We start from the raw sequence: 576,716 nt of genomic DNA on the forward strand, positions 1-576,716 counted from the left end.
CTGAGAAATTTTGTTGATTATTATGAAGAGATTGATATTGATCACATATCGCTCGACGATTATTTAAAACAATTTAAGAAATTAATCAGACTGGAACCAAATAAAACCCAGTGTAGGGTATTACGAACAGTAATAAAAGAAACATCAATGGACGATTTCTTAGAAACGTGGACTCCAAGCGATTTAATAGTAGCAAGTAGAAACATAGTTCGTGATACACTTCAGCGGTGGTTATTTCAGTTACACAAGGAAAGATTTTTGACGTTGTCAGTACCATTGTGTTATAGACCAATTGATACACGAAAACAAAACATCGGCGTTAATATATCAGGATGCTTGACAGAATCAAGAAAACAAAATCTTCTGTTAAATGATATTGTAGAGGTTGACATTAATGTTGTCGAAGATGCGTTAAGCATGAATAAATCCCCATGGACGTTAGGATACGCAATGACTATTCATTCTTCTCAGGGATTAACTATTTCTGATATATTCGTGTTTGGATTATCGACAATCGTATCGAGTGGTCAAATTTAGTTTATCTCGCAGTATCTAGGGTCAGAAGAATAAAATAACTACGAAAAGTTGTAATCGATGACACGGAAATTATTGATGATGTTACCGATGATACTATAATAAAGAAAAAAAAATAGCCAGTTAAAAACAAAGTCATAAAAAAATAATCGAGATTTTAATATTGATGTTGAATTTATCATGACACTGAAGCAAAAACAAAATATTCACTGCGCAAGTTGTAATTGTATAATGCTATGGCAATATTCAAAAAATGATTCAAGACAATTTACCGTAGACAGAAAAGATAGTAATCTCGGTCATAGACGCGAAAACACGATGTTGACCTGTCTTGAGTGTAATCGGCGTAACGGCGCTAGTTAAGTGATTGAGGTGGTAATTGTGTATCCTCGGGAATCACCTGTAATTGTTCACGTGTAAATCCACGTTGAGGAGCAGTTGAATCTAATCTGTAGATTGTGGGTCTACCAGTAGTTCTTGTTATACTAGATATCTTGTGTGTAGTAATACTCCAAATAGGATAAGTAGCTCTTTTTTTCCCCACCTTCAAGATGAACCAGATTCATATAAATACCTAACAGACACATTACCTAATACTGGCTGTTGTGTAAAATCACGTCGTTGTACTGGTATATATTTTTTTTTTGTAATTGCGTCAATGGGTTTCGTTTTGATTGCTCGAATAATTTCATTATTTAACGCAGTTATCACATTTGGTAATCTTGCAACCCATTCACGAGATCTAGTATCCTGAATGATTTCTTTCGCGTATTGATATCCAAATAACCACTCAGCAAGCGTTCAATTAAATCGTTCAAGAATTGCCTGATCACGAAGAATTGCAGAATGCCCTCGTCGGATTTTAACGTTATGTTGCTTCATCAACGATAATACTGGACCAAGAAATTCTTTGCCAGGATCAACCTGCAGTAGCTGTGGCCATCGTAGACCACCTCGTTGATAAATTCGTTTAAACGCAGAAGCAACTTCAGTTGATGTTTTAGTTGATAATGGTTCTGCATCTTTGTATCTACTTGCAGCGTCAACAATAGTTAACGCGCACGTTACTCGACGTTTTCCAATTTTGATAGTATCGTGTGGTAACAACAAAATATCAGCCTGATGAACTTCATTAGGGATACTGACATCAAAATGCGCGTACTCGATTTGTTTAGGGGGTGGTAGATAAATTAGCCATATTGCTTGTCGGGCTAACCACGCTGCGGCAACGGAATGTGTGACATTTGATGCGTCAGCAAGTTTACTAATTGCTGCTCTACCTCTCCAATATCCAATCGGGGAATAATAAATTGACTCCATTTATAATAATTGATTAATTAATTATCAGCACCTAACACCAGTTTACCTTTCATCGCGGATTTTACTTACCAACTAGCTAATTTTTCTTTGAAAGATTTATCTTTTACGGAATTTTATGCGTGAATTAATTTCACATCTGCGAGGTGTAGCTGCTGTAAATCTACACTAAGCTACATCATGAGCATGACAAGCTCGATCAATAGTGTTTATTGGATACTCACCGGGTTTTGGTTGGTCCAGATCATCAAGTTTTATATCAAGTCTGGTACCAAAGTTTTATATCAAGTCTGGTACCAGGACCACAGTAATTATATCTTGGGAGGTGTTTTTCTCCTGGATATTTAGCCCATGGAGTTCCTGGTAATTTATCTAACTTGGCGGCAATATCACCTGCTCACTTTTTTTAAACTTGACTGTGCGGAAATAAACTTAATTTTTTTGTACCGCATCGTTCTCATTTACATGCAAGTGCTGACCTGTTATTTTTTGTTGTAATAGTTGTTAGATCACCTGTACGGGTACGTGTTTTACATTTCACACAATATAAATCCATATTAAAATTATATGGATGTAATTGATTTTTCAGCTACAAGAAAACAAGAACCGATCAAGCATCATCCAGAACTACCAAATTCTATCAGAATAATTATCATACGTCCATCTGGGTCTGGTAAAACACAACTATTGCTTAATTTGATAATGAGATGGTTATAGTGGGCTAAGTTATATTTGGTGGCTCCGTCAGTTGATGATCAGTGGTGTTATGAAGTACTTAAGGATTTTAATGAAAATGCAAAATTATTAAATGAAGAAAATAACAACTTCATTGAATTTATAACTGACATCAGTGAAGCACCGTCAGTCGATGATTTAGACGGATTTATGAACAATTTAGTTGTTTACGATGATGTGATGTTGGATAAACAAGCGAACCCTGCTCGAATATTTTCTTGAGGCAGGCATAAAAACACAGACGTGATTTATGTCACTCAGCGGTATACACAAGTACCTAAAGTGAGCAGAGATAACTGTAATATTTTAGCTGTATTTAACTCCGTTGATACACATACTCTGAGAAATATTCATCAGACTTGGTGTAGTGGAGATATGGATTATAATAAATTTAGAATTTTTTTTTCTTCAAAAGCGCAATCTGCTCAGTGCGGTTTTATAACGATAAATTTACATGATCCCAGAACAAGACATCGTGTGGGTCTTGATAAAATATTTGGTTAAGGGGATTGATAATTAATATCAGCAGAGAGGGTGTGACCTCGTTGATGAGGTCAACACGGTAATCGTGTGTGCAAAGAGCTGGTTGTGATTTCAACTTTTTTTTTTTTTACGAAGGCTTTTTTTCGGCATTTGGAACTTTATAAAAAATGATCCGTTCATCCTCTCTGCTGCTTTCCTAGACTACCTTGGGGTACTTCGCGGTACGCGAAAAGTATCGCGGGAAGGTATTAATCACAGTCCTTGGGTCGACCTTAGCACAACTTCTTCAGAACTTGCTTCAAAGTCCCATTGAAACGCTCTACTATACCATTGCATTGCGGGTGATACGGGATAGTGTTAGGTGCGTAATGGAAAGTAAACGGTTCATTTTTGCCACCACCTGGCTAACACACTGAGTCCCTTGGTCAGTTAGTATCTCTTTAGGAACATCAACTCGACCAAACTCCTAACAAAGCCTCAGCTACTATAACTAAATAAATGTTTTTCAACGCAACGGCCTCAGGGTGTCGGCTAGCGTACTCAACAATCGTTAACATATAACGATTACCACTTTCTGACGCAGGCTTTATCAGACCTATCAAGTCCATCGCTAACACATAACGATTACCACTTTCTGACGCACGGACCCCTCCTTTGCGTACCCGCGTATCCTGTTAAGGGTAGAATCTTCCTCTTGAAGTCTCCTTAACTCACCTGGTAGAAAATTGCATATGGGCGAAGTCGAGGGGTTCAGCGGCTTCGACCCTGACGTTCGCTTCATAGACCTCGTCTCTACGGACCCCAGGTGTACTGGTGTACACGTCATAGAATTAGGCTGTGGGAACACATACACGCGTTATAAAATACGTCGTGCGAAACGCACGCTGCTTGAATTCGTACTTTCGCAAATGGCAAATGAAGGTCGCTGTAGACAAATGGGAGAGAATCTTAAGTCCTATTAGCAAATTGGAGTTCCACTGTCTCACTTGTATAATCATCAGATTTGACAAAATTGCTATCCACCAAGGATGGATAACTACAGCAGTGTCGTACAGCACGGTATCCTTGCCTCCAGTTACTGTAGCTGTTGCTGTATTCGACCGTTCTACAAGTTTACACCTTCTACCAGTGCATTATGTCACTGCATTTATCGTAGGACAATATTTCCTGCAGTCTTTAAAAATATGACAATGTTTGTTGCAGCCGTAGTATTTAACTTCAGCTTTCTTACGAGGGTACCCTTATCTACCCTTGGGTCTTTCCTGAGCCACGGAACTGATCACGGCTGTGATTATCAGCTCCTAGCTTCCCACCATTTTTGACCATTCCGTCTATGGGGTGCCATATAGTTAGCCCTTCTTAAGTCAGTGACGCTGTGTCGATCCCTACCACGCCAGGTGGTTGGAAGAGAGTGTGCACTCTCATATCGCTCAGCCAACACACCGATATCTTCTAAAGTCGCGAAATCAAGCTCCGCTAAAAATACGATCAGGTCTTTCCGATGCGTACTGAGGACATGGTCTTGTAAGATCTCTTCTCGTTTGCCTTCATAAGTGAGCGCGGTGCCTGTCGTTTTAATCCATTTATCGAATAGCACGAGCACGCGAGTATGAAATTGCGGTGTGTCGCCGTTGTTCGCTTAGACGAATCTCTGAATAGTTTGCGAAAACTTTCAGCCGACAACAGCTCTTTCTTGAGAGCGTCGTAGTCATCTACTTCAGTGGGTAAAATATGGTGATCATCCTTGGCAGCTCCTTGCAAAAGTGCAGAAACATTAATAACCCACTGGTCTTTGGGCATATGATGGATCAAAGCTAACTTTTCAAACTGAGTTAAAAAGTTATCGATGATTTCTGCTAGCTGGACGGTACGTTCATCATCTGATATTTTGCTTGTGGGCCCTGAATGTTCATTCAGTTCTTCGCCCCTCGTAGATTCCGCTTCGAATCTTAGTCTCTCCATGGCAAACGCATGTTCTCTCTCCCTGGCTCTTTCTTCGGCTTGCAATCTGACTAACTCAATTTCCCTTTCCTTTTCCCGTTCTTGTCTTCCACTTTCTTTTTCCTCGGCTTGTCTGATTCTTTCCTTTTCCTCGGCTTGTCTGATTCTTTCATTTTCCTCGTATTGTCTGATTCATTCATTCTCTGCCGCCTGCTGTTCTCTGTATTCCTTGAGAAGCTGCTCTACAAATTCCGCTAACTGGGTTCCTTCAAATCTAATTCGTCTTCGCTAATAGATTTAAACTCTTTGACTAACTGCCTATCAGTTGACAATCTAGTCTACTCGATGGTGTCGCCAACCAATTTACTTTGCTTAAGTATTTACTAACTTCTTACAGGAAACAGCTTCCTTAAGAATAATTATTTAATTCACTCTAAAACAACGTAACAGCATTTGGCAGTACAAAATTCTGAATTTCTCTCCAAATTCAGCTTGCTCGCGCCAACAATGTGCAATTACTCTCTTGGGACTTCCTTAATTATTTCATCTCGCAAGAGTAACTAAATGCAATATTTCTTTCTGAATTACCTGAATTCAGACAACGACCACCCTATCAAAGCAGTTCAGATACGGAATCTTAATGTCTTACAATATAATAACATACATTAAAGAAAATATCAAGCAATGGCATGCACTAACTATATAATACATATATATTGATTCGATTCACTCTCGTAATTCCTTGTTCAAGTAATAAACAAATTTGGCACTGCTATGGTACTCTAAGGTACTTTCTATTCAATATTTGTTCAGCCACTGTCACTCCACCTGTTTCAAAATCGCCCGGACGATTTCCCCACTTTGTAAAGAGGGGTGGTCAATTAGATTTGACTGTCGTTATCTCGAGGATGACTTCCCTCGATTGTATTGCCTGGTGTGATAGAACATCAACAGAGAACTGAGCATAACTATTAAGGAGAAATAATACAATACGAGACCCCAAACCCCACCCGACAAGAGAATACGATTTAATCATTGACAAAAACTAATAGTGTCAACTTCAATTAAAACAAATTTAAGTTTACTTAATTTCAGTATCAAGATAAAGAGAGCGGTGAAGCAAGTAAAATGTCTATGCCTGATTTTCATCACCTAGTGTTGCTTTCCGTCTCGTCTCCGTTTATCCCACAATTTCCGACTTTCACGTGTATACGTTTGATCTTTCTTGATCCTTCTATCCTAACAACCTGATCTCTTATCCAGACTTCCGTCATTCGAACTGTCCTAGACTGCTCCAGAGAGATGTTTCCCTTAAAGCTGTTGTTTCCAAGAAAATATACGTCCCAGCACTAAAGGCCTGTCTTTGCCTAAGGAGATCCACCTGGTCCCCGTACTTGTCTTACGAGAAATGAACTACTCTTAGTCAGACGAGTCTTGCTCCTCTTGCAGGAAAATCTCAGACTGAGGAAATTCCCCCAAAGTCGTTAATTTAAATTCAACATTTCTTCTAGGGCGTACGCCTTCAATTGAACTGACCAACTGTAATCAGCCGTTCATATTTTTTCCCTCTAGATAATTATTTCTTCCGTCTGATTTTGACAGCCTAGAATCTGAGAAATACGACACATACCAGCTTCCTTTTGTTAAATGACTATTCGACATGGCGTACCCATCAAGCGGACATAGTCGTCATCTTAATGTTTACTTTCCCAGAACAGTTTTGCGATGCCCGGGTCAATTCTAAATTATCCACAGATGGTGGCCTCTCCCTCTCCCATGAAATTTAACAACTGACGTGGGAAAAGGCCGAAATAACCCTTCACATAATAGCTGAAGATAGTTATCAGCGGCTCAGTCTCGAGAGACCATGCGAATAGTGCCCTTGAAATGTCGACTGTCTCCGGGGTGTTGGCATCGTCTGCTGTGACTGTGCAGGCCTATGCGCGAGTGACAGTTCCTGTTGCCGTTGGTGCAGACATGTCTGAGTTACTGGGGTTGCTGCTGAGCACTTCTTTCTCTCACGTTTATCTGCCGCCAATTTGGCCTTTCCTCGCATCAGCGACTGCTATGCCCTTGCTTAAAGTCAGTCTCCAGGTGCCTCGGTCCTCGGCCAGCACTTCCCAGCCGTTAGGTGAAATGGCACATGCCTTCCTGTACCTCTTTCACACATCCTTGAAACGGAGTGCGGGGCTGCCGACTCTTCTGGTACCAGTGGCCAGCTGTCCATTTAGGATGTCCTTTGGTAGCCTCCCATCCTCTATGTTTTAGACGTGTCCAGTCATCGAAGGCGGCATTTGCTTAGCAGGGAGTACATGCTGGGGTTACTTGCACGCTGCAGGATCTCGCTGTGCGGGACGCGGTCTTGGCAGCTGATTTTAAGATGCGTTTTAGGCACCGTATATGGAAGCCGGCTCTCTTTCCTCATGTAGGTTTTCAAGGTCTCTCTTCCAAATAGAAGGGTGCTGTGAACGCAGGCCCGATAGACTTGGATCTTGGTGTGTTCTGTCAGCGCGTTGATGTCCACACCCTCTTTGTTAGTTGTGCCATGATGGTGCTTGCCTTTCCAAGCCTTCTGTCCAGCTCCACATCAAGCGAGAGAGTGTTGCTGATGGTTGACCCCAGGTAAGTAAAGCTGTTGACTGCTTCCAGGGTGACACCGTCAATTTTTATGGAAGGAGAAATGGTGGTATCTTACACGCTGTCGTTTGTCTATTCCAGGCTGATGGTGAGCCCAAACTGCTTGCAAGCATCTGCGAAACGGTTTCCCAGTCTCTGGAGGGCGTCCTCGGCGTTGATCACAAGAGCCACGTCATCTGAAAAAAGCATCTCCTGATGAGCACCGACCTCACTTTGGTCTTCGAACGCATTCGAGCCAGGTTGAACAGCCTCCCGTCGGACCTGGTGTGTAGATATACGCCATCAGTGGACGAGTCGAAGGCGTCGGACAGGAGCAGGGAGAAGAAGATCCCGAAAAGGGTTGGCGTCAGCACGCAGCCCTGATTCACGCCACTGTTGATTGAGAAGGAGGCTGAGGAGGATCCATCATACAGGACAGTTCCCTTCATATCGGCATGGAAAGAGATTATCATGCTGCGGTGTTTTTTTTTTTTTTTTTTTTTTTTGGGGGGGGGGGCAACCAATCTTACTGAGAAGTTCAAAAAGACCCTTCCTGCTGACTAGGTCAAATGCCTTGGTGAGGTAGATGAACATCATGTAGAGTGGTTGACTTTGCTCTGCTCCTCTCTTGGAGTTGTCGTAGGGAGAAGATCATGTCTGTCGTTGACCTGCCTGCTCTGAAGCCCCACTGGGATTCCAGGTACACATACACAGGGTCCGTCAGCAGCTTCGGCCTGTTGAGTATGATGCGGGCATGCACCTTGCCAACGATCCTTTGGAGCGAGATGCCTCTGTAATTATTAGAGTCACTGCCACAATCGTGGTGTCGCGTATGTCTTGAGGGACTGCTATTTCCTCCAGGCAGGGGCAAAGAAGCTCATGTAGCGGTTGAAGCAATGTTGGTTTCGCACGTTTGATAGCTTCGGGTGGGATGCTGTCAACTATCTGGTGCTTTGTCGTTTGGGAGGGAGTCGATTGCTCTGCTGAGCACCTCTAAGGTGGGCACTTTATCGAGCTCCTCCATGGTGGGCAGTTTCTTTATGCTGCTAAGGGCCTCATGGATGACGGACGTTTCTCGGGAGTATAGCTCTGAGTAGTGCTCCATCCATCTGACCATCTGTTGCTCACGGTTAGTGATCTTCTTTCCGTCAGAGATTGGGGGGGGGGGGCCTTTTCACTGTACGTCTACTGCCTTCTTAATGCCTTAGATGTTTCCGGACTCGGCACTGTGTTGGATTATTAGTGAAAGGGGTGAGATTAGCGTCAATGGGAATTAGCATTAAAAACACCCCCTGGGCGAGATTAGCGTCAATGGAAATTTAACATTAACCACCCTGGGTAAGATTAGCGACAATGGAAATTTAACATGGGCAAAAAACCCTGGGTAAGATTAGCGACAATGGAATTTAACATTGGAGAAAGGAAAAAAAAGGAAATATTGAGATTAGCGTCAAAGGCATTCGAACAATGGGAAAAAAAATATCGATTCTAGGGACAAAGGCAATTGAACATGGGGAATAGAGTTTGGGTCTGTCTAGGGACAAGGGGAATTGAACATGGGAATAGAGTTTAGGTTTGTCTAGGGACAAATGGGAATTGAACATGTTAGAAAAAAAAAAACTACTTTAGGGACAAGGGGAATTGAACATGGGATTTTTGTTATAAATTTTTTTAAATTTAAATTTAAATTTAAATTTTAAAAAGGGGTAGGCAATTGAAAAGTCATTCTCTTTTCGAGAAATATGGGTGGCCCTGAAAAGGGCCTTTGGTTTTTCTTCTTCTTCTTCTTCTTCTGCTTCTAATTTCTTCTTTTTCTCCACCAACTTCTTATTTTCTCTCCTACACTCTTTTTCTTCTTTTTTTTCTCCTCCTCTTCTTTCTTCTTCTCTTCCTCCTCTTCTTTCTTCCTCTTCTCATTTTCTTCTTCTTTTTCAATTTTTTCATTCCATTTTCGTATTCTTATCCTTTCCTCTTCATCCTCCTTTATCTCTTTCATGACACCACTTATTATGTCCTTTACTTTTCTTAAGTTATTAATTTCCATCTTTAGTCGATGGGGACTATAGGAATAGTGATCTTCATTGAGTCTCACTAACATCTGCTCCATTATTCCTAAATTGTCTAAAACGTCTTGTAATTTTTGTATTTTGTCAAGGTGGTTCGAAGCCATCTTCTTTGTAGAATGGTTTGAACGACGAATACTGTGGGTTCTTATACGAAAAGCGCGGACGTGAAGGAAAACATCCCCCAAGACATAACATTGATCTTACCTAGATCATGACCAAACAACGCGCGAACGTGAAGGAAAACATCCCCTACTTTTCTCATTTCATATAATATACTATCCACATAAGTGAAGCAACAAGAAACAAACCCCAAATCTACTATTTACACACGCAAATCATTAAAACAAAATCCATAATCTACTATCCACACAATCGTATGTGAGCGGTTACAAAACCCAAACTATACTCTCCACATACGCTAAGAAACAATAAACAAAATCCATAATCTACTATCCACACAATCGTACGTGAGCGGTTACAAAACCCAAACTATACTCTCCACATACGCTAAGAAACAATAAACAAAATCCATAATCTACTAACCACACAATCGTACGTGAGCGGTTACAAAACCCAAACTATACTCTCCACATACGCTAAGAAACAATAAACAAAATCCATAATCTACTATCCACACAATCCTACGTGAGCGGTTACAAAACCCAAACTATACTCTCCACATACGCTAAGAAACAATAAACAAAATCCATAATCTACTATCCACACAATCGTACGTGAGCGGTTACAAAACCCAAACTATACTCTTCACATACGCTAAGAAACAATAAAGAAACCCATAATCTACCATTCACACAAACTTACGTGAGCAGTTACAAACACAAACACACAAACACATACACTCGCACTATGAAAAAAGAGTTAGTGTTTATATTCACACTATTCTACCAACACACACACACACACACACACACACACACACACACACATTGGCAAATTGATGGTTATTTCTTTTCTAGAGTATTGGGTAGCCCTGAAAAGGGTTGGGTTTTTTTGGAACTTCATGGACACCTGGTTAATGGTGGCACCTTCCAGGCCTGGCGCCACATACACATCTTGTTCCCCAGTTGCTTTTTACTTTTTTGGGGGAGAGAGCTTCTGGGATTCTGAAATTTCTTCTTCTTTTCTCCTTTTCCTCCTCCTCTTCTTTGTATCTTCTCTCCTCCTCTTCTTTGTATCTTCTCTCCTCTTCTTTGTATCTTCTTTCCTCCTCTTCTTTGTATCTTCTCTCCTCCTCTTCTTTATTTCTTCTTTCCTCCTCCTCTCTCATCCTTCCTTCTTCCGCAATGGCCTCCGCGGCCAGTTCGTTCAACAGGCGCCTGGCATATTCCAGATGAACATGAAGTTCCAACAGTTTCGCCAGTCTCGTGTTCATTCTGGTGTTGATCAATCAACAAGGGTAGCTGGACTGCCGAACGAGTTTCAATTTATACTAAAACTGCGGACGTGAAGGAAAACATCCCCCTAAAAAACATAAAATTGATCTTACCTAGATCATGACCAAAAAACAACGCGCGGACCTAAAAGAAACACTCACTCACTTTTTTATACTACCCATTCCTATTCTAAATTTTTTTTTCATTAATCACTCCAATATACTATTCACATACGCAAAGCAATTCAATCAAACCCCCCAAATCTACTCTCCCCACACCTCAAACAGCCACAAAAAACATGATCTTAATCAACTATCCACAACAACGTACGTGAGATGTTACAAACACAAACACACAAACACATACCCTCACACTATAAAAAAGAGTTAGTGTTTATATTCACACTACTCTACCTCCACACATTGGCAAATTGATTGTTATTTCTTTTCTAGAGTATTGGGGTAGCCCTGAAAAGGGCTGTTGTTTTTTTTTTTGTTTGCTATGGCAATCTTTTAGTTTCTAAGAATGCGATGTCCTCTGAGGATAGACTTTCTGGCGATGGGTCTGCTTCTTCGGAAAGAGAAGAAGAACTCTTTGGTGTCGATACGACAATCGACAAAGCCTCTCTCAGGTTCAGGTTCCTGCTGCTGTTGCTGCTGCTGTTGTTGCTGTTGCTGCTGTCTCTGAAGTCTGTACTTCTCTGTCCATTCTTCTTTCTCCCTGTTCACTTCTTCTCTGAAGAGTTCTTCTATCAAGTCTTCAGTGACCTTTAGCATTCTCACATTCTCTATCTCTTCTGGCTTCGGTATCAGACTGTGTCTGACCCTATGCAAATTCACGTAGGCTTCGTTTAGCTTAGCTAGTTTGGAGCACATCTTCGTAGGAGGATGAGTCGACAATGGATGGTTAGACAGGAAACAACCCGATTCTTAAAGTCAAAGCGCGGACGTGAAGGAAAACATCCCTCCACGGTTTTCGAGCCGCAGTGTTCAATGAGTGTCATGAGAGGGATAGTAAGAAGTCAAAGAGCATGAATCAAACATTCTTATAGCCAAACAAATCACAACGGCATTTGTTTCAAAACACATCATTTTTTATTCAAAAATCACTTAACATTAACCAACAACTCTAACATTTTTTAACAATAATCCAACAATATAACATCAAACATTTTTTTCAATTTACACTCTACTTTAAACAGGGTTGGCAAAGTTGTGAATGAAATTGTGATTTCCACTGTTGCAAGTCATTGAGTCATGGATGGACACTACGTTTCCTAGCTGAAGACAACAAAATAAGCATACTAGTCACAAAATCAACGATTTACTTTCTCATCGTTTCTAGAAAAATCACGATCAAAATAAGTCACTAAATGTTCTTTTGCTGATAATAAGTGATCAATTTCGATCTCGACTTTCTCTTTGAATTTGTCAAAGAGGGTTTTGATGTAATGGATGTCTCGAGTCGTTAATGGAGGACAGAAATGTTCACGCAAGTCTTTATGCCACCAACGTAACACGTCTTTTTTAAACAGACTCCAAGATTCGTCCAGATATTCGTTGAATTTTTCTTCTTGACTGATGTTTTGACATCCATAGTAATCATGCTTCATCCATGTCGGAATTGTGTCTGCCAGGTATGTAGCACAGTAGGAGACCAATTGCTGTTCTTGTTCTGGCCATCTCGACTTGATCACGATGTCCTTTTCGTCTTTGTGTTGGGATTCTCCTTCCACGGTCTCCTCACATTCCCTCTTCAAAGCTTCTCCACTAGGTAAAGAGGGATAACAGTCTTCCATGGCTTCTAGTAATCTAGAATGACTTCTCTCAAACTGTTGATTTCTATGGTATTATCGAATTCTGCATACAGGATGACGTTCAACGTTACATCATCATCACCGATTCTGTTTCCGAACTGAATTTCCACACGAATCTGGCCGGATTTTATAGGGTGGAAATGTCCCTCGTCGCTGCCTTGGTCTGGAGTGAAATCAAAAGCCCACAAAGCATAGCCTCCGTCATAATCGACGTACGTAATGCCGTGACTGGTGTTGGTTCCTAACTGTCCCGTGGCTTCGTACAAGGACAAGTACGATCTCAAGTAATTCTTCTTCTCAAAGTCAGGTTCGAAAGGTCGGGTACACAAGGTCTTGCCATCGCGACTGACTTCAATCTTGGACACGTTGAAGTGATGAAAGTTGAAAGGATTTTTAGTGATAGCTCCGTTGAAGGCTTCGTTCGAGACCATACCAAGGATCAAACGTTTGGGTAGCTGTCCTTGGAACAGATGATCTTCGATCATGGATCGCTGTCCCCTAGGAATGGTGAAAGTTTTCACTTCTACGCGTCGGATCGGATACTTGGCGGTCGTTCTGCTCAACGTCTGACTGGTGTCGTTACCTACTTTAGGTAACACTTCCACACGACGTACGTAGAGTCTGGCTTCTTGGATTTTGGTTTTGTACTCGCCAGCATCAGCCAATAAATGGAAAGCGGTACTGCTCCGATTCAGTCTCAGGCGGACATCCACCCCGTTCAGCAAATATTTTTCTTGCAACCACATGTCCAAATGCAAACGATCCATCAGTTCTAAACTTTGGTTGGGTCCTATGATTCTCTTTCTTCGTTCTACAAATCCCTCATTGGTGGTTGTTTTTGATTTGGGGTCAGCTTCAAGACCTGTTTTATCAAATTCGCCCGCTTCGTCAGGTTCCCATAGCACGCAGGCATTGAGATGAGTGTTCTTGGCGTCTATTCCGTACGTCAAGAGATTTTCCAGGTAGGCACGGTAAGGGTAAGTATCTATGCTGCTGCTAACCAGTTTGTTGTTCAAGTACAAGTCCACTGAGCTGAACAAGGAATGCATGAAATTGTTGACGGGAGCTACTGGCTCAGTGTCTATAGCATTTCCATCCTTATCTAGAACTTTGACTTTCAGGTACAAGTAACTGCTATTCAGATCGATGTAATCTTCGGGCTGTCCCTTGATTTCAAACTCGATGGGAGCGGAATCGGTCAATGAGGAGACGGGATGAAATTCCACCCATTGGGATTCTTGCATGGTCATCATGGTGGGTGGCATGGCAAACAGATCCAGTTCCGTCTTGGAACAGGCGCAAGACTCTTGGTGCATCATTTTTTGTTGCAGTGTCTCAATAATCGAAAACGTCTAAGTCTCGAACGGTTCTTCTTTTCTTGGCCTTTCTAGCTTTAGAAGTGTGAAGTCTGGTGAAAGAGTGTTTTCTTCGTCGTCTCTTTCTGCCTTGTCCTTGCTGAATGCTTGACTCGGTAGCGTGCAGGGCATTTATAGGTGTGTCTTGTCGGCCCAAAAGGTCTTTACCCGTTTGCAGCAAGACATTTTTGCCTGCCCTCATGAAGGCTTCTTTAGGGTTTTGTTTGTCGATGATGACATTTTGGAGAAATTCTTTGCCTTGTGTCAGTGCCGCATCTTTCAAGGCGTGCAAGCCGCGTGTCACCATCGGTTTCAACACCGGGGCCACCGAACGAAAGGCCGATTTTAACATATATCCTAAACCGTGTCCTCGCTGTCGTGCAACCCCTCGATACACTGGATACATGACTTACGAGTCGTGAGAGAACCGTTTTCGAAAATGGAGTTTCACCGTGACTTTTCCTTTGGTGAATGAAATATTTTGTCCCAAATCTCCTTTTATAGCAATGTTGACCGTGTCCAAATACGACTTGCTGACAGGCAAATAATGAGGATGCACAAATTCCCGGTGGACGTGATAGGTGTTTCCACCTTCCTGGTTACTGGTCGCGGTACTATCCACTTTGAAAGGAATGACACGCAGTAACGGTACAGAGGTGTGTCCCACCACGTTATACTCCACCACATCGGAGTACACGAACATCAAATTCAGTCCTTGGTTCAGTTCTACAGGGAATCGAAAAAACTTGTAAAATTCCGTATTGCTATTGATCTTCGGTTTAAAATTTGGAGCCATTTTTGTGTCTCCACCTAAAATATCAAACAAGTCACGATTAAAACTGATGGACAACGTTTGGGTATCCTGAAATTTCATCAGTAAGTGACGAGCCACTTTATGGTACTCCAGGGTGACACTTTTTTTGACTCTGTTCAGGGCTTTGCCAAAGGCTAACTCGAACCTGGAAGTAATGGTGTCCACCAAATGTTGGCCACTAAAATAAAACTCTGCCGGAATTTTCAAGGTGTAGATATTGAATGGTGAATTGTTGGATGGTCTTATGTCCCCTGAAAACCCGATGTCATTCATGGCTTCTTGTAATTGTTGGTTCAGGATTTCGACCTCAAAAGTGTTTTGCTTTTCGGTGATGTTTTGGATTTGTGTAGGGTGGATCATTTCTACTAAAGCCACTTCCCAATGGGCTTCGTGATCTAACTGGATGGCTTGAGGTAATTTGGCCGTGTAACAGCACAACGTGTTGTGGGGAAACACCTCCATGGAACTGTCACTGGGTAAGGTTAAGTAAAATTTTTGGTGACTCATAATTCCAGAGTTCTGTGGCTGTCGGAGGGGTTAGTGGATGTCAGAGGCGTGTCTCCGCCCAAAATGGGGGTCTGGTTGTGGTTGTTGTTGGAGTGGTGACTGGCACTGGCACTGGACACAAGGTTCTCGTGGTTCCCGTTCGAGGAGAATTTCAGGGAGGGATTGGGAAGCAGGTAACCGATGCAACTGCTCAATAAAATGGTCCACAATTGTTTGTCTCCTTGTTGCAAACTCAAATTGGCAATAGCTGCCCCGATGACACAATACACCACGAAGATTTGGCAGAAAAAGACGATTTGCGTTTTAGGCACACGTTCTCCACACCACACCCACAAGGGTTGTTTTTGTAAATCTTGCACAGAAGAACTAGGTGAAGGAGGAGTGGTCGACGTAGCTGCGTCTGTGTGAAAGGGCATGATGGTCACTTCTTTTTATAGTCGATGACTTGCGAAGCGTCGATCCAAGAATCAAAACTGGGCGGATATCCTTTCCAACGTACTTTGACTTCTTTGACACGTCGTTTGCCCACTTTACGGGTTCTGCGTTCGAGAATGCTTTCGATGTCGTACACGTCGTCTTCTTTTTTGGTGACACGTTGTAACTCGGGCAAATAAAACGTTCCTTTGAGCACTTCTCCGTTCATGTCTTCCAATTTATAGACGGTAGGATGACGGCCATGCACTCGTCCAGTGACGCGAAACAATTCGGTCGTCCAGTTAGGTAAGTAATCTTTGTCGAAAGTGCGTTTGGTTTTGCCAATGCGCACCCAATCTCCTACGGCCAACTCTCCACTTTTCTTGGGGACAGCCCTCGTCGGGGACGTACCGAACAGACGCTCAAACACCAACACTTCGTTGTCGGGAGTCACGTCTTGCGGGGCACGTCTGATGCTTCGAAGGTAAGATTGGTTGTACGCTTGCACCAGGTGTTGGAAGATGTCGATGTACTTCAGAGTGTGATGATGCGTAAAATATTTCCACATGCGTTCTTTCAAAGTGCGTTGAAAACGTTCCACGATGCTGGCTTTGGTTTCGGGATTCTCGGTGGTAAAAAAATGAATGTCACTTTTCTTTAATTCTTTTTGGAAAGCTTGGTTCAGAAATTCGGTGCCTTTGTCCGTTTGCCATCGAAGAGGGTGACGACCGCTTGGTTTCAACACCCGTTGCAGGGCTCGCACTAACTCGCTGCTCGATTTGGAAGTCAAGGGCACGACCCAGGCAAATTTTGAAAAGACGTCGATGACACAAAACAAATATTTGTAGCCACGATTGTAGCTGGCCAAATGAGAGACATCGGCTAAATCGGCTTGCCATTGATGATCGATTCCTTCCACTCGGGTGCGACTTCTGGCAAACTTGCGTCGAATGGGTTTGTGTAAAGTGTAGGTAGCTTGTTCTTGTAACCATCGTTGCACTTGAGGTAAACGGAGACTTTTCAGTCGCGTTTTGGCAGCACGATACAATTTTTGAACTCCTGCGTAACCTGAAGGATGCGAGGGATCGTAGTAAATGCTGGCTAAGACTTTTTCCATTTTTTGTGTTGGTTGGTGTGTTAATAAGGTACCCACTCTTGGAAGATGCTACTCTTTTTCTCTTGGGGTACTTTCTTGGATTGCAATGCTTTGCGTGTGCGACCAGCAATAAGTGTTGAAGAGGAGGATATCTCAGCGGGGGATATCGGTTCTTGTTTCACTTCTGTCTTCACTTCTGTCTTCACTTTCTTTTTCTCTTGTGATGAAGAAGGGGTGGCCATCATCTTTTTAATCCATCCAATTCTGGAGGTAGGTGGTGTTGTTAACTTGCGTACTTTTTCTGGTGGAGTTTGAAACCCTTCTTTTTCTTCTCCTTTTTCTGTCTTGGTCACTGGTAGTGGTGGTACTGGTACTGGTACTGGTGATGGTGCTGGACTTTTCATCAAGGTCTTAAAATCTTTCAGAGTGGGTAGAGCTGTTTCGTCTAAAGCTTTCTGGTGAAAGAGTTGCAGTCGTTGCAAGAGTTGACCGTACTTTTGCGATTTTTCTGTTTCGGACAAATCTTGGCGATACATTAAGGACTGCAATTCGTGTTGTAACTGGGACATCTCGCTCAAATTGGGATTGGGAGGTAAATGCGGGGTGCGTTGTTCTTGCCAACGATGGTATTCCATCCATCGTTTGTAAGGTACTAAAGCTAGTTTTCGTCCTTCCATGGGGTTGTCAGGGGTCGATTCTGAGATCTTGGGTCTTCCGAAGGCCTTTTTATCTTGCTCCCACCAGTCCTCCCAACATGGTTCCCAAGACTCCTTTCAGTATGGGGCCTAACAAGAGAGGTAAAATGCCTCCACGTTGGACCAACATCTTCTTCTTTTGACGAATGGAAATTTTCTTTCGAACCATTTGGCGAAGAACGTGACGATGTTTGCTTAAGCATTGTTTCTGGTGTTTGGACAAAGGGATCGTGCCTTTCAAGACGTTCAAACAACATTCGCACACGGTATCGATGACCTCTTTGGAGGCCGATTGAATGAGTTTTTTTCGTAGAGGTGGAGATGCTTTGGACAGGACAGATAACATGTCCCCATGTTTGACTAAACGTGGTGGTAGTCCTTTTCTTTTCTTTCCTTGGGGTTTTCTGCAGGGTGACATCTTTGAGTCTTCAGGAGCACCAAAAAAACACTGATACCCCCGACTTGGTCACAGGTCTTTTTTTATACTGGAACGCGTCGCCACTGATTGTCTTTACGGCGTATCAGTTTGAGGACAGGCATGACACGTCGTGGAGGGGTACGCAACGGACTAAATCGAGCCAGTTCTTGCTTGGACAAATCCAGTAAACTTTGTAACATACCCGATCTTTCATGGACTTTGATTTTCGGAGAAGGTACTTTGTGAGCAGCAGCCACTGCCACTAAATTGGAGGGTCCTGCCGCTGGGGAAGTTCTTTTTGGGGTCATCAACGGAGAAGTTCTTGGTGTGATCAACGTCTCCAATTACTCTTCAGTTCTTGGTGTCATCAACGGAGAAGTGGATGAAAATGAGGCTGCCGTAGATGCGGTCACCGCCGTGGCAGGTCGTGGTTTGCGGGTGTAAGGTTGCGTCCTGGCCGAAGTGCCTCTCTTGCGACTAGTTTTCTTCTGTGGACTTTTCTTCTTTTTCTGGCGGCTTCTTTTCTTTTCCCGGGGTGGTGTCTGGTAAGAGGAGGGTCCCGCCACTGAAGAAGTTCTTGGGGACCTGGTCTTTTTCTTTTTCTTCTTGGGGCTTCGTTGGACTTTTTTCTTGGGTATAACTTTGGGGGCATTAGGATCCCATCTTAAGAGTGAGCGAATGATGACCCCTCCTAGAGTACCACTCCCTCCAGGTTTCAAAATGATTTGTTTTTTGGTTTGAGTGTCAATGCGGGGATCGGCCAGTTGGACCAAAGCGACTTTGTTTCGATCGAAAAAGCGTTTGGTTTGATGAGGAATCTGAATGATTCCTTGGAGTATTTGACGTGCCGTCACCGTGAACCATCGTAAGACTTCTTTGAGACTAGCTTCTAAGACACGAGCTCGTATTTGTATATTTTTTTCTCGACTAATGCCATACAAGGCACGAATCAATTTGACGGGAAGATGCGACTGAAGGGACGTCATGTTTGCACTGTGAGTGAGACAGACGAAAAGGGTCTGAGGTTTTTATAGATTTTTTTTATGTGGAGTGAAATGAAGTCGAGGACGGAGACGTGGACAGGACAGGCCCGCCGTCTTGGCACCAATGGTGAAACAAGTTGGTACGAAATCGCAAATCCTCGGGGGTCGTAGGTTTCAAATCAACGAGTAAATAGGCGTGTGGCGTTTGAGTGGCATCGTCGTACGCCTGAGTCAGCCAAGGCGTTCCTAACTGTTTGGCTAAGACTTGCACTTGCGATTTATCTCGAGGGCTTTTAAACAAGACCACGTAAAGCGCATTGAGACTGATGGTGCGATGGGCTTTACTTTGTTGAAACAAATTTTGGGTGATGTAAACGACACTGGCATTACGGTGATGCCCTTTGCGCGTAAACCACAGTTTAATTTCTTCTTCGTCTTCTCCTAACATGTAGTCGAAAATGACCAAATGGGTTTGACGGGAGTCAGAGACGATGCCGTCGTCTTCTTTAGGAATGCCTTCCACAAACACGATGGAATCGCCTTGACTTTCTCGCAAGAGGCTGTACGCCGATTGCCACTCTTTGTAACACCACACGATCCGCTGAGGTGGTCGATCGATCAAATGATGTTTATGTTCGATCAAACGTTTGACGAATTCGGTTTTGCCTGAACCGCTAGGTCCAGCAATGAGCATGTTAAAGGGATGGCGAAGATACAAAGCCTCCCAACTGGCACGATCTAAGTGTTCGTCGATGACTTTGACAGTGGAGGAAGAGGGAGAAGAGCCAGCAGAGGTAGCCATAGTGTGAGAAATGTCACTTGTGACACGAAAACAAACAAGACAAGAGTTTATATACTTTTTTTCAGAACACGTTTATTGAATGTTTCAAACATGAATACGAAAGACAAAAATACATAAAAGCCAAAGGCTTAAGTATAAGGATAAAAGGCACATGATAACCATTAACGTGGAATAAACACAAGTGTCTGTACAACATGTTTTGGGTAATGTTCTAACCAGTTCTATAGTAGGGGGTAAGGTCACACAAGTGTCCTCCCGAAAGGGTCTTTCAGGCCTGTCCACGACAGTCCTGTCCTGGGTGACGGGTTCTTCTGGCACCGTCACTAACACAGGTTGAAAAGTCGCAAGGCTCACAATCGCATTCCACTTCAGAAGGCCCACACTTGAATTGTGCCTGTCTAAACTTGTTTTGTGTCTCTCTGAAAGTATTCATCTTGTTCGCTTGGTCTTGGTAGTCACAATGAACTATCGATCTTGCCTAGGGTTCCTTTTTATATACAGACCAATACCGACGTGTCCATACGGTAAGGTGAAATGATTGGGAAGTCGAACTCGCTTCTGGTGCACGATTTGATAGACTTTTTCCAAGGGTCTACTGACGATGTGGTGAGTGGGTAAACGTACAATTTTGTTCGGTTCATAGGTGGTCACTTTAAAGTTTGCATCCTCTCCCGATTGCAAGGCTTCTTTCAATACCCCAAAGTTCACCACACGACTGGTACGATAATTCAGAGTCAATCCTTTCACTTTACACGTCGTGTGCAATTCTCCTTGTGGGTCCCGGTATTCGTAGCCGTAATTTTTGGGACCACCACTGACGAAACTTAGAATCTTGTCGTCGGGATGTTCGTCTGTCCAGGCTCCTAAACGGTCTCCTTCGATGTCAGGGTGCTGTTGACTCGGGTGATGGATGTAAATGCAACTGTCCGTGTCAAAGTACAGGACACGTTCCCCTAACAGTTCTAAAGCTTCGTACAATTTTAAGCGAGCATGAGCTGTCACGTAAGCCGCAATGATGACATTTCCAAAAGGGTCGTCTTGTACAAAGTCCAGATCTTCTTCGTAATTGACCAAGATCAAATCCTCGCGAACGACGTCCACGTGTTTCATGTATTTGGTTTTGTCGTGAATCATCTGAAAGTAGCGGGAAGGTTCTGTCAAATATTCCGTCTTGGGTAAACACGGTCGTTGTGCCATTTTACCCCACAAGCAATTTAACATCACTTTGGCAAACGACCGCCTGCCTTCGTTTTTCTCGATGTGGTCTAAAGAGATGCCTTCTTGTTCATAGTATTTCTCTTTGAATGTCTTTTCGTCTTCGGAAGTGTGACACCAGGAAGGATAGCCGCTGGCTTCTTGCTTCAGTTTCAAAAAGGCATCCACGTAGTCGGCGAAAATGCCTTTCTGACTGGGGTCACCCTTGTGGTATTGTTGTGCCTTAGGAAAGTGGCAAATTTCGTACACTTCTAACAGTTGGTATCCCATGTCCAGAGCTTTGAACAATTCTACGCTGACCCAGGTTCCCGTCAAGGCCCGTTCTTCCTGGGTGTGCTGACAAGGTTGGTCTTGGTTGCACGTTTCGGCACAAGTACGACACAATGGAAACATCAGTTTGCCTTGACAATGGTGAGGTAAGACGGGATGGTATAGGTTCGTGGGAGGCAAAACTTCACACTTGATCAAGCCTTCGTATAGTCGAATGTTTTTCAGGTCGATGTGTTCCGTGAACAATTGTGGGTGCCCTGCAGGAAAGGGACAATATTTGCACACGTAAGGATACAACGAACACACGTCCAAGTATTTGATTTCTTCTCCTTTCTCTTCGTCGGCTTGGTACAGCAAACAGGTGGCATTGGTCCTTCCTCCGTACAAACTATCCCTCGGGTTTAGGGGGTCCATCAGCTTGTAACTTTCCACGGCGCGTTTAAACTCGGGATCGGTTTTCATACGGTGATCGTACTCGTGTTCCCACATTTCCACCACTTGGTATCCTTGCTGTTCTAACCTTAGGCGTCGCTGACAAGTGTCCTGGTACAAGTCTTCCATGGTTCGTTGTAAAAACTGATTTTTAGTGCTACGATCAGGGTAACAGACGGGACATCCGTGAAATAAGCAACCGTTAAACTCGTACACGATCTTGGGGTTTTCTAAGTCCCAGCCATCGACCGAATACGTTCCGATGGTCTTTTCGCCTCCTCCGTTGCGGGCATGCTGAATCCAGTTGTCTTCCTTGTCGCACAAGTAATGTAACCAACGTAGGGCTTTGACCGAGTATTGACGTTTGACAAAGTTGGTCGTTTGAGGGCTGATGACAGCCACGGTGTTTTCAGGCATGAATCGTTGTCGATACACTAAGGAACACGCTTTGGCAATGGTGCAAGCTTCTTTCAAAGGATCGACCCCTCCGTGTTCCATGAACAGTTCTCGAAATTTTCCACAGCAACGCCGTAAAATGTCCACGTCGGAACCACAATACTTGAGCATTTCTTCCTGAAAGTCGAAAGGGTCGGAGGCGTGAGTCTGGTACCAAGCGTAGAAAGCTTCTCGTTGTTCGGTACGCATGTTGTCGGGGTCGTAATAATGAGCCTCATGCAAATGGGGTAGAACGGCGTGTTGATTGGCTTCAGTATTGAAAAAGTGTGGAAAGTACCCTTTAGCCATTTCTGTCATTCCAAACGTTTTAGGCATTCGACTCAAAGGCAATGCCAAATAGCTCATCGAATCTTTAAACTGCACTTGTCCCACTTGCATGAAAATGATTTTGGCTCCGTTCAAAGTGACTTTAGGACGTTCGGTGCCTTGTTCCGTATAGTATCTGAGAAGAAACTGTCCATCGTATCCGGAGAAATTGTGAGCCATCACTGTGGCATGACGATGACAATCTCCGTAACGTTCGATGTCCTCTTGGCTCCACGTTTTGTCGATGGGATCTAAGACCCATTGGGCAAAATCGGCTAACGTTTTCGGTCCTCGAAAGATTTTTTCACGCCCTCCGGGAATCTTGCTGCAGTGAGGGCAATGACTGAAGATAGGTTCTTGAATGCACTTCTCGCACGCTCGATGAGCCACGCAGAAATTAGGAATGTGAATGCCAGTCTCTTGCATGCATTCGAAATCGAAAAAGATGAAATTGCCTTTCTTCTTGTGACCGTCCTCTTTCTCTGGTGGGGGTTGGTATTTTTGCACGTAGCATTCGTGTTTCAAGTCCACGATGTGGTGACAAATGTGACATTTTTTCTTTCCTTAAGATACGTGTGCCTTGGCATTATTGGTACGTAGGCTTTGTCGACACGTAGGGCACAGTCTCAGCAGTTGACAAGCACATTTCTGCTGTGAACCTTGCGTCTTCAGATGTTGTTGGTAACAGGCAGGGCTGACAAACGTGCGCAGACAAGCAGGACAATGTACTCTTTCTTGTCCTTCGCTCAGACAGGGTGGAGAGGCCAAACATCCTGAGCATTTCCATCCGCAATGTTTGTGTTGCTCTCGATTGTTATAGCCAAAGTCACATTTCTCACAGTAATAACTGTATCCCAGGAATCCAGTGATAGTGGTAATGGTATCGAAATGGTCATCGTGATAATGGACATGCATGTATTTTCCGTCCTTAAAGTCTTTCCCTCGAAACAACAGAGGCACACGCACTTCTTGAGGGTGCACTTTCAAGGTGTAGCGTGGAGCTAGGACATCTTGCAATTTTTGCATTTCAGGAATGCCACAGGGTGTGTCTTTGGACAGGCCGGCTTGTTTCAACAAAAGTTCTGCTTCGTTTCGTTGTTTGGCTCGGTCCGATTGTTGAATAGTTTTCCAGGCTCTTTTCCATTCTGCCGTGTCGTTCTTGTTGGCATAGGTTCGTCCCACCACGATGGCTCGGGCTAAGCACATCTGGTCTTGAGGGTTGTTAATTTGGACGAGACTCTTTTTGGTGCTGCGAAGGTCGTTCACCAATAACACCTTATTGCGTTGTCCGGTCCCTTGAGGAGGAGAGACGTGGGCCATTTTCAGTGTGGCTTTACCATCGGTGATGTCAAACTGGTCATTAGATTGTTGTACGTGTTGAATCTTGTCCATGACTTTGGAAGGGGTTAGTTCTGCGGGTCTGCCAAACTCGATCCAAACAGGGGATTTCAAGCTGTCGTGATCTATGGATAGTGTCAAGCGATCGTCTTCTTTGGGTTGCCATTGTCGCTTGAGTGCGGTGAGCAAAGAATCCCACATCTCGGTGATAAACCCTTCTGCTTTCTCCAACGGTACGTCGGACTTGAAATCTTTAAACTTCACTGTGTAGGTGTAAGCCGTGGTTCTAAATTTTCTAGAGGAGCGCTTTTCCGTCTCTCGAATGGAATAGTACTTTTCAGGGTTAACTAAGGGTGGTGAACTTTGTTCAGAGGGTTCGGATTCTGGTTCACTCATGTCCTCTTCAAAATCACTGGCATGAATTTGTGCCAAGACTTCAGCTCTGGTACGAGGCGATAGATCACGTTTCTGCCTCTTACTTTCTTTTTCTTCTTTCTTCTCGAATGAATAGGATCGTTTCATCTTGAGTGCAAAACTTCAAATGACTCAAGTTTAAACACCATAGACTAATTTATAGTCATGACAAACCAGCGTATATAAAAAGGATGTGTGTCTTGTCCTTTCACTATTCATTTCACTCTCAAACCGAGCACAACGATGGAAGAGACTACCCAGATGGAACGTTTCATCAGAGCTTTGCGAGGGGTCATTAGAAAATTCTCTTCAGACCAGCCGACGGACTACTCTCCTTCCTTTCGAGATAAAAGTCAAGATACTTGCTATATCTGTTAGAAGAAAGGGCATTGGTCTTCAGAGTGTCCAGACCGTCAAAAAAGAAAAAATGGGGCTAGAAAAGACAAAAGTCAAGATACCTGTTATTATTGTCAAGATAAAGGACATTGGTCTCCAGATTGCCCAAAAAAGAAACAAGAGGAGTCGGAAGAAAAGAGGGATTCTTCAGAAGAAGAGAGAGATTCTTCAGAGGAAGAAAGCAGCCAGGTGAAGAAAGAGAAACAGGAGAAGAAAAGAAGAAGGGAAGAAAGTGAGGAGGAAGAGGAGGAAAAGACTGTGACGGTGAAGAAATTAAAAAAAAAGAGAGTAAAAAAAAAAAGAAACAGAAGAAGTGAATGTAATTTATAAAGTGTTCTGTTGTGAATTGTGAATTGGATTGTAACTATGGAGAAAAGAATACATTAATTATATAAGGTAAGTGTCTTTGAGTTTTGATTTTAAAATAAGAAGCTACACTCACGCACTCATACACAGACATGTACTATAAGGGTAAAATGTTTTTTTTTTTTGTTGTTGATTTTTGAGTTATTGGCAAATTGAAAGGCTATCTCTTTTCGAGAGAAGTGGGTGGCCCTGAAAAGGGCCTTTTTATTTTGGTGTAGGGGGTGAGTTTAAGCAATCAACTTTAACTGCCTTAAGCCTTTTCCACGGCCGAGGCCTACTTCTGATGATTGGGTTGAAATCACTAAGGGTGGTACGATAGGCTTAGTCACAGGGTTGGCGTGTTTAGCTCGGGAAGGTCGTATTCTCTTCGGTCGTGATAAAGAAGTCTGATACATTTGTTTCAGACTTCTTAACTCCGCTAAAATGTCCAACAGTACCGTAGCCGTTTGATTTTCACCCTCTTGTTTCTTTGCTGCTACTTCTTCTTGTTGTTGTTTTTTTTCTTACCTCTTCTTGTTGCTGTTGCTGTTGCTGTAGGAGAAAAGCTTGTTCCGCTTCCTTTTGTCGTTGCATAAATTTCTCCAATTCTTCTTTCTGTCTCTGACTAAAATTCTCCACTTGCGGTAATGAAGAATGAGACGAAGTTTCCGTAACAAATTCTTGCGAGGTAAGAAAATCCACAAAATCCCAATGTACCTCTTCTGAAAGTAAGTCCGGGTTCCCTTGGGCGGTCTCCACTGCTGGTGCACCCCAATGGATCGTTTTCTGAGTTTCCGTCATGTTGAATCACTGTCGCATAGATTGACAGCACACAGGCGCTAGCGAATCTATATAGACCACATGACGTGACAGACTGTTCTCTTCGGATTGGATGCGGACTGACTGAATTTTGTAACGCGTGTTCGGATTGGTGAATGAACTCAATCCGTTTCAATCCTTCCTCTACCTATAAATAAGCGCAGTTCACTGCATTGATTCACCTGTTCTCGTCGCCTCACGATGTGGACCACAGTTGAATCATCCACCCTTGTGTCTTCCATGATGTTTAGGACGGACATGCTCATGTATGTCCGGTCCAAGTGGACTGTTGTTGATAGGACAGATACTAGTCTATGGATGAGAAGAGTTTACATAGAAAGACAAGGATGCCTCAAGAGGGTACTTGTGTATGGACCTGCAGTTAGAAGGAGTTTAAGAAGAAGAAGAAGATGTGACAGATGCCGTCTGTGTTAATATTAATATTAACATAAACCCAAAGGCCCTTTTCAGGGCCACCCACATTTCTCGAAAAGAGATAGCCTTTCGATTGCCTACCCCTTTATAAAAAATTTTTTAAAAAAAATAAAATCCCATGTTCAATTCCCCTTGTCCCTAAAGTAGTTTTTTTTTCTTACATGTTCAATTCCCCTTGTCCCTAGACAGACCCAAACTCTATTCCCCATGTTCAATTTCCTTTGTCCCTAGAATCGATATTTTTTTTCCATTGTTCGAATGCCTTTGACGCTAATCTCAATATTTCCTTTTTTTTCCTTTCTCCAGTGTTAAATTCCATTGACGCTAATCTTACCCAGGGTTTTTTGCCCATGTTAAATTTCCATTGTCGCTAATCTTACCCAGGGTGGTTAATGTTAAATTTCCATTGACGCTAAACTCGCCCAGGGGGTGTTTTTAATGCTAATTCCCATTGACGCTAATCTCACCCCTTTCACTACTTGGATTCCTTCACGCAGTTGTTACCACTATTCGTTCGCGCTCTGTCCAGCGATGCGTTGGGTGTTGGTTCGGACACTTCTGAGAGCAGCAAGCGTCCGTTCATTATGGCATTTTTTGTAAGCTATGAAGGCTTTTCGCTTGTCTTCGATTATTGGTTCCATCCTTGATAGATGTGCGTTGAACCAGTCCTGGCTGGGCCGTTCCTTCTTGCCAAACGTGGACTTGGCTGTGCTGTAGATAGCACCCTTCATGGCGTTCCACTTGGCTGTGGCATCGTGCTCTATCAGGTCCTGGAGAGCTTGGTCCAGGGCGCCCGCTTACTCCTCCACCTTGGAGGGGACCGACATCTGCGAAGTGTTTATGCGAGGGCGTCTTTTTGGTTTTGAGCGGTGTAGTGTGTGTGCCTGTAGTCGCACCTGCTGCTCATGAGGGCGTGGTCGGAGTCGCAGTCTGCACTGTGGTAGGTTCTGGTGGAGATTACGCTGTTAAGGGCAGAGCGCCTAGTGATGACCAAGTCGAGCTGGTTCCAGCGATGAGACTTGGGCTGTTTCAATGACACTTTGTGTTGTGGCTTACACTTGAAGAAGGTGTTTGTGACAGGCCATTGTGCACAGTTTCAGCAGTCTCTGACCGTTTTCGTTGGTCTTTCCAGAGCCATGATGTCCGAGGCAAGTAGGCCATGACTCGTGGTCCGCACCTACTCTGGCATTAAAGTCGCCAAGGAGGAATAGTGGTTCGTCTTTGGGGCATTCTTTGATCTGTTCGTCCATTTGGCCATAAAACTGATCCTTTGTGTCTTCTGAAGAAGTGAGGATGGGGGCGTAGACACTGAGGATGTTGACAGGACCTTTAGCAGTGTTGGGGCGGATGGTCAAGAGACGCTCAGTTCCCCCTGTGGGAGGCTCAACCGAGGTCAGGAGGTTGTTTTTGATGGCAAAGCCCACTCCGTGCTGACTGGGATCCTCAGGTTTTCGAACCTTCCAGAAGAAGGTGTAGTTTTCATTGGAGGGCAGCTATGCTGATATTTAGTCTGGTGAGTCTTCTAACGATCATGGCCGTCTTCCTGGTGTCGTCTATCTCCCTGAGGTCGTCATAGATGCCTGTGCACATGGTGCGCACGTTCGAGCTTGGCGAATCGAAGAGCTGAAGTCTTCTTTATTGGTTTCTTGTTTCTTTTGTCTAGTGTGGAATTACCGTCTGTTTGTCATGCTGAGCAACACTGAGCTCTAGACACCGAATGGAGCATGCAGACGATGGCGGGTCAACACCTTACTGACCACGGCTGCCCGACTTGAGGCGGGCGGTAGTCTACCAGTGGGACACGATGATCCCTCCCACCGTCGAAGATGACCCGTGGCGCCCCTTCCCTACGTCAATCGGGTGGGACTTATAAACCGTAAACTGTCAGCTTCCGTGTTGTTTCCTAACTCAGTAGCGAGACTGGAGTGACCTCATCAGGGCGCAAGCCTGGGCGTAGAGTATGGAGATCCTGGGCTGCCCAGACGTCAGGATCTCCCTCTCGTCCTTGCTGGTGGGGTCCAAAGGAATACTCAGCATGACATTTGGCACTAGTTCGGATGTTATGAGCTGCCGGAAGGAAGTCGTAGTTGACACCCAGCTGCCTTACGGGCTCCACTCCGGATTTTCTGTCTGGGTTTACTCCTGCAGCCTTTCCGTCTCCCGAAGATATCCACAAGTCAGCGGAGCCATCATCCAATGGCTGAGACTTGGTAGGTTTAGAATCAGAGTTTCATTCTCCTAGACGAACTGCCTGACAAGGCCCACGAGCTTCATCTGCCCGGGTTTGGAGTCAGAGTTTCCTTCTCTTAGACTGGCTGCCAGCCAAAGCTAACGAGCCCAGTTTGCCACCCAGTTATACCGCCTAGCACGAGGTCGCGTCACACAGCATGCTCTGTGTAAACAGGGGGCCCCGCGTGAAGGTGCTGCTGCGGACACAATAGTGTAGGCGAGGCCATATGCAAGTAACCTCCTGCCCAGCAGAGCCAAACAGTAGTCCGCGGAGATCACTACACCTGGAAAGGATAGGCTGTGAGAGACGCGTCACTTTCCTTTGGCGAGCGGGACGTCAGGCCCAGGCCTCACACATCCCCCAGTGTGTATTACATTAGGGATGTCACAACTTAAGATCCTATCATACATAATAATCAATCTAATTAGGGGTTTGAAACTCACATATCTGCAGCTCTAGTTGATACATACAACAGATTTGTTATATACAATTTAACAAAGGGGACCTTGACGGTAATTTATTCATACAAATTTCATGCTGTGTTTAAATAACATTCAGAAATGATTTTACGTTCGCTTATACATCGTTCATTAATTGTTTCATTATATTTTGTAACATGGCGTGTTCTTTTGCTAATCTGTTCCAGCTTGGTTGATAAGCGTGTATGTATTGGGGGGGGGGTACATACCACGAATGTGTATCCGCCAGGTTGCATAATGTATGAAAATTGCGTATAACTTTCGTCCGTCACAATCCTTTACACCCCACCCAGCTTGTCGCTCAATGCGTCTAACAATGAAAATAGGTTAGTCTGCGCAATTTTAAAATTCTTAGTACTACTTTAAAATAATTATAAAAAGCCATATCCTTGATGCTCTATTTTCAAAGCGATCAACATCTCAAATTGTTGACCATAACGCAAGGTTAGCAGAAAGACAGAGGGCAAAATGTTCTGCAGGTCCAAAAACGTAAGTTATAGTGTTTATAACAGGCTAGAAAATTATTCACTTTGTTCTGCATCAGAAACACATAAGAAGTTTAAATGACAATAATAGTTAAGTTAGGAAACCTAAAAGTAATATGTAGTGAACGTATGTTATGTGTTTTCGAGATAACTACAAAAGAGTTGGACTTGAGTTAATTCGAGTTTCCTGTGACCCTTCCCATCCCATTTTCGATGTTTATATGATGGTGTAGGGTCAGGGTTATTTGTCTTTCGATAAGTTGAAATTTGCCGACACAATGCGGTAGCCGCTTACTAGTCCTACATGTAAGACCTCGACGCTGATATTTATGTTGTTGGCGTCTTACAGCCTAACTAACGACGCTGTGTAGTGTGTTTTGATGTCACCTAACATCGTTACGAAAGTCAAATTTTCAGGAATATTTTACAGAACTGACAACTAAAATAACGACGCTTTTCTACAAAGTAAAGTCATAATGTTTTAGTCAGACTTTAATGTCTTTTCTGTAATAAATTCAAATTCTCACAAAAGAATTGGACCTGTTTTCAAGTTTTGTTGGTCTACATTTCAGTTGGCTGGAAAGCGATGAAAGCCTTGAATGCCAAAATCAGGTTAAGTTGAAATATTCTTTAATGAAATGAATACAAATATATTATGCCTACTGGAACTGTAAGCAACGTTTCGTTTCATTCAAGAAACATATAAAATGTATGTCAACAGATCGTGAAAATGCGTCCATTTGCTAGTATCATTTTCATTTCGCCAGGTTAAAGACAGCACAGTAGGTATATTAATTACAAATAAATTAGTGGAAGAGTGTCAATATAGGCCGCCAAGTGTGTGAGATGTTCCTGAAACTTGGAAATTTACTCATTCTGATGTCATTGACATCGGAACATGCTATACAAGGTCATTATTTGGATAGTAAGACATAGCACTAAAACAAAAACATGTACTATGTCTTACATTGTAGGACTAGCCACTTACCAGCTGGCATAGCAAACTTGAATGACATTACATTGAGCCATACATGCATGAAATTGATAGGAAGATGTTTTATTTTCTTGGAAATTTTGAATTTAACATACGTTGTTTGTTTGATCCTCTGATAAACGAGATGAAACTACTGCAATGATGAAATTTGACCTGGAACTCAGCGATTTGCATTGCTATTCATATGACTACCCAACTCTCACAACCTACTTGTTCTTATGATATTGCAAATTAAATCCCAAATAGTCATAGAATTACAGACATAAGTAATAATGATTAAAGTTCCGAATAAACTGAGAGGAAATACAAATTAAAATCCAATGCTAGAAGTGTTGATGTGCCTGTGATGGCCCTTGTAGTGGTAGTATGCCAACATAAGAAATAGTGGAAATACAAATAAAAATCCAGTGCTTGAAATGTTGATGTACCTGTGATGGCCTTTGTAGTGTTGGTATGCCAACATACGAATAACATCCAAGATCACATCCTTATTTGAAATGTCACCATAAATTCATGCCTGTTTCCAAGAAGGTTATTTTTGAAGAGTACATTTTATTTCCAGAGAAGAATCGCATGAATTAAATAATTTGAATAAGTAAATTCCATCCCAAATGAATTACTAGATACAACAATAATACCACCGATTTTGCTTAGATCTTACAGCACGAATGACTGATTTTGAAATAAACAAGATTTATATTTTCAACTTAGACATGAAAAGAGTCCCAGATTAGAGTCAAAAGTACATTGTTCTTCAAGGATATTGGATAAGGGTCAAAAGTACATTGATCTACAAGGATCTTGGATAAGGGTCAAAAGTCCATTGTTCTTCAAGGATCGTGGATAAGGGTCAAAAGTACATTGTTCTTCAAGGATCTTGGATAAGGGTCAAAAGTACATTGATTTTCAAGGATCTTAGTTATAATTAGTGTCCATCACCAAAACCACGATTAAGCATGTGACAATCATCATCGAGTCTAACTATAAAAAAGTACATTGTCCTCGACTCGGCTTAAGATAAAGATCCTCACTCACAGATAAAAAGTTGTTTACAAAATTGTCATTGATTTTGGACAAGGTAAGCTACTACATACAATATTTTGTTACCCATAGCATATAGTGAAATAAAAATTAGAAAAGATAACTTACAAACAATGCATATTAAATATCCATAACACTAGAATCATTCAATTATTGTAAAAAGAGGTCTTTGTGACTTCCATTTCATTTTTCACTAACTTGTATATAAGCTGTATTTGAATTTCAATAATTTCATGTTGTTTATTTTCCAGTCATTTGACTTAATAATTGGATTCATCTTTGTTAGTACATACCCATACAAACAAAGAAGGACACTGTGATTTTGCATTTTAAACTTTACTAACATGGATGAATATTTGTGTTTATGATGCATGAAGTGTGCTTGTACTAAAAACTGTGATTCCAAAATTACTGAAAGCCTGTGTCACCCAGTAAAATATGGCTTCTAGGGATGATTTAAAGAATAATAATTTTAAAATATTTAATAAAAATGATCTGATGTTTTTGTCAGCAGTGCGTCTACTTTGATATTGATAAAATGATGCTTTTTTTAATTGTTTTATGTCCTTTCACACTAGGTAGGTTGGTTGGTTTCTTTAATGGTACGACAATGCATTACAGGTCAATTAGTACCAATTTAAAGTTATAATTTTACACTTTAAAAAGATTTTTAGTTGAAATTTAAAGAAAAACAATTGCAAAATAAGACTTCTAACAATTTATTGTGAAGATCAGTTTAGTGTGAATTTGTTTTCCACATGATAAGTAATCCTTACAATGACCACTGGAGCTACTGGAGGTGTGTAATCGTTACTTACACTCTGGTTTACGTTCTCTGTGTGATCAAAGCCATTCATCTGATTTTAAAATGGATAATATTGTCGTTAACCACTTTTTGTCGAGAAGTAATTGGTTATCAAAGTACTGGATTGTTTTATTGTTTTGATTTGTACATTCCTTGATATGTACAAGTTTATTTGCTACTTAACTGCATGAGCTTCACATATTTTAATAATTTTAATAATGTGGTGGTGATAAGGCAGGCAGTTGTCTGAATAAAATGATGGATGTTTTTTCAGTTGAAGAGGAGTATGGGATATGTACAAATAATTGAGTGGCTGATTGGTTGGGAGTTTGTTGGCACATCAACACATGTAAGGCTGTTTGCTGAAGCAAGTCAGGTCTCTTGCCCAGATACACACCACATCATCCACTGTGGTCTGATCTGGGAAGGATTTAAAGAATGGCATGCCAAACACTGAGCCACTGTGGTTCCTTAAGCCTTAACGAAATGTTTTTTTCTGGTTTTGTGTAGGAAAATTTGGGTTGGTCATTTTGATTAAGATTTCTCCCCCTTTATTTGCCGGATGTGACCCATGGTTGTACTCTTGTCCCCCTCTATTTGCCTGATGTGATCCATGGTTGTAATCTTGTCCCCCTCTATTTGCCTGATGTGACCCATGGTTGTACTCTTGTCCCCCTCTATTTGCTGGATGTGATCCATGGTTGTACTGTTGTCCCCCTCTATTTGCCTGATGTGATCCATGGTTGTACTCTTATCCCCCTCTATTTGCCTGGTGTGATCCATGGTTGCATTCTTGTCCCTCTCTATTTGCCTGATGTGATCCATGGTTGTACTGTTGTCCCCCTCTATTTGCCTGGTGATCCATGGTTGCATTCTTGTCCCTGTCTATTTGCCTGATGTGATCCATGGTTGTACTCTTGTCCCCCTCTATTTGCCTGATGTGATCCATGGTTGTACTCTTGTCCCCCTCTATTTGCCTGGTGTGATCCATGGTTGTACTGTTGTCCTCCTCTATTTGCCTGATGTGATCCATGGTTGTACTCTTGTCCCCCTCTATTTGCCTGATGTGATCCATGGTTGTACTCTTGTCCCCCTCTATTTGCCTGGTGTGATCCATGGTTGTACTCTTGTCCCCCTCTATTTGCCTGATGTGATCCATGGTTGTACTGTTGTCCCCCTCTATTTGCCTGATGTGATCCATGGTTGTACTCTTGTCCTCCTCTATTTGCCGGATGTGACCCATGATTGTACTCATGTCCACCTCTATTTGCCAGATGTGATCCATGGTTGTACTGTTGTCCCCCTCTATTTGCCTGATGTGATCCATGGTTGTACTGTTGTCCCCCTCTATTTGCCTGATGTGATCCATGGTTGTACTGTTGTCCCCCTCTATTTGCCTGATGTGATCCATGGTTGTACTCTTGTCCCCCTCTATTTGCCTGATGTGATACATGGTTGTAATCTTGTCCCCCTCTATTTGCCTGATGTGACCCATGGTTGTACTCTTGTCCCCCTCTATTTGCCTGGTGTGATCCATGGTTGCATTCTTGTCCCCCTCTATTTGCCTGATGTGATCCATGGTTGTACTCTTGTCCCCCTCTATTTGCCTGATGTGATCCATGGTTGTACTCTTGTCCCCCTCTATTTGCCTGGTGTGATCCATGGTTGTACTGTTGTCCTCCTCTATTTGCCTGATGTGATCCATGGTTATACTCTTGTCCCCCTCTATTTGCCTGATGTGATCCATGGTTGTACTCTTGTCCCCCTCTATTTGCCTGATGTGATCCATGGTTGTACTGTTGTCCCCCTCTATTTGCCTGATGTGATCCATGGTTGTACTCATGTCCCCCTCTATTTGCCTGGTGTGATCCATGGTTGTACTCTTGTCCCCCTCTATTTGCCTGATGTGATCCATGGTTGTACTCTTGTCCCCCTCTATTTGCCTGATGTGATCCATGGTTGTACTGTTGTCCCCCTCTATTTGCCGGATGTGACCCATGGTTGTACTCATGTCCACCTCTATTTGCCAGATGTGATCCATGGTTGTACTCTTGTCCCCCTCTATTTGCCTGATGTGATCCATGGTTGTACTCTTGTCCCCCTCTATTTGCCTGATGTGATCCATGATTGTACTGTTGTCCCCCTCTATTTGCCTGATGTAATCCATGGTTGTACTGTTGTCCCCCTCTATTTGCCTGGTGTGATCCATGGTTGTACTGTTGTCCTCCTCTATTTGCCTGATGTGATCCATGGTTGTACTCTTGTCCCCCTCTATTTGCCTGATGTGATCCATGGTTGTACTCTTGTCCCCCTCTATTTGCCTGATGTGATCCATGGTTGTACTCTTGTGCCCCCCTCTATTTGCCTGGTGTGATCCATGGTTGTACTGTTGTCCCCCTCTATTTGCCTGATGTGATCCATGGTTGTACTGTTGTCCCCCTCTATTTGCCTGATGTGATCCATGGTTGTACTCTTGTCCCCCTCTATTTGCCGGATGTGACCCATGGTTGTACTCATGTCCACCTCTATTTGCCTGATGTGATCCATGGTTGTACTCTTGTCCCCCTCTATTTGCTGGATGTGATCCATGGTTGTAGTTTTGTCCCCCTCTATTTGCCGGATGTGACCCATGGTTGTACTCATGTCCACCTCTATTTGCTGGATGTGACCCATGGTTGTACTCATGTTCCCCTCTATTTGCCGGATGTGACCCATGGTTGTACTCATGTCCCCCTCTATTTGCCTGATGTGACCCATGGTTGTACTCATGTCCACCTCTATTTGCCTGATGTGACCCATGGTTGTACTCATTTCCACCTCTATTTGCCGGATGTGACCCATGGTTGTACTCATGTCCACCTCTATTTGCCAGATGTGACCCATGGTTGTAATCTTGTCCCCCCCTCTATTTGCCTGATGTGATCCATGGTTGTATTCATGTCCACCTCTATTTGCCTGATGTGATCCATGGTTGTACTCATGTCCACCTCTATTTGCCTGATGTGACCCATGGTTGTAATCATGTCCACCTCTATTTGCCGGATGTGACCCATGGTTGTACTCATGTTCCCCTCTATTTGCCGGATGTGACCCATGGTTGTACTCATGTCCCCCTCTATTTGCCTGATGTGACCCATGGTTGTACTCATGTCCCCCTCTATTTGCCTGATGTGACCCATGGTTGTACTCATGTCCACCTCTATTTGCCGGATGTGACCCATGGTTGTACTCATGTCCACCTCTATTTGCCGGATGTGACCCATGGTTGTATTCTTGTCCCCCTCTATTTGCCGGATGTGACCCATGGTTGTACTCTTGTCCCCCTCTATTTGCCGGATGTGATCCATGGTTGCATTCTTGTCCCCCTCTATTTGCCTGATGTGATCCATGGTTGTACTCTTGTCCCCCTCTATTTGCCTGATGTAATCCATGGTTGTACTCTTGTCCCCCTCTATTTGCCTGGTGTGATCCATGGTTGTACTGTTGTCCTCCTCTATTTGCCTGATGTGATCCATGGTTGTACTCTTGTCCCCCTCTATTTGCCTGATGTGATCCATGGTTGTACTCTTGTCCCCCTCTATTTGCCTGATGTGATCCATGGTTGTACTGTTGTCCCCCTCTATTTGCCTGATGTGATCCATGGTTGTACTCATGTCCCCCTCTATTTGCCTGGTGTGATCCATGGTTGTACTCTTGTCCCCCTCTATTTGCCTGATGTGATCCATGGTTGTACTGTTGTCCCCCTCTATTTGCCTGATGTGATCCATGGTTGTACTGTTGTCCCCCTCTATTTGCCGGATGTGACCCATGGTTGTACTCATGTCCACCTCTATTTGCCAGATGTGATCCATGGTTGTACTCTTGTCCCCCTCTATTTGCCTGATGTGATCCATGGTTGTACTCTTGTCCCCCTCTATTTGCCTGATGTGATCCATGATTGTACTGTTGTCCCCCTCTATTTGCCTGATGTAATCCATGGTTGTACTGTTGTCCCCCTCTATTTGCCTGGTGTGAACCATGGTTGTACTGTTGTCCTCCTCTATATGCCTGATGTGATCCATGGTTGTACTCTTGTCCCCCTCTATTTGCCTGATGTGATCCATGGTTGTACTCTTGTCCCCCTCTATTTGCCTGATGTGATCCATGGTTGTACTCTTGTCCCCCTCTATTTGCCTGGTGTGATCCATGGTTGTACTGTTGTCCCCCTCTATTTGCCTGATGTGATCCATGGTTGTACTGTTGTCCCCCTCTATTTGCCTGATGTGATCCATGGTTGTACTCTTGTCCCCCTCTATTTGCCGGATGTGACCCATGGTTGTACTCATGTCCACCTCTATTTGCCTGATGTGATCCATGGTTGTACTCTTGTCCCCCTCTATTTGCTGGATGTGATCCATGGTTGTAGTTTTGTCCCCCTCTATTTGCCGGATGTGACCCATGGTTGTTCTCATGTCCACCTCTATTTGCCGGATGTGACCCATGGTTGTACTCATGTTCCCCTCTATTTGCCGGATGTGACCCATGGTTGTACTCATGTCCCCCTCTATTTGCCGGATGTGACCCATGGTTGTACTCATGTCCACCTCTATTTGCCTGATGTGACCCATGGTTGTACTCATTTCCACCTCTATTTTCCGGATGTGACCCATGGTTGTACTGATGTCCACCTCTATTTGCCAGATGTGACCCATGGTTGTAATCTTGTCCCCCTCTATTTGCCTGATGTGATCCATGGTTGTATTCATGTCCACCTCTATTTGCCTGATGTGATCCATGGTTGTACTCATGTCCACCTCTATTTGCCTGATGTGACCCATGGTTGTAATCATGTCCACCTCTATTTGCCGGATGTGACCCATGGTTGTACTCATGTTCCCCTCTATTTGCCGGATGTGACCCATGGTTGTACTCATGTCCCCCTCTATTTGCCTGATGTGACCCATGGTTGTACTCATGTCCCCCTCTATTTGCCTGATGTGACCCATGGTTGTACTCATGTCCACCTCTATTTGCCTGATGTGATCCATGGTTGTACTCTTGTCCCCCTCTATTTGCCTGGTGTGATCCATGGTTGTACTCATGTCCACCTCTATTTGCCTGATGTGATCCATGGTTGTACTCTTGTCCCCCTCTATTTGCCTGATGTGATCCATGGTTGTATTCTTGTCCCCCTCTATTTGCCGGATGTGACCCATGGTTGTACTCTTGTCCCCCTCTATTTGCCGGATGTGATCCATGGTTGTACTCTTGTCCCCCTCTATTTGCCTGATGTGATCCATGGTTGTACTCTTGTCCCCCTCTATTTGCCTGATGTGATCCATGGTTGTATTCTTGTCCCCCTCTATTTGCCGGATGTGACCCATGGTTGTACTCTTGTCCCCCTCTATTTGCCTGATGTGATCCATGGTTGTACTCTTGTCCCCCTCTATTTGCCTGATGTGATCCATGGTTGTATTCTTGTCCCCCTCTATTTGCCGGATGTGACCCATGGTTGTACTCTTGTCCCCCTCTATTTGCCGGATGTGATCCATGGTTGCATGACCAATTTATTTTCCTTTGAGAATAGACTATGTCATTGTTACTTAACATCATCGTGTTATATGATAGTTTGATATGTATTTGCTTCTGGAATAATTTGCATGGGTTTGATATAACTCATAGTTAGATATGCACTCACTACTGAAATAATTTGCATGGGTTTGATACGACTCATAGTTAGATATGCACTCACTACTGGAATAATTTGCATGGGTTTGATACAACTCATAGTTAGATATGCACTCACTACTGAAATAATTTGCATGGGTTTGATACGACTCATAGTTAGATATGCACTCACTACTGGAATAATTTGAATGGGTTTGATATAACTCATAGTTAGATATGCACTCACTACTGGAATAATTTGCATGGGTTTGATACGACTCATAGTTAGATATGCACTACTTACTGAAATAATTTGCATGGGTTTGATACAACTCATAGTTAGATATGCACTCACTACTGAAATAATTTGCATGGGTTTGATACAACTCATAGTTAGATATGCACTCACTACTGAAATAATTTGCATGGGTTTGATACAACTCATAGTTAGATATGCACTACTTACTGAAATAATTTGCATGGGTTTGATATAACTCATAGTTAGATATGCACTCACTACTGAAATAATTTGCATGGGTTTGATACAACTCATAGTTAGATATGCACTCACTACTGAAATAATTTGCATGGGTTTGATATAACTCATAGTTAGATATGCACTCACTACTGAAATAATTTGCATGGGTTTGATACGACTCATAGTTAGATATGCACTCACTACTGGAATAATTTGCATGGGTTTGATACAACTCATAGTTAGATATGCACTCACTACTGAAATAATTTGCATGGGTTTGATACGACTCATAGTTAGATATGCACTCACTACTGGAATAATTTGAATGGGTTTGATATAACTCATAGTTAGATATGCACTCACTACTGGAATAATTTGCATGGGTTTGATACGACTCATAGTTAGATATGCACTACTTACTGAAATAATTTGCATGGGTTTGATACAACTCATAGTTAGATATGCACTCACTACTGAAATAATTTGCATGGGTTTGATACAACTCATAGTTAGATATGCACTCACTACTGAAATAATTTGCATGGGTTTGATACAACTCATAGTTAGATATGCACTACTTACTGAAATAATTTGCATGGGTTTGATATAACTCATAGTTAGATATGCACTCACTACTGAAATAATTTGCATGGGTTTGATACAACTCATAGTTAGATATGCACTACTTACTGAAATAATTTGAATGGGTTTGATATAACTCATTGTAAGATATGCACTCACTACTGAAATAATTTGCATGGGTTTGATATAACTCATAGTTAGATATGCACTCACTACTGGAATAATTTGCATGGGTTTGATACGACTCATAGTTAGATATGCACTACTTACTAAAATAATTTGCATGGGTTTGATATAACTCATAGTTAGATATGCACTCACTACTGGAATAATTTGCATGGGTTTGATACAACTCATAGTTAGATATGCACTACTTACTAAAATAATTTGCATGGGTTTGATACAACTCATAGTTAGATATGCACAACTTACTGAAATAATTTGCATGGGTTTGATACAACTCATAGTTAGATATGCACTCACTACTGAAATAATTTGCATGGGTTTGATACAACTCATAGTTAGATATGCACTCACTACTGAAATAATTTGCATGGGTTTGATACAACTCATAGTTAGATATGCACTACTTACTGAAATAATTTGAATGGGTTTGATATAACTCATTGTAAGATATGCACTCACTACTGAAATAATTTGCATGGGTTTGATATAACTCATAGTTAGATATGCACTCACTACTGGAATAATTTGCATGGGTTTGATACGACTCATAGTTAGATATGCACTACTTACTAAAATAATTTGCATGGGTTTGATATAACTCATAGTTAGATATGCACTCACTACTGGAATAATTTGCATGGGTTTGATACAACTCATAGTTAGATATGCACTACTTACTAAAATAATTTGCATGGGTTTGATACAACTCATAGTTAGATATGCACTACTTACTGAAATAATTTGCATGGGTTTGATACAACTCATAGTTAGATATGCACTCACTACTGAAATAATTTGCATGGGTTTGATACAACTCATAGTTAGATATGCACTCACTACTGAAATAATTTGCATGCGTTTGATACAACTCATAGTTAGATATGCACTACTTACTGAAATAATTTGCATGGGTTTGATATAACTCATAGTTAGATATGCACTCACTACTGAAATAATTTGCATGGGTTTGATATAACTCATAGTTAGATATGCACTCACTACTGAAATAATTTGCATGGGTTTGATATAACTCATAGTTAGATATGCACTCACTACTGAAATAATTTGCATGGGTTTGATGCAACTCATAGTTAGATATGCACTCACTACTGAAATAATTTGCATGGGTTTGATATAACTCATAGTTAGATATGCACTACTTACTGAAATAATTTGCATGGGTTTGATACAACTCATAGTTAGATATGCACTCACTACTGAAATAATTTGCATGGGTTTGATACAACTCATAGTTAGATATGCACTACTTACTGAAATAATTTGCATGGGTTTGATATAACTCATAGTTAGATATGCACTCACTACTGAAATAATTTGCATGGGTTTGATACAACTCATAGTTAGATCTGCACTACTTACTGAAATAATTTGCATGGGTTTGATACAACTCATAGTTAGATATGCACTCACTACTGAAATAATTTGCATGGGTTTGATACAACTCATAGTTAGATATGCACTACTTACTGAAATAATTTGCATGGGTTTGATATAACTCATAGTTAGATATGCACTCACTACTGAAATAATTTGCTTGGGTTTGATATAACTCATAGTTAGATATGCACTCACTACTGAAATAATTTGCATGGGTTTGATACAACTCATAGTTAGATATGCACTCACTACTGAAATAATTTGCATGGGTTTGATATAACTCATAGTTAGATATGCACTACTTACTGAAATAATTTGCATGGGTTTGATACAACTCATAGTTAGATATGCACTCACTACTGAAATAATTGGCATGGGTTTGATACAACTCATAGTTAGATATGCACTACTTACTGAAATAATTTGCATGGGTTTGATATAACTCATAGTTAGATATGCACTCACTACTGAAATAATTTGCATGGGTTTGATACAACTCATAGTTAGATATGCACTACTTACTGAAATAATTTGCATGGGTTTGATACAACTCATAGTTAGATATGCACTCACTACTGAAATAATTTGCATGGGTTTGATACAACTCATAGTTAGATATGCACTACTTACTGAAATAATTTGCATGGGTTTGATACAACTCATAGTTAGATATGCACTCACTACTGAAATAATTTGCATGGGTTTGATACAACTCATAGTTAGATATGCACTACTTGCTGAAATAATTTGCATGGGTTTGATATAACTCATAGTTAGATATGCACTACTTGCTGAAATAATTTGCATGGGTTTGATATAACTCATAGTTAGATATGCACTCACTACTGAAATAATTTGCATGGGTTTGTTACAACTCATAGTTAGATCTGCACTCACTACTGAAATAATTTGCATGGGTTTGATACAACTCATAGTTAGATATGCACTACTTACTGAAATAATTTGCATGGGTTTGTTATAACTCAGTTAGATATGCACTACTTACTGAAATAATTTGCATGGGTTTGTTATAACTCATAGTTAGATATGCACTACTTACTGAAATAATTTGAATGGGTTTGGTATAACTCATAGTTAGATATGCACTACTTACTGAAATAATTTGCATGGGTTTGATACAACTCATAGTTAGATATGCACTCACTACTGAAATAATTTGCATGGGTTTGATACAACTCATAGTTAGATATGCACTACTTACTGAAATAATTTGCATGGGTTTGATATAACTCATAGTTAGATATGCACTCACTACTGAAATAATTTGCATGGGTTTGATATAACTCATAGTTAGATATGCACTCACTACTGAAACAATTTGCATGGGTTTGATATAACTCATAGTTAGATATGCACTCACTACTGAAATAATTTGCATGGGTTTGATACAACTCATAGTTAGATATGCACTCACTACTGAAATAATTTGCATGGGTTTGATATAACTCATAGTTAGATATGCACTACTTACTGAAATAATTTGCATGGGTTTGATACAACTCATAGTTAGATATGCACTCACTACTGAAATAATTTGCATGGGTTTGATACAACTCATAGTTAGATATGCACTACTTACTGAAATAATTTGCATGGGTTTGATATAACTCATAGTTAGATATGCACTCACTACTGAAATAATTTGCATGGGTTTGATACAACTCATAGTTCGATCTGCACTACTTACTGAAATAATTTGCATGGGTTTGATACAACTCATAGTTAGATATGCACTCACTACTGAAATAATTTGCATGGGTTTGATACAACTCATAGTTAGATATGCACTACTTACTGAAATAATTTGCATGGGTTTGATATAACTCATAGTTAGATATGCACTCACTACTGAAATAATTTGCATGGGTTTGATATAACTCATAGTTAGATATGCACTCACTACTGAAATAATTTGCATGGGTTTGATACAACTCATAGTTAGATATGCACTCACTACTGAAATAATTTGCATGGGTTTGATATAACTCATAGTTAGATATGCACTACTTACTGAAATAATTTGCATGGGTTTGATACAACTCATAGTTAGATATGCACTCACTACTGAAATAATTGGCATGGGTTTGATACAACTCATAGTTAGATATGCACTACTTACTGAAATAATTTGCATGGGTTTGATATAACTCATAGTTAGATATGCACTCACTACTGAAATAATTTGCATGGGTTTGATACAACTCATAGTTAGATATGCACTACTTACTGAAATAATTTGCATGGGTTTGATACAACTCATAGTTAGATATGCACTCACTACTGAAATAATTTGCATGGGTTTGATACAACTCATAGTTAGATATGCACTACTTACTGAAATAATTTGCATGGGTTTGATACAACTCATAGTTAGATATGCACTCACTACTGAAATAATTTGCATGGGTTTGATACAACTCATAGTTAGATATGCACTACTTACTGAAATAATTTGCATGGGTTTGATATAACTCATAGTTAGATATGCACTCACTACTGAAATAATTTGCTTGGGTTTGATATAACTCATAGTTAGATATGCACTCACTACTGAAATAATTTGCATGGGTTTGATACAACTCATAGTTAGATATGCACTCACTACTGAAATAATTTGCATGGGTTTGATATAACTCATAGTTAGATATGCACTACTTACTGAAATAATTTGCATGGGTTTGATACAACTCATAGTTAGATATGCACTCACTACTGAAATAATTGGCATGGGTTTGATACAACTCATAGTTAGATATGCACTACTTACTGAAATAATTTGCATGGGTTTGATATAACTCATAGTTAGATATGCACTCACTACTGAAATAATTTGCATGGGTTTGATACAACTCATAGTTAGATATGCACTACTTACTGAAATAATTTGCATGGGTTTGATACAACTCATAGTTAGATATGCACTACTTACTGAAATAATTTGCATGGGTTTGATACAACTCATAGTTAGATATGCACTCACTACTGAAATAATTTGCATGGGTTTGATACAACTCATAGTTAGATATGCACTACTTGCTGAAATAATTTGCATGGGTTTGATATAACTCATAGTTAGATATGCACTACTTGCTGAAATAATTTGCATGGGTTTGATATAACTCATAGATATGCACTCACTACTGAAATAATTTGCATGGGTTTGTTATAACTCATAGTTAGATATGCACTACTTACTGAAATAATTTGCATGGGTTTGATACAACTCATAGTTAGATATGCACTACTTACTGAAATAATTTGCATGGGTTTGTTATAACTCAGTTAGATATGCACTACTTACTGAAATAATTTGCATGGGTTTGTTATAACTCATAGTTAGATATGCACTACTTACTGAAATAATTTGAATGGGTTTGGTATAACTCATAGTTAGATATGCACTACTTACTGAAATAATTTGCATGGGTTTGATACAACTCATAGTTAGATATGCACTCACTACTGAAATAATTTGCATGGGTTTGATACAACTCATAGTTAGATATGCACTACTTACTGAAATAATTTGCATGGGTTTGATATAACTCATAGTTAGATATGCACTCACTACTGAAATAATTTGCATGGGTTTGATATAACTCATAGTTAGATATGCACTCACTACTGAAACAATTTGCATGGGTTTGATATAACTCATAGTTAGATATGCACTCACTACTGAAATAATTTGCATGGGTTTGATACAACTCATAGTTAGATATGCACTCACTACTGAAATAATTTGCATGGGTTTGATACAACTCATAGTTAGATATGCACTACTTACTGAAATAATTTGCATGGGTTTGATATAACTCATAGTTAGATATGCACTCACTACTGAAATAATTTGCATGGGTTTGATACAACTCATAGTTAGATCTGCACTACTTACTGAAATAATTTGCATGGGTTTGATACAACTCATAGTTAGATATGCACTCACTACTGAAATAATTTGCATGGGTTTGATACAACTCATAGTTAGATATGCACTACTTACTGAAATAATTTGCATGGGTTTGATATAACTCATAGTTAGATATGCACTCACTACTGAAATAATTTGCATGGGTTTGATACAACTCATAGTTAGATATGCACTCACTACTGAAATAATTTGCATGGGTTTGATATAACTCATAGTTAGATATGCACTACTTACTGAAATAATTTGCATGGGTTTGATACAACTCATAGTTAGATATGCACTACTTACTGAAATAATTGGCATGGGTTTGATACAACTCATAGTTAGATATGCACTACTTACTGAAATAATTTGCATGGGTTTGATATAACTCATAGTTAGATATGCACTCACTACTGAAATAATTTGCATGGGTTTGATACAACTCATAGTTAGATATGCACTACTTACTGAAATAATTTGCATGGGTTTGATACAACTCATAGTTAGATATGCACTCACTACTGAAATAATTTGCATGGGTTTGATACAACTCATAGTTAGATATGCACTACTTACTGAAATAATTTGCATGGGTTTGATACAACTCATAGTTAGATATGCACTCACTACTGAAATAATTTGCATGGGTTTGATACAACTCATAGTTAGATATGCACTACTTGCTGAAATAATTTGCATGTGTTTGATATAACTCATAGTTAGATATGCACTACTTGCTGAAATAATTTGCATGGGTTTGATATAACTCATAGTTAGATATGCACTCACTACTGAAATAATTTGCATGGGTTTGTTACAACTCATAGTTAGATATGCACTCACTACTGAAATAATTTGCATGGGTTTGATACAACTCATAGTTAGATATGCACTACTTACTGAAATAATTTGCATGGGTTTGTTATAACTCAGTTAGATATGCACTACTTACTGAAATAATTTGCATGGGTTTGTTATAACTCATAGTTAGATATGCACTACTTACTGAAATAATTTGAATGGGTTTGGTATAACTCATAGTTAGATATGCACTACTTACTGAAATAATTTGCATGGGTTTGATACAACTCATAGTTAGATATGCACTCACTACTGAAATAATTTGCATGGGTTTGATACAACTCATAGTTAGATATGCACTACTTGCTGAAATAATTTGCATGGGTTTGATATAACTCATAGTTAGATATGCACTCACTACTGAAATAATTTGCATGGGTTTGATACAACTCATAGTTAGATATGCACTCACTACTGAAATAATTTGCATGGGTTTGATACAACTCATTGTAAGATATGCACTACTTACTGAAATAATTTGCATGGGTTTGATATAACTCATAGTTAGATATGCACTACTTACTGAAATAATTTGCATGGGTTTGATGCAACTCATAGTTAGATATGCACTCACTACTGAAATAATTTGCATGGGTTTGATACAACTCATAGTTAGATATGCACTACTTACTGAAATAATTTGCATGGGTTTGATATAACTCATAGTTAGATATGCACTCACTACTGAAATAATTTGCATGGGTTTGATATAACTCATAGTTAGATATGCACTCACTACTGAAATAATTTGCATGGGTTTGATACAACTCATAGTTAGATATGCACTCACTACTGAAATAATTTGCATGGGTTTGATATAACTCATAGTTAGATATGCACTACTTACTGAAATAATTTGCATGGGTTTGATACAACTCATAGTTAGATATGCACTCACTACTGAAATAATTTGCATGGGTTTGATACAACTCATAGTTAGATATGCACTACTTACTGAAATAATTTGCATGGGTTTGATATAACTCATAGTTAGATATGCACTCACTACTGAAATAATTTGCATGGGTTTGATACAACTCATAGTTAGATATGCACTACTTACTGAAATAATTTGCATGGGTTTGATAGAACTCATAATTAGATATGCACTCACTACTGAAATAATTTGCAATGGTTTGATACAACTCATAGTTAGATATGCACTACTTACTGAAATAATTTGCATGGGTTTGATACAACTCATAGTTAGATATGCACTCACTACTGAAATAATTTGCATGGGTTTGATACAACTCATAGTTAGATATGCACTACTTGCTGAAATAATTTGCATGGGTTTGATATAACTCATAGTTAGATATGCACTACTTGCTGAAATAATTTGCATGGGTTTGATATAACTCATAGTTAGATATGCACTCACTACTGAAATAATTTGCATGGGTTTGATATAACTCATAGTTAGATATGCACTCACTACTGAAATAATTTGCATGGGTTTGATATAACTCATAGTTAGATATGCACTCACTACTGAAATAATTTGCATGGGTTTGATATAACTCATAGTTAGATATGCACTACTTACTGAAATAATTTGAATGGGTTTGATATAACTCATTGTAAGATATGCACTCACTACTGAAATAATTTGCATGGGTTTGATATAACTCATAGTTAGATATGCACTCACTACTGGAATAATTTGCATGGGTTTGATACGACTCATAGTTAGATATGCACTACTTACTAAAATAATTTGCATGGGTTTGATATAACTCATAGTTAGATATGCACTCACTACTGGAATAATTTGCATGGGTTTGATACAACTCATAGTTAGATATGCACTACTTACTAAAATAATTTGCATGGGTTTGATACAACTCATAGTTAGATATGCACTACTTACTGAAATAATTTGCATGGGTTTGATACAACTCATAGTTAGATATGCACTCACTACTGAAATAATTTGCATGGGTTTGATACAACTCATAGTTAGATATGCACTCACTGCTGAAATAATTTGCATGGGTTTGATACAACTCATAGTTAGATATGCACTACTTAATGAAATAATTTGAATGGGTTTGATATAACTCATTGTAAGATATGCACTCACTACTGAAATAATTTGCATGGGTTTGATATAACTCATAGTTAGATATGCACTCACTACTGGAATAATTTGCATGGGTTTGATACGACTCATAGTTAGATATGCACTACTTACTAAAATAATTTGCATGGGTTTGATATAACTCATAGTTAGATATGCACTCACTACTGGAATAATTTGCATGGGTTTGATACAACTCATAGTTAGATATGCACTACTTACTAAAATAATTTGCATGGGTTTGATACAACTCATAGTTAGATATGCACTACTTACTGAAATAATTTGCATGGGTTTGATACAACTCATAGTTAGATATGCACTCACTACTGAAATAATTTGCATGGGTTTGATACAACTCATAGTTAGATATGCACTCACTACTGAAATAATTTGCATGGGTTTGATACAACTCATAGTTAGATATGCACTACTTACTGAAATAATTTGCATGGGTTTGATATAACTCATAGTTAGATATGCACTCACTACTGAAATAATTTGCATGGGTTTGATATAACTCATAGTTAGATATGCACTCACTACTGAAATAATTTGCATGGGTTTGATATAACTCATAGTTAGATATGCACTCACTACTGAAATAATTTGCATGGGTTTGATACAACTCATAGTTAGATATGCACTCACTACTGAAATAATTTGCATGGGTTTGATATAACTCATAGTTAGATATGCACTACTTACTGAAATAATTTGCATGGGTTTGATACAACTCATAGTTAGATATGCACTCACTACTGAAATAATTTGCATGGGTTTGATACAACTCATAGTTAGATATGCACTACTTACTGAAATAATTTGCATGGGTTTGATATAACTCATAGTTAGATATGCACTCACTACTGAAATAATTTGCATGGGTTTGATACAACTCATAGTTAGATATGCACTACTTACTGAAATAATTTGCATGGGTTTGATACAACTCATAGTTAGATATGCACTCACTACTGAAATAATTTGCATGGGTTTGATACAACTCATAGTTAGATATGCACTACTTACTGAAATAATTTGCATGGGTTTGATATAACTCATAGTTAGATATGCACTCACTAATGAAATAATTTGCATGGGTTTGATATAACTCATAGTTAGATATGCACTCACTACTGAAATAATTTGCATGGGTTTGATACAACTCATAGTTAGATATGCACTCACTACTGAAATAATTTGCATGGGTTTGATATAACTCATAGTTAGATATGCACTACTTACTGAAATAATTTGCATGGGTTTGATACAACTCATAGTTAGATATGCACTACTTACTGAAATAATTTGCATGGGTTTGATATAACTCATAGTTAGATATGCACTCACTACTGAAATAATTTGCATGGGTTTGATACAACTCATAGTTAGATATGCACTACTTACTGAAATAATTTGCATGGGTTTGATACAACTCATAGTTAGATATGCACTCACTACTGAAATAATTTGCATGGGTTTGATACAACTCATAGTTAGATATGCACTACTTACTGAAATAATTTGCATGTGTTTGATACAACTCATAGTTAGATATGCACTCACTACTGAAATAATTTGCATGGGTTTGATACAACTCATAGTTAGATATGCACTACTTGCTGAAATAATTTGCATGGGTTTGATATAACTCATAGTTAGATATGCACTACTTGCTGAAATAATTTGCATGGGTTTGATATAACTCATAGTTAGATATGCACTCACTACTGAAATAATTTGCATGGGTTTGTTACAACTCATAGTTAGATATGCACTCACTACTGAAATAATTTGCATGGGTTTGATACAACTCATAGTTAGATATGCACTACTTACTGAAATAATTTGCATGGGTTTGTTATAACTCATAGTTAGATATGCACTACTTACTGAAATAATTTGCATGGGTTTGTTATAACTCATAGTTAGATATGCACTACTTACTGAAATAATTTGAATGGGTTTGGTATAACTCATAGTTAGATATGCACTACTTACTGAAATAATTTGCATGGGTTTGATACAACTCATAGTTAGATATTCACTCACTACTGAAATAATTTGCATGGGTTTGATAGAACTCATAGTTAGATATGCACTACTTGCTGAAATAATTTGCATGGGTTTGATATAACTCATAGTTAGATATGCACTCACTACTGAAATAATTTGCATGGGTTTGATACAACTCATAGTTAGATATGCACTCACTACTGAAATAATTTGCATGGGTTTGATACAACTCATTGTAAGATATGCACTACTTACTGAAATAATTTGCATGGGTTTGATATAACTCATAGTTAGATATGCACTACTTACTGAAATAATTTGCATGGGTTTGATACAACTCATAGTTAGATATGCACTCACTACTGAAATAATTTGCATGGGTTTGATACAACTCATAGTTAGATATGCACTACTTACTGAAATAATTTGCATGGGTTTGATATAACTCATAGTTAGATATGCACTCACTACTGAAATAATTTGCATGGGTTTGATATAACTCATAGTTAGATATGCACTCACTACTGAAATAATTTGCATGGGTTTGATACAACTCATAGTTAGATATGCACTCACTACTGAAATAATTTGCATGGGTTTGATATAACTCATAGTTAGATATGCACTACTTACTGAAATAATTTGCATGGGTTTGATACAACTCATAGTTAGATATGCACTCACTACTGAAATAATTTGCATGGGTTTGATACAACTCATACTTAGATATGCACTACTTACTGAAATAATTTGCATGGGTTTGATACAACTCATAGTTAGATATGCACTCACTACTGAAATAATTTGCATGGGTTTGATACAACTCATAGTTAGATATGCACTACTTACTGAAATAATTTGCATGGGTTTGATATAACTCATAGTTAGATATGCACTCACTACTGAAATAATTTGCATGGGTTTGATATAACTCATAGTTAGATCTGCACTCACTACTGAAATAATTTGCATGGGTTTGATACAACTCATAGTTAGATATGCACTCACTACTGAAATAATTTGCATGGGTTTGATATAACTCATAGTTAGATATGCACTACTTACTGAAATAATTTGCATGGGTTTGATACAACTCATAGTTAGATATGCACTACTTACTGAAATAATTTGCATGGGTTTGATATAACTCATAGTTAGATATGCACTCACTACTGAAATAATTTGCATGGGTTTGATACAACTCATAGTTAGATATGCACTACTTACTGAAATAATTTGCATGGGTTTGATACAACTCATAGTTAGATATGCACTCACTACTGAAATAATTTGCATGGGTTTGATACAACTCATAGTTAGATATGCACTACTTACTGAAATAATTTGCATGGGTTTGATACAACTCATAGTTAGATATGCACTCACTACTGAAATAATTTGCATGGGTTTGATACAACTCATAGTTAGATATGCACTACTTGCTGAAATAATTTGCATGGGTTTGATATAACTCATAGTTAGATATGCACTACTTGCTGAAATAATTTGCATGGGTTTGATATAACTCATAGTTAGATATGCACTCACTACTGAAATAATTTGCATGGGTTTGTTACAACTCATAGTTAGATATGCACTCACTACTGAAATAATTTGCATGGGTTTGATACAACTCATAGTTAGATATGCACTACTTACTGAAATAATTTGCATGGGTTTGTTATAACTCATAGTTAGATATGCACTACTTACTGAAATAATTTGCATGGGTTTGTTATAACTCATAGTTAGATATGCACTACTTACTGAAATAATTTGAATGGGTTTGGTATAACTCATAGTTAGATATGCACTACTTACTGAAATAATTTGCATGGGTTTGATACAACTCATAGTTAGATATGCACTCACTACTGAAATAATTTGCATGGGTTTGATAGAACTCATAGTTAGATATGCACTACTTGCTGAAATAATTTGCATGGGTTTGATATAACTCATAGTTAGATATGCACTCACTACTGAAATAATTTGCATGGGTTTGATACAACTCATAGTTAGATATGCACTCACTACTGAAATAATTTGCATGGGTTTGATACAACTCATTGTAAGATATGCACTACTTACTGAAATAATTTGCATGGGTTTGATATAACTCATAGTTAGATATGCACTACTTACTGAAATAATTTGCATGGGTTTGATACAACTCATAGTTAGATATGCACTCACTACTGAAATAATTTGCATGGGTTTGATACAACTCATAGTTAGATATGCACTACTTACTGAAATAATTTGCATGGGTTTGATATAACTCATAGTTAGATATGCACTCACTACTGAAATAATTTGCATGGGTTTGATATAACTCATCGTTAGATATGCACTCACTACTGAAATAATTTGCATGGGTTTGATACAACTCATAGTTAGATATGCACTCACTACTGAAATAATTTGCATGGGTTTGATATAACTCATAGTTAGATATGCACTCACTACTGAAATAATTTGCATGGGTTTGATACAACTCATAGTTAGATATGCACTCACTACTGAAATAATTTGCATGGGTTTGATATAACTCATAGTTAGATATGCACTACTTACTGAAATAATTTGCATGGGTTTGATACAACTCATAGTTAGATATGCACTCACTACTGAAATAATTTGCATGGGTTTGATACAACTCATAGTTAGATATGCACTACTTACTGAAATAATTTGCATGGGTTTGATATAACTCATAGTTAGATATGCACTCACTACTGAAATAATTTGCATGGGTTTGATACAACTCATAGTTAGATATGCACTACTTACTGAAATAATTTGCATGGGTTTGATGCAACTCATAGTTAGATATGCACTCACTACTGAAATAATTTGCATGGGTTTGATACAACTCATAGTTAGATATGCACTACTTACTGAAATAATTTGCATGGGTTTGATATAACTCATAGTTAGATATGCACTCACTACTGAAATAATTTGCATGGGTTTGATATAACTCATAGTTAGATATGCACTCACTACTGAAATAATTTGCATGGGTTTGATACAACTCATAGTTAGATATGCACTCACTACTGAAATAATTTGCATGGGTTTGATATAACTCATAGTTAGATATGCACTACTTACTGAAATAATTTGCATGGGTTTGATACAACTCATAGTTAGATATGCACTACTTACTGAAATAATTTGCATGGGTTTGATATAACTCATAGTTAGATATGCACTCACTACTGAAATAATTTGCATGGGTTTGATACAACTCATAGTTAGATATGCACTACTTACTGAAATAATTTGCATGGGTTTGATACAACTCATAGTTAGATATGCACTCACTACTGAAATAATTTGCATGGGTTTGATACAACTCATAGTTAGATATGCACTACTTACTGAAATAATTTGCATGGGTTTGATACAACTCATAGTTAGATATGCACTCACTACTGAAATAATTTGCATGGGTTTGATACAACTCATAGTTAGATATGCACTACTTGCTGAAATAATTTGCATGGGTTTGATATAACTCATAGTTAGATATGCACTACTTGCTGAAATAATTTGCATGGGTTTGATATAACTCATAGTTAGATATGCACTCACTACTGAAATAATTTGCATGGGTTTGTTACAACTCATAGTTAGATATGCACTCACTACTGAAATAATTTGCATGGGTTTGATACAACTCATAGTTAGATATGCACTACTTACTGAAATAATTTGCATGGGTTTGTTATAACTCATAGTTAGATATGCACTACTTACTGAAATAATTTGCATGGGTTTGTTATAACTCATAGTTAGATATGCACTACTTACTGAAATAATTTGAATGGGTTTGGTATAACTCATAGTTAGATATGCACTACTTACTGAAATAATTTGCATGGGTTTGATACAACTCATAGTTAGATATGCACTCACTACTGAAATAATTTGCATGGGTTTGATAGAACTCATAGTTAGATATGCACTACTTGCTGAAATAATTTGCATGGGTTTGATATAACTCATAGTTAGATATGCACTCACTACTGAAATAATTTGCATGGGTTTGATACAACTCATAGTTAGATATGCACTCACTACTGAAATAATTTGCATGGGTTTGATACAACTCATTGTAAGATATGCACTACTTACTGAAATAATTTGCATGGGTTTGATATAACTCATAGTTAGATATGCACTACTTACTGAAATAATTTGCATGGGTTTGATACAACTCATAGTTAGATATGCACTCACTACTGAAATAATTTGCATGGGTTTGATACAACTCATAGTTAGATATGCACTACTTACTGAAATAATTTGCATGGGTTTGATATAACTCATAGTTAGATATGCACTCACTACTGAAATAATTTGCATGGGTTTGATATAACTCATAGTTAGATATGCACTCACTACTGAAATAATTTGCATGGGTTTGATACAACTCATAGTTAGATATGCACTCACTACTGAAATAATTTGCATGGGTTTGATATAACTCATAGTTAGATATGCACTACTTACTGAAATAATTTGCATGGGTTTGATACAACTCATAGTTAGATATGCACTCACTACTGAAATAATTTGCATGGGTTTGATACAACTCATAGTTAGATATGCACTACTTACTGAAATAATTTGCATGGGTTTGATATAAGTCATAGTTAGATATGCACTCACTACTGAAATAATTTGCATGGGTTTGATACAACTCATAGTTAGATATGCACTACTTACTGAAATAATTTGCATGGGTTTGATACAACTCATAGTTAGATATGCACTCACTACTGAAATAATTTGCATGGGTTTGATACAACTCATAGTTAGATATGCACTACTTACTGAAATAATTTGCATGGGTTTGATACAACTCATAGTTAGATATGCACTCACTACTGAAATAATTTGCATGGGTTTGATACAACTCATAGTTAGATATGCACTACTTGCTGAAATAATTTGCATGGGTTTGATATAACTCATAGTTTGATATGCACTACTTGCTGAAATAATTTGCATGGGTTTGATATAACTCATAGTTAGATATGCACTCACTACTGAAATAATTTGCATGGGTTTGTTACAACTCATAGTTAGATATGCACTCACTACTGAAATAATTTGCATGGGTTTGATACAACTCATAGTTAGATATGCACTACTTACTGAAATAATTTGCATGGGTTTGTTATAACTCATAGTTAGATATGCACTACTTACTGAAATAATTTGCATGGGTTTGTTATAACTCATAGTTAGATATGCACTACTTACTGAAATAATTTGAATGGGTTTGGTATAACTCATAGTTAGATATGCACTACTTACTGAAATAATTTGCATGGGTTTGATATAACTCATAGTTAGATATGCACTCACTACTGAAATAATTTGCATGGGTTTGATAGAACTCATAGTTAGATATGCACTACTTGCTGAAATAATTTGCATGGGTTTGATATAACTCATAGTTAGATATGCACTCCCTACTGAAATAATTTGCATGGGTTTGTTACAACTCATAGTTAGATATGCACTCACTACTGAAATAATTTGCATGGGTTTGATACAACTCATAGTTAGATATGCACTACTTACTGAAATAATTTGCATGGGTTTGTTATAACTCATAGTTAGATATGCACTACTTACTGAAATAATTTGCATGGGTTTGTTATAACTCATAGTTAGATATGCACTACTTACTGAAATAATTTGAATGGGTTTGGTATAACTCATAGTTAGATATGCACTACTTACTGAAATAATTTGCATGGGTTTGATACAACTCATAGTTAGATATGCACTCACTACTGAAATAATTTGCATGGGTTTGATACAACTCATAGTTAGATATGCACTACTTACTGAAATAATTTGCATGGGTTTGTTATAACTCATAGTTAGATATGCACTACTTACTGAAATAATTTGCATGGGTTTGTTATAACTCATAGTTAGATATGCACTACTTACTGAAATAATTTGAATGGGTTTGGTATAACTCATAGTTAGATATGCACTACTTACTGAAATAATTTGCATGGGTTTGATATAACTCATAGTTAGATATGCACTACTTACTGAAATAATTTGCATGGGTTTGATACAACTCATAGTTAGATATGCACTACTTATTGAAATAATTTGCATGGGTTTGTTATAACTCATAGTTAGATATGCACTGCTTACTGAAATAATTTGAATGGGTTTGGTATAACTCATAGTTAGATATGCACTACTTACTGAAATAATTTGCATGGGTTTGATACAACTCATAGCTAGATATGAACTCACTACTGAAATAATTTGCATGGGTTTGATACAACTCATAGTTAGATATGCACTACTTACTGAAATAATTTGCATGGGTTTGTTATAACTCATAGTTAGATATGCACTACTTACTGAAATAATTTGCATGGGTTTGTTATAACTCATAGTTAGATATGCACTACTTACTGAAATAATTTGAATGTGTTTGGTATAACTCATAGTTAGATATGCTCTACTTACTGAAATAATTTGCATGGGTTTGATATAACTCATAGTTAGATATGCACTACTTACTGAAATAATTTGAATGGGTTTGATATAACTCATAGTTAGATATGCACTACTTACTGAAATAATTTGAATGGGTTTGATACAACTCATAGTTAGATATGCACTACTTACTGAAATAATTTGCATGGGTTTGATATAACTCATAGTTAGATATGCACTCACTACTGAAATAATTTGCATGGGTTTGATACAACTCATAGTTAGATATGCACTACTTACTGAAATAATTTGCATGGGTTTGATATAACTCATAGTTAGATATGCACTCACTACTGAAATAATTTGCATGGGTTTGATATAACTCATAGTTAGATATGCACTACTTACTGAAATAATTTGCATGGGTTTGATATAACTCATAGTTAGATATGCACTCACTACTGAAATAATTTGAATGGGTTTGATATAACTCATAGTTAGATATGCACTACTTACTGAAATAATTTGCATGGGTTTGATATAACTCATAGTTAGATATGCACTCACTACTGAAATAATTTGCATGGGTTTGATATAACTCATAGTTAGATATGCACTCACTACTGAAATAATTTGCATGGGTTTGATACAACTCATAGTTAGATATGCACTCACTACTGAAATAATTTGCATGGGTTTGATATAACTCATAGTTAGATATGCACTCACTACTGAAATAATTTGCATGGGTTTGATACAACTCATAGTTAGATATGCACTCACTACTGAAATAATTTGCATGGGTTTGATACAACTCATTGTAAGATATGCACTACTTACTGAAATAATTTGCATGGGTTTGATACAACTCATAGTTAGATATGCACTCACTACTGAAATAATTTGCATGGGTTTGATACAACTCATAGTTAGATATGCACTACTTACTGAAATAATTTGAATGGGTTTGATATAACTCATAGTTAGATATGCACTACTTACTGAAATAATTTGAATGGGTTTGATACAACTCATAGTTAGATATGCACTAGTTACTGAAATAATTTGAATGGGTTTGATATAACTCATAGTTAGATATGCACTACTTACTGAAATAATTTGAATGGGTTTGATATAACTCATAGTTAGATATGCACTACTTACTGAAATAATTTGAATGGGTTTGATATAACTCATAGTTAGATATGCACTACTTACTGAGATAATCTTCATGGGTTTAATATAACTCATTCTTAGATATGCACTCACTACTGAAATAATTTGAATGGGTTTGATATAACTCATAGTTAGATATGCACTACTTACTGAAATAATTTGAATGGGTTTGATATAACTCATAGTTAGATATGCACTACTTACTGAAATAATCTTCATGGGTTTAATATAACTCATTCTTAGATATGCACTCACTACTGAAATAATTTGCATGGGTTTGATACAACTCATTGTTAGATATGCACTCACTATTGAAATAATTTGCATGGGTTTGATACAACTCATAGATATGCACTCACTACTGAAATAATTTGCATGGGTTTGATATAACTCATAGTTAGATATGCACTCACTACTGAAATAATTTGCATGGGTTTGATATAACTCATAGTTAGATATGCACTCACTACTGAAATAATTTGCATGGGTTTGATATAACTCATAGTTAGATATGCACTCACTACTGAAATAATTTGCATGGGTTTGATATAACTCATAGTTAGATATGCACTACTTACTGAAATAATTTGCATGGGTTTGATATAACTCATAGATATGCACTCACTACTGAAATAATTTGCATGGGTTTGATATAACTCATAGTTAGATATGCACTACTTACTGAAATAATTTGCATGGGTTTGGTATAACTCATAGTTAGATATGCACTACTTACTGAAATAATTTGCATGGGTTTGGTATAACTCATAGATATGCACTCACTACTGAAATAATTTGCATGGGTTTGATATAACTCATAGTTAGATATGCACTCACTACTGAAATAATTTGCATGGGTTTGATATAACTCAGTTAGATATGCACTACTTACTGAAATAATTTGCATGGGTTTGGTATAACTCATAGTTAGATATGCACTACTTACTGAAATAATTTGCATGGGTTTGGTATAACTCATAGATATGCACTCACTACTGAAATAATTTGCATGGGTTTGGTATAACTCATAGTTAGATATGCACTACTTACTGTATAACTCATTGTAAGATATGCACTCACTACTGAAATAGCTTGCATGGGTTTGATACAACTCATAGTTAGATATGCACTACTTACTGAAATAATTTGCATGGGTTTGTTATAACTCATTGTTATATATGCACTACTTACTGAAATAATTTGCATGGGTTTGGTATAACTCATAGATATGCACTCACTACTGAAATAATTTGCATGGGTTTGGTATAACTCATAGTTAGATATGCACTACTTACTGAAATAATTTGCATGGGTTTGGTATAACTCATAGATATGCACTCACTACTGAAATAATTTGCATGGGTTTGGTATAACTCATAGATATGCACTCACTACTGAAATAATTTGCATGGGTTTGATACAACTCATAGTTAGACATGCACTTCTTACTGAAATAATTTGCATGGGTTTGTTATAACTCATTGTTAGATAGGCACAATGAAATAATTTGCATGTGTTTGATATAACTCAGAGTAAATTTTAAGCAGACCATGATTAGTGAACTGTGCCCTTATTAAATGATGCTTTCTAGTCTGTGTCCAGCAGGCACATAGAAATGTTAAGAAACCCTAATGAGCATCTCTAGCACTGTTACATACTGTGAAATCCATACTGGTCATAACATTAATTTGTTTGTGTGTTTGTTAGTTTTATTTTTCATAGACCAGAAGAGCTTATGAGATGGCCTGTTGTCAATCATCCACCATGTGTTTGTCAGTTTGCCAGTCTGATAGATAGTATGACCAACACGATAACCATTTAAAAATATTATTACTACTTGCACTAAAAGGACAGTCATTTAAGCTGGATGTTTCAACCAGAAGACTAATTATGATATCAAGTTGATTTCTGATTAAAATTGGTGTAGATCTGACCTCAAATATGGATGGCCACATTGGACATATTGAAATCATGTCACTAATTCTCCTGAATGGATGGTCATCTCAGCATGGGATTTTCACTGAAATTCTTAAAATGGTGTCTAGTTTGTCCTGAATGAAAATGGTGCCAATCATAAATTCAGTATGCATGTGGCTAATTTGAAAATCTTATCACTTGGTAATATCAGGGATAGTTTTTGATACTCATTAGTTAAAAAGAAGATATGGATTTATCTTGGATTCTTTTCAACAGCAGAGCATCAGTCCCATCAAGGGATCATTGCTAAAAAGTTTATGGTCAGAAAAATTGTAGGGTTTGCAGGTAAAACATACGGTGAAAACAGAGTTTTTTTTTTCTTCTTCTTTTGGGTCTTATTTATGAGTAAAATTAATACACAGATTATACAGCATATTTAGAATAAAATAAATGCACACTCTTTATATATCTTTGCAGACCAAATCAGGGTTGAAACTCCTGCGACATTTCACTAAAATTGCTGGTCTGAATGTAAGTATATCAGTGTCTATTGCAGTTCTTTTTTCATTTTATTTAGCATTTTATGCCTCATTACAGTTATAGTTATATATTAAAAGTACTTGCTTTAATTAGTAACCTAGTAGTTCGAGTATCTGCGTCAGATGTGGGAGGTCGCGGGTTTGAACCATGGCTGAATCATACCAAAAACTTATAAAAATGGAAGTAACAGTTGCCTCGCTAGGTGCTCAGGATTAAGAGGTAAGTGTTCGGCCTGGTTTCAGGATAATGTGCCTGGGTGAGAAATGATGCCTCATGTCTGCAGCATGATGCCCCAGTGTTAGGCATCACTATAAACTGCTACACTGCAGACATTGTAGTGATATGACTGAAATTTTGTTAAAGCAACGTTAAAAATCCAAATTACACACACATAGATACACAGACAGACAGACACATACCCACACACACTACAATCCATAGAGTTAGTAATAAAGAAGAGAAATTATTTTCGCATAATGACCTTAGACCACATACCATGACCAAAATTTGTGGAGGATCTGCACTTGGAGTATTAAAGAGACCAATTGATTAGGAAGAGCAAGGGTCAAGGTCATTGTGTGGTTTTTAAAAATGGGTTTTCTGAATATTTTTTGTTCTAATGTAAGTTCCTTGAATAAATTTTATGGATGGCTTGTACTTAGGGTAATAAAGAAATATGGATTTTGGGGTCATAAAGCCAGAAGTGACAGTCGTGGTAAATTTAATAAGAAGATAATAGTTTCTGTAAATTAAGTTTTGTTCAGGGTTTACATTGACAAATGGTTGAGGTTTTTGAAATCCATTATTCAGTTATGTCCAGAGGTAGCCATTCCCCACTCATGCATACATAGAGAACTATTAAATACTGGGTGGATGTATGATGATGTGCTTTTAATGATATTCTGTTTTACTTTTGGAATGAATGTTTATTAAAATGGCATCTTAATGTCTTGCTGTTATTTTCAGGAAGTTGTTATTGTCAGTGCAGTTAGAACACCCATAGGGAGTTTTCTTGGGAGCCTGGCCACAATTCCCGCAACACAGTTAGGTTCCAGTGTGATCAAAGAGGCTGTTAGTCAAGCAGGTAAAGCACAGTTAAGCTAATAATCACTAGCAATTTTACTTAATGTCCTAAATTCTTGGTCACATGATTGATAACTTGAAATCATTGATTATATTTCTACTACTCTTCATTTCTGTAATTTTTCTTTTACATTAAAAGTTGTTGCTATATTTTATTTTTGTGCTTTCCTTAAATTTTCATTGGGCAGCACTGCATAAAAGGCCATTATACTTAATTCATATTCACTTGAAAAAGTAATAAAACAATGTACATAGAGCTAACTGTGTGGATCTGTTAAATGACTAAACCGGTTTCTTCTTCAATACATTTCTGAATCATAATAAACTTTAGGAGTGTCATATCAAAAGATACATTAGGAGTACCATATCTAAATACATTAGGAATATCATATCTAAATATTTTAGGAGTATCATATATAAATACATTAGGAGTATCATATCTAAATATATTAGGAGTACCATATCTAAATACATTAGGAGTATCATATCTAAATACATTAGGAGTACCATATCTAAATACATTAGGAGTATCATATCAATAGATACATTAGGAGTACCATATCTAAAAAAATTAGGAGTATCATATCAAAAGATACATCATGAATACTGTATCAAAATATGTTAGGAATACAATTTCAGAATATGTATGGAGAACCATATAACATGTTAGGAGTACCATATCAATATATACATTAGGAATACAATATCAAACTATATGGTGGACTACAATATCAAAATACATTTGTAGTACCATATCAAGATATGTTAGGAGTACATTAAAAAATGTTATGAGTACTATATCCATATCAAAATACATTGGGAGTACCATATCAAATTATGTTAGGATTACCATATCAAAATATACAGTAGGAGTACCATAACAAAATATCTTAGGAATACATCAAATGATGTAATAATTACTATATTCATGTCAAAATTCATTAGGATTTCCATATCAAAATACATTGAGAGTACCATATAAAAATATGTTAGGAGTACATCAAACAGTGGCATTAGGACTACCATATCAAAATACATTGGGAGTACCATATCAAAATATCTTAGGAATACATCAAATGATGTAATAATTACTATATTCATGTCAAAATTCATTAGGATTACCATATAAAGATATGTTAGGAGTACATCAAAAAATGTTGTTGTTGTGCGGTTTAATGCCATTTTTCAGCACACGATAGACTATGCATGGTGGCCAGTATTACTGTTGGAGGAAGAACCCAGGAAAACCTCAGGAAGAACCACTGACCCACAAGAAGCTACTGGCAAGCTTTCTCATGTACCCACATTAGCTGAATCCTAGACTCGAACCCACTCAGACAGATGTGAGATGGCAGTGATCCATAACGGAGAGAGCTTTAGACCACTCAGCCACTTGGGGCCCCCCTTAAAAAAATGTTATGAGTACTATATCAATATCAAAATACATTGGGAGTACCATATCAGAATATGTTAGGAGTACCATATCAAAATATCTTAGGAATACATCAATTGATGTAATAATTACTATATTCATGACAAAATTCATTAGGAGTACTATATCAAAATATGTTAGGAGTACCATATCAAAATATGTTAAGATTACCATCTCAAAATATGTTAGGAGAACCTTAACAATATATGTTAGGAGACCTTCCACCACCTCACAAATCCAACCTTATCCAACAGAAGAAGATGTTAATGTGTTTTGGCTTGTTTTAGCATTGAAGTATTAAGACCAGGCTTCGACTTTAGCTATCTGATCAACTCATATGCCATCGCCACACAAGCTGAAACAACCATGCATTCAAATTGGCCATCCTAACCCAGAAGTGATTAGCCTGCATGTCTGGCTTATATCAAACAAGCCTACAGAAGAAACATTTCATATTTCTGTAAACAAGTGGGGACAGAATTGATTGGGCAAAAAGGCCCATGACGTGAAAGTCTATGAGGAGAAATGGAGGTTTCTTCCAGCATTGATAGCAGAAAGTCTATGAGGAGAAATGGAGGTTTCTTCCAGCATTGATAGCAGAAAGTCTGTGAGGTGAAATGGAGGTTTCTTCCAGCACTGATAGCAGAAAGCATTGATAGCAGAAAGTCTATGAGGAGAAATAGATGTTTCTTCCAGCATTGATAGCAGAAAGTCTATGAGGAGAAATGGAGGTTTCTTCCAGCATTGATAGCAGAAAGTCTATGAGGAGAAATATATGTTTCTTCCAGCATTGATAGCAGAAATATTACTGTATTTAAAGCCTCTCTACCTCAAATTATTAACTTCAATGTTTGTCTTTTTTTGAGGATAACAAATTAGCTCTCATCACTGTCAAAGGCTCTCTCATCACTGTCAGAGGCTAATATTCAATGATTTCTGACATGTTTTACCATGAATGAAGACCTCTTTAACCTTCTAGCCAGTTTTAACTTGTCACAACTAAAGGCTTTGGTCTATGTCCAAAATGAACTTAGGTTTTGATGTGGTTGAACAAGTCAGCATACAAACAACTGCCCAATACAAACCACTGCCCAATACTAACCACTTCCCAATACAACCCACAGCCCAAAGCCTCACACTGTCCTCATTAGGCAGAATGAGTGAAGTTCAAGCCTTTTTGGTTGACATGAACTTTTTGCAGTGCCAGCACAGTGGTTCATTTTATCCCATGATGTTCTTTCAAGAACTGGTGCCCATCCATGGGAAATATTTTGAAACCATTATTTTCAATAGACCCATTACCAAAAACTTGAGCCTCTCCAGGGGAAATCTGTCTTTCATTTTGAAACCATTTTTTTCAGCAGACCCATTTCAAGAGCTGGCTTCCATACAGGGGAAATGTTTTTTATTTTAAAACCATTTTTCTATAAAAGAACCTTCTTTGCAAAGGCAGTCTGTTGATGTGGTACCTGAAATGCACTGAACCATTCAGAAAGGTGAGATTTCACTTGCTCTTGCCATTCAGAAAGGTGAGATTTCATTGCCATTGAGAGAAGGATTTGAGTTGTTCATTCTGCCTATAAAGAACAAATAAGTATCTTTACATTTTGGCTCATGGGGTCAGGGGCGTCACTACCAGCATGGCATTCAAGTGAAATTGCTCAGACCAGCAGTATTCAAGACTGAGATAGAGGTCAGGTTCTGCATTTGAAAGTTTTCTTCTCAAAAGGGTAGGACTTGTCTCAGCAGTTTTCCATGTTTCTCAACAGCTTTTTAACGACATTCTTTTTCTACTGGATCTGAGGGAATTGTCCCTTGAAGATATTTTCATGTTTTCATCAATTTCTGCTTTGAGACTCAAAGCATTTTATTTTAGGAGACCAGATCTAGGGCAAACTATGGGGTAAGAGGATGTAACTCTATCCACCTCTTACCAGTTTTCCTAACATTATAAAGTCGGCTAACATATTTGAAAAAGAAACCAATTTTCAATAATACTTTCCAGATCATAATACAGGCATTCCCTCTCAATCCATCCCCTCAGTTGTACCATTTGTACCCCTCATTTGTACCATTTGTACCCCTCAGTTGTACCCTTATACCAGTTGTACACCTCATTTGTACCATTTGTACCCCTCAGTTGTACCCTTGGAAGAGCATGCTCTTCTGCTAAAGTAGCTGTTATGACTGTATGGTCTTAACAAATAGGTAACAAGAAAGAGTAAAACCAGCAAGTTTTGTATAATTATAATTGAAACATGTAATTTATTTCCCTAAGATACAAAGTGGAAGAATTAAAAATAAGTTATAGTATTTTGAATGAATTCCTAGAGTCCTGACTGTTCTAGCATTTTCAGAAGTTTGGAGTAATCCAAATGAGTTCCAGAGGTGTTCCAAACAACTGTCTATTGTAATGATGAATCAGCATTACAGAAGAATCACTGTTCTAACCCCAAAATGTCTTTAAATGAATTCATAGTAATTCTGTACAGCTATTATATATCCATATAGTCTTTAAATGAATGTTAGAGCACTGCAATATATATATATATATATATATATATATATATATATATACACACACACACACACACAACACAAATCATATGGCAAATAACAAGCCTTTCAAGTGCACTGGATCCAGCAAGGGATAACGTGTGTCAGGGATTGGTTAAGATAAATGCAATAAACTGACAATGAACAGTGCGAAACTAGTATCTAGCTAGCCTGAGCACTTTTGACTCTTTAATGAGTCGTTTTCAAAGGCAAAAACAAACAAATAAAACAGAAAAACAGTTATGTTTGCGAAACGTTACATGGCTGTTTCTACAGGAATTCAACCATATATACACACACACACACACAGCTTGATAAATGATGGGATTTGGCACCAATCCATGAAATGTATTATTTTCAGGTAAGTATCATTAAAGAAACATATTTTACTTCAAAAATTGGTTTTACAGGTATTGAACCAAAGGCTGTCAATGAAGTGTACATGGGCAATGTGCTGCAGGGCAGTGAGGGACAGGCACCTTGCAGGCAAGCCACACTGGGAGCAGGTACGTGGACATTACACAGTTGATTAGTTACCAGATATCTACTCTTTCGTACAGTATTTGACCACTTAATATTTTAGTTAATAAAGAAAATTGTAATTGAAGTTATTCAAAAGATGGTGAAATAATAACAGACCTTAATTTGTACATACATACATGCATTCAAGCATGCATACTTACATGCAGGCAGACAAAACTACAACATTTTTTTGTTCCAAGTCTGTGAAAATAACATTTATATACCATATCAACTGTGCTCCTTCCCCTAAATATATAAAACACAAGTGCAATTTTGTATCTGTTATGTGCCTTATCTTTATTTCTGTCCATATATCTATTTCATGGAACATTGAATTCAGAGCAGATTAAAATTTATGACAGTTTTATTCCTTGCATGGATGGCAGTGAAAACACCTAAATTGTTCTAGTCTGTGCATGCCTTCCAAAAGTGTGCAATATTAATATGCTATATCCATGTTGAATACATTCTTACAATCAGGTTTGCCTAAGGAGACTCCAACCACAACCATAAACAAGGTGTGTGCCTCTGGTATGAAGTCCATAATGCTGGCAGCACAGAGCTTGATGTGTGGACATCAGGTACACAGTTATCTCCCTTTATTATCATCCCATTTTACTTTTCCTCTCTTTCTTGTTAATAAGAAGCTGCTTTGTTATCATAATCAAATATATTGAATAATAAAGCTGCAATTTTTTAAAAAAATATTCTGCAAAGTTTTTTCTTTCATATTTACTGCAGTCTGATGATTGGGTGATTAATAATCAGTTGTACATTTGTCTTCTAGAACATTTGTATTGCCTGAATGAATGAATGAAATTTCTAAAATCTCTTTGTTCATTGACTCATATAACATTTTTACTGCCTGAATGAATGAATGAAATTTCTAAAATCTCTTTGTTCATTGACTCATATAACATTTTTTTTACCTGAATGAATGAAATTTCGAAAATATCTTTGTTGATTGACTTGCTTTTTTCTAATTGGTGGTGAAATTTGAGTAACTTTACTCAGATTTGTACCAGTTATGAATACATACCAAATTTTCATAGTAGCTCAACATAGCATGTCAATATTGTAAGTAGAATAGTGTTACATTTTATAACCATCCAACAGAAGTTGAAGGGTATTTTAGTTTACTCTCATCCATCTATGTAGGTGGGTACATGTCCATTTTGGTTTCCAGATGTTAAGTTCTAGTTAATAGATTTCAGTAGAACGTGTTAAATTCTTTTCCCTTAGCTCAAGGAAGAATCCTGTTGATTTTGGGGTTTTTAGTTCCAGCGTTAAGGTTGTTGTTGCTAAATAATGATCTTGCCTTTGTCATTTTCAGAAAATAGCCCAAGTTCTGCTTGATAGATTTTAACAGAACTTGGTAGATATATCCACTTTAGTCCAACAAAGAACCCTTATGATTCTGGGATCAGTAGCTCAGAGGTCAAAGTTGCTGTTGCTAAATATAGAGATTATGTCTAGATGATAAGACAATTCTAGTGAACAGAATTAACTCCAACTTGGTATCTGTTTTCCCCTTAGCCCCTGGTCAACCTCAGTTGAGTTGGGTGTCAGTAGCTCCAAGGTCAAGGTCACTGGTACTAAAAATAGATAGTGTCAATGCATTTTCATTTCCAGATGATGACTTAAATTCTAGTGAATAAATTTCAACCAAGATTGGTATTTGTGTTCCTATAGCCTAAACTCAGTAACTCCATGACCAAGGTCACTGTTGCATTTTGCCATTTGTGTTTAATTTCTGGAAGATAATTCAGGTTCTAGTATATAGAATTCATTGCAATGTTGTACATATTTTTCCCTAAGCCCTTAGACCAGAGCCTCTGCCTTCAAGAGCACCAGTTTCTTGTCCTGGAATTTGAGGTTTCAAAACTTGGTCTACAGCTTCTTATTCACTGGACTAGGTTCATTTTTGGAATCCTTGAGAGAGCCCTGTTGATTTTGATGCCAATAACTCCAAGGTCAAGGTCACTGTTGCTAAAAAAAAAAATTTCCTATATGTGGATGATAACAGGTTCTAGTTAAGATATTTCAATGCAGTATAGTGTACACATTTTTCTTTGACTGGAAAACCAGTAACATCAAGGTCAAGGTGACTTGAAAATTAGATGTTGCCTATGTATTATTTGTGGCAGATAACTTACATTTAAGGATAACAGAATTCAGTTTAGTGCATTTATTAATCTTAGTTGCATGAGCAGTTCCGTAACTCCAAGCTCATTTACTGAAAATTCATTTTCTCATTGCATTTGATTTCTAGACAATAACTTAAGCAATACACAATGCATTTTAAACTTGTATACATGCATTCTTCTCTGTCCATGAAAGACCTTTGTTGATTTGGGAGTGTGAACTATCAAGGTCAAGGTCACTGTTAATAAAAATAGTCTTGTTTTGCATTTTATTTCAGGTCAGTACTTCATGTCTTCAACCAATTTTAACAACCAATGTATTATAATTCTTGTACCATAGAAAGAGCCCTATCAATTTGGGTGTAAGTAGTTTGAAATTCAAGTCATCATTACAGAAAATATGTTTAACCACTGCATTCCTTTCAGGACAGTACCTGAATTTCTCTAGAACTGATTTTAAGAAAATATGTTAGTACTTATGTTTCTCTTTTAGGGTTGAAAATCCAATAATATCCACTTGCCTAGTGAGGCAAGTACTTAAAATTTTAAATTGCCCAGAAAAATCCATAAATATTCACTTGCCTGGTGAGGCAAGTACTTAACAATTTCATTTGCCCAGAAAAAATCAGCTATTATACATTTTTTGTGGGGTTTAGATCCATTTTTTGAAACATGGTAGGCCATACATGGCAGTCATTATATTTTTTGAATGATGAAGAACCCAGGAGAATCATGGACCCACCAGAAGCTACTATCAGGGTTTCTTACATACCCACATTGATTGAGCCGATACTTGAACTCGTGCAGACAGGGGTGAGATGTGGGAGTACCCTGTAAAGATAATTACTTTGTACTGACCCTGATACCTGGGGTCACTGCTATTATATAAATGTAAAAGTTGACACTTATACTGACCCTGATACCTGGGGTCACTGCTATTATATAAATGTAAAAGTTGACAATTCTACTGACCCTGATACCTGGGGTCACTGCTATTATATAAATGTAAAAGTTGACACTTAGACTGACCTTGATACCTGGGGTCACTGCTATTATATAAATGTAAAAGTTGACACTTAGACTGACCCTGATACCTGGGATCACTGCTATTATATAAGTGTAAAAGTTGACACTTAGACTGACCCTGATACCTGGGATCACTGCTATTATATAAGTGTAAAAGTTGACACTTAGACTGGCCCTGATACTTGGGGTCACTGCTATTATATAAATGTAAAGGTTGACAATATTAACAGGTGGGAGGTTTCTTTTCTGGAAAATATTCAGTGACCTTTCTGACACTCATTGTAAGTAATTATAAAATAGAGTTGGTATGCCAGACTTTCGACTGAAAGTGTACAAATTTGAATCCTTCCTTTGGTTAAATCAGAGTCTTCTGTAGTGATTCCTAGAGCAATGCAGTTTATTCTAATTTCCTCTGCACTTAGTGACCTACTTATGTTGATGTACTTTAAAACAAAACTAGACCAGAAGCGTGCAGTAAAGTATGTTCTTCATCTAAGCTTATATTATTATTGAAGAAGGAAAGCAAAGTGCTTGTATGAATTTGATCAACACAAAATGGAAAACAAACTTATGGTTTAAAATCATATTTTCGGTGGATGAAGTTGGCATTGTTTGCAAAAGAACATCCTTTACAGTAGAGAGAAATACCTGTCATCCATGAATCATTGAGTGATTGGAAAAGTTGATAAGCTGCCAGAATATTTCACTTTTCATTTTGAGTTTGGCAAGAGAATTTTCAAACCATGCCTTTGCACAAGAATAACCAAAAAGAATTCAGTTCTTGAGAAATTTTAGACCAGTTAAACATCATAAATGAGTGAAAATTAATCTACAAGTCTGTTGGAATCATTTCTGTACATAGAAAGTATGTCAATACATCAATTGTGGTACTCTTATGTGCTATGTGTGGTACTCTTATTATGTGTCATGTGTGGTTGCCATGTGGTACTCTTGTTATGTGTCATGTGTGATACTCTTATGAATCAGATTAGGTTTATATTAATAGCCGTTTCACTGTTTTGTACAATACTTAACTAAAACAACTTAAGAATAAGTCATAACTAAGTGATAAATCTTTTTTTGCTGGAAGTTGTGGCACTGAATTTTTTTCGCTAATTGATTGAAACCTTTTTTGTATGGACAGTGTTTGAAACTGCCTTATACTTGGTGTCCAGAAACCAGCAATTTTAAGAGTAGACCAGTAGGCAAGTCTTAATGAATTTTGCTGGTTGAAAGTCAGCAGGTACTTAATTTTCAACTGTTCATGTTGAGGACCTCCTATCCCCAGTATTAGCCCCCTCTCCCATTTCAGTCAATAAAATCCAAACATAAAATAAAAAAGGTATCAAGTATTAGGGTCCATATTTTTAATATTTACCCATCATTCAGAATGTCTTACCAAAGTGTTTATAGATAAGTTTTTCTCAGAATTAATGTTGAGGAAAATACAAGTTATATTTCTTAATTTGGCTAAAAACAAAAGACTCGCACATACACATTATTTTTTGTTTTAACAGCACTTTTAAGACATTATTGGTTTACAATGCTGAGGAAATGGGAGCTAGGTGCCTTTCCCATGGAAATGCCAAGGCAGCCAACTTGGGCTTGCCTGGGTAGGTATAGAACCTGTGATCCTTGGATTGTGCATCCAACTGAGCTATTGTAGCTGCCTGACATATATATTAGAGGCTTGTAATAACTATACAGAGTTCTTGAAATCCTGCCTGTAAGACATCTCCTTCATGCATTTTCCATTCACAAAAACTGCTCAACAGAATTTGACCAAATTTGACAAACAATGTTATGACATGAAGGACTTTCAAATGATGCCAATTGATGGTTCTTACTGGAGTTTTCCCAGGTTCTTCCTCCACCCTTTATACTGGCTGCCATGTATCGCCCTTTCTTTGCTGAAAAAAAATGACATTAAACCAACAACAGCAATTACGTATGCAATCATATGGACAAAATTTCAACAGAAAGCTTCCCACTGATTCAGATTTCTTGACCAACTGCTCTTGCATTTGACTGTTAAGTAGATATTAGGAAGATGAGCAATCTCAAACCCACTTGGGACACTTGTTTTAATAAAGTATCAAGTTTTGTGGGGATCCATGGCATCACTGTTTTATACTGAAGGGCATTATGAGAAAGGATACCCGAGGTCTAGGGTATTACCTCGTTATATTGAAGGGCATTATAAGAAAGGATACCTAAGGTCTAGGGTGTTACCTTGTTATATTTAAGTCATTACAAGAAAGGATACCTAAGGTCTAGGGTGTTACCTTGTTATATTGAAGGCATTATAAGAAAGGATGCCTAAGGTCTAGGATGTTACCTTGTTATATTGAAGGCATTATAAGAAAGGATACCTAAGGTCTAGGGTGTTACCTTATTATATTGAAGGGCATTGTAAAAAAGGATATCTGAGGTCTAGGGCATTACCTCATTATATTTAAGTCATTACAAGAAAGGATACCCAAGGTCTAGGATGTTACCTTGTTATATTGAAGGAATTATAAGAAAGGATATCTGAGGTCTAGGGTATTGTCTTGTTATATTGAAGGCTATTATAGGAAAGGATACCTGAGGTCTGAGGTGTTACTTCATTATATTGAAGGGCATTATAATAGATTATAGCTGTGCTAATTGAATGGCATTATAAGAAACAATACCTGAGGTCTAGGGTGTTACCTCATTATATTGAAGGTTATTATAACAGATGATAGCTGTACTAAATGAAGGGATTTATAAGAAAGGATACCAGAGGTCTAAGGTGTTACCTCATTATATTGAAGAGCATTATAAGAAAGGATACCTGAGGTCAGCAGTGTTATCTTGTTATATTGAAGGGCATTAAAAGAAAGGATACTTGAGGTCTAGGGTATTACCTCGTTATATTGAAAGGCATTATAACAGATGACAGCTGTACTATTTTAGGGGTTAACTTTCATTTCATATATTATGTATCAATTAAATACCACCATTTTTCAGCTCTGAAATTTATAAGCATGGTTGTGGTCTCAACAGTTTGTTGATTTTGTGCATCTTTTCTTCCTCCCATAGGATGTGATGGTTGCTGGTGGAATGGAGAGTATGTCCAATGCTCCCTACTACATGAAGAGAGGCCAGACACCTTATGGAAAAATAGAACTTTTGGTAATCTAGTCTTGAACTTGTTGAATATTTGCATCATATTTATGTGTGTATAATGCACACCCAACTCGGAACAGTTTATACTCAGATCTGTCACTATGTAAGGAATAGATGGATCAGGATCTGTACTCACAATATTGCCGTAGACAGCAGATTTCAATGTACACCTCTCCCTCGATAACTCGCGCCCAACAGGGTCCACAAACATAGACCACACTATAAGCGAGGTGCGAGTTACTGAGGGACCTCCAAAAATTGAAAAAAATTGCTTTGACATCGAGAAAACTGTGGGGGGAGAAGGGCGTTAGGGAACTGGGCTGATGATTGACTGAATCCTCATTTTACAATCACGTTGATAATAATTTTTAATAACGTGCTTCTTCTAATGAAGTTATTCATTATTCTTTTTAAATAACTTTTATTTTCAAAATGTCCAACACATGAAAGATTGTTCCAACTGGTTTCAACAATCATCATGTGTACATGAAAAAAATATGTGTATTATGTCACTGCTTTTTGTTTCCTTGATGAGTCTGGTTCCTGTAGCAGTGTTTAATTATTATCCTGCCAAATCGGGAGTCCTCAGTACAGGAAACTCAACTAACTGATGATACACCACCATACAAGATTCCTTTTTTGCAAAAACACGCAACATTTATTTCGTGAGACAATTGTCTGTGTTGAAACTCAATTTTTGTATTTTTTAATTAGTACAATATTGATATCGTGATTTCATTAGAAGTAATAATGAAACTTCTTATCATCCTTGAGGATATTTGTAAGTGCCAGTTCAAGAATTCTCTGAAACTCGCTTGCCCACGATGGTCCGTATCTGTGAAATCAAGCTCTTTATTTTATGACGTATTCATTTCGCTTGGCTGCCTTGTTATCTTTGATCACAGTTATGAAAGAGTCAGTTAATTTAAGGTAGTTTATGTTACATACACAATAACATTTATATGTGTTTGATCAAATAGAGTTCACCTGACATACAACCGGGGCCACTTGATTTTTAATATTTATAGGATTTGCTTGCCTTTCAACTTTTCTTTTATTCCACCTCCTTTATTTGATTCAAAAGACATAATTAACATGATAATACAATAGAGACCAGCTTTTAATTCAATGCAACAATACAGCAAATACTTCCATAAGTCAATTAACAAAACACGGTCAGCACTTAATTAGGTTCTCAGAGAAACTCTCGTGGACATGGTTGTTAAAAAATGGGATCCATGTCTAGCTCCATGTAATAAGCGGGTTCGCGAGTTAGGGCATGAGTTATCGAGGGAGTGGTGTATACTGTTCACAATTTAGAGTATGTTTTACTTAATTATATATGGTAATTATTTCATTAATTAGTTTTCAATTCTAAAGGCTCTTCTGTTATTGACCTGTTAACCAATTCAACCCACATGATGACGTTGTATGTCTACTCTTGTTCCAAGGGTGTGATGTAGTCATTTTTCAAAAACATGCATGCAAGGTATTTGTAAAAAGGAATGAAAACTAAATATTCTTGTTCTGTCAGGTAATGTAGATTTTCCATATATTTTACAATGTTCCATTTATGAGGTAATAAAGTTTTTCTTTCTGTTTTACAATATTCATTTTATGCCAGTTAAAGTAGATTTTCTACGTATTATACAACATTCCAGCCAAAGAAAGAAAGAGACATGAATGATTGGGTAAAAATTGTTCTGGTTCTTTGGATCAGGACTTGTTTCAAGAGATAGATCTCATTATGCAGGATTTAAAACAATGTGGTCAAAATATTAAACAATCAAGCTGACATATTGGGCTTGGCAGATATGAAGGTAAGTTTGTCACTTATCCGAAATAGGGACCAAGATACTAAAATCTTGACCGAAAGGAAAAAATGTGGTCACGCACTCATCACTTTTGTGGACAAGATAGCCAATCCCAAACAACATCCTCTTGACATGCAATGAACTAGTAAATCACATGTCAGTCAGATTTGCTTGGATTTGATTACAAGAAATAGGATCATTTTCTTCTACCCAGTTTCAGCTGAGAGCTCTACATTGAATGAGTTGTCGTTATTGTCATGGGATTCATACCATTTCTTAGCACAAGATAGGCTATACATGGTGGCCAGTATAACTGGTGGAGGAAGAAGACCAACAGGAAGCTACTGGCAGCTTTCTCATATACCCACATTGACCGAACCCGAGACTTGAGCTCATGCGGACAGAGGTAAGATGGCAGTGATTGGTAAAGGTAAGTGTTTTAGATCAATCAGCCATCAATGGCCCCATGTGTGGATGAGTTAAATTTTGTATACACTGATTGTACTACAATTCTGAAAGAACAAAAAGACTCATACTGGACAGGAAAACATATATAACAGATTCTCACTGACTTTTGCAATAGACTCTTACTGGCATGGAAAACTTGAACAACAGACTCTTACTGGCATGGAAAACTTGAACAACATACCCTTACTGGCTTGGAAAACTTGAACAACATACCCTTACTGGCTTGGAAAACTTGAACAACAGACTCTTACTGACTTGGAAAACTTGAACAAAATACCCTTACTAACTTGGAAAACTTGAACAACATACCCTTACTGACTTGGAAAACTTGAACAACATACCCTTACTGACTTGGAAAACTTGTACAACAGACTCTTACTGGCTTGGAAAACTTGTACTGTAGACTGTTACTGGCATGGAAAACTTGTACAATATACCTTTACTGACTTGGAAAACTTGTACAACAGACTCTTACTGATTTGGAAAACTTGTACTACAGACTCTTAATGGCATGGAAAACTTGAACAACAGACTCTTACTGACTTGGAAAACATGTACTATAGACCCTTACTGACTTGGAAAACTTGTACTGTAGACTTGTACTGGCTTGGAAAATTTGTACTATAGACTCTTACTGGCATGGAAAACTTGTACTGTAGACTCTTACTGGCATGGAAAACTTGAACAACAGACTCTTACTGACTTGGAAAACTTGTACTGTAGACTCTTACTGGCATGGAAAACTTGTACAACAGACTCTTACTGGCATGGAAAACTTGCACTATAGACTCTTACTGGCATGGAAAACTTGTACAACAGACTCTTACTGGCTTGGAAAACTTGTACTATAGTACTATAGACTCTTACTGGCATGGAAAACTTGTACTACAGAATCTTACTGGCATGGAAAACTTGAACAACAGACTCTTAACTGACTTGGAAAACTTGTACTGTAGACTCTTACTGGCATGGAAAACTTGTACTGTAGACTCTTACTGGCATGGAAAACTTGTACTGTAGACTCTTACTGGCTTGGAAAACTTGTACTATAGACTCTTACTGGCATGGAAAACTTGTACTACAGAATCTTACTGGCATGGAAAACTTGAACAACAGACTCTTATTGACTTGGAAAACTTGTACTGTAGACTCTTACTGGCATGGAAAACTTGTACAACAGACTCTTACTGGCATGGAAAACTTGTACTACAGACTCTTACTGGCATGGAAAACTTGAACAACAGACTCTTACTGACTTGGAAAACTTGTACTATAGACCCTTACTGACTTAGAAAACTTGTACTATAGACCCTTACTGACTTGGAAAACTTGTACTGTAGACTCTTACTGGCTTGGAAAACTTGTACTGTAGACTCTTACTGAAATGGAAAACTTGTGCAACAGACTCTTACTGACTTGGAAAACTTGTACTATAGACCCTTACTGACTTGGAAAACTTGTACTGTAGACTCTTACTGGCTTGGAAAACGTGTACAACAGACTCTTACTGGCTTGGAAAACTTGTACTGTAGACTCTTACTGGCATGGAAAACTTGTACAATATACCCTTACTGACTTGGAAAACTTGTACAACAGACTCTTACTGATTTGGAAAACTTGTACTACAGACTCTTACTGGCTTAGAAAACTTGTACAGTAGACTCTTCTAACTTGGAAAATTTGTACAACAGACTCTTACAGGCTTGTTGGAAATCTTGTACAACAGACTCTTGCTGGCTTGGAAAACTTGTACAATGAACTCTTGCTGGCTTGGAAAACTTGTAAAACGAACTCTTATTAGCTTGTAAAACTTGTAAAACAGACTCTTACTAGCTAGGTAAGCTCACACAACAGACTCTTATTGGCTTGGAAAACTTGTACAACAGACTCTTATTAGCTTGGAAAACTTGTACAATGAACTCTTGCTGGCTTGGAAAACTTGTAAAACAGACTCTTGTTAGCTTGTAAAACTTGTAAAACAGACTCTTACTACCTAGGTAAACTCATACAACAGACTCTTATTGGCTTGGAAAACTTGTACAACAGATCCTTACTGGCTTGGAAGACTTGTACAACAGATCCTTACTGGCTTGGAAAACTTGTACAACAGATCCTTACTGGCTTGGAAAACTTGTACAACAGATCCTTATTGACTTGGAAAACTTGTACAACAGCTCCTTACTGGCTTGGAAAACTTGTACAGCAGATCCTTTCTGACTTGGACAACCCATATAACAGACTTACTAGCTTGGAAAACTTTTACAACAGACTGTTACTGGCTTGGAAAACTTGTACAACAGACTGTTACTGGCTTGGAAAACTTGTTCAGTAGACTTTTACTAGCTTGGGAAACATGTGCAATAGACTTTTACTTGTTTTGAAGGCTTGCAGTAGACTCTTAATGGCATGGAAAACTTGTGCAACAGACTGTTTTTAGTATGGAAAACGTCTACAGCAGACTCTTACTTGCTTGGAAAACTTGTGCAAAAGACTCTTACTAAGTTAGAAAACTTGTTCAATGGACTCTTACTGGCTTGGAAAACATGCATAGTAGACTCTTACTGACCAGAAAAATGTTTACAGTCGACTCTTTCTGGCTTGGAAAACATGTACAGTTGACTCTTATTGGCTTGGAAAACCTGTATTAGTTAAGTTTTGCTCCAAAATTCAAGAAGTTAACAAGGTCCATCCATTTTTAAGTGTGATATGATGAATACACAGTCTTGACCTGTCCATTCCATGCTTCCATATAACAATTCATATGGCATCATGCACATAACGGCTTCACATACCATGGCTCAGTATACCAATTCCCCACCCCTCCATTCACCCTCAGTCTTAGCCTTCACCAGAATGTTGGACCACATCAAAAGGCAGCTCTTTTGACCTTGGCAAGGTGAGCAGCTATTTAACCCATAACATTGTTTTGAATGTGGTCAAACAAAGAGTCAGTCATCTGTTTCACATTGAATGTGGTCAAACAAAGAGTCAGTCATCTGTTTCACATTGAATATGGTCAAACAAAGAGTCAGTCATCTGTTTCACATTGAATGTGGTCAAACAGAGAGTCAGTCATCTGTTGTACAATCTTTTATAATTAGGAGTGAAATGAGCTTTATGTAATGAATGCAAAAATCAGTGATAATTTTATTTCTTAAGTATCAGAGGTTTTTTAATTCATAGAATGGATTAAAGTGAGTTGGATATGATAATCTTGTGTAAAACATAACTTTCCAAGAGGACAAGTTATCCATGTATTTTATAATTTTGTTGAATTGATACCACTTGTACTGCTACTACTGCTATTACAACTGTTAGTAACAGTACTAATTGTGCTGTTATTTGGGGCATGGTACTTGTTAGTAACATTACTAATTATGCTGTTATTTGGGGCATGGTACTTGTTAGTAACATTACTAATTATGCTGTTATTTGGGGCATGGTACTTGTTAGTAACATTACTAATTATGCTGTTATTTGGGGCATGGTACTTGTTAGCAACATTACTAATTATGCTGTTATTTGGGGCATGGTACTTGTTAGTAACATTACTAATTATACTGTTATTTAGGGCATGGTACTTGTTAGTAACATTACTAATTGTGCTGTTATTTGGGGCATGGTACTTGTTAGTAACATTACTAATTGTGCTGTTATTTGGGGCATGGTACTTGTTATTAACATTACTAATTGTGCTGTTATTTGGGGCATGGTACTTGTTAGTAACATTACTAATTATGCTGTTATTTGGGGCATGGTACTTGTTAGTAACATTACTAATTATGCTGTTATTTGGGGCATGGTACTTGTTAGTAACATTACTAATTATGCTGTTATTTGGGGCATGGTACTTGTTAGTAACATTACTAATTATGCTGTTATTTGGGGCATGGTACTTGTTCAAAAACCAAGTTTGAAAAATGTGAACCTGCATAAAGAGGTCATCTGTCTAGAAAGGCAAGCTTGGCTTTTTTCCAGGGGTGGCTACTATTGTCAGGTTTGTACATACAAGAATTTTAGTTCTAATTGGAAATAGACTAAGATAACTTACAGGATGCACTGTTGTCCATCAGTTAGCACAAGTTTGTTATCACTATTCCTCTGCAACTACATGGAGGACTGACTTTAAACTTTACACACACATTTTTTCCAAGGTCTGGTTGGTCATTCAATGAAATTTGTGCTACTGAGATATCCACTATGGCCTCCACCACAGCCATCTTGAAAATCTTATTTCTACACCTCCTGAGTAGATGGTCATATCGACAAGCGGTTTTCAGTAAATATTTTTTATCATGACTAGATGGTCCTAAATGAAAATGGTGCCAATCTGACATCCAGTATGGCTACCTTGACAGCCATCTTGAAAATCTTGTTATTGCTTCTCTGCCTAAATGGATAGTCAGATCGACATGGGGTTTCCACACTGGTTATACTGGCTATTTACAAAAGACCTTGTATATCTTAGGTGTAATTCAAAGAACCTTTAATTCCCTTTATTTTGGTGTATGATTGATGGCTGTAATATGGGTTATATAGTATACAGCTTGGCCTTACTCCAGATGTGCAACTTTCAAAAAAGTGCTAGCGCCGCTTGGTCATTTGTACTTCTTGAATTTCTGAGGTAATTTGTATAAAAAAGAGCTGATAACTTTTTTTTACATTTTATATATTTGATGATTCATTCATTGCACTTTCAGAAGCTAGTATTGTCTAGTGTGGCAAAATTTATTTTCCCTATTTTAATAGCTGCTATGGATAGTGTACTTAAGACTAATTCAGGCTTATTTTTTTAGCACAATGGATCAGTCATTTTAGTTAGCAGTGTGGTCAGATCATGTACAATTTCCAAAAGTACAATTTCCAAAGAAATATCATCCACATTACATTAATGTAGCATAAAGTTATGCCAACAATGTCTCCATTGTGCATGTTTTAAATGCAAACAACTTCACCTTATATACGTCACTCTCTCAGAAGTACATAATAACTGGTGAGTGCCCCCTACGTAATAGAAGTATGCGGTTTCACCAGAAGATTTCATTTAGTGTCTGCATTATTGTAAGTAAAAATTGTGTCAATCTGCCACCACATCACTCATCATGAAAATCATATCGCCACTCCAGTTTAGATGGAAAGTCATATTAACATTGACTTTTCATCAGAATCCTTCTTAAATATTTTTTCCAGCAGCAACATGTCCAAAATTTGTGTACTAATGAGAATTATGTTAATAGTACTGTACTTCATTTTTCACTGTATTTCAGGATGCAGTTGTATATGATGGCCTTACAGATGCATATGATAAAATTCACATGGTAAGTATCAAGTCTTTGCCTGTATTTATATTTAATTCCCAGTGTCCAGTCTTTGCCTGTATTTATATTTAATTCCCAGTGTCCAGTCTTTGCCTGTAATCATATTTAATTCCCAGTTTCCAGTCTTTGCCTGTATTCATATTTAATTCCCAGTCACCAGTTTTTGACTGTATTCATATTTAATTCCCAGTGTCCAGTCTTTGCCTGTATTTATATTTAATTTCCAGTGTCCAGTCTTTGCCTGTATTCATATTTAATTCCATGTGTCCAGTCTTTGCCTGTATTCATGTTTAATTCAAGTGTCCAGTCTTTGCCTGTATTTTTATTTAATTCCCAAGTTAGTTTATAGATGAGATATACTTTGGGTAAAAATTTAAGCACTGGTCCTCTAAAAAATATTGCAGCCTCTTTTTATGAACAGCTTTCTGATATGTTACTGTTCCTGACACAATGAACATATTCAACACGTGTCAAGGCATACACCTTGTATTACTCCTGTTTGACATGTCAAGTTGTGTCAAGGCATACAGTGTAGTACTACTGCTTGACATCTCATGTTGTGTCAATGCATACAATGTATTACTACCACTTAACATCTCATGTCATGTCAAGGCATATACTGTGTATTACTATTGCTTGACATCTGATGTTGTGTCAAGGCATATACTGTGTATTACTCTTGCTTGACGAGATATCTCATGTTGTGTCAAGGAATATACAGTGTATTTCTACTGCTTGACAGCTCATGTTGTGTCAAGGCATATACCGTGTATTACTACTGCTTGACATCTCAGGGCCCCGAGTGGCCGAGTGGTCTAAAGCGCTCTTCGTTACGGATCACTGCCATCTCACCTCTGTCTGCGGCGGTTCGAGTCTAAGATTCAGCCAATGTGGGCATGTGAGAAAGCTTGCCAGTAGCTTCTCGTGGGTCGGTGGTTCTTTCTGGGGTTTTCCGGGTTCTTCCTCCACCATTAATACTGGCCACCATGTATAGCCTATCGTGTGCTGAAAAATTGCGTTAAACCCCACAACAACAACAAAAAGCTTGACATCTCATGTTGTGTCAAGGCATGCAGTGTATTACTACCACTTAACATCTCATGTTGTGTCAAGGCATATACTATGTAATACTACTGTTTGACATCTAATGTTGTGTCGGTGCATACAGTGTATTGCTACCACTTAACAACTCACGTTGTGTCAAGGCATATACTGTGTATTACTACTGCTTGATGTTTGATGTTGTGTGAATGCATACAGTGTATTACTACCACTTAACAACTCATGTTGTGTCAAGGCATATACTGTGTATTACTACCACTTAACATCTCATGTCATGTCAAGGCATATACTGTGTATTACTCTTGCTTGGCATCTCATGTTGTGTCAAGGCATATATGGTGTATTACTCTTGCTTGACATCTCATGTTGTGTCAGGGCATATACTGTGTATTACTCTTGCTTGGCATCTCATGTTGTGTCAAGGCATATACTGTGTATTACTCTTGCTTGACATCTCATGTTGTGTCAAGGCATATACTGTGTATTACTACCACTTAACATCTCATGTTGTGTCAAGGCATATAGCATGTATTACTCTTGCTTGGCATCTCATGTTGTGTCAAGGCATATACTGTGTATTACTCTTGCTTGACATCTCATGTTGTGTCAAGGCATATACTGTGTATTACTACCACTTAACATCTCATGTTGTGTCAAGGCATATACTGTGTATTACTCTTGCTTGGCATCTCATGTTGTGTCAAGGCATATATGGTGTATTACTCTTGCTTGACATCTCATGTTGTGTCAGGGCATATACTGTGTATTACTCTTGCTTGGCATCTCATGTTGTGTCAAGGCATATACTGTGTATTACTATTGCTTGACAAGACATCTCATGTTGTGTCAAGGCATATACTGTGTATTACTACCACTTAACATCTCATGTTGTGTCAAGGCATATACCATGTATTACTCTTGCTTGACATCTCATGTTGTGTCAAGGCATATACTGTATATTACTCTTGCTTGACATCTCATGTTGTGTCAGTGCATACAGAATATTACTACCACTTAACATCTCATGTTGTGTCAAGGCATATACTGTATATTACTCTTGCTTGACATCTCATGTTGTGTCAAGGCATATACTGTGTATTACTATTGTTTGACAAGACATCTCATGTTGTGTCAAGCCATATATGGTGTATTTCTGCTGCTTGACATCTCATGTTGTGTCAAGGCATATACTGTGTATTACTCTTGCCTAACATCTCATGTTGTGTCAAGGCATATACTGTGTATTACTCTTGCTTGACATGTCATGTTGTGTCAAGGCATATACTGTATATTACTCTTGCTTGGCATCTTATGTTGAGTCAGTGCATACAGAATATTACTACCACTTAACATCTCATGTTGTGTCAAGGCATATACTGTGTATTACTCTTGCTTGACATCTCATGTTGTGTCAAGGCATATACTGTGTATTACTATTGCTTGACATCTCATGTTGTGTCATGGCATATACTGTGTATTACTATTGCTTGACATCTCATGTTGTGTCAAGGCATATACTGTGTATTACTATTGCTTGACATCTCATGTTGTGTCAAGGCATATACCATGTATTACTCTTGCTTGACATCTCATGTTGTGTCAAGGCATATACTGTGTATTACTACCACTTAACATCTCATGTTGTGTCAAGGCATATACCGTGTATTACTCTTGCTTGACATCTCATGTTGTGTCAAGGCATATACTGTGTATTACTATTGCTTGACATCTCATGTTGTGTCATGGCATATACTGTGTATTACTATTGCTTGACATCTCATGTTGTGTCAAGGCATATACTGTGTATTACTATTGCTTGACATCTCATGTTGTGTCAAGGCATATACCATGTATTACTCTTGCTTGACATCTCATGTTGTGTCAAGGCATATACTGTGTATTACCACCACTTAACATCTCATGTTGTGTCAAGGCATATACTGTGTATTACTATTGCTTGACATCTCATGTTGTGTCAAGGCATATACCATGTATTACTCTTGCTTGACATCTCATGTTGTGTCAAGGCATATACTGTGTATTACTACCACTTAACATCTCATGTTGTGTCAAGGCATATACCATGTATTACTCTTGCTTGACATCTCATGTTGTGTCAAAGCATATACTGTATATTACTCTTGCTTGACATCTCATGTTGTGTCAGTGCATACAGAATATTACTACCACTTAACATCTCATGTTGTGTCAAGGCATATACTGTATATTACTCTTGCTTGACATCTCATGTTGTGTCAAGGCATATACTGTGTATTACTATTGCTTGACAAGACATCTCATGTTCTGTCAAGGCATATATGGTGTATTTCTACCACTTGACATGTCATGTTGTGTCAAGGCATATACCGTGTATTACTACTGCCTGACATCTCATGTTGTGTCCAGGCATATACCGTGTATTACTCCTGCTTGACATCTCATGTTGTGTTAAGTAATTACAGCCAAAGTTTTATTTTTATGTTGAAGGCCACAAAAGTCAAATCGATTAAATTGAAGAAAATCCACTGTACACACACCCTGTGGAGTGTCATGTAAGTGCAACAAACTGCTATACTAATGTTGTATTGTTTTACACAACCATACTGAGATCAGTTTAAATCATTGCAGAGTTTATCAGGGTTAAATCCTGAAATGTGCTGAACATGTATTTGTTTCTAATATACTGTAATAATGAAAAAGGGGTGTTCCGTTAAAAAATACCTGGGACCAAGGGAAGGCACTTTTATTGTGAGATCTTTTAGCTGAAAATCTTGATTTTATTAAAAAATATCTTAACTTGTAATCAGGGCATGTGTGGAGAGAACACAGCGGAGAAGTACAAGATCAGTCGTGCAGAACAGGATGAATATGCAGTCAGGAGTTACCAGCTAAGTCAGAAGGCAGCCAAGGAGGGGCTGTTTAAGAATGAAATTATTCCGATCCAAGTGCCACAAAAGAAAGGTATTTTGCTGTTTGTTTATACACCTGCTTCAATAGCCAGTAATAAATAGGTATTTTTTCCAGCAGCATCTTCAGCATTGTTAAAATTTTGTATTAAAGTTTATATCTTGTCTGGTTGTTTGATCATTTTAGCTTATTCTGTGCATGTATCAGCTATCTAGTAACCACTCTGGAGGCCATATTTCTTTTGTGATTTTGATTAGATCTGGAATTTGAGCTGACCTTAAAATATCAGATGAATTTTATAATGGTCTATGCACATGAATGTGGTGATCTATGCATATGAATGTAGTGATCTTATGAATATAGTGATCTATGCATGTGGATGTGGTGATCTGTGTATATGAATGGGGTGATCTATGCATATGAATGAGGTGATCAATGCATATGAATGTGGTGGACTGTGCATATGAATGAGGTAATCTATGCATATGAATGAGGTGATATGTGCATATGAATGAGGTGATCTATGCATATGAATGAGGTGATTGCATATGAATGAGGTGATCTATGCATACAAATGAGGTGATCTTATGCATATGAATGTGGTGGTCTATGCATATAAATGAGGTAATCAATGCATATGAATGAGGTGATATGTTCATATGAATGAGGTAATATGTGCATATGAATGAGGTGATATATACATATGAATGAGGTAATCTATGCATATGAATGAGGTGATATGTGCATATGAATGAGGTAATCTATGCATATGAATGAGGTGATATGTGCATATGAATAAGGTAATCTATGCATATGAATGAGGTGATATGTGCATATGAATATAGTGATCTTATGAATGTAGTGATCTATGCATATGAATGAGGTGATCTGTGCAAATGAATGAGGTGATCTGTGCATATGAATGTGGTGATCTATGCATATATATGAGGTGATCTGTGCATATGAATTTGGTGTGGTGGTTTTGCATCAGATTGATTGAACTTGTTAGAACTAGAACGTTGAAAGGCATATTTCTGGTGCGATTTTTATCAAAATTTCTAACAAGTTCTATAACAAATAAGTCTGTGTGCATATGATTTGGATCTTTAATGTAGCTTTAACAATTTTTCAGTCATATCACTATGATGTCTTCATTGTGACAGTTTATAGTGATGTCTAGCGCTGGGGCATCATGCCACAGACATGTAGCATGATGTCCCACCCAGTCACATTATCCTGACACCAGGCCAACCAGTCCTAACACTAACTTTTTAATGCTGAGCACCAAGCGAGGCAGCTGTTAGTGCCATTTTTTTAAGTCTTTGGTATGACTCAATCAGGGATGGAACCCACGACCTCCCACTACAGAGGCGGACGCTCTAACGACTAGTATAACAAATGAGATCCATGGATTTAAAGAAGTGATCATGCATTGGATAGGCTGGGCCTGTAACTACACAAGTGATGCTATAATGATTTTGATTAAAGATGTACAGTTAGAATTGTGGAAAGTCACAAGTTCATAACATTATTTAACACAACACAATTAATTATCCTTCAAATATTGAAATGGTTTATAATTACCTGATTGTGTATTATGATTGATTTGTTGACAGTGCATCTCCAACTATGTAACATTTGAGTTTCTATAAAAAATTAATGATTTTCCTTTATAAATATACCATCACAATTGAGTTAAATATTAGCAAGTTTTATCAACATGAATTCTATAATTTTTAACTCATCTTGCCAAAGACCAAGATTGCAATATGGCCACTTGTTAATTGCCCATCATCAATTGTAAGTTGTCCCTTGTCCATCATCATTTGTCTGTTGTCCATTGTCAATCATCTGTTGTCTGTTGTCTCTTGGCACTTTGTTAACACTTCAGAAGCTTCATTTCTTACTGGATTTTGATAAGCTTTGGTATGCAAGCTTAAGTGATTTGATAAGTTTTGGTATGCAAGCTTAAATTGTTTGATAAGTTTTGGTATGCAGGCTTAAGTGATTGAGATATCAGATTTGATAAGTTTTGGAAAATAAGCTTAAATGATTGAGATATCAGATTTGATAAGTTTTGGTTTGCAAGCTTAAATGATTGAGATATCAGATTTGATAAGTTTTGGTATGCAAACTTAAGTGATTGAGATATCAGATTTGATAAGTTTTGGAAAATAAGCTTAAATGATTGAGATATCAGATTTGATAAGTTTTGGTATGCATGCTTAAGTGATTGAGATATCAGATTTGATAATCTGATAAGTTTTTGTATGCAAGCTTAAATGATTGAGATATCAGATTTGATACGTTTTGGTATGCACGCTTAAGTGATTGAGATGTCAGATTTGATAACTTTTGGTATGCAAGCTTAAATGATTGAGATATCAGATTTGATAAGTTTTGGAAAATAAGCTTAAATGATTGAGATATCAGATTTGATAAGTTTTGGTTTGCAAGCTTAAATGATTGAGATATCAGATTTGATAAGTTTTGGTATGCAAACTTAAGTGATTGAGATATCAGATTTGATAAGTTTTGGAAAATAAGCTTAAATGATTGAGATATCAGATTTGATAAGTTTTGGTATGCATGCTTAAGTGATTGAGATATCAGATTTGATAATCTGATAAGTTTTTGTATGCAAGCTTAAATGATTGAGATATCAGATTTGATACGTTTTGGTATGCACGCTTAAGTGATTGAGATGTCAGATTTGATAACTTTTGGTATGCAAGCTTAAATGATTGAGATATCAGATTTGATAAGTTTTGGAAAATAAGCTTAAATGATTGAGATATCAGATTTGATAAGTTTTGGAAAATAAGCTTAAATGATTGAGATATCAGATTTGATAAGTTTTTGTATGCAAGCTTAAGTGATTGAGATATCAGATTTGATAAGTTTTGGTATGCAAGCTTAAATGATTGAGATATCAGATTTGATAAGTTTTTGTATGCAAGCTTAAGTGATTGAGATATCAGATTTGATACGTTTTGGTACGCACGCTTAAATGATTGAGATGTCAGATTTGATACATTTTGGTATGCACGTTTAAGTGATTGAGATATCAGATTTGATACATTTTGGTATGCACGCTTAAGTGATTGAGATATCAGATTTGATAACTTTTGGTATGCTAGCTTAAATGATTGAGATATCAATTTTGATAAGTTTTGGAAAATAAGCTTAAATGATTGAGATATCAGATTTGATAAGTTTTGGAAAATAAGCTTAAATGATTGAGATATCAGATTTGATAAGTTTTGGTATGCATGCTTAAGTGATTGAGATATCAGATTTGATAATCTGATAAGTTTTTGTATGCAAGCTTAAATGATTGAGATATCAGATTTGATACGTTTTGGTATGCACGCTTAAGTGATTGAGATGTCAGATTTGATAACTTTTGGTATGCAAGCTTAAATGATTGAGATATCAGATTTGATAAGTTTTGGAAAATAAGCTTAAATGATTGAGATATCAGATTTGATAAGTTTTGGAAAATAAGCTTAAATGATTGAGATATCAGATTTGATAAGTTTTTGTATGCAAGCTTAAGTGATTGAGATATCAGATTTGATAAGTTTTGGTATGCAAGCTTAAATGATTGAGATATCAGATTTGATAAGTTTTTGTATGCAAGCTTAAGTGATTGAGATATCAGATTTGATACGTTTTGGTACGCACGCTTAAATGATTGAGATATCAGATTAGATAAGTTTTGGTATGCAAGCTTAAATGATTGAGATGTCAGATTTGATACATTTTGGTATGCACGTTTAAGTGATTGAGATATCAGATTTGATACATTTTGGTATGCACGCTTAAGTGATTGAGATATCAGATTTGATAACTTTTGGTATGCTAGCTTAAATGATTGAGATATCAATTTTGATAAGTTTTGGAAAATAAGCTTAAATGATTGAGATATCAGATTTGATAAGTTTTGGAAAATAAGCTTAAATGATTGAGATATCAGATTTGATAAGTTTTTGTATGCAAGCTTAAGTGATTGAGATATCAGATTTGACAAGTTTTGGTATGCAAGCTTAAATGATTGAGATATCAGATTTGATAACTTTTGGTATGCAAACTTAAGTGATTGAGATATCAGATTTGATAAGTTTTGGAAAATAAGCTTAAATGATTGAGATATCAGATTTGATAAGTTTTGGTATGCATGCTTAAGTGATTGAGATATCAGATTTGATAATCTGATAAGTTTTTGTATGCAAGCTTAAATGATTGAGATATCAGATTTGATACGTTTTGGTATGCACGCTTAAGTGATTGAGATGTCAGATTTGATAACTTTTGGTATGCAAGCTTAAATGATTGAGATATCAGATTTGATAAGTTTTGGAAAATAAGCTTAAATGATTGAGATATCAGATTTGATAAGTTTTGGTTTGCAAGCTTAAATGATTGAGATATCAGATTTGATAAGTTTTGGTATGCAAACTTAAGTGATTGAGATATCAGATTTGATAAGTTTTGGAAAATAAGCTTAAATGATTGAGATATCAGATTTGATAAGTTTTGGTATGCATGCTTAAGTGATTGAGATATCAGATTTGATAATCTGATAAGTTTTTGTATGCAAGCTTAAATGATTGAGATATCAGATTTGATACGTTTTGGTATGCACGCTTAAGTGATTGAGATGTCAGATTTGATAACTTTTGGTATGCAAGCTTAAATGATTGAGATATCAGATTTGATAAGTTTTGGAAAATAAGCTTAAATGATTGAGATATCAGATTTGATAAGTTTTGGAAAATAAGCTTAAATGATTGAGATATCAGATTTGATAAGTTTTTGTATGCAAGCTTAAGTGATTGAGATATCAGATTTGATAAGTTTTGGTATGCAAGCTTAAATGATTGAGATATCAGATTTGATAAGTTTTTGTATGCAAGCTTAAGTGATTGAGATATCAGATTTGATACGTTTTGGTACGCACGCTTAAATGATTGAGATATCAGATTAGATAAGTTTTGGTATGCAAGCTTAAATGATTGAGATGTCAGATTTGATACATTTTGGTATGCACGTTTAAGTGATTGAGATATCAGATTTGATACATTTTGGTATGCACGCTTAAGTGATTGAGATATCAGATTTGATAACTTTTGGTATGCTAGCTTAAATGATTGAGATATCAATTTTGATAAGTTTTGGAAAATAAGCTTAAATGATTGAGATATCAGATTTGATAAGTTTTGGAAAATAAGCTTAAATGATTGAGATATCAGATTTGATAAGTTTTTGTATGCAAGCTTAAGTGATTGAGATATCAGATTTGACAAGTTTTGGTATGCAAGCTTAAATGATTGAGATATCAGATTTGATAACTTTTGGTATGCAAGCTTAAATGATTGAGATATCAGATTTGATAAGTTTTGGTATGCAAGCTTAAGTGATTTGATAAGTTTTGGTATGCAAGCTTAAATTGTTTGATAAGTTTTGGTATGCAAGCTTAAATGATTGAGATATCAGATTTGATAAGTTTTGGTATGCAAGCTTAAATGATTGAGATATCAGATTTGATAACTTTTGGTATGCAAGCTTAAATGATTGAGATATCAAATTTGATAAGTTTTGGTATGCAAGCTTAAATGATTGAGATATCAGATTTGATAACTTTTGGTATGCAAGCTTAAATGATTGAGATATCAGATTAGATAAGTTTTCATATGCAAGCTTAAATGATTGAGATATCAGATTTGGTAAGTTTTGGTATGCAAGCTTAAATGATTGAGATATCAGATTTGATAAGTTTTGGTATGCAAGCTTAAGTGATTTGATAAGTTTTGGTATGCAAGCTTAAATTGTTTGATAAGTTTTGGTATGCAAGCTTAAATGATTGAGATATCAGATTAGATAAGTTTTGGTATGCAAGCTTAAATGATTGAGATATCAGATTTGATAAGTTTTGGTATGCAAGCTTAAATGATTGAGATATCAGATTGATAAGTTTTGGTATGCAAGCTTAAGTGATTTGATAAGTTTGGTATGCAGGCTTAAATGATTTGATAAGTTTTGGTATGCAGTTTGATTATGAACAACATCTGTAAGGTGTTCATGCATCTGATCAGGGTTTTTCCTATCTTCAGAATCTGGTGGGTTTGCATACCATTTGGGACTAAAGAAAAAATTATAACAATATACCATAGGTGTAAATTAATATTTGAGCACAATACCATGAAAGATATTTAGATTTGATATGCAGATTTTTAATAAAAGAAAATAAAAGAAATTTTCACTATTATTTTATTTTTCTTTGATCCCTTCCTTACAGAAGTGTCAAATGTGGCATGTAATGAAAAAATAAGTACATACATGGTATTCAGCTCAATTTTGTTTTCATTTTAATTTTCCTGGCTTGATTTTAATAATTAGCTGCATTTGTGGTGATTTCTCATTTCATTTCCCGTGCTGAATTTATGGTTATTTGGTTAGTTTTTCACCTACCATCATATTTCTGAAGTTATTCTTGACTCTGTTTTGGGGCTGAATTTCCTTTCACAGGGATCAGATTTTAAGGGATGGTCAGCATGATTTCTGCCAAAATACTGTAATCTGGGAACTCTGCTTTCACTGAAAGGAGTGTTTTGCAAATATCTGCAAGTGGTTATTGTCTGTTACAGTTCAAAATTGTTTGTACTGGAAAAATCCCTTTTCATTCTGTTGCTACCTATAAATGATTAGATTTCATTTCCACTGATCAGAATAGGTGTGAAATACACCTCAGCTATTTGCTGTAGTTGAGGATGGCCATATTGGGCCCTCACAACCACAGACTTGGGCAGGCAGCCTAACTGGATTCAAGATGTCATACAGAGTCCTCAGCAGACCTGATGATGTCCGCAGTAGTCTTTCTTGAATTAGCCTGCACAACAACAATGATGTAGTTAACTTTCAAAATGTGAAATCCAGCTTCACTGCTTGTGTTGCATATTATTCAATGCCATGAAAACTGCCACCTATTTTCTCTGAGTGGGCCCCAAATGCTTGTACAGAATGATGTGTTGACCTGCCACATAACACTAATTGTGTCACATGCTACTTGTCCAAATTGATGTGCTAACCTGCCACATAACACTAATTGTGTCACATGCTACTTGTGTAAATTGATGTGTTGACCTGCCACATAACACTGATTGTGTCACATGCTACTTGTCCAAATTGATGTGCTAACCTGCCACATAACACTAATTGTGTCACATGCTACTTGTGTAAATTGATGTGTTGACCTGCCACATAACACTGATTGTGTCACATGTTATTTGAAGCATTGTGCTCATTTGATCTACATCCGATACATCCATTTGAAGAAAAAAACAAAAACTTTATAGGTTTCCCAAAGGTCCTTGAACATAAACAAGGAGGCAACAGATGGCAGCAAATGAATGTTTTCACTTTCTTGAGGCATCCTTTGGTTTCGTGCGTATTATTTTTGTGCCATCATGTTCCAGAGTTAGGACAATGACAGCCAACCCCTGATGAATGGGCTCAAAAGCAGTGCATGGGTCTCCATCAGTAACAAGTTTTAGGTATAAGGTCAAGTTTTTGTGTACATATGTGTCAATAGATTTATCCACTATTAATCCTATAAAGTTGCAGTCAGACAGTAATTCCTCCCTTGGAATTCTGTAAAGTTTTAGTACTTGACTTTGGCCAGTTCATCACTCTAATCACTCAGCATACACTTGTGCTTACTGCTCTAGCTTACTTTCATTTCTTGGAATCCTCTAGACATCTGGTACATGGCTTTGGATAGTTCCTAACTCAACATACACTTGGGCTTCTTGATTCAGCAGGCTTACTTTCATTTCATGGAATCCTCTAAGACGTCTGGTACATGGCCAGTTCATCACTCTTCATACACTTGTGTTTTCTACTGTAGCTAGGAATACTTACATCTCTTGGAATCCTCATGAGTTCTGGTTCATGGTCAGTTTACCATTTATGTTCTGTTGTGTTTTGTGATTATTTGCACAGAAAGTATAAACAGTAACAAAATTCTCCTTCCCAAGGTAAAAAAGCTCATTTAAAAAAAATTGCACCTTGTTTGATTTGAATTGAAGAGGCATCTATACTTACCTCTTGACTACATAAGCGTCTAAGAATAACTTTGAATTTCGTGACTGTAATGATATCCATATCAATTGACGAAGGCCAGTTACAAAAATATATTATTTCACTCCATTGAAATATCAAGATTACTTCTCTCAGAAAATCCAGTATTTCATGGCCTAGCATAAAATAGAAGTATATACAGTATTTTCTTTATTCAAGTATATATGCAGTATTTTCTTTATTCAAGTATATATATGGTATTTTCTTTATTCAAGTATATATACAGTATATTCTTTATCCAAGTATATATACAGTATTTTCTTTATTCAAGTATATATACAGTATTTTCTTTATTCAAATATATATACATTATTTTCTTTATTCAAGTATATATACATTATTTTCTTGATTCAATATATATGCAGTATTTTTTTGATTCAAGTACTTATACAATATTTTCTTTATTCAAATTTGTACAGGTGATTTTCTTAATTCAAATTTATACAGGTGATCCAGTAATAGTTAGTGAAGATGAAGAATACAAGAAAGTCAGTTTTGAAAAATTCAAGACCTTGAAATCTGCATTCAAAAAGGATGGTAAGTAGTATGTGTTTTAGTTTTCAGTTTTGTTATTGTGAAGTGGAAAGCAAGGTCCCTTAATCTCAGTTTTGTTATTGTGAAGTGGAAAGCAAGGCCCCTTAATATGTTTTATTATTGTGAAGTGGAAAGCAAGGTCCCTTAATCTCAGTTTTGTTATTGTGAAGTGGAAAGCAAGGCCCCTTAATCTCAGTTTTGTTATTGTGAAGTGGAAAGCAAGGCCCCTTAATCTGTTTTATTATTGTGAAGTGGAAGCAAGGTCCCTTAATCTCAGTTTTGTTATTGTGAAGTGGAAAGCAAGGCCCCTTAATCTGTTTTATTATTGTGAAGTGGAAGCAAGGTCCCTTAATCTCAGTTTTGTTATTGTGAAGTGGAAAGCAAGGCCCCTTAATCTGTTTTATTATTGTGAAGTGGAAAGCAAGGCCCCTTAATCTGTTTTATTATTGTGAAGTGGAAAGCAAGGCCCTTTGATTTCAGTTTTGTTATTGTGTAGTGGAAAGCAAGGTCCCTTAATCTCAGTTTTGTTATTGTGAAGTGGAAGCAAGGTCCCTTAATCTCAGTTTTGTTATTGTGAAGTGGAAAGCAAGGCCCCTTAATCTGTTTTATTATTGTGAAGTGGAAAGCAAGGCCCTTTGATTTCAGTTTTGTTATTGTGTAGTGGAAAGCAAGGCCCCTTGATCTCAGTTTTGTTATTGTGAAGTGGAAAGCAAGGCCCCTTATTGAAAATGATTTAAGTGATGTACAAAATTATTCTGTATAACCTGTCCACATGAATGGATGCTGTTTTGATTCTTTTTAAATTATTTTTAAAACAAGACGGTGGTTTGAAGTTTGAATGATAGCATTGGATGAAATTTATGTTTTGTGTAAAACTCGTCTTCTGATATTTAGTACTGTTTGCAAAATTGTATTTAGGTAACCATTTTCATTAGTTTATACTTGACAAAATTGTATTTAGGTAACCATTTTCATAGTTTATACTTGACAAGATTTTGTATTAGGTAATCATCTTCATGTAAATGAAACCAAACTAATTGTCTTGTATGGATTCTTCCTGAGGTCTACATCATAGTATATTTCTGCCAAATGAATGAGGTAAACAAAGTACAGTGTGACCCCACTATAACACGGCGATTGGGGGCCATAGAACCTGACCATGTTATAGACCGAACCGAGTTATAACCAACCAAGTCAGTTAGCTGAAGAAAAAGATGCATTAACCTAAAATAAGTGGGGGAGGGGCCATAAAAGTGGGCACAAAAATAATGTGCTTTGGATTAAATGAAGACAACCTAGTCTGAAAAACAGTTGTGTAGTAATCCATAATCCGTTAAGTACTGTATATGTAAATAATAAATCCTTGAATCTGAGTATAAATCATAAGTTATAAACTTCATTTATGACTCACATCCCATTTGAAAACACAAATAACACATATAAAAAATGGTAGTCCTTGTTTTGATTTGCATACGATATTCACTAAACAGTTCGTTACAGTTGTCACAAATAGCACATGGCTATAGTTGATTTCATGCTACATGTATGTGTACTTAAACTGGGCAAGATTTTGGTCAGTTAGAGATAGCTATCATCTTGCTGAGGCTACCCAGGGGTTGAGGCTATTCATAGGGAAATGAAAATGTGTGAACAAAGTAAAAAGTTTAACGCTTTATAAGATACACTTCAATTATCTTGATGGCTTGATATCAATATTTTCAAAAGATTGGAAATTTAATTTGCGTTTCATGCCACCATTGGTAGCTACAATAAGCATAAATTTTGCAAAAATGAAATTTTCATGGCTCAATAAATGTGTTCCATTCACTTTGGAAATACGACAATCAGATTCCATTGCTTTTATTTAAGTTTGGTGCTGACTTCTATTGATGAAAAGTTCTTTGTTTTTATTGAAGATTGTAGTCGGCTTTCTTTGATGAAGGGTGGGTGTGTTATTGAAGTTACCTCTAAAATACAGCTTTGGAGGATCAAACCATTTCTTATTGTGGTGGCAACATCAACTAAGTGTAGAACATTGTCTGAATTTTTTTTGTCACTTGCTTAGTGTTTTTCAGAATTATTGGTGCTTCAAAGGATATCAGTTTTCTTTGAATTTTCAGCAAAACTATATTTTCTGGGTACATTTTAAAAACGAAAGGAATTAGCTGTCGTTTGGTTGATTGCAGTAGTTACTATTCCTGCCTTCAAAAGTTGGGTGATTGTAGCTAGTCCCAGAAGCATGGATAGACCAACATTTTGGGGGATTTTGTTTCTTTTATGACATTTCTGGTAGCAGAGTGATGCTGCCTTACACGCATGCATCAGAAATTTTTTAAAAGGCCAACTGATGATGAATACACAGGTGTTCTGATCTGACAGGGATTGCTAATGAAAATGTGAGTGTTCTGAAGGGTTTAATTCTGTGAGTGAAAAGAAAGGAATTTTGCTTACAGCCCACATACAAAGGTCAGTCTAAATAAATATATTACTTTTGAAAGGTTGATAGTCTGACATTATTTTGTTAAAACGGTCCATTATGAGATAGTTCCTCATTTGGCTGATGTCCGCAACCAGAAATGTCAAAGAAAATAAAATGCAGAAATCTCGCATGCAGTACTAAGGCCAGATGTCAGAACAAATGAATTATGATAAAACATTGCACTGTTAAGATGGTTTGTCAATATAAACAAAGAATTTGTTTATCTAACAATAGATAAATTCCAGTGCATTTTAATTGTATAAAGTTTGAAACTCCCTGTCATGGTGCCTCTGAATTTATTTACTCTATTACCACGGTTGTATATACAAGTTTAAACAGCCAACAGTGTTGCAAAAAACCAAATCGCCAGGTGGTATATTTCATCACAGTAAGGAAAAAAAATTGCAGTTTGCAACATTGGCGAAGCCCATTGTGATCCCTCAATAAACTTTTAACACATTATTTTTTGTACTTTTAAGAAGGAAAAACTTTTGTCATGAAAAAATATATGTATATGAAATTGCATGATCCAGACTACGATCATCTTATATCAGAATTCATACACAATCTCTTCCCCAAAATGATAATAAACTTTTTACATCTACTTTTCATACTTTAAAATTTTAAAAAAAAAAATGTGTTTATCACAAAAATACATGGATATGAAATTTTGGGAGCCATGTCACAATCATGTTATATCCAAATTTGTGTGATAAAAGAGCATGCTATAGCAGGGTCACACTGTATTCTATGGATGGGGGCCATGCCACAATCATGTTATATCCAAATATGTGTGATAGAGCATGCTATAGTAGGGTCACACTGTATAACATATATGTTATATCCAAATTTGTGTTATAACAGGATGCTATAGCAGGGTCACACTGTATACTATGGATGGGGGCCATGCCACAATCATGTTATACCCAAATTTGTGTGATAACAGCATGCTATAGCAGGGTCACACTGTATACTATGGATGGGGGCCATGCCACAATCATGTTATATCCAAATTTGTGTGATAACAGCATGCTATAATAGCAGGGTCACACTGTATACTATGGATGAGGGCAATGCCACAATCAAGTTACATCCAAATTTGTGTGATAGAGCATGCTATAGTAGGGTCACACTGTATACTATGGATGAGGGCAATGCCACAATCATGTTATATCCAAATTTATGTGATAACAGAGCATGCTGTAGCAGGGTCACACTGTATACTGTGGATGAGGGCAATGCCACAATCATGTTATATCCAAATTTATGTGATAACAGAGCATGCTATAGTAGGGTCACACTGTATACTATGGATGAGGGCAATGCCACAATCATGTTATATCCAAATTTATGTGATAACAGAGCATGCTATAGTAGGGTCACACTGTATACTATGGATGGGGGCCTTGCCACAATCATGTTATATCCAAATTTATGTGATAACAGAGCATGCTGTAGCAGGGTCACACTGTATACTGTGGATGGGGGCTTATGTCATGCTTGTTTCAAGTCTTATATTTGTGTTGTTTCCCTGCATCCCAGGCACAATCACAGCAGCCAATGCCAGCACACTGAATGATGGAGCAGCAGCTTTGGTTCTCATGACAGCAAAGGCAGCAGAGAAGTTAAAGGTCAAACCACTGGCAAGAATTTTGGGTAAGGAAGCATGACTTTTGTTGCTTATATGAAGACTGCAGTTTTAATTTCTTCTTCCGATAAATTTCCTGATGCCACTGCTAGGAGTACATCAAATAAATTGCTTGATGATGATGCTAGGAGTACATCAGATAAATTGCTTGATGATGATGCTAGGAGTACATCAAATAAATTGCTTGATGATGCTAGGAGTACATCAAATAAATTGCTTGATGATGATGTTAGGAGTACATCAAATAAATTGCTTGATGATGATGCTAGGAGTACATCAAATAAATAGCTTGATGATGATGCTAGGAGTACATCAAATAAATAGCTTGATGATGATGCTAGGAGTACATCAAATAAATTGCTTGATGATGATGCTAGGAGTACATCAAATAAATTGCTTGATGATGATGCTAGGAGTACATCAGATAAATAGCTTGATGATGATGCTAGGAGTACATCAAATAAATAGCTTGATGATGATGCTAGGAGTACATCAGATAAATGCTATGGGTACATGAAATGGGTTTCTCCTTCCATATATGTATGCCCTCTAATCGCTTTCTCACTGTATATGTATGTCCTCTGTTGGCTTCTTCACTTTGTAGTTATGCCCTCCAATGGCTTCTTCTCTGTATAGTGAATTATAGGGTACACTGCTGTCGGGCATTTCTGCCCACCTAAGGTTTTCATTTCCAATATTGAAGCAGAACGCATACAGAATTCGACCGATTGACAAAAATAAAATACAGCAATGCTTACCATTTGAAAAGATGCAATTGTCACCAGAATATTCAGTTCAAAATAATATTAATTTTGAACACGGGATACCACCCCCCTGTTTTCCTGACTCGCGATATGTCGGCCAATTCTGCACATAGCTTTGAAAAGATGCAATGTTGATCCATCTTGCTATAGAAATGAAACATATTACTTTGGACTGTTTCTGTCAGCAGTTCAGTCAAGTAATTAGGTCAGGTTTATAGCTAGTTTTGCAGAATTCATTGTAAAAAGGTCAATAAGTGGCAAGAGATATTAAGCAAACTAAACCGATCTTGTAAAAAAGTTAGTAAAGTTCAGCATTTTATGAAAAATAAGCTATTACATGGAAGAGAAACAACAATGAATAGGATGTAATGTGTTTACAACGTCTTGTTGATGGGGAAAAATTACTACAGAATTTAGAAAAGACTATTCTCTGGGGAATTTGAGAATTTATGTTCTAGCGGCAAGTAGACATGTTGGGTAGCAGACGATTTTGTATGTATGGGACAACTTCTTGCAAAATTGGAAACTTGGATTAAAATACAGTTTTGTTTGAGGTATACATTTCCATCTTTTATATAATGTATTTATTTGTTTGATTCTAAAAGATGCATAGTAAATCAAATTTTCTGGGTTACAGGTTTAAGAAAGTCATGGAGTGGGTCTTCACGTTGCCATTTAGAAATCACATTTTTATGTGCATTTCGAGTCTAAATGTGGGATATTTTTGTACACTTTATAAATATCACTTTTCTTAATTAATGTACGATTCTTCTTCCTGAATACAAAATGGATTTTTGACCCAAAATAGCATGTGATCAAATGTTTACAGAAATGATGTAACGTTGCGCAGAATTATCCGACGCGCAGAATAGGCCAACATGGTGGTACTTCATGTGACTGGGCTCCCATGTCCTGACGTTTTTAGGACATCATGGTTTCTTCATCCTTGTGGCAGAATTCCATGGCTAGCATTATCTCCCTTTATCTGTCTCCACCCTTGTGGCAGGATTCCATGGCTAGCTGTATCTCTCTTTATCTGTCTCTCCACCCTTGTGGCAGGATTCCATGGGTAGCATTATCTCTCTTTATCTGTCTCTCCACCCTTGTGGCAGGGATCCATGGCTAGCATTATCTCCCTTTATCTGTCACTCCACCCTTGTGGCAGGATTCCATGGCTAGCAGTATCTCTCTTTATCTGTGTCTCCACCCTTGTGGCAGGATTCCATGGCTAGCATTATCTCCCTTTATCTGTCTTTCCACCCTTGTGGCAGGATTCCATGGCTAGCACTATCTCTCTTTATCTGTCTCTCCACCCTTGTGGCAGGATTCCATGGCTAGCATTATCTCCCTTTATCTGTCTCTCCACCCTTGTGGCAGGATTCCATGGCTAGCACTATCTCCCTTTATCTATCTCTCCACCCTTGTGGCAGGATTCCATGGCTAGCACTATCTCTCTTTATCTGTCTCTCCACCCTTGTCCTTAACCCTCCAGGGGAAGCAACTACAAAATTAAAGTCATTCTGAGTCGTATTGTGAAGTTATTGACACTCTGTGCATTACACCAAGGGACTTTACATACAGTTCATTTGTGCTCTGTTTTATACAAGTGCTCTCTTATATCACATCTACAGTTACTTCCCATCTAATGATGGAAGGAAAGCCTAACAATTTATGAATGCAAAACAATGCAAATATGAAACTGGGGCCATGGATGCATTGTCAGTCAGTTACGGGGGATTTTGGGTCTATCCACTCCCACCTCCACACGTGGTTCTGGTAAAGATAATGCAGAATACAAGGGGTAAGAAATGCAGAGTGATTCTAATGTCATATCATCCAGATGTTTACAATTTGAAGCATAGTGATATATCGGCTAGAATGTCATATTTGGATGGGATGGTTTAATAGTGATGTGACATGGTAAGTATTCTCAGAGAAACACAATTTACTAAAATATTAACATTCTCTGTCGAATGCATAAAAACCAGATCACGTTAATGTTATATTAATAGGATGAGGAAAAGCCTACCTTTGCCATAGCCATCCTTTGCCATAGCCATCTTTTGAGGCACGAATGGCTGGATTCCCTAGATGAAAGATAAATCACTTTCCTAAAATGTAGAGAGCACAACTGATAGTCGTATAAATTGTGATGATAGTAGCTGGATAAGGGAAAAGAGACAGGGTAAGCAAATAATTCACATCCATGAAGAGGTTGTGCTGCATCAAACTGGTCTGCTGGTCATCTGGACTGCAGCAACCCGACCCACCAGATTAAATTCTTGTCACTGCAAAGCTAGATCATGCAGATAAAAGCTTAAGTGTCACAGTCAGATGGTTTGCAAGATTTCAGTACAGAAGTACTAAACTATTAGACTGTACAGGTGTCACAGACCGGAGCCAAAAAACCTGACGAAAGTTTGAACATTTTGCATTTTCATGACATTCATCCCATACAGTTTTCCTAGGACTTTAATGTACATATACTTAAATGAAAATCATCTCTTGTACAGACTTGTACGTACATATACTCAAATGAAAATCATCTCTTGTACAGACTTGTACATACATATACTCAAATGAAAATCATCTCTTGTACAGACTTGTATGTACATATACTTAAATGAAAATCATCTCTTGTACAGAATGTAGTGATTAGTACAAGTGCACTATACAGTTTTCCTAGGACTTGTACGTACATATACTTAAATGAAAATCATCTCTTGTACAGAATGTAGTGATCAGTACAAGAGCACTTTTGTGTCTGGTAAGTTTAACTTTTAATGACGGTATTAATATAATGGTTATTAGTATAATGGTATTAGTATAATGGTATTAGTGTAATGGTGTTAGTATAATGGTGTAAGTATAATGGTACTAGTATAATGGTATTAGTATAATGGTATTAGTATAATGGTACTAGTATAATGGTACTAGTATAATGGTATTAGTATAATGGTGTTAGTATAATGGTGTTAGTATAATGGTGTAAGTATAATGGTATTAGTATAATGGTATTAGTATGATGGTGTTAGTATAATGGTATTAGTATAATGGTACTAGTATAATGGTATTAGTATAATGGTATTAGTATGATGGTATAAGTATAATGGTATAAGTATAATGGTATTAGTATAATGGTATTAGTATAATGGTACTAGTATAATGGTGTTAGTATAATGGTATTAGTATGATGGTATAAGTATAATGGTATAAGTATAATGGTATTAGTATAATGGTATTAGTATAATGGTACTAGTATAATGGTATTAGTATGATGGTATAAGTATAATGGTACTAGTATAATGGTATAAGTATAATGGTATAAGTATAATGGTATTAGTATAATGGTATTAGTATGATGGTGTTAGTATAATGGTATTAGTATAATGGTATTAATATAGTGGTATTAGTATGATGGTGTTAGTATAATGGTATTAGTATAATGGTACTAGTATAACGGTATTAGTATAATGGTATTAGTATAATGGTATTAGTATAATGGTACTAGTATAATGGTGTTAGTATAATGGTATAAGTATAATGGTGTTAGTATAATGGTATAAATATAATGGTATTAGTATAATGGTACTAGTATAATGGTATTAGTATAATGGTACTAGTATAATGGTATTAGTATAATGGTACTGGTATAATGGTACTAGTATAATGGTATTAGTATAATGGTACTAGTATAATGGTATTTTGTATCTTTCAGGATTTGCAGATGCAGCTATTGCTCCCATAGACTTTCCAACGGCTCCGGCTTTTGCTATTCCAAAGGTAAGACAAATTCTGAACGTACTTTTTGTTCCTTTAAAGACCAGTATTATAATATACCAGTATTATAATTATACCAGTATTATAATAATATGTATAATGTAAATCTAAATATACAGAGTTAAGTTTTTGTTTTTGCATCCACACCCCTCATAGGTTTTTCTTAATTAAATTTGTGGATTGGTGAATTTTTATATAGATGAATCAATTTGTTGGATCTTTTACTGTGGTTTGTAGCACCGAGGTCATTCATGAAAATTGATACTCCATTGATAATTATGAATTTCCTGTACTGTAACATCATTGAATATTCATGACTTAGTTTACGCAGTTTATTTATTTATCTTGAGGTCTGGTTAGTCCTAAATGAAAATGGTGCCTCTTGGTCATCCAATACGGTCACTTAAAAATTCTTGTTATTGCCACTTGACCCGTATGGATGGTTATGTCAACATTGAGTTTTCACTGAAACACTTTTTATGGTATGTAGTTGGTCCTAAATGAATATAGTGCGTCTTGGACATCTGATATGGTTATATCAACGTAGTGCCTCTGGGACATCAGATATGGTTATATCAACATAGTGCCTCTGGGACATCAGATATGGTTATATCAACGTAGTGCCTCTGGGACATCAGATATGGTTATATCAACATAGTGCCTCTGGGACATCTGATATTGTTATATCAACCTAGTACCTCTGGGACATCTGATATGGTTATATCAATGTAGTGCCTCTGGGACATCTGATATGGTTATATCAACATAGTACCTCTGGGACATCAGATATGGTTACATCAACAGATATGGTTACATCAACATAGTGCCTCTGGGACATCAGATATGGTTATATCAACCTAGTACCTCTTGGACATCAGATATAGTTATATCAGCATAGTGCCTCTGGGACATCTGATATGGTTATATCAACGTAGTGCCTCTGGGACATCTGATATGGTTATATCAACCTAGTGCCTCTGGGACATCTGATATGGTTATATCAACCTAGTGCCTCTGGGATATCAGATATGGTTATATCAACATAGAGTTTTTACATAAACATTTTTATGGTATGTAGTTGGTCCCAATTGTATGTTCATTATGGTGGCTGTCTTGAAAATCTTGTTATTGCAATCCCTCTTGAAATGGGCCATTGTATTGACATGGGTGTTATCAGTAAAATACTTGTATTGACATGGGTGTTAAAAGTAAAACACTTGTATTGACATGGGTGTTATCAGTAAAACACTTGTATTGACGTGTGTTACCAGTAAAACACTTGTTGTTGTAGGGTTTAATGCCATTCCTCAGCACATGATATGGCAGCCAGTATTAATGGTGGAGGAAGAACCCGGGAAAACCCCAGAAAGAACCGCCGACCTATGAAAAGCTACTGGCAAGCTTTCTCACATACCCACATAGGCTGAATTCAAGACTCGAACCCACGCAGACAGAGGTTATAGCAGTGATCCATAACGGAGAGTGCTTTAGACCACATGGGGCCCCATAAAATACTTGTATTTACATGGGTGTTATCAGTAAAATACTTGTATTGACATGGGTGTTATCAGTAAAACAATTCTTACAATGTGTAGTTAAAGTTACATTCAACAAATCAGCTATAATAAATTCTTACTTTTTTAATCTTTCTGTTGACTTTTGCAGGTATTAAATTACACAGGTGTAAAGAAAGAGGACATTGACATGTGGGAAATTAATGAGGCATTCAGTGTTGTGGTAATAGCCAATGTCAAGGAATTAGGCCTTGAAATGGACAAGGTTAACATACACGGTGGAGCTGTCAGCATTGGACATCCTATTGGGTAATATATAAGAATTTTTCTAAACCCTAATCTGTAAAAAGACTTACATTACTAATGTTACACACACTTTGCTGTTAAGAAAATATAAAATATATATATAACCATTGTTTATTTTCCCTTTTTATGTCCTAACCATAGCTATATAGAGATGGAGCATATGCTGTTATTGACATCTTTTTGTCGTGCCACATCATATTTTGTGCCATGATTTTAATGTCCTTGGCAGGTTTCATTTCAGCTTGATTACATTTAAAGCACATAATGGTCTGCAACCAAATTGTGTGTGAGGTTTACATTGGGATGACCTAAGCTATATTCAATTGTAACCATTTTGTATGATATTTTAACAGAGTTATGACCCCTGTTTGACTTGGCACATGCCATTGCATTTCTCCTCAAAAGCTTTTGCTGGATTGAAAGTAAATCTGATATGAAACTTTATATTAAAACTAGGTTAAGTTTCATATTTCAGTTTTCTGGCAACATTCTATGTAGTTATCACCCCTGTTTTACTTAGAACTTTGCCATCCGCCTAAGGGTAATCCCTGTTGAATGGACACATTTCTGTTTATTTTATATAATTTCTAATGGGTTGCCAATTATTGGCACAATCTTTATACACTTCCATATTTTTCATCTTGTCCCAAATTATCTCCTTACCTAAATTCTCAGATGTTTATTTAATTTTTAGTATTTTGCTTTAATAATCATTACAACAATGCATAGAAATAATATTTGCCCCAAACTGCTAAGACATAGATGTGATCTCCATCCATCCATGCCTCCTTCCAACCATTTGTCTTGTAAACACTTAAACATCCACATTTATTTTTGTATTTGAACCAGATTTACTGTAAAGCTTTATCATTAAAAACAGCTTGGATGATGGGCTTAACATAGATACAGCTAACACAAAACCATTTGAACATTCTCATTCTCATTCTTACCATTGGTTTTGCAGCTTGATTTGATATGAAAATGTATCAGCAAGAGGTCTGCTCATTGTTGGTGAATGATATTTGTGTTCACATTTCTTTGTTTGGTCAAACTGATTTTGACCTAACTTTTTTTATACAGAGTTATGGCCCCTGTTTGACTTGGCAGAGTTGTGGCCTCGGAGTAGGCATTTCACTGTGATATGAACAAACTAAGATTCACATTTTCTGCATGATTTGAAACAAAATAGCTATGTAGCTTGATTTCAGTTAGGTCTCTTATGACTTCTAAAAGGATCAGATTTTTATGATACTGCACAGAGTGATGGCCCTTCAAAAACTTTGGCATCTCACTCACTTCTGACTTCTGAGCACTGTAGTATTCATAATTTTTTGCTGATTCTACCACATTTGCTAGCAAAATTCACTCTGCAAGGTTTTATTTGAATGATTTGAGATTGACTATTTTTTGAAGTTATGGCCCTTGACCAGCGTATAATAAGCATGCATCCCAATGTATTTTGAACACTCCAGCATCAGCATCTTCTGTTTGATATAAAATTGGGGGAAAAACTTATCTCGGCTAAATCTCAGATAATAGTGATTGATTGTTATACAAATTTGGACCATTTTTGTATATAAAGTTCTGGCCCTTGATTGACTTGACTGGAAAACTAAACATTTATACATTATTTTCTGTTTTGATTCATATTAACCATGAAGCTTGATATTTTACAAGATCTTAGATGATATCAATTTCATGAAAGATTTTGACCCTATTTTATTGCCTGTAATGCCTGTGATGAGACACCCAACTCCCAGGCCTCCAGCCTTTTGGTGTGATGAGATGCCCAACTCCCAGGCCTCCAGCCTTTTGGTGGGAGGAGGCAGGAACTGTGGCCATGTTAGTGGCAACGTCTTGGTTTTTTTTGTTTTAACCATCATTCTCTTAGTAAGTTGAAGTTTGCGAAAATCATTTTTAATCTTAAATATTATTCAAGAAAAGACATGATGTTGCTTATTTAGTCTGAAAACAATGTATTAATTTTATTTAAATACATTGAAAGCCTGTTACCTATATTACAGGCACATACATGTAATGTGAATACATTTTAATGTGTTAATGAAGATAACAATGGTAAAATATTGATTCTTGAAAATTGTTGCAAATAATTCATTTGCGCTGAAATGGAGTAAATGAGTTCACTTCGACTTATCTGTAAGTCCATGGGTCAGATGTTTTTAAGAATTAATACCTGTTAAGAAATACATTCTCTCAAGTTAGTATCAATATCCTCACTTTGAAATAAGTATCAACATCCTCACTTACAAACAGGTTTAAATATCCTCAATTTTAAATAAGTAACAGCATCCTCACTTACAAATAAGCAGCACTGTATTTGCCGGCATATAAGTCGATGCGAAGTATAAGTCAAATCAACAAATTTTCCATTCTTCATCCATATATGTCGATGCTGAAGATGAGATGAGGCCAAATCAATACCATGGATTGTGTTTTTCACTTCACACAGAATCGCAAATTTGATCTTATCTGTAACTCGGTAACCTTTCCAGTCAGGATCATTAAATATAACTAAAAGTACCTAATTTGTTTCACATGAAGCATTTTAAATGTATTATCTACTTTTAGCTACATATAATGATGCTGATTCAAATATTTATCGAATTACAGATAGGATAAAACTCGCAATGTTGTGTGGAATTAAATTATAATAATTTCCAGTTTCATAAATATTAAAAGTATCACTGCATGCCATTTCAGATTACCAGCAACAGGGAAATTGCATCATTAATATTAAAATGCGTTTTCGGTTTTCGGGGGGTTGGGGGTTGGGGAAGAGAGGTAAAGAGAGAAGGATGCATATGTATTCCTCACATTTTTCTTCTTGCACCTCGTGATCAAATAAAATATGGTCCGATATATGAGAGAGAGTTCAGCTCTTCGTGTTTTTTTTTAAAAAATTTTATTTTTTACCTTATTGCCCCCGTGTTGATGAAGCTTTTGTCAAAGAGAGAAAACAATAAATGAAACAGTAAATGTAAACTCTGAAAATACATACCATACTCCTTCAGGGTTTAAATATTTATGATAGTTAAATCCATATAGTCTCCATTAGGCTAAATCCCAAGAATTACCATTTTGCATGCTGTCTAATTTTCTTTGCAAGTATAACAACCTCTCCATTCCCAACAAATAAGATTATGTTTAAAGTGCATGTACTCTTCCTGTACTTGGGCAACAGTTGTTTTGATCTTTGCTCATGCTAGATGTACTTTAAATTGCTGTCGGTTCTGTCGGCAAGTTCAAAAATATCACTGGCTGAGAAATGTACATTAGTAATTTCCTTTCATTATATGGTATGGTATTCATAATACCTATAGATAGCCTCATTTTCCTATTGGTAGCCTCACTAGTCTGATCTGGTATGCCGAATCTTGACCTCAAACAGGTGTCAGCTTGGACTGACTGAATACAGCCATAGCATATTTAATTAGCATGTAAACACCACTACAAAGCCATGTGATTCTTGTAATAATGAAAGTGGCAACAAAAACTAGAAGGAATTGCTTACATTGTGGTATTAATTGATTATGTAATATGGTACTGCACTTGTACACAAGTAAAATTAGTCATCAGGTAAGTGAACAATACAGATTTACAATTGTGAAGACACCTCTGTCTGTCTATCTGTCTGTCAGTCTCTCAATGGGGCATATGTTTTATTTCATCATTAGGTGCAAGAAGAAACTTGTGATGGAATATGTCTTTGTCATGGTTATTCATCTTCTAACTTGTAAATTCTAATGCACATATATGTAATTAAATTTAAACATACTTATATTACAAACAGCGTACATTACTGGTGCATGCTGCTTTAGCACAATTGCATCTGTTAATTTTTAATGCCGACGATCATGTAATTGTTTAAAATACTAAATGTGGGATCCTATATTTCTTCCTGAAAATGAAATATGTTTTATACATTATTTTTCGTACTCTTGGAGAATTATTTTCCATACAAAAAAGACTATAAAGCGATTCAGATGACATAATCCATATATAAGTCAATTCAGAATATAAGACAAAGCTAACATTTTCTAGTCAAAAAGTAGCATCTTATAGGCTGGCAAATACAGTAATATCCTTTTATCGTAGTAAGTATTAATGTACTCATCGATAACTATTAGTATACTCATCTATAACTATTAGTATACTCATCTGTAAGTATTAATGTACTTATCTATAACTATTAGTATACTCATCTGTAAGTATTAATGTACTCATCTATAACTATTAGTATATTCATCTGTAAGTATTAATGTACTCATCTATAACTATTAGTATACTCATCTGTAAGTATTAATGTACTCATCTATAACTATTAGTATACTCATCTGTAAGTATTAATGTACTCATCTATAACTATTAGTATACTCATCTATAAATATTAATGTACTCATCTATAACTATTAATATGCTCACTTTAAAGAAAAGCATTATTAGCCTCATGTATAACCAAATATTGATACCATTACTTTTGAATAATAGTAGTCTCACAAATAACCAAATATTAATATCCCAATGTATATTTAATTAATCAGAAAATGTAATATTTCTTTTATGGTCAGTGCATACAAAATAACCTTTGTATTGAGAATAAATTTAGCTTCAGTACATTTTGATTTTTTTAGAATGTCTGGAGCTAGGATCACTGGTCACATGGTACATAGTCTGAAACCTGGACAGAAGGGCTTGGCAGGGATCTGTAACGGCGGAGGTGGGGCTTCAGCCATTCTTATTGAAAGGCTGTAAGGACCAGAAATGTGATGCAGTTGATGGATTGTATTTTGATTTTGAAAGATCATACACATTTGTATTGACTTTAGTCCAGTATCAGGAACAAGTACCTTATTCTGTGTGCATGTGTTATAGTGTTTTGGACTTTTACCATAAGCTTGTGTGATACAAATACAGACCTGTTTAACGATGATAAACATGTGGTCAATATACATGTGAATATGTATTGATTAATGTATACATGAGATCTTTTGAACTTGACTTTTATACGCAGGTAGCTGTTTTTATGTATATTTCTGTGCAGAATCAACTCTAAATCTTTTCTTGAAAATGCCAAAATCCGCCTTCATAAGTTACAAATAAAACAATATTATCAATACCAATAAACTGTGTTGAGAAAAGAATTTATTAATCATAATTTTCTACTATTATCTCATGTTATTTTTGTTCACATGTTGAAATCTGCTGCAGGTCTTCAGAAAAGGAAACTGGATGATATATGCCAGTGGCAGAAATGGTGTTAATAATTCTATGAAGCAATCCTCAATGATTTAGCATGTTACTTTCATACAAGGTACTGTGATCCATATGTCATTCATTCTACTCATACTATTGCTGTCAGACAAGTCACTGTGATCCATATGTCATTCATTTTACTCATGCTATTGCTGTCAGACAAGTCACTGTGATGCTACCTTCATTCTACTCATAGTGACTTTCAGATAAGTCACTGATCCAAACATTATTCATTCTGCTTTTACAATTACATTCAGAGAAGTCACTGTGATCCATACATCATTCATTCTACTCATACTATTACTGTCAGACAAGTCACTGTGATTCATGTCTTTCATTCTACTGATACTTTCATTCTACTCATACAGTGACTTTCAGATAAGTCACTGATCCAAACGTCATTCATTCTGCATCTACAATTACATTCAGAGAAGTCAGTGATCCATACATCATTCATTCTACTCATACTATTGCTGTCAGACAAGTCACTGTGATCCAAGTCATTCATTCTACTCATACTATTACTGTCAGACAAGTCACTGTGATCCATGTCTTTCATTCTACTGATACTTTCATTCTACTCATACATTGACTTTCAGATAAGTCACTGATCCAAATGTCATTCATTCTGCTTTTACAATTACATTCAGAGAAGTCACTGTGATCCAAATGCCATTCATTCTGCTCACTGACACTGGTTACAGGTTAAAACAAGTAGATATTCCAGTGCACACAAGTTTTATTTGGTGACTTAATTGTTGTGAGATCAATTTGTGAACAAATAAAATCATATGTAAAATCTTATTCTTATAAGTGTTAACCACAGTATGGGCAATCATACTTTGTATGGTATCTATTGGTAGTCAGGATTTATCCAGAGTATGGGCAATCATGCTTTGTATGGTATCTATTGGTAGTCAGGTTTTATCCATGGTATGGGCAATCATGCTTTGTATGGTATCTATTGGTAGTCGGGATTTATCCATACTATGGGCAATCATGCTTTGTATGGTATCTATTGGTAGTCAGGATTTATCCAGAGTATGGGCAATCATGCTTTGTATGGTATCTATTGGTAGTCAGGATTTATCCATACTATGGGCAATCATGCTTTGTATGGTATCTATTGGTAGTCAGGATTTATCCATAGTATGGTCAATCATGCTTTGTATGGTATCTAATGGTAGTCAGGATTTATCCATAGTATGGTCAATCATGCTTTCTATGGTATCTGTTGGTAGTCAGGATTTATCCATAGTATGGGCAGTCATGCTTTGTATGGTATCTATTGGTAGTCAGGATTTATCCATAGTATAGGCAATCATGCTTTGTATGGTATCTATTGGTAGTCAGGATTTATCCATAATATAGGCAATCATGCTTTGTATGGTATCTATTGGTAGTTGGGATTTATCCATACTATGGACAATCATGCTTTGTATGGTATCTATTGGTAGTCGGGATTTATCCATAGTATGGGCAATCATGCTTTGTATGGTATCTATTGGTAGTCGGGATTTATCCAGAGTATGGGCAATCATGCTTTGTATGGTATCTATTGGTAGTCGGGATTTATCCATACTATGGGCAATCATGCTTTGTATGGTATCTATTGGTAGTCGGGATTTATCCATAGTATAGGCAATCATGCTTTGTATGGTATCTAATGGTAGTCGGGATTTATCCATAGTATGGGCAATCATGCTTTGTATGGTATCTATTGGTAGTCGGGATTTATCCATAGTATGGGCAATCATGTTTTGTATGGTATCTATTGGTAGTCGGGATTTATCCATAGTATGGGCAATCATGCTTTGTATGGTATCTATTGGTAGTCGGGATTTATCCAGAGTATGGGCAATCATGCTTTGTATGGTATCTATTGGTAGTCGGAATTTATCCATACTATGAGCAATCATGCTTTGTATGGTATCTATTGGTAGTCGGGATTTATCCATGCTATGGACAATCATGCTTTGTATGGTATCTATTGGTAGTCGGGATTTATCCATAGTATGGGCAATCATGCTTTGTATGGTATCTATTGGTAGTCGGGATTTATCCATACTATGGGCAATCATGCTTTGTATGGTATCTATTGGTAGTCGGGATTTATCCATAGTATAGGCAATCATGCTTTGTATGGTATCTAATGGTAGTCGGGATTTATCCATAGTATGGGCAATCATGCTTTGTATGGTATCTATTGGTAGTCGGAATTTATCCATAGTATGGGCAATCATGCTTTGTATGGTATCTATTGGTAGTCGGGATTTATCCATAGTATGGGCAATCATGCTTTGTATGGTATCTATTGGTAGTTGGGATTTATCCAGAGTATGGGCAATCATGCTTTGTATGGTATCTATTGGTAGTCGGGATTTATCCATACTATGAGCAATCATGCTTTGTATGGTATCTATTGGTAGTCGGGATTTATCCATACTATGGGCAATCATGCTTTGTATGGTATCTATTGGTAGTCGGGATTTATCCATACTATGGGCAATCATGCTTTGTATGGTATCTGTTGGTAGTCAGGATTTATCCATAGTATAGGCAATCATGCTTTGTATGGTATCTGTTGGTAGTCAGGATTTATCCATACTATGGGCAATCATGCTTTGTATGGTATCTATTGGTAGTCGGGATTTATCCATAGTATGGGCAATCATGCTTTGTATGGTATCTATTGGTAGTCAGGATTTATCCATAGTATGGGCAATCATGCTTTGTATGGTATCTATTGGTAGTCAGGATTTATCCATAGTATGGGCAATCATACTTTGTATGGTATCTCTTAGTAGTCAGGATTTATCCATAGTATAGGCAATCATGCTTTGTATGGTATCTGTTGGTAGTCGGGATTTATCCATAGTATGGGCAATCATGCTTTGTATGGTATCTATTGGTAGTCAGGATTTATCCATAGTATGGGCAATCATGCTTTGTATGGTATCTATTGGTAGTCAGGATTTATCCATAGTATGGGCAATCATACTTTGTATGGTATCTCTTAGTAGTCAGGATTTATCCATAGTATAGGCAATCATGCTTTGTATGGTATCTGTTGGTAGTCGGGATTTATCCATAGTATGGGCAATCATGCTTTGTATGGTATCTATTGGTAGTCAGGATTTATCCATACTATGGGCAATCATGCTTTGTGTGGTATCTGTTGGTAGTCGGGATTTATCCATACTATGGGCAATCATGCTTTGTATGGTATCTATTGGTAGGCAGGATTTATCCATAGTATAGGCAATCATGCTTTGTATGGTATCTGTTGGTAGTCAGAATTTATCCAGAGTATGGGCAATCATGCTTTGCATAGTATCCATCGCAGCAAGTGTCTTATCAGATGCCTGATAACTCTACCTAAGAGTCACGGGTATGTTCAGTCATACTTACCATAAAGTATAATTATATAATTTTTATATGGATTCCAGATATTCAGAATTCAAATATTTAATACCAAAGCAGACAAATTATTATCACATCCTATTGCAGTCTGTGCCAAAGGAGTTTTTATTTTTAAACAATGTTTATTAAATATTAAATATTTACAATATTCTAAAAAGAAATATATTATTTGAATTCTGTCCATCACTCATGGCTGTATCTTTAATATAGTTTATTTCCGTATTGCGATCTCTCCTTCTAACTCTCCATTAATTACTAGAGTTAATGCATGATTTCAAAACTCTCCATTAAATGCTAGAGTTAATGCATGATTTCAAAACTCTCCATTAATTACTAGAGTTAATGCATGATTTCAAAACTCTCCATTAATTACTAGAGTTAATGCATGATTTCAAAACTTATTAGAGTCTGAGGATAATCAACATGGAACAGAAAAAAAACAGTGAACAAATACACTGAAGCGAACTAGCAACAGATTTAAGGAACAGCTAAACCATTATATAGTCCAGGCTACTTCATTAACCCTTTGCCTCATGTAAGCGTTTTTGGATGTCTCTACCCAATTCTCATGTGAGTGCTATTTGATGCTTCCATCTAGTTTGTATACAAACATTTGGATGCTTCTGCACTATCCATATGGAAGCATGTTTAGGTGCCTGCAGTAAACAGCAGCCATATTGAGATGGTTTTAGTAATGGCACCTTTGGGGAAAACCACTTATTATAAACTACAGGCATCAAGGTTTGTGACCATTACATCACATCTTGTGGTTGATATTTAAGATGTAGTCCTAATCTGTTATTTAAAGAAACTGGGTCAGGTTTATACGCACTCCAAAATGGAGGCTGTGGATTTCATTGAGTACTTGAGTGTGGATGATTAGGATTATAACTCTTAAGGCATCATAGTCAGACATAGGCCTCAATGTCATGTAGACAACAATTTTTGATCATTTATCAAATCTGGATGATTTAGCAACGTCGACTTGGCCAAAGAACTGGCAGATTTTTAGGTTGAGAAAGATCAGAATCAGTTGTGCTGTAACAAGGAGTTTTGAAATGCATATTTGATGTGTGAAGAATAAAATACAACAGCAATATTTATTGTTATTGATTCATTGCAAAGTTAATACTGTTTCTGCCACAATATAGCGTTAAATACTCAGGACAGTGTAATATTCAAAATAAAGATTATGTGGATGATATTCTATTTTTTTTTTAATTTCTTCAAAATATTGTATTGAACTATAAGTCTAATTTTGGATATTGGTATCTTATATGGTTACTTTTGAGGGAACGTCATGGACTTTAAACCAAACATGATGGAAACTAGACTAATGGTGTATACATTGTGTCAGCTATTAAAAGTATAAACCTAATATTATGACTGCAGCCAACTTAATAGTTTGCTCATGGTCCTGCCCTCACAGAAATACTATTAATTTGACTAAATATATCTTGAACCATGTTGCTTTACAAACTGATTTTTGACTTAAACGTCTTCTTTCATTAAAGCCTAATTCATATTAAGAGAAGCAATCATAACTCCGTTTAAGAAGCAGTTATTTGTATACAAAGTAGATTTGCTCCAACACCTTGGAAAGAAAAAAAATATATAACTGACAAGTTGGAGCTGCATGAAAATTATTTCGCCAAGTATGGACAACATGGCTGAATCAGTATACATACGTGACATTTCGAAAGTTGATTGTAATGTCACTTGGAGGAAATATATTGTATACAACTTCATTATGTTACTTGCTGCAAATGGAAATTATGCATTGATGAAATGCTTTCAAAAATTGATCGCAGTAAACACTTCTTGTAAAGACCGTGGAATATTATTAAACGTTTTGAACAGCACTTACCCTCATCATCAACATACCTGTCAGCCCTTGCCTTCCCATCATCAACATACCTGTCAGCACTTACCTTCCCATCATCAACATACCTGTCAGCACTTACCTTCCCTCATCAACATACCTGTCAGCACTTACCTTCCCAACATCAACATACCTGTCAGCACTTCAATCAAATAATTACTAAATACAGGGGCAGAAGCCTCAGGAACTGGTCTGAAATGTTTGGTTCCTTAATTGTGAAATTATATGTTTTTGAATGGAATCCAGCTGTTTATCAAATGCTTGCATCATAAATGGATACCATATTGCTAAGTCTCATATAACCACAGGGGTTCGTTACAAAGAATATTGTTACAGGTTAGACCCTCCATCCCTTGATTCATGGAGGATGCTCCTAATTTTCTTTGTAACAAACCCCAGTGCTATAACTGATACTGGTAAAGAACACTGATCAATTTTTTTTACCTCAAATAAAGTTATCACTCAGGGCTTTGCATGGGCATTTCAGACACAGGCCAGATAATGGTTGGTGATTAAGTCAATTTCTGATAATCTCAAGTTGCATTTTCTCAGAGCCTTTAAAACTAAAAAACTCGACAATTGTATCGTTTTTTAAAAGGGCAAAAGTTTCCATTTTTGGTGAGTTAACTTCTGTTTCAAGTGGCTGTCATTTTGTTGAAAGTAATTATTACTGGCCACAACATTAATAATAAAGGAAACATATTGCAGCTTTTTTGGGGTCAGGTGTTAATGAAAGTGAACTTTAATGATTAAAACAAATTTGAAATGGAATATGAAAGATTGTTAAATACCTGTCATGAACTTTGAGTCTCCCTGGTAAATTATACAATGATTTGTTTATATTTTCAGTTACTTTAATTCTGTGGTAAATATTAAAAAGACTGAAAGGGGTTCATTTTTTGGTCTTTTATCGCTTTACATAGCAATTTCTAAACTTCAGGATCAGCCGATATTTAAAATTTTTCTGTTGTTGAAACTGAGAGCAACTCTTTATTCAAGTGAGTTTTTATCATTTACTCAAATGAATTAAGATTTCAGTGGTGCAGAAAGTTTAATTGTCAAAAAGAATGCTTAGCTTGGTGATACACATTAAAGGGATACAGCTTGGTGATACACATTACAGGGATACAGCTTGGTGATACACATTAAAGGGATACAGCTTGGTGATACACATTACAGGGATACAGCTTGGTGATACACATTACAGGGATACAGCTTGGTGATACATACACATTAAAGGGATACAGCTTGGTGATACACAATAAAGGGATACAGCTTGGTGATACACAATAAAGGGATACAGCTTGGTGATACACATTAAAGGGATACAGCTTGGTGATACACATTAACGGGATACAGCTTGGTGATACACATTAAAGGGATACAGCTAATTTAACAGTAATGCAAGGTTTCCTTTTGGTCTCAAATAGAAAACTTGAAACAATGGCTACATACTGGGCCTACTGAAGTAGATGTAAGTGGATTGGGTTGAAAATCATGTCGGACTCGATCACCATACAAATTTTAATAGCCAGGTATATCTACTGGCTTTGTGATCATATCAGAGCATGGACAGTTCAGATGTTTTGGATGACTGAAAAATCCTAATTCAGACAATACAAGAATGGCATATATATAATTTATATTAACATCTGAATAAGAAATTATTGTGATTTCCTATAAAAAAAATTGTATAGAGTATTGCAATCAGTGGAAACAATATTCAAGGGAGACAAGTGTATAATCTTATCAAATCATTTACCTCAATGAGTTGTCTTCCTTGACATTAAAGGCCACTAATCTATAATATCTGTTAAAAATTATAGCACAAGCAGAGTTTGTTACTATTAGTAATTCCAGCTATATTTGGAAACAGAATTGACATAATGCCATAAACACAGAGTGGATTTAACCCTCCCTTCCCAGCAAAAATGTCTCACAATTATATTCACTTTTAATACATTGTGTGTTTGGATTTAAAGAAAGGGATTCTTGAATAAAACTGATTAGGGTCACCAAAATATCCAAGTTGTGGTATAGGCCAGACCATATTGCAGGTCACAAAGTCACTAAAATATCAGAGTGGTGATATAGGCCAAGCTGTATTGCAGGTCATTAAAATATCTGAGTGGTGATATAGGCCAAGTTGTATTGCAGGTCACAGGGTCACCAAAATATCCAAGTTGTGGTATAGGCCAGATCATATTGCAGGTCACAAAGTCACTAAAATATCAGAGTGGTGATATAGGCCAAGCTGTATTGCAGGTCATTAAAATATCTGAGTGGTGATATAGGCCAAGTTGTATTGCAGGTCACAGGGTCAGTAAAATATCTGAGTGGTGGTATAAGCCAAGCCACACTGTCAAGCTTCAAAGTATACCCTTAATCAACAGAACTTTAAGTACAGTTGCTATGGCACCAATTATTTGTATTTGACTGATATTAAGTGAGATCTAGAGATACAGTTCCAACAAAAAAAAGTCTTGACTAATTAAACTAAACTGTTGACATCTGATTGACCAGCATCAGATTACTGGCCAACCAGATGCAAGAATATTGATTTAGGTCTTAGTGTTTTCTGTATGGGGTTGGGGGGTCCAGAACTACAGCTCTTTATTGTGCAAGTAACCTTATTAATTCTGATAATAGGCTGAAGGAAACCAGCTTGGAAAAGTCCATTTTGCATTGGGGTGGGGTGGGGGGGCCAGAAGGAAATCAGCTTGGAACAGTCTATTTTCTTTGATGAATACAGGATGCAAACGTAGAAAAAAAGGAGGAAGTCAGAAGAATGCAAGTTTTTATTTAATGCATGAAATGAACAAAGATAAAATGGGATGAAGTATGTAAACTGGCAGGACTTAACTGTATAAACATGGTATAAATATTTTATACTGCCTCAACAAGAATACCACCAGTATTATACACACTGTTACAAAAGTAAAAATAATATAAAAATACACTGTACAAAAATAAGTTCTCAAGTGGATTCCATAGTTGCCATTTGAACACTTTAAGAAGAGTCTTTAATGGGTTTTTCCCATCGTATTCATAAAAATGTACATTATTGACTTATCTCCAACACAGAATATATTCATTCCTAACCCGCATCACATTAAATGTACATTACTAACCCCTTTCATATTCACAAAAATGTACATTAACAAATTACCCCCCCCATCATATTCACAAAAATATACATGACTGACTAGCTAGAATGGCTAAAATGTTCTATAGATGTATCTTTTATTTTTAAACTTCTCAATGTACCTCAAGTTTGACAATAAAGTGGGTTTGTGATTTTAACACTATTATTCAGCAAATGATAGGAAGAGTCCTGGCAGTCCTGGAGGAAGAGTCCTGGCAAACCTAGAGAAGAACCATTGATCCATGGAAAGCTACTGGCAAGCCGCCTCACATGCCCACAATGGCCAAGCCAAGACCTGAACCCACACAGAAGTAAGATTTGAGTGATCTGTAAAGGCAATCGCCTCAGACCACTGGCCACCGGGGCCCAGCATATAAAAGTTTACATATTTATGTTTGTCCTCAAAAGAACAATCCATCTTAGTTGAGAGTTTAAGTAATAATTACTTTTAAGACATCTGAATTTTTTTAACTTAAATTTCTTGAAAAAAATGTATAATTTAAAAAAAAAATAATTGTCCTAGTTTAAATACTATGCAATACTTTCTTCTAAATTTTTGATATTCAAGACCCATATCACAGCTGGTGAACCATGTAATGGGATTTCGATGGATAGATCTGAAATTGTATGAATTTAGTGTTTGCGCTTTTCTCAAAAAGTGAATTCCGACATGGTTTACTAGAACTGTTCAGCTAGGTAATTCAGGAAGTTTGTATGAATGTTGCAAGATGACAACAAAATCCTTGTTCAAAAGTAGTTGTTTTACAAAATGTAAAATTGTGAAATCTGGATTTCAGTCTTTTTTCCCTAAGAGACAAATATAATGCATTACAATGTTTTAAAAATACTTTCCATTTTAAAATCGTCTTGCAAATGTATGCTTCACACACTTGATATAATTGTTTTGAAGTTTAAACAAAACACGTTTCAAACTGCAAATAAGCCACCCTTGTACTCATCTAATGAAAGAAAAGTTGGTGGTTGTATAGAGTATTGATGCAGTACAAACTGATGCCATCTGTTGGTTGTATACAGTATTGATGCAGACAAACTGATGCCATCTGTTGGCTGTATCCAGTATTGATGCAGACAAACTGATGCCATCTGTTGGTTGTATAGAGTATTGATGCAGTACAAACTGATGCCATCTGTTGGTTGTATACAGTATTGATGCAGACAAACTGATGCCATCTGTTGGCTGTATCCAGTACTGATGCAGACAAACTGATGCCATCTGTTGGCTGTATCCAGTATTAATGCAGGCAAACTGATGCCATCTGTTGGCTGTATCCAGTATTGATGCAGACAAACTGATGCCATCTGTTGGTTGTATACAGTATTGATGCAGACAAACTGATGACATATATTGGTTGTATACAGTATTGATGTAGTACAAACTGATGCCATCTGTTGGCTGTATCCAGTATTGATGCCAACTGATGACATATATTGGTTGTATACAGTAAAGATGCAGTACAAACTGATGCCATCTGTTGGTTGTATACAGTATTGATGCAGACAAACTAATGCCATCTGTTGGTTGTATACAGGATTGATGCAGACAAACTGATGCCATCTGTTGGCTGTATCCAGTATTAATGCAGTACAGACTGATAACATATTGGTTGTATACAGTATTGATGCAGACAAACTGATGTCATCTGTTGGTTGTATACAGTATTGATGCAGACAAACTGATGCCATCTGTTGGCTGTATCCAGTATTAATGCAGTACAGACTGATGCCATATATTGGTTGTATACAGTATTGATTCAGTACAAACTGATGCCATCTGTTGGTTGTATACAGTATTGATGCAGACAAACTGATGCCATCTATTGGTTGTATACAGTATTGATGCAGACAAACTGATGCCATCTGTTGGCTGTATCCAGTATTAATGCAGTACAGACTGATGACATATATTGGTTGTATACAGTATTGATGCAGACAAACTGATGCCATCTGTTGGCTGTATCCAGCATTAATGCAGTACAGACTGATGACATATATTGGTTGTATACAGTATTGATTCAGTACAAACTGATGCCATCTGTTGGTTGTATACAGTATTGATGCAGCAAACTGATGCCATCTATTGGTTGTATACAGTATTGATGCAGACAAACTGATGCCATCTGTTGGCTGTATCCAGTATTAATGCAGTACAGACTGATAACATATATTGGTTGTATACAGTATTGATTCAGTACAAACTGATGCCATCTGTTGGTTGTATACAGTATTGATACAAACCGATGCCATCTGTTGGCTGTATCCAGTATTAATGCAGTACAAACTGATGACATATGTTGGCAGTATACAGTATTGATTCAATACAAACTGATGACATCTGTTGGTTGTATACAGTACTGATTCAGTACAAACTGATGACATCTGTTGGCGGTATACAGTATTGATGTATGACAAATTAATGACATGTTAGTTGTACCATGCTATTTTATGTCCAATCTTTCCCAAAGTTAATATAGTTGACAATTTTTGTAGCAAATGGCATCATACTATGACATCATACTGATTGTGTCATAATGTAATATTATACTGATTATGTCATAATACAGTTATGACATCTTTCATGCTGTGCAGTAAGTGCTGATTTTACAAAAGTGGACATCCTTAATGTGGCTGTTCACAGGGAGAATTCAGACCTATTGGTGAAGAGAAAATGCGTCTGTTCACAGGGAGAATTTGGACCCATTGGTGAAGAGAACATGCGGCTGTTCACAGAGAGAATTTGGACCTATTGGTGAAGAGAAAATGTGGCTGTTCACAGGAAGAATTTGGACCTATTGGTGAAGAGAAAATGCGGCTGTTCACAGGAAGAATTTGGACCCAATGGTGAAGAGAAAATGCAGCTGTTCACAGAGAGAATTTGGACCCATTGGTGAAGAGAAAATGTGGCTGTTCACAGAGAGAATTTGGACCTATTGGTGAAGAGAAAATGTGGCTGTTCACAGGAAGAATTTGGACCTATTGGTGAAGAGAAAATGCGGCTGTTCACAGGAAGAATTTGGACCTATTGGTGAAGAGAAAATGCGTCTGTTCACAGGGAGAATTTGGACCCATTGGTGAAGAGAACATGCGGCTGTTCACAGAGAGAATTTGGACCTATTGGTGAAGAGAAAATGTGGCTGTTCACAGGAAGAATTTGGACCTATTGGTGAAGAGAAAATGCGGCTGTTCACAGGAAGAATTTGGACCCAATGGTGAAGAGAAAATGCAGCTGTTCACAGAGAGAATTTGGACCCATTGGTGAAGAGAAAATGTGGCTGTTCACAGAGAGAATTTGGACCTATTGGTGAAGAGAAAATGTGGCTGTTCACAGAATTCGGACCTACTGGTGAAGAGAAATAGCAGCTGTTCACAGAGAATTCAGACCTATTGGTGAAGAGAAAATGAAGCTGTTCACAGGAAGAATTTGGACCTATTGGTGAAGAGAAATAGCGGCTGTTCACAGGGAGAATTTGGACCTATTGGTGAAGAGAAAATGCAGCTGTTCACAGGGAGAATTTTGGACCTATTGGTGAAGGGAAAATGCGGCTGTTCACAGGGATAATATGGGCCTATAGGTAAAGAGAAATAGCAGCTGTTCACAGAGAATTCAGCCCTATTGGTGAAGAGAAAATGCGGCTGTTCACAGGGAGAATTTGGAACTATTGGTGAAGAGAAATAGCGGCTGTTCACAGGAAGAATTTGGACCTATTGGTGAAGAGAAATAGCAGCTGTTCACAGGGAGAATTTGGACCTGTTGATGAAGAGAAAATGCATCTGTTCACAGGGAGAATTTGGACCTATTGGTGAAGAGAAATAGCGGCTGTTCACAGGGAGAATTTTGGACCTATTGGTGAAGGGAAAATGCGGCTGTTCACAGGGAGAATTTTGGACCTTTGGTGAAGAGAAAATGTGGCTGTTCACAGGGAGAATTTTGGACCTATTGGTGAAGAGAAATAGCAGATGTTCACAGGGAGATTTTGGACCTGTTGGTGAAGAGAAATAGCGGCTGTTCACAGAGTGAATTTGGACCTATCGGTAAAGAGAAAATGCAGCTGAAACTGCTCTCCCTTGCAGACTGTTTTAAGAAGTGAATATATTGTCTTTTGACTTTGAAAAACTAATGTCATCATCAAATTTATGACATTATACTGTGGATGACATACTAATTTTTACAAATAAAGCAATGTTACAACATTTTTCTGGAATAATTTCAGTTTCATTAACATTAAAGGTATTAAATGACATGCTTTGCTTTTATTCACTTTTGTCTAAGGGGCCATCCATTTAGTACATACGCATGGACAGGGGTAACCCAAATGGATACACTTGCATATTTGGGGTGTATACTGATAATGTATGTACGCATAGGAAACGGGGGTGGGGTGAAACCTCGATTATAATCTGTCTAATATGTAACCAGGTTCAGTTGGCATTTGAATTTTAGTGGACACTAGACAAACTGTTTAAAGTTATGCTGCTTATTTCTTTGATGCAGCCAGACATTCAATGTCAGTGGACTGTTTTATTAAACACGTTAATATTATTAATCCTTTATGGTTTCTGCGTGGATTAAATATAGGCCATTCTACAGAATTCGGGGGTGAGGTGGGGGTGCATCAAGCATACGTATGCAGGTGTGTGTGTGTGTGTAAAAAAAAGTATGCATGCGTACAGGGAGGGGTCGAGCTTTGCCAGATTTTTGCTTGCATACTAAATGGATGGCCCCTAAGCTCAATGTGCAACCTAGTCCATCAAAATCTGGGGTGCCTCATTTTTTTCCCCAACCCACCCCCACCTTGTCTTGACTCTCCATTACACAGTGACAAAACCTGAAGCAGGGTGGGTGACCCATGCTACTGTTAGGAATCACAAGTAGAGCAAACTGTGTTGACTGTGATCTGTCAGCACATTATGATGCAGCAGCAGATCTTGGTCTATACTGTTGAGTACACACTATATACAAATAATTTCTACAGTACACATGGCAGTCCAACTGTTATACAGCATATATGGCAATGCATTTGAAATATAGTATATATGACAGTCCAATTGATATACAGTAAATACGAGTCCAACTGATGTGAGCATATTACGTTTATGATTATGAATATTGAGCTGGGGGCTGTTTATGATTATGAGCTGGGGGCTGTTTATGATTAAGAGCTGGGGGCTGTTTATAATTATGAGCTGAGGGCTGTTATGATTATGAGCTGGGGTCTGTTTATGATTAAGAGCTGGGGCTGTTTATGATTACGAGCTGGGGTGTTTATGATTATGAGCTGGGGGTTGTTTATGATTATGAGCTGGGAGCTGTTTTTGATTATGAGCTGGGGCTGTTTATGATTATGAGCTGGGGTGTTTATGATTATGAGCTGGGGCTGTTTTTGATTATGAGCTGGGGGCTGTTATGATTATGAGCTGGGGCTGTTATGATTATGAGCTGGGGCTGGGGGTGTTTATGATGAGCTGGGGGCTGATTATGATTAAGAGCTGTGGCTGTTATGATTATGAGCTGGGGGCTGTTTATGATTATGAGCTGGGGTGTTTATTATTATGAGCTGGGGGCTGTTTATGATTATGAGCTGGGGGCTGTTTTTGATTATGAGCTGGGGGCTGTTATGATTATGAGCTGGGGCTGTTATGAGTATGAGCTGGGGCTGGGGGTGTTTATGATGAGCTGGGGGCTGTTTATGATTATGAGCTGGGGGCTGTTTATGATTAAGAGCTGGGCCTGTTATGATTATGAGCTGGGCGCTGTTCCAGTAGAACATACTTGGGACCTGGGAATGTAATTTTCAGTGTGAAGTAATCACCCACCGATGCAGTTTATAATTTAGTTTTCATTTAATATGAATTCTTTGAGTAATTAGAGTACATATGAAGAAGAAAAAAAACCTAACTTCTCTGAGTAACATGTGTGTTTAAATGGAACAGCCCTGACAACACATACTGCAGTTTTTGAGAAAATTTTGTGACATTTTATTAATATAATACCAAATGGGACATCGTATATAAAGACTGATGGAATAACTATACAAATTCTAGAACAAAAAAGGATGGACTATGATTTACTTGCAAACAGGTCATCCTGATACATGGGAATGCCTGTGTAGATGGTCAGCTTTGAACACAAGTTGATATGAAATGAAATGAATTTCTGTTTTTGGAATATTACAATGAAGAATATTTCAAATAACTTAAGACAATACTAAAAATAAATATTTGTTGCCGGTTTTGCAAAATACAATTTCGTACCAAAATGGGTGTGTTCATTATCACCAAAAATTGGCACACACCTTTGGACTTGCATTTCTGTGCATGGTAAACAAGAAACTACTAATGTCATTTTGACAACAGATTAGAAGTCATTTTGACAACAGATTAGATGTCATTTTGACAACAGATGTTAGATTTAGCATTTACACATGCACTATGATTAATTTATAAAGTCCTCTTTTTTATGTCTTGTTCTAATTACAATCATACCCCCCCATGAATAACAAGATAAAAATGGCTTGTAAGTTTAAGCAGAAGCACCAAGTAGCTGTATGTAAAATCAGTTTTTCCATACAAATGTAATATATATTTTGTTTGATGTTGCTTAAATGAATGCCAGAGTTTTTGAAAGGAAAAACCAAATATCACAAGAACTGAATTGTACAGCTTCTCTTTAAGTGAGTTGTACAACAGAAACACCACTTGATGGAATCCATCAAGTTATTATAAATAACAATATATATTCCCATTAATAACTGGATGTAAAAGAACTTTAGCGAGACATTTCAAGTTCCAAGGTACAAGTGATTTTTTTCCCTGTGTTTAATCTATACATCACTGCCATGCATGTAACTTGCCATTTGCTGGTAGTTGCCCCGATAAGGTTGAGCTCCATAGGAGCCACCATAGGGTGCCTGGCCGTTATAGGGAGTAGTGGCACTATATTTGGCTGTTGCATGTTGGGATGGCTGAGGTTGCTGCTGCTGGGGCTGTTCTGGTTTGTACTGCTTGGGTGTTGACTGGTTCCCTAATCCATTCCATCCATTCTTGTACTGCTGAGAAGCCTCTTGTAGTTTTCGTTTATACCAGTCTTGAACATGAGTCTGAACAGACTCTGCATATTGCTTAGCCGGAATGGTTTCATAATCTCCATTTGAGACCTGACTGTAGGGAGAATTTGCATTACTAGGAGTAGAAATTCCCCGATCAGTGCTAAAGGAAGATGAGGGAGTACCTCCACTGCTGCTAGGAGGGTTTTCTGATTTCACCCTTGTACCATAGATTTTACTGCTATAACCAGAGTCAGGGTTACTACTGGAATCCTCTTTGCTGTTATTGCAGATATTGGGTGAACTGTCTCGCTGGTATCCACTATCATTCGAGTAATCTCGACCATTGCTTGTCAAGTAAGTTTGGTATGAACCAGTCTGAGATCTTGATGTAGTAAAAGTTGACCTAGAACCAGCTCCGGTTGGAGCAGGCTCATGGTTTGGATAAAATATACTGGGGGAAGAATTTGTATTGTGCACCTCTGCATGGGCAACAACTGTGTTGGCCCTATCTTGAGATAATCTCACATCTCTTGCTGAACTGTTTAAAGATTCCCTTGTCACCGAACTAAGTGGTTTCCCCTGGGCACCTAATCTCACATCTCCATTCCTTAGAATATTTGAAGGTGAATTAATCCCTCCATTTGCATTGGGATTTTCACTCACAGTTTGAGAACTATGCAATCCTCCTTGTGAATAACTGGAGTTAGGCTCCCTTACATTAGGGGTACTGGATTTGTAATTTCCACTTACATGAACACTTCCTCTACTTTCAGGATTTAATGCATTTGAATTGTTTTGATTTTCCATATTTGTGCTGCCAGGTCTAAGAAACCTGGACTCCTTACTGCCATTGAAATGTGAATATGAACTTTGTGAGTTACTCTGAAATGACTGACTATTTCTAAAACCTGAATTTTCACGTGATTCTGACTGTGACCTAGAAGCACTGGGTGTCTGTGGCCTGTTTGGGGTTGGAGCCATTTTCTCTTCACTTTTATTCCTATCAAACAAATCTCTCTTTGGAAAATCATCATCTAGAATTCCATCTGAAGATCTAGTCCTTTGTCGCATTGGTGGATTTTGTGCACCTCGAGACAAAAAAGAATCGTCTTTATTTTCTGTTGAAAATCCGTAAGAATCTCGTCTTTGCAAATTTTTGTATGGAGAATGAGTATAATTTAAATATGTTACATCTCCATCGGTATTATCGTGGTATCCTACACCTGCAGAATGCCACCTTGGTGGGGTTCTGTCCTGATTCCAAGACGGCTGAACCCCTTGACTCCCAGATTTATTTGTTGAATCTTTGGCTTGTTCAGGGCTATTTGTTGGGGCTAAAGTTCCACTTGTAACACCTCTTGTTTCATCATAGCCAAAAGTTGTAAATGTGGGTGGAGAAGTAGCTGTTTGTGACTCGTCACTACTTCGAGCTGTGTTGGGTTGAGTTAATTGCTCAGAACCCTGTAAAATACTAGAAGGCTGATTAATGTCATATCCTGATGTGTGATCCCTTTCAGAAGAACCTTGTCGGTTATCGACTGCTTGTCTATGTAAGGTACCATAGTCTGTGTGGATTTTAGACAAGCTGCTGGAAGTGGGTGGATTGTTGAAAGGGCTTGAGTCCCTGGATTTGGTGTTTGGGGTACTATGAAGCACAGGGGTGGTCCCAGTACGAGTGTACCCACTCACAGACTGATATTGACCTGAACTCTGCCATGACTGGGACTGGGGAAGCCTCTTTGGAATAGCACCTTGAGAATGTGGACTTGTCATTTGAACATATGCATCATCTGGACCGTGAGTGTACAGACTATTGTGAGTTGAAACATTACTGGGGGATTGCAGATCCAACCCTCTTGCATTAGTTCGAATCTGAATATTTGGTTCAACGTGTTGATTTACCACTTGCACACCAATTGTTGGATTCCTAGAATGGCTGATTGTTCTATTATACCTATCACCACTGAAATTTTGATTCACGACACCAGTTCTTGCTGGTGCTCTAGTCTGGTTCTCTGCTCTACTGTTTCTATTTCGACTGTAGCTTGGAACCTGCCAAGCTCGTATTTGCTGCATAGCAGCTTGACGAGATTCGTAAAATTCCCTTTTTCGAAATCGGCCACTGTGATTATCAGACTGAGACAGAGTCTCATCAGATCGTGACTTGAAAAGTCGCCCATTCTCCGTTTCATGAATATTTTGAAATATGTTATCATTTGGCAAAGCAGAGTCATCATGATGATGGTTTAGACAATGTCCATATCCAGCTAACTTTGCTTCAAGCAAGTCTTGCATTTCCATTTTCACATTTTCACTGTAAGGCACATACACGTTACTGTGATAGTCTTGTAAACGTTTTCTGCATTCCCTTTCTTCTTCCTCCAAGCGCCCTCTAGTGAAATGCTCCAGGGCATGAACACGAAGTGATGTTTTATGATCATACTGGTCTATCCGCTCATTCATCGCTTGTTGGGAGGTCTCAATGTGCTCGTAGATATCATCCCTAGTTTTGGCTACCCTGCTTTCCAGATTCTGTATCACAGGCATGCAGTGACAAAGTGGGCTGTAACCAATAGGTCCCTGGAAATAAAGTATAAATAAATACAAGAGTTCCTCAAAACAGACTGATGTTCTACTGAATGAAAAAGAATTTACAGAACTTAAAAGTAAGACCATTTCTTCTTTTTAACTGCAGAGTGCTGAATCCATCTCTGATATTCTTGATCAACAAGATTTTAAAACTGGCTGATGTGACTGCCATATAAGATAGGCATCATTTTCATTTATGATAAACAAGACACCACTAGAAGACTTTTGTGGAAAATTCCATGCCAATACGACCATCCATTCAGGAGAACTGGTGATACTATTTTCAATATGTTCTCTGTGGAAGCCATACTGGATGTGTGTGAAGCACCATTTCCATTTAGTACCAGCTAGACACCATAAGAAATCTGGTGAAAACTCGATGCTGACAGGACTTCCATCTAGGATTAATGATATTCAAGATGGCTGCTGTGGTGGCCATATTGAATATAAGATTGGCACAACTTTTATATAAGAGGAACTAGACACCAGAAAAAATGATACTGACATGACTTTATATTCAGGATTAGTGAAGATTTTCAAGATGGCTGCCATGGTGGTCATATTTGATGTCATATTTGATGCCATATCAATGCCATTTTCATTTAGAACAAACTAGACTATCTACTTGTATTTAACCATCTATTCAGGAGGAACTGCATTACAGTATTCAATAATAATGGCTATGGTGGCCATGTTGGATGTCTGAGCAGTGACATTTTCATTTAGGACCAAATAGACCTTGTGAAGAATGTATGTTTTAAAAGTTTATGGCAATTCTCCAAGTAGTTTGGGATGAGTATCAACAACAGACTTGTGCTAATGGATAGACAGATATCTTAGATGACAGACAACAGGCCATCACTTAAGTTCTTCAGGTCTGTGACCAATAGAGTTAATAAAACAAGGCATACTGTGATGACTGCTTGCTGCTTATGCAGGCATGAAAAAAAATCAAACTTCATCTATAAAATAATATTATAACAAAGTTTTCATTACATCAAGCTACGGATGTAAAATGTTTATGATTTTCAAACATATCAAGAAAATCAGAAGGGAGACCATAAACCTTGTATATCACAATATAAACTTCTGGCATGTAGTAATATTACAACATTATATTATTATTACAGTCACTGACTGGTTTGGTTTGCTGGAGTGTTTTATGGCATGTAGTAATATTACAACATTATATTATTACAGTCACTGACTGGTTTGGTTTGCTTGAGTGTTTTATGGCATGTAGTAATATTACAACATTATATTATTATTACAGTCACTGACTGGTTTGCTTGAGTGTTGTATGGCATGTAGTAATATTACAACATTATATTATTATTACAGTCACTGACTGGTTTGGTTTGCTTGAGTGTTTTATGGCATGTAGTAATATTACAACATTATATTATTATTACAGTCACTGACTGGTTTGGTTTGCTTGAGTGTTGTATGGCATGTAGTAATATTACAGCATTATATTATTATTACAGTTACTGACTGGTTTGGTTTGCTTGAGTGTTTTATGGCACACCAGCACAAGTAGGTTATTTATTGCTGAGGCAATTGGAGTAAAGTACCATGCCCAGGGACACACCATGGTAGCTAATGTGGGATCCAAAAGTAGGAGTCAAACCTGGAATTTTTTGGTCATGAGACCAGTAGCTTAACCACTGACGTGGGAATGACTTTTAAGCACTTGAACACAGCATCTTAATGCTGACACTGCTACTCTTGTTACTGCCATCACCATCAAACAGTGATGCCTAATATAGCCATTTACAGGCAAAACAAAAATCCATACATTTTGTCCAGATTAAAGTATAAGTACCTATATATTTACTGACACAAAGGTTACTGAAGTGTCCATTTAAAAAGACATTCTTTAAATGAATTCTTTCTGAGTTTCCTCAGTCTTTGCAAATAACTTAAAATAATTGCAAAAGTTCCTTCAAATGCATATGATAACAAGCACAAACTATGACTGTTCATCACTTGACACAAATGCCACTTTTGTAGCACTTGACAAAACAATACCTTTTTTACCACTTGACACAAATGCCCCTTTTTGTAGCACTTGACAAAACAATACCTTTTTTTCAACACTTGACAAAATACCCCTTTTGTAGCACTTTACCAAATAAATGGCATGACCTTAACATTATTTGGCTGCCACACTTGTATTCTTACATTTTCTGTGACATCATGCTATATTATTAAAGCGGTAATGTCAATAATATGTTACAAACTCGTATTCCTACATTTTCTGTGACATCATGCTATATCATATTCTTACATTTTCTGTGACATCATGCTATATCATATTCTTACATTTTCTGTGACATCATGCTATATCATTAAAGAAGTAATGTCAATAATATGCTAAAAACTTGTATTCCTACATTTTCTGTGACATCATGCTATATCATATTCTTACATTTTCTGTGACATCATGCTGTATCATATTCTTACATTTTCTGTGACATCATGCTGTATCATATTCTTACATTTTCTGTGACATCATGCTATATCATTAAAGAGGTAATGTCAATAATATGCTACAAACTCGTATTCCTACATTTTTTGTGACATCACGCTATATCAAATTCTTACATTTTCTGTGACATCATGCTATATCGTTAAAGAGGTAATGTCAGTAATATGCTACAAACTCGTATTCCTACATTTTCTGTGACATCATGCTATATCATTAAAGAGGTAATGTCAATAATATGCTACAAACTTGTATTCCAACATTTTCTGTGACATCACGCTATATCAAATTCTTACATTTTCTGTGACATCATGCTATATCGTTTAAGAGGTAATGTCAGTAATATGCTACAAACTCGTATTCCTACATTTTCTGTGACATCACGCTATATCATTAAAGAGGTAATGTCAATAATATGCTACAAGCTAAACAAGAAGGTTAAGTGGGTCCAATATTGCTCACCCAGTTGATAGTATATATGTATCTATGTAACCTATCTCCCAAACTTTATATCATGTTTATTTTACCCATTACTAATTCCTGATAAAAATTCTAAGATGAGGGCAATGTCTCTTGCTCATAATCAAAGTCATCAAAGATCTTGATGACAATAAACTTGACAGATCAAACATGTGGCTTCAAGAGTTGTAAGAAGACCAGTCAATCAGATGCAAAATCATCTCCTTAACTTGCATCGATCTCACTTATTAAGGAAACATTCTAAAATCATGACAGTAGAAGCATACATACCAATTTATGGGATCAAAATCTGATCCCAAATATGTCTTCTAGAGTAGTTACAAACTCAGCCAATCAGGTGTAAGATTACACCATTATGATGCATCCATTTTGTTAATTACAAACTCAGCCAATCAGATGTAAGATTACACTATTATGGTGCACTGATTTTGCTAATCACAAAAGAAAAAACATCTTAATGAAATATGATATTCCAGCAGTTCCAGTTAGATCAAAACCAGACAAGAAATATGGCTTCATTGTGGCAACAAACAAAGTTAAAAAGATTGAACTCATTAATATGCATGCATCACATTCATTATCAAACTTTTACAAATCTTGATGATACAGCCATATATTCCAAGTCAGATTCAAGATCACCTCATTATTATGCATGCATCACATTCATTATCAAACATTTACAAATTTTGATGATACAGCCATACATTCCAAGTCAGATTCAAGATCACCTCATTATTATGCATGCATCACATTCATTATCAAACTTTTACAAATTTTGATGATACAGCCATATATTCCAAGTCAGATTCATGATCACCTCATTATTATGCATGCATCACATTCATTATCAAACTTGTATAAATTTTGATGATACAGCCATACATTCCAAGTCAGATTCAAGATCACCTCATTATTATGCATGCATCACATTCATTATCAAACTTTTACAAATTTTGATGATACAGCCATATATTCCAAGTCAGATTCAAGATCACCTCATTATTATGCATGCATCACATTCATTATCAAACTTTTACAAATTTTGATGATACAGCCATACATTCCAAGTCAGATTCAAGATCACCTCATTATTATGCATGCATCACATTCATTATCAAACTTTTACAAATTTTGATGATACAGCCATATATTCCAAGTCAGATTCAAGATCACCTCATTATTATGCATGCATCACATTCATTATCAAACATTTACAAATTTTGATGATACAGCCATACATTCCAAGTCAGATTCAAGATCACCTCATTATTATGCATGCATCACATTCATTATCAAACTTTTACAAATTTTGATGATACAGCCATATATTCCAAGTCAGATTCATGATCACCTCATTATTATGCATGCATCACATTCATTATCAAACTTGTATAAATTTTGATGATACAGCCATACATTCCAAGTCAGATTCAAGATCACCTCATTATTATGCATGCATCACATTCATTATCAAACTTTTACAAATTTTGATGATACAGCCATACATTCCAAGTCAGATTCAAGATCACCTCATTATTATGCATGCATCACATTCATTATCAAACTTTTACAAATTTTGATGATACAGCCATATATTCCAAGTCAGATTCAAGATCACCTCATTATTATGCATGCATCACATTCATTATCAAACTTTTACAAATTTTGATGATACAGCCATATATTCCAAGTCAGATTCAAGATCACCTCATTATTATGCATGCATCACATTCATTATCAAACTTTTACAAATCTTGATGATACAGCCATACATTCCAAGTCAGATTCAAGATCACCTCATTATTATGCATGCATCACATTCATTATCAAACTTTTACAAATCTTGATGATACAGCCATATATTCCAAGTCAGATTCAAGATCACCTCATTATTATGCATGCATCACATTCATTATCAAACTTTTACAAATTTTGATGATACAGCCATATATTCCAAGTCAGATTCAAGATCACCTCATTATTATGCATGCATCACATTCATTATCAAACTTTTACAAATTTTGATGATACAGCCATACATTCCAAGTCAGATTCAAGATCACCTCATTATTATGCATGCATCACATTCATTATCAAACTTTTACAAATCTTGATGATACAGCCATATATTCCAAGTCAGATTCAAGATCACCTCATTATTATGCATGCATCACATTCATTATCAAACTTTTACAAATCTTGATGATACAGCCATATATTCCAAGTCAGATTCAAGATCACCTCATTATTATGCATGCATCACATTCATTATCAAACTTTTACAAATCTTGATGATACAGCCATACATTCCAAGTCAGATTCAAGATCACCTCATTAATATGCATGGATCTGGCTCAGCATTTCAGTATTCATGACGTAAACCCACATTCCAAGTTTGATTTAGACTGAATCAGAAGAATGGTCTCCAAAGTGGTAACAAGCATTTGTTGAGTAATGGACACATGTAGACAAAGGGCCGTATCATAAGCTCTCACAAATGCACACAAGTTAGACAATGTAATGCAATGACTTGTACCTTGAATTCATTAATATTGTATGTTTTGTGTATTGTTACAAACCACACAAATATTAGGATTTGGCAACTATTCATCTTTAACACAGTAGGACCACTTCCCCAATTGTTGCAAAAATAAAACCATTTATACCAATAAAATAAATGAACTTAGATAGTCTTGTATATTCTGATAGAAGGGATCAGTGCAGTACAAATATGACAGCCCTCTGACAGATGGAAAATCTATTATGACAGCCCAGTGATGAGTGGTTAATCTAAAATATAACAATGCAGTACAAATATGACAGCCCTTTGACAGATGGAAAATCTATTATGACAGCCCACTGATAAGTGGTTAATCTGATAAAATATAACAATGCAGTACAAATATGACAGCCCTTTGACAGATGGAAAATCTATTATGACAGCCCACTGATAAGTGGTTAATCTGATAAAATATAACAACGCAGTACAAATATGACAGCCCTTTGACAGATGGAAAATCTATTATGACAGCCCATCAATGAGTGGATAATCTGATAAAAAGTGCAATGCAGTACAGATAAGAGAGATGGAAAATCTGTGATAAGAACCCCCTTGCAAGTAGATAATCTATATTAGGGTGCTATGCAGTACAGATATGATGGCCCATTAATAAGTGGTTAATTTGATAAAATGGAGCAATGCAGTACAGATATGATGGTCCATTAATAAGTGGTTAATTTGATAAAATGGAGCAATGCAGAACAGATATGATGGTCCATTAATGAGTGGTTAATTTGATAAAATGGAGCAATGCAGTACAGATATGATGGCCCATTAATGAGCAATACTTGATATTCATTTCTCCTGTTGATCCAGTCAAATATTTGGGTAAAAGCATCGAGCAGGAGAGTTGATGTGTCACAGACTGGCATGCATTGCAAGGTACAGTTTTTTTTACACTAAAGTTATGCCATTTTAAGTTCGATAACCCATAAAACTTAACATTAAAATCAGACTAGGAAAACCCAACTCCTTATCACGAGTTTATGTACATCGCTGGAAAAAAAAGCTTGCAAAGGTAGGACTATAAGTTGACAAAGAGCTTGCAAAGGTAGGACTTTAAGTTGACAAAGAGCTTGCAAAGGTAGGACTATAAGGTGACAAAGAGCTTGTAATGGTAGGACTATAAGTTGACAAAGAGCTTGCAATGGTAGGACTATAAGTTGACAAAGAGCTTGCAATGGTAGGACTATAAGCTGACAAAGAACTTGCAAAGGTAGGTCTGGAATGCATGTTGACAAAGAGCTTGCAAAGGTAGGACTATAAGCTGACAAAGAGTTTGCAAAGGTAGGACTTTAAGCTGACAAAGAGCTTGCAAAGGTAGGACTATAAGCTGACAAAGAGCTTGCAAAGGTAGGTCTGGAATGTATGTTGACAAAGAGCTTGCAAAGGTAGGACTATAAATTGACAAACAGTTTGCAAAGGTAGGACTTTAAGCTGACAAAGAGCTTGCAAAGGTAGGACTATAAGGTGACAAAGAGCTTGCAATGGTAGGACTATAAGTTGACAAAGAGCTTGCAATGGTAGGACTATAAGTTGACAAAGAGCTTGCAAAGGTCAGTCTGGAATGTATGTTGACAAAGAGCTTGCAAAGATAGGACTATAAGCTGACAAAGAGCTTGCAAAGGTAGGTCTGGAATGTATGTTGACAAAGAGCTTGCAAAGATAGGATTATAAGCTGAAAAAGAGCTTGCAAAGGTAGGACAGGACTATAAGCTGACAAAGAGTTTGCAAAGGTAGGACAGGATTATAAGCTGACAAAGAGTTTGCAAAGGTAGGACAGGACTATAAGCTGACAAAGAGTTTGCAAAGGTAGGACTATAAATTGACAAAATCTTGAAAATTTAACTCGAATTTGTGTACAAATATAAAATATTTAAAACAAAATTGGATTTAATTTTAAACTGAATTTGAGAATCCTGCACAAAGATAATGAGAAATGATCTGCCAGGTCTCAAGAGCCTATCTAGACTTTAAATTATATAATCTAGAGAACACTTTCAACCCTGCAAGAGCCTATCTAGACTTTAAATTATATAATCTAGAGCCTATCTAGACTTTAAATTACATAATCTAGAGCCTATCTAGACTTTAAATTACATAATCTAGAGCCTATCTAGACTTTAAATTACATAATCTAGAGAACACTTTCAATCCTGCAACCATTACTGGGAGTCTCCTCCCTGTGCAAATTATTCCATTCTTTAATGAGCCTGAATGTGTTTGAAATATAAGTATACCTGTTTGATATTTCCTGCCAAATCCCTGAAGTACTGGACACCAGGGCGTGGGACATACTGACTGAAGAACCCCTGAACTGCTGATCCTCCCACGGGGGTACCTGTTTTGTGGCCAGGCCTCTGCTGTACGGGAGCAGCCCCTCGCCCTTGTGGCATCTTCTCTTTGTCCTTCTCCTGCAGAAAAGAAGAGTGGTCATTATTGTTTTGGACCTTAATGTGAGTCTACTATCCATCCACCACCCACCCTGACCTATGAAGCATATTCAATGCGTCCAGTTCTTTTAACTGCTGACCATTGCTAAAACTATGTACCTATATAAAGGCAATAACTAAATGCACTGACCATTGCTAAAACTATGTACCTATATAAAGGCAATAACTAAATGCATTGACCATTGCTAAAACTAAATACCTATATAAAGGCAATAACTAAATGCATTGACCATTGCTAAAACTATGTACCTAAATAAAGGCAATAACTAAATGCACTGACCATTGCTAAAACTATGTACCTATATAAAGGCAATAACTAAATGCATTGATCATTGCTAAAACTATGTACCTATATAAAGGCAATAACTAAATGCACTGACCATTGCTAAAACTATGTACCTATATAAAGGCAATCCACTGATGCAGCCATGCAATAAGTCATTAAATTTTTTAAAAATCTGTCTTTATTCATCTGCATATAATAACAATAATGACTGTGGAATTCTTTATAATATAGAATGGCTTTGTTCAACAAATAATTTAGCAATAACTATCCCATGTCATTATAAGATATTTTCATAAAACTTCGTTACTGTTCCTAAGTTGAATATAAAAATACCTTTGACTTTTTCTTTTTGAAAAAAAAGAAAGATTTCTTTGTTTTCTCTGGTTTTTCCTGCTTAACAGGCAAGTCCTCATTGGGAATGACCACTGGTCCATCCATCTCATCTATGTCTTCTTTAAAATTCACCTCTTTCATAAGGCGGGGTCCTTGCAGCTGCAAGCACGCATGATTAAAAGTTACATAACAAATAAGATTTCAGTTTTTCTAAAATTCAAAGCAAAATTCTAAAAATTTGACACAGCATCATGCTTTTTTGCTTGTTTTATATATAGCCTATAACAAGGACTGAATATCTTTTTGTTTTTATAATGCTTGGCATGGAAAACACTAAAAATATTCAATATCATTTATGGTAACTTAAACATGAAATGAGCAAAATTCTAGTATATTATTCATTCCATGACAAAACATGTTGTTGTTGATGTAGGGTTTAACGCCATTTTTCAGCACAAGATAGGCTATACATGGCGGCCAGTATTAATGGTGGAGGAAGAAACCAGGAAAACCCCAGAAAGAACCACCAACCCACGAGAAGCTACTGGCAAGCTTTCTCACGTATCCACATTGGCCAAACCTGAGACTCGAACCCACGCAGACAGAGGTGAGATGGCAATGATCCGTAATGGTGAGCACTTTAGACCACTAGGCCACTTGGGCCCCCCAACAAAACATGTAAAATGGAGAGTAATTTTCTTATATATATACTCCTATCTATCCCACAACCCACCCATACCACACCATGAAGACAAGTCTACATTAGAAAAAGGGCATGACTTCTAAAAATAGTGAGAGTGCAATGATTGGTCAACATGCATATCTTTTTGACCATAATATGTTGACTGCAAACCAAAATTAAGTGACAATTAAATATTGGTACAGCATCTGCTGCAGAGCACGACTGCAAGCTGCAAGCCAAGGTCACACAAAAATGTATATTTAATGAAGAAATGAAAAAAATGAAGAACAAAACCTCACATTCATTAAAACCTTTTGTTTAAAGATGTAATGTTCCGAAGTCAGTCAGATACAATCACTCTGATATGTTTATTCCACTCCAACAATATCATCCTGCATATGAAATGTGTTAACCAAAAAGATGTCCTCATTTCCATAGCAACAGTCATGATTTTGACAAAATTCACAATCTGAAGAATGATGTACACTAGCTAAATGTGCAAATCGTCACTGTCCCAAAATTATTGTAAAATTTGGAAACTTTTTATTGATGTAGCTGTTCATCACAGAATGGAGAAAGCCAATACAAATTGAGGCCATTAGTATTTAGAACTCAGGGTCAGATCAGGTTAAGTGTTGTTTTTTCTCTTCTCCAAAATTTCAATAGGGCCCTGACTTTCCTCGAAAGGGCACTAAAGCAAAATTCTATGCATCTTTTTACTCAAAGTGACATAATACCCTGTAAATGTGCACAAGAATAAAACAATGGTCATAAAAATGGAAATTATCACTAGTGATAACAACAATGTTTTCACTTCACTCATTAAAATAGTTCTGTATATCTACTCAAAAAATGTAGACAGTCTCTAGATACTGCACCCATGTCAAATTGGGAAAAATAAGTCTTTAAAAAATTCAGAGGAACATAAAGATTTGTCAAGACTTCTTTAGATGATGACCATGGTACATACCTAGTGTCACAGTAGTCCATAACCAAGAGTTTACTGAAGGGACTGACACTCTACTGGTCACAAGAATTTCTAGGAATCCATGATAGAACATTTTCTTCTTTTTAACTGTTGAGTATTGAACCCATCTCTGATCTTGTTTAGAAACTTCAACATACAAATTTGGTATGAAAATTTTCCCCATGTTTTGAATTAACATAGTCACAAGATACTTGTAAGAGTAGTAACAATTTTTTTATCATGACCTTTGACCTTAATGATGACATGATGGATAGAAGATAACCTATTCGGGACACCCCACCCCCAATATGTGTGTTTCTGATCAGCCATTCATCCCTGTTTTTCGTTGCCAACCCTAGCACTTTTTTGCTTCCTGGCTTAAAAAAAAAAAAAATTTAAATTCTGGAATTGATTGAGTTGGTTCAGCCCAGTACTTGAAGTGCTTACTACATTATATATAATAATCATGATAACATACATGATTTTTTTAAAAACCTGCCTACCCACCCTCATATTAAAACCAGTGCAATAAGAAACACCTTTTTTGGCCTTTTGACAATGCCAAGATATAACCACATAATTATGGTTAAGTCTATAAGTTATAAATTAGGAGTAAAATAATAAGTTACTAAAATGGTACAATTCATGTATATTTCAGATATATCATAAACTGGGTTAAATAATACAAATCCACCCAAGACCTTTGACCTGAAAATCAATGTCAGAGTGTAGACTATGAACTTGTTTCCTGGAATGCAACTGAATTCAAAGTTTAGTCAAAATTTGCTTGTATATGTAAAAATCACTGTGTTCATAAGCTCAATGTAATACAACAAATGCAAGAAATGACCTTTGATTTTACCCTAAGGTCAATTAGGTCTGGGTTTCAAGAAAGTGTAGATATGTTGGTGGTCAGATTGAAACTAATTTCATTTAGAACCAATTAAATATTATTTTGTGAAAACCCCATGTCAGTGCCATCATTTATGCAAATGGAGCTCTGATAACAAGATTTCCTATATTACCACTGTGGTGCCATGCTGGCAGTCAGATGGACACCGTTTTCATTCAAAACCCGTTTTAATGAAAACCCCTTGACAATAAGATCATCTTACAGGAGAAGTAGCCATATACAAATGTTCAGGATGGCTATCAAGGCAGCCATTTTGGAAGTGAGATCAGCATCATTTTAATACTGACATATTGTAAGAAAAAAGTTTATTTTTCATGACGATATGGACATCCATTTAGGAACAGTAGCTAACAAGATTTTTCAAATTATGGGGATCACAATGGCATGATTATCAGGCACTTTTCAAACACTTTCTAGCCAATCTCAGATTTAACCACTTTTCAAGATAACCATCAAAATTCAATCACATTTCAAGATTGTTTGAAACTTGGATATTGTGAATGTGGAAGAGTAAGGTATTTTATGGTACAATATTGTGACAATGGAAGTGTGTGTGATTTAGATTTTTAATGTAGCTTTAACAATTTTTCAGTCATATTTCTATGATGTCTGCAGTGTGACAGTTTATAGTGATGTCTAGCACTGGGGCATCATGTCGCAGACATGTAGAACGATGTCCCACCCAGTCACATTATCCTGACACCAGGCCAACCAGTCCTAACACTAACCTCTTAATGCTGAGTGCCAAGTGAGGTAGCTGTTAATACCATTTTTGTAAGTCTTTGGTATGACTCGGTTGGGGATCGAACCCACGACCTCCCGCATCCGAGGTGGACATGCTAACCACTAGGCCACTGGAGCGGTCGACAATAGAAGGGTAAGTATTCTATGATCCAATATTGTGACACTGGAAGCATAAGTAATTCACAATATTTTGACACTGGAAGAGTAATGTATTCTGTGATACATTATTATAAGATTAATTATTTTTAAAAATCTACACTCACCCTGATGAATGATTGGATGATGTTTATAATCTCGGTATGTTCCTTCCGTCTGGCCACATCCATAGCGGATTCTCCTTGCTGAAAGATTTTCAGAAATGATGAAACAACTGGTGAATTGATCATGGAGAACTCAATTATCATTTAACTTGCATTTTCTAAGCAGAGTTTTCAAAAGACAAATGTTTTATGGTGTTAGCACATATACAAAACTATCACACCATGGGAGTAAAAAAAAGGTGAAGAATGATTTATGTACCTAATCATATAATTTTATGCTTTTGTGTACTTGTGTTTTAGATGATAATGGTAATTAATATTCTCAATTTTATAAACTCTATAAATAAAATTATTACATATTATTGGATAGATTGAAGAATTATACCATATTATTTTTCTATCTTCAAACCTTTTCAAATTTTTAATCACCTGGATACACTTTTTAATTAAGTGACCATATTTATGATATTTGAATATTGCTGCTTTATCACACTGTTAGGTGTCAAGTTCAATTTATTATAATGTCATATCAATAAAATTGTGACAAGATTATGTAATGAGGCTGTTAATTGTTGTGATTGTAAGAACGTGAGTACAACTGTATCAAAAGTTTTACCATATGTATTCACACATAGGCCAGACCCAGATCTGCCGTATCATAATGTGTGGGCTGATTTGGGCCTATGGAGTTTGTTAGGACTAAGCAGTAGAACCGATAGTATAGACCCAAGGTCTCTGTTGTTGACCTGCAGTTGACCCTGACTTGTACACTAGTACATAAGGTTCTTTCTATTAATTATAAAATGATTTAATTGTGAAAGGATGAAAAAAAAGGAAGTCTAGATACCTTGTTCTTGATATTTATATCTATCCTTGCTTCGACAAGAAGCTTTGCAATTTTCCTTCTCTTCAATGCTGCAGCTATGTGAAGAGCAGTGTCACCATTCTGAAATTGAATTATTAAAATGAAATTCTGATTTTGCTCTGAAAATGTGGCAATTTATCTTGTCCCGAGCATTGAAAATTCAAAGATGGCATGTTTTGAAAATGGCATTATGAAATTTGCAAGGCATTCTCCTGAACTGAAAAGTACTACGAATTCACTAAATATTAACCATATACAGGTCACACAAGCAAAAACTTTTATTTGGTTTTGAGATGGTGACTTGGAGTTATCTTTAATTCTTTTTTGCAATTTAAAATACAATTCAGAAAAATCTGATGACATGTAAATACATAATGGTTTACAGCGTGTGGTACTACTAAAGATCCTACAAATCAAAATTCATATCGACTTACTTTATTCTGATCATTAAGCCGGCATCGTGCACTGATGATAATCCGGGTGACTCCTGCATGTCCGTATCTGGCAGCTGTGTGGAGTGCTGTGTCACCATACTATGATTTTTAATAGAAAGAATTCTTGTTACTAGAATATTTGTTGTTAGCTTCTTGTTAAAAAATGGAACAGATCTTTCTTGTAAGATCAAGACAACAAGTGTTACTTGAATTTTTATGAAATTACGTGTACTAGCTTTTTCCTGAATGTCATTAAAAATTCATTAATCAAAACTCTTTTTTACTGTCCATGTCAGGCAAACCCTCTCTACTGACAGTCTACATGGTGATAACACTGGTATGATTGTGATAATGTTTGAGAGTTAAGGTGGAGAAACTCTATTTGTAGCCAACATGATGAAATAACTGATATGATTGTTACACTGTTTAAGAGTTAAGGGGAAGAAGTGTCCCATTAAAATACTTCACCAATTTCAATTTATTTCCATGCAAGCTCCATTTAGAGTAGATTGCTAAAAGTAGCTTCAATTTATTTTTGTTACTCCAGTGTAAAAATTCAGTAATCTTTTCTCTTTTATAATTGTGCATTTCTTATTGAATGTATTTGACAATAAAACATTTACACTATTGGATATGTTTAGATTCAAACTTAAAATGAGGTCTTACATTATTTCTGCTGTCTGTGTTACAGCCAGCATAGATCAGAACTCTGGAACTCTCATTGTGACCATTCTGAGCTGCAAGGTGAAGTGCTGTAAAACCGGCCTGAAAATAAACAAATATATTCTTTGTTTAATAATGATTTTGATACTAAATGTAACATATTCTGTGTAAATACAAAAATTCATTTAATCGTAAACAAGCTGTCATTTCAAAAAAAATTTGAGGAATGGCATGATATTATCTCATTCAAATATATCCCTGCATCTCCGCATCCTACCCTTACCCCATTTTGCCAAGAAGTCTATGTCATGCAAGAGGTATCAGAGGGAAGTAGTCTATATGAAATAATTTAACATGGAAACAGCATAGCCAGACTAACTGAAGCAGCATAGCCTGACTACAGTATATGAAATGAATTATTATGGAAGCAGCAGTCTGACTATATGAAATGATTTAATATGGAAACAGCAGACATGACTATATGAAATGATTTAATACGGAAAAAGTAGACATGACTATATGAAATGATTTAATATGGAAACAGCATAGCATGACTATATAAAATGATTTAATATGGAAACAGCAGACATGACTATATGAAATGATTTAATATGGAAACAGCATAGCATGACTATATAAAATGATTTAATGTAGAAACAGCATAGCATGTATATATGAAATTATTTCTTATGAAAACAAACAATATGGCCTTTCTGAAATCATTTAATATGGAAACAGCAGAAGATATATAATTAAAATAAAAATGATCAAAATTATTCAAAATAAAAAGTTCATCATGTTGACTTAATTACTACACGCTGTCCTATAATAATTCCAGATGATTTTCATGTATAAAGTTAAATGACCGCTGAATAAAGAGTCACAATAATAGCCTACAAAAATAATTCTGACCCTGACCAAGATACCAGCAAAAGATATCATGGGTATCCACAAATTCTGCGAAAAAAAAACATGACTACAACTGATATCCACAAAATCCTTATAAACACGACAAATGATATCCAAAACTTTCCCATAAACATGAAAACAAGATAATGTAAAAAATATTTCAACAAGACTACAACTAATAAACAATGCCCCCATAAAAATGACAACTAATAAACATCATCATCATCAGTTCCCTCCACTTGTCTCAATCATGTGCCAATGCCTGTGTCTCCGCAAAACTTTTCCTGGTCCATTCTGTGATGTTGTCAGTCCACTTTTTTCTGCCTACCTCTCCTTCTGCCACCCTGGACGCTGCCCTGCAGGACTGTTGTGGATAGAATGTTGACTCTAGTGACATGGCCATAACATTTCAGCTTTCTCTTTTTGACGGTGGTGAGGAGGTCTTCATGTTGGCCTACTTTGCGCCTGATGGTATTACGCACTTCTTCATTTGTGATGTGGTCCATGTAAGAGATGCCAAGGATGGTTCTGTGTCATCTCATTTCAAGTGCCTGGATTCTTCATTGTAATTCTGCGGTCAGGGTCCAGGCCTCACATGAATACAAAAAGATTGAGATGACTAGTGCTCGCAATAGTCTGATTTTAGTTTTCAGACAGATATTCTTGTCTCTCCAGATGGGTCTTAGCTTTGACATAACTGCCATTGTTTGTGCTGCTCTTGACAAAATTTCTGCTCTTCATCCCTCTTCAGTGATTACGGAACCAAGATATTTGAACTGGCTCACTGTTTCCAGTTCCTGTCCTCTGACTTTAATCTTGGCTGAGATTTGTTTGCCACTATTTGTCATCAGCTTTGTCTTCTCTGTGCTTAACTCCATGTCAAATCTGTAAGATGTTTCATCCAGGTTCTTCACTAAGGTGGCAAGCTCGTCTTCACTGCTTGCCAGCCCATCAAAGTCGTCTGCAAAGCAGAGGTTGGTGATGTTACGCACTCCAATGCTGACTGTCCCACAGTGGTTTTCCAGGACTTCGCTCATGATGCACTCTAATTAGATGTTGAAAAGCATGGGTGACAGGAGAAGCCTTGACGTACTCCGACTGTTGTCTGGAACCAGTCCCCCACAGAACCTTGGGCAATTACTGCACTGGTAGCCTTGGCGTACAGCTGCTTGATGGTGTTGGTCAACTTTTGACCCATGTTGTACTTCTTCATTGTGGCCCACAATGCCTCATGCCACACTGTCAAAGGCCTTTTTGAAATCTATGAACACATGACAGATGTCTTGTTGATGTTGCAAGTACTTTTCACACAGAACCCTGAGATTGAATATTTGTTCTGTTGTGCTTCTTCCACTCCGGAACCCGGCCTGTTCTTCAGCGATTATTTCTTCTGCTTGTGGTTTCAGTCTGTTCAAGACGATATTCAGCATTACCTCACTAGCATGGCTGATCAATCTGATAGTTCTGTAATTTTGGCACAAATGGAGATTGCCTTTTTTGGGGAGTGTTATTATAGTGACTGGGTCCACTGTGTTGGCCATTCACCTGTCTGCCAGATCTTGTTGCAGATTTTTGTTAGTAGCTCTATCACTGATTCCCCCTCCCCATTCTTGATAAGTTCAGCTGGGATGTTGTCTACTCCAGCTGCCTTCTCATTCTTCAGTGCTCTTATTGCTGACTCCACTTCTTCTTTGAGAATGGGGAAATCATCATCATTTGAGGAGTTTGGAACTTCAAGCACCTCTGGGTCTCCTGTGTACTGATGGTTGTAGAGTTCTACTCAGTCCATCTTTCTGCAATGTCACTCGGTTCTGTGAGGTATTTTCCATTTTCGTCTTGAATGGTATTGACTCTTGGTTGCTTCTGTCTGGAGAGGTCTTTCACAATTTGGAATGCCTTTTTGCTGTTATTCTTTATCAGACTGCTCTCTATTTCTGTGCACTTTTGTCCAATCCAACCTTCTTTTGCTTTCTTCAAGTTTTTTCTGATATTCTTGTTTATTTCTTGGTACTCCATTGCCCCTGTCATGTGTCTGGTGTTTTTGAGGGCTCTTTGGGCATCACACAACTTCAGAATCTCTTCTGTAACCCTGGGTTTTTTCTTTGGGCAATGGAGGCCAATGATGTCCTTGGCAGCTGCTGTCATGACTGTGTTGAAAGTGTCATCACTTTAACATCACCATCCATCACAAGGAGTGGAGCAAATTTTCCTCCAATTGTGGCTTGGAATGACTTGCAGATGTTAGGGTCCTTCAGTTGTTCAAGGTTGAATTTGAGCCTGATGTTCTTTGGCTTGTTAATTTTCTTCAGCCTCACTCGGAAGTTCATAATCATGAGGTCGTGATCACTCCCAACATCAGCAACTGGGAATGTCCTTGTTTTTGCTCTATTGATACCAGATCGGTAATGGTTTTGAACCAGTATGTAGTCGATCTGGTTATGATTGGTTCCATTTGGTGCGTGCTATGTCCAGCATCGTGAAGCTTTATGCTGGCCCAGGGTGCTGGCTAGTACCAGGTTGTTGTAGCTTGTGAACTCGAGCAGCCGTCTCCCTCTTTCATTGCTAAGCTCATTGCAAGAAGGTCCACAATGATCTTTCTAGTCTTTTTGAGCATCTTTACCAACTCTGGCATTCCAGTCTCCTTGGATGATGAGGATGTCTTTTTTACTGACCATGCTTAGAATACCCTTTAGTTTGTTGTAAAACTCCTCTATTTCTTCATCATCATGATCGGTAGTTGGAGCATAAACTTGGATAAGTGTGATGTTAAAGGGAGATGCTTTCAGACGAATGGAGATGATTCTACTAGATACGGGGCGGCATTCAAGCACAGATCCCTTGATGGCTTTGTTTACAAGGAAGCCTACTCCATTTATGGACTTCCAGCATTATCAGTGTGTCTTGGGCAAAAGTCATCTGGCGGAGCCCATCCCTCTCCAGACCATGGAGTTGCCAGAAGGGGATGTAGTACATCGTCCAGCTGCCTTAGGGTCTCCACTCCGGATTTTCTTATAGGGTTTATTCCCTTAGCCTTTGGCTAACCAAAGCCGACCCGCAAGGCAGCAGGAGACTCGTGGATGGGTGAGTGCGTCCATTTCCCAAGCAGATAAAGCATCTGCCACTACCCAACATAGTCCCCATAAACATGACAACTAATAAACAAAGTCCATACCAACGTTACAACTAATAAACAAAGTCCCCATAAACATGACTACAACTAATAAACAAATTCCCCATAAACATGAGTACAACTAATAAACAAATTCCCATAACCATAACTACAACTGACATTCACAAATTCCCCATAAACATTACTACAAATGATATCCAAATATTCCAACATGATAAGTGGTAAACAAATTCACTGTAAACATAACTATAAATAATATCCACAAATTCTCCATAAACATGACAAATGATATCCCAAAATTCCCCATAAACATGACAACTGATATCTAAAAATTCCCTGCAAACATGACTACACCTGATATCCCCAAATTCCCTGTAAACATGTCTATATCCGATATCCCAAATTTCCCATAAACATGACCACACCAGATATCCCAAATTTGCCATAAACCTGACTACAACTGTTATTCCATAATTTTCCATAAACATGACAACTGATATCCAAAATTTCCATGTAAATATGACTACAACTGATATCCAAAATTTCCATGTAAATATGACTACAACTGATATCCAAAATTTCCATGTAAATATGACTACAACTGATATCCAAATATTTACTATAAACATGAATACAACTGATTTCCCTGTAAACAAGACTACATATGATATCCACAAATTCTCATAAACATGACTACAACTGATTTACAAATATTCCCCATAAAATAACTAGAACTGATATCCCATGATTCACCATAAACATTACAACTGATATCACATAATTCCCCATAAACCTGACAATTGATATCTCGTAATTCACCATAAACATGACATTTGATATCCCAAAATTCCCCATTAACATGACTATACCTGATATCTAAAAATTTCCCATAAAAATGATAACTGATATCCCCAAAATGCCCCATTAACATACTGATATCCAAATGTCACCTGTAAAAAGTGACTACAACTGATAAAAAAGAGATGATTAAACACCATATGTGTCAATTTAATTACTACTTCTGAAGCCCCCACCCCCAAATTCATTTAAGTACGAAATGCAGACCAACATTTTACAAATTTAATGTAGTACTTCCCCAAATAATCACATGTACACAGCAAAATGACCATGGGAGTAGAGTCTCAAAGACATGTACACAGTAAAATGACCATGGGAATAGAGTCTCAAAGACATAATAGAGATAAGTAAAAACTCGACCTCTCCCCAATCCCCCCAACAGCCTAATCACAACATATTCACTTTAATCATTATTAACAGTTCTGAAATGAATACACATCAGAACTTGGTGATTTGATCATTTGATGACTAAAAATCATACAGGTATAAATAAAAACTTGCCTAAAACTTGAACTAAAACGAAATCCAAGAGTATACATTGTAATATCCTAAAACCCCACTTACGAGTCAAAATGTAATGTATCATTAGTAAAACAGTGATATACTGACAGTAATACCAGTATGATTACATGTACTAAATCTGACAGTAATACCAGAATGATGACTGTGCATACTAAATCTGACAGTAATACCAGTATGATGACTGCATACTAAATCTGACAGTAATACCAGTATGAAGATGACTGTATATGTACAAAATATGACAGTAATACCAGTATGATGACTACATGTGCTAAATCTAACAGTAATACCAGTATGATGATGACTGTATATGTACAAAATATGACAGTAATACCAGTATGATGAATGTGCATACTAAATCTGACAGTAATACCAGTATGATGACTGTATATGTACAAAATCTGACAGTAATACCAGTATGATGACTGTATGTGCTAAATCTCATAGTAATTACTAAAAACATGCAAGAGCAGTCATGTTTACAAAATTCTGTCATATATTGCATCCATCTATTAAGTAAAAGAGGCCAATAACTCTTAATAAAATCATGAAAGCACAAGCAGATGTAGGTAAAAAAGGCTAATAACTCTCAATAAAATCATGAAAGCACATGCAGCTGGAAGTTTTAAAAAAGGCCAATAATTCTTACTAAAATCATGAAAGCATAAAGCAGCTGGAAGTGAAAAAGGCCAATAACCCTTACTAAAATCATGAAAGCACAATGCAGCAATAAGTCAAACAGGTCAATAATTCTTTCCAAAATCATGAAAGCACTAAGCAGCAATAAGTCAAAAGGCCAATAACTCTTTCTAAAATCATGAAAGCACTAAGCAGTAATAAGTAAAAAAGGCCAATAACTCTTACTAAAATTAATGTATCACAAAGCAAAGTCTTAGATAAACATCATATTTGTGTATGCATATAATCTGACAAATTATAAAACAGAAATTTTAAACTACATGTGTATTTAAATCTAAGGTTGTTGGTGTACTGCTCCTGTCACGTGCACAGTTCATGTTGTATGATGGCTCATTTCATCAAAAGAGAATATGCAACCAGTTCCAGTTTCAGATGTTACTTGTACTTAATGTGAGAAATTCAATCCCAGGCAAAAGAACACTGAACTAGTCTTGGTCACTTCGCCATCATACACATTCAAAACAGGCATAATTATCATCGTGACTAGCCTTGGACACTTAACCATCAGACACATTCCAAACAGGCATGATTATTATCGTGACTAGCCTTGGTCACTTAGCATTGGACACATTCAAAACAGGCATTTATTATCATCGTGACTAGCCCTGGTCACTGAGCCACTGGACATTCAAAACAGGCATGATTACCATTGTGACTAGCTTGGTCACATCGCCATTGGACACATTCAAAACAGGATGATTTTAATCGTGCCTAGCCTTGGTCACTTAGCCACTGGACATTTTCACACCAAGAATGATTACCATTGTGACTAGCCTTGATCACTTAGCCATTGGACACATTCTAAACAGGAATTATTAACATCATCATGATCAAAAGTCCTCCCATATCATAAGTTTTCAGAACATTTTGAGTTTTGTGCTTTTCACAAAATATGCCACTAATTTTTGTTGTGTCAAAAAGCAATCAATTCTAAACCAGGAAGTAAAATAACCAATTTACAGAATTCTTATCTACAGCTTTGAAAAAAGTTTGCCAATATCTTCATCATTACACTGTGACCATAATACCATAATATGTACTAAGTTTCACTGCAATCCATAAAAACTGAATGGCAAATTCATTCACAAGATTCCCTTTTCTACAGTATTTTGCTGCAGGACAAAAAAGGGCAATAACTCTATAAAAAAAAAATCAGAGGAGCAATGTCATTTGTTTATATCCACATCTTAAATGACAAACATAATATGTACCAAATTTCAGTGATCTATCAAAAACTGCAAGCCTAGTTGCATTCACAAGATTCTGTTGCACAATGCATTTAGTTGCAAGTCAAAGTAAAAAAACAATACATGCATTTTCAGGTGATGAGCATAACATTTTGTGGCAGTCCATCAAAACCTGCATGATTATTTGCACTATTGAAATTAAAAGCCTGATGAAAAGAGAAAAGACAGGACAATTCCTATATACCTTTACTTTAATAGAGGTCAGATATAAAAAATTACACTTAATTTAAAGATTTTGCCAAAAAAAGCCCAACCCTGTAAAGCAAAATATTTTGGTCCCAGAGCCAAAACCTTCTGATTTAAAGAGTGTTTTATTAGCATTTTAAAATGTTTCCTTTGAAGAGACATGTATGGACTTTAATGATGATTACTTTTTAAGACAGTTTTCTGTCCATGAGTTAAATCAAATAAGCAACAGGCAAGCTCATATGTCAATAACCTGACTTCCATCACCCACTGAAATCTCCCCCACATGCAAAATTATTGTTGAAATTTGTTTTCTTTCATATTTGGTTCCAGTATATTGATGGTAATACTGCCTGTGATATCATGACTGTGAACTGGCTTAAATAGGGCATGGCAATGTAGTTGCTAATTTCAACCTTTGATCCTGTTGGCAGGGTTGGCTGGCTTAACTATTTTAAGTTTGACAAGGTGGATTATACTATGCAAGAGCAAAAGTAATTCAGAAAGGAATAAAGATGTTAAGTGATTCTGGATCAGTTACTAAAGAGCACAATCATCAAAAAACAATAGACATTGCTTAGATTCTCTCTGTTCTGTTACGGTGCTTAAAGATGTCCAGATGGATTAGAGTCTATACTATGTATGACCAAAAGTAATTTGGACAATATTAAAAATGCTAATTGATTACGGTTGGATTACTCAAAAGCTCAAAAAGTATAAAACTGGGTCAGTTTGACTTCACTGCTTAAAGTCTGTGAAGATATCTAAGCCACATGGGCTTATACAGCGACTTAAAATATACCTGAAACATGCACTATGCATATAATAATAATATACCTGAAACATGCACTATGCATATAATAATAATAATATACCTGAAACATGCACTATGCATATAATAATAATACACCTGAAACATGCACTATGCATATAATAATAATAATACACAGGAAACATGCTCTATGCATATAATAATATACCTGAAACATGCAATAGGCATATAATAATACACCTGAAACATGCACTATGCATATAATAACAATATACCTGAAACATGCACTATGCATATAATAATATACCTGAAACATGCACTATGCATATAATAATAATAATACACCGGAAACATGCTCTCTGCATATAATAATATACCTGAAACATGCACTATGCATATAATACACCTGAAACATGCACTATGCATATAATAACAATATACCTGAAACATGCACTATGCATATAATAATAATAATACACCTGAAACATACACTATGCATATAATAACAATATACCTGAAACATGCACTATGCATATAACAGAATAGAAAGACACTTTGCTACCTTCTCACATGACCTATTTAACAATCAACACAGCTATTTCAAGCTTCACCTTGCATAGCATAATAAATTTGGCATGCCTACACAAAGTCTGACTTACTACCACACCTTTATGAAATGCCAGTTGATTTTCCCTTGCTTACAACTGACACGATCATGATCGTGCCTGCTTAATATGTAAGTGACACAAAATTAATTGAATATTGACATTTCTTTGGCTGATCGAAAATGAGGATTGGTACCTGCTGACAAGGGGAATTTCAATTAATCAATATAGGGGATGGAAACGGGAATTTCAGTTTACCCATATAGAGGATGGAAACGGGAATTTCAGTTTACCAATACAGAGGATGGAAACGGGAATTTCAGTTTACCAATATAGGGGATGGAAACGGGAATTTCAGTTAATCAATATAGGGGATGGAAACGGGAATTTCAGTTTACCAATATAGGGGATGGAAACAGGAATTTCAGTGGTTGGAATCAAGTTCAAAGGGACATGAATATGCATTCTGCTCTTCCTGTAAAGCTGATTTTCAAATCTGTTACAGTGATAAGAATAACATCACATGACATGCAGAAATTCCATCTCATAAAAGTAGATCAATCGTGACAACAAATATGCCATCAAATGTGGATATAGTTACACATGCCAAGACACTATTTGCTAACTTTATAGACGAACATAATATCCCGATGATTGTTTTCTTTATATCAAGACTAAGTAACATTCCTTGAGTGAGAAATTTCTCATGCAAATGGACAAAAACTACTCATTATTTTTGTTACAAAGAAACCATAATCTTAATTTTATAATAACAATAATAATAATAATTAAATAAGCTCAGGTGACCACCTGCAAAATGTGACCAGCGATCACACTTTTTAGTACTATGAACAACTGCATCGCAAAAACTGATATAAACACCACCAACCTTGATTTAATCCCTTGTAACCATGAATGTGCCTGGGATGAATGAGGTCTGTCATTGTAACCATGAATGTGCCTGGGATGAATGAGGTCTGTCATTGCAACCATGAATGTGCCTGGGATGAATGAGGTCTGTCATTGTAACCATGAATGTGCCTGGGATGAATGAGGTCTGTCATTGTAACTATGAATGTGCCGGGGATGAATGAGGTCTGTCATTGTAATCTTAAATGTCTGGGACAAATGAGGTTTTGCTTTCATCTATAGCACTATAGCAAGTGATAATTGTTTTCTGGATTTGATTACAGAGTGGTGATAGTTATGATAATGATGACAACAAAGGTGTGTTCAAATCACACTTAAGGTTACAAAAGGCGTGATGCTATAATTATGTGTTTGTGCTTCATGTGAAGAATGTTAATGGCATTAAAACAACATTAGATTCAGATAGCACCAATCTTCAGCAAAATCTAGAGCAATTCTGGCAGGCAGGCAGCAGTCTGAATCTACCCACAGGCTTGCAGCAGTCTGAATCTACCAAAAGGCATGCAGCAGTCTGAATCTTCATACAGGCAGGCAACAGTCTGAATATACCTACAGGCAGGCAGCAGTCTGAATCTACCCAGAGGCAGGCAACAATATGAATCTACCAAGAGGCAGGCAGCAGTATGAATCTACCCACAGGCTTGCAGCAGTCTGAATCTACCCACAAGCAGGCAGCAGTCTGAATCTACCCACAGGCAGGCAGCAGTCTGAATCTACCCACAGGCTGGCAGTAGTCTGAATCTACCTACAGGCAGGCAGTAGTCTGAATCTACCTACAGGCTGGTAGCAGTCTGAATCTACCCACAGGCAGGCAACAATATAAATCTACCCACAGGCAGGCAGTAGTCTGAATCTACCCACAGGCAGGCAGCAGTCTGAATCTACACACAGGCAGGCAGTAATCTGAATCTACCCACAGGCAGGCAGCAGTCTGAATCTACCCACAGGCAGGCAGCAATTTGGACCTACTTACTAGCGGGAAATAGTTTAAACTTACTGGTGTACTCCGTAGAGCTGTACTAACATTGCCACATTTCAATGCAGACACTACAATGGACATTTTTTTTCCTGGGGAAAGTTCAAGCTGACTCCAGAGAAATCCTGGATCCAGTAACAATACACCATCTTTTAGGTGTCAACATCAACAATGATGAGGACCTCCATCAATACAATCCAGCAATGATCTTCTAAGAAATGCTAAAACTTCTTGTGATACATGCAGGGAGAGTATGAATGGCAACAAGTTACTGTGAAAGGACTGATTTGATGAGATCATGTGCATATTTTGATATTTTAAAAAATTTAAGTTTTCTTCAACAGTTGCAATATTTGTTCATTTGTATGCTAAAAACTGGGTCAACGAAAAATATCTCCCTTTTGAGGTAAAAAATACTGACCAAATCAACTGATCTGTCGCTTGTCATGTGTATAACTGTTTAGAGTTGTTGGCTGCAAAGACTCCCTTTGATGTTGAGCACTCAGAAGAAAACACAGTGTACCTGACTGATCTTGACAGGTGTTTGATTTGTGCTCAAACAGGTGGTAGTATCATTTAACCATTCAAACCACCACTGTTTGTCACAGACATACTTTTATTCTTTTATATTATTGATTTAAGGCACTTGTAGAGGTCAATCCATGAAACTGAATGCCTGTAAATATACAAACTTTGATAGACAAATTGACAAACTTGAGTATTCTAAAACTGTTTGGGTTTTTATTTTGTACAAAACAAGGAAAACTGAGACCCAAAAAAGAAATGAAACCAGTCGATGCACACACAACTGCAGATGGTTACACATAGCATCACTGTAAATAAAATAAAATCCAGCACCTATGCAGGACAAAGAGAACTAAGACTTCAATCTGTTTTCTTTGATCTTTGAACTCAAATGTATAATGAAAATACTGTGCACAGTCTTATATTCATCTGCAATAAGGTCTTACCATTTCAACTGTATAAACATTACAAACATGGATGACTTACCTTGTTGGCGATAAGAACAGTACAGTTGTATTTAACCAGAAGCTCCAGTGTTTTGCTAAATCCATTCCAAGCAGCTTCATGAATTGGTGCATTCCCATGCTGCAGAAAACCACAAAAAAACAAAGAAATTTTATTTGGTGTTCTGCTCTTTCATCTTCTCATTACCAATTTAAATAAAAACAATCAGAAGTTAAAACTGAAGTCAAACTTTATACAAAACTGCTGACTGTACATCCTAGCCTGTGAAAATAATAACAGAATAATGTGAAAACTGTATACAAATGTACATATGCCCGCCATCTGTCTTGTCAAGGGTAATGGTAACCTTGACCTATAACATCTATTCCTGAAATCAACAGGCATGTTTGTCTCATCAAGGTTAACAACCTACATCTGAAATTTTATAAACATATTTCTGGAAACAGTGACTTTGACTTATACCTGTCAAATGAATCAACAGATTTCCTGGTATCCTCATCGGCATCATATCAATAAGTTTTGGTAAAGGTATGTTTGGATAACTCAAGCTATTGCAGAGAAACTATTTCATTTTCTCATGGTGACCAGGATCATATACTCAATGACCTTATGACCCTGAAATTAATTGGCATATTTACATCTTATAGTGTAACATCTGTTAATTTGGTGAAGGTACGTAAAGCAAAATTGAAGTTACTGCACAGAAACCATTCTGCTATGGTCGGTCACTAACATGGACATTTCACAGCCCAAATCAAAAAGACTTCTTCATCTTCTATAATACAGCCACCTGCAAAGTTTGATGAAGGTATGTACAGCAGATTTAACTAATATTATTGCACAGAAAGAAATTTGCTTTCTTTGGTCACAGTGACCTTGACCTTTCATCTGTTGACCATAGATTAGTAGGATTCTTTATCTTCCATACTGCAGTTATCACAAAATAATTAATGTCACCCTGAGTTGCATGGAAACATGTCCCTATATTTAATATGGCAGAATAATTAATGTCACCTTACATTTCATGGAAACCTGTCCCTATTTTCAATATGGCAGAATAATTAATGTCACCATGAATTTCATGGAAAACTGTCCCTATATTTAATATGGTGTTGTGATGTGCTTTGGATTTTTAATGTAGCTTTAACTATTTTTCAGTCATATCGCTACGATGTCTGCAATGTGGCAGTTTATAGTGATGCCGCAGACATGCAGCATGATGTCCCACCCAGTCACATTATCCCGACACCAGGTCGACCAGTCCTAACACTGACCTCTTAATGCTGAACGCCAAGCGAGGCAGCTGTTAGTACCATTTTTGTAAGTCTTTGGTATGACTCAACCGGGCATCAAAACCCACGACCTTCCACATCCGAGGCGGATGCTGTAACCACTAGGCCAATGGAGCGGAATATTTCATATCGCAGAATAATTAATGTCACCTTACATTTCATGGAAAACTGTCCCTATCTTTAATATGGCAGAATAATTAATGTCACCTTACATTTCATGGAAAACTGTCCCTATATTTAATATGGCAGAATAATTAATGTCACCATGAATTTCATGGAAAACTGTCCCTATATTTAATATGGCAGAATAATTAATGTCACCTTACATTTCATGGAAACCTGTCCCTATTTTTAATATGGCAGAATAATTGTCACCTTACAATTCTTGGAAAACGTCCCTATATTTAATATGGCAGAATAATTAATGTCACCATGAATTTCATGGAAAACTGTCCCTATATTTAATATGGTGTTGTGATGTGCTTTGGATTTTTAAAGTAGCTTTAAGAATTTTTCAGTCATATTGCTACGATGTCTGCAATGTGGCAGTTTATAGTGATGCCGCAGACATGTAGCATGATGTCCCACCCAGTCACACTATCCCAACACCAGGCCGACCAGTCCTAACACTAACCTCTTAATGCTGAACGCCAAGCGAGGCAGCTGTTAGTACCATTTTTTGTAAGTCTTTGGTATGACTCAACCGGGCATCCAAACCCACGACCTTCCACATCCAAGGCGGATGCTGTAACCACCAAGCCAATGAAGCGGAATATTTAATATGGCAGAATAATTAATGTCACCATGAATTTCATGGAAAACTGTCCCTATCTTTAATATGGCAGAATAATTAATGTCACCATGAATTTCATGGAAAACTATCCCTAAATTTAATATGGCAGAATAATTAATGTCACCATGAATTTCATGGAAAATGTCCCTATCTTTAATATGGCAGAATAATTAATGTCACCTTACATTTCATGGAAAACTGTCCCTATCTTTAATATGGCAGAATAATTAATGTCACCATGAATTTCATGGAAAACTGTCCCTATCTTGATATGACAGAATAATTAATGTCACCATGAATTTCATGGAAAACTGTCCCTATCTTTAATATGGCAGAATAATTAATGTCACCTTACATTTCATGGAAAACTGTCCCTATCTTTAATATGGCAGAATAATTAATGTCACCATGAATTTCATGGAAAACTGTCCCTATCTTTAATATGGCAGAATAATTAATGTCACCATGAATTTCATGGAAAACTGTCCCTATCTTTAATATGGCAGAATAATTAATGTCACCTTACATTTCATGGAAAACTGTCCCTATCTTTAATATGGCAGAATAATTAATGTCACCTTACATTTCATGGAAAACTGTCCCTATCTTTAATATGGCAGAATAATTAATGTCACCATGAATTTCATGGAAAACTGTCCCTATCTTTAATATGGCAGAATAATTAATGTCACCATGAATTTCATGGAAAACTGTCCCTATCTTAATATGGCAGAATAATTAATGTCACCATGAATTTCATGGAAAACTGTCCCTATCTTTAATATGGCTGGTGACCATCCTTGAAGCTTGATCTACATACCATGAAATGACTATTTAGTTGGGGTAAGAAGTAGCTTATTGCACTCTAGTACTTGTCTTGGAATTCCACTAATATTCACCTTGATAAATGTCATATCATGATTTAGAATTCCACTAATAATCACCTTGACAAATGTCATATCACGGTTTAGAATTCCACTAATATTCACCTTGACAAATGTCATATCACGGTTTAGAATTCCACTAATATTCACCTTGACAAATGTCATATCACGGTTTAGAATTCCACTAATAATCACCTTGACAAATGTCATATCATGGTTTAGAATTCCACTAATATTCACCTTGACAAATGTCATATCACGGTTTAGAATTCCACTAATAATCACCTTGACAAATGTCATATCACGGTTTAGAATTCCACTAATATTCACCTTGACAAATGTCATATCACGGTTTAGAATTCCACTAATAATCACCTTGACAAATGTCATATCATGGTTTAGAATTCCACTAATATTCACCTTGACAAATGTCATATCACGGTTTAGAATTCCACTAATAATCACCTTGACAAATGTCATATCATGGTTTAGAATTCCACTAATATTCACCTTGACAAATGTCATATCACGGTTTAGAATTCCACTAATAATCACCTTGACAAATGTCATATCATGGTTTAGAATTCCACTAATATTCACCTTGACAAATGTCATATCACGGTTTAGAATTCCACTAATAATCACCTTGACAAATGTCATATCATGGTTTAGAATTCCACTAATATTCACCTTGACAAATGTCATATCACGGTTTAGAATTCCACTAATATTCACCTTGACAAATGTCATATCATGGTTTAGAATTCCACTAATATTCACCTTGATAAATGTTGTATCATGATTTAGAATTCCACTAATATTCACCTTGACAAATGTCGTATCATGGTTTAGAATTCCACTAATATTCACCTTGATAAATGTCATATTATGGTTTAGAATTCCACTAATATTCACCTTGATAAATGTCATATCATGTCCCAAGCAGTCACATTATCCTGACACCAGGCCGACCAGTCCTAACACTAACCTCTTAATGCTGAGCGCCAAGCAAGGCAGCTGTTAGTACCATTTTTATAAGTGTTTGGTATGACTCGATCAGGGTTCAAACCTACAACCTCCTGCACCCGAGGCTAATGCTCTAACCACTAGGCCACCAGAGTGGTCAATTCCGCTAATATTCACCTTGATAAATGTTGTATCAGGGTTTAGAATTCAAATAATATTCACCTTGATAAATACTTTATCATGCTTTAGAATTCAACTAATATTCACCTTGTTAAATGTTGTATCATGATTTAGAATTCCACTAACATTTACCTTGATAAATGTTGTATCATGGTTTAGAATTCCACTAATATTCACCTTAAATGTCATATCATGGTTTAGAATTCCACTAATATTCACCTTGAATGTCATATCATGGTTTAGAATTCCACTAATATTCACCTTAAATGTCATATCATGGTTTAGAATTCCACTAATATTCACCTTAAATGTCATATCATGGTTTAGAATTCCACTAATATTCACCTTAAATGTCATATCATGGTTTAGAATTCCACTAATATTCACCTTTAATGTCATATTATGGTTTAGAATTCCACTAATATTCACCTTTAATGTCATATTATGGTTTAGAATTCCACTAATATTCACCTTGAATGTCATATCATGGTTTAGAATTCCACTAATATTCACCTTGAATGTCATATTATGGTTTAGAATTCCACTAATATTCACCTTAAATGTCATATCATGGTTTAGAATTCCACTAATATTCACCTTAAATGTCATATTATGGTTTAGAATTCCACTAATATTCACCTTAAATGTCATATCATGGTTTAGAATTCCACTAACATTCACCTTAAATGTCATTTCATGGTTTAGAATTCCACTAATATTCACCTTAAATGTCATATCATGGTTTAGAATTCCACTAACATTCACCTTAAATGTCATTTCATGGTTTAGAATTCCACTAATATTCACCTTAAATGTCATATCATGGTTTAGAATTCCACTAATATTCACCTTAAATGTCATTTCATGGTTTAGAATTCCACTAATATTCACCTTAAATGTCATTTCATGGTTTAGAATTCCACTAATATTCACCTTAAATGTCATATCATGGTTTAGAATTCCACTAATATTCACCTTAAATGTCATATCATGGTTTAGAATTCCACTAATATTCACCTTAAATGTCATATCATGGTTTAGAATTCCACTAATATTCACCTTAAATGTCATATCATGGTTTAGAATTCCACTAATATTCACCTTAAATGTCATATTATGGTTTAGAATTCCACTAATATTCACCTTGAATGTCATATCATGGTTTAGAATTCCACTAATATTCACCTTGAATGTCATATTATGGTTTAGAATTCCACTAATATTCACCTTAAATGTCATATCATGGTTTAGAATTCCACTAATATTCACCTTAAATGTCATATTATGGTTTAGAATTCCACTAATATTCACCTTAAATGTCATATCATGGTTTAGAATTCCACTAACATTCACCTTAAATGTCATTTCATGGTTTAGAATTCCACTAATATTCACCTTAAATGTCATATCATGGTTTAGAATTCCACTAACATTCACCTTAAATGTCATTTCATGGTTTAGAATTCCACTAATATTCACCTTAAATGTCATATCATGGTTTAGAATTCCACTAATATTCACCTTAAATGTCATATCATGGTTTAGAATTCCACTAATATTCACCTTAAATGTCATTTCATGGTTTAGAATTCCACTAATATTCACCTTAAATGTCATATCATGGTTTAGAATTCCACTAATATTCACCTTAAATGTCATATCATGGTTTAGAATTCCACTAATATTCACCTTAAATGTCATATCATGGTTTAGAATTCCACTAATATTCACCTTAAATGTCATATCATGGTTTAGAATTCCACTAATATTCACCTTAAATGTCATATCATGGTTTAGAATTCCACTAATATTCACCTTAAATGTCATATCATGGTTTAGAATTCCACTAATATTCACCTTAAATGTCATATTATGGTTTAGAATTCCACTAATATTCACCTTAAATGTCATATCATGGTTTAGAATTCCACTAACATTCACCTTAAATGTCATATCATGGTTTAGAATTCCACTAACATTCACCTTAAATGTCATATTATGGTTTAGAATTTCACTAATATTCACCTTAAATGTCATATCATGGTTTAGAATTCCACTAATATTCACCTTAAATGTCATATCATGGTTTAGAATTCCACTAATATTCACCTTAAATGTCATATTATGGTTTAGAATTCCACTAATATTCACCTTAAATGTCATATCATGGTTTAGAATTCCACTAATATTCACCTTGAATGTCATATTATGGTTTAGAATTCCACTAATATTCACCTTAAATGTCATATCATGGTTTAGAATTCCACTAATATTCACCTTAAATGTCATATTATGGTTTAGAATTCCACTAATATTCACCTATATGTCATATTATGGTTTAGAATTCCACTAATATTCACCTTAAATGTCATATTATGGTTTAGAATTCCACTAATATTCACCTTAAATGTCATATCATGGTTTAGAATTCCACTAATATTCACCTTAAATGTCATATTATGGTTTAGAATTCCACTAATATTCACCTTAAATGTCATATCATGGTTTAGAAATCCACTAACATTCACCTTAAATGTCATATCATGGTTTAGAATTCCACTAACATTCACCTTAAATGTCATTTCATGGTTTAGAATTCCACTAACATTCACCTTAAATGTCATATCATGGTTTAGAATTCCACTAATATTCACCTTAAATGTCATATCATGGTTTAGAATTCCACTAATATTCACCTTAAATGTCATTTCATGGTTTAGAATTCCACTAATATTCACCTTAAATGTCATTTCATGGTTTAGAATTCCACTAATATTCACCTTAAATGTCATATCATGGTTTAGAATTCCACTAATATTCACCTTAAATGTCATATCATGGTTTAGAATTCCACTAATATTCACCTTAAATGTCATATCATGGTTTAGAATTCCACTAATATTCACCTTAAATGTCATATCATGGTTTAGAATTCCACTAATATTCACCTTAAATGTCATATCATGGTTTAGAATTCCACTAATATTCACCTTAAATGTCATATCATGGTTTAGAATTCCACTAATATTCACCTTAAATGTCATATCATGGTTTAGAATTCCACTAATATTCACCTTAAATGTCATATTATGGTTTAGAATTCCACTAATATTCACCTTAAATGTCATATCATGGTTTGGAATTCCACTAACATTCACCTTAAATGTCATATCATGGTTTAGAATTCCACTAACATTCACCTTAAATGTCATATTATGGTTTAGAATTTCACTAACATTCACCTTAAATGTCATATCATGGTTTAGAATTCCACTAATATTCACCTTAAATGTCATATCATGGTTTAGAATTCCACTAATATTCACCTTAAATGTCATATTATGGTTTAGAATTCCACTAATATTCACCTTAAATGTCATATCATGGTTTAGAATTCCACTAATATTCACCTTAAATGTCATATTATGGTTTAGAATTCCACTAATATTCACCTTAAATGTCATATCATGGTTTAGAATTCCACTAATATTCACCTTAAATGTCATATTATGGTTTAGAATTCCACTAATATTCACCTATATGTCATATTATGGTTTAGAATTCCACTAATATTCACCTTAAATGTCATATTATGGTTTAGAATTCCACTAATATTCACCTATATGTCATATTATGGTTTAGAATTCCACTAATATTCACCTTAAATGTCATATTATGGTTTAGAATTCCACTAATATTCACCTATATGTCATATTATGGTTTAGAATTCCACTAATATTCACCTTAAATGTCATATTATGGTTTAGAATTCCACTAATATTCACCTTAAATGTCATATCATGGTTTAGAATTCCACTAATATTCACCTTAAATGTCATATCATGGTTTAGAATTCCACTAATATTCACCTTAAATGTCATATCATGGTTTAGAATTCCACTAATATTCACCTTAAATGTCATATCATGGTTTAGAATTCCACTAATATTCACCTTAAATGTCATATTATGGTTTAGAATTCCACTAATATTCACCTTAAATGTCATATCATGGTTTAGAATTCCACTAACATTCACCTTAAATGTCATATCATGGTTTAGAATTCCACTAACATTCACCTTAAATGTCATATTATGGTTTAGAATTTCACTAATATTCACCTTAAATGTCATATCATGGTTTAGAATTCCACTAATATTCACCTTAAATGTCATATCATGGTTTAGAATTCCACTAATATTCACCTTAAATGTCATATTATGGTTTAGAATTCCACTAATATTCACCTTAAATGTCATATCATGGTTTAGAATTCCACTAATATTCACCTTGAATGTCATATTATGGTTTAGAATTCCACTAATATTCACCTTAAATGTCATATCATGGTTTAGAATTCCACTAATATTCACCTTAAATGTCATATTATGGTTTAGAATTCCACTAATATTCACCTATATGTCATATTATGGTTTAGAATTCCACTAATATTCACCTTAAATGTCATATTATGGTTTAGAATTCCACTAATATTCACCTATATGTCATATTATGGTTTAGAATTCCACTAATATTCACCTTAAATGTCATATTATGGTTTAGAATTCCACTAATATTCACCTTAAATGTCATATCATGGTTTAGAATTCCACTAATATTCACCTTAAATGTCATATTATGGTTTAGAATTTCACTAATATTCACCTTAAATGTCATATCATGGTTTAGAATTCCACTAATATTCACCTTAAATGTCATATCATGGTTTAGAATTCCACTAATATTCACCTTAAATGTCATATTATGGTTTAGAATTCCACTAATATTCACCTTAAATGTCATATCATGGTTTAGAATTCCACTAATATTCACCTTGAATGTCATATTATGGTTTAGAATTCCACTAATATTCACCTTAAATGTCATATCATGGTTTAGAATTCCACTAATATTCACCTTAAATGTCATATTATGGTTTAGAATTCCACTAATATTCACCTATATGTCATATTATGGTTTAGAATTCCACTAATATTCACCTTAAATGTCATATTATGGTTTAGAATTCCACTAATATTCACCTATATGTCATATTATGGTTTAGAATTCCACTAATATTCACCTTAAATGTCATATTATGGTTTAGAATTCCACTAATATTCACCTATATGTCATATTATGGTTTAGAATTCCACTAATATTCACCTTAAATGTCATATTATGGTTTAGAATTCCACTAATATTCACCTATATGTCATATTATGGTTTAGAATTCCACTAATATTCACCTTAAATGTCATATTATGGTTTAGAATTCCACTAATATTCACCTTAAATGTCATATCATGGTTTAGAATTCCACTAATATTCACCTTAAATGTCATATCATGGTTTAGAATTCCACTAATATTCACCTTAAATGTCATATCATGGTTTAGAATTCCACTAATATTCACCTTAAATGTCATATCATGGTTTAGAATTCCACTAATATTCACCTTAAATGTCATATTATGGTTTAGAATTCCACTAATATTCACCTTAAATGTCATATCATGGTTTAGAATTCCACTAACATTCACCTTAAATGTCATATCATGGTTTAGAATTCCACTAACATTCACCTTAAATGTCATATTATGGTTTAGAATTTCACTAATATTCACCTTAAATGTCATATCATGGTTTAGAATTCCACTAATATTCACCTTAAATGTCATATCATGGTTTAGAATTCCACTAATATTCACCTTAAATGTCATATTATGGTTTAGAATTCCACTAATATTCACCTTAAATGTCATATCATGGTTTAGAATTCCACTAATATTCACCTTGAATGTCATATTATGGTTTAGAATTCCACTAATATTCACCTTAAATGTCATATCATGGTTTAGAATTCCACTAATATTCACCTTAAATGTCATATTATGGTTTAGAATTCCACTAATATTCACCTATATGTCATATTATGGTTTAGAATTCCACTAATATTCACCTTAAATGTCATATTATGGTTTAGAATTCCACTAATATTCACCTATATGTCATATTATGGTTTAGAATTCCACTAATATTCACCTTAAATGTCATATTATGGTTTAGAATTCCACTAATATTCACCTTAAATGTCATATCATGGTTTAGAATTCCACTAATATTCACCTTAAATGTCATATTATGGTTTAGAATTTCACTAATATTCACCTTAAATGTCATATCATGGTTTAGAATTCCACTAATATTCACCTTAAATGTCATATCATGGTTTAGAATTCCACTAATATTCACCTTAAATGTCATATTATGGTTTAGAATTCCACTAATATTCACCTTAAATGTCATATCATGGTTTAGAATTCCACTAATATTCACCTTGAATGTCATATTATGGTTTAGAATTCCACTAATATTCACCTTAAATGTCATATCATGGTTTAGAATTCCACTAATATTCACCTTAAATGTCATATTATGGTTTAGAATTCCACTAATATTCACCTATATGTCATATTATGGTTTAGAATTCCACTAATATTCACCTTAAATGTCATATTATGGTTTAGAATTCCACTAATATTCACCTATATGTCATATTATGGTTTAGAATTCCACTAATATTCACCTTAAATGTCATATTATGGTTTAGAATTCCACTAATATTCACCTTAAATGTCATATTATGGTTTAGAATTCCACTAATATTCACCTATATGTCATATTATGGTTTAGAATTCCACTAATATTCACCTTAAATGTCATATTATGGTTTAGAATTCCACTAATATTCACCTTAAATGTCATTTCCTGCCTTATAATTCTACCAATATGCCTTACATGATATCATTTCATAACCTAGAATTCCAATAATGCTTATTACTTTGATAAATCTTATATTGTGGTTAATAATTCCACTAATGCTCATCTTACCATGATAAATGTTGTATCATGGTTTAGAATTCCACTAATGTTTTTACTACCATGATAAATGTTGTATAAAGGTTTAGAATTCCACTAATGTTTTTACTACCATGATAAATGTTGTATCATGGTTTAGAATTCCACTAATGTTTTTACTACCATGATAAATGTTGTATCATGGTATAGAATTCCACTAATGTTTTTACTACCATGATAAATGTTGTATCATGGTTTAGAATTTCACTAATGTTTTTACTACCATGATAAATGTTGTATCATGGTATAGAATTCCACTAATGTTTTTACTACCAAGATAAATGTTGTATCATGGTTTAGAATTTCACTAATGTTTTTACTACCATGATAAATGTTGTATAAAGGTTTAGAATTCCACTAATGTTTTTACTACCATGATAAATGTTGTATCATGGTTTAGAATTCCACTAATGTTTTTACTACCATGATAAATGTTGTATCATGGTATAGAATTCCACTAATGTTTTTACTACCATGATAAATGTTGTATCAAGGTTTAGAATTTCACTAATGTTTTTACTACCATGATAAATGTTGTATCATGGTATAGAATTCCACTAATGTTTTTACTACCATGATAAATGTTGTATCATGGTTTAGAATTTCACTAATGTTTTTACTACCATGATAAATGTTGTATCAAGGTTTAGAATTCCACTAATGTTTTTACTACCAAGACAAATGTTGTTATCATTGCTTAGAATTCTGACCTGACAATAAGTTTCAAGAATAGATGAACAGTTAGGTGAAAACTCAGCATATAATCAAAACTAGATAATGTGCATGAATATAAAGAATACCTCATCCTGTACATCGACGTTACATCCAGCTTCTATTAGCATGCGGATGACCTCCAGGTGACCTTGGGATGCTGCACGATGAATTGGTGCATGGCCGTTCTGAAAAACAATCCAAAGACAATTTTCTACAAAAGGTTTATCCTGTGGATATATAGCTGGTGTAAAATAAATCCAGTGACAGAGAACCTTGAATAACTAAAAATTAATGTTGGGCACACATTTTTCTCAATGTGAAAGCCTAGCTGGGCAACTAAAAATATATTAAAAATGGATAACGCTAAATATTAGTTACATTGGCCCTTGAGGTATTTACTTAATGCATGATGCAACAATTATCCATTCTTGTGTTGCATATAGCCATATCAATCCACAGGTGTCAATATGTTCATTATCTACTAATTAATAATAAATACAAGAATACCACCTTGGAGTCATAAATGTGTTCTTTTTTTTGTCAAAACACTGACATGACAGTGGTTTCTCTGATCTCTAACTTAGTGCGGTGAGGCCTGTTGATCCAGTAGTACTTTCTTATTGGTTTGTCGAAGAAATGGGTGATAGAGCATGTAATAGTTGTCTTTGTTGGATGACTTTAGCTAATAGACAGTGGCATGTTTCAAATCAAATCCCAATTGCTGATGCATTCTCTATTGGCATGGCTACCATACAAACAAATTTTAATGTGGATAAAGTGACATTTCCCTGAAAGTTTTGTTACAGATAAATAAAGTAGTATCAAATTAATGATAATTGTGTAATCTCAGATAATCAAATATGGAAAAATTTCTGATCTGGAGTGGTCAAATAACTGCAAAGCAAAATGACCACAAGACATGGATGGAATACAGTGAATAGAACAATGGTGCACACGTTTTTGTAGTTTGTACTCCAAACTTTCCAAGCATGCGGATAGAAAAATGTGCAGAATTAAAATCTGAGATTTTTATTTTAAAAATCTTTTTGGGGTCCCCCCACCCATCAGTAATCTGATCAAATCAACAGCATGTGCAAAGTCAAGGAAGTGTAGCAAATGGGACTGCAGCCCTAAAATTTACCCACATTGGTGGCCTAAAATACAAAATAGTTCAGCTGATAAGACTGGTTATAGTCTGATATGACTGGATAATCTGATGTGACCAGTTGCAGTCAGATTTTTCAATATCTGCCCCAATAATTTCTGTTCTTTAATGAAAAAAAAATTGTATACCAATGACATTTCTATACTTAATGACTGGATCAAACACCTAATGACTGCATCAGTCTCCTCATGACTGCATCAGACTACTAATGACTGGATTAGACTACTAATGACTGGATTAGACTACTACTGACTGGATCAAACTATTACTGACTAGATCAGTTCACTAATGACTGGATCAGACTACTAATGACTGGATCAGTCCACTAATGACTGGATCAGTCTACTAATGACTGGATCAGTCGACTAATGACTGGATCAGTCTACTAATGACTGGATCAGTCAACTAATGACTGGATCAGACTACTAAAAAGACCAATTTTGTTGTCACAAAATCTGGCTACTGACTGGGTCATGTCCTACCTAACTGCTGACAGGCCAGGTTACACTACTACCATGTTCACTGAATTAAAAAGTCCAGTGTCTATTAACACCATGTTCACTGAATTAAAAAGTCCAGTGTCTATTAACACCATGTTCACTGAATTAAAAAGTCCAGTGTCTATTAACACCATGTTCACTGAATTAAAAAGTCATGTGTCTACTAATATGAATGTAGTTCTTCACATCAGTTCAAGTTTTCTTTCTGAACAGATGACAGCAAATGGGAACTAGAATAAGATCAAGTGGGAATAAATTTTCAGAAATATATTTGTCTACTTGCAAAACCTGTGAAATTTTGCTACACACACACATTTTATTTTGGGACTGAACTCCATTTACAATAGTTTTTTTAGTTATTCTGAATACTTTTAAAAAATGCCCCAAGTTTTATACCTCGTCCTGTGCATCAACCATACAGTTCTGTCCAAGAAGGTATTGTACCACCTCCACATGACCATGCAATGCTGCATAGTGTAAAGCTGTACACCCTTTCTGCAAGCAAAATCAAAAAACGAAGAAAAGGTAAAAGACATCCTGAAAAATGTTTCATAAAGCAACAGTAAAACCTATCTTCATGGACACCTCCTTGAAAGACTGCCTCCTCAAAAAGGAAAACATCTTACTTTATCCATAATTTCAACCATTGTAGAAATGACATCTCTCCATTAAAGACAATATTTGTAATTCTAAATGACATGAATTACTGGCATAAGTACTCTCGTCTAAATGACATGAATTACTGGCATAATTACACTCATCTAAATGACATGAATTACTGGCATAATTTCTCTCATCTAAATGACATGAATTACTGGCATTACAACATGAAATTACTGGCATAAGTACACTCATCTAAATGACATGAATTACTGGCATAATTACTCTCATCTAAATGACATGAATTATTGGCATAAATACTCTCATCTAAATGATATGAATTACTGGCATTATGACATGAATTACTGGCATAATTACTCTCATTTAAATGACATGAATTAATGGCATAATTACTCTCATCTAAATGACATGAATTACTGGCATTACAACATGAATTACTGGCAAAACTACTATCATCTAAATGACATGAATTACTGGCATTACGACATGAATTACTGGCATAATTACTCTCATCTAAATGACATGAATTACTGGAATAATTACTCTCATCTAAATGACATGAATTACTGGCATATTACTCTCATCTAAATGACATGAATTTGCTGGCATTACAACATGAATTACTGGCATAATTACTCTAATCTAAATGACATGAATTACTGGCATAAATAATCTCATCTAAATGACATGAATTACTGGCATAATTACTCTCATCTAAATGACATGAATTTGCTGGCATTACAACATGAATTACTGGCATAAATACTCTCATCTAAATGACATGAATTACTGGCATTATGACATGAATTACTGGCATATTACTCTCATCTAAATGACATGAATTACTGGCATTACAACATGAATTACTGGCATAATTATTCTCATCTAAATGACGTGAATAAACTGGCATTATGACATGAATTACTGACATAAGAACTCTCATCTAAATGACATGAATTACTGGCATAATTATTCTCATCTAAATGACATGAATTACTGGATCATCTGATGCAATAAAATGTCTACAAAGATAGTGCAGCTCCTGTCGATACTTTTTTGATTTATGGCATTTGAACCACACCACAACAGTCTAGGTGTAAAGAAAATAAATTAATTTTCTGTCAAATTCTATTACTCACAATGTCAATAATTTTCTATCAAGTCCTATTACTTACTGTGTCAATAATTAATATTTTGTCAAGTGCTATTACTTACAATGTCAATAATTTTCTGTCAAGTCATATTACTTAACATGTCAATAATTAATTTTCTGTCAAGTCCTATTACTTAAAATGTCAATAATTTTCTGTCAAGTCCTATTACTTACAGTGCCAAGAATTAATTTTCTGTGAAGTCCTATTACTTACAGTGCCAATAATTCATTTTCCGTGAAGTCCTATTACTTACAGTGCCAATAATTAATTTTCCGTGAAGTCCTATTAGTGTTAATTATTTTTCTGTTAAGACCTATTACTTACAGTGTCAATATCGAAAGTTGCACCCTCTTCAAGGAGTTGCTGCACCCTGTCCAGCTGACCCCTTGCTGCAGCCCGACGAAGGTTTTCCGAAAGGGAGGTAACTGGGGACAACTCCAGCTCCTCAGGGGTGGCCATGTCTATGAAAAGTGAAAATAATGAGAAGGTTAATTGGTACATACACAAATAATAATCAATGGAATCTATCTAAAACAAACCCCAAGGGAGTTAAGAATAGATATATATATATATATATACTGCAAAATACTGCATCTTCTCTGACATATATTTTTCATTATGACAATACATTGTGGAAACTTTCTGCAGGTAATGAAAAATGCTTAGTTATACCAGTTAACAAAAGTGATAGAAAACGAAATGTAACAAATTATAGATCAATTCTTGCCCTGTCCAAATTAATTTGAAAATGTAATTCCAAGCTGGGTTGTGTGAGGGTTGTTTATCGACAGCACTTTCTAACACATTATTGCCTATGCATTTCTGAGGAAATGGAAGCAAAGACACCTCAGGAAGCTGTCCTGGGCAGGTAATGAACCCAAGACATTTGGATTACAAGTTCAACACTCTATCAACTGCATTACTGTGGCTCCCCAACCAGCAGCATCAAAGTTTAATCTTTAACATTCTGTCAAATTGCCCATTTGAAATATCAAAGATTCATGGTCAGAAGGATTGCATGACAGGAATGTCAATTACAACATCAAACTGTACCTAAAACAAGGACTTTGATATTGTAGATCATAAACTCATCTGCCAAACGCTTAAATTTATGGATGCGATACAAATGTACTTAAATTTTCTTAAGCCTTATATGCATGTTTATGATACTATGATTTACACGCCAGCAAAACCGGTTTCTTGTGCACAGACTGATCTATAACGTAATCCAGACGAGACTAAGTGAAATAAAAATAAACTGTGACAAGAAAAAAATCTACGGTAATTGATTTCAACTGACCGAAAAAACATAAAATGGAACAAGATATATTGACAAATGAGCAAAACGAACATGTTAAATTCAAGTTCTCTCCTCACTATTAATACTTTTTTTAAATATAATGTAGCTGAAACTGAGTACACAATGCACAGGACTGAAAACATTGTAAAGTATTGTGTGGAGATGTCTTAATGTATAACTTAAAAGACAAAACAAATACAACAGCAAAAAATGAATATGTTGATGAAACAGGTGGGTGAAAAGGAGGAGTACGGGTTACCTGAAAAACTTTTAACTTTAGCTTGGATAGTGTATATTTATAATAACAACATATGTACCACATATATAACTATTTAGTGTGAAGACAAGTAGCATTTAAACAAATCTCTTGGTTGCAATGATGTACTTCTGAACTGTCCATGGTGGTTGCAATTATGCACTTTTGGACTGTTTATGGTTGCAGTTATTTACTTTTGGACTGTTTATGATGGTTGCAATGATGTACATGTACTTTGGACTGCCCATGGTGGTTTTAATTACTTACTTTTGTACTTCCCATGGTGGCTGCAATTATCTACTTACTTTTGTACTGTCCATGGTGGTTGCAGTTACATACTTTTGCACTACCCATGGTGGTTTTAATTATGTTCTTTTGGTACATCCATGGTGGTTTCAATTTTGTACATTTAAACTGTCCATGGTAGTTGCAATTAAGTACTTCTGGACTGCCCATGGTAGTTGCAATTAAGTACTTTTGGACTGTCCTTTGTGGTTTCAATTATGTACTTTTGGATTACCAATTGTGGTTACAATGATGTACTTCTGGACTGTCCATGGTGGTTGCAATTATGTACTTTTGGACTGTCCATGGTGGTTGCAAAAGGCAATGACTTGCATCAAAGTATCATCATTTAATTATGCCTGAAAATTGCCTTTAGTATAAAAACTTTCAGGAGAGAGACCTGACCATCATTTACAATGGACCAGTCTCATTTACACTGGACCAGTCTCATTTACAATGGACCAGTCTCATTTACACTGGACCAGTCTCATTTACACTGGACCAGTTGCATCATTAAATTTGTTCTGAAAGATTCTTAAATTTTAGAATGCAGAAAACTGTTTGCAATGGTTAAAATTTACTCAGTTATCTACTGTTGCATAATATCAGAAAACAGTACTTAAGAAAATTGACTGCATCTTCAAAAAACAACCATTAGGCTTGTACTTGTAGCTTACCATCCATCGGTTGCTTATTATAAGGCTGAATGAAAATTACTGACAGTGTAGTTCTTACCAACATATCTAACAAAATCTAATGTATATAAGTGACTCAGAAACCATCCCAACTGAGAAGCGCTGCCCAAGGTGACTTAAATGCATGCAATCCAAAAATAGTGTTATACAAAACAATTTTCTTATTGTCCAGAATCAACTGCTAATTAAAATACAGTACTTTTCAGATATAATTATTTGCATACACAGATTGAAACAATATCGAAGGTATGAATGTGCCACAATTATATTGGTTATCACTGATCTCTTATATCTTAAGTTACATATAAACAATCATCGTATTGATATTAATCTTGTAATTCATGAAATTTTAATCACCCAGGGTTTATTTTTGAATGTGTGGCCCAGGGTTTATTTTTGAATGTGTGGCCAAGGGATTATATTAGAATGCATGACCCAAGGTTTATTTTTGAATGCAAGACAGCAGGATGCATGTTTATTTCTAAAAAGAAATAAAACCAAAAATTCATAAGAAAATGCTCTAAAATTCTGTATCATATTTTCAAGCCCTAAAATTATTTCATTAAAAAAACTCCTACATTTAGAAAACTTATCCCTTATTCCTTTTCAAATGTAGGGGAGTTAATTCTGCTGACCATTTGTTTCCTCTGAATGAATGTACTGTTTTCTGGAGTCCATCTTTTCACGGACTGAAGTTTTCAGCTTCAAACCAGGGGACCCGAGTGGCTGAGTGCTCTAAAGCACTCACCATTAAGTTTACTGCCATCTCACCTGTCTGCGTGGGTTCAAGTCTCGCGCTCGGCCAATGTGGGTATGTGAGAAAGCTTGCTAGTAGCTTCTCGTGGGTTGGTGGGTTTTTTCCCAGGGTTTTCCCGGGTTCTTCCTCCACCATTTATACTAGCTGCCATGTAGAGCCTATCTTGTGCTGAAAAATGGCGTTAAACCCTATAACAGCAACCAAGCTTCAAACCATAAAGACACTGCAACAATGAACCTCCGATGGAAACAGCAAAACCCAATCCCCAATACATGAATTTAAGTTCCAACAAAAATGTATTTTTTCCTACAAAATTCAAAAGAATTTACATCAACAACAACAACAACAACAAAAACTGAATTACTGTAAATTTTGCACAAGTCCCAGTACTTTCATTTTGCACAAGTCCCAGTACTTTCATTTTCAACATTGTTATATTAGCATTGATGAAGACCTCAAGGGCGACTGTTTCTTTTTATACTACATGTACTGTATATCAGCAACGATGAATGCCTAAAACAAAAAGTTTGATATGCTGTGTTATCCTCAATAAATAAAATATGAATCCTTTTTATTATGTATCTCTGGTTATAATAAACACCATAACAGCATCAATTCTTGTTGTTTTTTAACTACTGGTATAACAAAAATCCACTTAGGCCTAGAAGTACACAAGTATTGATAACTTTAAGCTGAAGCACACATGGCTACAGCAATCGATTCATGTAGACCTCATCCTGTTTGTAACAGCAATAAATTCATGCAGACCTCAACCTGTTTGTAACAGCAATAAATTCATGCAGACCTCAACCTGTTTGTAACAGCAATCAATTCATGTAGACCTCAACCTGTTTGTAACAGCAATCAATTCATGCAGACCTCAACCTGTTTGTAACAGCAATCAATTCATGCAGACCTCAACCTGTTTGTAACAGCAATCAATTCATGCAGACCTCAACCTGTTTGTAACAGCAATCAATTCATGCAGACCTCAACCTATTTGTAACAGCAATCAATTCATGCAGACCTCAACCTGTTTGTAACAGTAATCGATTCATGCAGACCTCAACCTGTTTGTAACAGTAATCGATTCATGCAGACCTCAACCTGTTTGTAACAGTAATCAATTCATGCAGACCTCAACCTGTTTGTAACAGCAATCAATTCATGCAGACCTCAACCTATTTGTAACAGCAATCAATTCATGCAGACCTCAACCTATTTGTAACAGCAATCAATTCATGCAGACCTCAACCTGTTTGTAACAGTAATCAATTCATGCAGACCTCAACCTGTTTGTAACAGCAATCAATTCATGCAGACCTCAACCTATTTGTAACAGCAATCAATTCATGCAGACCTCAACCTATTTGTAACAGCAATCAATTCATGCAGACCTCAACCTGTTTGTAACAGTAATCGATTCATGCAGACCTCAACCTGTTTGTAACAGTAATCGATTGATGCAGACCTCAACCTGTTTGTAACAGTACAGACCTATTGTAGAGAACAGTCCATATATACTTGCATGTGAATCAGATCAAACTGCATAGACCCAGGTCTGCTGCTGCATAATGCTCTGGCAGATTCGGGTCTATGCAGTAATCAATAGAAACAACAATGACCCTGATCTGTTAACGCATTATGTAATGTCAGACCAAGATCTATGTTCTTTACAGTTGAAGCTGACCTGTGAGAGTATATACTGTAAACCTAGGTCTACCATCACACAAAGGCCTGTCAGATCAGGGTCTATGTTGTTTGCAGTCAGCATTGACTATAATAATATATATTGTAGACCTAAGTCTATAATCACACAAAGGCCTGTCAAACCAGGATCTATGTTGTCTGCAGTCAGCATTGACTATAAGAATATATACTGTACACATAAGTCTATAATCAAAGGCCTGTCAGATCAGGGTGTATGTTGTTTGCAGTCAGCATTGACTTATGAGAATATATACTGTAGACCTAGGTATATCATCATGTAATGGCCTGACAGATCAAGGTCTATGAAATGAATATCCAAACACTCAAGCCAGCCGACATTTTTTGCAGATAGTAAAATCAGGGTTAGATGGAAGTCAAATTTTAAAATTGTATTTTATTTTATTTTTAAAGTCTTTTTTTCAAAAAGACTAACATTTTTGTTTAAGGTTCAGAGACACAGAGCAGTTATGAGATTAAATCCATGGTGAGCATAAAACAATGCCACCACAAGAAAGAGATCTGAGTCAAGCCTGTTTACATTGAAGTGCATTCTAGTACACAGACAAATATAGGCAAGTTGGTGGTATACAAGGACTAAACTTACAGGTTAGGGTAGATAATAAATGACTTTTCTGATACATGTACTTCCCTGAATATGGTGTAAGTGATCTGATATCACTGGTTAGAGTAAAGTGTATTTGCTCAATGAAAGCATGACTTCATTCTGTTTGAACAATCCTTTCTTCTGTTAGTACCAAGTACTAAGGAAACTATTTGCTCACCACAAGAAACTGTGACAGCTATGACTATACCACCAGTCAAGTCTATCAATGACCACAACACCAGGGCATGAATTAAGCTCATTCTAAAACTGATTATACAAAAACATTTTTCAATGAAACCTTATCATTAAAATGAAAAAAAAGTTTACTAAATACCTCACCATTATCAAACATTAAAATTTATCAGATGATAATGGATGTTGGAATTGCAGGAACATCACTGTATTTATACGACTAGTTACAACCATGAAAATCAGCAGGTGTTTGGTTTCTGAGTAAAATGTATGTACATGTCATCTTGATATAGAAATTTTAAAGAAAATTAAAATTGTAAACTGAATATTACTAGGAAGGTCAACTTTACATTTATTGAAAGCTTAATAACAGCTGAAAAGTTAAGTGTGTACCATTACCTACATCTTGATGTCACGGGTAAAAGCCCCACTGGCTTGGCATGCATAGCGGAGAAAGTCTTTGAACTGTAAGGTCAAAATGAATGAGTGGGAATTGGAACATTTTCTTTTAGGAATCAATCTGCCTTTCTTTCTGATGAAGGACATACATGAATTTAAATATCAACTATTTGTGCTCAACTTTTGAGCAATGAAAATATGGGTTTGAGAGTGAGAGATAGAGTCAATGTCAGTGGCCAAAATTCATTTAATATCTTTCGCACTAAAACTGGCAAAAGAAAACTTAAGCAATGCATGTATCTTAACTGCATCTTAAAAGAGTTCCACTGCATGCTTCATCTACAGGAACATCTAAAGCTAGAAACAATTTGCAATGGCCCATTTTGGGCAAGGGGCATGAGATTTGCAATGGACCATTTTGGGCAAGGGGCATGAGATTTGCAATGGCCCATTTTGGGCAAAGGGCATGAGATTTGCAATGGCCCATTTTGGACAAGGGGCATGAGATTTGCAATGGCCCATTTTGGGCAAGGGGCATGAGTGAAATCTGAACAAGACCCAAGTATAGCATGTATAAAGATCGCTGACCCTTCAATCATTGTGTGCTAGAAAATGACCAACAAAGTTAAATGTGATAGCTGTAAAGACAGATGTCTGGCATATAAAAACCTGAGTGTAAACCTTAATAGTTTTTATGAGTGACCATGACCCCAAGGTCAAAATTGCAAATGTGCATATCAGCTTAAGAAATGTCTTGTCTTCTTGATGATTCATCCGGAGTATGAACAAAATCCATAACTGGCTTCAAGAAATAATATTTGCAAATAAAACACTTTAACCCAAACTTTAACACAATATGTTATGATTGTTACCTTGACCCCCAAGGTAATAGAAGCAATTAAGCATGTTACCAAATGATTGGTCTTTGCTTCATGATGATAAATACCAAGTATGATGAGAACAGGAAAACTTGAACCAAAAGCTCAATGTAAAGTTTCTATGACCAAGACCTGGCCCAAATTAAAATGGGGGGTGGGGTGAACAAGTCATAGAATGAAATCTATTAGCTTCATGATGATTTATGTCAATTATGATGAGAATCTATGAAGTGGTTTTGGAAACATATTCAAATTAAAAACATTTTACCAAAACCTTAACAAACTTTTGATTCCATGGCAGCCATGTTTGAAAAAGTGACTTCAACATCTGGCTTCCCACTGATAGGGGCTCAACAAAATATGGACATTTTAAAAAGTACCACTTTCAGTTACTATAAATCTGTATTGATAACTTTAAACTGTCTGAGAAAGATTCCATTAAAGTATGAAAACATAGGAATCCATTTCTAAATGATACCTGCATCAAGGCAACAGGCAATTTATAACTAATGCAAAAACAAGTATTTTACAATTCATTATCAGCTCCCAGTATTCAGTTTTGTCTCTTTTGCAGCCAATTTCAAAACAAACATAAATCACAATGCCTCACTGCAGTGCAGGTATGACTCATCAATGATATCAGACCTAACCAAATACATGCATTGAAAAGTAATTTTTCTTTACATAGAATGGACAATAAACAGAAAGAATTTGATCAATAAAAAGGGTGCATGTATAACCGTGTTTTACAGCATTACAGCACAAAAATGGCTATTTAGTGCCAAGAAAATGTAAAGTTTGCAAAATGCAAAAATATGGAATGCACAAAAATTTACGGAGATAAACTTTCCAAATAAATGGAAATATTAAGCACAAAAAGAACAAAATATAAAATTTGAAGACGATAAAATTCTGCAAAATGTAAATAAAATAACAAATAATGAGAACACATGTAAGCTCCTTTAAAACATCGTTAAAATTTGCGATATAACTGTATTTGGCAAAATACGTCAAACTGGAGGTCTGCAGAAAAGCAGCATAATCACATGCTTTTCTCAGTTATCACAAACCCTCACTGCTACATCTGAAATGAATATCCAAACATTCAAGCCAGATCAGGGTCTATGAAATGAAAATCCAAACATTCAAGCCAGATCAGGATCTATGAAATGAATATCCAAACATTCAAGCCAGATCAGGGTCTATGAAATGAATATCCAAACATTCAAGCCAGATCAGGGTCTATGAAATGAATATCCAAACATTCAAGCTAGATCAGGGTCTATGAAATGAATATCCAAACATTCAAGCCAGATTAGGGTCTATGAAATGAATATCCAAACATTCAAGTCAGATCAGGGTCTATGAAATGAATATCCAAACATTCAAGCCAGATCAGGGTCTATGAAATGAATATCCAAACATTCAAGCCAAACTACATTTTTTGCAGATACTGAAATCAGGGTTAGATGGAGGTCAAATTTAAAAATTGTATTTTATTTTATTTTTTTTTTGTTCAATGTTCAAAGACACAAAACAGTTATGAGATTAAATCCATGGTGAGCATAACAATCATTACAAATCTGATGAATCAGCTGCTGTAGTGGATATATTGGCTGCCAGATTGGCACAATTTTTGTCCCTTAGGACAAAGTATACATCATTTGAAGTCTTCTGATCAAAGCCCTGTGTCATAATAATCATTCATTCAGTGGAAGTAGTGACAAGAAAACACAGACATCATGGCAGCCATATTAAATGTATGACAAGCACCATTTTCACTTAAGACCAACAAGGTATCATAAGAAGTCAACTGTAAAACCCCATGTTGATAATGGGAGGAGCAGTATTAATAACATGCATGGTGGCCATAATGGATGTCAGACTGGTACCTATTTCATTCAAATCCAACTAGATATCATAAGAAGTCAATTGTAAAACCCCATGTTGATAATGGGAGCAGTATTAATAATATGCATGGTGGCCATAATGGATGTCAGACTGGTACCTCTTTCATTCAAATCCAACTGGATATCATAAGAAGTCAGTTGTAAAACCCCATGTTGATAATAGGAGAAGTAGTATTAATAAGATGCATGGTGGCCATAATGGATGTCAAACTGGTACCTATTTCATTCAAATCCAACTGGATATCAGAGTAAGTCTTTTAGTGAAAGCCCCACATCAATACAACTTTTTGTTCAAAAGGAATTGCAATTAAGAAGATTTTCAAGATGACTACTGTGACAACCATTTAGGACATCAGACTCTGGCACCATTCTTATTTAAGGCCAACTATCCATATGAAGTATTTTACTGAAAACTCCATTTTTATATGATATCCATGTACGAATACCCAAAACATTTTAAGATATTACTGTAGTGGCCTTATGGGATCTCAGATCAGCACCATTTTATTTTAGGACCAAATAGACATAAGAAGTCTTTTTGTGAAAATCTTATGACCATCCATTCAGGATAGCAAGAGTTTCAAGATGGCCATGGTAGCGGCCATAGAGGATGTGTGAACACCATTTTCAGGACCAACTAGACTATGGGATGAATGTTAAGTTTCATGGCAATACTCCATGTAATTTAGAAGGGGCAGCAACAACAAACTTGTGTTAATGTATAGATGGACATCAAATGATGGACAGACAGCGGACAACACACCATTACGTATGCTCTTCTGCTGATGAACAGTCGAGCCCAAACTTTTTTTTATCTGAATAATGATTCATAGCAACTTTGGCAGCCTTCTGTAAAATCCAAACTATGCAATGCTAAATTAGTTTTCAACTTTATGCCTGTTAAATAACCTGAAATTCAATCTTGGACTCAATATAAAAATTCTGAATAATCTGATTTCTCGCATCATCACCACTTCTATTCATTATTTTCATTACAGGATAATATTTACTATGGCAAGTTGTAACATGATATAAAATAGGGGTCACATCAAAGTCCACAAGGTATAGAATTGGGGTCATATCAAAGTCAACATGGTATAGAATAGGGGTCATATCAAAGTCAACATGGTATAGAATAGGGGTCATATCAAAGTCAATCAATCATCCAGAGCTCCAACAATTTTGAATTGTTATTGAAAATTAATGTTGTCAGAATCAGTTGCAGTCAATCTTTCAAACCATTACCAAGCCCACTCTTTGTTTATCTCACCTCATAAATTTAACTCCTTTTATTCAAGTGCTGAAGTCATTAACCTGATATGTAATTAAAAATATACTTAAAATCTGACATGATCTTTTTCCTTGTTTTCTTTAAAGTCAGAAATGCTAATGCCAGCTCTGCTTAATGTTGCCATCTTCACTAGCCAAGGTTCCGATAACCCTTTCTACACCATGGCAGATTGAACAGATATACCGGTGCTTTGTCCTAGTGACATCTATTTGATTCTATGAGTTGCCTCCCTTGGTATGCAATGCCAACTGACCAATAGTGTGATGCATTGTACATCGGCCAAACATGGTGGTGGCAATAGACCTAAAAAGGATACTTTGGAAGTTTAACATTAAAAGTATGACTATGTACCAGAGGGAAGCCATTACAGGTGTACCTGAGCGAAAGGTATTTGTGTAAACATTGACCAGCGGTGGAAAATTGATTATTTATCAGTCCATTCAAAGCTGAACAACTTAATTTTTGATTGGATGCAGTGGCTTGCTGCCGCATCCAATGAAATTCCCAGACCCGAAGCACAGAAATGTTTGCTCGTTATGTCAAGGTGTAGATAGGGTTATCTAAATCTTGTCTAGTGAAGATGGGATGCTTGCATGAAAGGTGGAAATACATGTAGTGAATCCATAATTCCCATAATAGTTAATGTAATACGAGGGGAAAGCATCCACATAGGCAAAAAACGTCATCAAAAGGGTTTAAAACAAACACAGTTGACTTTTAGGTCATTATACTGGGAAAAGAATGATTAGTTGGCTCACTGGCATTTTCTTTTTGTCATATCCAGTAACCTTTCCATCTTCACTGAGCTCTGTGTCTGGTCACATGTGCAAATGACATGGGATGTTGTTGCCAAGAGTTGTAATCTTTCTGACATCTTCTACCAATGACTTCAAGATTGTGGTAGATTCAAGTGTGTGTTTGGATTTTAACGTAGCTTTAACAATTATTCAGTTATATCGCTACACTGTCTGCAGTGTGGCAGTTTATAATGGTGTCAAGCACTGGGACATCATGTTGCAGATATGTAGCATCATGTTCCACCCAGTCATATTATCCTGACACCGTGTGTGTGTGTGTGTGTGATTTGGATTTTTGACCATAGCTTTAACAATTTTTCAGTCATATAGCTACAATGTCTGCAGTGTGGCAGCTGTTAGTACCATTTTTTATAAGTCTTTGATACAACTCGGCTGTGATTCGAACCTACAACCTCCTACATCCAGCTCTAACTGGTAGATTCAACCAATGTGCAGCATCAACACATTCACTTGTTTGGCTCCATCTGTTGAATTACCTCCATTATTAACTTCTCAAGACACAAAAACCTGTACCTTCTTTGTTATTTGGCCACTAGCAGTATTGTTACCAGCATCCTTTGGAAAGTGCTTTGGAATCATGATAGCTATTGAGACATTTGGATGAAATCTGAATGCTATGAATGCAGAAAATAGACGTTAGACAGGTTAGACAGGTTAAGCCATTCCATAGCAACTAACAGTACTGGAGACACTCTGTAGAGTTATGCACGTCTTGTTCCTGGCCAAGCAACCTCCCGAGAGGTATTATAGCGTAATTATTGCTATAAGTGGCAAAAAAGTATAATTTGTGAGTTAAAAGTATATTTATTACATGCCAGAATTACAGAACATGTGAAAAAGATAAATATATTTTGCCAGGTTCTAGAGCTGTTCAAAATTCTTGCCAAGCAAAATACAAACACAAAATATATTGAAAAATGAGTTACATTCAGCACTCACTTTAACTAGTCTACATGTGTAATTTTCACTGATTGATTGTAAACTGGAATTTTGCAATGATCATGGTCCAGTGCTCAGAGTGCTGTGTTACATTACTCTCATATTCTTCTTTTAAAGTTTGTAAAGTGGTGTTGATTTGTCTTTTTTGCTGATGTGACATGTTTTTAAATTTTAAATTATCCATCTACTCTAACATTTCATGTCAAATAATATCCTTAACTCACGTTGTAAATCGCTTCACATTTGGCACCCTTTTCTCTAAATGTTGAGACTGGTCTGTGAGGCAAAGTTCATATCTGAAGAAACCCATCTGTTTCTTTGGAAAATAAAGGCTTTGCTGTGCATTAGTACATGCAGGGATTATTTTACTTTTTGTTTCCTATTCCTTTGGAAAATGACCTTAACTGTTTATAGGTATCTCCTCCAAACCTATGAAAACCAAATGTTGTACTCCCAATTATGGCGGAGACAGGAACTAGTTTCCAGGTACCTTGCCTTAATATAGGTTTAAATTATCAAGTTCACGGAAACCACAAGCCCATTTCACACCCATATCTTACGGAAACCACAAGCCTATTTCACACCCATATCTTACGGAAACCACAAGCCCATTTCACACTCATATCTTACGGAAACCACAAGCCCATTTCACACCCATATCTTACAGAAACCACAAGCCAATTTCACACCCATATCTTACGGAAACCACAAGCCCATTTCACACCCATATCTTACGTAAGATGAGGACTACTGGTAAACCTGAGTACGGGTTTCAGTTACAACAACTATTTATCAAGTCTGAATGAATAGGAGTTTTGTATGGCTTCCTGATGTGGACATTGTATAATGTGTCAAAAAGTCACCTGCAATCAACATAGGTAATGAGTTTTGTATGGCTTCCCAATGCCTGGATGTGGGCATTGTATAATGTGTCAAAAAGTCAGGAGACCTGCAATCAACATAGGTAACGTTACTTAAATTAAATTGGTAACAAGCCTATGTGATTTTGACTTTGTACAAATAAAATCCTAGAATCATTTTTATGATTGTCCCTGCATTTGACTTAAAACAGGTAATCAAGTTAATGACCTTCACTATCTGTCTTCAACAATAACAACATTTATGGCTGAGCCAAATGATAATGAAGCTAAATAACATCCACATTCATTTGATATTTTTTGGAATCATCAAAAAATGTACTCATGACCAAATAAACTCATTACATTGGATTTAGATGACTCAATTAAGTGTTTCCAGCATGGCTTGACAGGGAGTGGGTGGGTGGGTTTGTCAATAATGACTCAGTTAAGTGTTTCCAGCATGGCTTGACAGGGAGTGGGTGGGTGGGTGGGTTTGTCAATAATTACCAAAGTAAGCAAAGAAAAGAAGGATGGACTTCTTACATTTATTAACATCGATGAATATTCAAATTCTATCCAAATGCAATCCATGAATATTTTCAAAGGAACATTTTAGTATTCATTTCAGCTTTACTCATAACACAGCAGTCTAAGGCCAATATAGATTGCTCACACATCTGACCTCTGTCTGTGCAAGCTTGAGTCTTGGCTTGACCAACATGGGTATATGAGAAAGTCTGTCTGTAGCTTCCTGTGGCAGAGCGGTTCTTCCTGGGTTTTTCCTCTACCAAATATACTTGTGGCCTATCATGTGCTGAAAATGGTGTTATATGCTTCAAAACCAAAACCATATTTGTGTCATTATCATCACAAGCTCAGAAACATCCGAATTAAAAAAATCATATAACCCTAAATCATATCTCCAAATTTGGAAGTCTCCATCTTAGATGGTGTAGCATTTACACATGCACACAAACACACATATGTATGTGCAGATAAAGTAATTCCCAACTTCTTCAAAATCAAATTTCTTGGTTCAAAAACTGACCTCTTTACTTGGTTCAAAAACTGACCTCTTTGGAGATAAATGCTGCTTAACTTGATCTATGTCCAAAAATTCTTCACTTATTTCATTAATATTAATAAAAACTAAAGGATACAAAAAAAAAAATTTTAAACTGTAGGCACATTATTCCCTTGATACTCACACCTAGGTAATTCACTAACGCTGCTAATAAACCTAGCCACTCCCTTGTCTCTACTTTTCTCTAGGGACCCTGAGTGGTCTAAAGCGCTCTCCATTTCAGATCACTGACATCTCACCTCTGTCTGCGTGGGTTCGAGTCTTGGATTCAGCCAATGTGGGTATAAGAGAAAGCTTGCCAGTATCTTCTCTTGGATCGGTGGTTCTTTCCGAGGGTTTTCCCGGGTTCTTCCTCCACCATTAATACTGGCTGCCATGTATAGCCTATCATGTGCTGAAAAATGGCATTAAACCCTACAACAACAACAATAACAACAACACTAACCCACTATTATTATGCAGGGGCTTGTTTTGTATCCATTGATATTTTTCCACTAGAAAATGCCAAGACTTAACTCTTGTTGTTGAAACTGAAGAATGTTGGTTCGAGTCCAGAAATTTTAATCAGCATCATACAATTTTCAACTTACAATAAGTAGACCTAGAATTCATTACATTTTCTTAGCAAAACAATTCTCAGTATACTATAAATAACCACTTTAAGAAACAGATAGCAATAAAAGTTTTGTGTTTTGAAATTTGTGGTTCAGTCATTTTAATTTGATTTCAGTGTAATCATCATAAATGTTATATGTCCTCTTGAATTCAAATGTGAAAAATATCAATCTACCAATTTGACCTCCCATTTGCAGATACAGATGCTGTATTGTTATGCTCAGATAAAAGATGACTGTCCTTGCATTAAAAGCTCACATGCTTTGCATTAAAAGCCGACCGTCTTTGCATATAAAAAAATGATTTGCATTAAAAGCCGACCGTCTTTGCATAAAAAGCTGACCTGCTTTGCATTAAAAGCTCACATACTTTGCATTGAAAGCCAACTGTTTTTTCATTAAAAGCTCACATACTTTGCATTAAAAGCTGACAGTCTTTGCATTAAAAGCCAATCTGCTTTGCATTAAAAGCTGACCGGCTTTGCATTAAAAGTCAACTGTCTTTGCGTTAAAAGCTCACATGGTTTGCATTGAAAGCCGACCGTCTTTGTATTAAAAGTCAATCTGCTTTGCATTAAAAGCCGACCAGTTTTGCATTAAAAGCTAACCGGCTTTGCACTAAAAGCCAACTATCTTTTCATTAAAAGCCCACCTGCTTTGCATTGAAAGCTGACCAACTTTGCATTAAAAGCCGATCAGCTTGGCTTTGTACTAAAAGCCAACTGTCTTTTCATTAAAAGCTAACATGCTTTTCATTAAAAGCCAACCGTCTTTGCACTAAAAGCCAATCTGCTTTGCATTAAAAGCTGACCGGCTTTGCACTAAAAGCCAACTGTCTTTTCATTAAAAGCTCACATGCTTTGCATTGAAAGCCGACCATCTTTGCATTAAAAGTTGACCTACTTTGCATTAAAAGCCAACCTGCTTTGCATTAAAAGCTCACATACTTTGCATTAAAAGCTGACCTACTTTGCATTAAAAACTCACATACTCTGCATTGAAAGCCAACCGTTTTTTCAACAAAAGCTCACATACTTTGCATTAAAAGCCAACTGTCTTTGCATTAAAAGCCAACCTGCTTTGAATTAAAAGCCGACCAGCTTTGCATTAAAAAACCAACCTGCAATAAAAGCTGACATGCTTTGCATTAAAAGGTGATCTGCTTTGCATTAAAAGCTGACATACTTTGCATTAAAAGCTGACATACTTTGCATTAAAAGCTGACCTACTTTGCACTGAAAACCGACCTGCTTTGCACTAAAAGCTCACATGCTTTGCATTAAAAGCCAACCTGCCTTACATTATGTTAATTACTTCTCTTGTACGATGCAAATCCTACCTGCATAAAGTATGGCCATGACCGTTATGTGTCAGGTCAACTTATATCAATTAATAATTCAAGCACTAATATAAATATTAACATATAAGAATTGAAGTATCTTAAATTATCTTAGTCATTTACAAATGTTATTGTAAGGACACCAAGTGCAAGGAGTATGCGGTGAATTCAAATGCTTTGTTTGATAGATATGGTTCATTATGGATAAGTGAGTTCCAAAGTTTGTAGTGAACATATAATTCTTTAATTGTGTTAAGAGTCTATGGTGATAAAATATGTAACTGAAAGAAGCAAAACCGAATTTATTTGTAAAATCAACAAATAATTTATTTCTACAAGTTACAAAGTAAAAATTCAAAGTAATGTTTTAGTATAAAAATGTCAATTAGCACTTTGTAATTCTGATAAATAATCTAAATAACTCAAATTATATCTGAACACAACTATAAATGATTCCCAGGAATGATCATAAAACAGTAACTAAAAATTTGTTTGTCAAGCCTCTGTATATAAATATTTCACTGTGATGCAATAGACTTCCAATAGAAAAATCTATTTTAACTTGTACACAAGTTCAGGTATGTTAATATTTCACTGTGATGCAATAGACTTCCAGTGGAAAAATCTAGTTTAACTTGTAAACAAGTTCAGGTATATAAATATTTCAATGTGATGCAATAGACTTCCAATGGAAAAATCTATTTTAACTTGTAAACAAGTTCAGGTATATAAATATTTCAATGTGATGCAATAGACTTCCAATGGAAAAATCTAGTTTAACTTGTAAACAAGTTCAGGTATATAAATATTTCACTGTGATGCAATAGACTTCCAATGGAAAAATCTAGTTTAACTTGTAAACAAGTTCAGGTCTTCAACTAAAATTCAAGTAAACATCTTGTTCACTTCTTGAAATTATGACAAAAATCAGGTAGGCATTAATTCCACAACTCTCAATCACTGACATGGAAAAAAATGAAGTACACAATATAGATATACATAATAATTGGCACTCTGATTAATTGGCACTCTGATATTGCTCAAGGATGATCATAAATTGCACTATTACTTGCAATGAAATCACGGCATCAATACTTCATTAATAAAACAATTTTCAGAGTTTCAAAGTTTATGTCTTGTTCATGAAACAAATTTTTCTAGTTTTTTAACAAAAATAATCTTGTCCGTTGTGCAAAATGCAGTGACATAATACACAATATTTCCCAGGTACACAACAAGGCACAAATGTAACATTAAAACCTCTCTGAATTATTTTTTTCATGCTCTTCAGAGATTGGTTATCTTGAAAATAAAGGTAATTTATACCAAAAAGATAACAATTTCATTAAAAAACAGTTTATTGACAATTATTTCCAACACAATTAAAATACAAGCATTCAGCCAATAAATATCAGTACTACCCCACCCCTTAAACAGTCTTCTCTTTGTTTGGCCAGGAAGGCACCCCCTTCTTCATTTTTCAGAGGTCCCTTGGTAATTCAAGTACTTGTTTAGAGTGCAGTCTGTGTTGTAGTACACTGCTGAGCATGAGTTTTCAAGTGAGAGCTGTATCTTTAAATCCAGGTGTATGTATCTTTAAATCCGGGTGTACACACCTTTTCTCTTTCTGACATACTTACAAACCTACATTTCAGTAGCTATAATTAAAAAGTTCACCTTGCATCCCACAGACCAAACTAGACTGCATTCAAACATTATGAGCATTGAAGCAGTTTACTTGTCATCTGGTGTTGTATGACAAGAAGTTAACCTGTTTATTGTATCCTATTTATTGATGGAATAATATTTTTATTATAATTTAGGTCAGGTTGATGGGCATTGAAGGAAGGCTGTCTGAGAAAAAGTATAACGCAACCAAGTAATTAAAAATGGTGTAAAGTTTTCAACCCGACCCCTGATATCAAAAAGGTCTGGTATTATTATTGCCAAAACTCAACACAAATTAAACAGCCTGTGGTTGAAAAATGACTTCCCGTCCAACTGACATTGAAATGCAATTATTGGCACACCTGCTCCAGATAATGCCTTGCCAATTGAAGCCTTTTTAATTTGAAATTTAAATGTGATACAAGATAAGTAGCTCCATGCAATGTAAAAATTTAAGAGGGTAAATATAAAACTAATAGAGAATATGAAACCAATCATTACGGTCAAAAGAGGTTCACCCATTGTATATTTTGTGTACATTGCAAGGGGAAAAGACCGACTCATGTCTACTTCTATTTATACATCAACAAGAAACACAGATTTCTGGTGTTGCTCATAGTGATATGGTATGTTTACATCAGATCTTGGTCTCAGGTGTTGTCTCTGGTGCTATGCTTTGCTTATGTAAGTTTAGTACCTTGTGTTGCCTCTGGTGCTATGCTTTGCTTATGTAAGTTTAGTACCTGGTGTTGCCTCTGGTGCTATTCTTTGCTTATGTAAGTTTAGTACCTGGTGTTGCCTCTGGTGCTATGCTTTGCTTATGTAAGTTTAGTACATGGTGTTGCTTGTGGTGCTATGCTTTGCTTATGTAAGTTTAGTACATGGTGTTGCTTGTGGTGCCATGTTATGTTTATATCAATTTAGTATCTGATGTTGACTCTGGTGCAACACCATGTTTACATCTAATCTTGGTCTTAGGTTGTTGCCTGTGGTGCCATTTCTATCAAATCCTAAAGATGGTAGGGCTGGGTTAATGTAGTATTTTCATGATGTTGGACTCGAGCAGTTTACTATCAAATTTGCATCAGAAGCCTGTATCAAAAGTAAAGCCAGCATCTTCTCTGACATGTTCTGTCCTTACAGTACAAAATTGGAAAAAGAAAGGGATAACCAACACGTGGCAGTTTTGGTGCTTGTTAAAATGCACATTATGTATGAATCTGCATTTCCAGTGACAAGCAAGAGATAGATTTTCTATGCACTGCCAATTTTCATGTTGTCAGGTCAAGAGCGTGTTTTTCCTCATCACTGCCTATGACTGGTTGGTGCCCTAACCTCTGCTTTAAATGTAATCTATGGACTGTATCTTAACTTGGAAGTCATTGTCAGAGATACCCAGAGCATGGGATTCTGCAATAAAAACTGCTCCAACAGTCAGTACATTTCTATGTATTTAACAAGGTCTGATGGTAAAATTCAGTGCAATGATGAGTTTCTGGTATCAAAGGTTACTAACAGTATTAATAATACTTAATACCATGTTCCCAGTTGGCAGTAACAAATAATAAACAAAGATCTATCACAATATATTGTTATTAACTTCGCATATCAAAAAAGGAATTGAAGAACACAAACATTATTTTTCTCTAACTTTTACTGAGATCACATGTCACAGATGTGTTTCACAATATGATGCTAGACTGGTTTTCTTATTTTCTTTATAAGAAAAGATATTGATAAGGAATGGGCTAAGGTGTAATCAGTCTAGGACTTATCCAATCACCTGAGCACCAGGAATGACTATACAAATATGTGAAGGGCAAGCATCCAAACGTTTCATACAGCAATTGTATCTCAAATGAATTAAGAGTTCCATAATCTCTGACAATTCCAGCAAGGACTCAATAAATTTAATTCATGATTAGTTCAAATATGACTCAGTTACATATTTTCTTTTTTCATCAATGTGGTGGCTGAAAATTACTAGTTTTCCCCCAACTTTGGCCATTATTTGCAAAATTAAAGGACTTGTGACCATTTGTTAAAACAAGACACAACTATTAGGGTGTGACCATTTGTGAAAACAATACATACAATACAATAGAGAGTGGACCTGGAAGTTCAAGTCAGCTGATGTTTATTTATTTACATAGCCAGTCATTTTACTGTGTTACAAGCACCCATCTCATTTTTATCCATAGCCAGTCACTTTACTGTGTTACCCATCTCATTGTTACCCACAGCCAGTCATTTCACTGTGTTACAAGCACCCATCTCATTGTCACCCATTGCCAGTCACTTTACTGTGTTACAAGCACCCATCTCATTGTTACCCATAGCCAGTCATTTCACTGTGTTAACCATCTCACTGTTACCCATAGTCAGTCATTTCACCGTGTTACAAGTACCCATCTCATTGTTACCCATAGTCAGTCATTTCACGGTGTTAACCATCTCATTGTTACCCATAGCCAGTCATTTCACTGTGTTACAAGTACCCATGTCATTGTTACCCATAGCCAGTCATTTCACTGTGTTACAAGTACCCATCTCATTGTTACCCATGGCCAGTCACTTTACTGTGTTACAAGTACCCGTCTCATTTTTATCCATAGCCAGTCACTTTACTGTGTTAACCATCTCATTGTTACCCATAGTCAGTCATTTCATGGTGTTACAAGTACCCATCTCATTGTTACCCATAGTCAGTCATTTCACGGCATTACAAGTACCCATCTCATTGTTACCCATATCCAGTCATTTCACTGTGTTACAAGGACCCATCTCATTGTTACCCATAGTCAGTCATTTCATGGTGTTACAAGTACCCATCTCATTGTTACCCATAGTCAGTCATTTCACGGCATTACAAGTACCCATCTCATTGTTACCTATATCCAGTCATTTCACTGTGTTACAAGGACCCATCTCATTGTTACCCATAGCCAGTCATTTCACTGTGTTATCCATCTCATTGTTAGTTTGATAAAAGATGGAACCAATGATCAAAGCATTGCTGTTAAAAGTGATATGAACCTCAAGGTCAAAATGTTCAGCAGGCAGTTTGTCTTAGCTTCATAATGATCAGCCTAAGTATGAACAAAACCCAAGGTGTTTAGGACTCATGATAAAGAATGCAATAGCATGCTTTACATCAAAACTAAATGCAAATAAAAAAATGTTTAAATGTGTCATAATAAGATAAGAAAACAGTTTAGTGCAAGGTTATTAGATCCTGCCCTAAGTAGAGACCATGGCATTTTCAATCAATATAAACAATGCTTTTGGAACAAGATATGGATGTTCTCTGATGTTTGAAATGATAGTAACAGATTGCTGTGAGAACACTCCTTCACAAATAGCCATATAATCAACAACAAAAAATAAAGCCTCATGGAAGATTGGTCAGTTGACCAAATCAACTTCTTAATTAAAGTCATTATTATTATTATTATTATTATTATTATTATTATTAATATTATTATTTGGTATGATTTGCATCTTGATGATCAAGACTCAATCTAATACAACAAGTCTCTGTTTTGCTCTGTTCACAAAATAATCCATAGAGTTATTAAAAATGCATTTACTTCAAAGCCAAAATAAAATAATGTATCTTAGCCCTATATACAAATGAAAACAAGAATCCCTCAAAGGAACTGAAGCTCTATTGGGCAAAAAGAATTTCCAGGACTTAAAGATATGACCATTTCTTCTTTTATTACTGTCAAGTGTTCAAAATGTCTCCGATAATCTTCAACAAAAACAAGATTTTAAAATTAGCTGCTGTAGCAAACGTATTGAACAGGAGTGGCAAAATACGGCCTGGTGATCCAGCCCATGACTAGGTTTTATCCATTGATCTACAGACTGTAGTACAGTATGGAGAAAGTAGTCCTTTGATGATACTGAATGTCAGTATGGAGGAAGTAGTCTCTGGATGATACTGAATGTCAGAATGGAAGAAGTAGTCCTTGGATGGTACTGGATGTCAGCATGATGGAAGTAGTCCTTGGATGGTACTGGATGTCAGCATGGAGGAAGAAGTCCTTGGATGGTACTGGATGTCAGTATGGAGGAAGTAGTCTTGGATGATACTTGATGTCATTATGGAGGAAGTAGTCCTTGGATGATACTGGCTGTCAGTATGGAGGAAGTAGTCCTTGGATGATACTGGCTGTCAGTATGGAGGAAGTAGTCTTGGATGATACTTGATGTCATTATGGAGGAAGTAGTCTTTGGATGATACTGGATGTCAGTATGCAGGAAGTAGTCTTGGATGATACTGAATGTCAGTATGGAAGAAGTAGTCCTTGGATGATACTGGCTGTCAGTATGGAGGAAGTAGTCCTTGGATGATACTCATGTCAGTATGGAGGAAGTAGTCCTTGGAGACACTGGATGTCAGCTTGGCATCATTTTAAAGATAAAGAAGTCTTGGTGAAAACCGAGTCATAAAGATCATCCAAACAGTGAGTAATGATAAAATTTTAAAGTCCGTTGTCATGGTAGCCATACTGGATGTACAACAGTAGCACATTTTCCATTTAGTACCAACTAGGATCATAAGAAGTCTACTGGTGAAAACCCCATTTTGATATAGCCATCCATTTGGAGAGGAGTTGAAATAACAAGATACAACTCCATTCAGGAATAGTAGCAATAACAAGATTTTCAAAATGGCTGCTGTAGTGTCTATACTGGACATCACATCAGTACCATTTTCATTTAAGACCAACTAGACATAATAAGAAGCCTCCTGATGCAAATCCCATATCAGTATAACTGTCTGTTCAAGGAGAGTTTGATACATGTAATGAGATTTTTAAGATGGTGACCATTTTGGATGTTATATTGGTACCATTTTCATTCTGGACCAACTAGACATCATGAGAAGTCCTTTAGTGAAATCCCATGTTGATGTGACCATTCATTAGGGAGTAGTGACAAGATTTCAAGAAGTTGCCTGTGGTTGCCATATTGGATGTCTGAGCAACACCATTTTCATCTAAGACCAACTAGACATGGGGTGATTTTGTGTAAGATTTCAAGGCAATTCAGGAGTAGTGATAATAAAATTGTGATAGCAGACAGACAGACAATGGATGATCGACATAAACCTGGTAAGTCCAACTTTTATTATTGGCTGGTGGCCAAAACAGATAAGATGCTTAAGGTTGCCGGCCACATGAGCAAGAAGAGTTTAATAACTAAATTAGAAAATCCAACACAATTATTACATGGCACTAATAACATTCTTATTATAGGACTGGGGAAGAGTTGAATAACTAAATTAGAAAATCCAACACAATTATTACATGGCACTAATAACATTCTTATTACAGGACTGGGCCACATGAAGCCCATGGGTTGGTCATGCCTGCCAGATCTTCTGGTTTTAAAGGAGCTAAAAACTGATAAAACCATGACCATGACCTTGATTCCATTGTCAAAGGTCAAAAAGCCTCATAATGATTCATCTGAAGTGTGCAACAATCCATGAAAGGGTTTAAGGAAATAGTTGTCTTGCTTTTGTTTATAACCTTGTGACTCTGTGGCCAAAAGGTCAAGTGCTTATGTTGCAGACTGAACTGTCTCAGCATTGAAAACAATTTATCCCAAGTATGAACAAAGTCCATCATTAAGTTCAGGAATGATACATAAAAAATCTTCAACCAGAACACTGTTACAAATTTATATGACAGTGACCATCACCTTAAGGGTCCAACAGGTGAGCAAGAATGTTGCAGAATCTCACTGCCAATCACTTGCAAAAAGTTGTCAATATATATCACCAGCAGATGAGAAATTGACTCCATAGGTGACGGGATAGTTTTGTAAATTGGCAAATTTCTTAACTTGAGACTATGATGTGATCTGCTGAGCAGTTACTGTTTACTAAATAAATATATATATATATTTGTGACTTGTTCTTGAATTTGATGTGAGGCATGCACACCTCCCAAAGTTACTTTGAGTATGTAGACAGCGAAATACCAATAGTTGCCTGGGAAGAAGAGCTAGCCATTTGTAGTAGTCAACATGTGGGTTTGGGGCAAGCACATTATTTCAAGTATAGCTTGGATGGCAACTATTTAGAACTGCATCAACCTGTTTAGTACACAATGTTTTGCAAAATTATCATCTAGGAAAAGAGCTTGTGTTTGCACTGTGAGCACCACATGGTGTCAAAAATAACATCTGGATGTGAAAACTGCCACTACAAACTTGGGGTTGGGGTGCATAAACTTCTTTTGCTATGAATTGCCATTGTCTTCTCTGGTCAAGTGAATATTTTGGTGCTTTGTTTTAATACAGCTGTCCAAAAATATGGACCTTTTTAACATCACTTGTGTATTTTATTTTTATGTTTTTATTTTAAACAAAAATCTTTACCTTGCACCCAAAAGAAAAACTGCTATTTTTTATTGGTGCAGTCAGCCACATCTGTGATACTTTTTGGTTTCTTTATTAAATATGTAATTTTTATGCATGTACTTCATATATTCTCCTCCTTCCACGTATCACACTCTGTTGTATCTAACCTAAGTCGAGGGGGAGGTAACTGTCTTATGTACCTCTATGTTAGAACTATTTACATCATGACAAAAGAGCATATTTTGGACTTAAATTACGGGAAAATATTGGGGATTATAATACATTTTCTTGCCCTTTCTTTAAGTCAAGGTCTGCACCCCTATTTTAATGAATATTATTATTCATATTTCAGTACAGACACACAGAAACAATTACATAACATGTCAACATGCATTCTTAAAAGTAACTTATCTCCATAGGGGCAGATACACATCATAGATATCGTAAATTAAGATAGTTTTGAACAGCGAATGCCACCAATGGAACGGTCTTGTAAATAGTGATGCATATGGCATGTTGCGTGCTTTTTTGGGGGAGTGAGAAGAATGAAAGTTTTAGGACAAAGACATAGCTCTATCTTCATGACCCCACTGTGAAGCTGACATCAGAGATTCGTATCTCACATAATTTGGGTGATAATAAGAAATGTATCAATTCATGCATATATCTTGAAACTTTTGTGTTCAGTTATCAAAGGGGGAAAAGCTTCAAATTAAGTGGCAGAAAACTATGTTGGACATAATGGTATAGCTAAATGCACTCTGCAAGGTAGATATTTTGTTGGACATAATGGTAGAGCTAAATGCACTCTGCAAGGTAGATATTTTGTTGGACATAATGGTATAGCTAAATGCACTCTGCAAGGTAGATATTTCGTTGGATTTATGCCATATGTATGCTCATGGTTCAGCAGTCCTGCAAAATGAACTTGCATACAATTTTCTGTTAATTTGCTTCTTTTGACAGGTACACCAGATTATCTTTGTACAAAAACTTGACTTCTTCAAAGCGGTATATCAACTATTCTTTTGATAACTAGAATTTAAGTTTTGGTGAAAACATAGCTGTATAGTAATGTTATTCATATTTTATAGTGGTGGGGTTTTTTTATATGCTTTTCAACCACATACACAAACAATACAGAGAAAGCTAACCTGAAGCTTTTGTCCTAAGGACTTCACCAGCAGACTGTGATTTGAGGCATGTACACCTCACATAGTTACTCTACAGTAAGAAGACAGTAAAATACCAATAGTCAGCAAGGAAGAAGATCTAGCCACCCACATCAGTCAACATGTGGGTTAAAGTAGAACATACCAAAAATGGCTTGGATGACAACATTTTGAATTGCATCAACTTGTTTAGTACACAATGTTTTGCAAAATGATCAACTAGAAAAAGGACTTGTGTTTGCACAGTGAACACCACATGGTGTCAAAAACAAACTTCGGATTTGAAAAATGTTGCAGCTATAAATTTGGCATTGGGGATCACAAACATCTTTTGCTATGAACTGACACTTACTTTTTTGGTCTTATGCTTTGTTTTAATATAGCTATCCAAAATATGGACCTTCCTGACCTCACTGGTTTATTTATATTTAAACGATGTTTTTAGACTAGGCAGGTGGATGTGGCATTAAATTTGTGCATAAACACTGTCCCTTGCACCTATATATCTATATCACTCCTCCATCTTTGTTCTCTCCAGGCTTTAGTGAGCATGTGAACAATCTCCTTCTGTTCAATAATCATGTAATGAAACTTGGTACATATGCAGGCTTTGCAGTGACCATCTGCAATAGTGGGTATGTTCCCACACTCTTCCTGTGTGTGTTTCGGGGCCCCGAGTGGCCGAGTGGTCTAAAGCGCTCTCCATCACGGATCACTGCCATTTCACCTCTGTCTGCATGGGTTCGAGTCTCAGGCTTGGCCAATGTGGATATGTGAGAAAGCTTGCCGGTAGCTTCTCTTGGGTCGGTGGTTCTTTCCGGGGTTTTCCTGGGTTCTTCCTCCACCATTAATACTGGCCGCCATGCAAAGCCTATCTTGTGCTGAAAAATGGCGTTAAACCCTATAACAACAACAACAACAACATGTGTGTTTAATAGTCTTCTATGCAGATTACTTTTGGGTAGAGACCATTTTTCGTCTTTCAGTCATAATGACCTTTGATCTCAAAATCAACAGGCTTCTCCATTAAGCCCAAGCCATCCACAAAGTATGGTTCAAGTCAGGCTTCTCTTTTGGATTCAGAACTACCAGCACATAATGTACCAGAATATCTGGGTGTATGATGTATGCCACTGGACCAGACTTGTATATCTGGGTGTATGCTGTAGGCCACTGGACCAGATTTGTATATCTTGGTGTATTATGTATGCCACCAGATAGACTTGTATATCTGGGTGTATTCTGTATGCCACCGGACCAGACTTGTATTATCTGGGTGTATGCTGTAGGCCACTGGACCAGACTTGTATATCTGGGTGTATGCTGTAGGCCACTGGACCAGATTTGTATATCTTGGTGTATTATGTATGCCACGGGACCAGACTTGTATTATCTGGGTGTATGCTGTAGGCCACTGGACCAGACTTGTATATCTGGGTGTATGCTGTAGGCCACTGGACCAGATTTGTATATCTTGGTGTATTATGTATGCCACCAGATAGACTTGTATATCTGGGTGTATTCTGTATGCCACCGGACCAGACTTGTATTATCTGGGTGTATGCTGTAGGCCACTGGACCAGACTTGTATATCTGGGTGTATGCTGTAGGCCACTGGACCAGATTTGTATATCTTGGTGTATTATGTATGCCACGGGACCAGATTTGTATATCTGGGTGTATTCTGTAGCCCACTGGACCAGACTTGTATATCTGGGTGTATGCTGTATGCCACCAGATCAGACTTGTATATCTGGGTGTATTCTGTATGCCACCTGACCAGACTTGTATATCTGAGTGTATGCTGTAGGCCACTGGACCAGACTTGTATATCTGGGTGTATGCTGTAGGCCACTGGACCAGATTTGTATATCTGGGTGTATTCTGTATGCCACCATACCAGACTTGTATATCTGGGTGTATTCTATAGGCCACTGGACCAGACTTGTATAAATGTAAGTATGGTAAACACAACACTGAACCTAGCTGGGCTTGTATTTTATTGTAAGGATTATTTTCTCATGAACAGTTTTAGCAGCTGTACTCCTTCAAAAAAAGTGTAATATGAATTAATTCCTCTATTGTTGGACAATCACTATTTTAAGATGACATTTTATATACCAGTGAAAATGGTATTTGATAGCCATTAATTTCTCACTTCACTGCTGAGAATGTCTAAATAACCTGACTGCCTTTTTTAACAACTGTATTGGGCAATCAACTCAGCATGTGGGATTACAATGAACCTATGTACGCAATGACATTTTCATCAGTAAATCAAATTCTGTTCAATACAAGGTGAGAAGTTGAGAAGGAACCCTTTTTCTTGGCACTGAGCAAATCAAAATATTTCTTTTCACAGCTCTTTTTTTTCTGTTTTGAAGTTTCAAACAAATACATTCTGCAGCTTATGTTCTCAACCTTGGATGGAGGAAGTGTCCTGATAATATGCTGCAAGCATTTTAATTCACTAATTTGAATTGCAAACATTCCACCAACAATTTAAGAAAGAATGTATACAGAACAAATGATTCTGAGCTCTTTTTGTAGTAACTGCCTAACACCTATTGGGTTAATATAAAACACAATGATGTTCCTTATTGCAAGATGAGACTAGACATAATTGAATCAGACCCTTTATAGCATACATCAGATAGTGCCTTGTACACCAAGGTGTGATAATTAGAGAGTAGATGAATTTAAAGGGTAGGTACAATATACCATGTAATCTTCTCAAATATTTTTGATTACTAAAAGACAGATAAAGCTGCACCTTGGTGTTGTATGTCTTAATTTTATAAATCAAATGGATTTTACAGCTGACACATCCCTGATCATAGTGCCAGAACTTGGATCCAAATCCTCTGATGAATCATCTTCATTGAAATTTGTATACTGATTCTGTTACAATGTGTTATTTCCTTTTAAATTTTCATTAATGTGACTGAATATTAATCAGCATTAGTAACAATCGGTGATAGTTGGATACCCCTCATGTTCGATCATCATCCAAACTTTTGAAATTACTTTACCAAGATCTTATAGAGTCAAATATCTAAGCACAATAGAACATGTTGCTAAGGAGTAGTTCAATCTGTAACACTGTACTCAAAACATGGATGACACTGATCTTAGGTTGTGTAATTATGCATTAGACTCTAATAAGACTAATTAACTCATTCGGCCCCAGCACTGTTTTCAGTATCTCTGCTGATATGCCTCAGAAGCACAAAGCTGTGTCTAGCTGCTTGTGCCCCATAGTTTTTACCTGTTTGAAAACATCGTGCACATGCATTCACTCTTACTTTAATTTCTCTTCTTATATCCAAACAAAATCCATGAAATTTTCACCATTTATTTGAAATATATTTGTCGACACATTGATGTAATTTTTTCCCTATTTGTTGAAGTCTTTCACAACTTATTTATACAGTATTTACAAACTTATGTGCAATGTTTATCCGCAAGAACTCCGTCATCATTGCTGTCAGCATCATCATCTTCGGACGATTCAATCTCAGAAACTTCTATGTCCAAATCTAAATCTCACAAAATATTCAACTGCTGAACATATCTTTCCTCAGCTTGCTCAATAATTTCAAGATCAAACCCGAGAAACTCCACATTTTTGCTCTCATCAAAAATCACTCTTCCATCCACCATCATTTACGATTTTTCATAAACAGAACACTTGTAGTTAAACCGCTCTCAAACTTTAGCCTTTTGCTTCTGAACAATTCAAATTTCCACAAATGAAAGTAAAATGATTTCTGATTGGTTTAATAGTTGTTTATTTCTTGGAATAAACCATTTCTAACCAATCAGAGACGTTGTATCTAACACACATTCATCATGCCTGGAGATGGGATCAGCAATTGAATGCAGTAAACAATTCACGACTACAGGCGGGATCGGCCAATGAATGCAGAAACTGGATCACGCCTACAGACGGGATCGGGGCCGAACGAGTTAAAGTGAATCAAATTGTTTGGCCCACACTGATGTTCTTCAGCCATACTGCTCAGTCTCCCAAACATCAAGATGTAAGATTTCATCTGATTGGCTGATGAAATTAGCAATCATGTTAATAGCATAGGTCAATAGACTATGACCCCTAAGCAGTCACTATTAGATCTTGATGCAGGACAGTGGAGATCTGACTTTAATCAGATTTAGAGTTTTTCAGAATAAGAAGTACCTTTCGCTATGAGAGCAGAAGTTGTTGAAAAAGTGTCCAAAAGATGACAGTCCCTTTTTGCTCAAAAAGTTTTCGTGATATGTTTCACCAACTGAAATACTGTTTACTCAGCCCAAGAAAACTGCACGGTGTAAACATGTAATTTTGGGCCCAATGAGTCCATATCTGCATAGTTGCAACCAAACAGTAGCAAATAGGGATTTCGATAATAATAATTATAGCTCAAAGCACAATGTAATATTAGATAAAACATAAAAACATATATACAATGACAAGATAACAAAAATATATCATGAAATTACAAAACAAAAACAATAATCAAGGAAGTAAACGTTATTAAGTTTTAAAGTCTGTTCTTGCCGTCAAAATAGGTGAGTTTTAATAGCACCCTTGAATGAGGACACAGTGTCATTGTGTCAAAGATCTATGGGCAATTCGTTCGATGTAGCAGGGGTCTGGCACACAAAAGAATGTTGTCCATATGACTTTGTTGTAACAGTGGGAACAATGAGAATGAGAGTGTCATCAGAAGGCCATTAAGTTTTTTGATGGGGTGTATACATGGGTGAGGTCCAGTAAGTATATTGGACTTGAGTCAGTCAATTAAATGTACTATAGTCAACGGATTTTGAGTTTGAATCAAACATCTAGCTAGTGAAGATTACATAATTGGGGGTAGGTGTGCTCATTTCCTTGTACTCTAAAGGATATTCCAAACAGATGTGTTTTAAATATTTTGAAAATTCTGTAGTAAGAAGAACCAGACAGAAGTGATACAAAGTCCATTCTTGAAAGTAAAAAGGAACACACAAGTGTTTAGTGGCAACAGTTGAAAGAAAATCACAAATGGAGTCGATGCATCTGAACTCCAGATCAGCAGACTTGCATATGTTCATGACATGGTGTTCTGAGAGAGTACTATTAAAGATGACACCTAGGTTTCATACTGACTGTTTTAATTTAATGTTGGAATTGACGATACTTATTGTCTGGGGTATAGGATGAGAAAGTCATTGGTGATCAGGATGTCTTCAATTTTGTCATCTTTCATCTGCAGCTTGTTACACTTCATCCACATCTCTACGCCTTGGATGGCAGCCTTAACTTCAGTTGGGAAGCTAGATTTGTATATTTGGGTGTCAGCATACAAATGGTAAGACAATCTGTGACACTTGAAAGTGGCTGAGTATACAGAATGAAGAGAATGGTGCCAAGAACAGAGCCTTGTGTAACACCAAAACATAGATCAACTGGGATGGAACATTTTCCATTTACCGACACAATTTGTGTCCTGTTGACTAAGTAGAAATTGAACCATAGTAAGGCTGGATTGTGAATACCAAATACATGGTGGAGATATTATGTCGAATGCCACAGACAAGTCAAAACATGTAGGATTTAGCTGCATCTGATAACTGCTGAAACACGTAAAGAAGACAGAAGAAAAAACAGACAAGAAAAAAAGAAGTTGACACCAAAGTAAGAACTTACATCACTTCAGGATGCTATAATGACTTTAGGAACAAGGTTAAAGCAGAAAGTGACTCCATCCACATCTAATGTTATAGTGCTGATGCAAATCAGAAAGGAAATTACAAAACTGGCAATAACTATAAAAATTGCCAACTCATTTGTTGATATGCAGATCTTCAAGTGAAGACCTTAATATTTACCATAGATGATAAAAACGTTTTTTTTTCGTTTTTTATTTTACCTCGAAAAACGTGTTTTTTTACGTTTTTTATTTTTTTGCGTTTTTTATATTTGGTACTTCCATTTTTTTTATCATCGGCCATACAGGTTATTATATGGAGGAAACCATAGAGTGGTCAGATCAGTCAGATGGTGATAACGACATTGAGTGAAAAAAAATTCAATGTTATCTGGACTACGGTTTAAAACTTTTGACATTTTTTCATATTTGTATCACTGAAACTTTAAAACTGGTATGTAGCATGTAAATAAGTAAAATATTGATTTTTGTGTTGCCTAAAAACTACTGGAACGTTTTTTGTTTTTTTTTTATTTACTGAGAAAAAAAAGCGTTTTTTTACGTTTTTATTTTAATTTTAATATCTATGATATTTACCAACTTTCATGGCAAGCCACCAAAACTGCAGGACTAGTAGTGCTTTGAAGACCAGATGGAAGAATGGATATGAACAAATATGGCAGCATACAAATGGCATTATGGATGATAAGCTGTTTCCAGTATATCCCTCCTACCAACTTTGTTTGTGGAGTCAAGCCAGCTGTAGTATATCCCTCCCAAACAACTTTGGTTGTGGAGACAAGCAGACTCCAGTATATTCCTCCCAAACAACTCTGGTTGTGGAGACAAGCAGACTCCAGTATATTCCTCCCAAACAACTTTGGTTGTGGAGACAAGCAGACTCCAGTATATTCCTCCCAAACAACTTTGGTTGTGGAGACAAGCAGACTCCAGTATATTCCTCCCAAACAACTCTGGTTGTGGAGACAAGCAGACTCCAGTATATTCCTCCCAAACAACTTTGGTTGGAGAGATAAACTGACTCGGTATATCCCTCTCTAACAACTTTGGTAGCAGAGGGACATTTAAAGGAATAGGCAGCTATTAATATTAATAGTGCCCATATAACCTCCAGAGGAGACTACAGACCAAACAAGCTAGCCTAACAGAAACGAAATAAAAGATGATTATCAAGAAATGATACAAATATGTGTGGCTGTTAGACTGATTAGTTAACTGGTCTGATTAATGGCAATTTTTGGCTATATCATGCCAAGGAAATGGAAGCTGAGGCCATTCCCAAGGACACATGCAGACAGCTGAGCTAGGCTGGCCTGGACAGGTATTGGGTTACAACTCTTAAACTCTACCAAATGAACTACTAGTAACAATCCAAACTGCATGAAGAATAAGAGACTGGTGTCAGTTACAGGTAAAATTTGTGTACCACAACAGATAGGGTTAAATTTTGTTAAAAAGATATCGCACATACAAATAAACATTTTGTGTGATGATTTTTGAAAGCCAATAATTGCCCAAGACTCTGGTAGACAAACCCAAATGTTACTAACAACTCCACTGTGATACACTCAAGAAGATATCAGGTCATATGTGGTGAAGAATCCGGGTACAATTCTACCAAGTAATTCTGGTCACAAAATGATACACAAAAGCACCGACGAAGAATTGCAACCATTACTCTAATCACCTCAAAACTGAAAGTGTTATTTTTCTGTCAAACATTAATCAATATGTTAATTGAAGCCCCAGGTAGCTGAGTTATCTACGGTGCTCGTCTTTACAGATCACTCACATCTCGCCTTTGTCCATTTGGATTCAAGACTCGACTCAGATGTTGGTATGTAAGAAAGCTTGCCAGTAGCTTCCGTTGAGTTGGTGGTTCTTCCTTCACTAAATATACTGGATGCCATGTAAATCAGCTGAAAAATGGCGTTAAACCTGCAACATGTTTTAACATCAATCTGTCAATAAAACATTAAGCACCAAACAATATGCAACTTTTGTTCGTCACAAAACAAAAATAAATGAATTCACAATGCATCATCTAGAACATCTAGATAATATGCTTTGTCACATGAGCAAACTTTTGGGTACCTATACTTTCAATATATTTATATAGTAAAACATGGCTGTAAAAGGGTGATTTGATCAACCTGAATAACCTATACTGAATCAATTATGCTCAGCTACAAGAAAAAGACACTCACAAAGTGTTGTGACCTTTTTCAAGGTGGAATGTTAACCTGTTTGGGGAAAATTATAAACATATAAAAGCTACAGGAGCGTTAAGTCTAACATTATATCATTGTCATTATGTTTTTAAATCACATGTCTGAGCATTATCAAACTGGTCTTCAATGACTATTGTAAAATTAATATAATGCTTATATTTTCTTAAGCTCTGATTGGTATCTACACAAATCATTTTAGTAATTACCAAATCAGTCCACCCATTTCACACATTATTCAACCCATTTTTAACACAATCTGAAATTACTGCTCAAATGGAAGAACAATTTATGCCATCTGTTTTACTGCTGGTAATATAAGTGGTGAAAATTAGGTATACATTAGATAAATCTAATTTTACACTCAGAATGAAAAGGACACTTTAGTGCTCAGTGTAATTACACTTCCAACATGAAGTCTGATTGAACTGAAAAACACCAAAAGTCAAGAGATGACTTTGTGATAGTTATGTCATCAGCTAAATTCTAAAATATAGCAAAATGAAACTGAAAAAAGGCAATGGCCCCAATAAGGATTTGATTACATCAAGGTTCACCATGCACCTGCCATTTCTATGGGTTCAGTTACTTTTACATAATAGAAAAACAAAGCACTTCAAGCAGCACAGATACCAGCATGAAAGATATCCTGCTCTCAAAGGTTATTTTGCAGAAAACACGAGCACTGCATGCAGCTCATGATAGGTCTGTCCTAAAAGCTTTGGAAGTGCATTCAGTAGGGTAATGGATGTAGCATTTTGGGTGGACTGTTAAAAACTTCAATACATGCATGTGACACAAAGAAACAAGCTGAAGAGAAACATCATCAAAGTTGTATAAATTTGTCAATACTGTGTGAGTGAAACTTGTTGACAAATAGGACATTTATTAGTATACTGAATACCCCACAATGATGTTGGAATAAAATGAAAACTCTTGCATACTTATTATTATATAAGCACAATATGAAAAAGTACATTCACTTCCATTACATTGCTGCAGTAAACTCATATTAGTACTGTATTTCATTTTAATACATAATTATTGTTTAATTATTCTCCCATCTTATTCAAATAAAAAAATGTATACAGTATAGATAAATAGTATACAGTATAGATAAATTAGTATACAGTTTACATAAATTACTATACAGTATAAATTAGTATATAGTAAAGATAGATTAATTAGTATACAGTATAGATAAATTAGTATACATGTACAGTAAACATAAATAAATTAGTATACAGTATAGATAGATTAATTAGTATATAGTATAGATAGATAAATTAATATACAGTAAAGATAGATAAATTAGTATACAGTATAGATAGATAAATTAGTATACAGTATATAGATAAATTAGTATACAGTATAGATAGATTAATTAGTATACAGTAGAGATAGATAAATTAGTATACAGTATAGATAGATTAATTAGTGTAGTCAAGATAGATACATTAGTATACAGTAGAGATAGATTAATTAGCATACAGTATAGATAGATAAATTAGTATACAGTATAGATAAATTAGTATACAGTAAAGATAGATAAATTAGTATACAGTATAGATAGATAAATTAGTATACAGTATTGATAAATTAGTATACAGTATAGATAAATTAGTATACATTATAGATAAATTAGTATACAGTATAGATAGATAAATTAGTATACAGTATAGATAAATTAGTATACAGTATAGACAAATTAGTATCTAACTACTACAGCAGCCTTGTCATGTGTTTTCTTTTAAATTACTCACTTTAAATTTTAATTTGTTATTTTAGTTTTCGGTTTTAGCAACAAGCTCTTACCTTATTAATAATAATAGTTTTATGATGAAGCTAATATGAGAACTGAAGGCACTGGATTGCAGACATTTAAACAAAACAATAATAGTTTTATCAAGTGGCTAATATGAGAACTGAAGGCACTGGACTGCAGACATTTAAACATACTTACAAGACATTAAAAGAAAATTGTAGCATATTTTAATAATATCAAACAGTAACTTATAAGCATTTATAACAAACATTTTACTGAATACTTCAGAGACAAGAAATGAGAAATAAAATGAATCAAATATATGACAATGTTGGTTCTGATGGTATGAAGGGGTTGGTAAAGGACTGCAACTCAGGTAGCATATACGTAGTAACTGAATATGTATAGGAGATTTAAGTTTATTGTGAGGACACAAGGAGTGATTAAACAAAATCTCCTAGATATAATTTTGTTCATTCTTAAGCCAATCTTTTTATTTGGAATATAAGCTGTGCGACTTTTCCATTTTCTTGTACATTCTTAATGTTTGAACACTCACAGTACTGGTCACTAGATACTGAGAGAAAGACACCAGTGTGAGTCATTCATTTCAATTCACACATCTGCTATTACTTCTAAATTCATAACACTTGCATTTGTATCATGCCAATAGACATTATCACCTTGAATGACTGGGTTAGTACTTGCATTTGTATCTGACCATTAGTCATTATCACCTTGAATGACTGGGTTATTACTTACATTTGTATCAGACCATCAGTAATTATCACCCTGAATGACAGGGTTATTACTTACAGCTGTATCAGACCATTAGTCATTATCACCTTGAATGACTGGGTTATTACTTACATTTGTATCAGACCATTAGTCATTATCACCTTGAATGACTGGGTTATTACTTACATTTGTATCAGACCATTAGTCATTATCACCTTGAATGACTGGGTTATTACTTACATTTGTATCAGACCATCAGTAATTATCACCCTGAATGACAGGGTTATTACTTACAGCTGTATCAGACCATTAGTCATTATCACCTTGAATGACTGGGTCATTACTTACATTTGTATCAGACCATTAGTCATTATCACCTTGAATGACAGGGTTATTACTTACAGCTGTATCAGACCATTAGTCATTATCACCTTCAATGACTGGGTTATTACTCACATTTGTATCAGACCATTAGTCATTATCACCTTGAATGACTGGGTTATTACTTACATTTGTATCTGACCATTAGTCATTATCACCTTGAATGACTGGGTTATTACTTACATTTGTATCAGACCATTAATCATTATAACCTTGAATGACTGGGTTATTACTTGCATTTGTATCAGACCATTAGTAATTATCACCTTGAATGACTGGGTTATTACTTACATTTGTATCAGACCATCAGTAATTATCACCTTGAATGACTGGGTTATTACTTACATTTGTATCAGACCATTAATCATTATCACCTTGAATGACTGGGTTATTACTTACATTTGTATCAGACCATTAGTCATTATCACCTTGAATGACTGGGTTATTACTTACATTTGTATCAGACCATTAGTCATTATCACCTTGAATGACTGGGTTATTACTTACATTTGTATCAGACCATCAGTAATTATCACCTTGAATGACTGGGTTATTACTTACATTTGTATCAGACCATTAATCATTATCACCTTGAATGACTGGGTTATTACTTACAGCTGTATCAGACCATTAATCATTATCACCTTGAATGACTGGGTTATTACTTACATTTGTATCAGACCATTAGTCATTATCACCTTGAATGACTGGGTTATTACTTACAGCTGTATCAGACCATTAGTCATTACCACCTTGAATGACTGGGTTATTACTCACATTTGTATCAGACCATTAGTCATTATCACCTTGAATGACTGGGTTATTACTTACATTTGTATCAGACCATTAGTCATTATCACCTTGAATGACTGGGTTATTACTTGCATTTGTATCAGACCATTAGTAATTATCACCCTGAATGACAGGGTTATTACTTACATTTGTATCAGACCATTAATCATTATCACCTTGAATGACTGGGTTATTACTTGCATTTGTATCTGACCATTAGTCATTATCACCTTGAATGACTGGGTTATTACTTGCATTTGTATCAGACCATTAGTCATTTAAGTCTTTAACATTCACTATGTTAGAACTCTATTAAAACAAGAATTAATCCTGATTAATTAGAAGATTGTGATATTGCCAGAGTGATAAAATCATGCATCTTGAGAGTTGAGTGGACTTGCCTAATAGTTGAGACACAGCACACTACAAACAGCAATTTGTTTGAGTCTATAAACATGCTATACCAATGTTATTTTTGCTATTTTGGAGTTTACTGTGACAGAAAGGTGCCTGCCAACGGCTTTGAGAAAACTGCTGTATCCTGCGTCTCATTCACAAATTGTGTCAAGTCTGAAACTAACAAGGAATTGCTGATTTACTTCCCACCAAAATCTATAATAAAACTACATAAACCTCAATTCAAGAAACAAAGTATATAATAAAAGTACATACACCTTAATTTAAGATACAAATCAAAAATGGGCCATAACTACCACTATATAAAGGAAACCAACTCATGCACGACAACATCAAGAATCCTTTTATTTATACAATTTACTGGGGTAAAACAATAGACCTCTGTGACATATCAATAGTATTCCCAATACAAAGCCTATTGTATGATACATGATTGACACATATATCAACGTCTTTTCATCTTTAGAAAGTCTGTCATTGGTAGGTTGGTGCCATATGTGTTGACATCTTGGTTGTATTTTTTGAATGCTGATTATAACACAGACTTATTATCAGTTCAGATGCCATTCCCATCCTTATCATGACCAAAAAACAGTACTTCCAAACCAACTACCTGTTAGGTGCCTGTACTTTTTATTCAACTGTTTAGGCCATTTCAGGCTACTCTGTTTGATCATATGCAGGACTTGTCTTGGTCACTATGCCATTTGTTGCATGCATGCTTTAAAAAAATCATATTACCAATTTCATGTCTTCATTTGAAGTTGAAAGGCATTGCAGCGTTATCTTTTATTGTCCTATTTCCTTGCGCAATGAAAATCTTGTCTAGAACAGATCTGAATGTGGGGACAGAGATAACTAACAACCAGATCCTTCACACTGTACTTCCTGCTGATGCAAACAAAAACAGCAGTGACCACAGGCACTTGTTTCAGTCAGTGAAAAAAGGATACTGACAACACCAATTGTCCCACAATTTAATAAGGTGGCTATATCTTATAACTCTTAGAATCTTTGACAATTTTGAGATAATATTTGTATTTAAATCCAGTCAGCACATTCAGTCACTAATCATATATATATATCAGTGTAAAAGGAGACAAGCCAAACTTGTTCCCCCATGTACAACTGAAATACGTTACAGATCATTTAAAAGCATCCTTAGCACAAAAAATATCTATGTTGCTATGTATCTGTTTGGACTGAGTTTGGATGCCAATACAGCTGGTGTGTCACAGGTTAATAAGATAGAATTAGTTCTGATTGGTGGTCATTGTTTACCTTGGACTTGAACAAACAATAACCTCCAATCAGAACTCAATGCAATATATTTCACTGAGTGACAACTAGAAGTGTAGCTTTCAAAATTCAATCCAATAGGACATTATATAAAGCAAACATATAGACTTTGAATAAAAGTGGTTGCTTAAATGATCAGTCAAATGCTTATATCATATACATGGAATAAACCTGGAATGTCTTCTTTACGTTGATATATTTTATCAGTGGCTGCTGAACATGTCGAGGGGATTAAATAAATAGCATAGAACGGATGCTATGGGATTTGGGCTGATTTTGAACCATGCAAGTTAGTCATCTTATTTTAATTTGTACAAAGCGAGTGGGTGTTGTCAATATTTTGTCTTTTTAATGATGGATATGACTATGTACATGCTATGGCAGTCTCAGATGAATTCTCAATAAAAAGAATAAAAAGGCAGACAACTAATAATTATTAATGAGTGCTGAAGACTGAAGTAACTTGTACTAAGGGTAAATAATTTTTTTAATAAACTGTTCACCTCTTGCATCAATATGGGTATCGTTTTGAAAAATCACTAATACAATGATATACTGACTGATCATTTCACCCTATATAAAGGATACCTGCTCATAAAGGACAACATTTGAGAACCTCTTTATTTACACAATTTACCCTCTGTAAAAAGTCACCTTCTCATAGGATATCTTTAAGAACACAATGACTTGAACAATTTACCCTGTCCGTACAGTAACCTGTTCAAATAGGAAGCACTTAACTCATTAACCCTTGGTGCTGCGTTTACTTGGCAGAAGGTAGTAGAATACTTCCAAGCTCTGTAGCGTCATGGTCATGCATGACACACTGAAGTGGGTGGTATTACAGAAAGGTAGACAGATGTAGCTCTACAATGATGCCAAATAATCTGGAAGTTCTAGTTGCACTACAAAATACATTGGGAAAAACCTCATTTTTTGGACCGTTTTTTTTTCCACACAAAATTTGCCATGGTCGGAATCTGATTTTGTGTCCGGATTTTAGACTTTTTAGCCTCAGATCTAAGGCAGACCAGTCTGAACTGCACACAGACAGGTGAACCTTTGCAAAAAGTAGGATAAGGAGGGCATTTGGAATAAAGAGTGGTCTTGATACAAAAATGATGGGTCTGTTTTAAAAAAAAAACTACAACTTTTACCCTTCTGCTCGTGCGCAAATGAAATAACCAATGAAAAATGATGATTCTAATGCAACTAGGCATTAAGCTAATGGAAATCTCTTGGAAGTCTATGTATTAGGATGTATTCAGAAATAGCCCCCAAAATATGTTTCCTACTCGCATTTCAGGCGAAAATGACAAAAACCTCCAGGGGTTAACGAGTTAAGAACACATTTACTTGTAGAATTTACCCTGTGTGTACAGTAACCTGTTCCAACAGGAAACCGTTAAGAACACATTTACTTATACAATTTTAACTTTCCAGACAAAGGGTACCTGTCCATAAAAACAAAATTCTTCAGCCCATAAGCAACTTTTAGAGACAGTCTTGCTGTATGTTGATCAGGGGTATCAAACACATGGCCCACCAAGCTGCATCCTGCGGCCCAAAAAAATGATTGGCATCACAAGGTGTGATCATAGATAACAAAGATGGTGTGACCCTAGGACCACTGAAAATGCCCTCATGCGGCTCTCAGGGTGGTTTGATTTCAAGGCCCCTGATGTAGATTTAAATCAAATTCTGCAGTCTAGTACCCTACCCCTCTCTGATTCAGCATCCTTTTCCATCTAACTGAATAAGAATCAATTGGGAAAACTGTACCATTAGGTTCATGAGTTGTGGTAACATGCTAGAGCAATGGACTTGTAATGCAAGGGTCATCAGTTCAGTACCCATTCAGGATAGCATGGATCTACTGCCTCAGTGTATCCATGGAAAAGGCACATAGCTCTCATATCCTCAGCTTAATATAGCCAATAATGTACTCAAAGCACCATTAAAATCCAATCAAGTGATCTCTGTTTCATAATATTTTGCTTATCTATTTCACAAAATATATCTCAGAATCGACTCTTAAACGGAGCATTGTCGCTACTTCTAAAGCTCCCATTATGACTCTGTTCCTGAGCAACAATGTACCCTTACTCCACCCTCACCTGAGCCAGATAAATTCACACCAACATTTCAAAACTAAATACTGCCCCTTCTGTGAATAAAAGCTTTTGATGTAACCCTGAAGTTTAAAACTGTAAAAAATACTGACCTGGGGATATAATATTTTTTAAAATTATCATCATTTAAATACATTGACTAGAATGGTTGAACCTACCTGGTGTTGCATTGATGGTGCCTCTGCTGCTGAAGCAGCCACAAGCCAAGGATTTGAACATGACTTCAAAACTTTCTCAAATTGTTATCTGGAACATTATTTCAAATTTACTTTCCAGAAGTTCTTCACTTTGCACCTCTAACCTACTCATAAAACCATTTTGAGTAAAATCACTGGTTTGTAATCTTCATTGGAATAAATAATCCAAACCTTGAATGAAAAAGACAGTGTTTCTGGTAAAGAAATGCTCTTGAACAGTGTTGACACTTTAATAATCTGCAAGTTCCAATGACATGGTTCACCAAATCACTCTTACTGTATTTATATCTTAAAAACTATTACCAAGCACATTTTCCGACACAATTCCATAAATATTTGGTGAATAAACACAGAATAATCCAACAAAATGCATACAAATCAGAATTCAACTACTAAACAAACTGGTCTGTCAGTAAATGAATTTGTTGACAGGACCTTGAAGAAATGTGTAAGAAACTGTCCTTATCGGTGATCTTAAACTTTTAATTATAAACTTTCAAGTGATCTGTGAATGTCTACTAAATTTTAAACTATGGAATTTTCCCCTTTTTAATAGGGACTGAAAACTTGTTTAGAGCTATTTTCCTTAGTTAATTACCGATTCCAGACAGACAATGGGAGAAATGAAAAGTTATTCATAAAAGCATATGACCCAGTTAACAAAGAGCTCTTGTTTGAAATGTGATAACAAATATTTAAGCAAGCCAATTGAATTCAGAAATTGCACACAACTTAACAATACTGCCTGTCAATAAGCATACAACTGGGTAACCATATAGGTCAGAGAACTAAATAAATTATTAAAATCTCCAAAAACCTTTGCTTGTCAGTTATCTCCCGATTAGGTGGCACCACAGGAAAAGCCACATCATATAATTTGGATTCACTTTAATCCCATACCAATAAAGTTTTGAAATACCAAACATTGTATTTTATAATTCTGCAAGAAACAGAAGGACAGTAAATATTGTTGCCATCAATATTTGGTATAAAGTAGATTTTGCTGCATTAACTTTTTTTCTTTTTCAAATTATCATTTCGTTCCATTTTTAAAAATAAGAGTTATCATACTGGCATGTTATACACATGCTAAACTTTCTGTACAAAAAAACATTTTCTTACAATATTTGCCAGGACAATGCCATTCCTTATTCTTAGTACAAGCCACCCACAAAATTTGGTCAAGGAACTTGCTCTAGAACAAAAGTTATTCTGCAAAACCACATTACCTTTGACATTGTGACCCCATAGTCACAATGAGCATGACCGTTGACCTTTTGACCCCTGACTAATTTTTCTTTTATAACGTAAGTAGAAGCCCTCCCTAAACTTTGGTCAAGGTACATCACCTTGAATAATAGTTATCCCTAAACTTTGGTCAAGGTACATCACCTTGAATAAAAGTTATCCCTAAACTTTGGTCAAGGTACATCACCTTGAATAAAAGTTATCCCTAAACTTTGGTCAAGGTACATCACCTTGAATAAAAGTTATCCAAGGACCATTTTTCTTCCTGACCCCGAAACAGTAGGATTCTTTCATACCCATCCACAAGACTGGGAGAAGCTATACATTTAAGAAGTGAAAGTTTTAGAAACCATCTTTCCTTCTTCAATTATAGTGATCTAGATCTTTGGATCCCTACCCCATCAATAGGTTTCTTCCTTACCCATAGTACAAGCCATCTGCAAAAGATGGACCACGTCTGTGATGAAGTAATAATGTCATTTTGTGGAAACTGTTTTATTTTTCATTTATTTCTGACTTTCACATTGACATGTGGATCCAAAAATCAATAGGTTCTTATCTTTACCTCCAGCACAAGCCTGCCAAAAAGTCCAGTCCAGGGCTGTGACTTTTATTTTCTAGGGTTTAACTTTTTTCAGCAAATGAAAGGTCACACATGGTGACCAGTACATTTGATGGATAAAGAGCCTGGGAAAAACAATTGTTGCATAGGAAGGTAGAGGGAAACTTTCTCACATATCTGCATTAGTTGAGTCAAGACTCAAACTCGTGTGGACAGAGGTGAGACATGTAAGTCATCTGTAAAGAAGAGTGCCTTAAACCACTCGGGCAACTGGGGCACCACCCAGGTCTGTGATGCAGTACAAATGTTATTGTGTGGAAACCATTATTCTTTTAATCACTGATAGAAAACTTTTACATTTGGAACCTAAATCAATAGACTTCTTTCTTTCGTCAAGAGTATGCCTGTAAAACCTTGCAAGAATATGTGCTGTAAAACCATATTACAGTATTAGGCATAAAATGAAATGGACAGACCAAGAGGGTCATAGCATAAAATGCTCAGCCAAAAGGCTGGTGTACAAGGTGCACAAGATTTATACAATTTACAAACAATGCTAAATGCAAGGTGACTACAGTTTTGAGGCATATTTTCACATTATGCTGGAACTGCACAACTGTGTGTCCACAACGCAACATTGTACATACACCTAATAAAGTAGTTACTAATATAACATTTCTCTGATGGTAAGCCAAAATGCCAGCCTTACAATGAAGTATTTTTAATATGGTAAGCCCAGATGCCAGCCTTAAAATACATTAATTTTTCTATGGTAAGCCCAGATGCCAGCATTACAATACAGTATTTTTTCTATGGTAAGCTGAGATGTTAGCCTTACAATACGATATTTTTTCTATGGTAAGCCCAGATGCCAGCCTTACTGTGAAGTGGCAAATTTCTGGTGATCTAACAGGAATACATTAGTTGAGACCAGAGAACCATTAATTAGATTTATGGAGACAAGCGCGTATCATATCGCCATACTACCGTGTACAGTAATGTCCTTTAGAGGGAGAATTTTGTTCCTAATTAAGCAATTGTTTATACAGCAGCCAGGCAGACTATTAGGGACAAGGAAAACTTCATTTTTCATGGTAAAGCTGTCACAGTTGAGAAATCGCAGAAACTCTGTTACTCTAACTACCCGGTCAAGCTGACCCGGACTTTGGTGCCTCTGGAAAAAGGTGGCAGAGATATTTGATTCTGATTGGTTACGTTGAATAAGGGGCGTGTTTCCCACACAAAATTTTCTAGCTTTTAAAATTGTCACATTGGAAATTCTAATCAGTCTAAGCTTTTCTACGTGAGAAACCAGAGTAGGCTCTGGGAATATGTAAGAAATCCTCATAAAAAAAAAGAACTGTTGTCCAAAGGGGACTATTTGTCAAAAGGAACCGACGAACTAATTTGCCAATTATAGGGAGGAATGTTCAAAGCAAAGGTAGGGTGACAATTCCATGTAATTTGTTGATGCCATATATAATGCTTTGCTGAAGTTATTTACTTGTAGTTGCATGAATCTTTTTTCTACATTCGTGTAATAATTTGCTTTATGAAGTATAACTGTGTTGAGTTTATGCATAGAAAGTCATACATTAATCTTCTTTAGATAAGTTTGACGAATTGTTTGAATTTGTTGTCTTGTGTGCATAAGGATTATGTTCCAAGAATTTAATACATTACATTTTGTTAATTTGATTATGAGAATCTGTGTGAATTCACTGAATTTAGAAGATTTCACGTATGATTAAGAATAAGTGTGTATTGACTGAAATGATCTAGTAATTGATTGATGTGATGTATCCTATTTATTCGCGGTGTAAACTGAGGCTGGCTCAGAACCCCAGGCCTCACATATGTGTTAATGTGTAAGGTCAAGGCGTAACGAATTAGCCATTTGACTAACTAGTGTCATTATAGGACATGTGGAGTCGATTGATAGCCTTTGCATCTGTTTAGCACTGATAGTGAAATCTGATAACGAGGGAAAATAATGAAGAATTAACTGTTTCAAAAATAACGGGAAATTTAGGTTGTCTCTATTTATGTTTATTTAAAAGGGAGAAAATAGCTCCTGAGACGTTTAATCCTGAGACGTATAATCCTGTGATGCAATCCTGCGACGTATTAATTTCTGAAACTTATTCTGCGAGTATCCTGAGACGGATGGTGGAAAGTATCATCCTGAGATCCAAGGGTCTGAACAGCTACAGTGGGAGCAAGACAAACTGAGGACAAGCAGGTTATGAAATCATACAAGACGTTGACTTTGATTGTTCACTCGATCCAATGATGAACTAAATCTATCAGTAAACAGATCGGCTATTTTATTTAAGTCTAGTTGCATTTTCTTTGTATTTCGGTTAAAGTTAAATTTCTAAAAGCAGAGTATATTCCTGATGTAAGGAATTTTCAGTGTTTTTATGTAATTGATTAAATTGTTTGTTTACATGTATGGGGGCTTGTGTTGGTTTGTTCTATATACCTGCTCAGATCTCTATCTATTTCACCTATAAGTTTCACCATTTATATTTATATTTACTCGAACCGGGCAATAATATCGAGGGCAGTCAACCCCTAGATAACGAAAACCAAATTTGGCGGGACACCCACCAGTGATAATTTTCCCCCCATTACACTTACAATACAGTATTTTTTCTATGGTAAGCCCAGATGCTGGCCTTACAATACAGTATTTTTTCTATGGTAACCCCAGAGGCCAGCATTACAATGAAGTATTTTTCCTATGGTAAGCCCAGATGTCAGCCTTACAATACAGTATTTTTGCTATGGTAAGCCCAGATGCCGGCCTTACAATACAGTATTTTTTCTATGGTAAGCCCAGAGGCCAGCATTACAATGAAGTATTTTTTCTATGGTAAGCCCAAATGCCAGCCTTACAATACAGTGTTTTTGCTATGGTAAGCTACGAGGCCAACTTTTTTAACACTGTATGTTTTCTATCGTAAGCTCTGATGCCAGCATTACAATACAGTATTTTTTTATGGTAAGCCCAAATGCCAGCCTTAAAATACATTATTTTATCCAATGTCTGAAGTCAGATGCCAGCCAAGCATTTCTCCCATAGTAAACCTAGAGTCTATAATACATGATTTCTTCCAAATTAAGCCCAGAATACAGTCCTATAATAAAGTATTTCTTCCATGCTAAGCCAAGAGGATAGACTTTAAACAATATTTGTAAACCCAGATGTCAGCGGTATAAATTTCTTGAAAAGTGTGGGATGGACTTGTTTTCAGACAAAACTTTCCTAACATAAAACATTCTCTTTTGAGAAATACGGTATTACATACATACATACATACATAATACCTACCTACCTAGTGCAAGTGCAAGATGATCTTACCATGAAGCATGGGCTTCTCTTTTATTACAAAAGAAACATGTTCAAGTTGTACCACTGTATATATGAATTTATTTTAACTTCGTTTATTCAGCAATTTTTATTGGTACTTTAAAAAACTTCCAAATTTGTGCTAATATTGTCAATGCTCACTAAATGTCAAATATATACATGCACGCAGTGATCATGTACAAATCCCATGCACAGTTATGGTGTGGAATACACATACACACAGTCATGGTGTGGAATACACATACACAGTCATAGTGTCGAATATACATACACAGTTATGGTGTGGAATATACATACACAGTTATGGTGTGGAATATACATACACAGTTATGGTGTGGAATATACATACACAGTCATGGTGTGGAATACACATGCACAGTTATGGTGTGGAATACACATACACAGTCATGGTGTGGAATACACATACACACAGTCATGGTGTGGAATATATATATACACAGTCATGATGTGGAATACACATACACAGTCATGGTGTGGAATATACATGCACAGTTATGGTGTGGAATACACATACAGTCATGGTGTGGAATATACATACACAGTCATAGTGTGGAATACACATACACAGTCATGGTGTGGAATACACATACACACAGTCTTGGTGTGGAATATATATACACAGTCATGATGTGGAATACACATACACAGTCATGGTGTGGAATATACATGCACAGTTATGGTGTGGAATACACATACACACACTCATGGTGTGGAATACACATACACAGTCATGGTGTGGAATATATATATATACAGTCATAATGTGGAATACACATACACAGTCATAGTGTGGAATACACATACACAGTCATGGTGTGGAATACACATACACACAGTCATGGTGTGGAATACACATACACAGTCATGGTGTGGAATATACATACACTGTCATGGTGTGGAATATAGATACACAATCATAGTGTGGAATACACATACACACAGTCATGACATGGAATAGACATACACACAGTCATGGCGTGAAATATATATACACAGTCATGATGTGGAATACACATACACAGTCATGGTGTGGAATATACATGCACAGTTATAGTGTGGAATATAGATACACAGTCATGTTGTGGAACATACATACACACAGTCATGATGTGGAATAGACATACACAGTCATGGTGTGGAATATATATATACAAATGATCACAAATGACCACACCAGACAAAAGAAACAAGAAACCAACCAAGAAGACTCCAGCTCCTCAATCTGCAAACAGGAACATGCGCACCATGTGCACAGGCATCTCTGATGACCTCAGGGAGGTGGACAACACCAGGAAGATGGCCATCATCGATAGAGAACTCACCAGACTAAATGTCAGCATAGCTGCCCACCAGGAAACCAGGCTTGTCTCTAGCGGCTCCCTCAGAGCTGCCCTCCAGGAAACCAGGCTCACCTCCACTTGCTCCCTTAGAGAAGAAAACTACACCTTCTTCTGCAAGGGTCGAGAACCTGAGGAGCCCCGCCAACACGGAGTGGGCTTTGCCATCAAAAACAACCTCGGCTGAGCCTCCCTCAGGGGGCACTGAGTGTCTCTTGTCCATCTTTCTTGCCACTGCTGAAGGTCCTGTCAACATCCTCAGTGTCTATGCCCCCACCCTCACTTCTTCAGAAGACAAAAAGGATCAGTTCTATGGGCAGCTGGACGAACAAATTAAAGGATGCCCCAAAGACAAGCCACTATTCCTCTGCGCACATTTTAATGCCAGAGTAGGTATACATGAGTCATGGCGGACCTGCCTCGGACATCATGGCACTGGAAAGACCAATGAAAATGGTCAGAGACTGCTGAAGTTGTGCACCTACCATGAACTGTGCATTACAAACACCTTCTTTAAGTATAAGCCACAACACAAAGTGCCATGGAAACATCCCAGTTCTCATCGCTGGCACCAGCTCAACTTGGTCATCACCAGGCACTCTACCCTGAACAGTATCCTCTCCATCAGAAGATACCACAGTGCAGACTGCAACTCTGACCACGCCCTTGTGAACAGCAAGGTGTGCCTACAGCCACACACACTATACTGCTCAAAACCAATAGGTCACCCTTGCATCAACACTGCGCAGATGTCGGTCCCCTCCAAGGTGGAGGACTATGTGTCTGCCCTCGACCAGGCTCTCCTGGACCTGCCAGAACATGATGCTACAGCCAAGTGGAACACCACGAAGGGTGCCATCTACAGCACAGCCATGTCCATATTTGGCAAGAAGGAATGGCCCAGCCAGGACTGGTTCAATGCACACCTATCAAGAATGGAACCAATAATCAAAGACAAATGAAAATCTTTCATAGCTTACAAAAAATGCCCCAAATGAATGGACGCTTGCTGCCCTTAGAAGTGCCCGAAGCATCACCATATAATGCATCACTAAACAGTGCGCGAATGAGTACTGGCAGCAACTGTGTGAAGGAATTGAGCACAGTGCCGAGCCTGGAAACATCCAAGGTATGTACAGTGACATCAAGAAGGCTCGAGGCCCTACAATGAAAGTGGTCGTCTCCCTGAAATATCTGATGGAAAAGAAGATCACAGACTGTGAGAAACAGATAGCTAGATGGGTAGAGCACTACTCAGAGCTATACTTCTGAGAAACATCAGTCACCAATGCGGCCCTTAGCAGCATACAGAAACTGCCCACCACGGAGGAGCTCGACAAAGTGCCCACCTTAGAGGAGCTCAGCAAAGCAATCAACTCCCTTCCAAATGACAAAGCACTAGGTAGCGACAGCATCCTGCTTGAAGCTATCAAACACGGGAAACTAGCATTGCTTCAGATGCTGCATGAGTTACTCTGCCTCTGCTGGGAGGAAGGAGCAGTCCCAGAAGACATGTGCGATACCACCATTGTGTCCCTTTACAAAAACAAGGACGACCATAGTGACTGTAACAATTACAGAGGGATCTCACTCCTGAGCATAACTGGAAAAGTGTACACCCGCATCATCCTCAACAGGCTGTAGCTGCTGACAAGACCGTGTGTACCCAGAATCCCAGTGCAGCTTCAGAGCAGGCAGGTTGACAATAGACATGATCTTCTCCAACAACTCCAAGAGAAGAGCTGACAGCAAGGTCGGCCACTCTACATGACATTCACCAACCTCACCAAAGCCTTCAACCTGGTCAGCAGGAAGGGTCTATTCTCAGTAAGATCAGCTGTCCCCCAAAACTCCGCAGCAAGATCTCTTTCCATGCCGACATGAAGGGAACAGTCCTGTATGATGGATCCTTCTCAGACTCCATGCCCATCAACAGTGGCATGAAGCAGGGCTGCATGCTGGCACTGACTCTTTTTGGGACCTTCTCCTCCCTTCTCCTGTCCTATGCCCTTGACTCGTCCACTGATGGTGTATATCTGCACACCAGGTCTGACAGAAGGCTGTTCAACCTGGCACAACTGCACTAGAAGACCAAAGGATGCCCTCCAGAGACTGGCAGACCATTTCGCTGATGCCTGCAAGAAGTTCGGTCTCACCATCAGCCTGGAAAAGACAAACATCAGTGTGCAAGATACCACAATTGCTCCTTCCATCAAAATCGACAGTGTCACCCTGGAAGCAGTCAACAACATTACTTGCCTGAGGTCAACCATCAGCAACACTCTCTCGCTTGATGTGGAGCTGGACAGAAGGCTTAGAAAGGCAAACACCATCATGGCATGACTAACGAAGAGGGTGTGGGAAAACAACACGCTGACAAAGCACACCAAAATCCTAGTCTACCAAGCCTTCATTCTCAGCACCCTCCTATATGGAAGTGAGACCTGGAGCACCTACATGAGGCAAGAGTGCCGGCTCAACTCCTTCCATATATGGTGCCTTAAACGCATCCTGAAAATCAGCTGGCAAGACCACATCGCACACAGCCAGATTATAAAGTGTGCAAGTATCCCCAGCATGTACTCCCTGCTGAGCAAATGCCAGCTTCGATGGCTGGAACACATCAGATGCATGGAGTATGGAAGGCTGCCAAAGGACATCCTATAAGGACAGCTGGCCATTGGGAGCAGAAGAGTCGGCTGCCCCCACTCCATTTCAGTGATGTGTACAAGAGGGACATGAAGGCATGTGACATTTCACCCAATGGCTGGGAAGTGCAGGCTGAAGACCAAGCACCTGCAGACTGACGGTCCAAAAGGGCATAGCAGTCACTGATGTGAGGACAGACCAGTAGGTGGCAGAGAAACATGAGAGAAACAAGAGTGTGGCAGCAACCCCAGCAACCTGGACTTCCCAGTACATCTGCACCAACTGCAACAGGAACTGTCACTCACACATAGGCCTGCACAGCTACAGCAGATGATGCCAAAACTCCAGAGACAGACAACACTCCAAGGGTGATATTCACAAGGTCTCTTGAGACTGAGCTGCCAATGATGATGATCACAATGTGGTATATACATGAACAGCCAGTCATGGTGTGGAATATACATGCTGTGACATCTAGGGCTTACCATATATACTCTCGTATAAACCCATTCGTGTATAAGCCGACCCCCAAACTGAATAGGTATAACACTAACAAGCGCATGACCCACGTATAAGCCAACCTACAACTCCGAGACATCTCAGGATGCATAAGTTAAGTTCTAAATGTATTTATTTAGGCAAACTTATATCAAAAAATATAACATGTATGCTTACCTCAAGGTTGGTGTGCATGATTATTAAAAAGAAATGGTAGACTTGTTTGAAAAGTAATTTATTTAATTTTCTGTTTTCTTATTGTTTCTGCCCAATTTGGATTTGTATATAATTTGATCAAATGATGACAAGAATTTATCAATCAAGAGTTGCTGTACACTACATCTCCCTTTTGACTCGATTATTGTTTGTTTATGCATTATTGCATTAGATATTTTATATCAGTGCACCAGTAATTATGTTTTCAATTTTGCTTTGAAATTGAAAATACCTAACTCATTAAAATGTAATCCTAGTATGACAGCACACTGAACAATATGGTTTGATTCAGCACTCACAATTAGGCTATTGAGTGTATTTACATAATGGTGCCACCTCATGTACATTGTAGGTTTGATTACGCACTGAATTAAGTACATTCCTTGCAGTCAAATCATAGGCACCATTGCACTAAACTTTAATGATATCTCCAAAATACAATAATAAAGTTTCGGAAATAATGCTTCAAAGGTTATGCTAATACCATAAAAGCTGAGTTATAGTTTGCTTTGATGTAAGCGACCTCACACCATACCTTTCACGCCAGGAGGAAGAAACAAAAAACATCCCAGTTTTTGGGGTCGCTCCACGCCTACCTCCCGATTTTATATCTCCTGATTTCATAATATCTTCCGATTTGTGCAGAGAACTCCCAATTATTACATTATGTCTTTGATTTTCATTTCTTCTAAACAAGAAAAGTCCTATGTGTTCTGCTGTATCACCTGTGAATCATTGTTGTGAAGAAATAATTACTTTAAAGAATTCACTTCTTCACTAAATAGAATGTTAAGTTTAAACATTATTCACATAAATTAATGATTTTTTTTACCTCTACAATAATACACAAAAAAATAAAAAATAAACCACAACAATAAAATCGTCCACAATAAATTCCATTCCCAAGAATGGTCACTACGAATGCTGCAACTCCATATGCTATATAGCACCATTCCCACAAATGCATGAACACCTGTCATTTTTATACTGTATATACCAAGGTTAATTACCATCGTTAAATTAAGAGAATGAATGAAAATACATACCATGCAGCAAATGTGTCCTAAAAAAACTAATTCAGAATATACATTTTATAGTAAACAATACCAAATGCTTTAGGAGTTAAGAGAATAAGGTCAAATATGCGAGGGGGAAATACCAGAGACTTCCTATTTAGGTACTGTTAGTTAAACGAAATTAGGGAATCCTTTATTTGCCAATCAATTGCGTGATTCAATGCAAATGAAACAGCTATTAAGGACTTACTGAAATGTTATCTGGAAGAATGTAATTTGGTCGAAACAATGAATACAGCAAAATCTGCATCTAATATGTTTGGGAATGAATAAGGATTTAAGTGACACTATGCATGCTTTGTACTGTGTTAAGTACTATACATTATAGTCAACCAGCCCGCAAATTAGGAAGTCTGTATTTACCTTTATTTAATTTCGTGTTGGAGAAATCAGAAAATATGCAAAATAATAACAAAATCAATCATAGTACTTTATAACAGTTTAATAATTGTCGGGTCACCGAAAGTTATTTTTTGACATGCCTATTGTTTCATGTCCAAAGATTTACAGCCATTACAAAAGTCAACAAAAAGACCTAAAAACTGTCAAATTTAGGCATTGGCCCGTGGATAAGCTGACCCCCCCTTCTTCCAGGCCTTTATATTTTCCTAAATTATTTGGCTTATATGCGAGTGAAAGAACAAGGCAACCCAACAAGCATTCAAATTTCCAAAGTACACATTTCAATTAAATATAATCAAACAAAGTGACAGAATTAAAATAACTTACAGTGTATGAATTTCTAGTATGTAATCCTATAATATTGAAATGTTCTTTCAAGTTCTCAGTAATCTGGATACAGTTCTAAGGTAATCCAGATGTAGTTTTTATAATGCTTACGTGGTACTATGATAACACTACTGAATTTAGCAGAATTATTAACCCAAAAGATTTCGCTTCAATGTATTTGATATTAAGGAAAACAATTCATTTCCTGTTATTACCTATCCTCAGTTAAAGAATGGTCAGGAAACAAAATATTTTTCTGTGGCACTACCCATTTCTATCTATATATGTCAGTCCATCAACAGCTGTCTCCTGGGAAATTCAGGAAACTTTGCACATTGGTGATATCCATCTGGAAGTGGGGTATAGTTTTCAGGCCTTTCCCCTCAAGTCTCTCTCAAGGGTTCAGAGGTCAAACGTAGAAAAGCAATTACAGTGACATTCTGAAATATTTTACTAAATTTTAAAAATACAATCAGAGCATCAGCACATGATTTATTTAATGGGTTACGGGGGTGGGGGGGCGCCATATCAAGTCATGTAACTTACTCTAGTTTAATTTGCTGATAATGTATCTTTTATGATCAATAAAGGTTGTTTAAAAAGCATATGTACGTGCTAATAAACATAATTAACATCTTACAGAATTATTTCCACCACCCCTAACTCTGACTGAAGTATGGCACGTTTTCTTTCACACACACACATTCCTTAGATACTAATAAGTGATTGCAAAGACCATGAATTCCTGAGGAGTTTAACAATATGTATGCTTGTGGTTTGAAATTTGAAAGTGACATTAATAAACTTGAGCAAGACGTCAGCGTTTCTCTTCAACAGAATTAAATTTCATGGAGTAACAAGATGAAAAGATAACTGTACTAATGACCTGATAACAACTTAGACATTGGAACTGGTATGGTCATCACACTTTGAAAAATATCCTTGCTAAGTTGTGACCCTCTAACAAAAGACACATTGTTTGTGAACTATAAGTATATACAAACAAAATATGCTGCTTTTTCCTAAAAACGATTGATCCTGAACCAGACCATTTTGTTCAAACAATCTTATCTGTGCCAACTGGCAAATACTGTCTAAAGAAACTCAAATGACTTGACAAAACCACAGGCCTCCTTGTAAAATTACAGCTTACCACTTCATTTTGTGTGCCGAGTAAATATCCAGACCACAGCTTATGGCGTCTGAAATTGATGCACATGGATACTAATCAAAGGGTGTTTAAACTTTGTTCTCTGGAGGAATACCCGACACAATGAGACTCAATAAATGGCTTGGCAATATTGAAGGGTGTTTAAATTGTGTTCTCTGGAGGAACACCCGAAATAATGAGACGCAATAAATGGCTTGGCAATATCAAAGATACAATTTAAGTTAACTTTTTTGCTAGTTGCTTTTTGGGGCAAGTGGACCCCCACCCCACCCCATTGCAATACCTACAGTAAGTACATACTTAAACTGAAGTTCAGCTGCAAGCATTGACATCACATTATGCAATGTCAGGTCAGGGTCTATATGACATCGCATTATGCAATGGTAGGTCAGGGTCTATATGACATTGCATTATGCAATGGCAGGCCAGGGTCTATATGACATCGCATTATGTAATGGCAGGCCAGGGTCTATGTGACATCGCATTATGCAATGGCAGGTCAGGGTCTATATGACATCGCATTATGCAATGGCAGGCCAGGGTCTATATGACATCGCATTATGCAATGGCAGGCCAGGGTCTATATGACATCGCATTATGCAATGGCAGGTCAGGGTCTATATAACATTGCATTATGCAATGGCAGGTCAGGGTCTATATCACACTGCATTATGCAATGCCAGGTCAGAGTCTATATGACATCGCATAATGTAATGGCAGGCCAGGGTCTATATGACATCGCATTATGCAATGGCAGGTCAGGGTCTACACGTTTTGTTCTAACACACTCAACAGACCTAGATCTGCTGGTGTAATATGTGATCGCAGATCAGGGACTGTGTAGTCTGCAATTGGACTAGACTTATACATAAGTAAATTCAGTATTTCTACTGGCAATTTTCTTATTAGTTACCAATATTACCTATACTGTAATCCAATAATACTGCCAGTATATCAAGAAATCTCAATTTATATACAAAGTGACAAAACAGGTGTTTGCTTATGACAGATCTGGAGATTTGCAAAGAGTCAGGTCAAAATTTTTTATTTCCAATCAGCATGACCTTAAATTTCATTGCCCTAATTTTTTGCATGCAGATGGGAGGAAAAAAATAACTAGTGAACAAATTTCCCTGCTCTGTATTAAAATACATGCATCATCTCGTCAGCCCTCAAAGTAACTTGTTGCTTTTCATACTGTCACACAAGCATTTTTACATTTTCTAAGTAGATCATTGCCTTATTTGTCACAGTCCTCATCACTTGTAATTTCAGCATTTATAAAATGATGAGGTGTTTCTGAAAAGTAGAAAGTATATTCATGTCCCTTATAACTTGATCCCAACCACCAAAATTCCTTTTTCCATCTATTATTAAAAAAAAATTGTACTATTTCAGTTGTTTGGATTGTGGCATTTAGTGCTGGAAAATAACACATACATAGATATCTTGAAAAACATTAAATGCCAAATCCAAACTGACCTGATTTGAGTATAACACCTTAGCATTTTAGCAATAACTAGTCCAACCATAATCAATTAAAATTTTCAATCCTTTCTGAATTACTTTAAATCACACACAGGGTAATCCATCCAAGAAAACCTTAAACACAGAAGCCAAGCAGACCATGTCAAAAGAATGCAAGTATTGGGAATTGTTTAATCCTGTCAAAGAATTTTAGTGATCTAATCATAATCCATTAGCATCTTTATTATTTCCCCAAATTACTGTTGATCATGCATAGTATAACTCCATCATAACTTTTAATGTATGTCGAATTAACAATTAAAGTGTCATGTTGTGCAACCAGTTCAGTCACATGATCACAGGAATTCTTTACAGTAAATATACTACACTGGAAGCAGATTGGGGTTGGAGGGAGAGATAGAAGATTTCTGTTCTGGACTTATTTTACTAATAATTCTGAGTATACAGGAGATTTCACAGAATGATGGGATGCAAATGAGACACCATCATATTCTAAGGAAAATTCCCTGCTCATGGTTGACATGTATCAGCTTGCATTCTCCATTAATAACTAGCAATTTGCAAATATGCTAGCATTAAATTTGGGTACTGAATATTATATACATAAATATCTTATGTAACATGTCAAATGACGGCTCCATTTTATAGGCAGGTCATCTGGCAGAAGATGGTTATAATGAATCAAAAAATGTTGACTGTCAGATCATTGAAATTCCATTTTACTTCTCTTCAATAGTTGTTACTTTGGATTTCAACACTGCCATGTTTTAGCATAAACATATACCAAAGCTTGATTTCAACATTCTGAAATGTAAGAAATGCTGGAAGCAACTTCTGAAAGATTACTTTCAGGAAATATGTAATTCAAACACTGACATGGACAAAAACTTGACACTGAAACCCAAGTCCAACACTAAGGCCACAAATAAGACTTCACCTCAAAATACACTTATCACATCCATCAATAATTGGATGAGTAAAGATCTACCAAACTATCTCCACCCGATCGGTTGACAAGTGTATATTCCCATATCTCACAGCAGTGACAATGGTATGACATGGCAGCCATGTCAGGACACTGCAGAAAGCGCAATCAAGACCATCTTAATCAATGTTGCTATCTATCAGATGAAATATCAGCCACAATCTTCACGTCAAGCTTGGTGGATGGTAAACCAGGTGCATTGTTGTGTATGAGAAGTTCAAGCTAACGCTGATTATGAACCCTAACAATCCCAGACCCACAGTGATTTTAATCACAATGGAAAAGACTCAGACCTTCGTACACCTATCATAATTTGCATCTCTTTCTTATCGATTAATCACAATGGAAAAGACTCAGACCTTCGTACACCTATCATAATTTGCATCTCTTTCTTATCGATTACGAAGTGTTTTCCAATTGAAAATGCTTACAATCACAGTAGTGTGAAATGAATACACTGTTGCTGATTTGATTTTTCGATTTTAACATAATGCAACAAATCTATAATTGATTACGTATTGTCTGCATCTATTTGTTATCATACACAATGACTACATACAGCATTTATCTCTGACACAAAATAGAATACCCTATAATAAAAATTTGATTCATGCATAATGGTACAAAATAGTCTACCACACATAGCTGCAAGAAAAACCTAATTGTAAAAAAGGTCTTATTATAAGATTTATCTCAAACTGTGTCCTTGACTAGATAAAATTGATTACTGGGGTAGACATATTTTCAAGGTACACAATCTCTACAGCTCATAATGCCATCATTCAATGTTGATGCCACGACAATCACAGCTAACTCAATTACAGCATTTGAAAAAATATTCTTTTTAAAAAACACATGTATTATACATATCAAAGATATCATCAGCTGAAGAAGAATTGTGCTTGAGAATTACAGGTCTGTGTTAAGCTTTTATAATGTTTGGTAGGTAAACAATAAAGGATCTTCATCACTGTAGATCAACTTCTTCATGCCAAGTCATCAAAAAAGAAAGCTCCTTCTAAGCTAGATTTTGAAATATTCTCTTGGCATACATAAAGACAAAATTAGTTTTGTTCTACAAGATTAAACCATTTCACCTACAGTCAAGGCTTGGGTGTGAAACGATAATAATAAAAGTAGATAAACGATAATAATAAAAGTAGATAAATGATAATAATGAAAGTAGATAAATGATAATAATATAACTGGATAAGTGACAATAACACTGAAGGTATATAAGACATTCTATTGCTAAGAATAAATGATAATGTAGGTTGATATCCAATTTCAAACTGTTGAATGAGAAAAGGATGGACCTGGAGAAATCCCAGATAAAGTACAGTCGACGTCACGGATAGAAGAAAAAGATGGACCTGGAGAAATCCCACATAAATATGGTCAGCATAGGACGGAATAGGAGAAATCCAACATAAATATGGTCAGCATTGGATGGAATAGGAGTCAGCATTGGATGGAATAGGAGAAATCCTACATAAATATGGTCAGCATTGGATGGAATAGGAGAAATCCTACATAAATATGGTCAGCATTGGATGGAATAGGAGAAATCCTACATAAATATGGTCAGCATTGGATGGAATGGGAGAAATCCTACATAAAATGTTTTGAAATACTTTACACATGACTGAAGGGAGAAAAAAGGTCACAAATAAAGTAAGAAATTGTAACTAATTTTAAATTCATCTCATGCAGTCTTCTGGTAGTGATTGAAAACCCTTTTTAATACCAGTCCTTTGGTTGGTCACTGTCACATCTTACTGGTAATGGGTTTGCAGATGTGAGCCAGCAAGTCAGTTCAGTCCTGGGGATGGTCACTGTCACATATTACTGGTAATGGGTTTGCAGATGTGAGGCCAGCAAGTCAGTTCAGTCCTTGGTGTGGTCACTGTCACATCTTACTGGTAATGGGTTTGCAGATGTGAGCCAGCAAGTCAGTGCAGTCCTTGGTGTGGTCACTGTCACATATTACTGGTAATGGGTTGGCAGATGTGAGGCCAGCTGGTCAGTTCAGTCCTTGGTGTGGTCACTGTCACATATTACTGGTAATGGGTTGGCAGACGTGAGGCCAGCCAGTCAGTTCAGTCCTGAGGATGGTCACTGTCACAAATTACAGGTAATGGGTTTGCAGATGTGAGGCCAGCTGGTCAGTTCAGTCCTTGGTGTGGTCACTGTCACATATTACTGGTAATGGGTTGGCAGATGTGAGGCCAGCCGGTCAGTTCTCCTTGGTGTGGTCACTGTCACATATTACTGGTAATGGGTTTGCAGATGTGAGGCCAGCCAGTCAGTTCAGTCCTTGGTGTGGTCACTGTCACATATTACTGGTAATGGGTTGGCAGATGTGAGGCCAGCCAGTTAGTTCAGTCCTTGGTGTGGTCACTGTCACATATTACTGGTAATGGGTTTGCAGATGTGAAGCCAGCCAGTCAGTTCAGTGTGGTCACTGTTAGACATTAGTGTGAATGGGATTGCAGTTGTGTGATGAGTTCAGTGATTCCATCAATATAAAATGTGTTTCTGTCTGACTAGAGTATTCAAACTCTTTTACATCCCAGTGAAAGTACTGTGAAATAATGTATTTAGTGTATTTCCTTGGCAGATTTCCATATGGGTAATTGGAGACATATGTACTAATTATGGAAATCACTGTATCAGGGAGACCTATGTACTAATTATGGAAATCACTGTATCACATGATGTCCATAGTTAGGTATATTTACCCTCAAAGCTAATATTACCTTGTCAACATGGAAAAATACCAAGCAGTGCAATTTAATAACAAGTAAAAAGAAAACTTGAAGTGATCCCTTGGTGTGAGTAATGACATAATCCAAAAGGCTGATCCATGTCAAAATAAATCATTCCCAGTGTTGTTGCACAAAGGCTGATCCATGTCAAAATAAATCATTTCCAGTGTTGTTGCACAAAGGCTGAGATTCCAAGGGACATTTTATGTACAGTGTGACCCCGCTATAGCACACTCCATTATAACACAAAATGACTTTCCCTTTAAGAGGGATAGCGAAAATAAGATTTTCATGATGGCTACAGCCGCCATATTGGAATTCATATCTGTATTAATTAAAAAATCAACTGGACATCATAATAAGTCCTGGTGAAAACCCTACGTCAAAATAACTTTCTTTTCTGGAGAAGGAGTCATAAAATTTTCAAGATGGCTGCTGTGGTGGTGAAATTGGACTTCAGCACCATTTTGACTTAGGACCAACTAGACATCATAAGTCTTTTAGTGGAAACCATATGTTGCTATGATCAGCCATAACAATATATTCAACATGGCTGTCATGGTGGCCATTCTGGACATCAGATCAGCGCCATTTCATATAGTAACAAGTAGACAAAAACAAAAACTCCATGCTGACATGACCATTTTTCAGGAAGAGTAATTATAACAAGATTGTCAAGATGATGTGGTGGCCATGAATGTGAGAGCTGCATCAAGGACCAATTTGTCTGTAAAGTTTCTTGGTGATCATACAATTAGTTTAGGAGTGGTGATAAAAAACTTGGATGGATGTCAGAAAACAGACAAAAGATAATCCTCCACAAGTTCTTCTATGACCAGTAATGCTAACAATGTCAATATGCTCCAGTATGTGGCATACCAGTAGAATTTTCTATTCCAGATCCATTCACCTTTGGTCTCAGCCTTTTATCACAAGTGTGACATAAATATTTTGTATCAGTTTTTTTTCCCCGTTTAAAGTAATAAACTTTGGACTGATTGTCAAACTATGAATTTCAGAAAGTTCTTCTCCTACAGAATTGAGTTTCTTGTATAATATAAAATACCTCAAAAATATACTACACTATAGTCTGACTCTACATCCCCGTTTGTTTGTACCCCTCTACCGATTTCAAAAATGAAAACGTTTAATGTGATAAAAAGTGCACAGAACTAATCATTGATTTTTAATTTCTAACCTGACTGACCAGAATGACACTATTGCTGGCATCCCCTGCACCATTTCATGCTTAACAGACTTTTCATACTAACACGGCGCCATATTGTCTACACTATAGGCTAGTTTATTTCCATCAGACAACTTAATGTCTTAGTTCATCGTCTTCGTGAACTATCGGATAATTCCGTAAATTACATAACATTGAGAGTGTGGAATTATACCCCTTTGCATATATGAACACAGAAATTAAACCGCTTGTTAAATCCACATGAAAAGCAAATTTGTAGTTGTCATTATTTTCCTTTGCTTGATTCGACATTGCAAATATCGGAAGCAGACGACTTATGTATGTACAACTGTAACAACGATACACCCCTTTGCTGAAAATGGACTTGTCCAGAAACTGGAAATGGATCCGAGAATGTCCATCTATTACACTGAAAACTTCTGTTAAGCATGAAGCGTGCATAATTTGATGGTGTTAGGGCCACTCTACTCACAGTCAGGTTAGAAACTATAAATCAATGAATGAATTGACTAAGTTCCTTGCACTTTTTATCACATTAAAGGTTTCTATTATTTAAATCGGTAGGGGGGTACAAACACAAATGTTTGTTACTGTCAGACTATAGTTGACATCAGTGACTCTAAAGGAAAAACTTCTTGACAACATTTAATTTAACTGTTTTATTTCAAATTAATCAACATTTGAAAATTGTACAGCTAATGTCTATTTTGGTGATAGCCAGTGTCAAAATTGCTTAAGGTAAGTGAACTACTGGGATTGGTACCTGGGAAATGAACTTTTCAAATGAGATATCAACTTTTGACTGGTTTATCTCACGAATGACAATGATGATAATAGCTTGACAATGAAATATATTTTTGTTGCATTGATGTACACTGGATACACAATCCTGAATCTAAAACAACTGTACGCTAATATCAAAGTTCAATTTTTAAGCAAACTCTTTTTTAAACAAAAGAAAATAAATTCAATGACCATTTCAGTTTCTAATGACAAGAATAATTTTCTATACAGCAAATATCCCACTCGGCCCCTATGATTACTGTGATTGTTGGCATATGTCAGTTAAAATATTGACAACCTATGGGTTCCCATGTTGATTTTTACAGATATTTCCTTTCATTTGGGTAATGAGAAGAAAGTACTGATAAACATGAGGCAAGCAAGTGTATGTTGAACAGATCAGAAACATCAATTCATTAGCCCCTGGTGCCACTTTTATGGGTCATGAGGTTGTACCCTACTTCCAAGCTCTGTATTGTCAAGGTCATTTAAGATACATCAATGTGGGTGGTATTACAGAAAGATACACAGATGTAGCTCAACAATGAATCCACTTTATACTTGCATTACAAAACACAGAGGGATAAACGCATTTCTGGAGACCCAATTTTTTTCATCCAAAAAATTTGCCTGTTGCCAGAATCAGATTTTGGACTTTTTGTCAAGAGATCTAAAGCAGATATAATTCTACTTTCCAGCATATTAAGAAAAAAATAATTCACACCTTGCTGGTTTTAAACTTTAGTCATCTTTGACCAGAGCCAGCCAAATTTATCACTGTGATGAAAACATATAATAACTTCAATTTCATGGTTATCTTGTTATTGACTCGGCAGTGAAATTACTTCTAAAAAATTCACTCCATTGAGTTATCACAAATATTTTACTTGAAAACTCCAATAATTCACAGCCTAGCATAAAATAAAGTACACTAGCAAATATGAACTTGTAACAAGTCTAATATGCGACAATTTATATATTACACCATTAAACATACTTGTAAAAATGCAAATCTGCAACAATTTTAATATTGTGAAGTGTACATTACACCAGTAAACAGGGGCTTTTGTAAAAATTCTGATCTGCAACAATTTCATGTTGTGAAGTAAACATTACACCAGTAAACAGACTTGTAAAAAGTATAATCTGCAACAATTTTAATGTTGTGAAGTAAACAGCTAATATGCATCTATTTTATCTTATTAACCAGTGAACACAAACTTGCAAAAAGTGTAATGTATGACAAAATCATGTTGTCAGAATGACCACACATCGATTTTTATAACATTTATATGAATATTTAACCCCAAGTCACTCCGTACAAAGCAAGGTGATATTATCTAGTTACATTCTGCAAGGGTTTCCAAGTATTTTCTTAGCAAAAACTAGAGAGAGAGCAATGGAGCAGAGACTACTGTATCTAATCATCTCGGTGAAACTGTTGATGAATCTATCAGAAATTCACACATACTGATACCTGAATCTGTAATGAGTTTTTATGGGTGGCAGTCACTTTAACATGACTCATGACAGTATTAGCATACATATTGTTATGCTTACAATTTGCCTTTGTGTAGCAGTAAATCGTACAAAAACTAATATATGCGTAGGAGTCCCAAAGATGTACCACATCTACCCAACCATAACCGACATCAAAAGTAGCACTCATCCAAATTCGTGTACAAAACTAAAAAAATGTGATCACAGAACGCAGATGCCACACCATGTTGATATGACCATCATTTAGGATGAGAAGTGACAAGATTTTCAAGAAGGCTGCTGTGGTGGCCATATTATAGGGCTAAATTTAGTTATTTCAGGTGCTATCGTAGTTACATAAGTTTTAGAAGAAAAGATATATTTGTGTATAAATTTTCTAAATTCTCTCCATAAATTTAATAACAGTATGTATATGATAGAGGAGTAACTCTACAGTCTGCTATCAGATTTAGTGGCAGAGATTTGGGGTCAATACCAGGTTACCAGCAACTATTCAAATGTAATGGTGTGAAGTTACAGTGCTGAGAAACTGAAACAATGGGGTCAGTAGGAGAGTTGGAAGATGTGTTTGTAAAGCTAATTAAAATCAATTACAGCAAGTTTGCCTTAATACTTAAACATTAAAATCAGTGACCAGTTGAAGGGAAATCTAAATCTCTTTTAGTAGGTATAAAGTGCTTAAAATAGAGTTGGGTAGATATAGTTTAATTTTGAATTAATTTGCTCATAAAGTTTACAAGTAATTTCATACTCAAAATAATATTTTTGTAAATTCTAACACACAGCATCAGTGGGAAAAGAGTGTGTATGAAGAGTACATATATGGCTTTATTCTGGATTACATAATTTAGACTCTGTGCATTTTGATATGTAGATTAGAGTTAAATAAAGGGTCTGCAACTTACACCATCAGACCAGAAGATTAGTTCTGGAATAGGTCTTCAGGGAATGCTCTCTCTGAAGTCCTCTAGGATTGTTTAAAAAGCCAGGTCAAACATAGTGCAGAGAGTCAGCATTAAGAACTATAGGTAATACAATTCCATTAAATGTAGAAAAGAAGGAACCCTCTTGCTTGTGACTAATTCCCCATAGCGCAGTTACATTAAAAGGGCGCTACAACAGCCATATTGGATCAACTAGACCATGGGATGAATATGTGCATAAGCTTTCAAGCCAATTCTCCAAGTAGCTTAGGAGTGATAACAAACTTGTGCTAATGGATGACCGACAATGGATGGCGGACAAGGGATGACCAACAATGGATGGCAGACAAGGGATGACCGACAATGGATGGCGGACAAGGGAAAACAGACTTATGGTGTATGACCAGTACAGCTAATAAAAATCAGGACACAAATATCTGGTTCTATCACTCTCCCTTGACTCCATTTCCCATCGCTGTAGAATGCATAACCGATGCTTTATTTGAATTTTTAACATCAAATTTCTCTGTAGTGTGCACAGGAGTCTCCCAAAATTCATTTGGTTGAATTGATTTCATTTTTCCTTCCAGACTGGGAATGTTGGACTATATTTTGCACTTTACACACAACTTGTTCCATCGTTGTAAATTTCTAATTATTACACAAGATTCTTCACGTTTAAAAAAGGAAGTGAGCTTCTTGTGTCATCGACTGGTTTTAGTCTCATACACATTCAAGTACATTCCATGAGAGCTAACATACCATATGTCACTGATAACAATAGTTTATAGTTATCAAAGTGACAAAACCTCACATTTAAAGAACACACAGCAATAAAGAAAATCAGATTACTTACATGTTTGTAAGGATTAAAGTTGCTTAATCAGATTACTTACATGTTTGTAAGGATTAAAGTTGCTTTATTAGATTACTTACATGTTTGAAAGGATTAACGTTGCTGTATCAGATTACTTACATGTTTGTAAGGATTAAAGTTGCTTTATTAGATTACTTACATGTTTGAAAGGATTAACGTTGCTGTATCAGATTACTTACATGTTTGTAAGGATTAAAGTTGCTTTATCAGATTACTTACATATTTGTAAGGATTAAAGTTGCTGTATCAGATTACTTACATGTTTGTAAGGATTAAAGTTGCTTTATCAGATTACTTACATGTTTGTAAAGATTAAAGTTGCTGTATCAGATTACTTACATGTTTGTAAGGATTAAAGTTGCTTTATTAGATTACTTACATGTTTGTAAGGATTAAAGTTGGTGTATCAGATTACTTACATGTTTGTAAGGATCAAAGTTGCTTTATCAGATTACTTACATGTTTGTAAGGATCAAAGTTGCTGTATCAGATTACTTACATGTTTGTAAGGATCAAAGTTGCTGTATCAGATTACTTACATGTTTGTAAGAATTAAAGTTGCTGTATCAGATTACTTACATGTTTGTAAGGATTAAAGTTGCTGTATCAGATTACTTACATGTTTGTAAGAATTAAAGTTGCTGTATCAGATTACTTACATGTTTGTAAGAATTAAAGTTGCTGTATCAGATTACTTACATGTTTGTAAGGATTAAAGTTGCTGTATCAGATTACTTACATGTTTGTAAGGATTAAAGTTGCTTTATTAGATTACTTACATGTTTGTAAGGATTAAAGTTGCTGTATCAGATTACTTACATGTTTGTAAGGATTAAAGTTGCTTTATTAGATTACTTACATGTTTGTAAGGATTAAAGTTGCTGTATCAGATTACTTACATGTTTGTAAGGATTAAAGTTGCTTTATCACATTACTTACATGTTTGTAAGGATTAAAGTTGCTTTATTAGATTACTTACATGTTTGTAAGGATTAAAGTTGCTGTATCAGATTACTTACATGTTTGTAAGGATTAAAGTTGCTTTATCAGATTACTTACATGCTTGTAAGGATTAAAGTTGCTTTATTAGATTACTTACATGTTTGCAAGGATTAATGTTGCTTAATCAGATTACTTACATATTTGTAAGGATTAAAGTTGCTGTATCAGATTACTTACATGTTTGTAAGGATTAAAGTTGCTTTATTAGATTACTTACATGTTTGTAAGGATTAAAGTTGCTGTATCAGATTACTTACATGTTTGTAAGGATTAAAGTTGCTGTATCAGATTACTTACATGTTTGTAAGGATTAAAGTTGCTTAATCAGATTACTTACATGTTTGTAAGGATTAAAGTTGCTGCATCAGATTACTTACATGTTCGTAAGGATTAAAGTTGCTGTATCAGATTACTTACATGTTTGTAAGGATTAAAGTTGCTGTATCAGATTACTTACATGTTTGTAAGGATTAAAGTTGCTGTATCAGATTACTTACATGTTTGTAAGGATTAAAGTTGCTTTATCAGATTACTTACATATTTGTAAGGATTAAAGTTGCTGTATCAGATTACTTACATGTTTGTAAGGATTAAAGTTGCTGTATCAGATTACTTACATGTTTGTAAGGATTAAAGTTGCTGTATCAGATTACTTACATGTTTGTAAGGATTAAAGTTGCTTTATCAGATTACTTACATATTTGTAAGGATTAAAGTTGCTGTATCAGATTACTTACATGTTTGTAAGGATTAAAGTTGCTGTATCAGATTACTTACATGTTTGTAAGGATTAAAGTTGCTTTATCAGATTACTTACATATTTGTAAGGATTAAAGTTGCTGTATCAGATTACTTACATGTTTGTAAGGATTAAAGTTGCTGTATCAGATTACTTACATGTTTGTAAGGATTAAAGTTGCTTTATCAGATTACTTACATATTTGTAAGGATTAAAGTTGGTGTATCAGATTACTTACATGTTTGTAAGGATTAAAGTTGCTTTATCAGATTACTTACATGTTTGTAAGGATTAAAGTTGCTGTATCAGATTACTTACATGTTTGTAAGGATTAAAGTTGCTTTATCAGATTACTTACATATTTGTAAGGATTAAAGTTGCTGTATCAGATTACTTACATGTTTGTAAGGATTAAAGTTGCTTTATTAGATTACTTACATGTTTGCAAGGATTAATGTTGCTTAATCAGATTACTTACATATTTGTAAGGATTAAAGTTGCTGTATCAGATTACTTACATGTTTGTAAGGATTAAAGTTGCTGTATCAGATTACTTACATGTTTGTAAGGATTAAAGTTGCTGTATCAGATTACTTACATGTTTGTAAGGATTAAAGTTGCTTTATCAGATTACTTACATATTTGTAAGGATTAAAGTTGCTGTATCAGATTACTTACATGTTTGTAAGGATTAAAGTTGCTGTATCAGATTACTTACATGTTTGTAAGGATTAAAGTTGCTGTATCAGATTACTTACATGTTTGTAAGGATTAAAGTTGCTGTATCAGATTACTTACATGTTTGTAAGGATTAAAGTTGCTTTATCAGATTCCTTACGTGTTTGTAAGGATTAAAGTTGCTTTATTAGATTACTTACATGTTTGTAAGGATTAAAGTTGCTGTATCAGATTACTTACATGTTTGTAAGGATTAAAGTTGCTGTATCAGATTACTTACATGTTTGTAAGGATTAAAGTTGCTTTATTAGATTACTTACATGTTTGTAAGGATTAAAATTGCTGTATCAGATTACTTACATGCTTGTCAGGATTAAAGTTGCTTAATCAGCATTATAAAGCATGTTGTAACAAATGTCACTGAACAAATGAGATTTCTATCTGTAATCCCCATCATGTGGCCACATCAATGGGGTACATTTTAGTGTTTTTGTGCTAACATACTTGTTGCTGTTACTGTTAATGGGGTGGCCATCCTAGCGCAGTAATTTCCAGCACAAACTTGTCTGTGCCAAGAGATTTTGGCTGTAGAAAGTTAGTGGCTGCTGTCAGAGGGCATTCTTAACACTGGGCAGAATGATACTGCTTTTATCAACAATTAACAAGTCATACAAATACTCTAACATTTACTGAAACTGGCTTTAATCAAAGCATAATTCTCACCGCTATAATCCATTATTACATAGAATGCAATAAAATAAACCCACCTAGTTCAAAGTAATTTAACGATTCTGAAGTAATCAATTCTCAATTTATGTGTGTGTGCGTGTGTGTGTGATATAGATTTTTAACATAGCTTTAACAATGTTTAAGTCATATCACTACGATGTCTGCAGTGTGACAATTTATAGTAATGTCTAGCACTGGGGCATCATGCCGCAGACATATAGCATGATGTCCCACCCAGTCACATTATCCTGACACCAGGCCAACCAGTCCTAACATTAACTTCTTAATGCTGAGCACCAAGCGAGGCAGATGTTAGTGCCATTTTTGTAAGTCTCTGGTATGACTTGGCCAGCCTTCAAACCCACGACCTCCCACATCCAAGGCGGATGCTCTAACCACTAGGCCACTGGAGCGGTCCTCAATTTATGTGACTTATAAGAAAATTTGGATGAGAGCAAATTCCTCATTCATTTATCACAACCTTAGCCAATCAAAATCTCAATAAATTCCTCACTTCTATATCACAACCACTGCCAATCAAAATCCCCAAAAATCCCTCATTTCTATATCACAGCCACTGTCAATCAAAATCCCCAAAAATCTCTCATTTCTATATCAGTCACTGTCAATCAAAATCCAAACAAATTCCTCATTCCTATAACACAACCACTGCCAATCAAAATCCAAACAAATTCCTCATTCCTATAACACAACCACTGCCAATCAAAATCCAAACAAATTCCTCATTCCTATAACACAACCACTGCCAATCAAAATCCAAACAAATTCCTCATTCCTATAACACAAGCATTGCCAATCAAAATCCAAACAAATGCCTCATTCCTATATCACAATGATTGCCAATCAAAATCCTGACAAATTCCAAACTGAACCAGAGTGCCTGAAAATTGACCTTAACAAAAATAAAACAACCAGAGTGCCTGAAAATTGACCTTAACAAGAATAAAACTGAACCAGAGTGCCTGAAAATTGACTTTAACAAAAATAAAACTGAACCAGAGTGCCTGAAAATTGACTTTAACAAAAATAAAACAACCAGAGTGCCTGAAAATTGACCTTAACAAAAATAAAACTGAACCAGAGTGCCTGAAAATTGACCTTAATGAGGATAAAACTAAACCAGAGTGCCTGAAAATTGACCTTAACAAGAATAAAACTGAACCAGAGTGCAAGTGCCTGAAAATTGACCTTAACAAGAATAAAACTGAACCAGAGTGCCTGAAAATTGACCTAAACAAGAATAAAACTGAACCAGAGTGCCTGAAAATTGACCTTAACAAGAATAAAACTAAACCAGAGTGCCTGAAAATTGACCTTAACAAGAATAAAACTAAACCAGAGTGCCTGAAAATTGACCTAAACAAGAATAAAACTGAACCAGAGTGCCTGAAAATTGACCTAAACAAGAATAAAACTGAACCAGAGTGCCTGAAAATTGACCTTAACAAGAATAAAACTGAACAAGAGTGCATGAAAATTGACCTAAACAAGAATAAAACTGAACAAGAGTGCCTGAAAATTGACCTAAACAAGAATAAAACTGAACCAGAGTGCCTGAAAAATGACCTTAACAAGGGTAAAACTGAACCAGAGTGCCTGAAAATTGACCTTAACGAGGATAAAACTGAACCAGAGTGCCTGAAAATTGACCTAAACAAGAATAAAACTGAACCAGAGTGCCTGAAAACTAACCTTAACAAGAATACAACTCAACCTCAATGCCTGAAAGCTGACCTAAAAAAAAACTAAAACTCAACCCAAGTGCCTTAAAACTGACCTAAAAAGACTACAACAACCAGACTAGGCTGACACTCTATATCCCTCCTGTTTTTTTGGTGGGATATATCATTTGATGGCCAAAATGTTACACAGAGCAAACAAAAGCATCAACCTATGTTTCCCTCTCATGAGAAATAAGCTTGGGCATGCTATTAATAGTGTTATTAGAGGAATCAAGCCCAGACAAACATCTGTCAAGTAGTGACCAGGTAGGTGTGCATAAATAGGTCCCATAATAATCACCATTGACAGGACACAAAATCCCACTAATGGCAGTCCATCCCATTCAAGCTTGTCATGCCATTACTGACAACCAAATTTGCATCTGATCAAATTTCAACCTATCTTCCTGTCACAGACTACAAACAGTTTATAAATCATTTCTTGATATCATGAATTAATTTTCAGCTTTTGCAAGATGGATATCAAGTTAAATTCATGCTGAAGAAACTCCTCCTTATTGAACAAGATAGGATGATTTCAAAACGACCACCCATGTAAATGGGAAAAGAAATTATAGTGACAACTTTTTGATATGGCATCATCATAAAAGTTGACCAAACACTGCTTACTAATGACACCTACTAATTAACTTCCAGGAACCAGACCACTAATTATTACCTGACCTGGATACCAATACTGACATCGGTGAACACTGTATATGCAACACCCAACAATTTACTTGAAGGAATTATACATTACCAGTCTCAAAGTAGTGGGAACATTGATTATACAGGATACCTACTACTGAGCTTTTAAGAATCGGACCACTAATTACATAAATGGGGGGGGGGACATTGGGAACATTGTAGGAATCAAATCCCTAATTACAGGTAAGCTGTAGGAATCAAATCCCTAATTACATGTAAGCTGTAGGAATCAGATCACTAATAATTATTTACAGGTAAACTGTAGGGATCATATCACTAATTATTAATTACATGTAAGATATAGGAATCATATAACTAATTATTAATTACAGGTAAGCTGTAGGAATCAGATCACTAATCATTACTTACTGGTAAGCTGTAGGAATCATATCACTAATTATTAATTACAGATAAGCTGTAGGAATCAGATCACTAAATATTAACTACAGGTAAACTGTAGGAATCATATCACAAATTATTAATTACAGGTAAGCTGTAGCAATCAGATCACTAATTATTAATTACAGGTAAGCTATAGCAATCAGATCACTAATTATTAATTACAGGTAAGCTGGAAGACAGTCTAAAAGTGAGGGAACATGGAATAAGCAGAACACCTACTAATTAAACCCTATGTGTATAAAATGTTTTCTAGCCACTTTACATTATTACAAGTGCTTAATGTGTCCATTGAGCAATGCTGAAAGTAATCAAATTTAGTCTGACGTGTTTACCTAATAATTTGTTATAAGTGCTCAATTTAAGTCATCCTTATAGAATCATAATTCATTGTTTATTGACCTATGACATGTGACAAAAGTGTTTTATGTATCAAACATTAAATTCAGTAAATATAAACATGTACCAATACAAACTATAAATTAGGCCACATGACCCTCCAAGTCTCACTTGCTCCATTTTTTTTCTCTGACATCATTATTTACAGCAAACATTATTTCCATAAATTTTCACACCTGGTCTGTTCCAGATTTTCTTGGCTGTCATTTATGTAGTCAGTAGTGTCAATTTGGGATACTTTGTTGTTCTTCAGTAGGACCACTGGAACCAACTGAGAATACACCACTTCACAGACTGAACATAATTTACCTACAGGGCACAGGATTTTGTTTTCTAAACACTTGTCCAGTGGATGAGGGAGCTGCAACAGTTACCTGTCCATGTCCTCAATACAATAATATTCTCTGTAACGCAGCTTATATTTTGATTAAAGAACCAACAGACCATGTTCCTGTAAATAAACATATAATAAAAGACAAGATTTGAATCTTGGGAAATTGCAGTGGTACACAGCTTCTGACTGTCATACTACAGTAAAACCGTTTAGTAATGTAGGGGTTATTTTAATGTCAAGAATTTTCTTTATTAACAAGCAATAACTTGGGAGAAGTTATGAGAGAGAGAATGTCCACATTTTATGATTTTCAATTGTCAAATGGTGTTATGGTTGTCATGTATCACTGGTGTTTTCAAGATTGTGCAGTTTTATTAATACATTGTGAAGTCAAAGAAAAGATGCCAGCATATATTTATATAGGTATGTAATTACTTTTCACAAGAAAAATGTTGGTAACATGCATCTGATCCATCAAAATTTTCACTGATATTTTTTAACCAGAATGATTCATTTCAATTTAACCTCCATTTTCTTGAGTGCAATAAAAGGAAAGATTTCTGACTGGCCAAAAGAACTAGAGCATTTCTAGGTAATGATTATAATAAAAACTTGTCACCATATGGCTACTACTTCAACATTATGTGCTTTCTATATGTATTACAATGGCATGCATTGTAAGAAAAATTGGTGGAAATTGGCCAAGAGACTTAAAATAGTTACTCCAAATATAAGTTGTCATCATTTTCTTGCAAAAAGTAATTACATACTTATCATACTTATAAAAAAAGTAATTACATACTTATCATACTTATAAAACTAAATGCTGACATAATCTCTTTGGCATGGCATGGCATGGCATGGCACGGCATGGCATTGTATGAATAAAAGCTTCGGTCCTGAAACTACTGGTGACCTGGGGAAAGTGTAACAATATCAGACCAGATGAAAAATCACAAACTTGTGACATTCTCTGTCTCACACTTCTGAGAGATTTGACTCATAAGATGTGTGATGGCTCACTGAAAAGCAAACAACCAAATAATGCCTAGATTATGGAAAATTCTCACTGTAAATGTGATTACCATGAAAAGAATCATTGTAAATGTGAATACTGTGAAAAGTGTCACTGTAAATACAATTATCAAGAAAAGTGTAACTGTAAATGTGAATACAATGAAGTGTCACTGTAAATGTGAATACAATGAAGTGTCACTGTAAATGTGAATACAATGAAGTGTCACTGTAAATGTGAATAACATGAAGTGTCTCTCTATAAATGAAATTACAGTACCATGAAAAGTATCACTGTAAATCCAATTATCAAGAAAGTGTAAATGTAAATGTGAATACAATGAAGTGTCACTCTAAATGTGAATACAATGAAGTATGACTGTAAATGTGAATACAATGAAGTGTCTCTATAAGTATGCAAACAATGAAGTGTCTCTATAAGTGTGCATACAATGAAGTGTCACTGTAAATGTGAATACAATGAAGTGTCACTATAAATGTGAATACAATGAAGTGTCACTGTAAATGTGAATAACATGAAGTGTCACTGTAAATGTGAATACATTGAAGTGTCACTATAAATGCAGTATCATGAAAAGTATCACTGTAAATGTGAATATAATGAAGTGTCACTATAAATGTGAATAACATGAAGTGTCTCTATAAATGTGAATACAATGAAGTGTTGCTATAAATGTGAATACAATGAAGTGTCACTGTAAATGTGAATACACTGAAGTGTCACTAAAAATGCAGCATCATGAAAAGTATCACTATAAATGCAGTATCATGAAAAGTATGACTGTAAATGTGAATAACATGAAAAATGTCCTTGTAAATATGAATACAATGAAGTGTCGCTATAAATGTGTCACTGTAAATGCAATTATCAAAAGTGTCACCGTAAATGTGAATAACATGAAGTGTCACTGTAAATGTGAATACAATGAAGTGTCACTATAAATGTGTCACTGTAAATGCAGTTATCAAGAAAAGTGTAACTGTAAATGTGAATACAATGAAGTGTCGCTGTAAGTGTGAATACCATGAAGTGTTACTGTAAATGTGATTACTATGAAGTGATACTGTAAATGTGAATACAATGAAGTGTCACTGTAAATGTGAATACAATGAAGTGTCACTATAATTGTGAATACCATGAAGTGTTACAGTAAATGTGATTACTATGAAGTGATACTGTAAATGTGAATACAATGAAGTGTCACTGTAAATGTGAGTACAATGAAGTGTCACTGTAAATGTGAATACCATGAAAAGTGTCACTGCAAATGTGAATATCATGAAGTGTCGCTGTAAACGTAAACCATGAAAAGTCGCTGCAAATGTAAACCATTAAAAGTGTCACTGTAAATGTGAATACTTTGAAATGCATCGCTGTTAATGTGAATACGATGAAAAGTGCCGCTGAAAATGTGAATACAATGAAGTGTCACCGTAAATGTGAATAACATTAAGTGTCATTGGAAATGTGAATACCACTAAGAAATCCTACATCAGGTACCTGTACGAAGATTGATGTCAGCTTCATTTGTGACAAGTTAGATACTGATAACAAGCAGGCAAAAGCAATCTATAACTGATGACAAGCAGGCAATTTTTAGTAACCTAAAACTTTGTCATGCTAAGAATATAAAATGAACTATGCATCTACTTGGCCCTGGGATGAGTATGAAGCAAAGTTTTACTCTACCTAGTCAAAATTTTACCAGTCAGTACTAGAGAATGAGTAAAACAAAATTCTTTACTATCTATCGACCCAACTTCTTTAAGCATGATACTGGACACAATTTTTTTAACTTTGTTATTACCAAATTATTTACAGCTTTGACATTTCACCAAACTGGAGATGTGTCTCATTTTTCTTTTCTTTTTGCCAAAAATCACACAATCTTTATCAAATGTTCCAACTGATTATTTGTATCATTATTATAAAGGACATTAAAACTCTTGCACTGAATTGAAGCAGGATAATCTTTAGAATTTGTTAGACTAGAGTCAAATCAAAGCAGGATAATCTTTAGAATTTGTTAGACTAGAGTCAAATCAAAGCAGGATAATCTTTAGAATTTGTTAGACTAGAGTCAAATCAAAGCAGGATAATCTTTAGCATTTGTTAGACTAGAGTCAAATCAAAGCAGGATAATCTTTAGAATTTGTAAGACTAGAGTCAAATCAAAGCAAGATAATCTTTAGCATTTGTTAGACTTAAGAGACAAATCAAAGCAGGATGAACTTTAGCATTTGTTAGACTAGAGTCAAATCAAAGCAGGATAATCTTTAGCATTTGTTAGACTGGATCCAAATCAAAAGCTTGCTTTGACACAAACAAGTGAAAGTCACTGCCTATTTTACTGTGTATAAATGAAGTGATTAGTTCATACATGTGGCTTCTACTTACTTAACAGCATTCTTTTGATAACTACATCAAAGATAAGCATACAATGCCCTTCAGACAACCTTAAATTTCTGACACCATCTGATTTTAGATTGGACAATAAGAGATCATATATGTATGGCAAAAGTCAAACATTTTGACAGAGCACTGAGATTGTGAAATTGAAGGCAAAGCTTGAGATGTCTCTGTAAATGCTGAACTTAAGGAATCACCTTTTCAGGACATATCAGCCCAGCAATGCTGAAGTTAAGGAAGCATACCCTTCCATGACAGATCATTCCAGCAAAGAAGTTAACAAAACCCTCCCAAATATATGAATTTTTACGATACAAATTCCTTGGGTACCATCAAAGTATTGTACAAATATTGTTTAGATCTTTATGAGGTAATATAATAACATGTGAAACTTATTTCACAGTAATGTTTATGTATTGAATGTGTACAAAGTGTGGTTTTATGTAATGAATGTGTACAAAGTGTGCTTATATGTAATGAATGTGTACAAAGTGTGGTTTTATGTAATGAATGTGTACAAAGTGTGGTTTTATGTAATGAATGTGTACAAAGTGTAGTTTTATGTAATGAATGTGTACAAAGTGTAGTTTTATGTAATGAATGTGTACAAAGTGTGGTTTTATGTAATGAATGTGCACAAAGTGTGGTTTTATGTAATGAATGTGCACAAAGTGCGGTTTTATGTAATGAATGTGCACAAAGTGCGGTTTTATGTAATGAATGTGTACAAAGTGTGGTTTTATGTAATGAATGTGTACAAAGTGTGGTTTTATGTAAAGAATATGTACAAAGTGTGGTTTTATGTAAAGAATGTGTACAAAGTGTGGTTTTATGTAAAGAATGTGTACAAAGTGTGATTTTATGTAATGAATGTGTAAAAAGTGTGGTTTTATGTAAAGAATGTGTACAAAGTGTGGTTTTATGTAAAGAATGTGTACAAAGTGTGGTTTTATGTAATGAATGTGTACAACGTGTGTTTTTATGTAAAGAATGTGTACAAAGTGTGGTTTTATGTAAAGAATGTGTACAAAGTGTGGTTTTATGTAAAGAATGTGTACAAAGTGTGGTTTTATGTAAAGAATGTGTACAAAGTGTGGTTTTATGTAATGAATGTGTACAAAGTGTGGTTTTATATAATGAATGTGTATAAAGTGTGGTTTTATGTAATGAATGTGCACAAAGTGTGGTTTTATGTAATGAATGCATAAAAAGTTGACCAAACTGAGCAGTCTAGAATTAGGATGATATCATTTGATGCACCAGCATATAAAGATCTTGACTTTGCTTTGAATAAAAATCCTAATACAAAAAATTCCCCTTTATAATCATATAGATGTTGTTGTTGTAGGGTTTAACGCCATTTTTCAGTACATGATTGGCTATACATGGCAGCCAGTATTAATGGTGGAGGAAGAACCTGGGAAAACCCCGGAAAGAACCACTGACCCACGAGAAGCTACTGGCAAGCTTTCTCACATACCCACATTGGCTGAATCCAAGACTGAAACCCATGCAGTCAGAGGTGAGATGGCAGTGATCCATAATGGAGAGCGCTTTAGACCACTCGGCCCCTCAGATAATCATACAGAGTAAAATGGTATTTATCTTGAAAACTAGATCTCTCCTTTGAAGTCTAACATGCATGTCAAACAGTAACCTTTTGTATGACCTAAAATTCCCAGCAGCATCACTCAAGTGACAACTGTAGCTGTCAATGTCTGAGCAAGACACACCCATGCTATAATAGCAGAACACCTAAGCAAAATTGATGTAGACAAGCCATTTTTTTGGTTCAGTGGTGTTAGGATTAAAATAATGACTTCAAAAGAGGCATTTATTTCAATAGGTAAATAACCCAGTTTCAATGATTCAAATTTTTCTTTTTAATATAATCTCCTCACACTGGCATGCTCATGAAACTTATAACTGGTAAGTGAAAACAGGTATTCATTTACTAAAATAGAGGCATCTGCGATGAGGAGAAACAGACCCAGATCTGCAGCACATTATACAATGGCAGATCTTAGTGTCTGAAGTACATGATCAGCAAAATACGGTCACTTCCTCTGCCACCATTCACTGGACAAGGCTTACAAGACCTGATAGTATTAGAGTCTTGGGACACATTTTGGAAAATTAATTCCTTAATTATTCAAAATAAAATGAAACCTGGCTGAGTGGACACACTTGCATATAAAAGACAACATTTATACGCAAGCTTTTCATAATTTTACTGAATATATAAAGATCTAAATAAAGAACATGTCAGCAAAGACCAACATTATCTGTTCCCATGTGCCTTTTATAAACAGGTTGCGCTATCACCTCAGAAGCCATGTGACTGATTAAAGAGAAGCAAACTCTTATTTTCATATGTACTTTGAATAAATATACTAAGTAATGGAAATGTACACCTAAACTTATTCATATGTACCCTGAATGAATATAATAAGTAATGGAAATGTACACCTAAACTGTATTCATATGTACTTTGAATAAATATACTAAGTAATGGAAATGTACACCTAAACTGTATTCATATGTACTTTGAATAAATATACTAAGTAATGGAAATGTACACCTAAACTGTATTCATATGTACTTTGAATAAATATACTAAGTAATGGAAATGTACACCTAAACTGTATTCATATGTACCCTGAATGAATATACTAAGTAATGGAAATGTACACCTAAACTGTATTCATATGCACCCTGAATGAATATACTAAGTAATGGAAATGTACATCTAAACTGTATTCATATGTACTTTGAATAAATATACTAAGTAATGGAAATGTACACCTAAACTGTATTCATATGTACCCTGAATGAATATACTAAGTAATGGAAATGTACATCTAAACTGTATTCATATGTACCCTGAATGAATATACTAAGTAATGGAAATGTACACCTAAACTGTATTCATATACACCCTGAATGAATATACTAAGTAATGGAAATGTACATCTAAACTGTATTCATATGTACCCTGAATGAATATACTAAGTAATGGAAATGTACACCTAAACTGTATTCATATGCACCCTGAATGAATATACTAAGTAATGGAAATGTACACCTAAACTGTATTCATATGTACCCTGAATGAATATACTAAGTAATGGAAATGTACACCTAAACTGTATTCATTTGTACCTTGAATAAATATACTAAGTAATGGAAATGTACATCTAAACTGTATTCATATCCACCCTAAATTAACATACTATTCATATATACCCTGAATGAATATACTAAGTAATGGAAATGTACACCTAAATTGTATTCATATACATGGCTCATTAATTTTAAACATGCACACCAGAAGCCATTGTGACAGATGCAATGAAATATCATGTATTGTCATTGCTGATGTGGAAAACATGAGTGTCAAGAGTTCTGAATTGTGCACTGATGATGTAAAGGCAATAATATGTTCAACTAAACATAATGTAAAGTACACTTCAGCCTTAATTACCACAGTCCAGCTTCAGAAACTGTATTTCCAAAACCCACAGAGGTCAATTTTTTCTTGCCAGATCACTCAACATGATGTAATCTTTAGGCTATGGATTAATTTTCATGGCAATCATTCTCCTGTCACAACCAGTGCTCAAACTGACACCATATGTCCAATCAATGTGGTTGTTGCTTCTACCTTACAACTTGACACCATATATCCAATCAATGCAGTTATTACTTTTACTATGTAAATTGACACCATATGTCCAATCAATACAGTTGTTACTTTTAACATGCAAATTGACACTGTATGTCCAATCAATGCAGTTGTTGCTTCTACCATGCAAATTGACACCAGATGTCCAATCAATGCAGTTGTTGCTAATTTTCCAAGCATAGCTAAGCATCTGAATAATGTGTTGCTTTTTTAAAAAATCAGTTGACTGAATGTTTTAAAGACTGTCACTTTCATGTTTATATTTGCTGGAGGAATTTCCTGACAATACTAGAAAACAAAAGCAAAAGCTTGATTATGTGGACATTTTGCATGAACAAAAGTAAAAGCTTGATTATGTGGACATTTTGCATGAACAAAAGCAAAAGCTTGATTATGTGGACATTTTGCATGAACAAAAGTAAAAGCTTGATTATGTGGACATTTTGCATGAACAAAAGTAAAAGCTTGATTATGTGGACATTTTGCATGAACAAAAGTAAAAGCTTGATTATGTGGACATTTTGCATGAACAAAAATAGATTAAGACATCAATATTACCCTTTGTATAGTTATCCCAACTAACTATACTGTGTCCAAGGTGAAAACCCTGATCTAGACCAAACCCAAACAAGCCAATACATGTACTTGTATTTAACCACAACATCCTTTCATAATGCTTGCAAGGTTTGGCAGGTTTGAATTTGAATATCTCTAAGCTGCATCAGGTCTATTGCCAAAAACATGTCTAGTAATCTGCAGTTGTCATAAAGCCTATTGTCAAAACATCTGTCTAGTAATCTGCAGTTGTCATAAAGTTTATTCTGGAACCATTAAAAAAAACTCCAATCAACTTTTGAACTATACAGTAATTAGTGAAAAGGACTTCAGATTATGGAGAAAACTAGGAATAAATTTATACTACTGCCGGATTTATGGAGAAAACTAGGAATATATTTATACTACTGCTGGATTTATGGAGAAAACTAGGAATATATTTATACTACTGCCGGATTTATGGAGAAAACTAGGAATATATTTATACTACTGCCTGATTTGAGAAAACTAGGAATATATTTATACTACTGCCTGATTTGAGAAAACTAGGAATAAATTTATACTACTGCCTGATTTGAGAAAACTAGGAATAAATTTATACTACTGCCGGATTTATGGAGAAAACTAGGAACAAATTTATACTACTGCCTGATTTATGCAGTGATTCTTAAAACTGCTTTTCATTATGGGAGGATAAATATAAATGATTCATTATGACAGGATAAATATAAATGATTCAAACAAAACCTTGTATCCAAGACACTCCAAGTCATTTCTAAGATGTACAAAAACAAATTATATTCAAATTTAAATTAAAGCTTTGTAACAAATATCAAAACTATGAACCACTTTGAACTGACTGACCTTGTCACATAACCAGAATAAACTTAACAAGGTCACTGGTATGGACAATTTGAATATGGCAATAGCGTGTGCATCAATTAAGGCATCAATTACAAAATCATAATCTAGAAATTAAACCAGAGTACAAAAGAAAACTAAACTTTTGAAAATAAAGAATGTTTTACATACTTTACATATAATAAACTTTGTCAAAGCAGTTCCTTGTAATTGTTTATCAAAATGGGCATGGACAAGAGAATGACCAGAATAACTGGCTGTTAAGGCTTGATTTGATAATTAATGTGGTAGTTCTACTGATAACAATTCCAGACTGTGTACACTGTTTTATAATTGTGCTTGATCTTGGTTGCCATGTAATTCATTCCATGTAGAATGAGCAAACACAGTCTGAGATCTGCATGTTTACTTTGATTTATGGAGTGTAGGCATTATTCAATTCAGCCATAAACTTTGAGTCCTCCTTGATAACCAAGGAGTTCCTACAGATCAATCAGAACAGATTATAGGGTTTGTAAACAGCCAAGGTAATGTTGACACTACCCAAATTAACCATACACGGACACCACAAACAAAAAATTGAGTGCATCCTGTTCTTTACAGTGTATTCTACAGTAATTTGAAACACACTACTAAAATGAAACAATACACGAGTAATATGCAACAATACACTAATAATATGCAACAATACACTAGTAACATGCAACAATACACTAGTAATATGCAACAATACACAATTGATATGCATCAATACACTAGCAATATGCAACAATACACTAGTAATATGCCACAATACACTAGTAACTTGCAACAATACACTAGTAATATGCAACAATACACTAGTAACATGCAACAATACACTATTGATATGCAAAAATACTCTAGTAATATGCAATAATACACTTCCTTAAACATACAACTGAACATGTTTTAATATAATTTTGTATTTTACTGATGACTGGACCTTTTATAAGCAAATGAGGAGGGGATACATATAGCTAACCTTTATCCCCCATGATCAAAACCTAATCAACATAGACTGTCCTATGCTTACCAATCCCTATTTAAATTTTAGACGTTGGACCCCCTGCTTGTGGCATTATTCACAAAATTTCATTTCTATATTAAACTGAATGATTAAGCCTCTTGGTACGTAAGGTGGCAGGGTCCAGTTTCATAAACTGGCCCCTGGCAAATTTCTTAACTTAAGGCTATGGTGTGACTTTTTCAGCTATTATTGTTTACTATTTACAGATATGGATATATTTGTGAACTAGGTGTTTCAGGCTTGTGTTGTTCTTGAAATTGACGTCAGGCATGTACACCTTCCAAAGTTGCCCTGCAGTCAATTGATAGTGAAATACCAATAGTCGGCTAGGAAGAAGAGCTAGCCTCCCATAGCAGTAGACACATGGGTTCAAGGCAAGTAGAATATCTCAAAAGCGGCTTGGATGACAACTATTCTGAATTGCATCAAACTATTTAGCAGACAATGTTTTTCAAAATTTTCATCTAGGGAAACAGCTTACGTTTGCACTGTGCGCATTAGATGCTGTCAAAAATGGCCTTTGGATGTGAAAAATGCATGTATAAAATAGGGGTTGGGGTGCATAAACTTCTTCTGCTATGAACTGCCATTGACTTCTCTGGTCAAGTGAATACTATTCTTATGCTTTGTTTTAATACAGGTATCTAAAAATATGGACCTTTTTGACTTCACTTGTGTATTTGATTTTTTTATGATTTTTAATACTAGGTCGCTGATTGCGGTATTAAATTTGTACATAAAAACTGGTACCTGCCCCCTAAGCAAAAGCAACACAGTTCTAAATTTGCTTCAATGAATTAACATGAACAAACAACAGAAATTACAAGCTCCTTGCAAAAACATAAACATCTTTCTTAGACTTGAACACAAAAACTTGTTTCTCTGCCTACCAGTGAACCAGAGTTCAAACAAGTTTTACTTCAAAGTTGATGCATTAACATGCAGGTAGGTCTTTAAAAAGAATACCTAAAACTGTCAGGACAAGTTTTTGGTAAAATTATACAACCAAGCCAAAGACCAGCTTCACAAAAATCATGATAGTTGATGCTGAAAATACAACGGTGAGTCGACATAGACAATCACACAAAACAAACACATAAACCTACCTTCCACTCCAGGCTCAATCCCCTTTGAATTCACAAATCATTTGTATCTGAAAACATAAAAAAATAACCTATAATTTAAAATCATACAAACGGCAAATTTTAATCTGGACAGGAATGAAGAAACAAGGAAAATGCGGTGTCAGTGTTGATAACAGCATCACAACCCTTTCTTTCACATTCACCTTTCATAAGCATTTTTTTTCTGGTGCTGTCATGGACATTTTGATTTTGTTCCAATGATTTGCTTGAAACATGTTTTTGCAGATTTATCCCTTTTCTAAAAATGCCGTATTTTAGTTAAATTACAAATAGACTGGAAAAAATGCCGTATTTTAATTAAATTACAAATAGACTGGAAAAAATGCTGTATTTTAATTAAATTAAAAACAGACTGGAAAAAATGCAGTATTTTAATTAAATTACAAATAGACTGAAAAAAATACAGTATTTTAGTTAAATTATAAATGGTTTGGAACGAAAAGTTGACATTGTTCTTCATGTTTTATAACCTCTGTGCAGTGCCCATGTTTACCTAAAATACCCTTATTGTTTAAGTAGCAGACATGAAGAGTGTCTCCTGTCCATCCCTGAAATCTCCCATGTATACAAAACTATTATTGAAGAAAAAAAAATCACACCTTGCTACCAGTGTAGTATATTTATGGTAATGCTGTATGTGATCACATGCCTGTGCAGTGACTAAAAGATTTAGTTGCCGACTTAAGAAGCTTAAAACAATTAAAAGCCCTTCGAGTCTGTTAGCAAGGTCAGTTGACTTCAGACTTGTACGTTTGTAGCATGGATTATTCTATGTGTGGTCAGATGCAATTCTGAAAAGATTAGTGATCATTTGATCATGGTTCCATTAAAAAAGCATCAATCAGCAAAAACAGCAGCTTACCTTCAGTGTTTAAAGTTTGTTGAGATGTCTAAGCATGTATTATCTCCCTGTGCTAAAATACCAGAAGCTAAGCAGCTGAAACATTACATGAATTTTAATGATGGATGGAAATGGGAATTTAATGATGGATGGAAATGGGATTTTAATGATGGATGGAAATGGGAATTTCTGTAGACAGAACCAAGTTCATGAAATTTAATGATGGATGGAAATGGGAATTTAATGATGGATGGAAATGGGAATTTAATGATGGATGGAAATGGGATTTTAATGATGGATGGAAATGGGATTTTAATGATGGATGGAAATGAGAATTTCTGTAGACAGAACCAAGTTCATGAAATTAAATGATGGATGGAAATGGGAATTTAATGATGGATGGAAATGGGAATTTAATGATGGATGGGAATTTCTGTAGACAGAACCAAGTTCAAGGATGTGCAAAGTGCCCTTCCTGTAAAGCTGATTTTAATATCGGCTATGGTGGAAAGAGTGGTATTATTTAGCATATTAAAATATATCAAATGTGACGGGGAATTTCCATCAAAAGATGTATAAAGATATATGTGCCAAGACAATGTCTGCCAACTTTGTATATGAACATACTCTCCCATTTAAGGTAGCATATATAATTTTTTTAGATCTAGTTAAAATAATGTTTCCTTACTTTGAAATCACCGAGAAGTTCTCATACAAATGGACAGAAACTGCTCATATAGTTATCCTTTGGGTCCTCACTGGGATAAGAAACTTGAAAACCTGTGACAGAATGAAAAACTTTCCATTCTCACTGAAAATCCTCCCTCTTTAGGAGTCCAAACTCCAAGCCAAATTTTGCAAATCTCCCAAATTGTCTTACGCCAACTTTCCAGAGCAGTAGTTCTGTTCTGATTAAATGAGCTGGCCAAGTATTGACCATCTTAATAGCATGGCCAACTACTGACCATCTTAATAACATGGACAACTATTGACCATCTTAATAACATGGCCAAGTATTGACCATCTTAATAACATGGCCAAGTATTGACCATCTTAATAACATGGCCAAGTATTGACCATCTTAATGGCATGGCCAAGTATTGACCATCTTAATGGCATGGCCAAGTATTGACCATCTTAATGGCATGGCCAAGTATTGACCATCTTAATAACATGGCCAAGTATTGACCATCTTAATGACATGGCCAAGTATTGACCATCTTAATGACATGACCAAGTACTGACATTCTTAATGACATGGCCAAGTATTGACCATCTTAATAACATGGCCAAGTATTCACCATCTTAATGACATGGCGAAGTATTCTGACCATCTTAATAACATGGCCAAGTATTGACCATCTTAATAACATGACCAAGTACTGACCATCTTAATGGCATGGCCAAGTATTGACCATCTTAATGACATGGCGAAGTATTCTGACCATCTTAATGGCATGGCCAAGTATTGACCATCTTAATAACATGGCCAAGTATTGACCATCTTAATAACATGGCCAAGTATTGACCATCTTAATGACATGGCCAAGTATTGACCATCTTAATAACATGGCCAAGTATTGACCATCTTAATGACATGGCCAAGTATTGACCATCTTAATAACACGGCCAAGTATTGACCATCTTAATGACATGGCCAATTCATTAATTATAACTTTTGTTAATTATTTTGATTATATTCAGTTCTACACCATTCCTGATGTTTCCAATTTGCAACTATTTGAAGAATAGCCCTGGTTTTGGCATGGCATCATGTAGACAGTATAAATGATTATTAACTGATCATGAATCTGTCGGGTTGATTATAAAGCTGTCATGAATACTGATGACTTATGAATCTGTCATGAATACTGATGACTTATAAATCTGGCAGCAAATGCTGATGATTGATTATAAATATGTCAACAAATATTGATAATTGATCATGAATGTCAGCAAATACTGATGACTGATCATTAATGTTAGCAAATGCTGATGACTGATCATGAATCTGTCAACAAATACTGATCATGAATATGTCAGCAAATACTGAAGATTGATAACTACTCAGGTCACAACACAGTTAATCCAGAAGAAATATGCAGAGAACTTGTGCTTCATAGCAGGTAAGTCAGCTCATCAAAGAATATAAAAGACCAGTACTGATCACACAAAGCATTGCTTTAAAACCCTGACACCAATGACCAAAGGTTGAGCAAGCATAACATAATAAACTGCCTTTAGTTCAAAATAATTCAACCAATGTATCAATTAACTCCATCATGGGGTAAAGGAATGTAAGCAAAAAAATGTCTTTTCAAACCCAAATCATTCACAGTGGTGACCATATTTGCTGTCCAAGCAGCATCACTAGAACATGGGCTCAATGCATGTGTAAAGTTTCAAGACAGTTTTGTAGCATGTTGTTCTAAGGAGGAATAACAGACGGATGGATGACAGATAACAGATGGATGGAGGACAGATAACAGATGGATGGATGACTGATAACAGATGGATGGAGGACAGATAACAGATCATCCCATGAACTCTTCTGGTCGATGACCAGTAGAGCTAAAAACTGATTTCCTAAAAAATATGACCTGCACCAATCAACGTGTATAAATAACTAGTACATTTATTCATTAATTTTGTCATTCCTTATCACTTAATTAATATATTACTGTGCTGGGTATTTTTCATACTGACACAAACTGAATGGTTGCCACAGTCTGATGATTCTACACAATGCATGATTAAAACTGAACTGCAATATTTATACCACACTGCCAGGAGTGGAAAACGATAAATGGCAGACCACATCCTGCTGAGAAAGAGTGGGATGTGACATTACTCTGTCACTTGTATGAACTTATTGTGAAAAGGAAATGTGGTATAATTAAAACATTGATAAATGGCTGTTGTCTTTGACATGGCAGTGTACAATAACTAGACCATAAGTACATTATAGAAGTAAAATCAACCGGATTCCAGATTTCAGTTGACTATACTTTACAAAATGCATGACTCTCTTGTATGCACTCTGAACAAGCGTAGTTGTTATTCATGAGTAATAACAAAGACACACAATAACAAAGATACACAATAACAAAGTAATGTGAGTTACAAGAATAATTATTGGTATAAAAAGATCAAAGAAAACCAAACTAGATTTTAGCCCCATGCAAGCACTATAAGATGCCTCTACTCCATTCTCATGGAAGCACTAGTGGATTTCAACTACAAGCATGTCTGGAAACCACTGTACCATCGTCATGGAAGCATGTCTGGAAACCACTGTACCATCCACATGGAAGCATGTCTGGAAACCACTGTACCATCCACATGGAAACATGTTTGGATGCCTATAGTAAACATCAGCTATTTTTAGCTAATTTTCATAGAGCCACCTTTGAAGGAAACCCCTATTAGACACTACAGTAGGCATTACAGTTAATGACCATTACACCAAATTCATGTAGTTGGTATTTAAGATCAAGTTAAAATCTGCTATTTAAATAAACTGGGTTGGATTCTTCATGCTCCAAAATAGAGGCCAAGGATTTTGTTTAGCACTTTCTTGAGTTTGGATGATTAGAATTACTACTAAGAAGGCTTCCACAAGTCAGGTGCTTCTGAAGGCAACACTTATTTTGGTAAGTTATTAAAATGTGGATGGTTAAGTTATGTAGACACCATCAACAAATTGGTACATTTCTAGTTTGGTCACACTGCCTCATGGACTTGACAGTGAACAAGTTCTAAAGATTTAAAGTAAATGAAACACTATTCCGTAAAAAATAATTATACAACTATAAAGATCAGATTTTACTCTTAAACATACTGACAGATAACAGATGTGTACAAAAACAGTAAGATGGTTACAATTTATGTTGAATTTAAGATATATTACACTGCTATAAATTTATCAGGCAGGCCTATGCACATCGAGTCATATAGGTAACAGATATTCTATTTACAGCACACTGCACCGTGTGGCTCGGGCATATGTATATCAGCTGTCTACACAACAACAGGCTCTACTGAGGCAAAGGTTTAAGAAACACTAATTCCTCCTATGTTAGGGTAGAGTGGCAACAAACTTGCTATTTCTTAACACAAAAGCTTGACCATAGCCAGTTGTGTTTGATAATGAATATGAGCATATCTAACCACTAAGGTGTGGGATACAGCATAGTAACCTAAGAAGTCCCTTACAGAACTAAATTCTAAATGGGATTACCAGCATTTAAATTAATTAAACCAAGATGTATTTTTTTGAAGAATGACCAAAAACATTAAAGCACTAGTAACAAGCCATTTTTCTCTGGTCATGAATTGGACACACTTCAATTAACACTGCAAATATTTGGGGTGGGGTGGGGTGGGTTATGTATGTATGTATGTATGTATGGATGCATGCATGCATGCATGTTCGGGGGGGAGGGGCGGGGTGCGAGGCCTGGGCCCGACGTCCCACTCACCAAAGGAAAGTGAAGTGTCTCTCACATCCTCTCCTTTCCAGGTGTAGTGATCGCTGCAGGACCACTGTATGGCTCTGGTGGGCAGGAGGTTACTTGCATATGGTTTCTCCTACACTAATGTGTCCACAGCAGCACTTTCATGTGGGGCCCCGTTTCCCCAGAGATTGATGTGTGGCATGACCGAGTGTGGGATACAGCATGATAACCTAAGAAGACCCTTACAGAACTAAATTCTAAAAGGGGGCATGGGGATTACCAGCATTTAAATTTATTATGCCGAGAAGTAGTTTTTGAAGAATGACCAAAAACATTAAAGCACTAGTAACAAGCCATTTTTCTCTGGTCATGAATTGGACACACTTCAATTAACACTGGAAATCTGTGGGTGGGGTGGGGTTGGGTGGGGTGAGGTGTGTATGTATATATGCATGCATGCATGTATGTATGTATGTATGTATGTATGCATGTTAAAGTTCACTGTTATGTATTTGCTTATTGTTGACAAAATAACTGTTCTAATGAGCTAATGTTTCTTAATTTTCTTAATTATGTAAATGCAAATAACCTCCAAATAAATCTGTCTATGCCTTCAAAGATCATAACTTGACCCCGTTAGCAAAATGAATGAACACAATGTGAAATGCAAACCCAAGTATCTCCATTCACTGTTTATTGGTTTAAAATTTTCACAAATTACATAATCAGAAGGAAGCAACATCCTGTTTTCTTTATACAAAAAACCCCAAACTGTGAATATAATCTAATGTCTTAATAACTAATTGAGTTTAAGAGGGTACAGTGCGTAAAATGTTGTGGTACAGTATGGGACGGTGTTTCCAATGTTCATGGTGCAACCAGGATATACAAGGAATGTAAAAAGCTCTATTGATGCAAGTTTGCTACGATTCAGGGCTTTTCTAGGGTCAATAGCAAAATATTCAGTTACATTCACAGCCATTTAATACTTCTGAGGTTTGAAAACCATGAAGATGGTACCCTGCATGATCAATCTGTTCAGACAGATACATGGCTTTTCAACACCAGATGACCTATGTAGTCAATCCAATATCTGTCAAATATACAAACTAATTTTGAATATTCTTGTAAGTGTTTGATTTGTTATCAAATACCAATATCAAGTAACATTATGAGACACTTGTATCTAGATATTGCAAAACCAACTGCTCTTGGAGAGGTTATGACATGGTGGAAATTTGTTATGTGTGATATAGTGTTATTGTCAATACAAATCTTGTTTTGTGTTTAACACCATTTCTCAGCACAAGATAGGCTATACATAGCAGCAAGTATAACAGGTGGAGAAAGAACCCAGGAAAACCCAGTTATGAACTACCGACCCATGTGAAGCTTCTGATGGCTTTATCACATACCTGCATTGGCTGAGCCTGAGATTTTAACCCACGTGGACAAAGCTGAGATGGCAGTGATCGGTAGAGGCAAGCACTTTAGACCACTAGGTCTCCTGAGCTCTACAATACACATTAACACAGCTAATGATAAACAACCAAGTTTTATCTTCATTCATTAAAAGTTATTTTTCTCACGTTTTTGTTGCACTATAAGTGGTTTCCTTCATACATACTGTTCTCAAAATACAATTCACACACACACACACCGACTCGCCATTAAAACTTTACAATCCTACCGATCTTTGAAAATCCCTGAACAAGAGTTCCCCCATGCAAGTATGTGCGTGAGACCTGGAGAAATCACTGGGTCACAGACTATGTACTGAAAGTACAAGGTTTGGGGCAATGTTTTTTTTTACTTACAGTTACTGCCCTTATTTTAAGACACCATCCCATCACAAGTAGAATGAAGGGTTTCAGCATGAGATTAGGCCAAAATAATCAAGTGTTTCCACTTTTCTGATCCACCGTATCTATAGCTGCCAACACAAAAGGTTTTGCTGATATCCTTAAAAATAATAATAATGATGGAAATAAGACACTCATATCTTGTGGCCATTGTTTTTTTATCTTTCATCTCATTTGGGTACCATTTTGCCTAATTTCTCTGACCTTTCCCACCCCACTAGTGTTATCTGGACAGTTATGTTTGGGTACACATGACACTTGTCTACCTACATCGTTTGAGTGTGCGGTTTATACTGACTGCATCTGGAACACACTTATCTGACTTTCCTTCAATTATTTAACATGATTATTTAATTTCATGACTGTCTGTAAGCCCAAACTTATCTAAATGGATTATTTAACTTTGTAACTGTTTGTGGATTATTTAATTTCATGACTGAGTTATTTAATTTCATGACTGCTTGTGGTCCAAATTAAATTGAATGTCTCATCCATCTTGTACATATATCATTTGTGTATGCAGTTCTTACTGATTTCATCATGTATATATATTGTTTGTGTACACAGTTCTTACTGATTTCATCATGTATATATATTGTTTGTGTATACAGTTCTTACTGATTTCATCATGTATATATATTGTTTGTGTACGCAGTTCTTACTGATTTCAACCAGCATGCATGATTCTCCCTTTGCCAAGTTCTATAACAGGCACACTTACTTAAAAAGGTTCTACAAAATGATACTGCAGAGATCTCGAAAATGCTTAATTACGCATATCTGGATGCCAATTTTTGATCTGGGATGCAGTAAATCACCAAGACGGGAGTCCTCCGTATGCATCTAATAGGTGTGCAGCAAAATTCAAAGACTTGCCAGTCCTGCTTCAGCCACCTGCTTTGTGAGAAAATGTGTTCATCAATTAGCTGTGCTGAAGACCCCTTGATACATACATGTTGCCATTTTATAAGAGTACATAAAAAGGAACATGATGCAATAGCTGGGCAGTAAGTTCAAAGGCTTTGACTGGTGGCCGGGTCGGAAATGTACTGATTTTACAGTGATTGAATTCAGAGGCAGAAAGACCCAGAGATGTACATGTGGTCATTTATAAAAGTACATCAAATAAACCACTTTAGCTTTCATTATTGTGTTCATTTCCGAATGTAGTGGAATAAGCAGTGCACGTGACCTCAGAATCAAGACATGTTGAGACTTAAACAAAATGCCATTCATAAGTGGACGACAAGTCGCCTAAAAATGTAAACTTCGCCTTCTTCTGTTAGGAAAGCGAAAACGACATCGCCCTGTGATTATTTAAGAGGTACATTGACTGACCATACCATATTGTTTTTTTTAATGCCTTTCGCCTTAGCCTGGTTAGTTCTAGTGTTGTAGTGAAATGTATTCATCAAGGCATCAGTAGCTAGGCCTAGTTTTTATATCAATTACGTTGACAAAGAAACTCTTGCCCATTCACGAGCATTATGTTTTGATAGCTGATTGACCATTAACCATTTTCTGAGTAAGGTAGCAACTATCGATTTCCTGCATGCTATCCTTTGATGATAAAACATACAAACTTGTGTTTTAAGATCAGAATCGGTGATCTGTATATATACACTATTTCGTCATAAAATTTGTTTGAAACTGTAAGTGAACCAGTAGGCTTAACGGGAAATAATGGCAGACTTAGCTAAGTCTGGGATGTACCAGTTTATTAGATTGTCTGTTTTCTTAATCATCGGGCAAATATATTCAGAAAAAATATGCAAATCATTGAAACCAAAGCCTAGGTATTATTTTATTAAAGATTTAACTTTAAAATGCAAATTATGTAGGTCAGAAACGTATGGGACAATGCTATGTTGTGGAATTTGCGAGATGCGCTTTAAAGTCTAAGCTGTTTTCTGACTTGACACATATTTGTGAAAATACAGGAAAAACAGCAAATCAGAGACTATTTATTTGCCTAAAATTACTACAAGTACGTATACAAATAAATAAACCATAAATTTGCAATCCTGTCAATGGAAAGTTGTAATGAAGCTATTACATTATGAAAACCTCTCCATCTAAAAACAGATGCACTCACATTTGTATTGATTCTGTAGGAAAGAAGGGACTGCAACTTTTGATGGTGGGACTCCTATTTTTACCAAAATGGGAGTCATGGAATCCTAGTTTTAAAATCCTAGCGAGACCTCTGTACTGTGTTGATTATTTATACATATTGTCTGGATCAAGACAGTGAGAAAAATATAAGTGGGGGAAGCAAAACTAATTTTTTGAACATGTGCTTTTATTTTCATGAAAGACAGGTTCCCATTAGTAAGGGATTGGTAAGCTCTCTTGAGAGTTAATGCAATCCACTTAGAAATGGTGGAAGTGGAACCTTTAATGATGAGGAAATTAGGTTTCCAAGTTATCTTGATCATCCCCAGCACAGCTGAGACTGGGGATCTCAATCAGGGGTGGAGCTGTTATATAGGAGACTGCCCCTGCACTGCAACAGGAAGTCCCTCCTCAGAGTTAAGGTCCTGGGATGGTCCACAAGCAGATCAAGATTGCTAAACCAAGATGGAGTCACAGAGGGGCAATCAAAATGAGCTAAGCAGTGGAGTACCTGACTTTGTATAGAACCTGTGAGATCCTCCTGAAAGGTGGGAAAGCTTAAGTGAACTTCATGCAGTAAGCATTCACTGCCCATCTGGTTGTGGACTGAGGAAATCTAAAAGGGGAGCTTGTTCAGTCCAGTGGCAAAAACATTCACCACAGGAGTCCCCCAAAACTGGAACAGAGTGTGCTATTCTGTGAGGATTACCTTCTCTTTCCTTGGCAGCCAATCCACCAAATTATTCTTCCTGATGGGAATGTGGTGAACTTGGCAAGTAATTCACTCTGAACTTATCTAGTGAATGTGGTTCTAAACCTCCAGAAGATTGATGTGTGCCTCCTTGTCTCCTTTGGTACAATACCACCACCATAACTGTCAGAGAAAACCATTATGCAGTGAACTCTTATTTTGTGGATGGACCCAAAGGGCTAAGAACACTGTCCTCATTTCCAAATTCTTGATTTGAAGGGTAGATTCTCTCAGGACTATGAACCCTAAAGAATTAGTCCTTCTGGCTGCAGACGATTACTCCATACTGAATCCGATGCATCTGTGAACAAGCAGAGTTGAGTTCATTGGTGCATGGGGACTGAAGTTTGATAGCGGTCCTGAAATGTCCATCAAATCAGATGACAGTGGAAATATCATCTTAGAGTATTCAAGGGGTCCCTGTGTGGTTTCCATGAGACCATAAGGAGAAAGCAAAGAGGATTCAAGGGGTCCCTGTGTGGTTTCCATGAGACCATAAGGAGAAAGCAAAGAGTATTCAAGGGGTCCCTGTGTGGTTTCCATGAGACCATAAGGAGAAAGCAAAGAGGATTCAAGTTTACCTAGCTGAATCGGGTCCACTGTGGAATTCAAGGTCTCCATCAGGTCAAGAAAAAGAAGAGCAAACAATGTGGTCTTTACTCTTAGCACCTCCAACAGGGCAAGATCTTGTCACTCTCTCCTGAGGGACAGTCTAATCTACTTTTTATGAGGAAATGTATATCTATAGTTTGGCAGAGTCTGGAGATGGAGTGAGCTCTGATTTCTCCATGCAGACACTTCCTGTGTGGAGAAAAGATAGGGATGCAAATATAAGCACCTTGAAGATCACTGGAGACCACCCAATCACTAGGTCTTATGGTGTTTCTGAGGCAGAAAAAAATACCAAACCTACCCACACCCTGCTTAGACAAAGTTCCTGTAATAGAAAGCTGAAATTAAGTTTTTTATACCCAAAAAAATCTATTCAACGAAACGTATACAACAGGTAATGCATGAATTAAGTCTACACCAATATAATTTCAGCAAGAAGTCACCTTACATGAGTGTTTTCAAAAGTTTAAATGCAAAAAAAAACGAATGCTAGCTCAATAAAGAAAAATACAAGAGAAGCACACAACCAGGCTTAACTAAAATCTAAAGACTATTGAATTAGCAAAAAAAGTGAAGGTTACTATTGCTAGTAATTTTTAAAAATGTCAAGGAATGACATTTGAAACTAATGGTAATACATGTACTGAGAAAGAACCTTGGTTGATGAAGGTGAAAATTGAATTGCTTACCATGTGTAACACAATCCACCATAACAGGTAAAGTGAATAAAATGTTCATAATGAACAATAATTTGGATAAAGGCAAGTGCATAAATTCAAGAATAGGAAAACAAAAACAAAATACCTACTGGTACCCATAGCTAGAAAAAAAAGCACAGCCAAATTTGAATCACTAATGCCTTTTGTAAAAATAATCTTAATTTTTTTTTAAACTTGATCAGGGGTGTTTACAAAGAATAGGCAGACAACAGAAATGGTAAATTCACTTGCTGAACAACGAAGTGATAAGAAATATTTTTGATGTAAACAATGTAGACATTATAGCTATCTGACTGTGAAAAGAATAAAGGGCAGTCAGTACACATCGGCAAGAATGGGCAGGGTGTCCCAGGGCATGCAATCCAGTATTCTGGAATCTTCAAAAGATCTGGTTATTCTCCTCCTGGAAAAGACCAGCTTTGCAATAGCAACAGGTATTGTATTAATGATATTAAAAGCAGTATGCATCGACATCAGATCAAGATTGTAACACAAAACTACAATAACAAATTTTGATCCAAGTGGATAAGGCGGTACATTTTACAAGAGTAGGTATAGCATCTCTTTGCTTTTGACTTGCAGGATGTTATACAGTGCCATCGTTATCCTGCTGATCATTTACTTCCACCCGTTTACATCTGACTTTCAAGTTGTCATAGAGTACCATCAACATCCTGTTGATCATCATATCCTTTCTCCATTAAAACAAAGATGGCATCTGAGGCATCAGGGCAATAAACATTCTCTAAGATGGCATTAGGGGCATCCGGGCAATAAACATTCCCTAACAAAGATGGCATTAGGGGCATCCGGGCAATAAGCATTCCCTAACAAAGATGGCATTAGGGGCATCCAGGCAATAAACATTCCCTAACAAAGTGGCATTAGCAGCATCAGGGCAATAAACATTCCCTAGCGAAGTGGCATTAGTAGCATCAGGGCAATAAACATTCCCTAGCAAAGTGGCATTAGCGGCATCAGGGCAATAAACATTCCTTAACAAAGAGGCATTAGCGGCACCAAGGCGATAAACATTCCCTAACAAAGATGGTATTAGTGGCATCAGGACAATAAACATTCCCTAATAAAAATGGCACATGGGGCATCCGGACAAAAAACATTCCCTAACATGAGTTCATTTTTACACATGCCAAAGAGGGTAACTATGCACAGCCCCTGCAATTCCATTGGAAGAACATTGGATTTGTAATCCAGGGGCCATGGGCTCTATAGTGGCTAAAACAGTTGATTGCCTTGGGGTCTCTATGGGAGGGGAGCACTTAACTTGCATATCCTCTACATAAAACAGCTATAAAGAAAAGTTATAATTGCAATTAAAATAACAAAAAATAAACTTAAACTTGTATAATCAGAACCTACCTTGTCCTATATGTTAGCTTTAAAATAAGTAATGACTGCAGTGGAATTTATCTACATGTACACCTCATGTCTAACACAAACAATATAAAGATCTACTATTTCTGGTGTAATATTAGAATCCTGACTGGATTGACAAATGTATCCAAGTGTCAAAGTGCATCTGCAATGCATTCTTAGTTCTATTTGCTGTGTAGGGATGTATTAAGTTACATTTACCAAGCAGCACAAATCCCACCATAAAATGTAAACAAAATATACCCTACTTCTCACCTGTTGCTGGTGACTGGAAAACTGCTTCATCAAATGAATAATTACTTTCCAAGAATGTTGAAAAAACAGAGGCACCAGAATGCTTTTGTATTTGGGATACTCCATACACTGTAGACAGGATTGGGATGGGGGTGTTAACATTACTGGAGTAGCCAGCAATATGTACAATTTACTATATTTATCATAATACCTACACTAAATTACTGAAAACTTCCTAATTATATAATCTGCACTAAATGACTGAGACCATAATTAGATAATATACACTACTTGATTGAAAACTTTATAATTAGATAATATACACTAATTGATTGAAAACTTTATAATTAGATAATATACACTATTTGACTGAAAACTTTTTAATTAGATAATATGCACTACTTGATTGAAAACTTCCGAATTAAATAATATGCACTCTTTGATTGAAAACTTCCTAATTAGATAATATGCACTAATTGATTGAAAACTTCCTAATTAAATGATATGCACTACTTGACTGAAAACTTCCTAATTAGATAATGTGTACTAATTGACTGAAAACTTCTAATTAGATAATATGCACTGATTGAAAACTTCCTAATTAGACATTATGCACTACTTGATTGAAAACTTCTAATTAGATAATATGCACTAATTGATTGAAAACCTCCTAATTAGATAATATGCACTAATTGATTGAAAACCTCCTAATTAGATAATATGCACTAATGACTGAAAACCTCCTAATTAGATAATATGCACTAATTGATTTAAACCTCCTAATTAGATAATATGCACTACTTGATTGAAAACTTCCAATTAGATAATATGCACTAATTGATTGAAAACCTCCTAATTAGATAATATGCACTAATTGATTTAAACCTCCTAATTAGATAATATGCACTACTTGATTGAAAACTTCCAATTAGATAATATGCACTAATTGACTGAAAACTTCCTAATTAGACATTATGCACTAATTGATTGAAAACTTCCTAATTAGACATTATGCACTAATTGACTGAAAACTTCCTAATTAGACATTATGCACTAAATGATTGAAAACTTCCTAATTAGACATTATGCACTAATTGACTGAAAACTTCCTAATTAGACATTATGCACTAATTGACTGAAAACCTCCTAATTAGATAATATGCACTAATTGATTGAAAACTTCTAATTAGATAATATGCACTACTTGACTGAAAACTTCCTAATTAGACATTATGCACTAATTGACTGAAAACTTCCTAATTAGATAATATGCACTAATTGATTGAAAACTTCCTAATTAGATAATATGCACTAATTGATTGAAAACCTCCTAATTAGATAATATGCACTAATTGATTTAAACCTCCTAATTAGATAATATGCACTACTTGATTGAAAACTTCCAATTAGATAATATGCACTAATTGACTGAAAACTTCCTAATTAGACATTATGCACTAATTGATTGAAAACTTCCTAATTAGATAATATGCACTAATTGATTGAAAACCTCCTAATTAGATAATATGCACTAATGACTGAAAACCTCCTAATTAGATAATATGCACTAATTGACTGAAAACTTCCTAATTAGATAATATGCACTAATTGATTGAAAACCTCCTAATTAGATAATATGCACTACTTGATTGAAAACTTCCTAATTAGACATTATGCACTAATTGACTGAAAACTTCCTAATTAGATAATATGCACTAATGACTGAAAACCTCCTAATTAGATAATATGCACTAATTGACTGAAAACTTCCTAATTAGATAATATGCACTAATTGATTGAAAACCTCCTAATTAGATAATATGCACTAATTGATTGAAAACTTCCTAATTAGACATTATGCACTAATTGACTGAAAACTTCCTAATTAGATAATATGCACTGACTGAAAACCTCCTAATTAGATAATATGCACTAATTGACTGAAAACCTCCTAATTAGATAATATGCACTAATTGATTGAAAACTTCCTAATTAGATAATATGCACTAATTGACTGAAAACTTCCTAATTAGATAATATGCACTAATTGATTGAAAACCTCCTAATTAGATAGTATGCACTAATTGATTGAAAACCTCCTAATTAGATAATATGCACTAATTGATTGAAAACCTCCTAATTAGATAATATGCACTAATTGATTGAAAACTTCCTAATTAGATAGTATGCACTACTTGACTGAAAACCTCCTAATTAGATAGTATGCACTACTTGATTGAAAACCTCCTAATTAGATAATATGCACTAATTGATTGAAAACTTCCTAATTAGATAATATGCACTACTTGACTGAAAACCTCCTAATTAGATAATATGCACTACTTGCCTGAAAACCTCCTAATTAGATAATATGCACTAATTGATTGAAAAGTTCCTAATTAGATAATCTAGCAAAACTCATCATAAATGTGCACACTAAAGATGTCATAAATAATTTCCCAAAAACATGTATATGCATAATAGAAGTCTTAAATTTACGTTGGGAACACTCCACTTTGGAGGTGCCTTCCTTCCCCATTAAGCAAACACAGATCCATGTGAGACTTATTTAAGCAACAAAGTTAAAAGGCAATGAGAATGCATGCATGTGAGATGCAAAGTTCATAGAAAAGCATAACATTTTATGCAGATTCTGGCAGCCAGTCCCCTTCCACAAGGTATGCTGGAATCAAGGTACATATTTGTAGGAATCCATTTTTAAGGTGATTTACTAAAAGATGGATGTGTGCTTATGATTGCAAATCTTAAATCCAATATGGAGAAGAAACTATTACATCAGTTCTGATGCAGAAGGTGATTTTTGACATAAACTTTACATGACATAGAAATGTTATACCATTTTCATTTCCATGTAACCCAATACCTTCCTTGACCTTGTCTTAACACCACTAAGATTAAGAGTCATTGCAATATTTCTTATCCCCATGTAAATTGATAATTGTTGTTATTTTTTTCTATGCATTCATGAATGTTATGCATTTCAGTGTTGTGATTATACTGGCTAAAAATAAGTGTTGATAAACAGGGTTTCTGAACAAGGTTATGTCCTGCCTGAGTTTTTTATCTGGCTTGTTGTTGTTGTAGGGTTTAATGCCATTTTTCAGCACACAATAGGCTATATATGGCAGCCAGTACTAATGGTAAAGGAAGAACCCGGGAAAACCCTCGGAAAGAACCACCGACCCACAAGAAGCTACTGGCAAGCTTTCTCACATACCCACATTGGCTGAATCCGAGACTCGAACCCACGCAGACAGAGGTGAGATGGCAGTGATCCATAACAGAGAGCGCTTTAGACCACTCGGCCACTCGGGGCCCCTATCTGACTTGTAAAAACCTAAACAGATAATCACAGGCTGGTTGCTGCCACCATTAAAGCCTGAAAAGCTATTCCTATTTCTCATCATCTGCTAATGCAGGTGAGACAAAAAATGTAGATGCTTTAACAGTGTTGATGTAACAGTGAGATGTAACAGTGGTATTATTCCCATGAATACTAATAATGTAACAGTGAAATATAACAGAAGTATTTCTGTGAACACTGATGTAACAGTGACACATAATGGATAGTATTCTGTGAACACTGATGTGACAGTGAGATGTAACAGGCAGTATTCCTGTGAACAGAGATGTAACAGTGCGACAGAACAGGCAGTATTGTTAACACAGATGTGACAGTGACATTAACAGGCAGTATTGCTAACACTGATGTGACTGTGAGACAGAACAGGCAGTATTCTTGTGAACACTGATAATGTGACAGTGAGACAGAACAGGCAGTATTCCTATGAATTATCAATGTTTGCAACTTCTCACCTTGTTCAGGAATGTGTTTTTTAATGCTGCAGACAATACATGCAGACTGATAAATGCATGAGAATAAGGTTGGCTTTATGTTAAATATAAATAAACAATTAAACATGTCAGTGATACACATTTTTCAAAATGTAACTTGTACATGCATGCATGGATGGATGAAGTAAAGTAAATGTGAGATTTATATGCAACAAAGATGGGTTACTTTTATGTACTACTTCTACAAATGTAACTGAAAAAGGCCTTAAGGAAGATTGATCATTTGACCAAATGAGCTTCTTTAAAATAAAGTCATTATTATTATTATTATTATTATTATTATTATTATTATTATTAATATACAACAACTACAATTGTACAAATGGGGAGCTTTTAATGAAGTCCTTTGACAGCTCTTGCTCTGTAAATGAACTGGTTAAAGTTAATCAAGGGACCCTATGAACCCCTGATACAGTAAAAATTTCCTTCAATAACTGGAATGTTACTATTAGCTCCTTACTACATGTAATGATGGAAGACACATTACAAATATTAACAACTACCAATTTAGAGGGCCTCAAGGGAGAATAGTCCTTGACTAATGAGTCACCCTCTATAAATAAAGCATTATTATTATTATAATTATTATTAATGCTGGAAGCCACACTACAAATAATCCCAACTACCAGTTTAATGATGGAAGCCACATTACAGATACTCAAATTACCAATTGAATGATGGAAGCCACATCACTAAGACATACAACAACCACTGAATGATGGAGGCCACATTACAATTACATACAACTACCAGTTTAATGATGGAAGCCACATCACAATTACATACAACAACCACTGAATGATGGAGGCCACATTACAATTACATACAACTATCAGTTTAATGATGGAAGCCACATCACAATTACATACAACAACCACTGAATGATGGAGGCCACATTACAATTACATACAACTACCAGTTTAATGATGGAAGCCACATCACAAATACATACAACAACCACTGAATGATGGAGGCCACATTACAATTACATACAACTACCAGTTTAATGATGGAAACTACTTACAAATACAGGTAAAACCCATTATAATGTGATGCTCGGGGTCCAAATAATATCACGATATATGCGGGATCACATTAACAAATTTTTCCAAAAACTTCCCCATAGAAAACGTGCATTGAAATTTCAATGTCGTCAGTTTTAACTAACCTCTTGATCATATATTGTTTGTTTTGTTTGCCAAGTTTCATCAGAAATCAAATATACTTCAGTTCTGAATTGTATACATGCCAATATGGCAGAAATAGTGCACAGTGAAGTTAAGGCAACATTAAACGCAGTGCTGGGATAAAAAAATCTGCTAGGGAGACAAATAATTGGCTTTTCCAAGAGCATGTATTTAGGATATTAAAAATAGAGGTCACCTTAAATTAAAAAATGAGAGCCATCCTGCCACCACATAATAAGCAGAATCGCATTATAACATGTTTTACCTGTACTACCAACAACCAGTTTAATGATGGAAGCCACATTACAAATACTCCCTACTACCAATTTAATGATGGAAGCCACATTACAAATGCTTACAACCACTGAATGATGGAGGCCACATTACAAATACATACAGCTACAAGTTTAATGATGGAAACCACATTATGAATACTCCCTACAACCAATGTAATGATAGAATCCACGTGACAAAATACTCCTATTACCAGTTTAATGATGGAAGCCACATTACAAATACATCTACCAGTTTTGATGATAAATATTCACAAAATTATCTTGCTAGCACAATATGTGTGCTTAAGTGTCCCAAACTGAGCAAATTACGACAAATTAGTTTCAAATTAGGACTGGCAAAAAGACCAATGTGGAAGTAATTCTTCTACTGAGAACCAATTAAAAAAAACTACCACCACAATTAAGTTCTGGTCATGATAAGAACTGACAAGAATATTAGGACACTGCAATCTGAAGAGATTTTTCAGCATAAATAATTATCCATCATAGTATTGAAACTTATTATCCTTTTAACCTTTCACATTTGCTGTACATGGATGACAAATTTAAAAGCCATTTGTGTACTCTGATATATGATATCCAGCAAGACATAATTCACACAAAATATATACAGACTTTATCTGAATGCACAAGGAAAGAGTTATCTTATAATAAAGCAGAATTCAAATGTTGTCAATTATGGGAACTGAAAGTCTTTTTTATATACAATTTTCAGAGACCTACAATCATATATTTGTTAGTCAAGTATGAAATTAGTTCTTGGTACAAATGAGGACTCAAAATGTCTATTCTGTTAAATGAATGAAATCTCGTCAATATCTTTCTTGAGCAATAACCACATCCTAAACACAAACACTGAAAACACAAACCTCAACAAAGATAAAAATATATCAATTAATAGCAACCCTCAATATTCAAAGTAGTTATCTTCATTATTTTGTCATAGTAGATCAGAGGTAGGCAAACTTTCCAGTGCAAGTGCCGCATACACAAATTTACACCTTGTCGCGGGCCGCATCCTTCATTAAGTAAAATAATTAATATTTGAAATAGCAAAACCAAAGGTTTTTCTAAATAACATCTAATTAATTTTCAGTTGTTAATATGTTGTTAATATTTGAAAACTTAAACTTAAACTTCAAAAGAAGCACATTTTATTGATAAACAGAGTAACATAAACAGAGTCGGTGCGAATGATGACTTGTTCCTAGGCTGCATGAAAACCCTTGGCAGGCCGCATGAAAGCCCTTGGCGGGCCGCATGCGGCCCGCAGGCCGTAGTTTGCCCACCCCTGTACTAGATAGAAATTATTGACATATGAATACAGTCTCTCAACAAGGAGACCATTAAATCTTAAGAAACAGACAACTACAGTACTTCAATTAATAAAGCATCATTTACCTGAATTATCACTTCATAGTAGCCAATAACACATCTTCAAACTAACCCACACCATGTCTTCATACTAACCAACACCATGTCTTCACAGTCACCAACGTAATGTCTTTATACTAACCCACACCATGTCTTCATAGTAACCAACACCATGTCTTTATACTAACCCACACCATGTCTTCATAGTAACCAACACCATGTCTTTATACTAACCCACACCATGTCTTCATAGTAACCAACGTAATGTCTTCATAGTAACCAACACCATGTCTTTATACTAACCCACACCATGTCTTTATACTAACCAACACCATGTCTTCATAGTAACCAACACCATGTCTTTATACTAACCCACACCATGTCTTCATAGTAACCAACACCATGTCTTCATAGTAACCAACACCATGTCTTTATACTAACCCACACCATGTCTTTATACTAACCAACACAGTGTCTTCACAGTAACCAACATAATGTCTTCATACTAACCCACACCATGTCTTCATAGTAATCAACGTAATGTCTTTATACTAACCAACACCATATCTTCAAAACAGCCAACATCATGTCTTCATAGTAGCCAACACCAAGTCCTCAAATTAATAAACACCATGTCTTTATACTAACCAACACCATGTCTTCATATTAATCAACACCATTTATTCATACTAACCAACACCATGTCTCCATACTAACCAACACCATGTCTTCATATTAATCAACACCATTTATTCATACTAACCAACACCATTTATTCATACTACCCAACACCATGTCTTCATACTAACACCATGTCTTCAAAACTAATCAATACTATTTCTTCAAATTAACCAACACCATGTTAAATAAAAACTCTTGTGGGAGTTGTCTACTGTAATTTTAAAACTGTTACTTGAAGGAGTTATCTAATATCAATTAAAAACTTTTACATGAGGGAGTTATCTATTGTCATTTTTTTTTAAAACTCTTACTTGAGGGAGTTATCTACTGTTAAAAATTCTAACTTGAAAGAGCTATCAACTGTCAATAAAAACTATTACTTGTTGGAGTATCTAATATCAATTAAAAACTCTTATATGAGTGAGTTATCTATTTGTCATTTAAATAAAACTTACTTGAGGGAGTTATCTACTGTCAAATATTCTAACTTGAAAGAGTTATCAACTGTCAATAAAAACTTGTTGGAGTTATTCTAATGTCTATTAAAAACTCTCATTTGTGGGAGTTATCTAATGTCAATTAAAAACTCTTTACTTGAGGGAGTTACCAAACGTCAATTTACTTGAGGGAGTCATCTACTGACAATAATATGCCTAAAGATGGGTTGAAAAAAGGAAGAAAAAAAAACAGATTGCTAATTAATTCAAGTTTGATCAAATCTTTGATCATTTTTTATTCTTAATCTTGATAAGAAATTTATGGCAACTATTTAGGCAGATACTCTGACAGCACAATAAATTCATTTATGAAATATTAATTCAGTGTAGAGCACAAAAAATTCAAACATGAAATATTCAGTGTAGTTTTCATTACAATGTACATCACAATAAATTAATGAAATATTAATTCACTGTAGTTTTCGTTGCAGTTTATCCACAGGGCATGGTAAGTCACTTTATAGGTATATACATTCTCCTACATGAAGTTAATGAGAGAGAAAGTAAAAATAAAGTGAAAAGAGAAATAATAAAATACTGCTTCGTCTATCATGTGTATTTAATTACATATGATAAACCAAGCAAATCATATTTCTGATGTCTTTCAAATAAAACACGGCACAAAATTATCAGAACTGTTTCATGTAAAAGCTGTTGTGGTGTCATCGCTTTACACATGGGTATCCCCCAGAGGTACAAGTCAATAATCAATATAGTTGACAGTACACCTGACCATATCGAGTCCACAGTAATCAGAACAACATAGTTACTATGTGATTTTGTTACCATCATCATTATCATCATCATGATATTGCTAAATCAAGAAATCAGTAATGTATTTACTATTCCATGGGCTGTGTGATTTGAAGAACATAACGTGACCCTCAAATAACTTGAAAAAAAGTACTCTTAATCAGACATGACATATTTTACATAACAGGAACATCTAGGTTATTATCAATACTGTTGTCGGTAGCCACAATTTTACATGATTGGAACATCTAGGTTATCATCAATACTGTTGTTGGTAGCCACATTTTTACATGATTGGAACATCTAAGTTATCATCAATACTGTTGTCGGTAGCCACATTTTTACATGATTGGAACATCTAGGTTATCATCAATACTGTTGTTGGTAGCCACAATTTTACATGATTGGAACATCTAGGTTATCATCAATACTGTTGTTGGTAGCCACATTTTCACACAACAGGAACATCTAGGTTATTATCAATACTGTTGTTGGTAGCCACATTTTTATACAACATGAACATCTAGGTTATTATCAATACTGTTGGCAGATGCCACATTTTTACACAACAGGAACATCTAGGTTATTATCAATACTGTTGTCGGTAGCCACATTTTTACATGATTGGAACATCTAGGGTATTATCAATACTGTTGTCGGTAGCCACATTTTTACTTGATTGGAACATCTAGGTTATTATTAATAATGTTGTCAGTAGCCACATTTTTACACAACAGGAACATCTAGGGTATCATCAATAATGTTGTTGGTAGCCACATTTTTACATGATTGGAACATCTAGGGTATAATCAATTGTCAGTAGCCACATTTTTACACAACAGGAACATCTAGGTTATTATCAATAATGTCAGTAGCCACATTTTTACATGATTGGAACATCTAGGTTATTATCAATAGTGTTGTCAGTAGCCACATTTTTACATGATTTGAACATTTAGGTTATTGTCAATACTGTTGTCAGTAGCCACATTTTTACACAACAGGAACATCTAGGTTATTATCAATAATGTTGTTGTTATCCACATTTTTACATGATTGGAACATCTAGGTTATTATCAATACTGTTGTTGGTAGCCACATTTTTACATGATTGAACATCTAGGGTATTATCAATACTGTTGTTGGTAGCCACATTTTTACATGATTGGAACATCTAGGGTATTATCAATACTGCTGTTGTTATCCGCATTTTTACATGATTGGAACATCTAGGTTATTATCAATAATGTTGGTAGCCACATTTTTACATGATTGGAACAACTTGCTTGTTAACTAATTTCAAAAGCCTGGACTACTATTTAAACAGATGTTGATCCATACTGGCTGTATAGTATGTTGTTGTTGTAGGGCTTAACGCCATTTTTCAGCACAAGATAGGCCATATATGGCGGCCAGTATAACTGGTGGAGGAAGAACCCTGGAAAACCCAGGAAAGAACCACCGACCCACGAGAAGCTACTGGCAGGCTTTCCCACGTACCCACGCTAGCCGAGCCTTGGACTCGAACATACGCAGACAGAGGTGAGATGGCAGTGATCCGGAACGGTGAGCGCTTTAGACCACTCGGCCACTCGGGGCCCCCGCTGTATAGTATGTAACTAGTGTATAGCATATAGTTTTGTATAGTATGTAATTGGTGTATCCAATATAGTTCTGTACAGTATGTAACTGGTGTATCCAATATAGTTCTGTACAGTATGTAATTGGTGTATCCAATATAGTTCTGTACAGTATGTAATTGGTGTATCCAATATAGTTCTGTACAGTATGTTAATTGGTGTATCCAATATAGTTCTGTACAGTATGTAATTGGTGTATCCAATATAGTTCTGTACAGTATGTGATTGGTGGATCCAATACAGTTCTGTATAGTATGTAATTGTGTATCTGTATCCAATATAATACTGTACAGTATGTGATTGGTGTATCTAACATAGTTCTCCATCTTTCCGAATAATGTTGCTACTAGAGAGCTCCTTATCAGTTTGGATGATTTCTATTGTGATACTGAACACAATTTATGCTGTGATCTGGTTCATTAAAGTGTTTAGACACTGAGATCTCCTTATTAGGTTTATTCCTGAGGTGTTTTTTTATTCTCACCTGGAATTCCCTTTTTGTCTCACCTACATTTTATTTGCCACAAAGATGGCGGACGAGTAAGTAAATTACATTAAGTCTGATGTGTACTGGAGGTAAGTAAATGTGATTCTATTTTAGATTTATCCATTTTCATGCAAATATTGGAATTAATGGTCTTGCAATCTATTACTTTGTTTGCAAACATTTTACTCGTTTTTATGCTCTACCACTTTTTAAGTTGATTCCAGATGCAACCTGGCTACATTAAACATTGATGCAGTCCAAAAAAACAGTATACTGGCTGCAACAATATGTGGTGAAATTCAACGTCCCTAAAAACAGGAGAAGGCAAGTGTCACATGACCCAAAAAGCAGCTGCACCGTCAAATAGGTTATCTTTTGCAGCCACATTTGACACAACCAGAACAGCTAGGCTATTCTATACACTTTCATGTAGCCACATTTGACACAATTTGAACAGCTAGGTTATTCTGTACACTATAATGTGTTGCCATATTTAGATATGTCTCAAGATAAAACTTGAAATATTCTGTATTTATTTTAAAACAAAGGTTCCATCTATTGTTAATGTACATAAGTAATCTACACGGCTGAACTCTGTTGTTAGTTTTAATGGCACTTTGACACATTATTGGCTATATCGTACTAGGAAAGGGCAGGTATCAAACTGTGACCCTTAGATTACTTGTCTGATACATGCCACACACAAAATGTTAAAACTCTTCATATAATTACATACTTACCGGTATTCTAAAAACCTCAAGATGATAATCCACTTTGCTCAAGAATATTTAGATGATTATTAAAAAGTAATCCAGGTAACAAAAAACAAAAATTCACAAGAAAAAGAGCAATGTCAAAATATGAGTATATCCTTAGGAGAAATAACACAATTTTAGCACAACTGTATAAAATCACCAAATTCACATAGATTCCAAGTCCTTCATAAAAATGTATCACACCAGATTAATCCACAAGTGTGACAGGAATATCACAGGTAAAGGACACAAATTTAAATAAAACAGAAAGTTATCACTTTTATATCCTCTTCTGAACAGTCATTTAACTTGAACTTCTAAATAAGTAATCTAATATGAATAATGGGTCTGAAAACAACTATTTCATATTCCTATGGAGCTGTTATAATCCACCCTCCACTATTTAGGTTGTTCTCAAAAGTGGCCATGTAAGATATATCCTGTAACAGACGCACAAAGAAGTTTATCCATTCATTACAGCTCTCCACCTGAACATCCTAAAGGTACAAATAATACTGCTGGCCAGGTAATACCAGGTAATATAATCCCACCTATATTTGGGTCGATACCTGTTAGGATGGTAGGTGAGACCACGCTTCTGTCATTGTTGGTATGTTTATTCATCAGCACTGAATGCATGTTTTCATTTCCTATCAGCTCTCTTGTGGACCCAACCAACAGCTGCCATGTGTAAGATCAAATCAATTCCTCCCTTTCATTGCAACATGGATATGTTCTCACAAAAAAGGAAAAAAAAACCACCCTCACAATTATGCCTTGTTAATTTGTCCTTTCAAATTCTGCAGAGTTCAAAGAGATCCTATAGAATCAAATCAAGGTGTTCCTAGCCACTTTTTTTTAACACAACACCCACATGAAATTTTATCTAGATCCATTTCTATACAATCTTGACCTTCAGATATCATACCCTGTAATCTTCTTCAAGTGTATATTTCTGTAAATGATAAGATAAAATATAAATATTTCCTCTGAACTAAAGCCATCTGTTGAATTATTATTCATAGTGACAATAAAAATACACTACAATGTCACATATGCTATGAATATCTGACAAATATGAAATTATTTCTCCTGTTTATATAAAGACTACAAATATCAACCTATAACATTCTTTTCTTTAAAAATTACAAAAGCTAATTTTGTTGATGACTTAAAGCATTCCAGAAAGTCACACAATTATTTGTATCAAATAAAACTCATACAAAGGCAGAGTGGAGATGGCATATTTAGCCATCATTCGGCCATGCCTAGAATTGGGGGTTGAAAGCGAGGAAGGGTCAAGCTTCTAACACAACAGTATTACCTCACATTTTCCTTATTTTTTCTTAAGCATGGTTTGTAACGTTTTCTTTAATTTCTTTATTTTCTTTTATGATAATTACCGTTGATAGAAGTGTTGAGGAATATTCTTTTCCAATTGCATTACCTGGTTTAGGAATCTGATGATAATAATAATTTATAAAACTTAATTTAATCAACTTACAGAATAAGGGTTGGTGTGCTTTCCAGCATTTGAAGACCTTCAATAACCCTGGGATGAATTGCTGGGTCTCTTTCTCAGGGGAGCTGCCTATTATTTTGTAAATGATTGATTATTTCTTGCAGTTTAAATTTAGTTTGTATTAATTTGTCCAAATACATTAATTTCATACACTATCTCTATTACATATTACATTATTGTGAAACTTTACAATTATCACAAGCATTAAAGATAAGAATTTCTACATACAAGAACTGAAATAACTTGCTGTCTACAAATAACTCCATCATAGGCTGTTTTTTCTCTCTTCAAATTGCTACACAAATGAAAAGAAATAAAACCCTTCTTTTCCCCACCACATAAGTCATTTCTGAGCCAACCATTACATATGGGATTCTTAACAGTATTTTCTTCTGCAATATTTACACCTAAATGGCCCAGCTATCCCTCCCCATACTGGTATCAGATACTGATACCCACTGTCATAAATTTCAGTTTAGTCATTTCATACAGCGATAAATACATAATAATTATGTTTATGTCAGACTATCAGTTGTTATCACTTTCAATGACCTAAGGATTCAGTTTGCTATTCTTTAATTCACTATAATTTGCTCAACAGGAATCTGTCAAAACATAAGGTAATCCCGATCAATGAGAATCTTGCTGAATGGTTCAAGTGTTATCATCAAGCACCTTGATGACTAGGCACACAGTGTACAAACTTGTACATGATGCAAACAGTAATTTCCTGTGCACCTTTTACAACACAAAGCCATTGTCTGTAAACACCATTTCAAATTTAATTGTACTAAACAATGCAATTGGTGCAGCCTAAATTAAACCCCGAAGGGTTCATCTAACCATTTGGAACTGTTCATTTTTCTATTACATGTAAGTATGGTAGATATGCCATCATGAAACATGCTTCAAATCACAACAAATGAATTTACCAGACTTAAGAATATCATCATAATATTCTGTACATTAATACTGCCTTTATATTTAGCATGTTTCACTTCAATTAGTAAGCAAATAAATAAAAAATGTATGCTGCCTAGATTGGTAAACCTTCAAAACCCCCAAAAATGCAATTATGATTTACAATGACAGAAACTGTTAGACATTATTAATAACCAGACAACAAATATGGTATATACTCCCTTATAAAGTGACTTCAGCTGCAAACAACAGATCCTGATCTGCTGGCACATGTTCCTTGTTTTATTGATAACTCCTAACAAAATATACAGTCCCAGATCTGCCATCACATAATGTACTGGCAGATCAGGGTCCATGTTCCTTGTTTTACTGATAACTCCTAACAAACTACACAGACCCAGATCTGCCAGCACATTATGTGATGGCAGATCCAAGTCCACACACTCTGCAGCTGGATTCTGATTACAAGCTGTAAAGATGGTAGAGCATAAATAACATGGACATGAAAATCAATATGTTTTCAGAAACACTTTTCATTTCCTAGCAACTACAGTGGTTCGCATTTTATGGCTCTGATTTAAAAACCGATTAATTCATCATCTCGAGCACTTCATGAACATAGACTGTAGTTCTTTTCAACTTTCATCTGGGGTAGGGGTGGGGAGAGGGAATCACTGTGTGCAACCTAATCGATACAATATGTACTTAATAAAATGTTTTAGTTAACTTTATCTTAGAAGAATCTGAAATTTAACAGAAACTAGTGAAAGATATTCAATACTGATTCAAATATCTAAATAAAACCATTCTGGCCAATACACAATAACAGAAGTATCACAACAAACCATTTATTTTACTATACTAAGATTTTTAACAACTGTGAATCTTAACATGTGCTTTCTATTTAAATTTTATTTAATCTATTTTGTTTTATTTCTTATCAATATCTAGTAAATACAATATTTCAAGATTTTTTTCTGTGATTTTCATCTTTTGTACCAGTATTCCACACTGTTATTCATGATAATCTCTGATAAGCTTCCCCTGCACCTTCTTTCCTTGTTTGCCAACAAGATTTCACATTGTCTATTCAACAGGATAAACCTTGCAATAAAACCTGTTCCTTGCTGGCTGTTCCTTTATCATGTCAGGGGTTTGGTAATTACAAATCCTAAAATAAAATAGCTAGCAATGTAATGTCCATCTTTTGTTCTAAACTGTCATGTTATGAAATATATCTTGGGAACTTTTGGTGAATAATTGAAAGATTTTAATCAAAGACGATAATAAAATATGAAGTTAAATTATAACTGCCAACATTTACCTGGACATGAGACACACCCACCTTTTGTTCAGCCTGCCTTTTATTTAACAAAAAAGAAGAAAAAAAATTGATGCCGAGCTTAATCTAGGGTATGTACAGATGGATGAATGTGTACACCCCCTCCTCAAATGGATCACTTTGTCATCAGTCTGGGCAAGAAGTTGTGAACTATGTTCAAACCTGTCAAACAAATTCCATCATTTTTTCTGATTCCCTCTCCACACTGAAAGCCTTGCAGAATCTTAAACCTGACAACCCATTAATATTCCAGAGATTACAGAAACATGAGGGGCCCTGAGTGACCCAGTGGTCTAAAGTGCTCACCATTACTGATCACTGCCATCTCACCTGTTCGTGTGGGTCTCAGGCTCGGCCAATGTGGGTACGTGAAAAAGCTTGCCAGTAGCATCTCATGGGTAGGTGGTTCTTTACAGGATTTTCCCTGGTTCTTCCTCCACAATTAATACTGGCCGCCATGTATTGCCTATCTTGTGCTGAAAAATGGCATTAAAGCCAATAACAACAACAGAAACATGATGTTCTCATACAATCTGATAAAAGTATTCTGTACTGTTGGCTGCCCCCAGTCACAATGGCATAAAAGGTAATAACAGACAAGATAAGGCAGCCCTGCAGTCATCCATTACAGAATGGGAGATTCCATATACCTATTTCAAAATATTACATAACATGTTCTTCAAAACATGGCAAAGTATGTGAAATGAAAAGACCACAAACTCAATATCAAACCCACTATTGGGTAGTGGTGTCCCTTGTACAGAAATAAAAAGAGTGATGAGGTGGTAGAAATCCAAATTAAGTCCATCACTGAAGGTGTTGATGTGCCTGTGGCAGACTGTACTGTGTTGTTGTACCAACAGTCTTTTGTTGAAGCACAGTAATATAATTCCAGGTTTTAATTCACTATAAATCCCAGTGAATTTCTCTGTCCAAGAATATTTTTTTTTCACGAGCACTCTGTATTTCCAGACAACAATTCACTTGAATTGAACAATTTGAAGAAATAAATATCAGCCCAAATGAACTTCTGGACACAACAATAATACAAATTGATCCTGCTAGATTTTAAGCAGGAATTAATAATCTTTCTAGGGACAAGAGTATATAGTCCGCTACTTGACCTCAGGTCACCATTAACATTTTCTAAAAAAATAAGTTACCTAATGGGAAATAACTTTCTTGAAAGTTCTTAATGTTTACAAAATAAAATACTAGTTACTATTAGGAAATCTGGTACTAAAATTATAATATATAACCTGAACAATGTCAGGTACACCAGTTAAATTTTAGGGGAATTCCAAAATCCTAGACACAGACCAAAATAAACCTTTACTTCTATTATAGATAATGCTGATATTAAAACCATACGCACAGAGAATATTTTAACTATTAACATGTTTTACAAATTAATAATTCACGTCAAGTAGAAAATACATTTTATTTTGGATAAAGTTCAACATAAGGTACAATGTTACAGTAGCATATATTGATTTTTTTATATAAACAAACAATGCAAATTAAATATACATAACAACACACATGTACATCAAAGCAGGCTAGACTAAATTCACCTACTATACTAATAGAAATGAGAGTCATGCCCAATACTCTCTATTTCATCTACTACTACAAGATACATGGACACATCTTTTCAAGTTGTTGTTGTTGTTGTTGTGGGGTTTAACGCTATTTTTCAGCACACGATAGGCTATACATGGTGGCCAGTATTAATGGTGGAGGAAGAACCCGGGAAAACCCCAGAAAGAACCACCAACCCACGAGAAGATACTGGCAAGCTTTCTCACATACCCAGAATGGCTGAATCTGAGACTCGAACCATCACAGACATAGGTGAGATGGCAGTGATCCATAACAGAGATCGCTTTAGACCACTCGGCCACTCGGGACCCTATCTTTTCAAGTACCTTTGATTGGTGGGATTAACAATGGATGTGCTGTACTTTCCAAATAATGTATTACAGAAAAAATATTTACCTGTATCCAGCGATATATCCAATGTATGACTGTATCATGTAACAATGGCATCTAAGCACGAGACATCACTTTTCTTCGTCTAAAAATATAAAATAAGCTTGTGATTTTTTTAAATCACTTCATACAAGCAAATCAATCAGAAATACCAAATATCATCAGACATACCAAATATCAATTAGACATACCAAATATGATACCAAATTAGCTACCGCTACTGACATGCACTGATCAAGACAACAACGTTAATGGACCAAAACTACAGTTACTGAACTGCACTGATCAAGACTATCATACTGACAGGCCAAAACACCTGCTACTGAACGTCACTGATCAAGACGACCATACTGACAGGCCAAGACACCTGCTGTTAAACATCACTGATCAAGACGACCACACTGACAGACCAAGACACCTGCAATTAAACGTCACTGATCAAGACGAAGGAAAAAAAACAAAAAAAAAAGCCACACACAACACACACACACACCTTTAGCTTATATAAAGACTCCAAATTGAGGTAATCTATTGTCCATCACTCTAACTCTGGTATTATCAAAACTTAAGACCGTCCAAGAAATCATGAACTTTACTAAAATGGAAAGAAAATAAAAGAATCTACCCACAAGAAACTTGAATGCAGTCAATAAGAACAAGTATCATATCTGACCAACTTTCACATTTTAAATAAATCCGTTCACGTAATGTTTTCATCTATCTAGAATTGTTTGGCCTGATTACACAGATGGTTTGATTAAACATATCAACATTTCGACATTTATCAGTATCTCCTTCGCTCCACAAAATTTAAAGCATATGATTCAAACTATCTTTGACCTTTTTGTGTTCTCCAAGATATTTTTCTAAATGCAAAGATTTTTTGCATGTAAAGATATGCATGGGAGGTGAGTTCTTAATACACACATCCCAATGTAACTAGCACTCAACCAGGTCCAACAGCACAAACTGCAGTTTAAGCATGAGTTACCATGGACCTCTGAAAATATAGGAAGAGGATGATATTCCCGTTGGACATCAAGAAGTGGGTAGGGGCTATTAAATGGTTTTAATATTTGTTCTATATCACCTTGGGAATAATCGTCAATAAAATGCATTTCCCATGATGTCCGCTTTTCTAAGAATTATTTTTATTTTCAAGATAACCAACCTTTACAAAATCATTTAAACACCAAGAGGTTTCAAGACACAATACACGTACCTCCAAAAACACTATGTATTATTATGTCACTGCTTTTCACAGTTGAACGTGGATATATTTCAGTTTTATTGTTGATTCACAACAAAACAAGAATTCCTTTTTTCAAAAACTCTGCATATTTAATTCCTGGGGCAATCACCATCAACATTGAAAGTTTTTTTTGGTCGTTTTTTAAAAAGATTGATGCAGCGATTTCATTGTCAATAATAGTGAAATTTCAGATCATCCTTATGTGAACCTCTGAGTTTGGGAATGTTAAGTTCACTTCAAACTCTGGAACACACTTCTCCATAATGAATCATATCTGTGAAACAAAGGTTGTCATGCACCAAGCACTCCTTTCACTTTGCTTCTCTTGCTATCAATGACCACATTTGCTAATTTGCAGGCCAAACAAATGACCAAGATACCTGAATTACTTTGCCTACTTAGTGATATTTATAGCAGTGTTCAAGTGGTCAACTGCCTTTAAACTGTGTTTATTACTATTCCATTCCCTTTAATGATCTGATATAAAAATGTAATTAATGTGATAATATAAAGCAAGTTTACAGCACATGGCAAATCAGAGATCAAAACCCAGATGGCACTCAATTATGTTCTCAGAAATACTCATGGACTAACATGAACTTCTCTTGACATATCTCAGCATTTATTTATTAATGTCCTACTACTAATGGGGGGGGGGAGTATTATCTAGAGGGGGAAATGGGATCTATGTCTGACCCCTTGTTGTCAGTAGGTTCCAGTGTTATCCAAGCACATGTTATTGATGGAGAGGTGTACTACAAATTCAATATTTTTCATGGGTTTTTTGTTGTTGTAGTGTTTAACGCCATTTTTCAGCACATGATAGGCTATACATGGCGGCCAGTATTAATGGTGGAGGAAGAACCCTGAAAAACCCAGGGAAGAACCACCGACTTTTCATGGGTTTAACATTTTCATTGATTGCTTGATTGGCACAGGCCCCATGAAAAATAATATTTTTTGTGAAAACAATATGCTCTCCCCAGCCCCTCCATTAAATTAAGTACCATATACATGTATATGTACTAATAAATTGGGACAAACTGCAAACTGCACAGATCCAGATCTGCCAGCACATAGTGTGCTGATAAATCTGGGACTTTGCAGTTTGTTTGGAGTAAAGCAATACAGACCATGACTTGCAAGTATAGGGAAGTATATATATGATTGGAGTAATGAATAAAGCAATACAGACCATGATATGCAAGTATAGGGGAGTATATATGATTGGAGTAATAAATACAGACCCTGATCTGACAGTATAGAGGAGTATATATGATTGGAGTAATCAATAAAGCAACACAGACCCTGATCTGCAAGTATAGGGGGGTATATATATGATTGGAGTAATCAATAAAGCAACACAGATCCTGATCTGCCAGTATTGGGGAGTATACATGATTGGAGTAATCAATAAAGCAACACAGACCCTGATCTGCCAGTATTGGGGAGTATATATGATTGGAATAATCAATAAAGCAACACAGATCCTGATCTGCCAGTATTGGGGAGTATATATGATTGGAGTAATCAATAAAGCAACACAGACCCTGATCTGCAAGTATAGGGGGGTATATATATATGATTGGAGTAATCAATAAAGCAACACAGATCCTGATCTGCCAGTATTGGGGAGTATACATGATTGGAGTAATCAATAAAGCAACACAGACCCTGATCTGCCAGTATTGGGGAGTATATATGATTGGAGTAATCAATAAAGCAACACAGACCCTAATCTGCCAGTATTGGGGAGTATACATGATTGGAATAATCAATAAAGCAACACAGATCCTGATCTGCCAGTATTGGGGAGTATATATGATTGGAGTAATCAATAAAGCAACACAGACCCTGATCTGCAAGTATAGGGGAGTATATATATGATTGGAGTAATCAATAAAGCAACAAAGACCCTGATCTGCCAGTATTGGGGAATATATATGATTGGAGTAATCAATAAAGCAACACAGACCCTGATCTGCAAGTATAGGGGAGTATATATATATGATTGGAGTAATCAATAAAGCAACACAGATCCTGATCTGCAAGTATAGGGGAGTATATATATATGATTGGAGTAATCAATAAAGCAACACAGATCCTGATCTGCCAGTATTGGGGAATATATATGATTGGAGTAATCAATAAAGCAACACAGACCCTAATCTGCCAGTATTGGGGAATATATATGATTGGAGTAATCAATAAAGCAACACAGACCCCGATCTGCCAGTATTGGGGAGTATATATATGATTGGAGTAATCAATAAAGCAACATAGACCCTGATATGCCAGTATAGGGGAGTATATATGATTGGAGCAATCAGTAAAACAATACAGAAAACAGGGGAGCCATATATGATTGAATTCACTATACACTGCCTAAGATACATTATTAATACATTCATCAACTTGAAGGTCTTTTAATATTGAGAAGGTCTCTTGGTAGTAGTTGGTGCCATATTTGTGCAGACATACTGGTTTTACTTCTAGTATGTTGATTACAGACAGACATAAACTTATCATCTGTTGATGTGCTATTCTCATTAGTGACAACATAAAAAAATACAAACATACTATCTCTTAGGTCTCTGATTTTTACTCAACCTTTCAGACCATTTCAGACTGCTCTATTTGATCTGATACATTTCAGACTGCTCCATTTGATCTGAAACATTTCAGACTGCTCCATTTGATCTGATACAGAACTCTTGGTCTCTACAGCCTTTGTTTTGCATCACATGAATGCTTTGAAAACAATTATTTCAAGTCTTCACCTTTACTGGAAGGCATGTCGGTGTTATCTTCAAAACAGAAGAAACAGTTAAATTTCCTCATGCAAGGAAAATCTTATCTAGAAGTCCAAGTGAAGAAGCAGGGATCAGTAAAAACCAAACCATTCACATGGTACTTATTGTGGATGCAAAACAACTGCCACAGCTGTAGCTACTGGTACTTCCTGCAGATGCATAACAACTGCCACAGCCATAGCTACTCAAAACAACTGCCACAGCTATAGCTACTCAAAACAACTGCCACAGCTATAGCTACTCAAAACAACTGCCACAGCCATAGCTACTCAAAACAACTGCCACAGCTATAGCTACTCAAAACAACTGCCACAGCTATAGCTATTCAAAACAACTGCCACAGCCATAGCTACTCAAAACAATTGCCACAGCTATAGCTACTCAAAACAACTGCCACAGCCATAGCTACTCAAAACAACTGCCACAGCTATAGCTACTCAAAACAACTGCCACAGTTATAGCTATTCAAAACAACTGCCACAGCCATAGCTACTCAAAACAATTGCCACAGCTATAGCTACTCAAAACAACTGCCACAGCTATAGCTACTCAAAACAACTGCCACAGCTATAGCTACTCAAAACAACTGCCACAGCCATAGCTACTCAAAACAACTGCCACAGCTATAGCTACTCAAAACAACTGCCACAGCTATAGCTACTCAAAAGAATCCCTATATTGGGTGTTAACTTATGCTACAGTAATATATACGGTCCAATATTGCCAGGTGTTGACTCGTGTAAGTTTCTTTCGTGGGAATGGAGATCCTATTTTGCAAGAACACGGTCTTTTGATAGTAACCACGTGTACGATACTTTTCAGAGCTGTGTCAGAGTGAAATGACTCGCGAATTTAATTTTGACACTGGTTAGCTTTTTGTAAAAACGAACTACACCCCACACATTTTTTGTGATTTTGTGAGCGATCTTTGTGTTTGCAATGTTGGAGAATATAATAAAGGTTTGTATCGAGAATCAACGGTGGTTTGTATTGTATACTGGTAAATCTCTGCTGTTAGTTGGTGCACATATGCCTTTTGTTGTTAGCAAACATGTATGTACATTTTTATAGCATGCCGATCGCTTCATCAAACAAATCGCGGCAACGCTGTTGTGTAAAAAAACTCCAAAAACACGTGCATGTACATTCTCATTTATTAACGCACATCATGTACATAAAGAAATTTCAAGCACATGTTAATATATTGCCACCATATTGGTTTTCGTTTATCTCGATCATCGGTTATCTCGAAGCTTTTTGGCAAACCCCTAGGCCGGCGACATAACCGGGTTCAACTGTACTGAGAATTCCCATTCCGCTTCTTCAAATTAATAAAAGCTGACTATATGTCATGTGGTTTGGAATTCTGGGCCAATTTTTTTACTTTGGTCCTGTCCACACATACAGTTGGTGTTTACATAGATCAGTGTAAAAGGAGACATTCCAAACTTGTTCCCATGTACAACTAAAGTACTTTGGTGGCAGGGTCCCGCTTCATAAATTGGCCGCTGGCAAATTTCTTAACTTAGGCTATGGGGTGACTTTTTCAGCTATTATTGTTTACTATTTATAGATATGGATATATTTGTGAACTAGGTGTTTCAGGTTTGTGTTGTTCTTAAAACTGATGTCAGGCATGTACACCTTCCATAGTTGCTCTGCAGTATGTGGATAGTGAAATACCAACAGTCGGCTAGGAAGAAGAGCTAGCCTCCCATAACAGTAAACACATTGGTTTTGGGTAATTAGAATATAAAAAAACCGGCTTGGATGACAACTATCTTCAGTTGCATCAGCCTGTTTAGTACACACAGTTTTGCACAAATGTCATCTACGAAAAGGGTTTGTGTTTGCACTGTGAGCATGACATGGTGTCAAAAATGTCCAATGGACATGAACAGTGCAGGTAGAATTTTGGGGGTGGGGTGCATAAACTTCTTCTATTATGAACTGCCATTCACTTCTTTGGTCAAGTGGATAATATTCTTATGCTTTGTTTTAATATAGGTATCTAAAAATATGGACCTTTCTGACCTCACTTTGATTTTTTTATGGTTTTTTATACTAGGTCGCTGATTGCTGCATTAAATTTGTACATAAAAACTGGCCCCTGCCCCTTTAAAATTATTTGCTGAAGAGACGAGTGTTTAACAAGAGACCAAATTTACTCAAAAATGCAACCACATGGGATGCTGATATTGCACCAAGATACTTTTAATCACTTTCCCTGATTTGTAAATTGCCCTTCAAATTTCCCTCACAAATAGGTTCTGCTTCTGGCACTGTTTCTTGTCAATGATGGCAAACCCTTGATTTCTTAGATCTTAGGAATTTACATGTATATAAAAACAAACCTATCTTTATAATAGGTAACCAATCTGGAAATCACTGAGTGGAATTCGCATAGCAGCTTATGAACCAGACTGACAACTATTGACAGTTACTTTTGTAGACATTTAGGTAATAATAATAGTTATAATAGGTAACCAATCCAGTAGAACTAAATGCATTAGGAATAATGAAACGCAACTATTTGCTAGTGTTCGGGTCCCTTTTCAGGCACTGATCAGGGACACTATTTCAAGACAGCTAAAATCCACCCTGTAATCTTCTGCCATAAATACTGATATTTTACACCACATAGTACAAGAATGGCATTCACTAATGCTACGTTTTCAGAAATATTGTCATAAACCTATCACATCTGACATGACATTCAGTGAAAAACTGTCTGAATCAGCTCAAAGCCATTGATATTAAATTTATCTGAATGGAATTAATTCTCATGATTTACAGTGATTCGCCTTCACCCTACTATGATTCTGTCACAGGATACACTCCAAACATCTCCTGGGGTCCCTCAGGGTAGGGAAGGTTCAATGAAATTGGAAAATTAAATATTACCAAGCTGAAGTCTGTTGATAATTTCATTGAACCTATAGTACCTTAGGTATCACATGCCCACACACCCTCCCTGTCTCGTTTTGTATCCTGTGACATCTCTAAAGACTGACCAGTCATGAGACTATCATCTCATGTGTGACCCCTAGTGGTACTACAGGTTCAGTTAAAAACATCAACTTGGTAATTTTCGAATTTCATATTACACAAATCAAGACTGTTACTGCATGTACTTGCTTTGAAATCAAGTACAAATGCAAGCAAACTTAGACAATGATCTGCCATTACACTGACCAGATCTGGGTCTACACAGTTTTTTGTTTGGTTTTAAAAAACCGGTTACTAGTAACAAACAGAACAAACCCAGATCTGCCACCCCATTATGCAACAGCAGACACAGGTCTTTGTAGCTTGCAGTTGGACTTGACTTGTACTGTATGTCATGGGTAGGGGTACAAAAATGTAAAACAAAAAGGGCCAAATTAGTCAGGCTCCACTCCATAAACCTCAACAAAGCTTGCAGTTGGACTTGACTTGTAATGTATGCCATGGGTAGGGGTACAAAAATGTAAAAGATGAAGGGCCAAATTAGTCAGGCTCCACTCCATAAACGCCAACAAAGCTTGCAGTTGAACTTGACTTGTACTGTATGCCATGGGTAGGGGTACAAAAATGTAAAACATGAAGGGCCAAATTAGTCAGGCTCCACTCCATAAACGCCAACAAAGCTTGCAGTTGGACTTCACTTGTACTGTATGCCATGGGTAGGGGTACAAAAATGTAAAACAAGAAGGGCCAAATTAGTCAGGCTCCACTCCATAAACCCCAACAAAGCTTGTAGAGGGTTGTGGAAGAGATTATATGTCACAAATAACAAAGCTTCCATACTGCCATTTCTGTCATAATTTGATAAATCTAATCCAATAATTATAGATACAAAGTGGTATTAAAGTATGTTGGGGGAAGAGAAATTCTTGAACCCAAGGGAGATATTTATTTGTAAGAATTTCTGTGTCCCCAGGAGGTCTTGTGATTGCTGTTTTCTTTTCAACAATTATAGACTTGTCTCTGATTTCAAGCAGATAGCCTGACCCCTAGTTTGATAAGATAGTAATATTTCTACCCTACAGGTTATCATTCTACTGTAGTTGACTGAACAAGGAAAACCCCATGACTCCAGTCAAAACAATGGAAAATTAATCAATGTAGGTTTTCATCAAACAAGGCATTATTACCACTGAGACTAGACTGGCCAATAAGCATTCAAATCCATTTTACTGTAATTGAATGAAGTCTCTAATAAGTGAAATATCGTAATGGCCTTGTTATACATATTTGATCCTGGAACCTTGGGTTATGGTTAGTAATTATACAGGTAGAGTGAAACTAGTGAAATGAAATTAAAGACTGGTAGGCAGCATTTATTAAAAACTCTTTTATTACATGTTTAAACCAATTAGTTCCTCTTTATGGTCACCCTGTTTAACAATAAAATGACTTGAGAACAACAATCTGAGAAATGCTTTTTCTCATGCAATTGTAGAGCAAATCCAGAGTGATGGAAGTCACATCTACTTAACTCACAATAGGTGTTAAGTACTAGTCTGTAGTTTTCTAACCCTTTGACCTTCCTTTGCGCATAGGGCCCTGGATGACTGAGTGGTCGGCATGGGGCCCTGGATGACTGAGTGGTGGGCATGGGGCCCTAGATGACTGAGTGGTGAGCATGGTGCCCTGGATGGCTGAGTGGTGAGCATGGAGCCCTGGATGGCTGAGTGGTGAGCATGGAGCCCTGGATGGCTGAGTGGTGGGCATGGAGCCCTGGATGGCTGAGTGGTGGGCATGGAGCCCTGGATGACAGAGTGGTGGGCATGGAGCCCTGGATGGCTGAGTGGTGAGCATGGAGCCCTGGATGGCTGAGTGGTGGGCATGGAGCCCTGGATGGCTGAGTGGTGGGCATGGGGCCCTGGATGGCTGAGTGGTGGGCATGTGGGCAATGGATGGCTGAGTGGTGGGCATGTGGGCAATGGATGGCTGAGTGGTGGGCATGGAGCCCTGGATGACAGAGTGGTGGGCATGGGGCCCTGGATGGCTGAGTGGTGGGCATGTGGGCAATGGATGGCTAAGTGGTCTAAGGCACTTGCCTTTGCAGATCACCAATATATAACCTCTTACCATGTGGGTTAAAGACTAAGCTCAGTCAGTGTGGGTACATGAGAATGTTTGCCAGTAGCTTCCTGTGGGTCGGTGGTTCTTCTGAGTTTTGCCAAGTTCATCCTCCACCATGATAAACTGGCTGCGATGTATAGTCATCAAGTTCTAAAAACATGGCGTTAAACCACAAAGAAAACCCAAACCCCCTTGAGCATTCTGAGGTTCATATAAATATTCTGAAGAGTAAAAAATCAACTGTTCCACTGGATATCCAAGTCATTTTGGGTCAACCTAGTCCATGACTTTAATATTAAGTGTCCACAAATGTAACAAATTTTCAAATCAGGTGTGTGCTTATCTCACTAATAACTGTCTGTACAAATCTCAATAATAACTATCTGTACAAAGCTTATCTCAATAATAACTGTCTGTACAAAACTTTTCTCAATAATAACTTTCTGTACAAATCTCAATAATAACTGTACAAATCTCAATAACTGTACAATCTCAATAATAACTGTCTGTACAAAGCTCAATAACTGTCTGTACAAATCTAAGTAATAACTGTCTGTACAAAACATCTCAATAATAACTTTCTGTACAAATCTCAATAATAACTGTATGTATAAATCGCAATAATAACTGTCCAAAACTTATCTCAATAATAACTTTCTGTACAAATCTCAATAATAACTATAAATCTCAATAATAACTGCACAATCTCAATAATAACTGTCTGTATAAATCTCAATAATAACTGTCTGTACAAAGCTTCTATAGTCAAACTATATTAGCCTGACAAATTATTCAAATTTTTACAATACAACAATGACAAGATATTTACAATTTTTGAATATAAGTAATTCCTATCCTACTTTCCACAAAATGTATTGGTAATGCATTCAATTTATGAGGCAAGAATGGTCTAAAAACTTAAATTTTTTTTAAGGGCATGACCAGCAAACTAATTATCATTTTGCTTGACCACCCTGTAGGACCTCAAGAATACAGATTACTGCTGGACCAGGTACTGAGCCTCAAGAATACTGATTGCTGCTGGACCAGGTATTGAGCCTCGAGAATACCGATTACTGCTGGACCAGGTACTGAGCCTCAAGAATACATATTACTGTTGGACCAGGTATTGAGCCTCAAGAATACTGATTACTGCTGGACCAGGTATTGAGCCTCAAGAATATTGATTACTGCTGGACCAGGTACTGAACCTCAAGAATACTTATTACTGTTGGACCAGGTACTGAACCTCAAGAATACTTCTTACTGCTGGACCAGGTACTGAACCTCAAGAATATTGATTGCTGCTGGACCAGGTACTGAACCTCAAGAATACTTATTACTGTTGGACCAGGTACTGAACCTCAAGAATACTTATTACTGTTGGACCAGGTACTGAACCTCAAGAATACTTATTACTGTTGGACCAGGTACTGAGCCTCAAGAATACTGATTACTGCTGGACCAGGTACTGAACCTCAAGAATACTTATTACTGTTGGACCAGGTACTGAACCTCAAGAATATTGATTACTGCTGGACCAGGTACTGAACCTCAAGAATACTTATTACTGTTGGACCAGGTACTGAACCTCAAGAATACGTATTACTGTTGGACCAGGTACTGAACCTCAAGAATATTGATTACTGCTGGACCAGGTACTGAACCTCAAGAATACTTATTACTGTTGGACCAGATACTGAACCTCAAGAATACGTATTACTGTTGGACCAGGTACTGAACCTCGAGAATACTGATTACTGCTGGACCAGGTACTGAACCTCAAGAATATTGATTACTGCTAGATCAGGTACTGAGCCTCAAGAATACTGATTACTGTTGGACCAGGTACTGAACCTAAAGAATACTTATTACTGTTGGACCAGGTACTGAACCTCAAGAATATTGATTACTGCTGGACCAGGTACTGAGCCTCAAGAATACTGATTACTGCTGGACCAGGTACTGAACCTCAAGAATACTTATTACTGTTGGACCAGGTACTGAGCCTCAAGAATACTGATTACTGCTGGACCAGGTACTGAACCTCAAGAATACTTATTACTGTTGGACCAGGTACTGAACCTCAAGAATATTGATTACTGCTGGACCAGGTACTGAACCTCAAGAATACTTATTACTGTTGGACCAGGTACTGAACCTCAAGAATATTGATTACTGCTGGACCAGGTACTGAACCTCAAGAATACTTATTACTGTTGGACCAGGTACTGAACCTCAAGAATACGTATTACTGTTGGACCAGGTACTGAACCTCAAGAATACTTATTACTGTTGGACCAGGTACTGAACCTCGAGAATACTGATTACTGCTGGACCAGGTACTGAACCTCGAGAATATTGATTACTGCTAGATCAGGTACTGAGCCTCAAGAATACTGATTACTGTTGGACCAGGTACTGAACCTAAAGAATACTGATTACTGCTGGACTACACAGTTGGACCACAAAAATAATATTGCACTGCAGGACCTCCCTGTTGGGCCTCAAGAATACTGATTGCTGCTAGGCCACCCTGCTGTACTAATTAGGGGCCATCCATTTAGTATGTACACACTGAGATATTTTTTTAGTTTGTGTATGGGGAGAAGGTGGGTAAGACCATGTAGTACACATGCACCTATAAATATAAACCATATTATAGCTACTGTGAGTTAAAACCTACTTGCCAACAACAAACAACCTATAGTATCCACACACATTTTAAAAACAAAAGCATCAAGGAAATAAGTAAGAAATAGGTGCGGTACATGACTTTTGGTTGGCGAATGAGCACGCAGATTTCCATTCATTATGTTGCACTTGCATACTAAGCAGACACAATCAGGGCCATGTCTAGTAATAACTTGGGGAAAAGTTCTGGCATTCATTAAAGGTCAAATTCTGGATAAAATGTCAAATTCTTGAGATAAACATTGGAACCAAATTTATTATTCCATGTGAAATGTAGTTTGAAGCATCAGCATCGATTCTTAAATAGGTCACTCAAGAAGGTAGAAGTGTCCTCCCTTGTAGTTTTGTACAATTTATATACAAGCAATGATACAAGCCCCTGTGTCCTAATCTGGTTTCCCAAACAGTCCACTGCAGTCAAAATAGTGTCATCTCATCCAATATTTGTAATGTCTAGTTTTAACATTTCTAACAAAAACTGAACAAAATAAAAAGGAAGAACTCTTGTCCACTTTTGTTCAAAGAGATGTAACATAAAAAAAATTACAAACTTGTGGAGATTATCAAACACAATGAACTATCACATCTGTTGCTATGTCACAATGAACTATCACATCTGTTGCTATGTCACAATGAACTATCACATCTGTTGCTATGTCACAATGAACTATCACATCTGTTGCTTCAAAACAGACTTTGATTATAAATGCCAACAAATTAGCAGTATTTTAATAATGGAGGGGGGGGGGTACTAAACAAAAGTACATAGGCACAGGGGAGGGAGTATAAAGAAGATTATGTACAAGTAAGCCAAGTTTCATCCTTCAATATCTGCCTGTTTTCAAGTCATATATTTAAGGGTAAAATGTAATGGATACATTAATGAAAATAAAGGGGTCATCATCTTAGACTTGAAGATAGGACCCACAATGCAGCACACTTTGTACTGCTGATGTACAAGGATACCAACTCTCAACCCTTGATCTCAAACAAGTGTTGAATAATAGAGTAGATGGGAAAAGGGTTATGAATAAATACTGAGCTTGACCTTGACCTTGAAGATAACACTCCCACTGAGGTAGGCTACACATGGTGTTTAAAATCATTAAAGTCATATATTTCAATAATTGTTGTGGTATGACCCAAGGGTTTAGCCTCTGCCAATAAGAACAGACCCAATGCCCAAAGTCCTTTGCACATCTGTAATCATCTTTTCACATCCAGTAAGTGTATGTTATAACAGGGTCTATGGATATTAAGTTGTTACACAAGAGCAATAACTGTATTGAGACTCACTGGCCAATACCTATGTAAAGCAAACAAAGTGACAGACATTGCTTAATGTGGTGGTATTTCCTACAAATGCAAGTCTCATCTCAAAGTTATGCTATCTATGCATACAAGAAAAAAATCCAAGACCCCTCCTTGATTTTCTAGCACAGTGAAACTTGATACAACTAATTTCCCCACAATAATGTGGTAATTGGTTCCACATCAGGGATGATAAAGGCTGAGGCTTTGTTAAACATATCTCCCTCAAACTGTGTGACAAACTCAGTCTTTTATAAGACACAATCATCTGCTCTCTAATTCCAATTATTTCAACAAGGTTAAACAAGCATTCATCTCAGAGGCCACTCAGTGTGAAACAGACCTCTGGTCAGTGTTTCAATGAATAGTTTTAATTTTCATATGCATAAAATGTCACCAGATTAAGGCGGTGCTAAAGTCTTATGAAAACTATAAATTTGTAGCAGCAGTTATACAATATACTGATACAATCACAAATGTTTTTTGTCAGACATACAAAAATTACTTTTGTGAAATGTAACTATGCTAAAATACTGATTTTCTGAAAATACATTGCATGTAAAACATCTTCTTCTTCTTCTTAAACTAAACATTAAAAATTTTGTTTAAAAAATAATGACAAACAAAATAAACATGTCGACCTGTCAGCCTTGATGACAGTGGCATACTTTGAAATTTTCCCAATAACGATAAATAATAATGCCTTTTGAGCGCATTCAGCGTGTATTTGAACACTTCTGAACTGGGTACATCAAGGTTGCCAGCTAGAAAGTCTCCAAAATTACCGTATATACATGTCTGGTCGAAATGCAAACAACACAGATCTTGATGTACCATCACTTAATGAGCTGACAGATCATGGTTCATGTTGTTTGTTGTGCTGATTGCTGACCTAGATCTGCAGGCACATTATGCAACAGTAGATCTACATTTGTGCAGTTTGATTTAAATTGTATCCAAATATATACAGTAATATCTCCTATATGTTTTCCAACTATGGGTCATGGTAGTCCCACAACTTTGAGAACCATTAAGCTATACCACCAATAACAAAACTTTTATTCTAGGATTATAGACTATAATGTACTGATTTGGTTTGGATTTGGAAATCTTTTTAAAAACAATTTTTCAGTCATGTCACAACGATGTCTGCAGTATGATAGTTTATAGTGATGTCTAGCACTGGGGCATCATGCTGCAGACATGTAGAATGATGTCCCACCCAGTCACAATATCCTGACACCAGGCTGTGCAGTCCCAACACTAACCTCTTAATGCTGAGCGCCAAGCGAGGCAGCTGTTAGTACCATTTTTGTAAATCTTTGGTATGACTCAACCTGGGATCAAAACTCACAACCTCCCGCATCCGAGGCAGACACTCTAACCACTAGGCCACCAGAGAGGTCTAATGTACTGATAATACACAAAATATTTGTTGACACCAAAACATTTTGCAATGATATAAAGATTTTACAAAATAGGTCAGATACAAACTAAAACTTTCATTCAAATAGTTATTTTAACAAATCAAAAACACATACAAACTCTATCGATTTAAAAATAGTAACCACAGATAATCTTTAAAAAAAACTTGCCGTTTGAGTTCTCACCTAAGACAGAGGTAAAGGAAATAATTTTCATTTCTTGTATACAAAATTCAAGAAAATCTGATTACAAATGCATGATTCCATGGACAAAGGGCAATGTCCCTTTCATTCCTAAATCTGGAGACATACAAAAGTTCAAGGGACAAAGAAAATACTGCAAGAGATATTGAAATCCTGAATTCTTTATTTTTAATTGGTATAAAAATATCAAAAAGCTTGACATTTATTTTTGTATCAATGAAAGAATGTTCACATCTAATCATTTATTTAATTAGTTTGACAATTCAGTTTGAGGCTCTTCAGGCAATTGGTCCAATTATTATGCCCACAATTATTATGCCCACAATTATTATACAATTATTATGCCCACAATTATTATGCCCAAGGCCACACCACTGCTGCCTAACTGGCCTTATGTAGGCAGGATTTGAACCTGCATCATTTAACACATTGCCTGAAATTCAAGTAGGAAACACATTTTAAAAGCTATTTCTGAATACATCCTAATTAATCAACTTCCAGGTGATCTTCCAATAACATAATGCCTAGTTGTGTTAGAAACATTGTTTCTCATTGGCTATTTGACTTGCGCATGAGCAGAAGGGCAAAAGTTGGAGTCCTTTTCTTTTTTTGCTCAATGGACCCATTATTTTTATAGAGACCACTCTTTATTCCAAATGCCCATCTTATCCTACTTTTTGCAAAGGTTCATCTGTCTGTCTGCAGTTCATACCGGTCTGCCTTAGATCTGTTCATCTGTCTGTTTGCAGTTCATACTGGTCTGCCTTAGATCTGAGACCAAAAAGTCTAAAATCCAGACACAAAATCGTATTCCAACCAAGGGCACATTTTGGGTGGAAAAAAGTCAGGTCCAAAAAATTTGTTTTTTCACTCTGTATTTTGTAGTGCAACTAGATATTCCAGATTATTTGGTATCATTGTAGAGCTACATCTGTCTACCTTTCTATAATACCACCCATTTTAGTGTATCTTATATGACCTTGATGCTACAGAGCTCGACAACAGGCTACTACCTCCAGCCATGTAAACTCGTAACCAGGGGTTAATGTGTTAAGTCACGAGCCCGACTCTCAAAATGGAGTACTAGGGTTTTGTTTACCCACAATCCCGCAAGAGAGTAATGGCATTTGGAAATTACAATTACATATTTTTAGCAATGAGTGAGATTAAAGTTCCAGTACAAACTGATTACAATACATCCTGAAATGGACAAGAAATGATCACATCAATTATCATCATTTCATCATTTATTATGAACTTATAAACATGACATGGATCAAGTTACTTCAGTAATTTAAATGTATTTGCAAAGGCAAAAGGGCATTTTGTGGTTTACTCTATACTATAGTTAACTAAAGCAGTGAAATAGTTTTTTTGTCAGCATAAGTCAACAGGACTCCATATTTTAGTTCACACTCCTATACCCAACTATAGCCATGCTTTTCACAGATTTGTTAGTGATGCTTACACTGAACTGATTATCATCTTAACAAGATCGAGAGTGAGTGTGTGTGTGTGCATGGAAGAGGGATTAAATTGAAAATTGTTAATACAAAGAAAATCTGCATTGTATGACAGGCTGTGCTCATTTCTTAAAACCTTATACATATGTACTGTACAAATACTGTATATAAACAGTCGTGCTTTCAATGCTCCTGGAGCAAGAGTAATGCCACGAAATATAAAAGTCAGGGTTCAAGTTGGCCAAGTGCATGAATGTGCTCAAAGGACTTGCCTCCAAGTGGAAACGACACAAAATATCTTAACTATAATTTTACAAACTTTCGAAAATGTGATCTTTTCAAGTACAAGACGCTTTTCGGAAAGTGCATGTCATGCCAATTCTAGAGCTTTGATTAACAGGGAATTATTGACCTAGATGATGATAGATATATAACGAAGCTATATTTCAGATCTGAAGGTGAGTTGCATGGTATTTAAATAAAAGGAGAGTAAACAAAAACTAACTGAGGTTAATCTAGGGTGTGTAAAGACATACAGATGAATATGAATGACCAAGGTGATCATTATTTTCAGCTTCCTCCAAGGCAGACCTGACAACAAAATTAAATCACACAATCAACAATTGTGGATAGTAGACAACCATAAAAACTTCAAAGCTATGGATGAAAAAAAACTGGTGACATTTATTTTCTGAGAAGGAATTCAAATCACAAATTCTGATACTGTAAACTGGAAAGTGTTGAAAAAGAAGTCAGGTCAGTCTTGCATTTTCAGGATAAGTGTCAGGATCATGGATCATAAAAACACCATAAAAAACTCTAATTCTGAACAGTCTGCCATCAGACTTGCTTCATGAAATTTCATGATCGTGATTAAGTTTCTGAGCCTACAGGTTTTACAGTCTTAATAACATTAATATCTGTATTAGGAGCTCATACATTACCCATAATCCAAGCCATTAGGTGTAATAAAAAGGATTCTCTCCATTAGACAAACATCTAACAAAGGCCACCTTTTCTTCAAGTTGATCAATAGCAAAAAGAATCTTTGACTGGAAACGTGTTCCTGAAACAAGAACGTTCCACCCAAGTGCTGCATTTTTAGTAGATTTCCAAGAAAACGAATTCCAACAGCCACCTGGGTCAAAGATAGGGGGTTCTTCTTTCTGTGGATTTTGCATATTATTTCATTTTTTATTATAATCTTATATTGGCACAATTGTGAACACTTATATTAATTTTCCTTATCAATTCTATATTATTATATCAATTTTCCTTATCAATTCTATATTACTTTCATGCTGGTACTTCTCTTTCATGCTAAATTATTTTAAAAATTTCTAATCTTTCAAGATAAGAATTTCTATAGAAAAAAATGAAATAACTTCATGCCAACACATAACAGGTTGATTGTCATATATCTGAAAACTAAAGTCCCTCAAAGGGACTGACAGTCTAAAGAAATTACACGAATTTAAGATAAGACAATTTCTTCATTTTAACTACCATGTGTTCAGCCATCACCGTTAGTAAAAGATTTTTAGACCATTAACATAGCTGTAAAATCTGCATTATTTTCAAAAGCCGACCTTGATCATCTCCGGCATAGAATCCACCAAGATGAAATCTCTATAGGTGATGAAGGAAACTGATTTTGGGCTAAAAGTCCTGGATGGCAATGGAAATGGATTCATAACTGCCATTAAACTGAAGACAGCCAGTCTCACTGCTCATTCTTAAGGACACCAAAGCAAGTAAAACAAGTCTTGAGTGTGAGGTCTTGAAAAGAAGAATGGCTTCATAATGAATTTTGGTTAAACACCATAAAACATTACATAGATTCCATCTGGACTAAGAGAGTGAGAGATGTGTCTTCACAGTTCACAATACCTAATGAGATCCAGAAGGTGCGAATCAGAATCAACTGCTGAGCCCTTAGAGAATTTAAGTGTTCTGGAAATGACAACTCAATAGCCCTTGATATTTGAACATCTTTCCTTCTCAACAAAAAAGGAATTTACAGAGGGAAAGCTTGGACCTAACAGGTTTCCAACTGTATCAGAGGATTTTCCTCCTGGCATCATAGACTTTTGATGCTGAAATTTCTCCAGGACAGCATAATCTAACTGGGAACTCAGCCCAAAAACTCGTTCTAGCAGACAAATCACCTGAGATCAGTCAAGCATGAAAGTGGAGAATGTTTGTGCTGTTGTGTAGAAGGAAGCCCTGGGTTGAGACAAAACATCACTGTGAGGCACAGAGACTTCGGCTGATCCACCAAAAGGTCTAGAAGATCAATGAACCATGATTACTGGGACCAAAGTGGGGCTTTGAGAATGATGTGAGCAGTGAAAGTTTGTTGGAAACCACCAAATCTGACAGACACGTTGCATTCCACATTATGGAAGCAGTCTCCACTTATAAATGTTCCTCCAGAAGAAACTGGTTTAACAGGGAGACATTGTTCAATACAAAATTTTTCCACTTTTCTTGATGATGAGGAAGATTTGGAAACAGAAAACAGGAAACTTGGCTGATGACATGACTGCCCTTTCTGCAAAAGGGTAAACACCTCTTCCCTTAATTTCAACAGATTAAACTGGTGAAAAAACTTGGGTGACCTTGATAGAAGTATTTTTTTCCTAAAACTGAAAGCTGGTAACCCTTGTTCACAATAGAATGGATCCATCCATCATCCATGATGCTTGACCAAGTCTCAGAAAAGAGGCCTAGACAAGCACCTATTGTGATGCTTAGGAGTGGAATACATCACAGGTGTTAAGTACCTAGAGCTGGGCCTCTCCTTTGAAAAGGTTAGAGAACTTTCTCATAGTGTCCCTCAGTAATTTCCACACCACGAACTAGTCTGAAGAATTTAGCAGATGACTGAGGAGGGGGAGGTGCAGCAAAGCAGGATATAATATTTAATTTTTAAAAACAAAAGGGTGTAATAAAATTGTGTTGTTGTAGACTTCTGAAAGATAAAATAGTTTCATATACAATTTGTTGGCAAGGAGGAAAAAAATAGCACTAATGAAGCAGCAACTCAGGAAATGCATTTTCTGGTCAGTTTAATAATTAGATTAATGTTGTTGTTGTAGGGTTTAATGCCATTTTTCAGCACATGATAGGCTATACATGGCGGCCAGTATTAATAGTGGAGGAAGAACCCGGGAAATCCCCGGAAAGAACCACCCACCTTCGAGAAGCTACTGGGAAGCTTTCTCACATATCCACATCGGCCAAATCAAAGACTCAAACCTACGCAGACAGAGGTGAGATGGCAGTGATCCATAACGGACAGCGCTTTAGACCACTCGGCCACTCAGGGCCCCAAATTAGATTAATGAGTTAATAATTAGGTACATTTCAAATATGTCATAACTAGTTACATCTCCATTGAATGTTTTTACATAAATTTCAGAAATATATTGCTGACACTTTTTGGAAAAAATTGTCCCGGATGAGCCATTAATCATTACAGGTGCCCTAATGTGTATAGTCTTCTGGTTAGGTGGACAAGTCAATACAGCACTATATGCCAAAAATTCAAATAGGCAGGCTTAAGAAGAGTTATTTATTTAAATGGTTAGCTATACACTGTATTTTTAGACTTTTAATTTACTTGTCTTTCTCCCCAATGAATACAAAATCTTAACAGTAACATTAATTATTTCAGCTTATTAGGCATAATACCTGAAATCTGCCTATGTTTTGTGTCATGCAAATACGTCTGTACACAAGGCTGATGCAAATAAGTCTGAAAGGCTGAATGATTGGTTTACATCATGAAATGGCCCGGTGCATCAAGTGCTATACAAAAATAACCTTGTAGATTGTATGGATTGATTTGTACATAAAATGGCCAGGTGCATCGAGTGCTATACAAAAATATCCTTGTATATTGCAGGGACTGATCTGTACATGAAATGGCCAGGTGCATCAAGTGCAATACAAAAATATCCTTGTATACTGCATGGACTGATCTGTACATGAAATGGCCTGGTGCATCAATTACTATACAAAAATAACCTTGTAGATTGTATGGACTGATTTGTACATGAAATGGCCAAGTGCATCAAGTGCTATACAAAAATAACCTTGTAGATTGTATAGATTGATGGCATGTCATATAAATGCACAGATAAATGACAAAATTCTGTTACAATCATGTACATAGCGACATTAAGAATGAAGCCTTTAAAATGTGCAACATAAATTTTGACAAATCAATGATAAGCTTAATGCTTACTCCTAAAAGAAAAAGTTTTTAGTGAATTAATTTTCATTGCTCAACACTAAAATTGTAGACTCACGCCAATGTTATGATTTACAACATTTTCCTTTAAGATTTACGAAAATTATTAAAAATGTTGTAAGCAGTGTTTGTGTATACTAGCTGTGAGACAGTTGTTGTAAGCACTGTTTGTGTATACTAGCTGTCAGATGGCTTTTGTAAGCACAGCTTGTGTATAATAGCTGTCAGCTGTTGTAAGCACTGTATATACTAGCTGTCAGACAACTGTTGTAAGCAATGTTTGTGTATATTAGTAGTCAGACAGTTGTTAGCAGTTAGCACTGTGCATAATAGCTGTCAAACAGCTGTTGTAAGCATTGTGTATACTAGGTGTCAGACAGCTGTTGTAAGCAATGTATACTACTGACAGCTATTGTAAGCAGTCTGTGTATAAAAACTGTAAGACAGCTTTTATAAACACTGTATACTACTGGAGGTGTCAAACAGCTGTTGTAAGCACTGTGCATAATAGCTGTCATTCAGCTGTTGTAAGCACTGCTTGTGTATTTAGCTGTTGGACAGCTGTTGTAAGCACTGTTTTTCTTATATACTAGTTGTCAGACAGCTTTTGTAACCACTGTTGGTGTATACTAGCTGTAAGACAACTGTTTCACAGCTGCAACAGGCACTGCTATAGACTGATTTTTCTCAACTAGGCTACAAACACACTCTTCATATAAAGTTGAACATAGGTGTTTTACCTGTGCGACCTGCTTCTAAAACACCTGAGCTGATCAGCTGAAATTGATCTTCTCACTGTGCAAACATTAATGAGTAAACATTACTATTCTCATGCTACAAAACTGTGGCAAAGTCTTCACTTTTCAGCTGGAAAAAAAGATTTCCCTCATAACATGTACATGTAACGAACACTTCACTCTCACAAAACTATTCGTGCCAACAGATTTAACAATCCAACATTCTAAAAGGAAGAATAATCTTGCTACTTGAACAAATAAGCCGTGGAAGCTCTATTAGCAGTGCACAGACTGGAAATCCAACGGTTGCGGCTTTGTTACCCACTCAAACCAACCGGTTCAGTTGCCTCAGTGCATCCTTGGGAAGGGAACTTCGATCCCATTTCCTCAGGAATATTGTGTTAAAAGTGCAATTAAAACTAACAAATGAAAATCCCTAAGGGTACTACAGGTTCAATAAAATTATCATCAAACTTCAACTTGGTAAGTGTTGCATAATTTTCCAAATAACCAATAAACAAAGATGAATACACAATGATATTATTAGTCAAGACTACATGGCTGGATAACGGTGTGGTTTTCAATGCTTAATGGTAAATGAAACCCTCTCCTATCATCACTTTAAGCAATCCTGGATAAATTGTTACAAACAAGCAATCACATGTACTTTGTTTCACCTCAATTATTCTGCATATTACATGATGAATGAATCTTTAATTTTTATCATAATATCTCCTTTATTTATCAAATGAAGTTCTACTTAGCTGAAAGAAACTATATCAAGTGGGGGACTGTGCGGCATATCCGGCCACTGACCTGTTTTTATCCATTAATATACATTGGTGGTTCCCAACCTTTTCTGGCCATGACCATTAAAACAAAATTCTGAGCCTTCACTACGCTTTTTCCACAATTTTTTATAAGTTTTTCCGCCTAAAATAAAATCCTGGTCAGCCTCCATGAACATCCTTGCAACCCTGATTTGGGTCATGACTCCAAATGACATGATGAACCTCATGGCATCTCAAATGACATGATGAACCTCATGGCATCTCAAATGACATGATGAACCTCATGGCATCTCAAATGACATGATGAACCTTATGGCATCTCAAATGACATGATGAACCTCATGACATCTCAAATGACATGATGGACCTCATGGCATCTCAAATGACATGATGAACCTCATGGCATCTCAAATGACATGATGAACCTCATGACATCTCAAATGACATGATGAACCTTATGGCATCTCAAATGACATGATGAACCTCATGACATCTCAAATGACATGATGGACCTCATGACATCTCAAATGACATGATGAACCTCATGACATCTCAAATGACATGATGAACCTCATGGCATCTCAAATGATGCCATATAGAAAACATCATAAGAAGTCTTCTGATGTAAGCACAGTGTAAGGATGCCCAACTAGTCTGGGTAAGTAGCGATAGTAAGATTTTCCAGACATCCACAGTAGTGACCATATTGGAAGTGAGAATGGCACCATTTTCATTTACATCCAACATGACATCATAAGAACTCTTTCATTAGAAACCCAATGTTAATATAACCATCCATTCAGGAGTAGCAATAACAAGATTCGTAAGATGGCCGTCATTGTGGCCATATTGGAACTCAGATCTGCATCCTTTTCATTTAGGACCATGTAGACATTTAGACCATCTAGACATTATAAGAAGCCTTTTGTTGAAAACCTCATGTTGATAAGAAGGAGTACAGCAACAAGAAGATTTGCAATCAGGCTGCCATACTGGGTATCAGCACCATATTCATTGCCATACTGGGTATCAGCACCATTTTCATTGCCATAATGGGTATTAGCACCATTTTCATTGCCATACTGGGTATCAACACCATTTTCATTGAAATACTGGGTATCAGCACCATTTTCATTGCCATTCTGGGTATCAGCACCATTTTCATTGCCATACTGGGTATCAGCACCATTTTCATTGAAATACTGGGTATCAACACCATTTTTATTGAAATACTGGGTATTAGCACCATTTTCATTGCCATACTGGGTATCAACACCATTTTCATTGCCATACTGGGTATCAGCACCATTTTCATTGCCATTCTGGGTATCAGCACCATTTTCATTGCCATTCTGGGTATCAGCACCATTTTCATTGCCATACTGGGTATCAGCAGCATTTTCATTGCCATACTGGGTATCAGCACCATTTTCATTTAGGATAAATATTCTTTGGTATGTTCTAACAGCTGGACAGAAAACAGACAAAAGATAAGCTCTTCTAGTCTATGACCAGTAGAGCAAAAATCATTGTTCCTTTCATCATGTGTGAAACATAATTTTACTTCTCAAATTTAAGAAAGAGTAATTTGCTTTTACTTGCTTACTAAAATGTACAAGAGATGTAAATTTCTCAATATTTCATGATTTTCATTTCATGGAATCATTATATCCATAATATGTTAACACATAATATGTTAGATGTCAGTGACACAATACAAGTGATACCTGGCTGCAAAAATACAAGCTGTAAATTTGAAAGTAATAACAAATGACCTTCTCAAAGTATTTATATTAACAACAGAAAATCAAATCTTGACTTAATGTCATACTCAAAAGAGAATCTGACACCACATGGTTTCATTTTCCAACTAGTAGTATTTTAACAGAATTTGACACCATGCGGTTTCATGTTCTAACTAGTAGTATTTTAACAGAATTTGACACCATGCGGTTTCATGTTCTAACTAGTAGTATTTTAACAGCTCAAATGTTACAACTCTAATTTCCATTTCTTGCAAGTCATGCAATGAAGAACTAGAAATTATTTATTATCTGTCCATTGCTGCAATTAAAATTAACTGATAAAGGAGAATCTCTGCTAAACATACTGTAATTTCTCATCTATCACAATAGTAGAAGTATAAAAAGCATAATTTGGGTCAGCCATCATGTAATCAGTGTCTCACCATGAATGAGTACAAGGAATATTCTCCACCCCAAATTATCAATGTCCCACTACAATTAACAAATCCCCACGTCTTCATCATTGTACAGTGGGATATAAGTACAATGTTTCCCCTCCCCACAAGCTCAAACAAGGTATAACAATGTGTAACATGCTAATAGATCAGGGTCTATATTTATTAAAGCTATGATTAAAATGATGTAGACCCTAATCAACTGGTCCATTAGCCACCAGTAAATCAGGGTCTATGATATTTGTTCAAGCTATGATTAATATGTTGACAGTGATCTGCTGTTCAGTTAACCACCTTTATATCAGAGTCTATGATATTTGTCCAAGTTATGATTTAGGCCAACATCTCTGTTGGTTTGATATCCACTAGTAGATCAGATTCAATGTTAACTGATAAGGGCCTGTTAATACATGAGTGATAACCATAGCCAGAGTAATAACCAAAGTAACAAAATTCAAAGTTACATGGTAACCAAAGTAAGACAACTCTAAGTTACTTGGGTGAAAATATTTATTGTGACAATGGATTATTTAAAAAAAACTAGAAAGGTTGCAACATTTACACGTGTAAATTTTTTTATGGCTTAATCTCATTTACTTCCTGTACACATTTAAAAAATGTAACACATCTTTGCTTAAGATGCCTGTTTGGCAGGAACCTTATTTGTATTCTTTTCCAAAAGCATCAAATGTGACATCAATAGGAACAAATCAGAATAAGCACCCCATGCAGATCCATTTTCAGATACATCCAGATCCATTTTCAGATACATCCAGATCCATTTTCAAATATATCCAGATCCATTATCAAATACATCCAGATCCATTTTCAAATACATCCAGATCCATTTTCAAATACATCCAGATCCATTATCGAATACATCCAGATCCATTTTCAAATACATCCAGATCCATTATCGAATACATCCAGATCCATTATCGAGTTTTTCATCATGTACATAACATGTAACAGTAGCTTTCTCACATACCCACATTGGCTGAATCCGAGACTCGAACCCACACAGACATAGGTGAGATGGCAGTGATCCATAACAGAGAGCGCTTTAGACCACTCGGCCACTCGAGGCCCCCTGTTCATATTAAGACTGCCAGGTCGATTGGGAAGAAAAAAAATATTAATTCTGATTAAATGGCATTGTTTCATTTATTGTAAAACATGACCCATTCAGAAGTTTTGGTAAACACTGTAGCCATCTAAAGTAGAATAATGTTAAGTATTTAGGCTCTTACAAAATGTAACAAGAAAAAAGTGAAGACAACAAGCTTTGCAAAATTTAACAAATAATTTATTTCCAATGAAAAAAAGGAAAAAATGAGAAAAGGAACTTATGTATCTACGAATCAAATCCAAAAATAATCCAAGAATAAATAATCCAATAATTAAAAAATACAAATCCTAGTAATAAAAGTCCTAATGAAACTAAGCTCAAATCCCGATGAAATAAAAAATGGAAGGAGATGACATATACTATGGTCAGTGTCGTATTGATGTGTCAACATTCCTTTGTTGAATCACAGAAAATAAAATTCCAGTGATTGAATTCTGTGTAAATTTCTGTAACTGTCCTTGTCCAATAATTAATTTAGAGCACTAGTACTTCCAGGGAAAACAACCTTGTAATCCAAATAAATTACATTAAACAAAATAATTAGCCCAAAATCTATCACAATATAAAACACTAATGACTATCCTTTCTCAAAACATCAATAATAAATCTAGCTACAACATAAAACAGATGCCCGGATGTGGGTCAATCCTCTGGAAAAACCTAATTGATACATGTTATTTGTCACGTACTCCAAGTATGGCCTCAACTCCACTTTATGAATCTTATTCTGAGAAAAGAATTTGTTTAAAAAAATTTTTCAATCGTTTACTACAACTCTCACTGGTTCTGAGTTAAGGTTAGGAACTAGGTCAGCATTAGATACAATGTCTCTATAAAGTTGTTTATGACAAAAATAAAATAAAAAACAGAACTGAACAATATCAAATCCAGTAAATAAAGTTACATTATAATAGCATGTAATAGAATATTTAAAAAAATGTAAAACTAACAAACAGTTAAATTAAATCAAATATAAATTAAATCAAATATACTTAACAATATAATTTTGCTTGTTAAACATGAATGCCTCCACTTTAGACAAAACGACAGTTAAGAAATTCCAGAAAGTTGATAAAGCTCTCATTTCGATGGAACAAAAATTTAATCATATCACATACAAATACACCAGTTTCATCTACCCAGGCAAAGGGATTTATAAACTTTCATTTTAACACGGTTTCACCATACCCACATCCCACCCCCACAAAAAGTACAAGTCCAAAACTCAGAAAACTAGAAATGTGATCATGCCCCTTATTGTTTCAATAAGTGGGACAAGTAAAAACGGGCAATAACCCTAGCAGAATGTACGCTAGTAGGGATCAATCTAGACTGCATCTGTGGCACACTGGTGCAAAACAATGACTTATGGACTGCTCTAACATAAATGACACATCTGAATGGTGTAATATTAACATAACTGAAGCAAATTTTCCTAATTGTAAATGAAACCACCATGCAATGTACATTGTGTAGTTGAGCATTTGACTGACAGTGATTGTTTAGCTACATTGGCTATACTTTTATGGCTAAGACTTTCTATTAACAGCATAAAAACATTAACCAATCACACCACATCCAATCAAACATCTTCACTAGAGTTTATTCACAACCATAATGTCACAATCTTTTGGTAGAATGTTGATCAAACTAATAAATCAAATTGATGCTATCCAACTTAAATTGTCTAAACAAGCTTCTCCCTCTTCATCCTGCGCAAATTAAAAACCAAATAAAACTAGAGTAGTAATAAAGTCAACAGTATAGGCATCATGGCTTGTTATGACAATGGTAAACTGCACTGTCAATAGGCATCATGGCTTGTTATGACAATGGTAAACTGCAGTCAATAGGCATTATGGCTTGTTATGACAATGGTAAGCTGCACTGTCAATAGGCATCATGGCTTATTAGGACAATGGTAAACTGCAGTCAATAGGCATTATGGCTTGTTCTACCAATGGTAAACTGCAGTTAATAGGCATCATGGCTTGTTCTAGCAATGGTAAACTGCAGTCAGTAGGCATTATGGCTTGTTCTACCAATGGTAAACTGCAGTCAATAGGCATCATGGCTTGTTATGACAATCGAAAGTTGCATTTGCCAATAGACATCATGGCTTGTTATGACAATGGAAAGCTGCATTTGCCAATAGGCATCATGGCTTGTTATGAAAATGGTAATTTACATTGTCAATAGGCATCCTGGCCTGTTATGAAAATGGTGATTTACACAGTCAACAGCCATCAAGACTTATTATGACAATGATAAGTTGCATTGTCAATAGGAATCATGGCTTGTTATGACAATGGTAATTTATGCTGTCTAATTCAAAATTTTAATGTATAACTCTCTGGATGAAGAAAGCGCCCAAAAAAAAGTGAAAATGTAAAATCTTTAACACTCAAGGTAGATTATATGAAATGATTCTCACTTGATTTAAACAGATTCAGGTAGCTATTCAAAACACTTTGTCAGAACAAGATAAATGACAAATGACTAATGCCAGCAACAAAGTTTTCATTTATAAGACAATTTAGTTGCCCACTTTGCCTGGTAGAATGACCCCTGTCTATGGCTTCAGGTACGGTTCTGAATAAGGACTGACAATTGGCGTCTTAAACTGGAGTTGTGTTTTCTTTAAAACAACTTGAGACAGGGACATATTGACCAATCAGGGTAGGTGTGCTTCTTGGCAAGTTTAGATTGCCAAGGGGCATATTAGGAAGGGTGTTACAGATGTGGAGCTGTGCTCAAATTTTTTTGCTGTGATGTAGCAAAACCAAAGAAGCCTCCAGGTTGCATCTAAATGGAAGTGGAAAAGCTCAGCAGAGAGCCATATGTACATCAAAATGGTATGACTGATGTTTTAGTGATAGCCTCTAACAATCTGGATAAGACTGAATGAGACAAACAAAACCAGACTGGCCTGTGAGGCTATTGTATAAGACTGAAGGAGACAAACTGAAGGAGACAAACAAAAACAGATTGACTTGTGAGGCTATTTTATAAGACTGAAGGATACAAACAAATACAGACTGGCTTGTGAGGCTATTGAATAAGACTGAAGGAGACAAATGAAAACAGATTGGCTTGTGAGGCTATTGTATAAGACTGAAGGATACAAACAAATACAGACTGGCTTGTGAGGCTATTGAATAAGATTGAAGGATACAAACAAATACAGATTGGCTTGTGAGGCTATTGAATAAGACTGAAGGATACAAACAAATACAGATTGGCTTGTGAGGCTATTGAATAAGACTGAAGGAGACAAATGAAAACATATTGGCTTGTGAGGCTATTGTATAAGACTGAAGGAGACAAACAAAAACAGATTGGCTTGTGAGGCTATTGTATAAGACTGAAGGAGACAAACAAATACAGACTGGCTTGTGAGGCTATTGAATAAGACTGAAGGAGACAAATGAAAACAGATTGGCTTGTGAGGCTATTGTATAAGACTGAAGGAGACAAATGAAAACAGATTGGCTTGTGAGGCTATTGTATAAGACTGAAGGAGGCAAACAAAAACAGATTGGCTTGTGAGGCTATTGAATAAGACTGAAGGATACAAACAAATACAGATTGGCTTGTGAGGCTATTGAATAAGACTGAAGGAGACAAATGAAAACAGATTGGCTTGTGAGGCTATTGTATAAGACTGAAGGAGACTAACAAAAACAGATTGGCTTGTGAGGCTATTGTATAAGACTGAAGGATACAAACAAATACAGACTGGCTTGTGAGGCTATTGTATAAGACTGAAGGAGACAAATGAAAACAGATTGGCTTGTGAGGCTATTGTATAAGACTGAAGGAGACTAACAAAAACAGATTGGCTTGTGAGGCTATTGTATAAGACTGAAGGATACAAACAAATACAGACTGGCTTGTGAGGCTATTGTATAAGACTGAAGGAGACAAATGAAAACAGATTGGCTTGTGAGGCTATTGTATAAAACTGAAGGAGACAAATGAAAACAGATTGGCTTGTGAGGCTATTGTATAAGACTGAAGGAGACTAACAAAAACAGATTGGCTTGTGAGGCTATTGTATAAGACTGAAGGAGACAAATGAAAACAGATTGGCTTGTGAGGCTATTGTATAAGACTGAAGGAGACTAACAAATACAGACTGGCTTGTGAGGCTATTGTATAAGACTGAAGGATACAAATAAATACAGATTGGCTTGTGAGGCTATTGAATAAGACTGAAGGATACAAACAAATACAGACTGGCTTGTGAGGCTATTGAATAAGATTGAAGGATACAAACAAATACAGATTGGCTTGTGAGGCTATTGAATAAGACTGAAGGATACAAACAAATACAGATTGGCTTGTGAGGCTATTGAATAAGACTGAAGGATACAAAACAAATACAGATTGGCTTGTGAGGCTATTGAATAAGACTGAAGGATACAAACAAATACAGATTGGTTTGTGAGGCTATTTTAACCAAAGTTTCTGCTTTAAGTTCCAATGCCTCTAAGGATTAAGTGATGGATAAACACAGGTCATAGCAAAGCAACTGAACCAAGGACAGGAGGTTCAAGGGGATGAATGGATGAATGGACCATATAACAAGAGGCAGAAAACTGGGAACAAAGCATGGAAAGAGTCATACCATCCCTTCTGCTGACTGGCAGCCTCTTGAGAAGGCAAAGGCAACTTTCTTCTTGATCCACCCTACCCTCAACCCTGAGAGCTGTTGAACACACCCTCACTGGAGGTGGCAATTCCCCTACTTTAAGGCATACAAACTCACCTTTACCTTTACAAATCAATGATAGAATTCTTCATAAGAACATTTGCTATGATCAAATCAACTATAAACAAAATCATGAAACAAGGACTACCTAAAATGACCTATAAATATATATATTCATGAAACAGGGACCATGCCTAAAATGACCTATAAATATGTTCACGAAACATGGACAGTATCTAAAATGACCAAGAAATGTGTTCATGAAACATGGACAGTACCTAAAATGACCAAGAAATATGTTCATGAAACATGGACAGTACCTAAAACGACCAAGAAATGTGTTCATGAAACATGGACAGTGCTTAAAATGACCAAGAAATGGGTTCATGAAACATGGACAGTGCTTAAAATGACCAAGAAATGGGTTCATGAAACATGGACAGTACCTAACATGACCAAGAAATGTGTTCATGAAACATGGACAGTGCTTAAAATGACAAAGAAATGGGTTCATGAAACATGGATAGTACCTAAAATGACCAAGAAATGTGTTCATGAAACATGGACAGTGCTTAAAATGACCAAGAAACGTGTTCATGAAACATGGACAGTGCTTAAAATGACCAAGAAATGGGTTCATGAAACATGGACAGTACCTAAAACGACCAAGAAATGTGTTCATGAAACATGGACAGTACCTAAAATGACCAAGAAATGGGTTCATGAAACATGGACAGTGCTTAAAATGACCAAGAAATGTGTTCATGAAACATGGACAGTGCTTAAAATGACCAAGAAATGTGTTCATGAAACATGGACAGTGCTTAAAATGACCAAGAAATGTGTTCATGAAACATGGACAGTGCTTAAAATGACCAAGAAATGTGTTCATGAAACATGGACAGTGCTTAAAACGACCAAGAAATGTTTTCATGAAACATGGACAGTGCTTAAAACGACCAAGAAATGTGTTCATGAAACATGGACAGTGCTTAAAACGACCAAGAAATGTGTTCATGAAACATGGACAGTGCTTAAAACGACCAAGAAATGTGTTCATGAAACATGGTCAGTGCTTTGACCAAGAAATGTGTTCATGAAACATGGACAGTGCTTAAAATGACCAAGAAATGGGTTCATGAAACATGGACAGTACCTAAAATGACCAAGAAATGTGTTCATGAAACATGGACAGTGCTTAAAATGACCAAGAAATGTGTTCATGAAACATGGACAGTGCTTAAAATGACCAAGAAATGGGTTCAAGAAACATGGACAGTACCTAAAATGACCAAGAAATGTGTTCATGAAACATGGACAGTGCTTAAAATGACCAAGAAATGGGTTCATGAAACATGGACAGTACCTAAAATGACCAAGAAATGTGTTCATGAAACATGGACAGTGCTTAAAACGACCAAGAAATGGGTTCATGAAACATGGACAGTGCTTAAAACGACCAAGAAATGTGTTCATGAAACATGGACAGTGCTTTGACCAAGAAATGTGTTCATGAAACATGGACAGTGCTTAAAATGACCAAGAAATGTGTTCATGAAACATGGACAGTGCTTAAAATGACCAAGAAATGGGTTCATGAAACATGGACAGTACCTAAAATGACCAAGAAATGTGTTCATGAAACATGGACAGTGCTTAAAATGACCAAAAAATGGGTTCATGAAACATGGACAGTGCTTAAAACAACCAAGAAATGTGTTCAAGAAACATGGACAGTGCTTAAAATGACCAAGAAATGTGTTCATGAAACATGGACAGTGCTTAAAATGACCAAGAAATGGGTTCATGAAACATGGACAGTACCTAAAATGACCAAGAAATGTGTTCATGAAACATGGACAGTGCTTAAAATGACCAAGAAATGTGTTCATGAAACATGGACAGTGCTTAAAATGACCAAGAAATGTGTTCATGAAACATGGACAGTGCTTAAAATGACCAAGAAATGGGTTCATGAAACATGGACAGTACCTAACATGACCAAGAAATGGGTTCATGAAACATGGACAGTGCTTAAAATGACCAAGAAACGTGTTCATGAAACATGGACTGTACCTAAAATGACCAAGAAATGGGTTCATGAAACATGGACAGTGCTTAAAATGACCAAGAAACGTGTTCATGAAACATGGACAGTACCTAAAATGACCAAGAAATGGGTTCATGAAACATGGACAGTGCTTAAAACGACCAAGAAATGTGTTCATGAAACATGGACAGTGCTTTGACCAAGAAATGTGTTCATGAAACATGGACAGTGCTTAAAATGACAAAGAAATGTGTTCATGAAACACGGACAGTGCTTAAAATGACCAAGAAATGGGTTCATGAAACATGGACAGTGCTTAAAATGACCAAGAAATGTGTTCATGAAACATGGACAGTGCTTAAAATGACCAAGAAATGGGTTCATGAAACATGGACAGTACCTAAAATGACCAAGAAATGTGTTCATGAAACATGGACAGTGCTTAAAATGACCAAAAAATGGGTTCATGAAACATGGACAGTGCTTAAAACAACCAAGAAATGTGTTCAAGAAACATGGACAGTGCTTAAAATGACCAAGAAATGTGTTCATGAAACATGGACAGTGCTTAAAATGACCAAGAAATGGGTTCATGAAACATGGACAGTACCTAAAATGACCAAGAAATGTGTTCATGAAACATGGACAGTGCTTAAAATGACCAAGAAATGTGTTCATGAAACATGGACAGTGCTTAAAATGACCAAGAAATGTGTTCATGAAACATGGACAGTGCTTAAAATGACCAAGAAATGGGTTCATGAAACATGGACAGTACCTAACATGACCAAGAAATGGGTTCATGAAACATGGACAGTGCTTAAAATGACCAAGAAACGTGTTCATGAAACATGGACTGTACCTAAAATGACCAAGAAATGGGTTCATGAAACATGGACAGTGCTTAAAATGACCAAGAAACGTGTTCATGAAACATGGACAGTACCTAAAATGACCAAGAAATGGGTTCATGAAACATGGACAGTGCTTAAAACGACCAAGAAATGTGTTCATGAAACATGGACAGTGCTTAAAACGACCAAGAAATGTATTCATGAAACATGGACAGTACCTAAAATGACCAAGAAATGTGTTCATGAAACATGGACAGTACCTAAAGACTTTTAGCACAAACTAACTGAAGGCATAACAGACAGACATACACACATTAGTAACACTGTATGCCCTGACCACTCTTCTGGTGGGACATAAGGATATGTTGTTGAAGTTCTTGGTGGAAGTATTTCCTCCCAAGTATCACATGGAGCGATAGGGGGAGTCCCTTACTCCTCGAAATAGGGAGAATCTGCTACAGGGGAATCAAAACTTTTTTAAAATTATGCATTTCTATGTAACTCTCAGAATAAAAGTCTATAGAAACCCTGTTTCACATAAACAGAACTGTAACTACTAAGTTTAGTCTTAAACACATTGAAATCCAACAGTAAATAAATCCAGTAGAAAGGCAGTGATGTGGCTTACAAGTTTTCACGTCTGTTTTACTTGTAAGATGCTGTGCTGATGCTAGATGGTTTTTAATGTGGCAATGAATAGGGAATAAATAGAATGTTGTCACTGAATAATGCTGTCATTGAACAATGGTGACAGCATTGAATTATGAGAGAGAGAGAGATTTCAATTTTTAACGTAGCTCTAACAATTGGAATATGACAATGTATCAGTCTTCATTTGCCTATCTCAATGATTTATTTCCCATTTTGATAGCTTTCAGCTTAGCTGAAAAGCTTACAGCCAAGGAAATACTGAATTTATTACCTTCTAGACCCATCTGATATACAAAATATGTCCACCTTCAATGTGCTTGAGATTTAGGTAGTATTTACAAATATGGAAGAGACAAGGTAGTTTTATCTTTTCCACATAAGACATTCAATTGTGCACTCAGAACAGTGATAATCCAGAGGTTGTACCTTTACATGATGGGGTACAGATTCAATCAACCAACCTTACACCCGTATGTGCCATGACAGGCTTAGAAATACTCGGCTATCACACAGATCATTCTTTAAGAGAAAGGACATACTACTGTTTTCTTATCTTTTTCTTCACTTACTGTATTCTGCCCAATAGATGCATCCAGTGCAAATATACATGTGAGGAGAGTACATCAACCAAACACTGAAACCGCTAAAAAAAATACAGCATTCTATTTCTTTAAAAGAGCTCATTTACACTATACGTAAATTTTTCATGCAGATGTAGTTAGATTATTATACGGTTTATTATTTGGAACGCCTTATAAATTTTTCCATTTAAATTTACTCTTCTTGGACACTTCTTGTACATGTTAAATAACTTTCTTATTTAAAATCAGAATTTTGTCAGAATATCTGTTTTATTGCTATGGACTATACACAGGACTCTACTGGTGGAAGGACAACAAAACACATTTATACACAGGACTATACTGGTGGAAGGACAACAAAACACATTTATACACAGGACTCTCATGGTGGAAGGACAACAAAACACATTTATACACAGGACTCTACTGGTGGAAGGACAACAAAACACATTTATACACAGGACTATACTGGTGGAAGGACAACAAAACACATTTATACGCAGCACTCTACTGATGGAAGGACAACAAAACACATTTATGCACAGGACTCTACTGGTGGAAGGACAACAAAACACATTTATACACAGGACTATACTGGTGGAAGGACAACAAAACACATTTATACACAGGACTCTACTGGTGGAAGGACAACAAAACACATTTATACACAGGACTCTACTGGTGGAAGGACAACAAAACACATTTATACACAGGACTATACTGGTGGAAGGACAACAAAACACATTTATACACAGGACTCTACTGGTGAAAAGACAACAAAACACATTTATACACAGGACTCTACTGATGGAAGGACACCGTTTTAAGATCAACTATTGCACATGTTGTATTGTTAAAATCTAGTACTTTTGAAAATTAAGTTTTTTTTAAAAAAAAAATCAGGGAAACAAAACAGTGATTTTTCATGGTCTACCCATACATTACAGAAACCAGTTGGAACATCGAAATATGACCTGAAATGTTCCAGTCCAATGCAATGACCAGTGCAATGATGCATTCTGAGTTTCCTTATTAGGAATTGTTACGGCAGACAAAACAAGTTGTAAAGTTATTACCTTTGTCATGAGGTGGTGGAGATGTGGGATCTCCCCCACTCATTGGTTTTTGGTTATCATTATCAAGATGATCGACCATGGTGTCATTGAACTGACTGAGCAAACAGTAAAACAAGATATAAAATTAAGGGGTGGAATAGCAGAGATACAGAATAGAACAAAACAAGTGTCACATGTTTAGGCTTGAATAAACAATAACACAAGAAAGAGTGAAAACAACAAGCTTTGAAAAATACAATAATTTATTTACCTTGGAAAAATTCTGCAAAAATGAAAAAAATATGAACTTTATGAACTTATGGTTTTATAGAATCAAATCCAAAATAATCCAAGAATAAAATTTTTGAAGACCTAATAACAAAATGTTTTACTGATTTCAAGTTCGAATCCTGACGAAGAATCCAAGATGGAAGATGATCACGTATGCTGACGTAGTGTTGAAGTCTACAGTACCTTGTAGAAACAAGAATTATCACTCCAGTTTTGGAAATCAAAATAAATTTCTTATATGAACTGTCTTTCATTAACACATTAACCCCTGGAGGTTTTTGTCGTTTTCGCCTGAAATTCGAGTAGGAAACACATTTTGAAAACTACTTCTGAAATAATCCTAAGAAAGCAACTTCCAGGTGATTTTCCAATAACATACTGCCTAGTTGTGTTAGAAACATCGTTTTTGGCTCGCGCATGAACAGAAGGGTAAAGTTGAATTCTTTGTTCTGTTTTTTTTGCTTAATGGACCCTAATTTTTGTATTGAGACCACTCTATTCCAAATGCCCATCTTATCCTACTTTTTGCAATGGTTCATCTATCTGTTTACAGTTCATACTGGTCTGCCTTAGATCTGAGACCAAAAAGTCTAAAATCAGGTCCAAAAAATGAGGTTCTTCCCTCTGTATTTTGTAGTGCAACAAGAAATTCCAGATTATTTGGTATCATTGTAGAGCGACATCTGTCTACCTTTCTATAATACCACCCACTTTAGTGTATCATACATGACCTTAATGCTACAGAGCTCGGCAGTAGGCTACTACCTACTGCCACGTAAACTCATCACCAGGGATTAATGTATTAAGAATCTCACATGAGCACATGTATTTTCCAGAAAAATAACAGAATTAATCCTTTTGAAATAACTCCAAACTGCACAACATACAACTTAGCTTCAACTGAGAATAATTCTCTAAAACATAGGTTATATATCTTCTAAATGTAAAAAGGGGGTCACGTGATCATGTTCTGGAAGCTTATAGAAACTAAGTACTTGTTAAAGGTCACGTACAACCAGTGTGACCCTGATGAAAGCCAATCATTTTGCTCTAAGAAATAAAATATAAATTGTTTACATCCTAAACACGAAGTCCCATCATGACCTCAACAACAACCAATCATTTTAAATAAAGATAGAACTTGTTTATGTGGTTGCCACAAATTCTGAAACAAGGTCAGGATTTAGATCAACACCTGCTGTTTATAAAACAGTCAAGGTCAAACTATTTTCTGAAAAATGTATCATCTCTAGAGAATAAATTTATATTACAACAGCACATAATAAAAAATAATAAAAAATAAAACTGACAAACAATTAAATTGAAATAAATATACATTAAATCAGATATAATTAAATCAAATATACATAATACAATAAGTAAAGTGTAACAATTTAATCAATTACATAAACAAAATGGAACCGAACATGACATTTCAATTATTCACTTTCTCTTACCAAATAGTTACAAAATTTATGCAAAATTCAATTAGCCATTCTGTTAAACTATTATAACAAAAGTCACTTCTTGTGTTACGTGTTTAGGCTCTAATAAACAGCAACAAAATAAAGAGTGCAAACAACAAGCCTTGAAAAATATAAATAATTTATTTCCCTGGAAAACCACTGTAAAACTGAAAACAAATAGGAACCTACAGTTTTAAGAGTCAAATCTCAAAATAATGCACAAATTAAATTTTAGAAGTCCTAGTATTGAAATGTTCTAATGAATTCAAGTTTAAGCCCCGACGAAAAAATCCAAAATGGAAGGCGATGGATACTGCAGCCTTTATATCACAGATGTGTCTACAGTTCTTTGCTGATTCACAAACAATATTCCGAATAAAATTTAAAGAAAAGTCTTTGTCGAAGAATTCTGCATGAGTACTCAAATATTTCCAGGAAAAAGAATTAATCTTTTAGAATCCAAATAATTTGAATAAAACTTAAACTCTAACTTAAAACTGGTCACAAACAAAACAAACACCTTATGTCCCAGTGTTTAGAAGCCAGACTGACTAACTTTCTCTATAAACAAAGGTTATACAGTAACCTGAGACACAAAAAAGATTCCCAGATGAGGGTCATGTTTTCAGAATTTCGAGAACAGTGTAGAAGTATTTATGTCTAAAGGCACGTAGTCCCAGTCAGAATCGATTTCACTATAACCATTCACACATTAAGAATGGATTTTTAAAAAGTTGTTTACTTGATTCTCAATCAAGGTCAGGAACTTGGTCATCAAAAGATACAAAGTTTGGTGTTTGCGATTAAACAGTCAGGTCAAACTAATTTCTGGAAAATATCAAATTCCTAATTAACAAAATTACATTGCTTTGACATGTGATGAAATTAAAAGATTTTAAAACTTACATACAATTAAATAGAATCAAATTTAAATTAAATAAAATATACATAACACACTATATAATCAAGTGACTGATAGAACTTAAATTTCCTGCATGTCAGCATCACCTGGTGCTTCCAGTCATCTTTACCAAGACACTATTGGGGATAGGCTGATGATTCTGTATTTATTTTCCTTCTCTCTCTTTTCACCAGCCTCTTCAGGTTATCAATCTTTTGGCTGCAGGTTGGGCTCTCTTTCCACTGTACAGTCGAGTATTGAGCTATTTTGGCTGCAGGCTGGGCTCTCTTTCCACTGTACAGTCGAGTATTGAGCTATTTTCCTTTGTGCCTTCCTGAGACCTCGCTTGCTTTTAATCAGAGAATTCCCTTTCTTTTCTCTGGCTCCAGGTCTCCCAAAGCTCCAGATCCCCTTGGACAATTTATTCAATGCGAGAATTTACTTATTCATTTTCTATGACATCCATCAGACGTTCCCCCGAGGCAGAAACACTTGGACTGCCATAATATTGCAAGGGAGATTACTTAAAACTTGGATTCCATCTGGGAATACACACCCCCCCCCCCCCCCGATTAGCTTAGCCAATCAAGATTACTTCTTTAACTACCAAAAACGTCATCTATTCACAGAAGACAGAATAATCCTCTCTAGTCTGCCTTTATTATTCTGGAAAATGTCATTTTATGACATCAGTTTCAAATGGCCCACGACATCCTAAAATGTTTCTCTGGTTCATCTCAAATGTTGTCATTTTACCGCTACTGACCATGCATAAACATTACACTCTGTCTCTAACCATTAACTGATCGAGTCCTAATTAAAATCCGCTTATGCTTCCAAACAAGAGAGGTCAACCATTGGTAGCTATCAAATTTATTTTGACTCTAGCCCATATGCAAATATTAATGTTTATGTGTCATGTTGACCATGAAAGAATGTACCATGAAATTATTCAACTAAAATTTGTGCCATTACAATATTCCTGTCATAAATTGAGAAGCGTAAGGCCAAAGGTGGGATAATTATTTGACTGGTTATCTGTAACCATCTACTCAGTAAGAGTAATGATAACAGTGCTTTCAACACGTTGCTGTGGCAATCATACTGGACGTCCATGTGCAACCATTTTTATTATTGTCCAGCCAATAAGTCTTGCAGATATGAGCATCCACTCACAAGGAGTAGCAGTAACAAGTTTTTCAAGATAGAATGGTTTGGGGGTCATGTTGGATTTCCGATCTGCATCATTTTCATTCATGACCAACTAGACCTTACGATGAATATGTAAGTACAGTTTTGAGGCAATCCTCCAAGATGCTGAGGGGGATAGCAAACTTGTGCTGACAGACTGAGTATGAAGAATGTTGGGCAACAGGCCATGCAATAAACTCTTTTGGTATATGACCAGCAGAGCTAAAAGCATCACTATAAGAAATATACCAAGTTAATACTGTGTAGGAAACTAAAATTAATTCTGCTTTGTATGAAAATAAATCTTTGCAGTGAACTATAAAACATACAAATCTTTATTGCAATATATTATTTGAAATGCCACCAGAATCTGATTCACTTCTGAAAATTTGCTATTTAATTATTATCTGAAAGAGTCCATATTATGGCAAAATAATGTGCTTTAATTTTCACCTTCGAATTAATAAAATTTATGTTGATAAAAAAAATCCTACAGAGTTAGAAGCCAAACCATTGATAAAAATTTTGAAATACAGTTTGTCCTAGTGTCGTCACAAGTATGATATAAAACAATTTGGAATGGGGTGAAGTGGGTAGGGATTTATTAAGGTGGGTGTATATATTAGGCAGAATACAGTATGTATATATGCCAGCCAATTACAAGTCAAAATGAGCTGTCATCATATTGTGTGCTCCAGCAACATGCATCAATGTAAGGCAAACCTTACAAAACACTTTCACACCATCTGAAACATGTACATGTTCATAAATGATTGAGCAAGAGAGGCTCTAAAGCAAGAGAGGCTCTAAAGAGCCCTTAATTTAATCAATTAATTTTTAATACCTTCTATAAGATTGAAGTTATTAATTCCCATCCACTAGCACTGTACGTTATTACTGTATACATCTTCTAAACCAGTCAAGTTATTAATTCCCTTCAACTAACACTGTATACATCTTCTATACCAGTCAAGTTATTATTTCCCATCCACTGGCACTGTATACATCTATACCAGTCAAGTTATTACTTCCCATCCACTAGCACTGTAAGTTATTATTTCCCATTAATTAGCACAGTATACATCTTTTATAAGAGTGAAGTTATTACTTCCCATCCACTAGCACAGTATACATCTTCTATAACAGTGAAGTTATTAATTCATATCCACTAGCACAGTATACATCTTTTATAACAGTGAAGTTATTAATTCATATCCACTAGCACAGTATACATCTTCTATAACAGTGAAGTTATTAATTCATATCCACTAGCTCTGTATATAACTGGTACCAAATTTTAAAAAATTGATCATTGCTTTCAAAAATGGGTAACAAGCCGGAGTCTACCTCCTGTAGGAAAAGTCTTTTCATTTAATTCAATATTTACACTTTGATGTTAAAAGATAGCAGGAACTATCTAAAGATCTGTTATCACAGACACCTACCTGTATGTCAAGCTAGATTATAGGTATGTAGGAAGGTAGGTAAAGTACCTGAGCACAAAAATTGTTATCTTGAAACAACAAATGTCTTGTGTCAAAACTGTAAAATTTAATTGCACAAAAATCAGGTAATTCCTTTCAAATAATTGTATAACCAAGCACAAGATAAAATAGCATACACATGTTAAAAAAAAATCTGTAATGTTCATAAATAACAGATAAAGGCAAAACATTTAAAATCCCTTGAATGATTAAAAAACAAGCAAAATCCCAACTTAAATTCTACAACCTCTGTCTCCTCTTGGAATGGGTATTTAACGATTAAACAAACAGGGGAATTAGTTTTAAATGCACAATTTTGACTTGGATTTATGTTCACTTTTATATAAAGGTGGATGAATGATGAAATAAAACCCTGAATATTCTACACAACAAAACTTTTCTGTAGATAACTTGAAGAACAGAACCAAATATATCTTTATAAAAATCACAAAAACATCCTAATGTCAAAACATCCTGAAATATGGTAATTTCCTAGCTGTGAATTCCAGATGATCCAGAGATAACCCTACTTCTATTCATGAAAGCAAATAATCATCCAGGATTTTTACAAACAAGCAAGACTCCGGTTTCAAATAGATAAAAACAGCTGTTTAATCTGGTTTCATCATTGATCCACACTGTGAATTCTCCAAACAAAGTTACTATCATTACATTTCTCAAAAACATTTTGGGTAAATTTTGGAAAGAAAGGTAAATACTGTAAGGATGGCTAAAGAGGGAAGCAATCACATGCATCTGGACTACATTTTTTGTTTAAAGACCAATTCACACACACATAAACACAAGCAAACACACTTCTCCTGCATGCAGCCCTCACTGTCATCTATTCACAAACATAAACATGACTTCTGCTAGCTGCTTTTTCTTCTGGATACAGCCCTCATCATCATCTATTAAAATATACACCTGCTACTCTTTTCTTTGCCTGAATGCAGCCTTCATCATCGCCTCTTTACAAACATATGCCAGCTTTTTATATGCCTGCCACCCCTTTCTTCTCCTGGATGCAGCCTTCATCATCATCTATGACAAACATATGCCTGCCACCCCTTTCTTCTCCTGGATGCACCCCTCATCATCATCTATTTACATAAATATGCCTGCCACTGCTTTCTTCTCCTGAATGCAGACTTCATCCTCATCTATTTAAAAACATATGCATGTCAGCCCTTTCTTCTCCTGGATGCAGCCCTCATCATCATCTATTTACAAACATATGCCTGCCATCTCTTTTTCTCTCGGATGCAGCTTTCATCATCGTCTATTACAAAATCATGCCTGCCAACCCTTTCTTATACCTGGATTCAGCCTTCATCATCGTCTCTTTACAAACGTATGCCTGCCTTTCATATGCCTGCCAGCCATTTCTTCTCCTGGAAGCGGCCCTCATCATTGTCTATTTACAAACATGTGCCTGCCACCCCTTTCTTCTCCTGGATGCAGCCCTCACCATCGTCTATTTACAAACATATGCCTGCCACCCCTTTCTCCTGAATGCAACCTTCATCATCATCTATTTACAACATGCCTTCCACCCCTTTCTTCTCCTGAAGGCAGACTTCATCATCATCTATTTACAACATGCCTTCCACCCCTTTCTTCTCCTGGATGCAGCCCTCATCATCATCTATTTACAAACATATGCCCACCACCCCCTTCTTCTCCTGAAGGCAGACTTCATCATCATCTACTTACAACATGCCTTCCACCCTTTCTTCTCCTGGATGCAGCCCTCATCATCATCTATTCATCCTCATATGATAACCCTCCTTTTCTGATTTAAAGGGGAACCAACTAATGGATTTTAACATCAACAGTCCAGGGCATTCCCAAGTACTGGTTGCCAAGTAATTTACCCACCAAAATCTGCCATAACAAAATTAGTATTTTTGCCGCCAAAAGTACAGACAATTAGGGGAGCAGTCACATGCCCCCATTAATTTAAAATCAGTGGTGGATGGCTGTAAGTATCTGCCAAAGTGTAATTATAAATTCTGTCCAAAAGCAAAACTGGAAAAGGTGTTCACTTTTCATAAAGTCAAAGGATCTAGAACAAGAAAGAGCAAGTAAATCATGGCTTTAAATGTACTTGACATGACCTCAAACAGCAGCTTTTAATTGGTTGAATGGTTGTGAAGACTGATCAGCAAATACGATGAAAACAGAAGAAGCACTTCAACAACTTTTTGTCTTAACCAAACAATGAAGACATTTTTGACAATAGGCACTCTACTAACCCTGATTTCCTTGTAAACAGTTATTGCATCTGGCATAATGTATCAGCCAGGTGAAAATTCTCAGGTCTGCTTTGGCCTCTTGTTTTCATAGGGCCAATCAGCCTAAGATTCATTTACAATGTAAACATTGCATTAACGGAAGATCTGGTTTGAAAGAGTTGAAGCAAAGTAGTCATTTACCAAGCAAAATAGTCATTTACCAAGCAAAGCAGTCATTTACAAAGTAGTCATTTACCAAGCAAAGTAGTCCTTTACCAAACAAAATACATTATCTACAAAACTAAATGCAGAAAACATACATGAAGTTTGGGGAAAATTGTGTTTATGGAAATGTTTAAATAGTTCAAACTTGAAAACCAAGGGTATGTGCGCATGTTTGGAACCACTATGGTGCAAAGGTATAATGTACAACTAAATTACTAATATCAATCATCAAAGAATCTCAAAACACTTTAATGCATCACGAGATTGGTTGATGTTAAATGCAGTAGTAACAGCAAAGAATATTGTTTTAAACAAAAAAATGCATAAAATCCAAACTTTAACGACGGTAAACCTCAAATCATTTTTGCTTGAATTAAACTGTCTTCTTGGCCAAGGAAGACTTGCATTGTTTTTTCATGATTTGTGACCCATGTAAAAGTAAAACGATGATGCTGTGATCACTGAACTATAATTTAAAAACACCATTAATTCCCATATTGAAATGCCATTTGATTAGGACACAAAAACACCATTAATTCTCATACTGAGATGCCATTTGATTAGGACACAAAAACACCATTAATTCCCATATTGAGATGCCATTTGATTAGGACACAAAAACACCATTAATTCCCATATTGAAATGCCATTTGATTAGGACACAAAAACACCATTAATTCTCATAACTGAAATGCCATTTGTCTTGGACACAAAAACAACTTTTGTCTGTGTCCATGTTTTTATAAGTTACAAATTTCTACTTTTCTGAACTGCCTATATCCTATCTTGAATTCCTGCCAACCAGCGTTTTTTGGCTGCAAAACAAATTTGGAATAGGTTTCATTTAAAGCAACACAACTGCAAATTGCAAAGAAATTTCATCAGAAATCTGAATACAACAGAATGAATAGGGAACAAAAAGCATAAATGCTTTGTGCACATTGAATGCATGACTGCCCGATTCTGGTGACTTTATTATGACTTGTACCTTGGACTACTTCATACAATGACTTTGATCTAAATCTATATAATAAAAAAATATCACTTGAATTATATAAGATTGAATGAAACAACTTGTTTTCTATAATCAAAGCATGTTAACTTATCTCATCAACCTTAGTTTAAGGGTACTTAAAATTTTCATACAAGTCTGAATATCGACGATAAACAATTTCTTTCATACAATGCAAGTTTCAATTTATCCTGCATGCAGAACATGAAAAAAAAGGATGTAATTATATAATTATTTGCCAATTTTCATTCATCTAAAGTTCCTGGGTCTGGAATTTCATGGTGTGTAAGGACTTGGGAGTTATGTACATAAATTTATCTATAATATATGGATTATATATATATTTTGTTAAGAATTACATTGATGATTGTGTACAATACAGCTTAAATACAAATTTTATAATTTTTTAATTTGATGGAGACAATATCTTTATTACAAATAGCTATATATCACATAACAGTATGCACTATGCTGGTAATAGCTACATATAAGTTTGAACGGCATGCACTATTCTGGTACTAGCAATATAGCACATTGAATGGTATGTACTAAGCTAGTAATAGCTGCATATCAGATTGAACAGTATACACTATGCTAGTAATAGCTGCATATTTGATTGAACAGTATGCAGTATGCTAGTAATAGCTGCATATTTGATTGAACAGTATGCAGTATGCTAGTAATAGCTGCATATTTGATTGAACAGTATGCAGTATGCTAGTAATAGCTGCATATCAGACTGAACAGTATGCAGTATACTAGTAATAGCTGCATATTAGATTGAACAGTATGCAGTATGCTAGTAATAGCTGCATATTAGATTGAACAGTATACACTATGCTAGTAATAGCTGCATATCAGATTGAACAGTATGCAGTATGCTAGTAATAATTGCATATTAGATTGAACAGTATACACTATGCTAGTAATAGCTGCATATTTGATTGAACAGTATGCAGTATGCTAGTAATAGCTGCATATTTGATTGAACAGTATGCAGTATGCTAGTAATAGCTGCATATCAGATTGAACAGTATACACTATGCTAGTAATAGCTGCATATCAGATTGAACAGTATGCAGTATGCTAGTAATAGCTGCATATTTGATTGAACAGTATGCAGTATGCTAGTAATAGCTGCATATCAGACTGAACAGTATGCAGTATACTAGTAATAGCTGCATATTAGATTGAACAGTATGCAGTATGCTAGTAATAGCTGCATATTAGATTGAACAGTATACACTATGCTAGTAATAGCTGCATATCAGATTGAACAGTATGCAGTATGCTAGTAATAGTTGCATATTAGATTGAACAATATACACTATGCTAGTAATAGCTGCATATTTGATTGAACAGTATGCAGTATGCTAGTAATAGCTGCATATCAGATTGAACAGTATGCAGTATGCTAGTAATAGCTGCATATCAGATTGAACAGTATGCAGTATGCTAGTAATAGCTGCATATTTGATTGAACAGTATGCAGTATGCTAGTAATAGCTGCATATTAGACTGAACAGTATGCAGTATGCTAGTAATAGCTGCATATTAGATTGAACAGTATGCAGTATGCTAGTAATAGCTGCATATTAGATTGAACAGTATGCAAGATGCTAGTACTAGCCTCACATCACATTGAATGGTATGCACAATGCTGGTATTAGCTATATATTGCACTGAATGGTACGCATTATCCTGGCATTAGTTAAATTCCATTCGACTTTGATTTTGTATACTTTGTTGTATTCTTGTTAAATCTTCTGGAAAATTATTTTCATAGCAACCAAATAAATTGAAGAATTATTTTAAATTTTTTGTACGAGCAGTACTGGTTCATTTTTGATCACTTTGGTTAATTCAGTGCTATACAGAAATACTGAAATAAGTAACAACATTTAAATGTATTGACATGTTAGAAAGATAAACTTGAAGCATCCAATTTAGGCCTAAAAATGATGAATTAGAATATGTGATATGAAGACACAATTTTGGCTATTATGAATAAGTATAAATGTATTTAAAGGATTAGCACTTTTGGTCATTATGGTAACCATGGTAACCACACATTCGCATCAATTTGGCTGACTGTACAATTTGTCCACAGTTTATCAGTGTATAGGTCAAGCAAAGTTGAGAACATGTATTTCAAATTAGTTTTCTATTTTCAGTAACAACAGACATATTGGACAGCTTATCTACATCATCCAAAAAACTTAAAGGCCTTTACACAAAGATGTTCAGGGGACCCCGAATTGCTGAGTGGTCTGAAGCGTTCATCGTTCCGGATCACTGCCATCTCACCTTTGTCTGAGTGGGTTTGGGTCTTAGGACTGGCTAATGTGAGAAAGCCTGCCAGTAGCTTCTCATGGGCCGCTGGTTCTTTTCAGGGTTCTTCCTCAACCAGTTATACTGGCCGCAATGTAATCTATCTTGTGCTGAAAAATGGCGTTAAACCTTACAACAACAAAAAATTTGTTCTCCATCAATTCTGGTAATATCTTAATTAGCAATGTTTGTGAAATCATATAAAAGCTTTTCTTTTCTAAGTAATGGTGACCATATTAGATGGCAGACTGCTATAATTTATGCAAATCTGAAATGCCTTCAAGCCAAGATTCTTTCTGTCAAATTTGGTAAAAATTCTGTTAAATGGATTTCAAGAAGTTCTTTCACAATGAGTGTACTCTATTCATTTTAAGCCAGCTTGGGATGTGCTCGATTCAGTCAATAAAGTCAGCTGTAATGATCCTGTATATTTATTTCCTTGGTTCTTTTTTATGTACCCTATGAGCACCACGGAGGCAATATTCTTGCTTGAAAGTAAAAGTTGGTGTCACAGTGGTGCAGCCTAAGATTAACATGGTAAAAACCACTGGACCTTGACCTTAAAACACTTTTCTAGAGAGAACTGGATCCAAATTTGCCAGAGAGCATTTTGGTTTGATGGTCTATCAAGTTTTGTACAGCTGATGCTGATCATCCAGCAAATGTGGTTTACAATACAAAATAAAGAAAATTATTACATGACTTTTCATAGAAAAAAAATTGAAGAGAACTTGACCAAATTTGATTGAAATCTTTGCACGGTGGACTTTCATGCTTGTACAAAAATGTTCATCTACCATCTTATTTCCACTATTAATAAAATAGCAAAACCTTTCCCCAACATTTTTCTGAAAAAGTGCTTGAGAGAGTTTCATCAAATTTGACACAAGGAATATTGGCAAGAAGGTCTTTCAAGTTTATATTTCAATGGCTGACAGAAATGTTTTGCTGATTCGGATTAGCTTAGGAACCAATTAAAAATAGATGGTCGATGATCATGGATTAAAACAATTTAAAGAATGGAAGAAAAATCATTAGCCAAAGCAAGGCATATTTATTTGCAAATTAGAATATAAGGAAGAAAATTTTTTGACACAAATATCCAATATAAATTCTATAATGAAATTATCAATCAAGCATAAGGAATTCAAATTCTGATACGGAAGACTCATGGCAAGATGTGTTTGAATTTTCTTGAAAACAACTTTAAGCAGTTAACAAATTAACCCCTCGTGACGAGTTAACATGGCAGGAGGTAGTAGCCTACTGCCAAGCTCTGCAGCATCAAGGTCATGTAGGATACACTAAAGTGGGTAGTATTATAGAAAGGTAGACAGATGTAACTCTACAATGATACCAACAAATGTGGACATTTTTGTTTCACTACAAAATACAGAGGGAAAAGCCTCATTTTGTGGACCCCATTTTTTTCCACCCAAAATTCACCCATGGTCGGAATCAGATTTTGTGTCTGGATTTTTGACTTTTTGGTCTCAGATCTAAGGCAGACTGGTATGAACTGCAAACAGATGAACCGTTGCAAAAAGTAGGATAAGATGGGCATTTGGAATAAAAAGTGGCCTCGATACGAAAATAATGGGTCCATTAAGCCAAGAAAAAGAACTCCAACTTTTACCCCTCTGCTCATGCACAAGCCAAATAGCCAATGAAAAACGATGTTTCAAATACAACTAGGCATTAGGTTATTGGAAAATCACTTGTAAGTTGACGTCTTAGGATGTATTTAGAAACAGCTTTCAAAATGCGTTTCCTACTCAAATTTCAGGCGAAAACAACAAAAACCTCCATGGGGTTAATGTCTTAAGGATAATTGCAACCACTGTTACATTTTATTTAAAATTATGCAAATTTTTACCTTGGGCCAAACTTTTCTATTCCTGGAATGAACATAGTTCCAGACCTGCCAACCATAGCAAGACATTCTCAGTAAGACAGTCAAACATTTTCTGAAAATTAGGTCAGTTTTCAATAAAGTAATGAAATTTTGCATACTACTATTGTCATGGAAACACGCATTTAAAAAGTTCTGAGACTAGTGCAGTAAAGGCAAACATTATTTTTCAACAATAAACGGTTTGTAAAACCATAATTACCTCCAGTTAAGCTGCAGAAATTACATTTCTAAACCAACAGAACTCAAAGACTTCATGATCGACCTCTTAATCTGATGTAATCTTTGGGTCTGTTTTGTTTCAGGTTTTTTTTCGATTTTTAAGTGGTGGCAGCAATCACTCTCCTGCCACAAGACATACTCAAATCAATATGAAAGTTATGTCCATTAAAGGTAAGTGTTGCCTTTCCTGCTTTTTCCTAAATAACTTAATATCCCTTTTAATGCTTCTATGCTGTTTTAACTTTATAAGTGGCTTTTTGTACCTACTGTCTTCAAAGTGTTTTTGTTCATTGGACACCATTTCTAGATCCGGGTTTTTCCTGCACCATTAATACTGGCTGCCATACATAGCCTATCATATGCTGAAAAAGGTATTAAACCCCACAACAACAACAACAAGAACAACAACAACTATTTCTAGAAAAGGCTCTAAGCATCATCTTGATCATGCTGGTGTTTTGCATTACAATTACAATGCAATTTAATGCCATGTGAGGTACAAAGTAAATAAAGTTAGACTGATTCCTTTACCAACTCCACAAAACCTATGGCCAAATAAAAAAATATATGCATATTTCTGGTCAGTCGACTGTCCCTGTTTCTCAGTACCAACCCTAGTACTCTCCCTCCCCATAAACCCTCCCCCCCAACAAAACACAAAAAAATCATGTTGTGTGTGTGTGTGTGTGTGTGTGTGAGTGAAAGAGAGATACCCTTATCATAAGAGTTGGCTGGTCTGTTGTTTTTTAAATGATCAAATGCTGATTGATGAACAACTCGAAACAGACAATGCCCAATTAATGCAGGATCATAAGCCCACATGAAAATCAGCTCTAAAGTCATGTGGCTTCATAATGCATGTCTGGAAAAACTTATTTAAAATACCTACGGATCACTTGTGTACTTGCTTACTGAATTGTGATGCTGATTATTTTAGGGAATTTCAAATATACTCAGTAAGCCTATGATGTTATAGTGACCACTAAAATTGCAAAAGGTGATCACATTTTTTCTTGATTGTATTTTATTTGTAAACTAAAAATTGGGCAAATGAAAATGTAAAAGCCATTGTTTTCAGCAGATTATCATGGAGAGTCACCTTTTGAGGCCAATACTGATGATAGAAATGACTACCTGTACATGTCTGTCTGACGTCAATAATATGTACAAATCCCCAATTCAGAATTAATAATGAAATAATACGTGTGTGTGATTTGGATTTTTAATGCAGCTTTAACAATTTTTCAGTCATATCACTTCGATGTCTGCAGTGTGACAGTTTATAGTGATGCCTAGCAATGGGGCATCATGTCACTGACATGTTGCATGATGTCCCACCCCGTCACATTATCCTGACACCAGAGAGACCATTCTAACACTAAACTCTTAATGCTGAGTGCCAAGCTAGGCAGCTGTTAGTACCATTTTTGTAAGTCTTTGGTATGACTTGGCCAGGGATTAAACCCATGACCTCTCGCATTTGAGGCAGATGCTCTAACCACTGGGCCACTGGAGCGGTTGAAATAATACCTGAATTTGAAGAATAAATAATGCAGATGCAGGAGGGGATTTATTGAAGAAAAAAGTGGACGAGGAGTGTAATATGAAGATAAAAACAATCATGATCAAGAAGAGAACATTTAGCTGATACACAAAATTATTTACTGGACAAATTAATTATTAATTATTATTATTAATTGTCTTTCTGCTCAGAATTTTATTGCACAACAATATTTAATATCCAAGTTGCTTATGTGATTCACATTTTCAACTCCAATCCTTTGACATATTTATGGGATCAAACTGACGTCTGAAAAAAGTACTGTAGTAGAAGTCGTTTTCAACTACAGAAAAACCTCCCAATTAAGACCAATGACCAGACTGTGGAAAAGTTAAATGGAAAGTTTGCTCTTTTACATAGTAAGTGGGATTCAATATGTGGTTTCTATTGTGTTTTATTTAAATGGTGTTTGCAATTTAATTTTTAATGTATGCGGTCTTTTTATAATGTAATATAGTTTTAAAGTAAATGATTCACATTTCTCAACAAAAACAAGACATTCTCATCACTGCTACTGGACAAAATTAAAATTATCTACACGCATTTACAATCAACAAATAGAAGACAGACAGATCCGAGACAAAATCCTCGAACATGGACCTTACTTCTGCTTAAAAATAAATTAGCAAACTTGAGATTTCAAAATGGTCTCTCCAGTCCATTAGAATTTACATTTACAACCCTTGTTCAGCAGTCTATACACTTGCTTCCACTTGACGTTTATATCAAGTGTAAAATCAATTTTCAAGATGTACTTTGCTTCATTGAGATTAGAAGTTTTCCCACTTGTTGGGAAAATAATTCTTCACAGAAGCAGAACAAAATATTCCCTGGCAAAATTTTTGTCAACACTCAAATATACAGAAGCCTTTTCTTTAACAAGTTAAATATGAACTCAAGATAAAAAAGCAAACCATTCTGCAAATTAGACTGGGCAGCAAAACTGAATAATCCATTAAGCAATATTAATTTATCAAATTATATAATTTCCCTGATACAGCAATTCTTTTAAATACAATATCTAATGTAATGCTATACATGAATATCTAATGTAATGCTATATATGAATACCTAATGCAATGCTATACATGAATATCTAATGCAATGCTATACATGAATATCTAATGTAATGCTATACATGAATATCTAATGCTATAGATGATTATCTAATGCAATGCTATACATGATTATCTAATGTAATGCTATACATGATTATCTAATGCAATGCTATACATGAATATCTAATGTAATGCTATACATGATTATCTAATGTAATGCTGTACATGAATATCTAATGTAATGCTGTACATGAATATCTAATGTAATGCTATACATGATTATCTAATGCAATGCTATACATGAATATCTAATGTAATGCTATATATGAATATCTAATGCAATGCTATACATGAATATCTAATGTAATGCTATACATGAATATCTAATGCAATACTATACATGAATATCTAATGTAATGCTGTACATGAATATCTAATGTAATGCTATACATGATTATTTAATGTAATGCTATACATGAATATCTAATGCAATGCTATACATGAATATCTAATGTAATGCTATACATGATTATCTAATACAATGCTATACATGATTATCTAATGCAATGCTATACATGAATATCTAATGTAATGCTATATAATGAAAACTCGCTTTTTATGAATCATAAATCACTTGGATAAGATTTGTATCATGATAATGAAACACATAAATAAACTGTAAAATATACAAGCAAAACCAAGTTTTAAAAAAATATCATTTATTATATAAAGGCAATGTAGGTTGGAATGAATTTCTGCAATTCACTTTCTCATAAATGCTGAGCAACATTGTTTACACAATAAACTATTAAATCAACGGAATGGTGACCATATAAACGTAACCCCCACCTCTACCTCATCCACTCAAAACAGTCATAAAATAAAAAAGTGCAAAAAAGCATGTCCAATGATTGGTCAACATACACATCTGATGATGACAATGATCTGTCAGCATGCACATTTGATGATGACAATGATTTGTCAGCATGCACAGTTGATGACAATGATTAGTCAACATGCACAGTTGATGACAATGATTTGCCAGCATGCACTTCTGATGATGACAATGATTTGTCAGCATACACATCTGATGATGACAATGATTTGTCAGCATGCACATTTGATGATGACAATGATTTGTTAGCATACACATCTGATGATGACAATGATTTGTTAGCATACACATCTGATGATGACAATGATTTGTCAGCATGCGCATTTGATGATGACAGTGAATTGTTCTGAATGCACATCTGATGATGACAATGATTAGTCAACATGCACAGTTGATGACAATGATTTGTCAGCATGCACATTTGATGATGACAATGATTTGTCAGCATGCACATTTGATGATGACAATGATTTGCCAGCATGCACTTCTGATGATGACAATGATTAGTCAACATGCACAGTTGATGACAATGATTTGTCAGCATGCGCATTTGATGATGACAGTGAATTGTTCTGAATGCACATCTGAAGATGACAATGATTTGTTAGCATACACATCTGATGATGACAATGATTTGTCAGCATTGCACATTTGATGATGGGGCCCCGAGCGGCCGAGTGGTCTAAAGCGCTCTTCGTTACGGATCACTGCCATCTCACCTCTGTCTGCGGCGGTTCGAGTCTAAGATTCAGCCAATGTGGTTATGTGAGAAAGCTTGCCAGTAGCTTCTCGTGGGTCGGTGGTTCTTTCCTGGGTTTTCCCAGGTTTTTCCTCCACCATTAATACTGGCCGCCATGTATAGCCAATCAAGTGCTGAAAAATGGCGTTAAACCCCACAACAACAACAACAAGAACATTTGATGATGACAATGATTTGTCAGCATGCGCATTTGATGATGACAGTAACTTGTCAGAATGCACATCTGATGATGACAATGATTTGTTAGCATACACATCTGATGATGACAATGATTTGTCAGCATGCACATTTGATGACGACTGGTCAACATGCACATCTGATGATGACAATGATTATACTTTTTAAAAGATTAAAAATTTATTTGTATGTAAATAAAAGTTCATGAAGAGTACTATATGTTGTCTTATTGTATTATTCAATACCATTCACAACCAGCCCAACCCCTTGCTCCATTAAAACTTAATAAATTAAGTTATGGTATGTAATAAATTCTACAGAAAATAATGAAGTAAAGAAGTTTAGAAATTTACAGTAAGGTAATGATTGTGTTACAATTTGCAGGTACAATGTCAAAGGTCATCTTTAAATTACTAAATATCATCACTGACATTAAATTGCATCCCAAAAATATGCAGATAAACATATTGTCATAAACTTAATATATTTAAGTTTAAATCTGAGAAATATGCCATTTTTAAAAAATATTATTATGGAAATATACGTGATAATATTGACCCTGTACATTTTTCGTCAAAAGGCTTTGACCCAGCTCTAAGGTATATTTCCACTACTACCAGTACCCTGTACCGATGTTATTGCTTCAACATACATTAATACGGAGATTTCAAGGTGGGCACTTATAGCATATCCCCCTCTGTGATAAGAACAAAGCATAAATAAAAATAAGACACACAAGGCTTCAAAGCGCTTGTATGCCAGTGACAATAGTATAATCTCAATGGATTAACTGACCAACCTGCACCACTTTGCATACCTCCACAGGTAAGTGAAAGTGTAAAACTTTATGCAATAAGCACCGGAGGCAACACCTGTGCGTGTTTGATAAATTTCTGCTGAATCATGGACTATATGAGGGAATTAAAAGTGGATAACTCCTTTGACTTTACAAGTCAGTATATATGGAATCTAAAAAAGTTTAAGCTTTTATAAAATGATCTCCAAACAAAGGATAAAACATGCATTTAAATAATGTTCCATAAGTAAATATTTCAAAATCCAAAGCCTATTATTTTCAACAACCAAAATGGAAAACATCGGGATCAAATGTAATCATCCTTAAATGTTCAATCCACACCTGTTATCATTGTTTACCATGTAATTTCAACACACAATATGACTGTCTCATGCAGTTTCTTCCAGCAATTTTTTTAATTTTAATAATTAAATGAAACAGTAAAATACAATGAAAAAGGGTCTCCACTCCTAACATTCTCATGATTTGAACATTTTAAAATATTAAAGTTAGTAAAAATATTTATATCATTGTAAAAGCAATAAAGTAATTGTTTGACTTTAGTTTTCACTTTGTTATTTTTTTCCAGTCGGTATGTCAATGCACTGTAGTAAATATTCAGGTCAGATCTAGCCCTTGGAGCGGTCTGCTATTATTTAACTAATAAATCATATTTAAATGTGATTAGATGATACAAATATAAGAGAAAAATGAATGTGCAATGAAACTTTCCCCCCAAAATCTTAATTAATTTTGAATAAGAATCACTTGACAGAATTAGTGTTGTCAATGTAGTCAATCATAAATGGATATATCCAATGCTCTAATTGGATTATCTATCCATAAATTGCCTAACAGCAATCTAGAAAACCATCAGTAATTTCTCAAGGATGTTCAAAGAGGTAGGGAATTCACCACCCCCACCCGGGCATTTTTATGAGGGTAAATTTTCCATCTTTGGGAGAGTGAAGCAGTTTTTATATGAGAACAGAATCCATGAATAGACCCCTTATAGTTTATTTCAATAAACATATATTATAAGTTTTAATGATTAAAAATTAAACTTAGTTATCTTCAGCCCAATGGCAGCAATTTCATGTTACTGCTGATACAATACCAGAAAACACTGAAAACTGCATGTTACTTCTCACACAATACCAGAAAACACAGAAAACTGCATGTTACTGCTGATACAATACCAGAAAACACCAAAACCTGCATGTTACTGATGATATAATACCAGAAAACACCAAAACCTGCATGTTCCTGCTGATATAATACCAGAAAACACAGAAAACTGAAAGTTACTGCTGATACAATACCAGAAAACACCAAAACCTGCATGTTACTGCTGACACAATACCAGAAAACACAGAAAACTGCATGTTACTGCTGATTCAATACCAGAAAACACCAAAAACTGCATGTTACTGCTGATATAATACCAGAAAACACCAAAAACTGCATGTTACTGCTGATATAATACCAGAAAACACCAAAACCTGCATGTTACTGCTGATACAATACCAGAAAACACCAAAAGCTACATGTTACTGCTGATATAATACCAGAAAACACAGAAAAACTGCATGTTACTGCTGATATAATACCAGAAAACACCAAAAACTGCACGTTACTGCTGATATAATACCAGAAAACACAGAAAAACTGCATGTTACTGCTGATACAATACCAGAAAACACCAAAAACTGCATGTTACTGCTGATATAATACCAGAAAACACCAAAACCTGCATGTTACTGCTGATATAATACCAGAAAACACCAAAAGCTACATGTTACTGCTGATATAATACCAGAAAACACCAAAAACTGCATGTTACTGCTGATACAATACCAGAAAACACCAAAAACTGCATGTTACTGCTGATATAATACCAGAAAACACCAAAAACTGCACGTTACTGCTGATATAATACCAGAAAACACAGAAAAACTGCATGTTACTGCTGATACAATACCAGAAAACACCAAAAACTGCATGTTACTGCTGATATAATACCAGAAAACACCAAAACCTGCATGTTACTGCTGATATAATACCAGAAAACACCAAAAGCTACATGTTACTGCTGATATAATACCAGAAAACACAGAAAAACTGCATGTTACTGCTGATACAATACCAGAAAACACCAAAAACTGCATGTTACTGCTGATATAATACCAGAAAACACCAAAACCTGCATGTTACTGCTGATATAATACCAGAAAACACCAAAAACTGCATGTTACTGCTGATATAATACCAGAAAAAATAGAAAACTGCATGTTACTGCCCCGAGTGGCCAAGTGGTCTAAAGCGCTCTTCATTACGGATCACTGCCATCTCACCTCTGTCTGCTGCGGTTCGAGTCTAAGATTCAGCCAATGTGGGTATATGAGAAAGCTTGCCAGTAGCTTCTCGTGGGTCGGTGGTTCTTTCCGGGGTTTTCTCTGGTTCTTCCTCCACCATTAATACTGGCCGCCATGTATAGCCTATCATGTGCTGCAAAATGGCGTTAAACCCCACAACAACAACAACAACCAAAACCTGCATGTTACTGCTGATATAATACCAGAAAACACAGAAAACTGCATGTTACTGCTGATACAATACCAGAAAACACCAAAACCTGCATGTTACTGCTGATATAACACCAGAAAACACAGAAAAATGCCATGTTACTGCTGATACAATACCAGAAAACACTGAATACTGCATGTCCACTATTGTACAAGCTTAGTAAGTAAGCTTTATCCTTTTTATTACTAGATAATCTGCAAAAGAGCCTTGCTATTCAACTGCAGATAGTTACTTAGTAAGCATTTGATTTGATTTGATCTATAAGTCAAGCATTTATATGATCAGACGGAAGTCAAATGTTTACATAATCAGACTGAATTTCATTGATACTAATCCTACATCATGTATCATTATTCAGGCCACAGCACTTGACTGGGCTAGTGAGAACTCTACATCAAGATATTGTATTTATTTGTTTCATGCATACCCCCAACTGTGAACCCAGATCTCTCACTGTATTATGTCTTGGCATATCATGGTCTACCATGTATATTATTTTCACGAGAAATGTGTAAACCTGACCAGGCAATATACTATATGATTGAAGATCTTGTTCTATGATGTCACACATTAGCTAATATCATTTGAGACCTATGGCAGCTCAAAGGTTTCTTCCAATGTAAACACCTATGTGATTTAAGGATCCAGTTATTGATTATTATTCAGACTATGGGGTACCTGGACTGTAGGTAAAAGTACGAGATCAATAAGTCAACAAATCAGGACTAACAATTTCAATAAAGAATAAACAGAAGAATTGGGTAGAGATGATACACATTTCAATAAATATTAACACCATTTCATTTTGCCCCTCCCCCTTCCCCTGTCTCCACCCCTCATCTTGACAAGAGGATAGAGTGTGAGCTAGCAGATAATAGGAATTCTTCCTTGTACCATGAACTCCATCTATAATGACTGAGAGATGTGATCATATTTGATACAATGTTTTTGGAGGATTAGTAGATGACATGAAGTTTCAATTCATGAATGCCTGAGTGTGTATGTGTGCCTGTCTGTCTGTCAATTAAAAAGTCTTGTGTATAATATTTGCTGTGACTTATATTTCAGGCTGAAAACATTAGAAAAGCCTATAAAACATGACACTGGTTTTAGATAAACAAGTTTGTGTTATTAGGTCTAAAATAATTATTGCCACTGCATTATTGTAGTGGTCCTGTGTATTACTGTAGTGGTCTTGTGTATTACTGTAGTGGTCTTGTGTATTACTGTAGTGGTCCTGTTTATTACTGTAGTGGTCCTGTTTATTACTGTAGTGGTCTTGTGTATTACTGTAGTGGTCCTGTTTATTACTGTAGTGGTCTTGTGTATTACTGTAGTGGTCCTGTTTATTACTGTAGTGGTCCTTTGTATTACTGTAGTTGTCTTGAGTATTACTGTATTACTGTAGTGGTCCTGTGTATTACTATAGGGGTCCTGTGTATTACTGTAGTGGTCTTGTGTATTACTGTAGTGGTCCTGTTTATTACTGTAGTGATCCTGTGTATTACTGTAGTGGTCTTGAGTATTACTGTAGTGGTCATGTTTATTATTGTAGTGATCCTGTGTATTACTGTAGTGGTCTTGAGTATTACTGGTAGTGGTCTTGTGTATTACTGTAGTGGTCCTGTTTATTACTGTAGTGATCCTGTGTATTACTATAGTGGTCTTGAGTATTACTGTAGTGGTCCTGTTTATTACTGTAGTGGTCTTGTGTATTACTGTCGTGGTCCTGTTTATTACTGTAGTGATCCTGTGTATTACTGTAGTGGTCTTTAGTATTACTGTAGTGGTCCTGTGTATTACTGTAGTGGTCCTGTTTATTACTGTAGTGGTCCTGTGTATTACAGTAGTGGTCCTGTTTATTACTGTAGTGGTCTTGTGTATTACTGTAGTGGTCCTATTTATTATTGTAGTGGTCCTGTGTGTTACTGTAGTAGTCTTGAATATTAATGTAGTGGTCTTGAGTATTGCTGTAGTGGTCTTTAATATTACTGTAGTAGTCCTGTGTATTATTGTAGTGGTCTTGCATATTATTGTAGTGGTCTTGAGTATTACTGTAGTGGTCTTGAATATTATTGTAGTGGTCCTGTGTATTACTGTAGTGGTCCTGTTTATTATTGTAAAGGTCCTGTGCATTATTGTATTGGTCCTGTGTATTTATGTCATGGTCCTGTTTATTATTGTTGTGGCCCTGTGCTTCACTGTAGTGGTCCTGTGTATTACTGTAGCAGTCCTGTGTATTATTATATAAGTTCTGTGTATTATTGTAATGGTCTTGAGTATTATTGTAGTTGTCTTGAGTACTTTATTACTGTAGTCATCTTGAGTATTGTTGCAATGGTCCTGTATATTATTGTAGTGGACCTGTTTATTACTGTAATGGTCTTGAGTATTACTGTAGTGGTCTTAAGCATCAGTAAAGTGGTCCTGTGTATCATTGTTGTAGTCCAGTGTATTATTGTAGTGGTCTTGCATAATACTGTAGTGGTCATGATGGCAGTAATCCATAATTTTATCAAGAGATGCAAAGAAGGCCTGATATGAACACTGACCCCAAAAGAACATTTGTTCACATCTCTGTCCATTGCTGACTGTTACCAAGATGCAACTATTACAGAAAGACTAAAGTGGGCCTGACATCACACCACCCATTCATTTATGTCAGCTTGTGAATCCAATTCATGCTTGCTAGAGGAAACAAAAGTGCGAAGCACATGGCTGCTACATTGTCTATTCATTTTAGGGTCATACATCTTCTTTCCTAAAAACTTTCTCTAGTGTCCTCTGTGACATGCATCTGATCACCTCCCAAAAATACACAATATTACTCAAATTTGCATGAAAATGATTCAATCCATCTAAATATACTGAAATTTTAAAACAACGTCCACATCTCAATGTAGACACTGCTGTGTCCATTTCAGCAGAAAAAAGTGGCTTACATTAATCCTGTTCGATGAAATTGGAAACCAAAATACATCTCCATCTTGACTAGATTCATCCAAATGCACGGATGGTGGATGAGTATTTCTGTGATGAACTGAATAACATACACTCAACTAATTTTGCTAAATCGTCACAAAGTGAAGTACCAAACAGTTAAAGCCGTCAAAATTTGAGGAAATTTCTACCAGGTACCTGTCAATCCAAAAATGATCAGTTACCCAAGTACCCAATCAAAGGGACATTGTATTAAATGTGAACCTGAACTACTACTTGGTTGTAGGTTCATACATGCCAACCCCCAAGAGTGGTAAAAACGTAATTATTACTAATATATGTGGCAAAATGCATAATATGAGCATAAAAAGAGCAATCTATATATTACCTGCTATAAAAAGAGCAATCTATATATTACCTGCCATAAAAAGAGCAATCTATATATTACCTGCCATAAAAAGAGCAATCTATATATTACCTGCCATAAAAAGAACAATCTATATATTACCTGCCATAGAAAGAGCAAGCTATATATTACCTGCCATAAAAAGAGCAATCTATATATTACCTGCCATAAAAAGAGCAATCTATATATTACCTGCCACAAAAACAGCAATCTATATATTACCTGCCATAAAAAGAGCAATCTATATATTACATGCCATAATTACAGAAAACTGCATGAAAAATGTACATTTAATTTTGCTGCTTACCTGAATCTGCTGTTAAAATTCTTGTCTCAAATCGATGAAATCCATGTGGATTAGTAGTCAGTATGAGAGTAGATACATAAAACAAATTTATAAATTATTTTTGCATAACACTCACTTTAACTAGTCTACATGTTTAACTTTCACTTAATGGTCGTGAAGTCCAGAAATGATAAATTCTGTATTACATCACTGCTGAAATCTTCTTTCCAAATTTGTAAAGTGCTATTGGTTTATCCTTTTCCGGATGCAACATGTTTTTTAAGTTTTACAAAATCCCTCTCCTCAAACATTTTTCAGCCATATAACATCCTCGAGGCACATCGATAAAACCCGTTTTTCCTAATATCTGGTGCCATTTTTATTCAAACTTAGACTGATCTGCTGATATGTATCAAAATATAATGATTTTGTGAGTTTCACATTAAAGAGACCTGTCTGTTTTCTTGTACAGTTACTATAAATAGAAAATAAAGAAATTAGATGTCTAATGATGGATAAATGTTCAGCAACCAAAAATATAACATCCTCGAGGCACATCGATAAAACCCGTTTTTCCTAATATCTGGTGCCATTTTTATTCAAACTTAGACTGATCTGCTGATATGTATCAAAATATAATGATTTTGTGAGTTTCACATTAAAGAGACCTGTCTGTTTTCTTGTACAGTTACTATAAATAGAAAATAAAGAAATTAGATGTCTAATGATGGATAAATGTTCAGCAACCAAAAGTTACATGACACGAGCCTCGGACTGTAATCATTCTGTGCCTCACTCACTCCTGATGTCTCTGATCTGAACTTGGAAACATGTTGGGGTTTTTTATACTTTATAACAGGTACCTGGTTACCCATTTTATTTCACTAGTTACTACCAATGGGCAGGTACCCAAGTACCTGTTGACACCTTTACAAACACTATAAACAGCTCATGCCTACAAGTACAAATTGCTTGATTCACTTAAAAATGTAAAGTATGTAAAGGTTCACTGTGTTCCACAAACATATATAATATCTGAAAATATCTGGGATTTGCCAAATTTCAGATCCTAAACCTAGTCTCAGTCAGTTTGTGATCTTGCCAAGTCTAAATAACTGGCTTGTTGAGGAGGGTTTTGTTGTGCCAGTTTCAAGGTTGTTGAATAATATAACTCGTGAGAGATTTCTCTGACAATAAACAATTAACCACTGGAAGGATTTCGTTCAGTGTAATCGATGTACTGAAAAAGTAGCACCCACCAGCAATATTTATGACCTGTTGTTACGTGATAATTGCCAGAGAAAAATAAATACTTATTGCTTGCCAAACAATTAAATGAATAAAACAAGTGTTCTTAATCTTAAATGTCGGCACGTCAAACATTTCGAATCATGTCGCTGATTTAAAGGTAATGAGATGATAATTGTCAAGTATATGGACAAAATAAAAATATCTCTTCTCAGAGCCTGCATACAATTGTGTCAATATGTGAATCTGCAAAATGAAAAACTCCTATAAAAATTGTGGAAGCAAAGTGATTTGTTGGTAGGGGTGAAAAGATTCATTGATATATATGCATCAATACTTTTGCTTAAACGATACACATATCGATACAAGAGACAGATACAAAACGATACTTACCACATGCATGTTAGTTTAGTCTTAAGCTGTCATAAAAAATTATTATTAGTTACCTTGTTATTTTGTAAAATTATAATCCATCTGAATTATTATTTGCAGTCACAGGCACTCGTGTTTTTCAGTAATGATGAAAAGGACTATTTGAGAATACCCACTCGCTGTCTACGAGTTAACACGGTGACATGGTTCGTAACCTGACCCCCTTCCTCCCATTCCATGCTAATTATCTTAACCCAGAAGTATATTCAGCATATACTATACATTCCAAACATGTTCCATGTGTATAATGAAGTACTTTACTCATCATTTAATAACCACTTTCTCACGAAGTTTCTACTTTGAATTGTATCTTGACTCCTTTGGTCAATCTGAAAGCTATGCTACTTATACTGTTGTGTTGCATGGTGAAATACAGGGTTCGAAACTAACAGGCATCCAATAGTCCACAACTAATAGTTTTCCTCACAGACTAATAAATATGTTCCAATACAAGTCCACCTGACTAATAAAAAAATGAATGCATGTAATTATTTTTAAGTTTACTTTTCTGGTATTTTTTAATGAATTCCAGAAATGCGGACAAATAACTTGCTATTTTTTGTTATTGAACTTGTTGTAACTCTCGTAAGTAAATCCAGATCACCTAGGCGCCTTATATTAAGCATTACAAATGGTGTGCAAAGCGTTATTGCTGCACTAACCAGGATCATAGTTAAACAAAGAAAGCATAGAGAACTGTGTGGTGCTTTGTACAAGGTGTGGAAAATCCGGCCAAAACGTTGAAGACTGACAATAACGAGGACAAAAGGGAACGCGACAAACAGTATGATTAAGAAAGTAGGAACTTAACTTTCCTAGAGAAGTGGAAATGCTGTCGGCCATGGCTTAACTTTTACCCCGAAGTAAATACCATGTTTTGCAGCGTCTGCAGACAGCATTAAAAAAACGGAGGAAAAAATAGTATATCATGAAACCAAATCACAAATCCATCAGAAATGCACGATCACGAGTCGAGAATTATCAAAACCCAAAGGACAGTCATCTGCAAGTAAAATCGTCATGACACTAAACGAAAAAGTTGCTGGAAGAATGTCAATTTTGTTCAGGAATGTACCTGCCCTGGTAAAAATGAGAAGGCTGTTTAGTGATTATATGTGGATGGTCTAACTGGATGCCAAAAAGGGAATCGATGTTGGTCAAACATATATCAATGATAAAGAGGCACAAGTGTTTTCAGAATTTATTGCACAGTGTACAAGAAATAAACTTGAACAAAAGATTAAATAAGCACCATTTATTACTATTATCACTGATGGTTCCACTGATAAAGGCTTCTGGAGTTGTTTATGTGAGAACTGCCATAGGTGGGCAAATAAGCACTTCATTTTTGGGTATGACAGCAGTTTCACGAGCCAATGCTGATTTTAGGAGCTATTGATAATACATCTGCATCAATTGCAATGCCTGATTACAAGAGTAAACTTGTTGGATTTGGTTCTGATGGAGCTGCTGTCCATACTGAAAAAAACTGGTGTTACTGCTAGATTTAGAAAATCGCAGAAATGTCTTGTAGAAATACACTGCCATGCTCATCACTGGAATTGGCTCACAAAGCTGCCATTGCAAACAAAGCCTATCCATGCAAAAGTTGAGGACTGTTAACAGGACTTTACTATTTTTATTGGAATAGCCCTTTAAATAGAAGCGATTTGTTAGGTGCTGGGAATCACCAAGATAGTCCCTACTCGTGTTGGTGGAACTAGATGGTTGGCACACTGGTAGAGGGCTTTGGAAAATTTGTGTAAATCATATCCAGCAATAGCCAGCCACCTCCAGACATTGACTGAAACTGATCAGCCTTCACCTAGAAGACCTAAAGCTACTGGGAAAACAGCTGGCTATCTGAAAATGTTGCTACATTTGCATCTTGTTAAGTATGCCCACTGCTTGACAGATGTCATAAATTTACTGCTGTCATTGTTTCTTCAAAATGAGTCTTGTTTGGTGTCTGAAGTGTACCTGAGAGTTACTGCAACTATTGGTGTCTTGGAACAGTAAAAATTAAGAGACGGACCTAGGTGAAAAAGTTTCTGCAAGATATTGGTAATGAACCTACAAAAGAATTTCATGTTTTTGTACTAAAAGAACAAAGTTCCCTAACATTAGTTATCACTTCATGCTAAAGAGGACATGATCAACAGTTTAGCAGAACACTTGGATGCCCGATTTGACAAACAGCAATGTGATGTATTGAAAGCCACACATTTTGCAGATTTTCATTTATGGCCAATAGACTCAAATCATATTGGATTTGGTGATGTGGATGTTACCATTCTGCTGGAACATTTTTCCCCAGTAACGACAATTACAGGCTTCTATCCAGACAAGGTTGAAGAGGAGTGGCAACTCTTGAAAAGTTTAATTTATGCATGTGGATGTCAGGTAGAGAACTTACAATGGTGTGATGTTGACAAGAGATTTCAGGAAAGTCACACTAACATTCTTGCACTGGTGGATATTGTGTTTGACCCTGCCAGCCTCGTCTGCAGATGCAGAGTGGGGATTCAGTGAATTGAAAATGAAGAAATCTGATTGGATATGCAGGCTGCGCAGACTTAAGTGAAGACATTGCTGATTATGATCCAGTGCCAGCTATATATTTATGGAACTCTTTTGGACCAAGACTAAGCAGACCACTGTATATGGAGGACTATTCAGAATCGGATGGAGAAGATTATGATTTGGGACAAACTGATGGCAAATCAATTTAATTTATAACGTGTATAAATCTTTATTGTTGTGTTACATACATGTATTTTGAGGACAAATGGATTTTGCTGTGGACTAGTATGTCTTTTGTCCAGTTAGTCTGCTTGACTAGTTAATAAAAGAGTTAGTTTCGAACCCTGAAATATGTTACACTGAATTCTCATTTGTGGTTATTGCTTTTCTGGTCCAGGTTAAACAATAACCACCAATCAGACATCAATCAGGCTTATTTTCTGCATGACCAACAGGAAGTATTGGCTGAGTAAGAGAGACTTCACAGGAAAGTCATTAAATATGTCAAGTACTTGAGCGGAGATACTGTCAGGGTGCGCCATTGTGCGAATCATGCAAAATTTGTACAAATTTGCACGCTGGGAGAATTGTTAAATGCTAAAATTCCCACAAATTCGTTGAAAGTCCCACATATGAAAATGTGCTTGGCGAAGTATTTTATTTAACTGTTTTTGTTATGACATCTATTTTCTTGATATCAACTGTTCCAATCTGGGTTCTCAAGCACAACATAAATGGTTGTGAAACTAACTTTGATTAACACAACATGCCCTGGAATCAGCATTATGGCATAGTTTGGACCATTTATGAAAAAAGTTTTACAAATGGTGTTTAAAATACAGGCTATCAATAAAAACCAAAATGTCTTATTCCCAGCTTGGTTCATTATGATTCTGTTCTGCAAATACTTGCTGATGATAGTAATGATGACAATAACTTTTTAAAGTTATGAAGTATATCAGATTATTGGAACTGGGAAAGCGTTAATGGAGATACCAGTGGGTGATTTTGAGCCTGAAATGGTGTTAAATACAAGTTAGATGTACATGTCCGATGGACAAAAAAACCCAGATGACATCACCCTTTCACTGGTATTTCGAAATTAAATGTAGAAAAGGCAGAATACTGAGACAAATTAAAATAGAGACAATTTAAAAGTATAATGCAATTTTCATTTTGTATTATTAATCACTATTTCCCTGCAAAACATATGCTACAAAACCATTTACATGTATCCATATCAGGGTTAAGATAAATCAAATAAGGGTAAAAAATGAAATTAATAAGATATTTATTTTAATAACTCTGTCTGCACATACATTGATGGATTAAATATGGGTTGAAAATGAAATTAATAAGATATTTATATTAATAACTCTGTCTGCATTAATGGATTAAATACACCATTATGTAACAGGTTTAACAAAGAAGTTTATATTAGTTAAAAAACTAATTTTGGAGCAGATGTAGCCAAAAGAAAATATCCGTGAGCTTTGGAAAATTGTACATAAGTCACAAAGATCAGTTTCCCAACATATTCAAGATGACAAAACATATGTATATTCCCCTTCAGCAAACAACAATATTAATACAAATACAAAGAAAAGGAACAGAATATGCTCAGAAATAATTAACAAATTAATGCTTATACAACTAGATGTGACATCTGTCAAAGACTTGATTTCAGTAGAGCTATAAAAAAGTGGAGCAGGAAGGAAGAGAGACAGATATTAAATTTAGGTAAATATTGACCTATGATCGTTTCTCCCTCCTCCTTTTATTTTTGGTTGATGGGGGGGGACCTCCCTTAAGAAAAAATCCTGTCATCATCTCTCCTTACAAATTGTACATGGGGAACAAATTTGTAATTTCTGATTTTTATGCAGAGATATTTAACCATTGAATGAAGGCACTGATGGAATAAATGAAATTAGCACAGAATGAGTGATGGGGCACATTTCAAACTGCTCAATTGTATCACCTTGTGTAATTTAAAAAAAAAAAAATTATAGAATAGGACTGGGTGTAGTCGATAGTTTTCCTTCTCCACTAATAAATACAAGTACCTGTGACTGCAGCAGTCTTTTGTATCTGCAGGAAGTAAAAGGTGATAAATTGTGCTGGTATTCAACCTTATTCCAGTGCTGGGGTTTGTTCTAGATGAGATTTTCTTTGGACGAATAACTTACATTATTTCTTCTGTTTTGAAGATAACAATGTAATGTCTTCCAAATGTCACTGAAACACAGAACTGGTAATAAGATGTTTTCAAATCATATGTTGTACAAAGCAAAGGGAGTTAAATGGAGCCACCATTAAATGGCCTAAAACGGATAAAACTCACTGCAACCAACAGGTAGTTTGTTTGGAAGTACTGTTACCTTCTCATCAATGAGAACTGCATATAAATACATGATAATTGTATGCCTGTCTGTCATCTGCATATAAATATATGATGACTATATGTCTATCTGTAGTATGCATATAAATATATGATAACTATATGTCTATCTGTCATCTGCATACTGGAAAAAGTACCAGAATGTCTACATGAAAGGGCACAAACTACCTTCCAAAGATGGAAAGACCATCAAGTTCATATGTGCATCGATAAGTACCATAACACAGGCTGCGTATCATGAATCGTATCGATATGTGGCACAGGTGTATCGTTTCACTCCTATTTGTTAGTATGTGTATCTCCAGGTAATGACCTTATATAAAATGTTCAATCCATCAACAAGACTTGTACATCATACTTCTGCCCCATATTTGTTAGTCCTCCATGTTGAAGGATATGGCTGAATTAGGCCATTAATGACCAAATGAGTCTCAACAACCTAGACCTTTGGGCAATGGAGATGCTGCCAGAGTTGATCAAAATGGGGGTGCTCCATACATTTTATCAAAAATAATGGGAGAGTGGAGAAAAAAAGAGGGGGAGGATTAAAGAACCATAGTTCAATATTAACACTCAAGTGTCCATATCTCTTTCTGCCTGCTATATTCTGATGAAGCTCAAATGAAATCAAAAACTTCAAATGATGTCTCCTAGGCCAAATAAAAAAAATGTGTTTTGTTTTTTTAAATATAAATATTCAATGTGATTTTTTTAACCATGGGGGAAAAAAGTGCTAGGGACACCAGTGAGAAACAGGGATGACTGGCTGACTGGAAACACATATTTTTTGTTTGGCCCTAGTCATACAAAACTAATCTATGACGATTTCTGAGGTTAATCTGTTCCTCATCTGCATATGAATAACCCCCTTTCACAGTCTGCTGTATGAAGGGACATAATACACAGCTAGCTTAGACGGCTTGAACAAGTTGGGAAACTGTTCTTTATGGTTGTTATATACAATTTTCCACAGCTCACACATACTATCTCATTGATATCTCTGCTAGAAAATAAGATTTTTACTAACTTGAGATCTGCCAAAGTTTCACTTTCTCAAGTCAGTACTTTGATGCCATATTTCTTATCTGTTCCATAATGCAGTTTTACGGTTTTAATTCCATCATTGCCATAATCTGCTTGTTCAGTCTAATCAAATAAATATCCTTACTTTTTAATTTCCTTTTAAATTCTTATTTATTCAACTTATCTTAAGCCCCAGAGTGCTAGATAGCTTTGTGAACAAGGTCCCTCAGTGCTGAATCGTTTGAAAAAGTGAAAAATTACACTATACTTATAAATTGCCTGTACTTCAATTAGACCCTACATTTCAAAACACTGCTCAACAGTGGGCTAACCATATGGCGTCTGTTTTAATTCCTTATGATTGTGCATTGGACTGGTATTCAAACACTGTCTTCAAATTCAAAATCACTCATATTTCCAGCTCCACCAGTCTGGTATACATCAAAACTTTAGAAATCACTGTCATCATTGCTATTATCAGGCAGTATTTGCCAAATTATACCATCATCTGATGATGAACCATGTAGGGAGTCAGACATTTTGGGTTTTCTAGGTAACCTGTATTTTAAGCATGCATTTGTAAAACTTCCTTAATAAATGCAAGGTTAGAACTACAACAGAATGCTTGTTCCAGGGCCCAATGTGCCAATTAAATTTAGCTAAGCAACCACTTATATCAAACCAATGTACCCAGTTGTGTAAACAGTTGTCTACTTGGACAACGACACATCACTACAATGCTACAAGACTACAACCAGCACCATGACTTATGTCGAGACAAGCACTTTACTTCAATGAAATTTGTATATTGTGCAAAGTATATTTTTATTATATGTGCATCTTGAAACTAATTTGCAGGAGTTCTCGCACATCACTGCTCACCAAGTGCACAAATTCATGCAATGTAAATGCAATTCATGCACCTGAGTGCCCTGGAAGCATCTTAGGGGCAAAGTATGCAATCCTAAACCAAAGTTAATGTATAGAAACCATTATTTTTCATTAGACTGTGACCTCTGGCCTACAAATATGTTCAAGGTTCATGGCAAAAAACTCAAATTATTTTGCCAAAACCGTTTCTGTTCATGCAGTGATTGTAACCTTTACCTTTAACCTTTTGACCCCAAAATCTGTATACTTCTTCCATATTGCAAGTACAAGCCACCCACAAAAATTAGTCATGTCTGTGATGTAGAACTCCAGTAATTGTGCAGAAATCATTTTGCTTCTTTCAACCACTGTGACATTCACGTTTGACCTCTTCACCCCCAAAATCAATATGATAAAGAACTCAAATTATTATACAGAAACAATGTATTTTCTTTCAGTCTCAGTGACTCTGAACTTTGATCTTTTGACCCCAAAATAGAATGGGTTCTTTCTTACCAATGAGCAAGCTATCTGCTAAGATTAGTGGCTGTAGAATTGAAGTTATCTTGCAGAACAGTTGGAGTCGGCATGTAATACACTCCACCAAAATGGAGGACACATAAAACCCATGGTAATACATGTAGTTGCTTGCACAAGATTGTCAGTCAGATGATAAGATGGACATGAATATTCCTATATAACCTGCATTCACTGAGATATAGGTATGCCAAATAGTACAATGTATACTTACTTTTCAATCTGTCGCATAAATATCAATTGTCTGGTATTTGTAGCGGGCTACATTATGATTTGCATTCCAAAGGAAAAAGAACTCCCGGTATAATATTCCAAATTTCTCAACCTGTAAAACATTAAGAAAAGGAGTTATTTAAAATACAATGTAAATACAAAAATACATTCTTTATAATTTTTCATTTCTCATTTAATAGCATGCAACATTAATGGAATTTTCAACTTCTGTATCGAAATTCCTTTGAACAATTCTATCTGTTAGAATGCATACATGTAAAATATGACCAAACTGTGTTGTGTTTGTGACTTCTCCCTGGTCAGTTTTGGACAGAATTCTAGGCCAGATCATGACTTTTCGCAATCCGCAGGACTCACAGTACTAATTCAGTTCCCATAGTAAACCTATGCAAACACCATGATATTAAAAATTCAATAACTTCAAATTTCTGAGTGCTCATGATCAAACCTATATTTATCAGTACAGATGAAACCTGAATGTCAGCTTCGGTGTAGAGGAAAGATTATGAGCCATGGCATTTTCAGGACCTGCATATGTTTGAAACATGTGCTTTCAATTCCGCACCAAAGAGTCAGGTGCTAATTTTAGTAATGAGTGTTCCAAACTCAAGACTGTTAACACATTAACCCCAAGCAACAACTTAACAGGGCAGGAGGTAGTAGCCTACTGCCGAGCTCTGTAGCGTCATGGTCATGCATGATAAATTAAAGTGGGTGGTATTATAGAAAGGTAGACAGATGTAGCTCTACAATGATACCAAATAATCTGGAAAATCTAGTTGCACTACAAAATACAGAGGGAAAAACTTCATTTTTTGGACCAGACTTTTTTCTACCCAAAATTCGCCCGTGGTCAAAATCCGATTTTGTGTTCAGATTTTAGACTTTTTGCTCTCAGACCTAAGGCAAACCTGTATGAACTGCAAACAGACAGATGAGCCTTTGCAAAAAGTAGGATAAGATGGGTATTTGGAATAATGAGTGGTCTCCATACAAAAATAATGGCTCCGTTTAGCAAAAAAAAAATTTTTTTTACCCTTTTGCTCATGCACAAGTAAAATAGCCAATGAAAAACAATGTTTCTAACATAACTAGGCAGTATGTTATTGAAAGATCACCGGGATTTGGTGTTTTCGAGTCTATCCAGAAATAGCTTTCAAAATGTATTTCCTACTTGATTTTTAGGCAAAAATGACAAAAAGCTCCATTGGTTAATGTGTTAAAGGACTGAAATTCCATCAATAAAATAATGTCTCTATTTTTGTTCACTTACAACTAGGATAAGCTCTCAAAAGATTCTTTTTCCTAAAACATAACTTACATTATTAACCAATCCTGGTCAGCCAAACCCATATATACTCTATTTTAGGTTCACTCATTTCCAGGCTGGCTCCCATTTTTCCATACCATTAGTACCATATGTCCTGCAGTGTGTGTGTGATTTGAATTTGTAATGTAGCTTTAAAAAATCTTCAGACATATCGCTAAGATGTCTGGAGTGTGGCAGTTTTTAGTGATGTCTATGACTGGGACATCATGCTGCAGACATCTAGCATCATGTCCCACCCAGTCACATTATCCTGACCCCAGGCTGACCAGTCCTAAAACTAACCTGTTAATGCTGAGCATCAAGCGAGGCAGCTGCAAGTACCATTCTTAAAAGTTTGTTATGATTCAGCCAGGGTTCGAACCCACAAACTCCCTCATCCAAGGCGGATGCTGTAACAGAATCTGCACCATGACCAAGATCTTAATATGCAGAAGTTTACCTGGGAAGATCTGTTTTATATCTTCCAGGTGTACATACGTTATCCTATCCCACTACTATCTTGTGAAATTCATGATAAACTACAGACTTCATTAGCTCATTGATTTCCATATTGCCTTCATGTTGGCAAGGTGATGTGATGTGATTTTGATTTTTAATGTAGCTTTAACAATTTTTCAGTCATATCGCTACGGTGTCTGCAATGTGCCAGTTTATAGTGATGTCTAGCACTGTGGCATCTGGCCGCAGACATGTAGCATGATGTCTCACCCAGTCACATTATCCTGACACCAGGCCGACCAATCCTAACACTAACCTCTTAATGCTGAACGCCAAGCAAGGCAGCTGTTAGTACTATATTTTGTAAGTCTCTGGTATGACTCGGCTGGGGATCAAACCCACGACCTCCCACATCCGAGGCGAACACTCTAACCACTAGGCCACCGGAGCGGTCATGTTGGTAAGGAAATAGAAACAAATATTTTTTAAACTAGAAACATACTGATAATACATGAATATGCCTAACACTTCTGATCTGCTTCCCCTTGTGGTCAAATGGGCATAGGAAACTGACCCTTAATGCAGACTTAGCCTAAATCAACTGGTCATTTTATGTAGGTCACAGTGACCAAATTTTGGCAAGATGGCATTGTACTCATTATGAAGCATCAAAACAATTTTCAATTTTTCTGTCAGTGATGTTATTGTCTGGCAGCTGTTCTTACTCTAAGCCATCCAGTTTAGCCCAGGTCTGTGTTGCAGAATTAAGTTACTGTGCAAAAACTCCTCTTTCACTGACCCTGACATTTGACTGTTTAACCCACAAATCAACAGACTTCTTTCTTACCTGGGAGCTTTGGCAGCGTCCTTCTCAAAGTTTTTGTACAAATGTACACTAATGAGTAAACTTGAAATACATGATACATGTATGTCTTGTACACCCCTAAATGGATACTGGAACCATCAATTATGATTTGTTTAAAAAAAAAAATAAACACCAAAAACACAGGCATGTATGTCTAGCTAAATACACAGGAAGCACCCACTTTACCAATATTCTACTTTAAGTTGGTAGAGCCCAAATAAATGATGGATGCTAAAACCATTTAGTCCCCTTGACAACGCAATTCACAAAAATGGTATGAACATTTGAGGTACAATTTAAATGAAAGTGAATCCTAATAGGAGATTCTCCAGATGACCTACAAAAACCCCATCTTAAGGGCCCTAATGAACTTCTAACCAACTTCAGATACACTGTATTGAAGGACTATCTGTGTGGGGACACATGATTATGAATAGACCAATTTTCATTTTGCCCCAATAAGTCTGCATTAACTATCTGGAGGTCCATTGGGGGAGCACAATATCCCACTTAGTTCAACATCATGCCCTTTATCAGGATAATTAGAGGACTTGAAGCATTGTAAACATTATCTCTTGTAACCTTTGTTTCAAATGTGGTACCAATTCATTATTAAAATTCTCCCTGGATAGCTAAATCAATACCATCCCAGGGTCAAATTACAGAAAGGTATATTAAAACAGGTCAAAAATGCATTATGTTCATCAGATTAGATTTCCATCCAAAATAAAAATACATTCTCAAAAATCACAAAGTGCATGAAATTGTCACTGAAATACAGATTTTCCCTACCATACACAGCTAGCCATTCTGGATTTTTTTTCACATACAATTTACAACAAATTTAATGAAAAAATGTTTCCTTACAAAATTGCTTTGTATTTTATCTGAAACATAAGCATGTACCAAAATAGAATCAACCAGAAGCTATATGGGCCTATACAGAAATTAGCATTGGGTTTACATTACCCCTCACTTGAAGGGACAAACAGGAAAACTGTCCATGGGTTTTAACATGGGAATGCTATTATGGAGATGAAGTATTTAAAAGTTTCTGGATGCATTCAAGAATGGTAATGTTAAAATTATTATCATAAAATAATATGTAAGTTGACTTGAACTTCCTTTCAAAATCATAGTACCCAGAGTCATTCACTGCACCACCACCACCAGCGCTATTTCCTAATCCTAGAAAAATATACATCCTTGTAAACTATCTAGGAAAAAACACCCAAGAATTCAAAATATGAGCCTTCAAAATGTGGCATTTGGATTCCTCAGTGTCAGACCCATTTTCTTCCTAACTAAATACCTTCACTCTTAACACTACATTGCACCAAATGCTTTTCTTGTATCTTCTTTCTGGTCTAAAATAAAGTTATTTTCTTTGTCACGATTTTTTTTAGAAGTATGTGAATGTGAAAATTCTTGTGGCCATGGTACTCAGAGGAGTAATGTAACATTTAATCCCCTATTATCCCCTCCAATTATAACTAAATTAAATTTCCCCAGCTGGGCGCCTGGGGACATTGATTAATATTTTGGACCTGACTACTCAACTGCCCTGCATTCCAGGGAAGGGACCAAATGACCATTTGTTGCTAATTTCACAGTTAACATGGTCAGAGGCCTACTTTTCCCTTTGTTGTTGTTTAAAAGATAAAACTCTAACTGAATTTAAATTTATACCAGCATGCCCTACTCATCCTAAAGGACTGACATCAACAGCATTAGTGAAGGGAGGTTATAAAATGATGTTATATTTGCTGAGAAACATTTTGGTGTAAAGGATTGAGTTTATTTTGCATGTATGTTAATTTATATTTAATTTAAATCCAGCACAAAAAGAATGTCCTTATCCACAACAATTAAAATATGTTGTAATGTAAGCTAAAAAGACTGACATTTTTAAATCCTTGAATTTAATGATTATTTAAGACAAAATAAATCCATAAAAATGGGATTACTTTTGCATTAGCACTGCACACTCAACTCTATTAAGATTTTTCTGTTATCACTGAAAAACATTTATACATTCTGCTACCTCTGAAAGCAAGGAAATGGCAAGGACAGGTGGCAGCTTAATTGAAATCAATTTTTACAAAAGTCTAGGAACTCATAACAGTGGCAATTAAAAGCAGGTGGTTGATTAATTCATTAACCCCTGGCGCCTACTGCCAAGCTCTGTAGCATCAAGGTCATGTATGATACACTAAAGTGGGTGGTATTATAGAAAGGCAGACAGATGTAGCTCTACAATGATACCAAATAATCTGGACATTTTAGTTGCACTACAAAATACAGAGGGAAAAGCCTAATTTTTTTTGACCCGTTTTTTTTTTTCTCCCACCCAATATTTGTCCGTGGTCGGAATCAGATTTTGTGTTTAGATTTTAGACTTTTTGGCTTCAGATCTAAGGCAGACCAGTCTGAACTGCACACAGACAGGTGAACCTTTGCAAAAGTAGGGTAAGATGGGCATTTGGAATAAAGAGTGGTCTTAATATGAAATGGGCCGGTTAAGCAAAAAATAAAAAATACAAAAAATCCAACTTTTACCCTTTTGCTCATGCGTGAGGAAAATAACCAATGGAAAATGATGTTTCTAACACAACTAGGCATTAGGCTAATGGAAAATCTCATGGAAGTCAATGTATTAGAATGTACTCAGAAATAGCCCCCAAAATGTGTTTCCTACTCGCATTTCATGCAAAAAGGACAAAAACCTCCAGTGGTTAATGGGTGCATTTTGATGACGTCACCAAATTTGAATGTTCCTTGCGTATTTAATCACTTGTGCACATAAATTACAAATTTAGAAATTCCCTGACAATCTGTAAAAAAAATTCCACAATCCTTGTTAACTCAATAACCCCTGGCGCCGCGTTCACGTGGCATGAGGTAGTAGCCTATTGCCAAGTTCTGTAGCATCAAGGTCATGTAAGATACACTAAAGTGGGTGGTATTATAGAAAGGTAGACAGATGTAGCTCTACAATGATACCAAATAATCTGGACATTTTAGTTGCATTACAAAATGCCTCAGATCTAAGGCAGACTGGTCTGAACTGCACATAGACAGGTGAACCTTTGCAAAAAGTATGATAAGGTGAGCATTTGGAATAAAAAGTGGTCTCGATATGAAAATGATGGGTCCGTGAAGCAACAAAAGAAAAAGAACTCCAACTTTTACCCTTCTGCTCATGCGTGAGCAAAATAACCAATGGAAAACGATGTTTCTAACACAATTAGGCATCAGGCTAATGGAAAATCTCTTGGAAGTCGATGTATTATGATGTATTCAGAAATAGCCCCCAAAATGTGTTTTCTACTCACATTTCAGGCGAAAACAACAAAAAACCCAGGGGTTAATGATTTACCATAGGTGCCCTTAAAAGTACGCTGTACTTAATGTACATGTAAAATTTTTTCTTTTCTGTTGCCAAATGGTATTTCAAACACACTAACTGTTCAACATCTCAACAAAACCCTGACTGATGTACATGTATATATACTGTACAGACTAGTGATTTATATATACTGTACAGACTAGTGATTTATATACACTGTACAGACTAGTGATTTATATGCAATGTACAGACTAGTGATTTATATGTAATCTACTGACTAATGATTTATATGTAAAGTACAGACATGTGAAAAAGTTCATTAACAATGCAAAGGTACATCTGCTGGGCAATACCTGCAATACTGTTGACTGCATCCAGCCACAAATTCAAATGCCCTTTGAAAACCATTCTCAATACACATATTCAAACCATGAAGTATCAATGTTGTTGTAACAGGTAACCTGTGCTCCTAGTACAAAACAAGCCATGGTCAAAATCTGATTTTGTTTGGATTTTAGATATGCAACATACAGCACCATGACATCCCAAGCAATAGGATTTTATTTTCTACCATTTTTATCAGTGGACACTCTTGACAATGTCATCCCATTGTTACTCCTCCTATAAATGACCTTCATTATTCTACCCTGCCAAACCCAGCATACTAGACACTTTGCCACAGGCATGACTTGTGCCACATTTGTCTGCTCATAATGGGACCAAACCTGATGTGTTCCCTTTATCTGGATGGCATTCAGCAATTTAAATGATACCTACTGATACTGTAATTGATATCTATGAATTAAGTTTCCATTCCTGAACCTTGATGACATGCCCTAAAGGATATTTCTCATTATCTGGCACTATTCAGAAAGACATTCTGCTGCAATTTGATGTTTTAACATCCAAAATTATGATTTATAAACATTCTCAGAAAATCAGGATGAATACATTCTGATTAAAATAACAAGACATATGACTTGAATCTTCATTTTATACATCCTTAATCTTTGAAAAACATAGCATACATTGTTAATTTTATTCACTGCACTGTATAATTCCAGAATGAAAAGTTTAAAGTTATAATTCATACAAAAATTTAACAGGCTGGAAACCGTAACGCCAAAGAAATGTGTTTCCTGTTGTACAGGTTTAAAAATTAGGGTAGGCAGGTCTTGTTTTTTTTTGTTGATTGTTTTAAAACACTATATATTAAATATGATTTTTTTAGCCAGTAAGATGACCAGAAACATGGCCTAAAAAACATGGCCTAATTACAAAATACAGCCTCAACACTCAGCTTCTAAACAAAAACCTTTACTACTGCTTTTAAATAATCCAGAATGAAACTGCTCAAGTTAAAACAATATAATCAAAGCGTACTTAGATTTTAATTTTAAATAAATACTGCTGCGTATGTTAAGAAGGAACCTTAGCAAATGTACCATAGAAATGTAGAGTTGAAAAGTACATCAATAAATGTTGTTGTTGTTGTTGTAGGGTTTAATGCCATTTTTCAGCCCACGATAGGCTATACATGGCGGCCAGTATTAATGGTGGAGGAAGAACCCAAGAAAACCCGGGAAAGAACCACCGACCTACGAGAAGCTACTGGCAAGCTTTCTCACATATCCACATTAGCCGAATCCGAGACTCGAACCCACGCAGACAGAGGTGAGATGGCAGTGATCCGTAATGAAGAACGCTTTAGACCACTCGGGGCCCCCATCAATAAATGAAGAACCAGACTGGACAACACTGATGAGCATGAGCAACTACACCCTAAATGATAAAATGGACAACAAAAGGTTCAAGCATATTGTGTATGGGTCCTTTTCCCCTGGGTGTGCCTGGGCAACTAATTTGATTCCCATACCAAATACCACTTTCGACGCCCATCAAAAATATCCAGCCTAGTGAGATTAATCAATACTATTGTATACAAAAAATAATGAGCTGACTATAACTATATAGAATTAATGTGCGATTTAGATTTTTAACGAAGCTTTAAGAGTTTGACATAGTGCCATGTTGTCTGCAGTGTGGCAGTTTATAGTAATGTCGAGCACTGAGGCATCACAAACTTGTCAGAAAAATGGAATATTCTCTGTCTATTCATTTGCTATTTCTGTAAAAACTGGCTTTTGTTTTGAAACATGACAGGCACGTAGTGTATAAGGACCATTCTGAGTGAAGTACCATTTTTATACTTGCTAGTATGTCAAGTCCAAATAAAAACAACATAGACTCTCATTCCACTGATTACTCCTAACAGAGACCTGGATCTGTTGTTTGTATCCACTGATTACTCCTAGCAGAGATCTGGGTCTGTTGTTTATATCCACTGATTACTCTTAAACAGAGATCTGGGTCTGTTGTTTGTATCCACTGATTACTCCTAAACAGAGATCTGGGTCTGTTGTTTGTATCCACTGATTACTCCTAACAGAGATCTGGGTCTGTGCAGTTCGTATCCACTGATTACTCCTAACAGAAATCTGGGTCTGTGCAGTGTGTTCTAATGATTATACCCAACAAGCTTAATTTAGCCACACCTGCTTGCACATTATACAGTGACAAATCTGGGTCTGTGCAGTTGGAAGCTTCAACTTGTGAATACATACAGGACACATGGTACTAACTGTATGGAAAAATGGGAACCAGCCAGGAAATGGGTGAACATGAAATAGAGTATAAATGGGTTTGGTTGGCCAGGATTGGTTAATAATGTTAAGTTACTGTTTAGGAAAAAAAAAATCTTTTGAGAGCTTATCCTGGCTGCAACTGAAAAAAATAAGAGACATTGTTTTATTTATGGAATTTTAGTCCTTGAGTTTGGAACACTCATTGAAATTAGCACCCGACTCTGGTGCAGAATTGAAAGCACGTTTCAAACATGTTGGTCCAGAAAATGACACATCTTGTATCCTTTCCAGAAAATGCCATGGCTCATATCCTTTCCTCTACACAGAAGCTGACATCCAGGTTTCATCTATACTGATAAATATAGGTTTGATCATGAGCACTCACAAATTTAAAGTTATTGAATTTTTAATATTATGGTGTTTGCATAGGTTTAATATGGGAACTGAATCACAGTAATATCTTAGGACTTCAATTTTCTATCTGCCATGGTGGGTCAGGACAGCTCTTGCCAGTCATCGAATTTTGCAATGATTCACACCTAGTCATGAATAAATGAAGTTCAGGGTCTATCAAGGGCTCTGTATCTTATAGCAGCTGATTGACAGATGCCACCCTCAGAGTCAATTGTTAAACAGACTCTGACAGCTCAACATTTATCTCCTTTAGTCTAATTGCACACCATGATGCATTAAAAAAATTTCCATGACTCTGAAAACCGATGCATGATATAATTCTTTGTGATAGAGGCTTAATTACAAATTGTATTCTCCACAGATCTTTTTAAGTGTCAAAGATTTATTTACAACTCTAATATAATTTTAATTTTACACAAAATAAAAACAGGTATAATAGTTCAGGACCTTAGGCTTTAACCCAAGATGTTGCATGTTTAACATTTAACATATTAACCCCTGGAGATTTTTGTCATTTTTGCCTGAAAATCAAGTAGGAAACACATTTTGAAAGCTATTTCTGAATAGATCCGAAAACACCAAATCCCAGGTGATCTTTCAATAGTATACTTCCTAGTTGTGTTAGAAACATCGTTTTTCATTGGCTATTTGTCTCATGCATGAAAAGAAGGGTAAAAGTTGGGAGTTCTTTTCTTTTTTTTGCTAAACAGAGCCATTATTTTTGTATTGAGACCACTCTTTATTCCAAATGCCCATCTTATCCTACTTTTTGCAAAGGTTCATCTGTCTGTTTGCAGTTCATACTGGTTTGCCTTAGATCTGAGACCATAAAGTCTAAAATCCAGACACAAATTCGGATTCCGACCGCAGGCAAATTTTGGATAGAAAAAAAATCGGGTAAAAAAAATGCGGGTTTTTTATCTGTATTTTGTAGTGCAACTAGATACTCAGATTATTTGGTATCATTGTAGAGCTACATCTGTCCACCTTTCTATACTACCACTCACTTTAGTGTATCATGCATGACCTTGACGCTACAGAGCTCAGCAGTAGGCTACTACCTCTTGCCATGTAAATTCATCACCAGGGGTTAATGTGTTAAAAAAACATAATTACTGTATCAATCTAACATTTTTTTAATAGTGGGAACATAGACTGAACATTTCAAGATGGAGTCCAACAAAGTTTGTGCCAGCAGCCAATAAGCTCCCAGAGTAGTGGGTCTGGACTACTATATACAGTGCGACTCTGGTATAATGCGCCCCACAATAAGGCAAATTATTGAATAGTTTAAATATGAAAGCAATTTTTTGCAATGGAATTACATGTATTATGGATTAATTGCAAGCCCTGACGGTACAATATCAGATGGCAAGTAAACGGTGTTGATACTCTATTCATGCTATATACTGAATATTGTACATCTGTGTTAAATTTTTCAATGGAATTACATGCATTATGGATGAACTGCATGCCATGACATCATGATAATAAATATTGTTCATCATATACATTAGACATGAATACATGTATATGTGCCAAAAACTTGTTCTCTAAAAAAGTAAAATACTGTAAAACCCAGCATTAACACGATCCAATTTTTGTACCCTAATTATCGCGTTATAGCAGGGATTCCGCTGTATTTAAGTCAGGCTAGATAGCCAAATGGACTGACCATATAAATCCATGAATTGTACTATATCTGGACTACTATATATTTAAGTCAGGCTAGATAACCATATGAATCCATGAATTGTACTTTATCTGGACTACTATATATTTAAGTCAGGCTAGATTGCCATATGAATCCATGAATTGAACTTTAGCTGGACTACTATATATTGAAGTCAGGCTAGATAACCATATGAATCCATGAATTGTACTATATCTGGACTACTATATATTTAATTGTGAGGCTAGATAACCATATGAATCCATGAATTGTACTTTATCTGGACTATTATATATTAAAGTGAGGCTAGATAACCATATGAATCCATGAATTGTACTATATCTGGATTACTATATATTTAAGTCAGGCTAGATAACCATAAGAATCCATGAATTGTACTTTATCTGGACTACTATATATTTAAGTGAGGCTAGATAACCATATGAATCCATGAATTGTACTTATCTGAACTACTATATATTGAAGTGAGGCTAGATAGCCATATGGACTGACCATATGAATCCATGAATTGTATTATATCTGGACTACTATATATTAAAGTGAGGCTAGATAACCATATGAATCGATGAATTGTACTTATCTGAACTACTATATATTGAAGTGAGGCTAGATAACCATATGGACTGACCATATGAATCCATGAATTGTACTTTATCTGGACTATTATATATTAAAGTGAGGCTAGATAACCATATGAATCCATGAATTGTACTTATCTGAACTACTATATATTGAAGTGAGGCTAGATAGCCATATGGACGACCATATGAATCCATGAATTGTACTATATCTGGACTACTATATATTTAAGTCAGGCTAGATAACCATATGAATCCATGAATTGTACTATATCTGGACTACAATATATTGAAGTCAGGCTAGATAACCATATGAATCCATGAATTGTACTATATCTGGACTACTACAGTAATACCTCGAACATTCGCGAGGTTAGGTTCCCGAACCAGTCGCGCATCAGGAGGAATCGCGAATGTTTGGTACAAGTCACTAAAAATGCTAATAAATGCTTATTTCTAGGGTTTAAACCCTAAATATGACCCAAATCATGCTCCCAAAGCACTTTAATTTCATTTAAAAGTTAGCTTAATACATTACCCTTAAAAAGAGAAATAAATGGTTGACGTAAAAATAGAGTACAGTATCGCCTAATGGGTATTTGCCACACTAGCGCATTCACAGTACGGTACATGTATACATGTACTAATATTACCCCTATACTAATTCATTGGCTGCCGTTTTCTTTTGCACTCACAGTAAGGTAAAACCAAGTAACGAATGGGACTGTAAACTTAATTACTGACGTTTTCTTTGTCATTGTCAGGAAGGTAAACCAGGTAAACTTCATATGTCACAGAAGTCATATAACGAAGGTACAATTCAATAAAATAAAGAAAACATGTACGTAGAGGGTACCAATGAAAATTTCGCGAATCCAGAAACGCGAATGCACGAGGTATTACTGTATATATTTTAGTCAGGCTAGATAACCATATGAATCCATGAATTGTACTATATCTGGACTACTATATATTTAAGTCAGGCTAGATGGGCATCTGATAAAAAAAAGTAGGCATTTTTTTTTGGAAGCAAAAAGCCGGGAGAGGAGGGCATTGTCTAAATTTGGAGGACATAGGATAAAAAATTGCTCATAACCCATAATCCTGTGCTCCAGGTGCAATGCTGCATATTGTTATGAATCCAGGTTGTAAGGGTGCAAAATTCTGTAGAGATTTTGTAGCACATTTTGTCTGTGTCCACATGACACATACCCATTAAGTTTGACGTACTTGCGAGATCATCATAGCTTGGAAACTTGAAATAATTATGGTTTTTTTGGGACATGAATAGAGTTTTAATTAGGATCAAGGTGTTAACAGTTAGAACAGACCGGGGGACACGATGCTGACACAAGGTCATATCGGTACACTGTCCAAAGTTAATTTAAACCAGATATTTATGGAAGTTGTATGAAACAGGTGTCATAAAATGGTATTTTCCAGAATAGTTAAGCCAGACTATAGAGAGTTTTCTTGCTTCTATAGGACTGACAAGAATACTGGCAGATAAAGGAGTAATCCAGAGTGGCTAAGCTAAATGAGGGAGGTGTGTTACCTGACAAAATTCCGGGTTTTAACATAATCTCCCTCATGAAATTAATCAGACTATGTTCTAAGGCGAGCCTCAATTTTAGCACCAGGAAATATAAGATTTCTCATTAGATTATCCAAAAGGACGAGAATCAAACTTTGAGGATACAGGAAAAGAGAGAGATTAAGTTTCATAGGGAGGTGTGAATCTCCAATGAATCACAAAGGTTAGTTTCATTTACATGCAATATTCACTGACATCTGTAATCTTTTTTGAATTTATTCATTTTAAATTAATACTTCAATTTTTCCTATAGTTCAGAAATAAGCCTTTTATAAGTTATGTGTAAGAATGTCTTGTATTATTTCACTGAATGAAGGACTTCAGGTTTAGAGGTTTGGTATGTAAAAGAAATCAAGTAGTAAGATTTCATGCAAATTTTGTGAATATGTAAATTATCTGTCTTAAATGATTTGTATCATTTATGCTGAGGAATGACTTTTCTGTCTTTGTCAATGAATCGTGAATTAGCAAACTAACCTGGTTAGGGCAAGGAAAGAAGTCCACTAATTTATGCTTAATTAAGCTGTGAGTTCTCTTCAACTGAGAATTGAGTTAATGAGTGACTAATTCAGCTGGTAAATATACAGCCAAAGCAGGTGTGATGGTTTATCTAAAGAGGGCAAATTATGTCATGTCCTCAGTAGGAATGCGAGGGCACTTAAAAATACATAAATTCAAGATCAATTGGAAGGTGTATTAATAACAGGTTGTTTTTGTACTAATTGTGAATGACCGTAGCTAGTCCTTTTGATTTTCGATAGACCAAAACTGATGCAGAAAAGAGTGGGAATCTCGGGAGAGTACAAATCTGGCATGCATTTAGGTTGGATATTTTATTTTTTTCAAGGGAAAGAAGATAGCTCCACACATAACTGACTGCACATGGGGAGTCCACAACTAAGAGGTCAATCACCTGAAGAAGCTGGTAGTAAACAGCGAAAGATGCTGATCACCAGCAGCGATTTGGGGAAGGACTAGATGCACTTGGTGATGCTGTCATGTCAGGTAATCTCAGTTTGATCTGTCACTCAATCATATAAGGAAATGTGTTCTATCAGTAACAGAACAGCTAAATGAAATTTGCACAATTTTGTAACTCTATTATTGAGAGAAAGTGAATCATTCATGTTATATTTTGTTGATATAAATGATGAAATTGTTTTATTTTTTCATACAGGGGCTCATGTTATTCTGTTCTATATCACTGCGCAGTTCTGTTATTCCATTATTTAATTTCATATTATATATTATTAATTTCTCTACCCAGGCAATAACACTGTTGTTGATCTTTTCCTAGATAACAATAACCTCTCCCAGATAACTATAACCAAAAACCTTAAGAAGTTAGGAATATCTCACATCCATCTCAATCCAATCTACTGCCACACCCCACCACACAGGTCTTAAATTAAATAATAGAAAGAAGCCAAATCAAAAAGTTTACTAAAATCAACAAATAATTTTATTTCTCCGAGTTACTAAATGAAAGTTTCAGGAAATAAATGCCAAATAATCATAAATGTTCTAGCACAAGTCCAAACGTATAGAATGTTCTGAATGAATACTGATAAGCATAAACGTGCTGATGTACCACTATTCTTGATTTACAATGATACAATTCAGAAAGTCTTTGAAAGAATTTACAACAATTCCAAAGTAATGTTTTAAACCAAAAAGCATATGAGTACATTGTAATTCCAATGAATAATTTAAATAAATGATTTCTTTTAAATTATACCTGAATTCAACAGTAAATGATTCAACAGACTGAACCTGAAACTGTAATGAAGACTTTGTTTACAAAACCTATCAAAACTAATATCGCTTGACCTAAGACACAAAAGATGCCCAGGATGTGGGTCATTCCAAATGGAAAATTCCATCAAATTAATAAAAAAAAGGTTATACCTTGAACTTGAATGTTAATAAACATTGTTTACCATTTATAATCATCGCAAAACATGACACGAGTCAGGTCAGTCAAAAATTCTAAACTCAATCATAAAGGTCAAGTACATAATATAAATTAAATATACGTACAGTAACAATATTATAATATCAGTCAGCCAATTGGTATTTAGTGAGACAGACTGATTCTCAAATATCTTTCATTAAATAGCATTTAATAGCATTATTTCGGCTATTTTAAACAATGTACATGTTTGGAAATCTTTGTGCTATAATTATGTACTGGGATTAACATCATGCCATTTTCACAACTGCAAACAATTAAAACCATAAAACCAGTTTTATAACAAGATTCATCAGATTTTCATCACATTTAATAAAATACATAAAAGATACATGTATATGCTAAGTTATTCCTGTTCAGGAAAACAGTGATGCAAAGTGGCTATGTGTATTCAAAGGTAAAATAAGAGTGTCAGTATTTGATAGGTAAAATAGAATGCTTCAACGCTTGTACATAAGTTGTCCTACTGAAAGCTGACCTGTGCTTCATATTTAACAGAACATCACAGTACACATGCTCAGCCTAGAAGAGTGAAAACTAAATCAAAAGTTGCCAGGTTACATGAACAATATACACTTCACCCAGGCCTGATGACGGCGTATCACCCTCCTCTACATCACAAGGTCTCTATTTTGGCAAGTATCCAAGTACTTCACTTAGTCTTAGAACAAGATTGGTGTAAAATATTAAAATGTGCAAGGCTTAGAAGTGTCACATGTACTATGTATCTATACAGGTATATAGTGTTCTTGAAATTGAAGCTATAATGGCTCTTAACAGTTGTCCTAAAAATGAACATGGCAGCCAAAAATATTTGTGAAATTTAATACCAAAACATATACAAGTTAACAAAACATAAAATATTCTTATCCATACACAAAATTACTAGACTGTATCAAATTCGGTTCTGGTTGGCTGGGGCTTCAATGTTAGTAGTACCCATCCATATTAACTGGTTTCCTCTCAAATAATTATTAATAAAACATCTTTTCTTTTCTTCAGAAAACTATGTATGATATACTATGCATGATATACTGTAATACTATGCAGGATATACTGTAATACTGTGTATGATATGTAATACTGTGTATGATATACTGTAATACTATGTATGATATACTGTAATACTGTGTATGATATACTGTAATACTATGCAGGATATACTGTAATATTGTGTATGATATACTGAATACTATGTATGATATACTGTAATACTGTGTATGATATAATGTAATACTATGTATGAAATACTGCAATACTGTGTATGATATACTGTAATACTGTGTATGATATACTGTAATACTATGTATGATATACTGTTATACTATGTATGATATACTGTAATACTATGTAAGATATAATGTAATACTGTGTATGATATACTGTAATACTATGTATGATATACTGTAATACTGTGTATGATACACTGTAATACTGTGTATGATATACTGTAATACTGTGTATGATATAATGTAATACTGTGTATGATATACTGCAATACTATGGATGATATACTGTAATACTATGTATGATATACTGTAATACTATGTATGAAATACTGCAATACTGTGTATGATATACTGTAATACCGTGTATGATATACTCTAATGCTGTGTATAAAATAATGTAATACTGTGTATGATATACTGTAATACTATGTATGATATACTGAATACTATGTATGATATACTGTAATACTGTGTATGATATAATGTAATACTGTGTATGATATACTGTAATACTATGTATGATATACTGTAATACTGTGTATGATATACTGTAATACTATGCAGGATATACTGTAATATTGTGTATGATATACTGAATACTATGTATGACATACTGTAATACTGTGTATGATATAATGTAATACTATGTATGAAATACTGCAATACTGTGTATGATATACTGTAATACTGTGTATGATATACTGTAATACTATGTATGATATACTGTAATACTATGTATGATATAATGTAATACTGTGTATGATATAATGTAATACTGTGTATGATATACTGTAATACTGTGTATGATATACTGTAATACTGTGTATGATATACTGTAATACTGTGTATGATATACTGCAATACTATGTATGATATACTGTAATACTATGTATGAAATACTGCAATACTGTGTATGATATACTGTAATACCGTGTGTGATATACTCTAATACTGTGTATAAAATAATGTAATACTGTGTATGATATACTGTAATACTGTGTATAAAATAATGTAACACTGTATATGATATACTGTAATAGTATGTATGATATACTGTAATACTATGTATGATATACTGTAGTATTATGTATGATATACTGAATATCACCCAACAATGGTATTTTACTCCACTTTACTGTTTTTTTAATTAATTATTAATTGAGAACAAGCTGTCATTATTATTATTATTCCCTCAACAAGCTGTCTTATTATTATTATTATTACTGCCTCAACAAGCTGTCTTAGTTGTCTCAAAAATATATGCTACCTAACTGACACACATTCAAGTCGGATGTTTTTAAGTCAGGTTTTTTTATCTGATCAACATAATATAAACCTCATGGTACAAGGGGCAGATGTACTGAATATAATACAGGTATACCACTTGAACGTCAATGATGTACAATGTATAGTGAAAATATGTATAGTGAAGCAATTATTCCCATAGTAATAAATATATTCATGCGGGGGGTGCATGCACATAGGCTAACCCCACAAAAAGGTTTAACAAAAATAGAGACAAGTTTTATACATTTGACTGAAATTGAAAACATACAGTACATAAACATATAAAAACAAAATATGTTTACAACATAATTAAAGCAACTGACGGGAATGAAAATATTTTAAAGACATTTTACAGACTCAGTACATACAGTATTGTATGTGATAATAAGAGTTCAATCATGGAGATCCAACCCGAATGATACAAACAAAGAAAAGATGCTATACACTAGTTGCTAGTAGCATGAGATGCTATACAATAGATGCTAGTAGCATAAGAGATATGCTATACAACATATGCTAGTAGCATATGAGACACTATACAATAGACGCTAGAAGCATGAGATGCTATACAGTAGATGCTAGAAGCATGAGATGCTATACAACAGATGCTAGAAGCATGAGATGCTATACAATAGATGCTAGTAGCATGAGATGCTATACAATAGATGCTAGAAGCATGAGATGCTATACAATAGATGCTAGTAGCATGAGATGCTATACAATTGATGCTAGTAGCATATGAGAGGCTCAGTAGAGCAATCCTCATCTCTTGTGTCTAGCTCGGCAAGGACACAAGAGATGGTGTAAATATGAATCACAGACAACTTACAGCAAAAATGTCTAAATTATTTGTCAACCTAATAACAAAATGATGATGAGCAAATCAACATATTCTGTTCCAAATTGAAAAGATTATTTTGCAATTAATCTCAAAAGAAATCACAACAATGTAGGAAAATAATGTTCATTGATCTCTCATACACCTGTCTTTTAAAACTTTCAATAATGAAAATTGCTTAACAAATTCAGAGCAAGGGATACAATCAAAACTTCTGATTATATTAAAGGTATTTTAATTAGGCACTCAGTCTAATCTGTTCTTGGGAGTTGTTCATAAGCATGCATCATTGAAGACACGTAGCTAAGTATGCTCATCAACCTGACTGGGTCACCACAGAAATGTTTAGATACAATGACGTGACAAGACCACTTGAAATCCATAGGTAATGAAGATGAATACAAAATCTGGATAAATGAAGCAAAACGATTTGAACAAGCAATGAGAAACAACTACCTACCATAAAATTCCAGATGATAAAAAAATATATATGGAAAATGTTAAGAAATTTGGAGCATGAAAGTACAAAAATAAGGCAATTACCTTTCTAAATCTACGTGACTTGACACAATAGCTCCATGACTTCTTAAGGCATTTACCTTTCAAAATCAATGGGACTTGACACAATAGCTCCATGACTTCTTATGGCATTTACCTTTCAAAATCAATGGGACTTGACACAATAGCTCCATGACTTCTTAAGGCATTTACCTTTCAAAATCAATGGGACTTGACACAATAGCTCCATGACTTCTTATGGCATTTACCTTTCAAAATCAATGGGACTTGACACAATAGCTCCAAGACTTCTTAAGGCATTTACCTTTCAAAATCAATGGGACTTGACACAATAGCTCCATGACTTCTTATGGCATTTACCTTTCAAAATCAATGGGACTTGACACAATAGCTCCAAGACTTCTTAAGGCATTTACCTTTCAAAATCAATGGGACTTGACACAATAGCTCCATGACTTCTCATGGCAATTACCTTTCTCAATCAAAATATATGGAAAACAGAAAGGATGCTTCACCATGTCCTAGTATTTTATATTATGTTTATAATGAAAAGAAGCCAACACAGACTTTGGTCATTTATTATTCTTTATGAAAACCTGCAGGTTATGTATGTCATCAGTAATCTATTTTTTTCACAAAACAGAAAAACTGCATGTAATACACGAGTGCATGATATACTTGGACACACATTATATTCGCTAATTTACAATATAAACCACATTCAATTCTTCGATCCCTTTCTAAATTAGGAGAAAAGCATGAACAGTTCTTTTATGAACTATCTCAATGATTACAATCTACTTCATGAAAATCTGGCTTTCAAAAAGACCATTCTTGTGAAACTGCACTTATCTCTATGACTGACAAGTGGCTAAAAGTCTTAGATGAAGGAAAGTTAGCTGGTACTGTAATGATTGATTTTCTGTAGACTTTGGACCTAGTAGATCATGAAATTCTTCACAGTTAAAAATCTGTCAATGAAGTGAAGATGCTCTATAGTGGTTCTCATCCTATTTGAGCAATAGGTCCCAACAGGTAACATTAAATGAACACCTATCTAAAACTAAAATCATAAACTGTGGAGTGCCACAAGGTTCTATCTTGAGGCCCTTGTTATTTGTTCTGTTCATAAATGATCTATCCCTAAAAAAAGAAGATGCAGTCTCATCAACTTACATGTATGCTGACAACACTACTTTGAAGCTCATAGTAACCAAGTGCTGAAGTTGAACAAAATCTTCAAACTGCTCTCAACAGTCTTCAAATATGATGCAGGGAAAATGATGTGATCCTCAATACGGACAAAAGAAAAGTCTTGCTGATACCAATAGGACAGAAAAGAGCAAGACTGCAAACTGATATGCTGAATATTTTCTATGACAACACCGATATGAAAAAGACATGTTTAGATAGAATTCTTGGGATATTTATAGATACCTGTAATAGCCTGCAATTGTCTCATATACATGTACATTATATTTCAAAGAAAATAAACTATTATCTTTGGCTCCTATAGAAAATAAAGGCCTTCATTCCATTACAATACAGAGTTACTTATATGTAAGTTACATTCAACTGCATCCTTACAACTGTAATAATTTAGAGAAACACAACTGCTACAATGTGGGAAAAGTTTCCACACTCCGGAAAAGAGCATGTAAAATTGTATTTCTTGATCAGCAAACAGAAAATGTTAAAACTGCTATGCTTACTTTCAAGGTATTACCATTACATAAAAGAACATTTTGAGAAAGGCCAAAATAATGTACAAAGTGTTAACAAAATCTGCCCCCACTTACCTAAACATCATTTTCCAGTCAAAGGAAGGCAATCATATACACCGGTAATAGTAAATGAAAACTGAAGACCTCTGATGATATGGATCATGATGATTTGTATCGATATCAGTACAAGTTTGTGGCAGATCCAGAATGTAACACACACACAAAAATACCAAAACAAATAGACTGAGAGACTGACTAGTCCTGCTGAATCTTCACTAGTCCCTCCCACACATGTTGACTGGTGACAAATGAAACTTTACTAGTCATTTGACTAATAAAATTATAAACATGCTAGTCTATTAAAGAAATTTACTAGCCTTGCACTAAAGGAATACTGGCAATTTTCAGCCCCAATTGTGGGCTGATTTGTTGAACTACAAAGACCCATGTTCAAATGCAGAACGGAGGCCCCTAAGTGGAAAAGTGGTCTAAAGCGCTCTCCGTTACAGATCACTGCCATCTCACCTTTGTCTGCGTGGGTTTGAGCCTCAGATTCAGCCAATGTGGGTATGTGAGAAAGCTTGCCAGTAGCTTCTCATGGGTCGGTGGTGCTTTCCGGGGTTTTCCCGGGTTCTTCCTCCATCATTAATACTGGCCGCCATGTATAGCCTATCGTGTGCTAAAAAAATGGTGTTAAACCCTACAACTACAACTAATGCAGAACACAATATTACATCTCCACTGTGTGATCCAGTTAGCAAGAAGATGCACTGACATAACCCCACAGTTATTACTGTAATATCCTAAAGACAACATTTCTAACTTAAAAAATACAGACAATTAATTTCAATTAGGAATCTAAATGAATCTGAAGAAAAAAATTCAATACATCTCTATCATCTGCGCAGGTTACAAACAGCTGCAGTTGTTACTACCTGACTTTGAAAACCCTATGTCATAATAATGGATACTTCACTCCCTGTCAATGATTTATCTAAATTTTATTCACAAAATTTATCAACTTTGTCCTATTACCTGTATTCATGGAAATCAATCAAATCACTCCAGAAAACTCTACAAAATTGAATACATAGAAACCAAACATGGATAATTATTAATCAATGGAAGGAAAGTTTCTAATGTCTGCAACAGTGACAAAATCAATGACAAATAATTCCACCTGAACTACAGGACAAATGTGAAACAGTACCTCCATAACCACTGTAGTACTCAAGTACCTGAAACTTTAGGAATGAAATGAGCACAGTGAGAATTTTTAAAAAAATTTACACCATGTAACAGACATTATTTTTCAAATATGGTGAAATTTTATATTTATTATACAGAAAACATATGAAGAAGTGATATTAAAGCACACTCTATAATACCTACACTGAACATTCCAAGCACTCTATAATACCTACACTGAACATTCCAAGCACATTATAATACCTACACTGAACATTCCAAGCACACTCTATAATACCTACACTGAACATTCCAAGCACACTCTATAATACCTACACTGAACATTCCAAGCACACTCTATAATACCTACACTGAACATTCCAAGCACACTCTATAATACCTACACTGAACATTCCAAGCACTCTATAATACCTAAACTGAACATTCCAAGCACACTCTATAATACCTACACTGAACATTCCAAGCACACTCTATAATACCTACACTGAACATTCCAAGCACACTCTATAATACATACACTGAACATTCCAAGCACATTATAATACCTACACTGAACATTCCAAGCACACTCTATAATACCTACACTGAACATTCCAAGCGCACTCTATAATACCTACACTGAACATTCCAAGCACACTCTATAATACCTACACTGAACATTCCAAGCACACTCTATAATACATACACTGAACATTCCAAGCACACTCTATAATACCTACACTGAACATTCCAAGCACACTCTATAATACATACACTGAACATTCCAAGCACACTCTATAATACCTACACTGAACATTCCAAGCACACTCTATAATACCTACACTGAACATTCCAAGCACACTCTATAATACCTACACTGAACATTCCAAGCACACTCTATAATACCTACACTGAACATTCCAAGCACACACTCTATAATACCTACACTGAACATTCCAAGCACACTCTATAATACCTACACTGAACATTCCAAGCACACTCTATAATACCTACACTGAACATTCCAAGCACACTCTATAATATTGTACCTACACTCAAAATTCCAAGCATACACACTATAATACTGTACCTACACTGAACATTCCAAGCAGTCTATAATACTGTACCTATACTGAACATTCCAAGCAAACTCTATAATACCTACCTTAATTGAACATTCCAAACACACTCTATAATACCTACACTAAACATTCCAAGCACACACTCTATAATACCTTAATTGAACATTCCAAGCACACACTCTATAATACCTACACTAAACATTCCAAGCACACACTCTATAATACCTACACTAAACATTCCAAGCACACACTCTATAATACCTACCCTGAACATTCAAGCACACATTCTATAATACCTAAACTGAACATTCCAAGCACACACTCTATAATACCTACACTAAACATTCCAAGCACACACTCTATAATACCTTAACTGAACATTCCAAACACACTCTATAATACCTACACTGAACATTCCAAGCACACACTCTATAATACCTACCCTGAACATTCAAGCACACATTCTATAATACCTAAACTGAACATTCCAAGCACACACTCTATAATACCTAAACATTTAAAGCACACTCTGTATTACCTACCCTGAACATTCCAAGCACAGTCTATAATACTTACCAACGTTCCCCCTCTAAGTGAATGGTAGATGTGCATGTCATGCATGCTGCATTGTGCAAGCATTATGGTGACTTGAGTAGAGAACAATTCAGCTGCACGAGGATGTCTGAGCAGCTGTGCAACCGCATGTGCACACAGCTTAGAGGGAACGTTGATACTTACCCCAAATATTCCAAGCACACTCTACAACACATACACAAAACAACCCAAGCACACACACTATATTACCTACCCTGAATATTCCAAGCACACTCTATAATACCTAAATTGAACATTCTAAGCACTCACTCTATAATACTGTACCTAAACTGAACATTCCAAGCACACACTCTAAAATACTGTATCTACATTGAACATTCCAATCTGTTACGAAATACCTGATATGGCTTGCTTAAACCACCACAAATTCCAGTACTTGACGTGTTTCGCGCGCCGTAGTTTCTTGTAAATATACTTTTTCTTTGCATCACGTGACGCCTTCATTGCTTGCACGGCATATGCATAATATATGTTAACGTGCGCGACTATACATATTACTTAGGTATCTTGACTGACAGCCATTAGAGGGAAGCTCTTTATGTATTTAGCTGTCGGGGTGGGATCGCCATTATGTCTTAGTTTGAGCCAACGAGTTGGCCAACTAGGGTGGATAATTAGGTGTGGATTACTAGTTGTGGATAACTAGGCATGAGTGTCTAGGTGTGGATAACTGTGTGCGGACTGACTAGGTGTAGCCAGAGGCCGCAGCAATAGTGATGAACGACCGCAAGGAAAATGCCAACATAAATATGCACAAAAAGTCTGGATGGTTGAAGTGACCCAGCCGGGGAGCGGGTCAAAGGGCATATGAAATGTCAAGTAAACACTGGACATATAAGGGAATTTCATTATAGTTTGACTATAAGAAGTTCATTATAGTGTTTGACTATAAGAATGCATAGTAGTGTTTAATTATGTGAGACAACTTTATAATTATTGAATATTTCAAATAAGTATATCTGTTCTTCATCATAGTTTTCCATTGGATCCATATTATATACCTTTGTATTTATTTTGATGTTATGTTACTTCATCATTAGTGTGAGAGAATAATACATCTTTTTATTGCTCACTTGCATACGTGTTTGTTATTTCTTAAATACCAATTCAGTCTCAAAGGGTGTTAGCTTGACTACATTACACAAGCACAGTCTATAATACTGTACCTATATTGAACATTCCAAGCACACTCTATAATATCTAAACTGAACATTTAAGCACACATTCTATAATACCTAAAGTGAACATTCCAAGCACACTCTATAATATCTACACTGAACATTCCAAGCACACTCTATAATATCTACACTGAACATTCCAAGCCACACTATAATACCTAAACTGAACATTCCAAGCACAAACACTATAATACCTAAACATTTTAAACATTTTAAACTGAACATTCCAAGCACTCACACTATAATACCTAAACTGAATATTCAAAGCACACATTCTATAATACTGTTCCCATGCTGAACATTCCAAGAACACTATATAATACTGTACCTATAATGAACATTCTAAGCACACACTTTACAATACTGTACCTACACTGAACATTCCAAGAACACTATATAATACTGTACCTATAATGAACATTCTAAGCACACACTTTACAATACTGTACCTACACTGAACATTCCAAGCACACACTCAATAATACCTATACTAAACATTTTAAACTTTCTTCGTCTGATTACTGTATACCTGTCTTATTGCTTAGCTTGGAATTCATGTTTTTCACTGAATCTTAATGAGACATTAAGGATTAGAAACCAGTTATGTGATCCTGCAGTTTCCTAGACTTGGTTTTGTTTTATCTCAACCGAAAAACTAATGATTTCCTCAAATCTGAAAAATTTCTAAACTCTTATTTCACAAATATAACACTTGAGTTGTACAAGATTTAAAAATATTAATTTTTTTATTTTTCATTTACTGTTTATCCTCTTGCAAAAAAATCCTAATAATAATTTTGTCAGAAATACAGAGATGATGCAAAATCTAATTTTGAGGATTTGAAGGGGAAAAATAAGAAATTTATTGAAATGTGTGCAAACAAAATTTTAGATTTCTCTATTCCAAATACATGTATATTACTTTGAAAATTTTAGGTTTCTCTATTCCAAATACATGTATATTACTTTGAAAACTTTTGGTTTCTCTATTCCAAATACATGTATATTACTTTGAAAATTTTAGGTTTCTCTATTCCAAATACATGTAAATTACTTTGAAAATTTTAGGTTTCTCTATTCCAAATACATGTATATTACTTTGAAAACTTTTGGTTTCTCTATTCCAAATACATGTATATTACTTTGAAAACGTTTGGTTTCTCTATTCCAAATACATGTATATTACTTTGAAAATTTTAGGTTTCTCTATTCCAAATACATGTATATTACTTTGAAACCTTTAGGTTTCTCTATTCCAAATACATGTATATTACTTTGAAACCTTTAGGTTTCTCTATTCCAAATACATGTAAATTACTTTGAAAACTTTTGGTTTCACTATTCCAAATACATGTATATTACTTTGAAAACTTTTGATACTGCATAGGAAGAGATTTCTCTAAGGCACTTTAAAATCCCAGCCCAAATCTGAACGCAATTATTTACAACAAATAATTTTAGTACTTTTCTTGTAAAAGTAGTATCCCAACTAATGGCTCTGGTTTTTCCTGCAGGGTCAACAAAGCTGGTAGAGCACTAGACTTAAAATCAATGGGTTGCAGATTCAATACCCAGCCAAGCCAGCCTTAGTGTGTCCCTACAAAAGGCAATTACAAAAATACCTATCAAGTCAAACAGTTGCAGGGCTAGTCTAACACAAATCAGATAGATCCTATTACAAGGTCAGTCCAGGTAAGCTTAGTGTGTCCTTGGGAAAGGCACTTGCCTACAATTTCCTCAATATATCAACAACAATAAGATTACAGAAGTCCCATAACAACCCACATAACCACCAGGAAGCATCTTTACTATTCCACATGGAGAAACAAAATTACTGTATTGATTTTAATTTTTTACACTTTTAATTCATTTTCATGCATACAAATTATTTTAATCAAGAAAGAAGCTGGGCTGTGATCTGCATGGCAAGTCTGCTGCCAAGTTTCAATGTGATGGGAATTTATTAAGCTGTGCATCCCATTGCCATACTCCAAATCCAATGTGGACTGGAGAAAATGCATTGAAATAAATGGAAAGTAAATTAAGGTTAATGTAGCGGTGCTACTGGTATTGGCGTTGTGAGGTTGTACTTTCTTACAAGATGTCCGCTTTATTCGGTTCTTGGTATCTAGAGGGTGATCACCCTTGCTATTGTTGCCCGGATCGAGTAAATATTAAAATAAAGCGTGAAACTTATAGATGGTATAAACAGAAATCTGAGCAGGTATATAGAAGAGAATGACACGAGCCCCTGTACATGAAAAACCAACAATTTAATCAATTACATAAACAACAATGATAATATATTAAATTAGGAAGATACACTTCTTTTTTAAATAAATCATTCAGCTAATTTCAAACAAAAATATATTTATATAAATAGCCGATCTGTTTTAAATGATAGGACTGGTTCATCATGGAATGGAGTGAACAATTTAAGTCATTGCCTTGCAGAACTTCATAACCTGGTTTTACTCCAACTTCACTATGGCTGTTCTTCTGTCCCCTCGCTTTTTCCTTCTCCAACCTACACACTGTCTTGCCTATTTTTGACCCTCAAACTTTGTGTGGGTATGTGGGTACGTAAGTACATAGATACTTGGATAAGTAGGTATGTGGATACGTCAGTGGAGCTATTTCCCCATGTGCTTTCAAGCTTTGTTCGCTTCTACCACCAGAATTGTGTCCATCGACTTTCCTGACATCCAGTCCCTTGGATAAAAGGTTTATGAGAGAATTTCTTCTAAATTCAGTCTCGGAGTCTTATTATTTTCACTCTTGCAAGAAAAATGCAGAATGACAAGATTTTTCGCTGAGGGCAATTTTAAAGACCAAGAAATTTTGTATGGAAACCATGCCAATTATTTAGCATAACCAATCAGGGCTAAATATATCTACCCCTTTTATAACTAGGCACCAAAATTGCGGTCAGTCTGACTTCTATATTTGTAAACCTGATTCTGGAAAAACTCAATTCTGACAGCTCCAATATAAATCAAAGTTAACCTTCCCTTTTCTAGTCTGTCTGACAGTTAAGTAAATGAAGGCTTAATTAAGAATCTCTTCCTCTCCTGAAACAGACATTAGAAATCATTAGAAATCATTGCAGTATAGCAATTTAACAAGCACCTGTCCCCATAAATCCTATTAATTGTTCTCTGATCCAAGTTAATGTGCTCTTCATAGATCCACAGAAATTTGCATCCTTACAGTTAATCTTGGTGTGGATCAACATTGCTTGTGGACGTTCTGGCCAGGAATGGATTAAGTTGGATTAAGTTGGATGGGATTAAAAGACTGAATTGGACTATATTAATGGATGGATGGTGTATACAAAATTAAGGACAATACATAAATTTAAAGTAATTAATGAAATATATTGAAAAGTAATCATTCTTTATAATATGCAATATATTGCAAAGCAATGAACCAATAATATGCAGTATTGTTTTGGAACCAATGCTGCACTGAGATGATGCACCAGTTTCAATTTAACTTGCGATCATTGATGGTGAGTTTATAAGTTTCTCAGAAACTTTGTTGCAAGTCTTGGATAATGATAACAAATATACGTATATAACCAGTAAAAGAAATTAGAACATAATAAATAAACTAATATTTGCATGTGTTGCACAGAATAACAATCTAAACAACAGAGCACCTATAAAAGAAAACATGACCCAGGTAACTATACTTAAGAGAATTTATCAAGCAAAGAATAGAACAATAAATTTGCTTGGATCATCACAATCTTTCCAACTCAAAATGACCTCATTTATTCAGATACATGTACATATATATTTCCAGCCCCCAAATATATCACTTTATTAAGAGACTCCCTTTCCAAAATGAACTCTTATTTTCCCAGTTCTGAAAAAATATTAGGAACAACAGCACTAACAAGGTCAAACAGCCATAGGTAGATTTGTTGAGTGAGATTTACAACACAGAAACTAAAAACTGTGTTCTGCAATAATCCCCTGCACAAGGTGAGGGTATTGATTTTCTTTTTATATTCCCACTGCATGTTAATATGTATGTTAACAACATGTCAGTTTACATTTCCCTGTTATACTGGGATGGCTACATGAGCAACCAGTGCATAATTTGTTCCAGACTAACTCACATGGAGCACTCTGCTCATATCATACTGCCTGCATGCCAAGTATTTTCTACATCCAAATAAATTCTTGCATTATTTGCAATACTGAAAATAATTCCTTGATGTTTTCTATCAAGGTTCAAAATATTGTATATTGTTTATGACCAACAGGTTTCTGAGTTTAAAATGTCTAAATAACTGAAGTGAATCAAATGTTACTAACCATGCCAAAATGTATTTGGTCCAGACAGAATTTTGTCTCAATTACATCAGACATGTCAACAGGCCCTACACCCCATGAGGTCATGGATTTGCTAATTAGAAGTTAATATAAATTCATTTTACCTTCCAGTTAATAACTTCATTTATAATGGGAAGCAGAACTGCATATTTTAAATATGCTTAAAATTTGTGCTCATACCAGCAAGAGGCATAAGTGGCTCTAATGTCACTCACTAGGAAAGTTGTTACATGTCAGCTTGTGAATGTAAAATTCACACATGTATCAATCCTCTACAGGGGTGCCTGAAGTACATAGATGCTGCATGTGCAAAAATATCAATTATTTTCTTTTCTAGACTATATATATATATATATATATATATATATATATATATATATATATATATATATATATATATATATATATATATACACAATCCATTAATACAATTATTCCAGCATATCTCTCCCAACCAGCTGTACATTTTCTGAGGTTATACTTGAAATTTTAACATAAAACCTTGGACGTCCAAGGTTTTTCTAGGAAAACCTGGGAAACCTTGGACAATGTTGATATTTTGTCCAAGGTTTTATATGCAAACCTCAGACATTATCTTGTACATTAAAACAAAACTAGGAAATACCTTGGACATGAGAAATGAGTATTTTAGGATCAGAAAATCCGATGAAATAAGAACTTAGCCATTTTTAAGCTTGGACATAGCTCAGAAATGTAAACTTAGAAAATATTTAGCTAGGAAATGAACTTGGTCTGTTTTAACTGTGCACTTACAGATTTCTATATATTTATTCACAACATATTTTTAGTTTATTAAATGAATTATGTTTGTTATTACCAAAACAAATAAGTCTAGGATTTAAATTAAAAACTTGACTTAAATAAGGTTACTTGGTTGATTGATTTATTGATTGATTGATATGGGTTTTACAGTGTACCATCTAAGTTCAGGCATCATGTTGCCAAACAGGATCACAGATTTTGGTTTCACATCTTATTTACAGGGAGATCAAAATACAAGATAAAGAACCAAAATCAATTTACCTGCTGGAATCCCCCCATTAGAAAAATTCTTAGAATTCATACACTTTTAATCACTTCATGCAATCATCTTAGTATAACAAAGTGGTCCCAAGTCTAATGCCCTGTAACCACACAGGACAAATGTACAAAAATATTTTCTAACAACTGAATCTAAAGTAAAGTCTTCAATGCTTAAAGGGTCACATGACATTTTTCCTAAAATTGTTGTTTGTGTGTTAGTTACAGGCATAATAATTTAAAGTACCAGTTTAGACGGATAATAAACTATTACAGTATTAGTGTAAAAATGTTTTCTGAAAAATTGCATGACACTTTTTTGTCACATTAGTTACAAGAATAATAATTATAAATATACAACCGAGTCTGAAAAAATTGCATGGATGATTGGCATGACACTATTTTAAATTATCATTTTTAATATGACAGCTGATAATAGCACAGTTATGTTTAATTTTAATCCCTTTCAAAATGATTTGGGAAAAATGCACCAAAGACTTGATTATGTTTTCTGACAAAAGGAGTTGTACTCTGCTTGTAGAACAATGATTCTATCTCTAAAACACATAATCCATATGGGGATTTTTTAAAAATTAAACTTTACAAAGAAAGTTGACTTTTGATGTTTAAATAAAATGAAAAATGACCTCCAAAGTTATTGATGACATAAATTTGAACACTGCTTTCACTCTGAGTTTAAACCGGCATAAGATTTTTTTATTTGCAATTACTTCATATATAATTCAAATATTCATGAAATATAGGCAAACAAGGTACTATAAAAGACATTTTCCAAGCAAAAAGGCAACATCTGTAATCCTCATTTAAGCTTTGCAAAGCCACATCTGTCCAAGTGATCAAGTAAAAAGGCAACATCTGTAATCCTCATTTAAACTTGCAAAGCCACATCTGTCCAAGTGATCAAGTAAAAAAGCAACATCTGTAATCCTCATTTAAGCTTTGCAAAGCCACATCTGTCCAAGTGATCAAGTAAAAAGGCAACATCAGTAATCTTCATTTAAGCTTTGCAAAGCCACATCTGTCCAAGTGATCAAGTAAAAAGGCAACATCAGTAATCTTCATTTAAGCTTTGCAAAGCCACATCTGTCCTTTCAGCGATCAAAGTAAAACTGGAGGTCAATAGTTAAATTGTTCGTCAATAGCTGAATCAGGAGTGGTAAAAGATAAGTAAAAAATGCCAGCTTATGATAGTGTACCGTGGTTGATAAAAGATTTTTATTTATACACCTAAATTCTAACACCTGAAGACAAACTCTTCCCTCTATATTTCCTTTGGAGACAAATAGTTTCCCAGCTGCCAATAGATGGCAAGTTTATCTGTGGAGGAGGTATCTCTGAACTTCAATAGCTACTTCTCCAATGGATTTCTTTTCTTCAAATGCAATTGTAAATGAATTCTGCATCTTGACTTTGCTTGTCTTAAAAACACTGATAATGTCTGTGCTTTGTTAAAGCCTCCTTTGTTGATATGTTTATGAGACCACCCCCACCCCACCACATGCTGTTGTTGTTGTGATAGGGTTTAACGTCATATTTCAGCACAAGATAGGCTATACATGGCAGCCAATACAAATAGTGGAGGACGAACCCAGGAAAACCCCAGAAAGAACCACCTACCCACAAGAAGCTACAGGCAAGCTTTCTCACATACCCACACTGGCTGAGCCCAAGACTCGAACCCACACAGGTGAGATGGCAGTGATTCCTAATGGCGAGCTCTTTAGGCCACTCGGCCACCACCACCCATGTGTATTTCCTATTGCATTGGTTTTCAAGTAAGGTTAAGTAGATAGTTTGTGTTTTTTTGGGGTTGTTTTTATTTTTACAAAGCACTTCAAGTTCTTTGGGGAATTTTTATTTTTATTATTTTCATTTTTTGTATTTTTAGCCCGAAAAAAAAGTGCTAGGGCAGCTGAAACAGGGATGGTCAACCGACTGGGAATGGGGTTTTTTTTGCCTGATATGGCACTTCCGGTCTGTGATGATCAGAATCTGAGAGATAATTTTCTCATTAAAAAAAAATTGAGATAACTAAAGAACCCCACGTAATACTCGTAGCAGGTGCTTATCTACTTAGGATCTTAGAATAAATATGTGTACATAATTATTATAGTGCATTAAATCAGAAGAATAGGTTTATGAATAGTCTTAAAGATATGTAATAATAGAAAAGAACATCCATGTGTATAGATTGCTAGGCAGCAAGAAAATCTAAAAAACAATCAATCCAATTAATTACTGCTTCATTATACTTATGAAAAGCTATATTACTTTATCCATTTTCTTTAAGTACAGTATTTTATAATTTAAATAATTTTGTACTGGCCTGCCATATTATCATGTGTTTGTCCAAAATTTCATCTGCATTCTGCTTTTAGATACAAGGTAGTGATTTGTGACATCACATGATGGACACTTTTAAGCTATTTTATAGACCTTGCAAACCCTGACAGTATATGCCCTTCATTATGGGTGTAAATGAGTGCACCGTAACTTTTAAGCAATTTTATAGACCTTGCAAACTCTGATAGTATATGTCCTTCATTATGGGTGTAAATGTGTGCACCGTAACTTTTAAGCAATTTTATACACCTTGCAAACTCTGACAGTATACGCCCTTTATTATGGGTGTAAATGTGTGCACCGTAACTTTTAAGCAATTTTACAGACCTTGCAAACCCTGATAGTATACGCCCTTTATAATGGATGTAAATTTGTGCACCATATTAAAATGATTAATGTTCATGCGTGTCATATGATGATAGTAAATAGTACTTAAATTTGATTCCTTTTGTCCAATTGAAAATGAAATGTGGGGTCAATGATACCAATCTCATGCTCTATTTTACCTGTTGCACACAAATTTGCAAAAATGCAAGCATCAGTGATCTTTTAACTTAATAAAAAATGTGCTTACAAAATAAAATGACTATTATTTTTATTTTAAATACCAACATGCCAAAATACATTTTTTTCAGCGATAAACATGGGTATATGTACTTTTTTCCAAGTAATCAATTCCCATCACTAGTAAACGGCATGGAATATATTGCATATTATTTGAAAAGTTTGCATTTTCTTTTTAAATTTAGGGCTGAAATAAGTAAAGATGCAAATCCGCAATCACCAACACCACCAAAAATGGCTAAGACAATAGCAACAAAATAGACCAAAACAACAACACTAAAACAGATGAAGAAGGTAAAACAAGTCCAATGTAAGTGCAGCAATTTCAAACTTTCTAAAAACTTTTTTAAGCAACAAGCATTGTCATATCTTTAAGGGTTGATTACAGTACAATGAAATAAAATAAGATTGTAATTCTGAATAATTTTAATAATATCTTTAAAAGGATGCATCAGCATCTTATAATTTATTGAATACATTAGTTTGAACTTGTAAGCCATTGAGCCAGGAATAGAATATAATCTTGACTGTATTTGTTATCAACAATTTAGAATTATGGTCTCAAATTCAAAGAACAGTTCATTATAGAAATATAGCGTTTTAAGCTTTAATACCTTGTTTTCAGAACTAAAAGATTCCAAACATGATTTGTAAATTGAAAGCTGCCGATAACAGTTGTGTTATATGCATACTATTTGTTTCATTAATTCATCACATCTTAAATTTTCAACCAAAATATTTTTCTTTTACAGAACTGATCCAAAAGAAATGGCAGAATATCAAAGAGGTGATATTAAACAAGAAAATCAGTGAAGTGCTAAACCGTCAAGAAACCAGGATATAAATGGATGGATTTTCATAATTAAATGGAAAATTTGACACTAAAGGAACATTATGTTCATTCTTGATATTTGGACCTTTTTAAAATTTTATTTGTGTGTGTGTGTGTGTGATTTGGATTTTGAACGTAGCTTTAAAAAAATTCAGTCATATTGCTATGATATCTGCAGTGTGACAGTTTATAGTGATGTCTAGCACTGGGGCATTGGCCGCAGACATGTAGCATGATGTCCCACCCAGTCACATTATCCTGACACCAGGCCGACCAGTCCTAAAACTAACCTCTTAATGCTGAGCACCAAGTGAGGCAGCTGTTAGTACCATTTTTGTAAGTCTTTGGTATGACTCAGCCGGGGATCGAACCCATGACCTTCCGCTTCCGAAAATGTTTATTTGTATGTGTTGAACAGATTAAAAATAAACTGTATTTTTATATTCTATAATATTTGCTTCATGCAATTCTTGGTCTGATGTTTTATGCCAGGGAAGTGACCAAGGATTCCTCGGAAACCTCAGAGTATTGGTTACAAAAACCTTGGAAGCCTGAGGTCAACCTTGGATGTTTGAGAATAAAAACCTTGGACAGTGGTAAAAAAAAAAATTGGTCCTTGGAATATTACCTTTGAAGGTCAGCAACCAATACTCCCATGTTTTTCCTAGGAACATTTGTCTAAGGTTTCCAAGGAAACCTCGGAACATGTACAGCTGGGCAGCCTCCAAGAACTACTCACAGTTTCACCCTTAATGTACACACTCGCTTGGCATTACAAGGGGATATAATCTGTGCAAACAGTATGTATTTCTCATGGATCAGACTGTTAACACTAGGACCAGAAAAACTGTCCTGAATACCAAAGCTAATTAATTAATTGATGACTTTGAAATTCAGGACAATCCAGACAATTTCCAGACATACCAGTGCAGTGCTCACAAAGATTTTTTTTAAAGACACATACCCAGGGCTGGCAACTTCAAAAAACTCACAATAATATGTGAAATGGTGGTTTATACCGGACCTCTTTGCCTTAAATTGCTGCTATTTAAACTATTCAGGGGATAGTTTTACATCAGCTCCAGTCATGATTGTTTATCGTTTATACATGTTATATATACCAGATATGTAATGAAAGTTGGGGGGGGGGGGCTATTTTTGAAGATTACTCATTTACTGAAAATTGTGTTTTCTTGAAACATGATCATGTCATGCGATTTAGGAGTACCAAATCATATTTTTAGCATAGCACACATCCTTCAATTTTATCTAAATCAAATCTCAATTACACAAATGACAGTGGTGATCTGATTTAGATTGCTCAGTGTTAGGCCAGGTATGTGAACATCTTGAAAATACATTTACACATTTCATCAGTGCAAACAAAGTTTCCTCAATGGGCACCTCACTAAGAATAATAGCCTAACAGACAGACCCAATCTAAAATTAGAGGGGCCCCAAGCACTGCAGCGAATAACCATGGCATTTTGTGCATAATAGTTGATCAATGTCTGTGAATGTAACACAGAATATGTAACTGTAAATTAAAAAAACACTACTCTTTATTCAGAACATCTATGAAACCAGACAGAGGAAATGTATCAGTCAAATGATCAAAAAACTTCATTTTTGCTTACGCTGTTAAAAAGATAAGGCTGGAAGGTTTTACAAATTTTTGCATTTTCCATTCTATCCAGATCATGTTGGTACAGTTTTCTCAACAGACTTCAAGACCGAAAGTCATTTGACCACTGACCCCATAATCTCAAGCATCAAAATGAAACTCTCGAGTCATCCATTTTTGACAGCCATTAGTCAGTAGCTGGAATTGTTCATTATTTGTGGAGCAGACATCAATGATTTCTTGTCTCATGTCCGATCAAGAGAAATATTTGTACAAGTCTTTCTCTTTCTGATTATGTGCATATTAAACTGAAAATGGACTACATTATAACTTATATTTTAAACTTAGCAACATGATGTCATATATTTATGAACTGGATCAAACTATAGGCACTTTAAGCAGTTTTATCAAGGATGGACATCACAATTGCCAACTTTGATTTCTAAGTCATCTGTCAATCAACAGAACATTTTAGTTCATTATATCTCATTTTTCTCCTTTCAAACTTTGCATCAACCCTCTCTGCATGAAAGTTTTCAACTGCTGTACTTTGCGATTTAACAGGACACAAATACATTTAACAAAACAACTCTATCTTGTTATTCATTTGTAATTCAAAAGCACAAAATAAATTGCAGCATAATGTCGAATAAGTTCTTACTGAATGACACATTCATCAAAACACCGAAAATTGTATGTTTCATCAGCTGAAGCAAATTAATTATGAATGAAATACAATTAATTTTTATAGAAGTCCCAAAGTACAGTGTTCCAAATGAATTCCACATGTTTGATGTGCTGATGTACGAAGAGTGTTTATATACCACACTGACATAATACAGAATGTCTTTGAATAAATTCAACCAATAGTCTTTATATACCACACTGACATAATGCAGAATGTCTTTGAATAAATTCAACCAATAGTCTTTATATACCACATTGACATAATGCAGAATGTCTTTGAATAAATTCAACCAATAGTCTTTATATACCACACTGACATAATGCAGAATGTCTTTGAATAAATTCAACCAATAGTCTTTATATACCACATTAACATAATGCAGAAAGTCTTTGAATAAATTCAACCAATAGTCTTTATATACCACATTAACATAATACAGAATGTCTTTGAATAAATTCAACCAATAGTCTTTATATACCACACTGACATAATGCAGAAAGTCTTTGAATAAATTCAACCAATAGTCTTTATATACCACACTGACATAATGCAGAATGTCTTTGAATAAATTCAACCAATAGTCTTTATATACCACACTGACATAATGCAGAATGTCTTTGAATAAATTCAACCAATAGTCTTTATATACCACACTGACATAATGCAGAATGTCTTTGAATAAATTCAACCAATAGTCTTTATATACCACATTAACATAATGCAGAAAGTCTTTGAATAAATTCAACCAATAGTCTTTATATACCACATTAACATAATACAGAATGTCTTTGAATAAATTCAACCAATAGTCTTTATATACCACATTAACATAATGCAGAATGTCTTTGAATAAATTCAACCAATAGTCTTTATATACCACACTGACATAATGCAGAATGTCTTTGAATAAATTCAACCAATAGTCTTTATATACCACACTGACATAATGCAGAATGTCTTTGAATAAATTCAACCAATAGTCTTTATATACCACATTGACATAATGCAGAATGTCTTTGAATAAATTCAACCAATAGTCTTTATATACCACACTGACATAATGCAGAATGTCTTTGAATAAATTCAACCAATAGTCTTTATATACCACACTGACATAATGCAGAAAGTCTTTGAATAAATTCAACCAATAGTCTTTATATACCACATTAACATAATACAGAATGTCTTTGAATAAATTCAACCAATAGTCTTTATATACCACATTAACATAATGCAGAATGTCTTTGAATAAATTCAACCAATAGTCTTTATATACCACACTGACATAATGCAGAATGTCTTTGAATAAATTCAACCAATAGTCTTTATATACCACATTGACATAATGCAGAATGTCTTTGAATAAATTCAACCAATAGTCTTTATATACCACACTGACATAATGCAGAATGTCTTTGAATAAATTCAACCAATAGTCTTTATATACCACACTGACATAATGCAGAATGTCTTTGAATAAATTCAACCAATAGTCTTTATATACCACATTGACATAATGCAGAATGTCTTTGAATAAATTCAACCAATAGTCTTTATATACCACACTGACATAATGCAGAATGTCTTTGAATAAATTCAACCAATAGTCTTTATATACCACACTGACATAATGCAGAATGTCTTTGAATAAATTCAACCAATAGTCTTTATATACCACATTGACATAATGCAGAATGTCTTTGAATAAATTCAACCAATAGTCTTTATATACCACATTGACATAATGCAGAATGTCTTTGAATAAATTCAACCAATAGTCTTTATATACCACACTGACATAATGCAGAATGTCTTTGAATAAATTCAACCAATAGTCTTTATATACCACATTAACATAATGCAGAATGTCTTTGAATAAATTCAACCAATAGTCTTTATATACCACACTGACATAATGCAGAATGTCTTTGAATAAATTCAACCAATAGTCTTTATATACCACACTGACATAATGCAGAATGTCTTTGAATAAATTCAACCAATAGTCTTTATATACCACACTGACATAATGCAGAATGTCTTTGAATAAATTCAACCAATAGTCTTTATATACCACACTGACATAATGCAGAAAGTCTTTGAATAAATTCAACCAATAGTCTTTATATACCACACTGACATAACGCAGAATGTCTTTGAATAAATTCAACCAATAGTCTTTATATACCACATTGACATAATGCAGAATGTCTTTGAATAAATTCAACCAATAGTCTTTATATACCACACTGACATAATGCAGAATGTCTCTGAATAAATTCAACCAATAGTCTTTATATACCACACTGACATAATGCAGAAAGTATCTGAATAAATTCAACCAATAGTCTTTATATACCACACTGACATAATGCAGAATGTCTTTGAATAAATTCAACCAATAGTCTTTATATACCACACTGACATAATGCAGAATGTCTTTGAATAAATTCAACCAATAGTCTTTATATACCACATTAACATAATGCAGAATGTCTTTGAATAAATTCAACCAATAGTCTTTATATACCACACTGACATAACGCAGAATGTCTTTGAATAAATTCAACCAATAGTCTTTATATACCACATTAACATAATGCAGAATGTCTTTGAATAAATTCAACCAATAGTCTTTATATACCACACTGACATAATACAGAAAGTCTTTGAATAAATTCAACCAATAGTCTTTATATACCACACTGACATAATGCAGAAAGTCTTTGAATAAATTCAACCAATAGTCTTTATATACCACACTGACATAATGCAGAATGTCTTTGAATAAATTCAACCAATAGTCTTTATATACCACACTGACATAATGCAGAATGTCTTTGAATAAATTCATAATAATCTCAAAGTAGTGTATTAGTCCAAAAAGTCAATGAGCACTTTTTAATTCCAATAAATAATTTAAATAAATAAGTCCTCTCAAATTATATCTGTACACACCTGTAAATGATTTCACGGACTGAACTTTAGCCAAAAATGAATAACTGTTTACCTCATCCTACATAAAATAGTTTCACCTGATCTAATATATGCAATAAAATGCTCTGGATGTGGGTCATCAAATGTAAAATTGTATCAAATTGTAAATAAGTCAACTTCTAGAACATACAAGTTTGTAAAAAAAACAGTAACGTTAGGCCCTAGACTCAAATCGAAGTAAACATTTTTTTTTAACGACAGAAATCTGGTAGTCCAGATCTCTTCCTTGAATCATGGACAAGGGTCCAACACACATCATTATATAAATTAACACATCATTATATAAATTAACACATCATTATAGAAATATACACATCATTATATAAATTAACACATCACTATATAAATTAACACATTATTATATAAATGTACACATCATTATAGAAATATACACATTATTATATAAATTAACACATCATTATATAAATTAACACATCATTATAGAAATTAACACATTATTATATAAATTAACACATCATTATATAAATATACCCAGAAAAGCTAAGTATAATCATAATAAGAGCAACTGAAACTGTCAAGTAAGCAAATGATTGAAAGTCACATCTGACTGCTTGCTGTATCTGATATAAATCTGAAATTGCTACAGAAATATTCTGTACATACAACCAAAATGGACCCTTTTAACTAACTCTAACTCTGCACGAAATACCAGTAATGTTCATACACTTGTCAAATGCAAGATTTAACAAACAGGCAAGATTATACCCAAGAACTGTCCATCAGTAACAGTACAAGTTTGATTTATCGGACTATATTTGAGTTATCTGTTGCATCACCTATCATCCAGATTGCCTTGGATCTTTCTCAATCCATCTTAGAGATCAAGTATAGTCCAATTTGCCTCCAACCAAGTTAGCACAGCAGTGTTCAAGTTGTTGGTCAGAACAGTCATTAACACATTAACCTCTGGAAGATTTTGTCATTTTTGCCTGAAAATCGAGTAGGAAACACATTTTGAAAGCTATTTCTGAATAGGTCCGAAAACACCAAATCCCTGGTCATCTTTCAATAACATACTGCCTAGTTATGTTAGAAACATCGTTTTTCATTGGCTATTTGACTCGCACATGAGCAGAAGGGTAAAAGTTCTTTTTTTTTTGTTGTGCTAAATGGAGCCATTATTTTTGTATCAAGACCACTCTTTATTCCAAATGCCAATCTTATCCTACTTTTTGCAAAGGCTCATCTGTCTGTTTGCAGTTCATACCGGTTTGCCTTAGATCTGAGACAAAAAAGACTCAAATCCGGACATAAAATCGGATTCTGACCATGGGTGAATTTTGGGTAGAAAAGTCAGGTCCAAAAATTGAGGTATTTTTAATCTGTATTTTGTAGTGCAACTAGATATTCCGGATTATTTGGTATCATTGTAGAGCTACATCTGTCTACCTTTCTATAATACCACCCACTTTAGTGTATCATGCATGACCAAGACACTACAGAGCTCGGCAGTAGGCTACTACCCCATGCCCCATTAAGGTGGCGCTCTAGTTTCATATTTTGCAAATGGTTAGAATTCTAAAGAGAAAGAATTTCCCTGGCTTTCCTCACTGGTTATACTGGCTATTTAAAAAAGACCTTGTATATCTTAGGTGTAATTCAAAGAACCTTTAATTCCCTTTAATATGGGTTACGGAGTATACAGTTTGGCCTTACTCCAGATGTGCACCTTTCAAAAAAGTGCTAGCTCCATTTGGTCATTTTCACTTCCTGAACTTCAGAGGTAATTTGTATCAAAAAAAGCCAATAACTTTTTTTTACATTTTATATATTTGATAACTCATTCATTGCACTTTCGGAAGCTAGTATTGTCTAGTCTGGCAAAATTCATTTTCCCTATTTAATATCTGCTATGGATAGTGTACTTTAGACTAATTGAGGCTGATTTTTTAGCACAAGGGAGCAGTCATTTGAGTTAGGAGTGTGCTTAGATCATGTACAATTTCCAAAAGTACAATATCCAAAGAAATATCATCCATATTACATTAATGTACCATAGAGGTATGCCAACATTCTTTCCATTGTGCATGTTTTAAATGCAAACTTCACCTTACATGTCACTCTCTCAAAAGTACATAATAAGTGGTGAGCACCCCTTAAGTCATCGCTAGGGGTTAATGTTAATGGAAATTTGGCATTCATAAAAATAACACTGTAATGTATAGGTTATTCACTTTTTACTAAGGCTTCCACAATAAAACAACCTTGTTTCTAACCCCATGCATGCATCAGCAATTTAAAAATGAGGTCAATAATAGATGTATAGATAGGTGTTCTGTTCTGACATGGATTATTACTAAAAAGTGAGTGCTCTGAAGGATTTAACACCGTGGCGTACATGCCAACCCATGGTGAGGAAAAAGTGTAATCCAAGTGGACAAAAAGAAAATCAGAGCAGAAAAAGAGTAATAAAACAAAACATAACAAAATTCAATGAGCATCTGTACAAAATGACTTATTTACCCCTTCTGGCCTTTTAACATCAATTCCTGCTTCAAATTTTCATATATAAGGTAGCACTCTGAGCTTTAAAAATCAAAAGTCTCTCGTATTACATTTCAAAACACTTTGTACCAGCTGAGACTATAAATGTCAGAGATCTCGGAAACGCTTAATTACGCATATTTGGACACCAGTTTTTGATCTGGGATGCAGAAAATTACTGAGGCGGGAGTCCTCCATACACATGTAATAAATTAAAAGACTTGCCAGTCCTGCTTCAGCCGCCTGCTTTGTGGGAAAATGTGTTGATCAAATAGCTGTGCTGACATTTACAATGACAGAATTCAGTGGCTGAAAGACCCCTTGATGTACATACATGTTGCCATTATAAGAGTACATCAACAGAACATGATGCAATAGCTGGGCGGCAAGTTCAAAGGCTTTGACTGGCGGATGGGTGGAAAAATGTACTGATATTTACAGTGATTGAATTCAGAGTCAGAAAGACCCAGAGATGTACATGTGGTCATTTATAAAAGTACATCAAATAAACAACTTTAGCTTTCGTTATTGTGTTCATTTCTGAATGTATTGGAATAAGTTCTGCATGAGAATCAAATCATGCTGAAACTTAGACAAATGCCATTCGTAAATCTGGATAAGTATTTTGGGGTTAAACGGCAAACTTACGAAGATTATAACGAGATTCAGAAGAGTGCTAAAGCTGCTAGAATTGATAGTTCGAATAGGACAGTTGCTAAGTGTAAGAAAGTGTGTGATGCCTAGCTTAGTGTTTGATATAAGTCCTTACTTGGTTTGACAAAATTCAGTATCACTCTGACGGACGAACAAGAGCTATTTAAGAGGTACATTGACTGACCTTACTTTTTCTTAAAATGCCCCTCACCTTAGCCAGGTTAGTTCTATGTTGTAGCAAAATGTATTCATCAATACACCAGTAGCTAGGCCTAGTTTTGATATCAATTACGTTGACAAACTCTTGCCCATTCACAAGCATATGTTTTGATAGCTGACTGACCATCAACCCTTTTCTGAGTAAGGTAGCAACTATAAATTTCCTGCATGATATCCTTTGATGATAAAACATACAAACATGTGTCTTAAGATCAGAATGGATGATCTGGATACATATTAACTGCCTCTTGTACACTATTTCGTCATAAAATTAGTTTGAAACTGTAAGGGAGCCAGTAGGCCTAACGGGAAATAATGGCAGACTTAGCTAAGTCTGGGATGTACCAGTTTATTAGATTGTCTGTTTTCATAAATCATCAGCAAATATTTTCATAAAAATATACAAATCATTGAAAGCAAAGCCAAGGTATTATTTTATTAAAAGAGTTAACTTTAAAATGCAAATTATGTAGGTCAGAAACGTATGCTACAATGCTATGTTGTGGAATTCGCGAGATGCGCTTTAAGGTCTAAGCTGTTTTCCAACTTGACACGTATTTGCGAAAATACAGGGAAAAAAAACAGCAAATCAGATACTATTTAACCACTGCCTAAAATTACTACAAGGACGTAGACAAATAAATAAACCATAAATTTGCATCCAATCAATGGACTGTTGTAATGAAGCTCTATTAAAGTGAGTGATTACATTACGAAAACCTCTCCATCTAAAAATAGATGCACTCATGTCTGTGTTGATTCTTTAGGAAAGAAGGGACTGCAACTTTTGATGGTGGGACTCCTGGACTCCTAGTTTTAAAATCCTAGCGAGACCTCTGAATGTTTTGCACACCAGTAGAGAACCAAGTGCTGGGTTACAGAACCTGGATCTGAATTCAGTTTTATTTTCTTTAACAATACTGAACAATCTCTCACAGACAGCATTAGAATCATAAGGAACCAATATTCCTTTCATAATCTGACAAAGTCTCTTACACAGACTAGGTACAACATTTTGTCATCATAATCACTACTCCTGTCAGTTGCAATGCAAATTGCCCAATTTACATGGCTTCTGCAATTTTAAGCCAATTTTTTTCTGCTAAACACCTAACAATATTAGATGATTTTGTTCTTGCAGATGCATATTTTCTGCAATTCTGTAATCAGGAAACATCCATTTGAAAAAAGGACCAACGTAGTCTTCTAATGCTTTAGTCCAGACAAAAGGGGAAAACTACTTGTTGGTCTTGCTGGTCAATGGCTATCCTTGCAGCTACCCAATTCTACTAGATTATTCTCAGACCTTCAGTTTGTTTTGTATACCTCATATCAACAAAGAATCATGGATATACAAAATGCACAAAGCACACAACTTTTTTAATTTTTTCATGGATTTAAAAGAGCGTCCCAAACACTATCTCAATATTTCTGTACATTTTGGATTTAAATCTCTTAGAACACATGTATACAAGACTTCCTCACATTTATTTGTTCAATTGGTTTTATAAATATTAAAACCAGCCATTGCAAATACTGGACGCAGATGACACAACTTTTAATGAAATAAATTATTATAGAAACGAGAAATGGATAACAAGACGTCGGATGTTTGTTTACTTCAGGGGTTCCCATTTGCATTGAAACGCCAATAATCCAACTTTATTGGGGATCCCTTGAGGACACTCAGGTTGGAAATTACAAATCAATGAAAGAAATTACTAAGCTTTGCGCATTTTTTAAATCCTTGATGCTTTTTGTCTTCAAAATCGGATGCGGGGGGAGGGACAAACATACGCGAGGATATGCTAATGGTGCATGATTGCAGCAGATTCCTACTTTACAACTGGGGACCCCAAGATATTTGTTATCTAACACTGGTTTTAAACGGTCAGTGGCAACTCGGACTATGACACCGAGTGAAATTAAGCTTGTAAATTTATGTTTCCTGTCTCCATAATAAACGAATATAAAAATAAATATAATCACACTATGGTAAAAATTCCATCATATGTAACACACGGTATACGATAAGGTGATTTAATAGGATTTAAAAGCGAGTTTTAAAACCCCACACAAAGTATCGATATACGAGACCAAGCATTTAAATAGGACGACCGCGGGGTGGGGGTGAAATTGTTGAATTGGTTTTCGTAACCCAGCATAAGCTTGCAATCATTTCATGAAGTTTGGCGTTGTTTGATTTAAGATCATCTGGCTCCAGTGTTGACAGTTAAGACTTTAAACTATTTCAACATCTACTCCATTATATGGCATATCATAAACGATTCAGTAACAACTTACCAGTTCAATCAAATGGATTTCCTTGAGTTGTTCCTTTTTCATTTATCCTGAAATATTGCATGTGATATTGCATATCGTCGAACAATTTTTAACTGTCTTTACTTGCGCGCCATGCGTTTCACAATGACAGCAATAATTGATGACGTTTACGTACCAATACGACAGTTCGGCCGACAGCAGGTGCCCTGCTTGAGTTCGGCGAATTCAGTTACATCATCGACCTTTGAAAATAAAAAGAAAATTAAATAAAGTTAAAGAAACAATTAAATATACGGAATGTTAGTAAGCAAACCTATGCAACATGTTAAAGAATCGCTGAATAATAATCAGTTTATTATATTTTGCTTAGAGAGAACTGGTGACTGCCTGCAATTTAAAATCGAACACGTGATAATTATTCGGAAGTATTATATTACCAGTTGACATAATACGAAGTGTACGCTGTATCATTTGAATGACATGAGAAAATACGTGGAGAAAAAAAATAAAATTGTCACATATTTAAACTGATACTAACATAAAGGTATATAACCCTCAATTTAAAATAGTTAAGTGACAAAGTTTTATATTTATTAGTTCGTAGTTTGTTTGTTTGTTTGTTTGTTGTTGTTGTTTTTGTTTTTTTTAAATCAATCAGGTGAAGTAAATTTTTAACACATCATTGGTTGGTCTATTATGTGTAAGCAACCACCAAAAAAAAAGCAAAATGTTTTCACACACACACACACACGCAAGCACGCGCGCGCGAATGTTTGTACTTTTTGTTCATCTCTAACTGAATTTCTCCGTCTTTCACGAAGTTATGCTCTTATACCTGTGTATACCTATAACATCGTTCACCTCAACTGACCTGCATGCAATGTTACAGACAGTACAATGGTTTGTGTCAAATTCAACTATATACTGGTTACGGTATTTTGATTTCAAAAGTACATTCACTTTGCATTCATAATCAATTTCAGCTGAATTTACACGTATTTATTTGTACATCCAAATAATAATAAAAAATGACTTTACTGCACAAAATTATTATGAATATGCAGCATAAATCACCTGTGTTAGTAACCATTACTAATGTGGGTATGTGAGAAAGCTTGCCAGTAGCTTCTCGTGGGTCGGTGGTTCTTCCCGTTTTTTTTCCCGGGTTCTTCCTCCACCATTAATACTGGCCGCCATACATAGCCTATAGTGTGCTGAACAATGGCGTTAAACCCAGCAACAACAACAATAACAACAGTAACCATTACACACAGAAATACGGTTAGAGGTCAGAATCGGCTAATTCAGGTCACAATTGGCTGTTGAAAGAAGTGCAATTAACAACAAAAGACAGAGGTTATAATTTGCTGTTATAAATGTAGGCCACAGCGACAGTAGCATACTAACAGAGGAGCGGACGGGGGTGTCCAAAGGTCTTGAGGCACCAAAACCCTTTGGACCATCATCGTCGCCCCGGGCGCCATTACCCTTAGTGCACAGGGAAGAAGTTATATTTTTTTTTTAAATTAAAAGATAAAAATATGAGTATTTGTATGATCCACTTGGGGTCATAATAATACAGGCGTCCGTAGAGCCGCTCTGCGCTATAGCCACTAAATAAACGGTTTTGAAAAACATCGGAACTTGTGAAAATTTATGCTGGAGCTCTTTGGGGACAAATGGTAAGTATATAGGCCATAGGTAAACATGGGAATGGTATTATAGAGCCAAAGGTGTTAATAAAGGTAAACGTCTTAATGGGCACCAAAACGTTTATAGGGACAAGTTAAAATTTAATCGTAATTGTTTCATTGTTATGGGTCGTTTCCATGTTTAACAATTTCTGGGACGAGCGCAAAATGTAATGTTAAAATCTGTAGATGCTATCCAACACACACCTTTTTGAGAATTATTCAGAACTCTCATTTTGATTACAACCCAAATACACTTTACATCTAGCACCCGCCTTTTCATTACAGTCCAGCACTCTACATATACAATCCAGCACCCACTTTTTGATACTATTCAACATACAAGGCATATACAATCCGGCACCGGTTTGTTTATTATTATCCAAAACTTATAAGGGATTACGGGAATTTAACATGGGGGGGGGGGAAGAGTCTGAAGTGTATAGCTTCAACAAGTCGAAAGTTTATGAGGGTCTAAGAGAATTTAAAATTGGAATAGCCATTTATTATCCAACACCCCAAAAACACTGTCCAAAATGTCTTATATGTGCCAACAAATAAATCTACGACTATTATCAAAAGAAAAATGTATGATGCAAAAGAAGGAACGAAATCACACAAACATACTATCCAACACGCCACCTATATTATCCAACTCCACATAAACACTATCCAAAACGTCTTGTATAGTGTCGTATCCAAAAATCTACACTTACAGCAAAAGACAAGAGAACGAATAAAATGATACTATCCAACACACCACATCTACTATTATCCTAAACGTATTCTGTAGTGTCTAAAAATCAAAACAGACTATCAGAGAAAATAGTATGATATAAAACAAGGCATGCAATCACAAAACATACTATCCAATACACCACATATACTATCCATCACTCCCCAACACTATCCAAAATATCTTATATAGTGTTAAAAACCCACACCTACTGTCAGAAGAAAAGTGAATGTTGTAAAAGAAGGAGATTAAAGCACACAACTTACGATCCAAAATCACTTATACTATCAAAATTTCTACTCTTTTCCTACCCAACATCAATATTTTATATACTATCCAACAACTAATGTTCTATTACTATCCAGCACGCTGTGGGTGTGTTCAAGACCCCCACCCCCAATGTTCTATTACTATCCAGCACGCTGTGGGTGTGTTCAAGACCCCCACCCTCAATATTTACTAACAAAAGCGTGGGGCATCCGTAAAATAAACATTTTTTTTTATAAACCCAATCAACCATAGAAAGAGTTCAAATGTTCCTTTCTCATCCGTTTCTAGTATGTTGTATCCATTTTTCTTCATTTGTACAGAAGTATGATAGAGTATGATATCTAGTTTGTTCTCGAGGATCAGTTTCTTTCTATACACTAATCCACACGCTTTAGCGATCGTAGGAGCTCCCTTCAAATGATCGATACCTCCATGATTGTAGAAATTGTCCAAAACAACGGTATAAAATGTCCACATCGGATCGGCAATCCTTCATAATGTTTTCCTGAAAGTCGAACGGGTTTTAAGAGTGAGTTTGGTACCAATACTAAATGCTTCTTGTTATTCTGTGTGAATGCCGTTTGGGTCGTAATAATGAACACTAGGCAAATGCGGCAGTACAACATGTTGATTATCTTCTGTATTTAAAAGTGTGGAAAAATACTTTTGGACATTTCTGTCATTTCAAACGTTTTAGTCATTCTACTCAAAGTAATGTATAGGCATTCTACTCAAAGTAATGTCCAGGCATTCTACTCAAAGTAATTTCCAGGCATTCTATTCAAAGTAATGTCTAGGCATTCTACTCAAAGTAATGTCCTGATAACTCATAGAATTTTTAAACTGTAATTGTATCACCTTCATGTAGATTAGATTGGCTCCGTTCATGGTGACTGAGACATTCAGAGCCTTGTTCTGAATAATACTTCAGAAGAAAATGTCCGTCGCATGCCAAGAATGCTGAGCCATTACTGTAGCATAGCAAGGGTTGTCCCCGTAACTCTAGAGGTCCTCTTCGCTCCAAGTGTTGCGAAAGAGTCTATGATCCATTCGGCAAAATCGAGAAGGGTGCGGTGTCATCGAAACTTTTTCCACGTCTTTCTGGAATCTTTTTACAATTGGGATAAGAAAAGAATATATAGATTCTTGTATGCACTTCTCGCGAGCTCGAAAAGTCACGCAGAAAGTAGACATCTCAATTCTGGCCTCTTTCGTACATTCAAAATCAAAAAAGATAAATCCACTTGTTTATTTTTCTTCTTGTTCTGGTCTTCCTTCAAGTCTTCCTCCAGTTCATTCTCGTATTTTTAATAAAGCATTGATGATCAAATTCCACGATTTGGCCACAGTCAGTATCTTTTTTTCCTGGACAAACGTATGCCTAAAAGTTATTAGCTCGAAAAAGATGTCCACGGGTGGAGCACGATCTCAATAAATTCTCAAGCAGTTTTCTGCTATTGTTCAACTTATTTCATTCGATGCTATTCGAACACTTAGGACTGACACAGATTCGCTTGCAAAATAAAGCAATGCTTATGCTTGTTTCCGTCGGGAAGGCATGCTCTGTACGTTAAGCAGCCTCGGCATCTCTCTCCACAGTAAATGTGTTGGTCATGGCTGCAAAATCATTGGTCAAATGTTTCGTAATAATAATTGTATCCGAGAAACCCTGTTTAGCGGTATCGAAATGTTCTTGATGACGATACAAGTGAATACATTATCCTTCTGGGAAATTGGGTCATCGAAACACCACAACTTCCCGGACCACGTGAGGGCATACTTTTAACGGTTAGCAGGGACTAAAGAAGTCTTGAAGATTTTGCATTTAAAAAATTACACACACGATCTCTTTAGATATATCTGCCATCTGTAACACGAATTTTCCTTTTCTTCGCTGTGTGTTTCGGCCCGTTTTTCAAATGCTCTCCCGTCCAGTTTTTCATTCTGCAGTTTCGTTCTTGTCAGCATACGTTCGCCCTACGATGACGGCACGGACTAAGCACACATGGACTTCAGAGTTGTCGATTTGGACGAGGCTACATTTCGAAATGCGAATATCGTCCACCATAATACTTTTCTGAGTCCGCTGCTTTTAGGAGGTGAAACGCGGGTGATGTGTGGTTTTACAATTTGTCATATTAAACTCGTCAATGGATTTCGGAAGTGTTGACTTTTTCGATGACTTTGGAGGGTGTTAGCGCTGCAATCATTGTCTGGAAAAAAATATATTCGTCTTAAGAGTGACCAAGAAAAAGGAGAACAAACAGGAGAAGAAGCGAGGGAGAAGACGAGAAGTATTCAGAAACAGAAGAAGAACCCATCTTCGTCAATAAATGCAAGAAATCAATAAACGGCAGAAGAGGAAGAACCTGTGTCGGATAAGAAATTCAACACAAGGTATAAACGGTAACAATGTAAACATTTGTGATATGCTATAAAATTTGAATCGTCATTCAAAAAAGAGAATATACCAGATAAAACACAAGTGGCTCCTTTTCGTTATACTTTTAACACTATATAACAGATATGAAACACACACGCAAACAAGCACACCACTCAGTCATGGAGAAAAGGAATTTTGGATACTGTGTATGGGGTGTTGGATAGTGTAGGTGAATTGTTGGATAGTACGCTTGTGTGATTTCATCCCTTCTACATCATATCCCTTTCGTCTGATAGTAAGTGTACGTTTTTAGACACTACACAAGACGTTTTGGTCTGTATGTGTGGGGTACTGGATACTAGATAGCTATTCTCATGTCAAAAGCTCGTAGTTTCCCATAATTTTTCGACACTTTGAAACCATACACCTTCAAATCTTTCTTCCCCAGTTCAATTCCCGTAGATACTTATACATTCTGAATACTAATAAAAAAGTAGGTGCTATATTGTATATGTGGTGTGCTGGGATTGTAATCAAAAGTGGGTGTTGGATTGTATATGTGGTATGCTGAAAGTTAATATAAAGTGGGTGCTGGATTGTATATGTGGTATGCTGAAATTTTAATACAAAGTTGGTACTGGATTGTATATGTGGTATGCTAGGTTGTAATAAAAAAAGCAGTTGCTGAATAGTACTCAAAACGCGTATGTTGGATAATATCTCAAAACGTGTGTGTTGGATAGTATCTCAGAATGTTAGCATAACTTTTTTAAAATGGAAACGGTCTATAACAATTAAAAAGTTACGATTACACTTTTCCTTGTTCCTAACAATACTCTGGTCGCCCTAAACACTTTTATTCCTAAAAACACCTTTGTCTCCCTAAACACTTTTGTTCCTATAAATACTTTTGTTCCCATAAACGCTTATTTTGTCCCTATAATACCATTCCCATATTAAACTTATGGACAATAAAACACAGGATTTCCCATACGTACTTATTGTGGAGTATATTGAGGTCAACTCTAACAATGTTAGTATATAACCCCAAACTGAGGTCAGACATAAACAATTTTGTCCCTAGAAACACCTTTGTCCTGAAAACACCATTTTCATGCAAAACTTATATAATTACCATTTGTCCTCCAAGAGGCTCCCTTATGCTTACCTACGGGTGCCAATATACTTATGATCTGTCCCTCACCCCTCTCCCAAAAAAGGGCTCACACAACTACTTATATTTCATTAATAACAACGATATGAGACTTTTTATGCTTTGGGTTTTGAACACACGCACAAATTGAAAAACTTTTTTATATTAAATTTTTGGTTTAAAATTGGAATCTTTACTTGGGAATGCACTTCATATCACCCTAAAGTGAGCTGCAACTATATCAACGGAAGTGTACTTGTACTTCCAAGGGAAGTGTACTTGTACTTCCAAGGGACTATGCATGCTGTTTATGCTAGTAAAATGTTGATCTTTCATGGCTTTATTTTAAATCGTGCTCCTATCAACTTAATATGACTTTGAATTTTGAGATTGAACATAAAAAATTCTTGATGCAAAACAGTCACCTTAGGTCACGTGCACACGTTTTAATTTTTGCATGCGATTCTAAGTAAACATTCAGGGCTGTCTTTTTCATTCTGCATATAACCGCAGCTTAAAATTTTCCCATATTTTTATGGAAAACAAAATTAATAACATTTTCATCTTTATGAAATATAAAGTTTAAGAATTTAACTTTTCAAGCTGCAGATGAAAAACTTCTATATGGAAAAATGTAAACTCGGTTACCATGTTTAAGTTAAAATTCTATATGGAAAAGGTAAACTCGGTTACCATGTTTAAGTTAAAATTCCATATGGAAAATGTAAACTCGGTTACCATGTTTAAGTTAAAATTCTATATGGAAAATGTAAACTCGGTTACCATGTTTAAGTTAAAATTCCATATGGAAAATGTAAACTCGGTTACCATGTTTAAGTTAAAATTCTATATGGAAAATGTAAACTCGGTTACCATGTTTAAGTTAAAATTCCATATGGAAAATGTAAACTCGGTTACCATGTTTAAGTTAAAATTCCATATGGAAAATGTAAACTCGGTTACCATGTTTAAGTTAAAATTCCATATGGAAAATGTAAACTCGGTTACCATGTTTAAGTTAAAATTCCATATGGAAAATGTAAACTCGGTTACCATGTTTAAGTTAAAATTCTATATGGAAAATGTAAACTCGGTTACCATGTTTAAGTTAAAATTCCATATGGAAAATGTAAACTCGGTTACCATGTTTAAGTTAAAATTCCATATGGAAAAATGTAAACTCGGTTACCATGTTTAAGTTAAAATTCTATATGGAAAATGTAAACTCGGTTACCATGTTTAAGTTAAAATTCCATATGGAAAATGTAAACTCGGTTACCATGTTTAAGTTAAAATTCTATATGGAAAATGTAAACTCGGTTACCATGTTTAAGTTAAAATTCTATATGGAAAATGTAAACTCGGTTACCATGTTTAAGTTAAAATTCTATATGGAAAATGTAAACTCGGTTACCATGTTTAAGTTAAAATTCCATATGGAAAATGTAAACTCGGTTACCATGTTTAAGTTAAAATTCCATATGGAAAATGTAAACTCGGTTACCATGTTTAAGTTAAAATTCCATATGGAAAAATGTAAACTCGGTTACCATGTTTAAGTTAAAATTCTATATGGAAAATGTAAACTCGGTTACCATGTTTAAGTTAAAATTCCATATGGAAAATGTAAACTCGGTTACCATGTTTAAGTTAAAATTCCATATGGAAAATGTAAACTCGGTTACCATGTTTAAGTTAAAATTCTATATGGAAAATGTAAACTCGGTTACCATGTTTAAGTTAAAATTCCATATGGAAAATGTAAACTCGGTTACCATGTTTAAGTTAAAATTCTATATGGAAAATGTAAACTCGGTTACCATGTTTAAGTTAAAATTCTATATGGAAAATGTAAACTCGGTTACCATGTTTAAGTTAAAATTCCATATGGAAAATGTAAACTCGGTTACCATGTTTAAGTTAAAATTCCATATGGAAAATGTAAACTCGGTTACCATGTTTAAGTTAAAATTCCATATGGAAAATGTAAACTCGGTTACCATGTTTAAGTTAAAATTCTATATGGAAAATGTAAACTCGGTTACCATGTTTAAGTTAAAATTCCATATGGAAAATGTAAACTCGGTTACCATGTTTAAGTTAAAATTCCATATGGAAAATGTAAACTCGGTTACCATGTTTAAGTTAAAATTCCATATGGAAAATGTAAACTCGGTTACCATGTTTAAGTTAAAATTGTTTAGGTTTGACATACTTTAAACCCCCTCACCCCAAAAAGATCTTCAAATCAGTCTGGAAATTTCAAACTATTACACAGATTAATTGTTTAATAGTTAATAATTATGAACTAACATAAAGAAGAATATAATTTTTTTTCCATGTTAAGATACAAATCCTTAATGAGTACTAGAAATTAAAAAATATAATGTTTTTTTTTTCTGACAAAAAGATGTCATTTTATAAGTTAGTGAGGTGGTAATGAAACACTAACAGAAACTGAAAAAAATGCTAATTCATGTGTATATTGTATAATGTATATCCAGTTACTTTGGTCCCCATGTCCCCCAAATGTGGAGGACACAGAAATTTAAATTGGAAAAATAACTGTTTGCATTAGAAGTAACAGTAAAATAAATGTGTTCACAAGGGAAACACAAGGGTCAAGATATTGGGGACATGAGGCCAACAATTGTAAGAAGTCCGTAAAAATAATTACTAAGTGTTTCTTTTCCGAGGGGAAAGAATATTTCTCATCGCACTATATTGATTCTGTTCATACGAGAAGATTAAAAATGCCAAATTCCTCCAAAAATGTAACTAATTTAATGGACAATATTTTAAGGAAACAAAATCGGAGAACTAGGAACTTTGTTTCGTTATTGGCATCCGAATTTAATGCCAACTGAAATATGTCATTTATATTCTCAGCATTTTAATTTGTTGCAAACATTATTCAAACAAAAAAGACAGCACGAGCTAGCATAAAATGTGGCACAGCATTTCTCACCTTTTGCCTTGTACAGGTGATGATCTTGCCGTGTACAAATGATGATCATGCCGTGTACAAGTGATGATCTTGCCGTGTACAAGTGATGATCATGCCGTGTACAAGTGATGATATTGCCTTGTACAAGTGATGATATTGCCGTGTACAAATTATGATCTTGCCTTGTACAAGTGATGATCTTGATAAGCGTTTTAATGCTAGTTTTCTTTCTTTTTTTTTTAAAGTTATGACAGTGATGTTTGATCAGCTGTCCATACTCGTTCATTTGAGTTTATAACAGACATTCAATAACTCATGTACCCGATTCCCATCAAGTTAATATTATCCCGATGTTAAAGAGAGTGATAAAATTCCATTATTTACAATTTCTTTCTGCGAAAAGAGTCACATATCAAAGGGAAATAACTTTAGCAGCAGTAAAATTTCATAGGTACCATTACTTCTCCTCCCGAGTAGATCAATTAATGAACTTTTAATCATTTACATTTTCCCCCGAGAAAGCTATAATGCAATTGCTTAAACAAAAACAAAATATAGCAAAGCAAGAAATTAAATTATGTAATAGGCCATATAATTAATATTATCTTTTCCTCATGTCCTTGGAAACTGTAGAGGCTGGAAACAACAAACGGATTCATCTGAACACCAACAGAGTGAACGGAAAAGAAACATGAACACTGCGAAGCAAGATAGACGAAAACAGAGTTACACGAGACACGAGAAGAGCGAAGTGTTGACGGGAAACAACGAGAGAGAGAAGCAGAGGCAGACATTAATACTGTACACCTAGCTAACAGAGGAAGACAACTCTGAGTAGAGATAGAGTCGACCATGTTGTTTTTACCAAATTTAAGATAAACCAAGTCCGGAAATAAATCCCATGCACGATAGTTTCTGATTTAAATGAAAGACATGGGTTAATTGGAGTCCTTTAATTGAGACGGATAAATCATGAAACTGTTGCCTTCCATGCACAGAGACCCGTATGGGCAACTGAACTGTGGCTGTTAATAAAACAAAACCTCGTGGTGAATAATGACGACACATTCTTGGAAAACGAGAATATAAATCACGAATTAATGTTTTCAACATTTCGTCAGCGTTAAAGATCATCTCTTCAAGTTTGTATAAACCAAAACCAGAAAGATTAATTAATAAATGACTTCAATTACGTCCGAATATAGAACAGTTTACATCCAAGCTGTAAAAGAACATGTTTGCTGTGTTTTCAGTCTTTGAATCGTAATCACTAAACTCCAACGACATATCTTACAGCGTTTTCGATTACATTTGCGTGGAGAATAACTTCAGTCCGTTTTAGTCTATTGAGTGGAGGGAAGTTTATAAGACAGTGTTTTCGATCACGTCTGCGCAGAAAGCAATTTCAATCCCTTTTATAACTCCAAGTTACAATGCGAGTCTAGCCATACTGAAATAATAATGCTATAAGGATTTAGCAATACGAAGGAAAGAAGAAGAGATGACACTCCAACAATATGCAGACATGTATACGCATCAAGTAAATAAAATATACGTAAACTCTTTTTACTTTTTAGACATCAAAATAGACAACAAACGCAAACATAAAAAGCACCACACAGAAAGAGAACAATAAGTTAACAGAGACATAACTCAGATATACGAACAACAAAGGTCACTGATGATTTAAAACTTGGAATTCAAAATGGATGAAAGCAGGGGTAAAGTTCTGTGCGAATGGTGTTTCTCACTTTTTTGCTCACCCCTCCGGTGGCCTAGTGGTTAAAGCGTCTGTCTCAGATGTGGTAGGAGGTGGGTTCGATTTCCTGCCGAGTCATACCAAAATGGTACTAACAGCTGCCTCGCTTGGTGCTTAGCATTAAGAGGTTAGTGTTAGGACTGGTCCGCCTGGTGTTAGGATAATGTGACTGGGTGGTACATCATGCTAAATATCTGCGGCATGATGCCCCAGTGATAGACATCACTATAAAATGTCACACTGCAGACATCGTAGCGATATGATTGAAAAATTGTTAAAGCTACGTTAAAAATCCAGATCACACACACGCATAGTTTTTTTTTTGCGCTCGTCCCCCCCCCCCGCCGCATCTGAGTAACATGTGTACCCTCACTTCTTTATTGCGTTCTATTGCTTCTTTATAAAGCACTACATAACTGGAAGTAAAGCAATGAAACCGGCCATACAGGATCTTACACCTCAGGGGAAGAGAGTACGAACCTGGGAGCATAAATTATATCTCTGGGAGACCATATTTTTTTTCTCCGCTGTTGGGACGGTGCTGGAGTAATCGCCATATGTTTGACGGCACATCAGGGATGCGTCTGTGGCACTTATCTTTCTCCGAATTCTTCTCATCTATCACCTCTTCATTACATTGTCGAGAGGACCACTTTGAGCTGACATTTTCAAATGAACCATAGTCCTCAACAACAGTTTTCTGTCTGGACTGATCCAGGGAGCGACCAAGATACTCTGTGTTTACTAAGATCTTGCTGAGCGTTCAGGCCACCATCTACGCTAGCCATGGTGCCGATGTGTTAACCGTATCTACACCTTGTCGGATCGATCAGGTATTTATTTGCTTCGGGTCTGTGAATTTCATTGGACGCGGCGGTAAGCCACTGCATTCAATCAAAATCATGTTGTTCAAATTTGAACACTGTTCCCGAGACAAAGGGAATACACAACTGGAATGGACTCATAAGTAAGCAATTTTCCACTGCCAGTCCATGTTTGTACAAATACATCGTTTTACTCAAATTCACATGTAATGGTTTCTCTCTGGTACGAGGTCATACTTTCGATGTTAAACTTACAAAATATTGTAGCGGAACGTCCTCGGCTACACTACCCCGAGTCTCGCAATCAAGGATGGGTCTTTATATTTGGAGTGATAACCCACTGTATCTGCCTGACGACTGGCGCTCCAAAGTGCGATAGATTTGTAACCAAACGGGATACCGTCGTATTCCTGGCTTCTTGTCGCCGACTGGGTCGACGTTCCGGGTCGCTGACTGTGTCGTCGAATGAGTCGCTGAGTTGTCAACTGGGTGGTCATTCTGAGTCGCCCACTGGGTCTCTGACTCATCGACTTGCTCATCCACTGAGTCGCCGAACGTGTCGTCGACCAAGAGAGAGAGAGAGAGAGAGAGAGGGAAGGATATAACAATCTGACGAAAGAAGAGAGATCTTCAGTTAAATTGTGTGTTGTCGTATGGTTGTGATTCCAAGATTGTATCGATTCTTGAACGAGCCTGGTAGCGCCTGTATCCTGGTCGACGAAAGACCTAGTCCCTATTCTTCTTAGATTCCTAAGCCTGGCCCTGTCCTTTTCGGCGAACTACGACCAAATGTGCTTGCTCCGGCTTGGTGGTTATACTGATGCACTCGAAAGTGGACGTCTTCACACAATACCGCTTCATAACACACCATCATTGCACACACAGTTGACACGTATACATACCCAACATGCAGAATCACGTGACCAACAAACTAAGAGGTTAGATGGTGCTACAATGCCCGCTAACATTTAAAATCAAACAGAATCTTTAACGAAACGAAAATTAGCTTTACCAAAACGAAAAGTATTGTTCCATGTGTTTTCTCATTACAATATTCTGTTGATGTCAATTGTCTCCACCATTTTCGCCGATGTACAATGCTATTCGTTAGTTGCTATTGCATGCTAAGGGAGGCAACTCATGAAATCCAATAGATGTCGCTTGGACAAAGCACTGAAATACACAATAGATCCGCCAAGGTGTAAACGGCGTTAACATATCAGAACCTCGGCTATCGAAGATGTCTGGACATATTTCTCCTCATTATAACGGTTGACGAGTCAACGATAGGTATCCCAGTTTGGATTAAAGACGTATATCGGCCATTCGGCCATGCACGTTTGTACCCCGAATGCATGCAAAGCACGCTATTCAGGGATCAAATTAATTGTGCTCACTGCGCACTGCTTAATTACTCGTTGAATGGGTAACAAGTACCCATTTGATGCATTAATGTATGCAAGGCATACTACTTAATTGGACCGCTCCAGTGGTCTAGTGGTTCGAGCGTCCGCATCAGATGCGTGAGGTCACGGGTTCGAGCCCCGGCCGAGTCATATGATTGTGTTAGTAGTAGCGGCTAGTAAGCGGCATAGGGTAGCAAACTTGAACGGCCCTTCATCGAGATATAACTGCAAGAAATCGATAGGAATGTGATTTATTTTCTAAAATATCGCGAGCATAGCATTCGTCATGTCTTTAATTCGCTGACAGACGAGACGAAAGTACGTCGTTGCTGAAATTTGACCTGGATCTCGTTATCTGCATTCCGAGTCACATGAATATACAAATCTCGAAACCTACATGTCAATGACATCAGAGGTCATATAGTGATGTGACATCAACAATTACCAATTCCTAGTGTTTCTGTAGGAAAACAAATCGAACATATAAATGAAAGTCACGTAACTTTTACAGACAACAGTAGTAATAGGGGATACATTACGGACAATGGGAATTAGCATTACAGGGACCCCTGGGTCAGATTACGGACAATGGAAATTTAACATGGCGAAAAATCGTGGGTCAGATTACGGACAAGGGGAATTAACATGGCAAAAAATCGTGGGTCAATTTACGGACAAGGGGAATTTAACATGGCAATAAATCGTGGGACACTCTACGGACAAGGGGAATTTAACATGGGATTTTTAAAAAAAAATTTTTTTTAAAAAAGGGGTAGGCAATTCAAAGACTATCTCTTTTCGAGAAATATGGGGGCCCTGAAAAGGGCCTTTGGGTTTTCTTCTAATTTCTTCTTTTCCTCCACCAAGTTCTTATTTTATCTCCTACACTCTTCTTCTCTTTCTTTTTTTTCTTCTCCTCCTCTTCTTTCTTCTTCTCTTCCTCCTCTTCTTTCTTCTTCTTTTCATTTTCTTCTTCTTTTTCAATTTTTTCGTTCCAATTGCGTATTCTTATTCTTTCCTCTTCATCCTCCTTCTCCTCCTTGATCTCTTTCATGACACCACTAATCTTGTCCTTTGCTTTCCTTAAGTTATTAATTTCCATCTTCACACGATGGGGACTATAGGAATAATGGTCTTCAACCAGTCTTAATAGCATCTGTTCCATTATTCCTAAGTTGTCTAAAACGTCTTGCAAGGTTTGTAATTTGTCCATTTGGTTTGACGCCATCTTCTTTGTATTCTTTGCAGAATGGTTTGAACAACTAATACTGTGGGTTCTTATACGAAAAGCGCGAACGTGAAGGAAAACATCCCCCTAAAACATAAAATGGATCTTACCTAGATGATGACCCAACATCGCGCGGACGTGAAGGAAAACATCCCCCTACTTTCTCATTTCATATAATATAACCCTAACTATACTCTCCACATTTGCTAAAAAACCCATAATCTACTATTCACACAAACATACCTGAGCTCTTACAAACACACAAACACATACACTTCCACTATTCATAAAGAGTTAGTGTTTATATTCACACTACTCTACCTACACACATTGGCAAATGGATCGTTATTTCTTTTCTTGAGTATTGGGTAGCCCTGAAAAGGGCTGTTTTTTTAACTTCAGAGGCCCTGGTTAATGGTGGCACCTTCCGGGTCTGGCACCACAGACACAACGTCTACTCCAATCATTAGTCCAATTCACATGACTTGTTTGAAGAGCAGACGGTGGGTGAGTGGCTTCACTATCCCACTCCTCCGTTTGCGGAATAGTGAACACTTCTTCTTCTTCCCTCTGTCTTCTTTGTCTTTGTCTTCGTTGTGATTGTGGTTCAGCTACAGGCTGGCAAGATGTCCTTGCCTCAGGTATCACCTTGCACACAGGGTTCATCATAGGGTGACACCTGATCTCTCTCTTTCTTTCATTCTCTTCTTTCATTTTTCTCTCCTCCTCCTCCTGTTCTATTCTCACTTCTTCCACAAGGGCCTCCGCAGTCAGCTCGTTCAGTAGGTATCTGGCATACTCCAGATGCATCTGAAGTTCCATCAATTTAGTCAGTCTGTTGCTCATTTTTTACTGTTGATCAATCAACAAGGGTAGCTAGACTGCCCAGCGAGTTTCAATTTATAGTGAAAGCGCGGACGTGAAGGAAAACATCCCCCTAAAAACATAAAATTCATCTTACCTAGATCATGACCAAAAAAACAACAACAACGCGCGGACCTAAAAGAAACACTCGCTCACTTTTTTATGCTACCCATTACTATTTTAAAATTTTTTTATAAATCACTTCAATAGACTATCCACATACTCAAAGCAATCCAATCTAACCCCAAATATACACCTCAAGCAGCCCAAAAAAAACAAACATCATTTTAATCTACTATCCACACCAACCTACTTTATCACTTATAAACACAATCACACAAACACATACCCTCACATTTTTTAAGAAAGAGTTAGTGTTTATTTTCACACTACTCTACCTACACACATTGGCAAATGGATCGTTATTTCTTTTCTAGAGTATTGGGTAGCCCTGAAAAGGGCTGTTTTTTTGTTTGCTATGGCATTCTTTTTTAGTTTCTAAGAATGCGATGTCCTCTGAGGATAGACTTTCTGGCAATAGGTCTGCTTCTTCGGAAAGAGAAGAAGAATTCTTTGGTGTCGATACGACAATCGACAAAGCCTCTGTCAGCTTCAGGTTGCTGCTGCTGTTGCTGTTGTTGCTGCTGCTGTTGCTGCTGTTGCTGCTGTCTCTGAAGTCTGTACTTCTCTGTCCATTCTTCTTTCTCCTTGTTCATTTCTTCTCTGAAGAGCTCTTCTATCAGGTCTTCAGTGATTTTTAACATTCTCACATTCTCTATTTCTTCTGGCTTCGGTATCAGACTGTGTCTGACCCTATGCAAATTCACGTAGGCTTCGTTGAGTTTAGCTAGTTTGGAGCACATCTTCTTAGGAGGATGAGTCGACAATGGATGGCTAGACTGGCAACAACCCGGTTCTTAAAGTTAAAGCGCGGACGTGAAGGAAAACATCCCCCCACACGGTTTTCGAGCCGCAACGTTCATGAGAGGGATAGTAAGAAATGAAAGAGCATCAATCCAACATTCTTATAGCTAAACAAACCACAAAGGCATTTTTTTTCAAAACACAACATTTTTTATTCAAAAATCACTTAACACTAAACAACAACATTTTTAACAATAATCCAACATGATAACATCAAACAATTTTTTTCAAATCACAAACATTTTTTTCTTCAAATCACAATCTACTTTAAACAAGGCTGACAACGTTGTGATTTCCACTGTTGGAAATCATTAGGCCATTGATGGACACTACGTTTCCTAGCTTGAGACAAAAGATAAGCATAATGGTCACAAAACCATCGATCTACTTTCACATCGTTTCTAGCAGAAGAACGAGGATCGAAATGAGTCACTAAATGTTCTAAGGAATAGCCCAGGCTGCGATGATGCAGAAAATACACACAGTACTGTCCACACACCAAGGAATCTGTGCCTTGTAATTTCACGTTATTGAATCGGGTGGTTTGAGCATTTCTTCTCATAAAGTCGATGATATCGTCTTCCAAAGGGGGCAATCCGTACGAATCGAAATATTCCACACATCCTTCTTGAGGAAAGTAGACGGCTACCCAGTGGGTTCCTGGGAGATGACTGTCGTCCGTGTTGATCACGTAAGCTTGATGGTCTTTAGGTTTGCGATGAGGGAGTTCATCTTTAGCACAGACGACGGGATTCCAAGAAGACGTATACGAACTGTGGTTCAAAAGGTAATAAAGTTCCCAGGTATCCATTGTTTTGTGTTTTTTCTTCACAGGTAATAATAAGTTGTCAATTCGATCCTGACTTTTTGCTTGAAAATGTCTGACGAATAAACGGTTATTCGTTCTGTTTCCTCACTCTGATTCAGGAGAGCTTCGATACGATGGATCTCTTGAGTGGTTAATGCTGGACAAGAATGTTCACGCAAGTCTTTATACCACTGGTGCAACACGTCTTTGTTCGAGATGAGGCTCCAAGCTTCGTCCAGATACTCGTCCAATTTTTCTTCTTGACTCAACATCAGGCATTTATCGTGTTGAATTTGACTGGGATGATCGTTTTGACATCCATAACAATTTTTCTTGATCAATTCCGTCATTTTGTCGACCAAGTGTTTGGCAAAACAGGAGACTAAATGGGCTTCTTGTTCTGGCCATCTCGACTTCATCAAAACTTCTTCGTCTTTGTCTTGAGATTCTTCTCCTTCCACGGTCTCCTTACATTCCATCTCCAAAGTTTCTCCACTAGGTAAAGAGGGATAACAGTCTTCCATGGCTTTCTAATAATCTAGAATGACTTCTCTCAAACTGTTGATTTCTATGGTATTATCGAATTCTGCATACAGGATGACGTTCACTGTCTTGTCCAGTGGCTTTGCAAACTGAAGTTCCACACGAATCTGGCCAGATTTTATAGGGTGGAAATGTCCCTCGTCGCTGCCTTGGTCTGGAGTGAAATCGAAAGTCCACAAAGTATAGCCTCCGTCATATTCGTCGTACTCAATGCCGTGACTGGTGTTGGTTCCTAACTGGCCGGTGGCTTCGTACAGGGACAAGTACGATCTCAAGTAATTCTTCTCGTCACCAAACTTAGGTTCAAAGGGTCGGGTACACAAGGTCTTGCCATCGCGACTGACTTCGATCTTGGACACGCCGAAGTGTTGAAAGTTGAAAGGATTTTTAGCGATGGCTCCGTTGAAGGCTTCATTCTCGACCATACCAAGGATTAAACGCTTGGGTAGTTGTCCTTGAAACAGATGATCTTGGGTTATGGATTGAAGGTTAGCGGGAATGGTGAACGTTTTCACTTCCACGCGTCGGATGGGATACTTGGCGGTCGTTCTGCTCAACGTCTGACTGATGTCGTTTGCCACTTTAGGTAACACTTCTACGCGTCGTACGTAGAGTTTGGCTTCTTGGATTATGCTTTTAGGAGCCTTAGCAAGATCAGCAGCCTGCAAATGGAAAGTGGTACTGCTGCGATTCAGTCTCAAGCGAACATTCACCCCGTTCAGCAAATATTTCTCTTGCAACCACATGTCCAAATGCAAACGATCCATCAGTTCTAAACTCTTCTTGTCTAAGATTTTGCTTTCTCTTGCCTCAAAGCCTAAATTGCTTGGATCTATTGCGTCGAACTTGTCCGGTGTGTCATCTACCCACAGCACACAGGCATTGAGATGACTTGTCTTGGCATCTGTTCCGTACGTCAAGAGATTTTCCAGGTAGGCACGGTAAGGGTAAGTATCCATGCTGCTGCTGACCAGTTTGTTATTCAAGTACAAATCCACTGAGCTGAACAAGGAATGCACGAAATTGTTGACGGGAGCTATATTATCATCGTCTTCTACTCCTTTATCATCTTTTTTTAGAACTTGGACTTTCAAGTACAAGTAACTGCTATTCAGATCGATGTAATCTTCGGGCTGTCCTTTGATTTCAAACTCGATGGGAGCGGAATCGGTCAATGAGGAGATGGGATTAAATTCCACCCATTGGGATTCTTGCATGGTCATCATGGTGGGGGGCATGGCAAACAGATCCAGTTCCGTCTTGGAACAGGCGCAAGACTCTCGGTGCATCATTTTGTTTTGTGTTTCAATAATCGAAAACGTCTAAGTCTCGAACGGTTCTTCTTTTCTTGGCCTTTCTCGCTTGAAGTCTGGTGAAAGGGTGTTTTCTTCTTCGTCGTCTCTTTCTGCCTTGTCCTTGCTGAATGCTTGACTCGGTAGCGTGCAGGGCATTTATAGGTGTCTCTCGTCGGCCCAAAATGTCTTTGCCCGTTTGCAGCAAGACATTTTTGCCTGCCCTCATGAAGGCTTCTTTAGGGTTTTGTTTGTCGATGATGACATTTTGGAGAAATTCTTTGCCTTGTGTCAGTGCTGCATCTTTCAAGGCGTGCAATCCGCGTGTCACCATCGGTTTCAACACTGGGGCCACCGAACGAAAGGCCGATTTTAACATGTCTCCTAAACCGTGTCCTCGCTGTCGAGCCACCCCTTGGTACACTGGATACATGACTTACTTACGAGTCGTGAGAGAACCGTTTTCGAAAATGGAGTTTCACCGTGACTTTTCCTTTGGTGAATGGAATATTTTGTCCCAGATCTCCTTTTATAGTAATGTTGACCGTGTCCAAATACGACTTGCTGACGGGTAAATAGTGAGGATGGACAAATTCGCGGTGGACGTGGTAAGTGTTTCCACCTTCCTCGTCAGCGTTTGTGGCAGAATCCACTTTGAAAGGAATGACACGCAGTAACGGCACGGAGGTGTGTCCCACCACGTTGTATTCCACCACATCGGAGTACACGAAGATCAAATTCAGTCCCTGGTTCAGTTCTACCGGGAAACGAAAATACCTCGCAAAAGAGTCGTTGTCATGAATGACTGGTAATTCGGGGCTTTTTTTTGTTCTCCTATCTTCCTCAGCTCCGTGTCACCGCCCAATATGTCAAACAATTCAGGACAAAATATGAAAGACATGAATTTTTTGGACCCCTCAGAAAATTTCATCAGAAAGCGACGAGCTATTTTGTGGTATTCCAGGGTGACACTTTTTAGGACATTACTCAAAGCTTTATGGAACACGCCATTAAACCTGGAGGCTATGGCGCTGACCAAATGTTGACCACTGAAATAATAGCCTGGGAGAATGAACAAGTTGTAGGTCCACGTTTTAGTTTTCTCATCATAGGTTCTATTGGTAGATGTGCCAATTTTATCCAACTCCACTTGCAATTGTTGGTCATGAACTTCCACCTTAAAATAATTTTGATTGGAAATGACATTGTGGACTTGGGTTGGGTGAATCATTTCCACTAAAGCCACTTCCCAATGGGCTTCGTGATCTAAGGGGATGGCTTGAGGTAATTTGGCCGTGTAACAGCACAACGTGTTGTTGGGAAACACCTCCATGGAACTGTCACTGGGTAAAGTTAAGTAAAATTGGTTTTGGTGACTCATAATTCTAGAGTTCTGTGGCTGTCCGATGGGTTAGTGGATGTCAGAGGCGTGTCTCCGCCCAAAATGGGGTTCTGGTTGTGGTTGTTGGAGTGGTGACTGACACTGGCACTGGACACAACGTTCCCGTTCGAGGAGAATTTCAGGGAGGGATTGGGAAGCAGGTAACCGATGCAACTGCTCAATAAAATGGTCCACAATTGTTTGTCTCCTTGTTGCAAACTCAAATTGGCAATGGCTGCCCCGATGACACAATACACCACGAAGATTTGGCAGAAAAAGACGATTTGCGTTTTAGGCACACGTTCTCCACACCACACCCACAAGGGTTGTTTTTGTAAATCTTGCACAGAAGAACTAGGGGAAGAAGGACTGGTCGACGTAGCTGCGTCTGCTGCTGTGTGAAAGGGCATGATGGTCACTTCTTCTTTTTATAGTCGATGACTTGCGAAGCGTCGATCCAAGAATCGAAACTGGGTGGATATCCTTTCCAACGTACTTTGACTTCTTTGACACGTCGTTTGCCCACTTTACGGGTTCTGCGTTCGAGAATGCTTTCGATGTCGTACACGTCGTCTTCTTTTTTGGTGACACGTTGTAACTCGGGTAAATAAAACGTTCCTTTGAGTACTTCTCCGTTCATGTCTTCCAATTTATAGACGGCAGGATGACGACCATGTACTCGTCCAGTGACGCGAAACAATTCGGTCGTCCAGTTAGGTAAGTAACCTTTGTCGAAAGTGCGTTTGGTTTTGCCAATGCGCACCCAATCTCCTACGGTCAACTCTCCACTTTTCTTGGGGACAGCCCTCGTCGGGGACGTACCGAACAGGCGCTTGAACACCAGCACTTCGTTGTCGGGAGTCACGTCTTGCGGGGCACGTCCGATGCTTCGATGGTAAGATTGGTTGTACGCTTGCACCAGGTGCGGTAAGATGTCGATGTACTTCAGAGTGTGGTGATGCGTAAAATATTTCCACATGCGTTCTTTCAAAGTGCGTTGAAAACGTTCCACGATGCTGGCTTTGGTTTCGGGATTCTCGGTGGTAAAAAAATGAATGTCGCGTTTCTTTAATTCTTTTTGGAAAGCTTGGTTCAGAAATTCGGTGCCTTTGTCCGTTTGCCATCGAAGAGGGCGACGACCGCTTTGTTTCAACACCCGTTGCAGGGCTCGCACTAACTCGCTGCTGGATTTGGAAGTCAAGGGTACGACCCAGGCAAATTTGGAAAAGACGTCGATGACACAAAACAAATATTTGTAACCACGATTGTAGCTGGCCAAATGAGAGACATCGGCTAAATCGGCTTGCCATTGATGATCGATGCCTTCCACTCGGGTGCGACTTCTGGCAAACTTGCGTCGAATGGGTTTGTGTAAAGTGTAGGTAGCTTGTTCTTGTAACCATCGTTGCACTTGAGGTAAACGGAGACTTTTCAGTCGCGTTTTGGCAGCACGATACAATTTTTGAACTCCTGCGTAACCTGCAGGATGGGAGGGATCGTAGTAAATGCTAGCTAAGACTTTTTCCATTTTTTTGTGTTGATTGGTGTCTTAATAAGGCACCCACTCTTGGAAGAGGCTACTCTTTTTCTCTTGGGGTATTTTCTTGGATTGCAAGGCTTTGCGTGTGCGGCCAGCAATAGGTGTCGAAGAGGAGGAGGATGTCTGAGCAGGGGATATCGGTTCTTGTTTCACTTCTGTCTTCACTTCTGTCTTCACTTTCTTTTTCTCTTGTGAGGAAGAAGGGGTGACCATCATCTTTTTAATCCATCCAATTCTGGAGGTAGGTGGTGTTGTTAACTTGCGTACTTTTTCTGGTGGAGTTTGAAACCCTTCTTCTTCTTCTTCTTTTCCTTTTTCTGTCTTGGTCACGGGTACTGGTGGTACTGGTACTGGTACTGGTGATGGTGCTGGACTTTTCATCAAGGTCTTAAAATCTTTTAGAGTGGGTAGAGCTGTTTCGTCTAAAGCTTTCTGGTGAAAGAGTTGCAATCGTTGCAAGAGTTGACCGTACTTTTGCGATTTTTCTGTTTCGGACAAATCTTGGCGATCCATCAAGGATTGCAATTCGTGTTGTAACTGGGACATTTCGCTCAAATTGGGATTGGGAGGTAAATGCGGGGTGCGTTGTTCTTGCCACCGATGGTATTCCATCCATCGTTTGTAAGGCACTAAAGCTAGTTTTCGTCCTTCCATGGGGTTGTCAGGGGTGAATTCTGAGATCTTGGGACTTCCGAAGGCCTTTTTATCTTGCTCCCATCAGTCCTCCCAACATGGTTCCCAAGACTCCTTTCAGTATGGGGCCTAACAAGAGAGGTAAAATGCCTCCACGTTGGACCAACATCTTCTTTTTTTGACGAATGGGAATTTTCTTTTGAACCATTTTCCGAAGAACGTGACGATGTTTGCCTAAGCATTGTTTCTGGTGTTTGGACAAAGGGATCGTGCCTTTCAAAACGTTCAAACAACATTCGCACACGGTATCGATGACCTCTTTGGAGGCCGTTTGAATGAGTTTTTTTCGTAGGGGTGGAGAAGCTTTGGACAGGACAGATAACAGGTCCCCATGTTTGGCTAAACGTGGTGGTAGTCCTTTTCTTTTCTTTCCTTGGGGTTTTCTGGAGGGTGACATCTTTGAGTCTTTAGGAGCACCTAAAAACACTGATACCCTACTCGGTCACAGGCCTTTTTTATACTGGAACGCGTCGCCACTGATTGTCTTTACGTTTTATCAGTTTGAGGACAGGCATGACACGTCGTGCAGGGGTACGTAACGGACTAAATCGAGCCAGTTCTTGCTTGGACAAATCCAGTAAACTTTGTAACATGCCCGATCTTTCTTGAACTTTGATTTTGGGAGAAGGTACTTTGTGAGCAGCAGCCACTGCCGCTAAATTGGAAGGTCCTGCCACTGGGGAAGTTCTTTTGGGGGTCATCAACGGAGAAGTTCTTGGTGTGATCAACGTCTCCAAGTACTCTTCAGTTCCTGGTGACATCAACGGAGAAGTGGACAAACGTGAGGCTGCCGGAGACGCTGTGGCAGGTCGTGGCTTGCGAGTGTAAGGTTGCGTCCTGGCCGAAGTGCCTCTCTTGCGACTAGTTTTCTTCTTCTGTGGACTTTTCTTTTTTTGAGGACTTTTTCTCTGTTTCTTTTTCTGGGGGCTTCTTTTCTTTTTCCGGGGTGATGGTGGTGGTGTCTGGTAAGAGGAGGGTCCTGCCACTGGAGAAGTTATTCTTCTTGGGGACCTGGTCTTTTTCTTTTTCTTCTTGGGGCTTCGTTGAACTTTTGTCTTAGGGATAACTTTGGGGGCATTAGGATCCCATCTTAAGAGTGAGCGAATGATGACCCCTCCTAGAGTACCGCTCCCTCCAGGTTTCAAAATGATTTGTTTTTTGGTTTGAGTGTCGATGCGGGGATCGGCCAGTTGGACCAAAGCAACTTTGTTTCGATCGAAAAAGCGTTGGGTTTGATGAGGAATCTGAATGATTCCTTGGAGTAATTGACGTGCCGTCACCGTGAACCATCGTAAGACTTCTTTGAGACTAGCTTCTAAGACACGGGCTCGTGTTTGTGGATCTTTTTCTCGACTGATGCCATACAAGGCACGAATCAATTTGACGGGAAGATGCGACTGAAGGGACGTCATGTTCACACTGTGTGAGACAGACGAAAAAGGGTCTGAGGTTTTTATAGATTTTTTTCATGGGAGGAGTGAAATGAAGTCGAGTACGGAGACGTGTACAGGACAGGCCCTCCGTCTTGGCACCAGTGGTGAAACAAGTGGGTACGAAATCGCAAATCCTCGGGGGTCGTAGGTTTCAAATCGACGAGCAAATAGGCGTGTGGAGTTTGAGTGGCATCGTCGTACGCCTGAGTCAGCCAAGGCGTTCCTAACTGTTTGGCTAAGACTTGCACTTGCGATTTATCTCGAGGGCTTTTAAACAAGACCACGTAATGCGCATTGAGACTGATGGTGCGATGGGCTTTACTTTGTTGAAACAAATTTTGGGTGATGTAAACGACACTGGCATTACGGTGATGCCCTTTGCGCGTGAACCACAATTTAATTTCTTCTTCGTCTTCTCCTAACATGTCGTCGAAAATGACCAAATGGGTTAGACGGGAGTCAGAGACGATGCCATCGTCTTCTTTAGGAATGCCTTCCACAAACACGATGGAATCGCCTTGACTTTCACGCAAGAGGTTGTACGCCGATTGCCACTCTTTGTAACACCACACGATCCGTTGAGGGGGCCGATCGATCAAATGATGTTTATGTTCGATCAAACGTTTGACGAATTCGGTTTTGCCTGAACCGCTAGGTCCAGCAATGAGCATGTTAAAGGGATGGCGAAGATACAAAGCCTCCCAACTGGCACGATCTAAGTGTTCGTCGATGACTTTGACAGTAGAGGAAGAGGGAGCAGAGACAGCAGAGGTAGCCATGGTATGAGAAATGTCACTTGTGACACGAAAAACAAACAAGACAAGAGTTTATATACTTTTTCAGAACACGTTTATTGAATGTTTTTTTATCAAACATGAATACGAAAGACAAAAATACATAAAAGCCAAAGGCTTAAGTACAAGGATAAAAGGCACATGATAACGATGAACGTGGAATAAACACAAGTGTCTGTACAACAATCACATCTTTTGGGTAATGTTCTAACCAGTTCAACAGGGGGTAAGGTCACACAAGTGTCCTCCCGAAAGGGTCTTTCAGGTCTGTCCACGACAGTCCTGTCCTGGGTGACGGGTTCTTCTGGCACCGTCACTAACACGGGTTGAAAAGTAACTTTTTTCCTTGAACAACTCTCGTGCATACTGGGCCACTTCTTGGGTCCAAGCCTCAAAATCCCATTCTTTCCAGGCACGGACATCTGTCCAATGGGGATGTAAGTCACAAGCTACACACACATCGTCATACACGTCTTGGGTAGCTAAAAGTTGACGAATCTTTTTTTCCCGTAGAGGTCGAGAAGTATCCAGATGAAAACGCAAGGCTTTGAGCAAAAGGAGTTTTTCGTGACCATTTAAGGCCATGGAGGTGGTAAGTACTGATCGTAAAGAGTCCACAAAGAATCGGCTGGTAAACGAAATCCCAAAAAACAAGTCACTAAGACACACACCACTTGTCGTCCCAAATTGAATGGATACAGTTCTTGTAATAATCGATGGTAATGATCCACGGTTTGAATATGGTCATTGAGTTCCTTCCACGGAATCTGTTGGATGACATGTGACATAAGTCGTGGCATGGCAGCCTGTTTTTATAGTCTCTTTGTTTCGGAAACAATACACGTACTTTCTAGCCAGAGATCTTCGTTCTCCAGTAGGGAATCTAAATCTTGCATACTGTAACCGAAACTTCAGAGTTCGTTTAGAAGTTTCCTCTTCCTCCAAGTAGATTCCACGTAAAATATGTTGATAATCCTTTAACTTGTCTTCCTCAATGTATTGCTGTAGGTGAATCTCGAAGTAACCAAAGTAATGAACATTTCGATCATTCACTAACTCAAAGTGTTGAACAAGGTCTGACCACTGAAACAATTTCTGACGAATCAGTTCTCTTATACCATTCAGGTACCAGTGGTTAAAGATCTGGTGACGTAACGGATGCAATTGTTCTTTACGTTTGACTTGTATTTTCACCAGCTCTCGGTAAATGCGTTCTCTCAACTCCACAGGCAAAGCACGAATGTTCTCTTGTAAAGTATCCATGAATAGGTCATACTAAATCCTCTTTGGTCTGACACAAGAAATGTACTCTTTGCACAAACATGGTTTCACTTCAGTGTCGAATTTAAATCGTTGAGTCACTAATCTACACATTAAAATTCGTTCAGAAGTTTCCTCTTTCACCAAGTTGACATTGTGTTTAAGATGTTGGTAATTCGTTAACTCTTCCTCTGGAATTCGATGCAGTACGTTTACAATGATGTAACTACAATCGTCCATACCAAACCAATCCTTTTTAAAACTAGAGGATCGTTGATCAATGTCTGTCCAATGGAACACTTTCAATTGAATCAGTCCTTGTATAGCCTTCAGGTACCAGTGGTTCAAACACCGGTGACGTAACGGATGCAATTGTTCTTTACGTTTCACTTGTATTTTGACCAGTTCTCGATAAATGCGTTCTCTCAACTCCACAGGCAAAGCAAGAATGTTCTCTTGTAAAGTATCCATGAACAGATTATTATGGTAAGAAGTTACTTCAATGTCTCGGTCCCACTAAGGGTAAGTAATGACAATTCGGTGACCATCGAGCATGTTCTACGTAGGCCGAATCTTGCGGTTCCCAGTGGTGAAGTGTCACATCGCAACTGAAGCACCTGACTTTATCTCCTTCGCCCAAGTAGAAAAATCCGGCTCTGGCTAATTCTTCGGGGGTCGGTCCTCCCAGATACTTTGGCCATTTTCCTTTGAACGATTGAAGACGATTTTCAAAGTCGCAGTATTCCGACAAACGCACAGGAAACGAATATTCGTTTTTCACAGGTTCGTTTCGATGAGGGTTGAGTGACATGGGTAGGAGTTTGCTCAAGGCTGGATGACATCCGTAGGGGGGTAGACGTGAAGGTGAACATTCCCCTTTAAAACGAAACCCAGTAAAATGTCCAAGAGGACGAGCAGCATCGCTTTCGCATCCCACAGGTTTGACACGCACAGCATCACTTTCCATGATAGGGGTAGGGGCACTAAAGTTCCCATGATGCTTTACGGCATCGCTCAGGTCACAAGGTACAGCATCGTATCCATCGCAAGGCTCACAATCGCACTCGTCTGCAAACTCCGTTACGCAATTACAATGGTAACCACATGGACAATCGCAGTTTCCTTCCGGACATTTTCCGTCGCAATGTCTGGGTCTTATCCATCCAATATTAGTCACACTAGAGGAAGATACAACTTTTTTACAATCCCCAAACTGGAACGATGTCTCTTTCAAAGTATTCATCTTGTTTGCTCGGTCTTGGTAGTCACAATGAACTATCGATCTTGACCATAGCCCCCTTTTTATACTAGTCGCAATGCATTCTCCAGCTTGTACATCTTTCCTTTTTTAGGTTTTTTATGTCTTGTTTCGGAAGGTACCGTCTCTAAGGTGCCGTCAACATTGTACCGTAGTGTGATGGGTGGAAAGGCGATAGAAAGGTAAGGGCAGTGCGGAGACCATCGAGTATGTTCCAGAATAGCTGAATCTTTATAGATACATAGATCCATTCGTAACTTCAGTCCGCAAGCGAAACACTGTACCTCGTATCCCAATCCTGACTCAGGTCCCAAGTAGACAAATCCTGTTCTAGCTAAAACATGCGAAGAAGGTAATCCTTCCCTATCCGTAGGCCATTTCTGAAACGTGTCCAATCGACGGGCACAATCACAATAGTCAGGTAAGAAGACTGGAAAATGGTAGGGTTTGAACTTGGAGTTCTCATCGGGTTTCTCACTCGATTCTTGCTGTGGCGAAGTCATCTTTCTGGTGGGTGGCTATCCTCTTACAACCAATGTTTTATACCAACGTGTCCATACGGTAAGGTGAAATGATTGGGAAGTCGAACTCGCTTCTGGTACACGATTTGATAGACTTTTTCTAAGGGCCGACTGACGATGTGATGAGTGGGTAAACGTACAATCTTGTTCGGTTGGTGAGTGGTCACTTTAAAGTTTCCATCCTCTCCCGATTGCAAGGCTTCTTTCAATACCCCAAAGTTGACCACTCGACTGGTACGATAATTCAGAGTCAGTCCTTTCACTTTGCACGTCGTGTGCACTTCTCCTTGTTTGTCCCGGTATTCGTAGCCGTAATTTTTGGGACCGCCACTGACGAAACTTAGAATCTTTTCGTCGGGATGCTCGTCTGTCCAGGCTCCTAAACGGTCTCCTTCGATGTCAGGGTGATGTTGAATCGGGTGATGGATGTAAATGCAACTGTCCGTGTCAAAGTACAGGACGCGTTCCCCTAACAGTTCTAAAGCTTCGTACAATTTTAAGCGAGCATGGGCTGTCACGTAAGCCGCAATGATGACATTTCCAAAAGGGTCGTCTTGCACAAAGTCCAGATCTTCTTCGTAATTGACCAAGATCAAATTCTCTCGAACAACGTCCACGTGTTTCATGTATTTGGTTTTGTCGTGAATCATCTGGAAGTAACGGGAAGGTTCTGTCAAATATTCCGTCTTGGGTAAACACGGTCGTTGTGCCATTTTACCCCACAAGCAATTTAACATCACTTTGGCAAACGATCGCCTGCCTTCGTTTTTCTCGATGTGGTCTAAAGTGATGCCTTCTTGTTCGTAGTATTTCTCTTTGAATTGTATTTGGTCTTCGGGAGTGTGACACCAGGAAGGATAGCCGCTGGCTTCTTGCTTCAGTTTCAAAAAGGCATCCACGTAGTCTGCGAAAATGCCTTTCTGACTGGGATCACCCTTGCAATACTGTTGTGTCTTGGGAAAGTGACAAATTTCGTACACTTCTAACAGTTGGTATCCCATGTCCAAAGCTTTGAACAATTCTACGCTGACCCAGGTTCCCGTCAAGGCCCGTTCTTCCTGGCTGTGCTGACAAGGTTGATCTTGGTTGCACGTTTCGGCACAAGTACGGCACAAGGGAAACATCAGTTTGCCTTGACAATGGTGAGGTAAGACGGGATGGTATAGGTTCGTGGGAGGCAAAACTTTACACTTGATCAAGCCTTCGTATTGTCGAATGTTTTTCAGGTCGATGTGTTCCGTCAGCAATTGCGGGTGCCCTACAGGAAAGCGACAATATTTGCACACGTAGGGATACAGCGAACACACGTCCAAGTATTTGATTTCTTCTCCTATCTCTTCGTCGGCTTGGTACAGCAAACAGGTGGCATTGGTCCTTCCTCCGTACAAACTATCCCTCGGGTTCAGCGGGTCCATGAACTGGTAACTTTCCACGAGGCGTTTAAACTCGGGATCGGTTTTCATACGGTGATCGTACTCGTGTTCCCACATTTCCACCACTTGGTATCCTTCCTGTTCTAACTTTAGGCGTCGCTGACAAGTGTCCTGGTACAGGTCTTCCATGGTCCGTTGTAAAAACTGATTTTTAGTGTCACGGTCAGGGTAGCAGACGGGACATCCGTGAAATAAGCAACCGTTAAACTCGTACACGATCTTGGGGTTTTCTAAGTCCCAGCCATCGACCGAATACGTTCCGATGGTCTTTTCGCCCCCTCCGTTGCGGGCATGCTGAATCCACTTGTCTTCCTTGTCGCACAAGTAATGTAACCAGTGTAGGGCTTTGACCGAGTATTGACGTTTGACAAAGTGGGTCGTTTGAGGACTGATGACAGCCACGGTCTTTTCAGGCATGAATCGTTGTCGATACACTAAGGAACACGCTTTGGCAATGGTGCAAGCTTCTTTCAAAGGATCGACCCCTCCGTGTTCCATGAACAGTTCTCGAAATTTTCCACAGCAACATCGTAAAATGTCCACGTCGGAACGACAATACTTTAGCATTTCTTCCTGAAAGTCGAAAGGGTCCGAGGCGTGAATCTGGTACCAAGCGTAGAAAGCTTCTCGTTGTTCGGTACGCATGTTGTCGGGGTCGTAATAGTGAGCCTCTGGTAAATGGGGTAGAACGGCGTGTTGATTGGCTTCCGTATTGAAAAAGTGTGGAAAGTACCCTTTAGCCATTTCTCTCATTCCAAACGTTTTAGGCATTCGACTCAAAGGCATGGCCAAATAGCTCATCGAATCTTTAAACTGTACTTGTCCCACTTGCATGAAAATGATTTTGGCTCCGTTCAAAGTCACTTTAGGACGCTCGGTGCCTTGTTCCGTATAGTATCTGAGAAGAAACTGTCCATCGTATCCGGAGAAATTGTGAGCCATCACCGTGGCATGGCGATGACAATCTCCGTAACGTTCGATGTCCTCTTGGCTCCACGTCTTGTCGACGGGGTCTAAGACCCATTGGGCAAAATCGGCTAACGTGTTTGGTCCCCGAAAGATTTTTTCACGCCCTCCGGGAATCTTGCTACAGTGAGGGCAATGACTGAAGATAGGTTCTTGAATGCACTTCTCGCACGCTCGATGAGCCACGCAGAAATTAGGAATGTGAATGCCAGTCTCTTGCATGCATTCGAAATCGAAAAAGATGAAATTGCCTTTCTTCTTGTGACCGTCCTCTTTCTCTGGTGGGGGTTGGTATTTTTGCACGTAACATTCGTGTTCCAAGTCCACGATGTGGTGACAAATGTGACATTTTTTCTTTCCTGAACATACGTGTGCCTTGGTATTATTGGTACGTATGCCTTGTCCACACGTAGGGCACAATCTCAGCAGTTGACAAGCGCATTTCTTCTGTGAACCTTGTGTTTTCAAATGTTGTTGGTAACAGGTAGGGCTGACAAACGTGCGCAGACAAGTGGAACAAAGCACTGGTTCTTCGCTCAGACAGGGTGGAGAGGCCAAACATCCTGAGCATTTCCATCTACAATGTTTGTGTTGCTCTCGATTATTATAACCATAGTCACATTTCTCACAGTAATAACCGTATCCCAGGAATCCGGTGATACTGGTAATGGTATCGAAATGGTCATCGTGATGATAAACATGAATGTATTTTCCGTCCTTAAAATCTTGGCCTCGAAACAATAGAGGCCCGCGCATTTCTTGAGGGTGCACTTTCAAGGTGTATCGTGGAGCTAGGACATCTTGAAATTTTTGCATCTCAGGAATGCCGCAGGGTGTGTCTTTGGGCAGTCCGGCTTGTTGTAACAGGAGTTCTGCTTCGTTTCGTTGTTTGGCTCGGTCGGAACGTTGAATAGTGTCCCAGGTTCTTTTCCATTCTACCGTGTCGTTCTTGTTGGCATAGGTTCGTCCCACCACGATGGCACGGGCTAAACACATCTGGTCTTGAGGGTTGTTAATTCGGACGAGACTCTTTTTGGTGTTGCGAAGGTCGTCCACCAATAACATCTTTTTGCGTCCAGTCCCTTGAGGAGGAGAGACGTGGGTCATGTCCAGTGTGGCTTTACCATCGGTGATGTCAAACTGATCATTAGATTGTTGTACGTGTTGAATCTTGTCCATGACTTTGGAAGCAGTTAATTCTGCAGGGGTGCTAAACTCGATCCAAACAGGGGATTTCAAACCGTCGTGTTGTATGGAAAGTCTCAAGCGATCGTCTTCTTTGGGTTGACATTGTCGCTTGAGTGAAGTGAGCAAAGAATCCCACACCTCGGTGATGAACACTTCTGCTTTCTCTAACGGCACTTCAGCCTTGAAATCTTTAAACTTCACCGTGTATTTGTAAGCCGTGGTTCTAAATTTTCTAGAGGAGCGCTTTTCCGTCTCTCGAATGGAATAGTACTTTTCAGGGTTAACTAAGGGTGGTGAACTTGGTTTAGAGGGTTCGGATTTTGGTTCACTCATGTCCTCTTCAAAATCACTGGCATGAATTTGTGCCAAGATTTCAGCCCTGGTACGAGGCGATAGATCACGTTTCTGCCTCTTACTTTCTTCTTCTTCTTTCTTCTCGAATGAATGGGATCGTTTCATCTTGAAAGCAAAAAGTCAAATGACTCAAGTTCAAACACCATAAACTACTTTATAGTCATAGCAGACCAGCGTATATAAAAGGGTGTGTGTCTTGTCCTTTCACTATTCATTTCACTCTCAAGCCGAGCACAACGATGGAAGAGACTAACCAGATGGAACGTTTCGTCAGAGCTTTGCGAGGGGTCATTAGAAAATTCTCTTCAGACCAGCCTACGGACTACTCTCCTTCCTTTAGAGATAAAAGTCAAGATACTTGCTATATCTGTCAGAAGAAAGGGCATTGGTCTTCAGAGTGTCCAGACCGTCAAAAAAGAAAAAAAACAGGGGATAAAAAAGACAAAAGTCAAGATACCTGTTATTATTGTAAAGAAAAAGGACATTGGTCTCCAGATTGCCCCAAAAAGAAACAAGAGGAGTCAGAAGAAAAGAGGAATTCTTCAGAAGAAGAGAGGGATTCTTCAGAGGAAGAAGAGGAAGAAAAAAGACAATTCTATTTAAATGAGGCAAAGAAACACGAGAAGAAAAGAAGAAGGGAAGAAAGCGAGGAGAAAGAAGAAGAGGAAAAGAGTGTGACGGTGAAGAAATTCAAAAAACAGAGAGACTAAACAAGGAGAAATCAATGAACTTTTTATTAAAGTGTTGTGATGTGAATTGTGAATTGGATTGTAAAAAATGGAGAAAAGAATAAATGAATGATATAAGGTAAGAGTCTTTGAGTTTTGATTTTAAAATAAGAAGCTACACTCACGCACTCATACACAGACACGTACTATAAGGGTAAAATGGGTGAGTTTTTTGAGCTATTGGCAAATTGAAATTGTATTTCTTTTCGAGAAATGTGGGTGGCCCTGAAAAGGGCCTTTTTTTCTTTATGGTGCAGGGGGTGAGTTTAAGCAATCAATTTTAACTGCCTTAAGCCTTTGCCACGGCCAAGGCCTACTTCTGGACTGCGTAATGATGATAATGATTGGGTTGAAATCACTAAGGGTGGTACGGTAGGCTTAGTCACAGGGTTGACATGTTTGGCTCGGGAAGGTCGTATTCTCTTCGGTCGTGATAAAGAAGTCTGATACATTTGTTTCAGACTTCTTAACTCCGCTAAAATGTCCAACAGTACCGTGACCGTTTGATTTTCACCCTCTTGTTTCTTTGCTGCTACTTCTTCTTGCTGTTGTTTTTTTCTTACCTCTTCTTCTTGCTGTTGCTGTTGCTGTAGGAGAAAAGCCTGTTCCGCTTCCTTTTGTCGTTGTATAAATTTCTCCAATTCTTCTTTCTGTCTCTGTCTAAAATTCTCCACTTGCGGTAATGAAGAAGGTAACGAAGGTTCCGGAACAAATTCTTGCGAGGAGAGAAAATCCACAAAATCCCAATTCACCTCTTCTGAAAGTAAGTCCGGATTCCCTTGGGCGGTCTCCCCTGCTGGTGCACCCCACTGGATCGTTTTCTGAGTTTCCGTCATGTTGAATCACTATCGCATAGATTGACTGCACACAAGCGCTAGCGAATCTATATTGACTACGTGACGTCACAGACTGCTCTCTTCGGATTGGATGCGGGCTGACTGAATTCTGTAACGCGTGTTCGGATTGGTGAATGAACTCAATCCGTTTCAATCCTTCCTGTCCCTATAAATAAGCGCCGTTCACTGCATTGATTCACCTATTCTCGGAGCCTCAACATGTGGACAGACGTTGAATCTTCAACCCTTGTGTCAACGATGATGTTCAGGACGGACATGCTCATGTATGTCCGATCCAAGTGGACCGTTGTCCACAGGACCAACAGCAGCCTGTGGATAAGAAGAGTCTATATAGAGAGACAAGGTTGCCTCAAGAGGACTCTAATGTATGGCCCTGCTGTAAGACGAAGTTTGAGGAAAAGAAGATGTCGCAAATGCCCTTTATGTTAAGGGCATATTAACATAAACCAAAGGCCCTTTTCAGGGCCAGCCATATTTCTCGAAAAGAGATAGTCTTTGAATTGCCTTCCTCTTTTTTAAAAAAATTTAAAAAAAAAAAATCCCATGTTAAATTCCCCTTGTCCGTAGAGTGTCCCACGATTTATTGCCATGTTAAATTCCCCTTGTCCGTAAATTGACCCACGATTTTTTGCCATGTTAATTCCCCTTGTCCGCAATCTGACCCACGATTTTTCGCCATGTTAAATTTCCATTGTCCGTAATCTGACCCAGGGGTCCCTGTAATGCTAATTCCCATTGTCCGTAATGTATCCCCTATTACTACTGACAACAAATTAAAAAAATACAAACTTCTCGAAATATTTTGTCTGAAAACAACGACCGGAAAAATGTAAATGTTTCAGCAACTTGAAGAAAACTAGATTCACTAAGCATAGAGCACATGTCAAAGCGGTAGTCACGTGATACCAACAGAAACATCGCTGACACGTGCTCGGTACTAGTTAAAATGGTTTTCTCCACCCTGCTGTGATACCGACAGGTTTCTGGTCGTTGTTCTCATAATAAATATGTTGAGAATTAAGTGTGCACTGTATTTATTTATGAACATTAAGTGACTTCTATACAATATTTCCAAACTCTATGTACACCAACGTTGGAAATTGTTTATTGTCGATATCACGTGACTATTTGACCTCTGGGGAGGGTCGTCGTGCCTCGACGTCATTGTAAGGCTCATAGTGTTCAAATTTGTAAGCACTGCAATAACGGGTTTGTTTTGGGTTTCAGTTTCGTTCAGTCTGTGCCGCCTTGTCTCACTTGGCCTGGCAGTTTGGGTTATTAACCACGTTATACTGTCTGATTCATATGGAACGAATATTTTCTTGAATATCAGACGGTGCCAATGCTTACTTGCTTACATTTTGTGGTGGTTTTTTTTCTCTCGGATGTGGGGTGCTGGGGAGTTGGATTGGATTATTGTGATAGTTAACGCATTGTGCGGTGGGCCCCGATGGTCTAGGATTTCGGACTACGCTATATTCCTATTTATGTGGGGACTGAATTAGTGGTGTCCTATGGCTAAGTTGTATAAAGAACCACGCATTGCCGCCTTGTGCGGCGGGGCCTGATGGCCCGTGCTTAAGACTACCTTATATTCTTATTTGATTTTGAGGTCAGATTGTCGGGTCCTTTGCGTAAGTTACTTATAGTGAACAAAGCGTTGCCACCTTGTGTGTAGAGGCCTGATGGACTGGGCTTAGGGCCACCTTGTGTGTAGAGGCCTGATGGACTGGGCTTAGGGACACCTTATATTGCTTAAGTTTTCATTAAGGTCTGAGTTAATGCTTGAATTATTCCCTGACCTTTCACCGATAAAATGTTTTTGTAAGTAGAGAAGGTAAGAGGGAGGTTGCATGCTATGTTAGTGTTGATGCAAATTAGTTGGTAAGTTAAAAAAACAGAGTGGACGTTATCGAAAGTATTATATGGTGGATGTGTTATTGATGTATAGTTACATTTGTGTTTTCGAAGTGGTTGAATATAGTGTCATTTAATGTTGATTTGGTTGTGGGGTAGGTCCTGAGATTGATTATGTTACCCGTGTGAGAGAATTTTGTGGCAGTGGTTGGAATGGATGGTTGAAGTGTCCTGTCCTAATGGGAATGGTTTACAAAATCTCCACCCCTGGGGCAGAGCTCCCCCTCACTCAGAATAGACATGTTGCATTTGCCAGACTGGTGAACGAACCGCTTTATTTAGATAAACCGCGGACGTGATAGCAAACAAAAAAAAAGTCCTTCCGATTTGATGCTCGGACGTGAAGGAAAACATGACCAAGGTCAATAGATAGAAGTGTGATAAAGCTTGTCCTTACAATTTTGTTTTCAATAAATGGACAATACCAAATCATTTTCTTTTAAAAAACCAAGATGCTTAATAATAATTAGAAGCTTATCTATCTCAAAAACGGGAATACAAACACATATTGAACACAAACGTATTTGCAAGACTGACAACGTTTGGAGTCAAACTTGACTCTAAGATAGTGTCATTTTGCCATTGATGCACACTACGTTTCTGAGCTAAAGACAACAGATAGCCAAAATGTTAACAAAACCATCTTTCTAATTTATAATTGTTTCTAGATAACTCACGATCGAAACAAGTCACTAAATGTTCTAAGGGATATCCAAGACTGAGCTGATGACGAAAATGCATACAATATTGTCTACACACCATGGAATCTGTGCCTTGTAATTTCACATTATTGTATTGAGTCGTCCTGGCATTTCTTCTCATAAAGTCAATTACGTTGTCGTCCAGAGGAGGTACTCCATAGGAAGCAAAATATTTACACACTGTGATCTTTGGGAAAGTAGACAGCTACCCACTGGATTCTTGGTCGATGACTATTCTCTGTATTGATGACATAAGCTTGAATATATTCTGGTTTGCGATGAGGAAATTCATCTTTAGCACACACCACAGGACTCAACGAAGATGTATACGAACTGTGAGTCAGATGTTAATAAAGGTCCCAGGTATCCAATCTTTTTTTTTTTTGTATTTGTTCACAGGTAATAATAAGTCATCAATTTACACCTGCCGTTTTCCGAAAAAAAAATTCTGTAAAGTATATCGATGAACCACGTGTTGTGTTATCTCTGTACTCCTTTGTAGTCTCCAGACAAGTCAACGGAAGTAAGGAATTATCACGCAGGTATTTATACCACTTTCACAAAACGTTCTCTTCTGAGAAGATAGTCCATGTCTCTTCTAAATACTCTTCCAACTTTTCTTATTGAGGTATCATCAACTATTTGTCTTGTTTCTGACTAGTATGATCATCATAACAATGCTCTCTGATTAGACCTGTAATTCTTTCGTCCAAGTGCCGAGCAAAACAGGAGACACAATGTCCTACTTGTTCTGGTCATCTCGACATCATGACTGTATTCTTGTCTTCTTCTTCTTCTGGATGAAAAACATCCTAATCTCCAAAGGTTCTTTATGTTCCATCGTTTCTTTTTTTTATTAGTCTAAGATCACTTCCCTCGAACTGTTGATTTCCGGAGTAATGTCAAATTCTGTGTGCAAGATGACATGTTGGTCAGAGCTAATGCAAACCGTAGTTGCTCATGATACATCCATAGTATTTTAACGCTTTAGCATGTTTTAATTTTGTTGTTGCTTTGTGGATGTTTTACTTACGGAAATTACAGTCCAGCTCTCTCATACTGTCACGGAATGGTGTAAATGTTGTTAATTAAATACATGTACTCGGGTTTCGTTTCTTTTCTCTGTACAACGATACCCGAGGGTGATTATAATATGGTCTATGTATTTCGAAATCGTGAGTACGATTCGTCCTGTGCCACACGTGCAAGGTGCCTTTGATAAAGAATAACGAAAATTCTAAAGGTATAAATACATTACTACATGTAAAGGACCTTTACAATACTAATGGTTTTGTCAGCAAGCGGCCTGCTAAAAGGATTCGCACAACTCCAGCTGTAGGGGTAGGTAATGTTTTGGGTTTTAAGTGATAACTAGTGTATTACCATATTTGCCTTTGCATGTTTGTTATAGTTTTCTTTACATACCATAATGCGTGCATTTTTTATTCTTGTTGCGACGTAGTGCAGGACTTATATTGGTAATGTAAAGCTACATTTTTTAAAAGAATTGTTTACTATTGTCTTATCAAGCAGGGTTAGGTTTACTATTGAACCTCTGTTTTGTAATTGCCATTATAATATAATCTTTTTAACTTACCATGTATAACGTCCTTACGTTATGTCTGTTTAGTACACTGTATCGGGTATATTTTCAGCTGAGTGAGTGAGTGAGTGTTTTGATGGTAGGAATATCCGGGGTGTCCGGTGTTGTCAGAGGGTAGAAACGTCCGTGTGTCCGGAGCGTTTAAGGTGCCGGAGCGTCTAATGTCTAGCGTCCGGAGGGTCCAGAGGGACTAAGGTGACCCAGCTGTAGAGCCGTCAAAGGACCAGGGGGTCCGGAGGGTCTAATATTTCAAGTATCCGGAGGGTTTAATGTTCAAGTGATCATAGTGTTCCGAGGGTCCGGAGTCTATATCAGTTGTGAAATTGATTCGGAGGAACTGTGGAGCGGATAAGGTGCACGGGTGACGGAGTGCATCTCCACACATGTATTTTTAGCTGTATGCTAATTTTGGGTTAGTAAGACCCAGTGTATTATTCAGGACTGGAAGGATAGATTGTATATCCGTTCTTGTTTAGTGACATAATTTCGCTACCTGAGCGAATACATTTTTTTTACTATGTGTAAACGCTTACATTGTTTACTATTTGAGTGAACTATATTCATCTTTCCATTATTGAATCATTTGTGAAATCATTTATCCTGTATTTTAGGGTTACTGAACTAAATTTATTTGTATATTTTTTCCATCTTTGAAACTGTGCGTTTTTTATGTTAAATAGATCCAATATTTGGATTATAAATACGCACACATCTTCATAATCCACTATTCATATAAATCGCCACATTAAATCATATATATGTGTCGTCATTACGTGTTCTGTTGTTAATCCGAAATATCCCACCCGGTTATCTTGTTACACATACAAATGAACAGTGTCTGAAAGCGGAGTCAGACTTATCGAAATTATGGCCAGTCGTACTCTTGCGAACAAGTATTTCAAGTTTATGGTCTGATTTTCCGCCCCATCTGTGTGTCATGATTAAAAAATAGTGGGTCAGGATTTTGACACGTACTGTAGATTGATTTATTCAAGCATAACTACTTCGTATTATGGGCCCCGAGTGGCCGAGTGGTCTAAAGCGCTCTCCGTTACGGATCACTGCCATCTCAGCTCTGTCTGCGTAGGTTCTTCCTCCACTATTAAAAATCAACATTCAACAATTTTTTCCAGCACCATTTCGTGTGCTGAAAATGGCGTTAAACGCTACAACAACAACTACAACTTCATATTAAGATGAACATTATTTGCAAAATGTTATTTTATTGTTCTTTAGGCATTTTAATAAATGCCTTTACACTACATTGTTTTTTTTTTTTAATTTTTATTTTTGTTTTTTAATCGTTTCCGCAAAACTAGCTCTACCATGCATTTGAGCCCTATTTCAGGGGGAAGAGTTGTCTGTCCACTGCTGCATGCCAAGTTACACATGATCTTATTGGGTCTTCGGATGCATAGAGAGGTGCCAATTTCTTTTAATGACACGTTTCTAAAATGGCACAAATCGTCTCTGGATGGTCTCTACCTTGACATTTTCATGTTCTTAACCCAAGTTAACATATCTTTTGAACCATTATCTTAGCGAGTCCTAATTAAAATTCAGTCATGCTCCCAAACAAGAGCATCACATCCATTGCAGCTAGGGATTTATTGCGTGCCGAGCCGATACGTCAAAGTTAATTGATACGTGTCACGCTGACCACGGCAAGATTGACTCCAGTTTTCGTGCGGTAATATTTTTCTTAAAAATTCACTCATTACAATCCGTTTTAGGCAGCAATGGTTTTTCAACATTCTCCTCGTGCAGGTAAAATATAAAAACAATACATAAGAAGAACATGATCACAAACTATTGTTATGTTATCAGTAAGCACATATATAAATTGTTGAATGTTGATTTTTTTTAAATAAAAATGACAGCAAATTCAGGTAAAACCAGTTTCCTGTTAATATTTTCTGATGAAAATATTTAGTATGGTCATCAGGGAATTGCATCCCCAACACCGGCCCCAAAAAAAAGGAGGGGGTTGAAAGAACGAATTCTTTGGAACAATGGAGAGATTTAGCCATTTTAAAGTTACACCGACTGACTGACACGAGTACGTTGAATATAAGCAAGTTAAGACGTGTTTACACATCAATTCACATGTCTTTACCTATACGATTCCTTTTAAATGGGAGAACAAACGCTTCATTAACACGGTTGATGCACTCAATTAACCGCTGTTAGCAGTAAGAAACCATTTAGTTAGGAAACACCTGGCACTATCCAAGCAGTACTGAAGTAGTGGAAATTTTACTGGAGGAAATGTAAATTGAAACTGAGATCAGATCACCGCCAAATGAATGCGACCATTAGGGTAGACTTGACTATTAAAATGTTAAAAATTTTTGAGTGATCAAAGGTCATATGTACAAACGAGTCCATGACAATGACGTGTGTGTGTGCAGTTCAGACACGAAGACGTACACTATTTATTAAACAGATTTGGGATTGTGATCCACGAGTCAGTGTCCTGGTGAGGCTAGCGAGTAGAATATCCAAAATGAGAGTAGAATATCCAAAATGCGCCTGTTTCAATTAGGAAATATTAATAATACACGTTAGGAAATGTAATAGCGAGCTAGTAAACTTGTATCAGTTGGCGTTTCTTTTCCCATGCAAGAATGAAAACTTTTGACTAATTTTGTTAATTTCTTTAAAGACGATTAAAATTGAAAAAAATCGTGGTTGTGTTAACTGATATTGTTGACAAGTCAGTATAAGACTATTAGTAATATATGGAGATTGGGGTTCCTACGAGGTTAATGTTGGAGAACGGTATGGTAAAGCTACAATCTGATTAAAATGAGATCTGCACTAGGTAGGACAGCATAGATCTGATTTTAATCAGATTGGGTAAAGCTATTGTTAAAATGCCGATAGGTATACCATGCGTGGGACGTTATAGGAACCTACATGAATGTCTACGGGAATTGTAATATCCAAACACCCATTAACTACTATTCAGCACTACCTTTTTAGTACTATCTAACACTCACTTTTGATTAGTATCGAATATCCACTTTCTGACTACTATTAAATGATCAAATTTTGAGTACTTTTCAGCGCTCTTTTTATGAGTGCTACCCAACACACACTTTTAAGTGATATCCGTCACCGATTTTCAAGTGCTATCCAGCACCAATTTCTTGAAGTACTCAGTCTTTTTGATTACCATCTAGCACAATTTGTTGAGAATTATACAAATCGCACTCTCTGATTATTAAACAACATACTTTCTTATTACTATCAAGTTACTTACTTTTTGAGTATTATCGTAAACCGATCGAGTATAATCAAACACCCAATACACACTATCGAACAAACACCTTTTGATTACTATCCACCACATGCTTTTTAAGTACTATCCAATACCCACAGTTTGAATATTATCCAATATGCTGTCTTTAGTGATTAAAACCCCCAATACACATACTATCACAAACAAGCAAGCAACTACAGTACGAGGATGTAAAAGACAAGATAAATGTGAATACTGACAGAAAGAATGTAAAAAAGCATGTTAAAAAATTAATTCTTTTCTTTGGTAATTTAAAAAAACTAAACTCCTTGTTTTAGTTGTTTAAATCATCTATTTTTGTTTAGTAATCCCAGATCAATGACACATAAACTATGAAGATGTAGGATTAGGGTTAGTCCCTTCCTCTTCATTCACCAATACCAAAACAGTTACAAGGTTGACAACGTTATGGAGTCCAATTATCTAGTACAGCGTCATTTTGACATTGATGCACACTACGTTTCTGTGCTAAAGCAAACAGATATCCATATTGATGACAAAACCATCTACTCTGACGTTGTTTCTAGAGCATTTACAGTCAAAACAGGTCCCTAGTTGTTCTGAGGGAAATCAAAGACCGCGTTGATGAAGAAAATATGCACAATACTGTCCACACACAGTGATCGTCATCTCACATGACTAAAACGAAAAGCATTTAGTTTAATAAAGTCGATGATGGCGTCCTCCATAGGTTGTAATTTTTCAGTCATATCGCTACGATTTATGGAGTGTGGCAATTATAGTGATGTCTAGCACTGGCGCATCATGCCGCAGACACGTAGCATGATGTCCCACCCAGTTACATAATCCTGACACCAGGCCGACCAGTCCTAACACTAGCCTCTTAATGCGGAATGCCCAGCGAGGCAGCTGTCTCTTCGGTTTGACTCAGCCGAGGATCGAATCCATGACCTTCCGTATCCGAGTCGGACGCTCTAACCTCCGGAGTGGTCTATTTTTATTAATAGTCTGAATGACTGGATGGATGTAGATCATATAATACTGTATAACAAGGAAGATATGAAAGCATGTATGAAGAATAATTGCATACGTGTATTGATAGGAAGAAGAGATGAACATGCACATGCCCCAATACAGTAGGTTAATTGTATACAAACATACTAGCGTACTGTCAATCTGATTAACATCAAGATCTACTTATCTGACACGTGTCAATAAAAGGTGATGTTCTGGTGACCTTAAATTCCAATCCAGTCATTTTGAGTGGCCACTCAGATAAATCACTGCATTATGGAGAGTTGTCATTTTCAGTGTTTTGCTGAGAAAGGCATTTTTCATTATCAGTAGAAAGAAAGCTGAGATTTGATTGGTGAATCCAATGGTCAACAGAATATGGAATCGTGCTGGTGTCTGTCAGATCTACTTACTGATATGAAGATGTTGGATTTGAATCTGACTGGTTGGAGTGTTCGAAGGAAGGGGCATGTCTGTGCAAGAGAGAGACATTTGAACCTATAACTAAGGAGTTCTTAATAATACATATATCACACTGCAGGGCTGTGAATATCATGAAAGATAAATTATCAATTAATAATAAATTTACCTACATTAATTAGATCTTGCCAAAACCAGGTCCATTATTTCTGAGTTTAATGTTCAAACAGTAGGAATGGTGAAGAACTGAATTTTGACCAAACCGATCAGAGAAATTAAAATTGATTAATTGGTCATTTCAATGAAAGTGACCAACGCTTGACCGAATTGGTTAACATAAAAGGCAATATTACATATGCCAACATATTTTGTAATTTTGTCATATTCAAAAAGCCCTATAGTTGATATTTTGAAGTCATAAATCATATTCACCAGTGTCTAACATTTTTATTTTAAGTCATAAATCATATTCACCAGTGTCTAACATTTTTAAGTCATAAATCATATTCACCAGGGCCTAACATTTTTATTTTAAGTCATAAATCATATTCACCAGGGTCTAACATTTTTATTTTAAGTCATAAATCATATTCACCAGGGTCTAACATTTTTAAGTCATAAATCATATTCACCAGGGCCTAAAAATTTTATTTTAAGTAATAAGTCACACTAACAAAGCCCTGAAATGTGTGCAGTGGTACATTTTTTTCCATTATACACATCATATTTATCAAAATGTTATAATATGAATTATCCATACTTAAATTTGCCATGTAAATGCATGAAAACATAAATTGTTTGTGTCAAAATCATTGCATATTTCATGAATTGTGAAAAGATTGTGTACTTGAATTAAGTGGTTTCATTAAATACGATGTCTGATGAGTATAAGAAATTGAGAAGAAAGGAACTTGTAAGATTTATTCATTTCTTGTAGACATGAATGAAGTGCATGCAACTGCATCTGAAAGGATGAAAAATGTCACTTTTTTATAAACAGGGCTTTAGAAATTACATTTTTCCATATCCATGGGCAAGTTAATTTTGACATGGGCAAGCAAATATCATGATACAGATAACCTGCAGAAAAGAAGAAATTACCTGCAATATGCTTAGAGAGAGGGCAACTTGAATATGAAATTTATTTATCATGGGCAATGCTTAGACAGGGGAAACAAACTTAAATATGCAACTAACATTATGAAATTTACTTTACCATGGGCAGTGCTTAGATAGGGGAAGCAAAACTTAAATATACAAGTAAAAATATGAAATTTACTTTACCATGGGCAAGTAAACTTTTAAAAATGTTTCAGGTAACATTAAATGATCCAAATACTTTTAATACCATGCTGACATTTGTGTACAAGGAATTTCTTGATGAAGATATTTTCAGAGTTATGATAAAGAAATGTCAATTTTCTGGACTTAAAGAAAATGGTATGAAATGTAATCAAGGAAAAATGTAAACACAACAATGATGAGTTTGTATGAATTACTCATTATGAAAAATAATAGACTGACATCTGCTACCGTTTCTATAATTTACATTACAATGCATACAGATACTGAGTCATCTGAATTGCTGCATTTTACAAACAGTAAATAAAATGCTCCATTTATAAGTCTGGCTGTCCAATCCTGAACAAAAGCCTTCCTTGAACATTTCTTAACATGCAAAATGCTTTATTGCAAAGACACACACAATACTAATCAGACCTCAAGTGCTCAAATCAGGCCAATTTAATGCAAATGATATTGAACACCTTTTTTCTTGGTTTTAATGTAACAGATCTAGAAAATGTGTTCACACTGCATTTTTATGTCAATTTTTCTGCCGATCCCAACGCCATATTGACCCATCATCTGAAACTGCAAGTAAAATACTGCCATCATCTGAGAAACATGTCTGTCGTATGGCTGTGAAACACTTGCTGTGACTCAATATTGTACATCTGTAAAGAGAAAGTTTGTTGTCACTACTGTGAAAGCTAATAAAATAAATATGCATGTAATAGTCCCTCACTGTAACTTGATTACTGTGAAAGGCATATATGCCTGCCCCATATTTAATAGTGCTCTATGTAAATAGTTGAAATTTTTGTGCAGAAACCATTTTGCTTCTTGACCTTTGAACTTCTGACCCCAAAATCTACAGTCTACTTAGTTACCCCAAATATGCAAGTCAACCACAAAGTCTGGTCTAGGTCTGTGATGTAGAACTAATCCTACTGCATGGAAACCATTTTTCTTCTTTAAGTCAAAGCAATATTTTTGACCTTTTTTGACCTTGAAATAAATATGCTTCTTCCTGACCCAAATGCATGCCATCCACAAGTTTGGTCAAGTCTATAATGTAGAACTAATGTAACTGTTAAGTCATAGTGACCTTAACCTTTTACCTTTTGGCCTTGAAATCAATAGGATTCTTCTTCACCCCAAGTGCAAAGATCAAAAGGATGAATATGTATGTCAAAGAATATAATAATTCATCACAAGTATGAAGAAAATTAGTTTTTGGTGTTTACGAAATGAAGGCACATGATAAAAAAAACTTTGCCAAACCTTAATGGAATTTATCTCAGTCTGAATAAAAAGCAATAAAAAAACATTTATTCCAAACTTTTAACTGGCATTTTCAGTGACCTTTATCCCAAGGTCAAAAGTGTTAGCTGTGTATCACAGAATGAACTGATTTAGCTTCATAATGATCAATCCCAAGTTAGTTAATGTAATAAAATTAAAAAACTGTTGCAGAAATCTTGTTGCAATTTTTCTACAATTTAACCTTGACCCAAGGTCAAAGGGGAAAGTGTGTTAGTCATAGAATTAACTATCTTAATGTCAAAATGATTCATGCCAAGTATGAACAGAATCTATCAGGGAGTTTACAAAATAAAAGCAAATGAAAAAAGACCTTAGTGCAAATATCCCATAACTGTAACCTTGATCACAAGGGCAAAATGGTGTACGAGCGTGTCAGTGAATGAACTGTCTTAGCTTGATAATGATTCATGAGAAGCTATTAAGAAGTATAAGAAGTATATGCAAATGAAAAACTTGAACCATGACCTTAACAGACAACTGAAAAGTGCTACTCTATATTGCTCCATAATATTGGCTTCAAAATAAATCTCCCAATAACAAATTCTTAGAAAGCCTCCCACTTTTGTATGACAAACACATCCATCCCCTCCATTACTGGTCAAACATACCAATCCCCTCCATCCTCTCTTCCAAACACACTATGACAAAGATGCCAATTCCCTCCATCCTGCTCATCCAAATACACTATGACAAACATGCCAATCCCCTCCATCCTACTCGTCCAAATACACCATGACAAGCATGCCAATTCCCTTGATCCTGCTCTTCCAAATACACTATGACAAACATGCCAATCCCCTCCATCCTGCTCTTCCAAACACACCATGACAAAGATGCCAATTCCCTCCATCCTGCTCTTCCAAACACACTATGACAAACATGCCAATTCCCTCCATCCTGCTCATCCAAATACACTATGACAAAGATGCCAATTCCCTCCATCCTGCTCATCCAAATACACGATGACAAACATGCCAATCCCTCCATCCTGCTCATCCAAACACACCATGACAAACATGCCAATCCCTCCATCCTGCTCTTCCAAACACACCATGACAAAGATGCCAATTCCCTCCATCCTGCTCTTCCAAAGACACTATGACAAACATGCCAATCCCCTCCATCCTGCTCATCCAAACACACCATGACAAACATGCCAATTCCCTCTATCTTGCTCTTCCAAACACACTATGACAAACATGCCAATCCCCTCCATCCTGCTCTTCCAAACACACCATGACAAACATGCCAATCCCCTCCATCCTGCTCATCCAAACACACCATGACAAACATGCCAATCCCTCCATCCTGCTCTTCCAAACACACTATGACAAACATGCCAATCCCCTCCATCCTGCTCTTCCAAACACACTATGACAAACATGCCAATCCCCTCCATCCTGCTCTTCCAAATGAACACACACACAATATTCCAAATGCACATGCACACACTATATTTCAAATGCACACATACACACTTTATTCCAAATGCACACACACACACACACACACACACACACACTGTATTCCAAATGAACACACACACTATATTCCAAATGCACACACACTATATTGGCAGTTTCTGTCTTCACATGCAAACCTAGTTTTCAACCCACTAGTGTTTAGTGAAACATTTGGATTATAATGCATACCCAGAATTGCAATAGCCAATTTTGTATCAATATGATTTAGTACCATTTTGAACAAATGTGGGTCATTCAATTACAAACATTCTAAACTGATTAATGGGGTGTGCATTTAGATATAAGGCTAACTAAAACACTGTATATTACATTATAGTTTGTTAGCAAAACTATGGCTTGCATTGACAAAAATGCCATTTGATGGCATCAGGAAGCACAGATAAGAGTCATACTTTGATTGTGTTGGATCATCAACATCCAAGTCCCATAGGTAGATCCTGCCTACCTGGTTGCCTAGTGCCATCATCTGAAATGAACAAGGTTATGAGTTTATACATACTCAGTCAAGGTTCAGAACTGTACTACAATAAAATCTATCTAAAACTTAACTGTACTACAATACAATTTATCTAAAACTTAAAGTTACTACAATAAAATCTAAAGTTAACTGTACTACAATAAAATCTATCTAAATGGGAACTGTACTACAATAAAATCTATCTAAAAGTTAACTGTACTACAATAAAATCTATCTAAATGGGAACTGTACTACAATAAAATCTATCTAAATGGGAACTGAACTAAAATAAAATCTATCTAAATGGGAACTGTACTACAATAAAATCTATCTAAAAGTTAACTGTACTACAATAAAATCTATCTAAATGGGAACTGTACTACAATAAAATCTATCTGAGAGGGAACAGTACTACAATAAAATCTATCTGAGAGGGAAATGTACTACAATAAAATCTATCTAAATGGGAACTGTACTACAATAAAATCTATCTAAATGAGAACAGTACTACAATAAAATCTATCTGAGAGGGAACAGTACTACAATAAAATCTATCTCAGAGGGAACAGTACTACAATAAAATCTATTTAAAAGTTAACTGTATTACAATAAAATCTATCTAAATGGGAACTGTACTACAATAAAATCTATCTAAATGGGAACTGTACTACAATAAAATCTATCTAAAAGTTAACTGTACTACAATAAAATCTATCTAAATGGGAACTTTGTACTACAATAAAGTCTATCTAAAAGGGAACTGTACTACAATAGAATCTATCTGAAAGGGAACAGTACTACAATAAAATCTATCTGAGAGGGAACTGTACTACAATAAAATCTGAGAGGGAACTGTACTACAATAAAATCTATCTGAGAGGGAACTGTACTACAATAAAATCTATCTGAGAGGGAACTGTACTACAATAAAATCTATCTGAGAGGGAACTGTACTACAATAAAATCTATCTGAGAGGGAACTGTACTACAATAAAATCTATCTAAAAGGGAACTGTACTACAATAGAAAAGAGACAATATAGGACAGGATAATCCACTGCATTAAGATATATGTAATAAAATACAAGGAATAATTCCACAGATTTACTGATCTTGATAAGGAAATATATGAAGATTGTTCACTCAGAGGCAAGTCATGAACCAGGAGGGTTTCATAGTCATCAAACATGGCTGTCACAGGTGAATAGATCTTCATATGTTACCCAAACAAGAGCAATAAACTGTTTTATCTTGCCAAATCAAACAAGACAGGAAAACACAGCTGTGTGATGGAGACATGACAGGCATGAGGGAGACACAGTCTTTTTAATTGTGACACATGACACTTTGTGCTTGTATCACTGACACCATTACCTTAACAATGTATAATACAATTTTATATTTGATGATGGAAAAATATCAATTATTGTTTTTGAAGCACTTTGCATTATAGCATTAACACACAGGCAGAACTAGTAACAATAAAACAACCATTAGCATCCTCAAATACAAAAAGTTCTTCCTCTAATTTATTTTTATCAGTATTGAGGCAGAGCTGGAAAATCAGTGGTTCTACATCACAAGGAATGTTATGACATCATACTGACTTCAACATTTCAAACAGTTCAAAATCATTGAGTAGTTCTGCATTAAATGGAATGCTGTGACATCAATTTCAACCATTCAAACAGTTTAAAATCATCCATTCAAAAAGTTTAAAATCACTGAGTAGTAATACATTAAATGGAATGCTGTGGCATGACATTTCAACCATTCAAAAAGTTGAAAATCAACCATTCAAACAGTTTAAAATCATTGATAGTAATAAATTAAATGGAATGCTGTGACATCACATTTCAACCTTTCAAACGTTCAAAATCATTCTGCATGGTTCTATATGACAGTGAATATTACATGTGATTCTCAAGCAGCTTGAGATGCACAAAATCATCCCCATTTTAAGTCAATAAGGAAAACATGGATAGCTATTTGAATAGGATTGGTGTCAGAAGTGGGATCAGATTAGGTGGAGCACTAGAATGTATTTTTTTTGTGGGGGGTAAAACTAATTTAAATTATGCAATACTTACTATTGTGCATCTTATAGTTTTTTTGGTGCTGAAAACCACCAACCGTTTGATTTGAATACATTGTCTCCAAGAGTGGAGCATCATCAGTATGATGGATTACACCTGGCTTAGGGCATGAGTGGAACTGTCTTCTTCACAAATAATGGTTGATAGCTGATACTCAACATCTTTTGTTCTCCAAAGGAACAAAAGGAAATTAGCAATGGAAATTACAGTGGGACTGCTTGGACCAATGTGTTTACTACTGCAACAATCAATATAGATTCTCCACCTGGCATCACAGACGTTGGATGTTGAAACTCTCCTGCTTTGAATAATGCTGCCGGCAATCCAGCCTGAAAACTTGTTTTGGTGGATAGATCACTTGAGATCATGAAGGTGAATAATGAGTGGGCTGTTTTGTAGGAGAGAACTTTTGTGCTACAACAGAAGATTCCTCCTGTGGGGAAGAGACCTGGGTTGATCAACAGGTGTAGAAGATCGCTGAACCATGATCGTAGAGACCTTGAGGTAACAGAAGGAAGGCTGAAAGGGGTACATGAAAAGACGATCCCCCTGGAAGCTGAATGCGCTCACTGCCATGCTGTCTGGTCCAATACTAAAGAGACCAAAAAATGAAGTCTGTTGTTAAATCTAGTGGCAAATAGAGGCTTTCCTCAATGAGAGCAAAAGGATTGCTTTGCCTGACCTTGACAGACTGTCTGCTAAAACATGGCAAACTTTGAGGGTGTTTTTCTCTGAGAAGGCCCAGCATAGGAGGTTCTAGACTTCCATGAGAGAGAAGGACATGTGTGTCTCCATGATACTCTATGATGGATGTCCATGACTGATCAACCTCTTACTTGTTGATGCACCCTTGCAACACTCAAAATACAGCTTTCACTTTTAGGTTGTTCAAGTGGAGGGTCAAATCATCTGGAGTCCAATGACTCTGAATAATTATGCCTTCTGGTTACAAATGTGTACCCGAACCATAACCAACAGATCAGAGTGGGGACCAGGTGCATGAGTGGGGACCAGGTGTATGCATGGGGACACCAGTCTGGAATAGCTCCCAATTAATCCACCAGTGCAAATGGTGAGGAAAGTCCAGCCCTAGAAAATTAAGAGCTGGTAGAGATTCTCTGTGCAGTTTTCATCCTAAGAAAAAGAGAAACTGTATGAAAAAACCCTAATGGAACAAGATCCACAGTGGCATTCAAGGTTTCCAACTGGGACAGGTAAAGGAGAGGAGACAATGACATCAAGACTCTGTGCTTCTAGAAGTGCCTAGATTCTACCTATGCGATCCAGTAGGGCACAGACTAGGTTCTGGTTCATGAGGAAATTCGTTCTCAAAAAAAAGAAGCCCCGTGATAGAATTAATTCTGGTTTCTTGAGTTATTGTGGACAGACAAGGAATAGATCCTGATGTAGGGACTGGACCTTACATCAGACAGCCAATCATCAAAATACTGGACAATCAGACTTTTATGTCACTGGATGTCTGCGCTACTACTCCCATAACATAATTTGAAAAAGGTCCTTGTCTAAGCAAAACCAGAGGAATTTGCAGTGTGGAGGCAGTAACAATATGTAGGCATCCTGAAGGTCAATGGAGGTTCATTTAGAAGAAAATGATTTAAAGGGATTGATCAAATATAATGGAAAATTTTCCACCTTTCTTGGTAGCAAGGAGGATTAAGGAATAGAGTACGGGTCACTGATCATTCAGGACCTTTCCCACTGCTCCTTTCACCTCCTCCCACAATTTCAGCAGATTGGACTCATGAAAGAACATGGGTATCTTTTGATAGAGGGAGTTCTTCCTAAAACTGGAGTCAGTAACCCTTACTCACTCATTATGGAACAGTCAAACCATCATCCATGCTGGTCAACCAAGCCTCTGAAAAGAGGCTTAGACAAGCACCTATGTGGATTTTTGGGAGAGGGATGCATGTAAGGAGAGGATTTGAGTCCCTAAGGCTGTTCCCCTCTTTCCTTCACTAGAAAAGGAAGGCTTTTAAAAGAACTTCCTCAAGGGGGTCTATTTCACATGCACCGTTAACCCAATGTGTAATCTGATTTTGTGTATTGAACTGGGACTGCATGTTTGAAAGTCTTGGTAGATGGCCCCTAAGGGTGATTTGCAGTCCCATGCTGCCTGGCAAGGGGCCAGAAGTGGCTGTAAAAGGTCGATGAGGAATGAGATACTTTTTTATAAATTTACTTTAATTAGAATCATGAATGATACTCCACAATGTTTAAATACTATGTATAATTCATAATGTTCATAGTTCAAAGAGCCTGGCTTGAAGAAGGCATGGAGCATCGTCTGTTGTATCTTCATACACCAGTTTTTAACTAATGTGGCTTGTGCTAATATCTTTATTTCTTGTGCAGTAGCTAAATAATGCTCATTCTTGGCAATTTATAAGTTTTTAATCTGTATTTATGTATGTCATTGAATGAATCTGACTTACGGAATACTGTTTTGCTGGTTTCCAGCAGCAACGTGAGACCAAATGCCTGGTTAATAAAAACCTAATATTTAATTAAAAAACAAGCAAGCTATGTACTATTGATCGTGTACACATGTGAACAGCATCAACTGTAATTCAGTAATATGAAGATAAACATAGACTTTCTTAAATGGCTTACCTACAAGCATTTAGTTATAATAATGTGCCTAAAAAGCAGACTCTCTTGCACAGTACATCAGATAAGTCTATTGTCAGCCCTAATCTGTGTGAGTGTGTGTCATTTAACGGTGTGTAAATTGTCCCACCAAGTCACATTATCCTGATATCAGGCCAGCTGCTAGTACCATTTTTATAAGTCTTTGGTATGACTCAGCTGGGGTTCAAACCTGCAACTTCCCACATCCGAGGCGGACAATCTAACCACTAGGCCGCTGAAGCGGTCCACTATTATCTAATGTAGATGTTGAGAGTAACTCAGTTTTTATGAGTTCAGTGAACTCATTCATCCAATTCATGACATTAATGCTGAATACTCATTTAACTAAGTGGCTACATGAATACTGAATACTCATATAACTACGTGCTACATGAATACTGAATACTCATAACTACGTGGCTACATGATTACTGAATACTCATAACTATGTGGCTACATTATTAATGAATACTCATATAACCATGTGGCAACATGAATATTGAATACTCATAACTAATTGGCTACATGAATACTGAATACTTATATACTAAGTGGCTACATGAATACTGAATACTCATATAACTAAGTGGCTACATGAATAATGAATATTCATATAACTAAGTGGCTACATGAATAATGAATACTTATATAACTAAGTGGCTACTTGATTACTGAATACTCATAACTATGGCTACATGAATATTGAATACTTAGAGAAGTAAGTGGCTACATGAATATTGAATACTTATATAACTATGTGCTACATGAATATTGAATACTCAAAGAACTAAGTGGCTACATGAATATTGAATACTCAAAGAACTAAGTGGCTATATGAATACTGAATACTTATATAACTAAGTGGCTCATTGCACAATTGAAATTTTCACAATACAACTGTCACAAAGCTTAAGAATATCGTGTACAGACACATACATGTCCTGTGTTTAATAATTCTTAATGAAGGCACTAACAGTGTACTAAGGATTGCTGACCAACATGTCTAAGGCATTGGTCTTTGGTTAAGGTATGTGACCTTAAACTTAACATAAGACAGAAACCATTATTTGTTTTACAAGACTGACCATAACTATGACCTCTGACCTGTAAACTCCAGTATTAATAAATTTATTAATTAAGGAACTTACTCTAGAACATAAATTCATTTTATTTTCTTTTAAGCCACAATTACCTTAGTCTTTGACCTTTAGACCTCAAAATCAATTGGCTTTTCCATACCTAACAAAACTAAATATACTGAAAGAATGTAAGATTTACTTGATACACAGACAGAGGTTGGCAGGCAGTCCGACAGACAAGCAGACATGCATGCATATATACATATATACATACATACATACATTGGAAGGTGTGTTGTCTAATGGATAGATACATATGTACATAGATAGATTGGTAGGTACATGCAGGTCAGTAGGTAGATAGGTAGGAAGACAGACAGATAGAATGAGAGAGTGAGTGATTTGGATTTTTATGAAGCTTTAAAAAAAAAATCAGTTATGTCGCTACAATATCTGCAGTGTAGTTTATAGTGATATCTAGCACTGGGGCATCATGTCCCACCCAGTCACATTATCCTGACACCAGGCTGACCTGTCCTAACACTAACCTCTTAATGCTGATCTCCTAGTGAGGCAGCTGTTAGTACCATTTTTGTAAGTCTTTGGTATGACTCAGCTGGGGTTCGAACCTGTGACCTCCTCCATCTGAGGTGGATGCTCTAACCACTAGGCCACTGGAGCAGTCCAGACAGATAGACAGACGGATAGATAGATAGATATTTAGACAGATATAGAGATAGATAGATAAATAGATATATATTTAGAAAGATAGATAAAATGAAAGGAATACAAGAGTGAACAGATTAAACTTGAAAGTAACCAGAGTCCCTTCAGGAGATTGATGTTCTAATGGCCATAAAGAACTTTGAGAAAACCAAGATAAGATTGGCTTTTTGTTTTTTAAACTGCAGTGTTGAAACCATCTGATGTTTTTGAGCAAAAACAAGATTTCCAAATTGTGGAAGTCATATTGGTTGTTGTTGTTGTTGTTGTTGTTGTAGGGTTTAACGCCATTTTTCAGCACACGATAGGCTATACATGGCGGCCAGTATTAATGGTGGAGGAAGAACCTGGGAAATCCCCGGAAAGAACCACCGACCCTCGAGAAGCTACTGGCAAGCTTTCTCACATACCCACATTGGCTGAATCCGAGACTCGAACCCACGCAGACAGAGGTGAGATGGCAGTGATCCGTAACGGAAAGCACTTTAGACCACTCAGGGCCCCGGAAGTCATACTGGCTATAAGATTGACACCAAATTAATTTAGGACCAACTAGACGTCATTAGTTTGATGAAAACCTATGGACAGTATGATAATCCATTCAGAAAAAGAAGCAAAAACAAGATTTACATGATGGGTGTCATGGCTGGCAGTCACATGAGATGTCAAATCATCATTTTCAACAAGGACCAACCAGACATAATAAGAAATTTTTTGGGTGAAATCTCCATGTTGATATGATCATCCAATCAAGAGACATAGCAATAAAATTTTCAAGATTGAAGATGGCCTCTGATGGATGCATTGGATGTCGAAGTGGTACAATTTTCATTTAGACCTTGGAAGTAGCGTGTGTGTGAAGCTACAAGGCAATCTTACAAGGCAGTTTAGAAGGAGTAGCAATAACTACTGAAGAACAATTCCATAAGCTCTTCTGATGTAGAAATCACATCTGACTATATCCTCCCCATTTGTTTGTACCCCCCTGCCAGTATCAATAACAAAAAGTGTAAGTTAGCTCAGAAATGTACAGAACTTACTCAGTTCATTCATTGATTTAAAATTTCTAACTTCACTCTGACCAGGGAGGCCCTAACACCATTACCATCTGCACAGTTCATGCTTAACAGAAGTTTTAGATATAAACAATGGCCATGCTCAAGATCCATTTCCATTGAAATTGGTAGCGGGGTACAAACAAACAGGGAAGTATAGACAAACTACAAAAAACTTTAATTAGCTCCAAGCTGTTTGAAGTATTTTAATGAGAAACCCATGGACTGCAATTTTCTTTTTGCATAGGTTAATTTTCATTTCATTAAAGCTAAGTTTTGACTATAAACATTAGCTAGATCTGTATTGCCATCTTTGCTTTGGGCGATACCAGCCAAGTGTAGTTGCATTGCAATGGTGGTGTGGTATGATGGGATGTAGTGTGAAGACACACCTTTCAAGTGAAGCAGTATAACCACTCAGCAGAAGCAAGCACATCTGGTCACAGTTCACTGAACAGGAAAGGGCCAGACTGGGGAATCTTAAAAGACAGGGCCAAAGACTTTGTTGACCAGAATAGTGGTGCTACAAGGCTCATTCAAGAAGTGCTGAAATCTTATCACAAAATTGCAATAATACACATATTAACATAAGATCTCGCTTCTCTCATCATTTTGCCCTGTTCATCTCCCTGCTGATCTCAAATGAGTAACCCGTAACCACAACATAGTCGACAACCCAGTCAGCAACCCAGAAAAATGATCCAGTCAATGACCCAGAAGAACAACCCAGTCAACGATTCAGTCTGCAAACCAAAAGATGACCTATTCAACAACAGGTGGTAACCTAGTACGCGACCAGTCAATGACTAAGTCTGTGACTCTGAAGATGACCCAGTCAATGATTCAGTCTGCAACCCAGTACACAACCTAGTTTATGAGACAGTCTGTGATAAAGAAGTTGATCCAGATGACGACTCAGTTTGGGATCCCAAAGATGGTCTAGTCGGAGACAAGAAGCCAGGAATATGATGGTATCCTGCTCAGATAGAAATCTGTCACACTATGGAGCATCACTCCAATATAAAGTAGTCCTCAGACAGATACAGTGGGGTATCACTCCAATATAAACCATTCCTCAGACAGATATAGTAGGGTATCAATCCAATATAAACCAGTCCTCAGACAGATACAGTGGGGTATCACTCCAATATAAACCATTCCTCAGACAGATACGGTGGGGTGTCAATCCAATATAAACCATTCCTTAGACAGATACGGTGGGGTGTCAATCCAATATAAACCATTCCTCAGACAGATACGGTGGGGTGTCAATCCAATATAAACCATTCCTCAGACAGATACGGTGGGGTGTCAATCTAATATAAACCATTCTTCAGACAGATACGGTGGGGTGTCAATCCAATATAAACCATTCCTCAGACAGACACGGTGGGGTGTCAATCCAATATAAACCATTCCTCAGACGGTGGGGTGTCAGTCTAATATAAACCATTCCTCAGACAGATACGGTGGGGTGTCAATCCAATATAAACCATTCCTCAGACAGATACAGTGGGGTATCACTCCAGTATAAACCATTCCTCAGACAGATACAGTGGGGTATCACTCCAGTATAAACCATTCCTCAGACAGATACAGTGGGGTATCACTCCAATATAAAGCAGTCCTCAGACAGATACAGTGGGGTATTACTCCAATATAAACCATTCCTCAGACACATATGGTGGGGTGGCACTCCAATATAAAGATCGATTATAATGAACCTGAGATAGTGAGACTCAGGGTAGTTTAGCTGAGCAAGTTCTGCTACAGTAACCAACTTAAGACTAGCTATCAAATTGTTCAATATGCTTGCATTTGTGGTCATTGCTGCCTTGACAGATCAAATCTCTTATTTAAAAAAATTCAGTTTCATCAGGGTTTAAACTGTATAATTGAAGTCAATACTCGTACAAAACTCAGATTAAACTTAAAACACGTTTGTTCAACTGATGAATTTTAAGAAACCATAATGACCCAGAAATGTCAGTACATTATGCAACAGCAGATCTGGGTTTATCCCATTTGCAGTTGGTTTCAACTTAAAAGTGAGTATATATGGTAATTAGATCAGTGATTATATATTGTAGGTAGATCAGTGATTATATATTGTAGGTAGATAAGTGAGTATATATGGTAGGTAGATAGTGAATATATATGGTAGGTAGATAAAAGAGTATATATGGTAGGTAGGTAAAGGAGTATATATGGTGGGTAGGTAAAGGAGTATATATGGTAGGTAGATAAGTAAGTATATATGGTAGGTAGATAAAGGAGTATATATGGTAGGTAGGTAAAGGAGTATATATGGTAGGTAGATAAGTAAGTATATATGGTAGGTAGATAAAGGAGTATATATGGTAGGTAGGTAAAGGAGTATATATGGTAGGTAGATAAGTGAGTATATATGGTAGGTAGGTAAATGAGTATATATGGTGGGTAGATAAGTGAGTATACATGGTAATTAGATCAGTGAGTATATATGGTAGGTGGATAAGTGAGTATATATGGTAGGTAGGTAAAGGAGTATATATGGTAATTAGATCAGTGATTATATATTGTAGATAGATAAGCGAGTATATATGGTACAATTAACAACAGCAGAGACAGTGTAAACACAGGACTTGCAATTTTTAGCACCTGTAGACCTTGAATGAACGGAAAAGACAACTCAAAATACCAGCAATCATTTTATATCAACTTCATCTAATTGATACATTTTTGACAAATGATACATGTATACAACTCTATCTGCTCACTTTTTGACAAATGATACATGTATGCTATATTATCATATGTAAGATGCTCAAAAAGTTTCTTGTATGGAAAACTGAAACACTGTGCATAGATAATTATACATGAAGCACTGTGCATAGATAATTATACATGAAGCACAAGAGCACCTGTATAGAGTAGGTGTCAAGGTTGCAGGTATGGAAATAATAAAATAAAAAAAACATTTCTTAGATTAAAGGCATGTATTTAGGAATTAAGGTGAATACATATGTAATGATTATTATGTCCATATAACCAACTCCTTATATAAAATTCTCTCTTGTCAAGTAGAAATTGTCTAAGAATGATTCATTCACAGCTAAACATATGTATCTGAATTACTTATTTACAAATTTTCAAAGTAAATACTGACTGCCTATATGCTTTCCAAATTAAATCCATTGGCTTTTACTTCTTGGAAACCTTCTTTCCAAATTAAATCCATTGGCTTTTACTTCTTGGAAACCTTCTTTCCAAATTAAATCCATTGGCTTTTACTTCTTGGAAACCTTCTTTCTACTAACCTACCAAGAGTTAGTGCAGCAGCATCAAATCCAGCACGATATGGAATAACCTTGTAACCATTTACTGGAATGTAAGGTTTTTTGGAAATTCTGGACCTTGGAAGAGTCGTCCATGATGGTATATGGTATTCACGCATACTGTGGCCATTCCCCAATGAATATCTGGCCTTTAGATGGTTTGGGCTTGCATGCTGCCTTTCACTCAAGTCTATGTAGCTCTGTACCCATCCCCTACGTAAACTGTCTGGATGATCAATATGAACAATTGGAATGATGGGATATCTCGAACGATTTGGTAACGGCAAGCTGTTAACATAGTTGATTACATCTGGCATACTTCTGCTTCTGATGGCTTTAGAAGACAGCATTCGGACAAGCTCGCGATTTCCTCTAGACTGTTTCCTCTTCCTGTCCTTTTTAATGTGATACTTGTGTTCCAGTTCACTCTCTAAACTTGATTCTGCACTAGGTTCATAGCTTCTGTACCCTCGGTTGTTATGGAAATGAACTGCCTTCATTTTCTGAGAAAACCCATTAAGATCTGAGTGACGTCTTTTTTGTAAATGTTTTTGTTTTTTCATCTTCTTTTTCTCGTTTTTCTCCTTTATAGACTTCTCCTCAGTTTCTTGAACAACAATATCCGCTGGTATACTGCAATTTCTGTAAGGGTCCTCAATGTCGTACAGAGGATTGTGGTATCCATTTTGATGCTTATAGCTGATGACTGGTCCCTCTTTTATCTCCCGTCTTTTCTTCCTCCATTTCCTCCAAAAATGACAAACCAGTCCAATTATTATGCCAATGACCACTAGACCACCACCAGTTGAGAAGACCAGCACAGTGTAAAGCAAGTACTCCTGGCATTCAAATGGTCTAATCATGAAATTTTTTAACCATTTTCCTGTCCTATATCCTGGGGAATGGCAGACATAACTTCTGCTTGTGGGCTCCAATATCTTAACTTTAGTTTTCATTAGCCAGTCTCTGAATGGAAGTATGTCACAACTGCAGTGTAAAGGGTTTTCAGAAAAATCAAGAATTTCTAAGTATTCTAAGCGTTGAAAAGAGTCTGGATAGAATATTTTAATGTCATTTCCTGCTAAATTTAGTTTTCTTAATGATGGACAGCTGGGGACAGGAGATGAATGAAAATTAAAAGTAGTAAAATTATTATTGCTTAAATCTAGGATCTCTAAGCTTTCAAGAGGATTAAACAATTCTTCCAGTGGAATTACCTCACTGATGAAATTTCTGTTTAAGTGTAACTTAGTCAAGTTTGTTAAATACTGAAAGACATTTGAATCAAACCAGGCCAGCATATTATATCCAAGGTCAAGATAGTCAAGTGAGTGTAGCCCGTAAAAAGCTTGGACATCTATTTTGCTGATCTTGTTTCCTTCAAAGTGCAGACCTCTAACATTGTCTATCCAACCAAAATGTCTGATTTGAGCCAATTCATTCCAGGACAGATCAATTATTTGTGGGGTGTGTGGTAAAAATGTTTGATGGCTGATACTGGATATCTGGTTTCTGCTAAAATTTGCCGATAGGAGCTTTTGGGAGTCCAGAAACAGAAATGAATCAAGCTTAGTCAGTTTGTTGTGGCTAAAATCAAGATACAGAAGTGATTCAAGCCCTTCCAGAACAGAGATTCCCTGAACATTGTTCCAAGCTATAGAGAACTGTGTCAACTTCTTGAGTGTCTTGGGAATATTGTATGAGGTGAAGCCGTTGAAGCTAAGATCTAATATTGTCAGTTTGACTGCATTGCCAAGGTCTAAACCACTGTCGTCTGTAAGTTGATTATGTGACATCATCAGAATTTCTAGATTTCCAACACTATCTTTGACTGCACCTGCAACACTGGTTAAGGAATTATGGGATATGTCCAAAAAAGCCAGACTACTCATAGAATGAAAATTTGGCAATTCATTAAGATGATTATAGCTGAGATCCAGTCTTCTCAAGTTGAGGAAAGATAGTGCAGTAGGATTCAAAGTTTGGAAACCATTCCCTGCCAGACGTAAATCTTCTAATGCTAAAGTCCCTAAAAGTGACATGTCCATGTTAGCCATGCTGAGTTTAACTGACAGGTTTGTGTTGGAGACGTCGATGATTTTTACATTAATTTCATGCATGACTTCTAAGTATACATTCACCTCTGAAATATTAAGTTCTGGATTGTTTGCAAGCCCAAGGAAGTGAACATTCCCAACATAGCGCAAAGCCTGTGGATCAATGTAGGTCAGGCTACAATGAGAGAAGTTTAAAACTTTTGGTACATGCAAATCCCATTTCCTTGCAATTTCAAAATAACTTCCATTTATCACATCTAAATTATTTCCTGATAAATCGAAGACACGGATATGTGTCATCACTTGGAATCTAGAATTTAGGTACGCAGACATCAAATGATTGTAACTGACATTTAAGACTTTCACATTAACAAGGTAACGAAAGGCTGTCCTGGGTAGCTCCGTAAATTGATTGTGACTCAAATCCAAATATTCAATTTGCACATTGTCTTCAAATACTGAATCATCAAGAAAGTTCAAATAGTTTTTCCGAAGGTTTAGAACCCGCAGCTGTCTAAGCCATCTGAAGACACCACCCTGGATATAGCTGATGCCATTGTTTGCCATATCAAGAATCTCTAACTGCAACAGGTGGTTGAATGTATGATTGACAATTGGTCCAATAAAATCCCTGGCAATGTAGAGTTCTTGGGTGTACGATGGTAGATTTTTCAAGTCGAGTCCAAACTGGTTCACACACTTGACCGTTGTAAAGTTGTCAAAGCACGAGCAAGATCCGGGACATCCATGGTCTAGTCCTTCTACAGAGTGCACATGGACAGAAACAAGGAACAACCAAATGACAAGCAACGTAATGGATCTATTCACAAACATTCCAAAATGCTTACTGGAAACTGCATTTAATGTAAAGTTTGTTGGCAATGTTTATCTATTTATCTTACTGTAAACATTGTATAGTCATGAAAACATTGTACAGTCATGTAAAACATTGTACAGTCATGTAAAACATTGTACAGTCATGTAAATAAAGCAATTAATCCTGACGGTTCACTTTACAGCAATTATCTTTCACATATATTTAATGCACGATACACCAGATATTTCTCATGATCAGTGCTAATGACACAACACATTTTGCACCTGTTTATCAAGAATTAAATCTGCAACTTCTTCCAAGAATAAAAAAAAAACTGTCAGTAATTTAATCCAACTATTTGCATGATGTCTGAACACAAACTGTGCATTCTGTCTACTGACCAGTGTTTTTAACTGACATGGTTTTCTTCAAGTCAAAAAATATGGTAATGTTCACTGTGGAATCTCTGATGGTGAAATGAACCAATTAATTTGAACCCACTGTTTATATTGTCCTATTGTCAGATTTCTCTAACTTTCATTAACAATGCCGTTCCTCCACCAGTACCAAAGTATGGTACAGCATTCAATTTGCACTCATGCACTATTGGTCAAAAATGATGAATGAGACAGACTTTTAAACCAGATATAACTGGATTGTTCTGGCAGAGAAAAATGAAAAACATTGTCCCATGGCTGACAAGGCATAATGGTCTGCAAAAGAAGATACCAGTGGAATGAAACACCAGTACTGCCCATCTATCTGTGGCTATAGGAATTTGCACAGTATCAACACCCATGTCATACTGGTACAGTGTCAGTCAAAAGTTAAGTTGCCAGAATAAGTTTCATTCATATTTCAAAAGAGTGCAGCAAAAGCACCTTTCCATTCTTTGGATTTGCATATTTCATTTGTCAAACAAAATTTGCCTGTGAAAACCAATAAGATGATCTGGTGAGGTCTGTGTACAGACAAGAGAACAAACAAAAGTGATGCCTATAAGACTCTATTTGCTATTTGTGACTGACTGATGGATGTTATTTGTGATGACTAAAATTTGCTATTTATGACAGATGTTATTATTATGATGACTGAAGGATCTCATGTATGATGACAGATCTATGTTATTATGTCTGAATGATGCTATTTGTGATAACTGAAGCCTGCTGTTAATGATGACTGATGAATCTGGAAAATCCACATAATAACGGTATCATTCTTAAAATGCACATGTACTGTTAGAATTACAAAATGTCAAAAGTTGGCAGTAACTTCTGCAAGTTTTAAATGCATGAAATACTAAACTTACCTTACATTTGCTTTTAATATCTCTTTGTGAAAACATAATGAATTTTCAGACCTTTGCCATTTTCTAATGAATATTCAAAGCCTGTCATTGATTGTCAAAGATTGTCACAGAACAATTGTCATCAATAATTAAAATAGAAAGCAAAATAGTACCTGCATGATGTGACAGCATGTGGACTAGTCCGTTCATTGCTAATAGGGGTAAAAGATTTCATTGATGTTAGCTTGAAATAAGTTTCCAATGTCTGATTTACTTGAAATAAGCCTGACCCCATCCAATGTTTGATTTACTTGAAATAAGCCTGATCCCATCCAATGTTAGATTCACTTGAAATAAGCCTGATCCCATCCAATGTTAGATTTACTTGAAATAAGCCTGACCCCATCCAATGTTGGATTTACTTGAAATAAGCCTGATCCCATCCAATGTTAGATTTACTTGAAATAAGCCTGACCCCATCCAATGTTAGATTTACTTGAAATAAGCCTGACCCCATCTAATGTTAGATTTACTTGAAATAAGCCTGACCCCATCCAATGTTTGATTTACTTGAAATAAGCCTGACTCCATCCAATGTTTGATTTACTTGAAATAAGCCTGATCCCATCCAATGTTAGATTTACTTGAAATAAGCCTGACCCCATCCAATGTTTGATTTGCTTGAAATAAGCCTGACCCCAGCCAATGTTTGATTTGCTTGAAATAAGCCTGACTCCATCCAATGTTTGATTTACTTGAAATAAGCCTGACCCCATCCAATGTTTGATTTACTTGAAAGAAGCCTGACCCCATCCAATGTTTGATTTACTTGAAATAAGCCTGACCCCAATGTTTGATTTACTTGAAATAAGCCTGACCCCAATGTTTGATTTACTTGAAATAAGCCTGACCCCATCCAATGTTTGATTTACTTGAAATAAGCCTGACCCCATCCGATGTTTGATTTACTTGAAACAAGCCTGATCCCATCCAATGTTTGATTTACTTGAAATAAGCCTTACCCCATCCAATGTTTGATTTACTTGAAATAAGCCTGATCCCATCCGATGTTTGATTTACTTGAAACAAGCCTGATCCCATCCAATGTTTGATTTACTTGAAATAAGCCCGACTCCATCCAATGTTTGATTTACTTGAAATAAGCCTGACTCCATCCAATGTTAGATTTACTTGAAACAAGCCTGATCCCATCCAATGTTTGATTTACTTGAAATAAGCCTTACCCCATCCAATGTTTGATTTACTTGAAATAAGCCTGACCCCATCCAACGTTAGATTTACTTGAAACAAGCCTGATCCCATCCAATGTTTGATTTACTTGAAACAAGCCTGATCCCATCCAATGTTTGATTTACTTGAAATAAGCCTTACCCCATCCAATGTTTGATTTACCTGAAATAAGCCTGACCCCATCCAATGTTTGATTTACTTGAAATAAGCCTGACCCATCCAATGTTTGATTTACTTGAAATAAGCCTGACCCCATCCAATGTTTGATTTACCTGAAATAAGCCTGACCCCATCCGATGTTTGATTTACTTGAAATAAGCCTGATCCCATCCGATGTTTGATTTACTTGAAATAAGCCTTACCCCATCCAATGTTTGATTTACTTGAAATAAGCCTGACCCCATCCAATGTTTGATTTACTTGAAATAAGCCTAACCCCAATGTTTGATTTACTTGAAATAAGCCTGATCCCATCCGATGTTTGATTTACTTGAAACAAGCCTGATCCCATCCAATGTTTGATTTACTTGAAACAAGCCTGACCCCATCCAATGTTTGATTTACTTAAAATAAGCCTGACCCCATCCAATGTTTGATTTACTTGAAATAAGCCTGACCCCATCCAATGTTAGATTTACTTGAAATAAGCCTGACTCCATCCAACGTTAGATTTACTTGAAATAAGCCTGACCCCATCCAATGTTTGATTTACTTAAAATAAGCCTGACTCCATCCAATGTTTGATTTACTTAAAATAAGCCTGACCCCATCCGATGTTTGATTTACTTGAAATAAGCCTGACCCCATCCGATGCTTATTAACTTAAAATAAGCCTGACCCCATCCAATGTTAGATTTACTTAAAATAAGCCTGACCCCATCCAATGTTTGATTTACTTGAAATAAGCCTGACCCCATCCGATGCTTATTTACTTAAAATAAGCCTGATCCCATCCAATGTTTGATTTGCTTGAAATAAGCCTGACTCCATCCAATGTTTGATTTACTTGAAATAAGCCTGACCCCATCCAATGTTAGATTTACTTAAAATAAGCCTGACCCCATCCAATGTTTGATTTACTTAAAATAAGCCTGACCCCATCCAATGTTTGATTTACTTGAAATAAGCCTGACCCCATCCAATGTTTGATTTACTTGAAATAAGCCTGACCCCATCCAATGTTTGATTTACTTGAAACAAGCCTGACCCCATCCAATGTTTGATTTACTTGAAATAAGCCTGACCCCATCCAATGTTTGATTTACTTGAAATAAGCCTGACCCCATCCAATGTTTGATTTACTTGAAATAAGCCTGATCCCATCCAATGTTAGATTTACTTGAAATAAGCCTGACCCCATCCAATGTTTGATTTACTTGAAATAAGCCTGATCCCATCCGATGCTTATTTACTTAAAATAAGCCTGACCCCATCCAATGTTAGATTTACTTAAAATAAGCCTGACCCCATCCAATGTTTGATTTACTTGAAATAAGCCTGACCCCATCCGATGCTTATTTACTTAAAATAAGCCTGATCCCATCCAATGTTTGATTTGCTTGAAATAAGCCTGACTCCATCCAATGTTTGATTTACTTAAAATAAGCCTGACCCCATCCGATGTTTGATTTACTTGAAATAAGCCTGACCCCATCCGATGCTTATTTACTTAAAATAAGCCTGACCCCATCCAATGTTAGATTTACTTAAAATAAGCCTGACCCCATCCAATGTTTGATTTACTTGAAATAAGCCTGACCCCATCCGATGCTTATTTACTTAAAATAAGCCTGATCCCATCCAATGTTTGATTTGCTTGAAATAAGCCTGACTCCATCCAATGTTTGATTTACTTGAAATAAGCCTGACCCCATCCAATGTTAGATTTACTTAAAATAAGCCTGACCCCATCCAATGTTTGATTTACTTAAAATAAGCCTGACCCCATCCAATGTTTGATTTACTTGAAATAAGCCTGACCCCATCCAATGTTTGATTTACTTGAAATAAGCCTGACCCCATCCAATGTTTGATTTACTTGAAACAAGCCTGACCCCATCCAATGTTTGATTTACTTGAAATAAGCCTGACCCCATCCAATGTTTGATTTACTTGAAATAAGCCTGACCCCATCCAATGTTTGATTTACTTGAAATAAGCCTGACCCCATCCAATGTTTGATTTACTTGAAATAAGCCTGACCCCATCCAATGTTTGATTTACTTGAAATAAGCCTGATCCCATCCAATGTTAGATTTACTTGAAATAAGCCTGACCCCATCCAATGTTTGATTTACTTGAAATAAGCCTGATCCCATCCAATGTTAGATTTACTTGAAATAAGCCTGACCCCATCCAATGTTTGATTTACTTGAAATAAGCCTGATCCCATCCGATGTTTGATTTACTTGTCTTCAGTAATCATGCAGCTCTTAACTATGATGTACAGCAACTGGAAAATCCTGGCATGCATGTGATTGGAATATTTGATGTCATATTAATCAGTACCCCTATTTCTGTCAGATATCCACTTTCTGGTGTAAACACTCTACCACCATATCACTCAAGCACCTTATAGCTTTCATTTATGAACACTGTTTTATTTTGATTATCTTTGTAACCATGTTAGTATAGAAAATAATAAAGCATGACACATACTTTATAACTTTTCACTGCAAATGGAAAATCTTTTATTGAAAGTTCAAGCTGGCAATAGAAATTAACTGTATATATCTTTACAAAGTAAAAGTACAAAACAGAAATTAACTAAATCTTGTAGAAATTACTGTATATCTTGTACAAAGTTGCTGATACTGTTTCTGGACTCCCAAAAGGAATTTCTATGCTGTGAAATATCATAAAAGAATGCCAAATAAATTTTTATCAATTTTCACTTTTTAAAAATCTGATAGTTTAATTTATACGGTTTTTATGTAAAAAAAAAATAGTTTGGAAGTAAGGTCATTACTTTTTTCAGATGGTTTACAAGCCAGCAAAATTAATTCCTGTGCAAATTACAATGCTGAGATGCAAACCACTAAAGAAAGGACAATGAACATTTACACAGCCCAAAATAAATGAAGACAATGAACATTAACACATTAACCCCTGGAGGTTTTTGTCATTTTCGCCTGAAATTCGAGTAGGACACACATTTTGAAAGCTATTTATGAATACATCAACTTCCAGGTGATTTTCCAATAATCTAATGCCTAGTTGTGCTAGAAACATTGTTTTTCATTAGCTATTTGGCTCGTGCATGAGCAGAAGGGTAAAAGTTGGAGTTCTTTTTATTTTTATTTTTGCTTAACGCACCCATTATTTTCCTATCAAGACCACTCTATTCCAAATGCACATCTTATCCTACTTTTTGCAAAGGTTAATCTGTCTGTTTGCAGTTCATACCAGTCTGCCTTAGATCTGAGACCAAAAAGTCTAAAATCCGGACACAAAATCAGATTTCAACCACGGGCGAATTTTGAGTGAAAAAAAAAAATCGGGTCCAAAAATGAGGTTTTTCCCTCTGTATTTTGTAGTGCAACTAGAACTTCCAGATTATTTGGTATCACTGTAGAGCTACATCTGTCTACCTTTCTATACTACCACCCACTTTAGTGTATCATACATGACATTGATGCTATAGAACTCGGCATTAGGCTACTACCTCCTGCCACGTAAACTCGTTGCCAGGGGTTAATGTGTTAACACAGCCCAAAATAACTGAAGACAATGAACATTAACACAGCCCAAAATAACTGAAGACAACGAACATTAACACAACCCAAAATCAAAATAATTGAAGACAATGAACATTAACACAGCCCAAAATAAATGAAGACAATGAACTTTAATACTGCCCAAAATAACTGGAAAAAATAATTTAAGCGGTTTCTTATTGTACTTATTGATCAAGCCTTAATCTTCTCTTCACCTTTGTACAGAGAGTTACCACATCTATACTAACATATTTCCTTGGCTCCTCAATTTTGGGGAATGTGTATACTCCATTGCTGGCTTAAGACAATTAGAACCATTATAACTTATCACTGGACATAAACTGTCTGGATTGTACTGACACATGACCTGGGCAACAATTGGGCAGAGATTACAATTTAATTTGTGTTCAATTACTGGCTAATTTCCACTGCCAACCACCCAATAATCCTATCCCTTCCTCTCCACATAGCCACAAATAAACAAATTAACAAGAAACAATGCCTGTTAATGATATTATGGATGTCCTTATGGAATTTAATATGGTGTAAAAAGTATGACTATGATGTATAAAGGTGAAAAAGTAATTTGCAAACATTTACAGACCTTGAAAATTAACTCATGAATCAAAAATGTTAATCTTGTAGTCTTTTTATTCCTTAATTACTGGAACAATATTTCATTTACTCATTCATACAATGTTGGTAATACTTTAATACATGTATTCTTCCTCTCTTGGAGTATTATTTTGAAATGAGAAGAAATAAAACACAAACTAGTGTTAATAGGATACAGTTCCATAAAACTAAGGTAATAGGTTACATTTATATAAAACTAGTGTTAATGGGTGAAATTTATATAAAACTAGTGTTAATGGGTGAAATTTATATAAAACTAGTGTTAATGGGTGAAATTTATATAAAACTAGTGTTAATGGGTGAAATTTATATAAAACTAGTGTTAATGGGTTAAATTTATATAAAACTAGTGTTAATGGGTTAAATTTATATAAAACTAGTGTTAATGGGTTAAATTTATATAAAACTAGTGTTAATGGGTTAAATTTATATAAAACTAGTGTTAATGGGTTAAATTTATATAAAACTAGTGTTAATGGGTTAAATTTATATAAAACTAGTGTTAATGGGTTAAATTTATATAAAACTAGTGTTAATGGGTTAAATTTATATAAAACTAGTGTTAATGGGTTAAATTTATATAAAACTAGTGTTAATGGGTTAAATTTATATAAAACTAGTGTTAATGGGTTAAATTTATATAAAACCAGTGTTAATGGGTTAAATTTATATAAAACTAGTGTTAATAGGTTAAATTTATATAAAATTAGTGTTAATGGGTTAAATTTATGTAAAACTAGTGTTAATGGGTTAAATTTATATAAAACTAGTGTTAATAGGTTAAATTTATATAAAATAATGTTTACTGGTTACAGGTACGTAAAACTAATATTAACAGATTACAGCCACAAAAAACTGCAGAAAAAAGCAAAGTAAGACTGGATGTACCATAAGAACATCACCCCGAACTGCAGTAGCTGACTTTTTTTTGAAATTTTGACTGGTCAGTCTCAAATTGTTAGTAATATACATTGAACCATTCATACTCACATGGAAGTCCAAGTACAACCAATATACACCCTGATCTGTCATCACATGTGCCAGCAGGTGAGAGTCTATGTTGTCTGTTCTACTGATTACTCCTAACAGACTGAATAGACCCACATCTATCAGCAAATTATGTAATGCCAGATCTTGGTCAGTGTATTTTGCAGTTGGGCTAGACTCATAAGTGAATATATACCATAACTAATGATTTTTTTAAGTTCATATAATTACAAGATACACTTTTTTTCCAAACTGAAGTACAAAACGAGAGTGAAATTGACAAAAATCTCCTGGGGTGAATGTGTTAAGACCAACTACACCATGGGATGAACGTGTGTTTAAAGTTTCATGGAAGGTGGCTGGATGACAGACACTGGACAAAAATCCATCCCGTAAGCTCTCCTGGTCTATAAAAATAGATTGCACACAAACACAGGAAGATAAACCCTTCCAAATAAATGTAAACATGAAGTAGAACAAGACAAAACATAAAAATTAAAGATGTTAAAATAATGTAATATTTATATAAAATAAGATAAAGGAAACAAAAATAAAATCCTTACAATATATAGTCAAATTCTGTTATATAAACTGTGTTATGTTCAAAAGGTGCAAGATTTTGTCAGGTGTTACATCCTCATATGGTTTCTTCATGCAGTTCGCATCAAAATACTTCTTTCTCACAAGGTGGAAGTTGACACTCGACAAGAATATATTCAACTGGAAGTGAACACTGACCATCGTATGCAAATATAGTACATGTAACATCCGTTTTTTGTAATACCGATTTAACCCCAAAAATGATAATTAGACATCAGTGTACATTTTAGTAAGTTTCAAGAAAATCAGGATCTTCCATGCAGGTTTTAGCAGCAATGTTATTTCTAACAGGCAGGCTGGAATCCTGAAATGTGTACCAAGAGAAAACTTTTAGCAAGTTTTGACCAAAAAGAGGAGTGTGCACACTTTATTCAGGTACATGACAAAATTACATCACAGTCTCTCATCCTGAAAGCTGGAATTTATTCTAGTTTCCCAGCATCCAATAATAAATGACTCTCCTGGATGAAATTGCTGTTTAAGAGCTAGGTCACCTGGTACAATGAAAGGCACATAAGTCACAACAGGTTGCCATAGGTACATGTATAACCATTCACATACTATGTTGTTGTAACCTAGTTTGTCAGTAGTTCTTTCCTCTTTAAAGTAAATCTTTGAATCATACTTGCCTGTACACTGTGCTGTCTGTTTTATAAATTTAAGCCAAAGATCTATATAAAAAACTGATAATACTGGTAATAACCAAAATTACAAGAATCTTACTGCCAAAACATGATCCCTGTGTACATCCCTGTGTACACAAGCAAGTCACAACCTGTTAATTAGCATCAAACATGAAGATTATTGAACAATTTTTTTTAAAAAAAACAGAATGAGACATGTTTATTTCTATGGCAACCTTGCTGTCATTATAGTTTATTCAATTATCCCATACCCCATGAACTACAGTTACATAATTGGTTTGATTGTTACTATAAGTTCATCTATCACTCTAATTACCCCCCAACCATGAACTAGTCACATAATTAGTTTTATTGGTACTATAAGTAAGCTCATTTATGACTCTAATCACCCCCCATGAACAACAGTCACATAATTGTTTTTATTGGTACTATAAGTAAGTTCATCTATCACTCTAAGTATCCCCACCCCCATGAACTAGTCACAGAATTGGTTTTATTGGTACTATAAGTAAGTTCATCTATTATTCTAATTACCTCCCACCCCCATGAACTACAGTCAAAGAATTGGTTTTATTGGTACTATAAGTAAGTTCATCTATTACTCTAATTACCCCCCCCATGAACTAGTCACAGAATTGGTTTTATTGGTACTATAAGTAAGTTTATCCATCACTCTAATTATCCCCACCCCCATGAACTACAGTCAAAGAATTGGTTTTATTGGCACTATAAGTAAGTTCATCTATTACTCTAATTACCCCCCCATGAACTAGTCGCATAATTGGTTTTACTGGTACTATAAGTAAGTTCATCTATCACTCTAAGTATCCCCACCCCCATGAACTAGTCACATAATTGGTTTTACTGGTACTATAAGTAAGTTTATCTATCACTCTAAGTATCCCCACCCCCATGAACTACAGTCACAGAATTGGTTTTATTGGTACTATAAGTAAGTTCATCTATTACTCTAATTATCCCCCCCCCATGAACTAGTCACAGAATTAGTTTTATTGGTACTATAAGTAAGTTTATCCATCACTCTAATTATCCCCACCCCCATGAACTACAGTCAAAGAATTGGTTTTATTGGCACTATAAGTAAGTTCATCTATTACTCTAATTACCCCCCCATGAACTAGTCGCATAATTGGTTTTACTGGTACTATAAGTAAGTTCATCTATCACTCTAAGTATCCCCACCCCCATGAACTACAGTCACAGAATTGGTTTTATTGGTACTATAAGTTTATCCATCACTCTAATTATCCCAACCCCCATGAACTAGTCACAGAATTGGTTTTATTGGTACTATAAGTAAGTTCATCTATGACTCTAATTATCCCCACCCCCATGAACTACAGTCACAGAAATGGTTTTACTGGTACTATAAGTAAGTTCATCTATGACTCTATTTATCCCCACCCCCATGAACTAGTCACAGAAATGGTTTTACTGGTACTATAAGTAAGTTTATCCATCACTCTAATTATCCCCACCCCCATGAACTACAGTCAAAGAATTGGTTTTATTGGTACTATAAGTAAGTTCATCTATTACTCTAATTACCCCCCCCCATGAACTAGTCACAGAATTGGTTTTATTAGTACTATAAGTAAGTTCATCTATGACTCTATTTATTCCCACCCCCATGAACTACAGTCACAGAACTGGTTTTACTATAAGTAAGTTCATCTATGACTACTTATCCTCACCCCCCATGAACTACAGTCACAGAACTGGTTTTACTGGTACTATAAGTAAGTTCATCTATGACTCTACTTATCCCCACCCCCCATGAACTACAGTCACAGAAATGGTTTTAATGGTACTATATGTAAGTTCATCTATTACTCTAATCAACCTCAGATCCAACCATGGCTAGTCTCAAAATAGTAATTTTGTAATCTAGTTTGCTGGATAGTGTTTCAAGTGCAACAGCCCTTCTATCAGGGTACAATAAATTATGTAGCTAGTTAAGGCTAACAAAACACTGACCTATTCAAGTTATGTCCACCTGCTTTCAATTTTCCTTAGAATCTGTAATTTCATACTATATTGGATAAAGTTTTAACATAAGTAGTTTCTGTCACAGTATAAAAAAGCTAATTTGATAAATTTTCAAATATGGTCATAAGTTATAAATCAAGTGATATTACACCAAGCTCCATCTCTGAATTTGTGGTGTTTTCATCATTAAGTGTAGGTATTCAATGCCATCTGTGAGACAAAGGACATCACAAATATCTACAAAGTTTCTTCACTATTAAATTGATTTATGGATATCTGATGTCACCTTCGACAGCCTGGGTTGGCAGCCTTGGTGTGTCTATGAAAAAGGCACTTAGCTCCCATTTCTTGAGCATGAATAACCAATGCTGTGTTAGAAGAGTGGTTAACACATTAACCTCAAGCAAATGATTTAACGGGGCAGGAGGTAGTAGCCTACTGCTGAGCTCCGTAGCGTCATGATCATGCTTGATACACTAACGTGGGTGGTATTATAGAAAGGCAGACAGATGTAGATCTACAATGATACCAAATAATCTGGAATATCTAGTTGCACTACAAAATACAGATAAAAAACCTCATTTTTGTTACCCGACTTTTTTCTACCCAAAATTCGCTAGTGGTCGGAACCTGATTTTGTGTCCGGATTTTAGACTTTTTGATCTCAGATCTAAGGCAAACCAGTATAAACTGCAAACAGACAGATGAGCCTTTGCAAAAAGTAGGATAAGATGGGCATTTGGAATAAAGAGTGGTCACCATACAAAAATAATGGCTCCGTTTAGCAAAAAAAAGAAAAATGAACTCCAACTGTTACCATTCTGCTCATGTGCAAGTCAAATAACCAATGAAAAATGATGTTTCTAGCACAACTAGGCAGTATGTTATTAAAAGATCACCAGAGTTTTGGTGTTTTCAGATCTATTCAGAAATAGCTTTCAAAATGTGTTTCCTACTCGATTTTCAGGCAAAAATGACAAAAACCTTTACGGGTTAATGAGTTAAAATAAAAAAACACAAAGTAAATGTCATCTATGTAGACCAACTAAATATAGATAAAAGGCATCAGTAACATCCATAATTACGTGTTTTATAGATATTCATAATTGTCATTGTAGTCAATATTTTATCATTGATACCAATTTTAATGAATTTGGTGGCTGTACCAAAATCAATGATTTAAAAATCCACTGACAAATGATCCTTTTGTGGATTCATTGGATCCATTCCCTATCTACAATTCTTTTGTGGATTCAGTGGACCCATTCCCTATCTACAGTTCTTTGGAGGATTCCATGGATACCTTCCAAATCTAAAAATTTAAGAACTAATCAAAATGTAATTCATCCTAAAACCTCTAAAACTGATACTCAGTATAAGGTAATGTGACCTATTAGACAGTCCACTTCAAATACAAGGTGATTTGACATATTAGACAGTCCACTTCAGAATATAAGGTGATGTGACCTATTAGAGAGTCCACTTCAGAATGAAGCTTTTCTTCAGATTTACTCTGAATATTTAGAACAATAAAAGCGTCTTTCATCTAAACTAACAAAGTAAGCTTATTATACATAATGAGGCAGACATGCCAAAAATGCAATTATCTGGAAGTATTCAAGGTCACTCATTGATGTTGAAGCAGTGTGACCTGAATGAAGTTCCTCACCATGTCACTATCATTGCATGGAATCAACATATTAATGTCAGTAAAAGGGAAACTACATGAGCATTACGCCCCCACCCCAAACAAAAATAAAAAAATTCACCATTTAACCTCAAATGATTTAAACATTAACTCTTGTTCGTTTTTAATATATGTAAAAGTAGATCTGCTCACAATTTCTATCCTCCTATATATGACATTTTTGATCCACAAATAAGGAAGACATGTTAATTACCAACTGTGTGAAGAAATTAAAACATAAGATTACTTTTGCTGATTCATTTAAAAAAATAATGTAGTCAAAAACCGAAATTTAGATGCAAATTAAGTACTACTGGTATCTATATATATATATATATATATATATATATATATATATATATATATATATATATATATATATATATATATATATATATATATATATATAGATATAGTCCCCTAATTTACTCATTTAAAAAACTGTTGTAATTTGTCCAAGAACTAGAACTATGTATTATGCTTTTAAATATATGAGCAAGAAGAGAGGGCTACAAGAAGGATTAGTTACATGGATGTAATTGTGTCACCCTCCTTAAATAATGTCATTATTATTATATTATAATATGGCTGGTTATCTCCTAATAGGACATTACTATGGGATGGGCACATACTTTGTATGTCATCTTTATCACAAGTGCCACATATGTCTGTATATAGAAATGCTACTTATGGCAGTGCAGTGATACAGTATAGTACTGCTATCAGTGAGAAATCCCACCCATGTACCTTACATCACCCAAAAGAGATGCACAAAACTATGATACAGTATAGTACTGCTATCAGTGAGAAATCCCACCCATGTACCTTACATCACCCAAAAGAGATGCACAAAACTACGATACAAAGAATCCCACTTTGAACTTTACATCACCCAAAAGAGGTGCACAAAACTACAATACAAAGATTCCCACCTTTGTACCATACATCACCCAAAAGAAATGCACAAAACTACAATACAAAGATTCCCACCCTTGTACCTTACATCACTCAAAAGAAATGCACAAAACTATGATACAAAGAATCAACAGAATACAATACTAACCTAAAAATATATGGATACTTCTCTATTTTCTGCATAATGATAAACAAGAGGCTGACTAAAATTTAAGGAATATCAAAGTTAATTAACCTTCTGAAACTATTAAAACAATTACTATAAGAACTTCAGAATATTCAATTATGTGACTTAACATCACTATCCTTCATATCTGGAAAAAAATAATTTTCTCCATTTTTGTTTTTAAAACTGCCAGTCTGTTCATCATAAACATATATTACTGTTGGTGGTAAATATGAAAAACACCAAATATCACCAGTGTCAGTGACTGTCCTAAAATGATATATCTGCTTAAATCTCTGTCAACTCCAGGCAAATTCAGAAACTGCTACAGATATCATGTTACACATACTTGTATCAACAAAATAACATGACTAAAAACTAACCATGTTGGGTATGAACTAAAGAACTGACTATTGCCATCAAACACTCTTGTCATCTTGGCATCAAACAATAGTATAATGGGTATGAACTAAAGAACTGACTATTGCCATCAAACACTCTTGTCATCTTGGCATCAAACAATAGTATAATGAGTATGAACTAAAGAACTGACTATTGCCATCAAACACTCTTGTCATCTTGGCATCAAACAATAGTATAATGGGTATGAACTAAAGAACTGACTATTGCCATCAAACACTCTTGTCATCTTGGCATCAAACAATAGTATAATGAGTATGAACTAAAGAACTGATAAACTGGGTATGAACTAAAGAACTGACTATTGCCATCAAACACTCTTGTCATCTTGGCATCAAACAATAGTATAATGGGTATGAAGTAAAGAACTGATAAACTGGGTATGAACGAGTGATCACTATTACTCTTATCATGTATCATTTGAACTATTGTTCTTATCATGTATCATTTGAACAATCAGTCTTATGTATCAGTGATCACTGTCACTCTTGTCATGTATCATTTGAACTATTGTTCTTATTATGTATCATTTGAACTATCAGTCTTAACATGTATCAGTGATCACTATCACTCTTATCATGTATCAGTTGAACTAGCAGTCTTATCATGTATCAGTGATCACTGTCACTCTTGTCATGAATGAGCTGAACTAGCAGTCTTATCATGTATCAGTGATCACTGTCACTCTTGTCATGAATGAGCTGAACTATCACTCAGTAATGTTTTCGTATTCAAAGGAAATGCCCTTTTAATTCAGTCATTTTCTACAGCCAATAAATACACAGTACATGCATTTGTCAGTCATTTTCTACAGCCACTACATACACAGTACATGCATTTGTCAGTCATTTTCTACAGCCACTGAATACACAGTATATGCATTTGTCAGTCATTTTCTACAGCCACTGAATACACAGTACATGCATTTGTCAGTCATTTTCTACAGCCACTACATACACAGTACATGCATTTGTCAGTCATTTTCTACAGCCACTGAATACACAGTATATGCATTTGTCAGTCATTTTCTACAGCCAATAAATACACAGTACATGCATTTGTCAGTCATTTTCTACAGCCAATAAATACACAGTACATGCATTTGTCAGTCATTTTCTACAGCCACTAAATACACAGTATATGCATTTGTCAGTCATTTTCTACATCCACTGAATACACAGTATATGCATTTGTCAGTCATTTTCTACAGCCACTACATACACAGTACATGCATTTGTCAGTCATTTTCTACAGCCACTACATACACAGTACATGCATTTGTCAGTCATTTTCTACAGCCACTGAATACACAGTATATGCATTTGTCAGTCATTTTCTACAGCCACTACATACACAGTACATGCATTTGTCAGTCATTTTCTACAGCCAATAAATACACAGTACATGCATTTGTCAGTCATTTTCTACAGCCACTAAATACACAGTATATGCATTTGTCAGTCATTTTCTACATCCACTGAATACACAGTATATGCATTTGTCAGTCATTTTCTACAGCCACTACATACACAGTACATGCATTTGTCAGTCATTTTCTACAGCCACTACATACACAGTACATGCATTTGTCAGTCATTTTCTACAGCCACTGAATACACAGTATATGCATTTGTCAGTCATTTTCTACAGCCACTACATACACAGTACATGCATTTGTCAGTCATTTTCTACAACCAATAAATACACAGTACATGCATTTGTCAGTCATTTTCTACAGCCACTGAATACACAGTATATGCATTTGTCAGTCATTTTCTACATCCACTGAATACACAGTATATGCATTTGTCAGTCATTTTCTACAGCCACTACATACACAGTACATGCATTTGTCAGTCATCTTCTACAGCCACTAAATACACAGTATATGCATTTGTCAGGCATTTGTGTCAGATTATCAGTGATTAGTACCTTTATTGACTTCAATACTGTGTGAAAAAGTTAGTCTTTAATTACTTGTGATTCACTGACACAAAACAGGAGGTAATGGTCGTCAACAAAAACCTTGCCAAATAGGTCAGTGTTATGGTCGTCAATAAAAACCTTGCCAAATAGGTCAGTGTTATGGTCGTCAATAAAAACCTTGCCAAATAGGTCAGTGTTATGGTCGTCAATAAAAACCTTGCCAAATAGGTCAGTGTTATAGTCGTCAATAAAAACCTTGCCAAATAGGTCAGTGTTATGGTCGTCAATAAAAACCTTGCCAAATAGGTCAGTGTTATGGTCGTCAATAAAAACCTTGCCAAATAGGTCAGTGTTATAATCAAGCCTCTTGACGACTCTAAGGACTTGTGTAATAGTCAGCACACAAACAGACAGACATATATATAGATAAATAGACAGATATAAAGGTAGATAAATAGACAGATGTAAAGATAGATAGATAGATAGACAGACAGACAGACAGACAGATAGATAGATAGATAGATAGATAGATAGATAGGTAGATAGATAGATAGAAGATAGATTGATAGATAGATTAAAGAAATAATTAAAGTCCCACAATGGGTTCTGATGATCCATAGGTCATCATGTACTAAGTATGTTTTTAGTTTTTACTCTTTTTTTCATAAAAGCAAAATCTGCAATGGTAATTTGTCATGTTAAGAGTTGGATAATTTGGCCAGAACATGCTCTGATAGATTAGCCCCCAAAACTGTATTTTTAAAAAAAAAATGTTTTCAAATTGCCAGGATTCTGCCAGGCAAGCAACAAACAAAAACAACAAAAACCCTAACTTACTCTTGTTACCAAGATGTACCTCAAGAAGCCCCCAACATCGACCATAAATAATCTCAAAATAAGTAAGAGCTTTATCTATATTGTAGAACAGTCATTATAAATGTATGTATATGTCTGTAATGACTCTTCAGTATGTACATGTCTGTAATGATTATTCAGTATGTATATGTCTGTAATGACTCTTCAGTAGGTACATGTCTGTAATGATTATTCAGTATGTATATGTCTGTAATGACTCTTCAGTAGGTACATGTCTGTAATGATTATTCAGTATGTATATGTCTGTAATGACTCTTCAGTATGTACATGTCTGTAATGACTCTTCAGTATGTATGTGTCTGTAATGACTCTTCAGTATGTATGTCTGTAATGACTTCAGTATGTATATGTCTGTAATGACTCCAGTATGTATATGTCTGTAATGACTCTTCAGTATGTATATGTCTGTAATGACTCCAGTATGTATATGACCGTAATGACTCTTCAGTATGTATATGTCTGTAATGACTCCAGTATGTATATGACTGTAATGACTCTTCAGTATGTATATGTCTGTAATGACTCCAGTATGTATATGACCGTAATGACTCTTCAGTATGTACATGTCTGTAATGACTTCAGTATGTACATGTCTGTAATGATTCTTCAGTATGTATGTGTGTAATGACTCTTCAGTATGTATATGTGTGTAATGACTCTTCAGTATGTATGTCTGTAATGACTCTTCAGTATGTATATGTGTCTAATGACTCTTTCAGTATTTATATATTTAAATAAAAAGACTTGGTCTGAGCAATATAAAAACCCATCCAAACTGCTGTATCTTTTGAAAATATATGACTTGACAAGTTCATGAATTCAAAATGATGTTTAAAGGTGACATGGATATTTCCTAATATCGTCTAATTACATTAAATATTTTTTTACATAATCTATAGGCAGACTGAAAACATGTTTTAGATATTGCATAATTTATGCATGTAGTTTTTTTTAATGTTATGACTGAAACTTCTCTTGGGTTGCCTGGACATGTAGTATAAGAAGAAAAATATTCCCTGAGAGTTTATTTTTTAAAATGTTATGATGTTAAGCAAGAGTTCCTCAAAAGTACTGATGCTTTACTGACCAATATAAGACCATGTTTTCTTTTTAAGTGCCATGTGTTGAAACCAGCTGATATTTTTGAGCAATAACAAGATTTTCAAATTATCCATCGTGGTGGCCATATTGGATGTAACATTGGCACCATTCTCATTTATGAGCAGCTAGAACATTATTAGAATTCTTTTGGTGAAATCCCATGTAAATGTGAGCATCAACTTTAAAAAAGTAGCAATAACAAGATTTTCAAGCTGGTGGTCGACATACTGTATGTTCAATTGGAATCATTTTCACCTAGGCTGAACCAGACATACTGTATGTCTGATTGGCATCATTTTCATCTAGGCTGAACCAGACATACTGTTATGTCCGATTGGCATTATTTTCACCTAAAATGAACTAAACATAATGTATGTCCGACTGGCATTATTTTCACCTAGGCTGAACTAGACATAAGAAGTCTCTTATAAGAGTCAAATTTTTTATAAGACTGACCAGAAATCCTTATCTCTTCCTATGTGTGCTTATTGCAAGAAAATTGAACACTTTATTCCTGATTGCTTTATATTAAAAAATAAGCAACAGTATAAAGACAGAACTGTTCCAAATGCCCTTGTTTATCAGAGGTGAAAGTCATGGTCATGTATTGGAAACAATACATTTGTTGCAACAAACAAACGTAGGAACAGGAAAAAAATCCTGAGAGTTCCTGTTTATTTCAGAGAGCTATTATTAAAGCTGATTACATAGAGGTACCAACTTGCTATTTGTTTTAAAAATTGGGTCCTTATGAGAAAATGGAAATCACTTGAGTTACTCGCTGGTGGTGAGTGTTCAGTGAGCTATCAAATTGTTGTTCCTAAGTCATTAAATATGTTGACAAGTTTCTGGCTGTTTCCAATTGGACAGGTCAGTCAAGTGGGTTCTTAGAAGAATTATTTCCCGTAAAATGGTTTAAATCATTCGAGTTGTTTAACAATGTTAGAGGTTTGAAATTTGTCATGTACGGTAACAAATAGGATCAAAATACATGTTTGACCTTTTACACATGTATATAAGTACTAGGCTTTTACATCTTGATATAAGTACTGGGCTTTTACACTTGTATATAAGTACTGGGTTTTTACACCTGAATATGAGTACTTGGGTTTTACACCTGTATATGTGTGCTGGGCTCTTACACCTGTATACAAGTACCGGGTTTTGAAAATTTTCTTATTCATATTTCTTGTGTTCTTTTTGTAGCATCAAGCCTGCAGGCATCTTTTTATCTTGTATTTAGGTATTACTTGAGAGGAAACATTTGTTTGGATTATCAGTGGAAATAGAAAGTGCACGTTAGACTGTAATATTATTCTGGGCCTATTGTGAATTATTCAAAGAAGTTCTGGACAACACCATTTGGACACATCAGTACTGTCAGCAGACCAGTATATTTGTGGATATGAAATGCTTATGGCACTTTTCTTTCTTTTGGACTTTAATTTAACTTTTTTCAAGATTATTTTGGATTCAATTCATAATACTGTAAATTCTTCTTGAAGTTTCATTTTATAACATTAATAATTTTTTCATATATAAAGTTTTACAAACTTGCTGGTTTTGCTTCTTTCTGTAACTTTATAACAATAGAGTTGTAACAATGTAAGGTGTGATATAATCTACGGATTTTCCATCTGTGTTGATATGTGAGGAGTGACAGAATCTATGATTACTATCACAACTATGTCATAAGGTTTAACATAAATCTCTGAGTTCCCATCACAGCTGTGTGTATAAGTAAGGAGGTGTGAAACGAACTACTGATTTCAATTACAGCAGTATCTAAGGAGGTGTAACATAATCTATGAATGTCTATCCCAGCTGTGTGTAGTAAGGAGATGTGACATAATCCATGGATTTCCATTAGAGCTGTGTATATGTAAGGATATGTGACATATTCTATGGATTTCTATTAGAGCTGTGTATATGTAAGGAGATGTGACATATTCTATGGATTTCTATTAGAGCTGTGTGTATATGTAAGGAGATGTGACATAATCCATGGATTTCTATTAGAGATGTGTGTATATAAGGATATGTGACATAATCCATGGATTTCTATTAGATATGTGTGTATATGTAAGGAGATGTGACATAATCCATGGATTTCTATTAAAATGTGTGTATATAAGGATATGTGACATAATCCATGGATTTCTATTAGAAATGTGTGTATATAAGGAGATGTGACATAATCCATGGATTTCTATTAGAGATGTGTGTATATATAAGGAGATGTGACATATTCTATGGATTTCTATTAGAGATGTGTGTATATGTAAGGATATGTGACATAATCCATGGATTTCTATTAGAGATGTGTGTATATAAGGAGATGTGACATAATCCATGGATTTCTATTAGAGATGTGTGTATATATAAGGAGATGTGACATATTCTATGGATTTCTATTAGAGATGTGTGTATATGTAAGGATATGTGACATAATCCATGGATTTCTATTAGATATGTGTGTATATAAGGAGATGTGACATAATCCATGGATTTCTATTAGAGATGTGTGTATATGTAAGGAGATGTGACATAATCCATGGATTTCTATTAGAGATGTGTGTATATGTAAGGAGATGTGACATAATCCATGGATTTCTATTAGAGATGTGTGTATATGTAAGGAGATGTGACATAATCCATGGATTTCTATTAGAGATGTGTGTATATGTAAGGAGATGTGACATAATCCATGGATTTCTATTAGAGATGTGTGTATATGTAAGGAGATGTGACATAGTCTATGAATTTCTATCCCAGTTTCATGTAGATGTAAGCAGGAGTAACATAATATATGGATTCCTATCACAGATGTGTGTATGGGTAAGAAGGTGTGACATTATCTGGATTCCTGTCACAGCTGTGTGCATACGTAAAGAGGTTTGAGAAAATCTATGGATTCTTATCACTGCATTGTGTTTATGTAAGGAGGCATGACAAAATCTGTGGATTTCTATAACAGCTTTTTGTAAGGAGTGGCATGGTCTATGGATTCCTATCACAGCTTTTTATAAGGAGTGACACAATCTATGGATTCCTATCACAGTTTTGTGCATATGAAAGGTGTGACATGATCTATGGATTCCTATCATAAGTGTGTGTTGATATATGGAGGCTTGAAACAATATATGGATTCTTATCACAGCTGTGTGTATATGGAAGCAGTGACACGATCTATGGATTCTTATCACAGCTACAGATATGGATTCCCATCATAGCTGTGCTATATATGTAAGGAGGTTTGACATAATCTATGGATTCCTATCACAGCTATGCTATATATGTAAGGAGGTGTGATATAATCTATGGATTCCTATCACAGCTGTGTTACATATGTAAGGAGGTGTGACATAATCTATGGATTCCATTCACAGCTGTGTTATATATGTAAGGAGGTGTGACATAATCTATGGATTTCTGTCACAGCTGTGTTATATATGAAAGGAGGTGTGACATAATCTATGGATTCCTATCACAGCTGTGTAATATATGAAAGGAGGTGTGAATGACAAAATCTATTACACAGCTTCATGTAAGCTGGTGTAGCATAATGTATGGATTCCTATCACAGCTGTGTTATATATGTAAGGAGGTGTGACATAATGTATGGATTTCTTCAAAGCTGTGTAATATATAAAAGGAGGTGTGACTGTGACAAAATCTATTTCACAGCTTTATGTAAGGAGGTGTGATGTAATCTATGGATTCCTATCATAGCTGTGTAATACATGAATGGAGGCATGACATAACCTATTGATTCCTATCATAGCTGTGTAATATATGAATGGAGGTGTGACATAATCTGTGGATTCCTATCATAGCTGTGCAATAAATGAATCGAGGTGTGACATAATCTATGGATTCCTATCATAGCTGTGTAATACATGAATGGAGGCATGACATAACCTATGGATTCCTATCATAGCTGAGTCTCCACAGGGGTTGTTTTGGGCAAACATGTAGAGCACAGACAATATATATCACCCCTTTCTCTTCCTACAGAGCTGCCAACCCTCCAGACTCGCAATTAGTGCAAAGAGGGATACAAATTAGTGAATTTTTGACACAATTAGTGAAAATTTTTGCTATCACACTATCAGTACAACATTATTTGAAAATCCCAAAATAAAAATAAAACTTACAATGATTACATGTACAAATTTAATTGCATCCCAATTTACTGATATACACGAAATTCACGCTATTTGTCATAATATGATGCTGGTCAGACTTCCATAATGAGGCTATGGTAAATTTGTTTTCAAAACAGTTCAGGCTTCTTGTCTGCTGTTTAATCTTGGTGACGAAAATTGTTGCAAATTTTCAGCACCTAAGGAGGCACTAAAGTTTGTCTTATTTTTTCGAAAAATATGTGTGCGATTTGGATTTTTAACGCAGCTTTAACAATTGTTCAGTCATATCGCTACAATGTCTGCAGTGTGGCAGTTTATAGTGATATCTAGCATTGAGGCATCAGGCCACATACATGTAGCATGATGTCCCACCCAGTCACATTATCCTGACACCAGGCAGACCAGTCCTAACACTAACTTCTTAATGCTGAGCACCAAGTGCGGCAGCTGTTAGTACCATTTTTGCATGTCTTTGGTATGACTCGGTCAGGGATCGAACCCACGACCTCCTGCATCTGAGGAGGATGCTCTAACCACTCAGCTACCAGAGCGGCATCCGAACAATATGAATACTCTTTCACTGTCACTGTTGCTGATCTACAACTGAGAAAGGCAGGTTATGTTCAAAAAGAAACCTCACAAACAATGCCTGACTGTCTTTAACCTGTAACCCAGAAAATTCTATTTACTATGTATCTTTTAGAATCATACAAATAAATACATTATTTAAAAGATGGAAATGTTTACTGTAATAATATTCTTCATCTTAATCCAAGTTTCTAATTTTGCAAGAAGTTGTCCCACATGTACAAAATCGTTTATTACCCAAGTTAATCAACTTGCTGCTAGAATGGGGTTCTCAAGAAAATCCTCGGCGTATAGTCTGTTTCTGAATTCTTTATTAACATTTCCTTATTAACAAGACGTTGTAAACACATTACATCCTATTCATTGTTGTTTCTTTTCCACATAATAGCTTATTTTTTTCTAAAATGTTGAACTTTATTAATTTTTTTTACAAGACTGGTTTGGTTTGCTAAATATCTCTTTCTATTTATTGGCATTGTTAAGTTGAATTTTGTAAAACTAGCTAAAAACCTGACCTAATTACTTGACTGAACTTCTGACAAAAACAGTAAAAAGTACTGTATTTCATTTCTATAGCCGGACGGATAAACATTACATCTTTTCAAAGCTGTCCGCAGAATAGGCCAACATATTGCGAGTCATGAAAACATGGGTGTGGCATCCCGTGTGTCCAAAATTAATATTAATTTGAACAGAATATTCTGGTGACAACTGCCTCTTTTCAAATGGTAAGCATTGCAATATTTTATTTTCATCAATTGGTCAAATTCGGTATGCATTTTGCATCAATATTGGTGACAGAAACCTCAGGTGCACAGAAATGCCAGACAGCATTGTATTATTATATAGTACATGTATGACAGGAAAATTGTAAGCAACGATACTAGCCCCTGTATATATTACCAATTCTAATATTTAATGTACATCTATGTTTGATGGCTCAGTGCAAGTCCAATTTTGGTGTTGTTGTTGTTGTAGGGTTTAATGCCATTTTTCAGTACAATATAGGCTATACATGGTGGCCAGTATTAGCCTACTGGTGGAGGAAGAATTCGGGGAAAACCCCGGAAAGAACCAGTGACCCAAAAGAAGCTACTCAATTTTGGTGTACTCCAATCTATACTTACCTTTCTGTAGAATATATATCTTTTCCCTTGGAGGTGAAAATATTTTAACTGTGGTGTAGCTTCAATAATTATGAAATATAAGATGCAACATCGAACCATTAACAATTATTGGTGTTGGCGCATGCGCTGCAAAATATGAACTCAAGCAAATTACATTTGCTAATCTTTCAATATGTCAAAATGTCCTACACATGAAAAGCTGTCTTCATTTATGGTTTGTTTTAAAATATTTACAGTTGTTAGGTATATGTACATGTGCCAATTAAAAAAAAAAAATCAGTTGGGCCCCAGTTTTCTTCATGATCATTTGTAAAACTTTAGTTCTAAATATAGATATTATACTTTACAATGCTTGCTACAGGGCAAACTATAACAATTAGATGTAGTTCTTGTAATACGAGGCTATTGTTGACATCAGTGACCACTGACTAGGACTTAAATTTATTTTATTCTTGATTTAAGCCGATTGTGAATTTGAGAGTTCATGAATTTTTTGCATGCAGTGTGAATCTGTGGATCGCTATCGAGTCTTGAAATTCACGCCAAAATCATGAGGGTTGGCAGGTCTGTCTTCCTACATAGAAAAAAACTGACAAAATAAGTGTGCCCTGCCCATAAGAAGTTGCTCAAATTTCAAGTTCAAAATCTTCAAGCTTTTAGAGATAATGCACATGTAGAAAGAGATGGGTGTTACTGTCAAGGAACAAATCTACACCACTTCCAACTACCTTCTCTCCAGTCGACCTTCCGGACATATTTGCAAATTTCTTCCGTGACAAAGTACAAACCATTAGAGGTAAGCTTGACGCCACAATTTCAACAGACTCATCGTCACCATACAGTTGGGATACAGAATTTGAGCGGCAACCATTAGCAGCATTTGAACCTGTCTCTATGGATTTCTTACGTACAATCCTGATGAAGAGTGCACCAAAATCATGTGAACTTGATCCAATTCCAACATCACAGCCACTTGAGTGCTTCGATCCAGTATTGCCTTCACTAACTGATGTTATTAATACCTCTCTCTCATCAGAGGAATTCTCATCCTTTTCAAGACTGCCATTGTAATGCCTCTGCTGAAGAAACCAACACTAGACCAAAACGATTTAAAGAACTACCACCCAGTTTCTAATCTCCCATTCATATAAAAAATCTTAGAAAAGGTTGTTCTATCCAAGCTTGTATCTCATCTGAATTCAAACAGTCTTTTTAGCAATGTACAATCTGCATATCGCCCTTGCCACAGTACTGAAACTACTCTTCTAAAAGTAGTTAATGACATTCTCTCTGCTTTGGATAGCAGAAAGATTAGAGTCCTCACCCTCCTTGATTTGTCTGCAGCATTTGACACAATAGACCATGATATATTACTTCACCGTCTCCAGCACGTATTTGGCATTCATGATAAAAGCCTTACTGTGGTTCAAGTCCGACTTGGTCAACAGGACACAAATTGTGTCTGCAAATGCAATACATTCCAGCCCAGTTGATCTATGTTGTGGTGTTCCAAAGGGGTCTGTTCTTGGACCTGTTCTCTTCATTCTATATACTCAACCACTCTCAAGTGTCATAGATCATCATCCAGTGTCTCACCAATTGTACGCTGATGACACCCAAATATACAAATCTAGCTACCCAACTGAAGTTGATGCTATCATCCACGGTGTAGAGAGGTGCATTTCTGATGTGAAATCATGGATGACATGTAACAAGCTGCAGATGAATGATGATAAAACTGAGGCCATTCTGATCACAACACAAAGACTTTCCCATTCACATCCTTTACCTCAAGCAATAAATATTAGCAACACCAACATTAAAATCACAGTCAGTACGAAACCTAGGTGTTACTCTGGACAGTACTCTCGCACTGCACCAACATGTCATGAACATATGCACGGCTGCATATCTTGGGCTGAGACGCATCAGCTCCATTCACAAATATCTTTCAGCTGATGCCACTAAAATACTTGTGTGTTCATTAGTACTTTCAAGACCGGACTATCATAACTCAATTCTGTCTGGTTCATCTCAATATCTACTCCAGAAACTTCAGAAAGTTCACAGCACAGCTACTCGGATCATACTTAGAGTACCACGATCAGAGCACACCTCCCCACTGCTCTGTACCCTACACTGGCTATCCATCTGATCCAGAATCAAACACAAAATTTGTTCTCTGTGCTACGTTTCATTGACGGACTCTAGTCCAACATACCTATCCGACCTCACCCATGTGTACACACCAGCAAGATACTTATGCTCCTCTTCTGACAATCGTATACTCATTATTCCCACTATGAAAACAAAGTCATATGGACAGCGTTCTTTTGCATACCAGGGCCCAGCAATGTGGAATGAATTGCCCACTGAACTTAGACACAAAGACACAGTGATCCCATTCAAGAGTGCTCTCAAAACTCACTTATTTCGACTGTAAGAACAAACTTAAAGACCTAATAATGTTTCCTACCTTAAATATTCTCAGCATGTATTTTTTATGTTTTCTAATTCATGGTGTTTGTAATCATATTATTATATATGTTTTTTTTATCTTATAGGTGTTGTCTAATGTTGTAAAGAGCTTAGAGCTTCTAAAGATTAGGCGCTATACAAAGTCCTCATTATTATTATTATTATTACTGAATAAACATGCACACACAGATGGACACAATCACATAATCAATGATGGTTACAAAGTCAATGAAGATCACTAATCAATGGTAGTCACATAGTCAATGGTAGTCACATAGTCAATGTTGGTCACATAGTCAATGATGTTCACACAAACAATGATGGTCACACAATCAATGACAGTCACACAGTCAATAATGTTCACACAATCAATGATAATCACATAGTCAATGATGGTCACATAGTCAATGATGGTTATATTTGTCAGTGATGGTCACAATGTCAATGATGGTCACACAATCAATGACGGTTACATTGTCAGTGATGGTCACATAGTCAATGATGGTCACATTGTCAATGGTGGTCAAATAGTCAATGATGTTCACACAATGAATGATCATCACACAGTCAATGAAGGTCATATTGTTAATGATGGTAATTTAATCAGTGTACAAACCTTTTGGTGAAAATCAAGTGAGAATCTCATGTACCAGATGTCACAATCTTTGTAGTCAAAACAGTGGATAACAGAGACCTTGCTTTCATTAGGTTTCCACACTTCCTTGTCATCTATGCTCCCTGATTTCCAGCAAATGATGCAGTTCTCACAGGACTGAAGAAAGAAATAAAGTGTGTTGGAGACACATTTGGAATACCTTGGTACATTAATATTACCCTGACTGTTGATCATATACCATGCTTGGAACTACTTTTGGGAAGAAAAAAACACCAAGAAAAGAAAAACTGATACATCAGACACTATATTGAAGACAATGGTCATAACTTATATATTACTGCTACTAATGACTTTACTTAGTACCGGTAATTCAATTAGTTACTGGACTAATCTAACTGTAGACCTTCTGTACTGTACAATATATACAGTATATACAACACAATCTGATAATTTTGACACTATAGTACTGAGTTATTCTGAAAATCAAAGTTTCAAGCCCAGAACAAATTCACAAACACACACATGTGAGTCACACACACACACATGTGTGTGTGTGTGTGTGTATATATATATATATATATTTACTCTCGAGATCTGGATGTCACGGGTCAATTGACTCTTTAGTTTTTAAATCTATTGAGAACCCTGGAGAAGCAGTTGTAAAACACAGGGAGCAAAGTGAGACAAAATGTATGACACAGTCCTCAATTTGCATAAAAAGGAGGGGATGATGAACTTTATAGACATTATTCAAGTCCTACCTTGGACAGTATAAAGTGTCCCAGCCAGCGGACACAGTCCACATAGTTCCTGTGGATATCTCTGGTGGAGAACTGTGGAAAATTTTGACACAATGTGGGAAACTGCCTAGAACAGAAAAAACAAACAAATGTACTCCTACACATGTCATAGAAATATCTGTAGCTATCTGAATATATTTTACAAAATACAAAAGATATGCTTGGTTTTGTGCTATGCAGCACAACAACACAGGTTAATTAGTTCTGAGGCAAATGCCTTGCTCTAGGACACATGATGGTAACTGACACAGACTTTTCTGATTGCAGGATTTGAACCTGCACCTTTTGGGTCACCAGTCCAGCATGCCAACCACTGAGTCACTGCAGCTCCCCAAAAATATGTGAATCAAATGCCTTAATCTAGAACCAGTGTAAAATGATTAGTTTTTCTCTGCATACTGAAAATGGAGGTTTTAATTTGTAGTCTTGTCAGTTTTGTTTAGTATTACAGAAGTCATTAAACTGAATCACATATAATTTCTGATTTCATTTTAAAATCAATACAATTGTATGTACAATCATCTTCTTCTAACCATGTTCAGATCTGTCATTTGAAGCAGTTCAGATCTGGCATTTGAAGCAGTTCAGATCTGTCATTTGAAGCAGTTCAGATCTGGCATCACAAGCAGTTCAGATCTGACATCTGAAGCAGTTCAGACCTGGCATTTGAAGCAGTTCAGATCTGGCATCTGAAGCAGTTCAGATCTGGCATTTGAAGCAGTTCAGATCTGAAGCAGTTCAGTCCTGGCATCTGAAGCAGTTCAGATCTGGCATCTGAAGCAGTTCAGATCTGACATTTGAAGTAGTACAGATCTGACATTTGAAGCAGTTCAGATCTGACATTTGAAGTAGTTCAGACCTGGCATCTGAAGCAGTTCAGATCTGACATTTGAAGCAGTTTAGATCCGACATTTTAAGAAATGTTGTATGGAAAATGTTACAGCTTATACTTCTGTTTTTAATGAGTAACTTTACATCATAAGATGTCTTTTAGTGAAAACTCCATGTTGATTCATTAGGATCAACTTGATAATGGGATGAATGTGTGTCAAGTTTCATGGCCATCCTCCAAGTAGTTTAGACGTAGCAATAATATATATATATATATATATATATATATATATATATATATATATATATATATATATATATAAATAAACTATCACAAATTCTCCTACTTCAGTTTTTAAAAGCACTCATCTCATCATTTAGTTGTATTATTAGAGATGTGATGTTATTACTCAGAGTTGAGAAAGCTTGCCAGTAGCTTCTCGTGGGTCGGTGGTTCTTTCCGGGGTTTTCCGGGTTCTCCCTCACCATTAATACTGGCCGCCATGTATAGCCTATCGTGCTGAAAAATGGCGTTAAACCCCACAACAACAGTTACTCAGAGTCATGATGTTATCAATCACTTATGGTGTTATCATAGGTTATGATGTTATCAAGTTATCAGTTCGAATTATGATATTATCATAGTATTGTATCAAATAGAATTATCATGTTATCACTCTAAGTTACAATTGTATCACTCATCTATGATGTTAACACTTGATGTGATGTTATCACTCTGAGTTAAGATGTTATCAGTTTGAGTTATGCTGTTATCAGTTTGAGTTATGCTGTTATCAGTTTGAGCTATCACGTATCAGTTATAATACTATCACTAGGAGTTATGATGTTATCAATTCAAGTTATGGTGTTATCACTCAGGAGTTATGATGTTATCAGTTAGAGTTATGAACTTATCAATTAAGTTATGAACTTATCAATTAGAGTTAAGATTTTCAGTTATCAACTTAGAGCTATGACTGTATCAATTAAAGTTATGAACTTATCAGTTCAAATTATGAACTTATCAATCAGAGTTATGAACTTATCAATTAGTTATGATTTTATCAATTAGAGTCATGAACTTATCAATTAGAGTTATGATTTTATCAATTAGAGTCATGATTTTATCAATTAGAGTTATGAGTTTATCAATTAGAGTCATTAACTTATCAATTAGAGTTATGAACTTATCAATTAGAGTTAAGATTTTATCAATTAGAGTTATGATTTTATCAATTAGAGTTATGAGTTTATCAATTAGAGTTATGAACTTATCAATCAGAGTTATGATGTAAATGATGCATATACCTATACTTATAATGAAAATGTACAGTTAACCTTTCTTATTAAAAAATAAAGAACTGTGGATTTATTCTTACCTGACCAAATTTTTGGAGTTATAGGTGTATGATTCTTTCATGGCCCCTAGTAATTCTGGTGTGTCAGTCCGCCACACTTTGAGTGAGTGGTCCATTCCACAGGAGATGATTTTTGTTCCCTGGATGTTGAAATCCTGCAAAAACAAACACTCTTTCAATGATATGGAAAATGATAAATACCCTGTTAAATTATATCGAATGCCCATAAATAGCCTGTTAAATTACAATCAAATGCCTATGAGGTAGAGAGATAATAAATAGCCTGTTAAATTACAATCAAATGACTATGAGTTAGAGAGATAATAAATAGCCTGTTAAATCACAAGCATCTCCAGCAACTGTATTCAGAACCAGACTAAATGAGCTTGATGCTCTTTTCCATTTACACGAGCTAAATTTGCTAATGATAAATATTTGTCAATAGCTAATGTTAGTGAAGCTATGTGCAATACATCAAGTATTAATAGATCCTCTGGTCTGGATGGTATTGGTCCACTTTGGAGTATAAGAAGAAAGCCAGACTTCCAGGTCAAAATGTATTGACTTACTGGTCAGAAAATATGGTATCTAAATTTGAATTGCATCCTTTGACACTGAAACTGACCTAAATAGTTGGTTCATTACTTACTTAGCAAGACCATGAAGTTCATTACTATTTTTAGTCAATTACTGTTTTGGTTTTGCTGATTTTTCAGCACTTTTTAATACACTATTAATAGCCACACAAACTACATTTAGGTAAAAGAAAATGGACATTGTGCCATAGGCATAGATGGATTTTGATCCCTTAAAACTAAAAAGGATGCATGATATTTAATGATGCCAATGGGTATCTGGGTACCCAACCAATGATAATAACCTCGGTAATAAAATTAGCCATAGGGTACCTGTTTACTGCATACAAGTTTTCTGCCAGTGCACATGGTCTCATAAGCCCTTTGCTTGTAAAGGCAATATTAAATTTGTTTTCAAGGTGACAGTCCTTTTGAATAATGTACAGTGCCAAGTAGAGGTCCGCCTCTACCAGTAAAGGTTTGACATTAATCCATAGCTTGTTTTCCCACGGGACAAACCTTTTGTTGAGACATAAGTATGGTACAGTGGTTATTCTGATCTTGCTGCACAACTGAAATGTGTTCAGATGCAACCTTTAATAGATTTCACCATCTGTATTATCAAAGTGTAACTTACAAAGCCCAAGGTCAGTCTCTAAATAAGCATCTGCAAATGACGGCGAGGTCAGGGAGTCGGACGATATTTATGATGACTAGGTCATGACAATTTACGAGACAATGATCAAGGATTTCAGAATTTTATTAGATGATGTGGATGAATTCTTGGACTATGTACAAGACAATATCATACAGAGACATTTATAAGCCATTGTGAATTAAAAAATATGTGGACTTAAACTTCAGGTTTGTACACATTTAATACAATTTCCCTTTCATCGGGTACCCAAGTAATCGATCCTTATGATCGATGGGTATCCGGTAGATGTTTACTAAATTTTGACAGCCAGCTTTAATGATACTCTGAAATGAATGCTGGCTAAATTCCCAGGCAAATCTGGTCTGCCACATCAAATTTTAACTTGACAAATATTCACAATTCATGAGCCACAGAAATCTCCTGGCATTCAGTTAATAATGAAAATTATCAGAACACAATCAAAGCTCTCATAAAAATGCAACCTGTTTAAGCCTGTCTTAATTGCATTTGACTATGTCATATTAGAACACTACATGAAGCCCATCGCCCAAATTAATAAAATAATAAAACAAATTAACAAAATATATTTACATTTTGCTTTAGACAAATTTTTTTTTGTAATGAGAACATTTCTCACAAGTCATATTCAGTGTTAAACCTAGAAGACACATGCTGATTGTGTCATGTGACCTTCAAAACCCCAAACCAGACACTTACAGCACTTAGAACTTCATCTCTATGTCCATCCACTCCGCCAAATTTTGCCACCAAAATATCTGTCTTAACGTTCCATAACCTCATGGTGTGGTCTACAATAAAAGATTTCTAACATGAAACAATGATTATAAGGTAAACTATGTCTAGCCAGCAAACAGTATTTATGACTCTTTAACAGAGGCCCATGTGGGTCAGAGATTGCTGTGTGACATCTACCTAAATGCAAGGGCAGAAATACTGGATAGCAGATCAGCATCAGTTGTGTAAACTTGAAAAGCCTTATGCCAGGATGCTTTCTGTGAAATTTGGTAAACTTTAGTTGACTGAATTACGAGAAGAACATATTTCAATTGGGTTTTTATAGGGTGGGTGGGTGGGTTGTAACAATGGCCAGTCTGAATAGTAAGATCAGCATTATCTATGCGAAGTTAGAAAAACTTTATGCCAAAATGTTTTCTATTAAACTGGATCTAATTCTGCTGAGCAGTATTTGAGAAAAAAGTCATTTTAAGGTATTTTATTTTTTGATCAATGATTGTCAAATTTTATGGCAGATTTTGTTGCAAGTGCTTTTCTGTCAAATTTGGTCAAATTCTGTTTAGCATTTTTTAAAAGTTGTTTAAATCTTCATATCCTTGGTAACAGCAGGTATAACGGTACCAATTGCACAAGTCCAGGTGGGTGGAGCTTAAGGTGTAGGGAACACTGCATTCAGAAATAAAGAACAACACTAGCTGTGATTGGTTGTTGTTGCTGTTATTGTAGGATTTAATGCCATTTTTCAGCACACGATAGGCTATACATGGCGGCCAGTATTAATGGTGGAGGAAGAACCCAGGAAAACCCCGGAAAGAACCACCGACCCACGAGAAGCTACTGGCAAGCTTTCTCACATACCCACATTAGCTGAATCCGAGACTCGAACCCACGCAGACAGAGGTGAGATGGCAATGATCCGTAATGGAGAGCGCTTCAGACCACTCGGCCACTCGGAACCACAGCTGTGATTGGTGCATTATGTAAGAGTTGTTCTTTCTGTTAGGCTTAAAAAAAATTAAGCCTCTTGGCAACATGTGAGATTATGTTAATTTATATCTAGATCATATTTTGTATTTTTTATGATTTGTTTAAAATGTGGTATACATGGCTGAAAATGTGACTGCTGTGACTAGATAACTCTTACCCCGTCTAGTTCCAGCAGAGTTATCTCTCTTAAATGCAATGGAGTACCTTGTTTTGTCTTTGTCAAATTGACAATCTAACATTGTTCTCTATGACACTGTGTGACATACATGCTGAGGTAGGATAGAAAGTATATTTATTTCACAAAACAATAGCATTGAGGTCTATGTAAAAACAATTGCTACCATGATACCCAAAGGGAAGAAATGCCTCACTGTGTATCCATAGAAATGCATATATGTGATACCAACAACCATATCCATGCCATTGGGTCAAACTTGAAAGGCCTGCATACCACAGTTATTCTAATAGAAGACTCCTTCAAATAAACATTTCCCCCTCCATTTTTTCCACAAAAAAGAAGAAACTCCTACCTTAATGTGGCTTATAGATCCATATATATTTATTATGGTATGCCCAAATAATTAAAACAGTACATGAGTAATCTATCGACTGTTAGAAAATCAAAACAACTTAATTTACAAACATTCTCAGTGAAACAGTGATAAACTGTATTCAACGCCCCCCTTAAGAAATTGCATTGCCCCTAGTATGTCTGTTAAAACAACTACTCCATATTTTATATATTTACTTAGGAATTTGAAAGGCTGGCATATATTTTATATATTCAAAGCAAATTTTGACAAAAAGTCAGCTAAATGTTTTTCTATTTCTAGTAATGGCATGCATATTTAACAGCAAATTTGAATTATTTGTAAATACAAAATATCTGAAAATCATTTACATATTTCCTGCCTAATCTGGTCCAATGGATTGTGAGAAAGAGTTGAAAATAGTCAATGGTGATGGACAAGAGACAACTTACAACACACAGGAACATACCATAAGCTCATTTGCTCAGAGAATTCAGGTCTACTGATGTATTTCAGTAGAAAACAAGAATTCAGATCTACTGATGTATTTCACTAGAAAACAAAAATTCAGGTCTGCCAATGTATTTCACCAGAAAACAAGAATTCAGGTCTGCCAATGTATTTCACTAGAAAACAAGAATTCACGTCTGCCAATTTATTTAATTAGAAAACAAGAGTACTGTGAACAACACATTAAATGCACACCGTCTGTGTATGATAGTTCTCTACATAAGCACTAGTATGGCAAAGATTATTGACCAACAACTCTCAATAACCTTGACCTTTGGTCAAGGTATGTGGTCTTGATCTAAACATAAAGCAGAAACCATTATTTGTTTGATAAGACTAACCATAACCATGACCTCTGACCTGTAAACTAGAGTACCATATTTACAGAATATGTTGGGACACAGTAAATTAATTTTAAAAGTAATTTTTTTGTGCAATATATGTTCTGGGACATAAATTTTTTTAGTCATAAGTTGTGGGACACCTTTTAAATCATTTGAAAATTACATGTTGGAAAATGCACTCCAACTGAAATTTTATTTTAAAAAATATAAACTGTACTCGAGATAAAACTCTTTAATCTACTGCAGCATCATTTCAACAGCACAACCCTTCTCCTGCACAAGTACAATCCATTTGTTTGGTGCATGAATATCTTTCTAGCTTTCTCATACCGTAAAAAATTGTTGGAGGCAACACATCACCTCAAGCAGAAACTGCAAGGAATAAAGTCAGATTGTTTCAAATCTGCACTAATTCTCACACTTTTGAATTCCATCTTATTGTCAGTGCATCCAGGAATGCAATCAAAGTACACTGGAATTTCATTGATGTTAGTGATCATATTGTCGGCGAAATCATCTCTTCTGGCCTTCACAAATTCATCACGATTTTATTTTATCCAAATCTTCTGGGCAACGCTGTTTCATCGATGTCTGTGCAGAAGCACTATACTGTGTCACTTTAAAATTTTTTGCCATTGTTTCAACTTATTCAAGAGATCGGTTGATTATTTCCCTCTTGTTTGCAATTTTGTTTGATCCAGTTTTCAGTCAGATAACATATTCAAACCTTTGAGCACAACCAAATACAAATTGTTTCTCAATATTCATGTCAATAAACAACATGGCATGTGTAATCGGACATAAGCGATACATGCTACAGTATGGAAGCCTATGCTACATATATGGATTTCGTGGACATATTTTATTCTTTAATGCTCATGTTGAAAAAAAAGGAATAAATACAAGGTTAGTTTCTGTCATGTTATTATAAAATAAGCATTTTGTTTATTGCAACATCCAGTTGGGGGGGGGGGAGGAGGAGGAGGAGCACAAATGCAATACAAATTTATTTCATTTCTTATGTCTTGGGACATATGACCTAGGTGAAAAAAAGTTTCGCCATAAGTTGTGGGACAGGAGAAAAAAATGTATTTTATCGTGTCCGAATATATACGGTAAATACGATATCAATAATTTCTTTATTACAAGGTATCCAATATGTTTCATCAAGAAACACATGCAAGAACAAAAGTTTGTCTGAAAACCCATTTCTTTGAGCCACAGTGACCTTGACCATTGACCCCAAAATTAACAGTTCTCTTTCATGCCTTAAGTGCAAGCCATTCACAAAACTTGGTCAAGGTATATAAATGTTGTCTAGAACTAAAATTAGGCAAAAAGCATTCTTCTTCTTTCAGCTGGTGACCTTGACCATTAACCTTTAGACCTCAATTATTTAATGTGCAAATCTTCACAAACTTTGATGACAGTATAGAAAAGAGAACTTAATTGTGTGCACTGACCATTTTTCTTCTTTCAGTCAGAGTGACTAAGCCCTTTGACCCCAAAATCAATAGGCTTCTTCCTTATCCAACATGCAAGCCATCCATAAAGTCTGGCTACTTTATGATAGTAGAATTATTGTGCAGAAATGAAATAGGAAAAAATGTACACATGAATAACATTGTATAAATAACATCGTAACATAATATGCACTGACTGGGAGTCAGCTCCTTAAATATTATGTACAGTATTTACTCTTTTGTGTCATATAAATTATATATGCATTCATGGAAAATATATGACCCATCAAAATGCTTGAATGACAGTAATGCATAACTTAACTAGGGTGTGATTTACTAATAAGGGTAATACTATATGCCCCAACCACTGTCATTGCAGGTATATGAAACAAGAGACCCTTGAAGGGACTGATGCTCTACTGACTGAAAAGAATTTCCAGCAATTCACAATTTGACCATTTCTTCCATTTAACTGCTGAGTGATGAAACCATTTTTGCTAGTCCTCAGCAATAACAAGATTTTTAAATTGGCTGCTGTGGTGGACATAATGGATGTCAGATTAGCACCATTTTCATTTCAGAACAAGAAGGCATTATAAGAAGTCTTTTGGTGGAAATTGCATGCTGATATGACTTTCCATTTAGGAGGAGTAACAACAACAAGATTATTAAGATGGCTGCCTTGGTGGCCATAGTGGATTTAAAATTGTCACCACTTCCATTTAGTACGAACAACTCATCATAAGAAGTGAAAGCAAAATGTCAACATCTAGGAAAAATAGTGATGGCAAGATTTTCAAGATGGCTGCCTATTAGATCAAAAGCATTATCATTTAACCCCATACTGATATGACCATTGAATCTTGAGAAATAGTGATAACATTTCAAGATGGTCACTTTGGTGGCCATATTGAATGGTACTATTTTAATTTGTGATCAATTAGACACCATAGAAGTTGTTTAATAAAATTATATTTGTATAAGACCATACCTTCGAGAGAAACAGTGATAAGAATATTCTCAAGACTGCTGTTATGGTGACCATACTGGATAAGATCACATGAGCACTATTTTGATTTGCCCTGACGATTAGACTAAACAACCACTGCAAATGTGATAATAATGTCTAGATGTACCTAATGAAAACAAAACATTGAAATGAGTGAAAGATTTGTCAAAAGAAGATTGTGAGTTACCTTTAGAAACAGACAGGAGCATATTGGGATTGTGAGTTACCTTTAGAAACAGACAGGAGCATATTGGGATTGTGAGTTACCTTTAGAAACAGACAGGAGCATATTGGGATTGTGAGTTACCATTAGAAACAGACAGGATCATATTGGGATTGTGAGTTACCTTTAGAAACAGATAGGAGCATATTGGGATTGTGAGTTACCTTTAGAAACAGACAGGAGCATATTGGGATTGTGAGTTACCTTTAGAAACAGACACAAGCATATTGGGATTGTGAGTTACCTTTAGAAACAGACAGGAGCATATTGGGATTGTGAGTTACCTTTAGAAACAGATAGGAGCATATTGGGATTGTGAGTTACCTTTAGAAACAGACAGGAGCATATTGGGATTGTGAGTTACCTTAGAAACAGACAGGATCATATTGGGATTGTGAGTTACCTTTAGAAACAGACACAAGCATATTGGGATTGTGAGTTACCTTTAGAAACAAACAGGAGCATATTGGGATTGTGAGTTACCTTTAGAAACAGACACAAGCATATTGGGATTGTGAGTTACCTTTAGAAACAGACAGGAGCATATTGGGATTGTGAGTTACCTTTAGAAACAGACAGGAGCATATTGGGATTGTGAGTTACCATTAGAAACAGACAGGATCATATTGGGATTGTGAGTTACCTTTAGAAACAGATAGGAGCATATTTGGATTGTGAGTTACCTTTAGAAACAGACAGGAGCATATTGGGATTGTGAGTTACCTTTAGAAACAGACAGGATCATATTGGGATTGTGAGTTACCTTTAGAAACAGACAGGATCATATTGGGATTGTGAGTTACCTTTAGAAACAGACACAAGCATATTGGGATTGTGAGTTACCTTTAGAAACAGACAGGAGCATATTGGGATTGTGAGTTACCTTTAGAAACATACAGGATCATATTGGGATTGTGAGTTACCTTTAGAAACAGACAGGATCATACTGGGATTGTGAGTTACCTTTAGAAACAGACAGGATCATATTGGGATCCTTGGGATGATACTTCAATTCATTTACTGCATTCCCATGACCAATGAATTCCTGAAATGATATGATTATAAATGTATCAATTCACTTACTGCATTCCCATGACCAATGAATTCCTGAAATTGTATCATTATAAATGTATCAATTCATTTACTGCATTCCCATGACCAATGAATTCCTGAAATTGTATCATTATAAATGTATCAATTCATTTACTACATTCCCATGACCAAAGAATTCCTGAAATGATATGATTATAAATGTACCAATGCATTTACTGTAGGATTTGACTTGCATTCTCTGTGTAGGATTTTACTTACATTCTCTGTGCAGGATTTTACTTACATTCTCTGTGCAGGATTTTACTTGCATTCTCTGTGCAGGATTTCACTTACATTCATTTTGTTAAGCATTACATGACTTAACATTTCGGACTATTATCAACAGAAATTGCAGCATTCACACCTTGAGCTTGGTGATGTATGTTCTCAGGGTTGATAGGGTTCTTCCTAACTTGCAAATGAATAAGCTTAATACTTCTGGTGGACAACTCAAATTAGTTTGCAGATGGCAACAGATGGAGGGACAGACAACATAACATAGTATGCTCTGCATTATGCATACATGCCTACCTCCCACCCCCATGAGATATAAATGTAATTATTGCTAATAAAAGTGATAAAAAGCTTAATGTGGGCATAAAAAGTGTGATCTATATATTATTTACCTTAAATACAGTACAATGTATGAAAACTTTACATTTATTTTTGCAACTAACATGGATCTGCTAGTCAAAATATTTGAAAAAAGTGTGCAAAATTATATGGATTAGAACAAGAATACAAACACAAAATAAACTGACAATTTATTTATATTCAGCACTCTAACTAGTCGACATGTCTAACATTGTAACCTTTCCTGAATGATCGTGAAATCATGAATTCTGCAATGAACATGATGATCATGTGCTCATTCCATCATATTACTCTCATATTCTTCTTTTAAAGTCTGTAAAATGTTCTTGTTTTGTCCTTTTTTTGGATCAAACACGTCTTGAAGTTTGAAAAGATCCATCTACTCTATCATTTTAAGTCATAACATCCACAAGACACACTGTTAACATGCTTAACATTTGCCGCCATTTTCTTTGAAAGTATTGACTGGTCTGCTGCTTAACTAGCATATCAATTAGATGAATTTTTGAGGAAAAATTTCACATTGAAGAAATCTGTTTTCTTGGAAATGTGTCATATACAGTTGCTATAAATAGAAAATAATGAAAGCATATGTACATCTAGAACATCTAATAATCTTACACTATTCTTATGCTGCAGTCATCTTTTTAAGAATATTCTCAAATTTATATCAGTGGAATTCAAAATATCATAATAAAAATGATAAACACAACATTTTATTTTAATGCTATTTTTTAAAGTACTAAAAAAGCATAATCCATATACATGCATGCAATAAGACTAATTAGGTGGAAAAATGCATAATGATTATGCCAAAAGTGTAATGGTTGGCATACATGCATATGTTGGGCATAATTAAATGTAACAGTGCTCAGTAAGCATCCTGTGTCTTCCTTGCATTTTGCAAACAAGATACATATCATCATCATCCTAATTATCATCATCACCAGCAACATCATTATTATCATCAGTGGGGCCGCGGGTGGGATAGTGGTTTAAAGTGCTCGCCTTTACCGATCACTGCCATCTCACCTCTGTCCCCATTGGTTCAAGTCTCGGGTTCAGTCAATGTGGGTATGTAGGAATGCTGCCAGTAACTCCCCAAGGGCCTATGGTTCCTATCATGGATTTCCAGGGTTCTTCCTCCACCAGTTATACTGGCTGCCATGTATACTATCTTGCACTGAGAAATGGTGTTAAACCCCAAAACAACAACAATTGTCATCTTTATGATATAATATAATATTTATCTAAAGAGGCTTTTTATTTTAACAGGTAACATAAGCAATTATCAGCTGTTTTTGTCACAAACAACAAATCTAACAAGGTGTCTTACTCATGAATACCTGAAACATTAGTCCAATAGAAGGCCCAAACTTGCAACCTACCAGCTATAAACTGAATGCTCTACTGGCTGATCTAGCCCACTTCTCCATGCAAGGTTTGTAGACATAAACCTTATATGGCCCTACCACTGATCCAGCCCACTTCTCCATGCAAGGTTTGTAGACAAAAACCCTACAGAGCCCTACCACTGATCTAGCCCACTTCTCCATGCAAGGTTTGTAGACAAAAACCCTACACAGCCCTACCACTGATCTAGCCCACTTCTCCATGCAAGGTTTGTAGACAAAAACCCTACACAGCCCTACCACTGATCTAGCCCACTTCTCCATGCAAGGTTTGTAGACAAAAACCCTACACAGCCCTACCACTGATCTAGCCCACTTCTCCATGCAAGGTTTGTAGACACAAACCCTACATGGCCCTACCACTGATCTAGCCCACTTCTCCATGCAAGGTTTCTAGACATAAACCCTATATGGCCCTACCACTGATCTAGCCCATTTCTCCATGCAAGGTTTGTAGATACAAACCCTACATGGCTTTACCACTGATGATGACAGAGTAATCCTTATTTCTCTCTTGTTTTCCATTTAAGTCAACAAAAGGTCATTCTATGGGTCAAAATTTTAATTACCTATAAGTTGAACACGAGCACAGAAAAAAGTAGGTTTTGTGTGAATCAATCAATCAGAAAAGAAACTACAGTAATAATGGTGCCACAGAGAACTGGGATATTTACATAATAACCAAGAAACTACAGTAATAATGGTTCCACAGAGAACTAGGATATTTACATAATAACCAAGAAACTACAGTAATAACTGTTCCACAGAGAACTGGGATATTTACATAATAACCAAGAAACTTCAGTAATAATGGTTCCACTGAGAACTGGGATATTTACATAATAACCAAGAAACTTCAGTAATAATGGTTCCACTGAGAACTGGGATATTTACATAATAACCAAGAAACTACAGTAATAATGGTTCCACAGAGAACTAGGATATTTACATAATAACCAAGAAACTTCAGTAATAATGGTTCCACTGAGAACTGGGATATTTACATAATAACCAAGAAACTTCAGTAATAATGGTTCCACTGAGAACTGGGATATTTACATAATAACCAAGAAACTTCAGTAATAATGGTTCCACAGATAACTGGGATATTTACATAATAACCAAGAAACTTCAGTAATAATGGTTCCACTGAGAACTGGGATATTTACATAATAACCAAGAAACTACAGTAATAACTGTTCCACAGATAACTGGGATATTTACATAATAACCAAGAAACTACAGTAATAACTGTTCCACAGATAACTGGGATATTTACATAATAACCAAGAAACTACAGTAATAACTGTTCCACAGATAACTGGGATATTTACATAATAACCAAGAAACTACAGTAATAACTGTTCCACAGATAACTGGGATATTTACATAATAACCAAGAAACTTCAGTAATAACTGTTCCACTGAGAACTGGGATATTTACATAATAACCAAGAAACTTCAGTAATAGTGGTTCCACTGAGAACTGGGATATTTACATAATAACCAAGAAACTACAGTAATAATGGTTCCACTGAGAACTGGGATATTTACATAATAACCAAGAAACTTCAGTAATAGTGGTTCCACTGAGAACTGGGATATTTACATAATAACCAAGAAACTACAGTAATAACTGTTCTACAGATAACTGGGATATTTACATAATAACCAAGAAACTTCAGTAATAACTGTTCCACAGACAACTGGGATATTTACATAATAACCAAGAAACTTCAGTAATAACTGTTCCACAGATAACTGGGATATTTACATAATAACCAAGAAACTACAGTAATAACTGTTCCACAGATAACTGGGATATTTACATAATAACCAAGAAACTTCAGTAATAACTGTTCCACAGACAACTGGGATATTTACATAATAACCAAGAAACTACAGTAATAACTGTTCCACAGACAACTGGGATATTTACATAATAACCAAGAAACTACAGTAATAACTGTTCCACAGACAACTGGGATATTTACATAATAACCAAGAAACTACAGTAATAACTGTTCCACAGATAACTGGGATATTTACATAATAACCAAGAAACTTCAGTAATAACTGTTCCACAGACAACTGGGATATTTACATAATAACCAAGAAACTTCAGTAATAACTGTTCCACAGATAACTGGGATATTTACATAATAACCAAGAAACTTCAGTAATAACTGTTCCACAGACAACTGGGATATTTACATAATAACCAAGAAACTTCAGTAATAACTGTTCCACAGACAACTGGGATATTTACATAATAACCAAGAAACTACAGTAATAACTGTTCCACAGATAACTGGGATATTTACATAATAACCAAGAAACTACAGTAATAACTTGTTCCACAGATAACTGGGATATTTACATAATAACCAAGAAACTTCAGTAATAATGGTTCCACAGATAACTGGGATATTTACATAATAACCAAGAAACTTCAGTAATAACTGTTCCACAGACAACTGGGATATTTACATAATAACCAAGAAACTACAGTAATAACTGTTCCACAGATAACTGGGATATTTACATAATAACCAAGAAACTTCAGTAATAATGGTTCCACAGATAACTGGGATATTTACATAATAACCAAGAAACTACAGTAATAACTGTTCCACAGATAACTGGGATATTTACATAATAACCAAGAAACTACAGTAATAACTGTTCCACAGATAACTGGGATATTTACATAATAACCAAGAAACTTCAGTAATAATGGTTCCACTGAGAACTGGGATATTTACATAATAACCAAGAAACTTCAGTAATAACTGTTCCACAGACAACTGGGATATTTACATAATAACCAAGAAACTACAGTAATAACTGTTCCACAGATAACTGGGATATTTACATAATAACCAAGAAACTTCAGTAATAATGGTTCCACAGATAACTGGGATATTTACATAATAACCAAGAAACTACAGTAATAACTGTTCCACAGATAACTGGGATATTTACATAATAACCAAGAAACTACAGTAATAACTGTTCCACAGATAACTGGGATATTTACATAATAACCAAGAAACTTCAGTAATAATGGTTCCACTGAGAACTGGGATATTTACATAATAACCAAGAAACTTCAGTAATAACTGTTCCACAGACAACTGGGATATTTACATAATAACCAAGAAACTACAGTAATAACTGTTCCACAGATAACTGGGATATTTACATAATAACCAAGAAACTTCAGTAATAACTGTTCCACAGATAACTGGGATATTTACATAATAACCAAGAAAAGATTATATACATGTCCATGTCAATGCAGATGTCAATGATGTTGGACATATGTGTAGTTAACAACATTTTCACAATAGTCTAAATTCAAAATGAGCACAAGAGATTTCTTTAATGTTTAATGACATTAAAGAAACAAATTCACAGGTATAACTCTCAGAAATTGTTATTAATCTGTAATTAATTATTCAAAATACTGGTATTGAATGATTTCTAAATTATCTAATCAAAATAGTGCAAAACAAAGTCTTAACTGCAATGAACCAGCAACCCCAGAGTCTAACTTACCAATAATGAATGAATGAGGTGTAAATATCACACCTTTGTTATTTGAATGAATGCCATTGAGGTGTAAATATCACACCTTTGTTATTTGAATGAATGCCATTGTTTATGTGACAATGGCGCATCAGGTGATAAATATGTTACAAGGGGTATTTAAAACGTTCTGAACATTAGTACGATGTACATTATAGTTCTTGATGAGTGAATGGCATGCCAGTGTCTGTAACACCTATTCATATCAACACACTTTCTCTATCTGAATATTGCATGCACTGGTACACAATTTCTCAACCTGATTATTGCATGCACCTGTACACAATTTCTCAACCTGATTATTGCATGCACCTGTACACAATTTCTCAATCAGATTATTGCATGCACCTGTACACACTTTCTCGATCTGAATATTGCATGCACCTGTACACAGTTTCTAAACCTGATTATTGCATGCATCTGTACACAATTTCTCAATCTGATTACTGCATGCACCTGTACACATGATTATTGCATGCACCTGTACACTATTTTTCAATCTGATTATTGCATGCACCTGTACACAATTTATCAATCTGATTATTGCTTGCACCTGTACACACTTTCTCAACCTCAATATTGCATGCACCTGTACACAATTTTTCAATCTGATTATTGCATGCACCTGTACACAATTTATCAATCTGATTATTGCTTGCACCTGTACACTATTTTTCAATCTGATTATTGCTTGCACCTGTACACATTTTTTCAATTTGATTATCACATGCACCTGTATAAATTTTCTCAATCTGACCATCCAATTATTAAATGCCATTTTATATTTGCTTTTGGTCGTTGTTCATATACTGGAAAACTGCACTTCCAACCACATGGCTGCATTTCAAATCAACCCTTCAATGAATCTTTAATAACTGGTGCCAGCCACAAATCACTTGGAGTTAAATCACAGCAGATGTGGCAAAGTTTATACATAGTGCTCCTTCAGGAAATATGCCATGACTGCGGATTTATGTACATTGTCATGGAGTAGATGGGTGCCTTGTGTACCAGTGCACAGACAGGTGGTTTGATGGTGTTCCATAACTTTTAGCAAACATTTCGAGACATTATCACAGCCATTCACAAGTACCTGGATTTACTGACCCTTTGCATCCAAAAATAATGTGAACAAAACTCTCTTTACAGTCAGTCAGATTAAGTTGAGCAATTTGTGGTTTCTGCTCATTTTCTTTGAAATTTTTAAATTATTTACTCTTGAATTGGGTTCATTTGTTTTAGATTCATTCAAACATCTCTGGTCACACTTTTTATATTTTCATACTTTGTGTGTAATTGTTTGGGAATTTCATTCCATCTTTGCTTTAATCAGCCATCAACAAAAGAGGGACCCATCTTGCACCAACTTTTTTATACCTTTAAATGACTCTTCAATGTATTAAAAACAGTTGATCAATTCATGCCTATTATATTCATGTTATCATAAAATTTCATGTATTGAGCATCTTTATCAATTGCCCCCTTCATTTGTGTATAGAACCTCTTCATCAACTGCCCCATTCATTCATGTATTGAATATCTACATCAATTGCCCCATTCATCTGTGTATAGAACATCCTCATCAATTGCCCCATTCATCTGTGTATAGAACCTCTTCATCAACTGCCCCATTCATTCATGCATTGAACATCTACATCAATTGCCCCATTCATCGGTGTATAGAACATCTACATCAACTGCCCCATTCATTTGTGTATAGAACCTCTTCATCAATTGCCCCATTCATTTGTGTATAGAGCATCTTCATCAATTGCCCCATTCATTCATGAATTGAGCATCTACATCAATTGCCCCATTCATTTGTGCATAGAACATCTACATCAACTGCCCCATTCATTTGTGTACTGAACATCTACGTCAATTGCCCCATTCATTTGTCTATTGAACATCTACATCAATTGCCCTATTCATTTGTGTATAGAACCTCTTCATCAATTGCCCCATTCATTTGTGTATAGAACCTCTACATCAACTGCCCCATTCATTTGTGTATTGAGCATCTACATCAATTGCCCCATTCATCTGTGTATAGAACATCTACATCAATTGCCCCATTCATTTGTGTATAGAACATCTTCATCAGTTGCCCCATTCATTTGTATATAGAACCTTTTCATCAACTGCCCCATTCTTCTGTGTATAGAGCACTATGTCAATTGCCCTATTCATTTGTGTATAGAACATCTTCATCAACTGCCCCATTCATTTGTGTATAGAGCATCTTCATCAACTGCCCCATTCATTCATGTATAGAACATCTACATCAATTGCCCCATTCATTTGTGTACAGAGCATCCACATCTATTACCCCTTTCATCTGTATACATCCATGATAGATATAATATGCACCATGCCAACATCCATGATAGATATAATTTGCACCATGCCAACATCCATGATAGATATAATTTGCACCATGCCAACATCCATGATAGATATAATTTGCACCATGTCAACATCCATGACGGAGGTATATAAGCCAGTGTAAGAATTACAACATGTAGGCATACCCAAATGCTGACATGAAGGCATTAAAAACAGGCAAAGAATTACATGGCTTGCAAAAATAGACATGATATTATTTGGGAAAATATTTTGAATATTCAAGAAATACACAAATTATTGGGTCCCTTACCTTTAAACACTGTTGTGTGGTTGTAGAAATAATACGAATGATTCCTCGTAGACCTGCAACAGCCAGTAATGGTTCACCTGTATCCTCATTAAATGTCCAAGCACAGCAGTAAAAACTCTCATCAGGCTTGCAAGGGTCAAGAAATGATTGATCAGCTGATTGACATTTTATGGCACAAATCACAAGAAAGATTATTCAATGCCATGGCAACAGAAGTAAACTGCCTTGCCCTGACACATGTATGGCAATGGAAGTAAACTGCCTTGCCTGATTGGCATTTTATGGCACAAATCACATGAAAGAGTATTCAATGCCTTGGCAACAGAAGTAAACTGCCTTGCCCTGAGACACATATAGTAATGGAAAAAAACTGCCTTGCCCAAATATACATCTGGCAATGGAAGTAAACTGCCTTGCCCAAATACATGTGGCAATGGAAATCAACTACCTTGCCCTGAGACATGTGGCAATGGAAGTCATCTGCATTGCCCAGAGATATGTGAAGCCATGGAAGTCAACTGCCTTGCCCAGAGATATGTGGCAATGGAAGTCAAGTGGCCATGGAAGTCAACTGCCTTGCTCAGACACATGTATGGCCTTGGAAGTCAACTGCCTTGCCCAGAGACATGTGTAGCAATAGAAATTAACTGCCTGGCCAAGCGACATGTGTGGCAATGTTAGTCAACTGCCTTGTCCAGAGACATGTGTGGCAATGGAAGTCAACTGCCTTGCCCAGAGACATGTATAACAGCAAACCCCAGCTGTATCATGACAATGTTAGCACCACTGTTCTTGCCATGGCAAAAGAAATGCAAATGGTTAGCAATTTTTGAAAGCAGGTTAGGCAAAATTCAGTTTGGAGAATTCCCCTTGCCATGGAATGGGCATGCCAGGGTTTTGTAATTGATAACAAGGTATTTATTTACAAATCCTTTCCTCTGGGTTGCATTTGGAATAGTCGGTAATGAAAATAACAGTAACGAGGATTGATATCAAGACAGTGGGAGTCTGTCATGACAGCCATACCAGACTGGTATGAATAAGATCCATTACTTACTAGTCCTGAATCTAACCTAACAAATGAGCTATGATATGAAGAAAAGAAACATTACTGCAATATACCACTCATTAACATACAAAGATTCATCAGGATGAAACAAAGTTCAATTACTGAGGTTGTAATAAAACACAAACATATGACTGAAAATACAAACTTCAATGAAACATGAAAATTAGGTCACAATTTTACTGACTGTAGTGAAAATGGGTCCAGTTATATCATGAGTTTAACAAATACCTGAAAATACCAGTCATCTGAGCATGAAAATTGGGTCAAACTGACCTAGTTTTTGTATGGCATGAGATGCATCCACATGAATTTTCATGAGTGCAAGGAAAATTGCATCCAAAATATTAAGGGTTTAAAGAACAGATAGCTGAAAATACAAAAGTAACTCAAGTGTAAAACTGGGTTACAATAACCTAGTTTTTTTATGGTTGAGTTTACCTGTACTGGTGAATTAGGGCTCAAGATACTGAGGGTGAAATTAAAAGATAGTTGAAAATACGAAAGTCACTCCAACATGACAACTGGTTCGCACTGACCTAGTTTTGGTATGGTTCGGTTATGTTCTCTACTTGACCTCAGGTCACAGCTAGCATTTTCAACAGCAAAAAAACCCACTACCTAATGGAAAATATCCTTCTAGAAAGATTCTGAAGTTTACAAAATAAAAATCATAACCTGGATTATGTAAAATTCAATTTGGAAATTCCAAAACCTAGACCTAGATCCAAATAAATATATTTACTTCTATTAATAATAATACTGATTTTAAATCCCATACACAAAAAGAATAATTTAGCTATGTATTAGTTGTTTACACAGAATAAAAATTTAAAAAATAAATTTGGGTCAAGCTGAAATGTACTCAGTTTTGAACAAGGTGAAGTCCAACATACAATGTTACATTACAATAACATGTAATGAAATAATATAAAAAACTTTTTAAAATAAAACTAACAAAAAAACAAAGCAAATTAAATATACATAACAGTTATTAATATTCATATCCTTTTGGACTAAACATCATCATGGGACATATCAAATGGCAAACAGGCTGCATCCATGGCAAACAGGTTGCATCCATGGCAAACAGGCTGCATCCATTAATCATCTATTATGACACAGCATGACTAGAGACATGGTTTTAACTTTATAGCATAACATAACTTGCTATAGCTTCACTTGCTTTCATTTCATTTCATTTTCATGAAATTTAAGAACATAAACTAAAATTTATTTTCAATTACATGGCAAATTTTCAAAAGGAAACATCATGTGTGAAATACAGTGCAAGTTCTCTTTATTCACACCACAACCCTCATGGGACAAAACCATTTTTGCAAGAAAATTAGAGCTGGAAGGATGTCATCTAATTGGCCCTGATTGTTATGGGAAACTAAATTTGCACAACGAATAATACATTCTATAAAGTATGTTGCAGACTTAACAATAACTGAAGCTTGGCCATTCGAGGATAACAATACGCCAAAACTTGGCTATGAAAAGACAATAATTATCCAAAGCTTGGCTATTTAAGGATACACAAGGATCATTATAGCACTGGAGAAGCTTGATTTTTCCTCCCTCAAGACACTCATATATTGTGGCCTACAAAAGAAATACAGTAAGTATCAGTCTTGTCAGACCTGATATGAAAATGAAATACAATAAATACAACCAAGACATTTAAATTATTTATTGTTATGTGGGAAGATTCATATAACTGACTGCCAGAAATGATCAAGATTCATACTGTCCAAGTCCAACGTTGTTTTAATGTCAGTAAGACTCATACTGTCCAAGTCCAATGTTGTTTTAATGTCAGTAAGACTCATACTGTCCAAGTTCAATGTTGTTTTAATGTCAGTAAGACTCGTACTGTCCAAGTCCAATGTTGTTTTAATGTCAGTAAGACTCATACTGTCCAAGTCCAATGTTGTTTTAATGTCAGTAAGACTCATACTGTCCAAGTCCAATGTTGTTTTAATGTCAGTAAGACTCATACTGTCCAAGTCCAATGTTGTTTTAATGTCAGTAAGACTCATACTGTCCAAGTCCAATGTTGTTTTAATGTCAGTAAGACTCGTACTGTCCAAGTCCAATGTTGTTTTAATGTCAGTAAGATTCTCCAAATGAAGCACAAACTCTGTACATCATATCATCACAACCATTGTAACTCTAATTTGCAGACAATTTGTTGTTATCATTATCATTACTATCACCACTCTTTAATAACGAGAATAAAATCCAGAAAATGATGATTACTATGTAGATGAAGACAAAGACCTTCTTCATCCCAGGTATTATGGACTATAATGACAGGTAGTGACATGTATTTTAGCCTGATTTAAATTTATGTTTTCAAAGGATTAAATCTAGGACAGAGGAGTTGATGTCAGTGAGGTGGTCTTTCATAGTAGTGTCAAATGCATATTTTATCTAAATATCATGGTCAGTGGTTGTAGTCAGCAGATGGTCACTCAAAACAGTGAGTTTATATAATAAATTTTACTATTATTATGATAAAATAGTCACTGTGTAAGTAGTTTTTGTCCATTTGCATGAGAAATTTCTGCGATTTATGACTTAAGAAACATTATTTTGACTAGATCTACCAGAAACAAGAAATGTTGGCTATAAAGCTGGCAGATCATATCTCAGCAAGTTGAACTTAACAAGCATTTGATGTCGCTTCTGCAAACATAGATTTTAGCAATGGCATATTTATTGTCATAGTTTGCTTTCTTGAGAACACGGATTTTAGCAATGGCATATTTATTGTCATAGTTTGCTTTTAAGAGAACATGGATTTTAGCAATGGCATATTTATTGTCACAGTTTGCTTTCTTGAGAACACGGATTTTAGCAATGGCATATTGTCATATTTTGCTTTTTTGAGAACACGGATTTTAGCAATGGCATATTTATTGTCATAGTTTGCTTTCTTGAGAACACGGATTTTAGTAATGGCATATTTATTATTATAGTTGGCTTTTATGAGAACACAAAGTTTAGCAATGGTATATTTATTATGATAGTTTGCTTTTATAAGAACATGAATTTTAGCAATGGCATATTTATTGTGATAGTTTGCTTTTATGAGAACACGGATTTTAGCAATAGCATATTTATTGTCATAGTTTACTTTTATGAGAACACGGATTTTAGCAATGGCATATCTATTGTCATAGTTTGTTTTCTTGAGAACACAGATTTTAGCAATGGCTTATTTATTGTCATAGTTTGCTTTCTTGAGAACACGGATTTTAGCAATGGCATATTTATTGTCATAGTTTGCTTTCTTGAGAACACGGATTTTAGTAATGGCATATTTATTATTATAGTTGGCTTTTATGAGAACACAAAGTTTAGCAATGGTATATTTATTATGATAGTTTGCTTTTATAAGAACACGAATTTTAGCAATGGCATATTTATTGTGATAGTTTGCTTTTATGAGAACACGGATTTTAGCAATGGCATATTTATTGTCATAGTTTGCTTTCTTGAGAACATGGATTTTAGCAAAGGCATATTTATTGTCGAAGTTTGTTTTTATAAGAGCTCAGACTTTAGCAATGGTATATTGTCATAGTTTGCTTTTATGAGAACACGTAGTTTAGCAATGGCATATTTATTGTCATAGTTTGCTTTCTTGAGAACACAGAGTTTAGCAATGGCATATTTATTGTCATAGTTTGCTTTCTTGAGAACACAGAGTTTAGCAATGGAATATTTATTGTCATAGTTTACTTTTATGAGAACACGGATTTTAGCAATGGCTTATTTATTGTCATAGTCTGCTTTTATGAGAACACGGATTTTAGCAATGGCTTATTTATTGTCATAGTCTGCTTTTATGAGAACATGGATTTTAGCAAAGGCATATTTACTGTCGAAGTTTGCTTTTATAAGAGCTCAGACTTTAGCAATGGTATATTGTCATAGTTTGCTTTTATGAGAACATGGAGTTTAGCAATGGCATATTTATTGTAATAGTTTGCTTTTATGAGAACACGTTTAACATTGGCATATTTTTTGTCATAGTTTGCTTTTAAGAGAACACAGATTTAGCAACGGCATATTTATTGTCATAGTTTGCTTTTATGAGAACATGGATTTTAGCAAAGGCATATTTATTGTCATAGTTTGCTTTTATGAGAACACTGATTTTAGCAATGGCATATGTATTGTCAAAGTTTGCTTTTATGAAAACAGATTTTAGCAATGCCATATTTATTGTCATAGTTTGCTTTTAAGAGAACAGATTTAGCAATGGCATAATTATCATCATAGTTTTCTTTCTTGAGAACATGGATTTTAGCAATGGCATATTTACTGTCATAGTATCAGATAAGGTTTCCGCATGTCAATAACATTCTTGCAATCATAACAGGTTTAAAAATCACCTTTACAGGAAGAGCAAAACAGACCTTACAAATAAAAGCATAATGATTGAATTTTATTTAACTTTTCTAAATACAATTTTGTAATGTGATGTGATGTGATTTTGATTTTTAATGTAGCTTTAACAATTTTTCAGTCATATCACTATGATGTCTGCAATGTGGCAGTTTATAGTGATGTCTAGCACTGGGTCATCATGCCGAAGACATGTAGCATGACGTCCCACCCAGTCACATTATCCTGACACCAGGCCGACCAGTCCTTACACTAACCTCTTAATGCTGAACGCCAAGCGAGGAAACTGTAAGTACCATTTTTATAAGTCATTGGTATGACTCGGCCGGGGATCGAACCCAAGACCTTCCACATCTGATGCGGAAACTCTAACCACTAGGCCAACAGAGCGGTAAATACAATTTTAAAACTAATTATGTAAAACAGAGAAATGGAGATAATTTTTCATTTCAAAAGAAATTACAGAAATGGAGACAACACTGCATTTCAACAGAAATAACAGAAAAATAATAGAAATGGAGATAAGACAAAAAAACATGTGTTTCCTATTACATTGGTTTTAAAATTAGGGTAGGCAGGTATTGTAAAAAAAAATATATATATATATATATATATATATATATATATATATATATATATATATATATATATATAGGTAGATAGATAAATAGTTATTATAATGATTAAAATATATAATGTACTAAACACTTCAAGTACTGGGTTAATCTGGCTTAATTAGATGCACAAATCAATTTCATGACTTTTTAAAATTCTTTTTACCCTGGGGGAAAAAAGTGCTAGGGTCATTATTATGCTGGTATCCAGTGATCTGGTACTCTCAATTTGTACTCTACTTATGCTGGTATCCTATGGTCTAACACTCTAAATTTATACACTACTTATGCTGGTATCCATTGGTCTAACACTCTCAATTTATACACTTCTTATGTTGGTATCCAATGGTCTGGTACTCTCAATTTGTACACTACTTATGCTGGTATCCTATGGTCTGACACTCAATTTATACACTTATTATGCTGTATACAATGGTCTGGTACTCTCAATTTGTACACTATTTATGCTGTTATCTGTGCAGTACACTTAAGAGTTTAATTACCTCCAGTACAGTTTAAAAAAATGCAGTTCCAAACACCACGAAGCTCAAAAGGCTCCATGCTTATTCTCCCAACCTGACATAATCTTTGGGTTTATTTTGAATTTTATATGGTGACGGCTATGAGCTTTAACACCATGTGACATACTCCAATCAACACAAGATGTCAATAAATGCAACTGTTGAAATTCCTACATTCCCCCCACCCAAAAAATCAAAATATTCCTTGTGATACTAATGTGCTGACTGTTTGAACAATTTAAGAGTTTACTGTCTTTTTCATCTTTAACATGCTTCAGTCCACACGACACCATTTTAGAAAATGCTATACAAGCAACAGCTTCATAACACGTGTTTTTTTTAAAAAAATTGTTCAGTTTAATGCATCTGAGGTATTTCTGTAAATTTAGACTGTTATCCTAATGAACTCCACTGAATGTACAACAAAACCCAGATCCAAATCAAACAAGGACAAGCCAACATCCAGATTTTATCACACTGACAGTATTTTCATAATTTTTTTTTATTATTCCTTAAGGCCATAATTTAAGGGTCATTTCAGTAAGACTTATGGTCAAATCGTAAGGGTCAGACAATGGATGCTCACACGGTTTGCCTTTTCCCAATTCAAACTGCAGTTTTATTTACTATGATAAATAAGCGAAGCATGAATATCTGAAATTAGTTAATGGGAAATCTTAAGCATTCATGGGGTATATATCTTACCCTGGTGTGTCCTACAGCAGCAAATATCATGGGATCATCGGAATGATACTGTGGGTACATCTGCACTCCAAATATTGGTTGCTTATGATCCTCCTGTGGGAAGACAGTATTTGTATGAAACTTTAAAATCTCTTAAATTCACTCACAAGCATGTCCATATTACATTATTTTGCATCACTTTATAACAATAGACTTGAAATCCTTACTTGAATATTATTTTAAGCATCCTAATCTTAAAAGCAGATCTGGAAATATTAAACATATCTGCATTTCATTAGAAATATTAAACATATCTGCATTTCATTAGAAATATTAAACATATCTGCATTTCATTAGAAATATTAAACATATCTGCATTTCATAAGTTTTAGATCTGGAAGAGATCATCTTTCTTTAAGAACAAAACATGTATAACAATTTTTGCTATTTACCATATTGTTATTTCCAGTCACCTGAATGCAACTTGTACATCTGTACTGACCACTCACCCAAATGCAATTTATACATCTGTACTGACCACTCACCCAAATGCAACTTGTACATCTGTACTGACCACTCACCCAAATGCAACTTGTACATCTGTACTAACCACCCAACTTAATGCAATTTGTACATCTGCACTGACCACTCACCCGAATGAAATTTGTACATCTGTACTGCAGCTTGACCTTTTTGCCTTTGTATTTACCACGACCAAATCGCCGCCCTCCTGAAGTTGGAGTCTCACTTCGTGATGTAGAGTCATCAAGAATGGTACTGGCAGTGCTTGATATGTCATCCTTAAGACAAAAAATGTCTTATAAATGAAAAATACGTACATGTATGGTTACATACTTATGATGGGAAATGAAATGTATGTAGAACTGAGAAAGCTATCAGGGACTCTAAAAGGACCACAAAATTGTGTCACTTACATAGAGGCAATGACAATAAAACGTAAAAAAGGGGATCTGAAAATGTTGTCATTTCTATAAAGGTTATAAAGTAAAATGATTTACAAGTTTTATCTTGCAAAACTTTCCCTGTTTCTTGCTAGCTGTGTATGACAAGCATGGGTTATGTAATATTATGCAATAATGCATGGTCAACTCCCTTGAATGCCCTCCTATACCCACAAGTAGAAAAATCCATTGCCTGGGGGCCCGGGCAAACTGAAAATGACAGGAATAATTTTCCCCAGTGTGAAAGCCTGGTCATGTAACTGAAAAATATTACTAAAAAATGATAATGTTCAATTATCATGGAATTTTATATTGTTTCAAGTGACAAATATTTGATCATTAAATTGTCACTCCAGGTATCTACAGTAGAGGAGTGCATAAAATTCTGTAGTTCACTGTTTGCTATCAGTAAGAGGACTACTCATTATCTGATTAAGTAATCAAAGTCCACACCACCTGCCACTCAAGGTGAATTTGTAGTAAAGAGAGTCCATATGACCCGCCCCTCGGGGTGAATACATAGTAATCACAGTCCATACCACCCAGGGCTATTCCATTTAAAAACACATGGTACCTAGGGAAGGCAGTTTTTGAAAAATATATGCTAGGGTACTTTGATTTCACAGAGTTCATATTAAAATGATAAGAAAATTCTAAATTGCATATATGGGTGAGTACCCAACTTCAAAAGTGCCTTCCCTGAGTCCCATGTATGTTTTAATGGAACAGCCCCCACCACTCAGGGTGAATACATAGTAATTACAGTCCATACCACCTGTCCCTCAGAGAGATCTCTAAACTTGTGTGACTTTCCATTCTCATGACTGATGGTCATTATAATGTAAAATTAGGTCTAACACTACAAGGGATAAAATGTTGCTGACTAATTTTCATTACAGCAACCTTGGGGGGGGGGGGACTGCAGTAATTTAATGGGCAACCTGATTATAAAAAAAAAAAGTTCTCAAAGGTGATTGCCCAAGGGCAACAACAGATGTTCCCAATATTTCTGCCCCTTTATAGGGGCCCCGAGTGGCCTAGTGGTCTAAAGTGCTCTCCATTACAGATCACTGCCATCTCACCCCTGTCTGCGCCAGTTCGAGTCTCGGATTCAGCCAGTGTGGGTATGTGAGAATGCTTGCCGGTAGCTTCTCATGGGTCCCTGGTATTTTCCAGGGTTTTCCTGGGTTCTTCCTCCACCATTAATACTGGCTGTCATGTATAGCCTATCGTGTACTGAAAAATGGCATTAAACCCCACAACAACAACAATCTACCCCTTTATAGCATGCCCTGATGACCCATTTATAAATACACCATTCCCTTACTTTGGCATGCCCTGATGACCCACTTATAAATACACCATTCCCTTACTTTGGCATGCCCTGATAACCCACATAAAATACACCATTCCCTTACTTTGGCATGCCCTGATGACCCACTTATAAATACACCATTCCCTTACTTTGGCATGCTTTGATGACCCACTTATAAATACAACATTCCCTTACTTTGGCATGCCCTGATAGCCCACTTATAAATACAACATTCCCTTACTTTGGCATGCCCTGATGACCCACTTATAAATACACCATTCCCTTACTTTATCATGCCGTGATGACCCACTTATAAATACACCATTCCCTTACTTTGGTATGCCCTGATGACCCACTTATAAATACACCATTCCCTTACTTTGGCATGCCCTGATGACCTACTTATAAATACAACATTCCCTTATTTTGGCATGCCCTGATGAACCACTTATAAATACAACATTCCCTTATTTTGGCACGCCCTGATGAACCACTTATAAATACAACATTCCCTTACTTTGGCATGCCCTGATGACCCACTTATAAATACACCATTCCCTTACTTTATCATGCCGTGATGACCCACTTATAAATACACCATTCCCTTACTTTGGCATGCCCTGATGACCCACTTATAAATACACCATTCGCTTACTTTGGTATGCCCTGATGACCTACTTATAAATACAACATTCCCTTATTTTGGCACGCCCTGATGAACCACTTATAAATACAACATTCCCTTACTTTGGCATGCCCTGATAACCCACATAAAAATACACCATTCCCTTACTTTGGCATGCCCTGATGACCCACTTATAAATACACCATTCCCTTACTTTATCATGCCCTGATGAACCACTTATAAATACAACATTCCCTTACTTTGGCATGCCCTGATAACCCACATAAAAATACACCATTCCCTTACTTTGGCATACCCTGATGACCCACTTATAAATACACCATTCCCTTACTTTATCATGCCCTGATAACCCACTTATAAATACAACATTCCCTTACTTTGGCATGCCTTGATAGCCCACTTATAAATACACCATTCCATTACTTTGGCATGCTTTGATGACCCACTTATAAATACACCATTCCCTTACTTTATCATGCCCTGATGAACCACTTATAAATACACCATTCCCTTACTTTGGCATGCCTTGATAGCCCACTTATAAATACACCATTCCATTACTTTGGCATGCTTTGATGACCCACTTATAAATACACCATTCCCTTACTTTGGCATGCCCTGATGACCCACTTATAAATACACCATTCCCTTACTTTATCATGCCCTGATGAACCACTTATAAATACAACATTCCCTTACTTTGGCATGCCCTGATAACCCACATAAAAATACACCATTCCCTTACTTTGGCATGCCCTGATGACCCACTTATAAATACACCATTCCCTTACTTTATCATACCCTGATGAACCACTTATAAATACAACATTCCCTTACTTTGGCATGCCTTGATAGCCCACTTATAAATACAACATTCCCTTACTTTGGCATGCCCTGATGACCCACTTATAAATACACCATTCCCTTACTTTATCATGCCCTGATAACCCACTTATAAATACAACATTCCCTTACTTTGGCATGCCTTGATAGCCCACTTATAAATACACCATTCCATTACTTTGGCATGCTTTGATGACCCACTTATAAATACAACATTCCCTTACTTTGGCATGCCCTGATAACCCACATAAAAATACACCATTCCCTTACTTTGGCATGCCCTGATGACCCACTTATAAATACACCATTCCCTTACTTTATCATGCCCTGATAACCCACTTATAAATACAACATTCCCTTACTTTGGCATGCCTTGATAGCCCACTTATAAATACAACATTCCCTTACTTTGGCATGCCCTGATGACCCACTTATAAATACACCATTCCCTTACTTTGGCATGCCCTGATGACCCACTTATAAATACACCATTCCCTTACTTTGGCATGCCTTGATAGCCCACTTATAAATACAACATTCCCTTACTTTGGCATGCCCTGATGACCCACTTATAAATACACCATTCCCTTACTTTGGCATGCCCTGATAACCCACTTATAAATACACCATTTCCTTACTTTGGCATGCCCTGATGACCCACTTATAAATACACCATTCCCTTACTTTGGCATGCCCTGATGACCCACTTATAAATACAACATTCCCTTAGTTTGGCATGCCCTGATAACCCACATAAAAATACACCATTCCCTTACTTTGGCATGCCCTGATGACCCACTTATAAATACAACATTCCCTTACTTTATCATGCCCTGATGAACCACTTATAAATACAACATTCCCTTACTTTGGCATGCCCTGATAACCCACATAAAAATACACCATTCCCTTACTTTGGCATGCCCTGATGACCCACTTATAAATACAATATTCCCTTACTTTATCATGCCCTGATGAACCACTTATAAATACAACATTCCCTTACTTTGGCATGCCCTGATAACCCACATAAAAATACACCATTCCCTTACTTTGGCATGCCCTGATCACCCACTTATAAATACAACATCCCCTTACTTTGGCATGCCCTGATAACCCACTTATAAATACAACATTCCCTTACTTTGGCATGCCCTGATGACCCACTTATAAATACAACATTCCCTTACTTTGGCATGCCCTGATGACCCACATAAAAATACACCATTCCCTTACTTTGGCATGCCCTGATAACCCACTTATAAATACAACATTCCCTTACTTTGGCATGCCTTGATAGCCCACTTATAAATACAACATTCCCTTACTTTGGCATGCCCTGATAACCCACATAAAAATACACCATTCCCTTACTTTGGCATGCCCTGATGACCCACTTATAAATACAACATTCCCTTACTTTATCATGCCCTGATGAACCACTTATAAATACAACATTCCCTTACTTTGGCATGCCCTGATGACCCACTTATAAATACACCATTCCCTTACTTTGGCATGCCCTGATCACCCACTTATAAATACAACATTCCCTTACTTTGGCATGCCCTGATGACCCACTTATAAATACAACATTCCCTTACTTTGGCATGCCCTGATGACCCACATAAAAATACACCATTCCCTTACTTTGGCATGCCCTGATGACCCACTTATAAATACAACATTCCCTTACTTTATCATGCCCTGATGAACCACTTATAAATACAACATTCCCTTACTTTGGCATGCCCTGATAACCCACATAAAAATACACCATTCCCTTACTTTGGCATGCCCTGATGACCCACTTATAAATACAACATCCCCTTACTTTGGCATGCCCTGATAGCCCACTTATAAATACAACATTCCCTTACTTTGGCATGCCCTGATGACCCACTTATAAATACACCATTCCCTTACTTTGGCATGCCCTGATAACCCACTTATAAATACAACATTCCCTTACTTTGGCATGCCCTGATGACCCACTTATAAATACACCATTCCCTTACTTTGGCATGCCCTGATGACCCACTTATAAATACAACATTCCCTTACTTTGGCATGCCCTGATGACCCACTTATAAATACACCATTCCCTTACTTTGGCATGCCCTGATGACCCACTTATAAATACAACATTCCCTTACTTTATCATGCCCTGATGAACCACTTATAAATACAACATTCCCTTACTTTGGCATGCCCTGATAACCCACATAAAAATACACCATTCCCTTACTTTGGCATGCCCTGATGACCCACTTATAAATACAACATTCCCTTACTTTGGCATGCCCTGATAGCCCACTTATAAATACAACATTCCCTTACTTTGGCATGCCCTGATAACCCACATAAAAATACACCATTCCCTTACTTTGGCATGCCCTGATGACCCACTTATAAATACACCATTCCCTTACTTTTGCATGCCCTGATGACCCACTTATAAATACAACATCCCCTTACTTTGGCATGCCCTGATGACCCACTTATAAATACAACATTCCCTTACTTTGGCATGCCCTGATAGCCCACTTATAAATACACCATTCCCTTACTTTGGCATGCCCTGATGACCCACTTATAAATACACCATTCCCTTACTTTTGCATGCCCTGATGACCCACTTATAAATACAACATTCCCTTACTTTGGCATGCCCTGATAGCCCACTTATAAATACACCATTCCCTTACTTTGGCATGCCCTGATGACCCACTTATAAATACAACATTCCCTTATTTTGGCATGCCTTGATAACCCACTTCTACTGTGGAAGAAGATGTGGATTCAAATTTTTCGTTTTAAAAAAGGTGAAAAATAGACTCAATTTGTTTAACATTTAAAAATGGTGACAAAATTGCTAAATGAAAGATTGATATATCACTTGTTTTATCATTGAAATCTGTGGTATGGGCACATTAAAAAGGAATTAACATCATGAAATTGGCAAGTTTTTATAAAAAACTGTATATTCTGGAAGACTGTCTTTAACAAAAACCTTTACTCATTAAATAACACAATATGCCACTAAATATCAATGAAAATGTTTGAAAATGCCTATTGGTGGCAATACTGTACAAATTAAATGCCTACTGATGGCAACACGGTACAAATTAAAAATGCCTACTGACGGCAACACTGTACAAATGCCAATTAAAGAACTCTTGTCAAGTGAAAATTGTGTTTTAAGTTATTTTTCCATTCACTCTCTTTCCAATCATTAAAAATGTCATATGCCATGAAAACATGAAAAGATTAAGCAAAAAGTCAAGGCCATGCTAGCTAGTTCTTCCGTAAGAACCTAGTTAAATTATTACTCGGCAGTTAAGCTGAATTTATTCTGACAACTGTTGAGAACTTAATGGTCCCGGGGCATGATAACATGAGCTTTTGTTGTTGTTGTTGTTGTTGTTGTAGGGTTTAACGCCATTTTTCAGCACACGATAGGCTATACATGGCGGCCAGTATTAATGGTGGAGAAAGAACCCAGGAAATCCCCGGAAAGAACCACCGACCCTCGAAGCTACTGGCAAGCTTTCTCACATACCCACACTGGCCAAATCCGAGACTAGATCCCATGCAGACAGAGGTGAGATGGCAGTGATCCGTAATGGAGAGCGCTTTAGACCACTCGGCCACTCGGGGCCCGATAACATGAGCTAATCAAGAAACTGTTGCAGACAATATGTGAATATCAATTCCTCTTTCCAAAATAGATAAACTCACATGCTATGCATGGAGTCATAAGTGTGTTCTTGGTTGTGTTAATTCTGTTCGAAAGAAAGGTCTAGTTCGGTCATGTATCGACACTGATGCTTCAGTGTCAATGAATAGTTAAGATCTTTAGTTGGCATTAATTAAAATTAGGATGAACAGTATGGTATGAAGTAACTTGCACCTTTGCTCCAAGTACATCTACTGGCAGTTGTTTCGAAGTAATTTAGACATCTCTTTTTGATTGCCATTTAATACAGAACTTTCAGAAAGTAAAAAAACAATTAAGAGGGCCTTAGCATATTTTATTAAACATTGTACTGACTTATAAGACTATAATCTCATTACTCCTAATGGTTAAAATTAAGTCAATGTGTTGTTTTAAAGTCATATGGCCAAAATACACTGCATGTATGTCCATCTAAACATACTTGAATACAATGGGCATGAATACATGTATAACAATTTTTATACACGTTTATTATAACATACAAAACAGATTTTTCAACTTAAAAAAAAGTGTAGCTTAAAACCAACGTTAAATGGATACTGAGAATTGAGGACATAATTCAAATGAGAAAGAAAACACATACACACAAAATATACTGGTACCATCTGGTGATCTTTTTGGTGACAACATTTTTTGCTCTTAAAAAATGTATATATAATCTTGGGTTTAGAGATGAGAAATTCAAAGGCACCATGACAGGAAGCTGCAAACTTGGATATAAAATTGCACTCAAATCTATTGTTACACAAACAAATCCTTTGTTTGTATTGACAAACCACCCTACCATGGCATTGTTATATCATAATCCACTTATGCTGATGTCTGACCTTAGTACTCTGCACTGTAATATAACCCAAATAGTATTGCTACCTGACAAGCTATAATCCACCACCTCTGAAGGCAGATCTACCAGACGATGGCAATTTGTTTCCTTTTTGAAAAATGTACCAGAAAAAATAGTTTTGCTGAAAACTTCAAAGAAAATTGATTACCTTTGAAGCATCGATTGTTCTGTGTATATACTAAGCAAATGTATTTTAAAAAATTCTGTCTCCGTCAATGTTTTACAATTATCCAATGTTGCCGCAGCAATAATAAACAGGCATTTGTTTGGTCCTTCAAAGAGTGCCTTTAGCAGCACCTTCAATAACAGATGAACCTTCATCAAAGCAAGCTGAAGACCTTTGATCAAAGAAAGTCAGCAACAAACTTAAATAAAAATATTGTTTCATTTTTCATAGTGATTGGAACATATTTATTGTGCCCTGAAAGTTTGCAACAAAAAAGTTAATGCTTAGGATCACCACCAGTTAAAACCCAAATTAAAGTTCCAATATTTTGAAACAACAGATATCTGGCCATCGAGTTAAATGAAGGTGGGACATCTCGCAAGTATGTTAAACTTTTTAATTTGCTCACGTTTTCTTTTCCCTATGATAAGCCGCATCCCCTTGGTAACCTCAGCATCATGGTAGTTGTCTCTGGCTGACCAATTTAAATACATATAGCATATAACAACTATACACCGACACGCTAAAAGGATAATAAATATAGTGAATTGTTGGGACATATATTTAAATGTTCAATGTCAAACTGATGTCTCTTTATATATATTTATTATAAATCTCTCTTTTTATTATACTCTTAACACCAGATTATTTGCATTTAATAGCAATTAGTTTATTTGTTTAAAGAAAAAAAAAACAGATTATACACGGTATTAACTTCGATAACGAAAATACGGAACCGCTGAAAACATGTTATTCAAGCATTCGTTTGAGATTTCAGTTATAATGATAAGAAGTTGGTGCTCTAATATACATATATATATATAAATAACGTCAGTTATCGTCTGTATTACCATTTCATCACCAGAGCCATCATTGTGAATTGTGAGAGAAAGTTTAGGTCGTTTTTGCAAAACTGGCATTGTTACTAGACTTTCTTCGCTATCCGACATCTTGAATATCATGTGACAATCATGTGAGCTTTGGCGGGAAAATCGATACGGGAGCACCGGAGATGTATAACGTGTGTGTGTGTGTCTGTGTGTGTTATTTAGATTTTTAACGTAGCTGTATCAATTTTTTTAGTCATATCGCTACGATATCTGCAGTGTGACGGTTTATAGTGATGTCTAGCACTGAGGCATCATGCTGTAGACATGTAACACTAACCTCTTAATGCTGAGCGCCAAGCGAGGCAGCTGTTAGTACCATTTTTGTAAGTCTTTGGTATGACTCGGCCGGGGTTCGAACCCGCGACCTCCCGCATTCGAGGCGGACGTTCTAACCACTAGGCCACCGGCGCGGTTATAAGCATAACATAGTGGCTGATTTAGGCCTACGGTAAAGTAGTTGGTATTTGTAACATGCAGAATGTTGGCATACCTCTATACTACTTTCATGAAATGAGGCTAAGATTATCTATGTTGCGGTTTGCACCGAGACAAGGATATCCCAGTAGTGAGGCGATCAAGGAAAAGGTTAATAATTGTTAGGTGTTGGAAGTGTTGTGAAACGAGTGTCTCGATCCACGTTCTATTGTTGTTCAAAATACAGTCCTGCACATTCATACGAATATGTTAATGAAGGCATTGAGGCGACCTGTCGACCCTAAGCAAACAAAAAAATACAAACATAAACATAAACATAAACTCCACAATAGAAAACATACATTTTTTAAAGTTGTGCGTAGACACCATTACTGGGATGACCTGATTGATATAACCAGACTGAGATAAGAAAAGTAAGTTTAGCAAAACAGCTAGATTTCTCTGTTGCAGGGGCGACAATAAAAATGTCCACAACATTGTTGTGTATTTCTACAACAGTTGCTGTATATTTTTCACATATGAAATTAGACCGTTCCGGTGGCCTAGTGGTTAGAGCGTCCACCCCGGATGCTCGACGTCGTGGGTTCGATCTCCGGCCGAGTCATACCAAAGACTTCTAAAAATGGTACTAACAGCTGCCTCGCTAGGCGCTCAGCATTAAGAGGTTAGTGTTAGGACTGGTCGGTCTGGTGTCAGGATAATGTGACTGGGTGGGACATCATGTCTACATGTCTGCGGCATGATGCCCCAGTGCTAGACATCACTTCAAACTGCCACACAGCAGACATCGTAGCGATATGACTTGAAAATTGTAAAAGCTACGTTAAAAATCTAAATCACACACACACACACACACACACACACACACACTTATGAAATTACAGGAATGAAAAAAATATGAAAACTCGCCAATACGTTTCTATATTTCACCCTTATGTATGTATGTATGTATGTACGACGATGACCACTTTAGTCACCCATTGTTTGGGGAGGGGGGGTAGAGGTCTGCGGGTGCGCAAGTGGCTGAAGAGGCCGATGTGCGCCCTGAATGTTCTATGGCATTGTGGACGGGGGACGGCAGAAAAGCAGATCGTGGGGTCACTGGTTCGGGCTTTCCTGGCCTGCATCCTTTGTTTTGCTACGGCTGTACTATTGGCATCGCAAGCTCCGATGGAGCGCCACACGCCCCTGTCCTAAACCGTCTGCTCCCGCGTGTCAGTGCATGTATATATATATATATATATATATATATATATGACTATAGCAATGCATAAGTGACAACCAAATGTACAGTGACATCTGGTAACAAAATACAACGTACCGATCGGATATTGACTCCATAGTTTCCGTGTCTTTAAATGCGACTATTCTTCACGAAACGCGTACATTGTGCCGTTTGCTTATAATCTTCATCTTCTAACTATTTCTCATGTTATTTTTTCTTGCACAGTATCAAATTAAAAAACAGTTCAGGGTTGTTTTCTCATAATTTTTTCAAAACAATTGCAAGGCGAACATCGTTTCTCTTCCATGATAATTCATAAGTTGATTAATTTATCGGGAAACTCTGGATTTATGTATTTGAAAAGTCATACCGCATCTTTAAGGCCTCTTTGACAATTCCTAATGATGCATTTAAGTGAAACGGCGATTTAATCATCTCTGTGACGTTACGCAAACTCCACTGATTTGATATGATGATGCCACAATGTCAGAATCGGTTACATCAGTAGATTCTTTCAGAATACTATACACGTCAATCTGTAAATTGTTTTGCGATTTATATTAACTTCAGCGATTGTTTAATACAAAAACATTTTCTGCTACAGTTGGTATAAAATATTCCCTGCCAATATTCTCGTACTAACTCTGCCACAGAAAATATACACATCTTTGAGGCGAACAATAATTCTATTTCTGCAGTCGCATAGTATAGCCAAAGTCAATAATATAGACCTGACTGAAAACTTCGGTTATGTGTAATACAGTTGTTTTCGCTTTGTTTACTACGCTAGCATTTATGCTGATTATGGTCAAAATAAACAATTTTGTGCATTATCAATGCTATAATAACGTTTTTTGTTCGTTACTGATATAGGTCAGTCTTCTACCCTTTGACTATCCTCTTGCAAGGGTGCCTGTTGGTGATTTTCACGGATTACAGTCAGCAGGTTCGCATACATGCGCATGTGATTTCCTCTTTTCGTCTTGCTTACTCTTTTCCTTTTCTTGTTCGTTATTCTTCTTTCTAACGTTGTATAAATGTGTCTAACTCTTCTGTATATTTCTTTAACCAAGGACTGAACAATCGGGATAATCACCATAGACTGATAATGATGGAAAAGAACGGGAACAATTTTGCTAAGAAGATAAGAAATCGCACGAAGTCGATTGAAGTCGTTCTCCTCTGGGGGATACTCGCTACAGCAGCAGTAGTCATACTATCACTCCGAATATCAGAAAGTATCTATTGCAGGCACACCTAAACTAAATGTTTTCATTCAGCAATGCGAATTTTATTTTCACTGTTCTTTCAGAATTGTAAATCGGCGGATCGCTCATCTATCTGATATATATATATATATATATATATATATATATATATATATATATATATATATATATATATATATATATCTGTGTGTGCGTGTGTGTGAAAGTGACGTCACGCGTCCACTGTAGTCTGATTGGAAGATTGAAAACACACTCTGACTGAATTATGTCACACGCTTTCTGATTGGTGCACCCACCATCAGTCCTATGCTATATATATAAATGTGTTTGCCCATTGTGTCACATATTTTCAAGGAGAATATGTGTACAAACGTACGCATCTACCATTATTTCCAGTTTGTTCCTCATTCCAGACTTCCCAGTGTATGTCAAGGCAACGTGGACTATCACAGAGATCGAGACATTGCTATTCAGAAGGATGCCTTGAGAGATGTTTGGTTTATCTACCAGCCGTAAGATGAAGCTTGAGAGGAAGAACAGTGAAACAGTGCCACCTCTGTTAACTACGTTTTTTAATCGCCACAACTTCCCTTTCCTTTCTCTTATCAAAGAGATACTACTCAATCATTGCAAGTTTGTTTGTGTGTGTTTATATTTTGTATACCTTTGTCTATTCACAACTAAAACGTAAACCCTTTCCCAGTGTATCATTATGTTTGTATGTGTGAGTGTATAGAGTGTGTATTCACGCTCCTACTTTGTTGTGTGTGATGGTGTGTGATTTCATCCCTCTTCTTTTACATCATGCACTTTTCTTTGGTTAGTAGGTGGGTGTTGCTGGTTATTGGCATGTTGATGACAGAATATCTGCGTTGGTTAGTACATGACTGGGTATTGGTCACTCCAAACATCGTGTTGGATAGTAAGTGTAGAATGTTGAATAATATATGACCGAGTCCTGATTCACGCCAAAAGAAATTTCGTTCGGTCCATAAAAAATAGTATCACATCTGAGAAACGCAAAAACGAACTTCCAGAAAACTGAGAACGACGGCTTGCACCTACAACGTAAATGTGTGAGTTCAAGTAGTGCGTAAAACTTAGTCAAATTAGATTTTTATAGTCAAGACGAAACGATCTCTTTTCGAACAAGAAAGCAGACACCAAGCGACAATGGCGATCCGTGTCACACAAAACTTTTCAAAATGTATATTATCAGAGGTTTGTTCTAGCGATCTGCACGGTTAAATTAAATGTTGATGTATTTTGCAATAAGACGGACACAATTTCCATGGGATCGCCCATGGTACGATTGTTCGTGCATTAGTTTAATTTTTAAAAATATTTTTTTACATAAATCGCCTATAGGATAGACCCAGTAAAGCATGGCCATTCTCGTCACTGTCTGAATAGCTACTCAAGTCAATTCGAAGCGAACGCGGTAAGAAAATAAGTATAGCCAATGAAATGGCTTACAACGGGTGATGCATTGTTTTGTTCTAGGGCTGTGTGGCATAATAATCCCTATGTTCTTGCGTTGTTACCATTACAGTGCAGACAGACTGAAATGTGAACTTACAAGCCCTCTTTGTGTGTGTTGTACCATTTCCTCTTACCACATCAAAATACTGAGCGTCACAGTATTGGTTCGCGTTTTCAAGCTGACCATTTTTTTATATCTCACTTAAACATTTCGACATGAACACTCACATCGGTAGAGTCAGAACAGACGTGTTACAATATTGAGGGGCATGTTATCTTTTCTTTTTCAAACTAATAAATTTGGGGTTTGTATGAAGTAAAGAACCGAAAGTACAGTGAAACTCAAGGATGATGACCCAATCTGTCTGTCTATTGATGCGTGTATTTACTTAAGAAGAAATATGACCTCTAAAACACAAAGAGATACGGCAAGCATGATTAGATTAAACACAACGATGTTTTCCTTCACGCCCGTGTAATTTAGAGTTTCAATCGTCTTTGAAGACAAACTTGGTCTCCTTTTGTAGGGCTTGAAATAATAAAAAAAAATGAAAAATCTTAAGCACTTTGCTATAGATAATTTCATCAACAGACCAAACAACATAAATACCGTTACAACAATAGAAAGCCTTAAATCTTCTATCAAAAAGAAATGCATGAAAAAAATTAAAGATTAACGATAACTAACCAATGAAACCGAATTTAACAAAGGCAATGACATGTGAAGAAATGCCTCTCACTTTGGAAAGGTAGGCGAATGTACTCTGTCATGCACCGTCAACTTGAAAAAAATTATAAACAGAGAGAAACCTGAATTCAAAATTCAGTTGTTTCTTTTTCTTCAAAATTAGTTCGTTTCTTTTTTCTTTTTTTTTTTTTGGAACAAATCTAAGCACTAATATAGAGTGGAAAAGGGAAAATGCACATACAAGCTTTGATATTTCTGAAAAAAGGAGGGGATATTCCTAACGTTCATAACCACCTATATATGCTTGGACTTGTCTGTGACTTATCCACAAAACAAGATATACATATTTCTGGTCAAGCTGCAAGTGTGTGCGTGTTTTTGAAAATGGTAAAAATTGGATATACAATTTTCTCGTGACACTTATAAAGTGAAGAGTCTGTGCAAGTGTCAAAAGCCAAAGTCATATAAGTTTTGTATTTTGTACGGCTTGTAAAGATTTCCACTTTAGAAAATGTGAAGTATCACAAGTTATTATCACAAACAGAAGTGGAACATAGGGGCTTGCAAGAAAGAAAATAACCCAGACAGTTGGTGTCATCAAGAGTGCTAGAGACGGTACCCGAACTTGCTTGCCTGCTTACTTGAATTAAAGTGATTTTCGCTCTAATGGAGCATGTATCACTGGTTTAATAACGCACCGCGTGATTTTTAATTACTCCTGGGGAAGGAAAGAGAGCCTCATCCCCCAGGCTTTTATCTACTCACAGACTATTTTTAAATTTAGCCACTCAGGTGTAGGACTAACTAGTCCTTAACAACCTGACTGAAAGACTTTAAACATGAGTTGGAATTGTCTCACCACACACTCATTTTTCTGTCCGAGCGTGGTAAAGGAGGAAAAAGGTGCTCAGCAAGACAGCCATGGATGTTAAGCACTCACCAAAACGTTAGCCCGTACTTATTTCAAATCAAGTCCCGTTTTTGCTAATGGACAATAAAAGGTACCAATAATGTGTTAACCACCTGTGCAATTAGTTCAAATCTAACGAGTCTGTTAAATTTCCTACTTCCTAACATATCTGTCTAATATTAGTACTTAGTGTACATAAAAATAGCCATACTGATCTTATTTTAAATTATTATGTCTAAGCGACATATACCAGTTTGGTCACTGTTAGGTTTAAAAAGTTAAGTTTGTTGTGGTGTTCCAATGGGTCAAGTTTGTTTCGAGAATAGTTTAGTCAAGGAGGGATACCAAGCCAAATATGGTTCCCTATTTAATAAAAAGCAATCTTTTGGAGCCCTAAAAAAAAGTCTGTTTTTTCTGTTAGAAGGTAACTCGTCTCTCTTTTGCTTTCACGTTCTTTCCCGTACTCCTAGTCTCATGATTCTTGATATCAGGAAATGCGTAGCCATGATGGGCGGTAATGTAAGCAGCGGTTTCTACCAGCTGACTGAGGGGGTATCCAGTGTAGGCTTGTCTGTAGAATTGGGGAAGAACTCTGACCCCTAATCCCCATTGAGAAAGTCTTGGTTTAAAGGTGTCTAGAGATTTGTAGGCAACGTATTGTATGGCTGTAATAAACTGCCCTGCTATGTTGACGTCATACAATGCTTGATCTAGCCCCATTTCGGTGTACTTCTCAACGAGGGTCAGCGTCCCCCTCCTCCTCAACCGCCTCAATTTCCTCTTCTGGTTCTGATACTAATTCTTCAGTTGAGGTAGATAGTTTCAAATCCGCTGCTATGGTGTCTGTCGCTGTTATTGTTGTTGTGGTTGTTCTTTCAGCTGAGATTGCCTGTAGTATCGGAGTGAGAAAAGAACGTAGTGCCTCCGATAATTACATTTGAGTTTGCCATACCGTTTGTGTAACATAATTGGACCTTTGTTTTGCCACCACTCTTTCCGGGACGGGTTGTTTGTTAGGTATAGTCGGCTGTTGACTAGCTGTTATTTGTGTTCTCGAGGTGGGTGGAGAGTAGTTAAGTGGGATACTATACGTACAATGGGAATTAGCATTACAGAGACCCCTGGGACAATATACGTACAATGGAAATTTAACATGGCGAAAAATCGTGGGTCAATATACGTACAAGGGGATTTAACATGGAGAAAAATCGTGGGACAATATACGTACAATGGAAATTTAACATGGAGAAAAACGCTGGGCCACTTTAGGGACAATGGGAATTTAATATAGAGTTTGGGTCTGTCTAGGGACAAGGGAAATTAACATGGGGAATAGAGTTTGGGCTTTTGCTATTTTTTTTTTTTTTTTAAAAAGTTTTTTTTAAATTTAAATTTAAATTTAAATTTAAATTTAAATTTTAAAAAAAGGGGTAGGCAATGGAAAGGCTATCTCTTTTCGAGAAATATGGCTGGCCCTGAAAAGGGCCTTTTTGTTTTCTTCTGCTTCTAGTTTCTTCTTTTTCTCCACCAAGTTCTTATTTTATCTCCAACACTCTTTCTCTTCTTTTCTTTCTTTTTTTTCTCCTGCTCTTCTTTCTTCTTCTCTTCCTCCTCTTCTTTCTTCCTCTTCTCATTTTCTTCTTCTTTTTCAATCTTTTCGTTCCATTTGCTTATTCTTATTCTTTCCTCTTCATCCTCCTTCTCCTCCTTTATCTCTTTCATGACACCACTAATCTTGTCCTTTACCTTTTTTAAGTTATTAATTTCCTTCTTTACACGATGGGGACTATAGGAATAATGGTCTTCAACCAGTCTTATCAACATCTGCTCCATCATTCCTAAGTTGTCTAAAACGTCTTGTAATGTTTGTATTTTGTCCATTTGGTTAGAAGCCATCTTCTTTTTTATTCTTTGCAGAATGGTTTGAACGACGAATACTGTGGGTTCTTATACTTAAAGCGCGTACGTGAAGGAAAACATCCCCCTAAAACGTAAAATTGATCTTACCTAGATCATGACCAAACAACGCGCGGACGTGAAGGAAAACATCCCCTACTTTTTCATTTCATATAATAAAACCCAAACTATACTCTCCACATACGCTAAGAAACAATAAACAAATCCATAATCTACTATCCACACAATCGTACGTGAGCGGGTACAAACATAAACACACAAACACAAACACACAAACACATACGCTAAGAAACAATAAACAAAATCCATAATCTACTATCCTCACAATCGTACGTGAGCGCTTACAAAACCCAAACTATACTCTTCACATACGCTAAGAAACAATAAACAAATCCATAATCTACTATCCACACAATCGTACGTGAGCGGGTACAAACACAAACACACAAACACAAACACACAAACACATACGCTAAGAAACAATAAACAAATCCATAATCTACTATCCACACAATCGTACGTGAGCGGTTACAAAACCCAAACTATACTCTCCACATACGCTAAGAAACAATAAACAAAATCCATAATCTACTATCCACACAATCGTACGTGAGCGGTTACAAAACCCAAACTATACTCTCCACATACGCTAAGAAACAATAAAGAAACCCATAATCTACTATTCACACAAACATACCTTAGCTCTTACAAGCACCAACACACAAACACATACCCTCACACTATCTTAGAAAAGAGTTAGTGTTTATATTCACACTACTCTACCTACACATTGGCAAATTGATGGTTATTTCTTTTCTAGAGTATTGGGTAGCCCTGAAAAGGGCTGTTTTTTTGGAACTTCATGGACACCTGGTTAATGGTGGCACCTTCCAGGCCTGGCGCCACATACACATCTTATCCCCCAGTTACTTTTTACTTTTTGGGGGGAGAGAGCAGAGGCAGGATATGTCGCTTCAGAATCCCAATTTTCGCTCTCTGGGATTCTGAAATTTATTCTTCTTCTCTTCTTTTCCTTCTCCTCCTCCTCTTCTTTGTTTCTTCTCTCCTCCTCTTTGTATCTTCTTTCCTCTTCTTCTTCTTCTTTATATCTTCTCTCCTCCTCTTCTTTTTTTCTTCTTTCCTCCTCCTCTCTTATCCTTCCCTCCTCCACAATGGCTTCCGCGGCCAGTTCATTCAACAGGCGCCTGGCATATTCCAGATGCACATGAAGTTCCAACAGTTTAGACAGTCTCGTGTTCATTTTTGGTGTTGATCAATCAACAAGGGTAGCTAGACTGCCCAGCGAGTTTCAATTTATAGTGAAAGCGCGGACGTGAAGGAAAACATCCCCCTAAAAAACATAAAATTGATGTTACCTACATCATGACCAAAAACAACAACGCGCGGACCTAAAAGAAACACTCACTCACTTTTTTATGCTACCCATCACTATTTTAAAATTTTTTATAAATCACTTCATTAGACTATCCACATACGCAAAGCAATCCAATCTAACTCCAAATATACACCTCAAACACCAAAAAAAACATGATTTTAATCTACTATTCATACCAACTTACTTAAGCACTTACTAACACACAAACACATACCCTCACATTTTTTAAAAAAGAGTTAGTGTTTATTTTCACACTACTCTACCTACACACACTGGCAAATCGATCGTTATTTCTTTTCTAGAGTATTGGGGTAGCCCTGAAAAGGGCTGTTTTTTTGTTTGCTATGGCATTCTTTTTTTAGTTTCTAAGAATGCGATGTCCTCTGAGGATAGACTTTCTGGCGATAGGTCTGCTTCTTCGGAAAGAAAAGAAGAACTCTTTGGTGCCGATACGGCAATCGACAAAGCCTCTGTCAGGTTCAGGTTGCTGCTGCTGCTGCTCTTGTTGTTGTTGTTGCTGCTGTCTCTGAAGTCTGTACTTCTCTGTCCATTCTTCTTTTTCCCTGTTCATTTCTTCTCTGAAGAGCTCTTCTATCAGGTCTTCAGTGATTTTTAACATTCTCACATTCTCTATTTCTTCTGGCTTCGGTATCAGACTGTGTCTGACCCTATGCAAATTCACGTAGGCTTCGTTGAGTTTAGCTAGTTTGGAGCACATCTTCTTAGGAGGATGAGTCGACAATGGATGGTTAGACTGGAAACAACCCGGTCCTTAAAGTTAAAGCGCGGACGTGAAGGAAAACATCCCCCACACGGTTTTTGAGTCGCAACGTTTAGTGAGTGTCATGAGAGGGATAGTAAGAAATGAAAGAGCATCAATCCAACATTCTTATAGCTAAACAAAAGACAAAGGCATTTTTTTTCAAAACACAACATTTTTTATTCAAAAATCACTTAACACTAAACAACAACTCTAACATTTTTAACAATAATCCAACAATATAACATCAAACAATTTTTTTCAAAACACAACATTTTTTATTCAAAAATCACTTAACACTAAACAACAAGAACTCTAACATTTTTTAACAATAATCCAACACTAAAAGTTTCTCCACTAGGTAAAGAGGGATAACAGTCTTCCATGGTTTCTAGTAATCTAAGATGACTTCTCTCAAACTGTTGATTTCTATGGTATTATCGAATTCTGCATACAGGATGACGTTCACCGTTTCATCAGGGTCTCGGTCTTTAAACTGAATTTCCACACGAATCTGGCCGGATTTTATAGGGTGGAAATGTCCCTCGTCGCTGCCTTGGTCTGGAGTGAAATCGAAAGCCCACAAAGCGTAGCCTCCTGCATAATCCTCGTACGTAATACCGTGACTGGTATTGGTTCCTAACTGTCCGGTGGCTTCGTACAGGGACAAGTACGATCTCAAGTAATTCTTCTTGGTGAAGTCAGGTTCGAAAGGTCGGGTACACAAGGTCTTGCCATCGCGACTGACTTCGATTTTGGACACGCCAAAGTGTTGAAAGTAGAAAGGATTTTTTTCGGCAGCTCCGTTGAAGGCTGTATTCTCGACGATACCAACGATCAAACGTTTGGGTAACTGTCCTTGGAACAGATGATCTTCGATCATGGATCGCTGTCCCTTGGGAATGGTGAAGGTTTTCACTTCCACGCGTCGTATGGGATACTTGGCGGTCGTTCTACTCAACGTCTGACTGATGTCGTTTCCCACTTTAGGTAACACTTCCACACGGCGTACGTAGAGTCTGGCTTCTAGGATTTTGGTTTTGTAACCGTCACTATCAGCCATCAAATGGAAAGCGGCACTGCTACGATTCAGTCTCAGGCGGACATCCACCCCGTTCAGCAAATACTTTTCTTGCAACCACATGTCCAAATGCAAACGATCCATCAGTTCTAAACTTGTGTCGGCTCCCGTGATTCTTTTTCTTCGTTCTACAAATCCATCATTGTTGTCTTTCTTTTCATCAGTTTCCAATATTTCAAACTTGGTAGGTTCGTCAGCTTCCCATACCACACAGGCATTGAGATGAGTGTTCTTGGCATCTATTCCGTACGTCAAGAGATTTTCCAGGTAGGCACGATAAGGGCAAGTATCCATGCTGCTACTGACCAGTTTGTTATTCAAGTACAAGTCCACTCCACTGAACAAGGAATGCATGAAATTGTTGACGGGAGCTACTGCTTCATCGTCTATAGCACCTCCAGTCTTATCTAGAATTTTGACTTTCAGGTACAAGTAACTGCTATTCAGATCGATGTAATCTTCGGGCTGTCCTTTGATTTCAAACTCGATGGGAGCGGAATAGGTCAGTGAGGAGACGGGGTGAAATTCCACCCACTGGGATTCTTGCATGGTCATCATGGTAGGGGGCATGGCAAACAGATCCAGTTCCGTCTTGGAACAAGCACAAGATTCTCGGTGCATCATTTTTTTGTCTCTTTTCTCAATAATGGAAAACGTCTAAGTCTCGAACGGTTCTTCTTTTCTTGGCCTTTCTCGCTTGAAGTCTGGTGAAAGGGTGTTTTCTTCGTCGTCTCTTTCTGCCTTGTCCTTGCTGAATGCCTGACTCGGTAGCGTGCAGGGCATTTATAAGTGTTTCTCGTTGGCCTAAAATGTCTTTGCCCGTTTGCAGCAAGACATTTTTGCCTGCCCTCATGAAGGCTTCTTTAGGGTTTTGTTTGTCGATGATGACATTTTGGAGAAATTCTTTGCCTTGCGTCAGTGCCGCATCTTTCAAGGCGTGCAATCCGCGTGTCACCATCGGTTTCAACACCGGGGCCACCGAACGAAAGGCCGATTTTAACATGTCTCCTAAACCGTGTCCTCGCTGTCGAGCAACCCCTCGGTACACTGGATACATGACTTACTTACGAGTCGTGAGAGAACCGTTTTCGAAAATGGAGTTTCACCGTGACTTTTCCTTTCGGTGAATGGAATATTTTGTCCCAGATCTCCTTTTATAGCAATGTTGACCGTGTCCAAATACGACTTACTGACAGGCAAATAGTGAGGATGGACAAATTCGCGGTGGACGTGGTAAGTGTTTCCACCTTCCTCGTCAGCGTTCGTGGCAGAATCCACTTTGAAAGGAATGACACGCAGTAACGGTACGGAGGTGTGTCCCACCACGTTGTACTCCACCACATCGGAATACACGAACATCAAATTCAGTCCTTGGTTCAGTTCTACCGGGGCACGAAATAACTTGCTAAAAGACTCGTTGTCGTAAACGATGGGTAATTCGTTTTTCTTGAGCATGGCCTTTCTCATGTCCATGTCTCCGCCCAACATGTCAAACAATTCAGGACAAAATAAAATGGACACGATTTTACTTCGTTCAAATTTCATCAAGAAGCGACGAGCTGCTTTGTGGTACTCCATGGTGACATTTTTGTTGACATGCTCCAAAGCTTTCAGAAACACGACATTAAACCTGGAGGTTATGGTGCTGACCAAATGTTGACCACTAAAATAATAGCCTGGGGGAATGAACAAGTGATAGGTGGTGTACTTTTGTGTACGGGTTTTCTTGTCATATTTGACATTGCTATCCATCCACTGTTGCATTTGCTCGTCATGAACTTCCACGTCAAAAAAATTTTGATTGGGAAGGACATTGAGGACTTGGGTCGGGTGAATCATTTCTACTAAAGCCACTTCCCAATGGGCTTCGTGATCTAACTGGATGGCCTGAGGTAATTTGGCCGTGTAACAGCACAACGTGTTCTTGGGAAACACCTCCATGGAACTGTCACTGGGTAAAGTTAAGTAAAATTGGTTTTGGTGACTCATAATTCCAGAGTTCTGTGGCTGTCCGAGGGGTTACTGGACGTCAGAGGCGTGTCTCCGTCTAAAATGGGGTTCTGGTTGTGATTGAAGTGGTGACTGGCACTGGCACTGGACACAAGGTTCCCGGGGTTCCCGTTCGAGGTGAATTTCAGGGAGGGATTAGGAAGCAGGTAACCGATGCAACTGCTCAATAAAATGGTCCACAATTGTTTGTCTCCTTGTTGCAAACTCAAATTGGCGATGGCTGCCCCGATGACACAATACACCACGAAGATTTGGCAGAAAAAGACGATTTGCGTTTTAGGCACACGTTCTCCACACCACACCCACAAGGGTTGTTTTTGTAAATCTTGCACAGAAGAACTAGGGGAAGGAGGAGTGGTCGACGTAGCTGCGTCTGCTGTGTGAAAAGGCATGATGGTCACTTCTTTTTATAGTCGATGACTTGCGAAGCGTCGATCCAAGAATCAAAACTGGGCGGATATCCTTTCCAACGTACTTTGACTTCTTTGACACGTCGTTTGCCCACTTTACGGGTTCTGCGTTCGAGAATGCTTTCGATGTCGTACACGTCGTCTTCTTTTTTGGTCACACGTTGTAACTCGGGCAAATAAAACGTTCCTTTGAGCACTTCTCCGTTCATGTCTTCCAATTTATAGACGGCAGGATGACAGCCATGCACTCGTCCAGTGACGCGAAACAATTCGGTCGTCCAGTTAGGTAAGTAACCTTTGTCGAAAGTGCGTTTGGTTTTGCCAATGCGCACCCAATCTCCTACGGCCAACTCTCCACTTTTCTTGGGGACAGCCCTCGTCGGGGACGTACCAAACAGGCGCTCAAACACCAACACTTCGTTCTCGGGAGTCACGTCTTGCGGGGCACGTCCGATGCTTCGATGGTAAGATTGGTTGTACACTTGCACCAGGTGCGGTAAGATGTCGATGTACTTCAGAGTGTGGTGATGCGTAAAATATTTCCACATGTGTTCTTTCAAAGTGCGTTGAAAACGTTCCACGATGCTGCCTTTGGTTTCGGGATTCTCGGTGGTAAAAAAATGAATGTCACGTTTCTTTAATTCTTTTTGGAAAGCTTGGTTCAGAAATTCGGTACCTTTGTCCGTTTGCCATCGAAGAGGGTGACGACCGCTTTGTTTCAACACTCGTTGCAAGGCTCGCACTAACTCGCTGCTCGATTTGGAAGTCAAGGGCACGACCCAAGCAAATTTGGAAAAGACGTCGATGACACAAAACAAATATTTGTAGCCACGATTGTAGCTGGCCAAATGAGAGACATCGGCTAAATCGGCTTGCCATTGATGATCGATGCCTTCCACTCGGGTGCGACTTCTGGCAAACTTGCGTCGAATGGGTTTGTGTAAAGTGTAGGTAGCTTGTTCTTGTAACCATCGTTGCACTTGAGGTAAACGGCGACTTTTCAGTCGAGTTTTGGCAGCACGATACAATTTTTGAACTCCTGCGTAACCTGCAGGATGCGAGGGATCGTAGTAAATGCTGGCTAAGACTTTTTCCATTTTTTTTGTGTTGGTTGGTGTGTTAATAAGACACCCACTCTTGGAGGATGCTACTCTTTTTCTCTTGGGGTATTTTCTTGGATTGCAATGCTTTGCGTGTGCGGCCAGCAATAGGTGTTGAAGAGGAGAAGGATGTCTGAGCGGGGGATATCGGTTCTTGTTTCACTTCTGTCTTCACTTCTGTCTTCACTTTCTTTTTCTCTTGTGAGGAAGAAGGGGTGGCCATCATCTTTTTAATCCATCCAATTCTGGAGGTAGGTGGTGTTGTTAACTTGCGTACTTTTTCTGGTGGAGTTTGAAACCCTTCCTCTTCTTCTCCTTTTTCTGTCTTGGTCACGGGTACTGGTCGTACTGGTACTGGTACTGGTGATGGTGCTGGACTTTTCATCAAGGTCTTAAAATCTTTCAGAGTGGGTAGAGCTGTTTCGTCTAACGCTTTCTGGTGAAAGAGTTGCAGTCGTTGCAAGAGTTGACCGTACTTTTGCGTTTTTTCTGTTTCGGACAAATCTTGGCGATCCATCAAGGACTGCAATTCGTGTTGTAACTGGGACATCTCGCTCAAATGGGGATTGGGAGGTAAATGCGGGGTGTGTTGTTCTTGCCACCGATGGTATTCCATTCATCGTTTGTAAGGCACTAAAGCTAGTTTTCGTCCTTCCATGGGGTTGTCAGGGGTCGATTCTGAGATCTTGGGACTTCCGAAGGCCTTTTTATCTTGCTCCCACCAGTCCTCCCAACATGGTTCCCAAGACTCCTTTCAGTATGGGGCCTAACAAGAGAGGTAAAATACCTCCACGTTGCACTAACATCTTCTTTTTTTGACGAATGGGAATTTTCTTTCGAACCATTTGGCGAAGAACGTGACGATGTTTGCTTAAGCATTGTTTCTGGTGTTTGGACAAAGGGATCGTGCCTTTCAAAACGTTCAAACAACATTCGCACACGGTATCGATGACCTCTTTGGAGGCCGTTTGAATGAGTTTTTTTCGTAGGGGTGGAGAAGCTTTGGACAGGACAGATAACATGTCCCCATGTTTGGCTAAACGTGGTGGCAGTCCTTTCCTTTTCTTTCCTTGGGGTTTTCTGGAGGGTGACATCTTTGAGTCTTCAGGAGCACCGAAAAAACGCTGATACCCGACTTGGTCACAGGCCTTTTTTATACTGGAACGCGTCGCCACTGATTGTCTTTACGTCGTATCAGTTTGAGGACAGGCATGACACGTCGTGCAAGGGTACGCAACGGACTAAATCGAGCCAGTTCTTGCTTGGACAAATCCAGTAAACTTTGTAACATGCCCGATCTTTCTTGAACTTTGATTTTGGGAGAAGGTACTTTGTGAGCAGCAGCCACTGCCACTAAATTGGAAGGTCCTGCCACTGGGGAAGTTCTTTTGGGGGTCATCAACGGAGAAGTTCTTGGTGTGATCAACGTCTCCAAGTACTCTTCAGTTCTGGGTGTCATTAACGGAGAAGTGGACAAACGTGAAGCTGCCGGAGACGCAGTCACCGCTGTGGCATGTCGTGGTTTGCGAGTGTAAGGTTGCGTCCTGGCCGAAGTGCCTCTCTTGCGACTAGTTTTCTGTGGACTTTTCTTTTTCTGGGGGCTTCTTTTCTTTTTCCGGGGTGGTGTCTGGTCAGAGGAGGGTCCTGCCACTGGAGAAGTTCTCCTTGGGGACCTGGTCTTTTTCTTCTTTGGGCTTCGTTGGACTTTTGTCTTGGGTATAACTTTGGGGGCATTAGGATCCCATCTTAAGAGTGAGCGAATGATGACCCCTCCTAGAGTACCGCTCCCTCCAGGTTTCAAAATGATTTGTTTTTTGGTTTGAGTGTCGATGCGGGGATCGGCCAATTGGACCAAAGCGACTTTGTTTCGATCGAAAAAGCGTTTGGTTTGATGAGGAATCTGAATGATTCCTTGGAGTAATTGACGTGCCGTCACCGTGAACCATTGTAAGACTTCTTTGAGACTAGCTTCTAAGACACGAACTCGTGTTTGTGGATCTTTTTCTCGACTGATGCCATACAAGGCACGAATCAATTTGACGGGAAGATGCGACTGAAGGGACGTCATGTTCGCACTGAGAGTGAGACAGACGAAAAAGGGTCTGAGATTTTTATAGATTTTTTTATGGGGAGTGAAATGAAGTCGAGGACGGAGACGTGTACAGGACAGGCCCTCCGTCTTGGCACCAGTGGTGAAACAAATGGGTACGAAATCGCAAATCCTCGGGAGTCGTAGGCTTCAAATCGACGAGTAAATAGGCGTGTGGAGTTTGAGTGGCATCGTCGTACGCCTGAGTCAGCCAAGGCGTTCCTAACTGTTTGGCTAAGACTTGCACTTGCGATTTATCTCGAGGGCTTTTAAACAAGACCACGTAATGCGCATTGAGACTGATGGTGCGATGGGCTTTACTTTGTTGAAACAAATTTTGGGTGATGTAAACGACACTGGCATTACGGTGATGCCCTTTGCGCGTGAACCACAGTTTAATTTCTTCTTCGTCTTCTCCTAACATGTCGTCGAAAATGACCAAATGGGTTAGACGGGAGTCAGAGACGATGCCGTCGTCTTCTTTAGGAATGCCTTCCACAAACACGATGGAATCGCCTTGACTTTCTCGCAAGAGGCTGTACGCCGATTGCCACTCTTTGTAACACCACACGATTCGTTGAGGGGGTCGATCGATCAAATGATGTTTATGTTCGATCAAACGTTTGACGAATTCGGTTTTGCCTGAACCGCTAGGTCCAGCAATGAGCATGTTAAAGGGATGGCGAAGATACAAAGCCTCCCAACTGGCACGATCTAAGTGTTCGTCGATGACTTTGACAGTAGAGGAAGAGGGAGCAGAGACAGCAGAGGTAGCCATGGTGTGAGAAATGTCACTTGTGACACGAAAAACAAACAAGACAAGAGTTTATATACTTTTTCAGAACACGTTTATTGAATGTTTCAAACATGAATACGAAAGACAAAAATGCATAAAAGCCAAAGGCTTAAGTACAAGAATAAAAGGCACATGATAACCATGAACGTGGAATAAACACAAGTGTCTGTACAACATGTTTTGGGTAAAGTTCTAACCAGTTCTATAGTAGGGGTAAGGTCACACAAGTGTCCTCCCGAAAGGGTCTTTCAGGCCTGTCCACGACAGTCCTGTCCTGGGTGACGGGTTCTTCTGGCACCGTCACTAACACAGGTTGAAAAGTAACTTTTTTCCTTGAATAACTCTCGTGCATACTGGGCCACCTCTTGTGTCCAAGCCTCAAAACCCTGGTCTCGGTGATGTCCAACATTTGACTCCTAACCAATCTGGTTTCTTCTTCGTCAACGACATGGTAAGTTACTTCAATGAACAATGAACTATCGATCTTGCCTAGGGTTCCTTTTCATATACAGACCAATACCGACGTGACCGTACGGTAAGGTGAAGTGATTGGGAAGTCGCACTCGCTTCTGGTATACAATTTGATAGACTTTTTCCAAGGGTCGACTGACGATGTGGTGAGTGGGTAAACGTACAATCTTGTTCGGTTGATAGGTGGTCACTTTAAAGTTTCCATCCTCTCCCGATTGCAAGGCTTCTTTCAATACCCCAAAGGTGACCACTCGACTGGTACGATGATTCAGAGTCAGTCCTTTCACTTTGCACGTCGTGTGCACTTCTCCTTGTTTGTCCCGGTATTCGTAGCCGTAATTTTTGGGACCACCACTGACGAAACTTAGAATCTTGTCGTCGGGATGCTCGTCTGTCCAGGCTCCTAAACGGTCTCCTTCGATGTCAGGGTGCTGTTGAATCGGGTGATGGATGTAAATGCAACTGTCCGTGTCAAAGTACAGGACGCGTTCTTCTAACAGTTCTAAAGCTTCCTACAATTTTAAGAGAGCATGGGCTGTCACGTAAGCCGCAATGATGACATTTCCAAAAGGGTCGTCTTGTACAAAGTCCAGATCTTCTTCGTAATTGACCAAGATCAAATCGTCTCGAACGACGTCCACGTGTTTCATGTATTTGGTTTTGTCGTGAATCATCTGGAAGTAGCGGGAAGGTTCTGTCAAATATTCCGTCTTGGGTAAACACGGTCGTTGTGCCATTTTACCCCACAAGCAATTTAACATCACTTTGGCAAACGATCGCCTGCCTTCGTTTTTTTCGATGTGGTCTAAAGAGATGCCTTCTTGTGCGTAGTATTTCTCTTTGAATTGTATTTGGTCTTCGGGAGTGTGACACCAGGAAGGATAGCCGCTGGCTTCTTGTTTCAGTTTCAAAAAGGCATCCACGTAGTCGGCGAAAATGCCTTTCTGAGTAGGGTCACCTTTGTGGTACTGTTCTTGGCAAATTTCGTACACTTCTAACAGTTGGTATCCCATGTCCAGAGCTTTGAACAATTCCACGCTGACCCAGGTTCCCGTCAAGGCACGTTCTTCCTGGCTGTGATGGCAAGGTTGGTGCTGGTTGCACGTTTCGGCACAAGTACGGCACAATGGAAACATCAGTTTGCCTTGACAATGGTGAGGTAAGACGGGATGGTATAGGTTCGTGGGAGGCAAAACTTTACACTTGATCAAGCCTTCGTATTGTCGAATGTTTTTCAGGTCGATGTGTTCCGTGAACAATTGCGGGTGCCCTACAGGAAAGCGACAATATTTGCACACGTAGGGATACAGCGAACACACGTCCAGGTATTTGATTTCTTCTCCTTTCTCTTCGTCGGCTTGGTACAGCAAACAGGTGGCATTGGTCCTTCCTCCGTACAAACTATCCCTCGGGTTCAGCGGGTCCATGAACTGGTAACTTTCCACGAGGCGTTTAAACTCGGGATCGGTTTTCAAACGGTGATCGTACTCGTGTTCCCACATTTCCACCACTTGGTATCCTTGCTGTTCTAACTTTAGGCGTCGCTGACAAGTGTCCTGGTACAAGTCTTCCATGGTTCGTTGCAAAAACTGATTTTTAGTGTCACGGTCAGGGTAACAGACGGGACATCCGTGAAATAAGCAACCGTTAAACTCGTACACGATCTTGGGGTTTTCTAAGTCCCAGCCATCTACTGAATACGTTCCGATGGTCTTTTCGCCTCCTCCGTTGCGGGCATGCTGAATCCATTTGTCTTCCTTGTCGCACAAGTAATGTAACCAACGTAGGGCTTTGACCGAGTATTGACGCTTGACATAGTGGGTCGTTTGAGGACTGATGACAGCCACGGTGTTTTCAGGCATGAATCGTTGTCGATACACTAAGGAACACGCTTTGGCAATGGTGCAAGCTTCTTTCAAAGGATCGACCCCTCCGTGTTCCATGAACAGTTCTCGAAATTTTCCACAGCAACGCCGTAAAATGTCCACGTCGGAACGACAATACTTTAACATTTCTTCCTGAAAGTCGAAAGGGTCCGAGGCGTGAGCTTGGTGCCAAGCGTAGAAAGCTTCTCGTTGTTCGGTACGCATGTTGTCGGGGTCGTAATAGTGAGCCTCAGGCAAATGGGGTAGAACAGCATGTTGATTGGCTTCCGTATTGAAAAAGTGTGGAAAGTACCCTTTAGCCATTTCTGTCATTCCAAACGTTTTAGGCATTCGGCTCAAAGGCATGGCCAAGTAACTCATCGAATCTTTAAACTGTACTTGTCCCACTTGCATGAAAATGATTTTGGCTCCGTTCAAAATCACTTTAGGACGTTCGGTGCCATGTTCCGTATAGTACCTCAAAAGAAACTGTCCATCGTATCCGGAGAAATTGTGAGCCATCACCGTGGCATGACGATGACAATCTCCGTAACGTTCGATGTCCTCTTGGCTCCACGTCTTGTCGATGGGGTCTAAGACCCATTGGGCAAAATCGGCTAACGTGTTTGGTCCCCGAAAGATGTTTTCACGTCCTCCAGGAATCTTGCTGCAGTGAGGGCAATGACTGAAGATATGTTCTTGAATGCACTTCTCGCACGCTCGATGAGCCACGCAGAAATTAGGGATGTGAATGCCAGTCTCTTGCATGCATTCGAAATCGAAAAAGATGAAATTGCCTTTCTTCTTGTGACCGTCCTCTTTCTCTGGTGGGGGTTGGTATTTTTGCACGTAACATTCGTGTTCCAAGTCCACGATGTGGTGACAAATGTGACATTTTTTCTTTCCTCGACATACGTGTGGCTTGGCATTGTTGGTAAGTATGCCTTTTCCACACGTAGGGCACAATCTCAGGAGTTGACAAGCACATTTCTTCTGTGAACCTTGTGTTTTCAAATGTTGCTGGTAACAGGCAGGGCTGACAAACGTGCGCAGACAAGTCGAACAAGGCACTGGTTCTTCGCTCAGACAGGGTGGAGAGGCCAAACATCCTGGGCATTTCAATCCACAATGCTTGTGTTGCTCTCGATTGTTATAACCATAATCATATTTCTCACAATAATAACCGTATCCCAGGAATCCGGTGATACTGGTAATGGTATCGAAATGGTCATCGTGATGATAAACATGAATGTATTTTCCATCCTTAAAATCCTGGCCTCGAAACAACAGAGACCCGCGCATTTCTTGAGGGTGCACTTTCAAGGTGTAGCGTGGAGCTAGGGCATCTTGCAATTTTTGCATCTCAGGAATGCCACAGGGTGTGTCTTTGGACAGGCCAGCTTGTTGCAACAGGAGTTCTGCTTCGTTTCGTTGTTTGGCTCGATCGGATCGTTGAATAGTGTTCCAGGTTCTTTTCCATTCTGTCGTGTCGTTCTTGTTGGCATAGGTTCGTCCCACCACGATGGCACGGGCTAAACACATCTGGTCATGAGGATTGTGAATTTGGACAAGACTACGCTTAATGCTGCGAAGCTCGTTCACCAATAACATCTTTTTGCGTCCTGTCCCTTGAGGAAGAGAGACGTGGGCCATTTTCAGTGTGGCTTTACCATCGGTGATGTCAAACTGGTCATTAGATTGTTGTACGTGTTGAATCTTGTCCATGATTTTGGAAGGGATTAGTTCTGCAGGTCTGCTAAACTCGATCCAAACAGGGGATTTCAAACCGTCGTGATCTATGGATAGTGTCAAGCGATCGTCTTCTTTGGGTTGACATTGTCGCTTGAGTGCGGTGAGCAAAGAATCCCACATCTCGGTGATGAACCCTTCTGCTTTCTCCAAGGGTACGTCGGCCTTGAAATCTTTAAACTTCACCGTGTAGGTGTAAGCCGTGGTTCTAAATTTTCTAGAGGAGCGCTTTTCCGTCTCTCGAATGGAATAGTATTTTTCAGGGTTGACTAAGGGTGACGAACTTGGTTTAGAGGTTTCAAATTCTGGTTCACTCATGTCCTCTTCAAAATCACTGGCATGAATCTGTGCCAAGATTTCAGCCCTGGTACGAGGCGATAGATCACGTTTCTGCCTCTTACTTTCTTCTTCTTCTTCTTTCTTCTCGAATGAATGGGATCGTTTCATCTTGAGTGCAAAACGTCAAATGACTCAAGTTTAAACACCATAGACTAATTTATAGTCTTGGCAAACCAGCGTATATAAAAAGGGTGTGTGTCTTGTCCTTTCACTATTCATTTCACTCTCAAGCTGAGCACAACGATGGAAGAGACTACCCAGATGGAACGTTTCGTCAGAGCTTTGCGAGGGGTCATTAGAAAATTCTCTTCAGACCAGCCGACAGACTACTCTCCTTCCTTTCGAGATAAAAGTCAAGATACTTGCTATATCTGTCAGAAGAAAGGGCATTGGTCTTCAGAGTGTCCAGACCGTCAAAAAAGAACAAAAACAGGGGCTAAAAAAGACAAAAGTCAAGATACCTGTTATTATTGTAAAGAAAAAGAACATTGGTCTCCAGATTGCCCAAAAAAGAAACAAGAGGAGTCAGAAGAAAAGAAGGATTCTTCAAAAGAAGAGAGGGATTCTTCGGAAGAAGAGAGGGATTCTTCAGAGGAAGAAGAGGAAGAAAGAAGACAATTCTATTTAAAAGAGGCAAAGAAACAGGAGAAGAAAAGAAGAAGGGAAGAAAATGAGGAAAAAACGGTGAAGAAATTCAAAAAACAGAGAGACTAAATAATGAAAAAGAAGAAGTGTACGAACTTTTTAAAGTGTTCTGTGGTGAATTGTGAATTGGATTGTAAAAAAATGGATAAAAGAATACATGAATGATATAAGGTAAGTGTCTTTGAGTTTTGATTTTAAAATAAGAAGCTACACTCACGCACTCATACACAGACACGTACTGTAAGGGTAAAATGGGTGGGTTTATTTTTGAGTTATTGGCAAATTGAAATTGTATTTCTTTTCGAGAAATGTGGGTGGCCCTGAAAAGGGCCTTTTTTCTTTATGGTGTAGGAGTGAGTTTAACCAATCAACTTTAACTGCCTTAAGCCTTTGCCACGGCCAAGGCCTACTTCTGATGATTGGGTTGAAATCACTAAGGGTGGTACGACAGGCTTAGTCACAGGGTTGGCGTGTTTAGCTCGGGAAGGTCGTATTCTCTTCGGTCGTGATAAAGAAGTCTGATACATTTGTTTCAGACTTCTTAACTCCGCTAAAATGTCCAACAGTACCGTAGCCGTTTGATTTTCACCCTCTTGTTTCTTTGCTGCTACTTCTTCTTGCTGTTGTTGCTGTTGTTTTTTTCTTACCTCTTCTTGTTGCTGTTGCTGTTGCTGTAGGAGAAAAGCTTGTTCCGCTTCCTTTTGTCGTTGCATAAATTTCTCCAATTCTTCTTTCTGTCTCTGTCTAAAATTCTCCACTTGCGGTAATGAAGAAGGTAACGAAGGTTCCGGAACAAATTCTTGCGAGGTAAGAAAATCCACAAAATCCCAATGTACCTCTTCTGAAAGTAAGTCCGGGTTCCCTTGGGCAGTCTCCCCTGCTGGTGCACCCCAATGGATCGTTTTCTGAGTTTCCGTCATGTTGAATCACTGTCGCATAGATTGACTGCACACAAGCGCTAGCGAATCTATATAGACCAACTGACGTCACAGACTACTCTCTTCGGATTGGATGCGGGCTGACTGAATTTTGTAACGCGTGTTTGGATTGGTGAATGAACTCAATCTGTTTCAATCCTGCCTCTACCTATAAATAAGCGCAGTTCAGTGCATTGATTCACCTGTTCTCGTCGCTTCAAGATGTGGACCGATGTGCAATCTTCTACGCTTGTGTCTTCCATGATGTTCCGGACGGACATACCCATGTATGTCCGATCCAAGTGGGCCGTTGTCCACAGGACAAACACCAGCCTGTGGATACGTAGGATCTACGTAGAAAGACAAGGATGCCTGAAAAGAGTGCTGATTTACGGACCAACAGTGAGACGTAGCCTAAGGACAAGAAGAAGACCAATGCGGTACCATTTATGTTAATGAATACATTAACATAAACCCAAAGGCCCTTTTCAGGGCCAGCCATATTTCTCGAAAAGAGATAGCCTTTCCATTGCCTACCCCTTTTTTTAAATTTAAATTTAAATTTAAATTTAAAAAACTTTTAAAAAAAAAAAAAATCCCAAAAGCCCAAACTCTGTTCCCCATGTTAATTTCCCTTGTCCCTCGACTAACCCAAACTCTATGTTAAATTCCCATTGTCCCTAGAGTGGCCCAGCGTTTTTCTCCATGTTAAATTTCCATTGTACGTATATTGTCCCACGATTTTTCTCCATGTTAAATCCCCTTGTACGTATATTGACCCACGATTTTTCGCCATGTTAAATTTCCATTGTACGTATATTGTCCCAGGGGTCTCCGTAATGCTAATTCCCATTGTACGTATAGTAAGTATCCCACTTAACTACTGTGGAGTGCTGACTGGCTAGGTCTGCATTTCTTGCTCCCGCTGCTGTTGCGTATATTTCTTCCCTCCACACCGAGTTCTGGACCTAATTCTTTAAATTTCGTTGTACCCGAACTTACATTATCCATATTATCACCAACAAAAGAAAACAAAACGCACAGACCTAAAAGAAACACTCATTCACTTTTTACAGAACATTACTATTTTTAAAATTTTGATAAGCGACGGAAACGAACAACTTAGAGTCACACTTTCTAACCAAGATAAAGAAATCATGTGCTGATAGACTCACTTCTGTATTTTTTCTTCTAACTGACTAACGTATCATAGGCAATGGAATGTGATTTCTTTTCGAGAGTATGGGGTAGCCCTGAATTTTTTTTTTGGGAAGTTGAAGCTATGGCGATCGCTTAGGTTATAAGATGACGGGCTCCTCTGACGACAGGCTTTCTCACAGGATAAGGTCTGCTTCTTCGGAGAGAGAAGAAGAACTCTTTGGTGTCGATAAAACTGTTAACAAAGCCTCTGCCAGGTTCATGCTGCTGCTGCTGTTGCTGCTCTCTCTGCTGTTTATGAAGTCTGTACTTCTCCGTCCATTCTTCTTTCTCCTTCTTGAATTCCTCCTTGAAGAGCTCTTCTTTCAGGTCTTCAGTGACTTTCAACATTATGATATTGTCTATCTCTTCAGGTCTCGGTATCAGACTTGTCATGACCCTATGCAAATTCACATAGGCTTCGTTCAACTTGGCTTATCTTGAGCACATCTTCGTAGGAAGATGAGTCGACAATGGATGGACAGACTGGAGACACAACACAACACAACAATTTTGAATTCAACACAACACAACGCAACACAACACAACACAACAATTTTGAATTCAAAATTGTTGAATTCAGACTCTTCACTTTATAAGTGTCACGAGAAAATTGTATATCCAATTTTTACCATTTTCAAAAACACGCACACACTTGCAGCTTGACCAGAAATATGTATATCTTGTTTTGTGGATAAGTCACAGACAAGTCCAAGCATATATAGGTGGTTATGAACGTTAGGAATATCCCCTCCTTTTTTCAGAAATATCAAAGCTTGTATGTGCATTTTCCCTTTTCCACTCTATATTAGTGCTTAGATTTGTTCCAAAAAAAAAAAAAGAAAAAAGAAACGAAATAATTTTGAAGAAAAAGAAACAACTGAATTTTGAATTCAGGTTTCTCTCTGTTTATAATTTTTTTCAAGTTGACGGTGCATGACAGAGTACATTCGCCTACCTTTCCAAAGTGAGAGGCATTTCTTCACATGTCATTGCCTTTGTTAAATTCGGTTTCATTGGTTAGTTATCGTTAATCTTTAATTTTTTTCATGCATTTCTTTTTGATAGAAGATTTAAGGCTTTCTATTGTTGTAACGGTATTTATGTTGTTTGGTCTGTTGATGAAATTATCTATAGCAAAGTGCTTAAGATTTTTCATTTTTTTTTATTATTTCAAGCCCTACAAAAGGAGACCAAGTTTGTCTTCAAAGACGATTGAAACTCTAAATTACACGGGCGTGAAGGAAAACATCGTTGTGTTTAATCTAATCATGCTTGCCGTATCTCTTTGTGTTTTAGAGGTCATATTTCTTCTTAAGTAAATACACGCATCAATAGACAGACAGATTGGGTCATCATCCTTGAGTTTCACTGTACTTTCGGTTCTTTACTTCATACAAACCCCAAATTTATTAGTTTGAAAAAGAAAAGATAACATGCCCCTCAATATTGTAACACGTCTGTTCTGACTCTACCGATGTGAGTGTTCATGTCGAAATGTTTAAGTGAGATATAAAAAAATGGTCAGCTTGAAAACGCGAACCAATACTGTGACGCTCAGTATTTTGATGTGGTAAGAGGAAATGGTACAACACACACAAAGAGGGCTTGTAAGTTCACATTTCAGTCTGTCTGCACTGTAATGGTAACAACGCAAGAACATAGGGATTATTATGCCACACAGCCCTAGAACAAAACAATGCATCACCCGTTGTAAGCCATTTCATTGGCTATACTTATTTTCTTACCGCGTTCGCTTCGAATTGACTTGAGTAGCTATTCAGACAGTGACGAGAATGGCCATGCTTTACTGGGTCTATCCTATAGGCGATTTATGTAAAAAAATATTTTTAAAAATTAAACTAATGCACGAACAATCGTACCATGGGCGATCCCATGGAAATTGTGTCCGTCTTATTGCAAAATACATCAACATTTAATTTAACCGTGCAGATCGCTAGAACAAACCTCTGATAATATACATTTTGAAAAGTTTTGTGTGACACGGATCGCCATTGTCGCTTGGTGTCTGCTTTCTTGTTCGAAAAGAGATCGTTTCGTCTTGACTATAAAAATCTAATTTGACTAAGTTTTACGCACTACTTGAACTCACACATTTACGTTGTAGGTGTAAGCCGTCGTTCTCAGTTTTCTGGAAGTTCGTTTTTGCGTTTCTCAGATGTGATACTATTTTTTATGGACCGAACGAAATTTCTTTTGGCGTGAATCAGGACTCGTGGTTTTGAGGCATTAATGGAGAGCATTGATTAAAGCTCAGTTATGTCGTCTTCGAAATCGCTGACACGGATTTGAACTAAAACTTCAGGTTTTGTGTGAGGCGGTACGGTACATCATTGCTTTTTACTTCCTCAATGAAATCGTTTCATCTTATTGCAAAATTACATTTGACTAGGTTTAATACGCAGCAGGTCCATGTATATAAGGAGAGTGTCTTAGCGTCAGAGTATTCATCCCACTCTCAAACGATCAAGAAGATGGAAGAGTCAGCACAGATCGACCTGCTGGTCAAATATTTGCTAAAAGTCATACGAAAGCATAATTCACAGGCGAAAGTGGCAACAAAACTTACTCTTTTGGTCGTTGATTTGATGAGAGTCATACGAAAGTGTGTAAGTGCTAATGAAGTTTGCTATATCTGCAAAGGTAAATGGGTATTTGTCTCCAGAATACCTGCTTCGTCTAAGAAAGAGAGACAAAAGTCAAGATACCTAATATCGTTGTCAGGAGAAAGAACACTGGAATTCAGACTGCCCTACGAGAAAAGAGAAGAAACAAAAACAAGACGAAACAGAGAAGAGGGATTCAAAAGAAGAAGAAATTGAAGATGATGAAGAACTTGTGCCAGTAAAAACATGGAAATGGAAAAATTGACAATGTGAGCCGATGCGTTGGCCCTGATGTGAAATTTCATACTACCTTCTAAAAGAGAATAGACCAGAAAGAAAACGTAAGTGTCTCTTGGTCTTTACATTGTATAATAAGGATGGCTTGTTTTGTTTTTACTCACACTTTATGAAATTGTGCTCTTTCACCTCTCTCTATCCCTCTGGATCATGTTTTAGTTAGAATTGAAATGGAAGGATGTTTTCCTTCACGCACGCTCTTTAGGCATGCAAGTCCGTAAACAATAGTCAGTCTATTCGTCCATCATTTTGTGTCTTGATGTTTCCTAAATCACACACTGATGCCATAAAATAACGGGTTAAATGGGTTTTGTAGTGTTGGGAGTGGGGGTGGGTGGGGTGTAGGTGTTTGGCAGAGTTGGTCATTGCAGGTGAGGGCTTAGGTGCTTTCAAAAAACTTTTTCTTCTTCACTCTGTGTTGATGGAATATAATGGGTTATTTTCTTCACTCTCTGTTGATAGTATATATATAAAGGGTTATTTCTTCACTGCGTGTGGATAGTGTATAATGGTTTTCTTCTTCTTCCCTCTGTGGTGTGCGTGTGTGTGTGTGTGTGTGTGTGTGTGTGTGTGTGTGTGTTCGCGTACGTTGTGTAGATCGCATATTTGGTTGTTTTTCTTCTTCTTCCTCACGAGTGTGGATAGTATATTTGCGGTTTGTATGCGTTAGCGACGTTGTGTGGATAGTATATTTGGGGTTTGTATGCGTTCGCGTACGTTTGTGTGGATAGTTTATTTGGGGTTTGTATTATCTCCCTTCTGTGTTGATAGTGTATTTGGGGTTTGTATGCGTTCGCGTACGTTTGTGTGGATAGTTTATTTGGGGTTTGTATTATCTCCCTTCTGTGTTGATAGTGTATTTGGGGTTTGTATGCGTTCGCGTACGTTTGTGTGGATAGTTTATTTGGGGTTTGTATTATCTCCCTTCTGTGTTGATAGTATATTTGGGGTTTGTTTTTTCCTCTTCCCTCTGTGTGTGTGTGTGTGTGTGTGTGTGTGTGTGTGTGTTCGCGTACGTTGTGTAGATCGTATATTTGGTTGTTTTTTTTTCTTCCTCCCGAGTGTGGATAGCATATTTGGAGTTTGTATGCGTTAGCGACGTTGTGTGGATAGTATATTTGGGGTTTGTATGCGTTCGCGTACGTTTGTGTGGATAGTTTATTTGGGGTATGTTTTATCTCCTTCTGTGTTGATAGTATATTTGGGGTTTGTATGCGTTCGCGTACGTTTGTGTGGATAGTTTATTTGGGGTTTGTATTATCTCCCTTCTGTGTTGATAGTATATTTCGAGTTTGTATGCGTTCGCGTACGTTTGTGTGGATAGTTTATTTGGGGTTTGTATTATCTCCCTTCTGTGTTGATAGTATATTTGGGGTTTGTTTTTTCCTCTTCCCTCTGTGTGTGTGTGTGTGTGTGTGTTCGCGTACGTTGTGTAGATCGTATATTTGGTTGTTTTTTTTCTTCCTCCCGAGTGTGGATAGTATATTTGGGGTTTGTTTTTTCCTCTTCCCTCTGTGTGTGTGTGTGTGTGTGTGTGAGTCTGCGCGCGTATGTTGTGTGTGTGTGTGTGTGTGTTTGTTCGCGTACGTTGTGTAGATCGTATATTTGGTTGTTTTTTTTTTCTTCCTCCCGAGTGTGGATAGTATATTTTGGGGTTTGTTTTTTCCTTTTCCCTGTGTGTGTGTGTGTGTGTGTGTGTGTGTGAGTCTGCGCGCGTATGTTGTGTGTGTGTGTGTGTGTGTGTATTGGTCTCTGTTTGTCCCTATAAAACTCACTTTATCCCTATCAGATACACTCTACCTACCTACCTACAGTAGCGCGTATTCAGGTCAGCCACTTGCAACACTGTTGCCATTTATCCCCTAGTGTTCAGTACAGTGACGTCACTGACGCTGGAAATTTTGAGACTATAAATATCGACTTGGGGATTTCCACATTTTGTAGCTATACATATATACTAGAATTCATAAACAGGAACGTCACTCAAGCTGAGGCTATAAAAAGATAATGGGATTTTCCAAAGGAAAAACCCACAAGTTGGAGCTATAAATAGATAGTGGGATTTCATAGGAATTTCAGCTGATTATAGATACATAGGTATTTATCCACGATCGTCACAGAAGTTGATATTGTAAGTAGTTACTAATTTTATCCATTTTAGTCTAAACCATTGTAACTTAATTTTCGGGGATATGTTTATTTTCCTTTAAATTCTGGGACAATTTCGTCATTTTAACGTTACTTTTAGTCACATCCATTTTGTCGTTGAGCATTTCCTTGATTATAGCTATTTATAGCATCATTACAATTATGCAAATTTTTGAACACCCCAGCAAGATTTCAGGTCTTGGTAATGCTTTATATATAAATCTCACGCTTGTACTAGTGTATGTATATTTCTGTCTCTGTTGTGTTTGACCCTCTACCATCATTGTCCCTAGACAATCCCACTATGTTCAATTCCCCTTGACGCTATACAGACCCACCATGTTCAATTTCCATATGTTAAATTCCCTTGAGGCTATATCCCCCAGGGGTTTCCGTAATGTTAAATTTCCCATTGTCCCTAGACAGTCCCACGATCTATTCCCCATGTTAAATTCCCCTTGTACGTATATCGGCCCACAGTTTTATCCCCATGTTAATTCCCCTTGTACGTATATTAACCCACGATTTTTCGCCATGTTAAATTTCCATTGTACGTATATTCACCCAGGGGTCTCCGTAATGCTAATTTCCATTGTACGTATAGTGCCCCACCTTACTACTGAGGGTCATAAGGTCATTTCCAAATCAATCTAACTTGTCAACAAGGTTAGGGCTTTTAACAGCCGACCAATCAGAAATCAGGAGACTTGGTTTTCCAAGGGGGTGGGGGGTGGGGTGCGTGCAATGATATGAACTCAGATACCATCAAATCCGTCAACAAGATCTAAAGGTCACGTAAACATGTTTACCAGACAAAATGACCTTATAGCACAAACCCATAGTAGACAAAATTAATTATTTAATGTTTTTTTTTTTTTAAATTTATACTAATGCCCTTACAATCTATAATTATAAAAATTAACACACAATATCAATATATATAATAGTTACCATGTTCTAAATAATATTTGACACCTAATTTTATTCGTAAGTCTGTTGAGTGTTTTTTTTTTTTTTAAGAAAACCAAACTGATTACCAGAAATTATGAATTTACAACGTTGATGTACAATAAGTAAAATAAGTTGCAATCAGTTTCATATTAATATGCTTTCCTTGTACTTAAGTTATGCATTTGTTTTTAAATTTATCGGACATGGGTATTAATGTTACGGTTTCATTATGTAACAGATTTATTTAGCGGCTAAATGGGGCAGTTATTGGTTGCTACCCATTTTGTCTCAAAATGAGATGTTTTTGCCAAAAAAAATCGTTTTTGCTTGGCCTATGTATATGTATTAACGGTTCATCCAATCAAATTCACCCAGCTGGAAGGGGAAAACCAATTATTGCTTTCAACTTGTAATTTATTATCCAATGATCGTGTGAGAACGTGACTTTCTGCCTATGAAGGTGCCCGGAAGTGAGGCGGACCAATTACAACAGAGGTATTCCAAATGTAGTTCCTCCACGAGTAACCGGTCAGGTGCTATTACAATTTTGACATGGAATAATAGTTTTTTCGAAGCTAAGAATGTTTGAAACATTGATTTTGCGAATTGTTCATTATCTGCTGACTGTCAGCAGATTTCTTAGCTCCTGGTTTTACCGGATTCCAGGCTTATTGTACAAGAAGGCTGACCTCGCAGTCCGATCTGATGCAAGGGACTTGCAAAAGCTCCCCTTGCATTTAGGTCTTCTTGTTTTAGAGGACGAATTTTCATATAAAGACATTGCGAATTTGATACTATGGTCAGCAGCTATGGGGATATCATATATAAGTGTATATGATGTAAATGGTACGTTCATAAATTTGTGTGTGACTCTCAATACAAAACTTTAAAGCTCAGTTGAAAAACGCATCATCTGAAGCTTATAAGGCTATATTCCTATAATGTAAGGCATAGCACATGTTGGTTTTGTTTTAGTGCTGTGTCTTTCTATCCAAATAACAGGCGTGTATAGCGTGTTCCGATGTCGTTGACATCGGAACGAGTAGTCAAAGTTTCAGGAATATCTCACATTTGGCAACATATATCGACACTCTTCCACTAATTTATATGTAATTAATATACTTACTGTGCTGTCTTTATCCTGGTGGAATGAAAATATGACACTGCAAATGGACACATTTTTGTGTTCCGTTGACATAGATTTGAATTTGTTGCAATGCGTCGGTAGTCAAGGTATGCCGAAGTATGTTTAAGTAGGTTTATGTGGCGGATATGTTTCTTGAATGAAACTTTGCTTTACAGTTCCAATAGGCATAAGATATTTTTTATTAATTTCATTAAAGAATAATATTTAAACTTAACCCGATTTCGGCATTCCCGGCTTTCATTGCTTTCCATTCAAGTGAAACGTAGGCTATTGAAACTTGAAAACAGGTCCATTTCTTTTTGTGAGAATTTGAATTTATTAGAGAAAAGACATCAGAGTAAGTAAAGTCTGACTAAAACATTATGATTTTACTTTGCAGAAAAGAGTTGTTATTTTAGTTGCCAGTTGTGTCATATTCCTGAAAATTTGACTTTCATTAGTCGACATCAAAACACACTACACAAGACTGTTAGTTAGGCATTAAGACCCTGATGCCCAAAACATATATATCAGCATCAAGATTTTACATGTAGGACTAATAAGGCTAATACAGTGCTGACAAAACTTAATCCTACATTATAAGACATCGATGTTTTGGGGGTTTCCGTCTTACTGCCTAAATAACGGTGATCTGTTGTGTGTTCCAAGTTCATTTAACATCTAAAGGAGAAGTCATATTTTCAGGAATATATCACACTTGGCAGTTCATATCGACGCTTTTCTCACAAATTGTTTTAGTCAGAAATTGCTTACCATGATATCTTTTTTTCTAATAAATTCAAATTCTGACAGGCATGTATGGATGTGTTCTGAAGTTATGTTAACTGACACATCCATTGTCTGGAATGCAATGGAAGTAGGGGTAGTCCTACATGTAAGACCTCGACGCTGATATTTGTGTTGAGTGATTTACTTTGTTAAAATTCTTCTGTTTTGTGATATCTTGGATATGATCAAAATGGTGAAAGAAAAAGCAAGAACCAGTTTCAAGGGAGTGACTTTCTGCATCTTGAAACTTGGAACCAACTGGAAGCAATGGATATATCAGATCTTTTTGATGACTATCAGGGGTCACACTACAGGCAAAGTGGGTGACTAATTCGCCTAAAAACTGTAAACATTGCTTTTGTTAGAAAAGCAAAAACAACGTCACCTTATGATTTTTTTAGAGGTACATTGACTGACCATACATTTTGAGATGACCCCTTGCCTTAACCAGGTTAGTTCTAGTGTTGTAGCGAAATGTATTCATAAAGCCATCATTAGCTAGACCTAGTTTTGATATCAATTACACTGACAAACAAACTCTTGCACATTCACAGACGTGTTTTGATAGCTGATTAACCATTAACCCATTCCCAAGTAAGTTACCGACTATCATCACCCGATTTCTGCATGTTATCCGTTGGTAATAAAAATATACAAACTTGTGTTTTGAAATTTTAGCAATAGTATGTAAATAGCAATTTGTGCTTTAAGAACAGAATCAGTGATCTGGATATTTTAACTGCCTCTTGTACACTATTTCATCATAAAATTAGTTTGAAACTTTAAGTGAACCAGTAACGGGGAAATCCCTAATGGCTGACATCATTGTCTGGGAAGTAACAGTTTATTAGATTGTCTGTTTTCGTAAATCAGAGAGCAAATATATTAAGAAAAATATTAAATTCATAGGAAGCAAAGCCTATGTGTTGTGTTATGTAAGATTTAACTTTAAACTACAATTATGTAGGCTAGAAATGTATGGGGCAATGCTATGTTGTGGACTTTGTGAGATGCGCTTTAAGGTCAGAGTTGTTTTCTGACTTGACTCGTATTTGTGGAAATATGAAAAAAAGCAATGAAGCAGATACTATTTAACCAATGCCTAAAATTACTATAAGTACGTAGAAAAATAAATAAACCATAAATTTACAATCCTATCAATGGACTCTTGTAATGAAGTAAGTCATTGCATTAAGAAAACCCCTCCTTCGAAAAATAGATGCACTGTCTGTGTTGATTCAGTTGGAAACAAGAGTTTAGTTCATATACCAACTTTACAGGAGCCATGTTGGTAATGTTATGAATAATTATGGTACTGTTTTATCCGCAACAAAGAAATTAGGACGAACGGTATGATATGAAGATGTGTGCATATGCCCTCATGTACATGGTACAGCGGTTGTTTCAAATGCATTTAGAAATCTTTCAAAGTGCCATTATTTTAGAAAGTACATGTATATAAAAAATACAAATACAAAAAAATTATTTTGGGTAGTTGATTAAGCATTTTTACTAACTTGTAATTACAATAATGCAATCTGGCGACTCAGTTAAAATTTGTTACAATGTAGTTTCTGTTATTCTCTATTAGAGTCATATAACCAAAATAAATCCAGTGATAAATGCAAATATGTATACTGGGAAATAGAGGGCATAATTCAAATAAGAGAACACACATGCACACACACACACATATATATATTGTTTCTTGCTTTGCATCCACTTCTCCCTAAAATTCAAGTCTAGCTTGATCCCTGGACTGTTACATTTATTATAATCATTTGTCAGATGCCAAAAGATTGGAATAGGCAGTTTCAAGCTGACACATGATTATATGCACCATGAAACATTTGTGGCAAAAAAACAAACTGAATGAAAAGGATTGTTCAGAATATTTCTGAACAACAAAGATACAAGAACCCCAACAAAAAACAGTAACATCTACGTATGGTAAAACAACTGTTAATGAGGAAAAGATGTCGCCATTGAAAAAGGATTAGAGCTGCGCGAAATAAAACAACATATTGAAAATAATGTAGATTGTTAGTGGTTGGTAACTCTGTTCTATAGTATCATGTACTTTCCATGACAGAATATCACCATTTAAATGAACAAAAGTGACAACAATAAAACAATATAAAAATATTTGTATTTTCATATTTAAGTCCATACACTACAGTTAATACTCAGTGGTTCATTACTGTAACTTTGACATTACTGTATTTCCTCACAGTAATTAAAAATAACATTTTAATCCATAACCTAGTAAATTAAATACAGTATCTCCTAACTGGAGACGTTAAGAAATAATAAATAAATTTGTATTTGCTACTGTGCTATAGTTTACCTAACTATGTATTCAAGTGGTGGTCCATTACTGCACAAGTACCATCATGTATTAATGTCAATGAATAAACAGCAGCAGCAAAAAAAGTTGAAAGAAAAATATTTAATTTGTTTAATTCAACAGAATCCATTATCAATACATTATGGCCATTATGCTGAATTTCTTGATTCATTACTTCAGTTTCTTTTTCATTGCTGTATTCCATCTCCATTACTGTGTTTAGGCCTTTTAGGAAACTTCATTTGTTTGCCAATACCTTCCCTGGGGGTTCTTCCTCCACCAAATATACTAGTCGCCATGTATAACCTATCGTGTGCTGAAAGCTGGTGTTAAACATAACCAACCAACCAAACTGAGAGGAAAAATTGTAGAAATTGACATTTATTACTTTAATATCAATCTTGCCCCATGAAAATTGAAAACATCAGAGAGCAAGTTTGTATGTATCAAAGCAGTCAAGAAGAAACCTAATTACAATGAAATAACATCACACGTATTTGAGAAAAATTATAAGGACATTGATTATATACATTCACAAGAATGTGTAGATTTACACTTTTGTCATTTAAAAAACCCATTACAGAGTAATGGCATGCTGGCCATCTGAAAAGAAATGTTAGATAGTGAAGACTGTTATTAAGGTTAATTGACAAGCTGGAAAGTAAAACTTGAAACCTTTTGTCTTTTACCTTTTCTTCGATTTTCCAGCACTATTCATTGTTGCTTTTTGCATTTCCATGGAAACTGCAGAATTTGAAATGATATTAGTATTTCCCCCCCATTCTAAAATTGGAATGGTAATTATCTTTAAAAAAAGCACTTTAAATATGTCTCATGCTAAAATGTGCATTAGTGAATAGTTATTATTATTGTCATTATTATTGCTATTATTGTTGTTGTCTTAAATTAGGAACTTATGAGAATAGTTGACTTTGTAAAGTCACAAAATCGTACATTTCATATGTATTCCACCCAAGAATTTACTAGAGTAAAATCCTTACTATGGCTTTACTTAGCATTGATTTCTTTCTTTGTTATCTTGCCTTAGCAGATTATAGATGAAATGACATGAAAGGAAATTGAATGCATAGTTAGGTACAAGTACAATTTAAAAACCTTATCAATAGTAATTAATTGTTACTATATAAGAAATTTATTAATTTGACTTATCTTTATATTTCTTCCTTAAATTACTTGGATGATTTAATTCATTGAAGGGCATGATCACATGTACAAAATACATGCTACAGCCTCAATGCTATTATTTCTAGAACAATGTAGTCTACTGCCAAAATGGTAGTAGAGATTTCCTGTTCAATTTTAAGTTTTAATTTGGAGGAATAAGCTACATAAATGTCATTAAAATTGAAACCTGTCAGAAACTTTTTGAGAACAATAGTCATTCTGATTGGTCAGATTTAGTTCAGTACTAATAAACTACTTTAATTTATTGGACAAAATCTGCGTGTTATTTACAATAAAAACAAAATTGTCCATAACTAGTTGTAGAGGCAGTTCATGCTGGAAATGGTTATCCCTTTAATCTACCAAAGAGCTTCCTTTGCGACATAATCTAATTGTTGTTGTAGTTGTTGTAAAGTTTAACACCATTTTTCAGCACACGATAGGCTATACATGGCAGCCAGTATTATTGGTGGAGGAAGAACCTGGGAAAACCCCAGAAAGAACCACCAACCCACAAGAAGCTACTGGCAAGCTTTCTCATGTACCCACATTAGCCGAATCCGAGACTCGAACCGATGCAGACAGCTGAGATGGCAATGATCCGTAACGGAGAGCGCTTTAGACTACACGGCCACCACGCAACATAATCTAAACTGACAAGAAGTTCAAAATTGGACAAAAGTAATCTATCATTGACAAGTAGGGTAAAATTAGACAAAAGTAATCTATCATTGATGAACACTAGTTATTCAGCAATGTTAAAAATGGCACTTATAAAAAAAAAACTCAGATTTATTCTGAAGGCCTGAATCTGCATCAACGTGGCCCAGTTAGGAGCAAGTACTGAAGTTCTACTTGGTCCAGCCAATTTTTTTTTAACCATGCAGGACAATTCGTTTTCCTGAGCTCTGTTCTGTTTCCAAAAAGCAATTATCAGTCTTTTAGTATGTGGGTTTTGATCAGTCTTTTAGTATGTGGGTTTTGATCAGTCTTTTAGTATGTGGGATTTTATCAGTCTTATAGTATGTGGGTTTTGATCAGTCTTATAGTATGTGGGATTTTATCAGTATTGTAGTATGTGGGATTTTATCAGTCTTATAGTATGTGGGATTTTATCAATCTTATAGTATGTGGGATTTTATCAGTCTTATAGTATGTGGGTTTTGATCAGTATTGTAGTATGTGGGATTTTATCAGTCTTATAGTATGTGGGATTTTATCAGTCTTAGTATGTGGGTTTTGATCAGTATTGTAGTATGTGGGATTTTATCAGTCTTATAGTATGTGGGATTTTATCAGTCTTATAGTATGTGGGTTTTGATCAGTATTGTAGTATGTGGGATTTGATCAGTCTTATAGTATGTGGGATTTTATCAGTATTGTAGTATGTGGGATTTTATCAGTCTTATAGTATGTGGGATTTTATCAGTCTTATAGTATGTGGGTTTTGATCAGTCTTATAGTATATAAATTATTTAGCAAAGTTCATATGTTGGCTCATTGAAGTTACAAATTATGTTTTAGTTGTAACATTTGAGAAGTATTCAGGTAGGAAGATTTTGAATCAGACTGTAATAGGATCAAAACATACTCATCACAAACATATTCAGGTTGAACTAAGTAATCTGTATAGTATGTGCATGTAGAAAGTTGGTCAAAAATATTTTTAAAAATCACTGTATTTGCAAGTTTTTGCATATTTGACCTTTGAACCCCTTCCCTTGACCAGTGGTCAAGGCATAAAAAGCCCACATCCATCATGCATAGGGTCACTACATATGCAACTTGTTGAATTTCCTGCCATTATATTAGGAGATGTAGTTTTGGACAGGTTGATGGAGTCAGTTGCAACAAGCCCTTGCTAAAGCGTGGAAATAACAGAATATTTCAATTAAGTTATGATGACTGTATCCACCCTACCTGCTGCAAACTGTTTATGCTTGATTTCTTTAGTATTTTGATTAAGAAATGGACATAAAAAAAATTCTGGCCTTGTTATTTAAGGGGCATTCAGGGTTGCTTTTTCTGGGTTAAGTTGAGGAAAAGAATATGGATTGGAAAAATCCATTTGGGGATGTGTTTGTTCATCTTTATATGAGATGATTCTCAATTTCTGAATTAAATCTTTCATTTCCAATAAATGTTGCATGGCAGATATTTTTTTATAAATAATGTTTATGTGATTGCAACTGAACTCCAGCAAGTTTGGACCCATTTATTGTCTTTGCTAATTGCAGAAACATCTTGACTTTGGATGATAAGGTACATTTTGATTTCTTGATTATGTTTTGAACAGTTAATCAGACTTACTCCCCCATTTGGCCTTGATTCAGCCATTAGGTTGGAGAAAAGGAGACATTGTCATTTCCCCCTCCCCAAGATGAATGCTTCCTCTTAGCAGTAGAGAATGATAATCCATTAAAATATGTCAATCAGAAACACATTGATCATTGGATAGTTTGGTTGCAGTGTGTTTATTAAAACGTGGCTCGTAATAATTTTTATGGAAATGATTCAGAATGTGAGATGTAAATATTAGTAACATTTATTTGGTTTATTTGCAGGTGTACTTAAAAGAAATAGTAAATTATTGTACGATATAATTGTACAACGACAGAAATGTGAAGATGCTGAAAAACCTAAGAAAGAGATACATTTACACATTGTATCGGAAGATAGAGAAGTTTCAGGTAATTTTGATCATTTAACATGTGGCAGTGAAAAGACGATGAAGTTTAATTCGAATGTCAGGTTTACTAGATTTTTGAGTTTTTACCATGAGATGTTATGTCTTGCATGAGTTAGCTGAGTGCAAGATATAGGAATCACTTGTTTGCTTCATTATTAAAGATGTCGGTGTTCATATGTGTTACTGAGTTGTTTAAAGGCTTATAAAAAAGGGATAGTATGCAGATGAGACACAGCACTCTTTGTGGGCAAGACAGTGTTAGACAGAATATTCGTTTCATAAAGTGTGTTAGAACCTTGCTTGAGTGATTGAATTGTATTATTTTGTGGTTGGCATTACTAATTGCCAAACTGATCAAAACATTATTTTCAGGGGAAAAAAGGGAAATGCAGAAATGCACTGTATGAACAGCGTAATCAAACTTTTCTTTGGAAAGAAATATTTTACATAAAGAGGCAGATTTTGAAATACAAGTTAATGAAGGGCAATTTCTAAAATTGGATTGGAGCCATATCCTAGTGGACAAATTCTGCCCTACTCAGCAAAATTTGATAATTGTATATGCCAGTATCTGGAGGGACTAAATTTGTCTACTTAGAGAATTCAAGTGTCATCATGCTTGCTGACTTGTAGATTTAGAATTTGAAGTAAAAAGGTCCCACAGCTTGGCAACTATATTGCATAAAATCTCAAGCAAGGTTTTCATAATTTTATCATACTAAAGAAAGCATGATAAATTAAATCAGTTATATTTATAAGCCATGCTGCCAGTGTCATGACATCTGGCACATGGGATGAAAACATTTTGACTTTACATCAGATAGGACTAGTACTTGAAGCAGAATCTGAACATTTTCAGCAAGTTTCCAAAAGACCATCTATTTCTTTTTTCTAATATTTACTAATTTATTATTAACTCATTATCATTGTTATGTGATAGTGAGAAAAAGGCATAGTATAATGCCACAACTACAAAATAAGCACAGTAGCGTGATTGTGACATTTACAACATAATCACAGTGGCACAATTGTGACATGTACAGAATAATCACAGTGACATTTACAAAATAAGCACAGTGGCATAATTGTGACATTTACAACATAATCACAGTGGCGTAATTGTGACATTTATAAAATAAGCATAGTGGCATAATTGTGACATTTACAAAATAAGCACAGTGGCGTAATTGTGACATTTACAACATAATCACAGTGGCGTAATTGTGACATTTATAAAATAAGCACAGTGGCGTAATTGTGACATTCACAAAATAAGCACAGTGGTGTAATTGTGACATTTAAAAAAAAAGCAGTGGCATAATTGTGACATTTACAAAACAAGCACAGTGGCGTAATTGTGACATTTACAAAATAAGCACAGTGGCATAATTGTGACATTTGCAAAATAAGCACAGTAGCGTAATAGTGACATTTACAAAATAAGCACAGTGGCATAATTGTGACATTTACAAAAAAGCAGTGGCATAATTGTGACATTTGCAAAACAAGCATAGTGGCTTAATTGTGACATTTACAAAATAAGCACAGTGGCATAATTGTGACATTTACAAAATAAGCACAGTGGTGTAATTGTGACATTTATAAATTAAGCACAGTGGCATAATTATGACATTTACAAAACAAGCACAGTGGCGTAATTGTGACATTTACAAAACAAGCACAGTGGCATAATTGTGACATTTGCAAAATAAGCACAGTAGCGTAATTGTGACATTTACAAAATAAGCACAGTGGCGTAATTGTAACATTTACAAAAAAGCAGTGGCATAGTTGTGACATTTGCAAAACAAGCATAGTGGCTTAATTGTGACATTTACAAAATAAGCACAGTGGCATAATTGTGACATTTATAAAATAAGCACAGTGGCGTAATTGTGACATTTACAAAACAAGCACAGTAGCGTAATTGTGACATTTACAAAATAAGCACAGTGGCGTAATTGTGACATTTATAAAATAAGCACAGTGGCATAATTGTGACATTTACAAAATAATCACAGTGGCGTAATTGTGACATTTACAAAATAAGCACAGTGGCATAATTGTGACATTTACAAAATAAGCATAGTGGCATAATTGTGACATTTACAAAATAAGCACAGTGGTGTAATTGTGACATTTACAAAAAAAGCAGTGCCATAATTGTGACATTTACAAAACAAGCACAGTGGCGTAATTGTGACATTTACAAAATAAGCACAGTGGTGTAATTGTGACATTTATAAAATAAGCACAGTGGCATAATTGTGACATTTACAAAACATGCACAGTGGCGTAATTGTGACATTTACAAAACAAGCACAGTGGTGTAATTGTGACATTTACAAAATAAGCACAGTGGCGTAATTGTGACATTTACAAAATAAGCACAGTGGCGTAATTGTGACATTTATAAAATAAGCACAGTGGCATAATTGTGACATTTACAAAACAAGCACAGTAGCGTAATTGTGACATTTACAAAATAAGCACAGTGGCATAATTGTGACATTTACAAAATAAGCACAGTGGCGTAATTGTGACATTTACAAAATAAGCACAGTGGTGTAATTGTGACATTTACAAAAAAAGCAGTGGCATAATTGTGACATTTACAAAACAAGCACAGTGGCGTAATTGTGACATTTACAAAATAAGCACAGTGACATAATTGTGACATTTACAAAACAAGCATAGTGGCATAATTGTGACATTTACAAAATAAGCATAGTGGCGTAATTGTGACATTTACAAAATGAGCACAGTGGCGTAATTGTGACATTTACAGAACAAGCATAGTGGCGTAATTGTGACATTTACAAAACAAGCATAGTGGTGTAATTGTGACATTTACAAAATAAGCATAGTGGCGTAATTGTGACATTTACAAAATAAGCATAGTGGCATAATTGTGACATTTATAAAAAAAAGCACAGTGGCGTAATTGTGACATTTACAAAATAAGCACAGTGGCGTGATTGTGACATTTACAAAATAAGCATAGTGGCATAATTGTGACATTTACAAAATAAGCATAGTGGCGTAATTGTAACATTTACAAAACAAGCACAGTGGTGTAATTGTGACATTTACAAAATAAGCACAGTGGCGTAATTGTGACATTTATAAAATAAGCACAGTGGCATAATTGTGACATTTACAAAACAGGCATAGTGGCGTAATTGTGACATTTACAAAATAAGCATAGTGGCGTAATTGTGACATTGCTGTAACATCATAGTTCAGGTGTGGCAACGTTTTTGCCGATCAACTATTGACATAAGTTTTGTAAAACTTAGTCATGCTATGTAACAACAGCATAATATGCAACTTAAATTGGAGCAGTGTTTTAGTACCCAGGTGTTTTACATATATGAAGTATCATAAACTGTAATAGTCATGTAATTTGGCAATGGGAGACTTGCCATATAAGCGTACCATTGTAAGTGAATGCCATGCTATCTAAAATACCCACTTTTAAAAACAGGTATCAGACTGAAAGCAATTTTGAACTTTGGCATACCACTGCAATCTTCAGATTTGCTTATCCCTAAAAAAAGCCCACAACCCTCTCCTTGTGGACATTATCAAAAGGTCCAGAACCCAAAATTCATTACATATGATATACATTTCTGTCATATTGTCATATGGTCAAAAAGAATCTCTCTTCAGTCTATCTAATGTAGCAGTATTTTAAAAAAATCATTAAATCAGACATACCCATGGCCTTTAATCTTTTATAAAATTCTTTCCATTCTGTAAAGTATGCTCTGATGATGTCCCTATTCGTTCCATTGGTACACAACGCGAGCCTGCCTGCTGCCAAAACATTTTTTGCTCTCAACATCCCATGTCCTTATAATACTCGTGTATTTAATACTTTTATTTTTTAGTCAAAACTTTCTCAGTGTGGCCCACTTAAAACCAATCAAGGTAGATTCTAACCCATGTGAGCATTTGAGTTGTGTTTCCTCAGTGTTTCCCTTTACACACTTTGTGCATCAGAGACAAGTGATGGAAATATATGACACACTTTTTATTGCAGTGTGTATTTTTGACACAAAGATTCACATTATGCGATAAGGATTTGTTCAGTTTCCAATGCATAGAACCAAGGATGGCATGGCGTATCCTTGGAGCATAGGCATTGTTATGATGGAGTAGCTTCCCCTAATTTTGTGAGCTCTCACACAATTTCCATCAAGCTCAGCAACATGTCATCTAGATCAATGAACCTCTATGCTTTTCTGACTAGAAAAAGATCTCCAGATAAAAATGACATACACATCTGAATCACCATCCAACAAAGTGAAAGAACACAGCAGAGTAACTGTGGAGTGTAACTTTAAAGAAGCATTGAGAAAATAATTCCCTTGGCTGGAATACAGCACATTCATTGGGATTACCCATTTAACTTATGTTAGTGTAATTGTGATGACTGCAAAAGTGAATGCTCCTTTTTGACATGTTCTTACAATTTTCAAAAATCTGCCCTTATTTGCCATGAGGTGTCTGGAGAACACATTATCACTCAAAGTATTCTTGCACAACAAAGAAATCAGTAAGCTTGCAGGGAAAATGCATTATTTGGATAACGGGGGTGTGGTGGGATGGTGTCATTGTAGTTTTTGTTGGTTTGTAACTTTGTTGCAGTGAGAGAAAGACTTCAATTTTAAGTGCAGCCAACTAAAAGGAAGATGAACCATTAGTCTTTATGATTTCTGATAAATGTGTTCTTGGTAGAAGTAAAATAAAACTTATGAAAAAATTATGACATAGGCAGTAAATTAGCTGCCATTTGGTTAAAAGGGTTTATTTGGGTTTTGTATTGGCTTGTATATAATGTATTGATTTATAATATTGCTACAAAAAAGATGGAGACTGTTAAAAGTATAAACTAAAGAGGGTATGTAATGCAAGTTGTTATTGCCTATGTCAGGCTGAAGAAAATGAGTGTCAGATGAAAATTTGTCAGTACATTCTTGACCCTGACATGTTTCACTTGCCCCCAGTTTTGGCACCAAGTTTTTTTTAAATCCTCAATTTTACACCATGGGGATGCATTGACCCTTGTCCTATTCCATAACCATTATGGGGAAATAGGCCTTTCTTTATTTAATTATGAATATTTAAAGGAAAATAAAAATCTTAATCAACAGAAAAAAAGAGCTTAGATGTATTTTTGATCTTGTAATCCTACCCAGAGGTTCGAAGAGGAGGGGAGTACAACACCTTTCATTAAAAAGTAGACCAGTGTGACCAATATATGACAGATTTTGGTTCATCTTTCCATTTTGTTCCTTTGTTTTTTAAGGCACTGTTGCCTCTAGAGTTAGATTTGTAATTGCATCATGAGGATTATTATAGCCATCAATGAAAACTTGGTCAATGTGACTTTTTATTTTAAAGTTCATTGATTTGTGCTTTATGTTGAGCTCAGTTTTTCAATGTTTGGGTAGACATTTAGTTCATGTATTTTTACAAGTTGGTCTTTAGCAGCTAATCTACATTATGTACAATAATTTTGACCTGTATTTCATAGATCCAGTTTCCCCTTGCATTTAGCTTATTTCTTAGGCACTTTTCCTATGGAATCACATATCTTGGCATATAATTGTATCATGAGGCTACAGCCATTTCCAAAACTAGCTCACTGACCTATATTTCACATACATGCCAACCATTAAGGTTTTGGCTTAATTATTATGCTTTTTTCCACTAAATTATGCCTTATGCGTAAATGTATTTGGATTATGCGTTTCGGTATATCCCCCTCCCAACAAGTTTAATAATTTGTTTTCTCGTTTTTATTAACATCCCATTAATCCTACAGACCGTATTCTAAAAAGATGGCTTCTATGGAACTACGACATAAGAGTACGCTTGTCCATAGACTTACATGCACTCTCCTAACAGTATTGTTTTATTTATAGCAGTTGCCCTATCTCCAAGAAGTAGGCTGGTTCTACTTTCAAACTTTTGACCTCGGTTTCCATTTATAGCAGCTGTATGGCTTAGTTAGGAGCGAACAGATTGGTTTTTTAACTTGTAATCTTTGCTTGCAGATTCTTTGTTGAAATTGATAACTGGTACAAATCCAGTCTCTAGGTATTTGGCGCTAAAAGTTGTGTTGGATTTATTCTAGTCAATGCATGTGTTAAAAGCAAAAATGTTTTTCAAATAATTTCACTGATGGATTAGAAAAGATGAAAAATCGATTCAGAGATGAATACGTGAACTACATATTACAGCGTTCCATTCTAGGGTGGCTTCATGCCTCTTGCAGGCTGTGTGGAAAGGATTTTAATATTGTTCATGGTGGTAAAACAAAGAAACCTTGAATTAGCTTGTTTTACTAACTCAAGTACTAAGGTAACTTCTTTTTTTTACAGCAGTACTAAATTGTGGACACGAATTTTATAAATGCAGAGGCATTATGTACCAAGTTCTTAAAAGAACACGGACTACCCCTAGCAGTAGAAGACTACATTGGTCCTTTGTTCAAACAGATGTTTCCTGATTCCAAAGTTGCAGAAAATATGCATCTGCAAGAACAAAATCATCTAATATTGTTAGGTGTTTAGCAGAAGATACTTCACTTAAAATTGCAGAAGCCATGAAAATTGGGCCATTTAGTATTGCAGCAGACAGGAGTAGTGATTATGATGACAAAAAGTTGTACCCAGTCTGTGTAAGAGACTTTGACAACAAAAAGGGCAAAGTCAGAGTGCTCTTCTTTCATTACCATAATTAACAGTAGATTCCACTGGAGAAAACAATTTTTTTATTTGCTTGATAATGCTTTGAATAAATGTAAGTTGGCAGAACTGTATGGGGTTTTCAGCTGATGCTGCATCAGTAATGACTGGAATTCATAAAGTAGTTGCATTCTGTATTTTGAAAAATATCTCCATCATTGTACATATCAGGTTGTCTCTGTCATATGATGCACCATGCTGCAGGAAAGGCTGCTGATAAATTAGAAGGAGAAATTCTGAAGTATCAAGTTGGCACTCTACCTGACAATGTACTTCATGGGGAGAGAGTTAAATTTTTCATCTTATTTGCCAGCTAAAAGACCCAATAACTGGAAGATATAAATTTCCTCTTCTTTGTCAGGTTATGAAAGGAATATTGGTTCTTTACCATTCTGATGCTGACTGTGAGAGATTGTTCAGCTTTGTTAACAAAAGTAAAACTGAATTTAGATCCAGACTCTGTAATAACCCAGCACTTAGTGCTCTACTGGTGTGCAAAACATGTATAGTCTCAGCTGGTACAAAGTGTATTGAAATGCAATATGAGAGTCTGTTGCTTTTTAAAGCTCAGTGTTATATATGAAAACTTGAAGCAGTAATTGATGTTAAAAGTCCAGAGTGGTAAATAAATCATTTTGTACATATGCTCATTGAATTTTTATCATGTTATATGTGGATTACACTTTTTCTGCACATGTACAAGATTAACATATTTGCATGTACAGGTGCAAATACAGGTAAAATGACAAGTTACAATTGTATTTCATCTGTATTTTTGTTTGTATTTTAATGGAAAAGTTCAAATATGTCTAAGAACTATTATATTCTTTAGTAGTTCAACCATGTACATGTAATGTCTGTTTTGTAAACATCCACTCCATGAATGTCAGAGGTAAGTTTAGACCCCCAGAGTCAGTAGTAAATGTTCATGAAAACTTTTCACTTGTTATTTATTCTAATATCATCAAAACTGAGGTTCATAACTGGTGAATAAACCTCAGCAAATGCTTCATTTTCTTCAATTATTGGGTGGATCTTGTGTAAAGGGTCACCTTGATTGTTCTCATTGTCTGCCAGGTGTAAGTTGATTAGAAATGCTAGAAATCTATCCCATACTCATTTTTTTTGCTGAAGTATGGGGTTGATATCACATCATCAGTAGCCCAGTAGGAATTGAGATCAGATTTATGTACCAAACCCATTGCTATAATCAATGCGAAAAAGAGTTTTAGCTGCTCAGGTGTGACCTGCTGCCATTTCGTCAGATGCAATAACTTGTCCTCAGGAAAAGTCTTAAATAGTCCATAGGCTCAATATTCACCATCACGACATTTCATTTTGAAATACCAGTGAATACAGGGTTGACAGGCATGCCATCTTTTCTTGTCCAGCCAGCATGTACATCAGACTCCAGTTCCACATCAGTTCCTGACTCAGAATTATTCATGAAAATTGCATCAACACTTCGTCAGCTCCAATAATTTCATCCCCAAATCCTTCAAAATCATTATCATCATCGCTATCAGAAGCCAGTATTTGTTGAAGAAATCACGTATTCAGCGTCAGCCATTTTTATTTTTTCCAGGTAGACCACTCCCTCGATAAGTCGCGCCCCGATAACTCGGAAACCTGCTTATAACGCAGTGTCGGGCGTGGATCCCATTTTTTAAACCCGAAAATACCCAAAAAATGAACTTGAAGAAAATCGAGATCAAAATTGGTAACGGAAACTTTGATATATTACTTGTTTTATCGTTGAAAACGGTAGATAGGACCTGGAAATTTTAATCAACACTATGAAGTATCAAATTTAAAAATAACTCATACAATTTTTTACATTTTCTTTCCAAATGACATTCCTAGTAACCGCAATTAACAATATGTAAGGAAATTTCGATCAATGTAAATGTCACTTACACTGAGTGGAGGCAGTACTTTAATAAATAAATACAAATTAAATAAATTTTTTATCAATTGAAATTTGTGTTCTAGTTCCATCTTTTAGTTCCTTTTAAGTGTAATCATCATAAATGCAATGTGTCCTCTTGTAATTAAATGTAATATGTGTCAAACTACCGTAACAGCTATGTCCGCGAGCGTTTCTCTGAGAACCTAATTAAGTGCCAACCATGTTTTGATAACTGACTTGCGGAAGTATTTGTTGTATTGTTGCACTGAATTAAAAGCTGGCCTCCTTTATATTATCACGTTAATTATGTCTTTTGAATCAAAAAAGGAGGTGGAATAAAAGAAAAGTTAAAAGGCACAAAAATCGGACTAAAAATCTAGCAGCCTCAGTCGTATGTCGGGTGAACTCACTTCATTTGATCAATCGAACACTGTAATAAATGTTATTGTGTATGTAACAGAAACCACCTTAAATTAACAGACTCTTTTATAACTGTGATCAAAGATAACAAGGCAGCAAAGCAAAAAGAATACTTCGTAAAATAAAGAGCTTGATTTCACAGATACGGACCATTGTGGGCAAGCGAGTTTCAGAGAATTATTGAACTGGCATTTAGAGATATCCTCAGGGATGATAAGAAATTTCATTATTACTTCCAATGAAATCACAACATTAACATTGTACTAATTGAACAATAAACAATTGAGTTTCGACATAGTCGTGTCACGAAATAAATGTCACATGTTTTTGAAAAAAAGGGAATCTTGTTTGGTGGTGTATCAACAGGTAGTCTAGTTCCCAAATTGTGTACTACCAATTTGGCAAGATACTATTAAATACCACATTGGGAACCAAACTCATCAAGAAAACAAAAAGCAGTGACGTAATACACAGATTTTTTGCGTACACGTGATGGTTGTTCAAACCAGTTGGAACAATCTTTCATATGTTGGATATTTTGAGAGAGAAAAAATGTTATTTAAGCAGAATAACAAACAACTTCATTAGAAAAAGCGCATTATTAAAAATTATTATTGATGTGATTGTAAAATGAGGATTCAGTCATTAAACAGCCCAGTTACCTAACGCCGCCCCCTCCCCCACGGTTTTCTCGATGTCAAAGTGATCTTCTTCAATTTTTGGAGGTCCCTTGCTAACTCACGCCTCACTTATAGTGCGGTCTATGTTTGTGGACCCTGTTGTGCGCGAGTTATCAAGGGAGAGGTGTACCATGTGCTCAGAAGCGAGTATTTGTAAAATTTCTTCACTAAATGCATAGTAAAGTACAACGGAATGCTTGTTCCAGGCCTCTATAAACCTATCAAATATAGTTTTACAAGCAGTCAAGGCTAGTTGAAGTAATAGGATGCGTACATTGTTGCTTACCTGGAAAACGACTTAAGTCATGACAAGCACTACGAGACATCGACCGACAGCTGGACTAATGTCGTGACTAGCACTTTAAGGGTTAACATACTGATCTAGATTCTCTAACACAGCCTTATGGTTATACTCCATAGCAAAAATATTTTATACAGGAAACAGAGAGGTAAGAGTAGGTTGAACAATCAGGTATAAGCTATCCAGCTAACTAACACCATACCCTTCTGACCAGGTGGAGGTAATCTCCCAAGGTGTTAGGGTTTATATTACGTATTATTGATCTCATTTGGGTTCCAATCCATTTTTACCTGTATATTTACTGCACTGATCCATTGTAGCCATCCACCCCAAACCTTGGGACATAGTGGGTAATATTACTTTTAAATGGTGGAAAAATTTAATATTTCTGCATGTATACACTTAAGTCCTATGAAATAGCCTCTTGCTTTTGTTTTCTGCTCAGTTGTATTTGCATGTACAGTTCTGTTTGGAATTTGAGAGTGGCACTTAATGCATGTTATGTTCTTATTATTCAAGATGCTGAAAATGTGGTCATGACAATGTCATGAATGCAGCCTGGGAGTTATATTGTAGAGAAAGCTATAGATCATGTAGTTCAATTGTACAGAAAGCTTTAGATTAGGGAGTTCTGTTGTACAGAAAGCTTTAGATCAGGGAGTTCTATTGTACAGAAAGCTGTAGATCAGGGAGTTCTATTGTACAAAAAGCTATAGATCAGGGAGTTCTGTGGTACGTAAAGAAGTAGATCAAGAAGTTATATTGTACAGAAAGCTATAGATCAGGGAATTCTGTTGTACAGAAAGCTATAGATCAGGGAGTTCTTTTGTACAGAAAGCTGTAGATCAGGGAGTTCAGTGGTACATAAAGAAGTAGATCAAAAAGTTACATTGTACAGAAAGCTATAGATCAGGGAATTCTGTTGTACAGAAAGCTATAGATCAGGGAGTTCAGTGGTACATAAAGAAGTAGATCAAGAAGTTATATTGTACAGAAAGCTATAGATCAGGGAGTTCTGTGGTATGTAAAGAAGTAGATCAAGTAGTTATATTGTACATAAAGCTATAGATCAGGGAGTTCCTTTGTTCAGAAAGCTGTACATCAGGGAGTTCTATTGTACAGAAAGCTTTAGATCAGGGAGTTCTTTTGTACAGAAAGCTGTAGATCAGGGAGTTCAGTGGTACATAAAGAAGTAGATCAAGAAGTTATATTGTACAGAAAGCTATAGATCAGGGAATTCTGTTGTACAGAAAGCTATAGATCAGGGAGTTCTGTGGTACATAAAGAAGTAGATCAAGAAGTTACATTGTACAGAAAGCTATAGATCAGCGAGTTCCTTTGTTCAGAAAGCTGTACATCAGGGAGTTCTATTGTACAGAAAGCTTTAGATCAGGGAGTTCATTGGTACATAAAGAAGTAGATCAAGAAGTTATATTGTACAGAAAGCTATAGATCAGGGAATTCTGTTGTACAGAAAGCTATAGATCAGGGAGTTCTGTTGTACAGAAAGTTATAGATCAGGGAGTTCTGTGGTACATAAAGAAGTAGATCAAGAAGTTATATTGTACAGAAAGCTGTATATCATGGTGTTGTGTTGTACATAAAGCTGTAGATTGGGGAGTTATAGATGTAGATCAGTTTTTAAAAATAAAAGTATGACCAGATTCTGGATGTCCTGGATCTGGGACAGCCTGATGAAGGTCAGTTATATATGTACTATACATAATATTCCTGTTAAAATTTGTAGTCCTATACATTGCAGGGTACACACATTCCGCTGGCACAGAATTATATCTTCTTTCTATAGAAGATGGTCGGAAAAATATTGTTAAAACTGCTCAGCATATATGTCGCCAAGTAGCAGCCAGAGAAATGAGACCTTCAGATATATGTCCCAACCAGATAGATGCTCTTCTTCAAGGTAAGGTGTACATTCATATATTGCTTTTATTATATCCTGAAGAAAGTGTAAACCCACTTGGAATATAAATATACTTGTATAGGGATTTACTAATACCTGCCAACCATCACATGTATAAGTACATGTTTGCACACAAAAAATGGCTTTATTTATTGAAACTGAAATGAAATCAATGTTTCAACAACAAAGATAAAAAGTGGTGTGTCTTTGTCGTCAGGTTTCTTATAAACCAAGGTAGACATGCTAGATTGGTAGACTTAAACAGCTGTTTTGTCCTAAGTTGTTGGAGCTGTGATCTTCAAATCGCTATTTATATTCTTTATATGATCCCCCCCCACCTTTTTGCTTCATATTCAAGACCAATCTTGTGTTTGAACAACTTTTTAGTTAAAGTCATGGGGGGATGTGAACAGTATTCTTTTTAGTTTTTTTTTTTATTGTTTTGGTTTAATGGCACATTTTTAACACATCATTGGATATTATAATGCCAACGAAATGAGAGCAAAATGCCATCCCCAAGGACACACCACGGCAGCCAGCTGGCCTGGGCAAGTACTGAACATACATTGCTCTCAACGACACACAAAGGCATTTGACCTGGGCAAATATCAAACATAAAACATTCCCAAGGACACAGCGAGGCAGTGGGTCCTAGCAAGTCTCAGACATACAACACTGCAAACATGATGCACAAAACATGATCAGCTAAATAATAATAATAATAATAATAATGAAGACTTTGTATAGCACCTAATCTTTAGAAGCTCTAAGCGCTTTACAACATTAGACAACACCTGTAAGATAAAAAACATATAATGATATGATTACAAAAACAAACACCATGAAATTAGAAAACATAAAAAACATGCTGAGAATATTTAAGGTAGGAAACATTATTAGGTCTTTAAGTTTGTTTGTGTAGTCGAAATAAGTGAGTTTTGAGAGCACTCTTGAATGTGATCACTGTGTCTTTGTATCTAAGTTCAGTGGGCAATTCATTCCAGTCGTTGCTGGGCCCTGGTATGCAAAAGAGCGCTGTCCATATGACTTTCTTTTCATAGTGGGAATAATGAGTATACGATTGTCAGAAGAGGAGTGTAAGTATCTTGCTGGTGTGTACACATGGGTGAGGTCAGATAGGTATGTTGGACTAGAGTCCGACAGTGAAACGTAGCACAGAGAACAAATTTTGTGTTTGATTCTGGATCAGATGGATTGCCAGTGTAGGGTACAGAGCAGCAGGGAGGGGTGCTCTGATCGTGGTACTCTAAGTATGATCCGAACAGCTTTGTTTTGAACTTTTTGAAGTTTCTGGAGTAGATATTGAGATGAACCAGACAGAATTGAGTTACAATAGTCCAGTCTTGAAAGTACTAATGAACACACAAGTGTTTTAGTGGCATCAACTGAAAGATATTTGCAAATGGAGCTGATGCGTCTCAGCTCAAGATATGCAGCCTTGCCGATGTTCATGACATGTTGGTGCAATGTGAGAGTACTGTCCAGAGTAACACCTAGGTTTTGTACTGATTGTGTGAATTTAATGTTGGTGTTGCTGATATTTATTGTTTGAGGTAAAGGATGTGAATGAGAAAGTCTTTTTTGTGTGATCAGAATGGCCTCAGTTTTATCGTCATTCATCTGCAGCTTGTTACATGTCATCCATGATTTCACATTAGAAATGCACCTCTCTACACCTTGGATGGTAGCATCAACTTCAGTTGGTTGGCTAGATTTGTATATTTGGGTGTCATCAGCGTACAGTTTGTGAGACACTGGATGATGATCTATGACACTTGAGATCGGCTGAGTGTATAGAATGAAGAGAACAGGTCCAAGAACAGACCCCTGTGGAACACCACAACATAGATCAACTGGGCTGGAGTGTATTCCATTTGCAGACACAATTTGTGTCCTGTTGACCAAGAAGGACTTAAACAACATTAAGGCTGTATCATGAATGCCAAATACATGCTGGAGATGGTGAAGTAATATATCATGGTCTGTTGTGTCAAATGCTGCAGACAAATCAAAGAGGGTGAGGACTGTAATCTTTCCGCTACCCAAAGCAGAGAGAATGTCATTAACTACTTTTAGAAGAGTAGTTTCAGTACTGTGGCAAGGGCTACATGCAGATATTACATTGCTAAAAAGACTTTGAATTCAGATGAGGTACATGCTGGGATAGAACAAACTTTTCTAAGATTTTTGGTATGAATGGGAGATTAGAAACTGGGCAGTACTTCTTTAAATCATTATGGTCTAGTTTTTGTTTCTTCAGCAGAGGCTTTACAATGGCAGTTTTGAAAAATGATGGGAATTCTCCTGATGAGAGAGAGGTATTAATAACATCAGTTAGTGAAGGCAATACTGGATCTAAGCACTCAAGCAGCAATGATGTTGGAATTGGATCAAGTTCACATGACTTTGGTGCACTCTTCATCAGGATTGTACATACGAAATCCATAGAGACAGGATCAAATGCTGCTAATGGCTGCCGCTTAGATTCTATATCCCAACTGCATGGTTACGACGAGTCAGTTGAAATTGTGGTGTCAAGCTTATCTCTAATGGTTTGTACTTTGTCACGGAAGAAATTTGCAAACATGTCCAGAAGGTCGACTGGAGAGAAGGTAGTTGGAAGTGGTGTATATTTGTTCCTTAACATTAGCTTGTTAGTAATCTCGAAGAGCTCTTTGCAGCTGGAACTTTCCATGATCTTAGTAGTGTAGTGGGCTGATTTCGCTGCATGGACTATATTTGTTACATTCTTCTTAGTGGCTTCATAGATTTGCTTATGAATAGTGAGTCTGGTGGAAAGCCAAAGCCTCTCAGCTTTACAGCGGTCTCTTTTAGCAGTGCAAAGCTGGTCCCTAACACTACTATACCATGCAGAACACTTTTGAATTGATACTCTGCACTTGGTAGCTGGGGCATGTTTGTTGAGCAGTGAACGCAAGTAGTTATCGAGTTGTTCTGCGGTAGGAGGTAAGCAAGTTGTTAAGATAGCTTGGATGTCCTGCATTAGTTTGGTTCTATTTATCATACGGAGGCTTCTCTTAGTAGCAGATAAAGGTGGAGGGTTAGTGACTGATACATCAAGATGGCATATAATGCAGAGGTGATCTGATGCAAGTTCATGGGATACCAGGAAGGACCGTAGAATGTTATCATCAGGTCTAAGAAGAATCCAGTCTAAAATGTGACCATGTTTATGGGTGGGTTGGTTAACTGACCGTTTGAGGTTGAAAACATTAATGGAATCTAGGAGTGTTTATGTGTTTGGGTTTCCGGGACAGTCAGAGTGAAAGTTGAAATCTCCAAGAATAATCAGGTTGCCACCTATCTAATTTCCATACTCCAGGAGATTCGGAAACTGCTCCAAAAAGAGAGATTCAGTCAGCTTGTTTTTTTCTACTAGGAGGAGGGCAGTATAGGCAGAAAAAATGGACTGACCTTTGCTCGAGTGTGAGTGTGGTTTGGACTAGTTCAGACGATGTGTGGTCGAAATTGAATGTTGTGGTGTGGTTAAGACGTTCATTATCTTCATCTTGTTAGATGTTGGGATGAAGTTTGAAATTTATAGTAATTAGACACTGCAATATTACTTGCTACTCATATTGACATTACATGTGACTATTAATGGTTCATTAAAACTCGTGAAGTAATTGGTTAATTGTCCAGCTTGCATGACAATGGTGGCACACTTCAGTTTGTCATACTCAAGGTTATTACAGAGGAAATTTCACTGACCATATCAGTAGTTTAATTTAAGTATTTTGAAAACTGAACAAATTTAATCCTATAGAAAGTGAGATGGTTTAATTTTATACACAATGAGATGGCATAACCTGATACAGTGTGAGATGGCATACTCTGATACAGTGTGAGATGACATACTTTAATACAGTGTGAGATAACATACTCTGATACAGTGAGATGACATTCTGATACAGTGTGAGATGATTAATTGTATACACAGTGAGAAGATTTTTTATTATACACAGGGATATATAGTGAGATAATATGATCTTATATGCAATAAAATGATATTACACTGATATTGACAAACTGTTTTGAGATGGGTATTTCTTGTTTTGGAATCAACAGCATTTACAATGTAAAAAGCTCTGTCAGACTTCGAGGAGGCCTTCTTTTGTTAAGAAAATATTTTGTATCCTCCAAACTCATCAGTATGTCTGTATTTAGAAATTTCCATGGTGACTGTTTCAGTGGATCGATTTATATTTTTATCCACCTAATCATAGTTGTATGACAAAAAGATCGAATATGTAACATCTTCATCCCACCATCTTGAAAGTTATCGACTGGAATGTTCGTTTTAATTTTGCCACCTTTTCAGCTCCAAAAGAAGTTAACAATGACTTTAGAAGGTTGGAAGGTACCATAAAACTGAACAAGCAAAGCTGTGATTTTTCCAACCATGGATAATTTTCTTAAAGACAGTTAGCAAGTAATTTTTTTATTGGAATTTTCTCTGTAAAACTTACAACAATAATATCGCTTTTGCTCAAATCAAATTTAATTCCAAATACTACATATCAGCCAGATTGCATTTATTTTTGTTTGCTGTTCATAATTTTCCCACCTCTTTTTGCACTTAGCCAAACCTGAGTTTTGTCAATGTTCACCCCCCATCCAGAGCAGCAGGAGAAGCTATCCAGAATTTTGAAAGCATTGTTGTAGGAAGTCTCGTTGAAAGCATTGTTGTAGGAAGTCTCATTGAAAGCGTTGTTGTAGGAAGTCTTGTTGAAAGCATTGTTGTAGGAAATCTCGTTGAAAGCATTGTTGTAGGAAGTCTCGTTGAAAGCATTATTGTAGGAAGTCTCGTCATCAATGAAATAGAGAGTTGATTTATCAGCATATTGTCTTGTCAGCTATTCAGAGTTGTTAATATGGTGTGATTGTTGTTGTAGCAGTTCTTAATAACTGTGGAGCTATTCTGAGTATATATATGGGGAAAAAGGATAACCATACTGTATAGGGAGAAGTTGAGAGCAGTGTCCATTATTTAGTACACACTTAGATATATCATGATATAAGGTTCTAAACCAATTCACGATCGGTGAACCAAAACAACAATTCTGAAGACTTTAATAAATGTTCATTCTACTGATTCAATTTTTTTTGTGAAAATCAAGAACTAAAAGTGTTGGTATGTCATTATTATTGTTATTTCTGTTAAATAAAAATTGAGATATTTACAATCACTTGTACATAAACTCTTTGAAAACCTGATTGTGTTTCATTTGTGCCATTAGTCTCTGAGCATTGGATGATGGTGCATTTTGAAGAGAGTGATGGGTCACCAGTGGTTTTGATAGTTTTTAATTTTCCTTCTTAGAAATATATGTGATGAATGCTTAACTGATAAACTGTTGTTTTCATGTTCATACTTTAGGACTTAACCATAAAAGCCCCAGGTCAGTTTTGAAAAATGTATAGAACTCTGCATTAAATCTAGCTAAGCCAGGTGACTTGCCATTCTTCATGTTTTTCAGTATGTATAGAAATTCTTGCAGTGAGAGAGGGCCTTCAAGTCCTTCTTTCTCATATGCTGATAATTTGAGAAGAAAGGGATTTGTAGCATCAGAAAAGGTATTCTAAAGAGAGTTCTTGACTTGGGTATTTCTAGTGGAATAAAAGTTTTTGTTAAAGGATCTCTGTTCCATTAAAACACTATTCAAGCCTGTTCATTCACTATAATCATCTATGATAAGCTTAGGTATGACTGTTTCATCATAATGCCAAGGTTAGAAAAGAATTTAGAGGTTCTCTCCCCATCATTTTTCCAACTTACATTGGTGCACTCGGCAATATTTTATTTTTCTTCAGTTTATGTGTATAAAAAAAGAGAATTTGCCAAGTTTTTCTGAATGGTTATACTGGCTATTTAAAAAAATGTATATCATAGTTTGATGTGTGTAATACAGGCTATTTAAAAAAATGTATATCATAGTTTGATGTGTGTAATACAGGCTATTTAAAAAAATGTATATCATAGTTTGATGTGTGTAATACAGGCTATTGAGTGTACAACTTGACCTTACTTCAGATGTGCACCAATAAAAAAAAACTGCTTGTTCATTTCACTTCCTGGAATTCAGAGGTAAAATGTGTAAATTGCAGAAAAAAGGAGCCAGTAACATTATTTTCTAACTTTTTCTATACTTTCTAACAATGCATTGCACATTCAGAAGCAGGTATTGTCTAGTCTGTTGAAAATTTGTTTTCCCAATTTTAATAACTTCTAAAGCTAGTGTACTTCAGACTAATTCAGGCTGATCTTTTGAGCACAAGGGAGCAGCCAATTTGGTTAGCTCTGTGCTTGGATCATGTGCAGTTTCCACAAGTACAATATCCAAAGAAACTTAAACTGCAATACATGAAAGTAACAGAGGTATGTCAACATTTTCTCCATTGTGCATGCAAACAACTTCACCTTACATGCATCACTCTCTCAAATGTTCATAATAACTGTAGAGTGCATCTTAAGACCACAGGTTTTATTATTATATGATTTAATTTTGGTTTTATAGCTGAAACATTTAAGTTGCAAGCATCAAAACAGTCCTTTTGAATTATTTTCATATTTTTTCTCCACAGAACAGTATTCATTGGTAGCAATGTCCCACACAAACTTTTATTCCTGTCTGTAACCAATCCTCGACAATTAAGGTTTACTCATAGATGAGAGGGTGAAATAAAAAAATTACTGATATATTTTTTTAGTACCCCAGCTACTAGTTTGCTTCCTGTGGGTGACTGAACATCTTGAGACCCAAAACATTATCCCCAGGCAACTAGCTCAAATTTGTTAAAAGAATATTCATGATAATTTTATTAATAATAGCTGTTATTTTAGTTGTTTTAGTTTTAATTTAACGTAAATAAGTTTTTGCTGCTTCACAAATTGACTTGTACAGCTGGCAACTGGTAATCCTACAAGTCACTACTAGACCTAATCAGTACAGTGTGCCGTCTGATCAAGTAGCAGTTTGATGTTTGGTAAAGTATTCCCATGCTGTTTGTTAAAGGATACTCATATTATTTGGTAAAGTATTCCCATGCTGTTTGGTAAAGTATTCCCATGCTGTTTGGTAAAGGATACTCATATTATTTGGTAAAGTATTCCCATGCTGTTTGGTAAAGGATACTCATATTATTTGGTAAAGTATTCCCATGCTGTTTGGTAAAGGATACTCATATTATTTGGTAAAGTATTCCCATGCTGTTTGGTAATGGATACTCATATTATTTGGTAAAGTATTCCCATGCTGTTTGGTAAAGGATACCCATATTATTTGGTAAAGTATTCCCATGCTGTTTGGTAAAGTAGCTACAGGATAAAGTCGTCACATTCTCTCTTTTTTAGAAATATCCATATACTATTTGGTCAAGTATCCAGATAATATTGGGTACAGGGCCACATTCTTTTTGATATAATGGCCACATGCTATTTGGTAAAGCAGCCATATACTGTATGGTAAAATCCATAAGGTTCAAGCTCTATATAATAAGCACGTGCTAATGTCATAAACTTTGTCTTCACCATTGGAATGCACAGATCAGAAGAGTTGACTACTTTTGCTGATGTTGGGTAGTCTCCTGTGTAGATGAAGCCTGTGTAGATGAATGTGTTGTGTGCATGATGTATTAGCATTTAACTCTCAGCGCAGTAAAGATCAAATAACATTTTGTACAAAGTATAAAATCCTTAAAACATGATTAAAAATCATCATGTATGTGACAAAAAGTACTAGATTTTCTTGGGTGGTACATGATTTTGAAGGTTCTTCACTGAGTTCACATCAAAATACTATATGTATAACAGGGTTGATCAATTTATCTGTGCATTATGTCTCCCACTATGATTACACTGAATAAAACACACAAGATCTGTTTTTGAGACTGGTTTAACCTATAAAGTTGTATGATGGTGAGATTCAAAGGCATATATAGTGGTCCATTCTAAGACAGCCATGATGGTTGTGCAGGTTTAATGATGTTTGTTATGACTGTGACATATATGATTAGAATAGATATTCTTCTGCATTTTGTGACCAAAAGGTGTAAATTTATAAAGACATGCCAGTATTGTCAAATATGGGACTAACTTGATTAGTTTAGACTCAGGTCACAATGTATGTGGAATTCTCCTTAACCTCATGGAAAATAAAAGTAGGTTGAAGTTGCCTTATCACCAGATGAGTATGTTATATATGGAAAGAAACTTCATATCCACAAGTTTGGATGTCTCTGTCATTGTTGGATCTTATTTTCATATCTACTGATTTGTTTGTTTTTACTTCATCTTAAAGTTTTCTTAAAGAACATCTTTGAATTTTTCTTCTCTCCTTTTCATTTTCACAGATCATTTTAACTTCCCAGATCCAGATCTAGTCATAAAGTTTGGTGATGTTGATGCAGTGTTAGGTTTTTTACCCTGGCAAATACGACTAACAGAAATTTTGTAAGTATTAGTGTATTCTGTATACTGTTTTATAGTCTGAGTTTCCTCTGACCCTTCTCACCTTTCTGTATACTGTTCTATAGCCTGAGTTTCCTCTGACCCATCCCACCATTCTGTGTACTGCTCCATAACCTGAGTTTCCTCTGACCCATCCCACCATTCTGTGTACTGCTCTATAGCCTGAGTTTCCTCTGACCCATCCCACCATTGTGTACTGTTCTATAGCCTGAGTCTCCTCTGACCCATCCCACCATTCTGTGTACTGCTCCATAACCTGAGTTTCCTCTGACCCATTCCACCATTCTGTGTACTGCTCTATAGCCTGAGTTTCCTTTGACCCATCCCACCATTCTGTGTACTGTTCTATAGCCTGAGTTTCCTCTGACCCATCCCACCATTCTGTGTACTGCTCTATAGCCTGAGTTTCCTCTGACCCATCCCACCATTCTGTGTACTACTCTATAGCCTGAGTTTCCTCTGACCCATCCCACCATTCTGTGTACTGCTCTATAGCCTGAGTTTCATCTGACCCATCCCACCATTCTGTGTACTGAGTTTCCCCTGACCCTTCTCACCATTCTGTATACTGCTCTAGTATGAGTTTCCTCTGACCCTTCTAACCATTCTGTGTACTGCTCTATATCTGTGTACTGCTCTATAGTCTGAGTTTCCTCTGACCCTTCTAACCATTCTGTGTACTGCTCTATATCTGTGTACTGCTCTATAGCCTGAGATTCCTCTGTACTCTCC

General features: G+C 36.3%; 5 protein-coding genes across 6 annotated transcripts in view; 2 read left to right on the forward strand and 3 right to left on the reverse strand.

Annotated features, from left to right (window-relative positions):
- The first annotated feature begins 29,459 nt into the window (after nt 1-29,459).
- Nucleotides 29,460-107,552, forward strand: LOC149785895 (acetyl-CoA acetyltransferase, mitochondrial-like). Its single transcript, XM_089976104.1, has 13 exons — nt 29,460-29,610; nt 59,693-59,746; nt 60,722-60,839; nt 65,237-65,332; nt 65,829-65,929; nt 71,585-71,677; nt 79,221-79,271; nt 83,141-83,294; nt 91,830-91,919; nt 95,938-96,051; nt 100,526-100,590; nt 102,253-102,410; nt 107,060-107,552. The coding sequence occupies exons 1-13, from the start codon at nt 29,590-29,592 to the stop codon at nt 107,178-107,180; spliced, it is 1,236 nt and encodes a 411-aa protein (XP_089832230.1). The 5' UTR covers nt 29,460-29,589; the 3' UTR covers nt 107,181-107,552.
- Nucleotides 107,553-115,769: 8,217 nt separating this feature from the next.
- On the reverse strand, nt 115,770-392,949 carry LOC149785896 (uncharacterized). Of its 2 annotated transcripts, XM_089976106.1 has the most exons (15): nt 392,857-392,949; nt 348,164-348,274; nt 278,934-279,012; nt 248,580-248,626; nt 167,251-167,387; nt 165,548-165,646; nt 163,573-163,671; nt 151,758-151,856; nt 139,916-140,014; nt 139,250-139,348; nt 138,798-138,896; nt 137,954-138,031; nt 134,385-134,543; nt 133,553-133,726; nt 115,770-125,775 (listed from the first exon to the last, which is right to left on the reverse strand). In XM_089976106.1, exons 5-15 carry the CDS (start codon nt 167,383-167,385, stop codon nt 122,971-122,973), a joined length of 3,945 nt encoding a protein of 1,314 aa, XP_089832232.1. In that variant the 5' UTR covers nt 167,386-167,387; nt 248,580-248,626; nt 278,934-279,012; nt 348,164-348,274; nt 392,857-392,949; the 3' UTR covers nt 115,770-122,970. The 2 variants fall into 2 exon arrangements, with proteins under 2 accessions (XP_089832232.1, XP_089832233.1); XM_089976107.1 differs by lacking the exons at nt 278,934-279,012; nt 348,164-348,274; nt 392,857-392,949 and adding an exon at nt 273,136-274,096.
- Nucleotides 392,950-435,896: 42,947 nt separating this feature from the next.
- On the reverse strand, nt 435,897-516,673 carry LOC149785897 (polycomb protein EED-like). The gene is made up of 12 exons (XM_089976108.1): nt 516,575-516,673; nt 507,862-508,008; nt 507,230-507,322; nt 502,510-502,575; nt 499,902-500,027; nt 491,520-491,601; nt 485,452-485,543; nt 483,523-483,656; nt 481,274-481,379; nt 480,513-480,668; nt 439,473-439,546; nt 435,897-436,944 (listed from the first exon to the last, which is right to left on the reverse strand). Exons 1-12 carry the CDS (start codon nt 516,671-516,673, stop codon nt 436,815-436,817), a joined length of 1,305 nt encoding a protein of 434 aa, XP_089832234.1. The 3' UTR covers nt 435,897-436,814.
- On the reverse strand, nt 449,912-453,349 carry LOC149785898 (uncharacterized). The gene has a single exon (XM_089976322.1). It carries the CDS (start codon nt 453,347-453,349, stop codon nt 450,395-450,397), a length of 2,955 nt encoding a protein of 984 aa, XP_089832448.1. The 3' UTR covers nt 449,912-450,394.
- A 31,179-nt stretch (nt 516,674-547,852) lies between the features above and the next one.
- LOC149785899 (dehydrodolichyl diphosphate synthase complex subunit Nus1-like) overlaps nt 547,853-576,716 on the forward strand; it is a 41,508-nt gene continuing 12,644 nt past the window's right edge. Inside the window, exons 1-4 of the mRNA XM_089976111.1 lie at nt 547,853-548,193; nt 555,359-555,484; nt 567,314-567,472; nt 575,867-575,966. Of these exons, the coding sequence (XP_089832237.1) occupies nt 547,929-548,193; nt 555,359-555,484; nt 567,314-567,472; nt 575,867-575,966 (650 nt within the window). The 5' untranslated portion in view covers nt 547,853-547,928. The remainder of the gene's footprint in view (nt 548,194-555,358; nt 555,485-567,313; nt 567,473-575,866; nt 575,967-576,716) is intronic.

This window comes from Sinohyriopsis cumingii, chromosome 12 (genome assembly GCF_028554795.1).
Source record: "Sinohyriopsis cumingii isolate HCF-2022 chromosome 12, ASM2855479v2, whole genome shotgun sequence".
NCBI lineage: Eukaryota > Metazoa > Mollusca > Bivalvia > Unionida > Unionidae > Sinohyriopsis > Sinohyriopsis cumingii.

What these genes read in the sequence shown, in the direction of transcription:
- LOC149785897 (XM_089976108.1), bottom strand. Translation starts at nt 516,673, where the DNA reads ATGTCGGATAGCGAAGAAAGTCTAGTAACAATGCCAGTTTTGCAAAAA. An exon ending in GATCCTGTCTGTTTCTAAAG is followed by an intron (nt 485,544 to 491,519) that starts GTAACTCACAAT and finishes CTTTTATTGTAG; the next exon opens with ACCACACCATGAGGTTATGG. An exon ending in GATGATCCAACACAATCAAA is followed by an intron (nt 436,945 to 439,472) that starts GTATGACTCTTA and finishes TTCTCTTTACAG; the next exon opens with ATGTACAATATTGAGTCACA.
- LOC149785898 (XM_089976322.1), bottom strand. Translation starts at nt 453,349, where the DNA reads ATGTTTGTGAATAGATCCATTACGTTGCTTGTCATTTGGTTGTTCCTT.
- LOC149785895 (XM_089976104.1), top strand. Translation starts at nt 29,590, where the DNA reads ATGTTCTGCAGGTCCAAAAAC. An exon ending in CTAAAATTGCTGGTCTGAAT is followed by an intron (nt 59,747 to 60,721) that starts GTAAGTATATCA and finishes TGTTATTTTCAG; the next exon opens with GAAGTTGTTATTGTCAGTGC. An exon ending in AGCATTGGACATCCTATTGG is followed by an intron (nt 102,411 to 107,059) that starts GTAATATATAAG and finishes TGATTTTTTTAG; the next exon opens with AATGTCTGGAGCTAGGATCA.
- LOC149785896 (XM_089976106.1), bottom strand. Translation starts at nt 167,385, where the DNA reads ATGGCCACCCCTGAGGAGCTGGAGTTGTCCCCAGTTACCTCCCTTTCG. An exon ending in CAACTTTCGATATTGACACT is followed by an intron (nt 165,647 to 167,250) that starts GTAAGTAATAGG and finishes TTTTGCTTGCAG; the next exon opens with AAAGGGTGTACAGCTTTACA. An exon ending in ACACAGACAGCAGAAATAAT is followed by an intron (nt 139,349 to 139,915) that starts GTAAGACCTCAT and finishes TAAAAATCATAG; the next exon opens with TATGGTGACACAGCACTCCA.